This window comes from Cryptomeria japonica, chromosome 5 (genome assembly GCF_030272615.1).
Source record: "Cryptomeria japonica chromosome 5, Sugi_1.0, whole genome shotgun sequence".
In the NCBI taxonomy this organism is placed as follows: domain Eukaryota; kingdom Viridiplantae; phylum Streptophyta; class Pinopsida; order Cupressales; family Cupressaceae; genus Cryptomeria; species Cryptomeria japonica.
In genome coordinates, this window is record NC_081409.1 from 7,721,419 (window position 1) to 8,298,134 (window position 576,716).

At 38.4% G+C, this 576,716-nt stretch overlaps 1 protein-coding gene across 2 annotated transcripts; it reads right to left on the reverse strand.

Annotated features, from left to right (window-relative positions):
* Positions 1-71,625: 71,625 nt before the first annotated feature.
* On the reverse strand, positions 71,626-358,407 carry LOC131077968 (uncharacterized). 2 transcript variants are annotated; one of them, XM_058015576.2, is made up of 15 exons: positions 358,098-358,407; positions 345,912-346,066; positions 298,641-298,825; positions 298,355-298,501; positions 298,110-298,161; positions 214,774-214,948; positions 214,074-214,156; positions 182,554-182,766; positions 107,740-107,817; positions 90,811-90,967; positions 74,494-74,601; positions 73,478-73,543; positions 73,156-73,254; positions 72,946-73,061; positions 71,626-72,556 (listed from the first exon to the last, which is right to left on the reverse strand). In XM_058015576.2, the coding sequence occupies exons 1-15, from the start codon at positions 358,249-358,251 to the stop codon at positions 72,470-72,472; spliced, it is 1,875 nt and encodes a 624-aa protein (XP_057871559.2). In that variant the 5' UTR covers positions 358,252-358,407; the 3' UTR covers positions 71,626-72,469. The 2 variants fall into 2 exon arrangements, with proteins under 2 accessions (XP_057871559.2, XP_057871558.2); XM_058015575.2 differs by having other exon boundaries at positions 72,946-73,037; positions 73,123-73,254.
* Between the last annotated feature and the right edge of the window lie 218,309 nt (positions 358,408-576,716).

Sequence of the window (576,716 nt, forward strand, 5' to 3'; positions counted from 1 at the left end):
GCACTTTGGGGTTAGGGATTGAACTTGCATTATTTTATCTTTCAATTACAACAAAGGAATAGAAATCCTAATAGGTAGCCCGTGGCTCTCTCTTCCACAAAAAGAAGTAGCCAATTGTGTGATACCTCTAGGCTCTTTCGTATTCCACAAGTGTGTGGTTGAAAGTGAGATTAGGGCATATTTGCTTAGTGTCACTTTTTCTCCCACACAGCATCAACTCTAGATTTCCATATAAGAGCTCTTAACTTGTTCCGTTTAGCGCAATTGAATTTGCATTGCCATATATTTTTATAAATAACATATAATAATAAATATAAATTTAAAAAATAATATTTAATATTATAACACTTTTTAAAGTAAAAATAAAACAAAAGAATTACCAAATAATGTATTTTTTAAAATAAAATTATGATACTATAGTTTGATACTTTTTCTCTTTCTAGAGTTGAATTTGTTGTACAGGATGAATAGACATTGTGATAAGCTTCTCTTCTGATAAGCTTCTCTTCTGATATGACTAAAATACTTGAGTGTTTTAAAAAAAAAAGTGTCAAATCAAGTACTTTAAAGTTAAAATGATTTTAAATGTTATATGAGGTCAAAGAGAGGATAAGCTTCTATGGAAAAACAAATTCCTTCTCTATACGTCTCATGCAAAATGTTTAAAAGCTTATTCCATCACAAAATTTCATAATGTGCAAATATAATGCTAAGGCATGTCTATTTGAAACAAATAAAGGGAAAAATGAAGTATAATGGGATAAGGGAGTATATGAAGTTTTTTTTGTCATTTTGATAATAAAATTAATATGTTGTGTCTACTTTTTTCTCTTTTTTGTTTGAAATAATTTTTTATTTTAAAAAAATTGATTACTACAATTTCATGTGTTAGTGTTAGTTTAGTTTTGAATTGAAGACATCTATCTAAACCTTGATTTTATTATTTTTATTTTATAAATTCGTTGAGAAAGTGAAAAAACAAGATTTATTGTGTAGGGACTTATAATACCTTTGGTTAGTCCATAAAAAAATCATTTGAAGCCATCAAAATGTAAGCTCTCACTTACTCTTCTTGGACTTTGTTTCTTCTATTTCCTAAAGCTAATATCATTGTTGGGAATAAAAGAACATATTATTTATAATCTTTTAATTTATAATAATATTGATGCAATCTTGCCTGTGTATAAAAGAGTGAACACCTACTCTAGTATTCTTGTGCATCTTATACTTGAAACGAAGATGTTGAATTCCTTTTATTAAATTACTTATGTTTTGTAAGGTCTTTATTTTTTTTAACCCTTGTCTCTAGCTCTTACCTTAGTTTGTTTTCTTTTCTATTGTAGATATCTAAATGTAATTGAAACAAGACAATTTTCCAAGAAAAATATTTTACAATTATAAGGAATTCAAGAAAATTCTAATTCAAAATAAGAGAATTTAGGAAGACTTAACCTCTCAAAGGTTGTGAGAATATGTTAAAAGATTATCAAATTTATGTGATTTTAAAAGGGGTACTAAAACCACGTTTGATAAAGAATTCATCGAAACTATCTTTGATAAAGATTTCAAAACTAGATGAAACCTAATTAAAAATCTCTTTAGAGACCACTTAATGTTAACTAATTGAAACTTAATTTCTAAAAGAACACTTAATGATAACCCAAGCTTCACAACACCTCAAAATAATAGATATGAATAACTTGATTAATAATTTGAAAAAAAAACTTTATCATATACTAATTTTAAAAGAAAAAAAATAAACATATCTCAAAAATGAAAGACTGTCATCATTATCCAATTAATTAAAAAAAATAAAGCCTCAAGAAATATATAAGATTTTATAATGCTTGTAAAATCAAGAAACATTCAACACTTAAATGATACTCCCACTAAATATATGTGAATAGAGAGATTGAAATTCAAATTTTTACACGTGACTATAATGGCAACTTAGGCAGATTTATCATCATCGTTGAAACCATCAATTATCATCATTGCCCTTATTCTCATGCGAGGAAATAATTAGCATATAAAGTGTAAAATCCTTTTCTAAATCCAAGCTAGTTTTTCCTTTAATAAAATCCAAGCTAGTTTTTCCTTTAATAAAATCCAAGCTAGTTTTGTGTATGAAGTGGATGCCACGTATCATGGAGTAGTATAAACGACAACCTTTAACAGTTTCCACTGAGAGTAAAGCAAATGCGATGATTATCAATGCAATAGAGGGAAGAAATTTTAATCTCCTCTAAGAAATTTCTCATTCAAGGAATGTCCCTCCCCAATCATGCTAAGCTACTCAACTCACACTTTGTGGATACCAATATTTCTTCATCCAAAATTCTAGCAAAGAAGTGAATAATACTTTGGATATCTTGTATTTTGTATAAGGCCAGGCTCCCAATAATGAGTAACCTATAAAATAGGTTATTTTGATTCATCTATCACGAATTCTTAAGAATTAAAGTACAATATTATTATAAGATTGCATTTCATTTGATATTGGTGTCTCTTTTAAGGATGTGTAGAAATAATATTCACAAAAAAATATTATATTGAATTAATGAATTTTTATCTATCGGTGGATACATCTAGGTGAGAAACAAAATACTCTTGGCAAGTCATATCTTCACCTCCTCTTACTAGTTACCTTCTAAAACATGTTATAATCAACTAAAACAACTTATCCAAAATATACCAAATAGGGTAACCAAAAGGGCATGCCCATCACCTCTTGACTACATTTCATTCTCCCAAAAGACAAAGGGGGCTTAGATACCATTGATCCATTTACTAAAGGGATCTATTTAGCACCAAAATTGACTGTGACAACTCTTGAGGGAATGCTTCTTGGAAAAATGATTCACTTCCATATATTCAATCTGCTAATGCAAGTAACTAATGAGACACAATACACTAGAATGGTAAGATTCTTCAAGCTCTATTTTTAAAACCAAAGATTATCTCTCTTTAATATTATTTGGAAAGCTTGGTAGTTAGTTTCGCACAAATCATCCCAACTCAATCTATTGGGATCTGATTTGAGAACTTGTAAATATATCTAGGTCTTTTCTTAATTTTTTTTAATTGTGATATGATTTCTCTTTTGCCCCTCTCACATGTTGGAAGTTGCACGTGTCTCAAAAATTCTAGAGGTGGAGATTTTGTAGTTTAATTTTCTAACCAGTTTCTTGGATGTCAAAGTTTTGGGGTTCCCATTCTTGGCATGTCTTTTTTCTAGCCACATAGTTGCCTTTGTTCATACCATGATGTCATACTTTCCCATCCAACATTCCTTTCATCTATTTCCCACCTTCATCCCCTTTCCCTATCAAAATTTTGGAGTTTTCCTTCCAACATTCATTTCATCCAACCCCTACTCCTTTCTCCTGCATTTATCAAAGTATAATATTTTTATTTCTAGCATGATTTTCATCAAAACCTTGACTCCCCAATCTCTTATACTAAGTTAACTTTTAAAGTTGGAGTTCAACCACCCCTGTACCCAAGTACCTTTTCCTTGGTTTCCCCAATCCCTAGCTTTTGACATTTTCTTCTATACAATTTAGAGTTGGTGATGTTAGAATTGAAGGAACACAAATGGACCACTGAGAGGGGGGCAATGGTAACTCAAAACTTGCACTTTCTAAAGATTAAAGCTCTCATGACAATGATCAAGAAGTGATGAGAAAAGACACTAAACAAAGCTACACACACATAAAAGACAAGCCCAGAACACAAGATATACAAGGAAAACTCAAGATGGGAAAAACCTTGGTGAGAAATGCTGCTAGAGTCTATTGCTCTAACCCTGCCTCATAGTGGAAATAGTCTGATTACAAAGTTTATGGGCACCAACCCTTGATCTAAGCACCCACTCAGATGATTACAAAAGATTTATAACAACTACGTATTGAGTACCTTGTTACAAATGATGTTTTGTAATGCGTCATGTTTTCCACACCTGAAACTGAAACTAGTCTTTTCATCTTACATGATTCATCTTCTTCTTTCTGATATCTGCAATAGCTCTCTGCACTCTATTTGTCTTTTCACCAACTCTTTTGATCTCTGCAATAGCACTTTGCACTCTATCTTGTCTTTTCACCAACTCTTCTTATCTATGTTCTGATCAAATCTTTGCTCTTTGCTTATTTCTTACTCTACTCTGCACAGTGTGAAATACACGTTGTATTTCTCACACTATGTTTTCTTACTTCTTTTTCGTCTACAACAACACACTTCAATTCACCTTCAACAACACACTCACAACACTTAGCAATTTCTTCGTCTAAAATTCATTTGATCACAATCCTTTTTACTCAGAATTTTCCTCCAAAGAAGAATTCAAAAATTCTTATCGAGATCTAGAGATTAATCTACCTTAATTGGTGCTTTTTGATTTTTTACCTTTCGTATCACATTCTTTATAAATTCATTCAGTTAAATCAACATTCTGGAGAGATCTTTGCATGCAATAGTTATTCTTGTAAATGAAAAATCTAGTTGTCATTTGCTCAACACCCATATCTTAACGATAATCTCTGATTTGTACCATACATGCCATGCCTTCACATCTCCTTTTATGTCATCGGGTCAACCTTGGTCAAACATCCACGTGGATCGCTTCTGTGTTGGCATCAAGTGAAATACTTGTCGTGTATTTTACCATCGCAAAAAACCTACCTGTGGGATGGCGGGAGTGGGCACCATCTTCCATCTAATTCGCCCCGCGAGATCATTTTCATTCATCTTCCTACGTGTGGGATAGTGGGGAAATTCATTTGCTTCACTTTTTGTTATCCCCCAGGGTTATTTTTCCATGTCCATCTTATCGCGGGATAGCGGGAAAGCCTATGGTGATAAACATAGCGTGATATCTACACATCTTTTAGCCAACCACCTATGGTCAACACAAACATGTTGACCTACGAAACAGTGACCACACTCTATTCTCTATCTGCACTTGTAGTCATAAAAACATTGGGTTTGCCACAACTTATTTATAGAAACTTTATCGACAAGACTCAATTGATCTCCAAGGAAACCAAGACATCTTGTTGAAATGGAATCTCTCATCAATAAATTTAGGCGCCCTGTTGCATGTAGATAACACGGTGGGATTTGTACACTGCAACAATACATTTACTGAGCCAATCTAGTTTGCCCAGTGCTTTCACAGTTCTATTGCCTTTGTCCTTTTATCCAATTGCAGTTCCAAATAGCAGACACCATTGTCTTCTTTATCTTTTTAGTGGATTTTGACTACATGCACATTTCATACTTATTCAGCTTGCTTGTATACAATAAGATCTACTCAACTCTGACAACATGAATTACTCTTCTCTTCATCAACACCACAACAACACACCTTCAGCCAATCTGATCTTCCTTTGGGATGTGCATCATCCAACTTATATGTCCAATCTTATCTCCACTCATGAGCACTCACAGTTGCTCAGCTTTGTCAATCTGAGACCACACCATCTCAACCAAACCTAATCTTCATCTAGGGCATTCATCATGTTGCATCTCTGTCTAATGGATGTCTTTGCATTTTCTCAACTGTTGACATCAATGACAATCTAATGCCAACAAGAATACTTATAGCATGGTGCAAGGTATGAATTATCCTTGAACCCCAACCCTTGACACTTTTCACTACAATATATCATTGGGCAAACATGTCCTTATTTGGATATTTCGTTAAAGGTAATACCAATTGTTGGTGTAGGTTTATTTTTATTTTTCTTATGTTAGGGGATATTATTTTTTTCTATACATATTATTTGAGCTTGCTTAGGTTTATTAGGAGTGGTTAATATGAGGACACATATGAAATGCATTAGCTAAATGCGTCACTTTCTCCCACACATGGGTGATTGAGCTACACACTCTCTTTTGGCTTGTTGCGCCACCTCTCCTAACCACTCTTTTGTCCTTACCTAAGTAGGTTATGGGGTAGTTGGATTTGTCGCCCTCTTTTGTCCCATCATTTGTTTTTTGTCTTCACCCAAGGAGGTTATGTCACATATTTTGGCATTTAACAAGTAGGTAAAGTATGAATCCCCCAGGGTTATTTTTCCATGTCCATCTTATCGCGGGATAGCGGGAAAGCCTATGGTGATAAACATAGCGTGATATCTACACATCTTTTAGCCAACCACCTATGGTCAACACAAACATGTTGACCTACGAAACAGTGACCACACTCTATTCTCTATCTGCACTTGTAGTCATAAACACATTGGGTTTGCCACAACTTATTTATAGAAACTTTATCGACAAGACTCAATTGATCTCCAAGGAAACCAAGACATCTTGTTGAAATGGAATCTCTCATCAATAAATTTAGGCGCCCTGTTGCATGTAGATAACACGGTGGGATTTGTACACTGCAACAATACATTTACTGAGCCAATCTAGTTTGCCCAGTGCTTTCACAGTTCTATTGCCTTTGTCCTTTTATCCAATTGCAGTTCCAAATAGCAAACACCATTGTCTTCTTTATCTTTTTAGTGGATTTTGACTACATGCACATTTCATACTTATTCAGCTTGCTTGTATACAATAAGATCTACTCAACTCTGGCAACATGAATTACTCTGCTCTTCATCAACACCACAACAACACACCTTCAGCCAATCTGATCTTCCTTTGGGATGTGCATCATCCAACTTATATGTCCAATCTTATCTCCACTCATGAGCACTCACAGTTGCTCAGCTTTGTCAATCTGAGACCACACCATCTCAACCAAACTTAATCTTCATCTAGGGCATTCATCATGTTGCATCTCTGTCTAATGGATGTCTTTGCATTTTCTCAACTGTTGACATCAATGACAATCTAATGCCAACAAGAATACTTATAGCATGGTGCAAGGTATGAATTATCCTTGAACCCCAACCCTTGACACTTTTCACTACAATATATCATTGGGCAAACATGTCCTTATTTGGATATTTCGTTAAAGGTAATACCAATTGTTGGTGTAGGTTTATTTTTATTTTTCTTATGTTAGGGGATATTATTTTTTTCTATACATATTATTTGAGCTTGCTTAGGTTTATTAGGAGTGGTTAATATGAGGACACATATGAAATGCATTAGCTAAATGCGTCACTTTCTCCCACACATGGGCGATTGAACTACACACTCTCTTTTGGCTTTTTGCGCCACCTCTCCTAACCACTCTTTTGTCCTTACCTAAGTAGGTTATGGGGTAGTTGGATTTGTCGCCCTCTTTTGTCCCATCATTTGTTTTTTGTCTTCACCCAAGGAGGTTATGTCACATATTTTGGCATTTAACAAGTAGGTAAAGTATGAATCCCAAGTAGTTATGTTTGGAAGATGAATTAATTGCTACACTAAATCATTGGGGGCCATAGATGTGGTGATGCTAAGCTAGTCATGCACAATAAAAGATGGAGATTGGGTCTCAATGTGAGGAATAGGAACAAGAAGACAAGCCTTTGATCCATTAAAACATGCAAGACCTATGATACTCAAAATCCGCTAGAATATCATAATCAAAGGGTATATATTATGAATCTCAAGGGGAATGAGTCAATCTACAACAAGATCCTCTAGGAATGGAGAGATATGAGAGTCTCCATGGATCTCCCAAAATTTATCCAAAGTGTGTGGGATCAATCAATGTCCAATACTAGACACATAGCATCAAGATCAACACTATAATAAATCAAACCTAGAACATATTCAATGTTGTTACCCCAAGGTCATCTAACCCTTGGTGTGGCTGGTTAAGGTATGAGTCCATACAATAAGGAAAAACATATAGCCAACTAAGATGTGTTAGGATGTTATTTCACTGAGACTCATAATTATCCTCTTCCAGGGTGACAAAAAAAGGATGAACAAAAAAACTCGTAATAGCTCTTCAAGTGAAAATATTTGAGACCAATAACCTCATTGCATGTAAAGAAGATCAAATGAAGTAATCTCATTGAAACAAATCCTTTCCAAGTGCTAAAGTGTTCAAGTAATTGACCAAAATGTGGAACCAAGTTGAATAAAATGTACATGGGGAAGATTCTAGGAAAAATGCATGAATAGATCTAGAGAGATATGAATCACCTTTCCAACGTTGCAATAATCATGAAAAATGAAGATATTGGTAAAAAATTTGGGAGCTCAAAAGAAAAAAATGATGATATGAAATTGATTGAGAATAAAGTGAACTAGCAAATACATCTAAGAATGAGACCTCAAACATTGGAAAGTGCTTGGAACTATCTTCCTATCTTTGTACACCCAAGTTACGCCAAAAAGAGAAAAATAACTTCTTTAAGGGAAATGAGATCTAGGAGGGAGTTGCTTGGGAGTATGTACATGTTGACACCATGCTAACACCAATGAACACTAGATAATATTATTCTAGTTGGAAAAGAAGGCAACCATCAACAAAATTCATTGTTGATGGAATATGCTCTTTGGTGTGCTGAAATATTTTTTGGGATTGGACAAAATATTTTATTGTTAGAATCTATGATGGCTAAAGGAATATTTTGGTGCATATTTTTTTGGCCAAAATATATCGACAAAATATTCAATGGTCTACTACTACCGCCACCTTCCCGCACATGTCAATAGATTTTACTTTGATTTTATTTCTTTTATGAGAAATAATTTTCTCCAAAAATAAAATAAAATAAAAGACATAGATTTTTTAAAATTTTATGGATAAAATAGAAAAGAAAAGAAAAAGGATTGCACCTACACATAGATCAAGAAGAAATGATGGCAACAAGATGATACACGTTCTTTTGCAAGGTTATTGTATATATATATATATAAATTGTCATATTTGAGTATCTAGACAACCAATACCTATTTTTTTGGTTGTTTTAGATCCAATGGTCTTGCCTGTATTGCTGCAAGATGAGCCAATTTTTCTCTCAAGGCTAGGATTCTCAAAAAATGAACATAGATTTGGTAATCTGATACCATGTTCGAGTTGATAGGGAATCCCTTAGCTCCCAAAAATTACCTACAACTAAAACACCTATCACATTTAAAGATAAAAGCCATGATTGTGGTATGCAATCTTGAGAGAGATTGATCCAAGAAAGCATGATTGATATGCATGCATTGATTGATTGAATAATTCTAGATTACCTAGATAGATTACAATTATTACAACAAACGTTTATAATAATATAAAGATAAAACCCTAGCTAAAACCTAGGTGTGGATTCAGTTAGAGCATGATCAATACTCTCATTTTATGCTTTGAGATAACATGACCTATAAATAACTCAAATTAAATACAAAGGAACACTCCTAAGTTTATTTCAAATGATTGTAATAAAGTAATAAGGGACCTAAGTATTTATTGATTGATTGATTAATTATTAAGTCGATTACCTAATTACTCTAATAGTGAGTGACTATCACTAGATATACTAGAAGGAATTTGTGACCATGTCCATCTTTGGTTGAATTATTGACTTAACTTATTAAAGAAGAGATCTAAAAATTAAATTTAGTAATCTATAAAAAAGAACAATAATTATAACTAAACTATTTAGTCATACTTTGTGATGATTCATTTCAAGGCTTGTTTATTTTAAACTTTAAACAATATTTGAGAACGACCTCTTGAGATTGGTAGGGCTCAAAGCACAAAAGAGTTTAAAATCATCTTGTTTGTTTACCTTTTCCACCAATCCCCAATTTGATGATAGGTGTCTTCAATGTGCACATTTTTGCCAACTTGGTAAGAGCCTTAAAATTAGGTAATAATACTAAAAAAATCACCAACAATCTCCAAACATCAATCTTGAAGAACTTGTAATCTTGATGTTTTTTATTAAAATAAGCACCAAAACAAGGGTATTATCCCTATATACAAATAGCCCATGGACGGTATAAAAGGAAGGAAAAAAACAAGGGGGTTAACCCTATACAGTAGCGAGTCTAATAGACCATTAACAACGAGACAAAAGACCACTGTTAGAGGCTTGCCAAATCAACAATACAATAGCAGAGAGCTAGGAACCCACCTCAAGAGTGGGGAGAATCACCCATAAATCGACTTGGATGAGTTTGGGGTGGGGAAGACTTACCTTTACGTGTATGACAAACAACAATCCAAGCAACACTATTATTAGGACCATCATTGCAAGAGGGATAAAGCGGGGAAATCCCCTCAGAGTGTCTGCCAACACTAGGAGCAGACTGTTGCTATAGAACAACACCTAGACCAGACTTAGTAGGAGCAATCTATTGCAGCAAAACATGAGCAATAGGATTAGAAACATCAAGGATTGAGGAGGCCACACTAGTGGTATCTAGGGAGCAGTGAAAGTCACAACAATAGTAAGAGGTACAACCTCATCTCAAAAGGAGTCATCATCATCATATGAGGAATCCTTAGAATTAGGAGCCTTGATAGTTAAATTATTAGCACTAGCATCTGTCCACCAAGTAATAACACCTTTATGACGAGAGAGAGAACAATATGAAGCTAAATGGCCAATTGAGAATCATCTACAAGAATGAAAGGGGCCCTCATAATCCAATGATTGAGTCCATGGCCTATCCCAAACCATAAGAACAACATCCCCATGGAGAGGCATAGAGATGTTAATGTCAATTAAAATGTGAGAAAAAGTAGAATGAACCATAAAGGACACATAATCATCTACCTTCAAGAATCAACCGATAGAGTTGCTAATGGCCTTGCAATAAGAATGCTCCCAAAAATGAAGAGGAAGATTGGGAAGGTGAACTCACACCAAACACACATTGAGTTAAATAAGAGGTTAAAAGAAGTTGTCTAGGGTTTGATTGAGAAAGAGTTTGTTGAATATCCAGGCAACTAAGAGGGGGGGTGAATCAGTTGACAATAAAATATCTTTTTAACTTTAATCCATAGATCTAGAATAATTAACAGAATTAACAAAACGTGAAAGCACATGCACAAAACATATCAGACACAAGAAATACCATAATTTACGTGGAAAACCTAAGAAGGGAAAAACCACAGAGAATGCTAATTCTTAATATATAAACACTGGTTAAGGTGATTTTTACAAAGGATGGCTCACTACCAGGATGCTCACTACAGATGGGCTCACTTCCTTGAGAGGCTCATTGCCGATGTGCTCACTACCAGTGGGTTCATTAGCGAAGAAGAAAGAAAGATAAAGGGAATCCACAATAAAAACACAGTCTGCACTACCGAAACTGCTTCCAGTAACAATCCACAACACTATACTCACACAAATATTGGATTCTTTTAATCTCGCATGTCTTCAACACAAAAAGCCGTATCTGATCTCACCAAACTAGACTCCTACATATCCTATCTCTAGAAATCATAATTCTCAATGTTGGCTAAGACAGAGATCTAAAATATGTCTCCACTAAATATTCTAGTGGTGGGATGGAATGATAAGTAGACCATATTACACCGTTCCTCATCGAACATATCAACACGCTACATACATCACCAAAGATGGACCCAAAACACATCCGCACACTATATTACACAACTTCAAGTTCCGATCCTGGAGCTCTAGACCAGTCCAGACCCAAAGATAATACTGAGTAACATCTTCGGACCTACCAAACTCATCTGGTAACACCGGGAAACCTCCAATATGCACAAAATACCTTAAACAAACATTTATGCTCACTATACCCCATCTAGACCTAATTTGGACCAAAGGATTTGGCATCAATGACAACACATAATGTAATGCTAACAAATTCAACTCCCCAGGCCCACAAGTTACCCAAAACCAAGTCATGATCATTAGAAGAAGCAAAGGAAGCAATTGAAAAATCCCTAACACAAGGGAAAATCTCAATGTTACTAGCAACCAAAGTCTTTCAACAATCACTCACCCAATGATGAAGATCAAGGAGAGAAGGCAAGAACCCATGAAATATATATACCAACCCAAAAATTTGGTAGAAATCAATATTTTTAACCACATCCTGGACACAAACCGCAATAGGGGAACTTTAGCATAAGGGGGCAAGATCTCCCCATGGGAGGATGCACAACTGCAAATTTGGCAACACGAGTAAATCTTTGACTACTATTAATAGAAAACAGTCCAAGAGGGACCTCGACACCCACGGTAGCCTTGGCAAGACCCCCATGATCAAAAACCTTGGCATGACCACCAATTGAAGTAGCAAGAGTAGCAACAATGCCCACCAAAAATGAAGAGGACTTATGCTTAGATCAAGCCCCACTCGAAAGGAGCACCCCAAGAAAAGTAGGCCGAACCACTGTAAGAGTAGATGCCACAAGCGTAGAGGGAGAAATATTCATTGCAAGAGTATCAGTTTAAATAGTGGATGTAGGAGTGATCATTGTGGGAGGAACATGCATTGCAGGAGGAGCGAGAGCCATAACAATACGATAAATGAGTATAATAAAAATAATTATAACCTTGATGTTTCACTAGGTACTGTTGATGTGATTTTATGCACCTCATATATAGAATAGAATACTAAGTATCCTACCCTCTCTTGAACAAGAAAATATTGAATGTTAAGGGTTAAGATCAATCAAGAAGAACCCAAGGCTTACGATGTGAACTAAGCAAATTAAAATGCTTGCATTGACTTAGTGAAATTGATATGATATTGTTAAAATCACAAGGGGACTTATGTTTTGCTTGAACTCAGTTGGACTATAGACTCTAACAAAACTTGGAAAATAAAAGGCAAAAGGAGATAAGGGTTTAGAAAGACTACACTACTCCTAAGATCAATGATGACTATTAAAGTTACTTAGATATAGAAGTTCCCTCGAATTAAGGTTTGCTTCACCATGATGACAACAACCACACAAACTTGATGCAATATTTTAAGGAAATGGGTGATTTTCAAACTGCACAAATACATCACCCAAATACCCAATGCTGACACAACTTGAATAAGCATCCACAATCAAACATAGGCCAATGATTAGGCTCGGGTTAACTTTGTATTGTAGCTTACATTCAACAAACTACAAAAAGTATGAACCAAAGAATTGATCACAATATCTTTAAAAGCATCCGCCATAATCATTGAACTCTAATAAATCTTGAGAATTAGTTCAAGGAACCATGCAAAATGTAGAAACAACACAAATATCACCATAATTTCAATGAAATCTTGAGTATTTATTTTCAAAAGTATTGGCAAAAATTTCAAGCTTCCTCCTGCTCTACTCTAACTATTAGTTTCTTTTGCTACTAATTATTTTCTATTGACTACCAGCTATTAACCCTTACAAATGATATATTTGAGCCTTATATAGAGAACTCTTTACATTTGAGATCAATGGTTGAGATTCAACAATAAAACCCTAATTAGGGTTTCTTACAATAAACTCCTTGGCCAATGAAATAATTAAAAGATTATGGACACATGTCCTTTTCTAATTATGAACCAATCAGAAATGAGGCTAGGTATGTGAAACAATATTTGATGAAGCACCATGTGTCACATTCTGCATCCATTGAATGAGTCAGGTTCAATGCATCTGGACATGTGACTTGGAAAAACTTGATTGGCCTGATGATGAGTAGAATGTCACCTCAATGTGCACATGTACATCATAACAAATTATTTGTGATTGAGCCATATCTCTTGATACTCAACATTATCCAAGCCTGGCATGATGAAGATGGAGGCAATGGGACATATCCGCAAATTGTATCAGCTAAGTGATCGATTCCTTAGCTTTGATTAACTCTTCTGAAATTATCTCTCCTTATTGATCATGTTCATTGTTCCATCTTCTAACTTTTGATTATTGACCTTGTGTTGCATTTCATCTTCACGATGTTTGATGTAGACCCTTTTTTCATGATGTACTTGACCTTGATCCTCCTTGTAATACTAGCATTCACTTGCACTATCTTCCTTCGTCATCACCTTAAGTATGTTGATCATTGCACATGCATTGCTTGATGTCATGATGTATCTCTCTTGCAAGGTTATAATATATTTCATGCCCATAATTATTCTTAATGTTGGAGTATCCTTGAATTTGATTGCTTTATCCTCGTTGTGGTATTTATGAATCCTTCATGTTGTTGGATTGTTTCATCTTTCTTCTAGCCTTGAATATGTTGATCTTTCATTTCATCCTTGAAATTAGACTCCAATTATTTTGATAAGTCTTCTTGATGTTGTCTCACATTGATAAATACTACATGTTGTGATTTTTTCTTCCTTTGTTGTACAAGATAATCCTTAACAAGCTCTCCTATTAAAGTTGCATCGTTGAAGTTGTGATGTCCCTCTTCATGCTTGAGAAATTCACTTCCTTTTATGACTCAAACCTCAGAAATATTGAAAACCTTGATAATCTCCTCCTTGTGGTGAAGTTCTTCATTCCTTGAGCTTTGTCTTTAGTTGAAATGTTGATCATAGCGCTATCTTGGAATGTGGGTCTTTATGGTACCCCTCTTGCATCAAACCTAGAAGATGAAAAAATATTACATTAGAATACTTATGAAATAAATGAAACAACATTATCCCCTCACAAATTATGCTTCCCGAAATCCATTTCAAGTCAGGAAATGAACTTCAAGTGTTGCAAAAGTCGATATTTCAGATCTAGAAATTGATCAAAATCAGGATATACTTTCCCTTCCTCACAACATCGTTGTTCTTCAAGTTTGATTCATCTATTCTGATGTATTGTGATGAAAATCATTTCAATTTGATGTGAATTCTAGCTCCTAAACTCGCATTTAGGTCTACTTATTCAATTCAAACTTGAAAGTTTAATGATGAAAAGAATGATCTAGATTTGACTTCATTTATATATGAACATTGATTTTCCAATCAGGCCGACCTTCATCCTTTATATTTTAGAGGAATTTTTATTGTATCCTGATCAGGTCGACCAGCTCTTGAACATGATATTATTTGCCTTCCCAAATCAGATCAGTCGAGTTGATTATAAATTTTTCCTTGTTTGAAGGTATTTATGTAAGGTCAAGCGTTGATCCTCAACACATAACTCACTTGAAAATCGTTTAAAATTGCTCTACCTTCATGACTGATTTGCATTTTTGTTATGATTTTGATCTAATGTGCTCCTAAAATGAGGTTTTTGGTCTTGCATTTAACATATTTGAAATGAGCTCTCCTCCAATTAGCTCAACTTGTTCCTAGATTGATTCTACAATTTCATGGATTTCTTTGGTGCATGGCAAAAATTTGCCAAGATGCCATTTTGTGGATTTCACAACTTCGTGGATTTTAGCAATCCATGGAAAAATTGCAAGGGTCATCAAAATTTTGTGGATTTTACAAACCCATGGATAAAACTTGCATTTCACTACATTTTCGTGGATTTTTTCAACTCAAGGAAAATATTTTCTTCCTATGGAAAAGTCATGGATTTTGGTGAGTGAAAGACAAAACTTGTTGATCATAGAAAAATTGTGGATTTTTGCCATGGATAAACTTTCACTCCTCTCCCCAAGTCATTGATTTAACCAAGTGAAGGATAAAGTTGTTGTAAGGTTGAATTGAGGTGGAATCTCCTTGTCAAAGCCACTCTAAGCATTAAGTTGTCAACATCATGGATTTTAGGCACTCATGGACAAATTCAATCGCATCTCCTCAAGAAAGTCTTGGATTTCAAGAGGGCGTTGATTTAAGGAGGTCATGGATTCTAGGAGGTTGCAGATTTAGCTTGGTCTTGGATTTTGTCAATGTATTGAGAAATAATCATTCATCCACAAAGGTCATGGATTTTCAGAGCTTGAGGAAAAATTCTCCTTTCGTCTACTTTTGTATGGAGAAATTAGCACTCTTCTTCCCATCTTCACTTTTCCTCCATTTTCATGTCTCTCACTCTTAGAATTTTCCTTGAAATTCCTAACTTCAAATTTAGAATTTTTATCCCTTCAACTTCATTTCTTGATTTCCTCAAGGAAAAATATGCTTAATATCTCTCTTCACTCTTGCAAATGACCTCACCTAAGCTTCGACATGTATCCTTTAAATTTTCTCTCAAGATCATCCAACATCAACTCAATTAATTCTTCTTGAAATGGACAACTCTTCCTCAACAACATCAAAGATTAATCAAAGCTTTCTTCTGGATTAACAAGACACTACAACTTGATAAACAAGACATCACCCTTCCTTAAGAGCTAGTAGACAAAATCATTGCCAAGCTAGCCAAACACCACAAAACACCTAATATAGCTAGTGAATAGTTGGGGTCCCTTTTTCAAAGGGGCAATGTGTGAAAATGCCACAATGAGTACCATGCTTGGAGAACTCAAAATCTGAATTTAGATGCTTCCCCTATAACATGAGAATGGAGAGCTACTATAAAAACCCATTGGAAAGAGAAGATGAATGTGCATAGATATTCTCACCTCAATAATATTATCACAATATTTCATCACGAGCCTCTATGAAGCTACCATTTTGGGTATTCAACTTGATCAAAGAGTTTGTAAGTCATCCATTTGGGTTTTTGACTTACAAATTGTGCAAAAGTATGATATAAAAATAGACAATATCCATGACCTCAAGTCATTTTTATTTATTTTCATATCTTGTAGTCTTATTGTGTTCATTAGCAAGATTTTAATGGGGAATCATATGTAAAACATCACTAGTTTGATGGGGGTTCATCCTACAGTGTATTGGTTAAAGTGTGGTATTGTTAATGGTGCCACCAAGGTTCAAATCTTGTCAGGATACTCTAAGTGCATGATTGAGAACCATTGTAGTGTTAATGTTGTTGTTGGGGTGGTTCCCATTTCACCAATCAAAAAAAGAAATCAGTAGTGTGATCAACACCAAAGTTATTGAGAGAATAATTATCCTGAGTATGAATTGTGTGCAACTCTATATTTTCTTAGTAAGGTGTCACTTAATAGTACAAGTATCTATATTTAGAAGGCCTAGCTCATTATCAACTAGATTGATAGTATGATCAACATGAGGAGTAGATTAGCTCAACATGATTTCATACCAATTCTCCACAATAAATGTAACGCTAAGATCAATATCAATTGGATTGACAACCTCTACATTAAGAGTAGATGAGCTAGGATTTGAAATAGTCAATTAAACTCTTATAGGATTTTGAAAAAAAGTGAGTCACTATATAATCTAGAATCATCTATCCATCCAAAATGCATATGCCTCATTTATTTGAAGTCAAATCCTCGATATAGCATTGCGTTTCTTAATGTGTGTGTTGACCACATGATAGATAAAAGTGTAGATCAAAACAAACAAATTTTTTGATAGGTTTGGGATATTCAGGCACATGAAAATTCATTACACTTTTATTATAGAGGAAAAAATGTCAACCACTCTAATAGGCAGGTAAACACCAATTAGGTACTCATTATTCAACCTCTTCACTCGGGAGGTGACAAGAAGTATATGACTACATGTGGTACCCCTTAGATGACACTAAACATGTCACAAAGGACTTTCGATGTAATTCTATGACATTCAATCTAAGAACGCACGTGTGGATCTTAGAAGCCTCACAATTGGTCCACACTTGTAGCCTCCAACTATCTCCTTAATCAACTTTGAAACTTGCACACAACGTGAACAAAGATGAAAGGTTATGGCTATGTTTTAGAGGCTTGCCACAATCAGACCCTCATTTTGGTGTTTCCATCTTCACAGATTGCCAAGATAGATAGAAAGATAATGTAAAATGATAAATAATGATGTAATAAAGATAATCGATAATATGCTATGGAGATACTAAGAGAAAGAGGAAGAAGAAAACTCCCCTTCTACACCCAAAATGAGAAGCTTGTCGGAAGAAGGAGAAGAAACCAATCTTCCTCAGAGCACAATAATGATGGTAATATAAAAGAGTTGAGCATGCAACGAAAGAGAGCTTCTAGACAAGCATAGGTGCAAGAAACCAATAGAGTGATTGAATTCATAGCCAAAGAAATTGAATAAGTGACTAGAGAGCTAAATATGAGCTTCAAAGGGGAAGATATGCATGCTAGACAAAGGCGAATGTTGGTGGACTCACATAGAGGCGTTACTAATATCTTCCATGTGCAGGCGTAACACTCAACAAACACCTTCAGATTGTCAGATTTGCAGGATGAGAGTACACCCCACAAACATCTCTGTGGCATACTAGTGTCTATGAGTCAAATGGTCAATATGGTTGGTTAAAGGACAAGGTGAAGGTTGATGAGGCTAGTGAGATGGATAGAAAGACAAGGAAGTCAAGTAATTCTCCAATTAGTGTAAAGCAAAGGTGCTTATGTGGCATAAAATTACATGGGGTAATTTATGACACTATATTTTTCCCCCACTTGAGCAGGCATATTATTCTTATCGAAATGCAAGCTAAAGTAGATATTACTGAAATTCACATAAGAAGCAGAATCCTCTACCTATGTACAGATGCCCCCAGGGAAGAGTTTTGAATCTTCAAAGAGATGTTGTTGGGTTTGTTCCATCAGAAACATGTTAGTTGCCAACAAACACGCTATATGAAAAAGTGAATAACATGATACAATAGGCACTAAGATAATAGATAACAATACAAGAAATAGATTTCGTTGATACGGGTAACACGTTCTAGACAACCATACGATAGGGCAATTTTAGATAGAGTAGATTGGCCCCCACAAAAGGTGATAAGATCCAGTGGTTTGGCCCCCACCAAGGCAAACAAAAAAATGTTTTATAAATTTTTCCGGTATGAGTAGCAAGCTATGCTAGATAGCCATACGATAGGGAAACCTTAGATCAAGTGGTTTGACCCACACTGATAGGCAAACATGATAAATATGAAAGAATGGGAGGCCCTCCCTTATAATGGTATGTGTGAAACACATGTCATTCTAAGGAGAAGATATGTTGTGTCACGTCAACATAACAAGATGTTTCTATGGAATGCCACCTTGCAAAAGATGATGTAGCACCCACAACATCAACAAAAACACAAGAGCACAAGGGGATCCACTAATTTGGCATCATAACCCATAGAAGTGGAGAAAGACCCATAGAAGTGGAGAAAGATGACATACATATATATATATATATGGGTATTTCATCATGGTACCAAACTTTACAGATCATATGAAGAAGGCACATGAAGACAATGAGAAAATAAAAATTGAGTCAACATGGAAGAGATCCTAAATGCCCCCAATGCTTTGCATTGTCCTTGATATCAAAAAATAAGATACGAAAAATAGAAGAATATTAAGATAGAAAATCCCCTATTTTCAAGCACCTATGAAGTGACTTGGGTCCTTCAGGAGAGTACGTAACATATAAAGACATATAACCTCTCATTTCCAAGTACCAATGGGGTAACTAGGGTCCTTCAAGAGAGAACACACATACAAAGCACGTGCCCGGGGACATACGTACACACACTCTAATGTACAAGATAAAGAAAGAGAGGTGTCAACCTATTGATCATCCACCAACAACTCATTGTCCTCCCAATCTTGATCATATGGGGAGGGAGGTCAAGACCAAAGGGGGATAACTGCAAGGGGAGTGCTTGGCATGGAACTGGTAGCAAGGGCTAGGGATAAAGACTTCCACATTTTCATCCAAAAGCCCTTGGGAGGAGAGGCTCAACGATCGCGTAAAGATTGTCAATAGTGTCAAAATATCCTCTATGTCGTATGCAAATAGAATCGGGTAGAATTAGGACCTAAAACCACTTTCACACAACCATTAGAATACAAAAGCACCTATAGGAGTGACCCTCTTTGAATAAATCTTGTGAAAGAGAGTCAAGGGATAATTTTAGGGTTTTTATTCTTTGGCTGCTATGAAAAGGAATATGTAAAATGTAGAGACAACGTCAAGCTACAGTGAGGATGTAAACAATAGTGACTAGACAATAATAACAATCAACTGAGTGATAACAAAATTGAGGCGACATGTACAAATCTGAGAATGGAATTCTGGTGTGTACCTATGAACAAAAACTGAGCTTGAATTCACATGACTAGGGCATTGTATGCCCTAGTCTGAGAGCTTGCGATGAGCTGCAAACTAGAAATCTAAACTCTGAGGCTGTATGAGTTGTGCCTATGAAATTTGAAGCAAAACCAAGAGGGAACACCCCAGTCCTGGAGGACTAGGGCATGGGGCACCCTGGTCCCTGAAATCTAAGACCAATTTTTGATAGAGAACCTATTCTTGTTTATTGAGACTTCCCAGAAATTGCTTGCTTCGACGGAAACCAGTAATTGTACCTCCAATCTAAAAAATGGTGTTTTGTGGCTATATAGGGTTTTTCCTTAGTCTCACCCCTTGTTTTGGTGACTTTCACCTCCATGAGTAGTGTGTGGTGGAAAAAGCGAGACTAGGCTAACATGCCCTAATCCTACCTTTTGACACACATTGCGGAATACGAAAGAGCCTAGAGGTATCACACAATTGGCTACTTCTTTTTGTGGAAGAGAGAGCCACGGGCTACCTATTAGGATTTCTATTCCTTTGTTGTAATTGAAAGACAAAATGATGCAAGTTCAACTCCTAACCCCAAAGTGCAAGTATGAACTACTAACAAGATTGTAGAATTGAAACTAAACAATGGAAAGTTGTAAACACAAGGACAAGATAAGAATGTAGATGTGTACCCGGAGTTAAAATCTAAGTGAAAATGTTCGAGACGGGGGTGCATGTGCCACTGACCTGATTTTGCACCTGAAACTGCTCTTGAAACTGTTGTTTTACAACCTGGAAAACTGTCAGAAAGTGTTGTCTGACAGAAGGACCAGGGCGCCCAGCGCCCCTGTCCCAGGGACTAGGGCACCCAATGCCCCTGTCCTGGCAGGACCAGGGCACCCCACGCCCCTGTCCTGGTCTTTTGCTCTGAAATTTGGTGTGTTGTTCTATCTCGGTCCGCTTCCGTCAGATCTACAACTTGCAGCGTCGTCCGAATCCCGAAACTTGCACTTATATCTGAAAAGGTATGGTGGGCGGCTATATAGGGTTTTGCCTTAGTCAAACCCCCGCTTTGGTGGTTTCCACCTCCACGAATAGCCAAGTTGTATTGTAAAAGTAGTGTGTGCAGACCTTGTGTGTGTGCAAGATCCTAAAATGCAAGTAAGCAAACTAGAGCAACCTAGAAAGTAAACCCTAATTGCTTGTACATGATAATGTAAGTGCTCTAAATCAAGATGCAAAGTGATCTAAAGCATGAATACAAATGATATGATGAAGCTTATGCAAAGACATGAAAACAACATGAAATCATACCCAACCCCAAGGGAGGGGTACAAGCCAATCTTCAGTCGGTGATCCCTTATTGTTCTTCAATGCCTTCAAAGCCCTAAATGGATGAATGAAATTGATAGATGCTTGATGGATGGATGTTGAATGTTGTTGAAGTCTTCCAAGATCTGCTCTTTCGCTGCATAGAAGGTCCTTGAAACCAAAATTCTGATCCTTTCAAATGAAGAAAGAGAGCTCTTATATATGAAAGTCTTAATTTCAACTTTTGGCCGACCTAAAGATTGAATCTCCCGCCAATTTCTTGGGGTTAAGCTTTATTTTATGATTGGAACGCGCTCCTAAAAGTTCGGGAAAAATGTCCGAGACCGTGTGCACTCCGGGTGCCATGGTCCCGACAACTTTTCACCAAATTTTCAGGGCCGTCGGATATGATGATTTTAGAGAGAATCCCAAAGTTACAGGTGATTTCGAGATGTTTTGACCCCCGAAATCAAGCCCCCAAGTTCAAAATAGGACCTAATTAGGGTTTTTGATTAAATGATGTATTGGAAGAATAAAATGAAAGGGGCACACTTTAATGAAAAGGGCCCAACTTTATGATATGGGAGATGATAAAACAGAACCTTAGACCTAATTAATCTAATTAATTAAGTGCTAAAGGGGAAATGCAATGCAAAATGCAAAATGCGCCAAGGCGGGTGCTAAACTAGGTGTGAAATTGTACCACCCTAGCAAGTGCGTACAATTTACGACGCTACAAGTAGCTAACAATTTGATTGAAAATGTGTGTGTTCTCTTGAATCTTATGTGTTTGTAAGACGCCAACTAAAAGTAAACTAGAGTTCTAACTTGTGTTTTTGAGAAAACCCTTAATGTTTATAATGAGAATGCTTTAAATCACAATTGTAATGAAAATCTAAAGAAATAATGAAAATATGAAAACTAATGTGATATGGATCTGAAGCTCGATGTAGAGACATGAAAACAACGTGAAAATCATACCAAATCCTAAGGAAGAGGTACAAGCCAATTAACAGTTGGTGATTCCCTTATTATTCTTCAATATCTCCTTAACCTTCCATAACTCATGAAGATGTTGATGAAGAATTGATTAATGGTGAATTTGCAGATCTAAGACTTCAAACAAAGAATCATTTCACTTCATAAGAATCTCCTTCCAAAATGCTAGATTAGGGGATCCTCAAATGAGGGGAAGAATCAACATATATATGAAACCCCTAATTTAAATTTGATCAAAGACTGACTTAGAATTGATGAATTTTGACACCAAGAAGGATTTGAATGAGATAAACCATCAAATTAAGCTCCCAAAATTTGGGAAAATAATGTTTGGGACCAGGTAGCCGACCAACTTTTTCTCATTTTCTAGGGATACGAGCTAGCATAATTCTAATGCTAAATCCAGCTCGATGGCTCAAACCAAGATGTGTAGATGTGCGAGAGGACTTAGGCTTAATATAAATTAATAATTAAATGCCCAAAGAAGTTCTATAATGAAAAATGCAATGGAAGACACTACGATAGGTGCTAACCTAAGAATGAATTTGGAAAACCTAATTAAGGGTGTACAATTTACAATACTACATTTAGCCCCTACTTTAGCGGTCATATGGCACTATGTGCATATGCAAGCTAAAGTACATAAAAGTAAACGTTAATGCGAAAAATGATATATCCATAATACGTCGAATGAAGCCCCTAGTAGTATCTGCAGTACAATGTTAGGAACCACATTTTACAAAACCACATTGTTAGTTGAAATCACAAAATCTCTAAAAATTATTACAAGAGTGATGAAACTCAAGGGTAGCTATATACCCCCTATTTCAGTTTCCTAATTAGGAAGTTGAAATAGGGCATAATGTTTACCACTTTGAATTGTGAAAGAAAATTGATGAAACATTCTTGCAATGAGGTCTGACGCAAGACCAAGACTAATCGAGGATCATTTGGTAAGATCAAAATATAAATCATGATTCCAACACAATTGACAGTGCGAGAATTAGAGCTCTGTAACTCAAGATGTGAAAGATTAAGTGCAAAATGCAGAATTAGGGTTTAGAAAAAGAATTAGCTTTGAAATAGTGACAAGTGTAAAGGGATTCTTTTGACAGATAAAAGGAGGAAGAGATCATTATCCAAAGACATCCACCTTTGAGAATAGAGGGGATCTTTGATAAAGATAACATATTTAAAAAGGAGAAGGAAAATAAGAATATACATCTTCTCCAATATTTAAGAAAAAGTAGATTCTTAGTGAAGGATTGCACACTTTCACTAATGAGAGATTGTTCATGAAAGATGTATCATTCCAAACAAATAATTGGTCCTAAACAAGGAACACACATATTCTATGTGAGAAATGAATTCAAATGAAAGATGCAACTCAACAAAGGAAAGGTGAATCTTTGGAAAAAGATAGAGGATTTGAATATTATTCTTGCCCCCCAAGCATGGAGACAAGGACACCAAAGAGAGATCATTTATAAAAGAAACACTCTTCTAAAATAAGGAAAAGATCCTCATCAGAGATTCATTTTCTTGCAAGAGGGATGAGATCCTCGATAGGGATACACACATCCACAATATAGAAGGGTTCATTATAAAAGATAACACTCAATAAAGAAAAGGATTTAATGAATGATTATAGATTTCCAACACTAAGGAAGAGGTCCTGATTAAGGATATGTACTTATAAGGATAAGATCCTCATCAGGGATACTTGTTCAAATAAGAGAGAGAGGATTATCAATAGGAATATACAACTCCAATCAATAAGAGATCCTATAGAAGACACAACTTCACAAAGGGAAATTTTTAATCTTAAGGAGAGATGTTTGAAATAATTCTTGCCCCATAACATGGAGACAAGAGAAGGTAAAATATAGGCTATTGTGGTGCTACCAAAGTATGATTTATCATGTCCCCACTTTAGCTCTGTCTAGCAGAGTCATGTGAGTCAGCATAATATGGGGTCTTGTAGGCTGATAGTGATGGATAGAGACTCAGTGTGGTTATACAGTGTTTGGGACTTGGTGTTCTGGTAGTAGTTGATCAGTTCAGAGCAGTTCCTTATTTTTAGGAGGCAATTCCTATGTTTATGGAGGATATCCCTACTATTTAGGAGGTTATGACCATACCCAGGGTTGGGTCTCCTTGAGATTATTCCTTGGGTTCAGTTTTAGAGGATTTGGGTTTGTTTCCTAGTTTCTAGGAGCATCCCTAGATTTTAGGGATGAGATTGCCAGTAGATCCTTGATTTCCGATTTCAGTCACAGACAGGTGGCAGGTTGAATTTCTGGTTTGTGGTGTCATTTGAGCATTTTGCAGCTATTTGGGTTATATTTTTAAAATTTCCTAAGTTAGCGTTTATTATTTAAATAAGGCTATGTTTATAGCCATTTTGGAGTAATAAGGGGTTTTTGGCCTCATCTGGATGTGTATCCCTTGGTGTAATAGCTCGTTGGAAAGGTCTTGGACTTTTCTAAATATTTCTCTCTTGACTCAGATCCTTTCAGTGAACGGATTTCTTTATATTTGAAAAAGGGTCATTTTCTATGCACTTGGCAACTTAAAATGAGAAATATAACATTTTAACCCTAAACGCCACATTGAGTCACTTTTAGGGTTTGCGCTAAGTGGGAAGGTGTTATAAGGAAGTTGAGACCTAATTCTTGGGTATTTCTACACATTTTACATCTTGGATTTGAGATTTTGGCTCTGGAAGAGCCTTTCAGCATCTGGGACACCAACCCCAATGCCTTGCCTATTTGGGATGTAGCCTCCAATATAGTGGTTTGGATTTACTTGCAGTTATTAGCATCTTAGAGATTGGATGACACACTTTGTAGAGGTTTCAGTGATTTTACAAAGTTCAGCGTGGGGTTTGGGGGTTTCTATCTAGTTGGGTCTACTTGGCAGTCGTACGGCTGTACCTGGCAGCCACTTTCCTTCCCACGTGCAGCACTTGGAGGGTTGGAATCTTGCCGCAACTTCATTCCTGGTTATATTACTCTTTCAGCATCCAGGATGGGTTCATTCCTGATTGTAATCTTCCTAAAATTATTGGAAATCTTCATCTGGTCAAATATTTGATTTTATATTCAGAAATCTGCCTTGAATCGAATTTGTTTTGGTTGTATATGAACTTCATTTTCAGTACTTTGTTCATGTACTTGTACTTCATTTATTACTTATTGAAAAATCATCAAAACACAAAAAGAATCCAACCCTTCTGCAACTTCTGTCTATTTCTGAAAGAAAATATTAATAAACAGGAAAAATCAATTTAAAATAATAAAATTATAGTAGATTAGCAAAAGAGATCCATCAGGGATCTTTCAGTGGTATCAGAGCTATCATCCTGCCAGCCTGTAGGGTTTGTGTGGAATTTTCACACTAGGGTTACATTTTATTCTATGCATCCGAGTAGAGAGGAGATACATAGGTATTATACATGTAGGGTAGCTCAACATGAGCGTGAGAGTGGAATTGAACAGGTACCCAGTATGGCGGATGAACAAGGGGGTGCTAGACAGAACCAGATTGAGGATGAAGAACGGGAGATGATGAGAACTCTCATCACTACACAGCCCAGGATAGTCCAGACACTTGACATATTACAGGAAACCTTGGCACGAATGGAGTTGGATAGACGTAGGGGCAGACATGGGCAGAGCAGATCAGTTTCAGTGGCAGGCAGTCAACATAGCCACCAGTCCCATTCATCAGTTGGGAGCTCCCTTCATTCCTCTAGACGGGAACGCCATCGTACACCTGCTATGGATAGACCTTTGCTTCCTCAGTTTGTACCAGGTGAACAGCCAGCACAGTTAGATCCACTAGAGGTTGGGTTCCAGGAGTCAGTTTTGGCAGCCATAGATGAGTGGAGAGCCCTACCCCCAGAGGTTAGGGATGTTTTCCCTCTTCCCCAGTATTGTGCACAATGTAGAGATACAACTAGGTTCAAAGGAGATCATGGTTATAGGCTACCACAATAGCAGAACTATGACCTCAATAGAGCTACTGGGAAGATCACATTGGCTACATATGATGGCTCTGGTGATATGAGTGCACGAGCTTGGGTGTATAAGCTGGACATATATCTATCCTTGAGGCCCATGCCTGAGCGTGAGGCTATTCAATTTGTTGTGTTGCATTTAGACGGGATTGCATATGATTGGTGGCACCATGGATTCGTCACCCAGGGTCACGCCTTGGTACATTCCTATGCCGAGTTCACTGAACGACTCATTACACGGTTTGATCGTAAGGATACAGAGCTCTACCATAGAGAATTGGCACATCTTAGACAAACTGAGCATGCAGAAGCTTATATTAATGAGTTCCAGCGTATTGCGGTTATGGTACCTGATATGCCCCAGAGGCGAAGTGTGATGTTATTTATTGAGGGATTGTAGGATAGACTTAATGGATTGGTACATGCTTTCCAACCAACCACTCTTAAGGAGGCCATTGATGTGACATTGAGACTGGATACCATTCCCACTTCTTATCAGGTAGATAAGAAGCCATTCAGGGACTCTCAACCTGCACAAAAGGACAATACTTCACAGAATAAAGGAGGGTCATCATCTAGACCTCCTTGGATGAATCAAGAGATGAGGAACGAATTGAGAAGGAAAAAGTTATGCTTTTCTTGCAAGGAACCTTGGGAACCAGGATACTATTGTATGGGTAAAGGAAAGGTTCATTTGATTGAGGTGACATCTGAGTTAGGGGATGAGGAGGTACTCGACACTGACACTGGGGATAACATGGAGGATGTTGAGCAGGTGCAGACACAGTTGGAGTTAGATACCCTTGAGCCTTTGGGGATAACCAAAGTAACTATGGCTACCCTCTCCAATTATCCTAAATTTCATGCCTTTTAGTTGAAAAGTACACTGAAGGGCAAGCGGGTCATAAGCTTGGTAGACATAGGTGCCACGCATAACTTTATTGATCAGAAGTTATTGGGCATGCAGTGGTTACAGGGTATTGGGAGTTACATTTTTTCCCCACCATATGTAGTTAGAGTTCCTTTCTGGGGGGAAGAAGACTATCTTGAGGGCAGCTTCAGATGGTGGACCTAAGGAGGTGTCTTCTCGCAGGATGGAGACTATTATTAGACGTAATGATGTGATTTGGGCTACACATTGTTTGGTGAAGTCCAAAACACCTACACCTCAGGATGGCAGGGTATTTCATGTTGATATTCAGTCAATGATGGACCGTCATGGGAGAGTATTTGGTGACATACCTTCTGGAGTGCCTCCAGATAGAGGTTTTGAGCATGGTATAGAGATGGAGGATGGAGAAAAGCCAGTGATTACTACCCCATATCGTCATCCTAGAGCCTATAAGGATGAAATTGAGAAGACTATTCATGAGTTGTTGGATATGGGTTTCATTCGGCCTAGTTCTAGCCCCTTTGCTTCTTCTGTAGTGCTTGTTAAGAAGAAGGATGGGACTCTATGGATGTGTATAGATTACAGAGCCTTGAACAAGAAGACAATCAAGAATAGATACCCTATTCCACGTATTGATGAGTTGTTGGATGAGCTTCATGGAGCTATCTACTTCTCTAAGATTGATCTTCGTTTAGGTTACCATCAGATACATGTACGAGCAGAGGATGTACACAAGACTACCTTCCGTTGTCACTATGGGCACTATGAGTTTCTAGTAATGCCTTTTGGCCTTACCAATGCACCAGCCACTTTCCAGTCCTGTATGAACCATATCTTCAACAAGCAATTGAGGAAGTCGATTCTAGTGTTCTTTGACGACATATTGATTTATAGTCGTACTTGGGAGGACCATCTCAGACATGTTGAGGAGGTACTTAGCATTATGGAGAGCCAGTCTCTATTTGCTAAGTTATGCAAATGTGAGGTTGGACTTAGGGAGGTTTTATATTTGGGCCATGTGATCAGTGCTGATGGGGTGGAGGTGCATGAGGAGAAGATTCAGGTGATTCGGGATTGGCCATGCCCTCAGAACTTTACTGAATTACATGGGTTCCTTGGTTTATATGCTTATTATAGAAGACTTGTGAGAGGTTTCTCTCAGTTGGCAGCACCTTTGATAGACCTCACAAAGAAAGGGGCATTCAGATGGACCGAACAGGCACGAGGAGTCTTTGATAGACTCAAGGAGGTTATGAGCACTTGTCCAGTTTTGGCATTACCTGATTTCTTGCAGCCATTTGTCCTAGAGTGTGATGCTTCAGGTCTGGGCATAGGAGCTGTGTTGATGTAGAATAGACATCCCATTGCCTAAGAGAGCCGGAAGCTGCGAGATAATGAGAGGTTGTACTCTACCTATGACAAGGAAATGTTGGTTATTATGCATGCTTTAGCCAAATTCAGACAGTATCTTGTTGGCAGCAAATTTGTGGTAAGAACTGACCACAATAGTTTGAAATATTTCCTAGATCAGAGAGAGCTCAATGTTTGACAATAAAAATGGGTGAGCAAGATTCAGGCTTATGATTTCGATATTGAATTCATAAAGGGGAAGAATAACACTGTGGCTGATGCACTCTCTAGGAAACCCTCACTTGCTGCCCTATGTTCATTGAGCGAGATTTCAGCAGATTGGAAGGCTCAACTTTTGGTTGAGTATTCCAAAAATCAGCATGCTTGTGAGGTCATGGATGGTTTGATAGTGGATGATAGATACAGTGTGGTAGATGGTATTATCTATTACAAGGGTAGGGTTTATCTTGTTCCGGGTTCACAGTTGAAGGAACAGATTTTGCATGCTTTCCATGATACTCCTATGGTAGGACATCCAGGGTATGTTAAGACTTACAGAGCAGTTTGAAAGAGATTCTCTTGGAAGGGTTTCAAAGATGATGTTTTGTGGTATGTCCGTGAGTGTATGACTTGTCAGCAGAACAAGTCAGAGCATACTTATCCTGCTGGGTTGTTATAGCCCTTGCCTATACCAGAACATAAGTGGACTGGGATTTCTATGGACTTCATTACAGGTCTTCCTCGGGTGCAAGGGAAGGATTGTACCTATGTGGTCGTGGATAGGCTATGATGCCCTCCTTAATGGCACAAGGTTAGCAAATGATAAGTAACACAAAAGACACGAAACCATCAGTGTTAGTCAATCAAAAACTAATCTAAAAAGGCATACCAAGAGAGACACTAAAAACATGCAAGCATATTTAACTATCAAAGCAAACATGATGAGGCATCTCCAAATACCTCCTAACATGCTCTTAGTTCCTTTCTCCCTTGTTCCTCTCCTCTCCAAGTTCTAAAATAGTGTAGCTCTCAGCAGCTTTTTGCACTATGGATGCTTATGGAGGATTGAAATTGTAGTACAGCTCTAAATGTGAAATGAAAAGCTAATGTTATGCTATTGATACTAAAATGATATACTTTAACCAAAATAACAAGATATTAGATTGCCTATGCTAAAATGCTCTCTAAAAATGCCTATAGCTTAAATGCATACAAGTTTTCAAGATCTGGATTATGAAGAAATGGGCTCTATTTATAGGGAAAATGGAGCAATGGATGGTTGAGATTGAGTAATCTCAACAAGGGTCAGGATTGAATGATTTCAAATCCATGTGAGAGCTTTCAACCCAATCCCAGGATGACAAGTGTCAATGTAAGATAGGTTGAGAGGGGAGGGAATAAGTATTAAATGCCTGATATGACTTTGGGATTTAGAGTCAAGGTTGGTTGAATGAATAAAATCTTTATTCAAAGAATAAAGCTTTTATCCAATGGATAAACTTTTGTGCAAATGGGAAATGGATGAATATGGTCAAAACAATAAATGTTTGGGGGGACAAGTTTGAAATAACCATAAATGGTTATGTAAGAGCCATTAGTGGTCTTGGAAGACTTTGGGGGTTAATTTGTTGAACACACAAAGCATTAAATGCTTTTCAAAGACTTTGGAGTCTTTGAGAAGTGACTCCATTTTGCTTAGGAATGTGACAATAATTAGGAGATGGATTTAGGCTAATTAGGAAGGGGTTAGAAGAATCTAGAAGGGGATTAGATTTTGCAAGTGGATTTGGTGGGTGAGGGAAAATAGGATTTTATTAAAATAAAAATTCATTTATTTCAATAAATGTGTGCAAGTTGCATTTGTAGGAAAATGCAAGTGGGGTGGGGATAATGATTTAAATAAATATTTTTATTTAATTTATTTAAAAGAGGAATAGGGGGATTTTGGGGGACTTAAATAAATATTAATTTATTTAAATGTGAGAGAATATTTAATTAAATAAATATGATTTATTTATTTAATTAATGGTCTGAATTTGGTTAAGTGAATTAAATCAAATAAATTGAATAATTTATTTAATTAATAGGAGAAGAGGGTTAAGATGAATTAATTAAATATTAATTTAATTAATTATTTAATTGATTGTTAAATAATCAAATAAATACTAAGTATTCATTTAATTAAGTGGACAGATTTATGTGACTACATTTGCCCCTCTTTAAGACGGTGCGGTTTATCGCATCGTTTCAAAGAAAGAAAAATTGGTGTGAAGAAATGCCCCATAAAATGTAAATTTAATGGGTGGTATGCCCCCTCGAGAGATGGGCTGAAAATTTTTGAAAAACCGAGCGATCTCTCGAAAAAGAATGAAAATTGGCGAGGTGGTAGAAGAGAAGAAGTTAGGCATACAGGTGAAAAATAGAAGAAATTGGAGGCAAAATGGAGAAATGGGGGGCTCGGGAAGTTCACGGGGACCACGGCGGTGAGCGGGGTGAAGTTACGGTGACAATGAAGGGTATAAATGGGGTGAAAGGGGTGAAAACAGGATCATTTGTGACCGCGACCAGTTGAAAACGAGAGCTTTGATAGTGACATTTGGAGGAGCGAGTAGTAGCGACGATGCCGATTCCGATCACCGAACATAGATTCAAGCGAGTCCGACGGTTCCAGCGCCCAGATGACTACGGACCAGCGGTACGCAAATTCGAAAACTTAATTTTTATGCATTTTGGATAGGTTTTTAGCTGAGTCCAAGTCAAGTCGGAGCAAGAGTGCTAGAACTGTTGTTTTGGCACTTTTGCTCCATGAATGAGCGCTATTGTGCCACAATGGCGCTATTGTCCCCTTGTTTGAGCGCTTTTGCTTTTCATTAGCGCTATTGTATGCAAGTTTTAGCGCTTGTGCACTTCTAGCGCTATTGAGGGCTTAATTGAGCGCTATTGTTTTTGAAGTAGCGCTACTAGGTGGTTGTTTTAGCGCGTTTGTAGTTGTAACGCTTTTGTATAGCGGATTGAGCGCTGTTGTTAGGGTTGTAGCGTTATTGTTGAAAAACTAGCGCTTTTGTCGGTAAAATAGCGCTTCTGCCTTAGGATAAAGAGATGCCCCAGTGTGGATGAAGAAAATCTCCCCATGCCAATGATTGATGGATGGCGAGGTGAAGTGGGAGTTGTTTTGAACCATAGCAGCCTGATGAGACTTAGGTCATTTGTTAGGATAAATGCCTGTTGAAGTTTAGGTGGCCATGATTGCTTACCTGTTGAGACCCGAAGATACTTGATCAAAGTATCTAATGATAGTCTAGGTTTAAACTTAAGAAAGTTTGAAAATAAAACAACTGATAGTGATTGATGAATGTCCATGTGCAGGAGGATCTGCGCGTGTTGCAGTTACGCGAGCGCCATCCTGCGACACAGGGGTTACGGGACCGATTGACTCAGGCGGAGATAGACTGCATTGCCGCGACTGGGTTATACGAGGTGATGCACATGCCCGTGATTCGTATGAATCACGGATTGATCACAGCATTAGCAGAGCGGTGGCACAGTGAGACGTGCACCTTCCATTTGGCACAGGGGGAGATGACCATGACCTTGGAGGATGTGTGGCGCATCCTACGGATTCCGATTCGATGAGAGCTGGTTACATACGATAGATCCTGAGGGACTGTGGCAGTGCAGAGGATTTTTGATGAGGATGTATATATTGATGATGGCTCGATCACGTGGGAGGATATAGCGGCACTATATGAGCCTCTTCCAGCAGTTTTGTCAAGGATTGTGGGAGGACTGCTGTGTCTAGAAAGGCGGTCACATGGGTTGGCGGTGGGATGGGGACAGGTTATCGAGATGATGATGACCGAGGGGACCTGATTTACATGGGGGTCGTGCGTGCTGGCGCACATGTATCAGGAGCTTCATGAGGTAGTGTACCGGGGGAGGGGTTCCTTGGCAGTGGGCATGACGCTGCTACATATTTGGGCGTGGGAGCACCTACCAGTGACTCGACCGGTGAGTCTTAGATTCCGTGCGGTGGATCAGCTGTACATGTTTATGTACAGTGGCATGATGAGTCAGCCCCACTTGGGGAAGTTAGAGTGGTGGCGGCGGGCATTGGATGACCTGGATGCAGTGATATGGCGGCCATACTTGGAGTGTGAGCCATGGGATGATGACGCAGAGGCACTACCTTATGTCTTCATGACCCAATTCCTCATTTAGAGGACCTCATACCATGTAGAGAGATAGGTGCCTAGGAGAGTGATGAGGCAGTTCGGACGGCAGCATGGACTGCCTAACGGATCTGGAGAGTATGTGCGGGTGATTTGAGAGAGGTATGCATGGGGTCCAATGCTACCTTATGATCAGGCACTGGCAGAGTTTCGGACACTGCAGGCGAGGCCATGGGACCTACGACCGAGGGTCGTTGATGTAGGGGTGACAAATGAGTACACGCAGTACCGGGCGGCACACCCGATCCTACGGATATCGGATCCAGCAGAGCCGATCCCAGCTTTTGAGGATGAGAGGGGACGGAGACGGAGGAGGGCAGGAGGTCGAGGAGATGGAGGAGGAGGAGGAGGATTGGGTGGTGGAGGAGATGGAGGAGGTGTAGGAGGTGGTGGAGGAGGAGGTGGAGGAGGATTGGGGATGCGGAGTCAGCAAAGAGGGAGGTGGACTTCCTCTACAGATCTCAAAGGGACCATTGATACCAGGAGGAGTTCAGCTGAGTGGGAGGGGGATGGAGAGGGAGATCCCGATGGACAGAGGAGAGGGGACTACTGGAGAGGGTGGTGCATGGGAGGCAGCTATGGACACCAAGGAGGGAGCTATGGACACTGGGGAGGGAGCCATTGGAGATCTGTGGGATCACATTATAGTACGCTTGCAGACGCGGATAGAGGATTTGGAGGCGGAGGTGGCAGCTAGGGATGTGCAGTTATTTGCACAAGAGTCAGAGCTGACAATGGTGCTGCGGGAGAGAGATAGTGTCGTGGAGAGATTGGCGGAGCTGCAGGAGAGAGTGCAGGTTGGAGTAGGAGCACAGGGGCCTACGGGGGAGGTGATGAGGGAGATGCGACGAGCATAGGCGGAGATAGACTACTGGCGGGGGTTATATGAGCAGGTGGTGTCAGTGAGTCAGCGAGCTCTCAGCTATTCGCAGATGCGGCAGGTGAGATCAGAGCGATCGCAGAGGATGCAGAGCAGTGGGGGTGTGATGGGTCCTTTGAGGAGGGAGAGATCAGGGGATGCAGGAGGGAGTGGTGGTTCGATGAGGCCTCCACGGAGAGATGGATCAGGTGGTGCAGGCACCAGTGGTGGAGCAGGGGGAGGTGTTGGGACAGCATCTGGCCAGAGTGGCATTTGAGAGGGCATTTTTGCATGCATATATGTATTGTATCATTGTCTATTTTTTGGACTGTATCTTGGATGGCTCTTGGTAGCTGATTTTGTAGACTTCATTTTACTCTGATATATGAGATGAGATATATGAGGAGATCCCATATTTTGATGATATGCATTTGATTAGGTATGGATGTTTATGCAGGATGATGAGTTTATTGCTTTAGATGGATATGTGTATATGTATGCATTGATGAGATGTTCCTTATATGCATGTTTTGATGATGATACTGACATATGAATGCAGGTTTATATATGTATGATTTGTTTGATTTTGGATGCAATGCTTTTATGTATGTAATGTCATGATGATGATGTATGCTTATGATGATTTATGAACAGGATTTTGGTGTTTCCTATTTTGATATAATGATGAGCTGATTTATGTGATGATGTTAATGCGATGGTCGTATGAATGATGTTTATGTATGAATATGCCTCTAGATGTTTGTCAAATGAATGCAATATGGATAAACAAAATGTAAAGTACAAATGTTTATATGATAATGCCTAAATGAATGCACATGTAAAATGCATACATATAAAATGGTATGAACCAATGTGTTTGGGAAACAAATGGATTTATGATTCTAAATGCTTTAATATGTTTTAAGTACAAATGATAATGTGATGATACTATAACTAATGTTTTAATAACTGCACCTTAATGCAATTAAAAAGAGGATAAATGAATGCAAATGTGAATGAATCCTAAAATGAGCATAATAGGATACTTAGTTAATGGATGAATGAATGCATTTTTTCACTAAATGGATAAATGAATGTATGCAATAATAAATGAGAAAAGATGATAAGATGATAATGGATAATTGACACTAAATGAATGTCTAATAAATGATTTAAAACAATCAAAGACAATTTGATCCCATGAATGAATCTAATTATTGATGATTGATGCAATGATGCAAATGATTTAATGAAAACTAATGTCAGAAATGAACTATATGCAATGTTTAAAAAATGACATGAATGTTCTTAATGCGAGATGCAACTAAATGCGATGATGATATGACCATGAGGAATGCAAGATTTTTTAAGACTTTGCATGATGCATTGATGATGTATCAGAGTACTCAGTCGTGATTGTATCCAAGACCAGCTTTAATGGTCATTTTTGCATAAAAAGCCTACATATGAATGAATGGATGGATGGGTGATATGCAACGGAATGTAATATGTAAATAGATGAGATGAAATGACGATCCATAGTGCTCTATTTTCATCATTGAGCTTTAAAATGTTGGAAGAGAATACAAGCATCTTGACATAATGATTCAAGATGACCTGAGTATTCCTTTCATGGATTTTATATAGCAAGTTAATACAAACGACTTGATATAAGGGTCAAGCCGACCAGAGTATTGCTTGCGGAACAGACAAGGATTATCTCCGTTCATGCATAACTTGGATCGTCCTCCTTGATCTTAGACTGATCATATCCTGTGATAAGTGCATACTGTACTAAGAGATAAAAACCTTTATCCAGTTTGGATGATGTAGGAGGAACCAAAGGAAGAGCATTGTACCTGCAAACAAACAGTATATACATAAAGAATAAAGAATAAGGATCCTTGGTAATGGTTCATGCCCATATGGTCGAGGTATACGCAGTAGTCAGCAAGCCGTAGTGATCTATGACTGCATTTGGCATAAGATCACGTAGCTTGGTGAACTTCCCATGTAGACACCATTAGTACATGCCCCAGAACTTCATCGAAAATAATGCACAAAATGATACAAAACAATGTTGAAAGATCCCGATACAGATAAACGAATGATTGTACTCACAAATCAACCAAGTATTTGATAGCTTAACATAATTTTCTTGTCAAAGAAAACATCACTTTTGTCTTTGTTTTGGTAAGGAAGGATGCATCCTTGTTGAAGACAGTTTTGAGTGTTGATGTTGATTGTGTGGTTTGATCGGTAAATGGTCATTGTGTGAGTATTTTGTCAATGTTTGTCTTGGTATCTGCATGGATGAGTATGTACAAGGTGTTGCCATGTTTTTGTCTGATTTTCGATGTTTTTTCGATGTTTTTGGATTTTGAATTGTTTTTGAATGTTTTTGGATTTTTGCGAGATATTTTCCAATGTTTTTGGTATTTTGATGATTGCTTGAATGAAGAACTTAATGAATCATAAGACAATGTAGAATCCACTTCCATCAATAGGTTAAGGGCATTGCCCCCAGTTTTAGACATGACTATGAAAAAGCGGGATGCAAGACGCATGGAATACGTTCTTAAATGCAGACAAATAACAAGCCATGGTTTTGGATGGATGGATGTATGTATGAAGTAGATGTGATCGTAACAAGTCTGAAAGACAATGGAGCCATAACCTTTATGAGTGGCGCCTGTTTGCCAGGTTTTCACCATCATACTTACCCAAGGTGCCACCGAAGTGGTTGTTCACCGTTTGGATACATGATTTTTCTTTACTTTTTTTTTTTTTGAATGTTTTTGTATTTTCTTCAGGACATTTTTCTGAATGTTTTTGGTATTTTCTGGTATGTAGGGGAGCCTGATGCTCTGTACAACTTAGGTATAAAACCGTTTGAGGTACATGCTGTTGATTGGATCTGCAAGCGGTTCTCCTTCTGATGTAGCCAACTGATATGCCCCAGACCCGAACACAGCAGTGACAACATATGGGCCCAGCCAGTTTGATTCAAACTTGCCCTGATGTTCTCTGTTTGGTTGGTTGCGAGGATTCTCTCGTAGAACAAGATCACCTACCTCAAATGTACGAGGTCTAACTCGGTGATTGTAGCTTCTTCTCATGCGTTGCTGATAAGCTCTGAGATGGTTGTATGCAGCTTGTCGCTTCTCATCTAGTAACTCTAAGTCCTGAAGACGGGACACTCTGTATGCTTCATCATCTATCAGATTATGCAAGATAGCTTCTGCACCATAGACCAAAGAATAAGGAGTTGCACCTGTAGGGGTTCGAATGCTAGTTCGATATGCCCATAGTGTCGGATTTAGTTGAACATGCCAGTCACGGCCGGCATCACTGACTGTCTTCTTTAGGATCCTCAATATGTTTTTATTGGATGCTTCGGCCTGACCATTGCCTTGTGGGTAATAGGGAGTGGAAAAGCGGTGTTGGATATGAAATTTCTCACAAAGTTCGCGGATATCCTGATTTTTGAAAGGAAGACCGTTATCTGTGATGATGGACATGGGTACACCATACCGGCAGATGATGTAGTTGAGGATGAATGAGGCGATCTGCTTGCTGGTGACTTGGGTAAGTGGAACAGCTTCGATCCACTTTGTGAAATATTTGGTGGCGGTAATAATGAATTTATGGCCATTGGATGAAGATGGATGAATCTTACCCACAAGGTCAAGGCCCCATTGACAGAAAGGCCATGGTGTCATGATTGGTTGCAGTTCCTGAGCCGGTGCATGTATTGGGTCGCCATGAACTTGACATTTCTTGCATTTTTTGACAAAGTAGTAGGAATCTTTTTCCATAGATGGCCAATAGTATCCATTGCGCAGGAGTTTCTTGGCGAGTGACGGACCACTTGAATGAGTCCTGCAAATGCCTTCATGGACTTCTTCCAAAGCCTTTGTTATCTCATCTTGTTCCAAACATCGAAGGAGAGTACCATCAAGACTGCGTTGGTATAGGGTTTCGGCAATAATGGTATATCGAGCAGTTTGGCGAATGAAGGTTTTTCGTTGGTTATTCGATTGGTTGGGAGGAAGGGTATGATTGCGAAGATAGGTGTAAAATTCACCATACCATGGGGATTCAGGACCGACAAGGCGACATATCATTTCAGATTCAGGAATATCATAAGCGGGGATCCAAATCTGTTCTACCAAGAACTCGTAGCGTGTTGAATTCTGTGGAAGATCTAGTAGAGATGCGATGGTAGCCATAGCGTCAGCAGCTCGATTCTGATCTCTTGGTATCTGCTCAAAAGTGATAGTAGTAAATGATGTCTTTAGAGTGTCCACCATTTGTTTATATGGCATGAGTTTATCATCCTTGGTCTGATATTCATCAGTTGCTTGTCGAATGACCAGTTGTGAGTCGCCATATACTTGTAGTTCTTGTAATTTCTATTGTACTGCTAGCCTGAGTCCTGTGATCAAGGCCTCATATTCTGCTATGTTGTTTGTGCATGGGAATGTGAGCCTATAAGACTTCGGGATGCTATCACCTTGAGGTGTGATAAACAGAATGCCTGCCCCCGAGCCATGCCTAGTGTATGAACCATCAAAGTATAGTTTCCATGGTTGTGCTGTTGTGATCATGAATATCTCTTCATCTGGAAAATTGGAAATGAGAGGATGATCACCTATGAGAGGTGCATCGGCCAACTGATCCGCAATGACTTGACCTTTGATAGCTTTACGGTCCACATACTCGATGTCAAATTCACTTAGAATCATGACCCATTTGGCCAGGCGACCTGTCAATGCTGCTTTGCTGAGTAAATACTTGAGTGGATCAATCTTTGCAATGAGTTGTACCTTGTGTGTCAACAGATAGTGCCTCAATTTTGTGGCTGCTAAGATTACTACTAAGCAAGCTTGCTCAATAGGTGTGTAATTGAGTTCATAGCCAACCAGCGTGCGAGAGATGTAGTATACAACACACTCTTTGCCTTCTGCATTATGTTGCACCAGTAAGACACCCAATGCTGTACTTATTGCTGAGATATAGAGTAACAACAGTCTACTTGGAGCTGGTGGCATCAACAATGGTGGATTCATGAGATAGTCTTTAAGCGTCTGAAATGCTTGCTGGCATCGGGCATCCCACTGAAAGCGGATGTTTTTGTGTAGCAGGTGTGTGAATGGATGACACTTATCAGCTAGTTGTGTGATGAATCTGTGGATAGATTGGAGTTGTCCTTGTAGTGTCCTTAGCTGACTGATAGTCTTTGGAGGTGGCATGTCCATGATTGCCTTAACCTTTGCTGGATCGACCTCAATGCCTTTGCTTGAGACAATGTATCCTAGAAGTTTCCCGGAGGTTACTCCAAAGACACATTTCTTTGGGTTGAGTCGAACATGGTATTGTTCCAGTCTATCAAAGATTTTATCTAAGATGTGGAGATGCCCTTCTCTGGTGAGTGATTTTGCTAGTAAGTCATCCACATAATCTTCCATCATAGTATGCATCATGTCATGGAAGATGGTGGTCATTGCTCTTTGATAGGTTGCTCTTGCATTCTTGAGACCGAAAGGCATTACATTCCAGCAATATGTGCCCCATGGACATGTGAAGGTTGTCTTATGTTGATCTTCTAGTGCGATCTTTATCTGATTGTATCTGGAAAAGCCATCCATGAGTGAAAGCATGGCATGTCCTGCTGTCAGATCCACTATGATGTTGATATTTGGTAGGGGGAAGTCATCCTTAGGACATGCCTTATTCAGATCTCTGAAGTCAGTACAAATGTGGATGCCCCCTTTTGGCTTGCCGACAGGCACAATATTGGAGATCCATTCAGCATAATCAATTGGTCTAATGCAACCAACGTCTAGGAGTTTCTTGAGTTCTGTTTTGACTAGTACTGCAATTTGGGGATGCATCTTACGAAGCTTCTGCTTGATAGGTATGGCTCCTTCTACTACGGTGAGGTGATGCATGACTAAATCAGGATCAAGCCCAGGCATATCTGCATATGACCATGCAAAGTTGATCTGACGCTTCTGGAAGAACTCTATAAACTTAGGCTATTCCTTTGGAGTGAGAAGAGATGCCAGATGTATGATATGAGGATTTTTAGGAGTTCCCACATTGTACTCTTTGGTTTCCTCGATGAGAACCGTTGATCATTCCTGTTGTGTACTATCAGGGAGAATGTCAAACCCTTCATCCTCGGGCGCCTCAGAGAGGTTTTCACCATTGGATACGCTCTTTCTTTTTACTTTTGTTGGATCAAACAGTGCCACAGTGTGGTTTTCACTGAAAGATCCATGTTTTATTGTTATATTTTTGTAGCTGAAAGGTTTGGCATCTGCCTCGAAGTATGCTGCGCTATTAAGTTCAATGGCGAATCCAACTTTGTGATCCCCGCTTGGTAGGTTATCCCTTAAGTCCAAAAAGTCAATGATGGCCTCATCGTTTTGGAAGAAGTCAAGACATGGAGGATTTGGTTGGTTCCATTCGATGAGTTCAAGGTGGATAATGGGCATTACTTCATCGATTAGGTTAAGTGCGGTGGACGTATCAGTGAGGGTTAAGACGTTATGGTGAAGGTCATTGATGGTACTTTCCCTGTCAGAATCAGGCGTAGGATGAGACGTAGGGTCTGTGGAAGATGTTTCCAGTTCAGAAACCCAAGTGGTCTTTATCTGTGCTTCTCCGTAAACAGGGATATCTTTGTGTGGTGGATGTGGTGATGTGTCTTCCTCATCTGAAGTGTTAAGCTATACAGAATCAAATTCCCACTCATGTGAGTCGGTCTCTGAGTCACTTTCCAGCATCCGATTACTATACCATACTAGGATGTCTTTTGAGTTAAATACTATAGGTGTGATTGGTTGATGTACCTTTGTAATGATCAGTGCTGCAGGAAGGTTGATGGGGATTAAAGGATCTGGTACGGGGAGTATTGGTAATGTTGACTCAGTGGCTTCTGCTAGAACTACTGGTGTCATAGATGCTGCTGTGGGTTCTAATACAGTTGCTGCTGCTGATGGGATTACGAGTTCTCTTGGTGGGATGAGTGGCATTGGTGATGGTTGTGTTGGGGTTTTGAACCTCATTGGGGCAGTCGGGATGGTGCTTGATGCTGCTTTGATAATGAAAGGTGTCCTTTTGGCCATAGGCGGACAAAATGGTTTGCTGGGTTTTCCTTTGAATCTGAGCTTAGGAAAGATCTCTTTTTCAAAGCCTAGGCCTGCGTTACCTTTGGGCTTGAATTCTGGTAGCAGAGGTTCATGTCGTCCTTGTTTGCAATATCCCAAAGCACTCTAACCATCATACCCCATTCTTTGCATAATGAGGAGGCCTTTGCCATACTGATCTGTAGGAAGTATAACTCGCGGTATGTCAGTGGTGATGGGATCCTTATAGATCCATTCCGCTAGGTCCTCATCTTGTGTTTCTTCCTCTTGACTCTTTCCAAGAACGAAAGGTGTCAAAGCACATGCTGGTATGTTTAGTGATTGCTGGAGTACCTACTGTGGTTTACCATGTGTTCTAGGAGAAGTGGGCATTTGTCCCACACAAAAGAGTTGACTCAAGTTGTATTCCCCAGGACCTTCCTCTGCTATCTTCATCTTAAGCTTTTCTTGCTTGGGTACAGTGGTGTTTGAACGGGTAAGAGAGGCGAGACTGATATATGATGTGGAAGAAATGGCTTCTCTATTATTAGGAACGGTAATCTCTGGTTGATGGCTGATATTATGGCAATATGCAAAGGGATTTGCATCGCCCAGGATTGTGATCTCTACACCGTTATGTGGGAACTTGATACATTGATGGTAGGTAGATGGAACGGCTTGCATGGCATGTATCCAAGGTCTCCCTAATAATAGATTGTATGGCAGAGGAAGGTCCAGAACCTGACAAATGATGTGCTTTACTACGGGGCCCACTTGGATCGGTAGTACCATAGCTCCTTTGGATGAACGCTCCGCATCATCATAGGCTTTGATTGTGATCTTCTGACGAGGATCCACTGATTCTACTGCATATCCCAATGCTATGACCAACTGCAGTGTACAAATATTTAGGCTTGCTCCATTATCGATCAAGACTCGCTTGATCCTATGCTGGTTGATAAAGCCTTCAATGTGGAGTGAAGCGTTATGCGGTTGCTGGAAGGAAGAGTTGTCACTTTCAGAAAAAGTGAGACAAGGTGATGACTTTAGACTTCCAACCATGGCTTGAAATTGGTCGATATTCAAATTTGCAGGGACCGATGCTTCTTGGAGTGCTTGATCCAAGATAGTTTTATGAGAGGGCGATAGGCGCAAAAGATCTAAAATGGATATAAGCGTAGGGGTTTTGTCTAATTATTCCACAAGATTGTACTGCTTTGGGATGGAGGTGGTGCCTTGTGGAGCTGCCTTGATGGTAACTTTGTCGCGACGCGTAACAACATTGCAATTTGAGTTGGGATTTTTGAAGGTTATTGTTGCAACTTGTTCATTGGCATCATACAGATGATTTACAGTGTAATTATACGCAGCCTGTGTATAATCAGTGGTATCAGTGCCTCGCCTGGAAGTGGAAGGACCCCTTTGATCTTGTGATGGAAGTGGATTTTTGAACATCAGATGATCATTATTTGTTGTTTTTGGGTCATGTCCTTCGATTTCAATTTCTCCTCGGTCAATAAGATCCTGAATGAGATCTTTCAATCGGTGACAATTACTTGTCTTGTGCCCTCTTCCTTGATGGAATTCACAGTGTTCAGTATCTCTCCACCATGCCGGTTTGACCTGAGGTTCATAGTTTGATAGTTTAGGTAGAGTGACCAAATTTTGAGAAATGAGTTGTCGCAATATTGTTTCAATGGGTTCCCCTAAGGGAGTGTATGTGCATTTCTATTTTTGCTGACGAGGTCTAGGTTCATCGTGAGATGTGATGCGACCTTGATTAGAAGGAACATTTGTGTTGTTTTGAGGTGGAGGATTTTGTCCGGCAAATCGAACCACAAGTTGTGCATTTTGGATAGTCTGGGCATCGACAACCCCATCATTGACGATATTCTTGTTTTTATTCCAGAAGTTTGGTTTATCGTTGTTGAAGCGTGGGCGAGGACCATCTTTTGGTTCATTAAAGATTTTGATGAGTCCTTTCTTGATGAGTAACCGTTCACATTTTAAACCCTTGGTGATCATATCATTAAAAGAGTCTATGTCTTTGACATCCAGGTGAAATTCTATTTCTTCGTTTAAGTTGGAAATGAATATTTCCACTAGTTCTCGTTCAAGTAACTGAAGAGAACGTCTGCTAGACATTTGACACCATCGTTGCAGGAATACTGAGAATTGTTCACCTGGTTTTTGTTTGGTGTTGCACAGATCAGCCATGGTGATGTCACATTCAATGTTATGAGAGTAATGTGCTAGGAACTTCTGGAACGGCAGGCTATAGGCTAAATATGCCCACTTCTTTCCCATTGCAGTTGATTTTACAGCATCTCAGGTGGCTAAGCTATTTTTCAGAGAGGTGTTTAGACTCCATGGTCTTCCCAAGACCATAGTGAGTGACAGGGATAGCAAATTTATGAGTTCCTTTTGCCAGGAACTTTTCAGGCTAGCAGGCACTGAGTTAACACCTAGTACTAGTTACCACCCTCAAACAGATGGACAGACCAAAATAGTCAATAAGTGGGTTGAGGGATATTTGTGTAACCATGTGTCAAGGCAATAGAAGGCATGGGTACGTTGGTTGTATTTGGGTGAGTATTGTTATAATACTACGCACCATATGTCCATTGGTATGATGCCTTTCAGAGCACTCTACGACTATGAAGCATTATCCTTCATTGATTTAGCTCTGAGTGATAGTAGAGTTCCTTTGGCTCAAGATTGGTTACATGAGAACCAGGATATCATGAGATCTCTCAGGGAGAATTTATAGCATGCACAGAATTAGAAAAAGATATACGTTGATCGACATATGATTGAGAGAGCATTTGAGGTGGATGGCATATTTTTCTTGCGCTTACAGCCATACCGACAAAGCACCCTTAAAGGGGGGGGAGTTGAGAAGCTCAAACCACATTTTTATGGACCATACAAGGTACTCGAGCGAGTTGGAGAGGTTGCTTATGAGGTTGAGTTACCACCAGGCAGTAAAATTCATAATGTTTTTCATGTATCTTGCCTGAAAATGGCCCTTGGACAACATATTACAGTTTCACCCGATTTGCCTCCCATGGATGAGGAAGGTAAATTGACTTTGGTTCCTAAGGAGATTCTTGAGGTGAGGGAACAACGGTTGAGAAGCAGGGTGATTCATGTGTATTTGGTATGTTGGAGAGATCTTCCCATAGAGTATGCCACTTGGGAGGGTGAGGCCATTTTACAACATCCAACATTACAGTTGCTTGTGGCAAGCATCTCCGAGAGGGGAGGACTGTCATGTCCCCTCTTTAGCTCTGTCTAACAGAGACATGTGAGTCAGCTTATTATGGGGTCTTGTAGGCTGACATTGATGGATAGAGACTCAGTGTGGTTATACAATGTTTGGGACTTGGTGTTTTGGCAGTAGTTGATCAGTTTGGAACAGTTCCTTATTTTTAGGAGGTAGTTCCTACGTTTATGGAGGATATCCCTACTATTTAGGAGGTTATGACCATACCCAGGGTTGGGTCTCCTTGAGATTATTCCTTGGGTTCAGTTTCAGAGGATTTGGGTTTGTTTCCTAGTTTCTAGGAGCATCCCTAGATTTTAGGGATGAGATTGCCAGTGGATCCTTGATTTCCGACTTCAGTCACAGACAGGTGGCGGGTTGACTTTCTGGTTTGTGGTGTCATTTGAGCATTTTTCAGCTATTTGGGTTATATTTTTAATATTTCCTAAGTCAGCGTTTATTATTTAAATAAGGCTATGCTTATAGCCATTTTGGAGTAATAAGGGGTTTTTGGCCTCATCTGGATGCATATCTCTTGGTGTAATAGCTCGTTGGAAAGGTCTTGGACTTTTCTAAATATTTCTCTCTTGACTCAGATCCTTTCGGTGAATGAATTTCTTTATATTTGAAAAAGGGTCGTTTTCTATGCACTTGGCAACTTAAAATGAGAAATATAACATTTTAACCCTAAATGCCACATTGAGTCACTTTTAGGGTTCGAGCTAAGTGGGAAGGTGTTATAAGGAAGTTGAGACCTAATTCTTGGGTATCTTCTACACATTTTACATCTTGGATTTGAGATTTTTGCTCTGGAAGAGCTTTTCAGCATTTGGGATGCCAACCCCAATGCCTTGCCTGTTTGGGATGTAGCCCCCAATATAGTGGTTTGGATTTGCTTGCAGTTATTAGCATCTTGGAGATTGTACAACACACTTTTTGGAAGTTTCAGTGATTCTGACAGAGTTCAACATGGGGTTTGGGGGTTTCTATCCAGTTGGGTGTACTTGGTAGCCGTACGACTGTACCTGGCAGCCACTTTCCTTCCCACGTGCAGCACTTGGAGGGCTGGAATCTTGCCGTAGCTTCATTCCTGGTTATATTACTCTTTAGCATCCAAGTTGGGTTCATTCTTGACTGTAATCTTCCTAAAATTATTGGAAATCTTCATCTGGTCAAATATTTGATTTTATATTCAAAGATTTGCCTTGAATCGAATTTGTTTTGGCTGTATATGAACTTCATTTTCAGTACTTTGTTCATGTACTTGTACTTCATTTGTTACTTGTTAAAAAATCATCAAAACACAAAAAGAATCCAACCCTTCTGCAACTTCTGTCTATTTCTGAAAGAAAATATTAATAAACGGGAAAAATCAATTTAAAATAATAAAAATTACAACAGATCAGCAAAAGAGATCAATCAGGGATCTTTCATGATTGCACATAAAATTTTACCACCATGAATGACAATGAGCTCCCAATAGGTAAGCTACTAATGTCACATAATGAAGAGCAACATAATAGCCACTAATATTCCTTAAATATATGTAAGATTGGATGAAGAATTTGAATATTACATGTTAAATTTTCTATAACCAATGAAAGTAAAACCATGTATATGATTATAAGTATTGAAATGTCTTGATCAACAAAGTAGTCTCTAGGAGTAGAATAGGCCACTAAGTCATTTTACTCTTGCACACAAACTTCCTCATGCATAAAAGAAACCTTAGGAGAGGGACACGCATAATTCATTGGGGCCTCATTTCTATAAGAGAGGGAATTCTAATGAATAGAAGGTAAAGCCTTATAAAGGAGATTTTAAATCCTATTAACTTCTTGGGAAGCTTCATAAAGGGACTTATTAATCATCATAATTTCCTTATTCAGTGGGAGGAGTGTTGAGAGATGTAGAGGATGATCTAATTGAGATGAAGTAATCATCACTACTAAATGTGGCATTCACATTGAGAGATGGTTTCTTAGAGGATTTGGTGGGCTTTGAAGGATTATATCCAAGTCCATATGAGGCTTTGCATATGTTAATTGTAAAGGAACTCTAATCCCTTGTTCATGTGTGCCACAACCATTGCCATTATATCCACTTTTATCTAAAATGTGAAAATTTGGACCGTAAAAGGATGCTATGTCGTAAAGAGATGGTGGGGCCTCATAGGTCCCAATGTCATATTTAAACAAACTAGAAGAAGGTTTTGAAGAATTGTTAGAAGCAACCACAAAACTGTTACTAAGTTGCCTAGACAAAGTAGGTTGTTTCTTAGGTTCCAATATATCATCATCCTTTTTAGTATTAGGCTCTATTGGGGGGACTTTATATTCTCATATAAAAGAAGGTGTAAAATCTAAAGACCCCCAATTGTCTTCTAAGAGTACCATTTTAGATGACGGAGTATCTTTAGGATGAGATGGTGTTTCATCTTGAGTAGTAGAAAACTTAGAATAAATTGAAAGAGATTTAGAATCGGATGAAGTTTGCAAACAAGTTTGTAAATTAGTATCAGCGTGCAAAGTATACATCTTGTTGTTATAAATGAATTTGACTTGAGGATGAAGAATAGAAGGGACAACTTGCATACTATGAAGCCAAGGTTGTCCTAATAGAAGATTATAAGTAAGACTATTGGGCATGACTTGGATAGGTGTAAGTAAAATAACAAGTCCTATCTTAATTGGCAAGGTTGTAGTATTGCAGTGTCCTAAATTGTACTCCCTTATAATTTTGATCACATTCGGGTCCTTGCCTTAGCATTTGTGCCCCTAGACCTGGTGAGGACTTGATTCTACTCATATCATACAAATTTGACTTAATTTTGACATTATGCACGAACTTGACCCTTTGTCCAAGCCCCTAAATTAGGTAGGACCAGGGCGTGGTGCCTTGGTCCTCCCATTTAGGGCCTAGCTTTTGAACCCTTGGCCTTTTCAAAATTTGACCAGGAAACCTAATTTCGTGTCAGCCCATGTCAGAAAATTAATACGTTTTTCAACTAGTTAGTATAAAAGGAGACTTTCCCCTCTCATTTGGACAATCTAGGCATAACATCCACACACATGAGATTAAATTTGGCATCAAGAAAATCAAGCATCCAAATCAAGTGAGCAAGCAATTAGTCTTCCAAACATAGGAGTAGAAATAAGGTCAAGATTCAAGTATTGGAGTTGACATTCATGTTCCATGTTGTTGAAGACTTCATGAAACCCTAATTACATGTGAAGACAAACAAAACTTCACAAGGAGGTGTACCATTCATGTTTCAGTCATTATTCAACATCTCCCTCAAAAGGAGAACATTTCCATTACCGCAATTCAATTATCTTTCATTTCTATTTCAAGGTTAATTCCTAAACTGAGGTTTGTCTTAGGAAAACCCCTATTCCCAACCTATTTCCCCTTCTTTCTGTATGCTAGAAACGGGTACACAGATACGATCTTCAGAATAAGCATTATCTACAGTGATGAATCAATCCCACATTGGAGTGTGAAAAGTTCAGAGGACCAGGGCATGGGCGAAATGGTCCTGGATTTTTAGGATCGTTTTCTACGAATAGGTCCAACTCGACTTACATTGCTCAAATCCAGGTTTGTGGCTCAATTATGTGACTGTAGCTCACAATTTCTACATTTTTACCTTCATTTTCAACACTTCTACCCTAATTTTATCAATTCAACTTACAAAAGAGGATTATCTGTAAAGCCCCCCAATCCAATCAAAATTCTCAATCCTAATCCTAATCCTTGTTGGTTTGTGACTAGATCTATTGGATTGGAACCCTCTTTTGAATGTAATGGTTCTAAGTCATAAAATTAGTGATTTTCACTTCTAATGGTGGAAACCCTAATTTTTCACCTTTACAAGTACCTAAAGATGCTCTAGCAACATTGTCAAAACCATGAATAGAAAGAGATTCAGGTTGAATAAGAGAAGGGTCTACATTAATCTTATGCAACAAATCAATGCTACAAACATTAAGGCCAAATCCATTATCCACTAAGCTTCGTATTATAGCATTACCATTAATAAAAACAACAATTGTAAGTATCATATTGATTTTGAGTCTTCCTAGAAGATAACTCATCTAGGGAAAATACAATTTGAGCTTTAGGTGCTTTCACAAGATCAATCAAAGAAGTCATTTTATTAGGTGTCACTACAGGTGGATGAAGTTTGGATCAAATCCCAAAGGGATATCTTGGCAGGTGTAGCTTTAAGTTGTTCATTAAGATCATACTCTTTAACAAGATGTTGTGATAAATGAGGTGTTGGTGGAAGTATTGGTTGACAAGGAGGAAGAGAAGAACAGATAATTGGAGGAGGATTAAATTCCTTATTATTCTTCATATTATATATGTGGTCAATCGAATTGTAACTCTCTCAGGTGATTTGTTTATCATACTTATAAGGACTCTTGGTGGGATAACTTCCTTGCACAATAATAGCTGGTTTGTTAGGAGTGCAAAAGGTATCATTGCTATAACCACCTTGAACCACAAAGAGAGGCTTGTTGAGAGGTTGGGAAGTTTGAGGAGAACAAGCTCCTTGAACCACAAAAAGAGGCTTATTAGGAGTTTCACAACCATTCACATGTATCATATGGATCAAAGATGGTTTGGGAATATGCAAGGAAGAGCTAGTAGAGACATAATCATCAAGTTGTTCATAAGGAGGATTATCAACCTTAAACACTTCTTCATGAATGTTATTTTCTTCAAATTGAATGAAAGGGAAATCCTAGTAGAGAAGATTGTTAGTGATAGTAAACCCTTGTAGCCTAAGATCATTCTCTTATTCCAAGGGAGGTACATTTTAGGAGAAAGATCAACATCATTCATATGAGGGATATTTTTGAAAGAAGTGTTGATAGCCATTTCTTCCACCAAATTATCATCATGGATATGATTTTTTTGGAAGAGGGATTAGAACTAATCATTAATCCTTCATCCCTAGAGGGAAGGTTATTGAAATCTAAAGAAGTTATAGTATCACTAAGAAAGATAGGCACCCTATCATCCTCTAGCACCAAATGATCCTCATGGAGGAGGTACACTCTAGGAGAATGATCGACATCTCTCTTCAAAGATTCATCCTTGAGAGGGAGGTCTTTGCAAGAAATGTGAATAGTCTCTTCTTGAAATAAATTATCCTCATGTGTAAAGGCCTCCATATTATTAAAATATTAAATTACATTAAATGTTCACAAATTTACACATAATTACGAAGAACAAATCAAAATCATAAATGAGTGTAGTAACTTATATACACGTGTTAGAAATAATTATTGTCTTTAAATTGTGTTTATTGGAACTCTAATCGATCACTTATTCTAATCGATAAAGTGTAGTTGGGGCTTGAATTTAGGGGACAATCTTGTTACTCAATGAAAGCATGCAGTGGAATTTAATAAGAAAACAAAATTAGAAGTGCCACTTAGTAGATCTGAGCACACATTAAGGTATAAGAGTGCCACATATGCAGGGGAGATTGACATGCATCGAGGGGGGTAACAACACTTGGCACTCGAGAAAGACTTCACTTTCAAATGAGGGGGGATGAGACTGCAAAAAAAAAAATTACAACTCAAAACTTTTCATGTCGAATTGGGGAGTAGTCGTGAGGGGAATTTAAGCTTGGTCTTTCTCCTGTGAGTGTCCCGATTTTTCTACTAATCACAGTAGATTTGGCAAGTGATGATGGTGTTGGTGGTTGCTTGCCAACTGGTGGCAAATTGTACCATCAGGTGGTTCAGATTAATAGATTTGTGCATAAACAAAATGTTTCTACCTGCGGATGAACGAAATGCTTCTATCTTCTCGAGCCAAAGTGTAGGCAAATATTGTGTGGAGAATAGTGAAAAGAAAGGTCTCAACTCCAAGGAAAGAATTGATTTCTCAGGTAAGCCAAATTCATGATATGGAGTCTACTTATCTTATCGATCCTTTAGCTCTTTTAAATGAGAACTCAATTAAGATTTAGAGTGGCATTCCATTGTATAGAGCCATGTTTAGAATTTGTCAATATTTTTCTTTATGTTCCATTATAACTGTAATTATAGTAGGCAAAGCTGTTCAAAAACTTTGCTAAGGCAACCTTTGAAATAAGCTACAAAATTTAGACTCCAACACTTCAACATGGAAGAGTGTACAAGCTCAAATAATCTTTTAGTACATTTGGAAACCTACACATGTGCAACACTTGAATATGAGTGTTGAAAATCTAATATCACCCCTCTAATATGATTGACCTATATTTAAGCCATATTGGGTTATATTTTAATATGCCATATCATGAAAATAGTGTTGGAATCAATGAACACTAAGAGGGGGAGGGGGGGGGTGAATCAGTGTTCATTGATTGCAACAATTGGTATCAGAGCCTAGTTCTTTAGAATGATCCTAACAGCTTGAGGAAGATCCAGAAGATTGAATCAATGTACTCCAATTTGCAGAGATAGATTAGTGTGACACTTGAAGACCTTGATGCAACAAGAAATGAAGTAAGTTCTCTGAAAAGAAATTTGAATGCAGCTGAAGACTTCATTCAAACCCTGAAAGATCAAGTGAGCACTTAAAGAGAAAAGAGAAATGAGCTGATGAATAAGTTGAAGGAGAAAGAAGAACAAAGCGTGGATAATCAAGCTCTTTAAGATAAGACAGATGAATGTGAGAAGCTTGCTAGAGAGAATGCAGTCTTGAAGAATGAGATGCAATCTATTGTGATGAAGATGACAAAGGAGATTGAAGACCGGAAGAAGAATGAAGAAACCTTGACTTAGTCATTGAAGGATAGGTCTGATGAATGTTGCAGATTGACATATGAGATTGATTAGTTGAAGCTTGAATTAGTGCAGTGCAAGAATGAAGGACAAGAATTTGAAAGGCAGATCATAATTATGAGAGATGAGCTTTCTACTGCTAATGAGTACAAAAAAAATTTAAAGATAGCTCTACCTGGTTAGATGAGATGCTGGAAAGTCAGAGACATGGGAAAGAATGCGAGGAATTGGATTTGAAAAAGGAGAATCCTCCAGTTCTGGACAAAGTAATCAACAACATAAGAACAAGAAACCTCTGGTAAGACAACCTAATTCCTACAAATTCAATGGTAAATGTTTTGTTTGTGGTAAATTTGGTCATATGGAAAGTCAATGCAAAAGTAAGATGAATAATGAGATAATGAATAATGGTCCCACCTTTATCAGTCAATGTTTCATATGCAACAATTTTGGTCATAAATCAAACATGTGCAGAACAATGATGAACAATTTTCAGAATAAGAGATGTTGTGCTTGTGGAATGTTTGGGCACATTGCTAACCAATGCATGATGAGACAAAATTAGATGAACTTTAGGCCTATGCAAAGGAATGTTGTTTTCTATGCATGCAACAAACTCGGTCATATTGCAAAATACTATAGAAGTAAGAACATGAGTAACAATGGTCCGATGAACAAGAAGAAATTAGATGAAAAGGGAAAATCACAAGTGGAAGAGACCAAGGATCAACATAAGAAGATGTGGGTGAAGAAGGAAGATTCAAATGTGCAAAACAACTCCACACTTGAATCTGGTGTTGGAACCTCATCGAGTAACTAGGGCATGTTTGCCTTAGGGGGAAGATTTTTATGCAGATCTTTAAAACCCCCTTTTCAGAGATCTGTAACCAGTCAAGAATGGTTGCGTATGATGGAGATCAGTTATGCAGTTGATATCAGGAAGAATTCATGGCGATTTGAGATTTTAGTGAGTGAATTCATGAAGAATAAGGTATCTGAAAGTCTTTAGGGTTATGCATTAATTGCTACTAAAAGTAAGATTTTAGAGGCCTTATCACTCCACGGTTAGACACTTTGCTTGGCAGTCAATAGGATGCAGTGAGTGTTTTGGGTAAGGTTGTCCCCTCAGACCTTAAGGGCGTAAAAATATATGCCTACATGTTCAGCGCCTTGATAAATGTTTTGGATTGTTTTTTGAGAGGATGGAATGAGTATTTAAAGTCCTTAAAGATAACCTATGCCGACATTTTCAAATTCATGTAAACCATTGTATATATTCTTTTGTACATAAGTTTTGGGCGATTCCTACCTTTTCCATTGATGTCAAAAGGGGGAGTGAGTGTGGTGAAAAATGATGCATGTTCTTAGGGGGAGCTTGCAAATTTTTGGAGAGTCAGAAATTTAAGTGTTTTGTAGTCCTAAGTGTACAATTCATTTTTCATAGTGTTCCCACCAATGCCAAGGGGGAGATTGTTGGCAAGAGACACTATACTAGTGAGCATTCATGTATGGAGATTTCTTAGGGGTTGTCATTGATGGCAACTCAATCAATAAACTCTATCCCGTATATGTAGATTAGATCTACAGGAAGTCATATTGTTTATCAGGCATAAGTCTGGAAGGTGGAACACAATGACCGGTAGAGCATGAGATCATGGTGCATATCTTGACATTGGTGTTGCAATTTTGGTTATGGTGATTAATATAGTTGATTCATGATTTAAGGTATCTTACTTTATAATTCAAGCCTCTGATGTCAATTCTAGTGCAAGATTCAAGGTCCGATATCTGGTGATTCCAAAAGAACAGAGCTAATGTTTTGATCAGTTGGGTATTGTGTGATCTAGAATTCTTGAGTTGTTTTCAATGATTGGTGTTGTGTTTGAGGTAATTGTGTTGTTGTGTGTGAATCTTGTCATCATCTATTTTGGGTTCGCATATGTATTTGTGGATGGATTGAGCCGACATGCTACTACACGTTTCATATTGTGTAGTTTTGTGAAGTTGACTTGGTTAATGATTCTTTTTTGTTGGTGCAGATATATAAAATCGATTTGATTGATCATTTTGGAGTATGTTATGAGCAAATAAAGTCTATATGAGCGAATTTATGAGTTTGGTGAATGCGATTGAAGGTTTTAGTGGTCCAGTGAGTGACAGAGCAGGAAAAAAGTAGAGTGACAGATTAGGTGCAAGAGAGAATCTGAGCCTAACCGGAACTACATTTTGGCATAGTTAGATGCTATACTTAAGTTCATTCATCATTGTAATCATTTGTATTATCCTGTAAGGCAGTGAGCCTTCCTCCAGGTTGTAGCCCTCTTCGTAATTAAGCAGTGAGCTCTGGGCAGTGTGCCTGAATGCAAGTGCATTCCCCTCATGTAATATTATCATACTTTTGGCCTTAGTATAATAATATTGTGGGTTCAAATCCCACCGTAGTTTTCCCTTTCTGGGTTTCCACATAAAAATTCAGGTGTTATGGTTGTTTGGTTGTTTGCTTTGAGTTTCAGCATATTACTTTCTTTCTTACGCATCCAGTGGATTAAGAATCAGCTTAATAAGTTTGCAAGTTATTAAACATTGATTCACCCCCCCTCTCAGTGTTCATTGATTCCAACAAATAGGACTTGATTGCTCATAGGTGATGTGCTTGTCCAATGTTTTTGTGTTGCACTAGATTCCATCCCATGCCAGTTTCTAGTTGCTAGACTTCTTTATGTAGTATTGGCGGTTCTACATGTTAGGAATAAATTTGGGGAGGCGTAAAAGCTTTGTGATTGGACGGTAAAGCGCTTTGGCAGTGTTCTCCGTCGTGGGTTAAGGAGATAGATGTTGGGAGTCCCTATGAGGATGATATTCAACTTTGTATTATTTTTTCATTGTAAATCGACCTCATGATCTCTTGTAACTAAAGTAATTTTCATATGTTTTGTAAATATATTGGCTCATGTAAATCATATATTGTGTCAAGTCATATTAAACAATGCATCAAGTTATAACATTGTGTAACTACTTTTGTATATTGAGATTATTGAATTTATTGATAAAGTGTTCTTCTTAATTATGTATAAATTTGTGAAGATTTATTGTAATTATGTAATTTAATATTTTAATAATATGGATGCCTTTACATCATGGGTAGGGCCAATTTGGGGAGAGGAACAAGCATTATTTATTAACACTTCATCCTTAGAAGGGAGAGCATTAATAAAGGTGTTATTGAAATCATCCTCTTGCCTGAAAATGTCCTTGGTAGGATCTTTAGCAGAGGGGTGAAGGGTCATAAGAAGGTCTAAGAAACTATCATGATGCAAAGACAAGTCAACCAAAGGCTGATGTTTGATCCTAGTATTGATGACATGGAATGGGGTTCAAGGCAACATCCCGTAAATTTTTTTTGGCATAAAAAGATTTGCAAATGTCCCTTTTTTTGTGCAATGAAATGAAAGAAACAATGCAAGTAAAGAAAGAAAACTAAATGTCCAAGCAATGAAGAAAGTATGTGATTAACTAGGTGCAATAATATGAAATAACTAATGAATTAACTAAAGTGCATAAGCTATATATTTAAGAAATGATTGCAAATATGAAAGTATTATTTCATACAAATCAAAAATAGTGCAAATGTAAGAATGACTACTTCACCAAAAATGTGTCATATGAAAATGGAATCGGTTAGAATTAGGACCTAAAACCACTTTTATATAAACATTGGAATACGAAAGCACCTAGAGGATTGATACTTTTTGAATTGATTTTGTGAAAGAGAGTCAAGGGATACTTCTATGGTTTCTATTCCTTCACTGCTATGAAAGGGAATATGTAAAATGTAGGGACAATATATAGCTACAAAGAGAATGTAAACAATAGTGACTAAACACCAATAACAATCAACTGAGCGATAACAGAATTGAGGCAACATATATAGATTTGAGAATGGAATTTTGGTGTGCACCTATGAACAAAAACTAAGCTTGAACTGACAAGACCATGGCATTGTATGCTCTGGTCTGAGAACCTATGATGAGCTGCAAATTGGAAATCTAAACTCTAAGATTGTCTAAGCTATGCATATAAAATTTGAAGAAAAACCAGGAGGAACATGGCATGGAGCATCTGGTCCTGGAGGATTAGGGCGTGCAACACCTTGGTCCCTGAAACTAGGACCAATTTAAGACATAAAACCTGTGCTTGCCTACTGAGACTTCCTAGAAATTTCCTGCTTTGACGGAAACCTGTAACTATACCTACAATTTGAAAAATAGTGTGTTCACAGCTATATAGGATTTTGCCTTACTAAAACCCCTTGTTTTGGTGATTTTTAGCTCCACAAATAGCCGATAATGTAACAAAAAATGTGTGTGCTCTTGAATCTTACATATTTGTAAGATTGATGTGAGCTAAATGTAAACTAGAGTTCTACTCTATGTTTTTGAACAAACCCAAAATATTTGTAATAAGAATGCTTTAAATCACAATTGCAATGCAAATCTAAAGCAATAATTTAAATCTGAAAACCAATGTGATGTAGATTTGAATCTTGATGTAGAGACATGAAAACAACATGAAATTATAACAAATCCTAAGGATGAGGTACAAGCCAATCAATAGTCGGTGATTCCCTTATTATTCTTCAATATATCCTAAAGCTTCCATAATTGATGAAGATGTTAATGAAGAATTGATTAATGGATGAATTTCATTGCCAGTGGAGTTCTTCCTGGATTAGACTATTTGAGTTTATTTGTATCAAATAAAGTCACAATCTAATCCACAAAGAACTCCATTGGTAAGAAAATTATGGATTTTGGAAATCTAATATCATTAATGGATGAATTTGTAGATCCAAGACTTTACACAAAGCTATCCTTTCACTTCACAAGAATCTCCTTCCAAAATGCTAGATTAAAGGATCCTCAAATGAGCGAAAGAACCTCCATATATTAGATATCCTAAATTTGAATTTGATAAAAGATGAACTTAGAATTGATGAATTTTGACACCAAAAAAGATTTGAATAAGATAAGACCACCAAATTAAGCTCCCGTAATTTGGGGAAAATAGTAAGGGACCAAGCAGTATACTACCTAGTTCGACCAGTTTTTTTCCAATTTTCTAGGGATGCAAGCTAGCATGATTCTAATGCTAAATCCATCTCTGTGGCTCAAACCAAGATGTGTAGATGTGTCCAATAAATCTTGAAGATTGAAATTAGGGTAAGATTAAGATTAAATAAAAAGGAGCACACCTAGGATCAAAGGGCACAATTTTGTGATATGTAAATTGATGAGAGAGGACTTAGGTTTAAGTTAAATTAATAAATTAAATGCTTAAAAAGTCTTATAATGCAAAATACAATGGGACACACTAAGGCAAGTGCTAACCTAAGCGTGAAATTGGACAACCTAAATAAGGGTGTATAGTTTACGATGCTACATACTCTAAAGACTCGAATAGACACCTCTCATCGGAAGAGGCAGGTGGCTCGACCCAAGGTGGCTAAACAAGAGCTGCACTGCCAACCTCTGAAAGAGTGGCAAAAATTTTTTTGGAGAAGGTGGAACCTCCTCAACAAAGCATATAGAAGTAGACAGAGAAACAAAAACCAAAACAGACAAAGACATAGAAACTGAAGGAGCTGTTGATTTCTAATGGCGAAACTTAGGCATGAGACCCTGCTCAAACTCATGCTTCAATTTATATGGAGGTGGAAAACTCTAATCCATCGTAGCATGTTTAAGTACCCCAGGAAAAATAGAATGCAGAGACAGTTGCGAAGCAGGTGAGGCAGATAGGGCTATATTGGGCACCACTTGAGTGTGAAGCATGTTCACAGGCTGGGAGAAAGGAGGAACATCTAGCAAGGAAGTGATCAAAGGAGGCTCAAAGAAAGGATTGAAGAAAAATTGCACATGTTTAGGGTGAGGTTCGTCAATAGTCCCTAGAGTAGATGACAACAAGATATAAGACAATACGGGATCAAGATCAACAAGCTCAGAAGAAGGCACAAAAATGGTAAGGACAAACACCATTGGTTCACTTGTGACACTCGTAGTGGCTTCACACTCACAATGTAGATGGAGTCTAGGCATGAAAGTTTGAGGAGGCTAAGCAACATCGTTCTCCATGGGAGAGACCTCTAAAGCTGAAACCGATGAAGGATAAGGCCCAACTGATGAAGAAGGAGGTGTAACAGACAAAGGACTCACATTCACAACCACAGGTGCCCTTCCTCATTTTTCTAGAGGAAGAATTGGAGTAATAGGGGACACCTTCGAAGGCTGTGATGTGGGAGCTAGTAGAGATGAGTGAGCACGAGGTGAACATCTACTCTTATCATACCGAGTAGGATGAGGGATATCAGCAAGGATGGGAAGCTCAAAGGGAAGGCGGTATGTAGAGCGGGGAAACATGTGTGCCTTTCCTTTGTCTGTACTCGTTACAAATGCAAGAACAAGAGGCACCACTGGAGGCAACATGGTCCTAGGTGGACAAGGAGGTTGACCCTAAGGAATAGGATTAACCTCAGCCCCCGATGGACAAGGGGCATAAGGTACTACCTGCTTGAGCAAAAGAATATATGGAGAGTCATGGGCATAAGGTACTACTATTGTGCTCAAGGGGCATAAGGTACTAATATTGTATTTATAGTATGCTTTATATAACAAATTGCCATGGGGAGTCATGGGCCCAACCGAATCAGGCCAAAAATGGTCTAAAGTAAAGCCTCAATGGGCAATTAGTGGTTGAAATCCAATCACTGAGACTGTGTGCATTGTGCCTTCATGAGGAAACTTCAAACATTTGTGAGACACTGAAGGGATTTCTTCTACAATGATTAGTCATGAGATACCTAGCTTAATCCAGAATAGCTCAGATTCATGATGACAACAAAAGTGGTGGAAATCGCTTTGGGTCCCACAAGGATCATCAATGTGGTATCCCCGAGAGGCAGAATGAAAATCCCATCATGTGTTGAGAAAAAGGCACGACACTCATCATACCTCATCATATACATGCCATTAATGAACAAGGCTTCCTCTATGATGACATCAACTCAACATGTGGGATCTATCATCACATTTGTAATAGCAAAATTGTTGATCTTGGTCGAGATGTATAGCAGAGTAGGTTCCCTGTTATAGGAAGCTTCCAAAGGTGTGAATGTTATTTCCTTGTTTTATGTTTTCTGTCTAGGGGGCAAGATAGGAGTGATAGTGACCATGTGTTGACTAAGGGGCCACCACTTAACTCAGGGTTTGATGATGTCGAAATAAAATTGGATGAAGACAAATGAAAGGACTAGGAGATAAATATAATCTAAAGATATGCAAGGTGGGTTCACTTTAGGTTCACCAAAATGTAGAGGGGAAAAAGTGAACCACTGTAATAGGCGGGTGAACACCAACCGGGGACTCACTATTCAGCCTCTCCACTCAGGATGCAGTACAAAGTATATGACTATTTGGTACCCCTTAGATGACACTAAATGTGGCATAGAGGTCTTCTGGCATAACTATATGATACTCTATCTAAGGATGCACATGCAAATCTTATACAATAGCGCGATGCACTGACATCCCATATGGACAGTCATAGAGTCCGTACAGAAAATATACTATGATTGAAACGTGTCTAAATGATAGAAACAAAGTAAATAACACTGTGTAAAGGAAAGTATGACTAATTATGAGATGAGAAGAGAGAAAAGAAAAGAAGCCTCACAACTAGTCCATGCTTGAATCCTCCAGCTAGCTCCTCCAATCAATTCGACAACTTACACGTACACAAGTGAACAAATACTAAAGGTTGTGTCTATGTTTTAGAGGCTTGCCACAATCAAACCCCCTTTTTGGTGTTTCTACCTCCACATACAACCAACATAGATAGATAGAAAGATAATGGTAAATGATAAATATCAAAACAACAAAGATAATCGATAATATTGCTACAGAGATAGTAAGATAAAGAGGAAGAAGAAAAACCCCCTTCCACACCCAAAATGATAAGCTTGCTAGATGAAGGAGAAGAAACTAGTCTTCCTTGGAGTAGGATAATGATGGTAATATGAGAGAGTTGAATATGAAATGAAAGAGAACTTCTAGATAAGTATAGGTGCTGGAAACCAGTAGAGTAAACGAATTCACAATCAGAGAGATTGAATAAGTGACAAGAGAGTAAAAAATGGGCTTCAAAGGAGAAGATATGCATACTAGATGAAGGCAAATTTTGGTGGATGTGCACAAAGGCATTACGGGCATCTTCTAGGCATAGGCGTAATGCTCAAACGACCACCTTTAGACTATCACATTTGCGAGAAATGAGCATGGCGCATGAATGGCTCCGTGGTGCGCTAGTCTCTACGAGTCGAATAGTCAATATGGTTGTGAAAAGGACAAGGCAGAGGCTGATGAGGCTAGTGAGATGGACAAAAAGACAAGGCGGTCAAGGAATTCTCCAATCAGCGTAAAGTGAAGGCTCTTATATAGCGTAGAATTACATTGGGTGTAATTCACGACACTACAACTCTAGACCAATTTAATGGCTTTTTGGTTTTATGGTCTCCTAGATCCACATAGCAATTGAATATTCAACAATATGAGGACTAAGAACTATTCTATTCATGATTTATTATAACACACTTTTTGATTTAGACATGGCATTGTTCTATGGCACATGAGGGGGCTCAATTCTTCAAACTTTAAGTAGCCTTTTGAGTTAAACAACTTGAAGAAAGAACGTCAGCTTTATTCTCTACCAAGATATTGGACACATGTTCTTGTAGTTGATCTTGTAGCCTATTGATTTCTTATTGCAAAACTTGTACTAATGCTAACATTCTAATATTATTTTTTTTTTATTGTTTGTTGTTAAAAGTAATTTGCAAATAAAGCATGCTATTGGTGTATGATATGGACATGATTACAAACATTACACAATTCTAAGTTAGGTTTCATTGATAATTCTTGGAGATAATAGAATTCACAAAAGCTCATGGCTTTTGTTGTCAATTTGAAATGGATTGATTCTTTATCACTCAAAGAATTTATTTTCTATACACTACCAAATCGATAAATCATATTTCTTGACTTGATCACCATTTATCTAGTAGTCAATACATAGAAGGAGCTTATCCTCTAATAAATGAAATTGATGTTAAAGTATCTGAGAGTAGAGGTGCATGGTAGTGCTCCCAATAAGTACAACAAGGTGGTCCCATTAATCTAGAAACGAACACAATAGATTCATGCACCAATCCTTCTACTCCATCTTCACTTCAACAAAGTTCAATAGGGTGACTATTATATTCAAGGCATTCCATGATCCACTACAAATCCACCATCCTTCATCCTAAGGGTATACAACTTTTTAAGAAAGAGTTTTTTAACCAAAGATTTTATCTTAACAAAAGTCTCCCAATTTCTTTCAAAGGTTTGTTGTGGTCCCTTCATGAACATTCAACAATATTGAATATTCCAAGTAGAGTCTAACAAGAATTTTTTCCTTTTTATCCATAAAGTTTCAATCATCTTGGAACATTACAATAGGATTTGGACTAGTTGTTACAACCCATAAATCTCTATCTATTAGCATATCTTCTATTTTGAGCTTCCATAAGTCGACATTTATACCAAAAAGTTTCATTTCCATTTTAGACATGCTTTTCATTTCTTCTTGCAAAAAGATCACCCTTTTGTACAACTTAATCAAACAAATATTAAAACAATAAACCCTCTAGACAACATCAATAATCTAAGGTAGTCAAGCTTCAAAAATAAATGAAAAGAAGCAAGGTACATGGACACACTTCCTAAACTATAAAATTATGAGAAAGAGAAACAATATAAACAAAAACTAAATTATACCACAACACAAGTCTACGTGGACAAAACACTTAAAAAAAAACCCTCATTCCAAAGCAATCCAATTTATTACTCAATAATCATAACATAATTATGATACACTTATAAAGCATGTCTTTACAAGAGTATCACTAACATACAAATCTAGAGTGATTTTGACATCATAATATTATCTACAAATTAACTATACAAAACTCTACTCTAAGCACTAATAAATAGATGAAACACAAACTAGAAAACATGAATGCCTTGGAAAACCTTGAGCAAGGCCAAGGGATGTATGACACCCAAATTGTCAAGGTACAAATTCCAACACCCCCCTTTCTCTTGGTCCTCCATGCTATTTTTAACTTAATTCTAACATGTCATATGTTATAAACCATCATATTTGACCATTCAAACATGGTCACCCCAAATTTTCATTCCCAATGCATAAAGATGCTCATAACAAGTGTTGAAGCCTAACACAATGTTGGTCAAAATTTCAATCTAACCTCTCTTACATGCTCTTACACATCATAAGAATCTTTCATAGGAACTCTCATCATAATGATCTTATAACTTGACAAGATTTTGACATGTGGTTAAGGAATGTCACCTCAAATAGGATTACTACTTACCACACGAGGATAATCGACAGTAAAGACAAAATAGTAAACACATAAAAAGTATTAAATAAATGAGCATTAAGAATGCAAGGTTGAAAAACCTTTCCTAACACAATGCTTCATTATTGCTAATATAAAATAAAAAGAAAGAAATTGTTCTAAATGCAATCTAGGATTTCCTTAATTTCACATGTGCATTTTTTACAATAAAACGTCAAATCAATGAGAAACTCTAGAACTTGGAATTCTAAATAAATAATTGTGAAGAAGTTAATGGTAAGGGAAGAAAGGAAATAGAAATTAGATGTAGGAGAAAGAGGAGAGATGAGAAGAATTATAGGTATGAATGGGAGAAGGGGGAGAAAGGAATAAAGAGAAGAGACATGAGAGATGTAGAGGGAGAAGGGAAAGGATTTAGAGGAATAAAAGAAGAGTGAGAGGAGGGTGAGAGGTAATGACATGGAGAAAAAAGAGATTAAGAAGATAGGGAGAGAAGAAAGGAGCTAAATGTGCTATTGACAAGTGAAATGAGATAAAAGCCTTAAGGTCATAAGATTGTTAGTTAAAGAATGTATGGAATTCTAAAAGAATCAAGATGGGAGAGAGGGTGGCAGAGCAGGTAAAGAAAGACATCATATGGCCTAATATGTGAATATGTGAAGCAAAATAAAAAAGAGAAGTGTGTTTCAAGAAACCAAAGATGAAGATAGGAAAGAGAAATAAGAGGAGCCATGAGCGAGATATAGTAGAAATGTAGGAGGATAATGAGATAAAAGAACAAATATGAAAGAAAGTAAGGAGTAAGATGGTAGGAATATGTTGAAACAAAAGATGCTAAGAAATAGAAGGTAAGTGTTAATAAAAGGGAAGAGGGAAGTGTGAGAATCTATCAAGGTAGTGTGAAAATAGAGAGTAGAGAGAAAGAAAAAAGGAGTAATCTATGTTTTGAGATGGACAAATGAGGCATTCAAAAAGAATGAAAAGGTCTTATTAGGAAGGCTAAGAGGGGTTAAGAGGAAATAATGATGAGTGGAAAAGATTGAAGGGATAGGTGGGTGATCCAACAATACTAGGTTACACTTTTTGGTAGATCTTATTTTTAAATTGAAATGACATAAATATAATGATTTAAGCCTTCAGAGGTCTCATTTGAAGGAATTTATTGAAGAGGGTTAGATCAAAGCCTCTTATATCAAACTCCCTTTGATAAAACCTCTCTACTCTTAAATCATACCCGCAGTGGAGTCTCTTTCGCACCTATCAAAATGGTAATGAAAAACCACTTTTACATTAGTTTTTAAGGTGTCAATAAATTCATTTAGAAGTTTTGTTTTCCAAGTATTATAAGCTTTGCAAAAAGTATAATTTCAAATATATTTAATTTCATTAATATATTTATTTTTTATTTCTTATGAAAGTAAGTTTTTCATCAAACATTAAGGTCTTTGTTTATTGCTATATTCGATAAATTAAGTACAAGAAATACTAATAAAAATGATAATGCATACTAGACACATCAATAAAATATATCTTTATTTGCAAATAAAATTATTTCAAAGGAGAAGACCAGAGATGGTCGGCCAAGGATTACAATAGATCTGGCTATACTATATTACTTTCTTTGGTAGTACACAACATATTTAAAGAACCTAGAGGTTGTAGAGAGGAACACAATCATCAACAAACCAACACATTAACTACCAAAGAGTGAGAACCCACTTAATAAAAATAATAAATACATTGGCAAATAACAAATATTATCAAACATAACACTAGGCATTGTATGTCGACTACATCATCCCCCCAAAAGAAAAAGTCCTCATCCAAACAAGTAAACATCAAGTAATATTCGAAAAGATAAATGACAAACAATGACTTGGACTAGATGACCCCAACTTGTAGTGTACCTACCAAATCAAATGGGGATTTGGGGGTAACGCCCCTAGCGGGGTCAAGGGGTAGCACCCCTCGCAGGGCTAAGGGGTAATGCCCAAATTAAGACCTTCAAAACCACACGAAACTCCATGACGCACATGATTTTCGTGATTTTTTAAGACACCAAAAACAATGTTGATGATGCCAAAAAATGGAGATTTCATAGTGTTTAACCAGTTGTACGACTCTCTCTACCTTCTTTGCCTATACGACTTGCTAGTTGTCTCCTATATCGAGCTCGTACGGCCTGATGCAAACTACCTTCGTGTATGGCTTTTGCTTGCCCATACAACCTTCTTAGTCCCTTTCATATGGTTCCACTCAATCCTTCGTACATCTTAGTGTCTTTGACTTCTACACCCACATACGACTGTAATATCCCTTGTCCAGTTTGATGTAATTTTTGTTGTTTATAACACAAGGAATATTTTTCAAACAATTTACGTACAGTCTTCTAGCTTGCTGGTATGAGTTATCAATCTGATATAACCGTGTGTTATTGACACCAAGGCACTAGAAATTCTGCAAATGATTTCTATAATATCTAAACTATAGATTCAATGCATTAATGACTTCTTTTGTTCTTTCCAATACATAAATATGAATTTCAAATGCAAAATGTGCACCTACAACCAAGAGACATTTTCACAAACACTTGGCATGCAAACTACTATCATTATGAATATGGACATATCATCAAGTGATGGTCTGCAACTTATTCCTCCTTTATTATATGCAATCACCAAATAAAATAAACATATAGATGCCTTGACTCTTGACTTACATGCATTAAACAACTTCAATGATATGTATGATTAAAGACATCTACAACAACAAGTTCCCTATATGATCAATGCACTACTAAATACATGAAAACTTGGTAGGAGAAGTCGCCTTAGAGAGAGGATAAATCTGCAATGCAGCTCCACTGAAAATGACCTCCTCAAGTGCCCACATCGTGGCCTTTTTGTTGTCGCCCTTGTTTTGATTGCTTCAGACAATAAATAAATAAATACCAGCTTCTACGCCACCTTTCAAGCATAAAAAAGCATCGTTGGCTTCTCCCAAAGTGAGTGCTCCAGCTAAGGGTGAAATCGATACCCAATGCTGATGCAATGTACAAAATCGTGACTCTTATAAACTGATTTGAATAACTAGAAATGTTTGATAAATAAATCAGATTGCTCAAGATGGATATCCAACTCTCTAGCACAAATCGATTGGAGCATAAATCCCCCCAATTATTATCTCAATTCGAATCACCAAGTCTGCAAGTAAATTTGGCCCTTGGCCACAAATTTAGCCCTAGTTCAACTCTTGAGGTAGAGCCCACAACCAGCGATAATTCAGAAGATATTTCACAACCTCAAAATCACATTACCAATTGAGAGTTTTTCGTTTCCAATGGATGAAGATAAATTGCAGAAACCCTTGGCTCCACAAGCTATCAAACAAAGAAGCTGTCAAAACATTCATCCCAAAACAATGAGCCTCCTCCCCTAATTATTCTTTTTCCTCCTCTTAAGTTGGCCATCTAGAATCTTCTAACAAATCATTAATAATTTTTTTTTATATTGGCACTTTATGTCATTTAATTTTGTCCTTGGCTAGGCACTCAAAAATTAATTAAAACATGGCCCCATTTTAATGATGAATATGACCCTTTCTTTTAATAACTTATAATATAACATTAAATGGCCTCATAATAAAATTTATTAATAAAGATCACTTTATTAATAATCAAATAAGCATAACTCCATGATTAAACAATATTTCTTCATTTTGTCTGCATCGGGGAGTTGACCATTTTGTCCTTTGTCCAACCCACTAACTTACTAAAAATAGACAGGGTCCCTCTTGATTGACTCCTGACTTACTATAAATAGTAAGTATATGAAATTGAGCCAAAACGAAGTCCAATCTAAGTCAAACAAAGACCAAACTGGAACATATTGAATTCCGGAGAAAAAAAGAACCTCCATTAACCAAGCGTCTACCTCAGAAGACCCTCAATCCACAATTATTAGCCTACAAAGGTCAGAAAGATAGGCTAATCACTCAAGATTAGGAACAAACTAAAATAGGGACATTACAATAACTTTGGCAAGTACAATTTGATTTTCATGTATGGAACTATTCATACAGGGTTCTTGATGCCCACGTATGGCCTCTGGCTTTCACGCGTACAAGGTTCTTTGTTGCATACAGTCCGTTCTCCATTGTACAAATTTATGTGTACGATCCCTTCCTCTCCATCATATGTTTAACATTTTCCTTCTCGTGTGGTCTTTTGTTCAGTTTGTACGAACTCCTCCCCTACTTGCTTGTACGATGTACTCCTCACGTATGTTGTCCTTCTCTTTCTTCCATACGGCTTCGTCATGTATGGCTCACCTAGCACCTCGTCTTCTCCCATGTATGGCATGTTCTTTCCACCTTTTTCACCTCTATACAGACCGCTCACAAATGCAATTTTTGTTTGACGTACGAATTACTCATTTCGAAACTTGGCTGGTTGCTTCTCCATACATATAGTCTCTACCCATATGGTATACTCCTTACGTACATTGTTCTTCCCTCATACAACTCCCTTGCATATGATTTTTCAAGCTTGGACGATACTTCATCTCCTCCATATGACTTATTTCCTTCCACTCCCTCATACGACATGCGATCCTCCTTTCCATATGACTCTATTGCTTTGCTCATGTACGACCTACCAATCTTTTCCTCATATAGTTCAATGCTATTATACGACCACGTATCCCTTTCTCCTCACACATTAGGAAGATTGTTGTGGCATAAGGTCCTACATCTAAATTCTTGTTGTACGACATGAGGGTCAAGGAATGCCATGGTCAAATTCTTATAGCATCATCCTCCAAATGTTGTCGTGCCCTCCATTTAACTTTTTAAATTTTTACTCCATTTTTTTCTTTTCATTTTCCATCTTCATACTATCAGCTGTATTGTCCTTAGCTTTACATGCTTTCATTGGTTTCTCTTCACCAAGGGTTGTAGCTTCAACGAAATTCCATGTTGTCGAAAATATCTCATAGGCTTCCATTTGCCAGTGGAATAGTCCATTCAAGGAACTCATCTCATCTTTAGAGCAATCTTCCAGTTCGAGCACCCCTTCATCGTTAGGTTCCATGCCTTTCCTCCCTTCATTAAGATCTAACTCTCCACCCTTAGACTTTGAGTTGGAGGATGCCAATTCTTTACTCTTTGCTTAATTCCTCGAGTCGATGATGTACTTCCACTTGTCACTCTCAATCGAGAGTGTGTTCTGCTTCCAATTATGATTTGCCTTGGTCGTAATCAACCATCCCCTCCCGAGGAGTGCGTTGCACGCCTTCTTCTGCAATGGGATCACTACGAAGTCCAAGTAAAATTGTTGTGTCTCAATCATTACTTTTTGTGCCCATCAATGTTCCCAACGGCTTGATGTCGTTCTTGTTAGCACCTACCAAGTGGAAGGTCAGTGACCAAAGTGTTGGTCTTCCAAGGCATTTCCAAGTATCTTCTCGATGGTGTTGGTCAACTTCTTTCGCATTATTTCCATCTTGATGATTGTCGGCTTCCTCTCAATGCTCACCATCAACAATATTGAATCACTGGCCTCATTCCCTTCATGTGATGGTTTCCCTGTCGGTTCCTCTTGTGGTTTACATTGTTTTTGGCTAATTGTGTCGTTATTGATCGTGTTGGTAATTGCCACTCTCAGTTGTGGCATGGTTTGAAGAAGGTTTGTCACCTTCATGGGTATGGTTGTCTATAGCACCTGTCGAACCATTTTTTTTAATACTCTCGCAATGACATACTTGCAATTCCATTGGAGGTTACTTGTTCCTTCGCCAACACTTGCTCTACTTCTGCTCTAGCTTCTCAGAGTCGTTCCTTCTCTGTACAAGGGTTTGAGTACGTCACCTTCTTTGCCTATGCTTTCATGATTGTCAAAATTGTGTCATCATGTTCCTCCACGTCCAACATATTAATACCCTTCTACTTCAAGCAGTTGGTGTCTTCATGGTCACCTAGTCCACACCATTTGCACAATAATTGTACGTTGTCTTTGTTGTTTTGGCAGTTTCTCGCAAAGTGTCCCCGTTCACTACATTGTCGACACTATATGATAGGGTGTCCTCTAGAGTCATATCGGTAGTTAGTTTCATCCTCGTCGATTTCCATAACCACTCGACAATACATTTTGTGGTTTTGATGGGCTAGACTTTCCCCGTGTGAAGAGTACTTATGTACTTCTAGTCTTCAAATTATATGGACATTCCTTTATTGAATGACCTATCACCTGACAAATCTCACAAAACATCTTTTTAGGACTACCTTTCGTGTGCCCCTCAATTTTGCACTCAATACATCATAGCTCATTACATTCTTTATTGGTTCCTTTGTCAACCTTCAATTCTTTCATCATTCTGAACATAAGGGCCTATATGGTTTTGGATTCTTCATCACTGCTACCTTCAACACTCTTATCATCGTTGATCTTCCTCTTCCCTCAAGAGGATTTTTTTTTTTCACTCTTGATGTTCATCGCCCAATTGTAAGCATCAACGTACGAGGATGAAGGCGCTACTTTCATCTTCTTGCCCAGCGAGGGGATCAACCCTTAGTGAACCACCTTTTCTTCAACCTGTTGACTAGCTAGTTCTCCATCTTGTTCAACAATTCTTTGAGCCTATGATTGTATGCTCGCACATTCTCATTCTTCCCTTGCTTAGTGTTGCAAATTTTTGCAACAATTTCATTGTCATCTCTCAATAGTTTAAACTCTTCTTGAAATGCCTCCTTCAATTCGTTCCATGATGTTTTGTATTGAGCCACTAGGTCTGTATACTAGTCGATGGCAATTCCTCGTAGGGTGGTCGAGAATGCCTTAAGCTAGTTTTCCTGGTCGTCTTAACCATTTGCCTCCCATATTGTTATGTAGGTCTTGCAACGACATATAGGATCCTCTGATCTATCCCCTATAAATTTAGGGAGTTTTTGCTTCTCTTGGGTGTTCATCATTGTTTTCACTTTAAAGTTATTGTGTATTCCGCTAGATTGAACCACCTCATTCTCATGCGCGTTCTAGTGCCTCTCTTGCACTCTCGGCCACGTGTGAGATCTCTACGCACCCACCTTTTGCGTCTTCTACACCTTGGTCACCTTCTTTGCTTTTTTACTCTCTCCTCTCTAGAGTCTTCAACTCAGGTCCCAATATTCTCAATTCCTCGATGAGGGGCAAGTTCCCAATACTGTGCAAATTGATTTCTTGCTTGCTTACTTCCTTGTGTGTCGGACCCATGTGGACTATTCGGATCGCTACGATCCAATGCTTTCCCTACAATCTCAACCACACATCATCTACAGGTCCACCTCTAGCATCCCCAACACTCCAGGTACTTCTAGGTGTGTCGAACTTGGGTGGACTATTCCAACCGCTATGTTCTAGTGCTTTTCTTGCACTCTCAACCACGTGTGCATCCTCTACATGTCCACTTCCAATGTCCCAACACTTTGGGTACTTCCAGGTTGTGACTCATCCCTATGCTCCCTTTGGTCGAGGGTCGGTGAATCACCTAATTGCTTGATCTTGACCACTAGGCGACCTCATCTCACCTTTATTGGGGTCTACGAGCATGAATAACTCAAGGTTGACTCAATTTATTTTAAGACAATGACACCAAATGTTTACTACTATATATGATAAATTAAATACAAAAAATATTAATACAAATGATAATGCAGACCAAACACAACTATAAAATATATCTTTATTCACACATGAAATTATTACAAAGGAGAAGACCAGAGATGGTCAGCCAAGGATTACAATAGATTTGACTATACCATACTACTTTCCTTGGCGATACACAACATATTTAAAAAACTTGACGATTGTCGACAAAAACACAACTGTCAACCAATCGAGACATTAACTATCTGAGTGACAACCTACTTAATACAAATAATTAATAGATTGGCAAATAACAATATTACCAAACATAACAATAGGCATTTTATGTCGACTATAGTCTTTGTTTCACGTGTGAAAAAATATGAAAATAAAGAAAAAAATTGTTAAAAATATATTTTTTCTAAGATATGCTCATTTTAGCTAAAAAATAAGTTAATTCATATGCATACAAAAAAAAGTTATGCATGACGTTATACACCTTTGTCAAAATTACAATTACTCTGATTTCTAAAATTAACTCAAATATATATATGCAACAAAAAGTAACGAAAAAATATCCATTCACTAGATATTGGTGTGAAATATATATTTTAAAAATTTAAATTTTATTTTTTCTATATAAAATGTTATGCATGACATCAACATCAATTTTGAAAAATGTTGATTACTGTAAAAATTAAGTTATTAAAAGTCATGTTAAATTATCCACAATTTATTTCTAATTTTTTTAAAAAAATATATTTAAAATCTACACAAAAAATGTCACAAATTAATAGTTTATTTCATCTTCAAATTATTAATGGTTCAATTGCTATAAGTGTTAGAAAGTGAAGATATGGCGCAAAATGTTGATTTCAATTTCAATTTCAAGTTTGGCCAAAATGTGTAACTCAATATTGTGGGATCACCCAGGGCATAAAAAGATGTATTAGCATTCGATAAAGCAAATAAAAAAAATGTGAGGGATTATTGGTCTCTTAAAAAATAAAAAAAGAGCATACAAAAAGGTTAGGTTTGTCAACACTATATATATATATATATATATATATATATATATATATATATATATATATATATATATATATATATAATAAATTTTAGATTTACAAATTAATCTAGCCTAGTGTAAAGAGTTAGTAAATGTAGAGTGTATGCTAGTAAAGCATATGAAGAGAACTATGCACTTTGGATGTACTATAAGTTGCAATAGATTAAAGAAATTGATAGAAGCCTATCAAATAAGAAACATTGAAATTTTGGGACTCTAGAAGATCTTCTAGGCACCAATGTTAGACAAAGATAATGAGCACTTTTGCAACCCAAGGATTAACTATAATGACAACACCATTGAGATGAGGTGTCCTACAAGTTTGGGGCATAACCAAATTTGTGAAAGCATTGTTACATGTTAATTTTGTGCATCAAACATTTGGATCTAGATAAGTGGGAGATCTAGATCTAGAAAAATAATTGTTGGATCATTTATCTATCTCTATGACAAATCCACTAAAATCTCCTACAAGTGATCACAAACTTTTATTATCTAAACCTAAAGGTGAAAAGAGAAAATGGTGTGGCTATTTGGGAGATTGCCTCAATTGTTGTCGTGTGTAGTATTTCCAACCTCAACTTAACCTTTTGAAAATTGGGCATGCATGATGCACTAGAGAGTTGTGATGTGTTCTATGGGAAAAAAATAAAATCCCGAAGCATACAAATTCTAGTGCCCCTAATACAAAACCCCACCTCAACTTTGCCAAATAATAATATCTCAACTCACTTTGTGTAAACAACCATTAACAATTTAGAAAAACTTATCCTAATTAAGTTGCTCTTCTTCTTCTTCCTCTAAGGACTACACTAGTACCAAAGATATTATGCAATCTTGCCATTCCAAAATTATCATGTATCCTCACACTTCTAGATGAATAAAGTGTTGTTCAAAATATACTATCAAGTAAAGAAATCAAACATCAACCTAATATATTGTGAGAAAAAGCTTATCGTCAATCTCCTTGTTAGTAGCCCAATACTTGTAATATGCTCAACGAAATAAATTTGGTTGTCTTCCAAACATAATTTGTTTCTCAATGTATCAACCAAGGGCACATCTTTACACATTAATCACATGTTTGGGACTTAAAAATATGGCGCTTACCATTTGATTTGCATGTGTTAAGCATGTGGTCAACATTCATCTCCTAATGAAATTCAATGTTGCATTACTAATTACTTATAGCTCCCTATTCATGTATAAAGCCAATCTCCACGCTTAACAATCTTAGGACACATCATAATATGAATATCAATGCATCCATACATTTTACATATATGGCCACACTTGAGCAACAAAATAATACATTATTGTGTTTTTCACTCTACTAGTATTCTTAGGCAAGGGTTATAGCACATGCAAGTGTAGTGTAGTGGCAAGTTGTAATTTGTACAGCTAAAGCCTGGTGCTCAAATTCCTTTGGGGAGAAGGATATGACCCTTGTAATTAAAGCCCCTGGTCATAAACTCTTAAGTACATTGATGGGGTAACCACACATATTGTACAAACTCTTCTCATGTTGTATGTCTAGCATGACAGTAATGAATAGCTCAAATTTCTTCACTTTTTGTTGGCAGATAGGTTGATTATATGTTTCCGTGTCATCATTAAAACAGCAAAAAATACCATTATAAATATTTGTGTACATGTGCAATGCCGATTGCATCAGAATTTCCCCCAAAAACAATTCACAATTTTAACTTACCTATTAAGTATAAACTAAAAAGGCGTACAAGTTTTAGTTTCTAGACATAGATTGGAAAGATTATATCCTCTCCTTTCTATATCTAGACTAAGTTACAATCCTTGGATTTATGCACTTTTATTGTTTCTACCCCTTGGATATTAGAATCTTAGATATTCTACTGCATATTTTGGATATTAGAATCTTAGATATTCTACTGCATATTTTATCTTCTTGCCTCACTACTCACTAGGTCGAAGTGATAACCTCGTTAACATTAATTTCTCTCAATTCCCCGTTTTTGTCTTTCACTTCATTTTTCGTCAGGTCCAGCATCCATTGAAAGCCTGCGCTGATCATTATTAGTTTCCCAGTTTCCTTGCCTTGGTCAGCAGTAAACTGGTTTACTCAATGCCAATGTCCCTACCTCGCAAATTAGTTTGGACTCTATTTCCTTCATTAACTTATTAATATGGGAGATAACTCACATTTCACACATCATATTAACTGGACCGATTAGCACCACGTAGCATATGCAACCCTCCTAAGATGTATTCAATTTTTGAAGCATACAAATAAAATCTGCTCCTACCTGTTTTTCAAGCCTCCCGTACACGGGAAGAAAAATAACAGCAATGGTCATGCCATCTAAATCAGGAATGCGGAAATTATAGCTATTCACTAAAACTTGAAGCCCCATCAATTTTTCTGTTCAATATTTCAATTTTCTCATAGAAGAAACAAGATCATAGATGGATCTCCCTTCACATGGTTGATGGATGAAACCACTCAGATAAGTGCACTTTCTGCACCACGTGCATGTTGAGAAAGAGTTCATCCAAACTTCATGCTATCCTCTTCTCAAGTTGAGAAGCTTCTTCCTCAACAGCTATCCACCAGTCGTCATCATCATTACAATTGCTTGTGCATTCCTGCTCAACACAGTAGCTTAACAGATAAGCGAAACTTAAAACAGGCTTGTAAATTAATTTCATGCAAACTCAATGGCTTAACTTAAAACAAAAACCTTGTAGATGCCATAGAGAAACCTTCATTTAGGAGCAGTTTGAGTCAAAAATTATTACAAACAAAAATAGCTGAACCATATAGGACCTTGGTTTAAACTTTAGGAGCAATGCTATTGAGTTAATTACTAAAAATAAAGATGACAGGACCATATAACTATTCATTAAATATAAATTTTAACCTTGACCTAATATTTCTAATTCTCAGTCAGGAAATGGAGCTTTATCCTATAGATGCTCGAAAGACATTGCCATATGATGAGAAAATAAAAAAATCCTCAGTTAAAGCGTTTCACCTGTTGACTTGATTCCAAATGTCTTCTTTTATTTTCCACGTCCTCAACAGTGCTTACAACCTCTTGCCACCATGTTTCATCCTCCAAGACATCTTTTGTCAAACACATTTTTAGCCCTGTTATAAATGAATGGCATGGAAGGTACATCAATGACATAACTTAAAAAATAATCATTACCAGAAAGTGATGATTCAAGATTGTTGTGCATACTGTTTTCCTCTCCATTATTCTTTATTTGTAGAACTTCTGGGACTGGGAAGGTCCAGCAAATAGTTTCCTCTGGAATTGGACGTAATGGGGACCGGAAACCTAGAGCCAATCAAGTGGAGAAAAACCAAGTAATAAGAGTTCACATTAACTTCTCTTGTCCATTTAATTGCATTTAATTCCATTAATCCTGGCACATACTGCTACCATTTTGTCAGTGTGAAACTATGGTTGATAAACGAAATGCAAAACCAACAAACACAGCTAAGCCAAGAAGTGTAATTTGAGAAACAAGATTGTATCTTCTTGTCTTTGTGATGTTCACCTCTGCAGTCAGGATCATGACATTTTTGATAGTAACTAGCTGATCGGAAGTCCACAATATACATCACTGTAAAATACAAAGCCAGAAGATAAATTTTAGATCTCAAGCAAACAGGTTGCAAAGCAAAATCCTTACCCCACTTGTCTTCAGTACTCTAGAAAATAACATAACAAAAATTACAATTTGTAACATATGTTCCCAAGTGCTTTGTCATTCATGATTGTCGAATGCTGAATTAGGTCTAGCTTTCAGGTCCTACGCTTCATTTTACCCTAATACTTTTCAAGTATCGCTAAATGTACCCTCCAGTCCCACCAATCTACTTTGGTCATTTGAGGAGATTAATAAAAATTGACTCTCTTTTAAATTGTTCTATGGTTTTCTGAGAATATTGTCAAGAGACCCTACTATGAACATGTTCTGATAAATCCCCCATTATAACATGTTCCTCATGTTTAGTATTCTAGTCGGTTCTAGATCAAACATGAAATACTCAAGGCAGCCTGCAGTTTTCTGGTACAGTCTGCATTATGTATCTACTAGTTAATAAGAGATTTAAAGTTGTATAAAATATAATGATTAATTTTATACCACTAATCTGTTCAGTAGAACAAACTGGACCAGCCTCTTGGGCAACTAAATTTTTTGCTTCTTGAGAACTGATTTGTATATCATACACAGTACATCTTTTCAAAAACAATGAATTTGTTACTACCGACTGTTACCAATTACAGACAGTTAAAAGATCACAAGCATCTTTAAGGACAGCATTGTATGAAAAGCTCAAATCTAGACTTCTTTAGCATAACATAACCATCTCTTAAATCATCTCATACAAATGTGATCGATATATGCATTTGGAAACAAGAAATTGTTGAAAGGGACAACTAACTTTCATTTGTAATCTGTTTCCACCACCCTGAGATAGAAATACATGGCATATAATTTGTGAAGTTGCTACTACATGGCCTCTTTTTGTGCTAAGAAACTTTTGAATTCTGTGAATCAAAACTAACCATGATTGCTCTTGTGCTGCCTGCCGATGTTTTCACAAAATCGATTACCATTTATATTGTAAACAATCACACCATGCTCTGAGAACCAATACCAGCTTCGGATACTCCCTGTTAATAAAAAACACCCCTTTGTAAGTCAGCCTTCAGCTAAAATAGTTAAGTCCTGCAATGATTTTTTTGTGAAAAGGAAGATAATATGCATTGGTAATGGGAACCATATCAGCCTGCTAATAGTTAAGTGCTTACAAAATGATGTAAAATGAAACTACATTATAATTGGGATATAGCAACGCTAAAACATAACAAACAAAAGTCCAAAGCCATGAAGGTATTACCTATAGGATGAAAGTCGCTCTTGGAGGACTTTTAGTGGACAAAAATATTTTGCTACTAGAAGCTACAAGTTTTGACTTTTTTTGCCTCTTAGTTTCATGAAAGGGATTCTTCATATTTGTCACTATTTTAGCCTTTCTAGCTTTGATGGTTTTACTGATTGTTTTCTGCAGAAGGCTTAGTCGAATTGCAACAAGTGCCTCTGTTTTGTACCAACTATTAATATTTTTCAGTGTTCCACAGAGTTTTCTGACCAAGGGCTTAAGTTTGGGGATGGCAGGAGGGCAACGGTGGGGGGGTGCAAATACATATAATACTTGAAAAAAAAGTTATAAATGTGTAAGGAATAAGTATAATAAGAACTATAAATGAAACTTTTCCACACTATGCAAAGTTTACACTAATAAACATCAAACACATGAAAATGATTGCATTGAAAATTTGAAATTTGATCAATAACTATGGTGGGCAAAGTTTTGGAACTTCGGGAGCAAAGTACAAAAGTATTAAGAATTGCAAATGAAACTTTGGCATACTAAGCGAAGTTTAAACTCTTAAACTAACAATTAAAAAAGTAAAAAACATAAAAAACGTGGAAATGATTGCATAAACAACAAGAATGGTGGGTGGAGATTTGGGGTCAAGGGGTAGTGCCCCTTGCGGGGGTCTTGGTTATGGCTTTGACTATGAACATGTAGAGATTTGCAACCAAGGGATATGTATTATGTAGATTTTTATGATCATGATTCATCATTGGCCTATTACTTGCTTAGATTTATAGTTTCAAGGGGGTTTGGGGACAACACCTAAACAAGGTTGAGAGTAGCACCCCTTGCGGGGGTCAGGGGCTGAGAGAGAGAGATGTAGAGAGATAGGTCTAGATCTAGGGGGAGAGAGAAGAGAGTGAGATAGAGAGATGTAGAGAGAAGGGATAGAGGAAGAGTGATAGGGAGATAGGTCTAGAGTATATGGGAGATAAAGAAAGTGAGATAGAGAGAGTGAGAGAATGCTCATAGGAGCTTGCTGATTACTGAAATTTGACTAAGTCTGAAAATTTATGAATCTTCTAAAACCTAAAATCTGGATTAAAACTCCTAAAGATCTGAAACCACTCTCAAACATCCTACCAATATATACATGAAATATAACTTAAAGTATGTCTTTTTCCTTTCTTACACTCAAATGTTCTATTTCATGTATATATTTTGATGAAGAGAATGAGAAAGGATTCCATTTTCACAAAAAATTCACTATTTTTTTCTTAGGGACCAAGTTTGAGTGGGGACTATGGGAGACTCCTAGGCATCCCCAGGACAGCTAGGAGACTCTTGGGACGTCCCTAACATCCCCAAAAAGTCTCTAGCGTCTCGATGGTGGTGGACGGACGATAAGGGGACGTCTTGTCCCCATCCCCGTCCCGAAGACATCCCCATCCTGGAAATGCGAGGTTTCAGGGGGGGAAGAGGATGCGTCCCAGTGATTTACTGCCATTTTTATCTATGGTCTATGGTGTTTTGAGGACAAGGATGGCAGGTAAGTAGGGGACACGTTTTAGGGATGGCAGTCTGAAAGCCATTTTTTGTGGATGGCAGATGGCAGGATAGTAGGGGACACGTTTTAGGGATGGCAGTCTGAAAGCCATTTTTTGTAGATGGCAGGGACACAGTAGTGTATTAGAGAGAGAGAGAGAGAGAGAGAGAGAGAGAGAGAGAGAGATTTCTAAAAGTTCAGCTAATATTAGTAACATGACATCAAAATTAATCATGACAACAGCAACAATAGTATAACAGCAATAAACGTATCATGATTGAGATTCATAGTTAATGATATAAGATACATAACAATTAACACTATTTTTTCAGATTCATGAAGGAATTTTAAAACAACATTTTAATTTCTTTCAATATCATTAAGGAATTATTTTTTTAAAAGATTATAAAAATTTGCCTTGCCATAGAGGGCATCTGGTTGTCCCTAAGATGGTCAAGGATGTCTCAAATGTTCACAGCCAGTATAATAGTGCACAACGACTATTATTATGTTTTTACAATATGGGTTGTTTGACTACATATTAATTGTTTGTCAGCTTCAGGTAGTTATAAGCATCAATTGGTTGACAATTTTGTTCCTCTTGCCAACCGTCGGATCTTTTGAATAGATTGTGTATCATCAAGGGAAGTAGTATGATCTAGTTGAATCGACTTTGAGCTTTGGCTTACCATCTTTGGTCCTCTTCTGTAGTATTTCATGTGCAAGTAAAATATATTTTACTCCTGTATCTGGTATGCTTTGTCATCTCTATTATTAATTCATGTATTCATTTTATCAGACAAACAAGTAAACAGCCACCACAGGACAGCTAAATTTACCTATGGTATTCCCTGTTCTTGCAATGCATTTATGAAATTTCTTATAAAAACACTTTTGTTTTTGCAAAATTTAATTACAAAATGTATCAAATAAGTCTAAAAACCATGAGGAAGAATTTTCTATAAAATTTGATTGTTCAATACATATGCATAAAATATAATTTCAGACATTTATATATTTTTAACTTATTTTTAGCTTTAAAAGTTTACATATATGCAAAAATGTTTTTAAAAAATGTCTTATTTATATAAACAATATGAATATGGAGATAAGTTTATATATATAAAATTAAGTTAAAGTTTATATAAAATTTTTAAAACGTCTGAAATTTTATATTGTGCTTAAAAAACTTATATAAAACAATATAACTTATATAAAGAATATAAAACTACATAACTTATTTTTTTGAGTTTATATAGTTTTTAACCCTATTTTGCATACGGGTGATGAAAAAAAGGTTTGAAATTTCAACTTTACAAAATAATATGCAAATCAAAAAATAAATTTCAGACATTTGTATTGGTATCTACGAAAAAAACACAGTAGAGGAAAAATGTGAAAAAAAATAGACCGATTTTCGAAAAATTCCTAATGCTGGTAGCCTGCTCAGATGCCTTCAAATGCCTTCGAACAATTCATTGTGACATTGTCTGGATTGTGTAGGTTTTGAAAGGGAAAAAACGCTTCGAAAACATGCATTTACCACATCAAAATCGTGTGTAAAATCTCATCCAACCTACCTTTGACCACATCCACGAGTTTTCTAAGAGTTTTTGTGAATTTAATGGTGAGTTTTCATGGTTTTTTTGCAAGTTTTCGTCAAAGCAATGAGTTGTGAGTAAACTTGTGAGCTGCTCATGGCAGCCAAAGGCGGGCGAGTTCTCACCAACTCGGCAAGTACTTGCCAAGTACTCCACCTATGGTTATCTCTACCTGCTCTCTACTTGCCTTTATAAGCAAGGCATATTTACATATTTTATCGTCTCAAATCAATTCATCTATCGAGTGAGATAGCTTGTGCTTCTGTCACTTGTGAGGGTTATATTGCAGGTTGTGCTCTTGGGTTTTGGTGGCCATCACCAACACTATCAATGCCATTAGATATAGCAAAGGTCCAAATTGGAAATTAAACAATATACTACACTGTTGTTGGGAATTCATGAATAATTTCATAGCTTTTTAAGTTAAGCATGTATATGATGAACTTGATGCAAACAAAGAAGCAAATAAACTCACTAGCATGGCGATTGACAAGGACAGAGAATTTCTAGATACAGGAGAGGCAAATGTGTGGAGAAATATTGTTGGAGATTCATCTTCCCTATACATTATGCATCAATAAATTGCAATGTTAAGTAGATGAGATGCCCAATCCTTTCGCCCATGGGAATTTCCAGAGGAGGTACTGTTATTTTGCAAACATACACACCCCATTGCAAATTTATCCCCACTTTTTGCTTCGATTAGGTGTTTTAGTTTGGTCATCTTTGGCTTGGTAGTAGTTTCTTAGTTGTAGTTTTAGCCTTTGTGAGAGGAGGTATGATTTGTCAATTCAAGATTGAGGGATGTTGTCAATGTTGCTAAGGTTGCTAGGTCATCAATGTTGAAAGTTGTTGAGGTGCAAGATGTGTTTGGGGGTCGATATATGTGTAAGGAGTGGAAAGTATGCTTGTTGTTTTGTCAAGAACTACAAGCATAGTCCCTTAAGATCATGAATTTCAAAATTTGTATTGTGAGACCTAGGTGTGGGAAAAATCATCAAAATTTGTCTAGGGGATCAATCCCCTTCTAGTGTGTATAAAATTGTGCAAGGTTTATGGGGGTAAAATGCGCACTAGTATCAAGCTCACCCCCATGCATTCTTGTGCAAAGGCATCCTTAAAATGCGCTCCAGGGGGGGCTTTGTGTATGTGAATCCTTAAAATGTGCTCACAAGGTTAGATGTTGTATGATGGACCCCCCTTTAAGGCCACCCTCATTATGCTTAAAGTCATGTGAAAATTCTTTAAGTGTTGGTTCAAGTGGGCTTCAGTATGTTTGTTTTGTGCATCCACCTATGTCATATGCACCTATCTTTTCTTGTGAAAACACCCCACCTAGATGCACTCAAGCATCATCATTGTGCAGCTCAACCCTTGTATGCGCTCAAGCTAGGGGGGAGAATTTTGTGCAGAACTACATCTCATATACATTCTAAATCAATTGTGTGCAAGTCTACCTTGCACATGCGCTCCACCATTTAGTGCAAGGTACCCCTTATAATGCGCTCACATTATGCTTGTGCATACATGTATCTTAAGCCCACTCCTCTGTCTTGTGCACTTTACCCTCTCTAAGACACTTGAAGCCTAGCATTTTGTGAAGGACCCCACTCTAAATGCACTTGCCTCTTGTATAGATTCATGTCTTAAACCAGCTAAGCAAGGGTATACTTCAAAAGTGCCCTTGCACCCAAGTTTGTGTAAGGTGACCCTCCATTTACGCCCTCTTCTATGTGCAAGGATCCCTTTCAAATGCGCTCATGAGTGTGTTGTGTGGATTAACTCATGAAATGTGCTCTGAATTGTGCAAGACAAGCCTTAAAACCTGCCCCTCTTTGTAGTAGAAGGTCTCAAAACCGCTTAGGGTGATGTGTTGTGCAAGTCAACAAGTGTCCTGCCTCAAACTTGTACACCTAGGCCCATGAAACCCGCTCTGATTTTGTGCAAACATACATCTGAAACCAGTTGTGCAGAGACTGTAATAGGCTGTCCCTATTTTCCACAAATCCCTTACTAACTGACTGGAAGAATTTTGTCAAACAGTTACAGTGCAGTATCCCTTGTTCTGATTTTTTCTTAATGAAATGATCTGATGTTATGTTGGTACCTGGTGCATTTTAGTTTTGGTTTTTTGCAATTAATCATTCATTCAGCACACACTTGGACACCATTCTTCATTTCAATATTCGTGCATTAATGAAACAACAGTTTCTAACAATTAAGTTCATAAACAATGATTACCCAGCTATCAAGGAACTTTGAGTTAAGTTCAAACTCCAAGTATTTTGTCCTAATATATGATATTATTACAGGTTATAAACATTCAGCTCCAACAGAAAAAATACACAATATCCCATTCACAAAGTTCATACAAAGAACCTGTTAACCAAACTGCTGAAGATTATTACTGAGTCACTGCTTAACACCAGAAATTTGCCAGTGCAGATCACAGCTATACACCATCCCACGACCCAGCCAAAAGCAAGTCACCTCACTGGAACTAGACAACAACCTGTACGGCACCCTTGATTACTGTATTTCCCTCATAATCATGGCCCAAGGTACCACGCAGTCAAGGCAGATAGTTGCGGCCTGAGTGCTGTTAACCGGCAGTTATGAAGGCTGACTGGGAGCTCACCTAACGGTATCGTGTTGCTGCTAAACAGATATGAATCGACCCCCTTTTTAGACACTTTAATCTACAAATACAGTCCTTCAATACTCGTGCCATCTGAGTTAGCAAACTCCAATGATAGATAAGTGGGAATTTCCAGTCATTAAACACCCTGCATCCTTTCCTAACTGGACATTTACTTGCGACTGTAATTACTTTGCCTTTCCAGTCAACACAAATCCTTCCCTAAGACAAAGTTGTTCTGCAACATCAATCCTCAATGGCTGTAACTTAAATGAATACCTGTTAAGCGCAGCAATTACATCCCAGCTGAAATATCTATGCCAGACAAGCCATCCAATGCCTATTAGTTTTTTGATTCCCTAGACCTTGTCTTTCACAGGTGTAGGAAATGTTGCAAGAGAGGTTGTTCGTCCTCCAATGCCTCAGAAAATTTCCAGAATTTCTCCAGAAATCACCAATACCAAGATACACACTATCCAAGATGTCCCCATCTGCATTTAATGCTTTTATTTATAACTCTCATTGGGCTCATTTCCAAAGACACCACAAATGTGGGATAAATAACTTCTTTTGTAAAAAATATCACTTCCCTCTTAAGTGAATAAAATGTACCTTTTAAAATAAAGTGACTTTATAAATAAATGTACTTTAATTTAATAGTCACTTTATTAATTTAAACTCCCATTTTCCTCTAAAAATGACCTTTTCAATAATATAATAATATTTTGACATTCAAGGTCACTGTTTTATGCGCCCAAGATTTAAAACTTTTTGCCCCGGTTCCAACGAGCTATAACACTAAGGTTGGAATTAAATATTTTAATTAAATTTAAGCAACCTTAGTAAAATAATTAAAATAATTCATTAATGCACCAAATTTGTGAAACCTTGTCAGAACACATCGGAATTGAATTCCGATCGCACTGGAGTGATCCTGATGATAAATAATAGAAAACAAGGCCGCTTGGTTGACTTACTAAAAATAGATGGCTTCTCCAAGATTCTTGGAGACCAATCCAGAGGCCAGAAATCGCTTCGGAAAGTGGCGTATAACTCCAATAAACCAACCAAGCTCATCGAAAACATCAGATTACTCATCTGAACACGCTGATGTGAACCCAGAGAGTCAGCTACTTAAGCTTGCTAGAGAACCTGAAAATTGGGGACATTACAGTCCGCCTTGCCCAAAGATTGCTTGTCCTCAAGCAATGCCAATACAACCCCACAATCTTTTGACTGATCCAACTGAAACTAAGAATAATTCTGGGGTCCCAAATCAGTCTAAGAAATCTGCAGCACCATCTACTGGAAGCATTGTCTTGCAAGGTGCCCCAATCAGAGACCTCTTGAAAACCTCCAACAAGAAGAGCAAAAATATACTGTGTAAACTCATTCATCTCCTCAAAAAACTGCTCTCCCAAAGAATCAAACTGCAAAACTATAGGAATAGACTCTAGAACTGACAAAACTCCATCCTCAAACTGCACTGTCATCTCCTGGTTTTCTATCAACAAATTATCATCAAAACCAATATTGAAAATCCTGAGCAAACTGAGATCTATCCCATGCAATATATCCTACCAAGGTGCCTCAAGGAGATCCATATCTAAAACCCCATTGCCTAACTCAACCTTGGGCAATAGGAAATGAAATCTACTCCCCCTCAAAGGACGACCCTCAGCATCTCTCAAAAAAATGACCCCAAAGTGATGCCAATTAGTATTTGACCGACAACTGGTAATCATAGAGTCAACCTCGCAATCATACATCATGACAATGACATTCCGATCATAGACCGTGATTCCCTCACCGTCACCTAATCTCCAAGTGTCTCAGAAAGAAACTTGAGAGCTCCAACCAACCCAACTCACTACAATCAGCCAATCACCATCTAGCGACATGTATACTGATATCATGTGACGATTGTAGTGTCTAATGCTCCCACAAGTAGAGATGGAAGGTAACTAAGCTATACCCAAGAAATCCTCCACAACTATTTGCACAGATGACTGGAAGTGCTCAAAAAAGTAAGATCGAAACTACAAACTGCAACATCAAATCGACCAAAAGCCAAGTCCTAGCCAAAATTTCCCTCCAATCCACCTACAACAACTGTAATGTTCTCCTGTATATACTGAAATAAGGGGTAACAACAACAATACTACCACACTCTAAGACCCCGTCACCAAGAATAAATCCACCATGCTGACGTTGCACTACTCTGTCACCCTCTACAGTCCAATCAAACCAAGTATCAAACACTTGTTTCTGTAAGCAACTAACTGGAGTGAACAAGGTGAGAGACTTGCCAAACTCGGACTCATCGCCTGTTATGAGAAATATGTCATACCAGTGCAGACCCATATGCTCCATACTCAATTTACCTTTCCCTGCCATCAGTAATATAGTCAGAACCTGAGTATGTGGGCTAAAGGTAAACTGATAAGCACACCTCAATACACAATCAAGGTGAAACACTCCTACTTGTACCAATGGACTATTCGAGTGGTCATGTGAATTTCACTTCATGCTGGCAACAACAGAAGATGACTCACACATCAACAAAAGAAGTACAACTGCATCAACATTACCAACATGAGTACCATCCATCACCTGAACAGTGGCTGGATCAATGATAAGGTCCAGCGTGCAAAAATCAGAGGGCATCATGTCCTCCTGATCAGATTGCCCAATGATAATCTCAACAATACCCATGTGAGATCCGGTACCCAATTCTACGCTGATGCCTAAACTTGTAACCAAGTCCGATGCGTCTAAATCATCAATAATCCAGTCTACCCAAAGTGGACTTTTGTAGATATGAATGATGCCCATCATAGGTACATAAAAACAAATACCAACTTTTGTCAAGCTGCTGGTATAGATCAGAACAGCGCCATATAACCTGTGAACCAAATCCAAAATGGTATTGAAGGTATCTCTATAGCCCAAAGAGGTTAATAACTCATCATACTCCCTCTAACTCCCAAAAGGCAGTTCCAATCTCTCCTATCCATGTCCATAGCCGCTGCCCCCAAACTGCAACCTGATAAAATTCTGATCAGCATCATAGGACAGCCATCAAACAATGAAATAGGAGGTAAAATCCATGAAGGCGGTGTTGGATTACTGTAGCCAACATGCTCCTCTCCAAAATGTAAACTGAAATCATTCGGGAAAGTGCTGAAGTCATGTTGTGCCATCTCATACTTATGGATTTCATCAATTCCCTCAATGATCTGTTTGATCTCCAATGTTCTTGAATCATACTCTTGTATCATTGATGGACCAATAATGGTTTTCTCCGCTTTGTGTAAGGAAGAGTGGGCCATGCTCAACTGTAAGCAAAGATCATCAATTTCTTCCTCTTTCCTTCTTAAGGCATCTGAATAGATCTCAACCAGTTTGTGAAGGTGATCACGATCTGAAAGGAGATGCAAATAGTTTCCTTTCATTGCTCCCAAACCTTCTTTGATCATCTGCAAACTATCAAGAGAAGACTCCACTTCCATTCCCTTTTGTCTCCTCTCTAACTGAATCATCCAAAGGTAATTCTCAACCAGCTTATGCATCTCATCATGATGGGATAAGGCTGCCACAATCCCATCCTCATTTGCCTTCAGCTGATTCCACAAACTGTGCAGACTGTGTGAAACATTTGACTTTGACTGAATTTCTTTTTCTGCAATATCCTGTATGCACACATTATGCTATGGAATCAAATCAGCACTATTTCCATCTGAAGAAATTTTTCTAATGCCCAAATTAAGAGTCTCAATACAAGGAAGGCTTGTTCGCTCCATACACTCAACTTCCAACTTAGCTAATTCACTAGAAGCTGGTATGTTCTCATCATGTAGTTCTACTAGAGCAGTAATGTGATCAAAAGTAGACTCCTCAAGGAAGTCTTTCCCTTCCATTGTTTTATCAATGAAAATCTGCACATCACCAGTGAAGAGTCTTGTGAACCCCTCATCTGCAGTGAATGACTCTAACTTCATAAACTCCTCATTAACTGTATGGCAGTCATTATCCTTATTGTTTTCCTCGGGCAAGGTAATAGGTGTAATCATAGCTGAAACATTCCCATCAACATCTGGATTGTCTCTCACTTGAAGAGGTGATAATTGTAAACCTCACATGACCAATTCTTCTGAAGTTAGCTGTTCCCTAAACTTCTCAATCTTCAACTCAATCAAACTTCTTGCAAAGTCATAGGCTGTAGCTGAGACATGCAACTCTATTCTCCAAATGTCTAGCAAATCAGACTGCAACTGCTCACAAACAATATCATTCTCATCCAGGATCATGGACAAGATGTTGAACATATCTGTCTTCACCTTGTTAGGGTGACGTTTCCTAATTTCAGCAATGAAACATTGAAACATTTGTAGAATCAACTCATCAAAGTGAAGGTCCCACATAAGGACAAATGATCTAGTCCTTGCCATAATGTCTAAAATTTTTGACCTTCTATTAAAAGTGGGGGCTTTGTCATCATGCAACCCATGAAGACTCTCCACAATCAGCTGTAAGACTTCTTTCATTATATCATCTTTGTAAGGAATTTTTAGGAGTTGTAATTCTTATGATTTCATTTAGGCAATTAGAAACAACTAGTCTTACCTCCTTCTTTGGGTGTCTTAGCAATCTATGTTCTCCCAAAAAGTTCGCTATCGGAGCTATTGCATTTTGAATCAGCTGAGAGGGTGTCTGTTTCACCTCTTGCAAGCACTTTGCCATTTCCTCCAATGAGCTAAGAAGATCATCTTTTGATGGAGATAAGTGTCCCAACTTTTCTCCTGCAATAGACACCCTCTTGCCTAACTCATTATCACCTTCTGAAGTAATTAGAACATCCTTCATCGTGACCCTTTTAATTTCTTCACTTTCGCTAGCTTTCTGGATTTGGACACTGAAGAAATCATTTTCATTAGTTTCTGGTTTCTTTTTAAAGATGGTTCTAAACCAACCTCGATACTCATGCAAATACTAAAGATCTTCTAGTAACTCTTCGTAAGACTTCGTCTTTTGATTAACCCTTTAGGATGGCAGGATACACCTGCTCTGATACGACTGTAATAGGCTGCCCCTATTTTCCACAAATCCCTTATTAATTGACTGGAAGAATTTTGTCAAGCAGTAACAGTTGAGTCTCCCTTGTTCTGATATTTTCTTAATGAAATGATCTGATGTTAAGTCGATACTTGGTGCATTTTAGTTTTGTTTTCTTGCAATTAATCATTCATTCAGCACACACTTGGACATCATTCTTCATTTCAATATTCGTGCATTAATGAAACAACAGTTTCTACAATTAAGTTCATAAACAATGATTACCCAGCTATCAAGGAACTTTGAGTTAAGTTCAAACTCCAAGTATTTTGTCCTTAACATATAATATTATTAAAGGTTACAAACATTTAGCTCCAACAGAAAAAATACACAATATCTGATGCAGGAGCATCCCCGGTTCATGGCTATCTTGCATCAACCAAACATATTTCCTTTCTGTTTTGCAGTTTCAGCATTTCAATCTATATTTCCAGGATTTGGCTCACCGGATCGTGCGGAGTTGGATTTTGCATGAGGACTTGATCATCTACCTTATCCCCAAACCGTGGAGCATTTGGATTATTTTCTGACAAGTTATCGCTACCGGTTTCCGAGACAGTTTTCTGGTACCGGTTGCCTGGTTGTAATCTATTGGGATCTACTGGATCCCTTTCGTAGCTTGTGAACCCCTGAGTATTGATTTCGATGTTCCTTGGCGTGTGGCCGACCTTTCCCTTTGATCTACACTTCACCTTTTTTATTTTCCGGAGGAATTTCTTTGGCGGAGGCCGACCTTGTTTTTACATGTTAGGTCTTGTTCTTCAGCATTTGATCCTTTTTTTGGGCCGACCGGATCCCTTTGGATCGTATAAATCATTGTAATTGAGCTTTAGAATGTAGTTCAAGAAAGAGATAGAACATAGAAGATAGATCCTAAGATTTGAGGTCCCAGTTGTGACATGTTCTGTAATCAAGCATGTTTTAGAAGGCCAGTGAACTGGTTACTGTAACCCGGTTGCTAACGGTTGATTATAAACAGTTTTCACGATATAATTCATTCAATTCTGCATTGCCTCCATCATATCCTTGTGTTTCCGTTGTGTTTACTTTTGCTGACTGGCCCAGATTGATCTATTCGAGGTCCCTCCTAACCGGTGACTGCACCAAGTGGTATCAGAGTGAGCTTTCGTTCCGGAGATTGCGTTGTCTTGAGAAATTTTCGTTGTAGGGTGGCGGACTGTGGATCCGACCTGTAGCAGCAGAGGACTGGCGTGAAGATGGCGCGAAGAGGAAATAGGAATGGTGGAGCGGTGGGAATGCAGACCCTGTTGTGATGGAAATGTTGAGAGGAATTGCAACCCGGTTGGAAGCCGTTGAGACAGCCCAGAGAAGAGGCCAATATATTGAAGATGTAAGTGAAGATGAAAGAGAAGAATCCCCGGCAGAACAAGTAAAGCCACCGGCGATTGATCGAGATGAAGAGAGGTTTTCGAGGGTTTTGAGTAGGGCGAATACCAAACCTCATTTTACCCCACCGGAATATGATGGAAAGTTGGATTCGGATGAATTGATGGATAGGATTTCGGAGATGGGGAAACACTTTGATTTTGAAAACACCGCAGAAGAAAGGAAGGTGAAATATGCTTGTACCCGGTTGAAAGGTCATGCATCTCTTTGGTGGAAGCATTTGCAAGTTGATAGACAGAGAAGAGGTAAAGAGAAGATCAAGACATGGGATCGGATGGTTGCTAAGTTGAAATCAAAATTTATGCCAACTAATTATCAAGTGAATCTGTTCCGGAAGTTGCAGAATTTGAGACAGAAGGAATTGAGTGTGAAGGAGTACACCGAGGCATTTTACAAGTTGAATATCAGATCCAGACATGTTGATGATGAAGTTGAACATGTTGCATGATATTTGAATGGATTACGGATGTCTATACAAGATGAACTCAGTTTAATCAAATTGCAGAGTGTCGATGAAGCTTACCAGTATGCCTTGAAAGCAGAAGATAAGCTAAACAAAAGACATGAGTAGAGGCAGAGAGGCCGAGGTGGAAGGTTTTCCGGAGGAAAATTTCAAGGAGGAGGAGGATATATCGGAGGTAGAGGAACCTGTACGGATCAGAACAAGGACAAGGAAGTGAGCAAAGAAGGTAATTCATACCGGAAAGATGATAGAAATTTCTACCGGAGGAGAGAACCGAAAGGCTACCGGAATGAGAATTTTGGAAAAGATGACTGAAGACAAGACAAGAGAGTGTTTAGAGGAACTTTCTATAAGTGTGGAGGAGAAGGACATCGTGCTTTTGATTGTAAGGAGCATCGGAGTCTACAATTGCTTGAGGGCAAGCAATTTTTGGGCCAGGAGGACTGCAATGTCCCCGATATAATTAAATAGTCAATTTAAATAATTTATTGTATGGCCCCGTACTTCATAATATATTTCGGGCCCCTTTTATGAATTAGTTAGTTATAAATTTTTTGGGGTCGGCTCGTTTGTAACCCTTCAGGAAACTTCCTGGAGCCCATATATATGGCCGAGTTAGTCATTGTTATAGGTATGCAAATTTTGGTATTTACTCTTGTTTGTGCGAATTCTAGTTGGAGTTCAGCTTGTCTGTCATTTCGGAGGTGAGAGATCCTCCTTACTTGGCATCCGCAGTTTCAGTGGGAGCCCTCCTCACCCTAGTCTGCTTTTGTTCCGAGTCTGTGTAATCTACTGTGCGATCATTATCAATATAATTTCTTGTGCATATGCGAATATTCATTATCTACACCTAAGTCTCTTGTGCCTGTGATAATAATAACTCATTCCACTACGCTATACAAACTGACTAAGTATCTAAAGGGCTCGAGGGCGGAACTTGGTGAGCATACACCCACCGTACGGACCACTACCGTACACATCCATCCAACACCCACCGTACGGCCCACTACCGTACCCCCATCCAACTCCAACCACACCTTCACCGTACGGTCACACCATACTACCATCCCTCCTCTCACCACCGTGCATCCTCTGCACCGTACGGTCTCCCTCACTCCATCGTACGACATTCACACCGTATTGCCACCCCTCACACCACCGTACTGTCTTCACTCCACCGTACGGGCATTTTGCACCGTACAACCCTCTTCTCATCCCACCGTACGACCACCCCTCTCACCACCATACAGCTATTTACCATATGACCTTTTTCCCTTGCCTCACCAGCCACACCGTACAATTAGGAAACATTACACTTTCACGATTCATGCAAGAACCAAGGACATGTCATTGGCTAGCAAAAAAAAGGGTCTTAAGGTATATACATGGTACAATGGATCATGGTTTGGAATTTATAAAGAGTGATGAATTCTTCTTGACTAGATACATAGATGTAGACTATGCAGGTTCAATTAATGATAAAAAATCCACATCTTGATTTGTTTTTTTCCTAGCTTCAAGACCTATTTCATGGGGAAGTAAGAAGCAACCCACAGTTGCTCGTTCTTCAACAGAAGCAAAATATCGTGCAGCAAGTGCAACAGTTTGTGAAGCAGTTTGGTTGCGTCGCATATTAGAAGGATTGGGGGTACCACAAACCCAACCTACAGTCCTCTATTGTGACAATCAGAGTGTTCTCAAGCTTGTTCGTAATCCAATGTTTCATGAACAAACCAAGCATATTGAAGTTGACTGTCACTTCATAAGAGAAAACGTTCAACAAGACAACATTCTGCTCCAGTTCTGTTATACATAGGAACAACATGCTGGTATCTTCATCAAGCCTCTTGCACGCGTGAAGTTTGAGAGTTTTCAGGGTTCTCTTATTAGCACTTTCAAAAAATGATGTAATAAGGGGTAATGTTGGGTATTACATCATTCTTGTATGGTTTGTTAGGTTTGTTTATTTGTTTGTAATTTGTTATGGGTTGTTGGTCTATTTAGGCACTTGTATTCATTATTTTGTTAATCCCGTTAGTGCTAGATTAAGCACATTGTTGGAATCATAGTTCTGTATAAATATGTTTCATAATGCAAGATGATCGCATTTGATTGCTCTGCAAATGATAATAAAATTGGCAAAAAAATCATCATCCTAGAAATGTGTCCCCTTGTCCTAGAAACTTGGGGTAACATAGATTGTTTTTTCTTATTTTTAAATTTTTAAGCATTTTTCCCTAAATCTTGCATATTCATTGTATGATTATATAATAATTTTTGGTATCTCCAAGTTCCTGTCTCCAACTTCTTTTGAAAATGGCATACCAGTACCACTCCCAGTCTCCTAATACAATGTTGTTAACATTTAAACCCAACAATTGAGACTTAACCAACAACTTCCACAGTCAGGGAAAGGACATTTACTATATTTTATACAATATCCACCTTGTACTGCTTATAAGTAACTGGATACTGCCTCTTGAATAAAGAGTCAAATTCCATATTCTTATGCAATCATTATATGTATTGATTGCGATATTTATCATTTAATTGTACAGTATCAGACAAGTTGTATTACAAGTAAATGATAGGTATTCACAATTAATACACAGAATGATTGCATGAGAATGTAGAGATTGATGCTTTATTCAAGAGATACTGTCCAATTATTAAACAAGCAGTAGAGGAGGAACTTCTATGAATCAGCACCCTTTCCCTGATTGTGATAGTACTATAGAAACGAATAAAGGTTGCAAGTTAGGCCTCAACTATTGGATTTAACCGTGTAACTGTTCATGACCATTTGATAACTTACACCACCTTAGCCAGCAACTAAAAATAGCAAACCAAGTTGGCATCACATGTATCAAATAACATGGTACTATAAATCAGGCTTCTCCACTCAATCATCCAAAAATCAGACAACTTTACAACATTACAGGAGACACTTAAATCAAATTCGTTTTCCAAAAATTAAATAGACATTGATTTCTCTTATCCTGTATATAAATGACATAACAAACATTATCTTTGGGAAAGATACGGATGATTTGACATCTAGATCTAGCAATAGGTTAGAAGTCTCAATATAATACAGTTAAAGCACATCACTCTTCCCCCACCAACTAAAACCAAGCTAGAGGAACTTCTATTTTGTCTGGGAGAGGTGACAGATAGCTGTGCATGGCATAAACGTAATTTAAAAAATACAATATAGAAAAGATCTCTACCTGGAATATTTCCCACAGAAGAAACAGATTCCACAAAAGCATCAACAGCTGGAAATGGAGATCGTCCTGATGTGCATGAATGAGTAATAGTTTTTGGATGCCTGACAGGATACGCTGCAAGTATAATGTCTGTAACACCTCCTCCATTACCAACAGCCTAAATTACAAGGAAGGGAACATTATCCCTTGATCCACAAGAGCACTACAAACAGGGCAGCAAGCCACAATTTCACTGCCATTTTGATTTCAAAAGAGAAACGATTTGAAGGAAAACAGTTTGAACTAAAACATCTGTCAATATTAAAAAACAAATAGAAAGAACTTAATTGAGTGAAAGTGCTCTTCCATACATTAAAGTTCACTAATCGCTTAAAATCTTCAGTCCTATAAAAGCTTTTATTTGTAAAAACTAATTTAACCCAATGGGATTATATTGACTTGAAATAGTCTCATCTTCAAACAGACAATAACTACATCATTTGTAATTCTTCAGTGTAAAACTTTAATTAGATCTTACAGGACGTTGCATGAAACTTCCAATTATATCATAGAAAATAAAAATGATATACACGCTGCAAATGCCACAGCATTTGTACTGTAGTAGCTGTATTCAGATATTTATTTCTCATCTAAAGCATAAAGAAGATCTCATCCAAAATTAAGACAAAATAATATAAAATAGGAATGCATAATTGTTTTGCCCAATCCAAAACTCAATCGCATTGCATGAAACTTCGTCATCATCGAAATTCAATCATTTGATTTGTCAATTTGTCATTAGAACCAATTGTGTGTCAAGAGTTGTTGTAATCGCTTCCATTCGTGCAGCAAATTTGCATTGTTAAAGTTGAAGTCGGGTATAGTCATTTCCAGTCGAGTCGTGCGTTGTCAGGAAATTGATTTATCAAAAACTAAAATTTTGAACACTAATTCTTTTTTTTAAAGGAGAAAACAAAGCATAAGGCACAATTCTACAATCTAGAGTACACTTAAAAAAAGTGCGCCTAAATCAAAGCTTACGACAGGTGCACTGTTGACATGAGTTTGTATATTTAACAAGAAGATGCCATGTTAAGAAAATCATGCCTGGTCAAGGGAAAGGAGAGCACACATTTACAAAGATTTTATCATTTTCTAAAACTGTAGCTGAAGGAAGGAATTCACGCATAGGTAGAAGATGCACTTTCCCCTTTCACTTGTTTGTTCTGCAAGTCACAGTCAGAATAAATAAAAAATGCCTATGAGAAGTTTTTATAGACCAGCTTTTAATTGGTTTATCTTTTTTGAAAGTGTTGACCCAAAAACAAAAACAAAACAAAAACTCTTCAAACCAGCACCAAAGGATGTCAATGAAGCAATGAGTGTAGATTATTGAGAAAAATAAAACAAAATTGCTCCTTAAAACTCTTCGATCAAAATAGTTAAAACGGAGCTAAGAAGATTAACAAAACGTTTGAAAGAAGATAGATTATCAAAATAAGATCTTCAAAGTTGTAATTTCCAGTCAAGGTTCAATGCAAATCCTTACAAGAAGATTTTTGGATTCAAAGTGTCAATTATCAGGATCTCAAAAAGGTTCACTGTGATCAAATTCATTAGCTTCATCATCTAGAGCCACACTTCAACAAAAGCCTATTTTTAGCCTCTGCCAAAAAAAGCTGGTCATTGTTGTGATGTTTTCACACATCACCCCATTGCAAATGGAAACCCCACACTTTTTCAACTTTTAGCTTAGTGCTTTAGGTCTAGTCGTTTTTTAGCTTTGTCCTAGTTATGATATTGCTATCAGGGTTCAACTGTGTAGTTTTTGAGTCAAACTTATTGACCCATGTTTCATGAGTAGTGGTTCACAAGAACCCATCTCTCCTGAGAATGAAGGGTCCACTTAGCACTCATTGCATCTAGGTGATCCTCACAAGGGTGAAGAATTAGGACTTCCTGGGAGGTCACCCATCCCAATACTACTCCAACTCAAGCACGCTTAATCATGGAGTTCTCTCCAAGGTTAAACCCACTTAGCTTGCAACCCCATTTGCAAAACCTTCAGAAAGTGTTGTGCCTTATGAACCATTCATTATAGAGCCCCTTTAGTTCATCAATTGATAAGTAGGAGGTGTTTTCCATAGGAAATCAAACTATGATATTGCTATCAAGGTTCAACTGTGTAGTTTTTGAGTCAAACTCATTGACCCATTTTTCATGAGTAGTGGTTCACAAGAACCCATCTCTCATGAGAATGAATGGTCCACTTAGCACTCATTGCATCTAGGTGATTTTCACAGGGGTGAAGCGTTGGGACTTCCTAAAAGGTCCTAGTTGTTAACCTTTGCTTATGGGAGGAGTTTGGTTTTGTTGGTCCAAGATTGAGGAGAGATGAAAAATGTTGTCATAGAGCACGAAATGTTGTCAAGGTCGCAATATTGCAAAAGTTGTCAAGTTGCTAATACTGTCACAGGATGTCAAAGTTGTCAATCTTGTTAGGGTTGCTAAAGTTATCGGGTGAGTTGAGTTCGTATGCAACGTCAAGTTGCTTGTAGTTCTGTTAGGAATTGCAAGCATACCACTTTAAGGTCATGAATGTCAAAATCTATGTTGTGAGCTCAAGCCTAGAGGAGCGAAATTGACTAAGTATGGGGAGATAACTACCTTAACACCTTGTGCATGTACACATTATCATAGTGCGCCCAAACTTCTTTGCTTCCAAGAATACTTAGATGATCCTAAACATACCTTGGACGAGCTTAAGACAACACATTTGATCAAGATGCCATCAAGTTTGAGAACAAAAGTGTAAAAAATTATCTAAGTATGGGCAAGAGCGCATAGTGCCAATGCACTTGCACTATGCGTCCATGTCGTGCATCACTAGGTGCGAAGTGGGCTCAGGACTATGAACTCCAAACTCACAACAGCTGATTCAGCAATCATCCCAAATCCAATCCAAAGACAAAATTGATCCAAAATTATGATGTTGAAGGCGGCTAGCTCAATCTAGAAACCATGGAATTCGATGACATGTTTTGAAATTTTGGCTTAAGTATATGTATGAGCCCATAGTGCATGTACACATGCACTGTGTGCCCATGTAGTGCACATCCATGTGTATTTTGCATCCAAGGTAGAATATGAGTGTTTGGATGACCAAAACTCCAATCAGTTGTGTAAAGAACCTTGTATTAGGTGCCCCATACATAAAGAGGCTTCATTGTATTAAGAAGACATAAAAATTCAGCTAAGTGTAAGCCCTAGGCGCATATTACAAGCACAACTGCATTTTGCAACCATAACTGTGCATAACCATAGGTAAAATGTGCCCAATAAGACAAACAGACTTGAACAACTCAATCAAGTTGTGCAAACGACTATGTATTATGTACCACTTGTGCATACTCGTGCATTTTGTGACCAAATGACAAGCATGCTTGAACGATTCCACAAAACAATTGAAAAATATAACACCATGCACATAGGCAAAAGAAAGCTATCCCATCTCCTAGCACAACCCAATGCATCAAGTTGATCAACAGCTGTGAAGTTTGCAAACCAGGTTCTGAAATTTGTCCAAGTGTAGAACCTGGCACATAGTGCATATATACACGCACTATGTGCCCCGATGGAAATATTGTCACTGATGTCATTAAAGACTAAAGACTCAGCACATATATACACATCTACACCTACAGCCTACAAGTCGAACCTACAGTATACGCTATGCAGAGGAATAGATGCTATGCAGAAAGCCACCGTCTTCATGATTGAGAAAGCACAAAGACATCACTATACCAATCCTATTCTAAAATATATCTTTCGGAGAATATACAGATACAGTATGGCGGAAGTAATATTGAAAATATATGTAGCGGCTCAGATTTATAGAGATATATGATCGGCGGAATTATTAAAAACTTACATAGTTTTATCATCGCACTTTGATATAACTATTGAAAGTATTAAAAATAATATCGGCAAAAACAATATAGTTTGCAATAAAACTTTAGTGCGTTATCACTATCGCAAGTATAAAGATGCTCCGGTGGCCCACCATATAGCGGAAAGGAAATCAAACCAAATCGTATATTCATGAAGCGGAACCATAGCATTGAGCGGAGGTTTTTTTTTTAAATATATTTCAAACCGGAGAAATACATATCAAAGACTATTAAAACAAAAATTTTAATCGCATTGGACTTGGGCGACATTTATATTTAAATTATATTGTGCGGCAAATATATTGAAGCAGCCTTTTATTAAAGATATCGTGAAAGCTGTGCGGGATTAAAGTTAAAATGATAGATAATAATGATCACGATGAAGCAATTTTTAATTCAAGTTCTAAACATTATATTATCATAAGGAGCAACAAAATGTTTATTAGCGGCATGCTATTCGATGAAGTTCTTTACTATCGCAATTTTATTGGGCGAAGTTTTCTTTTATCGATATATTAAGATGAAGCAGTGATTGGCGGCAATCAAGTTCATTTAAAAACTATATATTATACAAAGCCTTATATTCAAACATATAGTTTGGCAAAAAGCGTGAATATATTTAACTCTTATTTGTTCACGATATGTTATCGAGCCTAACTAATTATCAATGGCATTAGATTATCCGTAAAAACATTACAATAAGTCACCGGCTAATTAAATTGATTAAGCTATCACAATACTTCAAAAAGAAAAGTTACGAATGCTTGAAAGGTTGTGACATTTCAAAATATGAAGTATAAAATACATACAGAGATATTAAAAAAAAAAGGTGAGTTGATTGAAGTTATTCAGGTTCAGTGTGTGAGAAGTGTAGTCTGCAAAACTATTTAGGTTATAAGTCAGTGGAAGACAATACGTATGTAGAGGAATTGCTGTATACAAGTGCTGTGCATAAGAATATCACTTTTCTATTGAATGTAAGGAGTGTTAAAATAAAAATTCCAGATTGTGTTGTGATAGCCATGCTGAAAATACAAAGAGTGCATATGCAGATATAGAAGACAATTTATCCAGATTTGTAGAGGCTTCTTAATACAAACTATGAAGTATGTTTTGTAAACATTCTTACAGTAGATAGGAACACATTAAGGAGAGAAATAAAATCAGATTTGAGGAAAGAAATAATGTCCATCATCCGTTGAAGAAGCAACATTGTCAAGGTGGAACTTAATATTTAAGTGCAGTGGGTTGGTGCTCACAGAATCAGATTGGGGAGTTGGTGCTTCCGGTGGGTTGGTGCTCACAAAATCAGATTGGGGAGTTGGTGCTTCCAGTGGGTTGGTGCTCACAAAATCAGATTGGGGAGTTGGTGCTTCCAGTGGGTTGGTGCTCACAAACATTGTAAAAGAAATATATATATAGCAAACATTTTCAGTGGTTTTCTCCTGCATGGGGTTTCCACTTAAATCTTGTGTTATTGTGTTCATATGCATGCTTATTTTAATTGATTACAAAGTATTAAATTGAAAAACATTATTATACTGATTCACCCCCCCCCTCTCAGTATAATCGTGTGCTCTTCAATTGGTATCAGAGCCGGTTCCTCCAGAGATAGCCTTACAGCTTGAGGGTAGATCCTCAAAAAGAGCACAATGGTGGATAACTATGCAGTTAGAAATCCAATCTTCGATGGGACAAATTATGCATTTTGGAGTATCAAAATAAAAGCCTATCTGAACGCACTTGGTTATGATGTTTGGCAATCCGTGGTAGATGGGTACACTCCTCCATCAACTCCTCCAACCGATATGGCAGGAAAGAGGAAAAGTGAGAACAATGCCAAAGCAGAGCATGCTCTACTATGCAATTTGGCAGATTCCGAATTTACGAAGGTTATGCATTGCAAATCAGCCAAAGAGATATGGAACAAATTAAAAGGTATCTATGAAGGGGATGAAAAAGTAAGAGAGGCCAAGCTTCAATCACTTAGAATGAAATATGAAAGCCTTAAAATGAAGGAAGATGAAGACATTGCTGCCTACTTCTTGCGTGTGGATGAAACTGTGAACGCAATCACAGCAGTGGGAGAAGTAGTTGAAGACACGCCCCTTGTTCGGAAATTGTTGAAAACTTTGACAATGAAATTTGATCCTAAGGTATCAGCCATAGAAGAAATGAAGGATTTGAAAACCTTGACAAAAGATGAATTATTTGGAATCCTCACAGCCTATGAAATGAGAAGAGAAGACAAACCCTCTCAAAATGAAGCAGCTTTTAAAACATCAAAGAAAGGCAAAAACAAAAAACATGCACCAAAGGAGAGCTCAAGCAGTGAATCAGATGAGGCTGAAGCTTACTTCATGACGAAATTCAGAAAGGGCAAAGGATAATACAAAGGAAAATTTCCATTCAAATGTTTCAATTGTGGTAAGGTAGGGCACTATGCTTCAAAGTGTCCCCAAAATGAAAGCGATAGTAGTGAAGAAGAAAAGAAGAACTATCCAAAGAAAAAAGGAAAGAAATACTTCAAGAAAAACTACTCAAAGCATAAGAAAAGCTTCTATTCTAAACAAAGCTCTAGTTCATCAGAAGAAAGCTCTGAAGATATTTCTAGTAGTGATGTAGAAGAGATTCTTTTCATGGCTATGAAAGTTGAGGATGATGAAAATGAGAAAGAAGAAGAACAAGAGGCTATGTGTGATGAAGAAGATGTAGATCTTGAAGAAGAGTTATATTATGCCTATGAACAAAATAAAAAATTAAAAGGAAGGGTTACAAAATATAAGACAAAATTACAAAATATAAGTCAAGCAAGCTCATTGAAAACTTAAAAATGCAATTGGAGGAAGCAAAGAAGAATGAGAAAGAGATAAAAGATCAGCTTGAAAGTAAAGAGGAAGGATGCAGCAAATTAGAATCAGAAATCATCTTCTTAAATCAAGACTTGGAGAATCTTCAGAAATTTGAAGACAACACCAAGAAAATGGATAAACTTCTCAAAGCGCAAAGACCTACTTTCATTAAATCAGGTCTAGGACATAAAGAGGATCAAACAGTCAAGGCTACTAGTTCAAAAACCTTGGATGAGTCTTGGAAGATAGTAGAAAATAAAAGAAGGAAAAATGATGTTCATAAATCCGGTTCTCCCATTAATGTGTTGAAAACATCCCACCTGAAGAAACCACATGTAACTAATAATTATTATCCATTCAAAGGACATTGTTTTTCATGTTATAAGTTTGGTCACAAAGCAATCAATTGTAGGAGTCATACTAGAAATATTTCTAATTTTACTCCTAAGAACCACAATTCATTTTCTCCTCTAATGAATTATGATGTAATATGCTATAAGTGTCACAACTTTGGACACACAACCAGATTTTGTAGAACTATCTTTCCTAGTTTACCAAGAAAGGAAGATGCACCTATCAAAAAGGAGGAAACATCTAAAATGACTTGAAAGAAAAAGAAGCAAGATGAGAAAGAATCCTTATTTGTTCAAATAGCTCTTCATGCAAAGAACAAAAAGGATAGATGGTATGTAGATAGCGAATGCTCAAGACACATGACAGGGGACAAAAACAAATTTATTTCATTTGAACCAGCAGATGAAGGAACAATGAGATTTGGTGATAACACAAAAAGAGAAATAAAAGGTAAAGGAACTCTTAGCTTAGATTATGGAAAGACTAAAACTGAAAATGTGCTATATGTTAAAGGCTTAAAAGAAAATTTGTTAAGTGTTAGCCAGCTTTGTGATCAAGGACATAGTGTAACATTTTTATCTAAGGGATGCGAGATTAAAAAGGATGGAAAAATTATTGCAAATGCTCATAGAACCGCAAATAACTTGTATATTCTAAATGAAATAAATGAAGAAACATGTAATTTTGTTCAAGAGGATGAAAATTGGCTGTGGCACAAGAGGCTAGGTCACCTTAATTTTGACAATCTTGTCAAAATTAGCAAAAAGGAAGCAGTGAGGAATATGCCTAGAATTACAAAACCTTCTAATGTCATTTGCAAACAATGTCAACTTGGCAAACAAACTCGAGTAAGTTTTAAGTCCAAAGAATACTATTCTTCAAAACCTCTAGAACTTATACATACAGACTTATGTGGACCAACTAGAACAAAAAGTTTGCAAGGGGAAAGATATTTTATGCTACTTATAGATGATTACTCCAAGATGACTTGGGTTGCTTGCAAAGTTTAAAGCTTTCAAAGAGCTAGTTGAGAATGAGATGGATGCCAAAATAAAATGTCTTAGATAAGACCAAGGAGGAGAATTCACTTCAAATGAGTTTGAAGATTTTTGCACAAAACATGGAATACAAAGACAACTTTCAGCAGCAAGAATTCCACAACAAAATGGAGTAGTTGAAAGAAAAAATAGGACAGTTCAGGAAATAGCAAGGGCTATGTTGAATGAATCAAAGATTGCTGACACTTTTTGGAAAGAAGCTATTCACACAGCCGTGTACATATTGAACATGGCACAAATAAGGGTAAATAATGACAAGACACCATATGAACTTTGGAAAGGAAGGGTTGCAACTGTTGATTATTTCAGGATCTTTGGCAGTACTTGCTACATTAGAAGAGATGAAGAGGACTTGGGAAAGTTTGATGCCCGATCAGATGAGGGAATCTTTCTTGGATATTCCACTAGAAGCAAGGCTTATAAATGCTACAATAAAAAACTTCACAAGATAGTTGAAAGTGCTAATGTGAAGATAGATGAAGGAAGACAATTTGAGAAAGCTATAGAAGATCATTCTAAGGAACAATGTGAGGAAGAAGAATTAAAAGAAGAAAGTGAAAATGAGGAACTAAAAAGTTTTGAAACACCATCAAAGACACCTTTAAAAACACCATCAAAAACTCCATCAAAGTTTAATAAGAAAAATCATCCAGAAGGTTTGGTTATTGGAGACTTGGATACAAACATTCAGACAAGGAGGAGACTGGCTTCCACCACAGAACATGCTCATTTCTGTCTACTTTCTAAGATAGAACCAAAGAATTTTGATGAAGCTAGTGAAGACAAGTATTGGGTAAATGCTATGAATGAGGAGTTGGACCAAATTGAAAGAAATCACACATGGGAGCTTGTTCCAAGACCCCCAAACAAAAATATCATTGGGACCAAGTGGGTCTTTCGCAACAAAATGAATGAAGATGGAGAAATTACAAGAAATAAGGCAAGACTTGTGTGTAAGGGTTATGCACAAGTGGAAGGAGTCGATTTTGAAGAAACATATGCCCCAGTTGCCAGATTGGAAGCTATCAAAATGTTTCTAGCTCTTGCAAGTCATAAGGGGTTCAAAGTCTATCAAATGGATGTGAAATCAGCCTTTCTAAATGGTGATTTAGAAGAGGAAGTATATATTGAGCAGCCTAAAGGATTTCTTTTGTCAGAAAAGGAAGATTATGTATGCAGATTAAAAAAGGCACTTTATAGCCTCAAACAAGCCCCCAGAGCATGGTACTCCAAATTACAAACACAAGGGTTTAAAAGAGGAGCAGCAGACAGTAATTTGTACTTCAAGTGTGAAGGTAATCATTTGCTAATTGTAGTTGTTTACGTAGATGATATCATTTTTGGTGGTAGTAAGAATCAAATGTGTGAAGAATTTGCTTCTAACATGCAAAAAGAATTCGAGATGTCTATGCTTGGAGAACTTTCTTTCTTCTTGGGATTGCAGATTTCACAATCAGATGAAGGGATATTTCTCTCACAAACTAAGCATGTTAGGGAGATGTTAAAGAAATTCAGAATGGAAGATTGCCACCCTATCAGTACTCCTATGGTCACTGGTTGCAAACTTAGTAAAAATGATGAATCCCCCGATGCGAATCAGACTCAATTTAGATCCATGATTGGAAGTCTCTTGTATGTAACAGCTACCAGGCCAAATATAATGCAAGTTGTTGGTGTAGCAGCACAGTATCTAGCAGCACCAAAGGAAACACATGTACAGGTAGTTAAAAGAATCTTCAAGTATTTGAAGGGTACAATGAATTTTGGATTGTGGTATCCAAAATGTGATGATTTCACTCTCAAAGCATACACAGATGATGATTGGGCAGGTGACAAGGATGATAGCAAAAGCACTAGCGGAGGAGCCTTTTTCCTTGGCAACAACCTTGTCTCTTGGTTAACCAAAAAACAGGCTTCAATATCTCTATCTACTGCAGAGGTAGAGTACATTGCAGCAGCAGCATGTTGTACGCAAGTTTTGTGGATGAAACAAACCTTGCAAGATGTTAAGATTGAGTATGATCATCCTATATCTATCTATCGTGATAATAAAAGTGCAATCAGTATGTCAAAAAATCTAGTGATGCACTCCAGAACAAAACACATTCTTATCAAAATTCATTTCTTAAGAGATCAAGTGCTTGAGCAGCCAGTAAAGTTGGAATATGTTCCAACAAAGGAGCAGCTAGCAAGTATCTTCACAAAACCTCTTCCAAAAGAGACCTTTGAGTACCTCAAAGAGAAATTGGGAGTAATATCACTCTCATCCTCTCAATAAGCGCTTCGTATGAAGCATACATTAAAGAAAGGCAGGTTACAAACAGCAGAAAAAGCTCTTGCCATTAATGTCAAAGGGGGAGAAATTGGAGACAGGGGGAGCAGCCAGTGGTTTGAGGGGGAGCAATCTGAATTAAAAGGTTGCCATCAATGACAAAGGGGGAGATTGATGGAAATATTGTCATTGATGTCATTAAAGACTAAAGACTCAACACATATATACACATCTACACCTATAGCCTACAAGTCGAACCTACAGTATATGCTATGCAGAGGAATAGATGCTATGCAGAAAGCCACCGTCTTCATGATTGAGAAAGCACAAAGACATCACTATACCAATCCTATTCTAAAATATATCTTTCGGAGAATATACAGATACAGCATAGCGGAAGAAATATTGAAAATATATGTAGCGGCTCAGATTTATAGAGATATATGATCGGCGGAATTATTAAAAACTTACATAGTTTTATCATTGCACTTTGATATAGCTATTGAAAGTATTAAAAATAATATCGGCACAAACAATATAGTTTGCAATAAAACTTTAGTGCGTTATCACTATCGCAAGTATAAAGATGTTTCGGTGGCCCACCATATAGCGGAAAGGAAATCAAACCAAATCGTATATTCATGAAGAGGAACCATAGCATTGAGCGGAGTTTTTTTTTAATAAATATATTTCAAACCAGAGAAATACATATCAAAGACTATTAAAACAAAAATTTTAATCGCATTGGACTTGGGCGACATTTATATTTAAATTATATTGTGCGGCAAATATATTGAAGTGGCCTTTTATTAAAGATATCGTGAAAGCTCTGCAGGATTAAAGTTAAAATGATAGATAATAATGATCACGATGAAGCGATTTTTAATTCAAGTTCTAAACATTATATTATCATAAGGAGCGGCAAAATGTTTATTAGCGGCATGCTATTCGATGAAGTTCTTTACTATCGCAATTTTGTTGGGCGAAGTTTTCTTTTATCGATATATTAAGATGAAGCGGTGATTGGCGGCAATCAAGTTCGTTTAAAAACTATATATTATACAAAGCCTTATATTCAAACATATAGTTCGGCAAAAAGCGTGAATATATTTAACTCTTATTTGTTCACGATATGTTATTGAGCCTAACTAATTATCAATGGCATTAGATTATCCGTAAAAACATTACAATAAGTCATCGACTAATTAAATTGATTAAGCTATCACAATACTTCAAAAAGAAAAGTTACGAATGCTTGAAAGGTTGTGACATTTCAAAATATGAAGTATAAAATACATACAGAGATATAAAAAAAAAAGGTGAGTTGATTGAAGTTATTCAGGTTCAGTGTGTGAGAAGTGTAGTCTACAAAACTATTTAGGTTATAAGTCAGTGGAAGACAATACGTATGTAGAGGAATTGCTGTATACAAGTGCTGTGCATAAGAATATCACTTTTCTATTGAATGTAAGGAGTGTTAAAATAAAAATTCCAGATTGTGTTGTGATAGCCATGCTGAAAATACAAAGAGTGCATATGCAGATATAGAAGACAATTTATCCAGATTTGTAGAGGCTTCTTAATACAAACTATGAAGTATGTTTTGTAAACATTCTTACAACAGATAGGAACACATTAAGGAGAGAAATAAAATCAGATTTGAGGAAAGAAATAATGTCCATCATCCGTTGAAGAAGCAACATTGTCAAGGTGGAATTTAATATTTAAGTGCAGTGGGTTGGTGCTCATAGAATCAGATTGGGGAGTTGGTGCTTCCGGTGGGTTGGTGCTCACAGAATCAGATTGGGGAGTTGGTGCTTCCGGTGGGTTGGTGCTCACAGAATCAGATTGGGGAATTGGTGCTTCCAATGGGTTGGTGCTCACAAACATTGTAAAAGAAATATATATATAGCAAACATTTTCAGTGGTTTTCTCCTGCATTGGGTTTCCACTTAAATCTTGTGTTATGGTGTTCATATGCATGCTTATTTTAATTGATTACAAAGTATTAAATTGAAAAACATTATTATACTGATTCACCCCCCCCTCTCAGTATAATCGTGTGCTCTTCATGCCCATCCTTGTGCACATATGCATGTACAATGCGCCCTCTTGCCTCTTGTGCAGATGGCCTTGTAGGGTGCGCTTAGCCTTGGAAAACATCAAAACTCAGACTTTGAGGAGGCTAAAAGTATCAACAGTAGATCAAAGGAGCCACAGATCATTCTTTCAGAAAATATCTACATTAACTTTTGTAGTTGGTATAACAATATGCGCTCAATAAAACATGAAAATCTAGTTAAGTATGCTCCAGAGCACACTATGCAGTACCCCTTGCACTATGCACTCAAGGCTGTGCACCTAGACAAGCACGGTGCGCCCCTCCTCATATTCTTGTGCAAAGGCAAGTGCATTATAAGCTCAGCTTGTAATATCCCTTGGCTAATCTGACCCTGTTTCGCTTATTTGAACCCCAAGGAATATTGTCAAACACTTGGCATACAATGTTTGAAGCCGCTGTAGTGAATTCTTTATTTGTCTTCTTTGGGTTTGTAGGCTGCAAATGAAGTTATGGAAAGCTTCTAACAATGCAAAGTTGTTATAGAAATGATATACTAGCTGTTTTAGACCTTTCCACACATATGTAATGACTGAAATTAACTAGTACAGCTAGTTGACATTAAGACAAACACTTGTCATGCATCCCAATGTATACCTACAGCCATTAGGCATTTAAGAAAACAATTGACATGAAAGCTAAGTGGCTGATCAATGTTGAATGTTACCATGAATGTGGAATATGCAAATTATATCTCCATTAAACATATGCAACCTCCACGTATTTCATGATATAATCTTAATAGAAAATGATGCAATGAAGTAATGATTTTCTAATACAATGACCATAGATAGAAAACCTGGAATTTCAATGGCTGCCTTGATATATTGGTTTGATTCTCCTCATATGCAAATCCCTTGTCAAATATATATAGCTGTTCAACCTTTCTAAATCCCCTTCTATAGAACTCAAACTACTATAGCGCACTGTTCACGGCACTGTTCATGCGCACTGTTCACGGCACTGTTCCGCACTGTTCATACGCACTGTTCATGCGCACTGTTCACTGCACTGTAGCGCACTGTTCACGGCACTGTTCATGCGCACTATTCACAGCACTGTAGCGCACTGTAGTCTCTTTCAATCTGCAAACAAACTCTGAAATAAACCCTCCAATCAGCTCAATATTGACTTCTGAATGAAGCCAATTCTCACAAGCATAATCAGATGCTATTGCACACCCTCTATATGCTGTTACAATGAAGAAGCCACGCTCTCCAATGCCGACAAGCCTTGAATCCTGCAGAAACCCTTGGTATTCTACACTTCAATGCTCCAGAGAAACTTCAATCAAAAACTCCAATCACATAATCAATCCCCCCTTCTCTTCTTTTCAAAAGCTTTATATATATTTCCCATGAAGGTTTGATTTTCTCCAATAAGGCATTAAATCAATTAATGATATTAAATGACATTTAATGATATAATATTTTCACTTTGTCATTTAATATTTCACCTTGGTAAAAGAGCCACAATTAATTAATTAAATGGCCCCCTTTAATGATACTTGGACCCTTACTTAAGTTATAATATAAAATTATATTATAACTTAATAATATAAGCTCAAAACATTAATGTTTATTTAAACTAAATAAACATTAATATCTCCATTAATATTCAACATTTTTGAACGCCGTCTGAACTGGGAGCTGACATGATGAAGCTGCATATGACCATACCCCCTTTACTAAAAATAGCAGGGGTCCATCTCTAACATCCCAAGACTTACTAAAAATAGGAAGTAGAGCAAATGATGTCCGAATGATGCCAAACGAAGACCAAACTGAAGCACTCTGAACACTAGAGATGATAACAATCCTCAAAAGACTCTCTATCCAACACATTAGCCTACGAGGGTCAGGATAATAGGCTAATCTCACAAAATCCAAGTCTGCTAAAATGGGGACATTACACAGCTTGAGGTAAAGACAAGTGTAGCGTGCGCTTATCATGATGAAGGTAAAAGATCAGTTTAGTGTGAAGTCATAACACTTGAAAGGCCAAAGGATGTGTGATCAGACCCTGCAAGAAATGAAATTCAGAAATGGACCTTAATCAAACCTAAAACATCACACAATCTAACCTGAAAATCAGGGATCATATCAGATTAGGAAGATGTGGAATTTTCCTTTATCATCTGTATTTAATACCATCTTGTTTGTTTTGGAGGTGAGTAAGGAAAAGCGTGAACGAGCAGGCTGCAAGCATTTCAAGGAAACATTGCAATGAAGAGGGAAGTGAAGAGCACAAGAATATACTGAGGGGGGGGTGAACCAGTATATTAACAAACTTTTACTTCTTGAACTTTAATCACAAGCATATAACTTATCTCATAAACATATTCATTGTGTATTATTATTAACATGAGATCTAACTATTATTAATCACAAATAGAACACGATATATACGTGGAAACCCTTACGGAAGAAAACCACGGCAATAAATGCTTTTATAAATATCTCCTTTTACAATGTTCGTAGGCACCAACCCCTACATTTGTGAGCACAAACTCCCAGATCTGATTTTGTGAGCACCAACCCACTTCACATAAATCTGATTTTCCACCTTGACAATGTTGCTATAACAATGGACGATGGATGATTTTTCTTCCACAAAATCTCTTCCTCCAACTGCTACTATGATGACAATAACTTTGCCACAGAACTGATTACAAATCTACTTACAAAACTGTCCTCCAACCTTCACAATACTTTCTCCAATATGCTTGATAAATCTGCAAAATTCTTCTATAGAGTCCTTATAAATCTGTCCATTCTACTCTTCATAAGTCTGCGCTTTATCTTCATTTGATGGCTCTTCATCAACTCTGTGTATTCCTTGTTCACACACTACTCACTGTTAAGGATATTCTTTTTATTTCATACTCTCACATCTCTCAATTGTAAATATATAATATCTTCAAGAGAGATATTCAAAACAACACATCCTTTCAAATATGCACTCTTTTGACTTTAACAAAGATTAATTTCCTAATCTTCTCTTCTTAATCCTCTTTTGGAATCTGCATGCTTTCCTTATTTATAACTTCTCAGATATCTAGCATTTATTTTTTTCTTTTACAAATCTGCATGTAGATATATCTTAGTATTTTACATACACCTTTTACTTGTACACACATCCACTTATACATGCACCCAACTTCCTCTTCTTCTCCTTATTATTCACATACCACATACTTGTACTTAGATATATTCTTTTATTTTGATACTCCACACATATTCCACATTCGATCTGATCCTGAAATCCCTCTTTTATTTTAATAAAATTTTAATACACGCATCACTCCACAAGGATTTTTCTTTTATTTCTTATCTTCACAATTCTCGCTTGACACTTCACACCACACAAAATATATCTAAAAACTCTCCTTCTATCTGAAGTATAATTGCAAAATTATACACCACTCATATTTCTCACATCCGACCAATCGTCCTCTTATATCTTCTTATCTTCAAGAGACATTTTCCTATACCAAGCAGTCACAACTTTTCGACCAAAACACAACACTTTACTTTTTATCTTAACAGATCGCACCCCTTGGATGACGACATTAATTATTATTTCAAACTTCTATTAGTAATTAACTCGCAACTCTCTAATAGTCACGTCTTCCTTTAATACTTACTCTTTTTAAACAAACACGATATACTTCAATTGCACCCTTTTGTTATTCTTTTTACTTATTAAATTCCTTAAACTGTAATCACACCCTTTGGATAACCGCTGCCTTGTATTTATTTTCTCATGAGTTGTTAGGATATACTTTGTCAACCACTCGCATTAAACCTTTGTTGTATTCACGTCCCATAATGGAGTCCTATGCTATTAACATTGTCTTATTTTAATTACTTATTGGATCGCTGAATGTTGCAACTTAATGACTCAACCACCATCTCATGCTGAGTCAACTATAATGTGTGGAATCGGTCTTTGTTTTGGTTGATTGATATAATCACCGTCTTCATTTATATTGCTGTCTTTAAGTCACTTCCTTATTATCCTTTTACGTAGGATTATTTTGTCTTTAGTGGGGGCTCTAACATTAAGAGGTGGGCCCCATAAATATTGTCTTTTAGTGGGGGCTCTAGCATGAGGAGGTGGGCCCCATAAATAATGTCTTCAATACTTTGTTTATCTCGATTGCCACCAAAGCATTGAACTTCAAGAAAACAAAGACATAGACTATGGTATTGGATCACAAATATTAAACAAACAGAAACACAGAGAGTACAGCGCATACCTAAAAGGGAAAATAAGATGTAATCGGAAGCTGAGAGGCAAAGAAGTATTCAAAAGAGAAAAGTAACCCAAATACCCAACTTACTTTTGCATCAAAAGTCAGCAATTTCTCACACTTGTCCATTTTGCATATAAGTGATTCCATGAACATTTGACACTCACTCTGCAAACGTATTAGACCACAACCGAAATAAGCATCAATAACAACAAAATTAATACTTTGTTGAGTTTAATTTATTGTAACTATGCAAAGAAACATCATAACACTAATCAGATCTGCAAAACAACACAAGATTTTTCTCCACCGTAAACACGTATAACATAATGTCATAAACTATAACAGGAATACATGGCAATGCAGTAAATGGAGATAACAGAGAACTTTCCTAATATTCAACACAAGTGCAGATAGACTTGGCCACTATGTTACCCAACCACCAACATAAACAAAAAATTAAATCAATCATGTGTCCATTAAATAGCCATTAATTGTTGCCATATTACATGTCTTATTAAATTTAAGTCATCCTAACAAATGCCAAATCTCTAATCTCCTGCCTACATAGCTCTTAGTTAGTCATAAACACGTTCAGAAATTATTAATCTTATTTGTTAAAAATGGGGAGAGTGTTTTGATGCACAGTGCACTGCTAACAACTAGAATGTAAAACATCAGAAAATTTGCGACAACAGAAATCATAAGATCCACCATATGAAGGAAGTGGACAGAAGTAACTTAAGTTAAATTTAATGCTAGCAAGCATAAGACAAAATATATTAAAACAAAAAAAAAGGGCTATGCCTTCCAGAATTTCAAGATTATGTTGGCCTAGTTCTTTTCTTGCAAAATTGTGAAGTTTCTTCATTTGAGTCCTTTGTTATCATCCAAGGTCACATGCAAAATCTTGTTATCATTTTATGTATTTTACATGATCTAGTCCTAAATCTGTTTTATCAGTTTGAGCCTTAATCGCTGCTGGAATCAAATATGCCCAATTGTGTTCAGTCGCCTTTGTGCCAACAATTCATATTTTGAAAGGTAGTCATGTTTGTTAAGTGGCTATTTGGGCCACATGGAAAGGTGTTTTGTTAGAATTCACTTTACTTAAAAAAGCATTTTAGTCTTGAATGCTTTTTGGAAAATCTGAACAGTTGCTTGACTGGTTCTTTTCTATCCCAAGATATTCAGATATAATTGAACTTGAGCAGATGACTGGCATTTAAATTTATCTGGAAACTGGATCGGCCAGTCAACTTTAAACCACAGCTGTTCCATAGTAACTGACATGGCCTGAATTCTTTATAGTCAGAGGCAGTTGGTGCTTATGTGGATGCTCCTCATTGGTCCATGGTTCAAAGGGGGTACTTCGTAGTCAAGTTATATGGTGGCAGTACATACACTTTTGCAAATCTGCAGAATAGCAGAGTGCACCCATTCAAATGGTTAGACAAGCAGATGGCCATCAATGCACTTTGTATACTTGCTAGGATCATGCCAAATGTCCTCTGGAATGATGTGGCAATAAACAGGAATTTGGAGCCATTCATCATCTTTGTATGTACTTCCCATCGTTGATCTGTCCCATATCTTGAAGTTGGCATGCCTTTATTTTGTCTGAAAAAGAGGTCTTTGGTTGTTCCTTCTCTATTTGGATGCCATGTTAGCAGGAATGTTTTATGTATTAAAGGTGTTTGTGCTCATATGGATTTAGTAGAGGACAACTGTCATTTATCAACTAATTCATATTTATCCTCAATGCTATAAGAGGAAGATCGTTTTCTTCATTTTCATCTTCAGCAAAATTAATGTTTCCTTGTGTCCTTTGCATATTCTCAAGTATCAATCACTATACATCTAGGTTAAGAAATGGTGTAAAATTCTTCATAAAATCTTTGTGAAGGGTATTTTATTGGAGAATCATTCTATGGGAAAAAAAATTCAATGTATAGCATCATATTTCTAGATGTATTTGTTGACGTGGCTTAAGTCAGATTTCAACTCCTTCCAATCAACACAAAATAGAATCTATTAGCAATCCCGTTCTCTCTTGCATAAGGCAGTTCCAATGCTACTGAAACGATCAGTGTAGAACAACCTCAAGGTTCATTTCGCCAGGTCTTGACTGTGGGATGACTCAGAGGTTCATGTGTCTTGCTGGTAGACACAAGGGGGACTTACGTTAGTGGACAGACTTGGCTCAAAAGGTTTGGTAAAGATATCCCCTAGACTTCTACAAGTCAGTTTTCATCTGATTTTGCATTAAACTTGATACTACCATGATGGTTTTACTTTCAAATTATAAAAAAGGTAAAAAAAAAGTGGAAAGGGGGAAGAGAGATACCAACTACTCCTATCTAAATAATACATTCAGGCAAATAGACTGAGATCTTATAATAACCATGTTTTACTTCGCCAGTAATTTACACAACTAAGTAAAACCTGATCCAATCTTCAAAGGAAACTAGATTTTCAAATTATTAAACACAAATGCTGAATTTACACATTCACCCATCTAGCATTTAACAACCGAACTAAGTTTGTAAATAAGTTCGAACTAACCATCTAGAGGGATTGACAATCAGCCAATCCTTAATGGTATGAACTAAAGACCTCTATCAAATATAAACCTGAATATATTACTTGAAAGCAAAATACATAAAAGAAATTAAAGGGTAAAGAAGTGAACCATGCACTCACAAGAAATAACAACAGCTTTTAACTCCATTAAATCTGTGTATATTCCGACAAAGCTTCTGCAACAATCCAAGAACTTCTTACAAAAATAAAGGAAAACTCAATCCCTTTAAATAGATTTTCAAAACTGGATGAATGGCCCAGATTTAAGCAATACAAGTGGCCCAGATTCATCCTGAAAAGCATAACTGCCCATACCTAGTTAATAAGGGACATACCTCCCAACTAACCAACCAACTACCAACCATAAAGCTGTCCCACAAAAAGCGCTTTGCACAGAGCTCAAAACTTGAGAAGAGTACCCTAGTAGTTGGGGAGAAATAACTAACCTTGGGAATGCACTTTTCACCATCCCAAGCTAGATAAATTTTCCCTTTTACAATAAAAAGTTATTTTCTCCAGCTAAGTACTTCTTCCAACTATCCCGACCTGCAAAACGCTCTGCCCGAACATGATCTTGGAATTTTACGCAGATGGCCCTTATTTCGTGAAGAGGAGGCATAGGTGGGCTAAGTCAAGATTTTGCTCAAGCCAAGGACATTGCCCTAAGCAACGAATTTGTGCGAATGAAGCAAGAAATGCACCCAAGCAAGAGAGATTTTGGGCAAAGGCAACATCAATATGGACGTTTAAATGAATGATTTATGCAAGTGAAGGAAGAAAAAGTGATCATTTTGTGCAAACAAACCCCTATTTTGCGCCAAAGTTGTGCGAATGCATGGTCAAAATGTGTGCTCATTTTGTGCAATCGACCCTCCAAAGTGTTGATGCATAATAGCTTCGGCAAGATAAGACATCTCTAACTATTCCTTTATCTGATATTTATAAATTCTCTCCTTAATTCTGTCATAACTTCCTTCATTTATGAAACTAATTTATGTACTTACTATCATCTGATAGTACCGATAATGAATCGGGCTTTTTTTTGTTCTAACCCCAATCCATTATCGGGCTATCATTTGATAGTCCAGATTTGCATATGATTATCGAGCTTCATAAAGAAATGATTATCGGGCTATAACATATTTTGATTGCCACCGATTATAGTCGGATTAACAACATTTAGTTATCGGACTTAGCACAATTGTTTATCATCGATTATAATCGGGTTAATGCATTTGTTTATATGTCATAACAAACTTGTTTATTACCAATTACAATCAGTTGCATCATGCATTGCCACCGATTCATTATCGGTTATTAACCATCGGTGATTGTACATTGTTTATATTACCAACCGAATGATATCTTGCAAATGAAACCGATTAGGATCGGTTAAGAAGAGGCACCGACCAGGGGATATCTTGGTCGATCATGTCCAAAGGATATGACCGATCAAGGTATCTCTTGATCAGTCCCCCTTCATTGGTATATATACACCGATGGAACATTGTGGGACATGCATAGAAATTCATTAATGTTCTCTCTCCGTCTGCAGCAAAGCAAAATCAGAAATATTATATTGTGAATCAACAAAGAAATAATAATACATTACATTGCATATATATATAACATGTTCTTCAAATTGAAAATTGAATATACATTTACATGGTATTAGAGCTATAGTTAATCGAACCTGAGGCTATTCAATTTTGTGCAAAATTTAAGAACTAGCTTATACCCATCACATTTCTCTAATGGCAAGCGCTATCAGATTTGAGGATAGACTTGAAGGAGGAGATAACTTCTCAACATGGAAATTCATAATCAAAATGATCCTAAGAGAAAATAAAGTGGATTCATTTGTTCAAACTGAAAATGCACAACCTCAGAATGAACTTGACAAAGCAGCATGGATAGAGGGAAATGAAAAGGCTATTAAGATAATAGTTGATGGGGTGAGAAATAACATAATGCCCATCATAAAGAAACATGAGACGACCTATAAAATGTTCAAAGCACTTGAAAACACATTTGAGATATCAAATGCAAGTCAAACTCTGGCCTTAAAACGAGAGATTAATCATATAGCCATGAACAAAGGGGAGTCAGTCAATGCTTACTTCATGCGGATATCAACCCTAAGAGATGAACTAGCAACCCTTGGATAGGAGATCCAAAGCAAAGAGTTAACACTCATTGCTCTAGATGGGTTACCTAATGTGTGGGACACATTCGTCCAAGGCATCGGTGCAAGGTCCAAATATCCAAAGTTTGAAAGATTAAGAGATGACTGTCTTTAAGAGGAATCAAAGTTGAATAAGAAAGGAATAAAACAAAAGAATATAGATGAAGACCTGTAAGTCCTAAACACAAACTCTAACAAGAAAAACAAGAGGAAGCAGTTTAGGAAGAGGAAAGGTCGTCAAGGCAAGAACACTCCAAAGAAGGATCTGTCACATATTCAATGTTACAGGTGTGACAAGTTCGGACACTACGTTGCTAAGTGTCCGGAAAGAGCCAAACAACAAGCTACATTTGCCAAGGCAGGAAAAACTAAAGGAGAAGATGATTCTGAGAATTATGTACTCTACTCAGCACTGACAAACCAAGCTTCAAACAAGGTTAACTCATGGGTGATCGAAAGTGGCTCATCCAGACACATTACAGGGTTTAGAGAAGTGCTAGACTCCATGATAGAGGAGAATGATGAGGAAGTGACCATCGGAGATGACTCCACACATCCAATCAGAGTAATTGGAACCTGCACCATCAAACTGAAGACAGGCATATCATTGCAACTCAAAGGAGTACTAAATGTCCCTGACATCAAGAGAAATCTAGTCTCTATATCAGCACTAGAGGATAATGGATACAGAGTGACATTCATGGACAACAGAGTGTTGGCTTGGCCAAGGAATTCTTCTATCAAGAAAGCTAAAACCATTGGTCAAAGACAAGGCTATTTGTATGAGCTGTGCACAGAGCCCAACCTAGCCCTAATCCATCAAGCCACAAATGCTAATGAAGTTTGGCATAGAAGACTAGGCCACCTGAATTTTAGAGCTTTATCATCAATGGGAAACCTTGTCACAGGTCTACCCAAGTTAAAGCAATATCATTCAGGGGCATGCAAGGGATGTGCCCTAGGTAAAAATACTGAGGGTGCCTTCGAAAATAGTACTAGGAAAACAAGCAAACTTTTAGAGTTAGTTCATTCTGATGCATGTGGACCTATGTCTGCACCCTCTCTAGGGGGATTTTTGTATTATGTAATATTTGTTGATGACTACTCTAGGAAAACTTGGATCTACTTTTTGAAGTGTAAAGAATTAAAAGAGATCCTCAATAGGTTTAAAGAATTTAAATCACTAACAGAAAACTACTCAAGAAACAAAATTAAAACTTTAAGAACTGACAATGGGGAAGAATACACCTCAGATTTGTTTAAAGATTTTTGTAAAAACACTGGGATTAAGAGGGAGCTTACAATACCTTATAACCCTCAACAAAATTGGGTAGCTGAAAGGAAAAATAGGACAATTGTAGAAGCTGCCAAAGCCATGATTCTTGATCAGAATCTAAATACCAATCTTTGGGCAGAAGCAACAAGCACTGTTGTATATATACAAAATAGATGTCCTCACTCCCACCTTGAAGACAAAACTCCTGAGGAAGTCTTTACTAAAATAAAGCCAGATATCAGCCACCTTAGGATATTTGGGTATCCTATCTATATTCATATACCTAAAGAGAAAAGACTAAAACTAGAGCCTTCTTGAAAAAGGGGAATACTTGTAGGATATAGTGAAACCTCCAAGGCCTACAGAATCTATATATTTGGTCAAAGGAATATTGACCTGAGTAGGGATGTAATCTTTGAAGAAGACTTAGCCTTCAAAAGAGTCCAAAGCTCAATAGAACCTGAAGCCTATATCTCTACCCCTAACATAGATGAAGATCCTACTCCTGAGCTTTAGAGGGAGAATCTTGAGGAACTGAAGGTGAAACTCAAAACCCACCTAGAGAAAATCTCAAGAAAAGACCACTATGGGCCACCAAAACTGTAGAAGAAGCTTAGAGGTTTGCTGCTCCTTCAGGAACCTTCAGAGAAAGCAAAAGGCCTAACAAATTCACTAGCTATGTTGCACTTATGAATGATCTTTCTAAAACTGAACCCAACAATGTATCAGATGCACTTAAACATCAAGTATGGAAGGATGCTATGTCTGAGGAGTATCAATCCATAATGAAGAATGATGTTTGGGAGATTGTTCCTAGGCCAACTAGAAAATCTGTTGTTTCTTCTAAATGGTTTTTTAAGATCAAACGTGTTGTAGATGGTAGTATTGAAAAACATAAGGCCAGATTTGTAGCTAGAGAGTTCTCTCAAAAGGAAGGAATAGATTATGAAGAGACATTTGCACCTGTAACCAGATATACCTCAATAAGAGTTGTACTAGCCATTGCAGCAGCAAAGGGATGGAAAACACATCAAATGGATGTTAAGACAACATTCCTTAATGGTGAGATCTCAAAAAAAGTATACCTAGAGCAACCTAAAGGGTTTGAAATTCATGATGCAGAGTCTCATGTGTGTAGACTCAAGAAAGCTCTCTATGGGCTTAAACAAGCTCCCAGGGCTTGGTATGAAAGAATTGACACTTATCTCTCAAAACTAGGCTTCTCTAAGAATGATGTAAATCCTAATCTCTACAACAAGCAAAACAAAGGTGATATGCTAATATTGATTTTTTATATTGATGATCTATTAATCACAGGAGAAGTTCACCTTATAGATCAATGCAAGAAAGATCTATCTAAAGAATTTGATATGAAGGACTTGGGACTCCTTCATTACTTCCTAGGCTTGGAAGTATGGCAGAATTATGATAACATTATACTAAACCAAGGCAAGTATACCTTGGACATTTTGAAGAGATTTGGAATGCTAAACTGCAGACCCATGACCTCTCCAATGGAAACCAATCTTCATAAACTTAAGGAAGCAACAACAGAGTCACAACCCACTGATCCTACTCAATACATGCAAATGATTGGGTCCCTGATGTATTTGGTAAACACAAGACCCAATATTTGTTATGCAGTTAATGCTTTGAGTCAATTTATGTGTGAGCCAAAGGAGATACACCTGGTTGCAGTAAAACACATTATGAGATATTTACAAGGCACCTTAAACCTTGGCCTCAAATATGAGAAAGTTGATCTAAATCTACATGGATTCACAGATTCAGATTGGGTTGGAAGTGTGACTAGCAAGAAAAGCACCTCAGGATGCTGCTTCAGTTTAGGTTCAGCCATGATATCTTGGATCAGCAAAAAGCAGTCTTCTGTAGCTCAGAGTTCCACCGAGGCCGAATACATTGCAGCTTCCATGGCTGCCCGAGAGGCAGTGTGGCTTAGGAAGATGCTTGTGGGATTGTTTGGTGAACCTATGAAACCTATTGTTATCCATTGTGACAACCAGAGCTGCATAAAACTTTCAGTAAATCCAGTGTTCCATGAAAGATCCAAACATATTGAGATTCCATACCATTATGTGCAAGATATGGTAGACAAAAATGTGATCCAATTGGAATATGTTTGTACAGGAGATCAGACTATAGATATTCTAACCAAACCACTTTCCAGAGTGAAGGTTGATCACTTCAGAAAAGGTTTAGGTATGATAGAAAGGTATTTTGCTTTGTAATCTGTACTTGCATATCAATAAGATGTTTAATGTGTAAACTTCTTTGTCATGTTAGGACTTTTATGGGTTTAACCCCCTGTGTTCATGTCTAAGAGGTGACGATCTCTCAGATAATGAACACTTGTATGTAGACATTATAAGGTGACGATCTTATGATGTTCAAACCAGTTATCATGTTGGATCTCTGGTATGCCATGGATGTGCCATGATTGTGTTGTGGTAAAACATTTGGATAAAATGTTAGTGCACATACCACAACTTGGATAAGTTGAGAATTTAACTATTATCATGTGTTATCCTTAAGTATTGCGTGTTTAGGCAATACTGGTATCACGTGTTTAGGTGATATCTTGTCATCACAAGGTGATGAATCTCTTGTATCACATGTTTAGGTGATACTCCATGTCACGTGCTTAGGTGATATGGTTTCTTGTATCATATGCTTTGATGATACTTCATGTCATATGTTTAGGTGACATGAACCCTTGGAGATTGAGATTATACACTATTTAAGGAATTCTGGTTATCAAGAGAAATGTAATGTTGGATGCTTTATCTGATATTTATCTTCCCAAGCTAAGAGGGAGTGTTGATACATAATAACTTCGGCAAGATAAGACATCTCTAACTATTCCTTTATCTGATATTTATAAATTCTCTCCTTAATTCGGTTATAACTTCCTTCATTTATGAAACTAATTATGTACTTACTATCATCTGATAGTACCGATAATGAATTGGGCCTTTTTTTGTTCTAACCCCAATCCATATCGGGCTATCATTTGATAGTCCAGATTTGCATATGATTATCGAGCTTCATAAAGAAATGATTATCGGGCTATAACATATTTTGATTGCCACCGATTATAATCGGATTAACAACATTTAGCTATCGAACTTAACACAATTGTTTATCATCGATTATAATAGGGTTAATGCATTTGTTTATATGTCATAACAAACTTGTTTATTAACGATTACAATCGGTTGCATCATGCATTGCCACCAATTCATTATTGGTTATTAACCATCGGTGATTGCACATTGTTTATATTACCAACTGAATGATATCTTACAAATGAAACCGATTAGGATCGGTTAAGAAGAGGCATCAACCAAGGGATATCTTGGTCGATCATGTCCAAAGGACATGACCGATCAAGGTATCTCTTGATCGGTCCCCCTTCATTGGTATATATACACCGATGGAACATTGTGGGAGATGCATAGAAATTCATTAATGTTCTCTCTCCGTCTGTAGCAAAGCAAAATCAAAAATATTATATTGTGAATCAACAAAGAAATAATAATACATTAAATTGCATATATATATAACATGTTCTTCAAATTGAAAATTGAATATACATTTACACAAAGTGTGCCTTCTTGTTTGTGCAATTGAAGATCAAAAAGATACCAAACATACACCTACCATGAAGCAAGTGGGATAAACACTTTAACATTTTGTGTAAATGAAAGACTTGGAAATCACGGCAATGTGTGCAAACCAGAATGAGAAGTGCACTATACATTCAAGCTTGCTTACCAAGATAGAATTGTGCAAATGCGCCCAGGCGAGGAGGTCAACTCAAGCATAATGTAATGTGTTGGAGAGCATGAGATGAAGTGTGTGAAGTTGAATTTGAACCTAGACCTAAATGCAACATACATGTCACACTTCAATTTATGATCAGTTTTAAATTTGCTTCTTTGATTCGTATTGTTTTGATTCAAGTTCATTATAGAACACAATATGTCACTGAGAGGGGGGGTTGAATCAGTGATTTCAAACAAACTTAAGTAGTGTGTTTGTGTGACCGGTAACAATGAGAACACTAACAATCAATCATACACAAAAGACACACCACATTACACCGGTTATACAAGGAAAACCCAATGTGGGAAAAACCTCGGTGAGAAAAGTTGTTGGAGTCTACTGCTCCAATCCAGCCTCACAATATTATACTGATTTAGGGCACCAACCCCTACTGATTTAGGGCACCAACCCAAGGAGCACCAACCCCTAACTGTTTATGGGCACCAACCCCTGCACGGAGCACCAACTCAGTGATATACAATGAAATAACAACTTATTACAATGAAAGTACCTTGTTACAAATGAGTTTTGTAACACCTATTGAACTTCTTTCTGTCGGTTACAACTCTTATCTGTTTCACCGGTTCTTTCACTACCGGTTATCAATTCACTCTCTCCGATCCCTTACCGGTCAACCTCTGCCTTTCTTAACTTCCCCTGATCCTCAATCTGCACTCTTTCACTCTGTGATGCCTTCCTACCGATTCAATCATTACCGGTACCCTTGACTGTTAACTCTATAATAGTTCACCGGTTTCCCTGTCTCTACCTGTTAAAGCCTCTTACCGGTTCTACTTTCAAATACTCAATCAATTCAATCTTCTGTGATGAACTCTCAAACTGATTATCTCTCTGCTTGCTCAAGCACACTCTCTTCTCGCAACTGGCATCACATATCATCTCTTCAATCTGCATATTTATACATAAGCTTTCCCGCCAGAATGAGGCTCAAACTATTTGTGGTTAGGATTTCTTCTACCTACCACAAACCGTATCAGATCACATCAGATCTCCTTTACATAATTGACAACCTGCAACAAATCAAGCTTCACCGCCATTTCCATTCCTTCCAGAACACGCTTACTATATTTGGCAAACACGGCTCTACTTTTTGTCAATCACCATAAATGCTCTAGATGTTTTTCTTCAACAATCTGATCTGCTACTTGACGTCTTGCATCGATCCTTACATCACCAATCTCAATCTTATTTTGTCGTTCTGCTTCGAGCCACAAACCTCTGTCATCATCCCATGATTTATGCAGACTGCATTAAATGTCTTACCAATCATCGACTACTTCGATGATGCACTATTCACTTGCCACTTGGAGACTATGTGGCATCTCAGTCGGCATCCAACTCAGCGCAATCCATTGTGTCGTTTTAGACTCAATCACCGACTAAACACACAAGCGGTACTTCTCCTTATACTACCGGTCTTCTTACCCTACCGGTCTTTTGAGCCAGACTCTCCTCTATTCTGCCTGTTGGATCATATTAGCCCGGTCATCAAACCTGCCTACCCATAGCAAGTATCCAAGGTGAGTCACTGTGTCCATCTCTTTTGTACTTTGATGCATACCGGTAGCCCTGTTTACCAGTTGACACTGCTCTTGCCTACATACCGATAGTTTGTAGTCTTCAACTGTCTCCAACTGTTATGCATCAATCTCCTCACGCATCCTGGTTGACTACACATCTCCTTGCATACTGGTGATCATGTTCCTTTCTATTGTCCCTTGCTTGCTTACCGGTAGATAATACTTTTGTCTGCATACCGGTAACATACCTTACTTACATGCCTGCATACCGGTTGACCATACCAGTTGACATCAATGACAATACAATGCCAACATTTATATCTTTTGCAGGTCTGATTGCAAGTCGATATGAAGGGATGCAAAACAAGTGTAAAAGAACTTCATCAAAGGCTATCAATGCAGTTAGCACCAAGCAGTCAAACCGAAGCTAGCATCAATTGAACAACATTGAAAAGTCATACAAACAAGATGATAGACTTCACAACTTCAACTAAACAATTGCAACGGGATGAGGCTCTCAACATCTCAGAAGATTAAAGGATTTACTTAAGCAAGGCAAGTTAAATAATCAAAGCTAGAGGGTCGACTTGATCATGATGATGCCATCATCATCACACCAAGCTTAGAGATGTTGAGTATCAAGAGATATAGCTCAACTATATACGCATGTGATGACGTATCAAGTCTGCAGTGCAAACCAAGGTGCCATCCTTATCATCACTGACCAATCAAAGGATTCCACATCAATATGTCCAAATGCAATGTACCTGACTCTACCTGACTCATTCAATGGAGGCACAAAAGTCAAGATACCTAACCTCATTTTCTATTGGTTCACATTCAATGTGGAACATACGTCAAATCAAATGTAATTTTCTCATCAGCCCAAAAGGAGTTTGTTGTAACAAACCCTAATTAGGGTTTTCATCTTGTAATCTCGGCCATTGATTGTTAATCTGAGCCGCTCGTTGTACAAAGCTATCTATATAAGGCTCAATTTTCTCATTTGTAAAGGTTAATAGAGAATAGTTAGTAGTCATAGAATAGAACTAGAGTAGGAGGAAGAAAACTTGAAGTTGTTGCAGACTTGTTGGAATAAATACTTGATTTCATTGAAGTTATGATGGATCATGGTGTTATTTCTACTTGTTGCATGGTTTCTAGCTTACTTCTCATGGTTTAGATAAAGTTCATTGATTGCAAAAGAGAAATGTATGGATGTTGCTAATTCCTTGGTTCATACTTTTTGTAGTTTGTTGATTGTATGCTATAGTGCAAAGTTAGCGTAAATCTCACACTTGTGCTTAGTTCAATTATGGATGCTTATTCAAGTTGTCTCAAGTATGGGTATTTGCATGAGTATTCATCATGTGAAAACCTTTCTCATCCTTAGAAGATTGCACTAGTACTGCAGAGTTGTTCCTAGCATGGCGAAGAAAAGCCCAATTCAAGGAATATGCCGGTCCAAATATCATCCCTTGCTATCATTGATCTTAGGAATAGATTAGATTTCTCTAAACCCTCATCCTTTTTATCTTTTTTTCAAGTCAATTAGATCTCAAGTTCCAATTGCATTCAAGCAAGAGTTCAAGTATCAACTTGAGTTACCCTTGTGATTCCAGCAATATCACATCAAACCATTGAGCTTATCCACACATCAAGACTTGACATCTAGAACCTTGGAGTTGCCTCAAGTGATCACTTAGTTCAGCATTCAAGAAGATTTTGTTCAAGAGAGGATAAGATACCTTGGTATTTTATTCTATGTATGAAGTGCATAAAAAACACATCAACGGGACTCATTTGCAAAAGAAGCAATTGTGATTATTCGTGGAGCAAGCAAATGGGAAAACCAAATCGTTTGAATCTTCATTAAATCTATGATAGCCGATTCAAGATCTACTAAATTGCTTCATAGTTGAAAGCCAAAGTTAGCAAAATTCTATGTAGAACCGAGATACGGCTATGTTCCAATGACTATGTTCTAAGGCAGCGAACTTCTAACAATCATGTTTCTTTGAGCAGCAATTAATTCATACAAGACAGCAACAGATTAGAGAATATGATAGCCAACTCACTAAGTCTATGCAATGGTTTAAATAAAAACAGACAAATGATAGTATGCAGCAGTTACACTTAAATAAGAACAAATGTTAATATACAACCGGTGTTAACTAAATGGAAGAAACTATACAAAGATTAAACAATGGTGAATGCAGCACAACTGATGAAAAATGGCAACTTTATGATAGCGATATTTTTATTGAAGACAGTAAGAGATCATAAGGAAAATTGATTCATTCAAGAAGAAATTAATAGAAACACGACATTAAGCAATCTCCTTGTCCAATATCAGCAATTACATTGACAGGTCAGCAAATTGTCTACTTCAAGAATAGCGAGTTTCATAGAAGAATTAGTAATAGCAAAGGGTGTGATCGTGTTAAAGTCATAAAATAAATAAAGATGAACTATATTATGGGCAGCGATTCAACAGCAATCATTGTATTATATTACTTGAAATAAACTGATTATGTTTTAAGAATTACTAATTAAGATTAAAGTATACGAAGAATGGTCTCTCTAATAATCGCTTATGTTGGAAGAGGCATGTCTTTTAAGGTAATGTGTATCTTGGAGGATATAAGTAGAGATGAAGAATGGTGAAAAATAGAGGGAGTGTAAGAAATATATAAATCAGATATACACCAAGGCACTATATAAGAAGATCATCTCAGATTCGGTAAGAGGAATACGTGAAGAATAAACTTAAGGAGAAGGAAGCAAATGTGCAGAAGAGGAAAAATATCATACAAACACATGCAGATCTGAAGAAGAAAATAATAGAAGATCATTTGTGTGAAGAAAACTATAACAGCATATTTATGGATATATAAAAAGAAGATTTTGTAGAGAAAGTATGAGAACATGCATGTAGTGTGATGTGTGTTGTGTGAGCATTAAACATTACAATCATATGCACAAGAGACATTAATGAGAATGAACATTGCAGATTTATGAAGACTTGCATGAACAAACTTATGAGGAAGTTATAGAAGACTATTGCAGATGTATGAAGGCTTGTTTTGCGCAGATATAAGAGCAACTTCATAGCAGATTGCGGAATGAGTTGTGGGGCAGAATCAAAGGTAATATAAGAGAAAATTTATAGCATAATTTGTGAAAATCAATCCATCATCCATTGTAGAAGCAACATTAACAAGGTGGAAATTTGAACTAGTAAAGTTGGTGCTTCATAATTGGAGAGGGATTGGTGCCTCTAGTCAGTTGGTGCTCAAGAAGTTAGGGGTTGGTGCCTCTAGTAGGTTGGTGCTTACAAATTCAGAAGTGGGAGTTGGTGCTTCCAGTGGATTAGTGCTCACAAACTAAGTTAGGGGTTGGTTGTTTACCACTACAACTGATAAATATAATACAGGAAATAATAATGTACATGACAATGTTGGAATCATCGCTGTCGTTATGCCAAAAGCTTGAGCAGTTGTCAACGAACGCCACAACGGCCAGAGACAAGGATCCACGGGAGGTGGTTGAGCACATGTCACGAGTTCCAAAGGAGGTGCTGACCACCAAATCAAAAATATCCCCCTCAGCACCGACTGAGGGTTCCGCACCGACAGAATGAAGGAGACCTCTCGAGATTCGAACCCGTAACCCAACGCTCTGATACCAATTGTTGGAATCACCACTGTCGTTACGCCAAAAGCTCGAGCTGTCAATGAACGCCACAGTGGCCAAAGACAAGGATCCACGGGAGGCCGTTAAGCACATGTCACAAGTCCCGAAGGAGGTGCTGACCACCAAATCAACAGACAATGCATACCAAATAGGGTAGCAAAATATATCTTTATTCGCACATGCAATTATTATAGAGAAGAAGACCAAAGATGGTTGGCCAAGGATTACAATAGATCCGACTATACCATAATACCTTCCTTGGTGGTAAACAACATATTTAAAGGACCCAACAGTTGCCGAGAGGTACACAACCATCAACCAACCGACACATAACTACCTGAGAGTAACAACGCACTTCATACAATTAATTAATACACTATTAGGTAACCAAAATTATCAAACATAGCAATACGCATTTTATGCCAACTATATTATCCCCCCAAAAGAAAAAAACGTCTTCCAGACGACAAGCAAACATCAAGTAATATTCGGGAAGACTAATGACAGACAATAACTTGGACTAGACAACCCCAACTTGCAGTGTGCCTGCCAAATCAAAAGGGGGTTTGGGGGCAACACCCCCAACAAGGGTCTAGGGCAGCACCCCTTGCAGGGTCAAGGGGCAATGCAAATTAAGACCTTTAAAACCACACGAAACTCCATGGCACGCACGATTTTCGAGACTTTTTAAGATGCCAAAACAAGGCCAATGAAGTCAAAATTCTCATCACGTCATATTCTCCCGTATGGCTATTGTGTTATCTGACTTGTTCTCCTTCCATGTGGGCATATCCTCCTTATGTACAAGCTTGTGCTTCTCTTGGTTGTATAGTGCATAGGTGTGTGGCTTGAGATTCCCTTCATCCAACTCAACACTTTCACCATACGGTACAATACTTATGTCGTACAACGCAAGAACTCTCTCGCACGGTGCAACACTTCCTCCGTATGGTGCATCTCTTCCTCCGTACGGCCTAGCAACCTGTTGTGCCTTGCATTGTAAAGACCCGTGTCCTTCTGCACTAAATAACTCAGTTTCCTTGGTTAAGTATTTCGTCAATTAGCTGGCAGCCTGTCAATGAAAGTCCGATTTTTTGATATCACTGTTGTTTAGTTGAACCTAGTGCATTTTACTTGTTTTTGTGCATTCATTCTTTCATAAGCTCAATGGCAACAAATCTTACAATTATCAAGTAAACTACTAAACATTTATTGCATACCATTCACTTGACAAAATTCATTTCAGAAACAACCAAGAGTAAGCATTAGGTAATGTTTCAATTTTTTTCAGCATTCACCATAACATTATTACTGTTCTTTCTCCTTAGAGCACAATATTGTTTAAAAGATTCAATATACAAAATAGTTACAGCTGCAAATGAATTTAGCTGGGAACTTGGAATAAATTAGTTTGCTGTGTATCTCTCTGAGTCCTCACGACCCAGCAGCAATCTCCATTCACACCATAACAGCTGCAGCCACATGTATTCCACGTCACAAATTCAAGAGGCTCAAAACCACGGTTTCTGGCTGTCCTTCACATGCCCAGCACAATGCACACAGCGAATTTCATTAACCACGCACAGTGTTTTTTTGTTTATGTCCAGCAGGAAGAGGAGCTATGATATGCCCAGCCAATAAAATGTCTTATGCCCAGCAATAGAGTATATGCGTCCAGCCAAGGGTATTTGCAATGCCCCGCAGGGATAACTGTTCATATACAGCAAAAAGGAAACCAAACTGCTCAACGTAGGGCATCAAAAGAGTATTTCTCTTATCGCTGAAGTTAAGGTTCACACCCAGCAATAATAAAGAAGTCGTTACAAGTCAATGTGCATCCAACACTAGTTGACTAGTCTGTAAATTACATTCTTCAAAATCTCCACTGTGTATTCTACAAGAGGGGCCGATTCGTTTGCGACAAGAAAATGATACTTCAAGTACACCCAGCTGCAACCTCAAGGCTGCGATTAATTGCCTTAAAGTCTCTAAACCCTGCGACTATTCCTTTCTGACCAATATCGGCTTCTACCTGAAGATATAATGTTCTATGGCAAGTTAGAAGATATCCTTACCGATCAGCATGTAATGTCCCCAATATAATTAAATAGTCAATTTAAATAATTTACTGTACGGCTCCGTATTTAATAATATATTTCGGGCCCTTTTTATTAATTACTTAGTTATAAACTTTTTGGTGTCGGCCCGTTTGTAACCCTTCGGGAAACTTCCTGGAGCCCATATATATGGCCCAATTAGTCATTGTTGTAGGGATGCGAATTTGGTATTTTTCCTTTGTTTGTGCGAATTCCAATTGGAGTTTGGTTGTCTGCCATTTCGAAGGTGGAAGATCCTCCCTACCTAGTATCCGCAGTTTCGGTGGGATTCACCCCTCCCCCTATTCTGCTTTGTGTACTTGTTTCGGATCTGGCAAATCTGGAACCTCATCATTGTTGAATCAAATTTTACTTCGAGTATCAAATCTAGTAATCTGGTATACATGCATGTTAATTAAGTCAAAGGATTCCTATCATACAAAGTTCAACACTTCAGATGCTTGTGGAAGATCAACCCTTAAACCAAAGGTAGCCCACTGAACCACCGTACGGCTACAATCTCCTTCACCGCACGGTGCCCCCCCCTCCTACCACACATTGAAGTCCACAATACGGTCTCCCTCACCACTTCTTCACACCACCATACAACTCCTTCACCCTACGACCACTCCCTCTTCACACCACCGTACGAACTCTTCACCATATGGCCACTCCATCTTACGATTGTCTTCACACCGTACACCCTTCACATCACCATACTGCCCTTCCATCTTTCCATACGGACCCGCTTCCCTCGCCAATTACACTGTCGTACGATCAAGGAACATTACAGTGGTATTAGAGCTGGTGATCTTGCCAACCTATCGGGTAGTGGATGCAGGTGTACACTAGAAGGAGGTACGTTTTGCCGATAGAATGGGGGAACCACAGGATCCTGCCAATGAAGTTATGGCACTATTAAGGGAGCTAACCAGAAGCTAAGCTCAGCTCAACGAAACAATGATCAAAAGGGAACAACGACATAAACTCATGGAAGATACATTGCATCAATTGGCATCGATAAAAACAAATGGAGAGAGTGATAATTCAATCACTGGAAGGTCAAACCCACAACGTTCAAATTCCCGACCGTTGATGCCAACTTTTCCCCAGAGAAATGAAGCATCGCGTAGGGAGCAAGAGCCCACTTTCCAGGAGTTGCAAGCACAGTTGAATCAAGATTGGAGGGATGCAAACCTCGAGGGAGACATATCCTTCAAGGATTATGTCGAGCTCCGGACGAAATACTTAGGCGGCAGAAGTCGTGGCTACTATGGCTACTATAACAATGATATCAAATGGAGGTTGGAAAGATTAATTTGTCACCTTTTGATTGGACCAGAGCAACCTCGGCACAAACTTGGGTACAAAAAGCAGATACGTATTTCCAACTTAACCTAATGCCTGAAGATGAGACTATCAGATTTGTTGCACTTCACCTGGAAGGAGTCGCTCACAAATGGTGGCATCATGGAATGGTCACCCTCGGCCACGATCAGATAACTTCATATGCCGAATTCACGGAGAGGCTTATAGACCGTTTTGATGGAAGAGATCCTAAACTCAAATTCAAAGAGTTTGCTCAACTAAAGCAATCTGGACCGGTGGACAGTAACATTATAGAATTCCAAAGACTGTTTGTGTTGGCAACGGATATCTCAGACAGGAGATTGGTGGTCTTATTCATGGGCGGGTTGATGGAACCACTGAAGGGTTGGGTGAAAGGGCTCAACCGCAACACACTCTCTGAAGCGATTAAGAAGGTGCGTGACATGGCAACCTCATCTTCTTCCTCCGAGAGTTACTCGCATGACAAACCACCCCTAGACCCGAAGAAGCCATCATTAGATGAAGCCACAAGGCAGGAACTCAGGAGAAGGAAACTCTGCTTTACCTACAAGGAGCCATGGGAACCAAGGCATCGATGCTTAAGCATTGAAGTGGTGTCCAACAGCGAAGAAGAGAATGAGGAAGATGGTCAACAAAGCACGGGAAGGCTAAGGAAAACATAGATCATGTAGAAAGAATTTTCACACTGGTCCGTAGGGGAGGTGCCATTGCCGCTCTAACCAACACTCCAGAATGCAATGTGTTTCAGGTCCGCGGTACACTCCAAGGGCAACAGGTCATAGTCATGTTGGACAGTGGGGCCACTCTCAACTCTATCAACCCATCACTCGTCACCAAGAGGGGTTTGCATATAGAGGAGAATGAAGGGTTTGAAGTCAAGATGGCGGGAGGAAATCTATTGTCATGTACTCATCTGGTTCCACAACTCAACATCGCCATGGGGAACTACACACTGACAGATGATTTCTTCTTGATTGATTTGGATGATACAGATGTCATCTTAGGCATTCAATGGATGGAGACCCTTGACCAGTACACACAAATCTTCAAGAAGATGGAATTCTCATTCAAAGTGGATGGCAAGAAGGTTGTACCAAGGGGAATGTCCAGTGACAGCATGAGGGAAATTTCGGCCAGACGGATGGAGGCAATCTTCAGACATGATGACATCGTCTGGGAGAGCGAACAGATCGAGAAGCATCAGAGTCTGCAATTGCTTAAGGGCAAGCAATTTTTTGGTGTATAGCCCCGTATTTAATAATATATTTCGGACCCTTTTTATTAATTAGTTAGTTATAAACTTTTTGGTGTTGCCTGTTTGTAACCCTTTGGGAAACTTCCTGGAGCCCATATATATGGCCGAGTTAGTCATTGTTGTAGGGATGCGAATTTGGTATTTTTTCTTTGTTTGTGCGAATTCCAATTGGAGTTCGGTAGTCTGCCATTTCGGAGGTGGAAGATCCTCCCTACTTGGTATCCGCAGTTTCGGTGGGATTCACCCCTTACCCTATTCTACTCTGTGTACTTGTTCCGGATCTAGCAAATCTGGAACCTCATCATTGTTGAATCAAATTTTACTTCTAGTATCAAATCTAGTAATCTGGTAATCTGGTATACATGAATGTTAATTAAGTCAAAGGATTCCTATCATACATAGTTCAACACTTGATATGCTTGCAGAAGATCAACCCTTAAACCAAAGGTAGCCCACTGAACCATTGTACAGCTACAATCTCCTTCACCGCACCGCGCGCCCCCCTCCTACCACACGTTGAAGTCTACAGTACGGTCTTCCACACCACAACTTCACACCACCGTACATATCCTTCACCGTACGACCACTCCCTCTTCACACCACCGTACAGACTCTTTACCGCATGGCCACTCCATCTTACGGTTGTCTTCACACTGTACGCCCTTCACATCACCGTACTGCCCTTCCATCTTGCCATATGGACCCGCTTCCCTCGCCAATTACACCGTGGTACAGTTAGGGAACATTACAAAGTACTGCGACTTCCTCCATGAATGAACTTGGTCTTGCGCATTCCCAACTCCATGATTCCAGTCACTACAATTTTTTATTAAAGATTTCCCAGATTTGATCTTTCATAAACGTGGGAAACATTGCCAATGAGGGTGTACGTCCGCAAAATCCAATAAGTTTTCCAGATTTTCTCCAGAAACACAATACCCAATAAACACCATTTCCAAGATGTCTCAATCTGCATTAAATGCTTTCATTTATAATTCTCATTGGACTCATTTCCCAAGTGTTGGTTGAAAATTTTGTACACTTGGAGAAATATACAAAATTGTGGTTTCAACCACAGCGTGTGAGTAAAACTCTCCTAACTAAGGGAACGCTCCCCCTATCTAACTACAACTTTGAAAATAAAATAGGATGGGACAGCAATCTTTCTTCTTCTTTCAAGAAAGACAATATCCTTTTCTCTAGCGATTTGATATAAAACAGCACTAACAACTTTCGAAATGAAATGAGAGAAAGGAAATGAAGTTTCCTGAAAGCTCAAAGACTTGATTATGTGAAGTCCTATCTACCCTTTTCTATACTAACGCTATCAAGAACAAATTATAACAACTCAAAGCCTAGAATATCTTATTCTTCTCTACTTAAAACAATGCGAACTAGTATAAGCTCAAAGACTCACAGCTATTTCTCACAAAATCTGCTTCTAAACTCTCTTAAGAATAAGTGCAAGCACAAAGACTTACCGCTTTTCTCAACAAAATACTTATTTTAATCTATATTAACCTCAAATACTTAAGCACAAAACTGCAAACCAAATTCAATTAAGCTCTTTAAGAAACACTTGCAAGAAAGATAATATAGAACACTAACTCAAGAATGTAGCACAAAGACCCAAAGCTTGAGCAATTTCCTTCTATTCCTTTCAATTCTTGAATTTACACATGAAAGCTCAAAGACTTCTTTGCTGTAAATTTGGCAGAGTTTTTTGCTTGCTTTCGAAAAAGATCCTGAATTACAATAGACCCCTCAAGTATTTATAGAAGAGGAGCCTTGAGAAAAAGGTGGGAGGATCCCAACTAACTTGAGAAATTCTCTCAACCGTCAAGACTTATCCAATAACTAACTATGACTTATTCCAACTCCAGTCCTAACTGAACACAACTTGTAGTTGCCTTACATGTAATTACACAAGAGCAAGTAAAGACTTAACTTGCAATATATAAAAGGATTTTACATGTAACTTGTCAAAAGAAAAACAACAACTAAAAGATTACAAATCTGGAAAAATACAACTAAGTGTTGAAAAACACTTAAGCTGCAGCACGTGAAGACATGAATCCTTCAAACTTTTGGATGATCATTCGTAGTTCATCAAGATCCCGTTCATGGGTGTTCTTGGCAACAACCATGGTCTTCACAATGGTATCATGGCATCGGAGGAGTGTAGAGTTGTTCTTCTCCAAGATGGACTGAATTTCATGCAAAAATATTTGGTGTTTCATCAAAATTTGAATTGAAGCAGCTAAGAATTGTTCGCCCCTCCATTCATTATGAACCCTCATCTGTAAATATGCAAGAACTTCTTCTTCTGGTATCAGCTCTCCATCCTGACCTATTATGTTGCAAGAGGCCTTTTCACAATGAGAAACAATATCTTGGAAAACTTCACCCCGTAATCTCATTGCATCACCAATCTCCTCAATGAGGGATTTAAGAACAAAGGCCTTATTTTCCAGAAGCTCTTCAAATTCCAAATACATGACCCTGGAAGGGATAATTGCATGCTCCTGTAGAACACTCAACTGTTGTTGGGTCATAGTGTGCCAGATTGTCAAACTACCTTCAGCACTTTCCAGATTCTTCTTAAAAGCGTTGGAGGTATGACTTAATTTATCTTCAAGAGTCTCCAACTTAGACATCATCTGAAAAATGTCTTTCAACACTTGTGCAGATAGCTCATGAAGCTGATCAACCCAAGAATCTGTTGACGTGTATTTTGTACACTATCAAACACAGAATAAAATACCCAAGGGTACCTTATCCTCTCTTGAATAAAGTCTCTGAATGCTGAAGATATCGCGAAAAGGATCAATCAGGATGACTTCAAGGTTCTTGTATGTAGGATCTCTACGTGTGGATAAGCTCTCTGTGGTATGATGTGATTTGCTGGAATCACAAGGGGACTTACACTTGATGACTGAACTTCTGATTTGCTTTCAATATTGCTAGAACACAAGATTTTACTGGCTTAGATTTGAAAAAAAGGAAAAAGGACGAGGGCGAAGAGAGGATCTAATCCTAATACTAAGAATGTAGGAGCAATGAATGATCTTTGATGAAATTCTAACTAAGTCTTGTTTTGACATCACAGGACCATCTCCACAAGGTTACTGTGATCTTCGAAGGAAAGCTTTATGATGTTCAAATCATCACTGCAGGCATAGACACCATCAAGCTGATGCATATCAATGAAGAAGCGACAATTGAAGTTAAGCTTAAGCTGAATGATTCCAGTTGACTACACAAGGCAAGTCTGCAATCAACAAACTGCTAGTAGTATGGATATACGAATTTCACCATCAATCAAGCACATTTCTTCCACTCATCTAATAACATGAAATCAAATATGAGAAATATAGAGACCATGCAAATTGTCGAATCGACCTATAAATTTCATCATTTCTTCAATGAAGTTTTACAAGTCTTTTACAACAACATCTTGGCAACAATTTTTGCCTTCTCTCTCTACCCTACTCTAATTGCTATTCTATTAACTGGCTAATCACCTTCTAACTACTCTCTATTTACTAACTCCTTTCTAACTCTATTTCTCTTAGCCTTTACAAATGAAATGCCAAGGCTTATATAGTGCCCTCAATACAATTCGATGGCTTAGATCAATTCGAGATCAATGGCCAAGATTTTACAATGAAAACCCTAATTAGGGTTTATTACAAAAAATTTAATGTTGACCAATGAAATAATTGTATTGCTTGGACACATGTCCTCTTTGGAAAATTCCACCAATGAATAGCCGGGGTAGGTACATCGAAGTTTGTGCCATCACCCATGAGTTAGGTACATTGAATCTAGACATGCTGAGGTGGATCAATCCGACTGGAGGAGTGATGACTGGGATGCCACCTCATTTGACACTTGGTTGATACTCAATCTGGTAATGTTGAGAAGTTAGCTTTAATTAACTCTTCTGGAATTATTTGCTTCTTCAACGAACCCTTTGCTCTGATTTCTTGTGTCCTTGATTTGCAGGATGACGATGTACCTCGCCTTGGAATACCGGACTGGAAGAGGTCGCCCTTATCCTGATGATGCTGGATCGAACGTCGTCCTTGTCGATGCTAGACTGGAGGAAGTCGCCCTTATCCTTGCTTGATTTTCCAGCTCCAGGATCTCTATTTGATGCCTACACAAAATATTAAAGTTAGTCTTTTGAGCATCAAACCTCAAAGCATGAAATTTAAGACCTTTCAAAGGTAAAACTTAAGATATTAATTTGAAAAAAGACATGATAAATCAAGAATTATACATTTTCAAATTAATCATGAATGGAAATTGGATTTTCAAGTCTTGAATGAGATCTTCAAAAAAGTAATTCTTCATACCTTCCTTTGAGTACTTAACTACAAAACCTTGAAAAATGAAGGAAGAAAACCGGATTTTGTTGAGCAAGATTTATAGTCCTCCCTTGGATGAAGTACGCCTCCTTTAGCCTTCAAAAGAGCTTTAGCTTCTCCAAAATCTGGAAATTCACCTTCAAACTTGCTTAATTTCACCTTCAATCCTTTGGATTTCGCTCCTCAAAATATGCTCTTCAAGTTCGCATGAGACATAATGCAAGAATGATTTGAATTTGCTAAAGAACCTATCCCCATTATATAGAGCGCTTACCTTGATTCTTGTTGAGGCCGACCTAGCAATTAAGCCTTAAAATAAAATAAAAAACCACCAAGAAGAAGGCCGACTTGATAAATAAAGACAAAATAATGCCTTATGCACTCAACCTTTAATTTTTTAATTATTTAAATTAATTTTAATACCTCTGAGATGTTTATTTTGATTATTTCAAGGTACAAAATTAATTTATTAAATTGAAATGCCTTTAATTTAATGTGAATTTGACTTAATCTTCCAAAGGCTTCGAAGTGAGTAAATTTGGAGAATTTTTAAGAATATCATGCTCAAATAATGTAAAAATGAAGGATATCACCAATTTCGCCCTAGACCCTTGGTGAAGGTCAGGAGCGACTTTTCAATCTAGACCTTGCATACCTCCTTTTTTTCGCCCAAAACTTCATCTAGACATTTAAATGGCATTTTTAACTAAAGTCTTGAATTTGATTTCATTTGATCACTAGGAGGAAAGTGGTATTAGGACTTTTTCAGCCTGGATCCTCAGAGAGGGTCAGGAGCGATTTTTCAATTTTGCTCTTAATCCTTCATCTTTTAATTGTCAATTCTCCTTGTGGGGTAAGCAATGATCTCCTTTACTCGTTCCATGCATGCTTGATTTGCTTTTGCAATGCAAAATAGGGGCTTCAAAGATTTTCGCTCTAGGCCTCCAGTGAGGGTCAGGAGCGACTTTTGCAATTTAGGCTAGGACATCAAGTTTTGGAGGTAAATCTTTGTTCATCACGTTTTGGAGGACCTCTCCACCTTAGCACAACCTTGTCTTAGCGCAATCTTGAAGGGAAGTTGTTGGTTTTGCAAATTTCGCCCTGGGCCTTCAGTGAGGGTCAGGAGCGATTTTGAGTCTTTTGCACAAATTCTTGATCACTTCAACTTCAAATTACCCTCAAGGCGTAGAATATCATTCTTCACTCCCTTTTGAGTCTTGGAAACAAAATACCATCTCGAAATACAAGGGAAGTGAGAACTCTTGGAAATTTCGCCCTGGACCCTCAGCAAGGATCAGGAACGATTTTTCAATTTTAGGCAAAATCCTTCACTTTTCAAAGTTAAAACTTCTTCAGGAGGCAAAAGGAAGTTGTTTTTGTTTCACCCATGCCTAAAACTTGACCTTTTTCATTGCAAGATGAGAGCTATTCAAAATTTCGCCCTGGGCCCTCAGAGAGGGTCAGGAGCGAATTTGCTTTTGTTGCCCAAAATTCATCAATTTTCAAGCGTCCAAACCTTTGAATGATGTTCAACCTTCCTTCCAGGAGACCCTGCACATAAAAATTTAGCCAAAATTAGTGACAAATAGGCTCAAATAAAATTTTCGCTCTAGACCCTCAGCAAGGGTTAGGAGCGAAATTTACAATCTAGGCTAAACTACTCAATCTTCAAGTTTCAAATCACTTCGTAGGGCAAGGTAAGATCGTTTTCAAGGCCAGGAACAAGGTTTCAAGCTCAAACAAGGTGGCAAATGAAGTTTAAGATGAATTTCGCTCTGGAACCTCAACAAGGGTCAAGAACGAAATTCCTAATCTTGGCCAAAATTCATCATTTTCTTCAAGGTTTTCAAACATTTCCAACTTTCCCTTCAAAATGCCTTGCAAGTCAAAATTTGGTCGAATAAGGCAAGAAATGAGTCCTAGGTTGATTTTCGCCTTGGACCCTCTGGAAGGGTCAGGGGCGGGATTCGCTTTGGACCTCCTGAGAGGGTCAGGAGCAAAATTTGACTTTTTGAACTCTCTGTCAGGATAATTTTATGGAATATAACATTTAAGTATAAGAAAGAAGAAATACTTTAAGTTATATTCCATATATACTTTCAGGATGTTTGAGAGTGGTTTCAAACCTCCAGGAGTTATATTGCAAAATCTAGTTTTTGGAACTTTTTCAGTTTCTAGACTTAGCCAAATTTCAGGATCAGGACTTTCAGACTTAGCCAAATTTCAGGATCAGGACTTTCAGACTTAGCCAAATTTCAGGATCAGGACTTTCAGACTTAGCCAAATTTCAGGATCAGGACTTTCAGACTTAGCCAAATTTCAGGATCAGGACTTTCAGACTTAGCCAAATTTCAGGATCAGGACATCACTCCAGCAGGACCTGCTATTCAAGTGATCCCCTTGGCGACACTCAAAACACAAAGGCTAACAGACAAAACCCTAAAAGACCTAAAAAGACAAACCCTAAAAAGCAAAAAATAGGGGTCCCCATTTGCAATGGGGCGATGTGTGAAAACGTCACAACAGAATCTAATGCTTGTATTTTCTGAGAAGCCCTTTCAACTCTACGAATTGACTCTTGGGAACCGGAAGAACTTGTGGGATTACTCCCTTCAGCAGCAAGTTTTGTAATTTTATGAACAGCTGCCACAAGTTGTCAATTTTCCTCTTCTAGTTTGTCTTTCTTTGCTAGAAGTTCATCACACCGTTGTACTAGTGAAGCTACAGAAAATTGGGCATCATGTTTAATCACCTCATGCGTTTGCTTACCCAATTCTATCCTTGTAACTTTGTAATCAGCAGCTGACATTTCTTCAAGTGGCTTATCTGCAATGCGTTCAACAATTTAAGCTACCTTCATCTCGCTGCTGTCAACAGTTACTCTAGAGATAGTCTTGGCCTTTTTAGCAACCTTGGGTCTAGATTGTTTAAGTTGCTGATAATCAAAGGCATCAAGTGAGATTTCTTGCTTAATCCTTTATGGGGTAAAAGAACTAAGCCACGGAAGTGAAGTCATCAACTCTCCTTCAGTAACAGCTGCAAGCAAAGGAGAAGCAATTTCTATTTGAACAACTATGGTCATCCTAGGAGGATTATCTGTTTGGATGGCGACCACGGTTTGCTTAGTAACCAATGGGCATGAAGATTGCCTCATAAATTCTTCAAAGCCAGAAGTGGAGGTATCAATCTCTGACAGTTGGATACAAAAAGGAGTATCTTTAGGAACTTCCAGCACACTCTCTTGTTGATGATCAGGAGGCGGCTCATATGCTGAAATAGGAACGACATTCTGAGGAGACTCCTCCACCATGAAGTCAGGAGGAGAAAGGGGCATCTCAATGGAAACTAAGGAAGGGATCTCATGAGGCGAGTCCGAAGTTGGGGACTTAGGAGCATCATCAGATTGCTACCCTTCTTCTGGATTATCAAGATCAATCACCTAAACATGGAACCGTGACTTTTCCTTCCCACGAACTGTCGCCTCCTCAGGAGGAAGCACTACTGCCCGACTAACTCGCAATTTGATCATGGTGCCAGAAGATGATGCGAATTCCTTGTTGTCAACCTGAATCTCAGACTTACGTCCAAGAGGCCCCGTAGAATCATCTTCTTTTCCAATCTTGATTTTAATGAGTCTGAGAGCATTACTTTTCAGCCAAGCATTGGTGTTATAGCCAAGATAGGTTGAAATCTCTCAAGAATGGATATGCACTCCTTGTGTGACCATTGGATTAAAGGAAGTGGAGCTTCCTCAACCCTTCGTGAAATATATTCAGGATCAAGTACATGCCCATCGTCAATCATCCCTTGTGGAATATCAACCAAGTTCAAATCAAAATCTTGCTCAACAGTGAGCCTGCGGTAATCCATCTTCAAAATCTCCACCTCTGTATGGAGATCTACCCTAATATCCTCAATACGATGCACGAGCACGAAGGATTTTTTGATCTTTTCCTTCATACCACGGTAATCAAAATTAGCTCTGGACTTAAACCTTTTGAGCTTAATTTCCTACATCTCAGTCTCCATAGCCTTGGCTTTGACGGATGTGACAAGTGAATATCGGCCAACTTTTAATGGGTTTGTTGTAAAGATCCCCATTCCAACCTTATGTCTGACGGACTGATGAGCGTGGACAGCCATGATCTGTCTTCCCAACTCCATAAGAATGATCTTATCAGTTGGGTATCTAGGGAGCATGTATGGCTGCCCACTATAGCATCCGATTCTCATATAGGTAAAGGTCGGGAATTGAAGAAACAAGCATCCATACTCATTCACCATTTCCCATGCCTCATCTAATACCCTTTTGTTCTTCAGAGTTCTATCAAACTGGCACATGAAGTAACCGAAGAATGCATCTTGAACTCTTCTGAAATGCAATCTGGTGGGTCTCAAAGGCAACTGATCATAGTATTCCCATACCGATATAAGCAAGCGGTCACCCTTGGTAGAAAGACCAGGGAAATGTCTAAGTGACGCTGCCAAATATACTAAGTATGAATTCATATAGAAAGTCATGGTGGAAGGGACCGCTGCAAGTTGTTCACACAAGGCATCGCTGATGACTTCTCCCCATGACATATGATGGGACTGCCTTATGAACATGACGAACTGGTACATCCAGGGTTCAAAAACATTAGAATGTTCAAGACCCATTATCCTGCTGAGGAGAGTTATGATGTCTCCAATCTCCCATTTGAAGTCACAGTGGTACAACTTAGCCCACCTTGAGAAGGCGGCTCGCGGTTCATGAATCCACCTATTAATATGACATCTGCAATCCTTCTCCGTTTTCACATAGTACTCAGCTGCACTATCTTTGGAGATTTGCATGTAAACATGTGCAAGAGGTATTCTGAAGACTTTCTCAATTGTGTCTACATCAAGGCGGATTATTGCTTCACCATCATCATTTTTAATGGTTCTTGTCTCCTTGTCACAGTGACGGGCGCAAGCGAGAACAAATTTAGGTTCTAGGGCAGCCACTGGAAAAGAAGATGAGTGATGGATATGGCTGTCCAACAGCCGTTGCATATTGCTATCTTCCGGATCCTCAACCCTCTTGACAAATTCCGACATGTCCACATGCCCTATCTCTGTATCTCTTATGCGATCCAAAGAAGAGGAAACTTGGGAAGGTGCAACTTCGTTTTGGTACTTCTCATATTTATACTTCATCTTTTTTGGAATTGGAGATGACGGCAAATCTAACATTGAAGGACAACCTGGAATATTGTGATGAAGACTTAAAAGTTCTAAGGCAACATCATAATCAGCTGCAATTAACATTTTTCCTTCTTCAAATGGGAAGAACTTCAACTCTTGCACTTCACGATTTTTGTGAGAGAAAAATGGGAAATAAATGGGAATGGGGGAATCTTGACTTTGACTAATTTCGGATCTTGGGGAAATTTTTGCAAGTATACAAGTTGGAAAGAGCATACATGCAATCGGATTTTTAAAACCCGAATGCAAGAACACTTGTAAATTTGCAAATGGAGAAATGGGTGAAAAATGAGAATTAGACTTGCGGAAAATGACGAAAATGGAAAGTACGAATATGGGTGACATGAATGGATAAAAATGGGAAGATCCGAGAATGTCATTTTCATGACAATGGGAAGAACTTTCAACATGTAATCCGGTTCTAAAAACCCGATTTTAAAAGGATGGGTATTTCTCATCTTTGCAACTTGGAATTTTAACCAAAAATGGTTAAATTCTTTTAACCGTAAGGGAAAAAAAAAGATTTTCATCCAACTTGTCATCGGGATTTAAAATCCCGAATACAAGTAAAGAGAGAAAATGGGGAAGGTCAATGCAATTCAAAAATTGCTTATCAAGGGGGAAAATCTCTCTCACAAAATCGATTTTTGGGGCAAGAACAACATATTTACAAATTTACAACTAGAAAGGAAAAAAAAGAAAACAAGAAAATAAGAAAAAGAAACAAGAAAAGAAAAGAAATCATACCTTGTTTCAATCTGAAAATGCCCCTCCAAAATATGATCAATCTTTGGAAGGTAGAAGAATAGCTCTTAAATAGAGACAAAACACAATCCCAAACCCTAGCCACGTTTTTACAAAAACGTCATAAACTGAAAACCGTGGCAGCAAATGCAAATAAAATGGCCCAAGGAATGACTGAAACTTCTCCCAACTTCAACGCCTAGGCAACAGAGGCAAAAATGATTTAGAAGATTCCTGCTTTGTGGAGTAAAAATCCCCCAAAATGTGGATTCAAGAGGCCACGTGGTAAACCGTTTCTTGCCAAAAATGAGGGTCATCACCAAACAGCAGCAACGTGTTCTTCAACCCACATAAATCACCTTGCTACAAAATCGCCTCCTTACTCCTTGAACTTCTCCACAAAAAATTGGGAACAATTTGTGGAAAAATTGGCTTAGGAGAAGAAAATCTGGTTTTTGGGAAGAAAATACAAGTTTTAATTCATGTATTCACATGCAATAGAGGAAATCGGGTTTTATTTCCCATATAACAAGTTTTAATTGTCACTTTTCCCTCAACAAGGCAAAATCGGATTTTAAAAATGCAATTACAAGTTTAAAATCCTCCAAAATGCACTTTATAGAGAAAATCAGGTTTTTAAGGCAAAATAGCAAGTTTTAAATATCACTTTATTTCATTTCTAGGAAAAATCGAATTTTGGAGAGAGATGTCCAAGTTTAAAATTACTTGTAAAGGGAAAATAAAATCCCTACAACAAGTTTAAAAAACTTGCACATATGCAATAGGGGTTTAAAATCCCTATTACAAGCAAAAGACATTAAAGTAGGGGTTTTTCAAAAGAAATACAAGTAAACCTGTAACTTATCCAAAAAAATCCCTATTTTAACTTAAAAAGCCAAAAACCATCAAGGGGGAAATAAAAAGCAAATTACAAGTTCTTATTTTCAATAAAGTGCACTTGTAATTAGTCAAAAATTTCCCTACAAAGACCAAAACAATGAAAATTATTAAAACTTGCAATTCAAGAGAAATTTCCCACCTACAATCAAGGAGAAAAAACCCAAAATTGAAGGAAAGACATAGCAAACGAATCCAGAATGCAACGAAATTCGAAACGTGGTTCGAAGATGGACTGAAGATTAAGCCAGTCTAAGGATTAGTCGAAATTATGCCTCGGGAAGCGTGCCATAGAGTAAAATTTTCATTTTTTCACAAAAAGTTTATGTAATGGTCCTTCATTTTTTAAAACAAAAATGAGGACAACACCAAGACACCGCCAATGTGGGATAAACAACTTCTTTTTAAAATATCACTTTCTCTCTTAAGTGAATAAAGTGTACCTTTTAAAATAAAGTGACTTTAGAAATAAATGTACTTTAATTTAATAGTCACATTATTAATTTAAACTCCTTTTTTCCTCTGAAAATGACCCTTTCAATAATATAATAATATTTTGACACTTAAGGTCACTGTTTTATATGCCCAAGATTTAAAAAATTTCGCCCCGGTTCCAACAAGCTATAACACTAAGGTTGGAATTAAATATTTTAATTAAATTTAAGCAACCTTAGTAAAATAATTAAAATAACTCATTAATGCACCAAATTTGCGAAAACTAGTATGAACACATCGGAATCAAGCTTCGATCGCAACGGAGTGATCTTGATGACGAATAATAGCAAATGAGGCAGATTGGGCGACTTACTAAAAATAGGCACTTTCTCCAAGATTCTTGGAGACCAATCCAGAGGCCAAAAATCACTTCGGAAAGTGGCATATAACTCCACTAAACCATCTGAGCTCATCGGAAGCATCAAATTACTCATCTGAACAAGCTGACGTGAACCCAGAGTGTCAGCTACTAAAACTTGCTAGAGAACTTGAAAAATTGGGGCATTACATGCACACACTCCCCGTCATCGAAAGGGTCCCCCCTTTTTCATTGTTTGCCTCGTTGAGGTCCTGACTAGGAGTTTTTGTAAGTAGGCAAAGTAAGCAGCAGCAGTGAGAAATTTGAGCTTGGAAAAGATGATTCAACTTTAAATGACAACAGTCCAAAGCCCTAAGTCCTAGAGAATTCGTACCTTGGAAGTAAGAATTTGGCAAGCAACCTGGATGCATTGAAATGTTGAGTGTGATGCCTTTCGCAAGTGGAAATTGAAAGAGGACGAGACCGCCAGCTTTGAAGCCTTCATAATAATCGAGGAACTGTACAAGTCAAGCAAAATCCCTAAGGCAAAGCGAAAATTGCAAACATTGATACAATTACCAAGTCAAAATCGCTCAAACATAAGGATTTGCAAGTTTCAAAGCTTAAAGCAAAAATGCCTAAGCCAATCAAAATCGCACTTTTTGACTCAATTGGCCGAATTTTGCAATTTGCAAAGTGGGAGTTATAGCTTGAAACAAAATTCACATTTTTTTTGTCAAAAAACCCGAAATTTTGTTTCAACGACCAAATAGCTCGAATTAGCAATGAAGGCGTTTGAAACAAAAAAGAGAAAGAGAAGAAAGGGTCAAAAATGTGCAACCTTAGAGAAGTGTGCGAAGTTTTAAAAAGAAAGTCATTTAAAACTCCTAAGGAAAAAAATTCGCACCTTTTGGCCAAATCAACCGAAACCCATGTTTTGCAAGGTGGGTACTTTAACTTAAAGCTAAAAAAAACCCCGCATTTTTGCTGATTTGGCCGAATTTGACTAAAGTGAAATGGAGAATGTCAAAAACTCCAAGTGAAAAATCGCACAAATAGGGTAAAATGCACGAAAGTCATAAACAAGGAACAGTGTTACAACTTAAAAATAAATCTTGCAAAACATAGAAAACGCACAAACTTCTTAGCAAGATGTTATAACCCAACAAAAAATTTGCACAAAAGAAGTAAACTGTCTGAGTTTGGTTTGCAAAATAAGAGGGGCGTTTAATTGAAGAGTAAACCGCTCATATCAACTGAACAGCCCGAAGTTTTTAAAGTCTCAAACTCTAAAAAAATACTAGCATTTAGGCCGAAATGGCCGATTTTGGAGAAGGGGACATTTTGAAATAAGCAAAGTAGAATCGCCATTTTAGATCGGATTGGTCAGAGTTAAGGAGCATGATGAAATCGTTCAAAAGGGCTAAGTAATCCGAAGTTCGTAGGCAAAGGCGTTCTAGCCTAGAGAAGCAAAATCGCTTAGGGCATGCAGAATAACGAAATTCATTTTGAGTTAAGCACCAACGCCCACAAACAAATTGCATAGAACAATCAAACCTCCCGAGATTTCAAAGACAGGTTAGGCGTTTTGCAACAGCAAACAGAAAAGAAAATTCGCACAAAATAGTCAATTCGCATGAAATTAAAAGGGTGAAAAAGGGCGTTATAACTCAGAACTCAAAATCGCACGTTTAAATAATCAGGGGTCGAATTTGCATTCTATATAGAAATCGTGCAGAAAGGAGCAAAGGCCCGAGTTTCATTATTTAACCAAAGAAGAGGGCGTTTGAAACCCCAAAATCACCCAAAGCAAAATGCTAGAGAGGGGCGTGTTAAGTCAAAAATCAAAATCGCACGTTTGGTCAAGAGGTTCGAATTTTATGTTGAAGAAAGAGGGCATTGTTTCAGTCTGGCACATTGGCTAAAATTGCAAATCAAGGTAAACCAAAATCGCACAGTTTACAAAAGAGGGTGATTTTCATTGCTGAAAACATAAAACGTTTAGGGTTTAAACACAAAAGTCGCATCGCTCGAAGGAAAGGAGCGATTTTTACTTTGCAAAGAGGATTTTTGTAAGAGGAGCTTTTGCTGCATCAAGCCAAGTTTTCGTTCCATCTCAAACGGCTAGGTGCTCTGAAAGGGAAGTCATAGTCTTCAAACACTAGGTTTAATCGACAGTTGCAGTCAATAAACCCTCTTCAGTTCACCACCAGGTAAGTTCAAAATTTGCCCTTCAATGGTTAAAATTTTACATTTGGTAAATATGAATGTTGAGAACCTGGTTAATATAGAAAACAAATTGTGTAAAATCTTAAGTTTAAACCCACACAAACAATCATCTGCCAAACTCTCCCCCCCCAGCCAAGATTTTAAAATTAGGCAAATTTGGGGATTTTGGTCTAAACTGCAAACACAAAACCGTCTTTTCCAAATGCTCATCCTCATCGAAACACTCATCATCATCAAAACCAACAAAGCAAACAAGTCTGAAAACAAAACGCACTTAAAAGAGAAAACGTTTGCAATTCTCACATCGGCAACATAGGGAGCAATAAAAAATTTAACTCGCTCAAACCAACAACCAACTAAAACTTCTCAAATACAAAATGCATTTGATCTCCATCCACAGAGTCCAAATTAATCAAATAGCGCATTTTAGCATATTATCTCTTGGAGTTATCTTTTATTGGCTAATAATTATTTATTTAATTATTAGTCTATTATACTCCAAGTTAAACTTAGGAATCTTATAATTCTTTAGGGTTTTCTCCTTTAGGGTTTCGAATATCCTCTTATAAGGATTCCCTCTTTGTATTTTCATTAACAACTATAATTATTGAATTGCATTCTTGTTGCACAATCAATATGACTCCTCTTTTCTGGATCTCTGAATTCTAGCCTCCATAGCTTTATTGCTTCTCTCTTTCTGTGCAGTTGATCTTTGAGTGCTGTAGAGTTGATTTTTCCTCCACTCCAATATGGTATCAGAGCTGCAGATCTGCATGCCCCTAATCTCTTCATGAGAGTTTTTGGGCCTTCTTCTTCAAATCTGAGTATTCGGGGGTTTGTGCAGTTGCTTTTTTCCATTTCTAAGGGTAGCTGATTTTTTGGTACATTTTGGTGCCAAAAGGACCTAACGATTAGATTCAGGAGGTCGATTCCACGAATTTTGATATATAATTCGGCCTATTTCGGTAACAAGGGCATCTGGGCCATAATTTTTTCACTAGCATGTTTTACGAGGCACAAAAATCCGTATGGCTGTACCTGAAAATGCGTCAGAAAACTTTCGTCAAAAAAGTTTTTTTACCCTCTTTATGCTCTAAAAGAGGGGTTTTTTTCTTTTGGCCGTAACTTGGTCATACGGAAGCGCTTTTTCGAAAACTTTATATCATCAGAAAGCTCTTTTCAAGCTTTGTTCAAATCTGGAGGTTTGAATTTTTTATTTTGCTTTTTTGATGGCATTTTTTGCTGTCAAAGCCAGAGGTTCCTTTTTGTACTCCGAGAGACATAACTTGAGCATCCGAACTCCATTTTTCGAAAACTTTATATCGTTGGAAAGCTTGTTCTGTGACCTTTCCATTCATATGAGTTTTCTTTCCATAATTTGCTCCAGGTATATTTTATTCAGTTTTTTGCTTTTCAGCACTTTGGTGAATATCTTGGATGTTTCAGGTCTTGGGATCTCTTTCTTTTGAGTAGGATGTGTCGTCTTTGGCTGTTCTTTCTGTTTCCAATCTTCTGTCTCTTCTGATCATTGTCACATTTTATTTATGCAAACGCACTGAGATAAAGTGCCATCATACATTGTATACTTGGGATCTTGCACATCTTGTGATTGTACATGCACTACTTATAAAGTGCCATGGAGGGGTTGATGTTTGCCTTTTGTTTGCCAAATACCTTTGTCAAGTGAGTGTTCCTTCCATGACATTAGCCTCATGATGTGTGTCAACTGAGTGTTCCTTCCACGACACTATGTCCTTTCTTTGCACCTTCGATGTTCTTGGTTCTTCGTCCTGCAGTTCTTGTTGGCCGTCATTTTCAGTGTACCTGTCCTTCTCCCTTTTCCGCATTATGGGGAGGTTTGTCTTGTTGTTCTAATGCTTCCTTGGTTCGATTGATCAGCTCTTCAGGCTTTGGTGTTTCATGTCATCTGTATCTTCGAGTTCAGTTGTTTGCCTTTGTTTGCCATTTGATTCGAGTAGTGTCATTTGAGGGCACTCATGCAGATTACAGTCTTCTCTACCTAGTCATGTTCTATTTCAGTGGAGGTTCTTCAGATCAGCAGTTACTCTTCGACAATGTTTGCAGTTATTTCATGCTTCAATGGTGTTCTTCATGCTCTTTTTTTTGTAACTATCTTCTGGAACACTCTTGTTTGGAGGCTTCTTGGTCCTTCACTTGAGCTTTCATCTCTTATTGGAGAGGAGTTTTGTCCCCACAGGGTTTTCTCTTTTTTCTCCACTTCACAGAGATTTTATTATACTTGGATATCTCATCAGGCTTAGTTGTCAAGACCCATTGTTGCTTTCCTGCATTTTTTACATGCTTTTTAGTTCTTAGTTGTTTTTAAGCTACTCCCTAAGTTCATCTTAAGGGGGGGTGTTGGAGTTATCTTTTATTAGCTAATAATTATTTATTTAAATATTAGTCTATTATACTCCATGCTTAAGCTAAACTTAGGAATCTTATAATTCTTTAGGGTTTTCTCCTTTAGGGTTTCAAGTATCCTCTTATAAGGATTCTCTCTTTGTATTTTCATTAACAATTGTAATTATTGAATTGCATTCTTGTTGCACAATCAATATGACTCCTCTTTTCTAGATCTCTGAATTCTGGCCTCCATAGCTTTTTTGCTTCTCTCTTTCTGTGGCAGGTTTGCATGCAGGTGATCTTTGAGAGTTGTAGAGTTGATTTTTCCTCAACTCCAATATTATCAAATTTTGATTATCTCGCCATTTAACAATTTTTGGTGTTAACGTCGTCTTCTGGCACTGCTAACCCACGTTTTTCACATTAAAATTGTCTCACAATTTGTGTCCGAGTGTGTAGGGTAGATGCCTAATCAAGGGGCAGAATCTTCCAAGGCACCGAACACACCAAGAACCTTCCCAGCATCCAAAACAGATATTCCCCGCAAGCTAGATAAAATGAAGTATCAATATCAAGGGGTGATAAATGAGTCTAAAGTCTTGAGCAATTGGGAAAATGTCGACGATACAGATGTTGGGCATGTAGACATCCAGAACTTCAGGGATTGGGTTTTTGCTCCTAATGCACATGGGCGACCGAAACTGATGGTAGAGAGCGAAATTGCACAAGCTGCAAGTTTCCCACTGGCAATTCAGAACTACGAGCTTGTGGTCGAGGCCGCAAAGCATTATCAATCGGAGAGCAGGGTAGTGGTTGCCAACAAAATGGTGATGGCTGATCTCACGTCGGAAGCTATTGGTGAAGCATTTGATATCCCACTTCCTAAGGAGGCCGTTGCGGTGAATATGGATGAAGCCCAGCTATGTTTTGACATGAATCCCAATAAGTGCAAGGGCATAATAAATGGGTTATGGTTTAAGGTGAGAGGACCCCCGAGCACCATGTTCACAAAGAAGACATATAGGAGTGATTTTGTCGAAGAGTACAGAGATATGATCACATTTCTTAGCAGAGTCGTGGGACTACCCCACTCCAACTTGTTTGAGGAGTGGATGTTTTACTACATAGAGCAAGTCTTCAATTGGGATATCAAGTTTGTTTGGGCTCAACTTATCAGTGACAACATCCACATGCAGCTACTGCAGCTTGAGGAGAAGAAATTCTTCACCATGTCCTCCTACCTTGTTTACATGATTGCCAGACATCAAAGGCTGCCAGGATTGATCCACGCGGGTGAGATTGGCAATGGGCCGAATCAGCTGAAGGTGTATGATTATTACCCTCAATTACATTATTACAAAATAGCTCAGAGGGAAAGAAACAACGTCACATATGCAGTAGGCCAATATGAGTGCGTGAATGATGCATTCACAATGCGCATGTTCCGAATGATGCAAGGAGGGTTGCATATACGATTATCAGAGCAAGCAATGCATTGATATATAAGTACGGGGCATGGTTTATTCAATTCCCTCATTTCTCCTATATCAGAATTTCAAGCTTCAAGGGAGCTCCATTCAGACTGCCACACTATCCGTCGGATAGAATTATCCTCTTAGAAGTTGCTAGACAAGCTCACCCAGCTGGACAAATACTCACAGAGAAGAGGCAATCAGGATTCGCATTCCCAATGGCCATAGGGAACAATGATGTGTATTTCAAGCAGGCCGAGGAATCCTTTGATGAGCTAGCATCATATGGCCTACAACAACACCTCCCCAGGAAGTACTTTGACCCCACTGGATTAGGGAAGAAGGCTTATGGCAGACACTACAGAAGCAAAGTTGCCATAGAAGACTATTAGACTGTAATGTCCCCTTCGCCGAAGTGATTAGTTCAATGGTCCATTGGCCTATTCCGAAGACCCATAGGCTATTTGGAAAGGAGAATTAGGGTTTCCAACTTTTGTGGAGTTTTGCTCGAGCTTTTTAGGGTTTACCAGGAGGGAATTCTTCGGTTTTGTCTATGGTTTCCTTTTGGGTTTTTCATGAGCTCCAGGGTGGCATAACATGCATTTGATTCTTTGGTGAAGTGAGAACTTATTATTTTTAGTAAATTAGGGTTTGGTTGTGTTGGTCTCTGTTTTATCATCTACCAAACATTAGGATAGGATACCCGAAGGTTATCTATCCTCTCCTGAAAATCACTACTGATTCCAAGGTCTATATGTGCGAACAAGCGACTTTAGTGGAATAGTTTCTTGGGTAGTGTATGCTAAAAATCTCAAGGGGGACTTACGTTTAACAACTGTCTTGAACTGTTGGACTTAGATGGATTTAGCAATTTTAGGCTCTTCTTTTTGGGGAGGCTTTTCTGGGATTTAGACTTTCAAAAGAAAGGGAAAAAGGGATAGGGTTTGAGAAGGCTAATCTAATCCTACAAATACTGGAGACGGTATCAACTGGGTGCTCTTGAGAAACCAAACCTTGCTTCGCCACACTAGGGACAACTACACAAGGCTGGTGCAATCTTCAATGGGTTGTGCTTATGATCGAGATGTTGGGATGCACAGGGGATGGGCTCAGACTAACTTTGCACAGTAAAAAGGAAATCATCCATTTAACAAAAGTATGAGCGAAGATACACCATCAATTGACACTTATCAAATCCTTCATTCAAATTAAAAACAAGGAAAGCAAATCTAAATTAATTCTAACTAAGTGTTGAGGAAATTGAAACCATGCAAATCATTCAAACAATAGGGATTACAAAGCAGCCCACATGCAATATATTATCTGGAGATGACCTTGAGCAACAATACATCAAAAACCTCACACTCTCCAAATGAGAGGAGGCAACCTTATATAGTGTTAGAATATTTAATCTTTACTTAGCTTAGGTTTATTTTTATTTAATTTAGGATATTCCTTTGGAATTCCTACATGTAATTTGTCCTCTAGTACATGTGTGAGGACAAGTCATTTCTTTTATTTTCCTTTATTAAGGAATATTAGATTTCCTCCATAAGAGGATGTGGACACATGGCACACACATTTTATGAATGGTGGCATTCATAGATTTGGAGTTACTTTGTAACTCCTCTCCTCATCTCTATTTAAGAGATGCCTCCTCTCTCATTTCTTCTTAATGACAATATTGTAAAGAGCTTCTTGCTCTCTCTCTCTCTCTCATTTTTAGGCATTGCCTCATTCATAATATCACAAGGGGTTTTTCTTTGCTTTTCCCCTTTCAAAAGTTCTTGTGCCTCCTTCTTCACATTTGGGTGATGCTCCAAGGTCTTTGCTTTTCTCATGGTAACAATTACTTCATCATAAACTTTCTTGGATTAATTTTCCTTTCCTTGCTCTTTTATTTCCTTTCATGGTATCAGAGCAGGTTTCTAATCCTTGTTTTAAGTTAACATTGATGAAGGTTACCATTCTGTGGAGTTCACCTTGTTGGAGGCATTCTTGAGAGGAGAAGAAGTTCTTTTACTAATATTTTCTATTGTGCAGGTTTTTTAGTTTCAGATTTTAATTTTTTTTTCAAACTTGTTAACAAGTTTGCCTGCAGGTTTAATCTCCTATTCTAGTTAGTTTTTTATTAAAAAAAAAGGGCTTTGGAAGGCTTGCCGCCAAAGTTCCTTCTTTCTAGTTTACATTTAATTATTTTTTAAAGTTTTGGAAGGCTTGCCGCCAAAACTCCGGTGCTAACTTCTTTTCCTGCATACTTTAGATTTCATATTCATTTGTTTTGGAAGGCTTGCCGCCAAAACAGTTTCATCATAAAGTTGTTTTTCTGATTCATATTGCAGGTTCTCACATTTTGTTTACTTGCAAGCTTATTTGATTAAAAAAAAAAAAAGGAAATTTAAGCTTCCTTGCAGGATTTTATTATCAAATTTTCTCATTTTCTAACCTCATTCACAGAATACTAATTTTTTTAATATCTATTGCTCTATTTCAATCTTTGTTTGTGCTTATTTCAGCCTGGTTTACTTTACATAATAAATCTTACATTTTATTGAGAAAATGCGTTGTTATGCATTAGATTATCAGCTACAATCCTAGCTTATTCATTTCAAGATAAGTTTGATAATCTAAAACTGTAGTTCATTCCTAAGATTCGGAAAAGATTGATTAGCTTTCCATTAGTTTTTTTCAAATACGTTAAAAGAAGAGAGTGATTTTGCAGTCTAATTCAGAGTGACTTTACCTTGTAACTTGGGGTTTATACAAAGCTGTCATGTAAATAAAAGACAACTATAAAAATCCACATCATTAAATAGTTAACTAGCAGATGAATGCCAAAAGAAAATTAATAGATTATCAATTCATTGCCATAATGTTCTCTTAGAACTAAAATTCACTCTGCTGTTTTGCTGCATTGGTAGAACCATCTGAAATAGCTGAATGTTGGCTGTGTGTAAGCAAAAATATGATTCAGAATTATATTAAACTGCACAAAAGAAGAAACTAAAGGCTGATAAAGAAACACTGTCTGCGTATGCTTCCTACGTTTATTCAATTCATTTCGAACTTTGTAGCTCGTAAGTTGCATGTTGATAAGAAAATTACTGTAAGTTGCATGTTTGATAATTACTGTAAGTTGCATGTTTGATAAGAAAATCTGATTATTGCATAATCATTCTGAACAAAATTATTCATATCTTTACTTAGCTAAAATAGAAACTCTGCGCAGCTACCATAGGGCTCTCTGCGCAGCTACCTTATTCATAGTCTCAGCCCGCACACATTGATTTTCGCTTCCTTATTAAACGTCTCAGCGGATAAATTGTTTTAGAACTACGTATTTTATGAAAGATAATGTTTTTAAAATCCATTAGAGTATTAAGTATAATTTATTTTGATAGAAACTGTATAAATTTTCGGGTACTTGCTCAATTAGTAATCTTTACAATCGAACTCACCCTAATCAATATCGCTCCATTTTAATCAATCTAGCAATATCTCTGGTCTTAGCCGTCTGTTCTCTGCGCTTCCTGAAAGTTACAAACTTTAACCTAATATTCTATCCTTGCTGGTTTTCGAGCATTTCCTTCCAACCTGCGTTAAGGTGCAAGCAGGTTACCAATCTCCTTCAGGTAAAAGCCGAGCATTTCCTTGTCTGCACTTTTGAAAACTTTTCCATCTGCAAGTTATCAATCACATCCTGCACTTCGCCCTTCACCTGCAAAATATCTTCTGCTTTCTAGACGGCACCTGTCATACCGAGACGTTACACAACAGTTGTTCAATCCCTGTAACAACTGCAGAAACGTTACACAAAACTGCAGACATTACCGAGACAGAGGTCATTTATAGCAAAGAAATGAGTTAGAGAAACGGACTAAGTTTATAACGTTTCTGCAGATTTAGTTATCTTATTTGCAGTCTAGTTTTTTTTAACGTTTTTTTAATACTCTTATCCTTTATCGTTTTCTGCTCTATATAAGGTTATATTTGTTTTAAGTATTAATATATATATTTTTTTTATATATATAAAAAGTTTTTTATAAAATTGTTTTATTACTAATATTTAAAGTTTTTTTTATAAAGTTTGTTTAAATAAAATTAAAGTTTTTAAAATAGTTAAAATTTATTATTAATGATTTAAAACAATCATCCTTTTCGATCTATAATATTTTTAAATCAAAATTGGTTATTTTAAATTAAGGAGGTTAATTTTTTATTTTTTTTAAATCAAAGGGGTAATTTTTTTTTTTTCAAACTATTATTTTGCTATCATGTCTACATTAATTCCAGAAATTAAATTAAATAGTTCCAATTATCATTCTTGGAAAACACATATCTCGTTTATTTTTCATTTCAAACACCTTTTGGATGTTGCAACTGATAAAACATTTGAACCCGCTACATCTGCTCCTCAAGCCGACCTAGATAGATGGAAGGCTCAAAATGAGGAAGCACTTGGTTTAATTGGTATTTCAATGGTTCCTGATTTGTATGTTTTAATTGAAAATTGTACAAAAGCGCATGAAGCTTGGGAAATTTTAAAAACTACTTATGATAGCTCAAATGAATCCCGAAAAATTCAACTTCAAGATCAACTTGAAGATCTAAGGTATACGGATTTTAAAACTATGGATGAATTCTTATTAAAGTTTGATTCTGTTAATAGTCAATTAACTGGTTTAGGAGTTACTCTTGCTGATTTACGTTTAATTCATCTTATTCTTAAAAAATGTCTTCCTCGTCAATTTCAACAATTTATTACGAATATTCATGCTCAACTTGCTATTCCTAGCTTAGCTACTCAATTAACATATGATATTTTTCGTAATTTATTGCGTCAAGAGGAAGCTAAATTAATTCAATTTGGTACTCTTAAAAGTAGTGAACATGCTTTTATGTCTAAAAATCAAAATCATAATAATAACTTTAGATCCAATAATAATAAACATAATAATAATCATAATAATAATCACAAATCCTCTAATTATCAATCTCATTCTAAATCCTATCATAATAATTCTCATCATAATAATCATAATAATAATCACAATAATCAAAGGAATAATTCTCAAACAAGACCCCATTGCACATATTGTGGGAAAGATGGACATATTACTAATAATTGTTTTAAGAAACAAAATGGTAAAAAGCCCATGAATCAAAATAATCAAAATAATCAACATAAACCTCATTATAAGAAGGGTAATAATAATAATGGTAATTCATCTCGTCATGCATTTACATGTACTTATAATGTTTCTCAACCACTTGAGTGGATTATTGATTCTGGTGCATCTCAACATGTTACTTCTCATAAAGAATGTTTTGAATCTTTGCATCCCGATACTTCTAATATTCCTGTTCAATTAGCTAATAATCATAGTTGTAAAGTTGAAGCTATTGGTGATGTGAATGTTCCTAATGGGAAATTACATGATGTTCTTTATGTTCCTGAATTAAAATCAAATTTGATTTCAGTTCCTAAACTTTGTCAAGATTATAAGATTAACTTTTATAGGGGCATATGTTATATCATTGATCCAAACACTAATCATGTTATTGCTACTGCTAAAATGGATAGTGATAACTTATTCAAGTTCTATGAATTTGCTCCTCCAAAGTATTCTTTGCTTACTACTGTTGATTTTACTATATGGCATGAAAGACTTGGCCATCTCAATTCTGATTATATTTCATTGATGCAAAAAGCAAATATGGTTGATGGATTGCCTAGTATTGTTCCTTCTCAAATTGTTTGCAATGGTTGCATGAGTGGTAAGATGCATAGGGAACCCTTTCCTCATGGTCAATCTTGGAGGGCATACACTAAATTGCACCTCATTCATAGTGATCTCTTGGGTCCCATGGAGAATCCCTCCATCCAAGGTTCAAGGTATGCACTTACCTTTGTTGATGATTTTTCCAGAAGAACATGGATATATTTCCTTCATAGTAAGGATCAAGTGCTTGATATTTTTACTGAATTTCATATGTTTGTAGAAAGGCAATCTGGTTCTAAAATTAAGATTCTTCGTACTGACAATGGAAGAGAATATGTCAATAATGCATTTAATGCTTATTTAAAATCTTTTGGAATTAAACATGAGCTTACCGTTCCTTATACACCACAACAAAATGGTGTGGCAGAACGGAAGCATAGGACAATTGTTGAAATGGCTAGATGTTTATTGCATGCTAAAAATATGGATTACAAGTTTTGGGCTGAAGCTATGGCTTGTGCAACATATTTAATTAATAGAACACCTACCAAAGCCTTAAAGGATAAAACTCCTGAAGAAGCTTGGTCTAGTAGAAAGCCTAATTTGCAGAATTTAAGAATTTTTGGTTCCATAGCTTATGTTCACAAACCTAAGGAAAAAAGGAAACAATTAGATGCTAAATCTTCTCCTTTTATTTTTGTTGGTTATGATGAAAATACTAAAGGTTATAGAGTTTACAATCCTATTACTAACAAGGTAAAAGTTGCAAGAGATGTTTGTATTGCAGAAAAGGGCATTCATGATTGTTCTAAAGTGAAGGATGATGAACTTGGTCAAACCAAAGTTGTGCTTGTGGAGGACCAACCTCCTTCTCTTAACCCTACTCCTCATGCATCTCCTTCTAATCCTTCTAGTGATAGTGATGATGATAATAATAACTCTACTCCTCATGACTCCTCTTCTAGTGATGAATCCATTACTTCTAAAAGAATACCTAAATGGTTTAAATCTTTAATTCAAGATAGTGATGAATACTTAACTAGAATGGATAAACTTCAAGCTAGGAGAGTTAATTATTGTAATTATGCTTTAATGACTACTATTATGAATTCTAATGATCCTAAAACATTTGATCAAGCTAAAAATCAACCACATTGGCAAAAAGCAATGAAGGAAGAATATGATACTCTAATTTCTAACAAAACTTGGGATTTAGTTCCCTTGCCTCATGGTAAAAATCTTGTTTCTTGCAAGTGGCTTTATAAAACTAAATTGAATGCTAATAATCAAGTTAGTAAATTTAAAGCTAGATTAGTTGCTAGAGGTTTTTCTCAAATTGAAGGCTTAGATTATAATGAAACTTTTGCTCATGTTGCTAAAATGCCTACAATTAAACTTGTGCTTGCATTAGCTTCTAGAATGAATTGGCCTATTCACCAAATGGATGTTAAAAGTGCTTTTCTTAATGGTGATTTACATGAGGAAATTTATATGTCTCAACCTCCTGGTTTTATTAAAGAAGGTAATGCACACTTAGTTTGTAAATTAAAGAAATCAATTTATGGATTAAAGCAATCTCCTAGGGAGTGGTATTCAAAGATTAATGAATTCTTTCTTTCTCAAGGCTTTATTAGAAGTAAAAATGATCCTAACTTGTATATTAAACATAGTCAAGATGATATTATAATTATTATCTTATATGTAGATGATTTGATTCTTACTTCAAGTTCCAATACTTTGATTTCTGATATTAAGTTTCAACTTAATCAAAAATTTCAAATGACTGATTTAGGTCTTTTACATTATTTCTTAGGAATGCAAATTTGGCAAACCTCTAAAGGAATTTTCTTATCTCAAAGTAAATATGCTCAAGATCTCATAGATAAGTTTAAAATGAATGATGCTCATCATGTTTCAATTCCTATTGAATTAGGCACTAAGTTAATGCTTGATATGCAAACTCCTCTTGTTGATCCTACTTTGTATAGACAATTAGTTGGAAGTTTAAATTATTTAACTCTTACTAGACCAGATATTGCTTATAGTGTTGGTTTGGTTTCAAGATTCATGTCTAAACCTCAACAAACACACTTTAAAGTTGCTAAAAGAATTTTAAGATATATTAAAGGAACAATTAATGTAGGTTTGTTTTATGATGCAAATTCTGATTTTATTTTAAAAGGTTTTACTGATTCCGATCTAGGTGGAGATCCCAATGATGGGAAATCTACTTGTGGTTATTGTTTCTTTGTTGGTTCAGGAGCAATTTCTTGGAATAGTAAAAAGCAACAATCTACCTCTCTTGGATCCACTGAAGCTGAGTACAAAGGATGCACTAATGCTTCCAAAGAAGTCTTGTGGCTTAGACGATTACTTGAAGATTTGGGTCTACCTCAACACGAACCAACTCCATTGTATTGTGACAACCAAAGTGCCATTGCCTTGGCTAAAAATCCAGTTTTCCATGCAAGGACAAAACACATTGCTCTCCAACACCACTTTATTAGAGAACAAATTGAAGACAAGCAAGTTTCACTCCTCTATTGCAAGGGGGAAGACCAAGTTGCAGATATTTTGACCAAGCCACTTTGTAAAGAAAAATTCCAATTTCATTGTAAAAATCTTGGATTACAACCCATTGAAGGGTTTGATGTAAGCTCCCCAAGTAAAGCTTAAGGGGGGGTGTTAGAATATTTAATCTTTACTTAGCTTAGGTTTATTTTTATTTAATTTAGGATATTCCTTTGGAATTCCTACATGTAATTTGTCCTCTAGTACATGTGTGAGGACAAGTCATTTCTTTTATTTTCCTTTATTAAGGAATATTAGATTTCCTCCATAAGAGGATGTGGACACATGGCACACACATTTTATGAATGGTGGCATTCATAGATTTGGAGTTACTTTGTAACTCCTCTCCTCATCTCTATTTAAGAGATGCCTCCTCTCTCATTTCTTCTTAATGACAATATTGTAAAGAGCTTCTTGCTCTCTCTCTCTCTCTCATTTTTAGGCATTGCCTCATTCATAATATCACAAGGGGTTTTTCTTTGCTTTTCCCCTTTCAAAAGTTCTTGTGCCTCCTTCTTCACATTTGGGTGATGCTCCAAGGTCTTTGCTTTTCTCATGGTAACAATTACTTCATCATAAACTTTCTTGGATTAATTTTCCTTTCCTTGCTCTTTTATTTCCTGTCATATAGTTTTTCAAAATAAATGAATGGCCGAGGTAAAACAGCGATCAAGGGCCAAGATTGAAAGTCCTAAACCCTAATTAGGGTTTCCCAAAATACTATCAGTTCAAATGAATAGGAGAGTGACCCGTGGCGCAGCTACTAATTTCACTGAGGCAATGTCCACTTTCTTCTTTCAGAGATTCAACGTATCTGGACACAATGAGCTTGACCTCCTCCATGGTGACACTTGGCAAACTGCCAATCTGGAAGTCGATGATGTCCACATCATCGGTACAAGTGGCGAGGATGCCTTCCCACTCAACTGCTTGGGTAAGAAAGTTCTCATCGATGAAGAGGAAGTTTGCAATCTTTGAAAGATCGCCTTTGTCAATCATCCCTGAATCCTTGAAGAAGCTTGCCTGAATCCTGGCTCTCAGGTTCTCCGCTTGTAAATCTTTCTCCCTTATGCTTTGCTTCTTCCAGATCTTTGACGCCACACGGAATACCTTGCCCAGGATCTCTCTAACACTTTCCTCTGTCTCAAAGCACTTGGTCTCGGATTTCTTCAGAGCTTCAATCCGAGTGACCAAGGCATAATACCATGTGCTGAAGTCATACCTGTCTCCTGTCTGTATGATACCTGCATCCACTAAGCTTCTCTTCGACATGCCTCAGATAACCTTCAGATGTGGGAGTATTTCATTCTGAATTTCATCCACCTCTTCCCAATTGGTGGCTAGATCCTGGATACGATTGATCAATAAAGAAGCTGACTCATGTGCCGATACTAAATTCTCTACGAATGTGTAAGCACGCATCGAAACATCTGAAATTCACTCCTTTGCTTGAGTGTACGAGCCCTTCATATCATCATAGTTCTTCATTGATCCCTGCTGAAGAGGCTATGGCAGAGTAACTGGGACCTCACGGTTGAGTGGGCTAGTAAGATGGAGAACGTACTTTCTCCACTGCTGGTTCTCTTCTTCAACCTTCTTCCTCTTTTCTTTTTCATAAGCTAGACTCGTCTTTAGAACATTGCAAGAGTCGTTAAAATATTGGACCTCTTGGTCCTGGGTGGGCTTACCCAGCTCTATGGTGGTAATCTTGTAATCATCCGCGGTGACATTGTCTCTAGTCTTCCCTTCTTTGGGTACCGCTATCTGGACTGTCCTGAATCCTGCACTATCTCTCTAAATTGGGGAAAACTTCCTGGCGGGCTCGGGTGGTTTAGTTATACTGGGCTCATTCACCTTCTCCAAAAATGCTGTAGTGACCTCTTTGGAGCGGGCCTCCTTGGGAACCTTGGCCTTTACTCTTTCTCTCAGCCAATTCGGAATGGTTGATTGCTCTACAGTATTCCAATCAAACTCATCATCTGCCTCTCCTGGGTTTGCTGGTATGCTATCCAAGAAGACTGAAGGTGCTTCAGCTTGCTCTCTGTTTGGACATTGGACGACCGCTTCCACTACTTCCCTAACTGGTCGAGAAGGCACTCTTACTTCCTCATCAATCAGGCAGATGTTCATCTCTTGCTCCCCAATCACATTCTGATTGGGCACAATGGAAGCAGCACTTAGGATGGAGTGGCCTTCGCTGGACTCTCTTTCACCAACAACACTTTTCCCTGTGACCTTCGTGGAGCTTCAAGCCAACTCCTTCCTCTTTCGAGACCCAACACTTTCTGGATTTTGAACATCACCGGCGGAGGTACAAGGATTGATGGACAGAGTATCATCTACTCCCATCAATGCGTAGGTCAAGGTCACACCTTTGGCCTTCAACTGCCTTGTCTTTTCAGACGTCCACCACCTCGAATACTCAACCACCGACCTCATGAGGTCTGCTAGATCTGATTTTTCTCCCTCTGTCCAATCTATTAAAACTAGGGGTTCATTTTTCATCTTTTCAAAGCCCGGCTGCTGAAGTTCCAGGCTTTCTTCTACCTGATCGGCAACTCTAAATACTTTTGTTGCTCTCACCATGCTCAAAGGGATTCTTGACCAGAATCTCTTCCTGATCTCGAAGCTATCGGCTGCATTAGCCCAATAGCCTTCTAGATCCAGTCTGAGCTCAAACGTTGTTCCTTCGACCTTCTTTATCCTATGGAATGGATCGAAATTCCTCCTTGCCTTGTATTGATAGAAGGGATACCAGGCTAGCTCTTTGTCAGCGGTCGCAGCAGCTTGTGATGATGGACATGTTTCCAGCCCATTGCCAATTGTAAGTGAGGACGTTTCTGCCTTCTTTTGCTTATCCCTTTGAATCACTATATACTCCTCCAATTGTCTCACAACCTCGAGCAACACCACTCAATTGGTAGGGTAAGCTGGAAGCTTGTATGGAGGCTTGGAGAATCCCTGAATTCGGAGGTAAGTGAACTTTGGATATTGGATGTACCAATACCCGAACCGACCGATGAAGTCCATAGACTCTTGAGAGAGTCTTTGGTGCAGCCCGCCTTGAAGTGTCTTAGTAATGTGCATAAGGAAAGTATCATTCACCCTTTTGAAATGGAATTTCTCTTCCATGTGGAGCTGGGGATAGCAATCATACACTAGAAACTAGTTCTCCTTGTTCCCAACTTCTCCTCTACAAGTGAGACCTTTGTACCTGTAGGTCCTAGCCAAGGAATAAAACAGGTAAGAACTCATGAAGAAAGTCCTATTCATCTCCAGGTTCCTCAGTTGGTTGTCTAGGTTGTCGTTGATCATCTTGGCCCAGTCTATCATTTTTACTCCATTGATTATTTCATTAATGAAATAATACATCCAAGGTTCAAATGGAGCTCCTTGAGGATTTCCCATTATTCTATTGAGCAAGACAATCTTGTCTCCGATGTCTTCCTTGAAGTATGCTCGCACTAGGCTCTTCCTCTGTAGTTTGGACGCGCCCTTCCTCGGCTTGTCTAGCCAGGAATCGTTGACTATGGCATCATATTCCTCCAGGTGGTCCTGATACAGACTGTCAGCTTCATCCTTTGTCATATACACTGTGTTGTGATGCTCTAGGATCCTGAAGGCCTCTCTGATGGCCTCATCACTGATGTTCGCCAGCACTCTTCCATCAAGTGCAACAATGTCTTTTTTGATGGGGTTGTAGTGTTTGGCACATTTGACTACTAGTTTATTGCACTGCATGGTGGGGAGGAAGCCAACAGCATGCACGATGCAACTCTTCATCATCTTTCGCGCAATGGTGGTAGGCACAAGGTTGTCCAGACCAAACATTCGCTTCTTAAATTCCCCCAAATTGATCTGTCCGAGGTTGGTGTCGCTGACTTTCTTCCATTTTGAAGTCATCCTCGACTCCGAGGGGGCATCTTTATCCACTTGAAATTTCATAATGTCCAGGACTTGCAGATAAACAATGGAATTTTAAGTTCAACAGATAAATTACAAAATTTCGAAAATAATGGGGCTGCGAAATGGCTAAGTGTTGGAAACTTTTCATTTTTATTCTCATACTTAGCCAAAAAAATTGAATTTTCACCTCAAAACCCTCAATCTTGAGGCTGGTTGCAGTTACCACCAAGTGTCAAAACATTAAAAAATTTCATACTTAGCTAGAAAAAATGATTTTCTCTCTCCAAAATTTTCGAAAAACAATCATTTATTAAATTCTAGAAAATATTCAGAAAATTCATACTTTTAATTTCACCTTCGAATTGGATAGAGGTAAGGCTAGAATTTCTCCAGAACACTCAAAAAATTCAGAAAAGTTTAGATAATTCTTCCTCGTACTAGTTGCCTTTCTCCAAAAATCCGTGAAACTTTTGTCAAAAAGGTTATCCAACTTCTAGCGATATCAAAAATTTTCTCCAAATGATCTTCAAACTGAAATACTTTACTAAGCTTTCCTTAGTAACTTCGAACTTCTTGGTGGAATAATGAAGTTGATAATGAAGTATTTGTAGACAAGGTTAAATCCTCAAGTAGAAACCCTTAAAATCTTCCAACTCATACTTCCTAATTTTAACTTCATGTTTCCAAGTTTTTTCTCTTTCAAAAAAAACTTTCTATTTTGGATTTAAGTTTGAAAATATTCAATAATCCTTAAATATTTTCTTCCAAAGAAAAAAAAAAAAAACTTTCTATTTTGGTTTCCAAGTTCAAAATCCAGGATTTTGATGACATCATTGGCATCTTGTTGATTTTGTTTGACTTTCATGTGTAGGCGGACTTTTGGAGGCTTACCTTCTTCATCTTCAAATTTTGGCGAACTTTCCTTACCTCTCCAAGGCATGGCAGAGTTTAGAGGGTCTTCAACATTAACTTTGCACCTTGGGCGGACTTTGATGACTTCACATGGCCTAGGGCGGAGTTTGGTGGCACCTCCACCATTTGAAGATCTTGGGCGGACTTTGAACATATCCCCTAGGCGGACTTCTAAGACATCTCCAACATGGGCGGACTTTGATGAGATCACCCTCATCTTGCTAGGGTAGGGCGGAGTTTTGAGAAGGCCTCTACATGGCCTAGGCGGACTTTGGAGTTACCTTTTCCTAGAGCAGACCTTGGTGAACCCTCTATCCTGGGCGGACTTCTAAGGACTCTCCTCATGGGAGGACTTCTAGACCTCTCCATCATTTTGCTAGGGTAGGCCGGACTTTAGAGGTGGCACCAAGGATATGGCGGAGTTTAAACTTCCCTCCCCTTAGTCTTCCTAACCTATGGCGGACTTTGGAGTGTTGGCCACCAAGGTGCTAGGGTAGGGCAGAGTTTTCACTAGGTTCCCACCTGGCGGACTTTGGAAGGTGCTCCCACATGGTCGTCCTTTGACACTTCCTCAACACATGGCGGAGTGTGATGTATGTCTAGGATGGCGGACTTTTGATTGCACCCCTTGGGCGGACTTTTTAGGGTTCTCCTTCATGGCATCTCGCATCATGGCATCATTTGAACCTGCAACTATACTTTAAAACCTTCGTTAGCCAGACTTAGAAGAATTCTTAGAAAAATTTCAAAATTTCACAGCTTAATCAAATTTAACCGGATAAACTTGAAATTTGAAATCCATGCCTAGGTGGATCATCTGAGGCATCACACCTCCTAAAATGTAGGGATTTGGCTTTTTAGGTCAAAACTTGGGATTTTTGGATTCCGGTCGAAGCTGGTCAGTGGTGCAAGTGTAAACCCTAGGTTCGCATCCCGAAAAAGCAAAAAGCCTAAAATCTAGGGATTTAGCATTTTTAGGTCAAAACTTGGAATTTTCGAGTTCCGGTCGAAGCTGGTCTGTGGTGCAAGTGTAAACCCTAGGTTCGCATCCCGAAAAAACAAAAAGCAGGCATCCCTAAAAAATAAGAAAAACTTTCTAAAAATAGCCACTCCGGGGATCGGGCTGAAAATGCCAAAAACCAAACTTCCTAAAAAATAGGAAAAAGCAAAAAAGCAAACTTTAAAAATAGAAAGTTGTCCAAATTCGTCCAAATCAATTGTGATCTTCGTCCTTTGGCCTTTCTAAGCACTCTGGTGGTGTTCGTATTTCGAAATCACATGATTTGCAAAAAAACTAACTTTCAATCGTCAAAGCCTGAAATGCTCAAAACTGGACAAGGCTTGGTGAAACTGTAGCGGAAGGTCATAGCACACTAACAAAACCCTAGAAAGCAGGAAAAGAGAGGGTCCCCATTTGCAATGGGGCGATGTGTGAAAAAGGTCACAACAGGCTGTTTGGATGATGTTGTCTTACAGAGCTTTCCAAGCTCTTTCTCCGAGTGCGAAGATCATGTTTTTTGGAGGAGTATTCCATGACACTATTTTTAGTAAGTGGCAGTATTGAGAAATTCTATTTTTAGCAGTTTGGACAGGGTCCTGTTCTTGTAGCATGTGATGTCCCTGATGTAATTAAATAATAAATTTAATTACTTTATTGTAAGGCCCCAAATTTAATAACAATCTTCTGGGCCCTTTTATTTAATTAGATTAGACAAGTCTTGGTTGGTCGTGTCGGCCCGTTTGTAACCCTTCGGGAAGTTTTATGGAGCCCATATATATGGCCGAGTTAGTCTTTGTCATAGGTATGCGAATTTTGGTATTTTTCTCTATTGTGCGAATTCATGTTGGAGTTCTGTTATCCGCCATTTCGGAGGTGAAAGACCCTCCCTATTTGGTATTTGCAGTTTTGGTGAGATTCACCCCTCACCCTATTCTGTTTATTTGTACTCATTCCGGATCTGGCAAATCTTGAATCTCATCATTGTTTACTTCTCCAGTTGCATATCTGTTAATCTGATACATGCACAAGCGATTCCTAATATTCAGAATTTATTGCTTACGGACGATCAACCCCTTCACCGCACATCTACTGAAGCCCACTGTACGGTTATACCACCGTACACCTCTCGCCTCACCGTACATCTCACCCCACCGTACATCATCTCCCTACATTCCCACCGTACACTCTCATTTGCATCGTACGGTTCCACACCCTCACCATACGTAGCACCCTCACCAATCACCTCCACCGTACGCCTTCACCCTCACCGTACAGTCACACCCGCACACTCTCAATCTTGTCATACAGTGGCAACCGTACGGTCACACCCGCACACTCTCAATCTTGTCGTACAATGGCAAGGGACCATTACATACCAATTCAGTGGTCTTCATTGCTCAGCTTCATCCTGGATTTTGTTGATAATCAGTATTGGAGTCATAAGTGATTTAATTAAATATTATTTCCTTATCCTAAGGTTTAATATTTAATTATTTTATTACAGATTAATGATATATTGGGCAACTTAGGAAAAGACATATTTATATCTAATATCAATGTTATATTTTCCTAAGTTAGGCGTTGAAATTTGAAGAATGCATTAAGTTAACGTTGAAGACTTACGCAAGTTCAAACTTGCTTAATTATTGGTTAAAATGCAACTTGGGCGCCCACCTTGGGAAATGAAATGAATTATCATTTGGACGCCATGTGATAGTGAAATGAAATGCAAATTGGAGACGTGAATTTGGGAGCATTTACATTTGAATTTCAGAGGGAAAAAACTATAAATACAGGTGTTTGGCCTTCCATTTGGTGATCTTATGAAATTGCATTGTTATGCTGGTGGTTTGGCGATTGAAATCTGAGCTTTGAAGTGTGGCTTCCTAGCTAAGTCTCAGTTTCGTACTTGGGGTGTTTCTTGTATTTCCAGTGCTGTTAGAGAGTATTTTGTTGAGTGTGGAGTGTTTTGTGTGGATTTTCGAGTGTTTTCTTGCTACTGGTTGCGGAGTTGCTGAAACTTTATTTTGCTCATACCTCTTGACCAAGTGATTCCTTCATTCTGGGTATTGGCTCTATCAAAACGTGGCATGGAGGCAATATAGTCTGCAATTTTATAGCCACTGATTTGGAGAATTGGATTTCTAGTTGAAAATCGTACCTTTCAGCTGGGTTGTACCATTCCAAAGGTGCATTGGGATGCGTGCTGATGTTTTGAGGCGACTGGATTGCAGGTTTTGTGTTCATGTTTCATCGTCCAGGTTATATCTTTCATTCGCATTTGATTTGGTGTGTTTCTGGCTTCATTTGAGTGAGTTATGATCATTTTGGTGTTGCCGGTTGAGACTAGTCATGCTTGTTTGACTTCAGATATTTGGTAGAGTAGTAGTAGCATGATTTGAGTTAATTTGTTAGTTGTTTCTTGCTGTAATCTGCATTGGATATTATCTCTAATCTTCTCTTTCTGAATTGTAAGGTTAAGTAGTAGTACTACTAACCATTTCTGGTGTTGCTTGCCCACTGCATAAGTGGATGAGGCTGGCTTAGCCGCTTATTTGCTCTGTAATTCAGTTATGAAGTTTTGTCCTCCCACTGAGTAAGTGGTTGAGTGATTTTATGTTTGTAATGGTCCTCCCAGTGAATAAGCGGTCGAGTTGAGTTTTTGATGTGATTCAGTCCTCCCGTTGAAACATTGCGGTTGAGTGATTTGTGTCTTGGTGAGTTGTTCACTTCGCTAGTTTACCGCCAAGTTTCTTGGTTACCTGCTGGATAAGCAGAAGGGGCTGGCTTGCCGCCCATTATTGTATTCATCTTTCAGTTGGTTTATGGTGCTAACAATCCTTGGAACACCGTATGCTCTCACCCTCTCAGATTGGGCTCTCGGTAAACAAAAGGTGGAAGGGTTCCTTTCAGTTATTGAGGATTATTTCTCTAACCTTAACGGGTTACTGTGTTTGCTTTGTAAATCTTATTGCAAAAATAAAATAAAAAATTATTGGGGATATTACATAGACTAACTGCCTCGATAGCTTTGAAGTCCGTCGGCGAGAGTACTCGAGAAAAAGTGTTCAACAAGTGAGAATTTTCAAGTACCGCCAGCTCCCAGATCAAATAAATGATTATGGGGATTGCTTGCAAACCCAAGAATATAAGGCAATCAAGGACCTCCCACCGTCTATCAACTGGAACCAGGACCCAATCACGGATCCAGAAGCTATAATGGAATGTCCCAAAGGGTACACGGATGCCTAGTTATTCAAACAGCTTGAGAGACTAACTCATGAGGGCATCCAATTTACATATATTTGTTAGAACCGGAAGGACAACTGAGAGGGGGGCGATGAATCAGTTGTCAATGAATTTCAACTCAATTATAACTTAATCCCAACTTAATACTTAATACCAGTAAACCAAACTTAATGCCGGTTAACTAATTAGAAGTTAATATCAAAAACGGTGAAACTTAATGCATAAAACAGAAAGAGAAACAACATCCACAACACATAACACAGATATTTTTGACGTGGAAACCCTGTGAGGGGAGAAACCACGATGGGAAACCTTACCCACAATCAGATGATGCTACTACAGATAGTATGTGTATACAAATGGGGTCTGCACATGCAGAAAGGCCAACCGCCTAGAGCTCACTGCTCAATAATGGGAGTCGCACTGACTACAGTAGGATGGTTAAATCCTAAAATAATGTACTGCTTCAAAGTGCATATGCAATGCTAGATTCAGTACCGATTTAAGTTCTGATAAACACCTTTAAACCCTCCTTTATCCTTCAAATGATGTCTGCTTGACTCGCTCTATGATTTGCTCATATGATCTTCAATATTCGCACATACCAAGTTACAATACCATACCACAATTCCACATTTCATCTCACAAATGAGATCTTACATTTAAACAAAACCTAAGACCAAATGTGTAGGTCGGTTCACTAGGAATATTACAATTAAATCAATTACAAATAAGTTTTGATGCGATACAACATGTTGGCTCAATATATTTACAACAATATCCAATCAATAAATCATCTCCATAACGTGTCGTGCTGATCTGGAATAGATAAAGTATACCAATCCATAACCTAGACCTATCTGCCGGTAACAGCAAATATGTCAACCCAATTAGACCAATAACCAAAACACCAAAACCAAGTACCTGAACCATGTCTTCAACATAATCAAGCATCTCCAGATGATAACAAGTCATCATCAATACCGGTGAACCATATAACCTGTCGGTGAGCATATATCGGTGACTATGCATAAGTCACTGACCTTGCTGGTGAACACAATGTGCTCGTTCAACAATAAACCAATATAACCATAGTGCCAAATCAACAATGTAGATCTCTAGAAGGATAAGTGTTGACATCAATGACAAAACCAATGCAACACATCCATAATACCAACAATAATATGATGGCAAGCCTCGAGTCCCAATCTTCAGAAGAAGAGGAAGCATCTAGTGCAACTAGGGAGGAAGAGGTTGAAAAACCTAAAAAGAAAAGAAAGAAGGCAAAGGCCAGCAAGGGAACCCGAGCATCAAAGAGGATAAAGAGGAACCCCAGTCAATCCCCAAAGGCCCACGTGTAGGAAAGATCCCAATAAGAAGACCAAAGTTTGCCACTTCATCTAAGGACCCTAGGCTATTTACCATGAGTTAAGAGGTTCGTGCCATTTGGGCGAAATGCAAGATTTGAGAGATTTTATTTCAAAGTCATCACATCCTTTTTAAATTTCGGGTGATTTAGGTGTTATGAGAGATTTCCTTTGTTTCTCCTCTCAAATTCGTGCACTTTAGTCACTTGGTGCCATTTTGTTTGGGGTCGGAATGTTTTGATTTTAAAATTCGCTCATTTCGGCCATTTTGCGAGATTTTGACAACACTTAAAGCACCCTTTCTTGCAAACTTCACGAATTTTATCCCATTTGTGCGAATTTGTATTTAATCTCTTGGGTTTTGGAATTTCGGGCTTTTTGGTGAAAAAGTGTGAATTTGGCATGGTCTCCTCATACCTTTTCACTTAGGTGAAAATTCACCCGTTTTACTTAAAATTTGTGATTTTATGTTGTCCCTCTTATTTCGGGTCTCTTGATCATTTGGTGCGATTTTGTTTTTTTAACTAAGTTTAGAACACCTTGTTTTAACTTCGGACGTTTAGCACAAAATGTGTGATTTTGTATCTCCACCTAGCAAACTTTAAACTTCAGCCAATTCACCCAAAAAGAGCAAGTTTTGGTTTACCTTAGGCATTTTGGCTTCAAGTTTTCCCTTGCAAAAGGAATTGCAATCATTCAAGGTGTGAATTCTCTAGGACTTGGGACTCAGGCTAGCTCAATTTTTAGGTCCAATCATCTTCCATAGCTCAACTTCCTCACTGCAGCAACTCTTCTGCAGGACTCAAGACCTTCGATCAGGTTGCAAATCTAGTTTAAATCATCTCTCCAATGTCTACTCTCCCATTGTCGCAATCTACTCTACCTACCTATGAAAAACTCCTACGCAGGACCTCAACGAGGTAACAGACGAAAAGGGGGGACCCTGTCAATGACGGGGAGCGTGTGAAGGCACAACACCACGTAAGTCCCCTTGTGTTTCCAGCAAAACATATCAAATCGTTGAGCTATCTGTTGACGTGTCTAAAATCGCATTGCTGCAAACTCCATACGGCCAACGCAGAATAGAATAACCAGCTGAGTATCCTATCCTCTCTTGAGATAAGGAAGTCCCTAATGTTGTTTTTTATATTTGATCAAAGGGGACGACCTCAAGGTTTTGATTGTCAAGTCTTGACTGCGGGATCTCTCAGTGGTCTGATAAGTTTATGCTGGAAACACAAGGGGGACTTACGTTGAATGGGTAATTTATAGATAAGTTCCCTTGAACTTTTATAATCTTTCTATCAAATGATTTCGGTTAAGTTGATACTGTTTTGATGGGACTGCAGATTTTCTGGATAAAAAAGGACAGAAGGATAGGGAGAGAGAGAGAGAGACATGAAATGTAAATTCTAACTAAGATAGCAAATTCAGTCAAGCAGACAGACACCTCCAAGAAACTAGATTAAACATCACCAGCTACTTAAGCACAATGTTTGCATGAATCCAGTGCAATCTTCAAAGGAAAAACAAGATTTTCATGTTATCGAGTACAACATTAGAACTTTTACATTCATAATATGTGTTTGATAACCGAACTAAGCATGAAAGGTCCAGATTAACCATGCAGAAAGAAAGGCAATCAGTCGTTCCCTAATGGTGTGGACTGCAAGGATTCTATCAGATGCTTGCTTGAAAATGCTATGTAAAAGAAATAAACATAACTGAAAGATTTCTAAATTAAGTGAAGAAGGAGACCATGCACTCACAAGGAAACTTGAAAACAGTCTTAATCTTTGCATTAATTTCTGTAAAATTTCGCCAGAGCTTTTGCAACAATCCAAGAACTTCTTACAAAATGAGGGAAAACCAATCCCTTAAATAGACTTCAAAAAAGGATGAATGGCCTAGATTTAATCTAAACAAGTGGCCCAGATTCATCCATAAGGCATGGCTGCCCATACCCATAAATGGGATGCAAATATCAACAACCACCCCAAAATGGACAATAACTACCCAAAAAGGGATAATTAAATCAATTTGAAATAATCCAAAAAGGTGTATCAATAAAGTTTTACATTTTGTTGACTAGAAGTCAAATGTCACATTTTGGTGCAAAAGTGCACTTTTAAGATTTAGAGAGAAAAAGGCACTTTTGAGAAATCACTTTCTCTATTTCAATCTCACACTCCTTTTCTAGAAATTGATCTTCGCCATGCAAATATTCCCGCCATAGATCACGACCTGCTACCCGTTCCTCACGAACGTATTCCTGGAACCTGATGCATAACTGGAAAAGCGGACTGAATGGAGGCATGGGAGGATGGCGAATTTTGTATTGCATGCCTTCGAGATACTAGTCCACGTGCTTTAAACCGTCCTTCCAGCTGGAGCGATTACGCTCAAAGCATAATATATCTGAATGGAACTGACCAACAAAACTCAAGTCCTTAGCGGAATAGGTAATCCTATCCGTTCCCAATCTTTCTTCCCAGTCCGGCTGGATTGCAACATCTGACAAGTTATTTATCCATCCCGAAACCATTGATCGGAGGATGGTCTTACCCAGTTCTTGCATGTTTCCCAGAATCACGTCACATGCGTCACTCTCTTTGTCAATAATTTCTTTGGTGTCGTTCTTCATGGTGATAGTCCAGTACCATTCCTTAAGAGTATTGATGCTATGAGGATCTAGGATGGCGGACAATGTAGGTATATGCGGGTGTGTCCAGAAAAGAGCTCTCATGAGGGGAAGGGCAGTGGCAGCCACTTCGTGCATCTGGAGCGATTCCCTCTTTACCTCTAATAACTTGATTACAGTGAGCTCTCGATGGCGGGCCATCTCTTTTACTTCCTTAAGGATTCACTCTCCCCTTTTCTTGATGTCTTGTATCCATTCCCTGATGGCCCTTGCGGTGTCCCGTACTCCTTCAAATTCTGTTGTGGTCCTTTGCGCCAATGTCGTCGAGGGAATATGGGATTCGAAGGCATTGTGTAGTGGCCTTAGGAGCTGATCGATGTATCCCTCGGCTTGCTCGGCACGAGCCCGATACATGTCCTTTTCAGCCATTATCTCTTCGAGCTGCCTGAGTATATTCTGCATTGAATCCTTAAATTCTTCTTTTTCTTGCTCTTTAGTGGCTTGTCCGATGGCGACAGTTGTGATGCTATAATCTGCCAGTGTAATCTAATCTATTGGCTTGTCTACGGGCGGGGTGGCAATGTGGAGAGTGCGGTTTCTTTGCTCGTCTTTGGTCACTCTAGAATATGTCTTGGGCTTTTTCTTCCCCTTAGCTTTTGCTTGGTCTATGCGCGAGAAGATATCCTCTAGATCAATAGGTGGTTTGGTGGCAGCCTTGCGCTAGGCTCTAGCAATCAACCATTCTTGAGGCACTATCTAGGCTGATAATAAGGTTAAGTCTGCATTCTATTCTTTGACATTCTCAGCCGACTCACCACAGATTCGCAGCTGCTCTGCTACCGGAGGAGTGAAAGAGGTGCGAAGTTCTTTGCTTGCAGCTGAATTTTCTCCTATTTCACTGAACAACTATCTGACATCTTCATGTGATGGTTGTTCTTCAGTTCTTTCGAGCTCATGAGTCTCATCTATCCTTTGCTCTCCTTCGACGATGGAGTCATCTTTGGCTGTATTGTGGAGCAGCAACTCGTGGCGGCTCTGTTGAGTGGGTTCATGCACTTTGATCCCCTGGGTGGATGGAATCTCTCCTTCCTCTATTTGGTTGCCCAGTTCGGTCGATTCGAGGGCTCTTAGCTCAGCTTCCAGCATGTCAGGCGCAGGAGGATCATCAGTTCCAAACGCATCAATGTCACTTTGAGAAGGCGCAACAAGTATATGATCTAATTCCACTACATCGTCAAACGAACTGGGGTCCTTTGACGATGACGTGACCTCTGGTCTCCTTATAGGAATCTTCTCCCTTCTTCTTCTTTTGGACGTCCGAGTCCCTCTGCAAGCCTTAGCCTTCTTTCTTTTCTCTGGTTTCTCAATTTCTTCCCGGGGTGTACTAGACATTCCCCCATCTTCGGAGGACTGAGAATCAAGGCTACCCATTAGGTGGTAGGTGAATTGGACTCCTTCGTGAATTAGCCTCTCAATCTGTTGATGTAACCATTGATCTGTGTACCTTTCTAGGGCTGCCATGACTACCTCGAAATCAGTGATTGGGTCCTGGGACCAATCAACGCCTGGCAAGAGATGCCTTATTGCTTCAAATTCTCAGACTTGGAGGCAATTCCCTGAATCTGTGAGCTGATCTGGGACTCGATGGTATTCAAAGAGTCACATTTGCTGCACACTCAGTCTAGAATATTCCCGCCTCCTGACCTCATAGTCATCAAAGAAATTCTTCCAATAGTCTTCAACTGATTCCTTTGCTCTGTACTGCCTGCCATGGACTCTTTTTGCCAGATTATCATGATCGAAGTATTTTCTCGGAAAATGGTCCTGTATGCCATAAGAGGCCAACTCTGCAAGGGATTCCTCTGCTAGGGTAGGGGTCTTCAGGTGGACATCATGGTTGCCTATGATCATGGGGAATGTGAATCCAGCCTGCTTACTTTCTCTGAGTAAGATGCTGGCCGGACGTGACTGCCTTGCAACCTCCATAAGAATTACTTTGTCGCTTCGGTACCGTGGAAGTCGGAGAGGGGCACCATCAAAGCCTGCTGTTCGGATGTAGGAGAACCTTGGGAACTGAATGAACCAGGCTCCATACCTCTGTACTAGAATAGTAGCTTGCTCTAAGAGCCTTATATGTAATCCTCCCTGCATTAGCCTGACCAGGCGCATTGTGAAGGCGTCATTGACGCGCTCATATTGGCCAACTGCATAAGCTGGGTTGTTCTTTTCCCTCTGAGCTATATCTTGGTAATGCAACTGCGGGTAACAATCATAGACCTTTACCTGATCAGGCCCATTCCCGATTTCACCTTTCATTATCAAACCTGGCAGCGGCTAGTTCGTGGCGAACATATAGACCAAATAAGAGGTCATGGTGAAGTATTTCTTCGTTTCAAGCTCTATCAGTTGGGTGTGAATGTTGTCGCTTATGATTTGGGCCTAGTCGAATTTAGACTTCCCAGTGAAGACTTGCTTTGTGAAATAGAACATCCACTCTTCAAAGTAGTTGGATTTAGGGAGTCCCATAACTCGGCTGAGTAGTGTGACCATATCCCCATGTTCATTATGAAAATCACTTTTGGGGGTCTTTTTCACAATTCTGGCGCTTGGAGGCCTTTTCTCTTTGTACCACTCTTCATTGATCAGTACTTTGCATCGGGCTGGATTCATATCAGATGCCCCTTGTGCTTCATCTATAGTTGTGGTTGTGGGATTGTTTGGAAAGCGAATGTCAAATGCATCGCCAATGGCCTCAGGAGTGAAGTTGGCGATGGTCATGTTCTCAAGGAGCACCAGTCTGAAATTTGGCTGATAATGTCGGGCAGACTCTACCACTAGCTCATAGTTCTGTACTGCTGGAGGAAATCCTACCGCTTGGGTGATCCCACTTTCCACCATCTGTCTAGGCTTGCCATATGCATTAGGTGAGAAGACCCGATTCCTAAAGTCTTGAATGTCAATATGGCCAAGGTCGGTATCACCGAGATTGTCCCAGACGCTCTGCACTTTTGACTCCCTCAATCCTCCTCTCTGATATTGATACTTCATCCTTTCAACCTTGCCCGGGATATCTGATTTGGATGCTCGCGATGTTTTGGCTACAGCAGGCGTTTTTGATGACTCTACCGAAGATTTAGGCATTTATCCTGCATAGCCGGACACGGATTACAAGGCGATACAAAAGAAGTAAGGCGGGTTAGATAGAAAATATTCCAGCATGCCAGGATTAATTCAAAATTTAGATTGGACATGGAGTGACATTTCTCGCTAAAAGGGCTTGATCAATTTTAACCACAGCATTCGTGAAGATTTTTTATTACGAATTTATACTTAACGCTTTCTGGATTTTGGATTAATTTTCAACAGACACCAAGCATGAAAAATTCTCCTAAGCTTGAAAATGCAAGTTCTGGCTAAATCTTAGGAGTGAATTCTAAATTTTGACTGCTTTGAACAACGTTTTACAAGCGAAAGAGATGCAGATTTCGAAAATTTAGGCATTTTAATCAGATTTCGCACATACGTCTATTTGATTTATAAGCATTTCCGATGATCAAGGAAGACAGAGCGTACTTACCTGACGAAAATGGATGGCGAAGAATTGCACATACGTCTGTTTGATTTAAATTTCTCGCGGTTGTTGGATGAAAGAGAATTTATCATTTTAAATGGTTTTTTACCCTGGGTAATTGGCAATCTGAATTTGAATGATTTGGGAGAGTTTATGCAGCATTTTACCTTGAATTACCTTGGATCGCGCAAAATTAGCTTTCTTTCCCTTTCAAAATCGAACGTGATCTCTTTTACATGAAACGCAGCAGCATGGAGGGGGTTTTTCAAATGTGAATGGCGTTTATCTTCTCATTTTCGGACCTTCTGGAGAGTTTTGCAAATTCTGCGTCTATCTCCCAACTCGCAGCCTTGGGGAGATGGAGGCCCTTCGAAATTTAAACACTGCTTTTATTTTAACCTTAAGGGCGAACTTCGGACCCTATGACACCTGTTGCAAATCATACAAACCTCGGAGCTATGCTGTTCTTCGCGATCTTCGCACCTTTGGAGAATTTCGGAGCATCCACTAACCTTACGCCTATGGGATTTTGGAGATTTTAACAGAACTTCGGAGTTTTGGACCTAGACTCCTCTATGCAAACTTCGGAGCATTCATCGCGTTTGGGATTTTGGTGATTCAGGCTTTGGCGAGTTTGAAAGACTTTCGAACTTTTAAACATGTTTCGCAATAAACTTCGGACCCTAGGCCCATGTTCGCAAACTTTCGCCTTCTTGAATTTCGGACCTTCAGCGCCTTCTGTGATTTTAGAGTTTTTGTGATTTTTGCAATACATTCAAAAACTTCGGACCTAAAGTATGATTTTGCAAATTTCGGAGTTCGTGAACCCTTTTGCGATTTTGCCAAAATTTCAAATTTCGGAGCTAGCGTCCGAAATTGAAGTTTTAAGGTGATTTTCGGACCATATAACAAATTGTGCGAACTTTTTTTTTTTTTTCTAAATTTCGGACCTAAAGCCACTTTTGCAACTTCGATATAACCTCCAATTTACCCCCCAGGGTCCGAAATTGAGAGACTCAAGTGATTTTCGAACCTCTGGGGTCTTTTTGCAACACTTCGCATTTTTCGGTTTTTTTGCCCCAAGGTCCAAAAATGAGCATTTTAAGTGATTTTTGAACCAAATAACATATTTTGCAAGCTAAAAAAAAAACTTCGGACCTAAAGACACATTATGCAAATTTGATATATTTTGAAATTTCGGAGCTAGGGTCCGAAATTGAAGGTCAAAAACAAATTTCGGATTGAAAGGCTCTCTTTGCAACTTTTAACATTTTTCACATTTCGCCCCAGGGTCTTGTTGACGTGTATTTTGTACACTATCAAACACAGAATAAAATACCTAAAGGTACCTTATCCTCTCTTGAATAAAGTCTCCGAATGCTGAAGATGTCACGAAAAGGTTCAATCGGGATGACTTCAAGGTTCTTGTATGTAGGGTCTCTACGTGTGGATAAGCTCTCTGTGGTATGATGTGATTTGCTGGAATCACAAGGGGACTTACACTTGATGAATGAACTTCTGATTTGCTTTGAATATTTGCTGGAACACAGGATTTTACTAGCCTTGACTTTGCAAGAAATTTACACTTTATTGGAAAATCGCTCTGGACCCTTGGAGAGGACGGGAGCACTTTTTGGAAAATCGCTCTGGTCCCTTGGAGAGGGAGGGGAGCACTTTTGCATCTTGGTGTATTTCTTTGTTCTTTTAAACCTTCAATCGCGTCCAATGCATAAAACATCCTTCATCCTTCCCATCCAAGTCAAGTTTTGCCATAAAATATCAAACAAAGAGGAGAAATTTGAAAAAGTGCCATGGTCCTTCAGTGAGGGACAGGAGCACTTTTTCTCATTTGGGTTGATTTACTCTTTTGTAGACCACTTAAATTATATTCAATGGACAAAACATGCTTCCCTTGACCTCTTCAAATCGTAAAATCACTTTGACCTTGCAAAGATAGTGCAAATTGGAAATTCAAGCTCTGGTCCTTCAGTGAGGGACGGGAGCACTTTTTGCCTTCTAAGCCAAAATGTCTCACTTTTCACCTCGAAATTCCTTTGCTAGGGAGGATTTCATCTTACTTCACGCTATGAATAAAAGTTAATGTCCAATAAAGGTCTAAAATTGTGCATATAAAGAAAAGCGCTCTGGTCCTTCAGTGAGGGACAGGAGCACTTTTTACCTTCTAGGCAAAAACTTCATCATTTCATTGTTTTCAATCAAGTCTAGATGCTTTATCATGTTCATTTAGTCCTCCACTATGCCTTTGATGTTTCGATTTGACCAAACAAGGCCAGGAATGACTCAAATAAGTCATTTCGCCTTGATCCTTCAGTGAGGGACGGGAGCACTTTGCCTTGGTCCCTTGGTGAGGGACAGGAGCACTTTTTCCTTTAACCTTCAGAATTCACCATTCTTGTGCCTTCAAAATCTTCAAAAGTATCAAGTCATGTCCAATTATCATTCCAGAAGACCCTGCACAAAACAAAATAGAAAAGTCAGTGACAAATATGCATAAAATAACATTTGTGCTCTGGTCCCTTGGAGAGGGATGGGAGCACTTTTGTCCTTTCTGGCTAAAATATTCAAAATTTAGGTCTCCAATCATTTCACAAGGCAGAGTTAGGTCATCTTCAAGGCCCGGAATCAGTTAGCAAGCTCTCGCAAAACAAGAAATTGCACTTAGAATGAAATTCGCCCTGGGCCTCTAGTGAAGGACAGGAGCACTTTCTCAGTTTCAAGCATCATCTTGCCTCCAAAATTTGATCAAAATTTACCTAGGCAAGAATATACAATTTCATCTTCAAAATACTAACACTTAGACAAAATTTGAATTTTACCCCAAAAAACCCTAACTAGACCTAACCTGGGACCTATTTGACTTTCCTGCCAAACTCACCTTATTTCAAAAATCTCAATCTTCGGGAGGACGCTTAATAACTTTCAAAATTTGACTGGACTCAGCTTGAAAAATATCCAAAAGAAACCCCTAAGGCTTAGCCCTAGCCCAGACAGACCACTTACTCACTCAAAACCCTAAAAGCAGAGAGAAGAACAGGCAAAACAAAAGCGAAAAGAGGGGGTCCCCATTTAAATGGGGCGATGTGTGAAGACGTCAGAACAAGTCCGAAAATGGGGACTTTAGGTGATTTCGGAGTTTTCAAGTGTTTTTGGCAAACTGGGACTATTTTCGGACCTAAACCCATCTTTTGCAATATTTAAAAAGCATTTTCAGACCAAGTAGGAAACTTTGAATTTCGAAATTTTCACCCCAGGGTCCGAAATTCGGCCCCTTGGGCAATTTTAGCAACTTTTTAACCTTGTGAAATTTTAACCTTTTGGCCTCTGGGTCCGAAATTCGGCCCATAAGGCAATTTTCGGAACTTAAGTAAAATTTCGAACTCCAGACCAGTTTTCGCCGAACTCTATAAATTTGGATTTTAGAGGTTACGGAACTCTAAGGCATTTGGGTAAGTTTCGTAACTTCGGCATTTTGGCCAGGAAATTCGCTCCTTCACCAGCAGGCGAAAATCATCCTTCACTCCAATCCCACAAACATCGCGGAGACAAACCTTATGCAATCTACTTCGTAGCTGTTGTGTGAAAAGCGGCGACTTTGGTCCTCGTGAGACCTTTAGATGCATTGCTCTTGCTTGGCGGGCTTCGCCAATTTCTATCACCTTACGCCTATCCAAGGCGATTTTCAAAATTCCGAACAAACTCTGGGCATCGTGCCCGAGGGCTAGACTAGCCGAATGGATTCATCGGCTCATTTCTTTGACATCATTACTTCACGGACCAATCGCGGACTCGCTCGAAAGGATGCAAGACACTCTACACGAAACTCAATAGGGCGAGGACGAAATGCTCAAAAATAACAGGAAGGGGGACCCTGTCGGCGACAGGGAGCCTGTGCAACACACAACACTATCCCGCAGTCATGAACTGACACTTGGAACCTTGAGGTTGTCCCCTTTGATCAACTAAAACAGCAGTAGGGATTCCTTACGCAAGAGAGGATAGGATACTTAGCAACATTCTATTCTACGTTGACCGGAAGGAGTTGGTCAACCGACTTTAGCGACGTCAACACAACCCTTACATACGGTGCAACTCATCCTTCGTACGACCCAACTACTCCTTTGTATGGTGCAACTTTTCCTCCGTACGGCCCAACAACCCCTTCATACGATGCAACTCTTCCGCATGGTTCACCACTTCATATTGTTTGTACAGATTCCTCTTTCGTACGGTCCTCTCTACCTTGTACGCCCTTTTTATTTCTTTGTACAGCTCCCATTCCGATACAACTTCCTTTCTCTCGTATGGATTTGTTGATTTGATTTTCTCGTACAGTGTCCCTGTTTGCAGTACCGTACGGCTCAGTTATCGGTTCTTGCCAGAAATGGCCGGGTTCTGATCCTGGTTCATGCCCGGTCCTAGTCCGAGCCTGGTTCGACCTGGGTCCCACCCGGGTCCTGCCCAGGCGGCTGGGTTCCCTGTGGGTCCTGCACACAGGACCCACAGGGAACCCAGCCGCCTGGGCAGGACCCGGGTGGGACCCAGGTCGAACCAGGAGGACCCGGGTGAACCCAAGCCCATGGGTTCCCAAAAATGGGGCCCACGGGTTAGAAAACAAAGAAAAACAATTAAAAAACAATTTTTTTAATCTTATTTTAACATTTTGAAACTTGAAACTTGAATATTATCATTTTTGCAAATTATGAATATGATATTACATTTATGATTTACGATATATCAATAACAGAATATTTATTGGCATTGGCAATTATGGATTTATGATTTATGATTTATCTGTTATCATTTATGTATCATTGTATGGGAAAGTTACATTGTATGTTTCATATTTGTATGTTTGAACTATGAACATATATATTTTTGATGTTTGAAGTTTGAACATATATATATATATATAAAAAAAAATTAAAATATATATATGTGTGTGTGTACGAACGAACCCGTACCCGTACCCAAAAAAAAAAAAAATATTTTTACCAAATCCACAAATCCGTACCCGAATCCGAACCGGAACCAGTAACATAGCCATACGGTATGACCTAGACCGTACGGATCATCATTGGACACTTTTTCTTGTACAACGTACGGTAGTGCTGTGGATATGGATGTCATTGTGTCTCGTATGGCATGAATTGTGCAGAACTTCGTAAGGATCAGTCCTAGTTGTCGTTCGGTTCCAACTTTGTCTGTATGGTCGGTATGGTGATCCCACACACATACGGCTTCGGATTTCCCATACGGTAACTCTTCTGAACTTGTCGTACGACTACTACCTGTATATCTCTTCTTGTCCTTACGGTTGAACTCTCCACCCTCTATGAATATGCTTCTTCTTCGCACTTGTGCTTCCAATAGAGAAAAATGACTTTGGATCAAATTATGAGGGCCTCCCTCCTTGAGCGTCTTTTTCCTTTTATTTTCCATTCCCATACTATCAGATGTATCATCCATAATGTTACATGCTTTGATCAGCCGCCCTTCACCGAGAGTTGTAGCTTCAAGGAAATTACATGTTGATAGAAATTCCTCATAGTCCTCCATTTGCCAATGAAATAATCCATTCAAGGAACTCGTCCCATCTTTAGAATAATCTTCCAATTCTAATACCCGTTCATCATTTGGTTTCACGCCTTTCCTTCCTTCATCAATACCAGACTCTCTATCTTCAAACTCTAATTAAGAGCATGCCAACTCCTTGCTCACCACCAGGTTTGTCAAGTCGATGACGTACTTCTTTTACTCTCAATCGATAATGTGTTCCGCTTCCAATTGTGATTTGCCCTAGCAGCAATCAACCATCCCCTCCCGAGGAATGCATCATACCCCTTCTTCTGCAACTGAATGAAGACAAAGTCCAACAGAAATTGGTGTGTCCCAATCATTACTTTTTGTGCCATCAACATCCCCAATGGCTTGATTCCATGCTGGTTGGCACCTACCAAATCAAAGGTCGGCGGGCACAGTGTTGATCTTCTGAGGTATTTCCAAGTTTCCTCCGACAGCACATTGACTCTCGAGCCACCGTCAACGATGGTGTTTGTCAACTTCTTTCCCATTATTTCCATCTTGACGACTCTCAGCTTCCTTCCGATACTCACTATTAACAACATTGGATCACTAGACTCGGTCCCTTCGAGTGGTGCTTTTCCCGTCAATTCGTCCTCATGTGGCCTACATTGTTTATGGATGACTGTGTCATCACTAACTGTGTTGGCAATCGCCATTCTCATTTGCGGCATAGTTTGAAGAAGGCCTGCCACCTTGATGAGTACGGTTGTCTATAGCACTTGTCAGACTACGTTCTTCTCTGACTCCCGCAATGACATACCTCCAATTCCATTGGAGGTTATGTTGTACATTTTGCATCACATCCCCCTCCTTTTTGACAGGGACCCCCCATTTTGCTTGCCCTTGGTAGAAGGAGAGGAAACTATCGAAATAGTTCAATCAAGTCAAAGCCCTCCATGACCAATAATGCGTTGAATATGGGTCATTTGTGCTTCAAGATTCAAGTGTCTTCCTTCAGACCGCTTGCAATCACCAAAATCCCCATGTAGGAGGGGATAATCCCTAAAGTGGAGAAACTCGGCATTTTTGTAAGTTTTGTAAAGTACGAAGGGAGAGACATTTCGTCTCAGAATGCCGAGGTAACAGAGGGAGGCGTTCATAACCAAATCGCGCCATTCACTCACTTAGGCCGAAAATCAAAACAGGTTCCCAAAACCTCTTTTAGGCCGACAACGTAAAGCACAAATCAGCCTCTAAGGCAGATTTTCAAGTTCGAGAAGGCACAAATCAGCCTCCTAGGCCGAAATGTGACAAAGTTCGTGCAAAAGGGCCTCAGAGACCGAAAATCAACAAATTCGCGCAAAATGACTTAGGAGCCCGAAGTCCAGTAAAGGCGATAGGGTTTGCAAAATCGGCTTTCAGGTCGTAAATAATAAAAAGCGTAAAACTTGCGAAGTAAGCTCATAGGCCGAAATTGGCTAATAGAACAAAATCCCGTAAGGTCTCTTGTTAGGCCGAAACTAAACTTCAAAGGGTAAAATTGCATAATCCTCTCATCTGCCCCAAATTCGTAAAAACTCGCAGAATCCCCTTGTAAGCCGAAATTGAAGGAGGGCTAAGTCGTGCATTTTGGCCATTTAGGCCGAAAAACTCACAAAATCGGCTAGTAGGCCAAAAAAGAGGGAAATAAATTAAAAACTCGCGAACTCTTCTACTAAGCCGAAAAGGTGAAGAAAGTCCAAGTTCGCCAGTCTTCTCAAATGCCAAAAAAGCTTCAACAAAGGCATTCACACAAAGAGACCCATTTAGCCGAAGTTTGTAATCACACCAAAACAGTCAAATATCTCTCATTTTGAGTGAATACCCGAAATCCAAACAAGGCATGCTAAAGCCTTTTATAAAGAAAGTCGCATAATGAGCTAAAATGTGCAAAATCACCAAACAAATGTGCATAGTAACTAAAAGAAAGAGAATTAAAATCTCGCAAAAAGCCTAAAGTGCCCAAATTTGAAGAGGGAAACAAAAGAAAATCTTGCATTTCACCAATAAGGCTCGAAAATCTCAGTAAGGAGCATTTTAACTTAAAGTAAATCTCTCAAAAGAGTAGTTTTGACAGAAGTTTGTTGACAAGGGGTGTTTAAAGGGTGTTTGAACAAAGTCGCCCAAAGGGGGTAAAATTCACGAGTTATAGGTTTATGAAAGGGATCGTTTAAAATAAAGTTCACCATTTGAATAAAAGCCAAACTTCGCCCATTACAAGCTAAATGGCCAAATTTCATTATCAAAGAGAAGGCGTTTAAACTACAGAGCCCGACGTTACCTAAATAGATTTATTTTTTGTTAAATTTTTTCAAACTAATTACTCCAAGTCGAAATTGATTATTCGCAGATCAACGACATCAAGAAGAGCTATAGCGTCAACTTGAAGCGCAAATTGGAGACGTGATCGTGATCAAAGCCGGGAAGTGAAGATGCAGTGCGCAGGACCAAAATGACGAAGTGTGTGGAAACTTGCCACCACCACTGAATCAAAGTTGAAGTCCACCAACAGGATTGAAGACAAAAAGGCAAAAGAACACTCAAAATGTGAAAAGTCAGAAATGCAAGGTTGGAAGTAATTCCAGAAAATCAGTTAAAAAACTGAAATACTTTATTGTACATGACTGCCTGTGTGCCCCACCTAATGAATTTAAAGTAAAGGGAGACAGGTTAGTTATGTCCAACTACTTGATTGACCAGGTTAAAGCCAAACAGTTGTAGGTAGTTGGAAATGTGGTTGCAAGGATAACTGAGGATTAAAAGGGCATGGGTTAAAGCTGCCAAGTTTCTAGAAGGCAGATTAGGACTGTTGGATGCAGTCAATCCTGGCCTCTGATTCAATTTGTAAAATCTATAAAAGGCAAGATGCCTCTCATTGTAAAGGGTTAGATTCCAGTTAGATGGTGAGTTTTTGTAGAAGGTTAGAATTTAGTTATTAGGAATAGAATAGAAATGTTGTAGAAATTGTTGTAATAGCAGCTATTAGGAACAGAATAGAAATGTTGCAAAAATTGTTGTAATAGCAGCTAAAATCAATATAATGGACATTGATTTGATGTTTATCATCTTGGTTTTGTTCTGTTTGCATGGTTTCCTCCAGCAAGTTTAGATAGATCCTTCTGGTGTGCAGGTATATGATGGATTCGGGTTCATACCATTGGGGATATACCAATTGTGTATCCATGTGTATGGTTAGCCTGAGCCTTTAAAATTGTGTTTAGTTCAATTGCAGATGTCCGTTTGAGCTGCGCCAGAATTGGGTGCTTAGGCATGCACCTGCAAACTGAAAATCTTCTAAGTCCCCTTGAAGATTGCACCGTTCTTGTGAGGTTGAGTCAGTATGGCCAAGCAAGGATTGGTTATGTCGAATTTGTCTACCCACATACCAGTCTTGTTAATTTTTAGGTCTCTTAACCCTATCCTTTTGCATTTATTTTTCCCGCAGCATCTTCAAATACAAACCAACTTGTTGTGAACGTAAGGCTCCTTGTGCTCCCAACAAAAAACATCAACCGTTCAGCTATCTCGCAGTCATGAACTGACATTTGGAACCTTGAGGTTGTCCCCTTTGATCAACTAAAACAGCATTAGGGATTCCTTATACAAGAGAGGATAGGATACTCAGCGAGAACATTCTATTTTGCGTTGGCCAGAGAAAGTTGTAGCAATATGATTTTAGCCACGTCAACAAGTTACTCGTTCCTTCGCCAGCTTTTATTCTACTTCGGCTTTGGCTTCTCAAAGTACTTCCTTCCCCATACAAGCGTATGGGTACATCGCCTTCTTCCTTTGTACTCTCGTGATTGCCAAAATCACCTTGTCTTGTTCCTCTACATCTAGCATATTAATACCCTTCTACTTCAAGCAATTCGTGTCTTCATGGTCACTTGGTCCACACCATTAGCACAATAATTGTGTGTTGTCTTTCTTATTCTGGCAAATTGTCCCCATTCGCTACATTGTCGACACTGTATGATAGGACGTCCTCTAGAGTCGTACTGTATTTGGTTTCGCCCTCGTTGATTTCCATAACCGCCTGGCGATACATTCTGTGATATCGATGGGCTAGACTCTCCTTGTGTGAAGAGTACTTGTGTACTTCTTGTCTTCAAATTGTATGGGCACTCCTTGATTGAATGCCCTAGCACTTGGCAAATCTCACAAAAAAAAAAATTCTAGGACAATTGCCTTTCATGTGCCCCGCAATTTTGTACTCAGTACACCATAGTTCATTACATTCTTTATTGGTTCCTTTCTCAGCCTTCAATTCTTTGATCATTCTCAACATATCCCGTTGAAGGGCCTATATGGTTTTGGATTCTTCATCACTGCTACCTTTTGTGCTCTCGCATCATTAGTCTTCCTCTTCCCTTGAGAGGATGTTTTGTTTTCACTCTCAAAATCCATCGCCAGATTGTAAGCATCGGCCTACGAGGAGGGAGGCACTACTTTCATCTTCTTGCACAGTGAAGGGATCAATCCCTCAGTGAACCACCTCTTCTTCAACCCCATCGGTTAGCTGATTCTCCATCTTGTTCAGCAACTCCTTTAGTCTACAATAGTAAGCTTATACACTCTCATTTTTACCCTGCTTGGTATTATAGATTTCTGTTGTAATCTCGTTGTCATCCCTTAAGAGTTTGAACTCCTCCTCGAATGCCTTCCTTCGATTAATCCATCCTACCTTGTGCTTAGCATCGAGGTCTGTGTACCAATCAATGGCAATCCCTCGAAGGGTGGCAGGAAATGCCTTCAGCTAGTAGTCCATTTCATCTTGGCCATTCGCCTCCCATATCATTATACATGTCTTGCAATGGCGTATGGGGTCTTCTAATCCATCCCCCATGAACTTTCAGAGTTTCTACTTCTCTTGGGTGCTCATCATTGTTTTCTTGCAAATTCCCACAAATTGGTTTCTCGAGTACTTACTCCCTTGTGTGTTGGACCTGGGGGACTGTTCTGACCGCTACGTTTCGGTGCTTTCCCTGCACTCTCGGCCACATGCGCATCCTCTACATGTCCACCTCCAGTGTCCCCAACACTTGAGGTACTTCCAAGTGTGCCAGACCTAGGTGGACTGTTCCAAGCACTACGTTCTGATGCTTTCCTTGCACTCTTGGCCACGCGCGTGGTCTACAAATCCACCTGTAGCGTCCCAATGCTTCAGGTACTTCTAGGCTCTGACTCGTGCCTGTGCTCCCTCCAATTGAGGGTCGGCAGATCACCTAATCGCTTTGTCTTGACCACCCTGTGGCCTCTGCTCACCTTAATTGGGGTCTACGGGCATGAATCATTCAAGGCTGACCTGACTTCTTTTAAGGCAACGGCACCAAAATGTTTACCGCTACAACTAATAAATTAAATACAGGAAATAATAATGTACATGACAATGGATAGCAGACACGACAGTGAAATATATCTTTATTCACACATGCAATTATACTGATCCCCCCCCCCTCCTCTTAGTACAACAAGTGTGCTCTTCAATTAGAATAATATTAAATAATTATTAGAAGATAATGTAATAGGTTGGGCTAAATTATTAACCAATTTTAATGCTCGGGCATTTCATCAAACAGTTTGCATCTCTATTGTTCTAGTTATTTTGTTTCACTTGTATTGAGGAAATGTTTTTAGAGATTCATTGTAACATCACTTCCCAATTTCCATAATAATGATAAGATCATTCTCCTCTACTCCATTTAATGCAAACCCAACATAAATTATGAACTCAACCAAGATTTTCAAATCTTAATGTGCTAAACCAAGCCAGAAAGATGAACTAAAATATACATACTTGGTCAAAAAAAAAAAATACACATACTTCAACGGTAAAATAATAGAAAATCTTAAATGTCAAAGAATGTTCAAAAACAATATTTGGTCCTTTCAACAAAGAAAGTGTTTTTTTTTGTTGTTCAATATGCCTCTTGAAATAATTCTTATTACTGGCCCCTCTTGAACCAGTCCATCGTCAGTCCGGGTGTGGCTTATTTCCAACACCAACACATTCTTCTCTACTCCATTTAATGCAAACCCAACATAAATTATGAACTCAACCAAGATTTTCAAATCTTAATGTGCTAAACCAAGCCAGAAAGATGAACTAAAATATACATACTTGGTCAAAAAAAACAAATACACATACTTGAACGGTAAAATAATAGAAAATCTTAAATGTCAAAGAATGTTCAAAAACAATATTTGGTCCTAAGAAAGTGTTTGTTTTTTTGGTTCAATATGCCTCTTGAAATAATTCTTATTACATGGAAAGCAAAATGACTATATTTGAATAGTTCATTTAAATTTGATATGGAAGGCAAAGGCAATATTTTGTAATCACAAATATATCAATATTTAATATTTAATTCTGTAATCTGCATATGCAATGTTCTCTACCATTTTTCAACAGATAGAAGTTTCCAGAAGAAGAGATAAAAGTAACATACCATATTCTTGCATCTGAAACGACCTGTTGGCAAGAGAAAAGAATTTTTTCCTGCTTTTGAAGATAGTGGCAATCGAAAGCATCGATTTCTAGAATAGACAGCAGAATCAACGAAAAGTTCGCTACAGATTTGTGAAAGGCTATTGTTCTTCAAGACATATAATTGATTGAACTTCGCATCAACTTCTCGCAAATTGGCTATGCGTGCACATATCTGTTCAAAGAAGCATAAACCTGGGTGAGATAGATTTTAACAAAAACAAACCAAAAAGCAACCATACCTAGCTCAAAAGTACGAAATTCTTTTTTCCCTAGAATATTACTAAGGCAAATGTATGCTGGATTATGTTTAGTACTCTTCACTATTATCAATGGTTACACAATCATAATGAACTGGAGAAATGGAAGTATTTGTCAAGACTTGCAAAATCTGGTATAGATCGTGGAATTGGTTAGAAGAGTCATACCTGCATATTTAACAAAAAGGATATTTTAAAGATAGCATGTTAAAAGGATATTTTAAGATACACCAAAAATGTAAAAAAGAGATTATTAAGTATAAAAATTAATTCAATTTACTAGATCAAACGAGCCCCCAACACATGCACCTGAAGTTAATCAAATGCTAATAGAACAATAGAATTAAAAGAGGTTACCTCCCACCTTTGGAATACAAAAAGGTCTCATTCACAAAAATTAAACTACTATGTGCAATTACCATGTGCCAAAGAATAAAGGTGGTCAACCCCTCCAAAAAAAAATGTACAAACGTGAAAATTATTCAACCATACTTTTCTCTTAGAACTTAAACATCAATTTTCAACTAGAACCATTGTACGCTAATTACCCTCAAAGCAAAGAAAATACTAACATTCAATAACAATAGTGAGTACAATTGTAATGTCCCCTTTTATGTGACCTAGTAATATAATCAAATGATTAGAATTAAGTTTTCAAAAACAAGCAAAATTACATGACAACGAAGACTTGGTTATTGATACAAATACATATTTTTCTTTGAGATTTTATTAAAGAGATTGGAAGGCTACATTTCTGAAAATAATATTGATGTTGATATATTTATCTTGCCCACATCTTTGCTCCTTTCCAAGCGTAGGATATTGGCATTGTGTGCATTTTATAAAGAGACCACTTTAGAGTTTATGCGTTATAATTTTGGCATGGAAGTTTTTTAGTATTGACTGCTGTTCTATTAATCGATGTCGGAAAGAAAATAAAGATTGTTCTTGCATTGGTCAATAAAGGGAGTAAATATTATCAGATAAGAAATAGGATGGAGTTTTAAGTTATTAGCATGAATATTTCTATGGTATGGTCGACTCAGAATTTCCTTGGCATGCAATGGGTATTTCTGGAGATTGTTTGAGAAGCGCAGTTTCATTGTGAGTACTGAGTTCTTTGGCATGGTTATTGGTTGAAAATGCAGCAGTGGCTCCTTATATTCTCACGGCTGATTGTGAGATTTCAGCCATAGTCTTGGTGTACATGAAGGTTTGCCAGTTCAGATTCGTGGCATATTGTGGAGTTTCTTTTGAGATTGATTCATCATTGATGTAAGAGTGTGGCTCATTATGCAGTGGTGAATGATTCTCTCTTCTTGCATAGCATCCAAGGTTCAGATAGGCTCGGTGAAACTTTATATCGCGACCTATCCTTTGGTGAAGATATTTCTAGCGACAGGTTTCTATACTAATCGGATCCTATTCCAAGTGCTAGTCTCTTGGGGCGTTTTCATCTAGTCTTGATGTGAACTTCATATTGATGGAAATGTGAAAATGCTGAGTTGTATGAATCATTCAATGGGAAAAAAATTTGGCATGCTGCGTGACTTTCCTACTAGTCATGGTACCTCCTGTCATGTCCCCTCTTTAGCTCTGTCTAGCAGAGACATGTGAGTCAGCTTATTATGGGGTCTTGTAGGCTGACAGTGATGGATAGAGACTCAGTGTGGTTATACAGTGTTTGGGACTTGGTATTCTGGCAATAGTGAACCAGTTTGGAGCAGTTCCTTAATTTTAGGAGGCATTTCCTTCTTTTGTGGAGGCTATTCCTACTATTTAGGAGGATTTGACAGTACCCAGGGTTGGGTTACCATGAGAATATTCCTTAGGTTCAGTTGCAGGAGATTTGGGTATGTTTCCTAGCTTCTAGGAGCATCCCTAGATTTTAGGGACAAGATTGCTCGAGGATCCATGATTTCCGACAACAATCACACACAGATGGCAGGCTCCGTTTCAGACTTGTGGAGTCAGATGAGCATTATACGGCTATTTGGGATATATTTTTAATATTTCCTAAGTTAGCGTCTTATTAATTAAATAAAGCTATTTATATAGCTAATTGGAGTAATAAGGGGATTTTGACTTCTTCTGGTCAGGCAGGCGTATGTGTTATAGCTCGTTGGAAAGGTCTTGAATTATTATAACTTATTTTCATCATCCGGAGACCTTCTCTGGCACCTTGAGTTTTGTTATTTGACGAAAGGGGTATTTTCCTATACATAAAGGCCTTTTTAATTAAGAATATGCCATTATTTAATAAAGGTAAAAGCATATTCTCCCTTTAGGGTTCGAGTAGCTTTGAGAGGGAGATAAAAGGAGATGTTGGCTCATTATTCTATTATCCTTTTACATCTTCAAACTTGGCATTTGTGAATTTGCTTTGAGGAGCAATTTCTGGAGAACTGGGACGCAAACCCCAGGGCTTGGATATTGGGACGCAAACCCCAATAGAAGGTTTCAGCAGCTTCATTTGGTTTCAGACTTTGATTGGAGTGCGAGTTCAGCATTGGAAGAGCTTTGGCTTTGGACGTTGGGTATATTGCTTGGCACATGGGAGTTCCTTGGCTGACTGGACGTGACTGCAGCGGCCGTATGACCTCCTTCCAGTTGGCATGTGGGTTGCTGATTGGTATTCATCAGCCATCTCTTTTCATTGTGCGTGGATGGTCTTTCTTGCAGCCGGCAACATTATTTTGGTTGGTAGATACTTTGTTGGCATATCATTTATGTATTTTGCCTGGTACAATTTGTAGCTATTCTGGATTGGCTGAATATTGTATTATTGCACATTATTTTCCAGCCTATTTCATATTTGCTGCTGTTGTTATTCATTGTTTACCTATATCTGGAAAAAATACAAGCAAAAACAAAAGACACAACCTTTCTGCAACTTCCGTCTCTATCTGAAAGATCATTTAATAAACATGAAGAAACTATTTTAAAACAAATAATTAAAAATAACAGCCTGTCAGCTTAAAAGATCCATCAAGGATCTTTCAGTGGTATCAGAGCTATCATCCTGCCAGCCTGTAGGGTTTGTGTGGAATTTTCACACTAGGGTTACATTTTATTCTATGCATCCGGGTAGAGAGGAGATACACAGGTATTATACACGTAGGGTAGCTCAACAAGAGTGTGACAATGGAATTGAACAGGTACCCAGTATGGCGGATGAACAAGGGGGTGCTAGACAGAACCAGATTGAGGATGAAAAACGGGAGATGATGAGAACTCTCATCACTACACAGCCCAGGATAGTCCAGACACTTGACAGATTACAGGAAACCTTGGCACGAATGGAGTTGGATAGACATAGGGGTAGACATGGGCGGAGCAAATCAGTTTCAGTGGCAAGTAGTCAGCATAGCCATCAGCCCCATTCATCAATTGGGAGCTCCCTTCATTCCTCTAGATGGGAACGCCATCGTACACCTGCTACGGATAGACCTTTCCTTCCTTAGTTTGTACCAGGTGAACAACCAGCACAGGTAGATCCACCAGAGGTTGGGTTCCAAAAGTCAGTTTTGGCAGCCACAGCTGAGTGGAGAGCCCTACCCCCAGAGGTTAGGGATGTTTTCCCTCTTCCCCAATATTGTGCACAGCGTAGAGATACAGCTAGGTTCAGAGGAGATCGTGGTTATAGACCACCACAGTAGCAGAATTTTGACCTCAATAGACCTACTGGGAAGATCACATTGGCTACATATGATGGCTCTGGTGATACGAGTGCACGAGCTTGGGTGCACAAGCTGGACATATATCTATCCTTGAGGCCCATCCCTGAGCGTGAGGCTATTCAGTTTGCTGTGTTGCATTTAGACAGGATTGCCTATGATTGGTGGCACCATGGATTGGTCACCCACGATCACGCCTTGGTACGTTCCTATGCCGAGTTCACTGAATGACTCATTACACGGTTTGACCGTAAGGATACAGAGCTCTACTATAGAGAGTTGGCACATCTTAGACAGACTGGGCATGCAAAAGCTTTTATTAATGAGTTCCAGCGTATTGCGATTATGGTACCTGATATGCCCCAGAGACGGAGTGTGATGTTATTTATTGAGGGATTGCAAGATAGACTTAAGGGATTGGTACGTGCTTTACAGTCGGCCACTCTTAAGGAGGCCATTGATGTGACATTGAGACTGGATACCGTTACCACTTTTTATCAGGCAGATAAGAAGCCATTCAAGGACTCTCGGCCTGCACAGAAGGCCAATACTTCACACAATAAAGGAGGGTCATCATCTAGACCCCCTTATAGATGAATCAGGAGACGAGGAGCGAATTGAGAAGGAACAAGTTATGCTTTTCTTGCAAGGAACCTTGGGAACCAGGACACCATTGTATGGGTAAAGGAAAGGTTCATTTGATTGAGGTGACATCTGAGTTAGTGGATGAGGAGGTACCCGACACTGACACTGAGGATAGCATGGAGGATGTTGAGCAAGTGCAGACACAATTGGAGTTAGATACCCCTGAGCCTTTGGCAACAACCAAAGTAACTATGGCTACCCTCTCCAGTTATCCTAAATTTCATGCCTTTCGGTTGAAAGGTACACTGAAGGGCAAGCGGGTCATGAGCTTGGTAGACATAGGTGCCACGCATAACTTTATTGATTAGAAGTTAGTGGAGAGGCGTGGATTATAGTATGAGGAGTTTGGTGGTTTTGGAGTGAAGGTGGCATATGGTGCAGTTTGGGCTGTACTAAACGGATTCCACAGCTTAGTATTCAGATGGGGGATTATACTCTAACCAATGATTTTTTTGTGCTTCCATTAGAGGATTATGATGTGGTCTTGGGCATGCAGTGGTTACAAGGTATTGGGCGTTACATTATTGATCACCACCGTATGCAGTTAGAGTTCCTTTCTGGGGGGAAGAAGACTATCTTGAGGACAGCTTCAGATGGTGGACCTAAGGAGGTGTCTTCTCGCAGGATGGAGACTATTATTAGACATAATGATGTGATTTGGGCTACACATTGTTTGGTGAAGTCCAAAACACCTACACCTCAAGATGGCAGGGTATTTCATGTTGATATTCAATCAGTGATGGACCGTCATGGGAGAGTATTTGGTGACATACCTTTTGGAGTGCCTCCAGATAGAGGTTTTGAGCATGGTATAGAGATGGAGGATGGAGGGAAGCCAGTGATTACTACCTGTTGTGACCATTTCACACATCGCCCCATTAGAATGGGGACCCCCTCTTTTTCGCTTTTGTTTTGCTTGTTCTTCTCTCTGCTTTTAGGGTTTTGAGTGAGTGAGTTGTCTGTCTGGGCTAAGGGCTAAACCTTAGGTGTTTCTTCTGGGTGTTATTCAAGCTGAGTCCAGTCAAATTTTGAAAATTATTAAGCATCCTCCCGAGGATTGAGATTGTTGAAATAAGGTAAGCCTATCAGGAGACTCAGATAGGTCTCAGGTTAAGTCTAGATTCAGGGTTTTTGGGGTAAAATCCAAATTTTGTCTAAGTGTTAGCATTTTGAGGGTGAAATTGTGTGTTCTTGCCTAGGTAAATTTTGATCAAATTTTGGAGGTAAGATGATGCCTAAAGCACAAAATTCGCTCCTGACCCTCTCTGAAGGTCCAGGGCGAAATTTATTCTAAGTGCAATTTCTTGTTTTGATAGGCTTGCTAACTGGTTCCTGGCCTTGAAAATGACCTAACTCTGCCTTGTGAAGTGATTGGAGATTTAAATTTTGGATGGATTAGCCAGAAAGGATAAAATCGCTCCTATCCCTTACTGAGGGTCCAGGGCGAAAATGTTATTTAAGGCATATTTGTCACTGACTTTTATAATTTGTTTTGTGCAGGGTCTCCAGGAGAGATGATTGGACGTGTTTTGATGCTTTTGAAGACTTGAGGGCATGAAGAATGATCAATTTTGAAGGAGAAGGGAAAAATCGCTCCTGTCCCTTGCTAAAGGCCGAGGGGGAAATCTTGATTTCCCTCATCTTGCAGTGAAAAAGGACCAAGTTTTGAACATGAATGGAAAACAAGTGATTTTCTCCACCCGCCTGAAGGAGTTTTAGCTTAAAGTGATGAAGGATCTTGTTGGGATCATCAAAATCGCTCCTGTCCCTCTCTAAAGGTCCAGAGCGATTTTTTTGAAAAACACATTATTTTATCACTTGTTGGGCTTAAAGAATTTATTCATGGCATGAAACAAGATAATATCCTCCTTAGCCAAGAAATTTCGAGATGAAAAGTTGAACGATTTGATCATGATGGCAAAAGGCGCTCTTGTCCCTCACTGAAGGTCCGGAGCTTGATTTTCAAATTTGCGCTATTCTTGCAGGATCAAAGTGATTTTATGATTGGGAGAGATCAAGGAAAGCATGTTCTATCCGTTGAATATAATTTGAGTGATCAACAAGGAGGAAATCAACCCAAATGACAAAGGGCGCTCTTGTCCCTCACTGAAGGTCCGAAGCTAGATTCTAAAAATGCAATTTTCTTGCAAGGACAAAACAAGTTTTGTGGTTGAAATGAATGGAAGAAGGTGTGTTTTGCCCGTTGAAGATAATTTGGAGGGCTAACGAAAGATGGATAAGCTTGAATTTGCAAAATCGCTCCTGACCCTCTCTGAGGGACCAGGGGGAAAAACCTAATATCCAACCCTTCTCTCCAAGTTTGGACAAATCTAAGCCAAGGCGCAAGTTTGAAATGATGTTTAAAATGCCAATTTGCAAATTCGCTCCTGTCCCTCACCAAGGGCCCAGGGCGAAATTTCTAAGTGTGCCCACTTTCCTTGCATTTCGAGATAACTTTTTGTTTCCAACACTCAAAAGGGAGTATAGAGTGATGTTCTACGCCTTGAGGGTAATTTGAAGTTGAGGTAATTAAGAATTTGTACAAAAGACTCAAGGGCGCTCCTGTCCCTCACTGAAGGTCCAAGGCGATTTTTGCAAAATCAACAATTTCCCCCCAAGATTTCGCTAAGGCAAGGTTGTGCAAGGATTGAAAAGGTCTTCTAAAGCATGGTGAACAAAGATTTGACTTCAAAACTTGATAATCCTAGGCTAAAATACAAAAGTCACTCCTGTCCCTCACTGGAGGCCCAAAGCGAAAATCTTTAGAACACCTATTTTGCCTTGCGGAAGCAAGTTGAGCATGCATGGAACAAGTGAAAGAGATCATTACTTACCCCACAACGAGAATTGACAAGTAAAAGGTGAAGGATTAAGAGCAAAAGTGAAAGGGCGCTCCTGTCCCTCTTCGAAGGTCCAAGGCGAAAAGGGTCCTAATGCACTTCCCTCCTAGACATCAAGTGAAATTAAACTCAAGACTCCAATTGAAAATGCCATTTTAACGCCTAGATGAAGTTTTGGACAAGAAAAATGAGGAATGCAAGGCCTAAATTGAAAGATCGCTCCTGACCCTTGCCAAGGGTCCAGGGCGAAGTTGGTAGCATTTTTTATTTTCACCATATTTGAGCGTTGATATCCTCCAAATTGCATTAGATGCCAAATTGCTAAATTCGAAATATTTGGAAAAATTAAATTAAATTGGCATTTAATAAAAGACACATTGGCATTTAATAAATTAATTTTGAGCCTCAAAAAAATCAAATTTTTATTATAAAGGCATTTAAAATTAATTTTTATGAAATCAAAATTAAAAATGGAGCGCTTGAGGGCTTATTTTTATTTATTTTATCAAGTCGGTCTCTCCTTTTTGCAATTTTATTTGTTTTTTAGGCCTATTTTGCCAAGTCGGCCTATGGGGAAGCAAAGTGGTGAGCGCCCTATATAATAGGGGTGTTTTGATCAAGTTTAATCAATCATTCACTCATTACTTCAAGTACGAATTTGGAGAGCAAGAAGAAGGTGCGAAATCTGGCCTATTTGGAGCGAATTTATCTCAACTGTTGGAGGCTAGCAGGAGGTGGAGTTGATTCTTGTGAAGGCTAAAGGAGGCGCATTTTGCTCAAGGGAGAACTTTGATCTACATTTTGCCTAGCGAATTCACCTATTTTTGCATAATTTCTTAGAATTAGTACTCAAGTGGAGGTATGGCGTAATCACCTTAACACCATTGTTGAAGATTTGAATTTTGCACTTTGTTTTGAAAATTCTAAGTTTGATGTAGTTAATTAGGAAATGATAACTCAAGATTTATCATGAAGTTTCCTAATCAATATCTTTTATCTTCCTTGCTACTCTTCAAGATATTTTACTAATTATGAAATGTTGTGTAGGTGTCAAGATGGCGACTCCAAAGGCAGGAGCATCTACAAGTCGTCCAGCTCTCATGAAGGAAGATCAGAGGAATGAAGAATTGGAGACCACGATCGTGTCCAAGTGGAGCAATATTGGAGATACCAGCTTGGGAAACTTCAGTGTGAAGAAGTTTCGAGAGGTCCCTTACATTGGCAAGCCATCACCTGTCGGAAAGAGAATAATTGAAAGTGGCATCATCAAGGCGGCCGGTTTCCCTCCAGCAGTCCAATGTCATGAGCTGATGATTGAGTGTGCCCGCCATTATGACTCACAATCAAGATCAATCATATCCAAGGAAGGGAACACTTTGGCTTACCTTTCAGAGGAGGCTATAAGTGAGGCTCTCCATCTTCCAGAGCATAAAGATATGATTTACAAAAGCCTAGAAGGAGCCAGGTCAATGTATGAAGATGATCCTGACACTTGCTTGAATATCATCAATAAGAATTGGTTACTCAAAAGTCGTCCTCGCCTGAGCAAGATTCCCAACACACCACATAGGATCGACTTCCAGGAGGAGTACAGAGATTTGATAACTTTGCTCAATCAAGTTACAGGGGCTCCTCAAGCCTTCTACTTTGAGAAGTGGATGTTCTACTTCATCCAAGTGATAGTTCAAGGGAAAGGAACGATTCATTGGCCTAGAATTATTAGCCATTGCCTGGATGTGCAGTTAAGAAGACTAAAGCCTACCAAGTCGTTCCACATGAGCTCATATGTCATATATGCCTTGATCAGGAGTTTCGAATATGCAGGGCTACCTCATAGAGGAGTGATCGGAAGAGGACCCGGAGAAGTGAGAGTTTGTGATTCCTATGTTCATTTGCATCATCCTCCTAGAGGCGACTACAAGTTAGTCAATGACACCTTCACGACGAACATCACTAGGATATTGCAAGGTGGGATTCACAATCGACTATCTCTGGATGCACAGGAGCTTGTGAAGAGGTATGGTGCTTGGTTCATCCAGTTTCCAAAGTTTACATATATCAAAGTTCATGGGTGTCCTTCACCTCCCTACATGTTGCCGAGGTATCCGACAGACAGGATAGTGCTACTTGAGGTGACCAGACAGTTCGCAGCTTATGCGAAGGCATTCAGACACAGGCATGGAAATGGAATTCCCGTGCCCATCATATTGGGGAATTCAGTTGAGGTATATCCTAATACTCAAGCCTTGGATGATGCAGAGAAGGAATTGGCTTTATATTCATTTACATTCTTTGCCTCGAGGGAGAATTTCGATCCTTATGGTTATATGGAAGAGACAGCTGGTAGGAAGTACAAGCACAAATTTCAGGCAGAGGACTTTTGGATGAATCTCTCAAGTGATTTAGAAGTGAAAAGAAAGATGCATTCCAGATTACCTTTAGATTTCATCAGGAAGAGCAAAGTTTATAGAGTGGCCGATCAAGCTCAGGACAGTGGCAGACATCTCCAGTCATCCTCTGACAGAGAAGACAAAGCAATGAAGATAGATTGGAACGAGCCTGAGATTTTGGACTTGAGAGCTTTGATGGCTCCCGTTTTGTCATGTACTCGCAGATGGGTGGATGTACAACATCAAAAGTTAAGAGAACAAAACATACCAGTGACTTTTACTTTGGAGGAAAGACCAGAAGAAGGAGGAGCAAGCGCAAGTGAAGGCAATTCTCATCCTAGAGGCGCAAAGAGGAAAGAAAGACCTGAGAAAAGAGAGCCCTCCAAGAAGAAGCAAGAGGCCAATCGAGATCGCTCATCAGGCACATCTTCTCGACATGAAAAAAGGACAAGTCAAGTTGAAGGACAAGAGAAGACGGTGCCTGAGGTTGATGAATCTATGGAGTCGATGGTACAGAATGATAAACCTGAAAAGGGGCAGGCACCTCAGCATTCATCAAGTCAATCTCCCCAAATCGATGAGCTACATGAAGAGAAGAATGATGATGAAGTGACATCCCCTCTCCGAGAGGATGAACCATTGCTTAAGGAAATACAAGTTAGAGAGACAAGATCTGCCATTCCGGATTGGTTAAGGGAGAGATTGACAAGGGTGATTGTGATTGAAGATGAAGATGATGTAATTGACTTAGAGAGCCTTATAGGAAATTCTCAAGAGGTAACGGAGAAGAGGAAGGCCACCAAGATGTCCAAGGTGATCAAAGAACTCGAACCAGGATGGGAAGCTACTCTTCTCAAGGCTTTTGATCAGGTTATCCATTTGGAGGAGCAAATGAGGAATCTTCTCGAGATTCCTATTGCTGAGATTGAAGGAATTGTGTCCAGATTCGTTGCATATGCTAAGAAAGAACATTGGAAGGGGAATAAGGTTCTAGAAGAGAGGTTGTTATAAAATGATGTGGCATCTTAATTATCATTGGTCTATGTTCCCTCAATTTTTGTGCCAATTAAGTATTTGGCTATGCATTTAATAATGTTCAACTAAAAAGGGAACTTTTTGTAACAAACCCTAATTAGGGTTTAGGTGTCAGAATCTCAGCCATTGATCTTCTTTTGATCTGGGCCGTTCATTGTAATTGAGGATGCTATATATACCTGTTGACGTGTATTTTGTACACAATGAAACAAAGAAAAAAATACCCAAGGGTACCTTATCCTCTCTTGAATAAAGCCTCTGATTTCTGAAGATATCGCGGAAAAGGATCAATCAGGATGACTCCAAGGTTCTTGTATGTAGGGTCTCTACGTGTGGATAAGCTCTCTGTGGTATGATGTGATTTGCTGGAATCACAAGGGGACTTACACTTGATGCCTGAACTTCTGATCTGCTTTGAATATTGCTAGAACACAGGCTCTTACTAGCTTTGATTTGAAAAAAGGAAAAAGATGAGGGCGAGGAAAGGATCTAATCCTAACACTAAGAATGTAAGAGCAATGAATGATCTTTGATGAAATTCTAACTAAGTCTTGTTTTGACATCACAGGAACATCTCCACAAGGTTAGTGCGATCTTCGAAGGAAAGCTTTATGATGTTCAAATCATCCCTGTAGGCATAGACACCATCAGGTTGATGCATATCAATGAAGAAGCGACAATTGAAGTTAAGCTTAAGCTGAATGATTCCAGTTGACTACACAAGGCAAGTCTGCAATCAACAAACTACTAGTAGTATGGATATACGAATTCCACCATCAATCAAGCACATTTCTTCCACTCATCTAATCATAAAATCAAACATGAGAAGTATAAAGACCATGCAAATTGTCGAATCAACCCATAAATTTCACCATTTCTTCAATGAAGTTACAAGTCTTTTACAACAACATCTTGGCAACAATCTTTGCCTTCTCTCTCTACTCTACTCTAATTGCTATTCTATCAACTAGCTAATCACCTTCTAACTACTCTCTATCTGTCTTCTAACTACTTCCAACTATATTCTAACTATCTATCTATTTTCTAACTCCCTTTACAAAATGAAATGCCAGGGCTTATATAGAGCCCTCAATACAATTCGATGGCTTAGATCAATTCGAGATCAATGGCCAAGATTCAACAATGAAAACCCTAATTAGGGTTTGTTACAACCATTACATAACATTTAATACTTGACCAATGATAAAATTGTATTGCTTGGACACATGTCCTCTCTGGAAAATTCCACCAATGAATAGCCGGGGTAGGTACATCGAAGTATGTGTCACCTTCCATGAGTTAGGTACATTGAATCTGGAAATGTTGAGGTGGACCACACTGACTGGATAAGTGATGACTAGGATGCCACCTCGTCTGACACTTGTAACTTGGTAAATATTCAACTTGATGTTGTTGAGAAGCTAGCTTTAATTAATTCATCTGGAACTATCTGCTTCTTCAACGAACCCTTGTTCTAACTTCTTGTGTCCTTGATGTGCAAGATGATTGATATACCTCGCCTTGGAATACTGGATTGAAGAAGTCGCCCTTGATGACGTTAGTCGAAAGAAGGCCGTCCTTGTCGATGCTAGGCTGGATCGAAGAAGGTCGTCCTTGTCCTTGCTTGATCGTCCTTGATCTGGCTTGATTTTCCTTGAGGAGAGTCTTCCGACTTGTAGATCTTTCGAGCTTGGGAGTCGCCATCTTGATACCTACACAACATTTCACAATTAATAATATATCTTGAAGTGTAGAAAGGAAGATTCAAGATTCTAATTTAGGAAACTTCATGATAAATCTTGAGTTATCATTTCCTAATTTAGGATTTTCAAAGCAAAATTTAAATCTTCAAAAATGGCGCCAAGGTGATTACGCCATACCTTCATTTGGGAATTAATTCTAAAAAATGATGCAAAAATAGGAGAATTCGCTAGGCAAAATGTAGATCAAAACACATCCCAAATATATAGAGCGCTCACCATCTACATCTCTCCATAGGCCGACTTGACAAAATAAGCCAAAAAATAAAATATAAAAAAACACTAAGAAGAAGGCCGACTTTGATAAATAAAGACAAAATAATGCCTTGTGCGCTCAACTTTTAATTTTTTATTTCACAAAAATTAATTTTAAATGCCTTTATAATAGAAATTCAATTTTTTTTGAGGCCTAAAATTAATTTATTAAATGCCAATTTAATTAATTTTTTCAAATATTTCGAAGTTGATGATTTTGGCATTTCATGCGATTTGAAGGATATTAACGCCCAAGTAGAAAATAGTGAATGCCAATAACTTCGCTCTGGTCCCTTGGAGAGGGACAGGAGCACCTTTTCACTTTTGTTCTCAATCCTTCATTTTTTTAATTGCCAATTCACGTTGTGGGGCTAGCAATGATCCCTTTCGTCCCTTCAGTGCATGTTCAACTCGTTTTTTCCAAGGGAAAATTGATGTTCTAGAGATTTACGCCCTGGTCCTTCGGTGAGGGACAGGAGCGCCTTTTGCATCCATTGCGCAAATTCTTGATCATATCAACCTCAAGGCATTTTAAACATCATTTCAAATTCGCGCCTTGGCTTAGGTTCGTCCAAACTTGGCAAGAAGGACTGGATATTAGGTTTTTCGCCCTGGTCCCTTGGAGAGGGACAGGAGCGATTTTGCAAATCCAAGCTTATCCATCCTTTGTTAGCCTTCCAAATTATATTCAATGGATAAATCATGTTTTCCTTGGTCTCTTCAAATCATAAAATTGTCTTGATCCTGCAAGAACAGTGCAAATTTGAAATTCAAGCTCCGGTCCTTCAGTGAGGGACAGGAGCGAATTTTGTCTTCTAGGCCAAAATGCTTCACTTTTCACCATGAAATGTCTTGGCTAAGGAAGATATCATCTTGTTACACACCATGAATAAGAGTTCAAGTCTAAGAAAGGTCTAAAAATGTGTATATAAAGAAAATCGCTCTGGTCCCTTGGTGAGGGACAGGAGCGCTTTTACCTCTCTAGGCAAAAACTCCATCATTTCATTGCCTTTGATCAAGTCTGGATGCTCTATCATGCTCATTTCATCCTTCACCATGCCTTTGATGTTCCAATTTGACCAAACAAGGCCAGGAATGACTCAAATAAGCCCCTTTCGCCCTGGACCCTTGGTGAGGGACAGGAGCGCTTTGCCTTGGTCCCTTGGAGAGGGACAGGAGCGAAATTCGCTCTGGATCCTCAGTGAAGGACAGGAGCGAAATTTGACTTTTTGAACTCTCTATCAGGATAATTTTTATGGAATATAACATTTAAGTATAAGTGTGTCACTTATACTTTAAGTTATATTCCATATATACTTTTAGGATGTTTGAGAGTGGTTTCGGACCTCCAGGTGTTATATTGCAGAATCTAGTTTTTTTGAGGTTTTTTCAGTTTCCAGACTTAGTCAAATTTCAGGATCAGGACATTCCAAACTTAGCCAAATTTCAGGATCAGGACTTCACTCCAGCAGGACCTGCTATCCTATTGTTCTCCCCGACAACACTCAAAAATGCAAAGGCCAACTGACAAAACCCTAAAAGACCTAGAAAACAAACCCTAAAAAGCAAAAAAAAACATGGGTCCCCATTTGCAATGGGCCGATGTGTGAAATGGTCACAACAATACCCTCACTCATTTTCATTTTGTCAATAGAATTAGAAGATTAGAGATTAGATATTAAGGGGATAGTTAGAGCTTTTGGAGAGAAGAAAGTTATTTTCTAGCAAGATTGAGTATTGAAGAAAGAATTTCAAACAATTGTTGTCTATTTTGGCTTTGAGATCAATAAAATATTCAAGTTATGGTGTTTTATTGCAATTCTTGTGGCTATCTTCATGGTTGTTTACTTTCTTGAATCATTCTCAGTCGAAGTAGTATTTAAGTTCGAAGGACTAAGTGTTGGGCTTGATCTTTGGTGAGATTCACGTTCCAAACCACTAGCTTCTTACTGATTGTAAGGACACCTTGTGTGGTCGACTAGAGATATTTAGATTGCTTGAACCTTCAATCATTATTGAGCTATTCATATGTATCTTTACGGTAGTATCTATAATTCTTGAGGATTTGAAAAATCACTAATCACCTTAGAAGATCGCATCAATTTCAGTAGAGTTGTAACTCCTTGGCAATACTGAAATTGGTAGAATCTTGCCAAGTCTAGCCTACATTGAGTCATTCTTAGGATTAGATTAGAATTCATCTCTTGCAAACCCTATCTTTTGATCTTTTTTGAGAACCTGTTAGCTTTAGGAAAATCCTGTTCCTGCAAATCGAAAACGTAAGGCCCCTTGAAGAAACAGCATTCACAACGACCACTGGTGCTTATCCACACGTAGAAATCCTACATTGAAGAATCTTGAAGTCACCCTGATTGATCCTTTTTTGCGATATCTTCAGCATTCAGAGGCTTTACTCAAGAGAGGATAAGGTACCCTTGGGTATTTTATTTTGTGTTTGATAGTGTATAAAATACACGTCAACACTACCCCATATCGTCATCCTAGAGCCTATAAGGATGAAATTGAGAAGACTATTCATGAGTTGTTGGATATGGGTTTCATTCGGCCTAGTTCTAGTCCCTTTGCTTCTTCTGAAGTGCTTCTTAAGAAGAAGGATGGGACTCTACGGATGTGTATAGATTACAGAGCCTTGAACAAGAAGACAATCAAGAACAGATACCCTATTCCACGCATTGATGAGTTGTTGGATGAGCTTCATGGAGCTATCTACTTCTCTACGATTGATCTTCGTTCAGGTTACCATCAGATACGTGTACGAGCAGAGGATGTACACAAGATTGCCTTCCGTTGTCACTATGGGCACTATGAGTTTCCGGTAATGCCTTTTGGCCTTACCAATGCACCGGCCACTTTCTAGTCTTGTATGAACCATATCTTCAACAAGCAGTTGAGGAAGTCGGTTCTACTATTCTTTGACGACATATTGATGTATAGTCGTACTTTGGAGGACCATCTCAAACATGTTGAGGAGGTACTTAGCATTATGGAGAGCCAGTCTCTATTTGCTAAGTTATCCAAATGTGAGTTTGGACTTAGGGAGGTTTTATATTTTGGCCATGTGATCAATGCTGATGGGGTGAAGGTGCATGAGGAGTAGATTCAGGCGATTCGGATTGGCCCCGCCCTCAGAACATTACTGAGTTACGTGCATTCCTTGGTTTATATGCTTCTTACAAAAGATTTGTGAGAGGTTTCTCTCAGTTGGCAGCACCTTCGACAGACCTCACAAAGAAAGGGGCGTTCAGATGGACAGAACAGGCACAGGGAGTCTTTGATAGACTCAAGGAGGTTATGAGCACTTGTCCAGTTTTGCCATTACCTGATTTCTTGCAGCCATTTCTCCTAGAGTGTGATGCTTCAGGTCTAGGCATAGGAGCTGTGTTGATGCAGAACAGACATCCCATTGACTATGAGAGCCAGAAGCTACAAGATAATGAGAGATTGTACTCTACCTATGATAAGGAAATGTTGGCTATTATGCATGCTTTAGCCAAATTCAAACAGTATCTTGTTGGCAATAAATTTGTGGTAAGAACCGACCACAACAGTTTGAAATATTTCCTACATCGGACAAAGCTCAATGATCGACAGCAAAAATGGGTGAGCAAGATTCAGGCTTATGATTTCGATATCGAACTCATAAAGGGGAAGAATAATACTGTGGCTGATGCACTCTGTAGGAAACCCTCACTTGCTGCCCTATGTTCATTGAGCGAGATTTCGGCAGATTGGAAGGCTCAACTTTTGGTTGAGTATTCCAAAAATCAGCATGCTCGTGATGTCATGGATGGTTTGATAGTGGATGACAAATACAGTGTGGTAGATGATATTATCTATTACAAGGGCAAGGTTTATCTTGTTCCGAGTTCACAGTTGAAGGAACAAATTTTGCATGCTTTCCATGATACTCCTACGGCAGGACATCCAGGGTATGTTAAGACTTACAGAGCGGTTCGAGAGAGATTCTCTTGGAAGAGTCTCAAAGATGATGTTTTGTGGCATGTCCGTGAGTGTATGACTTGTAGGCTGACAGTGATGGATAGAGACTCAGTGTGGTTATATAGTGTTTGGGACTTGGTATTCTGGCAGTAGTGGACCAGTTTGGAGCAATTCCTTAATTTTAGGAGGCATTTCCTTCTTTTGTGGAGGCTATTCCTAATATTTAGGAGGATTTGACAGTACCCAGGGTTGGCTTACCATGAGACTATTCCTTGGGTTCACTTGCAGGAGATTTGGGTAAGTTTCCTAGCTTCTAGGAGCATCCCTAGATTTTAGGGACAAGATTGCTTGAAGATCCATGATTTCCGACAACAGTCACACACAGATGGCAGGCTCCGTTTCAGACTTGTGGAGTCAGATGAGCATTATACGGCTATTTGGGATATATTTTTAATATTTCCTAAGTTAGAGTCTTATTAATTAAATAAAGCTATTTATATAGCTAATTGGAGTAATAAGGGGATTTTGGCTTCTCCTGGTCAGGCAGGCATATGTGTTATAGCTCGTTGGAAAGGTCTTGAATTATTATAACTTATTTTCATCATCCGGAGACCTTCTGGCACCTTGAGTTTTGTTATTTGATGAAAGGGGTGTTTTCCTATACATAAAGGCCTTTTTAATTAAGAATATGCCATTATTTAATAAAGGTAAAAGCATATTCTCCCTTTAGGGTTCGAGTAGCTTTGAGAGGGAGATAAAAGGAGATGTTGGCTCATTATTCTATTATCTTTTTACATCTTCAAACTTGGCATTTGTGAATTTGCTCTGAGGAGCGATTTCTAGAGAACTAGGATGCAAACCCCAAGGCTTGGATATTGGGACGCAAACCCTAATGGAAGGTTTCAGCAGCTTCATTTGGTTTCAAACTTTGATTGGAGTGCAAGTTCAGCATTGGAAGAGCTTTGGCTTTGGACGTTGGGTATATTGCTTGGCACGTGGGAGTTCCTTGGCTCCCTAGACGTGACTGTAGCAGTCGTACGGCCTCCTTCCAGCTAGCACATGGGTTGTTGATTGGTATTCATCAGCCATCTCTTTTCATTGTGCGTGGATGGTCTTTCTTGCAGCCGGCAACATTATTTTGGTTGGTAGATACTTTGCTGGCATATCATTTATGTATTTTGACTGGTACGATTTGTAGCTATTCTGGATTGGCTGAATATTATATTATTGCACATTATTTTCCAGCCTATTTCATATTTGCTGCTGTTGTTATTCATTGTTTACCTATATCTGGAAAAAATACAAGCAAAAACAAAAGACACAACCTTTCTGCAACTTTTGTCTCTCTCTAAAAGATAATTTAATAAACAGGAAGAAACTATTTTAAAACAAATAATTAAAAATTACAGCCTATCAGCTTAAAAGATCCATGAAGGATCTTTCACCTCCATTGCTTGAGATTTGAACCTCTTGGAGTCTAATTCACTATATATCCAAGGGCCTGAGTTTTGCCTGTACATGGTTAATCAGTATTTACATTAATGGTTCAGTTATCTCTGGATGCGTTAAGGTTTCCTTGTAAATATATTTGCTCAGAAATACACATTTGCATTCCGATATTTCTGAAGTATATTCATAGTTGTGTATCATTCATGATACTTGTCAAATAAAGGCTAAGTTGTCGGGTTCCTTACCTGGACCCCCCAGGTCCCAGGCCGGTTCACCCCAAGTCCAGGTCCTTAGCCAATTCTTCCTAGGTCCGGCTAGGGGTCCTACATATACCTTGTGGGTTCTTCCCTACTGAACCCAAAAGAACCTAGGCAAAATTTTCCCCACTTTCATAGAACCTAGGAAGAATTGACGCAAAAGTATTTATTTTTTACTTTTTTAAATCGTTTTTTAATGCCAAAAAGGTATATTCGACCCCTGAAGCCTAATTTGATGACTTAAAAGACTAGAAAGGTAAAAGAAATTTCATTTTTGCACAATAGAATGAAAAACTTAACTTCTTGCTCCATTAATAAACATCATTTTTTACTTGCCATTTCTCAAGGAGAGTTGATGATTGATTGTTGCTTGTTCCTAGTTGTTTCTTCTGCTACTCAGAAACCGATAAGCACAAGAACGGTCCCGGGAACCCAGAAATAGCCAACCGGAAGCGAAAACATACCGGAGAAGAACCCAAATGAACTAGAAATTTGCAATCAACCACATGAAACCGCCAAGAATTTGCCAACAAGATCTGCCACGAAGAACAAGCAACTACTGGTACATACCAGTAAGAACACAGAAAACTGCAGAAGGAACTAAGCAAACACAAAACTTAAAGGAAATATTTTTGGTTGATGGAAGATTGCTCATCGACCGGGGATGCTCCTACATCAGACAACCCAAGTAGAAAAAGATGTTCCATGAGAGGCAACTCATGAACATCTAAAAGGATTCGGGATGAGGATCCCATGCTCATTTCTGATCCAAACATCTTTATCTGCCAATCTCTGCTCTATCTCTTCCGGTGCTTCAACCGACTTCTCTAACCTCTGACCCTCTTTGTTTCTCTTTCTTTGCTTCTGATCAGCACATTGTCTCTGTTTCTACAACTCTGATTTGGTTCTGCCACAAGACCTCATCCGGTTTGTCACCATCAGCTCTCTGTTGACCGGTTCCATCTGTCCATCCAACTCATCTGTCAAATCCTTCTGCAAACTCATGTCACCCTCTAGTATAATCTATGCAACCGGTTCTATAATATCTTTCTTCAAAACCTCCGGTATATCCTCTGCAACCGGTTTTGTCACCCCTTTCGGTATAACCTCTACTACCGGTTTCCTGCAACTGTTCTCAGGACTCAAATTCTTCACCTCCTTCTCTTTCTCCTTCAAAGAAATCAATGTGAACTTCTACCCATCCTTTTCAATGGTAACTAGGTTTCTTTTGCAGACATAAATAGCTCCTCTATCGTACTGCCAAGGTTTTCCCAGCAAGACATGACAAGCATTCATTGACACAATATCACATAAAACTTCATCTCTGAAAGGCCCAATATTGAAACTCACCCAACACTGCTCCTTTATCTCTACCTTCTGATCATCTTGTAACCAACTTACCTCATAAGGACAAGGATGCTCAAGCCTCTTCAACCCAAGCTTCTCAACCATCTCCTCGGATACTAAATTATCAGTACTTCCACCATCTACAATGACCTTGCAACACTTACCACCTGATTTGCATACAGTCCGGAAAAGACTCCTCTGAGTAAATCCGGTATCCTTTCTTCTGAACATAAGGGATTCTCCTTGCTCCGGTGCACAGTCAGATCCAGTACCATCCGGTTCTTCACTTGCCACACAACTTCTTGCCATTCCTTGGTTGCATTCATACGATCTATGTCCGATTTCTCCACACTTGAAACATTTGCCAAGAAATTCTCTACCGGTACTGTTGCTACCCTTCCTTGGTGTCTTCTGTTCCTGTTCTTTATTCCACTTAGGTTTTGACTCCTCTTCTTCAACCGGTTTCTTCATAATATCATTCATCTTGTATTTCTCCTTTCCCTTATTCGGTTGTCTTCTTCTCAATTTCTCCTTAGCCTTCAAAGCATACTGGCAAGCTTCTTCAACTGTTGAAACCTTCAACATACTCATCTCATCTTGAATGTTAAAAGCAAGCCTACTGGTGTACCTCGCCACCTTTTCTCTGTCCATCTCTCTATGTCCAGATCTGATTACCACCTTGTAGAATTCCTCAGTGTATTCCTTCACATTCATGTTTCTCTGTTTCAAGTTCTGCAACTTCTTGAATAACTTCAGTTCATAGTCTCCCGGTATGAACTTGGCCTTCAACCTTGCAACCATCTGTCTCCACCAGGTGATCTTCAATTCACCATTCTCCACTCTGTCTTTTTGCAACTCTTTCCACCATAAGGCAGCATGCCCTTTCAAATTCGTTTGTGCCAACTAGACTCTCTGCGGTTCCTTGACATCCTCAAACTCAAAGTCGTCTTCCAACTCTCCGATCCAATCGATCAGATCCTTCAGGTTCAACGTTCCGGAAAAGTTAGAGACCTCAACTTTATGCACTTTACTTGCTTACGCCACTACTCTTAGGAATCTTTCGTCTCTCTCATCTTCCGGTCCTTCAGCTTCCTCAAGCTCTTCACCGGCTTCCTCATACTCATCCTCAGAGTCCGGGTTTCTTCGCAAACCAACCAAAGCATTCTAGATTTCATTCCTCACTTTATTCTTGAAGTCTTCCATCATCTGTTCCACCCTTCGAGGGTTTGTTCTCCTCGGAGGCATCTCTCCTTCCACTCCAGTGAACTGCCTCAACTCAACGATCTGACTACCGGTTTCAATTGCCTCCCCTCGGCGATCTATTGAACACCCACACAACCTGCCTCCAATCGGCGATCTGTCCACCTCAAGGAATGCTTCAGACGATTCTTCCACCAGCCGGTCCATAACTAGCTTTGATACCAATTGATGCAGCCATAACCGATAAGAACCCTGAAAAGAGTCAACCAGCTTATGCAGCAAGAGTAACACAATGAAAGCAATAAGAAAACATAACAAATTCATCTAAACGGATCATATCCAAGCCATAGAACTTCTGGCAATCATCCGGGAATCATCAGATTATCATCAAAGAACATCTAGTAGTTAACCGGTTACATGCAGGCTTCAAGCAAGAAACATCCCAACCAAGACTCTAAAGATCAACCAGATCACAACATGTGAATCTCAATCCTTACTCTCAGTTCTACTTCCTCTGCCCTTACAAATGATTACATAACATCATATTTATACCCGTCGGAACATATCTGGGTCGGCCTCAAAAGATTACATTCACCAATGCAGGAAAATGAAATGTGTAATTAGGACGGCCCTAAGATTTAAGAAATCTTTCGAGAAAATAACAACCAAGTGATGCGGATTAGCAGGAAGGTAGGCCGCACGCCAAGGAAAATCGGACAAGGCCCAAGATGGACCCACACGCCAAGAATCGCGTCGGTAATAAAGGGAAACCAACCGGTAAGCACAAGAATGGTCCCGAGAACCCAGAAACAGCCAACCGGAAGCGAAAACATACTGGAGAAGAACCCAAATGAACTAGAAATCTAGAATCAACCACATGGAACAGTCAGGAAATTGCCAACAAGATCTGCCACGAAGAACAAGCAACTACCGGTACATACCGGTAAGAACACGGAAAACTGCACAAAGAACTAAGCGAAAACAAAACTAAAAGGAAATATTTTTGGTTGATGCAAGATTGCTCATCGACCGAGGATGCTCTTGCATCACCTGTCTACTTTCAAACAGAACATATTGTGATTAAATGAAATATTGGGCAACATTGAGAAAAGGGATATTAGGTAAGTATTAAAGGTCAGGTTTAATATTTGTATGCAAACTTGTATCAGATTTTGGTAAATGAAAGAAATACTCTTATTTTCAGTATATTTGTCTTCTGGAAGGACATGAACTGCAATTGTTGAAGCATCTGTATATTCAACAAATTCAGAGGAAATAAGTCTTCCTAAACACATATCAAACCTCACCAATAACCTTATAAACTGGAAAAACACATCTGCACCTACAAGCACGCTGTTTGACAAATTAACTCCGAGTAAAAAGGTGAAAATTTGGGCAAGAATTCATTGGGGGATCTTACAACAACTGACCTAATAATATTCACTATTCTTATTAAGTGCTTATCATATGTGGTTGATGCAAATTGATCAAATCATATAAAGAGAGCTTCATAAGTCAAATGCATATTGTAGATACTGTAGATGAAATCAGCTTTAAATGGTAGTATAACTGATGCAGGAGCATCCCTGATTCTTGGCAATCTTGCATCAACCAAAAACATTTCTTTTCAGTATATTTCATGTTTTGCAGTTTTAGCATTTCTTTTTGCATTTTTCATGCATTTGCTCACCGGATCTTGCGGAGCTGGATTTTGCTTGTGAACATGATTATCTTCCTAATTCCTGAACCGTGGAACGTTTGAATCTTTTTCAAGCAAGTTATTGATTCCGGATTCCGAGACAATTTTCTGGCTTAGAACTTTGGAACAGCCTAGACCTATCCTACTATTGGCGAACCTTGTGGATCCTTTCCGTAGCTTGTGGAACTTCAATTTGTTGTTTCCAACATTCCTTGGCGTGTGGCCGACCTTCCCTTTGGTCCGTGTTGACGTGGATGAAATCGCATCGCTGCAAACTCCATACGGCCAACGCAGAATAGAATAAACTCACTGAGTATCCTACCCTCTCTTGAAATAAGGGAATCCCTAATGCTATTTTCTACGTTTTGATCAATGGGGATAACCCCAAGGTTTCTTTTGTCAGGTCTTGACTGTGGGATCTCTCAGTGGCTTTATGTGTTTATGCTGGAAACACAAGGGGACTTACGTTTGATTGACAATTCCATGTACGAATTCCCAGGGACCTTTTACGGTTTTCTTTCAGGTGACGTTGGTTAATTTGAAGCTGATTTAGCAAGACTGCAGATTTCTAAAAAAAAAAAAGGGGGTAAAATTGGGAGGAAAGAAAGGAAGGGTAGGGAAAAAGAGAACTGTAAATGTTAACTAGGACAGCAGGTTCACTCAAGCAGACAGACACCTCCAGGAAACCAAATTAAGCATCATCAGTCATTCAGACACAATGTTTGCATAAACTTAGTGCAATCTTCAAAGGAGAAACCAGATTTTCATATTACCAAATACAATATTAGAACTTCTACATTCATGATATGTATATATTTGATAATCGAACTGAATCATAAAATAGCCCAGATTAACCATGCAGAAAGGAAAAAAAAGCAATCAGCTATCCTCTAATGGTATGGACTGTGGGGGTTCTATCAGATGCTTGGTAAAAGCTGCTGTGCAAAATGAGTAGACATAATTAAAAGCTTTCTAAATTAGATGAAGAAGGAGACCATGCACTCACAAGGAAATTTGAAAGTAATTGTAATCCATAGTATTAATTCCTGCAAAATTCCTTCAGAGCTTTCGCAACAATCCAAGAACTTCCTCCCAAATGAGGGAAAACCAATCCCCTTAAATAGGTTTCCAAAAATGGATGAATGGCCAAGATCTAATCTAGACAAGTGGCCCAGATTCATCCTTACAAAAAGAGGGACCCACTCCCATAAATGGGGGGGTAAATATCTACAACTACCCCAAAAGGGAGCAATAACTACCAAAGGATAATTACAACTATTGAAATAATCCAAAAAAGGAGGTGTACAAAAACTTTTACAATATGTTGACCAGAAGTCAACTGTCACCTTTTTGGGACAAAAGTGCAACTTTTAAGACTTGGAGGGAAAAAGGCATTTTTGAGAAACTACTTTCTCTATTCTGGTTTCACATTCTTTCTGTAGAAACTGGTCTTCGCCATGCAGGTATTCTCGCCATAAATCACGACCTGCTGCTCGTTCCTTGCGGACATATTCCTGAAACTTGATACATAATTGAAAGAGGGGACTAAAAGGTGGCATGGGAGGATGGCGAATTTTGTACTGCATGCCTTCGAGATACTGGTCCACGTGCCTTAAACCGTCCTTCCAGCTGGAGCGATTACGCTCGAAGCACAATATGTCTGAATGGAACTGACCAGCAAAACTCAAGTCTTCAATGGAATAAGAAACCTTATCTGCTCCCAACCTTTCCTCCCAATCCGGCCGGATTACACTGTCGGATAGGTCATTTATCCACCCCGAAACCATTGATCGGAGGATGGTCTTGCCTAGTTCTTGCATGTTCCCCAGAATTGCCTCACATGCGTCATTTTCTTTGTCAATAATTTCCTGGGCGTCGTTCTTCATGGTGACGGTCCAGTACCATTCCTTGAGAACACTGATGCCATGGGGATCTAGGATGTCAGGCAGTGTGGGAATCTGTGTATGTGTCCAAAAAAGAGCTCTTAGGAGGGGAAGGGTAGAGGCCGCTACTTCATGCATGTGAAGGGATTCCCTCTTTACTTCCAACAGCCTGACCAGAGTGAGCTCTCGATGGAGAGCCATTTCCTTTACTTCTTTGAGGATCTGTTCTCCCTTTTTCTTGATGTCCTGCACCCATTCCTTGACGGCCTTTGCGGTATCCCGAATTCCTTCAAATTCAGTTGTGGTCCTTTGCGCCAATGCCATTGGGGGAATATGGGATTCAGAGGGGTTGTGTAATGGCCGCAGGAGCTTATCGATATATCCCTCGGCCTGTTCAGCACGGGCCCGATACATATCCTTTTCGGCAGTGATTTCCTCGAGCTGTCTAAGTATGTTCTGCACTGAGTCCTTAAATTCCTCCTTTTCTTGCTCTTTTGTAGCTTGTCCGATGGGGACAGTCGTAATGCTATAATCTGCCAGTGTTATTTGAACTGCTGGCTTGTTCACGGGCGGGGTGGCAATATGAAGAGTGCGGTTCCTTTGCTCATCCCTGGTTATCTTAGAGTATGTTCTTGGTTTCTTCTTCCCTTTCGCTTTTGCTTGATCCATTCGTGAGAAGATGTCCTCTAGATCGATGGGTGCCTTGGTGGCGGCCCTGCGCTGAGCTCTGGCGATCAGCCACTCTTGAGGCACCGTCTGGGTTGAGGATAGGGTTAAGTTAGCACCTTGTTCTCCCATGCTTTCAACCGGCTGATCACAAATTAGCAGCTGTCTCGCCATCGGAGGGGTGAAAGAAGGAGGAAGCTCCTTGTTTGCATCTGAGTTCTCCCCTATCTCACTGAACAATTGTCTGACATCTTCCTGTGACGGTGGCTCCTTGGTTCCCTCGAGCTCATGGATCTCGTCTGTTCTTTGTTCCCCTTCGACAGTCGAGTCGTCCTTGGCTGCATGGAGGAGTAGCAATTCGTGGCAGCTCTGCTGGGTAGGTTCATGCACTTCGATCCCCTGGGTGGATGGGATTTCTCCTTCCTCTATTTGGTCACCCGGCTTGGTCGAATTAGGGCCCTTTTGCTCGGTGTCCGGCATATCTGGAGCAGGAGGATCATTGGCTTGGAATGCCTCTATGTCACTCTGGGAAGGCGGAGCAGGAATGCAATCCAAATCTATGGCATCGTCGGACGAACTGGGGTCCTTTGAAGATGAAGTGGTCTCTGGCCTCCTTATGGGAATCTTCTCCCTTCTTGTTCTTTTGGACGTCCGAGTTCCTCTGCAAGCCTTAGCTTTCTTTCTTTTCTCTGGTTTCTCAGCTGATGTCCTTTCGTCTTCGGAAGACTGAGAGTCGAAACTGCCCATCAGATGGTAAGTAAACTGGACCCCCTCATGGACTAGCCTCTCGATCTGGTGATGTAACCATTGATCTGTGTATCTTGTCGGGGCTGCCATGACTGCTTCGAAATCCGTGATTGGGTCTTGAGACCAATCAACGCCTGGCAAGAGATGCCTTACTGTTTTGAATTCTCGGACTTGGAGGCAGTTCCCCGAGTCTGTGAGCTGATCCGGGACCTGACGGTACTCAAAGAGTCGCATTTGTTGCACACTCAATCTAGAATATTCCCGTCGCCTGACTTCGTAGTCATCGGAGCAATTTTTCCAATAATCTTCAATTGACTCCTTTGCTCTGTAGCGCCTACCATAAGCTCTCTTTGCCAAATTGTCGTGATCAAAACATTTCCTTGGGAAATGTTCCTGTAGGCCATAAGAGGCTAGCTCTGCAAGGGACTCCTCTGCTAGGGTGGGGGTTCTCAATTGGACATCATGGTTGCCTATGATCATTGGAAATGCGAATCCAGCCTGCTTGCTCTCTCGTAGTAATATGCCGGCAGGGCGTGATTGTCTTGCCACCTCCATGAGGACTACTTTATCGGTTGGGTACCGCGGAAGTCGAAGGGGGGCACCTTCGAAGCCATCTATTCGGATGTAGGAGAACCTTGGGAACTGAATGAACCAGGCCCCATACCTCTGCACTAAAATGGTAGCTTGCTCCGAGAGCCTTATGTGTAACCCTCCCTGCATTAGCCTGACTAGGCGCATTGTGAAGGCGTCGTTGACGCGTTCGTACTGACCAACCGCGTAAGCCGGGCTGCTCTTTTCCCTTTGAGCTATATCCTGGTAATGCAGCTGCGGGTAGCAATCATAAACCTTTACCTGACCAGGCCCATTCCCGATCTCACCTTTCATTATTAACCCTGGCAGTGGCTGGTTCTTTGCGAACATATAGATCAAATAGGAGGTCATGGTGAAATACTTCTTTGTCTCGAGCTCAATCAGCTGAGCGTGGATGTTATCACTTATGATCTGGGCCCAGTCAAACTTAGACTTTCCGGCAAAGACCTGTTCTGTAAAATAGAACATCCATTCTTCAAAGTAGTTGGACTTAGGAAGTCCCATCACTCGGCTAAGTAAGGTGACCATGTCCCCATTTTCATTATGAAAGTCACTCCTGGGGGTCTTTTTCACAATCCTGGTGCTTGAAGGCCTTTTCTCCTTGAACCATTCTTCGTTAATCAATGCCCTGCATCGGGCCGGGTTCATATCATATGCCCCTTGTGCCTCGTCCATTGTTGTAGCTATGGGATTATTTGGAAAGGGGATATCAAATGCATCACCGATAGCCTCAGGGGAGAAGTCGGCAATAGTCATATCTTCCAGAAGCACTAATCTGGACTTTGGTTCGTAATGCCGAGCAGCCTCCACCACTAATTCATAGTTCTGGATTGCTGGAGGAAAACCTGCTGCTTGGGCGATGCCACTTTCCACCATTTGCCTAGGCCTGCCATATGCGTTGGGCGAGAAGACCCGATCCCTGAAGTCCTGTGTTATCGGGAAAAAGTGTATAGTTAGTAATGTTAATTATCAATAGTTAGTTAGCCGACGGGTAGGTAGTTGGAGTCGCGACGGTTGGGTCGCACCCCTTCGGCAATCATATATTGTATCACCTCCGGGTGTTGTGGTATGTAATGTTAGTCGTGTGACATGTAATATGTACGACAGATATAATATGAACATCCTTTGACATTAATGGAAAGATTATTCTGGTACTTCTTTTGTATTTGCATTGTGCATTACTGTTCGATTTTTGTATTCTTCCTGTTTACCCAGTGAGGTAAACATCCTGAATATCAATGTGGCCAAGGTCGGTGTCACCAATGTTGTCCCAGACGCTCTGGACCTTTGACTCTCTTAATCCTCCCCTCTGATACCGATACTTCATTCTTTCAACTTTCTGCGGGATGTCTGATTTGGATGCTCGTGAGGTTTCGGCTGCAGCGGGCGTTTTTGATGATTCTGCCGCCGATTTCGGCATTTATCCTGCACAGCCAGACACGGATTACAAGGTGATACAAGAACGATAATGCGAGTTAGATAATAGCAGAAGTGTTTCAACGGACCGAGATTAGTTTAAATATCATTTTGGCTAACAATTTGATTAACCTTAACAGCATCATATTCCTGAAGATTTATGACTAAGCATTCTCACTTTCGAATTTTTTGGATTAATTTTCAACAAAGGCAAAATATGAGAAGTTTGAATTTGAAAAGAGATGCAGTTTCTGGCCAAATCTCGGGAATGAATCCTAAATTTCGGATGTTCGAATAACGGAGATGCAGACTTCAAGCATTTTTAAATTTTGCGTATTTGCCTATTTGATTCACATATTTTAAATGACCATACGCGATAAAGCGTACTTACCTGATTGGAGCGAATGATGAGTGATTGCCCGACCTTGTTGCGCGAGGCGAGCGGATGATCCTGCAAAATTTGAATCCCAACGGTTATCCTTCCTATTTAAATTTTCGCGGTTTGGAGGATGAAAGAGGATTTATCAATTTCACATGGTTCTGTGCCTAGCAATCTGAATTTTAAATGGTTGATGGGGGGATAATGCGGCGTCTTACCTCCTTGTTTTTCAGATTTGAGAGCTCTTTCAAACTTTGAATTGCATTATTTCTAACTTTGAATTTTGACAAAATTGGAGGCTTCGGATTTAACCTTCGCGGACTTCGGACCTGGGGTAAAGGGTGTGGTTTGCGCTGAATAGTAGATTTTGCGTTAAAAATGTGCCTTCGCGTTTTTGCTTTGGCTCTTGCGTTACAAACTGTGCCTTCGCGTTTTTGCTTTGGCTCTTGCGTTACAAACTGTGCCTTCGAGTTTTTGCTTTGGCTCTTGCGTTACAAATTGGGCCTTCGAGTTTTTGCTTTGGCTCTTGCGTTACAAACTGTGCCTTCGCGTTTTTGCTGGCCCTTGTCAAAGTCTGTGTTTTAACTTGCCAAAGTTCGGATCTTTAGCCCGAAAAGGAGATGCGTTAGGTTTTAAACTCGACTTTGCCCTCGTTTTGGTTCGGACCTAAAGTCCGAAAATGATCGCGTTATACAATGTTTCACCTTCGCGTTGGTTCGGACTTGGGGTCCGAAAATGATATGCATAATGTTTTTGTTACTCGACTTTCGCCGAAGTTCGGGGCTTAGGGCCGAAAATGATCGCGTTGTATTTTTAAAACTTTGCCTTTGTTGAAGTTCGGGGCTTAGGGCCGAAAATGATCGCGTTGTATTTTTAAAACTTTGCCTTTGTTGAAGTTCGGGGCTTAGGGCCGAAAATGATCGCGTTGTATTTTTAAAACTTTGCCTTTGTTGGAGTTCGAGGCTTAGGGCCGAAAATGCCTCGCGCAATGCTATGTTTTAACTTGACTTCATGTTTTAAACTTTTACTTTCGCAAAAGTTCGGACCTGGGGTGCAAAAAGGAGCGCAGTGTTGTGTTTTAACTTTCACTTCATGAAAGTTCGGACCTAGAGTCCGAAATGGAGCGCGATGTTTTTGTTTTAACTTTCACTTCATGAAAGTTCGGACCTAGGGTCCGAAATGGAGCGCGATGTTTTTGTTTTAACTTTCACTTCATGAAAGTTCGGACCTAGAGTCCGAAATGGAGATGCATTACGTTAAAAATTCGTTTTTTTTTGTTTTTTTTTTTAAAACTTCGCTCTGGGGTCCGAAAGATGCCTCGCGATATATCCTTTATCTTTGTTTTTGTTTTTTTTGTTTTAAAAGTTCAAAGCTTAACGCGTTAACAAGACACCGCAGCCTCGGACCTAAGCATCTTTTCGAGCTTTCGGACCCTATGCATCCTTTTCAAAACATTCCGCCTTCATCAAAAATTTCGGACCTGGGGTCCGAAAATCGTTCTCCTATATTGGTGATCTCGGGGAGGGGGAATCTGTTCCTTAGAGAAAATTTGGAAACTTACACAGAATGTCGGACCTCCCAGCCACTTCACCCGACTCCACAAATTTGGACTTGGGAGGCATCAAAATACCAAGGCACTTGGCCAAGCAATTTGATCCCTTTAGGAGGCGAAAATCACCTTTTGCCCGTTCTTCGCAAGGGTCGGGTAGCAAACTTTACGCAATTGGCCTTATAGCTCTGGGTTGGCGGGGTCTGTTGGTTCTTACCATCTTACACCTATCCAAGGCAATCTTTCAAAATTTTGGAACAAAACTTTCGGCATTCACACTTGAAAGCCGGATCAGCTAGGGGGACTCACTGGTTCATTACTCCAACGTCAATCAGCTTGTGGACTGATCACGAACTCGCTCGAAGAGACACGAGAAACTCTGCTTGGATCCTCGGGATAACGATCAAAAACTCAAAACAGGAAAGGGGGACCCTGTCAGCGACAGGGAGAGTGTGCAACGCACAACAGTCCGCACTTCATCCTTTGGATTTTCCGGAGGATTCTCTTGGCGGAGGCTGACCTAGTGATTTTACACATTTCATCTTGTTCATCAGTATTTGATTCCTCTTGGGCCGACACGGATCCCTCTAGACTGTATAAATGAATGTAATTTAGCTTGTAGTAACCAGTTTTTATAATCAGGAAGATCTAACTTGAAGTTAAGTGGTTCGGCACTGACCGAAACCGTAATTGAGCATGTTTGTATTAGGCCAGTGAGCGGAATCTTGTAGCCCGCATGTTGTCGACAGATTGTAATCAGTTTTCATGAAATAATTCATTCAATTTTGCATTACCGCCACCATCTTGCCTTGTTTCCGTTGTGTTTACTCCCGCTGCACAGTCCGGATAGATCTCATTGAGGTCCCTCCTAACCGTGACTGCGCCAATAACTATAACCCTATCTTACATTTTAGACCACTAATAGTGCAAGTGTCTTATTCAAAGGACAAGGATATATACACCCATAAAAAAGATGTCATTGTAATGTCCCCAAATTTGGAGATAAGAATGTTGGGCCAATTGGAGCCAATCGTACAATTCATTTGGAAAGCCCAATTTTCTTCTTGCAAGGGACGAAAATATTAGCTAAACTGAAAATCGTGTATTTTCACTTAAAATGTCGACCTTGCAAATCAAAAAAGAAGCTAAAGTGAAAATCGCATTTTTCTTCTTCAGAGGCCGAATTCTTCCTCAAAGGTCGAGTCACTTAAACCAAAATCATACATTTCAATCAAAGGCCGAGTCACAAACAACCAACCTAATAAAACACATGATTAGAAATGTTTTTTATTCTAATATTTTAGTTTTCAGATTCCACGAATGCAGCATTTTCATTTGCAGTCTAAAACAAAGTTAATAATACATGAAATACATTTTAGAAGATAAGAATTAGCTAGAATCAATTTGATACGAAACACAACATGCTTACTGTGTTTCATTATTTATTTAATTATGATAAGTCATACATATCACTTACCTCCCCAACAAAGGCACCAACATGTGAATTATCCTTGAAGGCAGCATTTGGCATATGAACTACCAAGTGACGAGAAAATTTTTCTGCACAATAAAACCAGGTTAGATACATAACCATGTTTTTAATTAAAATAATAACATAGCTGTAAAGTAGATTTCTTTTCTTTATTTATGAGTTTTGTTTGGGTAAAAGTAGAACTTTATTTTTTAATGGGTTTAATGTTTGTACCAAATCCAACAGACAAATAACCAAGACTTGATGATATGCATGTGTTATAAACTAAGTTCATGTCAATGATATTAATAGAACCCATATAATACCAATTTTCTTTCTTATTCATCGAGTCATTTGGTAACAAATTGCACTTTCACAAAGTTATTCTTCAGCAACTGATGTTTCCCAATAAACATATCTCAAGGCAAGAATTGATGCAAAAATAAGTGTGTCTAGGAGATTTAAAGCATTCAAGGACTTTTTTTCTAATTAAATAAATCTCAAAAATCCATATTTTCAATAAGTAATATACCATACTCTTCATCCCTCCAGATTACAAGGCCAAGGAGAAAGTGACAAAGTTAGAAAAGCAGTCAAACATTTGGCAAATGTGCATACAGTATTGGCAGAGTAATAAAAAATACAGTATCTTATTATAAAGGGTTTCATATTCTAATTCTTAGATATTGTGACTCTACAAACAAACCTGTTGTTGATGAATCAAGCTCTACTGTCCAATCAGTTTCAAAATTGAAACTGTATATGTCAAGCATGGCATCAGAAATAACAGACAACAATAAATCCACCATTGCCACTCCATCTGCATTTAGGTTTGCAGTACAATTATACTCCAGATCAAAATATAGATGGCAAGGAGAACCCTGCACAATCAATCTAACAAAAATTGTCAAAATGCATGATTTAAAAGAAAAACTTAATGCAACCAATTGCGTACAAGATCCTTGCGCAACAGAGATGATTCCTTAACTAATGCTTGTGTAAACTAAGAAAAATGTAGAAGAAACAAAAGATGTCATCATCATTAATTAGCTGTTGGAAGAGATGGCTCATAGAAATAAATAAATAAATAAAGGAAAAATATAGAAGTTACAAGAAATGTTTTGTATAGAAACTGACCCAAGATCAAACATCTACTAACAATGGAAACAAGAAGGTTGAGCTCTGATGTAAGATATCAAATACAAGGAGAAGGATGATAACAATTTTTCTCTAAATAGAGCTTTGGACAAGACATGCCTACCTGCCCAAATGCTTGCTGCTTACGGTATGTTGATGCAGAACTGAGTTAAGAGGTTCAGATTGGGTTGGTTCTTAAGTTGTGCACATGCTTTGAGCATTTTTAAGGTTCAGTTGGAGATTGCTTCCAACAATGTAATAGTTGCTACAGTGAATATATAGTAAGTTCATGACTGGAAATAACTTATAGGAATTCTTTGTGATGGTCTGAAATGCTACCACAGTGGTTATGGAGGTATTAACCTATCATTACTTCTTGTACAAAAGTTCAAGTTTTAATAAATTGTTGTGTTCTAGCAACTGACTCTGAAATGTTCTGGGCAAGACCATTAGCTGGAAAATCACAAAATTTAAAAATTGACACAATCCCACATTCTTTTTTATTACCTTGATCCCAACATGAGCAATGTGAGAGATCACATAAGATGTGGATGACTAATAATAATCACTTTCAAGTACTGGCAGCAAGCCATCCTGTTTACAATGATAAACAACCGGTTCAATCAATACCAAATCGGTAGATTATAGAAATTAACTCTTGGCGGCAATGCTAGCCAATTGTTGTTAAAAACCAAAATGAAAAGTGTTGGCAGCGAGCCTTTCAAACCCTTCACAAATTTAATCAAAATATTTCAGAATGATCATGCAGTTAAACCATCTAGATTTACAATCAGATGAATACAATAAACTAGAATAATCGAGCGAGATTCTTTTACTTTCTAGCTTAATTACCTACTCACACTCTAATAAGAAAAGCCCAAACTAGAATATGCTGTATAATTCTGATATAGTTAGAAATCAGAAATTATTATGAAAATAATGACTGAATCATACCATAATAACAACTTGAAATCTGTCTACTGATATGTTGATTTGGAACGTGAAATACCCTTTCAAAACTATCAATGAACTTGACCAACTATAACGTCCCCATTTTTTTAAGGCAGAATAATTAATTAATTTAATTAACTAAGTTGTCCCAATTAATGATATTTCTTAAGGATAGCTTAATTGATTATTTTAATTAAAAGTATTAAGTTAATTATTTATAAAGTTATCAAATAAATAAAAATTAAAAGGTAACTTTATATTTAATTAATTTAATGAAGTGACTTAAATGAATAAATATCATAAAAGTCACTTAAGTGAAATAATATTATTCCTAGAAGCTTCTTGAAAGGTTGGAGAAAAAGTATTAAAGAAGGTCCAGTTAAGCTTCTAATCATTTGAGGATTTGATATTTGATTTGAAGTTCTGCGTGGTGAAGGAACCAGCTTGGGTTTCTACAATTATTGGTTATTGGGAGCGATACCTCCCAATGATTGGAATAACTGAGGTGGTGAAAGATCCTCCGAAGGGTTGCATTTGTGAGTGAGGGATACTTCAGTCCTTCATATCTGAGCTTATTGTATTTGGCGTCAGCGTTCATGGAAGTCAGTTTGGGAGAATACTTCAACTATATGGTCAATTGACATTCATGCTTCAATCTGCATTTTTAAGGAAGAGATCGGCAATTTCTTAAGAAGCTATTGGAGGTGATTTTTGAGGAGATTTCAGTCACATGTCAGATCTGTCATGAGGGCCGACCAAACTAATCAAACCTCACATTTTTGCTCATATCTTGTGATTGAAGACTCAAAAATTTGTGGGTATCGGTGTATTGGATTTGAATTTACAAGACAATTATTTTCATCGCATATTTGGTGCTGAAGACTGCTGGAATTATTTTATTTTACATCTGCAACTACAAGGGCAGGGCGTCAAACTTCAAGGAGGGCGATTTTCATCTTAGAGTCCTCCAAAAATCCTATATAAATTCTGTCATCATCGATGGAGGTGTCTCTTCAATTCGCCATCAGCAAATCAGGTTCTCGAACATTGTTTGCCTATGAAATGTCATATTTTCTAAGTACCTAGTATTCATAAAAGTAGGGCAACCATTAGAGTATCTAATGTGTCATTCATGTCTGAGAAATAAATATTTGTAAGTCTGAAATTTGTAATCAGAACTTTATGACAGCACCATTGAACATACAAATTACTTATTCTGAAGCATGTATGGCAAGTGTTTGTAAAAATGTCTCATGGTTGTAGGTGCACATTTGTCATTGAAATTCATCTATATGCATTTGAAAAGAGCAAAGTGTCATTAATACTTTGAGTTTATAATTTAGATATCATAGAAATCATTTGCAAATACATTCCATGTGTATCAGTGTCAATAAAACGAAAAGTTATGCAAAGCCTTTTCTGTGTCAATAACACGCAAGGTTATCAGTCTGAAACTCAGAATAGCAAGCCTAATGTTTGTATGTGAATTGTTTGATATAATACCTTAAGCCATTAAAAGCAATCAGATTTCAGTAACAGCTGGTTTAAGAGTTGAAGGACAACTGTTTGACAATATTCCTTGAGCCTATCTTCAACATTTCAAGGCCGTAATCAGCAAGGGATATTACACCAACTGTATGGAAGCTCTTTACTAGTTACAACAGCAGCTTAAAAAAATAATTCTAAGGCTACAGTGGACTGCTCAAACCCATCCACTGTCGTCCTAAACCTTCAAAGGCTGCAATCTTCTTTAAATGAAAAATCATTGATCTTGGCTGCAATGTGAAATGGTATGGAGCTATGAGAAAGCTATGAATCCACCTGAGGTAAAATGTAATAACCCCGTAATTAGCAAAATTATTCTATTAGTTTTTTGTTAGTCAGCATAATTAGTTTATCGGGTGTAAGTGGTTGGTAGTTGCTGATGGTTGGTAGTTCTCAGCAACCGTCGCCACTTTATATACTTCTATAATAAACAAGAAAAGCAACTGCATGTATGGGCATTCCATGAATGAAACTTATGTAAGGCTCTTCATGTGAATTGCTGGTGTGAATCTTTCATAGTTTTATCTGTTCTGTTTACTCAGTTAAAAAAGGCTCGTTAAAAAAGGTAGTAAACATTTGGTGCAGTTGCCTGCAAGAATCCTCGTTGTAAAATCACTTTATAAATTTTTTCCTCAGATTCCTTGTAATTCAATTATTACTGTTGGCATTGAGTTGTCATTGATGTCAACCTGTATTGCAGATTACCGGTAGAGTGTGTCAACCGGTATGAAGAAGACTGAACCGGCATAAAGAAGAGAAGTATGTTATGCGTTGACAGATGATACCACCGGTATGAGGTGAGATGCAGGAGTGAGTTGGCATGCTTGAGTTATAACCGGTAAGGCATAAACTAGTATGAAGGCTGGCTATTTGTTTGTGATGAAGAGGCGGAATGTTGATAAATCACAACAACACCCGATGAGCTAAATAGGAAGAACGACATGAAGTCATACCGGAAGGCAAGATGAATTGTCAGGATGATGCGCTCCCGATAAGAGTGATTGATCGGTGTGTTGGTCATACTGGTAAGGTTCTACTGGTTGAAGGGTTTCCCGGTTGTTCAAGTTTGAACCGACCCTATGTCGATGAAGTTGAATATATGCTAATGTGTCCTCCGTGGAGCTGAGGTGGAAAACATGCAAAGGTCGATGAAATGTTCATCGACATGGTTATCTGTGTAGCAGGTGGTCATTAAATGATAAAACCACAAATCACGGGTTGATGACAGATTGATGCGGCTCGAGGAAGAATGGACGACAGCGAATGATCAGGTAGTTGTTGGCATTGTGATCAAGGCACGAAATTCGATTGCAGATTGACCTTCAGTTAGAAACAGCTGAGTGAAATGAGGTCGACAAAGATCAAGGTTGTAAAGCAGGGTGAAGTTTGCTATTTTTAGCAAACATGCATTGGATGAATAAAAACGTGTACAGATGCATCTCCCCAAAGCAGGTGAGCAATCCAAGGAAGATCGAATCGGATTGGATACGGATTTAATTGAAAGAAAGAAACCCTAATTGCCTAAAGTTTGAATTGGTTTTTGGCGGGAAGACTTGCTTACAAATATACAAGTCTAAATCGATGAGGTTGCTGCTGCTGAATGATATATTATGATGGTGGCGAATGAAAGTAAGGCAGAAAAGATTGTTTGAGTGAAAAAACAAGAAAAAACTTAAGTGACTGTGTGTTGAAGGAGAAATCGGTAAGGTGTGTGTAAACCAGCAGAGACAGAACCTAGCAAAGTGTGGGCAAGTGTGAAGTGAATCCAGCAGTCAGAGGGAGAGAAGTTTCAACAGAGTAAGGACCAACATAAAGACAGTGTTGCAGTGTGTGTGGAGGTTTCACAGACCGGTAAGATTGAAACCGATAGAGCAAAATATTGGAGGGTTGCAAAACTTCATTTACAACAGGGAATTTACTTATGTATTTGAATTTTCATATTGTCTTCACTAAGTAAGTGCTTAGTGCAGGGGTTGTAGCTCCTTTAGGTTGTAGTCTATAAATTGTTCAAGGGTTGGTGCTCCTTTGAGTCGATGCTCATAAATCAGGGGTTGGTGCTCCTTGGGTTGGTGCCCTAAAATTGTAATCAGATCATTTTCATTGTGAGGCTGGATTAGAGCAGAATATCTCCAATAGCTATTCTCACCGAGGTTTTTCCCACATTGGGTTTTCCTCGTATATCTGGTGTTATGCGATGCATTCTTGTGTATGTGTTATTTTGATGTTATAGAAAATCCTTTCACACACTTAGTTTGCATTGTTTGGCTTACCGCTCATCACTTTGTCTATTTTATATAGTACCGATATATCCCTGATTAGAGAAGAAAGTGTTTAAATCACTAATTCACCCCCCTCTCAGTGATCCATTGTGTCCAACAATTACTGTTGTGTAAATATAGGCTTTTGCTTGCATGTAGGATATATTAGGTTTGAAGGGTTTAATGCAATTGTAATACATACCATATATGAAGCAAATCACAAGAAACTCATAACTAAACCTTAAAAAGAAAAAATCAATAGAAATCTGCAATATTATTCGGCTTACACATTAATAGTCGGAAATTACAGAGCCACATGGAAATATCTCTGACCTTCAGTTCATGGCAATAGCCCTCTACAGACCGCTAACCATTCAAACACTAAACATGCTTCAAAATATTTGAATTTCTGATATAGATTTCTACAGGACAATTATACCGAACAGAGACTTCTAAATGATCATGTATTCCACTACTTGTTGCTTCACAGTGCCCATGAACTGAGCAGATACAACCTTCCAATCTGCCTTAACTGCTGCATTCCCAGATTAAGTGTAGTCAATGATGGAGATGTCCCTTTTTAGGGCTTGAACTGGCACTCAGGAGACTCACAACTGAGTAGATAATGCGAACGATGAAAGTAAAACCTTCCAGTATCCCCCAACAATCATAACAGGCCCCGTCCAACAATATATCTCATAAATACAAACTGTGTTATGAAGAAATAGCGTCCAGCTGGTTATTCCATCATCTCTTTATCAACAACAAATAGAATGACGAGATTGGAAGACAAGAAGTCCACCCATGATCTTCCTTTCCACGTTGAGGTTTTTCACAAACGAAGTTGACTTAAGAACTCAAAAAATACTTTGCCACTATCAGCTCTTCAATCACCCATCATAAGGATATCACCTAACTTACTGAGGGAATCGCACATTTAATTTATCTCATATTTCTTGGCATCCAAGTTTCCTACCAGGCTAAAGTCCTCTTAAATCACTGAAATTTGTCTTTGCAAAAGACTTCACAAATTTCAAACTTGTTTACTCCCTACAGAAGTATTCTTTAACTATACTAAGTAAATAGGAATGTAACAATACACGTAATCAACATAGTAATTCGGAAGTAACATCAACATATGGCAAGAATAATATAGCTTTATTTCAAATATGTAATGTGTGTACAGCATATATCACCGAATCCCAAAACAATTTAGAAATATATACTGCTCAGCAATTGGTTAAGAGTGCAAACAGTCGACAACTACCAACTACTCGGGGACAATTATTCATTACATTGCCAATTATTCTTCATCAAAACATTATTTATCTACTTGACAAAATTGTCGCCAACATCAGCCCCCCCAAAAAAGAAGTCGTCTTCTAGACAACGGAAGCAAAATGGGGCTGATCAAATATAAAATCTACTGAAAAGTAGAGGGATTAGAGGACATCCTTGGAGTGGCTAAGCACATTGGCCTGGGTGCACTATGGGATGTGGAGAGTTGCTAACGAAGGTGTTGCAACTCCTCAGCCCGAAGTTGTAGGTCTCGCTTAGCTACCCTTTCGCGCTCACGTGCTATCTTCAATAGGTGCGCCGCCTCCACAAGGTGCTTCATGCTCTCCAACTACCCTATCACCACTACTAAGCATGCCTCTGTCTCTCCCAACTGCACAACTCTTTTTGTCATGGCCATCCTCTAATGTTCCAGCTGTTCCTCCAGGGCCACTCTCCGCTCACTCTTAGCAGTGGTAAATCTTTGCTACTGCCTGCTCCAATGCAATCATTCTCCCTACCTCGACCTCACCCGCCAAGTGGGTTGCCTTCTACAACTAATAAAATATATCTCTAAACACACTCTCCATCATGTGTAGGGTATCTAACATACCACCATGTCCCTCATCTAGATGTGCCTATTGTCATACCTCCACCATCTTCGGTGTCCTAGTAGCAAGCCACCCTTGGGCTATGAAATGCCTCAAAAACTCTTGCTCACAGCTGCTCCTCATGAAGGTGAGGAGTCTCTCGACCTCCTTGGTGAGCTCTACCACTACTTGGGTGATCGCAGTGATGTCCTCAAACTCTACTAGATACCTTTCTATGGTCTTGAGAGCATCCTGAGGGTCAAGTTTTGAAACCCTAATATGATTGTCATGCATCTCCCTTTGATTGGACTCATCAGCCACCAACTCCAACTACGAGACGGCATCATCATCACCATGATGTGCACTCACCTCTTCAATCTTAATAACCTCCTTGGTTGGTAGTCTCTCCTCCCACGAGGTGAGCTCTCTTTGCAGCACCCCTAGAGTGAACTCGTGTTGCACATCCCTTTCCTCTTGCTGGAACTAAGTGCCCACCATGAGACTAAGTGATGGCAGTAGAATCTCGGCAATGCTCACCTCAAATTTATCCAAGAAGCTAATGAGTCTACCGTCTACCTCTGATACCACCATCCTCTCCACGACTGTTGTGGTACTCTTGAGCCATAGAGTGGCATTCTCAAGTACTTGCAAGAGTTTTTGCTTCCACTGTGCCAAAATAGCAACAGAGGTAGCCTCCTACACTCTGTTTGGTGTAGAGATGCGAACTGTGTTGGGCGCCACCAGGTGTGCCATTGAAGACAGCAATGTTGATGCAAACTTGACCTCATGTATCAACCTCTTTATTGTAGCTCTCTTCGTAACCCCTTTGACAGTTGTCACCTTTGATGAAGGTACGATTCTCTTGGCCACTATCACCTCCATGGTCGATGGTTTCTCTGGAAGGGCCTCGAACTGAGCCTCCTCATCCTCCTCTGTGTTTACCTGGTTACTGTCATGGGCTAGCATCGTAAACATGTTGTCTTGACTTCCACTCCCGGAGGATAATCCATCCACTGTGTCCCCCTCGTTCTGGTTGTCCTCATCGTCTGCACTTGGCTCCAAGCTACCTTGCAACCCGTGTCTTCTTTCCTTCCTCACCGGCGCTTGCTCACCTACACTCGTGAACGTATCCAATTGTGTCCAATAAAACATGGCAAGCTTTGTTGGGTCTACTCGAGGGAGCGGTTGGAAGTGTCCCCACTTGTCTATCAATACCTACATTCTGAGTGCCTCTAGAAAGAGGCCAAGGGCATGACGGCACATATAGAAATTTTTGTGCTGAAGAGAGAGAGACTCCTGGAATCATTCAAAAAGTGCCTTCGCCCAGTTATACGCCTTGTCATTCATAATTCCATTCATGAGGTATATCATCGAAACAGTTATGTTTGAAGCTCTACTGGCCCCCATAAGGCGAGTTTTTACCAAGTCCATGATACATTGCCACTTTGTTGTGGCTATAAAGGTCTTCTTGACCCCTCGGCTGCTACTACTACTCCACATGCTCTCCCACTACTTCTGCAATAGGTCACTACAGCACACCAGCTTCAATAACTAGTTTTTGTCTTTTGTCATCATCTTTGTCGAGGGTTTGGCTACCTTGAGCCCGTCAGAGGGAATGTTGAAAACCCTCATGAACTCCCCCAGCTAGTATGAAATTATAATCGTGCTCCCTTGAATTTGCACAATGGACCTTTGGGAATGGCGATCATACCGTGCTACCATGGTTCATAGAATTGGCTCAAAAAATCTGACATTGAAAACAAGCATCGGGATTGCTTTGTCCACATTCACCTTTCTTAGGGAAGCCTTCACCAAATGATCATCTGGAGTTTCCTCCCACCATGTGCAGCACTCAATGCCACTCACACTTTTGAATGTGAGAGTTTGTACTGTCACTCTCTCCTCCTTCTGGACCCTTGACCAAACCTTCTTTTTTCCGCTGCAATTTGCTACTACTGCCATTGTTGAGTGATGTGATATCTAGCCTTTGTCTTTTTCGTTTTTATTGCCTGGAAGGTTGTTATGATAACTATCACTTCTAGCTACCCGACTAGGGTTGCCTAAACTTGTCCTCACCATTGCTTTGTTTCGTCCAATTTCCGCTTCCCCGTACAACTTCAATTCAACAAATTCTTTTTCGTACAATCTTGTCTCTATGTACGACATTCTTCCTTGTGCGTACAATGACTCCAAGTCTTCTCACCAATGCCTTGCATATAGATTATTCTTCACTCAACCACGCGCTTATCCGTACATTTTGTTTACATGTCCTACTACATACGGTTTTCTTCCCTCTACATACGTCTCTACCTTGTACAGCACCTTGTTTGCTATGCTTCCCAACGCATATGGTCTAATGTTCACCCAAAACCCATACAACTCCCTTGCATACAACCCTACATCTCCTACGTACGGCCCGCTTACCACTTTTTCTCCTGAGTATGGCTTTGTACAGTATTGTGCAGTTTCCTTTGTATGCTATGAGTTTGTATGGTCTACGACAATCTCCTCTACCAGCATCTCCCCATTCAAAACCTTCTAAACAACAAGATCCTATCCATATGGTATTCACCTTAATGCAATCCTAACCATATGATATTCTCCTACCTAGTCAAGCGTACAAGTTTAGCACACTGCGACCCCTTTGTCCATACAATCCTCTTGAAATTTCGCAACCTCTAGTTTGTATGACGTACAGTCCTCTTAAAAAATTTGCCACCTCTAGTTCGTACAACGCACAGATTTTGTTCAATTGTTTTTTGTACAGCGTACGGACTTCATCCCTTATGGCCTACTCCTTTTCTTGACCAAATCTTTATTGCTCTTCTAGAAATTTTTCCTCCTCACTTCGTTGGAATGACTAAGTGACTTGTCTGGACTGATTTATAGTGGCCTTTGAGCTCGAAGGTTAAGGTTAACTTTATAATCAAGTACTTTATTAAATTTATAAAAAATAATTTTCTCTTTTTACTCTCCTTTGTGTTTCTTATTTTTTCAATTGACCTTTTATTTTCTCCCTTTGTTTAATAATTTTTGTCCACTTTATAATTTTTTTCTTTCTCCATCACCTTTTTAATTTTTTCCATAAAAGCCATGCTTCTTGCTTTTATTATCAATTTTTGCACTTTTAATTTCTTATAGAAAAATTTCGTACTTATTTTTAATGTGTGTACCTCCTTACTTTCTTCACCTTTTTGTTTTATCCTTGGTACATCCTCTTCCTCTCCAATTTTCCGCTTTGTTCCCTTGGGTTCATCTCGAGATTGGACCTTAACCTCTGATGCGTATTGCCATCAACAAGTTCCTGGGGGCATTCTGTAACACACATTCTCACAACACGCTCCAATATATTCAAGGTCAAATATTTTGTCCACGAGTGGCGTTGGTCCAATACCCTATAACTCATGTCTACATACCAACCTCCACATTGGTGGTACCATCTTTGCTTCCTCACCATCGATCTTCAAGGGCCCGACTGAATTAGGGATAACTTTCCACAATGAGTTTGAAGTAGGGAGGGGTGGCAGCACCTTTCCGTCTTCAACACATCACCTAATAATATGTTCATTATACCCATCTCTCTCCGCAACGAACAAATCATCTACCTTCACTACCATCCTTAGCCACGCCCCAAGGGTGGCATCATACTCCAATTCAATTTCTTCCTTTAAGTCTTCTTCTCAGGTCTCTCCCTTGCCATCTTGTTCTTCCTTCTGCATCCTCTTTGCTTCCTCATCTATGTCATATGCTACATAGCCTCCACGTTGCCCTTCGTATGGTGCCTTCCACTTCCAATAACCATTCATCCACACCCACAGTGCAGGTGTGCCAAATAAGGCATTGGTGAAGTGTTTGTGAATTAGTGGGACAGCAATGCCATCCACCTATTTCATTGCCAACCTCTCTTTTGGTGCCATCATTGGTTTAGTTCAATAAAGATCTACCCTATATTGTTCTTCAATTATCACAAGGTCTTCTTCAAGCTCTTTATTCCTTCCAATTGTCTAGTGGCCACGACTAGCATAACCTAGCATGTTTATCGCCACAATAGGTCTCTCCCTTTCTCTATAAATTTTAAGCTTTGAGCCATTTACTGGATCTCGAATGGGGTTGTCATCAAAAATTATAATATGATTGCATCATCCTGGCCAACTTCTCTAACTTTATACGGCCCTAACCAACAAACTCAGAACTTCCCAAGTCGAGGTTCATTACGACCGTTGTACTTCAACACCAACTATTCGGGTAGGAAGTCCAAACGTCAGAGGTATTTGTTGTGACAAAACTTCCACCAGCATTGAGCTACCTCCATCACCCATTATATCTAATACCAATCAGAAGATATGGCTGTGAACTTCCCCTGAGCCATAGATCTCAAATCAGCTTTGCCTGTCAGGTTCTAAACCGGAGCTCCAATCTGCACTCTATACCAGTCGAGTTGAGTATACATGATCTACAGATGATTTTTCAGCTCCATGATATCCATCAAAACTCATGACATGATCTTATGTGACCACAATGCCAAACCACACCACCATCATGTCAACTAACCAACCGGTTGGCCCATAATGATGCGAGCACCTAAGATCAACTATCGGACCAACACAATGTCATTCAGCTCTTCTCCAATATCACCTAAGACATGACTTCCTCAATCCATGCCACAAGAGACACGGCAATGATATAATCTGCAATACCAGTTAGTATCCATACTGGTAGCACACTGTACATACCAGTTTACTATACCGGATCAACATCTCCACCGGAGCATCTTCTTCCTCTGTCTTCTTGTGTCAAGTGCCTTTGATCCCAATGGCAATTTGAATCATTCAATGACACATGTAGCAGTAATCCATCTCTCATAGGTAGGTGTGTAGCCAAGGAACTAACTACACATACTGCCATCTCATCTTTTCCCTTATACCGGCAGCAGCCTGTCCTTCCATTCGTCCATTTCAATTATAGGGGTGAATGATATGATCAATAGGTAACTCCCCTTGAGCCATGCATCTCCTTTAAACCTTAGGAGATATCACCTGTGCATTGAATGCACAGTGCCGGTCCATGGTTCTACTCTCTTCCTTCTTCCTCCATACCTGCTTGGTCTCACTCGTCTTCCCATTTGTAGTGTTTGGAGCAGGTCTTACCTTCTTCTGCTAATTGGTCCTTGCTCTACCAGATTTCGTAGCATGACCGGAAGCATTGTTGTAGAAGCAAACTTTGTTCATACCAAACAAATGATTGGAGAGCCCTCTATCAAACCAGTATGATTTTCTTCCTCTGATCATGTTGTTGTAGCCAGCAACCGGAACCAGTGGATCTCTTGATCTTGCAGGAACATTTCTCCTTTGGTTCCATGCAGTTCTTTGACTCCCATATGCTCTATACCCACTTCCATATTGAGCATAGTTGTTATACTGGCTGCTATATGACTGCAAGCCCTTCTTTCTACAGTCATGACTTCTATGGCCAAGTCCATTACATCTTTCACAAACAACATTGTTATTCGTAGGAAAAAAATTGTCTATTCCTAGACCCCCGACGGGTAGGTAGTTGGAGTCGCGACGGTTGTGTCGCACCCCTTCGGCTGTCATATATTGTACCACCTCCGGGTGTTGGAGGACATGTAATGTTGACGACAGATTATAATATTAACATCTTTTGACATTAATGGCAAGCTTATTCTGATACTTCCTTTGTATTTGCATTGTGCATTGCTGTGCGATTTCTGTATTCTTCCTGTTTACCCAGTGAGGTAAACATTTGGTGCCGTTGCCGGGGATGGGGGTATCGGGCTTCCTTTGCCTGCCCTCGGGTAAGAGCAAGGATGGCTTCTTTACCCCGTGTGTTGCCTTTGATATCAATCAGATTGGCCCCTACGCCAGACTTCGGACAATCGACATATTCATGGTCACCGGGGCCACACCACCGACATAGCTTTTGAGCGGTGTCATTGTTATTACACTCTCGTGCGTAATGACCCCATTGATTGCAAGCCCTACATTGAATCATCGGGCGTCCCTTCGCATCGTATTGGACCCTGTTTCTGGTGGAATTATTATTATTCCCCCGTCCGCCTCGTCGGTTTCCTCGGTAGCCTCCGGAAGATGCATTATTGTTTGAATCCGATGTGGAGGGCTGCTCATGTGCAAAGAGCACTTGCTGGTTACGTGCCTTCAGATTGTATGGGCATTCCTTCGTAGAATGTCCCATGATCTGGCAGATGTCACAGAATGCCTTCTTGGGACAGGCACCCTTTGTGTGGCACCTCTCCTTACAATCCCTGCACCACAGTTCATCATCCTTGCTTGTGGCCCCCTTCATTGTCTTAAACTCTTTTAACATCCGTTCCATATCCTTCTGAAGGGCTGTGACTTTCTTCTTCGGCTTCTCATCACTGCTACTCTCTTCTTCCGACGTATCATCTTCAGAGGATGACGAAGATCTATTCTTCTTCTTTTTGGCCGTCTTATTTTCACTTTCCAAGTCCATGGCCCGGTTGTATGCATCATCGTAGGATGTCGGAGGCACAATTTTCATCTTTCGTCGTAGCTTAGGGTTAAAACCCTCGACAAACCACCGCTTCTTTAAGCCATCAGCCGGTTGGCTTTCCATCTTTCCGACTAATTCCTTCAGCCGACGGCCATATGCCCGTACGGTCTCCTTCTTTCCTTGCTTTGTTCCATAGATTTCCGAGACTATCTCATTATCATCTCGGAGAAGCCGAAATTCCTTCTCGAATGCTTTCTTTAATTCATCCCACGTAGTTACCCCGGTTTTATCCAAGTCTGAATACCAGTCAATAGCCACTCCTCTCAGTGTGGCGGGAAACTGCTTCATCCATTCATCCTGGTCAGTCACCCCGTTGGCTGTCCAGATGGTTTAGCATGTACGGCAATGCCGTGCGGGATCATCTTTGCTATCCCCGTTGAATTTGGGCAACTTCTGTTTGGTCGCCATTGATGGAAATCGTCCACTTGGAGGTGGTTGTGGCTGTGTCTGCCCTACGGCGCTGCTCCCTCCGATGCCGCTGATGTCTCTTGTGGTGGTGACCGAAGGTACGGTGTTCTGCTTTGTACCTACCGTGCGGTTAGCTTCCCCTTCGTCATTACCCCTGCCCGGCTCCCTTCGGTGATCCTCCCTTTGTGGCGTGAGAGATAAGTTTTTGAACCGATCTCGAGTCTCTTCAACTAGTTCTCTCCGTAACCTAGTTTCCTCTAGAAACTCTTTGAGGCTTCTCGCTCTACCGTAGTCTGGTGACGCGTAAAAATTCCCCTCGGCTTCTGCACCTTCCGTGACACCTCCTTGGTTCCCTTCTGGCAACCCTTCGGCAGGTCGTCCTTCGGCAAGTTGCCTCAGCCTCCGTCTACGTTCTACACGTTGTTCCAGAATCAAAGACTTCTGCGCAGCCTCCCACTCGTCAGTTTCTAATTTCTTATTTCTGTCTTTACTCAATAAATTGGGCATTAATTGTGGTACAATTTCATGTTTCACAACACATAAACCAAAACACAACATGTCTTTATTAATTCATTCTTTTGTATACAATCAACATAATTCTTCTGCTTCTAACAGTGTTCTTTATTTCTCTCCCTTCACAATTTAAGGATTATTTGTCCTTCGTCGGTCTTCCCTACGTCTGTCATCCTTGCGCTCATGAAATTCTCGTAAGATTTGTTGTCGTCGGTTCTCACGGTAGGTGTCTTCTCTACGGTTTTGAAGAGCCAAAAATGCTTGAGCCAGAAGGTTAGGCAAATTGCTCATTAACCGATTCACCGTCGGGCTTACACCAAGCGCGCTCCACACAGCATCCTCTGGAACAGCCTCAATGGTGGCTTCCCTCCATACGTGTGTTTCGATGGCCGCTTGAAGGATGCAAGAGAAATCTTTTGTGAGTGCTCGTTCTCCTTCGAACAGTTCTTGGTGATCCTCGTAAGGGTTACTGCTCGTCCCCTCGGGCAATGGTTGTCCCATTATCCCTGTGCCATGTAGTATATTCCCGTCCCTCCCGAAATTATCCAATGTAGGGCCTGTAATCAGTGGGGGCACTTCGCCCGTGATTGCACGAAGGAAGCCACCCCTCAGCACCTCTGCCGTTGGTGTGGGCCAGGCGACCATGAGGACGCAAATTGCCCACAGGCAGGGGTTAATCTCCTCAACATTGAGAAGGCTGAGAAGACTGGTGAGAAAGAAGTACTGGCTATCACCCGCGCCCAGACGAAAAAAGCCACTTATCTCGACCCCCGCACGGAGAAGCAGAGAATGACGGAGGCAAGGGAGGAAATAGAAAGGGCCATGAAAGCCCAACGGGGAGAGACACATGACCCATCTGGACCCTACTGCACAGACGCGGAGAGGAACATTGTACGGCAGATGCTCCAAATGGAGGTACCTGTGAAACTGGAAGACCTCCTACACACCATACCGCAATTGGGGACAGTGCTGTTGGGCACAAAGGTTGATAAACCCAAACCGAGAGACATGGACGCTCCCATACTAGGAAGCTCGGCAACAAATCCAGTTGTACTTACCGTCAACAATGGCCAACACCCAGCCATGGTGGAGATGGGCATCCTGGGCACCATCCTGACGGATACTATAGTAGACGGCGGTTCCGGAGTAAATGTCCTTACGGAGGACACATGGAAAAAGCTAGGAAAGCCCACTCTGTGGCCACCTAAGTTTAATCTGCTAGGTGCAGACCAGCACGGGATTAAACCCCTCGGCATGTTGATGGCACAGCAAGTCACCGTGGGTGCACAACCTTTTGTACTCGACTTCATGGTCATTCCATTGAAACAGAAAGGGTACGACGCCATACCTGGAAGAGGATGGTTGATGGCAGCGAAAGCAAACCACAACTGGAAACGAAATACACTCTCGATGGTCAAGCGGAGGTGACCAACAAGATTCTGGTTTTGGTCATCTATAAGTCGTGCGGGGTAGAAAAGGAAGATTGGGAGGAGCGACTACCGTCGGTGTTATGGGCATACTGCACCACCTACAAAGTAACGACGGGCCAGACACCATTCCAATTAATGTACGGACAGGAAGCGGTAGTACCGATGGAGTTCATGGTGCCAAGTCTTCGAATTGCTATTGAGAATAAACTTGGCGATATGGAGAGCCTGAGGGAGCGCCTGTATGCCCTAAACAAACTCGATGAATGAAGGCTGATGGCACAATGGGTGACAGACGTGGCCCAGCAACGAAGGAAACATTGGCACGACCAACACGTTCGGCGGGCGAGGTTCACCCCGGGGCAGTTAGTCTTGAAATATAATGGACGAAACGGGATTAAGCCTGGCAAGTTCAAGGTCAAGTGGTTAGGCCCGTACAGGGTCCGAGAGGTCGTAGCAAACGGGTCCGTCAAACTCTGAACCCTCAACGGACAAGAAATTCCGGAGGTTGTCAATGGCTCAAAACTTAAAGTATATCATCAGAGGCTGGAGGCGAGCAGGCATCTCGACAATAAAATAAAAAAATAAAAAAATAAAATAAAAAAAATAAAAAAATAAAAAAAATAAAAAATAAAAAATAAAATAACTTTGGGTCCACCGTGCGGGGACCACCATGCGGTGGAAACAACCGTGCGGTGACCACCACGCGGTGGAACCACCGTGCGGTGACCACCACGCGGTGGAACCACCGTGCCGTGTCCACCGCACCACCTACAACCCTCACCGAATAGTGCGAAAGAATGCAAAACAATAAAAAAAATAAAAAATAAAAAAATAAAAAAAAGAGAAAAAAAAAATCGCACGGTCGTAAGACAGCGACCGTACGGTCAAAAAAAGAAAAAGAAAAAGAAAAAAAAAGGAGAAAAAAACAGGCCACCGCACGGTGGGGAAGAGAAAGTGGCCACCGTACGGTGGGCCCACCGAAGGTGGCATCACCGTACAATGGAACCAACGTGCGGTGAAACCACCGACGATGGAACCATCGTGCGGTGGGACCACCGACGGTGGAGCCACCGTGCGGTGGAGCCATCGTGCGGTGGAACCACCGACGGTGGCCCCACCGTGCGGTGGTCACACCGTGCGGTGGAACCATCGTGCGGTGGAACCACCGATGGTGGCCCCACCGTGCGGTGGGAGCCACCGAAGGCCGCGCAAGGATAAAACGCCGCACGAAGACACCGCCGCGCAAAGAAGCCACCACGCCGCACACCGCACAGCACCGGACACCGCGAGGCGCGCAGGGTAAAGGAAAAGACCCCGCACACCGTCGAAGGCACATCACCAGCCAGGGAAAGGGACGCACCGCACAATCAACACGCACAGCAAGGGTTACGCACACCAACGCGCAGCAGCCGCAAAAGGAAAAAGAAAAAAAGAGACCAAGCCCGCACAATCCACACAGCCACGTAAGGGCAAAATGACCGCCACAGGTAGACCAAGCAGCTGCACGATTGGAGGTGTCAGTGCTGTTGTTGACCGGAGGTGTGTCCGTACGATAAGAAGGGTGTCGACCGCACGATTGGAGGTGCTAGTGCTGTTGTTGACCGTACAGGGAGGTTGTATGGCTGGGATGCCATCGGGGAAATTACAGTGCTAAAAAAAAAAAAAACGAAGACGGAGGATTGAAAAATCATTTGCTGGAGTTTGAAGCCAGGACACTGAAAATATTGGAGTGTAGAAGAAGGGTTTTGACATCATAAAATATCACAGAAATGATGCGCGCCATGGACTTTTGTGGGGTTCTTAAGGTTGTAAATTGGTGTTGGCGGCGGGGGCCCAGGACCCCGCGAGGGGCGCTGCCCCCAGACCCCCAATTTATTTTTGAGCTACAGAATACCATGGGAAGTGTTGTGGTTGTCCGTATTGTGAGAAAGAAGCCTGCAGCTAATCATTGGCGGGGAAGCCATAAGCCGTAGAGGGAGACGGATTTGGAGGTTGGGAACAAACAGAGTTTGAGGGAAGGCATTGCAAGTCCGCGCAGTTGTATGACACCAGGGAGTTATTCAGTTCAGTTTTTAGCCTTTGGGAAGTGTGATGGAGGATTTGAGGTGTCTCCTAGCATTTGTGCCAGCGGATTGTGGCCACCTCCAGGCATGACTGGCACGCTTTGAGGAACTCGGAGTATGTCTCGGCTGGACGTGAGGTTGCCTTGGTGGATGCACAAAGGGCTCAGGAGGAGCTGACCACCAGGTTGGAAGCAATAGTCGCGTGAGACTTAGTTCAGCGTACCCAGGAGTTGGATGCCGGGAGAGCAGCACGGGTGGCTATCGAGAACAAATTGACTAGGGAGATAGTATCATTTGAGTAGCAGTTGGTGGAAGCTGAGACTGGAAAACGTGTTTTGCAGACAAGTTTGGGTTAGGCACAGGAGCACTGTGATGGCAAAGGAAGCAATATTGGTGAAATCCGCACTTGAGCATCGGATGGTAGCAGAAAAGGGTTTTCAAGCGAGGACGCAGCAAGTGTATAAGATCCGGGCCCGACTGGCGTCAATAGTTTCTAGGGACAGATTGAGCAGGTTTACAGGGATGCCTACTATGCACTGCGGCAGACGCAGCATGAGTCCGCGGTCCGCGAGGCTGCTCGTGTAGAGATAGAGAGAGATCTCGCCAGACAGCAGGCTTCGTGGGCAGCCGAGAGGACGCAGTTGTTAGCACAGCTTGAGACAGCCCGTGCAGAGAAGGTTGCGGTTGACATCCGCCTGTCGGAGGAGCAGAGTGCGCAGAGCCTTGTGCAGCAGGAGTTGGATGCTGTTACTGCAGAGCGGGGTTTGTTGCAGACTCAGTTGGTCGGTATGACAGAGTCCGCGGATACCAAGGAGGAGGAGTTGCTGGAAGCTGCGCATATGGTGAAGACGGCTTTAGAGAAGGTGTTGGTGGCGGAGCGGGATGTGGCAGCACGCACTCAGCAGGTTTATGACCTCCGCGCCCGCCTAGCGGCCCAGACACCAGCATCCCAGCCTTCGACTTCAGGGACGCTTCCTCAACCCCCTCCTTGACTTTGTTTTGGGTGTATATATGCATTGTCTCCATTTTGTTGTTAGTCGTCGGAGACGACTTCTTTTTTGGGGGGGATGATGTTATCGGAAAAAATGTATAGTTTAGTAATGTTAATTATTGATAGTCAATTAGTCGACGGGTAGGTAGTTGGAGTCGCGACGGTTGTGTCGCACCCCTTCGGCTGTCATATATTGTACCACCTCCGGGTGTTGGAGGACATGTAATGTTGACGACAGATTATAATATGAACATCTTTTGACATTAATGGCAAGCTTATTCTAGTACTTCCTTAGTATTTGCATTGTGCATTGCTGTGCGATTTCTGTATTCTTCCTGTTTACCCAGTGAGGTAAACAGCAGTAACCGGAGAAAGGGGGCTTATAACTTACAAATTTGTTCTACCATGCATGAGGAGATCTTACCGGATTGGCTTCTCCATTTCTGCTTCTCCGGGGGTGGATCTTCGATTGTCTACTCTCTGCAGTTCTTCCACCTGATCCCTTCTTCTTCCACACTTGTCTTGACTTGTGGACGGCAGCATCTCTTTGTCTTCTACCGGTTCGAGGCCTTCTAGGTTGTCCTCTCAAGTTCTTACTTCCGGTGAAGCTATCTTCTCTCAACTTTCCTTTATCTTTTGGATCAGCATTGTTCATCCTTGCAGCAGCAGTCTTCATCCTCATTTATTCACCAAATGTAGTTAGGTCTATCTTCCTTCTTGGAGCATTTCTGACAGTGAAGGTCTATCCTTTGCTGTTTCCATTTGTGGAGACAAATTGAATGTCTTTGTGGGAGACATTCTTGTTGGTGCAACATTCACCGGCACCACATCCTAATCCTCCAGTATCATTTAAGTGTTTTTGTTTCTTCAACATTTTATCCAAGGCATCACTACTGCCACCGAATCGGATCCTCACCTTGAGTTCATCTTGACACTTCTCAAGGTCTTTGCTGAGTTTCTCCACTTCACCTTTTTGCTTCTAACATTCCTTGGCTTTGGCCTCTAGCTCTAATAGCAAATCTTTGCACCTGCACTCCTTGTTATGCAAATCTGATTTGGGTTCTTCACTCACCCTTTTTGCATCATCCACTTGTGCTTTCAAATTTGCAATGGATGATTCTGACTCTTGAAGGCATTTGATCAACCGGTCTTGTTCCACAATAGCAGCATTCTTGAACATCATATATTCTTTTCTTACTCTACTAAGTTTATCAAGTGCACTTACTAGTTCTCCTTCAAGATCTACTTCAGCTTCAACTTCTTCTTTATCTTCTTCATCGCTGCCAAACACATCTCGCCGGTAGGCTTGATCTTCATTATCACTTTCAGATGTGTGCCTCTCACCTTCTGTCTCTTGAGCCATGAAGAAGTGGGTTCCTTCTTCATCATTGTTGTTGTTGCTAATTGATCTATCTTCATCTGCAGACTCATGTGCTCCATTTCTTTTCTTGCTCTCACAAACCAGTTCTGCAGTGCTAGTTTCATTTCCATAAAGCTTCTTCAACCTATCCCACAAACTCTTTGCAGACTTGCATCTATCAACCTGTGAAGATACATCTCCGGAAAGCCCACTGAGTATAGCATTCATTGCTTCGGCATTGCACTGGAATCTTCTTTTTGCATCAGGACCGTGTTGGTGTACGTTTTATCATCTACCAAACATTAGAATAAAATACCCAAAGGTATTCTATCCTCTCCTGAAAAATCACTGCCGATTCCAGGGTCTATATGTGCGAACAAGCGACTTTAGTGGGATAGCTACTTGGGTAGTGTATGCTGAAAATCTCAAGGGAGACTTACGTTTACGAATGTCTTTCAAGCTTCTGGAATTAGATAGATTTATCAATTTCAGGCTCTCTCTTTTTTTTTTGGATTTTCTGAGATTTAGACTTTCAAAAAGGGAAAAAGGGATAGGGTTTAAGAAAGCTGATCTAAACCTACGAATTCTGGAGACGGTATTAACTAGGTGTTTTCAGGAAACCACACTTTGCTTTGCCACACTAAGGACAACTACACAAAGCGGGTGCAATCTTCAATGGGCTGTGCTTATGATCGAAGTTTTGGCATACAAAGGGGATAGGCTCAGACTAACTTTGCACAATGAAATGGAAATCATCCATTCACCAAAAGTATGAGCGGAGATACACCGTTAATTAATACTTATCAAATCCTTCATTCAACTCTAACAACTTTGAAAGCAAATCTAAATTAACTTCTAATTAATGTGTTGAGGAAATTGAAACCATGCTAATCACTCAAATAACAGAGATTACAAAGCCTTAAGAGAAAGCGCACATGCAATGTATTATTTGAAAAAATGACCTTCATGCAACAATATATCAAAAACCTCACTCTCCAAATGAGAGGAGGTAGCCTTATATAGTTTTTCATAAAATAATGAATGGTCGAGATCAAACAGTGATCAAGGGCCCAAATTGAAAGCTAAAAACCCTAATTAGAGTTTCTCAAAACTCTATCAGTTCAGACAAACAGAAGAGTGACATGTGGCACAGCTGCTATTATCACTAAGGTGAGTGTCTAGTTTCCTTTTCAGCAGATTCAATGTATCTGGACACAATGAGTCGAACCTCTTCCATAGTGACACTTGGCAAGTTACTAATCTGGAAGTCGACGACGTCCACATCATCAGTACACGTGGCAAGGATGCACTCCCACTCAACTGCCTGGGCAAGAAAGTTTTCGTCAATGAGGAGAAATCTCACAATTCTTGAGAGATCCCCTTTATCAATCATCCCCGAGACTTTGAAAAAGCTCAACTGAATTTTGGCTCTTAGGTTCTTTGCCTCCATGTGTTTTTCTCGCATGCCCTCCCTTTGCCAAATTTCTGATGCCACATGAAACAATTTACTTAATTTTTCTCTAACATTCTTCTCAATCTCAAAACACTTGGTCTCAAATTCTTCAAGACCTCAATCCTGGTGACCAAAGCACAATACCAAGTGTTAAAATCATACTTATTCCCAGCCTGGATGACACCTGTATCTATCAAGTCTTTCTTTGACAGACCTCGGATAATCCTCAATTGTGGAAGTATTTCATCTTGCATTTCTTCAATATCCTCCCAATTTCCAGCCAAGTCCTGAATTCTGCTGACTAATGAAGAAGCCGACTTATGTGCTGATACCAAATTTTCCACAAGTATGTCAGCCCATGCCGAAGCATCTGAGGTCCATTCCTTAACTTGCCCGAATGTTCCCTTCATGTCCTCATAATCTTTCATCGACTCTTGCGGAAGAGGCTGCGGAGGGGTAACTGATATCTCATGATTGAGTGGCTTAGTTAGATGGAGAACATATTTTCTCCATTGTTGATTCTCTTCCTCAACCCTAATTCTTTTCTCCTTTTCCTTGGCTAGTCTTGCCTTGATGAAGTTGCAAGAATCATCGAAATATTGGATCTCTTGAGCCTAAGTAGGCTTACCCAACTCTACCGTAGTGATCTTATAATCTTCTGGAGCAACATCACTCTGAGTCTTTCCTTCCTTCGGTACAGCTATCTAAACCGTTCTGAACCCTGCACTATCCCTCTGAATCAAAGAGAATTTTCTAGCTGGCTTACGTGGTTTGTTGTCGAGAATAATCATTATGTTATGTTTTCATATTATGTTTATGTTGTCATCGGTAATAATGAGTTACGGCAGTCAATTAGTTAGTCGTCCCGAAAGGCAGTTGGACGCGACGGTTGGTCGCACCCCTTCGGGTATTATATATTGCATACAATTCCTTCTTATTATCATCATGATAGTGGTATTTGGGTGTAATGTTATAAGCACTTGATGTACATGGACTGTTGAATTAATACAGAGACTGGTTATTTAATATATTTCCATTATGTTCTATGCATTTACTTTTTGCATTTAATCGTTTACTGTATGTGGCAAACATGGTTTAATCACAGCTGGTTCTTTCACCTTCGCCAAAAATGTTGCAGTATTCTCTTCTGAGTGGGTCTCATTAAGAACCTTAGCCCTTATCCTTTCTCTCAACCAATCAGGAATGGTTGATTGCTCGTCAATATTTTTATCAAATACACCATCTATTTCTCCAGGGCCAGTAACTATACCATCAAGAAAAACCGTTGGAGGCTCAACTTGTTCCTTGGCTGGATTTTGGAAAGCCTCTCTCATTATCTCTTCAACCGAAGGAGAGGGCACTCTTACTTCATTATCCTCCATATCTGTGTCCATCTCATGTTCTTCAATTGTATTCTGGTCAGGCACAGCAAATGCGGCACTCAAGGTCGAATGACCTTCATTTGATTCGTGTCTTTCTCCAATAATTTTCTTTCCCTTGGCCTTTCCAAAATTTCCAGCAGGTTCTTTTCTCTTCCGCGACCCAACACTTTCTAGATTCCGAGCATTGCTTGAAGAGATACCATGGTTGGAAGATAAACAGTCATCCATTCCCATTAAATCATAAGTCAAGGCAACACCTTTGGACTTTAGCTGCTTTGTCTTCTCAGATGTCCACCACTTGAAGTATTCGACCACTCTCTTCATAAAGTCTGCTAAATCCGATCTTTCCCCATTTGCCCAATCAATCAAGGCAAGTGGCTCATTTCTTATTTTCTCGAAACCCGGCTGTTCAAGTTCAGGACTGTCTTCCACTTGATCGATGACCCTGAATACTTATGTTGCTCTTACCATGCCTAGGGGAATTCTTGACCAAAATCTTCTTCTGATTTCGAAACTATGGGCTGCATTATCCCAATAATCCTCTAAATCAATTCCGTGTTCAAATACAATTCCTTCTACCCTTTTCATCTTACGGAACGAATCAAATTTCCTTCTTGCCTTGTACTAGTAGAAGGGGTACCATGCTAGCTCCTTTTCAGCAGTGGCAGCAGCTTGTGCTGATGGACACGTCTCCAATCCATTTCCAATAGTGAGAGAAGATGTTCCTGCCTTCTTTTGCTTCTATCTCTGAACTGTCATGAAGCTCTCCAGTTGCCTCATAACTTCTAGCAGCACAACTCGATTGGTGGGATAAATTGGGAGCTTGTAGGGAGATCCAGAAAATCCCTGAATTCTGATATAGGTGAATTTTGGGTATTGGATATACCAATACCCGAATCTGCTTATGAGGTCTTTTGACTCTTTTGAGAGTCTCTGATGTAATCCACTTTGCAGTGTTCGCGTGATATGCATCAAAAATGCATCATTCACCTTCTTGAAATGTAATTTTCTTCCATATGTAGCTAGGGGTAACAATCGTAAACAGGAAACTGATTCTCCTTGTTTACCACCTCTCCTCTGCAGGTGAGGCCTCTGTATCTATAAGTTCTAGCAAGGGAATAGAACAAATATGAACTCATGTAGAAGATTTTCTCTCCCTCCAAATTTTTTAGCTGGCTGTCCAAGTTGGTGCTTATTATCTGAGCCCAGTCAATCATCTTGACTCCATTCATTATCTCATTAATGAAGTAATACATCAAAGGCTAAAATAGAGCGCCTTGCGGATTACCCATTATTCGGTTCAAAAGGACAATCATGTCTCCAATATCTTCTTTAAAATATGCCCTCACCAAGTTCTTCTTTGATAGCTTAGAGGCTCCCTTTCTTGGTTTATCCAGCCATGGAAGATTGATGGTGGCCTAGTACTCCTCCATGTGGTCTTGATACATTTGATTGGCCTCATTCTTGGTCACATATACAACATTATGATATTCTAGGATTCTAAATGTCTCCCTTATGGCTACATCACTAATATTAGCCAACACTCTTCCATCTGGTGCTATAACATCTTTATTGTCAAGGTTATAGTGCCTAGCACACTCAACTACCAACTTCGTGCACTGCATAGTAGGGAGAAAGCCAGCAGCATGTACAATGCTACTCTTCATCATCTTACGCGCGGTCACAGTAAGCACAAGGTTGTCCAAGCCGAACATCCTTTTCTTAAACTCCCTCACATTCATATGTCCGAGGTTGGTATCACTGACATTCTTCCATTTCGAGTTCATCCATGATTCAAGAGGAGCATCCTTGTCTACTTGAAACTTCATTGCGACTGAAATCTACGAAAACACATGAAGCCTAAGCTAGAAATCAGAATTTCAATTTAAAAATTGAGGTTTTCAATGACTAAGTGGTTGAAGTTGTTAACTTTATTTTTTAAACTTACTCATTAAAATGGAGTTTTCACATGTAGGAATTTCGAATGATAATAAAACTCCATACTCTAAATTCTGATTTTAATCCAAAAACCAGGTCTGCAATAACATCAATCTCATCCAAACTTGCTTTGAAACGCAGGAAATAAGAAAGAAGGTATGAATATTCAGTCCAACTTGATCTTTCTTATTGAAATTTTGGACAGATCTGTTAAAATCACCTCCAACGAAATTAGAAACTCAGAAAATCTAATAAATCTGTGTTCAAAACCAACTTCACCTTCGATATAATGAGAAGAAAAAGACAAGAAGATAGAAGGGATTCGATGAAAACTCAGAAAAAGTGATGAATCTGCCTCCTATCAGCTGGTTTATCTCCCAAAACCTAAGAATGCTATGGTTTGAAATGATAGTAAAACTCCGAACCTGCAAAAACTTCTTTGAATCTCCCTCAACCGGTAAGAATACTTCTTAAAAATGCTCTCAACACTTAGAAATTCAAACTCTCATGTGTAAAAATGAAGGGAAGAATGTCTTAATTGTATTGAGGTTGGGTTTCATAATTAGAAACATGCAAATCCTCTTCCAATTCATGTTTCTAATTCGATTTCAGTCTTAGATACTCGTGGAGAAAGTTTCTAATTTAATTCTGAGTTGCAATGTCATCCTCATCTAGTTCGAATCTCTCACAATGTAAGTTTCTAATTTGATTTTCTAGCTCATATTCGAACTTGATCTCCAAGATTCATCCCACAAGAAACTTTCTATTTTCAATTCTAAGTTCGAACTCTCCAAGATCTTGCTGACATCACTCAAAATATTATTTTTTTTAACTTAGTCAGCAATCTTTGACTTATTTTGACCTCCATTATGAGCAGGGCGGACTTTGTTTGCCTTGTACACTTTGCAACCATTCCCTAGGGCGGAGTTTGCTCACTCTATGCACAATAGGGAAGACTTTATCATCTTCATAATCTTTCTATCTAAGGCGGACTTTGTTGATGCATGATCTTAGGAGGGCAGACTATTTGCTCCCTCCAAACACTTAGAAACTTCCTTCAATTTTGTCAAGGCGGACTTTTTCATACTTAGGCATCCTTTCTCATCACCTTGGGCGGACTTTCTTGCCTCCTTGGACCTCCTTCATGGACGGAGTTGCTTGGACGGACTCTGAGAAGGTCTTGCAAACCTTGGAGGGTGGACCTTTTTGATGTTCACACACCACTTTGCATCTCCTTAGGCGGACTTTGTTGAGTTATCAAAGATAGGTGAACTTTTGAGTTTCCTTCAATGCAAGGTAAGGGCGGACTTTAAGACTTGTGCACTTTCTACTTCACCTTGGGCAGACTTTAAGACTTATGCACTTTCTACTTCACCTTGGGCAGACTTTGGAGGGCAGACTTTTTGGCTCATGCTCCAAGGCTATCAAGAGTAGGGTGGACTTTTTGTGAGTCTCCATCATGGGCGGAGCTTTGGAAGATTTGAGAACCATGGAGGGCGGACTTTCAAACATGTTCCAATGCTTGGGCGGACTTTTTGACTCATGCCACTTTGCTATCAAGAGTAGGGCGGACTTCTTGAAGAACAAGACCATTGCATTTGAACCTTGGGCAGACTTTTGGAATTGCACCTTGGGCGGACTTTTGGAGTTTCACCTTGGACGGACTTTGCTATAATTATGGCACCAAAGGGGGCGGACTTCATGAAGATCATGGCCATGCTTCCCTTCCATGAGGGCGGACTTTGAGAAGCTCCTGTCACAACATTAAACACCATTAGCTAGACTTAGAAATATTTGGAAAACTTTAAAATTTAATAACTTTTTCAATTTCAGCTAGATTAACATGATATTTGAAATGCATACTCAGGTAACCCATCCGAAGTGCCATGACCCCTAACAAGTAGGAACTTAGCTTTTTGGGTCAAAACTTGAAAGTTTTCGATCGCGATCAATGCAGGTCAGTGGTGCTGGTGCAAACACTAGGTCCCCACTCCGAAAAAGCAAAAAGAAGGCATCCCTAAAATATAGGGAAAACTTTCTAAAAATAGCCATCCCGGGGATCGAGCTAACAATGCCAAAAACGAAACTTCCTAAAAAATAGGAAAAAGCAAAAAAGAAAGCTTTCCGAGAATAGAAAGTTGTCTGAATTCGCTCAAATCAATTGTGTTCTTCGTCCTTGGGCGTTTCTAGGCACTTTGACGATGTCCAAACTCTTTTATCACTTGGTTTGCAAAAACTGACTTTCAATCCTTAAGACTCAAACTGTTCAAAACTTGACAGAACTGAGCAAAACTAAAGCAGAAGGCCACGAGACACTAACAAAAACCATACAAAGCAAGAAAGGAGAGGGTCCCCATTCTCAATGGGGTGATGTGTGAAAAAGGTCACAACAGACCGATGGGAGGATTGACCAATCTAGAGAGACCATTTACAACCGACATCCATACATCATACCCTAAAGAGGACAGGTAGACTTCCATCCTACAACTCCAAATAGAAAAGTTTGATCCATCAAACACCGTAGTAGGGGTTGACAAAAAATAGACCATTATGTTCACAAACCAAAATCTACCCAATCTGGAGAAAGCTTATTTAACCTGGAACCTAGACTCTGATACCAATTGTAGAACACAAGATGCCACTGAGAGGGGGGGTGGATCGGTGGTTTCCAAACTTTAACCTTTTAATCCTAAGTGTGTACCGATTAGCAGATCTAACACAAAGTAAACATATCGGTGAGATAGGGGAGGACATCAAGATGCAAGCACACACAAATACTCATCACATAACACCGGATATACGAGGAAAACCCAACATGGGAAAAACCTCGGTGAGAAATGCTGCTAGAGTCTACTGCTCCAATCCAGCCTCACAATAAACATTGTTACAAATTTTAGGGCACCAACCCAAGGAGCACCAACCCCTGCACCGAGCTCCAACTCAATGATCACAATGACATATATCAATACAAAGTAATAACTCGGTTACAAATGAGTTTTGTAACCTCTGCAATCTTTCTTTCGGTTCTACTCTTCTCAACCGGTCTTCCGCTGCTCTGCTCTCTATCGGTTCTCTGCTCACTCGAATACGCTGCTGCTTGCCACCACCGATACTCTTCACTCTATCGGTTTTGTTCATACAGATCACTGTCGGTTCTTAGCTTACTGGTCAAGCCCTTCTCTGATCTTGCCTTGTCGGATCTTCACTGACACTCCCACTGCACTGCAACACCTTCTACTGCCTTCCTATAGGTTCTAGCAACACCGGTTCACTTGACTGCAACAGACTTTGTAGCGTATCAGTCACTCTGACCTTACTGGTTAAACCTTTGCTAAACCCTCTCGCCGGTTGCACCTCCAACACTCAGTCACTATGATCTTCGATGAACTCTTTGACTGCTTGGCTCTCAGCTGCACTTTCACTCTCTACTCTTCAATATCCGGCACTTAATCATCTGGCAGCATCAATCAACTTTGGTCTTTAGTCGGCATATTTATATGTGAGTTTTCATGCCATGACCGACATTCAAACTTCACATGTCTAGGGTTTCTTCATCGACCACGAGGCATACCAGATCCAATCAGATCTTGTCCTAGAGATTAACCACCTGCAACAGATCACTCAACTCCGCCAACCCCGTTGCGTCCAAAACATGTTTGCTATCTTTAGCAAACATGGCCTCTATGTCGGCCTGCGTGTGTCAATCAGGATGAATGAGTTCATGGTCCCCTTCACCAATTTCGATCAGCACTTGCACAACCTGCATCGATCAGTGCATCACTCAGATCTTCAGTCTGCATCGAGCCGCAAACCTCTGCAACTCACCCTTGATTTTCGGGGTCTTCATTTAATGTCGACCGACTCATCACCAACCTCACTGAAGCACACTTCACCGACCACAGCATGCATGACACTTGTATCCTACGTGTCATCATCGTTGGCATCCACCTTTGCTCAGGCCACTGTGTCGGTTCAGGCTTAGCCACGGACCAACATACTACCAGTATTCATCTATTGGTTCAATCTTCCCTGCCGGTTATACATCAACCAGTCAACCTTCAAGCCTGGACTTTGTTGTTCTGTCGGTGGAACACATTAACCCGGTTACCAACCTTGTCAATCCACAGCATGCTCATCTTCTTCAGATAGGAGCCTTTCACTTCTGCACTTTGCTCACTTACCGGTTGACATACTTACCGGTAACCACCTTGATGACAACATGCCATCAAACTTTAACTGTCTCCATCTACATTCCGGTTGCACTCTCTGTTTGCAATGCTTAACCTTTCCTTCTTCATTAGACCGGTTCACCTCTTAACTGGTTTGTCAAAGTGACGAACTTATCCTTCCTTTTCTGTACCGGTAACTCATCATGCCTTCAACTTCTCTGACAGTCATATCTCAGAGGGTTATGATGCATTCCATGCATGTTGAGAGATAAGCTCAGTATGACCGCTTACCGGCGAGAGTAGATCCTTGTCACTCATTCTGCTTCCGACATTGCATAGATATGGCCTTCTTGATTGAGCAAATACATCTTCTACACATAACCCAGTAGACTTCCATATGTCTTCCTTGCTATCTGAGGCAGGACACTTTCTGTCATTCTTCTCTTCATCCTGTGATAGCATCTCTATCCAGTGGGAGTCCTGCAGTAAGACATCCAACTGCATACCGGTTGCCTGTCCTTCTTCATTAGCTCACCTTGCTTTCTTACTGGTCACATGCATACCGATTGGCAACCATATATTGCCAACTCATTACTCACCAGTTGGCATTACCATAATACCAAGTGTCTCCAAAACCTATTCACTGGTCAACATCCCATACCGGTTGTCATCAATGACCACACAATCCGGTTGACATCAATGACAGCTATACCAACAATCTCTCATACCGGTTGACATCAATGCCAACAATCCCTCGACGAAACACCGCTTCTTTAGCCCATCGGTCAATTCATTCTCCAACTTATTTAGTAGTTCTCCAAGCCTATGATTGTATGCTTGTACGTTCTCGTTCTTCCCTTTCCTAGTGTTTTAGATTTCTGCAACAATTTCATTATTGTCTCTCAACAATTTAAACTCATCCTGAAATGCCTTCTTCGGTTTGTTCCATGACACCATGTATTGATTCACCAGGCCTATATACCAATTGATGGCAACTCTCCGTAGCATGGTAGGAAATGCCTTCAACCAATAATCATGGTCGTCTTGAACATTCAACTCCCATATTGGTATGCAAGTCTTGCAATGGCATAAGGAATCCTCTAATCCATCCCCTATGAATTTAGGGAGTTTCTACTTCTTTGAGGTGTTCACCATTGTTTTCACTAAGTAGGTAACATGTGTATCTGACCAGATTGGACTGTCTCACTCTCATCCGCATTCATGTGCCTCTCTTGCACCCCAGGCCACACATGAGCTCTCTACACGTCCACCTTCTATGTCTTCTACACCCTAGTTGCCTTCTTCATTTCTGTACTCTCTCCTCCCTGGAGTCTTTGGCTCAAGCCCCCCTATTCTTGGTTCCTCTGCGAGGGACAAATTCCCAATATGGTGCAAATTGGTTTCAAAAATTTTGGCAACTTCGGTCTAGAGGTTCCTTTCTTTCTCTTCATCACGTATCGCTTGGACAAACAGACTGTTGGCACTATCTATAGATTTGGGGTCTTCACTTGAAGCAGAGTATACGGTCTGGTTACTTGCCTGGTCGGAAAGACCTTTACTTACTTTGTTGTCTGGGAGTGGCAGGTTCCTAGCAACCTCTTCCAACTCACTCCACGTACACAGTTTTTCCCTCTCTCGACTAGGGCTAAGACTGACACTCGGACTCCTCCTCGTTGCACTCTATGAACCTTCAACAATTTCCCGTAATCGTTGTCTCCTCTCACTTTGCTCTCTCAAACAGAGAGATCTCCTTACTATTCTCTCCCCCTCCTCTCAAGTGTCTCTAGTACACCGGTCCTTATTTGGTCATAGGGGCATTAATTTTCGAGAGTACGATGTCTCCCAGTATCCTGTTCTTCTTCCTCCCTACAGGTCATTTCTTTGTATCGTTATAATATTTGTTGTTGATGCTGCTCTCGATTCCTTTCCTCCCACTGGTCTTGCAATTCAATCAAATTTCATGCCAACACTCTTGGAATTCTTCCGAGAATATCAAAGACCGTGTGGTTTACTTTGAGTTCGTCACATATTGTGCTCTCAAGGACCACTCTCTCGTAAGCTTCCCTCTGCATGTACTAATCGACAATAACTTCCCACAGTTCTACCAAGTCTTGCGTCAATTGATCTTTTAATGTTGTTCCTCGTTGTCACTTTCTATTACTAGTACTTGTTCAAAGGATCAGCCCATTACTCCACCATCCTGTTTGTCGCCATTCTCAAGCACTCTCACATCTCCAAGTTGGAACTAGCAACGGCACCAAAATGTATACTCCCTAAGGAAGTATTCTTTAACTATACAAAGTAAACATGAATGTAATAGTAAATGTAATCAACACAGTAATTCAAAAGTAACATCAACAAATGGTAGAATAAAATAGCTTTATTTCCAATATGTAATGTGTGTACAGTGTATATCACTCGGTTCCCGATACAATCCAAACATTTATACTGCTTGGTTGTTGGTTAAGAGTGCCAATCGTCAGCAAGGACAATTATTCATTACATTGCCACTTATTCTTAATCATTATTTATCTACTTAGCAAAATTGCCGCCAACAAAGCTCAATTGTTGAAGCTCCAAAGAGAAATTTGTGTGATCTATCCAACAGCTAGCTAGGGTAGAATCTTTCACTACCAAAAGAAGCACCCTTAGGGTTTCCCCCCTAGGATTTCCAAATAGTCAAGAGGCTCTCCGGAATACAAGTTAGAAAATATTCCAAGCGTACCAAATGAGCTTCAAAAACGTCCTTTTATAATAACCCAAGGAAGTCTACAAAGACTTTTCAAATTCCTGCACATTATAATATTTCATTGAAGTCCCGAAAATAAAGTGACTTCATTAATCCCCTTTAAAATTTCATTTAAGTCACTTTATAATACTTTATTAAATTAGTTAAATAACATTACCCATAAAATGTACTTTGTTAGATACTATTAAATAGTTAAATTAAGTTATTCCAAAACTGTCGACTTTAGCCTAAATGAATAAGATAGGCTAAATGGTCTCCGAGGCTACTCCTCGAAAGGGAACATTACACTAGTATAGTACAAAGAGAGCTAGTGAAAATGGCAATATAAATGCCACAGCTAGTGGAAGAACTAGTACAATCAAACAAAGAAAGAGAAGATGACCTCAAGCAAGATCTTGTAAACCTATGGGACATATCTGTCAAAGAGCACATTTGAAGGGAAGCCATTAGGAGACAAATTCCACAGGACGTAATTTGGAACAACTTGCAACAAAATGGTAGACAAGCTCTTGAACCGGCTGCCAAGACTCCTTGCATGACATTTTATCATTTTACAATATCTCCGCATAGAGGAAAAAACCAGAACAGCATCATCATCATATACAACAATGATACAAGGAAAGAAACCATAGGAAGAAGAAGAATGTGACACCAACCAACAATGTACTTTCAAAAAATTAATACCCTTATATCCGAATAAAGATGGGAAAACATCACAAAGCAGTCACAAACCATTAGATAAAAAAGTTGGGTCCTTGAGAGTAAGAGAACAAAGGGAAAGAAGAGGAAAACTGTAATGTCCCACCCCACGTGGAACACTAGAAAACTGCACTGTAGCAACCTGCTTGTTAATTTTTTATCAAACATACTATACTTACTCTTTCTTTTTGTGTTCTTTCAAAGCTAGACAAACGTTGCGGAAGAGTTGTTCTGTTTACAAAATCCATGAACTACTCTTGAAACCCTTGAAGGAAAAAGGATTAGAAAGGTTGTTTGCAAGTCTGATATGGGGGAAGGCAGCCACATAAGTTACTCAGCAGGCTTTTTTGCAGCAGCAAATAATCATCTTCTTCCACTCCAAGGTGATTTCCACAGCTAGGTAATGTTTAGCCCTTGATTTTGATGATGAAGGTTACAACAGCTTCCAAACACCCAAGACTGGTGCGGCCTAACCAGCAAACACCACAAACAGAAAATCATTTTCAAAATACTATAGAATCACTCCAAAACTGATATGAAACTATCCCAATCTGATGGTATTGATAGATGCTTGTAAAACCAACTCTTATTTAATGGAAAATGATGCCTTTCTTCACCCCACACAAGCCAAAAGGGAGATCGGCCTAGCACACAAGCTGCTCACTAAGAAAATAATTCATAGATTGCTCCAACTTCCAAAACTGATATAAATCTTGAACCAATATGCTGAAAATGAAGAAACTTGATGACCCAAATACTGAAATGCAAGAATATGTCTCTTCTTCACTTTAAACAAGCCAAGAAAGACGATGACCTCTAAAGCAGGCACCTCTATCAGATTTCAACCAGCAAATTAACCTCTAAACTGATTTCTTTGAAGCCCAAATGAAATCTCTAAAAGTAGGATCTCCTTGCACACTCTGGGTTGATTTCTCACTACTACAAGTGTGTTTACTTATGGAGCTTTTCGTCTCCACGAGCAGCTTAAACCCTAGACCAGCAAGATCCTCAAGGAAGCAAGTGAAATAATCAGCAACAATAATATGCCCTTCTCACAAGATGCCTTTTTATTCTTCCTTCAAGTTGTGCGCCCTAATTACGGTTCCTTACCTAGGTACCCACTTAAACTAAAATTGAATTTTACTCTTTCTCTAATATCTCATTAATACCACTTTAATCCTGAGATTATTTAAACTTTTAATACCTTAACTTAATTCTTTCAATGAACTCTTTTCTCTCTCCTCAAGGGCGTTAGGTAAGGAGGTACCTCAATCTCTCTTTAGACTTAAGTGCCTTTGAAGGAGTATTTCTTAGGCTTTCATATAGTTTTAATCTAGCAACTTTGAGACAATGTGTATGCTAACCGATTCCAACCAGAACCAAGCTAGACCACTATTTGAATGCAGAGGAAATTGCCTGATCAAGTGTCATCTATCCAACCCATTAGTCTGCAAGGACTCATTAATAGACTAACCCTGAATACTGATACTGGCTAAGTGGAAGGGGGCATTGCAAAAATTGAAGGGAATACTTGAAAAAACATAAGGGTTTTTGACCATAAGCCCAACCTGTAATGTCCCTGCTAGGTAGGGATCACTGTCCTGCAAAACAGATTGTTAGAAATACAACAAATATACATATATAACTACTTTAACTTGCAATTTAACCTTAAAATACTTAATTAACACTAATCACAATTCTTATCTAATAAAAAGGATACGAATGCCATATGGAGATATGTCCTTAGGCAGCTGTGAAGCTCGCCTTCTTGGAACCCATCTTGGTTCCAAGCCATCCAGGAAATCGAAGGTGAATTCGATTCCTGTCTTGGATGTAACCTCTTACACCCAAGCCATCCAGGAAATCAAAGGTTAATTCGATTCCTGTCTTGGATGTAACCTCTTACACCCAAGCCATCCAAGGAAGACCATATGTCAATTCCTTGCCTTGGATGATGCATCCCATCATCCAAGTCCTCAGAGGGGACCGGCCAGATCTGTCTCTTCTTGGATGAACTTAGTTAGCCAAGCCATATATATGCATATAGATATTCAGTATATATACTGCCTACCAGGGATTATCATAATCCCTCCATTAGACTAAGGGAGTTTCCTCCCTATAGCCTCCATCATGTAATCACATTTATATTACATTTTACAATTTATTACTATTTTCCATTCCATAATCCACATTTACATATTCCTAAACATGTATTCCCTAACATATATTCAGTAAAATATCCATTATCCAAAATTCATATTTATTTATTAACATATATTCCTAACTATTCATTGAGATGCATTTATTAACATCTAAGAATCATTCATTAACATATGTAATAAAATGTTCATTACTTATATTCATCAACATATATTAAAATATTCATTAATATACATATTAAATATTCATTGTTAATATTCATTAATATTCATTATTAACATTAATATACGTATTAAAATATTCATTATTAATATTCATTAATATATATATTAAATTATTCATTCATTAATATATATATTAAAATATTACTTACTTATATTTATTAATATATACATTAAATAAGCGTTAATTATATTCATTAACGTATATAATAAAATGTTCATTATTTATATTTATTAACATATATAATGAAGTATTCATTCATTACTTACCTATCGTAACCTGTAGCTGTAGCTTCCAGACCTCATCCTCTATCCACGCAGCAGACCTCCTTCCCTTTCCCCCTCCTTTTTACTAAATGAGTTTCTTCCTTGTATAGTCTTCAATTTGTAGTGGAGGGCTATGTCCCTTCTTAAACTGAATTACTTTTACATTAAATTGACTATGCGCAGATTCAGATCGGGTTGTCTTTATACTCCTCCTTTTTGTATATGCTTCTTGCTTGCTATAATGGTTGCTGGATCTGAAATCTTCAAAATTGTGCTCATGCGATTATTACCTTGTAATTGGGAGGATTGATACCCCCGTATTACTTGGTTATGAAAGGATCTACTACTGCCGTCGGAATACATAAATAATACTTTTCCCCCCTCCAACTACATTTCTTACTCTTCTTTTATATCTTTATGCCACTCAAGAAAGGCTTGCGATTCAATGGAAGGAGGCATTCCTTCCCAATAGACATGTCTTTTGTTAATATCACACTCTATGCTTTATTGTCGTCTCTTCATAATGAAGCGTTGTTTTATTGTATATTTAATTGTTGCTCCTTCCTTACTTTAATTGCTTCCTTCTAACATATATACATGTCTCTTGGCAAGTCTGGTCAGCCAACACATAATTTTCAACATAGTAATTAATACCTTAGCCTTTTTAATGAGGGCTGGCATGCTAATCTTTTTGCCATATGGTAATTACGTCTTGTTAGGTAAATCGCCACCTTTGCCATTATATCCATAATTGCTTGCCTTTTATCTTTCATAGAGAGTCGACCTTATCGTTGCCTTAATGCAAGGTCAGTCACCTTACTGATCACCACTTCTTTAATATTTTGCATGATGTATGATTCGAATGTTGCTAATATATCCCTGACTCCTACGCACATCTTCTCAATATGTATTCCTTCGTGTATTCTTTTGGATAAGCCAAACAGAGTGAGTACAGAATTGATTGTCAATTTACACATGTCCGTTGTCCAAGATAAGTGAGAACATTACTAAAGATTATATTATCTCTAGGACATAATTAAGTGTGTGAGTAACCTAAATAGGTCGCACATATTTTATGTAATTGTTGTTCGTATTATATCCATTATTAACGTAGTTCCCACTTCTGATTGAACGATGCTCTTAAATGATCATCCTTGTCTTTGTGCTTCAATAAAAATGTAATCAGCCAAGCCCATAATACTTCAATACTTTGTCATGTTAGAAGTGCTAAGTTGTTGTATTCCAGGAGGGGACATGCAAGCCGAAGTTGTAACCCAAATGAGAAAAAGACTCCCTCGTCAAGAGAATACACAAAGGTACGATTGGAAGAAATAGTGAGACACTTACCACTGCCTGATGAAGCATATGTGGACCTTGTCGATCAAGTTGACAGATCATACATACAATTACCACCAAAGGAGCATGGGTGGGAAGAAGAATCCACAAACTCACTCTCAAAAATATACGAAAACAATATCCAACGCATTGAGGAACCTTTACTTACAAAAGAGCTGATAGCCAAAAAATCTGAGCCTCAAACTTGAGGACAATAGGGACACAAGAAGGATTCTGAGGGCAACCCGAATGTGTAGAATACTGAAGAAGGACAAGCAGAGGATTCTCACATGGTCGACAATACAAGAGAAGCACCAAAATGTACAAATGAAAACTGCATATTAGAAAACTATTAGATAATTATTAGAAGATAAGGATTACTGTTGTAATAAAGTCACTATAGTGACAAGTGTTTTTTCCTATTTTTTAGTTTGCTATTTTTAGCATTGGGTGAAGCATGTCATGTTTATCCTTTTGCATGGTTTCATCCTTCTATCTCTATATAAGGAGATGAACTTCTTTGTAATTGATATTCTAATAATTTGTAATATTCCCACAAATTTATTTGATTTTTTAAGCAAGATCACAGTCACACCAATCACTCGTTAGGGTTAGAACAATGTAATCCAAACAACTGAAAGGAACCCTACACCTTTTGATCACCGAGAGCCCAAACTGGGAAGGTGAGAGCATACGGTAGCAGGGGATCATTCGCCACAAACTGCTGAAAGTAATGATTACAATAATGGGCGGCAAGCCAGCCCCTTCCGCTTATCCAACGGATAAACAAGATACTTGGCGGTAAACCAGTCAAGGCAACAAGAGCACAATCAACACGAATCACTCTACCGCAATGTTTAAGCAGGAGGACTGAACACATCAATAAAGCTCAACTCGACTGCTTATGCAGCGGGAGGATCATTACAAACATAATATCACTCAACCACTTACTCAGTGGGAGGACAAAGCAACAAAACTAAATTACATAACAAGTAGGCGGCTAGGCCAGCCTCTTCCACTTATCCAGTGGGCAAGCAACACTCTAGAATTGGTTAGTAGTACTACTACTTAACCTTACAATATAGAGATAGAGAGATAGAATAGAGAAGTAATGTTGTCCAATGTTGATAAATATCTCCGAACAATTACTAACTTCCAAAAGATCCTTCAACATGTAATTATGAAATTCTAGGATCAATAACACGTACACCAGCAGCTTCAAGAAACTATGAAATGCTCATATCTCTCTCCCAACTCACCCAAATAACCCCAAATCACACCCAAATCAACTAATCTGCTCACACTTCGAAATACACAGCCAAAAGCCAACTTCTAGAAATCTGTAATTTATGACAGCAAGCTGGAAATGCACAACCAGCAACACCAAGACACTCTAAATGCATAAAACTCACTCACAACTCACGCAAAACATCCCCAGAAACTCCCAAACTGCTAATATATCATAAGTGACCGAGTACAAACAGAAAAATGACCTCTATATATCCCAACCACCACAACTTGCTTCCAAATGCCCACACAAAGAATGACGCCTAGGCTGGGAAGTTCAATTTGCATAATAAAATTGAAAACTCAGTTTAGAGCTGAAAACTTACAAATGTCATCACCTAGGACATAGAAAACCAAAGAGCCCATGCCCAGAAGCAACGGGAGATCACCCGAAGACTTATGAACGAAAGTATGCTTCAGCCATGTCGTCCCCAGCAGCCTGGAAACACACCAAAACTCAAACTACAGCAAAACCAACAATCCCACACCTTCAACAAACTCACTAATATCACTAAACGATCATGGAAAACACCTAGGTATTGTCTTGCAAGTGCGAAACTGCACTTAGCTAGGAAGGCTCACTACAAAGCTCAGATTTCAATTGCCAAACCGGTAGCATAACGATGTAATTTCTTCAAGATGTCCAAATGAGAGACCAAGCACCTATATTTAAAGATTTTTCCTCTAAAATTCAAATGTAATTGCTCCCAAATTCGCCCACATCTCATTGCATTTCATTTTCCAAACTGGAGCCAAGAATGGCATCCCCCTTCAAGTCAAAACCACACCTAGCCAAAGGGGACCACGATTTTTGACATAACATATACTTTGTTAAATAACATAAAATCTCCTTATTCAATTTGGCGTCCCCCACAAGACACAAATAATTCGCCTAGCAGACTTAGGAGAAATCATATTATGTACATTTCCCAATGTCGTTAATTAGTAATAAAAAATAATTAAATAATTAAATATTAAACCTTAGGATAAGCAAATAATATTTAATTAAATCACTTATGACTCCAATATTGATTATCAACAAAATCCTGGATGAAGCTGAGCAAACAAGACCACTGAACTGCTGCAGGATCAAGACCCTGTCCAAGACTGCTAAAAATAGAAATGCTCAATACTGCCACTTACTAAAAATAGTAAGTCATGAAATACTCCTGTGAAAAGCATGATCTTCGCACCCAGAGAAAGAGCTTGGAAAGTTCAGTAAGATAGCATCATCCAAACAGCCAAACCCTAACTTACTAAAAATAGTAAGTTCACACTTCACCATAGAGTCAATTGCATGTTTTGCCACCCTGAAGTTCATGAAAAACCCAAAAGGAAACCATAAACAGAACTGAAGAATTCCCTCCTGATAAACCATAAAAAGAACGTGCAGAACTCCACCAAAGTTGGAAACCCTAATTCTCCTTTCCCAATAGCCTACGGGTCTCCGGAATAGGCCAATGGACCACTGAATGCACATCACTGAGAAGGGGACATTACATAATTAATAGAATAATAAAATTGTGCCTTCAATTGATTTTTAAAACATGTTATCTGAGCAAGAGGTCATGTGAATTTACCAGTTGTGGCAAAGGCCGAAAATCACAAGTTGTTCCTGGCATAATTCACAACCTGCTTCTTTTAGAAAATTGCAAGGGGGTTTTAGTGTCACAATTTTCTTTCTGTCGAAATCGTGCACTTTTTTTTAAAGGCACGCCTCAATTTTTCTAAAACCATGACTATTTTATATAAAATTGTGAGGGTTTTTGTTTGAAAATTGTGCAATTTTTTATTTCGAAAATCACATCTTTTTTGATTGAATATTGTGTCTATCTTCTATTGAAAATCATGTCTTTTTTCTCCATGCCCAACACAAGTTGACGGCTAAGGTTTGGGTCAGCTTTGGTTGATTTTCTACAAGTACCGCAGGCAGCTAGGGTTTTGGCCGGCCTTATTTGATTTTTTACAAGTAACGCAAGCAGCTAGGGTTTTGGTCAGCTTTGTTTGATTTTCTACAAGTAGCGCAAGCAAATAGGGTTTTTTCATGCACATCGGAAAAAGTAATTCCACAACTGGCAAAAAAAATGCAACTAGGGTTTGCACATGACAACAGATGGCTATCATAATTTTTTTTGTAGATGGCAAAACACAACAGTCAAAGAATGATTTTTTGTTACCTTAAGTGAGGGCTTATGCCAAGGCGGTACTTCAATTCATCGCAAGGAGGGAGGTTTGAACATATTCAGTTTTATTATATTTTTTAGAAATGGAAATTTTGTTGGATAAGTATTATGGTTTCAACTTCCACACCTAGAAAGTAAAAAATCCAAATGCAATTGATGCACAAAAACTTATGGGGAATAATAAATGGAAACGGGAAACTTCCTACAAATGCTAGTAAAGTATTGGAATAGCGAAGTAGAGATGATAAAGCCAAAGCTATTATTAGTTTTGCCCTCTCCAATTCTAAGTTACAACATAGAGATTTGGCAAAACCATCTAAGAAAATTTGGGAGAATTTGAATACACTATTTGGAGCAGCAGCAACTAATGCAAAATTTTCTTTAAAGCTTCAATTTTTCAAGTTCTAGATGACTGACAAAGTTGCTATGTCAAGCCATATCAACAAACTGACATCTCTTCTTCAACAACTAGCAAAGGTCGATGTTGTAGTGGATGATGAGAATGTGTTGACATGTCTAAAGTCGCATCGCTGCAAACTCCATCCGGCCAACACAGAATAGAATGATCTCAGTGAGTATCCTATCCTCTCTTGAGATAAGGAAATCCCTAATGCTGTTTCTTGTTTGATCAAAGGGGATGACCTCACAGTTTTGATTGTTAGGTCTTGATTGCGGGATTACTCAGTGGTTTGATGTGTTTTGCTGGAAACATAAAAGGGACTTACGATGAGATGAATAACTTTCGGGTGAGTTCCCTAAAATTCTAACAGTCTCGTTATTGGTTGATTTCAGTTGGATTGATACTAATTCCGCTGGATTGTGGGGTTTCTTGGTAAAAAAAGGAAAAAAGAGGGATAGGGAAAAGAGATACAGAAAATCTAATTACTTAACTAAGATAGCATGCTCAAGAAAAACAGACAGACACCTCCAACTAACCAGATTTAACACTATCAGCTATTTAAGCACAATCTTTGTAAGATCCTAGTGCGATCTTCAAGGAAAAATAAGTTTTCATGCTATTAAACATAGATTCAGAATTTTAATATTCATTCACTAACTGTTTAATAACGGAACTGAGTATATAGATTGGTCCAGATTAACCATGCAAAGGGAATGACAGTCAGTCAATCCTTAATGGTATGAACAACGAGGATTCTATCAGATGTTTATCCTAAAAATGCTATTGAAAAATGAAAGACATAACAGAATAATTTAAATGGTAAAGAAGGAGACCATGCACTCACAATGAAATGAAAACAGCCTTAATTTTCCATTAATCCTGTGAAAATTTCACTAGAGCTTTAGCAACAATCCTTGAACTTCTTACAAAAAATGAGGGAAAACCAGTCCCTTTAAATAGATTTCCAAAAATAGATGAATGGCCAAGATCTAAACTAAACAAGTGGCCCACATTCATCTGTACAAAAAGGTACTCATACCCATAAATGGAAGGTAAATATCAACAACCACCCAAAGGGAAGCAATAACTACCTAAAAAAGGTAATTAAAAACCTATCCATAACAATTCAAAAAGTGCACATGCACAGAGTTTAAAGTTTACAGTTGAATTGGCAGTCAATTACGAACTTTTGGCCAAAAAGTGCTTTTTCAAATTTAAAAGAAAAAAGGATTTTAAGAAAGCATTTTTTCCTTTACTGAAAATTCATCTTCGCCATGCAAATATCTTTCCAAAGGTCTCAACCTCCTGCCAGTTCTTCACGGACATACTCTTGGAACCTGATGCACAACTGGAACAGCACCATGAACTGAGGCATAGAGGGATGACGTATTTTATACTGCATGCCCTCCAGATGACAATCTACATGTTTTAAACCACCCTGCCAACTGGACCGATTAACCTCAAAGCACAAAATGTCTGAATGCAATTTACCGGCAAAATTCAAGTCCTCAGTGGAGTAAGCGATCTTATATGTTCTCAATCTTTCCTCCCAATCCGGTTGCACTACGTCATCGAACAGATCATTCTTCCAACCGAAAACCATTAATCGGAGGATTATCTTGCCGAGTTCCTCCATGTTCTTCAAAATTTGGTCGCATTTCGCCTGTTCTTTGTCAATGGTTTCTCTTGTCTCCCTCTTCATAGTGATGGTCCAGTACCATTCTTTAAAGATGTTGATGTCGTGGGGGTCCAAGATGGCGGGCAATGTAGGAATCTGTGCTTGGGTCCAGAAAAGAGCCCTTACGAGAGGAAGAGTTGTAGCGACTACCTCACGAACTTTGAGGCACTCTCGCTTTACCTTGAGCAGCTTGACCAAAATGGTCTCTCGGTAGTGGGCCATTTCCTTTACCTCTCCAATGATTTGTTCTCCCTTCTCTTTAATGCTTCGCATCCATTCCTTGACGGCCTTGGCAGTATCTCATACTCCTTCAAATTTTGTGGTGGTCCTTTGCGCCAATGCTGTCGGGGGAATATGGGACTCGGGGGCATTATGCAATGGTCTCAGTAGTTGATCAATGTAGGCCTCGGCCTGCTCAGCACGAACTCGATAAATGTCCTTCTCAACAGTTATCTCTTCGAGTTACCTGAGCGTGTTTTGCACGGAGTCCTTGAACTCCGCCCTTTCCTGTTCCTTGGTGGCTCGTCTGATCGGGACGGTTGTGATGCTATAATCTGCCAGTGTAACTCGATCTGTTGGCTTATCGGCAGGCGGGGTGGCGATATGGAGGGTACGGTTCCTTTGTTCATCTTTGCTTATCCGGGAATATGCTTTAGGCTTTTTCTTCCCCTTGGACTTGGCTTCGTCTATGCGCGAGAAAATGTCCTCCAAGTCTATGGGTTGCTTGGTGGCTGCCTTTCGCTGAGCTCAAGCAACTAACCAATCTTGAGGTATGGTCTGGGCTGATGCTATGGTTAAATTCCCACTCTACTCTTTAATGTTTTCAGCTGGCTCATTGCATATTTGTAGCTGCTCTGTTACAGGAGGAGTGGAGGAAGTGTCAAGTCCTTTGCTTGCAGGTGAATTCTCTCCTACTTCATTGAACAACTGTCTGCTATCTTCATGTGATGGTTGTTCTTCAATCCTTTCAGGCTCGCGGGTCTCATTTGTCCTTTACTCTCCCTCAACAGTGGAGTCATCATTGGCAGTACAACGCAGTTGTAATTCGTGGTGACTCCCCTGGGTGAGTTCATGCAATTCAACCCCTTGAGTAGACGGAATTTCTCCTTCCTCAACTTGATTCTCAAGTTCGACAGCCTCAATGACCCTCACCTCTGTATTTAGCATGTCTTGTGCAGGAGGATCATCAGCTCTGAATGCGTCAAAATCGCTCTGGGAAGGCGGAGCAGGTATATAATCTAGTTCTATAACATCATCAGATGAACTGGAGTCCTTTGATGATGAAGTGACCTTCGGTCTCCTAATAGGGATCTTCTCCCTTCTTGTTCTTTTAGATGTCCGAGTCCCTCTGCTGGCTTTATCTTTCTTCCTTTTTCGAGCTTTTCAACCTCTTCCTTAGGTGCACTCGAGGTTCCCTCATCTTTGGAGGACTGAGAATCAAGGCTACCCATCATGTGGTAGGTGAATTGGACTCCCTCATGAATAAGTTGTTCAATCTGTTGGTGCAACCACTGGTCAGTGTACCTCCTTGGGGCTGCCATGACTGCCTCAAAATCAGTGATTGGATCCTGTGACCAATCGATGCCTGGCAAGAGATGTCTTACTTCCTCAAATTCCCGGACTTGTAGGCGATTTCCAGAATCCGTTAGTTGATCCAGGACCCGACGATATTTATATAGTCGCATTTGCTGCACACTTAGCCTTGAATATTCGCGTTGTCGGACTTCATAGTCATCAGAGCAGTTCTTCCAATAATCTTCTACTGACTCCTTTGCTCCCTGTCGCCTGCCATAGGCTCTCTTTGCCAGATTGTCGTGATCAAAACATTTCCTTGGGAAATGTTCTTGTAGGCCGTAGGAGGCTAGTTCTGCAAGGGATTCTTCTGCATGAGCTGGATTCTTCTGATGGACATCAAGGTTACCTATAATCATAGGGAAGGCGAATCCGGATTGCTTCTTGTCTTTGAGTAAACTTGTTGTGACGTATTCACACATCGCCCCATTACAAATGGGGACCCCTACCTTTTTTTGCTTTCTGGGGTTTGCTTTCTAGGTGTTTAGGGTTTGTCTGTTAGCCTTTGCATTTTGAGTGTCGCCAGGGGATCAATAGGATGGTAGGCTTTGCTTGAGCCAAGGGAGTCAGCCGGTGCCCCAGAATTAGGGTTTCTTTGAGAGTCTTCCTTAGGGCCTGGTTTTGCTCTCGTTGCTAATTGTGTCTTGCTTTGTGAGTGGGTATCATTCTTGAAGGTCCGAACTAGGTCAAGTTGGTGAGTGATGAAGTCTGGAATATCATCCTGATCTTCAAATGCCCTGAAATTTGGCTAAGTCTGGAATGTCCTGATCCTGAAATTTGACCCCCTGTTTTTTGCTTTCTAGGGTTTGTTTTCTAGCTCTTTTAGGGTTTTGTCTATTAGCCTTTGCAGGATGAGTGTTGTCGAGGGGATCGTTGGATTGCAGGCTTTGCTTGAGCCAGGGTGAGTCCACAGGGCCCCAGAATTAGGGTTTCTTTGAGAGTCTTCCTTAGGGCCTGGTTTTGCTCTTGTTACTAATTGTGTCTTGCTTGGTGAGTGAGTATCATTCTTGAAGGTCCGAGCTAGGTCAAGTTGGTGAGTGATAAAGTCTAGAATGTCATCCTGATCTTTAAATGTCCTGAAATTTGGCTAAGTCTGGAATGTCCTGATCCTGAAATTTGACTAAGTCTGAAAAACTGAAGAATCCTCCAAAAACTAGATTTTTCAATATAACTCCTGGAGGTCCGAAACCACTCTCAAACATCCTGAAAGTATATATGGAATATAACTTAAAGTATAAGTGAGATTTCCTTCTCACTTATACTTAAATGTTATATTCCATAAAATGATCTTGACGGAGAGTCCAAAATGTCAAATTTCGCTCCTGACCCTTCCAAAGGGTCCAAAGCGAATTTCGCTCCTGACCCTTCCAAAGGTTCCAGAGCGAAATTCTTCATAAGACATTCTACTTTGACCAAAACCTAGAACTAATGCATTCCTAGGCTTGAATGAAGGCAAAAACGCTTGTTTGAATGAAGAAATGTGAAAATGAAGTCAGGATCTTGGCCAAGACTAGGAATTTCACTCCTGACCCTTCCAAAGGGTCCAGAGCGAAAATCTTTATAACTCTTGTTTTCCTCCTTATTTTGGCTAGGCATTGGCTTGATGGGAGATGAATGGGTATGGATTTGCCTTGAGAGGGAGTTTGGTTGATTTTGAAGGACAAGATTTTGACCTAAAGGGGATTTTCGCTTCTGACCCTTCCAAAGGGTCCAGAGCGAAATTCATCATAAACCTTGCCTCTTGACTTGAATGGATTAAGGACCTTGCTCCTAATGTGGATGATGATCTAATTTTGCCCTGTGAAGTGGTTTGAAGCTTGAAAAATGAGTAATTTAGCCAGGAATGAGATTTTCGCTCTTGACCCTTCCAAAGGGCCCAGAGCGAAAATCTTCCCAAAGCACATTTCATCTTAAGTTTGGCTAATCTTTGACTTCCAGGGTACCTTGGAAGGAAGCTTGGACATTCTTATTGCCTTTGAAAGGCTTAAAAGCATTGAAAATGAAGGATTTTGGACAAAAATGAAAATTTCACTCCTGACCCTTCCAAAGGGTCCAAAGCGAAATTTCTAAAAGCTCTTAATTTTGCAGTAAAGGAAATCAAGTTTTGATTTGTTATGGCATCGATGGAAGGAAAATGACTTGCTTTTGCCTCTTGGGGTCGTTTTGGAAAGTAGAAATGAAGGATTTAGCCCAAGAAGGGATTTTCGCTCCTAGCCCTTCCGAAGGGTCCAGAGCGAAAATCTCTCTGAGACACATTTCTTGCCTTATTTGGCCAAAATTTGATGTCCAAGGCATGATGAGATGAAGTATGAACATGGTCTACCCTTTGGGGATGTTTAGAAGTTGTGAAAATGAAGGATTCTAGCCAGGAAAGGAAATTTCGCTCCTAACCCTTCCAAAGGGTCCAGGGCAAAATTCCTTATAAGTATACCTTTTGACCTTTCTCAGGCTTAAAACCTTGTTCCTAGGGCAAAGGGAGATGAGATTTTACCTTGCAATGAAGTTTCAAGTTGAAAAAATGATGATTTTAGCTCAAAACCATATTTTCGCTCCTGACCCTTCCAAAGGGTCCATAGCAAAATTCTTGGAAACTCATATTTTCTTCTTGGAGATGGTCAAATTCTTGAGTTTATGGCATGGTTAGGTGGACTTTGATGTGTTCTTGCCTTTGAATATTGGATTGAGGTAATGGAGTAGCCAAAACAAGCTCAAAATAGGAAATTCGCTCCTGACCCTTCCAAAGGGTCCAAAGCGAAATTTCCTAAAATAACCTTTTCTCCTTGCGAAATCAAGTCAAACTTGGGTTGGTTGAGAGAAGAGAGGAGTTTCTTTGCCTTGTGAGGTGAATTCAAGATGAAATGATGGGGGAACATGCTAGAAAAGATGAAAATCGCTCCTGACCCTTCCAAAGGGTCCAGGGCGAAAATTCTTCAAACACCTATTTTCCCTTGCAAAATTAAGTCAAACTTGGGTTGGACGTGAGAGGAGAAGTGTTTTCTAGCCTTTTGAGGTGAATACAACTTGAAATGATAGAGAAATAAGCCTAAAAAGTGATTTTCGCTCCTGACCCTTCCAAAGGGTCCAGAGCCAAATCCTTGAAAACATTGTTTTTTCAAACTTTTGGGCAAGACCAAGCTAGGACAAGGGTGTGAGAAGGCATTTGGATTGCCTTAGAATGAATTTTGGTGGCCAAGAACGCAAAATTGAAAGCCTAATGAAAATTTCGCTCCTGACCCTTCCAAAGGGTCCAGAGCGAAATTTCTAAAATTCCCCTTTTTCCTTGCAAATTCAAGACAATATTTTGGTTTTTATACCATGGGAAGGAGAAAGACAAGATGTTCTATGCCTTGGAAGTAATTTGATGTTGGAAGGATGGCAAGATAGCCCTAAAACAAGATTTTCGCTCCTAACCCTTCCAAAGGGTCCAGAGCGAAAATCCTAAAACCTACCCATTCCTTTCAAATTTATGCTAAGACAAGGCTTGATTAAGGTAAGAAATGCCCTTGAGACTACCTTTGACTTGATGTTGGTTTCCAAAAGTGATGATTTTAGGCCAAAGGAGGATTTTCTCTCCTGACTCTTCCAGAGGGTCCAGGGCGAAAATCCTAAAATCTCCTATTCTGCCCTGCAAAACAAAATCAAACTTGGATTGGGTGAAAGAAGAAAGATATTTCCTAGCTTTGTGAGGTGGATTGAAGTTGGAACAATCAAAAATGAGCTACAAGAGGAGAAAATCGCTCCTGACCCTTCCAAAGGGTCCAGAGCGAAATTCTTAAAACTTCCATTTTTGCCCCAAATTTACATCAAGCTTGGTGTTGGTTGAGAATGAGGACGTCCTTGGGCATGTATCTAAGCAAGTATGATCACAAGGTGAGAAGAATTTGAGCCAGGAATGCAAAATTCGCCCCTGACCCTTCCAATGGGTCTAGGGCGAAATTCTTATGGAGCCTGTCCTTGGAAAGGATTTTAAGCAAACTTCATTTTCATATCTTCTTGTTGATGATTTAAGGTAGGAAATGCTATATTGAAATGAATTTATCATGTGTCCTTAATCATCTTTTGTTGTGTTTTGGCAGATGAAAGAAGACCGCGACAAGGACGACTTTCTCTAGCCCAGCATCAACAAGGACGACCTTCTCCAGCCCAGCCTCATCAAGGACGACCTCTTCCAGTCCACCATTTGAAGGAAAGGCAAGGTGGCATCCCAGTCATCACTCCTCCAGTCGGGTTGGTCCACTTCAGCATGTCCAGATTCAATGTACCTGACTCGTGGGAGATGGCACAAACTTCGATGTACCTACCCCGATTCTCCATTGGTCGAATATTCCAGAGAAGACATGTGTCCAAATAATGCAATTATTTCTTTGGCCAAAATTGAGTTTGTTGTGACAAACCCTAATTAGGGTTTCATCGTAAAATCTTGGCCATTCATCTCAAATTGATCTAAGCAATTGAATTGTATTGTGGGCACTATATAAGCCCTGGCTCCTCATTTGTAAAGGCTAATAGTAAGTCAATAGTTGGTAGTAGGTGAATAGTTAGCTAATAGTGAATAGCCAGTTGATAGAATAGCAATTAGAGTAGAATAGTAAGATAAGGCAAAGATTGTTGCCAAGATGTTGTTGTAAAAGACTTGTAAAACTTCATTGAAGAAATGGTGAAATCTATGGGTCGATTCAACAATTTCCATGGTCTTTATACTTCTCAGTTTTGATTTCATGTTATTAGATGAGTGGAAGAAATGTGTTTGATTGATGGTGAAATTTGTATATCCATACTACTAGCAGTTTGTTGATTGTAGACTTGCCTTGTGTAGTCAACTGGAATCATTCAGCTTAAGCTTAACTTCAATTGTCGCTTCTTCATTGATATGCATCAGCCTGATGGTGTCTATGCCTATAGAGATGATCTGAACATCATAAAGCTTTCCTCCAAAGATCGCACTAACCTTGTGGAGATGGTCCTTGGATGTCAAGACAAGACTTAGTTAGAATTTCATCAAAGATCATTCATTGCTCCTACATTATTAGTGTCAGAATTAGATCCTTTCCTCGCCCTCATCCTTTTTCTTTTTTTTTTTTCAAAATCTAGACTAGTGAAATCCTGTGTTCTAGTAACATTCAAAGCAAACCAGACGTTCAGTCATCAAGTGTAAGTCCCCTTGTGATTCCAACAAAAATCTCATCATACCACAAAGAGCTTATCCACGAGTAGAGATCCTACATACAGAACCTTGGAGTTACTCCGACTGATCCTTCGGTGAGATATTCAGCAGTCGGAAGCTTTGTTCAAGAGAGGATAAGGTACCTTTAGGTATTTTATCCTGTGTTTGGTCGTGTACAAAAGACACATCAACAAAACTGTTCACTGGACGTGCCTGCCTCGCGACTTCCAGAATAACTATTTTGTCAGTTGGATATCGTGGAAGTCGGAAAGGAGCGCCTTCAAAGCCAGCAATTCGGATGTAGGAGAATCTTGGGAACTGGATGAACCAGGTGCCATACCTCTGTACCAGAATGGTAGCTTGCTCTGAAAGCCTTATGTGTAGTCCCCCTTGCATCAGCCTGACCAGACGCATTGTGAAGGCGTCATTGACATGCTCATATTGACGAACTACATAGGCAGGGTTGTTCTTTACCCTCTGAGCTATGTCCTAATAGTGTAATTGTGGATAGCAATCGTACACCTTCACCTGATTGGGCTCGTTCCCAATTTCACCCTTCATGATTAAACCTGGCAGTGGCTGGTTTCTGGCGAACATATAGACTAGATAGGATGTCATGGTAAAGTACTTTTTCTCCTCAAGTTCAACCAACTGGGTATGGATGTTGTCACTTATGATCTGGGCCCAGTCGAACTTGGATTTCCCAGCGAAGACCTGTTCTGTAAAGTAAAACATCCACTCTTCAAAGTAGTTAGATTGGGGGAGTCCCATAACCCTGCTGAGCAATGTGACCATATCTCCATGCTCATTGTGAAAGTTGCTTCTGGGGGTCTTTTTCCCAATTCTGATGCTTGGAGGTCTTCTCTCCTTGTACCACTCCTCATTTATCAGTGTTCTGCATTTAGCAGGGTTCATATCATATGCCACTTGCGCTTCATCTATAGTTGTTGCTATGGGGTTGTTCGGGAAGGGGATGTCAAATGCGTCGCCAATGGCTTCAGGAGTGAAGTCAGCGAGGACCATATTCTCAAGGAGCACCAATCTGGTATTTGGTTGGTAATGTCGGGCATCCTCTACTACCAGCTCATAATTTTGCACTGACGGGGGAAATCCTGCTGCCTGGGCAATACCACTTTCCATCATTCGCCTAGGCCTGCCATACGCATTAGGGGAGAATACTCTGTTTCTGAAATCTTGAATATCAATGTGGCCTAGGTCAGTATCACCTACATTTTCCCATACGGTTTGAACCTTTGATTCCCTCAGTCCTCCTCTCTGATACTGATATTTCATTTTTTCGACTCTACGAGGGATGTCTGACTTGGATGCTCGAGACGTTTCGGATGCACCAAGTGTCTTTGAGGACTCTACCGCAGATTTAGGCATCTATCCTACACAGTCGGATGCGGATTATGAGACGATAAGAAGGAAACAAAGCGGGTTAGATAAAAGAGATACGTTAGCACACAGTGATTAATTTGAAAACCGAATTTGAAGAAAGCAGGATACTTCAGCTAAAGAGCTTGATTGATTTAGACATGAACATTACTAAGCTCTTCGATTACAAATTTACTTATTCGGTTGCGGTTCAAGGACTTAAGCGATTTCAACTGGTAAATTTGCACCTAGACATTTTAAGATCGATTTTCAAAAATGGATGAGGTTTAAATATTCCCTAAGTCTGAAAATGCATTTCAGGTTAACTCCTAGGAACAGATTCTGATTTCAATTGTTTTGCCTGATGCCTTTCAAACGGGAAAAGATGCGGTTTAAGGATTTAATCATTTAATCAATTTTGTGCAAACACATCTATCCAATTTTGCATATATTTTAAATGATTTTAAGAGAGACAAAGCAAACTTACCTGGCGAAATAAATGGTGTCAATCCGCACAATCTAGCCTGCAGGAATGATTTACTTTGAAATTTGAAAAATGCCTCTCTTATGCATTATGCTTTGAAAAGACAAATGCACAACTTGCAAATTTGGAATGGGAGGGTTTCTGCAATTTCAAATTTTAACGGTTAACACCCTATTTCTCTGATTTTGCGCCTAGGTTTGGAGAAGAAATGCAGTTTTGAGGACTTAGGTTCAGCAACTTACCTTGGTTGGAATTCGGTGATTTACTTCTGCTGCAAGCTCTCACTTTCCAATTTTAGTGGTAAACTTTGGCGCTATTGCAATGTTCTCAAACTTTTACCTCGCGTTTTCTCTTCAAACAGCGTCAAAGCTGGGTTTAGCTCTCTCTTCCAACAAACAATTTAACTTCTACGCGATTACTATGGCGCTTTGAATGGGTTTATGGCGTTTTCATTAACAAACCATCAAACCTCCGCGCAATTACTATGGCGTCTTTTCAAATTCTAACTTCGCGGTTTTAACCCTACGCGAACTTCGACATATGCGGGGGGAATTTCAAACTTTGAACTCCAGCAACCTCGCCTTAGTGGCTGAATTTCAACAATTCTACACCTTCTGCAAACTATGAAAACCTCGCGTGATCTCTAGACGGTCTTTTAAGACTCTTGGAAAAGTTTTTTTTTTTTAAATCGCGATTTCCATATAGCACAACTTCGGCAATTTTAAGCTGTTTGCAAACTTATTCCGCGATTTTCCTCATGAAATGCGATTTTCGGCATTTGGAAGAGGTTTGCAAAGTTTTGACTTCTTAATACTTACCCAAAATCGCGGTTTGGGGAGTCTTTTCAAACTTCGGCGTTTGGAAGCTATTTGCAAACTTTGTTTAAAAATATCGCAATTTTTCCCTATAATGCGAACTTCGGCATTTTGGGTAGCTTTTCAAACTTTTCATTTCTTTCACTTAACCTTTAATATGCGATTTTGTCTTAGATGGCGAATTTCAGGAAAATAGGATATTCTACAAGTTTTAAACTTTCACAACTTACCCAAAAATCGCGATTTTGGGGGGTCTTTTCAAACTTCGGCGTTATTAAGCTTTTTGCAAACTTTATATCGCGATTTTACCTTATAATGCGAACTTGGGCATTTGGGGTCTCTTTTTAAACTTTGTGAAAATCGCGATTTCCGCCCTTTTAGATGAAACTCGGCGATTTGAGAGTGTTTGCAAAGTTTCTCAAACTTTAATAATTACCAAAAATCACGGTTTGGGGGGGGTCTTTTCAAACTTCGGCTAAATAGACGATGTTGAAAACTCTTTAAAACCTTTTTTGACATTTTAGCCTTACACAGCGAACTTCGGAGTTTTTGTGGTTTTCGCACACCTTCAATGTTTCGCACTTTAAGCCTTCCAATGCAAATTTCGGGATTTTGACATGGTTTGAAAACTTTAAAAAAAAAACTCTTGCGATTTTCCCTTGATTGGTGAAAATCGGGATTTTCACCCATTTTGCAAACTCTTTAGAAACTCTTGTAATTTTCCCCCTCAATGCTAATTTCGGGATTTTGGGGGTGTTTTGTCAACTTTTGACACTAACAATTTTTTTCTCTGTTCTATATCCCTTGGCGAAAACCGGCACTTTGGGTCCTTCTGCGACCTTTAGACGGTTCATTTTTTTAGGGATTTTGCAAGCTTCTGCCATTCCTTACCTAACTTAGGCGATTTTACAATTTTAAGCAATCTTCTTGGAATTTTAACGCCCGAACGTTAAACTCACCTTGCGGATTCCCAGGCTTCCGCTCATGACATCATCATCTCCTGGACTGACTACAGGCATGCTCAAAAAGGACGCGAGACACCCTGTGCAGAACTCAACAGGGCGAATGCGAAAAGACCAAAAAAGAAGAGGGGGACCCTGTCGGCGACAGGGAGCATGTGCAACACACAACAGGATGCTAAAGCCAATTTACTAAATAGTTTATCTTCAATATTCACCAATGTCATCTTTACTCTCAATCAACTTTCTTCTTAAACTTTGGAAGATATCATATCAGCTCTCCTAGTTGAAAAACAGAGAACGATTGCAAAATATGTATAGTTTAGTAATGTTAATTGTTGATAGTTAGTTAGCCGACGAGTAGGTAGTTGGAGTCGCGACGGTTGTGTCGCACCCCTTCGGCTGTTATATATTGTACCACCTCCGGGTGTTGGAAAACATGTAATGGGGACGACAGATTATACTATGAACATCTTTGGAGATTAATGGAAAGCTTATTCTGGTACATCTTTTGTAATTGCATTGTGCATTACTGTTCGGTTTTTGTATTCTTCCTGTTTACCCAGTGAGGTAAACATTTGGCGCCGCTGCCGAAATTATTCCAGGAGGGACGGGAATATACTACATGGCACAGGGATAATGGGACAACCATTGCCCGAAGGGACGAGCAGTAACCCTGACGAAGATCACCAAGAACTGTTCGAAGGAGAACGAGCACTCACAAAAGATTTCTCTTGCATCCTTCAGGCGGCCATCGAAACACACGTACGGAGGGAAGCCACCATTGAGGCTGTTCCAGAGGATGCTGTGTGGAGCGCGCTTGGTGTAAGCCCGGCGGTGAATCGGTTGATGAGCAATTTGCCTAACCTTCTGGCTCAAGCATTTTTGGCCCTTCAAAACCACAGAGAAGACACCTACCGTGAGAACCGACGACAACAAATCTTACGAGAATTTCATGAGCGCCAGGATGACGGACGTAGAGAAGACCGACGAAGGACAAATAATCCTTAAATTGTGAAGGGAGAGAAATAAAGAACACTGTTAGAAGCAGAAGAATTATGTTGATTGTATACAAAAGAATGAATTAATAAAGACGTGTTGTGTTTTGCTTTATGTGTTGTGAAACATGAAATTGTAGCACAATTAATGCCCAATTTATTGAATAAAGACAGAAATAAGAAATTAGAAACCGACGAGTGGGAGGCTGCGCAGAAGGCTTTGATTCTGGAACGACGTGTAGAACGTAGACGGAGGCTAAGGCAACTTGCCGAAGGACGACCTGCCGAAGGGTTGCCCGAAGGGAACCAAGGAGGTGTCACGGAAGGTGCAGAAGCCAAGGGGAATTTCTACGCGTCGCCAGACTACTGTAGAGTGAGAAGCCTCGAAGAGTTTCTGGAGGAAACTAGGTTACGGAGAGAACTAGTTGAAGAGACTCGAAATCGGTTCATAGACTTATCTCTCACGCCACAAAGGGAGGATCACCGAAGGGAGCGGGGCACGGGTAACGACGAAGGGGAAGCTAACCGCACGGTAGGTACAAGGCAGAACACCGTACCTTCGGTCACCACCACAGGAGACATCAGCGACATCGGAGGGAGCAGCGCCGGAGGGCAGACACAGCCACAACCACCTCCAAGTGGACGACTTCCATCAAGGGCGAGCAAACAGAAGTTGCCCAAATTCAACGGGGATAGCAAAGATGATCCTGCACGGCATTGCCGTACATGGGAAACCATCTGGACAGCCAACAGGGTGACTGACCAGGATGAATGGATGAAGCAGTTCCCCACCACACTAAGAGGAGTGGCTATTGACTGGTATTCAGACTTGGATAAAACCGGGGTAACTACGTGGGATGAACTGAAGAAAGCATTCGAGAAGGAATTTCGGCTTCTCCGAGATGATAATGAGATAGTCTCCGAAATCTATGGAACAAAGCAAGGAAAGAAGGAGACCGTACGGGCGTATGGCCGCCGGCTGAAGGAATTAGTCGGAAAGATGGAAAGCCAACCGGCTGATGGCTTAAAGAAGCGGTGGTTTGTCGAGGGTTTGAACCCTAAGCTACGACGAAAGATGAAAATCTTGCCTCCGACATCCTACGATAATGCATACAACCAGGCCATGGACTTGGAAAGTGAAAATAAGATGGCCAAAAAGAAGAAGAATAGATCTTCGTCATCCTCTGAAGATGATACGTCGGAAGAGGAGAGTAGCAGTGATGAGAAGCCGAAGAAGAAAGTCACGGCCCTTCAGAAGGATATGGAACGGATGTTAAAAGAGTTTAAGACAATGAAGGGGACCACAAGCAAGGATGACGAACTGTGGTGCACGGATTGTAAGGAGAGCGGCCACACAAAGGGTGCCTGTCCCAAGAAGGCATTCTGTGACATCTGCCAAATCATGGGACATTCTACGAAGGAATGCCCATACAATCTGAAGGCACGTAACCAGCAAGTGCTCTTTGCCCAGGAGCAGCCCTCCACATCGGATTCAAACAATAATGCATCTTCCGGAGGCTACCGAGGAAACCGACAAGGCGGACAGGGGAATAATAATAATTCCACCAGAAACAGGGTCCAATACAATGCGAAGGGACGCCCGATGATTCAATGTAGGGCTTGCAATCAATGGGGTCATTACACACGAGAGTGTAATAACAATGACACCCCTCAAAAGCTATGTCGGTGGTGCGGCCCCGGTGACCATGAAGATGCCGATTGTCCGAAGTCTGGCGTAGGGGCCAGTCTGATTGATATCGAAGGCAACACACGGGGTAAAGAAGCCATCCTTGCTCTTACCCGAGGGCAGGCAAAGGAAGCCCGATACCCCCATCCCTGCACGGAGAAGCAGAGAATGACGGAGGCAAGGGAGGAAATAGAAAGGGCCATGAAAGCCCAACGGGGAGAGACACACGAGTCATCTGGACCCTACTGCACAGACGTGGAGAGGAACATTGTACGGCAGATGCTCCAAATGGAGGTACCTGTGAAACTGGAAGACCTCCTACACACCATACCGCAATTGGGGACAGTGCTGTTGGGCACAAAGGTTGATAAACCCAAACCGAGAGACATGGACGCTCCCATACTAGGAAGCTCGGCAACAAATCCAGTTGTACTTACCGTCAACAATGGCCGACACCCAGGCGTGGTGGAGATGGGCATCCTGGGCACCATCCTGACGGATACTATAGTAGACGGCGGTTCCGGAGTAAATGTCCTTCCGGAGGACACATGGAAAAAGCTAGGAAAGCCCACTCTGTGGCCACCTAAGTTTAATCTGCTAGGTGCAGACCAGCACGGGATTAAACCCCTCGGCATGTTGATGGCACAGCAAGTCACCGTGGGTGCACAACCTTTTGTACTCGACTTCATGGTCATTCCATTGAAACTGAAAGGGTACGACGCCATACCTGGAAGAGGATGGTTGATGGCAGCGAAAGCAAACCACAACTGGAAACGAAATACACTCTCGATGGAGAGCGGAGGCAAGAAATTCACTATTGATCTCCAGACGCAGTTGGTGAGCGAGGAACTTGCCTCTTCCTCGGGATCTGAATCCGAGAGGGAAAATGACCCACGAGACGAAGGGAGAGAGGGGATGGACCCAGATGCCGAAGGCATATTAAAAATCGGAGGTTGCTGTTCAGAGGATGACACAGATTCACTAAATGGATTGTTCCATTGGCAGCAGGAGGACTATGAGATGTTCTCACCCTCCTGTAACGTATTAAGCGTCGAAGGAGAGGAGCCAGATCAATATCCCCCAGAATACGAGGAGTATAAGGAAGGAGAAGCTACAATGGACACCGTACCCGCACATCAATTTAAAAACAAGGAGGCCATGAAGTATGAAGAACCGACGGTGAAACCTTTGAATCTAGGTACGGAGGCGGATAAGAAAATCATTCTGGTAGGAGATGACTGGAACCCAGTGCTGAAAACGGCCGCATTCAAGATTTTCACCAAGTACAAAGATGTATTCGCATGGACTTATAAGGATTTGAAGGGAGTCCCACCGGAGTTATGTGTTCACCGTATTCTGTTGGTACCAGGCGCAGTGCCAGTACGGCAGCGACCGTACAGGATGAATAAAAACTATGCTGCAAAAGTACAAAAAGAGATTGAACAAATGCTGGAGGCCAAGATTATCTTTAGGGTGCAGAATAGCAAATGGGTATCCCCCATCGTAATATCTCTCAAAAAGGATGGTAACGAGATCCGGATTTGTGTCGACTTCCGGCGACTCACTGCAGTTACCATCAAAGATCCATTTCCCATACCGTTCACGAACTCTATTCTTGAAGAGGTGGCCGGCCATGAAATCTATTCATTTATGGATGGATTTTCCGGCTATAATCAGATATCAATAGCGGAGGAAGATACGCTGAAGACGACATTTGTGGTGGAGGACGGAGTATATGCTTACAACCGGATACCCTTCGGTCTCTGCAATGCTCCGGCAACGTTCCAACGAATAATTCTCCACATTTTTGATAAGATGTCCGTGGGTAACTTCAAGGCGTTCCTAGATGATTGGTCCATCTACAGCGGGGAGGAGACGCATCTGAAGGCACTCGGAGAATGTATGGACAGATGCTGGAGGGCACGACTCGCACTGAACCCTAAGAAATGCAGATTCATGGTACCTCAGGGTAGACTACTCGGACACATAGTGTGTAAAGCGGGACTTAAAACAGACCCGGATAAAGTTCGGGTGATTGTGGAGATGGAACCCCCACACGATGTCTCAGGGGTAAAATCTTTTTTGGGACACATCGGATATTACCGAAGGTTTATAAAAAATTTCTCCCAGATATCTTACCCCCTAGATAACCTCACAAGAAAAGGGGAACCATACATATGGGGAACAGCGCAGTCGGAATCCTTCGAGGAATTGAAATCACGACTGTTGGCGGCACCAATATTGGCCTACCCAAAGTGGGACAGAGAATTTCATGTGCACGTCGATGCCTCCAACTATGCAATAGGTGCAACATTAGCACAAGTTGGGGATCATGGGTTGGATCACCCCGTCTACTTCGCCAGTAGACTACTCTCGAAAGCTGAGAGGAATTATAGTACAACTGAACGGGAAGCACTCGGCATGGTTTACGCAGTACAGAAGTTCCGACATTATTTGTTGGCGACACCCTTCACCTTCTATGTAGACCACCAAGCTTTGATGTACTTGGTGAATAAACCTATTATTCAAGGACGGGTGAGTCGGTGGCTGTTATTACTGCAAGAATTCACATTCAACATTATAGTAAGGCCAGGGAAGAGCCATGTGATCGCTGACCAACTGTCACGAACCAAGTCGGGAGAACGAGCGGAGGGGGTGAATGATGATTTCCCGGATGCGCACTTATTCCGGATTGCGGTTTTACCATCCTGGTACACTCATATTGGCGAGTACCTATCGACGTCCCAGTTCCCTCGGGACATGCCACCAAGGGAACGACGCAAACTGGTCCTAAGGAGCCGAACGTTCCAACTGATCAATGGACTCCTTTACAAAATGGGGACAGATCAAGTACTCTGCCGATGCGTGATGGAGGAAGAGATACCAAGGATTTTGAAGGAAGCACACGAAGGACCCGCAGGAGGTCATACGGGGCCGGACACGACGGCCAGGAAAGTACTATTAGCCGGACTATGGTGGCCGACGCTACACAGCGACACCAGAGAATGGGTCGGAAGCTGTGATACATGCCAGAGGGCCGGAAAACCACTAAAACGAGACTTCATGCCATTAAACCCTTCAGCGGCACAAGAGTTATTCGAACGTTGGGGGCTTGATTTTGTGGGGCCTTTAAAAGTTAGCAGACCACGGCGATGTACATACATTGTGGTAGCTACGGAATACTTGACAAAATGGGTCGAAGCACGGGCCCTACCCGATAACACCGCTGTGAGTACAGCCAGATTTATTTATGAACAAATTATCACGAGATATGGAATTCCGCTTCAGATAACCAGTGACAGAGGAGGCCATTTTGTGAACCATGTGGTGAGACTCCTTACGACGGAGTTCAAAATTTTTCACTCCTTGTCCAGTCCGTATTACCCGAGGGCCAATGGTCAAGCGGAGGCGACCAACAAGATTCTGGTTTCGGTCATCTATAAGTCGTGCGGGGTAGAAAAGGAAGATTGGGAGGAGCGACTGCCGTCGGTGTTATGGGCATACCGCACCACCTACAAAGTAACGACGGGCCAGACACCATTCCAATTAATGTACGGACAGGAAGCGGTAGTACCGATGGAGTTCATGGTGCCAAGTCTCCGAATTGCTATTGAGAATAAACTTGGCGATATGGAGAGCCTGAGGGAGCGCCTCTATGCCCTAAACAAGCTCGATGAACGAAGGCTGATGGCACAATGGGTGACAGACGTGGCCCAGCAACGAAGGAAACATTGGCATGACCAACACATTTGGCGGGCGAGGTTCACCCCGGGGCAGTTAGTCTTGAAATATAATGGACGAAACGAGATTAAGCCTGGCAAGTTCAAGGTCAAGTGGTTAGGCCCCTACAGGGTCCGAGAGGTCGTAGCAAACGGGTCCGTCAAACTTTGGACCCTCGACGGACAGGAAATTCCAGAGGTTGTCAATGGCTCAAAACTTAAAGTATATCATCAGAGACTGGAGGCGCACAGGTAGCAGCCCGACAATTGGATAAAATAAAATAAAATAAAATAAAATAAAATAAAAATAAAAATAAAAATAAAAATTTAATTAAAAAAAAAAAAAAAGCCACCGTGCGGTGGAAGCACCACAGTGCGGTGGTAGCACCACCGTGCGGTGCCCACCGCATTGTGCGGATCCCAACCACTAGACAGCGCGAGGAGATATATTAAAAAAAAAAAAAAAAAAAAAACACCGTGCGGTCAATAAAACACAAAACACACCGCACATACCCCATGGACAGGCAGCGAGAAGCCACGACCAAAGTCTACCGTGCGGTGGGCACGTAGACATAAAACAAGTCCAAAGTGCGGTGGAAAACAGCGAATGCGAGAAGGGAACGCACGGGGACAACGGCGACAAGTTTGGGTTTGCTCCTCCCGGTGTCTACCGCACGCCCAACGCACAGACACATACAACAGTGGGATCACCTGAGGGGAATTACTTGGTAGGCATTTTCATTCATGGCCAACATTTTTTCAAAACGCGTATTTGCAATTTGTGCTCCAGATTGTTCAAAACACGTATTCGCAATTTGAGGGCATGCAAATTGGAGGTGGATTTTAACCATTCTGACCTACGCTTGTGTGTGGGAGTCATTGGCCGTGGTCATCGCACAGCTAGAAGCGTAGCAAGTCTGCTTGGAAGTGGCACAGTCATCTCGGTTAAGGGAAGTGTTTGATTGCTGGGCGTAATAGAACATTCCGCGCCGACTCGCATTGGCGATTTGGGGGCTCCAATTATATTGATCTTTCCACGCGCGTCCTGGTTGGTACTGGCGGCGCTGGGCCATATATGGCCGCGTTGACAGTAGTTGGTTGGCAAGCGGAGTTATGATCACCTCTGCACGGTCTTAGCTGCCCGGAGGTAGTTAGCGGCTTTTGCAACGACACGGCTAAACTCAAGAATCAGTTAGAGGAGGAAACTAATGGAGTCTGCAGGAAAAAGGAATTGGAAAAAAAGGTTGCAGGAGGGCAGCCACATGAATAAGGATAAGCGAGTTCTCCCTTCGGGTGTACGCATAGCAGGTAGCACAATGGACGCCACGCATAAGAGAAAGACACCACAGCAGCATGCCGCAAGAGGGAAGAACACATGGACTCCGCAGAATATCACCTTTGAGGGATTGAATGGGTCCGAATGCAAGAAGTGGTGGCAGGATACACCAGATGATGATTTGGTGAAGAAGAGCCTTCGGAAAGCAGGAGTGGAGTGGGCCATCCGAATGCCTGTGTTTGCTATCCGTGAGTACGAGGGAGCATTACGGTTCATGGTTGATACCTTTGATAGCCATTCACGGACGAGTACTTTTGAGTACCTTGGGAAGGATATCACAATATCCTTCAAACCTGCAGATTTCACTAGAGTGTTTGGCATCCCAAGCATACATGGCAAGAAAGTTGAATTGAAAGCTAAGAAGATGACGCGGGACAAAAAAGAATATTGGATTATACTAGTGTTCCGTGACTTGACCAAAGCAGAATTGGATAGCATTGTGGATGCCACGAAACGCCGTGGGATACGTAGGACCTTTGTTGCAGAGGGTCACTGGCGGTGTATAATGGATGTCATCAAGAGCAGGTTGACGGGGTCTGGTAGGGCATCCGACATCGCCCTCCCGCAGATCATATTGATGAATGGACTTCTGAATGGCGTTATGTATGATTGGGCTACACTGTTATCAGAACGGATGTGTGAGTTCTTGATGATGGAGCATCGCACGTTTTACATGCCCCACTATGCCATAGGATTGTTTCTGGAGGCCACGCGGGAAGTAGTACCGGAGGCAGAATTGGAGATCCGGCCGCAGGGACCATTGGCAGACGGTGAGCCTCCTATCATGCATTGGAGACACCTTGACATTGGCCATTCTTCCGCAAAGCGGAAAAGGACAGCAGAGACCCCCTCGACAGAACCGGATAGTGGGGGAGAGACTTCTAGCAGCGCAAAGGGTTCAGAGAATGAGGAGGATGACGCGGATGACAGTAGCAGTCGGGCCACGGAAGAGGGGAGGATGGAGCCCGCGGGGGAGCGAGTCTTGTTTGCGCCACCCTCGCTACCACTTGGCACACTTGTGAGGTCATTCGCGGGAGTGGGAGGCACTTCGATTCCAGCTTTTGGGGAGGGCCGCACGCCTGTTGTACTTGGCCCCATGGCATCACCTTCCACTGTGCCACCTCCACAGGCTCGTGCACCACCCACGGGACCGATTCCGGCCACGGAGGCACGTACAGAAGGCATGGCGGAGTCGTGTGGATCACCGTAGCGAGTAGTGGCAGAGGAGGAGCACAGGGAGGTGGTCGACGCAGAGCCTCAGGCACGGTTGGATGTTGTGGGATCCGAGGTAGTAGCGACCGTGTCTGCCTCCTTGTTGGAGGAGCCCATGGATAGACACACTTTAGAGGTGGAGAGAGGCCCGGAGGTGTTGAGTACGGATCCATCGGTGGTGGCTATGGGGAGTTGGCTGACCCGGCGATTTCAGATGACGGTGGTGCCACCAGTGGGAGCTGTTGTATTCTCACCTCGGCGAGAGCCTCTGACGGAGGTGGTAGACTTGGAGGATTCATCGGGTGAGACACCGGTACCAGCAGTAGGGCATGAGATAGGAGAAGTCGTCCCTGCTATCCAGGAGCAGGCGGGGGTAGAGGAGACACCTTTGTGCCAGCAGGATGCAGCAGTTTTGGTCCCACTCGAGCCCCCTGCACCTATATCGGGGTCCCAGCCTTCGGGGCAGGATGGGGAGGAGATTGAGGCTTACTTAGCAGATATGGTGACGAGGGGTCGGCGAGTGGCGGCCACGGCTCAGACGCGAGCTTTGCAGCAGGTTGTGGAGGAATTAGAGCAGGTCCTCCAGTTTATGCGGGTAGGCTGTCCGACAGCTTTTGCTACATGCTTTGAGTCACAGGGGTGGCCAGCTATCCAGACAGATGCGATGCTCGAGGCTTGGAGTGTGCCTCAGCCCGTCGTGGAGAGTAGGGTGACAACTCTCGTCTGACAGATTGCGCAGGTTTACAGGGATGCCTACTATGCATTGCGGCAGACGCAGCATGAGTCCGCAGTCCGCGAGGCTGCTCATGTAGAGATAGAGAGAGATCTCGCCAGACAGCAGGCTTCGTGGGCAGCCGAGAGGACGCAGTTGTTAGCACAGCTTGAGACAGCCCGTGCAGAGAAGGTTGCGGTTGACATCCGCCTGTCGGAGGAGCAGAGTGCGCGGAGCCTTGTGCAGCAGGAGTTGGATGTTGTTACTGCAGAGCGGGGTTTGTTGCAGACTCAATTGGTTGGTATGACAGAGTCCGCGGATACCAAGGAGAAGGAGTTGCTGGAGGCTGCGCATATGGTGAAGACGGCTTTAGAGAAGGTGTTGGTGGCGGAGCGGGATGTGGCAGCACGCACTCAACAGGTTTATGACCTCCGCGCCCGCCTAGCGGCCCAGACACCGACATCCCAGCCTTCGACTTCAGGGACGCTTCCTCAACCCCCTCCTTGACTTTGTTTTGGGTGTATATATGCATTGTCTCCATTTTGTTGTTAGTCATCGGAGACGACTTCTTTTTTGGGGGGGGATGATGTTATCGGAAAATATGTATAGTTTAGTAATGTTAATTGTTGATAGTTAGTTAGCCGACGGGTAGGTAGTTGGAGTCACGACGATTGTGTCGCACCCCTTCGGCTGTTATATATTGTACCACCTCCAGGTGTTGGAAAACATGTAATGGGGACGACAGATTATACTATGAACATCTTTGTAGATTAATGGAAAGCTTATTCTGGTACTTCTTTTGTAATTGCATTGTGCATTACTGTTCGGTTTTTGTATTCTTCCTGTTTACCCAGTGAGGTAAACAGCATTATACTCAAAGAGTGCAAGATCTGATAAGGATGAAAGAGGAACAGAATGCTACTATGGCAAGAAAATGGGCCACATAGCTTGGAATAGTAGACTTCAAGCAAATAATGTTCTCAAAGGAAATCTCAAAGGAGCTAATGTAGCCAATGTTGAAGATCCTCCAGATGTTGACAATGGTGAAAGATAAGTTGCTTTCTATCCATTTTAAAGAAGTCTAGCTATCATACCCGTTGTGACGTTTTCACACATCGCCCCATTGCAAATGGGAACCCCCTCTTTTTTAGGCCCTCTTGGTCTTTTGGCTTTTGTTCTTTGGGTCTTTTCGTGGCAGTCTCGTCAGTCTCCTCGATTTGCAAGTGTTTAGGGGTCAATTTGATCAAGTCTACAAGTCGTTTGGATAAATTTGGCTGTCTGGAACTTGTTTTGTCCATTTTGGGGTTTTGCCCTTCAGACTTGAATTTGAGGCCTTTCCTTTAGGGTTTTTGAAAAATTGAACATTGCATTGGAATCGGGACCCTTTAAGGAACCTACACATGAAATTTGAGAGAATTTTGAGCAGCTTTCTATTTTTAGAAAGTTTCTATTTTTTAGGGATTTCACTGCCTCGGGGTTGGTCTAATTTTGTCAAAAATCAAACTTACTATTTTTAGCAGATTCTATTTTTAGTGTATGTGCGTCATGTTTTACCCAAATCTTAACATTTTGGAACACTTACTATTTTGGGAAAGTCTATTTTGGGCAAGTTCTTCACGGGTAGACACTGAAGACTGAGCATTCCTAAACATTTCTAAATCCAGAAAATTTGAAAAAGCAACCTTTTGGTCAAAATTGGCTAAGTGTGGAACTCCTTCTAGAAGTGGAAAGCACTGAAAAATCTTCTAAGTCTGGCAGAGCGAAAAATCCACTTCAATTCCAAAGATGGCACCCCCGATCTAGAAAGAGTGCAAAAATGGCTAAGTTTGGATAAAAAACCAAGCAAGAATCCCTCATCAAAAAAATGCATCCAAATGCAAGCGTGTGCCAAAATGAGGCCATGGAGGAATTTTCCTCCATGGCGAATTTTCTAGCACAAGGTCAAATTGGCGCTTAAGAGGAATGATGGCCACTAGAATGGGGTGGTGGAAGAATTTTCCTCCACCCCCGAAATTCCTTGACCATGTTGATTCAGTGCCCAAGAGTCAAGTAGAGCACTCAAGCAAGGGTGTGGAGGAATTTTCCTCCACACAACTTTTTCCTTCATTATGCCAAAATTCAGCCCAAACAGGAAGTTGGGCACCAAAACAGGGGTGGGAAGGAAAAATCCACAAGTCAACATTCCTCCACTACAAGGAATTTGTGCCCAAGGATAAAGAGGAGTGCCAAACCAAGGAAGGGAAGGAATTTCCTTCCAAAAGAAAATTCCTCCACAAGGTCATTCCAAGGCCTAATATTGAAGGATGAATTCCAAGGCATGGAAATGTGAAGTCAAGGATGAAATTGAAAGAAAATTCCCCTCAAGAAAAAATTTGAAAAATCCTCTTTCAGGCATCACAATTTATCTGAATTTCAAGATGATGACAAATTTAGCTAAGTGAGAGAATTTTCTCTCTCCCGGACCCTGGAACTCAAATTAGAAAAATTTGTAAAAAATTGACCAAGTGTTGGAAATTCCTTCCTTCGGGACAGAATTCTTGGGAGAAGTGAAAATTTGGCTAAATGTTGGAAATTCCTTCCTTCAGGACAAAATTCTTGGAAGAAGTGAAAATTTGGCTAAGTGTTGGAAATTCCTTCCTTCAGGACAGAATTCCAAGAAAGTGGAAAAATTGACTAAGTGTTGGAAATTCCTTCCTTCATGATATAGAATTATTGGAAAAAGTGAAAAATCAATCAAGTGATGGAAATTCCTTCCTTCAGGACAGAATTGCAAGAGAGTGGAAAAATTGACTAAGTGTTGGAAATTCCTTCTTTCAAGACAGAATTCTTGGAAGAAGTGAAAATTTGGCTAAATGTTGGAAATTCCTTCCTTCAGGACAGAATTCTTGGAAGAAGTGAAAATTTGGCAAAGTGTTGGAAATTCCTTCCTCAAGGACAAAATTCCAAGAACGTGGAAAATTTGACTAAGTGTTGGAAATTCCTTCCTTCATGATATAGAATTATTGGAAAAAGTGAAAAATCGATCAAGTGATGGAAATTCCTTCCTTTAGGACAGCATTCCAGGAGAGTGGAAAAATTGACTAAGTGTTGGAAATTCCTTCTTTCAGGATAGAATTCTTGGGAAAAGTGAAAAATCGACTAAGTGTTGAAAATTCCTTCCTTCAAGACAAAATTCCAAGAGAGTGGAAAAATTGACTAAGTGTTGAAAATTCCTTCCTTCAAGACAAAATTCTTGGAAATCATGAAAAAATGGCTAAGGCATGAAGAATTTCCTTCCTCTTGGGTAAAGTAGAATCAAGGTCAAGAATGGGCACCAAATGAAAGGTATGGAGGATTTTTCCTCCTCAAACCAAATTCCTTCACCATGTGTTTTTAGCACCCAAGTTGGAGATGAAGTGTTGGACAGGGGTAAGGAAGAAATTTCTTTCCAAAGGAGAATTCCTTCACAACATGAATTCCACACCAAGATGAATTGAAAAAAAAAATCTATGGCAAAGAAGGAATCAAGGATGAACTGCACAAAAAAATTTCCCCCCGGAAAAATTTTGAAAAATCCATTTTCGGGCATAAAAAATCATTCAAATTTCAAAATGATGATCGATTTGGAATCGTGGGAGAATTTTCTTTCTCCTAGACCCCGGAACTCAAATTTGAAAAAAATCCTAAACAATAGGAAATGGAAAAATCTTATCCAAGGCAAGGAAAATTCAAAATCTTAGGAAAATTCTTCCCAGATAAAGTTCTCTCTCCAAGGGTTTCTCACCAAGTGGCAAACAGGTCAAAGCATGCTGAATTAATAGAACATCTTTTTTCATGCAACCGTCACATTAAGGCATTATGGCACATTCCTTTGCATGCAGACGTCCCATGTGGAGATGATGGTGCATTTATGGCATGATGGGGCGATTTTTGCATGGAGAAATATTCATTGCATGATGTGCAAATTTAGTGGGAAATGGTGCATTTATTGCATTCTGGTTACCAATTGTAATAGGCTCGAATTAATTGTATATGGGCATCATGGGTATTTATTGTTGATTCCCACCTTGTTCCATCATGTGTGGAGAATCGTTTAGGGCAAACGCTAATTAGGGATTTGCATGTGGTTGTGGCTTGAAGCCTATATAAAGGGGTGACCCCCTCATTTGTAAAGAGTGTTAAGGAATATAGATAAGTGATAGAGAAAAACATTAGTCTTTTAATCTCAATGCATATCTGATATTTACTTTCAGATTTTATCACAGTTTTCAGATATTCTTTCGTAAGGATAATCTCAAATTTGATCTGAGAATGCAATAAGAATAATGCTATATGGTAAGAACAGATTTTCAAAGTGATCGCTGATATGTATATATTGATCACTGATATATATATTCGATTATGTCAAATAATAACTAATGAATATATTAATTATCAACTGCTTACTGTGTAATGTAATTGCCACGGTTATTGATTATCATTATCAGCAAGCATCGATATCATTGGGCATATATATCGGTGAAGGGTTATGTCTACGTAGGGGCATGACCCCTACGTGGCTTTATGCCACGTAGGGTCATGACCCTACGTAACCATAACACTTCATCATATATTAGCCACCATCATTAGTTATGCACCGATTCATTTATCGTGCTCGATACTATCGTGCTTAACAATAACAATTCGGCGATAGTAATATGACTTGATAGTCATCGGATAATACAATGATAACAGTCATTGATCTGTCGTAAGGCAGGCAGCAATATGTTAATGTTACTTTCATTCAATATATATATGTATGAGATTTTAATTGAAATTCTAAATATATATATATGTATTTCCATTCGAACATATATATATGTATTAGTTTACTTGTAATATATTGCTTGCTTCAATCCGAATGAGGCTACATCCTTAACACTCCCTCTTATCAAAAGAGGATTGAATTTCATAATTATGTTAAAGGAATAACATTCTAGATATATATTCATTTGGCATGAGCATATACATTCACTCAATAATGCTTACCAGTGAAATAGTTCATATCTCAGGGGGATATGGATTATCTGACCTCCAGCACTCTGGGACAACACTACATGAAGTCTATCACATAACAACCTTGATCCTAGTAACAACTGTAAGATTGTCATTATCACATGTATTATGATTTTCAACATATTAATTGTTGTCATTATCACAGGAGCAATAATTTTAGTATCATGATATCCGGCACATTCCGGGACAGCAAATTAAAGTAGTCAATCATGATATGATTGTTATCATAATCTTCGACACATTTAGGGACACACTTAATGACAACAAATCAATAACTCAAACATAACAAATTCAGTATCAAGATTTCCGACACATTCCGGGACAGCAACTTAATGTAGTCAATCTTGATAACAGATCAAGCTATTGTTGAGGTCGTCACCTTACAATCGCAATCTTACACATACATCACATGAAAGATCATCACCTTTCATGACATAACACACAAATGCAATATTACATCCAAAATATTCATGAATATATCAAATTACATATGACTGAGATTCAATATCAGAAATTTCAATTATAATTTAGTCATACCAAGTTTACCTCTAAAGTACTCCTTTCAATTTTGCAAGAGGTTTGGTGAATATGTCGACACTTTGCTCTTCAATGCTGATGTAGGCCAATTTGATAACATCTCTATCTACCATATCTCTTATGTAATGGTAAGGGATTTCTATATGCTTGGATCGAATATGAAAAACTGGATTTACAGAAAGTTTGATGCAACTTTGATTATCACAGTGAATCATTGTGGGGTTCAAGGGCTTCCCAAATAGTCCAACTAGCAATTTCCTTAACCACACTGCTTCACGAGCTCCCATCGAGGCAGCCATATATTCGGCTTCAGTGGAACTCTAAGCAACTGCTGAGTGTTTCTTGCTAAACCAAGATATCATAGCCGATCCAAGATTGAAACAACACCCCGTTGTACTTTTATGATCAATGGAATTGCCTGCCCAATTGGAATCAGAATACCCTTGGAGTTGTATCTCAATATTTTCATACTTCAGGCGAAGTCCAATAGTACCATCTGGTGCATAATTGATTTTGAATAACCACTTCGAAGAGACAACTGATTTGTCTTTTGGTCTAGGTACAATGTCCCAGACATCATTTTTTTAGATAGATTGGTATTCCTCCATCATTGCATCTTTCCAAGCTTGACATGTTAAAGCCTCTTCAACATTTGATGGTTCAGATTTTGTAAGCTCAATCATGAGTGCAACACAGCATGATTGACTTCTTGTTTTCTTATTCTCTCTGAAGATTTCATCAGGTTCCACATTATTTTCTTCAATCATCTTTCTTGCCCATAGTGGTCTTTTCTTGCTGTTAGGATTTTCAGCATTCTCAAAATTAGATGATTGAGGTTCATGATCTTCTATGCTATTCTCCCTCTGATTCTCAATTGTAAGATTTTCATCTGATTCTGTGATTTGATCATCTTCTGCACTTAGAGAGAGTTTATAAGCAGCATCTACTTCAAATTTGACATCTCTACTGATTTCAATAGATCTTCGTCCTGGAATATGGACTCTGTATCCTTTAGTGGTTTCACTGTAGCCAACAAATATACCTTTCTTCCCGGAGGGTTCTAGTTTGGTCCTCTTTTCTTTAGGAACATGAATATACACGTGACAACCAAAGATTCTTAGATGGCTTAAATCTGGTTTATTCCCTCTAAAGGCTTCAGGTGTTATATTCTCTAAGATTGAATGAGGGCATTTGTTTTGAATGTACACAACTATATTTGAGGCTTCAGCCCAGAATGAGATATGTAGATTTTAATCATGCATCATGGCTTTAGCGGCTTCGATGATGGTTTTGTTTTTCCTTTCTGCGACTCCATTCTGTTGAGGATTATAAGGTACTGTACACTCCCTCTTAATCCCAACAAAAATGCAGAATTCTTTAAAATTTTCAGAGATATATTCACCCCCATAAAATGATCTTAGAGTCTTTATTTTCTTCCCAGTTTGATTTTCCACTAAGGCTTTAAATTCTTTGAATTTCAATTACACTTCATTTGATTCTTTAAGTTTTATGAAATAGATCCAATTTTTCTTAGAGTAGTCATCAACAAATATCACGTAATACAAAAATCCCCCTAGCGATGGGAATGACATTGGACCACACAAATCAGTGTGGACAAGTTCTAGTACAACTTTTGATTTGTGTTCACTTGAAGGAAAGGACCCTTTTCAGTTCTTCCCTAGGGCACATCCTTTACAAGTTCCAACATGAGCAGATTTTAGATTAGGTAATCCTGTGGTGATATTTCCTATAGAAGGTAGGGCACTAAACTGAAGATGTCCTAATCTTCTATGCCAAATTTCATTAGAATTTGATACTTCATGATTTAGTGCAATTTTTTTAGCATTACATAGTTTATATAAACTACCATCTCTAGATCCTATAGGAATAGCATTCTTTATGTTAGAATTTTTAGGCCAGAGTAGAACTTTATCTTCATGGAAGGTGACGCGATATCCTTGATCAGCTAGTCCTGAAATAGAGACCAAATTTCTTTTGATACCCGATACAAAAAGAACATCTTTCAATTGTAATGTAACTCCTGTTCTTGAGCAAGTCCCAATTCCTTTCACTAGATAGCTAGAATTGTCTCCAATAGTAACTTCTTCAGTGGAGTGCCCTTCAAAGGTTTTGAATTGATCTCTAAATCCGGTTATGTGTCGTGATGCTCCGCTATCGATTATCCACATATTTTTGTTTGAATTTAGCTCACTTGATAAGGCTAAGAAGAATACAGGATTCTCTACTTCCTTGACTTCAGCTATGGTTGCCTGAGCTTTCTTTCTTTCCGGGCAGAACCTGTGAGTGTGTCCAAATTTATCACACCTATAGCATTGAATCTTGGAGAAGTTTTTGTTTTTGTGATTTTGATTGTTATTTCCTCTCTTCCGTTTGAACTTCTTTTTCTTCCCTTTGTTGCTTGTGTTAGCATGTAGTGTTTGGATTTCTCCCTCCTTGTTTGGACCCATCCCTCTTGTAATTAGTCGAGATTCTTCTTGAGTGCAATCGTTCTTGAGTTGATTGAATTTCAGTAGTGTAGGTCAAGCACGAATGTCTTGAATCAAGGATGCCCAACTGGATGGTAATCCCTTAAGTGCTATTAGAGATAGCTCCATATCATCTACATTATTTCCAATAGTTGACAATTGGTCTTTCAACTCTGAAATCCTCATGAAATAGGATGTGATTGTTTCTCCTTTATTCATGTTGATATGCATTAATTGTTGTTTTTTAGTAAGCAATCTGCTTGCATTATTTATTTCATATGTATTTTGGATGGTCTTGAACATATCATAAGTTGTAGTTAGTTTTGATATGGTTGGGAGAATGTGATCTTTAACAGCATCAATTATTATTTTCTTAGCCTTGTTGTGTCTTTTCTAGGTTGTTTTCTTTGGTTCATCTTCGGGCATCTTTGTGTCTTCTTCTATATATGCATCCAATTCAAGTTCTTGAAGAATTGCTATTATTCGAATTTTCCATGAGACAAAGTTGGATGCGCCTTCGAGTCTATCCTCCACTCTAACACCGTTTACCATGATTGTTCTTCTTTTGATTCTGAATGCAAGTCTAAATTTTAATTAAAAAATGTCACTATCTTTTATTTATTTCTCTACCGGCCTGGCTCTGATACCATGTTAAGGAATATAGATCAGTGATAGAGAAAAACATTAGTCTTTTAATCTCAATGCATATCTGATATTTACTTTCAAATTTTATCACAGTTTTCACATATTCTTTCGTAAGGATAATCTCAGATTTGATCTGAGAAAGCAATAAGAATAATGCTATATGGTAAGAACAGATTTTCAAAGTGATCGCTGATATGTATATATTGATCACTGATATATATATTCGATTCTATCAAATAATAACTAATGAATATATTAATTATCGACTACTTGTTGTATAATGTAACTGCCACGATTATTGATTATCATTATCAGCAAGCATCGATATCATTGGGCATATATATCGGTGAAGGGTTATGTCTACGGAGGGGCGTGATGCCACATAGGGTCATGACCCTACATAACCATAACACTTCATCATATATTAGCCACCATGATTAGTTATGAACCGATTCATTTATCGTGCTCGATACTATCGTGCTTAACAATAACAATTCGGCGATAGTAATATGACTTGATAGTCATCGGATAATACAATGATAACAGTCATTGATCTGCTGTAAGGCGGTCAGCAATATGTTAATGTTACTGTTATCACTTGAACCTGCACCCCTGTTTGCTAAGCTATCAACTCAGCAGGCTTGTGACACATGGGAACCCTCCTAGGCCTGCAGGTTGCCTAAAAATTGGAGTGAACCTCCAGAGTAAGCTGGTTCTTTTCAAATTCTGCACCTAAACTAACAGTTTCTTCAGGGAAAAGAGTAAGGAGGAGAACATGTAAAACTGAAATCTAAATCTAAGGTGATTTGCACCAGATGATATGTTGAAATCCAACTAAGCAAAAGATACACAGTATAACAGTGATAATAAAGCTCTTTCACACTAACCAACAACCCATGATCTTTGCATCAATACTTCATAAGAAGGTTGGATAATCACAGTCCTAAGAGGAAAAACTCCTTTCACAACCTAAGACTGATAATTACTAAAAACATAGCTTATGACCTGCAAGAACATATGTATTTCGGTATAAGGCATCAACAGAAAGTGCAATTTTAAGGGGGGCAAAAAGCCAACCACAAAGAACTGACTAACACTAAAGACACAATAACAGAAAAGATAAGAAGTAGAGAGGTAAGCCAAGCTATTATCCCTGCCAAAAAGGTAAAGCCAAGCTTTATAATTCTTGAAAATGTGTTACAAAAACATTCCTCCTTGCAGAGAGAACTCAGAAATTACAGTTTGCTAAAAAGATGAATGAAGAAGAACCTCAACAAAAATGAAGTCTTCTAGTATATATGCTTTTGCCAAGGCAGTCAAAAAGACTCCACCTCCCCATCTTAGGTCGAGTAGACTCAAAAAACCCACTTTTAGGGCCCCAAACATGTCTGAAAGGGAATGTACTTGAGCCAAAAAATCAAGCCACCCATACTACAACCATAAAAGCCCTTAAATGCATCATAAATGACTCTGAAATATCCCTGACAGGCCTGCAAGCCTTCATAAATGCAAAAAATATCTCCCTTTCCCCCTTTGAAAATAAATGAAAATAAAAGAAAATATCTCATAAAGTGATTTATAACTTATCACTTTATTAAATATTTCCTATTATTTCATTTTTACACTTTAAGTCAAACTCTTGATAAGAAATATATTTGATAAAGTGATAAGCTATAAATCACTTTATTGGACATTCTTCCTATATTTCCTCAACATTTAAAAACAATTATAAAAATAAAATAAAATAAATAATTATTAAAATGCTTTAATAAAATGACATTTTAATAAATAATTTTTTTATTTAATTTATATATAAAAAAAAAAATTTACCATCTTTCTATATTTATTAAGTGATTATATAGTATCACTTAATAAATATTAACATTACTTATTAACTGATAAGATATAATCACTTAATAAATATAGCCTTGCATAATATTATCGAGGGATAAAAATCAACCTCTCTAGCAAATACTCACAGGGCTTTGAAGAAAATAAAATAAAAGAAACAAGGCCAAGGTATCGAATGGCAATATAGGGGAAAGAAAACCCTAAACGTCTCACTTCTTCATCATTCGATATATTTTTTTTTTTTTTTTATTACAGTGTCCTCCATCTCTCCTGCTGCCGCCATGCTAGGGTTTGAAGAGCATCGAAAATTTGGAAAAGATATCTTGCAGAGTTGAAGCACACTTTTTCGACATTTTGCTGTGTTGGGTGCCACCGCAGCCGACTTCCTGGAAAATTTCGAAAAAGCTTGTTGATGGCTCTAAGCACACTTGCCATGAAAGCCGCCTGGGAAATTTCTGCAAGGGTTTAGAGGAGCCCCCATGATACAGTTTGGAGCGCAAAATGGGCTTGAAACTGCCGCTTTTGGTTGCATCTCTTCGACGCCATGACTGATATGTTGCCTTTCGAGAAGTTGAGTATGATCCTTCTGATTTTTGGGCGATTTTTTCCTCTTATTTTTGAACTGGGCACTTTCTTCTTTGGCTGCCATACTGCTGTCTTCTTCTAAGAACGAAAAATCTGCAGATTTTTTCACCTTAATTGTGATCTCAGGTGCATATCATTTCTTAATTCTGAAAGTCGATTCTATTGAAAGAATTTCCTTTTTGAAAACTATTTCTGCCAATAGTTTAACTTTTATGACTGAAATGTGCTTTGATTTTCTGCGAAAATTTGCTCCTTTCTAATTTTCATTTGCATATTGTTGTGTATTTCCGCCATTAATGGCTGCTTCTGGAAACCCTCCTTTTCCATTTTTCCGTTCTGGTTCTGATTTTCTGAGCATAGCCTTCGAAAATAATGGTTTTATCAGATTTTTCTTAAAAATACTAAAAAAAAAGTGAAAACCATATTGTTGTGTGCATCTCTGAATGACTGTTTTGACTGAAAATGGTGGAAAAAGCATTATAAACCCTCCTTTTGTCATCTGCTATTATGCTGTGCGTTAAAATATGTATTTTCTGAAAACTGTAGCTGCATATTTCTACAAAATACTCTTGAATCTGAATATCATTTGCAAGGATGTAGTTGTCTTGGAATTGTTGAAATATCTGACCAATAATGCCTCTTCCAGTTTATCATAAAAATTTTCAGGCTCAGTGCATAAAATATCCTCTTAATGATCATTTGTAAATATTTGCACATTTTGTTCATGCTCCTCGCATGCATTTTCTCTTATACCCCTTGGAAAAAGCATATTAATGTTGTTTGAAGATCCGTGCACTTGCTGTCATGGAAGATATGTAGTTGCAAATAATCAGATAGAGATGCACCTTGAATAATTCATTCATTTCATGTGACATCTACTTAGCTGTTAGCAGATTATGTACTTCCTTTTGTGACATGAACAGCTCACTGTCATAACTGGAAGTGATGCACTTCATTTCTGCATTTTTACGCATAGATGCATAGGTGAAACAAAGCTTACTGCTTGATATTTTGATGGCTGCTGCTACCTTTGTTTTGAATATAACAGCAACCTGATCATTTACTGTTCTTCTGCATCCTAAAGTCTCTAACATAAGGTTATAAAAAAGCACACTTCCTTGTGATGCCTGTCATGCTTTCATGATAGCCATAATGTTATGTGATGGCTGAGATGTTCCTTTCTGTTACTTATATTGCAAATCATTCTTTTCACGATTATAAATTGACTGTGACTATGCACTTGTGGTTTATGAGAAAATTTGACCTTGCGCATTGTAGTATTTGCCAGACTTCTGACAGTATAATCTCCACTATGTTTTACTGAAATATTCATTCCTTTGAAGGCATGACAACACTCCTTATGCGTGAAATCATTATCATCATGTTGTGCTACACTACTCTGCTCTATTTGTTGTATAATGGAGATTACTCTGACATGAATACATCCTTGCATACATCTTCTAAGACATGTGAAATGTGGCGTGAATGATTGTTGTCCATACTGACTTTGATTCTGGTCTGTATCATTTTCTGAAATATGATTGCATGCCTTTGTGAATTGATCACTGTGATTGTATCTTTGATTATATGCATCCCTTCCATAATTGTGTTTAATGGTATCTTGCATTGTGTTAGAAAATGTCTTCGTTATGATTCTGAAAATGCATTGTATTCCTTACTATTCGCTGCCCACTGAGTCTGAAAAACTGAATGTTGCATTTTCTATACTTAGTGTACAGCTTTATGTATGCATTGCATATCTCATTAGCATGCATAAATGCCTTGTCCACGTCCTTTTAAAAAGGCCAGCCTTATCATGCTTATTGGCTGATCATGTGATCGCATACTTGCGTTTTGTTACTCTTTTTCTATCACCAGCTCTGATATAACCTAATTGTATGAGACCTTGCTATTGTTTCACATGAGCTGGGCTCAACCCTTGTGGGAGCCTCATTCATCCCCACTCATTTTTGTGAATTTTATGACCAGCAAGCTGTCCTTTTTCCTAATCCTGCACATGAAGCAAACATGTTAGCAAAAATATGCATATGTATGGTGATTTTCCTTTGATCTGATATTTGTCTTTCAAGATCCCTCTGTGATGCTAGTTATATGCATCTGATGCATGTAGGGATTAAATATATATATATATATATATATATATGCGTGCATTAGTACACATGTTAGGAATGTAGTCAACCATTGCTTAAAACAAAATGTTCTAACGCATTGCATATTTTAACTCTTTTGCAAATACCAGAAGGAAAGCAGATACAGACCAGGGTGAAGCAGCAAGACAAAGGCGACATCGAGTCTACACCAACCGTTCCAGTCATTCAGGCAATGACTGGTTCCATTCTCAACATGCCCTCTTCATTTTTTGTACTTGTGTATGCATATCTGTATATTTCTTTTCTGCAACTGATGCATGTAGCTAGTCTCACGGCTCTTTGTGTGGGACGCATGTTTGAATATTAATAAAAATACTTCTCCTTTTGATGAGATGTCTCTCTCTTTTGCTGTTACAGACTGGAAGTATTTAAAAATACCATCTTTAGCTCATTCCTTAGTGCAGTTGGAAACACCAAAATAGAGAAGTAGTACACACTTGTTTCAGCTAGAAGCGAAAAATAGGTAACAGTTACTTTTATTCAATATATATATATGTATGAGATTTTAATTGAAATGATATATATATATGTGTGTGTGTGTGTGTGTGTGTGTGTGTGTGTGTTTCCATTCAAACATATATATATGTATTAGTTTACTTGTAATTATTGCTTGCTTCAATCCGAATGAGGCTACATCCTTAACAAAGAGAAGAGATTTGTATGAAATTGTTGCGATAAATTTTGAAATAATAATAGTGAAACATTGTTCTTTGATGGTTTCCACTTAAGTTATTTTTCAAAACTTGCATGGTTTCACCTTGCTCACTTAGAGTAGTAGTAGTATAGTGCTTTGATTTCAATGGAGAATGTAATGGTGTTTGATGAATTTGCATGGTTCATACTTGGTGCATCTTGTTGATTAGAAATTGTAGTGTAAAGTTAGTCTGAGCCGCCAAATTTCTATTAAGTTCGATTGTGAATAGCCGTTTGGATTGCGTCGTGTTGGGTATTCAAATGCACTTTCTCAATGTGAAAATACTTCAACATCCTCAGAAGATTGCATCAGTTCTTGCGGAGTTGTAGTTAATCTTGGTGAGGCAGAGCTTGGTTTATTTGGGATTTGTCCACTAAAGCATTATCGATTGATATCACTGCCCTTAGGAGTAGATCTAGATCCTTCTAGCCCTTTACCCTTTAATTTCAGTACATTTGAAGCAGAAGCATCACCGAATTGCTATATCCAATGATGAAGTTCCAACCACAGCAAAGAAGAGAAAGAACGATCCAAATGTAAGTCCCCTTGGATTACCAGCATATCACATCAAGCCAACTGAGTCACGTCCATTGCGGATAGGAACCTTGGAGTCGATTGTTTGGACTTATTGCAATCTTAGCATAAAATCATACTTTGATCAAGAGAGAGTAAAGTGACCATTGCGCAACTTTATTCTGTGTTAGACATTGTCATAAAAAACACATCAACAATACTTATGAGACTTACTAGATAACTTGATAGAGATCTCTAAGTGTGGATCAACATGGATTGTTGTTCAATGATTCAGGAGATTTATAATTTTGGAGTTTAGAGAGGTGGTAATCCACAAGCTTGGGAATTCAACTCTAGAGCTACACCTTTATGAGGGATTGAGGCAACTTGGAGTTCTACCTGATGTATGGTTTGTTTTCAAAGTAAAGCTTTTGAAGAATGGAAAACTGATTGTTCAAGGTGTTTTCAATTTGATATGTTTTGTCTTTGAATGAAGTAATCCTTAAGGAGGACTATTAGAATAATATTGAATAATTATTAGAAGATAAGGCTTATTGTTGTAATAAAGTCACCTTAGTGACAAGTGTTTTATATATTTTTCAGTTTGTTATTTTTACCATTGGGTGAGTCATATCATGTTTATCCATTTGCAAGATTCATCCTCCAATCTCAATATAAGGAGATGAACCTCTTTGCAATTGGTATCCTAATGATTAATAGAATAATAATATTTTGTGTTTTATTGATTTTTACAACATTGTCCAACTAGGTTCCAATCACAAAGGTTGCATCAAGGAAGAAATCTGGTGACTCTCCCAAAAAAGTTAAATGTGGAAAGGTAGAAACTCCCAAAATTATCCAATATGACATTACAAAACATATGAAACAATATGGATAACTAACTGTGATGTCCCCACTTTGAAATATAATTTAATAATAAATAATTATAATAAAATTAAAATACAAATGAATAGACATAAAAATTAAATTAAATTAAATATCAATACACTTATTTAGTACTGATTAATCATCCATTTATTTCTATCAGCAATATATTATTAAATAACAAGTAACCATTTATCTCTAAAATTATAAATTATTAAATAAAATATTAATTTGTAATCATTATTAATTACTATTAAATAATTATTCAATAAACACATAGTGGCAGCATGTCAGATTTGTCTGCCTATGCATACATGTATAAAAGAGACAAGGAAGCTACGTAGCAAAGATGGAAGATGGTTTGTTTATAACTTTTATCCCTATTTGGTTCACAGAAAGGAGATTGTATTTATTATACATTAATTAATAACATTAGATCATAATGCATTAGTTACAGTGTGATTTAATACAATGAGGAGAAGCATCAGTTAACATAAGCAAAAGCAAGAAGTATGATCGACCAAGAGGTGTGATTCATTAAGAGTATAGCGATTTAAATTGTGAAGAGATATGGCCAAATAGAAAGACATGATTTTTCGGAAGAAGCCTCTTTGAAAAGAGATATATAGAATAGCAATTGGAATTAGAAAGGGGCACGGGGATATTTGGAATATACAAGGCATTCAGTTTGGGCCATAGATTTTATAGTTGTGGTTGCACGATCTTAGGAGATTGATTAAACAAAACAGCAATACCGCAGAAGTAATAAGGACGAATCTGAAACAACAATCCAACATCACATAAGCATTAAGCCAACTGTCTGAAACAACAGTAATTTGATGTCAGATCAGATCATTAAGCAGAAGACTAAATCAAGGTAAAACCCAAAAGGGGACATTACAAGTGGTATCAGAGCATGTTTCTGCCCTCCTGGGGAAAAGGCTGCCAGCTTGGATTAAAGAAGACGAGTCTATGTTTCAAATTTAAAGAACCATGGAGCTATAACCATCAATGCAAAAGAGGACAAATACATATGATAGAAGAAGGCTGTGATGGAGAAACATCCAGTAAGAAATCAAGGCATTCTTAGTGAATGTCAGGAGCATTCTTAGTGAGTGCTAGGAACATTCTCAGTGAATGTTTGGGGGCACTTTTAGCAAGTGCTAGCAGCATTCTTAGTGAATGTTTGGGGGCACTCTTAGCTTGTGCCAGGAGCATTCTTAGTGAATGTCAGGTGCATTCTTAGTGAATGTAGATGATACTCTTAGTGAGTGTCAAGGACCTAACAATATATGTTTCCACGTGTATGCTCCGTGTTTGCATATGTTTGCTCCATGTTTTATGTGTATTCTCTATGTCTATTTCATGTCTGATGTACTCTCAGCATGTTTATTCCATGTGTATTTCCAAAACCATTTTCATATTGAGAATCGTTTTGAGCACTCCATGATCAGTGCTTGAGGACAAGTGATCAGTGCTTGAGGACAAGTGATCAGTGCTTGAGGACAAGCACACTTGAGTGGGGGAGACTGTGATGTCCCCACTTTGAAATATAATTTAATAATAAATAATTATAATAAAATTAAAATAAAAATGAATAGACATAAAAATTAAATTAAATTAAATATCAATACACTTATTTAGTACTGATTACTCATCCATTTATTTCTATCAGCAATATATTATTAAATAACAAGTAACCATTTATCTCTAAAATTATAAATTATTAAATAAAATATTAATTTGTAATCATTATTAATTACTATTAAATAATCATTCAATAAACACATAGTGGCAGCATGTCAGATTTGTCTGCCTGTGCATACATGTATAAAAGAGACAAGGAAGCTACGTAGCAAAGATGGAAGATGGTTTGTTTATAACTTTTATCCCTATTTGGTTCACAGAAAGGAGATCGTATTTATTATAAATAAATTAATAACACTAGACCATAATGCATTAGTTACGGTGTGATTTAATACAGTGAGGAGAAGCATCGGTTAACATAAGCAAAAGCAAGAAGTGTGATTGACCAAGAGGTGTGATTCATTAAGAGTACAGCAATTTAAATTGTGAAGAGATATGGCCAAATACAAAGACATGACTTTTCGGAAGAAGCCTCTTTGAAAAGAGATACATAGAATAGCAATTGGAATTAGAAAGGAGCGCGGGGATATTTGGAATGTACAAGGCATTCAGTTTGGGCCATAGATTTAATAGTTGTGGTTGCACGATCTTAGGAGATTGATTAAACAAAACAGCAATACCGCAGAAGTAACAAGGACGAATCTGAAACAACAATCCAACATCGCATAAGCATTAAGCCAACTGTCTGAAACAACAGTAATTTGATGTCAGATCAGATCGTTAAGCAGAACACTAAATCAAGGTAAAACCCGAAAGGGGACATTACGCTAACGGCCAAGAAATTAGAACCTACTAGTTAAGAGCATTTCCAACAAACCTCAGGGGTATAGCAATAGACTGGTATACACAGCTTGATGTAACTTATAAAGCTACATAGAACTTGCTCAAAAAAGCATTTAAAGAAGAATTCAAACTCTTATGGGATGACAATAAGATTGTAGCTGAAATCTACAATATGAAGCAAGGCAAACATGAAAATGCAAGAGCTTATAATTGTAGGCTCAAGGAACTTCTAGTAAAGTCAGAAAATCAACTAACCAATGGTCTACTTCTCTTACAACTTGAAGGAAAGAATAAAAAGGATGCCCTTGATTTTACTAGAAGTTCCTTGAGCCCTTCAAGTTAATAGAGCATTCTCTTAGCTTCCATTTGACTTTGCACTGTTATGTAAAGGATGCAGCATGTAGAATGAGCATGTGACCAGATTGCAGGTTTGTGTAAAGGTTGTTACGTTGGTTTGCATTAAGTGGAAGTAAAAAATAACATCCATTTTACTAGAATTTGTGTTACATATTGGGCCATTGGGTTGGTGTAGCACTATGCTAGGATTATCCGTTACTAATGAGGAAGGGTGTGCAATACCCACCCTTGTTTATAAATCATACAGTCCATATTTGAAAATCAAGGTCTTTAAAACATTTGCTGTATCTTCCTGATTGCAAAAATGTGCACTAAGTAATAACGATATTTCATGTTAAGGAGAATTACTGTCAACTTTCACTCTAAAGGCCTCCTCTTCCCTGTTACCTGCATTGGAGGAAGAATATGCTACTACCTTTTCCCTCTTTTATTTTTCAAGCTCAAAGGTCTTAACCTTTGGGGCTAGTTGTATTGTTTCTTGTAGATTTTCTTTTTGAAAGGCCATGAAGGATAAATCAGAAAGGATAAAATTGTTTTGTTGAAAGGAAAGTAATTTGTTTAAAACCTTCTGCTTTCTTTTGCTGAATGATGAATCACAAAGGATAAAATTATTTTGTTTGAAAATTTTTGCTTGCTTCTGCTTACAGTGGCAGGTGATTGAACTGACAAATGAAAAACAGTGGTTCCTGCAAACCTTGATAAGAGTAACTAGTAAATGAACTTATTAAGCTATTATTGAATGATCTTAAGAATGAAAGATAAGGTGTGATATTGTGAGAGTACATATTGACCTCTTCTCCTAGCTTTGACAACCTCTTTGTAATTAGAGATGGGTGTGAGAACATGATTTTCGACAGATGGCTACCTTCAAAAATTTTGGTAGTGATCAAATCTATAGGACAGCCTTATGACAGTTTCAATTTTATGCCAGTTAATATCTTGGTTGGGAGTTAAGGGTTCTGCCCTTTCCAAATTTATTTTCATTCCTCTTCATTCGGTTTAGTGATGCAAATACCTCTAAATGTTGGCATCTTGCCAAATCTTACTTTTTTGCAGCTCAACAGGCCCATTAACCTAGGTATCTTGAGCAAAAAAAGAAGGAATGTTCAGGTTAATAAGATTCAATTTCAGTCTTTAGCAATGTTGATATAAGTACTTGTAACTAGGTCACCTTTAAATTAGGTAGTCAATATTTGAGTCAGCTTAATACTAATAGTTGGAAAAGTTGTGTTGTTTAACAACATCGTACAAAAGTAAATTGTAAAATCAATCAACTATGGTATATCATTTGATTCAATCTATACCATACGAGTTCAAACTTTCATTGTCTTTCTCTTATTCTTGTCTACCCTAAATATAAATGTGTCCTTTGGATTCCAACTAAAGCAAGATTCGAATATAACAAGCCTTTCACATGCAGCTAATCTTCTACTAGTGAAAGAACAATCTCTAATTGTTTTCAACTCACTGAATCCTTCAAAGTCAAACTCACTTAGTCTACTTGACTCACTGGACCTTACAAGACCCACAAGATAGACTTGGACAGCCAAGTGGAAATTAGGGGGAAAAAAAGATAATAAAATATTGAAAATGCTCAAACATAAAAAACATGAAAGCAAGTGTTTTTTGAAGGGTTTGGAGGACTCTTGAAGGTTGGTTAAAAGAGATAAAATTATCAAAAATGGCATGAACCATGAAGATTTGTGTTGTCTCAAAGGTTTTAATTTGGGCTTGGTGGCAAGGGCTTCACTCCTCGACCCCAACCTATATCACCGCAAGGAGCCAAGAGCACTTCCCCTAGACACTACAAGGGGTGTTGGCCCTCACCCCACTAAGGCACCAACCCACAACCCCACTAGGGATGCTGCCCCCAAACCTCTACTCTAGTTTTAGAAAGCAAAAAGTAAAAATCATTTTGGGCCATATTGGATGGAAAAGCAACATTATTTTACTCATTCAACTTTATCCCGATTAAATCCCAACTAACTGAACTACATTTATACTTGTAGTTTACTAAGCCAATCCCTATCCTAAGTAATGTTCATACGGTCGTAGCAATATTTGCAAACTTGTATGAGATACACTTTACATATTTAAATGTTAAAAAATATTTTTATTTTTCCTTCAACTAAAATCGATGTTTATACTCGTGATTGATGTGTACTTATGTATGCTATCAAGTAGCTTTCATTTGATTAGTTTATTGTATCTTTATAGTTTATTTATTCAGATGTAAACAATAAAAGTTTTAAATACTTAAAGCTTTCTATATTTTGAGGGTTTTTCAATTTGCTGAGTCTTGGTCAAGTCTGAGTGTTGAGTCTGAGTCTAAGTGAAAAATCAACTTGTCGAGTCTGAGCCAAGTCCAAATCTTGTAATACTGAATTTTATAACTATCATTCAATAGTCTGGAGTTTCTTCTGTCTTGCAACCAGGGATTACCTTAAGATCAGAAGATAATGCTCTGTATGCACATCTTGAAATTAAAGAGCAGGATTAAATTAATCTCTTAATAGTGATGATAAACTAACACACTGTCAAATCCTTTGTTATTTTTAAAAACAAATATGACATTTATCAACTGCCTTAATTGTTATATCAATATTTGCAGAGTTAAAGATTAAGCCTCAATCAATCTAAGCACCGCCCAATAGAACAAACAAGGACCTCAAAAAAAGTGATGACTTGCCAGCTTCAATGAAATGCATGAGTGATGTGGTCCACATTTTACGAACAAATCTTTAAAACAATTTAGTTAATTTTGTCTCATTGTTAATTAATGGCTGTCACCAGTTTCTGGAATGTGATGAAGGCTCATGTCTCACCTCTTGAATTACTTCGTAATGATGACGATACTTGGGGTCCATGGCTTCATACCTGGCATATAAAAGTGGTTATGTCAGCATACATAGGATTATGTACTTCTCAATTCTTATCTATCCAACTCAAAATTCAGAGCCTAACCTCAATTAATGCTATATAAAAATAAGCTTATAAATCTATTTTTAGTAGAATCATAATCTAGCAGTGATAACCCAGTAAACTAATTAAATTTTACATATGAATATACCTTCTCCAAAATTCTTCATATGTTGTAGCAAGGAACCTACGCTTCCCATTGAGATGGTCTTGATAGCTAAACACATGAACTTTTGAATGGCTTTCTGCGAATTGTAATGCTTGTTCTTGTCGTGGGAAAGTAGCCCATACAACAGTTCTATAAACATATAACAGAGGATAAAGAAACAAAGAGAGAAACACCGGGATAAAATTGATTATATATTACTTCCTTTCTTATTATCCAAAATAGTGTAAGAGGAAGTTTTGGAGAAATTTTCCATGGGATTGGCATGTACCTTAGACGCAGATCATTCTCTTCTGTTAGGTCTTTATGAATTTCATGTAACAATCGTAATAGTTGAGGAGGTTTCTTTGAGGGTTTACCAGCGGGGGATCCATAGAACACTCCAGGTGATATTTGTTTGCCATGATTTTGTTGTCTTCTATCTGTGGGGGTTTTTGAAGCCTTCAGAACTGAAAACTGAAAAGTGCAGCACAAAAAATATGGCTGAACAACTCTTGAAAGATATGCAAAAGAAATTCAAATGCACTCCAAAAAAATTATAAAACTAAAAGAGCTTCTAGAATTTGTCCTTATAGGTTGAACATTAATTTACATATTTGTGCCAACCATCTTAAACTGCATAGCATATTTTATTATACCTCGACTCATTTCAATACAGATTAGAAATATTAGACTAAAACCTAAGATAATTCAAACATGATAGCAATTTAAGTTTTAACTTATAGAAGCAAATGTAAGTACAAATATTGCCAAGGTATGTATCTCATGGCTGGTTCAGCCTTGAACATTAGTTCAGAATTCTTCTTGTGTAATTCAAGAAGCTGTTTTCGAAAATTACTAGATCCTTAAGATACTGTATTACAGAGAGAGAACGTAAAGAGGAGGAATGCACCCATTCAGACGAAAGACCTATCAAAACTATTATTTTTTTAGTTCTCATTCTTGATATTGGAGGTGTTCTATGCAAAACCTTGTTCTTCATGCACTTGTATAGTACTATGGCCATAATCCAAGCTTAGAGGGGCATACAAACATTTTTAATTTTCTTTCAATCTTTGAAGGTTTGTCAACCACAAACATTAGGAGAGGATTTAGATGAAGTACACTACTTCCTTCCAGGACTGTCCAACCAAGCCTTCACTTCCCAAGTCAGCCTCCTATCAACATCATCAAATTCTATATAGGTGCATTCCTCTTACACTATTGTTGTCGTTCATTCAGATCCCTCTGCTCCAAGAAGTATCGCAAGCTGTTGTGGTCTGTTCTCACAACAAACTTTGCTCCGACGAGGTATTGCCGGAACTTCGTCAGCGCGTGTATGATGGCTAGCATCTCCTTGTCGTAGATGGAATATAACCGCTCAACTCTCGAGAGCTTCCGACTCTCGAATGCAATGGGGTGACGGTCTTGCATCAACACTGCTCCAATTCCTTCCCCCGATGCATTGCACTCCAGGATGAAGGGGTGAGTGAAGTCTGGTAGTGGCAGAACGGGACACGTACTCATAAGTTCTTTTAATTTGTCGAAGGTCTGTTGCGCTTGTGCGTGCCAATGGAAGGACCCTTTCTTTGTCAGATCGGTCAGTGGTGCCCCAAGTTGTGAAAATCCTTTCACAAACCTTCTGTAATAACTGCACAAACCTAAAAATCCACGCAGCTCCGAGAGAGTCTTGGGTGGAGGCCAATCCAAAATGGCCTGAATCTTCTCCTGGTGAACTTGTACCCCCCGGGCGCTAATGACGTGACCCAAGTATAGGACCTCGGTCATTCCAAATTCACATTTGGACCTCTTGGCATACAATGATTGTGATTCCATAATCCCCAATACTTCATCCAAATGCCCCACATGTTCCTCCCAGGTCTTGCTGTAGATGAGTATGTCATCGAAAAATACCAATAGGTACTTATGCAGTTGCTTGTTGAAGATGTGGTTCATGCAGGACTGAAAAGTGGCTGAAGCTTTGGTTAATCCAAATGGCATGACCAAGAACTCATAGTGTCCATAATGGCAACGAAAGGCCGTCTTTTCCACATCTTGATCCCTCATACGGATCTGATGGTAGCTAGAGCGGAGGTCAATCTTGGAGAAATAGATTGCGCCATGTAGTTCGTCCAAAAGCTCATCGATCCTGGGAATGGGGTACCTATTCTTGATAGTCTTCTTGTTTAGAGCACGATAGTCGACACACATTTTGAGAGTTCCGTCCTTCTTCACTAGAACCATCGAGGACGCAAAGGGGCTAGAAGTGGGCCGGATCCATCCTTTATCTAGGAGCTCCTGGATCGTTTTCTCTATCTCATATTTGAACTTCTTTGGGTGGCGATAGGGTGTGGTGATAACAGGTTTTGCCCCTTCCTCCAATTCGATGGTGTGCTCGAACCCTCGGTGTGGGGGTATACCAGGTGGAATGCCAGAGAAGACCAAACTATGCCCATCCAGAACTGACTGAAGTTCCTCATCCTGGTAGTAAGTCGGTTGCCCTTTCACAGGTTTTGTTGAGATCAAGCAATGCATTGCCCAGACTACTTCATGATGTCTGAAGATGGCTTCCATTCTTTTGGCGGAAATCTCCCTCGAGCCGCCATTCGACATTCCCTTGAGAACCACCTTCCTATCGTCCACCTTGAATGAGAACTCCATCATTTTGAAGCTCTGTGTGTACTGCTCCAGGGTCTCCATCCATTGAATGCCCAATATGACTTCCGTGTCAACCAGATCCACAACAAAGAAATCATCGGTCACCGTGTAATTTCCCATGGTGATGCTCAACTGCGGAACTAGGTGGGTGCATGATACGAGATTGCCTCCTACCACCTTGACATCGAACCCTGCATGCTCCATTGTGCACAAACCCATCCGGCTGACGAATGACGAGTTTATGAAGTTGAGCGAGGCCCCACTGTCGAGCATAACCAAAACTCGTTGCCCTTGGAGGGTACCACGTACTCTAAATACACTGCACCTTGGGGTACCTGCCACTGTGGCAATGACGCCCCCCCTTCATACAAATGTGGAGATTCTCTCCACCAGGCCGGTTTCCTCGGCAGATTCTTCCCTTGAGGGTTCGCTTTCTTCATGCTCCTCTTCTCCATTGGACATCACTTCAATATAGTGAATCTTTCCTTTGCCCAAACATCGGTGTCCTAGTTCCTTGCAGGTGAAACAAAGCTTCTTCCTTCTGAGTTCTTGTCTTGTGGCTTCATCGAGTGATGACCCCTTCGGATAGTGATGAGCCCGAGGCAACCCCGTGATGAAATCCATGGAAATACTTTCCCATTTTTGACCGGGAATAAGCAAGGGTTGTAACAAACCAGCAGGTAGAGTGTGCTCATCCTTGTTCTTCTGACATGTATGACACTCTTTAATGTACTTCAAAACATCATTTTTAAGCCCCTTCCAAGAGAATCTCTCCCGGATCTGCCTGTATGTCTTGAAATAACCTTGGTGACCAGCAAGGGGAATGTCATGGAAAGTCTTCAAAATCTTCTCTTTTAACTTAGATTCAGGTACTATGAAGATTCTTCCCTTGTACAGTATCAATCCCTCAACCAATTTGTACCTTTAATCATGAAAAGTACCTTCTATAAGACTGATTGCAAACTGATTTTTGGCATAATCAGCAAGCAATAACTCTCTCCAACCAGTAGTAAGCTCGCAGAGTGAGCTCAAATGGGGCCTCTTGGATAAGGCATCTGCCACCACATTGTTTTTCCCTTTAACATACTCAATATCGAAGTAGTAAGGTTGTAGCTTACTCACCCATTTCTACTGTCTCTCATTCAGATCCTTCTGGTGCATGAAGTGCTTAAGACTGTTGTGGTCAATCTTAACAATGAACTTACTTCCCACCAAATATTGTCTGAATTTTGCAAGTGCATGCATTATGGCAAGCATTTCCTTGTCATAAATGGAATATAGTCTCTCAAGACCTCTCAACTTTCTGCTCTCAAAAACTATAGGGTGCTTATCCTGCATGAGGATCACACCAACACCTTCTCCAGATGCATCACATTGTAGCTCAAATGGCCTGGTAAAATCGGGCAATGCTAAAACTGGGCAGGAGCTCATGATCCTCTTAAACTGCTCAAATGTTGTCTATGCCTTTTCGGACCACTCAAAAGCCCCTTTCTTGGTAAGATCTGTAAGGGCGGCAGCCAACTGAGAGTATCCCTTTACAAACCTCCAATAGAATCCACACAATCCCAAAAATCCTCTCAGATGTGTTATGTTTTCGGGAGTAGGCCAATCAATGATAGACCTAATCTTTTCAGGGTCTACCTTCACACCACCTGCACTGATGATGTGACCAAGGTAGAGCAACTCTTCCATCCCAAATTCACATTTGGATTCCTTGGCAAATAGGGATTCAGATTCTAGTATGCCCAACACTTCATCCAACTGCTGAAGATGCTCTTTCCAAGATCTGCTGAAAATTAGCATGTCATCAAAAAATATCAAAACAAACTTCCTCAACTGTTCTTGGAAGATTCTGTTTATGCATGACTGGAATGTAGCAGGAGCATTAGTCAAACCAAAGGGCATGACTAAGAACTCAAAGTGCCCAAAGTGGCACCTGAAAGCAATCTTCTCCACATCTGAAGCTCTCATTCTAATCTGATGGTACCCCGATCTAAGGTCAATCTTGGAAAAGAACACTGCCCCATGTAGCTCGTCAATGAGCTCATCAATCCTCGGAATAGGATACCGATTCTTGATGGTTTTCTGATTCAGCACTCTGTAATCCACACACATGCGCATGGTCCCATCCTTCTTTCTCACCAAAACAACAGTCGAAGCAAGGGGCTTTTGCTAGGCCAGATGTAACCCATGTCAAGCAATTCCTGAATTGCTTTCTCGATCTCATCTTTCTGCTTTTTGGGGTATCGGTAAGGAGTAGTCATGACTGGCTTAGCTCCTTCCTCAAGCTCAATAATGTGTTCAGCACCTCTTTCAGGAGCTCTGCCAGGAGGTGGATTTTCGAACACCTTGCTTCTCTTAGTTATCAAGGCTTGAATGTCTTTAGAATACTTTATGTGCTCTTGTTGTGGTTCTGAAGGTATTACCATGATCTTGCTCTTATCCTTGACCATTGCTGAAATGTCTGAGGAATAGTTGCCCTTATCCACCAATGGATTGGAAGGCATAATCAAACACTCTGCTGCCCACTCCACCTGATTATGGCGGATCAGCCTTTCCATTCTTTTCAAGGATACAACCTTAAGTCCCCCATGCGACATTCCTCTCAAAACTACCTTCTTCCCTTCAGACATGAATTTCAGCTCCATAGTTTGTAGGTTTAGTGTGATCTCACCAAGAGATCTCAGCCATTGAATCCCGAGGACTACATCATCAGTCCCTCCAATGCTTACCACAAAGAAATCACCTCTGATTTCATGATTTCCCAACTTCAGAAACATGTTGGAAATCATTCTATTACAGGATATAGTGGAGCCATCTGCTCCCATGACTTTGAAGCCCTCAACTTCCTCTGCCACTAGTCCCTTTTTTGCAACAATCCTTTCATCAATGAAGTTGTGTGTTGCACCTGTGTCAATGAGAGCTCTGACAGGATGCTCTCCAATCATACCCCGAACTCTGAAAGACTCATTTTTGTGAATGCTCGAGAGTTGAGCAACCACTCCTCTATCTTCTGACCCAAATTCAAGCCATCCAGGAGCCTCTTCATACTCGCCGTCCTCAACTTCAGTCTACTGTTCTGAAATTTTAGAATCTGATCCATCTTCTGAATAGCATTCCATTTGATGCAAATTCCCCTTTCCATGGCACCTATGCCCGGGAACCCAAGGTTCTCTACAAGAATAACATAGATTCTTTCTCCGGAGCTCTTGACGGAGCCCATCATCCATTCGCGGAGGGAACCTCTTGGTCTGATTAGTGAATTTTTTCTTATCCTTTCTGAAAGGGAAAGGCTTGGACTAAATTTTACTCTTAGGGGCAGCCAACTCCATACTTCTAGATTTTTTAATAGCTTCTGCCAGTGTGGGCGGATCAAAAGCTTTGACCCATCCTCTCAATGGTTCTTCAAGTCCTTCAGTGAAAAGGACAACCAGTCGCTTCTCTGAGATGCTACTCACCATGACTGACAAGTTTTGGAATTCAGTCACGTAAGTGTCCAAGGAACCTTGCTGCCTCAATTGAGCAAGTTCTCTAAACTTCACCTCTGGATCCCTGGTGTCAAATCTCTCAATTAGCTTGTTGGTGAAATCAGCGTAGGTGGTGACTAAGTTGTGACCAAGGGTGACCAACCCATGGTACCACCATTCGTGGGCCACTCCATCCAAGTGCAAGGTAGCAAACTTGATGGCATCCTCCTCCGGCATCGGTCTCAAGGACAAGTAATTGTCCAACTTCTGTACCCATGCTCTGGCAATACTCTAAGCGCTCCCATCAAAGTGTGTTAAGGTCACTCTTCCAAGAGCTTGCTGGAAATCTCTTGGGGCAGCAGACTTGTAGTCATTCCTCCTTCCTCTTTTCATTTTCTAATTCATGAATTGATCCAGAGTTAGGATATCTCGGATCTCACCAGGAAGGGAAGCATACTCCATGTAGCTATTTCTTATCTCGTCAGCTGTGGGTATCTCTATTTCAGCTTGTTGTACTTCTTTGGGCAAAAAGACAGGTTGTAAAGGCCTTGGGGCTGAACCTCCATTGTTACTCCCATTTCTATTGCCTACAGGAGTGTTAGAAGTGCTGGCTTCGGGTCCATTGTTGGGCTGATTAGGGACCCCAACAACGTTCTGGTTGAGCTTTGCCAACAGTAAAGACATCATGTCCATCATGGCATTGAATTGCCTCTCTGCCTTCTTGTCGGGTGCCTCATTTGTTTCTGTAGTCTTATCTGCCATTGAATCCACTGAATCTGAGGTATCTAGATCCTTCCCTCTGTTTCTCAGTTTTTCTCAAATGTGTCCTCTTCGGGCACTATAGGAATCTGAAACTGCTGTCTCTTCTGCTCTCTGTTGTAGTGTCTGATGTCTCTGTCACTCATGGAGACTTCTGAACCCACTAACTCTCACAGGCTGGCAGGAAAACCAGCTCTGATACCACTGTAATATCCCACTAATTTTTTTTTTGATTTTTCAGGCCAATAACAATTCATCCACAACAAATAACCCGTTAAGGTTAGAGGAATAATCAAAACAACTGAAAGGGAACCCTTCCACCTTTTGTTCACCGAGAGCCCAGACTGGGAGGGTGAGAGCTTATGGTGTTCCGGGGATCATCAGCATCAATAATCAAACTGAAAAATACAATGCATAGGCGGCAAGCCAGCCCCTTCTGCTTATCCAACAGGATAGAAACTAAACTCTTGGCGGTGAACCGACCAAGGAAAATTACAAGAAAGTAAAGTTCAATCACTCTACCGCGTATTTCAACGGGAGGACATTACATTAAACAATCACTCTACCACATATTTCAGCGGGAGGACCATAGTATTGAACTTATCACTCGACCACTTATTCAGCGGGAGGACTGATTACAAAAACTAAATTACAAAACTTAGAAAGCGGCAAGCCAACCTCTTCCACTTATGCAGTGGGGATTACAAATGAAAGCAAATAGAATGGGATGATCAGTACTACTGAAACAACCTTACAATATAGAGATGTGATGAGAAGATTAAATGTAGATTTCAACAACAATACTGTAATTTTCTGTTACACTGATCTGCAGGCTGAAAGTACAGTTTCAGCAGCCCATGGAAATATCAAAACACTCATAACTCACTCAATTTTTACCCGAATTGATTCAAACCAATCCCAATCCCACCGTACATCCAATGCAATGACAACTAATCAAAGCCACAACCCAAACAAGCCCATTTTTATTTTGCACGCATCCCAATGCAACACAGAAAACCCACGCCTAGACTAGGAATTTCGATTTTGTCTAATAAAATCATTGCTTAAACAAAATAGCTAGAAATTCACGCAATGTATCGCCATGGCATAGAAGGAAGAATGAGCCGATACCCAAATGGATGGAGTCGCCTGGTTGAGTGGTATGAGCAAATTTCACTTTCAGCAGTCCCGCGACCAGCAACCAAGAACAGTCAAATCCATCATCAATCACTCCATAATTCTGCAACTCATTAACCAATCTGCAATGGGAACACAAGGGCACAGCTAGGTACTATATTGCAAGTACGAAACTGAGACTCAGCTAGGAAGCCAACTTCGAAGCTCAGATTTTCAGTAGCCAAACCGGCAGCATAACGATGCAATTTTCAAAGATATTGCAAATGGGAGCCCAAGCCTCTTATTTATAACTTCACTCATCAAATTCAAATGCCATTCCTCCAAATTCCACGCCTTGCATTTGAATTTCATTTCACCCAAGTGTAGCGCCACTTTTCCCAAGTCAAACCCCACGCCAAAAAGGGAAGGGACCCACGTTAATTACTTGGCGAATAATGGAGATGCACTAAAACATAATATTCTTCTAAAATATTTCGCCATTCCATATTACACATGAGTTTCACCAAACAATTAGGATAAAATACGCATTAATCCCAATTTTAATAAATCAGTCGTCAATAATCAGATTAATTAAATATTAAACCTTAGGATAAGGAATTAATATTCAATTATTTCGCATATGACTCCCGTACTGATTATCAACACTGCTAGGATGAAATTGAGTCAGGACGACCTCAAAACTGTTGTAGAATAAGAACCCTGTCCACTGCCAAAAATAGAATTGTGCCACACAGCCACTTACTAAAAATAGTAAGTCAAGAATTAATGCTCAGAAAAGTATGATCATCGTGTCCAAAGGCAAAGTAAGGAGGGTTCAGTAGGACAGTGGCACCAAAATGGTCATTCCCTAACTTACTAAAAATAGTAAGTCCTCGTTTCATCAATGCTAGACCCTGATTCCTCATTCCACCTAGCCTACGGGTCTCAGGAATAGGCTAATGGACCACTGAAAGAGCATCAATGAGAAGGGGACATTACAGTCGGATTCACAATGTTTTCCACCTGTCATGTCTGAAGAAGGCCGTCGGCCAACGCGTCACACTGTCCAAGGATCTGCCACCCATCAACGAAGAAGGGAAACTAATTCTAGAGCCGACGGAGATCATCGATGTCAGAGAAAAGAGATTGAGAACACGCACAGTCAAGGTGTTCCTTGTATGCTGGAAGAATCTACCCATCGACGATGCCACCTGGGAAGGCGAGCAAATTACGGGGCATCCAAGTTTGCAATTGCTTGAGGGCAAGCAATTTTTGGCCCCGGAGGACTGTGATGTCCCCGATATAATTAAATAATAAATCTAATTACTTTATTGTAAGGCCCCAAATTTAATAACAAATATTTCGGGCCCTTTTATTTAATTAGATTAGGCAAGTTTTGGTTGGTCGTGTCGGCCCGTTTGTAACCCTTCGGGGAGTTTCTCGAAGCCCATATATATGGCCGAGTTAGCCATTATTGTAGGTATGCGAATTGGGTATTTTCCTTTTGTTTGTGCGAATTCTAATTGGAGTTCAGCTTGTCTGTCATTTCGGAGGTGAGAGATCCTCCCTACTTGGCATCCACAGTTTCAGTGGGAGTTCTCCTCACCCTAGTCTGCTTCTGTTCCAAGTCTGTGTAATCTGTTGTGTGGAACTTGCCGAATATTCACTCACCGTATGGCCACTACCGTACACCCAGCCTGCACGACCACATTCACTCACCGTACGACCGAACATCAACCGTACGGTCAAAGCAAACATACCACCGTACACACCAAACACTCACCGTACGGTCAAGGCAACATACCACCGTACATCCCCTTCACCGCACGACCTGCCTTCTTCCCACTGTACGGCCTGCTTGGCACCACCGTACAACCTGTTTCGCCCACTATACGGCTTGTCACTCCACCGTACGGTCTTCACACTATACGGCCCCCCTCTTCTTACCATAGTACCGTCTATCCACCGTACGACCTTCCTCTGCCAGTTCAACAGTCTTTGCTAGTTCACCGTACGGTCAGGGAACATTACATAGAGCCAAATAAAAGAGCTGAAAAATTAAACATAAGATGAACACAAATTTTATCTCGTGGAAAACCCAACTAGGTAAAAAACCACGGTATTGAACAATATTATCATTACTGAACTTGGGCACCAACCCTTTTACAAAAGTGAGCTCCAACTCACATTAAGAGCACCGATTCAATACAAAGACATCAACCTTAGCTAAGCACCAACTCAAAAACCATTGAGACCAAAAACAAAAATTTGAAAGGAATTGTAGGCTCTATGTTTTACTCAGACTTCAGTAAAGCTCTTAAAGCTCATTACCAAGTCACGACATTTGACATTAAGTTCAACACATCTTTTAACAGAGATTACAATCCTTTGTATATTCAAAATAAAACCAACATATCAAAGAAAATTTGCAGCATCACTCAATATATTAGAACTCCATCTCTGTCTTCAGACTTTTGCTTCAATCACTCATTTTAGAATATGCTATCCATCTCGATATGCATTCAACAAACACTATCTAGTTAAACGTTCATCCAACATAAAACGCCTTACACAGCAAATACAGTTTCTACTTTAAAATCACACTCATTACAAGAATTGAAAGCCTTCTTACAAATTATAACATAAAAACCTAAAACTAAAAAAGGCATTATAACATTCACAATCCAAAAAAGAGCTCATTTGGGTCATTTTGCAAATTGTGAAGCGAAGAAAAAATAAGAGCACATCTATGAGAAACCAAGTGAAAGAAGGGAATAGAAGTGAGAAAGGGGCAAAAGAAGACGAAGTCTCCATCATTTGAGGTAAGTGTTGTGTTGTAAACACACATGTCCAATTGCAAATGAGGACCCCCACTTTCTCGCTTCTTAAGTTAGGTGTTTTGGCTTAGTTTTGTTTTAGCTTGGCAATAATTTTGATCTTTTAGCTTTTGGGGAAGGTAGTGATGTCTTGTTAGTCCGGGAGAGAATAGTTGATCAATCCTTCAAATCAATTAGGGTGCAACGTCTTGTCCTTAGGGTGTGATCAAGTCATCAATTCATCAAGTTCAAAATCCATGAGTGAACTTCCAACTTGAGAATGTAGAGCAAAATCATGAGGAAATTCACAAAATTCACTTGATAAAGCATGGAGTGCAAAATGTTGTCAAAATGTTGTTAATATTGTCAAAAATGCAAAAAATGTTGCAAGATGTTGTCAAGGAAAGTTGTCAGGAAAGTTAGATTTTGGAAATGCTAAATGTGAAAAATGAGAGAATTTCAAGGGAAGTGATACCAAGACAAGGAAAATTCCTTGTCAAGGTCAGATTTTCCAACCTTGACAAGATAGGAATATGGAGGAGAATTTTGTGAAAATCCTTGGACAAGGTTGCAATTTTTTATGGAAAATCCTTGTTTAAAATAAGGAATTCTAAATCCTCGAAAATCATAATGTGAGGTATGGAATTCAAAGTTCAAATTGTTAGTTGAAAATTTTGTACACTTGGGGAGATATACAAAATTGTGGTTTCAACCACAGTGTGTGAGTAAAACTCTCCTAATTAAGGGAAGGCTTCCCCTATCTATCTACAACTAAAATTAAAATAGGATGGGACAGCAGTCTTTCTTCTTCTTTCAAGAAAGCCAATATCATTTTCTCTTCACAGAAAAGTGATAGCAATTTAACATAAAACAGCAGTAACAACTTGTGAAATGAAATGAGAGAAAGGAAATGAAGTTTCCTGAATGCTCAAAGACTTTCGTCACTTCCTTCAGGACGAGACAGCAATATCAAGCTCAAAGTCTTGATTCTGTGAAGTCCTATCTACCATTTTTCTATATTAATGATATTCAGAACAAATTAGATCAGCACAAAGACAAAAATACCTTATTCTCTTCTACGTAAAACAATAAGAAGTAGTACAAGCTCAAAGACTCACAGCTATTTCTTACAAAATCTGCTTCTAAACACTCTTAAGAACAAGTGCAAGCACAAAGTCTTACAGCTCCTCTCAAAAGAATATATTCTCTAATTTATATTAACCTCCAATACTTGCAACACAAAGACTGCAAATCAAATTCGATTAAGCTCTTAAAGAAACACTTGCAAGAAAGATAATATGGAACACAAACTCAAGAATGTAGCACAAAGACTCAAAGCTTGAGCAATTTTCTTCTATTTCTTTCAATTCTTGAATTCACACATGAAAGCTCAAAGACTTATTTGCTGTAAATTTGGCAAAGTTTTTGCTTGCTTTTCTAAAAGATAAAGATTACTACAGACCCCTCAAGTATTTATAGAAGAAGAGTCTTGAGAAAAAGGTGCGAGGATCCTAACTAACTTGAGAGATTCTCTCAACCACCAAGACTTATTCAATAACTAACTATGACTTATTCCAACTACAATCCTAGCTAAACACAACTTGTAGTTGCTTTACATGTAATTACAAAAGTGCAAGTAAAGACTTGACTTGCAATTTACAAAAAGTTTTTTACATATAACTTGTCAAAAGAAAAACTAGAACTAAGAGATTACAATTCCGGACAAAAAAAACGCAACTAAGTGTTGAAAAACACTTAAGCTGCAACATGTGAAGACATGAATCCTTCAAACTTTTGGATGATCATTCGTAGCTCAGCAGGATTCGGTTCGTGGGTGTTCTTGGCAACAACCATGGTCTTTACGATGGTGTCATGGCATCGAAGAAGCATAGAGTCGTTCTTCTCCAAAGTGGACTAGAATTCGTGCAAAAAGATTTGATGTTTCATCAAAACCTGAATTGAGGCAGCTGAAAATTGTTTGCTCCACTCATTATGAATCCTCATCTGTAGATCCGCGAGCACTTCTTCTTCTGGTATCAACTCTCCATTCTGACTCATTATATTGCAAAAGGCCTTCTCACAATGAGAAACAACACCTTGGAATACTTCAACTCGCAATCTCCTTGCATCATCAATCTCCTCAATGAAGGATTTGAGAACAAGGGCTTTATTTCTCCAAAAGTTCTTCAAATTCCAAGTACATGACCCTGGAAAGAATAATGGCATGCTCCTGAAGAACACTCAACTGTTGTCAAGGCATTGTGCGCCAAATTGTCAAGCTACCTTCAACCCTTTCCAAATTCTGTTTGAAAGTCTCGGAGGTATGATTCAATTTTTCTTCAATGGTCTCCAACTTAGACATCATTTGGAAAATGTCTTTCAACACTTGTGCACACAGATCATGAAGTTGATCCACCCAAGAATCCAATGCTTGTACTTTCTGAGCAGCTCTTTCAACTCCCCGAATTGATTCTTGTGAACCGGAAGAACATGTAGGATTACTCCCTTCACCAGTAAGGTTTTATAATTTTATGAACAATTGCAACAAGTTGCCTATTCTCCTCTTCTAGTTTGTCTTTCTTTGCTATAAGTTCATCATAACGTCGTACTAGTGAAGCTATGGATTGTTGGGCATCTGTTGTGCGTTGCACACACTCCCTGTCGCCGACAGGGTCCCCTTTCCTTTTTTGGGCCTTTTCGCCTTCGTCCTGTTGAGTTCCACACAGAGTGTCTCGCGTCCTTTTGAGCGAGCCCATGAGACGATGATGTTATGATCAGAGGAGCTTGTGAATCCGTGAGATCAGTTGAGCCTTCAGGCATGAATTCCAAGAGATCGTTTAAACTCATAAAATCACCTGAGATAGGCTTGGAGATAGAAACTGGCGAAGTCCGCCAAGTAAAAGGATAGAGCGTTTGAAGGTCGCATGAAGACCCAAAACGCCGATTTTCGTAAGAGGATATAGGAGAGATAAGAGGATGCAAAAGTATAAATTTTCAAAAAAACTCCTCTGAATCCTGAAATTCGCACTAAGGAGGAAATTACATGATGTTTTGAAAGTTTGCAAGATGGATGAAAATGGTGATTTTCGCCAGCTAGAGGCGTAAAAGGGGCGAAAACCTTGCAAGTGCCTCCAAAGTGCCGAAATTGGCAAAACCACTCAAAAGGCCGAAATTCAAATTTTGAAGGGCGAACATAAAAGGTAAAAGGAGTTCGCAAAAACCTCATAAACGCCGAAAATCGCACTTTAAGGTGAAAATGCGAAAAAGTTAGAAAGTTGGCAAAATGGCCCAAATCGCCGAAGTTTGGCAAAACGCTAAAAGTGTCGAACTTTGCACAAGCTTTCAAAACGCCAAAAAGCGCTATTTGGAGGAGAAATGATAGAAAGGTATTAAGGTTCAAACTTGCAAACCCCCTTCAGAAGTCTGAAATTCGCCATACAAAGAAAAGTGCGTGAAAGTGGAAGCTTGCAAAACTTTCCAGTTCACCGAAAATTGCAATTTGGCGGGCAACGGTGAAATTGCCAAGTCTGAAAAGTGCGCACTAAAAGTGCCAAAGTTTTCAAAATGGATCAAACCCCCGAAAATGGCATTATAAGTTAAAAGTGCATCCTCAATAGCCGAAGTTGGCAAAACATCCTAAAGTGCCTAAGTTGGCAAAGTGCGTGGAAACGCCGAAGTTTTCAAAGCACTTAGAAGTGCCAAACTTTTCAAACCCCTTGAAATGCCGAAATTGGCAAAGGCCCACCAAATTCCGAAATTCGCATTCTAAAGGGATAGTGCGAAAAGTTAAAAGTTTTAAAACACCCTCAAACCTCCGAAAATGCCGAAATTCGCATAGCAAGGGGTAAATGCAAAAGTTAAAAGAAGTTTTCAAACCCTCTCCATTTGCCGAAGTTCGCATTAAGTGCGCGAAGTTTTCAAAGTTTGCAATTCACGTTATAATCCCGAAATCGCGCCATGCCAAAATCGCGAAGTTCATGCGGTCTGCAAAGGGCATAGAATCGTCAAAGTTTCACGCCATAGGGCGAAATCGCAAGAGCTCTAAGCTTTTGAAAATGCCATAAAACCCAAACCCGAAAATCGTTGTTTGTGGCATGAATGTTAAAGTTAAAAGTCAGCGAAAACCCTTCAAACCTCCAAAAATTGCGATACAAAAGCTTGCAAAACCCATGAAAACTCTCAAAGCTTGGCAATATCACGAGGTTAAGAGGATTTTCGAAGCGCCGTTAGGAGAGAAAATCGCCATAGAGGAAAATGCAGAAGATTAAAAGTTTAAAGGGAGAGCTACAAGGCGACCATCTTTGACCCTCAACGTAAAATCAAACAGGAGATAAAATCACCAAGGTAGTAAAATTGCTAAGTCTGAGTGTTAAAACAGCATTTTCTCTCTCCAAATCTTAGGCGCGAAAATCTAGAATAGGGAGTTAACCTTTAAAATTCAAATTGCAGACTCTCCCATTCAAAATTTGGAATTCATTCTTGCAAGGCAAGTTGTGCGAATTCACGCCATTCATTTTCGCCAAGTAAGTGTGCTTCACCTCTCTCAAAATCATTCGAAATATATGCAAAATCGGATAGATGTATGTGCAAAATGAATTAAATTGATTAAATCAAAAACCGCATCTTTTTTCGTTTATGAGACGTCAACGCGATTGAAATCGAAATTTGTTCCTAAGAATCAGCTAGAAAACGCATTTTCAGACTTAGGAAAATTTCTCAAGCTTCGTCCATTTTGAAAATTGATCCTATAAATGCCTAAGTATAAATTCGCAATCAAAAGCTTCATATCTATTCATGTTTAAATCAATTAAGCTTTTTAGCTAAGGTGTCATGCTGTCCTTTGTATTCAGTTTTCAAATTGATCCTTGTATGCTGGCATATCCTTTATCTAACCCGCTTCGTTTTCTTTATATTGCCTCGTAATCCGTGTCCGTTTGTGCAGGATAAATGCCTAAATCGACGATAGAATCATCAAACACACCTGCTGCAGCCGAGACATCACGAGCGTCCAAATCAGATATCCCTCGCAAAGTCAAAAAGATGAAGTATCAATATCAAAGAGGGGGACTGAGGGAATCATAAGTTCAGAGCGTCTGGTAGAATGTCGATGATACTGACTTGGGCCATATTGATATTCAAGATTTCAGAACCCGAGTTTTTTCGCCTAATGCATATGGCAAGCCTAGGCGGATGATGGAAAGCGGCATTGCCCAGGCAGCAGGATTTCCCCAGGCAGTGCAAAACTATGAGCTAGTAGTAGAGGCTGCCCAGCACTACCAACCAAACTCCAAATTGGTGCTCCTCGAGAACATGGTCCTCGCTAACTTCACTCCTGAAACCATTGGAGACGCATTTGACATTCCCTTCCCAAACAACCCCATAGCAACAACTATAGATGAAGCCCAAGGGGCGTATGATATGAACCCCGCCAGATGGCAGAACACTGATAAATGAAGAGTGGTACAAGGAGAGAAGACCTCCAAGCGTCAGGATTGGGAAAAAGACCCCTAGAAGCGACTTTCACAACGAGCATGGGGACATGGTCACATTGCTCAGCAGGATTATGGGACTTCCCCAATCCAATTACTTTGAGGAATGGATGTTCTACTTCACAGAGCAGGTCTTCGCTGGGAAATCCAAGTTTGACTAGGCCCAGATCATAAGAGACAACATTCATACCCAATTGATCGAACTTGAGACGAAGAAGTACTTCACTATGACATCCTATTTAGTCTACATGTTCGCCAGAAACCAGCCACTGTCGGGTCTGATCATGAAAGGTGAAATTGGCAATGGGCCTGATTAGGTGAATGTATACGATTGTTATCCACAACTACACTATCAGGACATAGCTCAAAGAGAAAAGAACAGCCCTGCCTATGCAATTGATCAATATGAGCGCGTCAATGACGCCTTCACAATGCGCCTAGTCAGGCTGATGCAGGGAGGACTACACATAAGGCTCTCAGAGCAAGCTACTATTCTAGTACAGAGGTATGGTGCCTGGTTCATCCAGTTCCCAAGGTTCTCCTACATCCGGATAGCTGGCTTTGAGGGTGCCCCTTTCCGACTTCTGCGGTACCCAACCGACAAGATAGTTCTCTTGGAAGTCGCAAGGCGGTCACATCCGGCGAGCAGCCTACTCATGGACAGGAAGCAGTCTGGATTCGCATTCCCTATGACTATAGGTAACCAGGATGTCCATCTAAAGAACCCATCCCAGGCAGAGGAATCCTTTGCAGAACTAGCCTCCTACGGCCTACAAGAGCATTTTCCAAGGAGATGCTTTGATCACGACAACCTAGCAAAGAAAGCCTATGGTAGGCGATACGGAGCAAAAGTATCAGTTGAAGATTATTGGAAGAACTGCTCTGATGACTATGAGGTCCGAAGGCGCGAATATTTGAGGCTGAGTGTGCAGCAAATGCGACTCTATGAATACCGTCGGGTCCCAGATCAACTGACAGATTCAAGAAATTGCTTGCAAGTCCGGGAATTTGAGGCAGTAAGACATCTTTTATCAGGCATTGATTGGTCGCAGGATCCAATCATTGATTTTGAGATGGTTATGGCAGCCCCAGGAAGATATACTGACCAGTGGTTGCACCAGCAAATTGAGCGACTAATACATGAGGGAGTCCAGTTCACCTACCACTTGATGGGTAACCTTGATTCTCAGTCCTCCGAAGATGAGGGAACTTTCAGTGCACCTAAGGAAGAGATCGAAAAGCCTAAGAAAAGGAAGAAGGCTAAGGCCAGCAAAGGAACTCGGACTTCCGAAAGAACAAGAAGGGAAAAGATCCCTATTAGGAGACCAGAGGTCACTTCATCATCAAAAGACCCTAGTTCGTCTGATGATGTAGTTGAACTGGATTATATACCTGCTCCGCCTTCCCAGAGTGATATTGACGCATTTGGAGCTAATGATCCTCCTGCACCCGACGTGTTGGATGCCGAGCTAAGAGCCATTGAATCAGCCAAACCAGATAACCAAGTTGAGGAAGGAGAGATTCCATCCACTCAGGGGATTGAATTGCATGAACCCACCCAGCAAAGCCACCATGAATTGTTGCTCCATAACACTACCAAGGATGACTCCACTGTTGAAGGAGAGCAAAGGACAGATGATACCCGCGAGCCTGAAAAGACTAAAGAACAACCATCACACGAAAATACTAGGCAGTTGTTCAGTGAAGTAGGAGAGAATTCGACTGCGAACAAGGAACTTGACACTTCCTCTATTCCTGTAACGGAACAGCTGCAAATATGTGATGAGCCGGCTGAAAACATTAAAGAACAGAGTGCCAATTTAACCATAGCATCAACCCAGACTGTACCTCAAGAATGGTTAATTGCTCGAGCTCAGCGCAAGGCTGCCACCAAGTCGCCCATTGATTTAGAGGACATCTTCTCACGCATAGACCAAGCTAAGGCCAAGGGGAAGAAAAAGCCCAAGGCATATTCCAGAATAACCAAAGATGAGCAAAGGAATCGTACCCTTCATATCGCCACCCCGTCAGTAGACAAGCCAACAGATCATATTACACTGGCTAATTATAGTATCACGACTGTCCCCATCAGACGAGCCACTAAGGAACAGGAAAGGGAGGAATTCAAGGATTCCGTACAAAACATGCTCAGACAACTCGAAGAAATAACCGCTGAAAAGAACATGTATCGAGCTCGTGTTGAACGGGCCGATGGGTACATTGATCAACTCTTGAGACCATTGCATAATGCTTCCGAATCCTACATTCCCCCGACAGCATTGGCACAGAGGACCACGACAGAATTTGAAGGAAAATAGGATACTGCAAAGGCAGTCAGGGAGTGGATGCGAGGCATTAAAGAAAGAGAAGAGCAAATCTTCAAGGATCTGCGCGAAATGGCCCTCCATAGGGAAGCCATTATTATCAAAATGTGCAAATTGAAGAAAGAATGCTACAACACTCATGAGGCGATTGCCAAGGCATTGCCCCTCATTAGGGCTCTATTTTCCTTGAAGATCGCACTAGATTCATACAAATATTGTGCTTAAATGGCTGATAGTGTTTAATCTAGTTATTTGGAGGTGTCTGTCTGTTTTTTTAATATGTTATCTTAGTAAAATAATTTAGACTTGTTGTACCTCTCTTTCCCTATCCCTCTTTTTCCCCCTTTTTTACCGAGAAGAATCCACAGTCCTGCTGAAATAGTATCATGCAGCTGAAACCAATCGATAACGAGACTGTCAAAGTTTTAGGGAACTCATCCAGCAATTATCCATATCACCGTAAGTCCCCTTTGTATTTCCAACAAAACACATCAAACCACTAAGCAATCCTGTCATCAAGACCTAACAATCGAAACCTTGAGGTCGTCCCCTTTGATCAAACGAAAAACAACATTAGGGATTTCCTTATCCCAAGAGAGGATAGGATGCTCAACGAGTACATTCTATTCTGCGTTGGCCGGATGAAGTCGCAAGTTCAGCGATTTTAGACACGTCAACAGCATCATGCTTGACCACTTCATGCGTTTGTTTACCCAATTCTATCCTTGTAACCGTGTAATCAGCAGCTTGCATTTTCTCACGTGGCTTATCCGCAAGGGGCTCAACAATTTCTGCCACTTTCATCTTGTTGCTATCAACAGTTACTCTTGAGATTGTCTTGGCCTTTTTAGCAACCTTGGGCCTAGACTGCTTGAGTTGCTAATAATCAAAGACATCAGGAGAGATTTCCTTCTTCCTCTTTGGGGTAAAAGAACTAAGCCATGGAGGTAAAACGACTAGTTCTCCTCTGGTAGCTATAGAAGACAAAGGAGAAGCAGTTTCTGTTTGAACAGTCGTGGTCACCCTGGGAGGAGTATCCCTTTGGATGGCAACCATGGTTTGCTCGGTAACCAAAGGGCATGAAGATTACCTCTTAATTCTTCAAAGCCAGAAGTAGAGGTATCGATCTCTAACAAATGGATACATGTAGGAGTATCCTCGGGGATTTCTAGCAAACTCTCTTGTTGATGATCAAGAGGTGGCTCAACTGCTGAAATAGGAACGACATTCTGAGGAGACTCCTCCACTATTATGTCAAGAGGAGATAGAGGCAACTCCATGGAAACTGAGGAGGGAATCTCATGAGGTGACTCCGAAGCCAATGACTTAGGAGCATCATCGAATTGTTGTCCTTCCTCCGGATTATCAGGATCAATCACATAAATGTGAATCTGGGATTTTTCTTTTCCACGAACTGTTGCCTCCTTAGGAGGAAGCACTATTGCCCGACTAACCCGCAATTTGATCCTACTGCCTGAAGATGATGCACCTTCCTTGTTGTCAACCTGAATCTCAGGCTTACATCCAAAAGGCCCTGTAGAGTCATCTTTTCCAACCTTGATCTTGATAAGTCTAACACCATTACCTTTGAGCCAAGTGTTGGTGTTAGCTACGATAGGCTGAAATCTTTCAAGAATAGAAGTGCAATCTTTATGTGACCATTGGATTAAAGGAAGTGGGGCTTCCTCAACCCTGCATGAGACAAACTCTGGATCGAGTACATTCCCATCATCAATCATTCCTTGCGGAATGTCCACCAGGTTCAAATCAATAATTTGCTCAATAGTAAGCCTACAGTAGTCCATCTTGAGAACCTTCATTTCTATACGGAGATCTGCTCAGATATCCTCAATACGATGCACATGTACGAAGGACTTTTTGATCTTTTCCTTCATACCCCAGTAGTCAAAATCTGCCCTTGATTTAAACCTTTTGAGTTTAATCTCCTACATCTCAGTCTCCATAACTTTGGCTTTGATAGATGTGACAAGAGAATACCGGCCAATCTTCAATGGGTTTGTTGTAGAAATCCCCATTCCAACCTTATGTTTGACAGATTGATGAGCATGCATAGCCATGATCTGTCTTCCCAACTCCATAAGACTGATTTTATCAGGCAGGTATCTAGGAAGCATGTATGGCTACCCACTGTAGCGTCTGACTCTTACATAAGCGAAAGTCGAGAATTGAAGAAACAAGCACCCATACGCATTCACTCTTTCCCATGCTTCATCTGACAGCCTTCTGTTCTTTAGAGTCTTGTCAAACAGGCATATGAAGTAACCAAAGAATGCATCTTGAAACCTTCTGAAATGTAATATGTTGGGTCTCAAAGGCAGCTGATCATAATATTCCCACAAAGGTATAAGCGAGCGATCACCCTTGGTAGAAAGACCAAGGAAATGTCTGAGTGATGCTGCCAAATACACTAAGTATGAATTCATGTAGAAAGTCATGGTAGTAGGGACTACTGCAAGTTGTTCGCACAAAGCATCACTGATAATCTCTCCCCATGATATATGATGGGACTGCCTTATGAACATGGTAAACTGACACATCCAGGGCACAAAAACATTAGTGTTCAAGACCCATCATCCTGCTGAAGAGAGTAATGATGTCTCCAATTTCCCACTTAAAGTCACAACGGTACAACTTAGCCCACCTTGTGAAGGCGGCTCGTGGATCATGAATCCACCTCTTAATGTGGCGTTTGCAGTCCTTTTCCCTCTTGACATAGTACTCAGCTGCACTAACCTTTGAAATTTCCATATAAATAGGTGCAGGTGGTATTCTGAAGACTTTCTCAATAGCATCCGCATCAAGGCGGATTATTGCCTCGCCGTCATCATTTCTAATGGTTCTCATCTCCTTGTCAAAGTGATGGACGCAAGCAAGAACAAATTTAGGTTCTAGGGCAGCCACTGGAAAAGAAGATACATGATGAATGTGGCTGTCCAACAACCGTTGCATATTACTATCATGCGGATCCTCCACCCTCTTAATGAATTCTGACATGTCCACATGCCCTATCTCCATATCCTTGATGTGATCCAAAGGAGAGAAAACTTGTGAAGGTGAAACTTCATTCTGGTACTTGTCATATTTATACTTCATCTTCTTCGGAATGGGAGACAATGGTAAATCTAACATACAATCTGGTATACTACAATGAAGACTTAAAAGTGTTAAGGCAACATCATAATCAACTGCAGCTAACATTTTTCCTTCTTCAAATGGGAAGAACTCCAGCCCTTGCACTTCATAACTTTGTGAGAGAAAGATGGGAAATAAATGGGAATGCTGGAAATTTGACTTTGACCAATTTCGGATCTTGGAGAAAATTTTACAAGTATACAAGTGGGGAAGAATGAACATGCAATCGGATTTTTAAAACCCGAATGCAAGTATACTTGTAAAACGAAAAATGGAGAAATGAGTGAAAAATGAGATTTAGACTTGTGGGAAATGACGTGAACGGAAAGTACAGATATAGGCAATATGGATGGACAAAAATGGGAAGATTTTGGGAATGTCATTTTCAAGAAAATGGGAAGAATTTTCAACATGCAATCCGGTTCTAAAAACCCGATTTTGGAAGAATGGGTGTTTTTCATCTTTGCAAATTGGAATTTTACCAAAAGATGGTTAAAGTCTTATAACCATAAGGGAAGATCAATTATTTTCATCCAACTTGTAATCGGGATTTAAAATCCCGAATACAAGTAAAGAGGGAAAATGGGGAAGAACAATGCAATTCACAAATCACTTTACAAAAGGAAAAATCTCTCTCACAAAACCGATTTTGGGGCAAAACCAAGATATATACAAATTTACAATTAGAATAGAAAAACAAGAAAACAAGAAAAATGAAACAAGAAGAAAAGAAAACATACCTTGCTTCAATCCAAAATCCCTCTTCAAAAGATGAAACAATTTTTGAATGAAGAAGACAATCCCTTAAATAAGCAACAAATCGAACTTGAAAACCCTAGCCACGTTTTTAAAAAACGTCTTTAGTAGCAAAAACGCCTTGCAAAGTGGCAAAAGAATTGGTCAAATCTCCCTTAAATCTCAACGCTTAGGGTTGAGGAAGCAAAACGATATGGGAGAGAAGAGATTCATGGCATCTTGGAAGACAAAAACTTGGTGTTTTGGCAAACACGTGTTGCTGTTATAACACCTTCAAACCAGCAAATAAATCCACCAAATGGCATGGAAAGAGTTTCAAGATGCATGAAAATAGCTAAGAATTCAAAACGCCTTCTTCCTCCCAGAAAATCTCCACAAAAATTGTTGGAAACTTTCAACAAATTCGCCTAAGAAGTTGGTCGGGTTCTTGGAAGAATGCAACAAGTTTTATTTTGCATGTAAGAATGAAAATCGGGTTTCCTTTTTCATTTTACAAATTTAAAAATGACACTTTTCTTTCTACAAGGCAAAATCAGGTTTTAAAAACCCTTTAGCAAGTTTAAAATGCCTTTATTTTCACTTATGGAGCAAATCGGGTTTTTGAGAGAGAAATACAAGTTATAATAACTTGTAAGGGGAAAATAAAATCCCCTCAACAAGTTTTAATAGCTGTAATATCCCTTGGCTAATCTGACCCTGTTTTGCTTATATGAACACCAAGGAATATTGTCAAACATTTGGCATACAATGTTTGAAGACGCTGTAGTGAATTCTTTCTTTGTCTTCTTTTGGTTTGTAGGCTGCAAATGAAGTTATGGAAAGCTTCTAACAATGCAAAGTTGTTATAGAAATGATATACTAGCTGTTTTAGACCTTTCCACACATATGTAATGACTGAAATTAACTAGTACAGCTAGTTGACATTAAGACAAACACTTGTCATGCATCCCAAAGTACACCTACAGCCATTAGGCATTTAAGCAAACAATTGGCATGAAAGCTAAATGGCTGATCAATGTTGAATGTTACCATGAATGTGGAATATGCAAATTATATCTCCATTAAACATATGCAACCTCCAAATATTTCATGATATAATCATAATAGAAAATGATGCAATGAAGTAATGATTTTCTAATACAATGACCATAGATAGAAAACCTGGTATTTCAATGGCTGCCTTGATATATTGGTTTGATTCTCCTCATATGCAAATCCCTTGTCACATATATATAGCTGTTCAACCTCTCTAAATCCCCTTCTATAGAACTCCAACTACTGTAGCGCACTGTTCATGGCACTGTTCATGCGCACTGTTCACGGCACTGTAGCGCACTATTCACGGCAATGTTCACGCGCACTGTAGCAGCAAGAACAAACTTGCAATCTGCTCTTAAAACCTTGAATAATTTGTTGATAATCTCTCCCAACAATAATGATATAACTCCATGTGCCAAAGAAGGATGATTCACAACCAATTATAAATGTTCCCCAACAATAAACTTCAAACCCTTGTAGAAAACTTCACCAATTTGCACAAATGAAAGAACTGAAGTATTCTTTCCCACAACTGCAATAATTCAGGTGTTATTTCACACCTTCAAAATTGCTATCAATAGGAAGTTTTCGTTTCCTATGATCAAAGAAGAAAATTGCAAAAGCCCTAGGCTCCACAATAAAAATCAATCAAAATACTATTCATCAACTGGATGCCGAGAATGAACTCTTGCCTTTCCTTTTATTCTTTCCTTAAGAGAGCTCAAACACCTTCCTGGCCAATGTGGGATAAAAGATTTATTCCCACATTAAATTATTCACTTAACGCACTTTATTATATTAAAGTGACTTTATTATTATAAAGTTACTTTAGAACTTTATAATAATATTAAAATATTAAATAAATCACTTAAGTCACTTAAACTTTAATATCTCTTGATGTACTTGTCTGATTGCTAAACCGTCTGAGCCAGGAGTCGACTCTCCCTGTTCTCCATGTGATTGGATGCCTGTCTAAAAATAGAAACCCTGAATAGTGACTTACTATAAATAGTAAGTATGTGGAACTGAGTCTAGAAATAGCTGCAAAGGCCCAATCAAGGTCGACACTGCCAATAAGCTCTGCTCAGGTGTCTTTCTATTAATAGGAACCCTGACTATCCCAAAATAGTAACTTACTATAAATAGTAAGTGTGCCAATCTGAGTCAAAAAACCTGTGCAAAGGCCAAAACCTGAATCCAGCTGAAGAGTAATGTCTCTAATCACCAAGTAACTGCCACACGAGGCCCTCTATCAATAATTATTAGCCTACGAGGGTCAAATGATAGGCTAATTCTTACAAACTCCGATGCTCGCAAAATGGGGACATTACAATAGCTTAAAACATGTAATTAAGGGAATGAAATCCCCATTACAAGTAAAAAGACTAAAAAAGGAACTTTATAAAAGAATTACAAGTGACTTTTTTAATTTGCAATTTAAAATTAACTTGTAACTTATCCAAAAAATCCCTATTATGACTTAAAAAGCCAAAAAGCATCGAGGGGGAAATAAAAAGTAAGTTACAAGTTCTTTTTCAATAAAGTGCACTTGTAATTAGCTAAAAATTTCCCTAGAAAGACTAAAACAAAGGAAAACATTAAAACTTGCAACTTAAGGAAAATTTCCCACCTACAGTCAGGGAGTGTTGTGACCATTTCACACATCGCCCCATTAAAATGGGGACCCCCTCTTTTTTGCTCGGTTTTGCCTGTTTCTCTCTCTGCTTTTAGGGTTTTTCAGTCGTCTGGATTAGGGTTAAGCTTTAGGGTTTCCGTTTTGGTGTTTTTAAGCCAGAATCCAGTCCAATTTTGAAGATTGTTGAGCTTCCTCTCGTAGGATGCAATTTTGAAGTAAGGTGAATTGTCAAGAGGTCAAGTAAGTCTGTCTAGGTTCAGTCGGAATTTTGAATGCAAATCCAAATTTTGCCTAAAAGTGTTAGTGATGGAATTTTGAGATTTTGTTTGAGTGATTTTGAAAATTTTGAAAATTTTGATAATTGATTCCGGACATTGGAAAAATCTTATTGTTGCCTTGTCAAGTGTTTAAAACTCTAAAATCATGATATTTTGGCCTGTGGAAGCAAAATCGCTCCTGTCCCTCAGCCAGGGACCAGGGCGAAAATGATATTTTAGGCATCCTGGTTATTAATTTGTTTCATTTGTCTTGTGCAGGGTCGCCAGGAGATGCGTTTGAACGCGAATTGAAACCTTTGAAGATTTTGAGATTTGAAAATGGCGAATTTTTTGGAGTTTTAGGACAAATCGCTCTTGTCCCTCAGTCAGGGACCAAGGCGAAATGTCTTGTCTGGACCATTCTGACTTCATTTTGATCAAGCTAAAATGTCAAGGACGTGATGAAAGATGGAATAAACGTGATGGAATGCCAAGACTTAGTCATTTGCGAAGAAAAGTTGAATGTTTGCCCTCAAGGACAAAATTCGCTCCTGTCCCTCACTGAAGGACCGGAGCTTGTTTCTCAAAATTTTACTGTCCTTGCAGGATCAAGATGAATTTTGGATTGGAAGAGATAAGGGGAGGCATGTTCTTTCCAGTGAATATAATTTGAGGAAATTTGCAAACATGGAAATGTGCTAGGAGCAAAAATCGCTCCTGTCCCTCACTGAAGGACCGAAGCTTAAAATCCAAAATTGCCTTGCCCTTGCAACATTTGAACGATTTCGCGATTTGGGGAGGACAGAAGAGATACATCTTATCAGTTGAATATAACTTGAAAATGTCATCATGAGGAAAATAGACCATAGAAGCAAAATCGCTCCTGTCCCTCTCCCAGGGACCAGGGCGAATTTTAGTGGTAGCTCCCGTCCCTCTCTCAGGGACCAGAGCGAATTTCCTTATAAGGCAAGATTTAGGCGAAGATCAAGTAAGTTTTAACTTTGAGGCAAGCAAAGGAGGCGTAACGAACCCGTTGAAGATAATTTGAAGATTGTAAAACGCCAAGTGAGGCCTATGTTGTCCTAGGCGCTCCTGTCCCCCAGCCAGGGACCAGAGCGATTTCTTCCCTAGACAAATTTCTCGCCAAGATGAAACGAATTCCATGTCAAAGGTGAATGAAAGGAAGCATGACAAGTCCGTTGAAGATAGTTTTAAGCATTGGCAAAAAGTGATTGAGCCTATAAGTACAAGTTCGCCCCTGTCCCTCAGCCAGGGACCAGGGCGAAATCAAGGTTATCTAACATTTCCCTCCAAGTTTAAGTCACTCCAAGTCAAGGTACAAGGAGGCAATGATGTTTGGAACGCCTCGACGAAGAATGAAGTTGCAAAGACCGCCTAATATGATGAAATCACCTAAGTTCGCTCCTGTCCCTCTCCTAGGGACCAGAGCGAAATCTCTAAGTATGCTTAAATTTTGAAGGCCACGTTCGTTTCAAACGTTCAAAAGGGAGTAAGGAACACCATTTTATACTTCGAAGGCAATTGCAAGTCGATATGATGGAGGATTTGCACTATAGACCAAAGTTCGCTCCTGTCCTTCAGTCAAGGACCAGGGCGATATTCATGAAATCAATCTTTTTCTTCCTAGACCACGCCAAGGCAAAGTTTCACAAGATCGAATATGTCTTTGGAAGGATGATGGACAAGGAACCAAACGTCAAAAGGTGATCAATTTGAGCAAAGATGCAAAATCGCTCCTGTCCTTCAGTCAAGGACCAGGGCGATATTCATTAAACTAGTCATTTCCTTCAAAAGACGATAGCAACGCGTAGTCATGCAAGGTCCGAAATGTCATTAGAAAGGTGATGAACAAGGAGTTAATGTTAAAAGTTGACAATTTGGAGCTAAAATACAAAGTTCGCTCCTGTCCCTCACCAAGGGACCAGGGCGATATTCACTTAAATATCAAATTGGCCTTGCAAAGGACAAGTTAAGTATGCGTAGAATGAATAGATAAAGTTATTTCTTGCCTTGTGACGTAAGTTGGCAATTAAAATGATTAAGGATCAAGGAGAAATATAAAAGTTCGCTCCTGTCCCTCACCAAGGGACCAAGGCGAAAATGGTCTAGGGGACATTCATTCAAAAGATTGAATCGATCAAGCTCAAGGTTCCCCAATTAAAATGCCAATTTTGACGTAGAGGAAGTGACTTTGAACGTAAAAGGGCGTGAAAATCAAGAGCAAAATGCTAGATCGCTCCTGTCCCTCTCCCAGGGACCAGAGCGATGTGGTTTGTACCCTTTCACCTCTCATGTTTTGGCGCTAACACCATTTTCAAATTATATTAAATGCTAAAAATCGATGAAATTTGAAATATCCAATTAAAATTAGCATTTAAAAATTGCGCAAAACATTTAATTAATTATTTTTGCCTTTAAAAGATCGAATTAATTAATTACGAAGGCATTTTTAATTAATTATTAATTTTGAATAAAAAATAAATTGGAGCGCTTGGGTTTTGTTTTCTATATTTTGTAAAAGTCGGCCTCCTCTTTTTATTTAAAATTTATTTAGTTGCAAAAGTCGGCCTATGGGGATTGAGGAGGTGAGTGCCTATAAAAGGGGGTGTGATATCTCATTTTAAATCATCATTTTATCATCCTTTCATATGCGATTTGGAAGACAAGGAGAAGTGCGAAATTCCATCCAAGGAGAGTGCGCATTTGGTTTGAAGTGAAGCGAATTTGCCATCAAGACGTTGAAGATCCCTAAGGTTGGCGAAGTTACTAAGGAAGGTGTTCGCTTGAGGAAGATCACGTTGAAATCTTCAAAACTCCAAATTTTGTCTAGACAATCGCCTTATTTTGCATTTTTAGAGTTAGCTCGCAAAAGAGGTGTTACGATGGCGACCCCGAAGGTGGGAGCATCCACCAGTCGTCCAGCTCTTATGAAAGAAGATCAAAAGAACGAAGAACTGGAGACCAAGATCGTGTCTAAGTGGAGCAACATTGGAGATACCAACTTGGGCAACTTCAGTACGAAGAAGTTTCAAGAGGCCCCTTATATTGGCAAGCCATCACCTGTCGCCAGGAGGATAATTGAAAGTGGCATTATCAAGGCGGCCGGCTTCCCTCCAGCAGTCCAGTGCCATGAGTTGATGATCGAGTGTGCTCGCCATTATGATCCTCAGTCCAGAACGATCGTGTCCAAGGAGGGAGACACTTTTGCTTATCTTTCAGAGGAGGCTATAAGTGAAGCTCTTAACTTACCAGAACATAAAGATATGATTTATAAAAGCTTAGAAGGAGCCAAGTCCATGTACGAAGATGATCCAGATGCTTGCCTAAGCATCATCAACAAGAATTGGTTAAGAGTCGTCCTCGCCTGAGCAAGATCCCGAACACACCACATAGGATCGATTTCCAGGAGGAATACAGAGATTTGATAACAATGCTCAACCGAGTCACAGGAGCCCCTCAAGCCTTCTATTTCGAGAAGTGGATGTTCTACTTCATCCAAGTGATAGTTCAAGGAAAAGGAACAATTCATTGGGCTAGAATGATTAGCCATTGCTTGGACGTACAGTTAAGGAGACTGAAGGCTACCAAGTCATTCCACATGAGTTCATACGTCATATATGCCTGATCAGGAGCTTTGAATATGCAGGACTACCTCACAGAGGAGTGATTGGAAGAGGACCCGGTGAGGTCAGAGTTTGTGATTCCTATGTCCACTTGCATCATCCACCAGGAAGTAACTACAAGTTAGTTAATGATACCTTCACGATGAACATCACCAGGACGTTGCAAGGCAGGATTCACAATAGGCTATCACAGGATGCACAAGAGCTAGTAAAGAGGTACGGTGCTTGGTTCATCCAATTTCCGAAATTTACTTATATTAGAGTTCATGGATGTCCTTCACCTCCATACATGTTGCCGAAATATCCGACAGACAGAATAGTGTTACTTGAAGTAACTAGACAGTTGGCAGCTTATGCGAAGGCATTCAGACACAGACATGGAAATGGAATTCCTGTACCTATCATATTAGGAAATTCAGTATGTCCTAATGCTATAGCCATGGATGACGCAGAGAAGGAGTTAGCTTTGTATTCATTTTCATTCTTTGCCTTGAGAGAGAGCTTTGATCCACATGGATATATAGAAGAGACAGTCGGTAGGAAATATAAGCATGAGTTTCAAATAGAAGATTTTATGATGAATCTCTTAGATGATCTTGAAGTGAAAAGAAAGATGCATTCTAGATTGCCTTTGGATTTCATCAGGAAATGCAAGATTTACAGAGTGGCCGACCAAGCTCAGGATAGTGGCAGACATCTCCAATCATCCTATGATGGAGAAAGTAAAACGGTGAGGTTAGATTGGAATGAACCCGAGGTAGTGGATCTAGATGCTTTGATGGCTCCAGTCTTGTCTTGTACTCGCAGATGGGTTGATGTGCAGCATCAAAAGTTGAGAGAACAGGGCATAGCTATGACTTTCACTTTGGAAGAGAGACCAGTTGAAGGTGGGGCAAGTGTAAGCGAAGGTAATCCTAATCCCATAAATACAAGTGAAGGCAACCTTCGGAGCGCAAGTGAAGGCAATCTCCATCCTAGAGGCTCGAAGAGGAAAGAAAGACCTGAGAAAAGGGAATCCTCCAAGAAGAAGCAAGAGGCCAACCGAGATCGTTCATCCGGCACATCTTCTCGACAGGAGAAGAGGACATTTGAGATAGAGGAATCCATAGAATCAATGGTGCAGAATGATAAAGAAGGACAGGCACCTCGAAGGTCACCAGGTGGATCTCTCCAAGATAATGAGTTGCATGAAGATAGGGAAGATAACGAAGTGACATCTCCTCCCAGAAAAGAAGAATTGCCTAAGGAGATTCAGGTTAAAGAAACAAGATCTGCCATCCCAGATTGGTTAAAGGAAAGATTAACGAAGGTAATTGTGGTCGAGGATGAGGACAATGTGATTGATTTGGAGAGTCTCGTTGGACATTCCCAGGAAGTGACAGAGAGGAGGAAGGCTACTAAGATGTCCAAGATGATTAGAGATGAGACTGGATCCAAAATATTGCAGATAGCTACACCGGCCGTGGACAAGTATGAAGGTGAGATCCTTGCAGAAGAATATGATGTAGAGACATTTGAGCTTGGTCCACTCACAGCCGAGCAGACACTAGATGATGCCACCGATTCATTTGAGGCATTGAAAGATAAGCTTAGGGAAGAAATGGAGAAAAATAGAAAGCTTGAGAGAGAGGTCGGTGCATGGAGAACATACTTCAGCCATCTCAATCAACCTTTGGGACGTCAGGATCCAGCAGTATCTCCTACACAGGCACTTCCCCTTCAATCAATTGGTGAGGCAGAGAGAGTCAAGAGTTTAGTCCAGCTTATGAGCTCATGGATTGACAAATCCCATACAGTTGCTATTGAATTTGCAACAAGGATGATGCAGACCATTCACCGAGCTATCCAGGTTCTTGAGGTCATCCACAACTTGATGATAACTGTAGCTGCTTTTGCTCATACTAAAGATGTTATCATTCCTGTCTTGCAAGTAATCAGACAAACATCAAGGAAGGTCCTGGCACAGGAAAAGATAATGGATGGAGGACCTCATAGTTTGCTTCAGTGGTCGACTTTACTCCAGATGAAGGAAGTTCTCTTCGAGGACATCAGTACTAGGTGCAATCATGTTGAGGAAGTTATCCACCCGATCCAGGACAGAGTATTTGAGGTACTACGTACCATTCTTGGCAGGAGGATCGAAGTTGAAACAGATGTGGATTTGCAGGAATTGGAGGATAAAGTCAAAGTCATCTTTTGCAAGGATGCTAATGTTATCACAGATGAGCAACGGGACCGGATGTTTGCTACCATGCTTCTGATTGAGAAGACTAAGGAACTTGAACCTGGTTGGGACGCTGCTCTTCTCCAAGCATTTGATCAGGTCATCCACTTGGAAGAAAAAATGAAGAATCTTCCCGAGATTCCAATTGCTGAGATCGAAGGAATCGTGTCTAGATTCATTGCATATGCTAAAAAGGAACATTGGAAAGGGAATAAGATTCTAGATGAGAGGTTGTTATAGATGACATGGCACCTTAATTGTCATTGGTCTATGTCTCCTAGATTTTTGTGCCAAATTTAATATTTGGCTATGCATTTAATGTTGTGCAATAAAAGGGGAACTTTTGTAATAAAACCCTAATTAGGGTTTAGGTGTCATAATCTTGGCCTTTGATCTTCTTTCGATCTGGACCGTTCATTGTAATTGAGGATGCTATATATACCCTCATTTCTTTTCATTTTGTAACTAGAACTAGAAAAATTAGAGATTAAGGAGAAATTAGAGAGATTAGAAGCAAGTTGTTTTTTTGTAGCAAGATTGAGCTTTGAGGGAGGAATTTCAAACAATTGTTGTACATGATGGCTTTGAGATCAATAAAATATTGAAGTTATGGTGTTTTATTGCAATTCTCGTGGTTATCTTCATGGTTGTTCATTTTCTTGAATCATTCTCAATCAAAGTAGTGTGTTAATTCGAAGGACAAAGTGTTGGACTTGATCTTTGGTAGGATTACCACTAGCTTCTTGCTGATTGTAGGAATGCCTTACGTGGTCGACTGGAGATATTTGAATCGCTTAAACCTTCAATCATTGTTGTATCTTGGATATGTACCTTCGTGATAGTGTCCTTGATACTTGATGTATTGAAAATCATTTGTTACCTTAGAAGATCGCATCAATTTCAATTGAGTTGTTAATTCATGGCAATATTGAAGTTGGTAGAATCTCGCCAAGTCTCGTCTACATGGAGTCATTCTTAGGGTTAGACTAGATTAGATCTCTTGCAAACCCTGCCCTTTGATATTTTTGAGAGCTTGTTTAGTTTAGAAAATTCTTCGGAAACGTAAGGCCCCTTGATGACACAGCAATCACGACGACCACTGGTGCTTATCCACACGTAGAGACCCTACTTACAAGAACATTGGAGTCACCCTAACTGATCCTTCTAGTGATATCTTCAGCAGTTAGAGACTTTATTCAAGAGAGGATAAGATGCCTTTGGGTATTTTATTCTGTGTATGATTGTGTACAAAATACACGTCAACAGGGAGAAAAAACCCGAAATTGAAGGAAAGACATAGCAAACAAACCCAGAATGCGATGAAATTTGAAACGTAGTTCGAGGATGGACTAAGGATTAAGCCAATCCAAGGGCGAAACAAAATTCTACCTCGGGAAGCATGCCATAGAGTAAAATTCTTGTTTGAGACAAGGAATTCCTAAATTAAGATTTAAGATCCTTGTTTGAGACAAGGAATTCCTAGGTTCAAGTGATAGTTTCCTTGTTGAAGTGTCGAAATTCAAAGTTTAAATGCTTCATCCTAAGGTGAAGTCTAGAATTCCAAAATAAATAAATAAATCCAAGGTTCAAACATGGATTCACACTCAAGTCCTAATTTTTCCTTATCAATTTGTGGAAGTCCTTGACAATTTCATCATAACATTCACTAGCCCTTGCACAACTAGAAAATGCACTCACTAATCCCACTCACACCCTCATTAGCTCTTGGAAATTCCCTGACATTTCATGTTTTGAGCTCAAAATTCTGGAACAACACCTCTAGCACTTGATAGTCCAAAACTACCCCTAAATCCCGCCCTAGTTGTCCATGCAGTCCTATATTTGTGCTCAACTTGTCCATGGACACATCCTAATCCCGCCAAAGAAGAGTTAAGGCGAGGGTTAGGGTCGACTTGGATGTTTAAGCCCTCATGAAACACATGAGATGAAATTAAGGTCAATCTAGAATATTAAAACCCTCACAAGTGTGTGAGCAAAGCAAAACGTGTGGAATAAACAAGAATTCCTTGCTTAGGTCAACCTCATTAGCATATTTTACAATTCCAACTAAGAGGTGCGTATATACATGGAAATCAAAATATCATTTCAAAAGCAATTCAAGATGGATTGAGAGAGATTTTAAGGTGAATTCCACCAGATTTGGAGCAACTTCTCCTAAGGGAGTGCGAATTTACATTACGCAAAGCAAAAATAATGCATGGGCAATGTGGATTTTGCTTGGGGAAATGAAAATCACCTGATACTTATAGGTATTCAAGGCAAGGTTAATGCATTATCAAACTTGGCCAATTTAAAAAAATGCAATTTCAAAATGCAAACATGGAAATAAGATGGCCGACTTGAATAAGAACGAAAGTAATTTGAAATTGCAAATTGAAAACAAGATGCTAAGGACGTCGGCCTTTATCAAGGTTGAGGGAATTATGATATGAGAAACATATATATGAGCAATCATTTTCAACAATTCAAATCAATTAAAGGCAAATTCCAAGCGAATAAGGACAGATCAGATGCAAATTACAGCAGGGAGAAGCAAATTCAATGTAACGAAATCAGATTCATACAAAGAGTTGAAGGAGGAATTAAGAAGGTCAAAGGAACCACACTTCCACTCAATTCAAATCGAATCAGAAGCAGACCTAAGGAGCAAACATGGACCTTTTATAAGATGTATTCAAAGGAGGAGTCCTCAATACATCATACACAATTCCTTGACTTTGCAAATCTTCATGGTCCAACATTCAGTAGACCACAAGCAAGGTTGCATAGAGCTACGTTAGCTCAGACTGACCCAATTGAATGGTGGACATGGCATGGGAAGGATACAGCACAAGTGAAGATTATTGCCACTCGCCTCCTTGCACTGGTTGCTAGTTCCTCTGCAGCAAAGAGTAATTGGTCCACATGTCTTCATCCACTTCATCAAGAGGAATAGACTCATATCTATATGAGCGAAGAAACTAGTGGTCATGCATATTGCTCGTCGACTTTAGGATTGTCAGACTCGAGAGTATTGGCAAACTCCAACTTTACAGTGGGATATTGATCCCGAAGATCTGGCCTAGGTTGATGAGGAGGAGACACCAAAGGGATTGGTTGGGATTCCATTGGATGAGGTGGACCATCACAGTGGCCATGACTCAAAGGACACTGATTTTGATGCAATGCTGGGAGATGCAGATTAGGGGCAGCCTTGTACTTTTTTTTTTTTTTGTATTTTTAAATCGTAATTGAAAGTGAAACTACATGGCAGAAATGTAGCCTTTGGGCATTTTGTTATAAGTTTATAACTTGTATGTTGTTTTTTAATATCACATGCATATTGACAGTGAATGAATTCTGAAAGCACTCCGAATTAAGTATTAATGTTTGAAATTTTGAATTAATGTCTCAATTGAGCACAAATGTTATATGTTAAAGTTCTAAAATGTATATATGCATGTTTTATCCATATTTCATACAAATACAATGTATACATGCATGCTTTATTTATGTTTTCATATGAATATTTAAATTTCCCTGTATTTTATATAGTCGTCCCCTAGCCATCCCCAAAAATGGTCTGAAAAAATGAGGAAACAGAAACGCATCCTCCCTTCCACCCGTCCCCCTATCCTAGAAGCTTTGCTAGACATTCAAATCACTTGCTAGAGCTCTCCATCAGACACCATGTCCCCTAAACAAATCCACTTAGCCTATGAGAACTCGAGAATAGGCTAATGGAAACCCAGAGCTGACTTTTGGCAGATCCAAACCTTATGATTAGTAACCACATCAATCGCCTTCAAATTTTACCAACCCATCAGCTGTACAATGACACTGGGAGTACAATGATGGCATAGAAACATCAAAAACAGCAGATCCAATAGGGGCACGGCCCTCGAATGATGAACAACAGCAATAAATGGTGCAAAATCAGCGATCCACTATGAAAATCAATGGATTTGCTTGTAAATGTGCTGCTGATCCAATCTTCAACAGTTCAGCACACTCGTGATTACTAGATGGGGTCACCTATAATGGATAAGACGGCTTTCGTCCTCGAATCCAAATATGAAAACCAAGAAGGTTTTAATTATCCAAATCTCCCACACCAAGGGTTTTTGTCCTTAAATGCTTCAGATTCCAATTTGGAAGGAATAGAAAAATCACAAATTCAGATAACTTGTCCTAAGCAATGCCTTTCTTTTAGAGATGCCTTTTCACTATTCTATTTGAATTTGAAATCACATTTCCCTCCAAGTATTCTTTTTTAATTATGTTTAAATTACATCAAGTGTTCAAAAGCATTTTTTCAAGTACATATTGAATCAAGTGTTAAAAACACATTTTAAATACATAGGCCCTATCATAATATTGAGGTTAACCTTTTGAAATAAAGTGATTGGGCCCATTTAAAATATTATTTCACTTATTTCATTTGTTGAGCTATAAGAAATAAAATAGACTACATGAATTCTATTAATTCGTTCAGTTCTGGAAAGAGGACGTCACATGATGCTATATTACTCTAGAATATGATTTTTGGCATCTTCAAGATCATTTTCCATCACCATTGACTTAAGTCCATATGCAACAATAATGCCTTGGGCTGAGATATTCCCATATTTAGCTCTTTGGTTTCAAATATAGTTACTCCATCGATTCCCTTCAAGTGACAGCAATGTTTGTATTCAGAGAATAATCTAATTCTCTACTCTCTTGGCATTTTCATGAATACAATCCTGTAATGTCCCCATCCTAGTCAGGGACATTGGTTTGACGAGTTAGCCTATTTTTGGACCCTTGTAGGCTAACAGGGTATGGATAAGGGGGTCAGTAATGCAGTATCTTGAGGAGTGGTCTGTATTTTTGTTCTAGTTCAGTGTTGAGTTCAATTCTGGTCTTCGTTTCATCAGTTTCCGACATTATTTGAGGATTTCCTAATTTTTAGGGAAAAACTGCTAAAAATAGACATGGTCCTATTTTCATTGGCGTGGCGAACTGTGGCCCCATCTTTTGACAGATTCAGTTTCCAAGCAATAATGTGAGAGATGAATTTTTAAGTGGTTCCGCAGCGAATTTATATTTTAATGAAATATTTATATAAAATCACAAAGTGTATCACTTAAATTTATTTAAGTGAAAAATTAATATCTCCTAAGCTAGTCATTGCTTTTATGGTTAAGTTGGGAACCCTAAAAGCGAGTTATGATTTTTAAATCCCTAATTGCCAAAAATCATACTTTTTGGGTATTTAGGTAGCCAAGATGGAAATTAAACCTCATTCATTGATATTGAGCATTTGACATATTCCTTCTAAGCACTTGGCTATGGCGGCTAGGGTTTGGACCTGTTTTGGAGAGCATGCATTCTTCAGAATTCAGTAGCTTTGAGATTGTGAAAGATCAATCGAATTGTTGTAGCTTGGTTGATTTCATTCAGAAGTCGAATTCAATTAAATTGGGGCAGATTTGGCTTCTTACAAGGCCGATTTGTTGTAGGTTTCCTATTTAATGCTTGTTGTTAATTCTTTTGTGGTTTGGAGGCTTCTTTTTCCCAAACACACAACTTGCTCATTTATTGGCGCCATCTTCCACTGTTTGGGTGTCTTAGTATTAAATAAGAGCAGATCTGAATTGTTTCAAAATAAAAATCAGAACTTTGTAAGTTGCTGATTGAATTCTTTAAATTCAATAAATTGGCTAAGGACCTACGGGTATGCTTCTAAATTCTCCAGTTTATTGTTTCAGTTGATTAATTTCATGTATTATTACAACATGTGTTGTAAATTAAAGAAACTCCCTTCTGCAACTTCTGTCTATTTCTAAAAGACCATCTTAATAATCAAAATTACAAAGAAGATCTACAAATTACAGCAGGTTGAAGAGTTGAACCAACAAGGGTTCATCACAGTGGTATCAAAGCTTTGATCCTGCCTTCCTGGAGGGTTAGAATTTTTTATGCATCAACAACAGACTGGGCCTCACAGGTATTACACACGCAGGAGACTTGATTTATAGGGTGATCCTGATCAAACTGAAGAAATACCCTTGGAAATTAGGGGGACAGGAATGATGGTGAGCCATGCAGAGAGGCTGTGAACAATGAGGACCAAGATGTCGGAGTTATTATGAGGGGTTTAGTAACAGGGTAGCGACAAGTGGCAAATGTATTGCAGCAGTTGACTACAGCCATACAACAGATCACTGTGCCAAGGGGGCATAATCAAAACCAGGAGGAAAATGGTAGTGTTGTTGGCCACCCAAGGGCAAGAGTAACTCCCACACACACCTATGATAGGCCTACACGCCCAGCCTTTGTTAGAAATGAACCTGAAGAAGAGGACGTGGCTAAGGAGGCTGATGAGGTGGCCGATGAGGTGGCCTTTACGGTTAACGTGACCAAACTTCATGATGAATGGGATGCATTACCACCAAGAGTTAAGGAACATCTTAACTTTGACAAGTTTATGAGTCAAAAGAGGGAACACGGCAAGAAGTGGAATTGGAATGACAGGAAACCTTGGAACAAAACTAATGATCTCAAATATGCAATCAACAAGCTCATACTTTCTAGTTTTGATGGCAGCGGTAGAGTTACAGCTAGAGCTTGGATTAGCAAGTTGGATACCTTCTTGAACTTACGTCCTATGTCTAAAGAAGATGCTATTAAGTTTGCAGCTTTGCATTTGGATGGGGTAGCCCATGATTGGTGGCACCATGGGATGGTGACTTTGCATCATGACCTTATTACTACATACCAAGAATTCACTGACAGATTGGTTGAGCGTTTTGATAAAAGAGATCCAGAGGTATTTCAGGGATTTAGCTCAGTTGAAACAAATGGGCAGCTTGAAATCTTATATTAGTGAATTTCAAAAGCTTTCAGTTATGGTAACTAACATCTCAGAGAGAAAGTTGGTCATTTTTTTGTTGAAGATCTTTATGAGCCTATGAAAGGTTGGATTAAGGCTTTTGATCCCCCTACCTTGCAAGAAGCCATGAGGAAGGCATGTAGCATGGAGCTTACAGCTCCTTGTAGTAAGTTCACTCCAAACAACTCAAAACCATTCTCATCATTTATTGACAGCAAGTCTAATCAAAAAAAATCAGAAAATGTGGACCAAGGGAAGAAGTTTACAGCGCCTTTGGATAGGGAAACACTTAATGATTTGCATAGAAGGAAGCTGTGTTTTCATTGTAAGGGCCCTTATGATCAAAACCATGATTGTCCCCTCAAGCCTAAGGGTCAAAATAGAAATATGGAGTGGTTTTATGAGGGAGAAAACATAACTGATAACACAGACAAGCAAGCTGATCAAAATGATTCCAAGACTAAAAATTCAGAAAAAGAAGTTGAAAATGAAGGAGAATTCGATCTATAGGAAGCTCATATGTCTAGCATGCAAGGAGAAGGTTCTTTTAGGTTGCGTGGACTCTTGGCTGGTCAAAGAGTCATTTCTCTACTTGATACAAGTGCAGCTCATAATTTCATAGATGCACAGTTGGTGGAGAAGCATGGGATTCAAACTCAAGAGTTTGAAGGCATAAGGGTGAAAGTTGCTGAAGGTAATGTGCTGACTTGTGATAGAATGATTTCAGACTTACCCATGAAACTCAATAATTATGAATTCAAAGCTGACTTTTATGTGGTTAACATGGGAAACATGGACGTGGTCCTTGGCATAACGTGGCTTCATGCCATAGGTGAATTTACACTCAACCTCGGAGATATGGAGATGAAATTCAGGGTTGATGGGACTAATCATGTTCTTAAAGCTATCAAGGCCAGCAACTTGAAATTAATCACTCTTAAAAGAATGGAGAGACTTATCAAGCATGACATGGTGGATTGGGCAGCACAGTGTAAACTAATGCCTACTTATGAGGAGCAGCATAAAACACCTTACCATTTAGATATTCAGGAGCTTAGAGTTAAGCATACAAAGGTGTTTAGTGACATACCTCCTGGTAGGCCTCCTGATAGAGGCATAGAACACATTATTGAGCTTGAAGAGGGCACCAAACCCATTATGATTACACCTTACCGGCACCCCAAGCGGTTGAAAGATGAAATTGAGAAAACCATCAAAGAACTTCTAGCAACGGGACACATAAGGCCAAGTAAATCTCCTTTCGCTTCATTAGTTGTTTTGGTGAAGAAGAAAGATGCTACACTCAGAATGTGCATTGATTACCGTATGCTGAATAGAAGGACTATAAAGAACAGGTATCCCATTCCTCGCATCAATCAGTTGTTAGATGAGCTTCACGGAGCTTGTTACTTCTCCAAGATTGACTTGAGAACAAGTTATCATTGGATCAATGTCAGGGAGCAAGATATTGAGAAGACTGCATTTAGATGTCATTGTAAACACTATGAGTTTTTGGTTATGCCTTTTGGGTTGACCAACGCACCAGCTACCTTTCAGTCCACTATGAACAGAGTCTTCCAGTCTCAGTTGAGGAGATTTGTTCTGGTTTTCTTTGATGACATTTTGGTTTTCGGTAGAACTTGGGAGGAGCACTTGGTTCACTTCGATACTATTTTAGGCATACTTGACAGGGAGTCCTTTTACGCCAAAGAGTCCAAGTGTGCATTGGGAATGGAAGAACTTTTGTATTTGGGTCACATAATCAGCAAAGAGGGAGTTCACATGGATCCTGATAAGGTTCGTGCCATTGTTGATTGGCCTACACCTGAGACCCTGACTCAACTCAAGGGATTCGTTGGTTTATGTGGCTTCTACCGTCGGTTTGTTAGTGGTTTTTCACGGCATGCCGCACCACTCACTGATTTGACCAAGAAGGGTGCATTTGTTTGGACACCTCTCGCACAGGAGTGTTTTGAGAAGTTCAAGCAATTGATGACTACATGTCCAGTTCTTGCTTTACCCGATTTCACCAAACCTTTTGAGCTTCATTGTGACGCATGTGGAGAGGGTATTGCTGCAGTAACTATGCAGGATCGTCATCCTATAGCTTATGAGAGTTGGAAGCTTCGGGGTCTGGAGAGGAGTATAGTATTTACGATAAGGAAATGTTGGCCATCATGCATGCAATGGCCAAGTTCAGGCAATATTTAGTTGGCAGCAAGTTTTGTGTCAAAACTGATCATAATAGTTTGAAGCATTTTCTTGGACAGCAGGATCTAAATGAGCGTCAACAGAAGTGGATCAGCAAGTTATAGTCTTATGATTTTGACATCTCCTATGTCAAAGGGACTCAGAACATTGTTGCTGATGCTTTATCTCGCCACCCCCAATTGAGCTCCATGGCAGCTGTGTCCGAAGATTGGAAACACTTGATTATAGCAGAGTATGCCAAGAATCTATGGGCCTCTAGTATTATTGATGGAACTGTACAAGACAGCAGGTACTCTCTTGTGAATGACCTCATCATTTACAAAGAGAGGATATTTTTAGTCCCAGGTTCTGAGGTGAAGTGCATAGTATTAATGACTTTCCATGATTCACCTATGGCTGGACATCACGAGTACTTTAAGACCTATAGGCAGGTACGGGACAGATTTTCTTGGAAGGGTCTCAAGTCTGATATTCTTCAATACGTCAGAGAGTGTTATGTTTGCCAGCAAAACAAGTAGGAGCACATCTTTCCTGCAAGATTACTTCAGCCACTTCCTATTCCTGACAGGAAGTGGGAATGCATGCCTATGGACTTTATTACGGGCTTGCCAAAAGCCCGAGGGAGAGACAGCATTTATGTGGTGGTTGATCGGTTGACTAAGTATGCACATTTTTTTCCAATCACGACAACTTATTACACTGGTCAGGTGGCTGATCTTTTCTTTCGTGAGGTATTTAGATTGCACGGTTTACCTCGGAGTATTGTCAGTGATAGGGACAGCAAGTTCATAGGTCACTTCTGGTAGGAGTTATTCAGACTTTGCAGGACAGAGCTCACTCCGAGTACCAGTTACCACCCCCAAACTGATGGACAAACAGAGATTGTCAACAAATGGGTCGAAGGATACCTGCGGAACTACATCTCAGGGCAGCAGAAGGCTTGGGTGAAGTGGTTACATTTGTGCGAGTATTGTTATAATTCCACTCACCACATAACTATTCAGATGACACCTTTCAGAGCTTTGTATGGATATGATGCTCCTAGTTTTCTGGATTTATTGATGAGCAATTGTAGAGTACCAAGTGCTAGGAATCTGCTATAGGATAACTAGGATATTATGAGAGCATGAAAGATCCCTAAATAGGTCTTTTGCTACCTTGTTTAAATTTTAATTTAATAAGATATATTTTGGAGCCTTTTTGGTGTTCTTAGAGATTAGACAGAAGATGCAGAAGAGTTTGTTTCTTTTGTGTTGTTTTTTGGTGATGGGGTTTGCAACATATGACAAGAAACGACATAAAAATGAACTGTAATCAAGAGATCAGCTTCTGATTTTTTATATGACAGCAGATTACAATCATCTAGAAGTGAAATAACATTCACATGTACAAGCAGAAAACATACCAAGGATCCAATGCTAGGGTTTGAGGCCGGTTTGCCATCCAGAAAATGGATACAAGCTGAGAAGGATGATGTAGGAGCAGATCAGTGGATCCAATCTGCTTATTCTGCCATAAGATGAATTACCAATAACAAATTGGGCAAGAACCCAATTACCAGCTAGAAATCCAACCTTTGCCAGGCAAAATTATACAATTTTGACCTTCTTTTCCCGCTGTTTTGCTCACCCTGATCACAAATCTAGTCAGTGGACTGTGATTTCTTCCACACTACCCTTTCTAATCCCAACAATGAGATCAAGCACAAGAAATGGAGTTAGAACCCTCCATTTAATTTAAAATTGATGCACAGCCTTCTAGAATGGTACAGCACTGCCTGGAATGGTACGGTTGCAATTATGGAACCCACACTTGCTGCAATTTCAAGATAAACTGCTCAGAACTGATGTATCATACCTAATGGTGATTTTTGGGCTGGTTTTGTTGCTAAATTGACCCCCATTGGGTCTAGACAAGGCACATCCTTGTCCCACGTGGGCAAATTAGTGGGTACACCTCCACTACCAATGCAGATCTGAGGGTTTACGTCCTCCAAACACCTGCAATTTCTGCTGCTAATGCAGAGTAGAGAAAATCAGAAATAAAATAATAACATAATGCCAATTCCCTCAGCCAAAATGTCTAATAACCTTTTCCAAAGAGTGGTGTAACCCTAAATGGAATATCCAACGAAAAAAGCATCTTCCTTGGCATCTTTTAGGTCCACGTAGCTTAAAGGCTTAAAGGCTTTTAAAGAATGACAAGGGTCCCACCATGCCATGTCATTTAAGTGATTTGAGCCACTTTATTAAAAGGTACGCATGGCACTTTATTCAAACATAAGGCTTTATTACAAAAAGAAACTTACTTTTTCCTTATTAACTTTTGACACAGAAATTTTTAAGTGTCTTTATTCATCAAATGCAATGTGGGAATTGCATCAAAAAGATGGGGACATGACAGTCTCCCCTTCCCGGATTTGCTTGCCCACAAGCAAAGACAGGGCTGGATGCTTAAGAATCTCTTCTCCTTCCCACGTAGCATCCTCAATGGGTAAATCTTTCCAACTAACCAAATATTCCTTGATCACCCTGTTCCTCAAATGCCTCTCTCGTTGTTCCAGAATCTCAACAGGAATCATAACCAGTTTGCCTTCATCATCCAACGGTGGCAGTACTGGAGATGCTACAATACCCTGACCAATTGCCTTTTTGAGGCATGATACATGAAAGACATTGTGAATCTTACTCTTAGGAGGAAGCTCTATCTCATATGCTACCTCACCCATTCTCCTCAGCAATCTATAAGGCCCATAAAACTTGGGCTTCAGCTTCTCAGCTCCCTTAACCTTAACTGAGCTTTGCCTATAAGGTTGAAGACGTAAAAAGACCATATCCCCAATCTCAAAAGATCTTTCAACCTGATGCCTATCAACATACATCTTCTGCTAATTCTGAGCTTGCTGAATATTGTTCTTGAGAGGTTTTAATATATCCTGATTCTCCTGTAACCAATCTCGAGCCAAAGGCACTCTATTATCAGCCAAGGCTAAGTCAATGAACGTCATGGCATCATAACCATACAGTGCATGAAATGGAGTCATCTCAATGGACATGTGGTATGTAGTATTATAACAGAACTCCCCCAAATACAAACAACGAACCCATGCACGCTGTTGTCCGGAAACATAGTCACATAGATACCCCTCTATCCATTTGTTGACAATCTCTGTCTGGCCATCTGTCTGAGGGTGATAACTAGTACTGGGAGTCAATTCCGTACCAACGAGTTTGAACAACTCTTGCCAAAAGGCACTCATGAACCTACTGTCACGGTCACTCACAGTGGTTTTTGGAAGACCATGTAATCGGAAGATCTCTCTGAAAAACAAATCAGCAACCTATGATGTTGTGTAATCTGATGCCATGGGAAAGAAATGGGCATATTTAGTCAATCTGTCCACCACAACATAAATGCAATCTTTCCCTTGGACCTTGGGAAGTGCAGTAATGAAATCCATAGATATTCCAGTCCACTTTTGATCCGGGATGGGAAGTGGTTGCAGCAGACCAGCAGGGTATGTGTTTTCAATTTTATTTTGTTGGCAAGTAAGACACTCACGCACATGCTGTAGAATATCACTCTTAAGACCCTTCCATGAGAATCTCTCCCTGATTTGTCTGTAAGTTTTTCCATATCTCTGATGTCCTGCTGTTGGAGAATCATGAAATGCATGCATAATCTGATTTTTAAGTGTGGATTCAGGTACTAAATAAATCCTTCCTTTATAGTAAATGATATCATCAACAACCGAATATCTCTCATCCTGAATAATCCCATCCATGACCTCACATGCAAACTGATTCTTTGAATACTCTACCAACAGCTGAGATTTCCAATCAGCTGAAACTTCACATAAGGAACATAGGACAGCAGATGAAGGTCTCCTAGATAATGCATCAGCAGCAGCATTATTCTTCCCTTTGACATATTCTATGTCAAAATCATACGCTTGGATCTTAGAAACCCATTTTTGCTGCCTTTCACTGAGATCCTTTTCCTCCAAGAAATATTTCAGACTATTGTGATCAGTTCTCACCACAAATTTGCAGCCAACTAGATATTGTCTGAATTTAGTCAATGCAAGCATTTCCTTGTCATAAGTAGAATAAAGTTTCTCATTGAGTTTCAATTTCCTACTCTCATAAACAATGGGGTGATGATTCTGCATCAATATAGCTCACACACCTTCACCCGAACCATCACATTCCACTACAAAGGGCTGAGTGAAATCAGGTAATGCTAAAAGGGGACAAGAGCTCATCACCTGCTTAAGCCTGTCAGATACCACTTGTGCTTCCAGAGACCAACCAAAAGCCCCTTTCCTTGTAAGATCTGTCAATGGTGCTGCAAGCTGTGAAAAACCTTTAACAAATCTCCTGTAGTATGCACATAGACCAAGGAAACCACGTAACTCAGATATGTTCTTGGGTGGTGGCCAATCAACAATGGCCTGTATCTTCTCTTGATGCACCTTAACCCCATCTACACCAATCACATGACCCAGATATAAGATTTCAGATAACCCAAAATCACACTTTGACAATTTGGCATACAGTGACTGTGATTCCATGATACTCAAGACCTCAGGTCAAGATGTAACAAGTGTTCTTCCCAAGATCTTCTGTAAATCAAGATGTCATCAAAGAACACCAAAACAAACTTACGTAGCTGCCTGTTGAACAGATGGTTCATACAAGACTAAAAAGTGGCAGGAGCATTAGTGAGGCCGAATGGCATCACCAAGAACTTGTAATGACCATAGTGGCATCTAAAAGCAGTCTTCTGAATGTCTGACTCTCTCACCTTAATCTGATGGTACCTGAACGAAGATCTATCTTCGAGAAGTACACTGCCCCATGTAACTCATCTAACAACTCTGTAATACGGGGAATGGGGTATCTATTTTTAATGGTCTTCTTGTTCAATGCACGGTAGTCAATGCACATTCTCAGAGTGCCATCTTTCTTCTTCACAAGAACGACTGAAGAAGCAAATGGACTAGAACTGGGTCTAATAAACCCCATATCCAAAAGTTCCCTGATGGTCTTCTCAATCTCATCCTTATAAGCCTTGGGATGCCTATAAGGTGTGGTCATAACTGGTTTAGCATCCTCAAGCTCGATGACATGCTCAAAACCTCTATCAGGGGGTACACCAGATGGAATGTCTCCAAACACCACTCCATGCTCGTCTAAGATAGTCTGAATATCAATGTGAAAAGTCCACTCATCCTTCACTGGTGACTTCCTAGATGATACAAAGCATTGAGTAGCCCAGATGGGCATTGAGTAGCCCAAAGATTTTGGGCGAATTTTCCCTTTCAGGCATTCTGGGGATCAAGCAAATGTGGTCAAAATTGAGAGATGGATTCAAATGAGAGAATCAAGGAGAATCAAATAAGGTTAGTGCAAGGATTCGTTGAAGAAGCAGATAGTTTCAGAAGAGTTAATTAAAGTTAGCTTCTCAGCTTCATCAAATTGAACATCAACCAAGTTACAAGTGTCAGACAAGACGGCAGCCCAGTCATCATTCCTCCAGTTGGATCGGTCCACCTCAGCGTGTCCAGATTCAATGTACCTAACTTATCGAGAACGGCACAAACTTCGACGCACCTACCCCTGCTTCCTATTGGTCCTCACCCTTGGAATGTAATTTTCTAATTGGCTAAAGAAGTTTGTTGTAACAAACCCTAATTAGGGTTTCTATCTTGTAATCCTAGCCATTGATTCTAAATCAATCAAAGCTGTCTATTTGTAAAGGGTTTCTCTATATAAGCCCTGGCTCCTCATTTGTAAAAGGTTAATAGGGGGTTGATAGAGAGTAGCTAGTTAATAGTTAATAGTTGGTTGATAGAGAATAGATAATAGTGAATAGTCAGAGAATAGGATATAGTTAGAGTAGAGTAGAAAGAGAAGGCAAAGATTGTTGCCAAGATGTTGTTGTAAAGGACTTGTAAACTTCATTGAAGAAATGGTGAATTCTATGGGTCGATTCAACAATTTGCATGGTCTCTATACTTCTCAAATTTGATTTCATGTTATTAGATGAGTGGAAGAAATGTGTATGATCGATGGTGAAATATGTATATCCATACTACTAGCAGTTTGTTGATTGCAGACTTGCCTTGTGTAGTCAATTGGAATCATTCAGCTTAAGCTTAACTTCAATTGTTGCTTCTTCATTGATATGCATCAGCCTGATGGTGTCCTGATGGTGTCCATGCTTGTAGCAGTGATCTGAACATCATAAAGCTTTCCTCAGAAGATCACACTAACCTTGTGGAGATGGTCCTGGGATGTCAAAGCAAGACTTAGTTAGAATTTCATCAAAGGTCATCCATTGCTCTTACATTCTTAGTATTAGAAATAAATCTCGTTTCAACCTTTCTCCTTTTTCCTTTTTTTTCAAAATCAACAACCAGTGAAATCTCACGTTCCAGCAATATTCAAAGCAAATCGGACGCTCAGGCAATCGAATGTAAGTCCCCTTGTGATTCCAACAAAATCACATTGTACCGCAAAGAGCTTATCCACACGTAGAGAACCTACATACAAGAACCTTGGAGTTGCCTCGATTGATCCTTCGGCGAGATCTTCAGCAGTCGGGAACTTTGTTCAAGAGAGGATAAGGTACCTTTAGGTATTTTATTCTATGTTCGCATGTGTACAAAAAACACATCAACAATACCCAATTCAAAAAATAAAATAAGAAGAAAACAACAAACATGTTAAATCAATCCATAAGAAAGGAAGCACAAGCAAGTTGAAGAATTAAAAAAAACGACAAACTGAACTTCAGAAGTCAATGTAGAATTCTAGTCACAAAAATGGTTATTTATTTACATCAGTTCTCAGCAAACTAAGCACATGCGCCAAGGGATATAGTTGTTATTAAGAAATGGTATCTACATATTTTTATTTTAAAAAAACAAGGTTTTGTACTCAGATCACATGAGATTCTCATTCATACAGAAATTATTTGTCTTTGTGCCTTAATTGTTACTTTACTTTGTACATTTACATGTAGAGATCAAAATTAATTTTCAAATCCAGGATATATGCATCATCAATACTCCAAAAGGCAAAAAGGAATTTAAAATAAACATTAACATATGTAAATTTTGTATCATACGAACATTCGCAGCTTGCTGTTGCAATTTGGACGTTTCATCATCAGATTTGTTCAAGGAAATGGATAAGGAAGACTGCACAATCTCTGAAGACCTCCCATAGCTGGTAGTCGCTATACTGAAAGAATCTTTGTTCTGTATCTTCTCTTTTTGAGCAGATCCTGCAGTTAAATTTCAGATAAGAACAAGTCTAGAATATACAAAAAGATTTATAATAAATTTTCAAATATAATATTGAATACACACGGTGGAACAATAGAAATGACAGAACTGAAATTTATTGATTCTTTACAAAATAGCTCCATGAGCTTGATACATTATAGGAATTACTGTTTGATTACAAAATAGCTATGAAGGATCTCTCTATCCTAATCTGACTTCCATTCTCCAATCTCTAATAGATGACTTCCTCCTCTATTGCCCATTGTCCTCAAATGATATCAAACTTCTCTTTATATAGATGATGTAAAAATGATGTGCATTAAATGAAACCATGATACACTATCAGAGGTGAATATGAGAAGGAACAACAGCCCTCAAATAAAAAGAATTGAACATTGGTCAGCCTTAGAACCGGGTGCACTTCCCTATATAGCATGTAGGTTTGTTGGTAACATATGTTGAATGTGATTCTGTACACAACCCCTCTTACAACCCATAATGAAGTAGGTAACATTAGGAATTGGCCCAAGTTTCAAATAGCTGTAGCAATCTCAAAACAACGTAGTATAAGGCCATGATCAGCCTAATATTGGTCTAGCTAAGCTCCTTGAGATAGAAAAAAAAATGTGGTGCTGTAATGTCCCTCGTGTGGAGGTTGTCTATTCGAAGTTTAAGACCTGCAAACAGACGTTAGTATACAAACATATATATTTATTTGTGCAATTATACAAGAAAGAATGCTATACGTTCTCCTACATATTTAACAAATAATGTTAACTAATTTATTGTTATCTATAAAAAGGATACAACACTTAGTTGGACCTTACCTGGATTGACCCAACCCTCTATTGAGAAATATTTCTCAGTTAGGAGCAACCCAGGATGTCGTCCTCCTAAGGTCTCTATTTGGGATCTCTATTAATGAGTGAAGTCATTAATGTTCTCAAGCTTGGCAGAGATCCCACCCCTGCTCAGGCTTCTCTATCTCTACATATGCATATGGTTAGCCTCTACAATATATATAATGTCTCTAAGAGATTCCCCATGAATCTCTCTCTGGATTCCCCTTGGAATCTTGGCATTCACTTATGCCCTCTGGTCTCTATGGCTCCATTAAAAGGAACAATTATCTTAGATATTATCAAGGACTTAAATGTGCTTCTGTCCTGGAAAATCTCAATGGTCCCTAAATTGCTTCTGAAGTAATCTTTATTTCCTTGGTTTTAATTCTGAGTATATCTTTACAACCTTATTGGTAATTGTTCTTTAACCTCTCTAATATATCACTATAATGTTATGATTCTAAGTGTGTCACTGTCATTACAATTCTAAATTCTGAAGGTATCTCTACAATATTGATTCCAAATGCACCTCTGACATATATATTAATTTAAGGGTATCTCTGTTATTTATCGGCTATGTAGTTTCAATTCACAGCATTAACTATAGTTTAGGGCAACCTACTTACCGATGACTTGCTGGTGGTGAATCCTGGAGGTGCTGGGTGCGTTCCTCTCCCTCTGCGATTCTGTTTCCCACGCGGCTTCGTTCCTTCTATGTGTTTGCCTGTACGCGGGAGCTACAGGTTATATGCGTTCGAACGTATATGGGCGTGGTCTCCGTATTCGCAGGTGTTTGACTCCCTCTGGTATTTTCGCCTTCACACCGTCTGCTTCCTTTCTCCCTTTCCTCTTGTGTTTGCCAAGCGATAAATATTACCTCTGCGGCCATGTTCCTTGGACGTGACTTTGGGAATGTCACGATTTGGGTGTTATTTGCCATGTTTGTTATGTTCGTTTAATCTAACTTTATTCATGTTAATAATTCGATGTATTTTATTTGTTAATGTTTTTTTTTATTATTATACGCTACCTTTCTTATTTATTCATTTAACTTAATTTTATATTTTAATGATTTTTTTCTATTTATTATTTATTACTAGTTACTCTTTATTAAGATAAGCATGATTTATTATCTATTATTGATTTGATTTATAATAATCATTATTATTTATCATTTAGTTTACTTACAAATATTTTATGATTAATGATTTAGTATTTATTATTTACATGATTTGTAATAATAATTATTCTTTATTACTTATTATTACCTAATAATCTATGATTAACGATTTATCATTTATTATTTATTTGATTTATAATAATACTTATTATTTATCATTTATTAATATAACAATTCATATTTAATGATTTATTATTTTTAATTGATAATGATCAATGTGTCCTTGGTATATTTATTAATCGGGGGTCATTGCAGGTGCTCAAAAATATATGAAAGATGGATGAAAAGTTTTGGCTTAATTTGTGGAGCTTATATTTCAAAACTGCAGTCAAAGATTTTCAAAATTAGCTGCCACACAACTTATTGAAGGTTGATTGTGCCTACTGGTACAGACATAAAGCTTTGTACCAACATAAGTGTGGTGCGATGCGATGCCACAAACTTGACACATATGACTACAAAACATCTAGGAATAGTGGCAAATACATATAAAATGGCCAAATATTAAAAGAAACTATTTTTGGTTCATGCAAAGATTGCTCTTGCATCAAAAACCTCGTTTAAATGAAAAATGAACCTCTCACTTTCATTCAAGGCTTTGAGCTAAAGGATAATCAAGTTGGTCAACCCTAGCTATCAACATCTATACAGAATCTTTGACTACCTCATCCTTACAACTACACCAATGACTTCAAATTTCAAAAATGATTATGGGCAAGAAAGATTACATTTTGAAAGTGATAGCACCAAAAACAAACTATTGGAAACAATACGACACATGCTGGGAAGTTAGGAGGGGAACAGAAACACAGAAGGAATTATCAAGGATTGAGGATCGACCATAATACAAGAATCAATTGTAGGATGAGGTATCGGGGGTCGAGCAATGAGCATGACAGGATGGAGGAGTCTGAAACTGCAACGAGTAGAAGGGAAGAGTGAAGTTAGAAGAAAAAACATGCTGAAGAAGAGAAAACACACAACAAACGAAAAAAGGGAATAGTAAGACACAAGTACAAACCTAATATGTACATACTTAGACTAACTAGAAATAAGACATGACATTATTCCTGAGAGGAATGTGAGGAAAAAAAACATAAGATGTCGGTCTCTAGAAGTTGCTTATATGTTCCATGCAAATGTTGAAAGATGTCACAATTGAATCGAGAGTCTCAAGCCTAACTAAATAAGGTGACAACACAAAGCAATATAGAAACTACTTTAATCATGTGCATGTCCACAAGCAATCTTGCATCAACGAAAACATTTGCATGTTTTTGTTTTCAGTTTCTTCAATTTTGGTGTGTTTGTTGCTTTGTAGTTTCAAATAAATTTCCTTTCTTGGGAGTGTTACAGGAAGAATGTAGATTTGATATTAAATATATCTTTCAATCCACTTAAACTTAAAGTTGTGCTACATGATACCTATAACTTGCCATGCACTTCCTCCAACTGGTATAGTTTAGTTTCACCTGTTAATGGATTGCTCCAAAAAAGGTGACAAAGACTGTATTTTCTACTACTAAATGTGTATTTCTGCCATAAAGACTATAGAGTTTTTGCTACAAGACTTGTGCATTTTTGCCACATGGACTTTATATTTCTTGCTATAAGACCTATGTATTAAGATGTTGCTATAGAAGGAATGTATGTGTAATATCATCAAGCTGCAACAAGAAATATATAGCTGCTACAAATATTAATGTTGAATAATATATGGTGCCGATAAATTGGTTATTATTGCTTTATGCAATATAATTGATATAAGGATATATGTTAGAAACTACCAGCTGATGTCTTTCTTAAGGGGATCTTTTGCATTTCTTGGCAGCATTTAGATGATTTGTTTCATATGATTATCATTGCTTCAGCAAACTCATTGTTACATAGTGATTTGCAAAGACTAACTAATTGTTTGCAAGGAAAGTTTCCCTAAACACATGGGCATCTTGCTGCTTTGGCATCTATTCTCAATGATATCCTTCTATATGCTAGCCATTTAGCTGGCAGATAATCTCTCTTTGTTGCATCAAGGTTCTAGTTTGTTCTTTTGGACAATGTCCCTATATTCTATGTTTCCTTGGCTGTTTATTCAACCTTGAAGGGCAATTACATCTCTAAAGCTGCACGCTATTCTGCTTTCAGCTTGCTCTTTGACTATGGCACATATTGTCATGTCCCCTTTTCAAAACTAAAGAATTAATAATACTTTTTTGATACGTAAGATTGATTTTTATATTGATTCCAAAATATCAAGATTACAGTGCCATAGCCAATTATGGCATTGCCCTCAAATTTACCCCAAGGCTCCCCAATTGCTATGCTCTTCTATCTGAGGGCCACGCATAGTTGAGAGCTCTTACTATAACCCTATCCCCCCCCCTTACACATAAAGCCCATGCCACGCATGGCCAATGGCGGGCTTTCACTTCCAAACCCCCAATAAACTAGTATCTAAACCTCACAGAGCTCCCACATTACAGTTACCCAAGAGAGTTCTTGATTACCATTACCAAAATGGCTTCTTGATGCGTCAAAAAAGCACTTACCCAAGCCATACGTTGAAGGGCAAAAACCACAACCTCACTTTTTCAGTGTCGCCAAAAAATGTGGACGGCCATCTCTGTAAACTACACCTAATAGGCTCACAAAGGTGATAAAAATATCTATCCACCCCCAATTTCAATACAGCTCTAACCAATGCAGATTTTTAAGAAAGCCACTCCCCATTCCAACCCGATACCTATACCAAGCAAGCTCCACTTTTTCGAGATCGAGCAAAAAAAGGAATCTTGCCACCACCACGCCAAGCATGATAAGTTTGGGCAAATCCCTTGGCTAAGGAATGTCGACTTCAGGTAATGCAAAAACTATGACGTCTTCCAGCCCCCCTAGGTATTCTTCATTGATCATCATTCTAGCTAAGGCAAACACCATGGCCTTGGCCTCATTAAGATCTAGAAGGGCCACGACAAACCAAGAGGCTATATTGTATTTACCCCGTAGTAATCATCGGCATGAAGAAACTCTTGGCCTAGTATCAACTTAACTACCAACAACTCCATCTGCCTCTACACAATTACCAATCTGATAGTTGTATCCATTTCTGCTTAAACTATGCAAGGCTATCTACCACACAAAGCCAAAATTTATAAATTCCCACATAACAAGAGCTTCCCCACACTTCTTGCAATTACACCGCAATAGTACAATTTGAGAAAACACACGATAGACACTGAAAGGGGAGGTGAATCAGTGTTAAAACCTTTTATGATTTCAGCAAAACCAAAAGCCAATCAACAAATAGATGTGAAAAATGTAAACCTAACATAAGATAAAGACAGATATTTTTCTCGTGGAAAACCCTTTCGAGTAAAAAACCATGGCATAAAATTTCTTTCATTAAGAGAACCAAATCTGAAACACAAAAAGTGTGCTCCAACACACAATGGGCACCAACCCAGCTCAAAACGGTGAGAACCAACTCACAGACACTCAACAAAAGGAGGCTCCAACCTCTATGAAATGGAAAGCACCAACTCCCCAAAATGAACTCAGTTTAGAAAGGAAAAATATACCCCACAGCAACTACACTCTGTCCACTCCGATTATTTGAATCACTTTTCTTCGACACTTCAACTTCAGTTCCCTTTTATATAAGCTCCTTGACACTGTATATACTCAGCGAACAACACAACTCCAAAAGAACAACCTCGACTCTTCAGTTTTTCAAAACATCATGGCTAAACCATCAATATGTTGTGCTACCCAAACATTCGACATTAACAATACTTCATAATCCCCTTCGAAAATTAAAAGAACTCTCCAGAAAGCAGAGACATAGGCAAAGATGAAGGCAGATCAGAGACCCCCAAATTTCCTGGTAGATACGAATCGTAGTCTCCAGAAAAATCGATGAATGCCAAAATCAATGAAAGTTGTCGCTGAATGAGAGAGTGTTGTTGCATGTGAGAGGAGAAATCAGTCAAGTGCGAAAAAGACAATCTGAGAAGAGACTGAGAGTGAGAAAGAGAGAATCGGGTTGAAGGGTTCAACCGGCATCAGTGATGTTACCGGTAGTCAATCTTTGAGTCTAACAGAGAAGTAAACCGGTGGTGACCATACCGGCAAAGAAGAGTTGCAGAAGACTGCAGAGAAGGCAAGCATAGAACCGGCAAAGTGTAGTACCGGTGGAGAGCAGCAATGTAGCAAAGAGAAGAGAGAACCGGCAGAGAGCAGAACCAGCAAAGTAGAAGAAGATACTGAACCGATGAAGGTGCAACAGAGAGCAAGTTGCATCAGGAGATTGTGTTGCAGCTGAGAGGTGAGTAGAGAACCGGCAGAGAATCTGAGAGAGGAGAACCGATAGAGAGATTTGCAGAAGAGTTACAAAATTCATTTGTAACAAGGTTATTAATTTTGTAATTGATTATGTTCATTGAAGACCACTAAGTTGGAGCTTGGTGCAGGGGTTGTAGCTCCTTGGGTTGGTGCCCTAAATCAAGGGTTGGTGTCCTAAATTAGGGGTTTTCTATTACAATGTTTAGGGCAACATTTCTCACCGAGGTTTTTCCCATCTTGGGTTTTCCTCGTATATGTTGGTGTCATGTGATGTGCCCTTGTGTATGCTTGCATTGTATTGTCTTGGTTTATCTTATTAGCATGCCTACTAAGTATTTGGATGTTAACCGATACACATACTTAGGAGTTAAAAGGGAAAAAAAATTGAGAAACCACTGATTCACCCCCCTCTCAGTGGTACATTGCGTCTAACATTAATTGTTCAAATTACCTATCACAAGCTGGGACAAAAATTAGGAGCAAAGTCCCTACGAGATTCGATTTTCCACTCAGGAATAACAATCAACTTACCCATCGAGAATGAGGACAAAAGTGAAGAACAAGGGAGAGTCCTGATGAAGTTCAATTTTCCACTCAAAGGAGAAAGTTTGCAAGTCAAAAACATAAGAGCCCCGATGACCATGGAATTTCCACAAGATGCAAGTGTCCTGATGAGGTTCGAATCTCCACTCCATCAAAAGGTAATCAAATCAACACAAAATTTCAAGGACTGAATTAGTCCCTACAAGGATCTATTTCCCACCAAGGTTGAAACAAAGTTTATCCCATAGCTGTTTGATTCAATATTTGTTTGTTTTACAGGTCTGCTAGAAGGAAGGGAAGCACAATGATCAAGGCTTGAGGTGAAAGAGGATGCATCTTGCAAGGATACCAAGGGCTCAACACTTCGAAGCAACAAATGATGAAGGATCAGCTCCAAGATGACTCTACAAGCATATTGCAAGGACAACATCACAAATGCAAGTGAGAAAGATCAACATTTTAAGGATGGGAAGTGGATTTCAAGACAAGGATTTCAAAAAAAGCAAAGATGGGGACTAGCTCAAACATGAAGAAAACGTCACTATGATGGTGAACAAATGAGGGAAAGACAAATCCAAGACATGATCACAAGGAATTCCAATCACCATGAAGAATGTTCAACACAAATTGATTAAGTCTAAAGGCATGCTGAGGTGGTCGTTTAGTCAGCATTCTTTCAATCAAAGGGTACCAAGTCAACATTCATTCAAGGATGGAACAAGTGACACGTGGCTCTAAATCAAATATTATTTATCTTACCTATCCTCATCTCTCATTGGCCAATCTAATGGTGGTTGTAACAAACCCTAATTAGGGTTTCTATCTTTCGATCTTGGCCATTGATTGTTAATCAATCCGAGCCGTTCATTGTAATCAGACCTCTATATAAGGCTCAGTGCTCTCATTTGTAAGGATTGATCGAGGCTAATATTAGAAGAGTAGAAGAATAGTTGTTAAGCCAATTAGGAACTAGAAATTAGAGTAGAGTAGAGTAGAGTAGAAGAAGAAATTGTTGCTAAGACTTGTAAATGAATATACCCTTTTCATTGAAGATATGGTGAAATGTGTTGTTTCAACAAGTTGCATGGTTTCTACTTCTCATTTGCTTTAATGTTGATTAGATGAATGAAAGATTTTGTAAAAGATTAATGGTGAAATTCACATATCCATACTACTACCAATTTGCTGATTGTAAACTTGCCTTACGTGGTCAACTGGAATCCTCATTCAAGCTTAACTTCAATTGCTATACACACATTGATATACATTGCCTTGATGGTGTCTATGTTGCTGATGATAATTTGAACATCATATATTTACCTTAGAAGATTGCACTAACTTTGTGGAGTTGTTCACTGATGTCAAAGCAAAGTCTAGAAGAGTCTCACCTAGTCATTCACTACATCCTACATTCCTAGGAGTAGATTAGTGTACCTAAACCCTTCCTCCCTTTGTCCTTTTTTTCAATTCAAGTTAGTTTAGGAGAGAAAACATCACAAGATTGCGATATCAGATGATCAAGTTCAAGCAGCATTCTGTAATGTCCCCTCTTAGCTCATCCCTGTTTATGATGGTTTAGCCTATTATTTTGGACCTCGTAGGCTAAAGCAAATGATTAGAGGGTCCTAGTGAGCAGTTGGCAAAGCGTTCTCTTCTTTGGAACTCAGTTTGGTTCAGAATTGGCCTGCGTTTGATTCGGTTTCCCACACTTGCTATTTATAGTAAGTTAGTACTTGATCAAGAGGGACCCTTACTATTTTTAGTAAGGCAGATGGATGCGCGATGCGCAGTGGATGCAGTGGTCGACTCCCCAATTTAGACGGAATTGAGAAATGAGTATTTTTGGAGTTATGTTATTCTAATCATTAATAAAGTAATACTTTATTAATAATTAATCATTAAAAGCATATTATAAAATAGTGTTATATTTGCACTTTAAGTTGAGAGGTCAATTTATCATTAAAAGGGGGCCAATTTATAATTAATGTCTTGGGCGCCAACTCCTAGGCATTATTTTTAATGATTATAAAGTGCAATTAATATGAATTCAAGGAGCTTGATTTAAAATGGCTTTTTGGGAGAGGGTCGACTTCATGAAGAAACATATAGGCTGCCAAGAGGAAATCAATGAGGATTATTGAGCGTTTTACACTTTGTCTTTTCACGGGAGCATTGGGATTTGTGAGAGACCAAGGGTTTCTGCAGAATTTCAATCTTTTCCAAACTTTGGAGAATATTCACTCTTCATTGTCAACATACTGAGGTTGTGAAATATCAGCTAAAGGTTGCTTTAAGGGTTGGTTACATACAGTGGTCATATTTGAGCATATTGGTGAAGAAATACAAAGATTATTCAAGGGTTTCAAGATTATATGTTTGCAGATCTGAAGATTGTGGAAGATTAAGAGTTTATCATTTGCAAATCAAAATTTATGTTGGCTGCTACAGTAGCATGAACAGTAAACACTACAGTACTTTGGTAATTTGGTGAAATTTACAAAAGGGTTTCACACTTGATTGAAGAGATATTCAAAGAACGATGTGTGGCTACAATTAGCATTGTTCTTAGCAACAATATACAGACTGTGCAAGCATCTACAAGGCCACGAGTTGTCTATACAGCCAAGACATGTTTCATAGAGGCTGAAACGCCTTCGTTCATTGGCTGCTATTTCATCCATTGTGAGTGCTCAGCAAAGTCAAGGCATTTTGCATACATTTTTGAGTCGACAAATCATTTATAGCTGCAGATCGATTACATTTCCAGATTTATATGTTGCTGGTAATTTCCAGAATTTAATGTTTACAACCAGCTGGCTATCTCAAGTATGGCTTGTGAATGTTTGAGCATTGTATATATTTTTTTAAGCGAATAAGAATCATTAGCAGCTCTCTTGCATTTCCAATCTATTTCAGTTTATTATATTACTTGTATTATCTTTCTTGCCTGGCATCATATGGTGAAAACTCAAAGAAATTCATATATTATCAAAACTTCAAACAAGTATATCCTTTGTATAGAAAATTAGTGGTTTGGCAGAGTTAGAACTCGCAGGGGTTCTTTACACATTCCAACCAAGTTCAAGCATCAACGCAAGTCCACCTTGTGATTCCAGCAATATCACATCACACCATTGAGCTTATCTAATGACAAACCTCCCACACACACATATGTTATGATTTCAGACAAAACGAGTGTCTACAAGCTTCCTATCACGAAGGTGACAAGAACCAAAACTGTAAGTAACTGAATTCTACAACATACCATATTATCAACGGGAACTATGAATAGATTAGTCTTCTTAATTAAACCTCTTGCCAGAAGGTGATGGAACTTCAAGAAACACAATAAATTAACATAGCCTCATAATGAACAACAAAACATTTATTTATTCAATCTTTCACAAAGATGGTACAAAATTACTTCATTCAACAATCCAAGCCCGATTCTGGTCATCCAAACTACTGTTGTCATGCCTTCTTCGGTATTCAACAAACTTCCACATTATATCTATTCCACATCTTAAGCTTCGAACCCATTCCAACTCTCAATCTTCCTAGTCATCGTTCCTCTATCGTTCATTTTGTGTCCATGCCTTATGCTCAGCCATCTCCTCTGTATTTTCTGACCAGCCTTCAATTGTTCAACCTTCCTTCCATTTGTTCTTTTGCATGGCTTCTTTAATCTTTGTCACTGACTCTCCTAGAAAGTGCACGACCTTCTATTATTTGGTCTTTCTTGCTCTTCCCATCGTCAGCCTCCTTCATTTGGCCTTCCTCCACCCAATCTGGCCTATCTCCCATCCGCATTTCTTCAACCCTGTCAACAGTCTTCCATTCATAACCCTCCCAAACTGGCACAAACTAATTTCAAACTGAATTTTAACAAATCAAAATAAATAACTAAGACAAATATGTTTACGTAACGATGCTCCTGCATCAAACTCCCCAGGTGCTCCTGGGACCTGCACATGGGAGTAACAATCAACTCCTACTTCTCTTCGTTCTTTCGTCCTCTTCTTCCAACATCGCTCTAACTCATCTTCCACATTCATCCAACATTGTTATCCACTTCACTCTTATGAAGTTATCTCTAGTGTCTAACAGCCTTCTCCAATCTCTTCGCATCTTTTCATCCACACACAAAACATCGGAAATGAATAGATGGAAACTAAAGATTTCCATGTCGTCAAGGTCACTCCCCACATACATTTGCATTACAATTTCAGCAATATTTTCTACCACTACACTTACCATTTCATTTTCATAGTCAACCTCCTCATCCAATATCTTTTCCAGCCACCATGGCCAACTGCTGCGACAACAAATTATTTCCAGCTTCACGTTCCTTCTCATGAATCACAACATCCATATGAAAATCTTCAGATACTATTCCACATCCTGCCTCTATTGCTTCTAAAACTTCTTTATTTTCTATTGCAACCTTCTTTTCCGCATCCTTCTTTGTCTTCATGGACTGCATACCTTCCAGTTTGCCTATCCACTCTTTCTCTATAGCTGCAAGTTGTTCCCACAAATCATCCGCATTGCTATGGGTTACTGGTCCTGTTATTAATAAAGCTTGCACCCTAACCAAAGCTATGAACTTCAGCAGCCTATTGAAACATGGGAAAACTTACAAAAGATCTATGAACTTCAGTTGCAACTAAGTTGAGGTTACCCCGCAGAATGACAAAAGGTCTGCTCCTCTATGCTGTCAACTAAACAAACATTACTACCAAAGAGAATTTGTCAAACTAAATTAAAAAACTGACAAGAGAAGCATTATAAAATTATAAAAGAGATACCCTATGTAGTGGCAATTAGACTTATGACTGCAAAAGAATTTATCAACTATAATAAAAACAGAGTGCACAGAAAATAGAAGCTCGGAAATTTTATCAAAAGAGATAACATAAGCCAATTGTTACAAGAAAAAATTGTTAAATGAATTATTAAAAAAATAACCAGAGAAGAGCCTATTAATAGCAAAATAGAGAGCTCTCTGTTAGTAGCAACTGACAACTAGCCACTAGATTACCACGAATGGATACATTAGGACTCAACTATATATGCTAGCAGGTGGGAAAAGGAATTAAGAGAAATTTAGTGGGAAAAACTTACTTGGAGGAGTTTTATGGTATATCATTCCGCGCTTGAAGCAATCGAGTAACATGCTGACATTTTCATCATCGCCCTTTTCGTCTACTGATTTTGCTTCTCTAGGCCTTCGCCCGCCCATGCTTCTTTGCTGGCATTCTACTCTCGGAGCAGACATTGAAAATGGCGCTAAAAAATGGATTCAAAGCGTACCATCCGTCTTAAACCGAGATATTCCTTAAAGGTCTCCATAATGTTTTTTTAAAGCGGAAGGATACGGTTTTTTTCCCGATGAATGTCTACGGGGGAGGGACTGATGACGGTGCGGATTTCTATGGTGGAAATAGGAGTTGATGTCTCAAGTCCTTTTTTTTTAACAAAATAAGATTTAATGTTTATATTTATTTTTTTAATTTCCTTTATGATAGAAGAAGAAAAAATTATAATGTTAATGAGTTTAAATATTAAATAATCTATGGGACAGTCAGTCTTATTATCTTTGACTTTTGCAATTCTGTTTTTTTCCTATTCAAGATGATGATGAGCTCTCCCAATTATAGGTTGTGTCTATTATGGCTCCAAAATGGACCTTTCGTACAGCATGTTAGCGACAGATTAATCAATCGCAGCCGTTAATTGCAAAGTCGACAATGTAAAATGCACGACTAACACGCGTGTTAGTCAATCCGTACTGTCGTTTTGGAGCCAAAATAGACGTGTCCATTTCTCAACAACCTCCTCACTAAAAAGGCTATACCAAGAATCAATTGTCAAGTCATAAACATAATTGCTCTTCATATCTTTGGAAGCATCACACTACAAAATGAAGTGGCTTTCAGATTTGACTACTCCGAAAGTGCACAAAGTACACACCCTTTCTTTCCAAGTTTCTTTCGGCCTTTTCCACCACCTTGTTTTACATCGAAGTTAAGGAGGGTTAATTGTTTGATGTTATACAAACAAAAGTATCTACTAGCACTTGCACCCCAATAAGGTGCAATGGTTACGCCGATAATCAAATATAGTTTGGATAATTTATTTAAAAGGTCGAGAGGCCATAGGAAATGAAAATTACCTTTTGTTAGGACTAATTGTGTACAATATAAGTAAATTATATTTGAAATGTAAAGATAATTGAATATGAATGAATGGAACTTAGTTTGAACCAAAAAGTTGTACAAAATGTTTTAACAATACAAAGAAAATTTACAATGCATGGAAACAATTTACTTAAGAGATCGATTACGCGTAATACATTTATTGTTGATCATTGAGAACTCTTCTATATACCTTGCACAATTGAGAAAAACATACAAAATTTTGTATTATTAACTTCAAGGATATGTAGGCTTATTCACCCGTTGTCTTGTCCTCCAAAATCTTTTTGCTTTTTTTGTTCCAAGATGTCGAACAAATGCTTCACTAGAATCAAGAATAAGTTTGTTGGTGGGTAACCCTTTTGTGCCATATTCAAGCATATGATCGTCCACAATGATTTGACTCATTAGTGAGAGCCAAAATTATCACCTTCAGACATGATATATTAGAGTTTAAGAATGCTTGTACATCTTGAATTTGGGAACTTGTAATTGTTAGCATTTTGCACAGATCAATGATTGAGTTAGGGTATTATTAGTGTAAGTAACGAATTCAATTATTCTTTAAAAAGATAAGTAGATACCAAAAAAAAAGGTTACCTTCTATGCATTTGATGTCAATTGGTTGGATGTATTCTTTAAGCATACAATCTTGATATCGCTTCCTTGCAAATGAGTTTGGCATGTCTTGGAGTAGATTTTTGCAAAAGAGATTTTTTAAATTGAAATTGGTGCTTCATTTGGAAAATTATGAGGGAGATAGTGCTGAGAGTTGCATGCCTTTGATTGTTTTAGAGATATAGTTGATGTAATCAAGCTTCCTCTTTTTGTTGGCAATATGTGTTTTCATTGATGTCAACCTTATGTTTGACAATAGATGTTGTCCTATGTGTGGTCTTTGACTGGTGATAGATAACGAGATGTCATTGATGATATGGTGATTGGTTAGAGAGAGTAATTGTTATAGTAATGAATATGTATAGTGTCCTTGATCATATAGATTGTCAAAAATATGAGAGATCGTGTTTATTTACTTGTTGGTTGTTGTAATGGTGAAAAGGGGTGAATGATGGAGAGATCGAGAGGAAAGCTTTTCTTCCCTCCGAGGAGAGATCAAAGTTTCACTACAGATTTCCCTTCAAACACCTTATTCACATTACATTTAAAAGAGGGGGAATTCACTAGATCCAATCTCTTAGGGCAAAGATTGAATACTAAATGAATTGATAATGGGGTAGAAATGATAAGCTAACTCCTCTTTTAGAATGGAAAATGGTTGAATTATGTTAAGTGTAAAAGTAGCAAAGAACTGATTATAACTTGAGAGAGAAGTGTGAGATGAAGTTGTGCACCTGGATATGGCTATAATATGTCGAGATGAAGTTGCCCTACGAATTTGAGGAAAAGTTGTCAAGACCGTGCTGAAAGTGTCCACGGTCCTCCGAAAAATCCATGAAACGAAAAGGGTTTTTCCGCCTCTGCAAATGGAGTCCAAATCTACAAACACATCTATGCACCTGCAACCTACACACAAAAAAGAGAGGAAAAGGGGTTGGGATTGGGGGTTTGCCTTCAGGTCAAACCCCAGTTTTGGAATTAACCAAATGATGAAAGAAAGTACTTGCAAGTAAATGTAAATGAAAGACTGAAATGTAAGTCACCTCAAGAGAGGTTGTAGATAGAATGTAGGTAGATTTGCTTGTATTGAATTGAATGTTGAAAGGGATCTCCTCTTCAATGGTTGAATCATTGACTTGAATGCAACACCTAGCCTTGAAGGGAGACTTGAGAATGCTCGATGTGGGAAAGGAATGCTTGAATGCTTGAACTTATGTCCGCTTTATCGCTTATCCAACTTTTTTGCTTGTTGAACTTATGCAAATGAGAGGGCAAATGTGACTTATATAACTGTCAATTAGGGTTAATTGACTGATTTTTCGTCACAAGGAAGGTTTTTCCCGCTTTATGTGAATTCCAATATAGAGATAGGACAGAGGGGACCCCAAAATAGGGCAAGGATAAAGGTGCCACGCCCCTGTCCTGCCCTTGTCTCAGGACAGGAAGCAAGCTCAGGCAGTGCGGAGGGTAGAAAAGGCAGTTTCTGGGGGTTGAGCAAGTGTCGGTTCTCCGATCAGGCTTATGGATTTGAATCGCCAACGTGAAGACCCTAATGTGGTCACAAATTGCAAGGGTCGCAATTTCATGACACTACAGTTGCTAATTAGTATGTTATGTTGTTTGTGTTAGGTGTTGACATTCTCGTCATATGGTGTAATTAAATGGAGACTATTGGAATACTAATGGATGATTGTGGATAGTGCAAACTATTATCTCAAGTATTGATATGATGAGTTCAAGTAAATGATGGTCTTAGGGTTGTTGCAAATTGTGTTGATATTAAAAAAGGATCTTAGGAGTGGGTTGAGAAGATGTTTCACATCCATCCTTTAACATTCTATGGTGACACGTGTCTTTATCAATTGTGTACTATGGATACTTGTTCTTGTGTGATATTGATCCTAATAATTGTCTTGTCAAATATGCAGTAATATAGAGATTATGTTTTTGGTTGATGTCCACCATCAATTCGGTGTTTCGATAGTGATGTATTAGAGAGCAATGATTGTTGTAATTGTTGAGGAAGTGATGATGGAGTTGTTTGCTCACATGTTTATCAATATGTAAGGAGATTGTTGGTAATTGATTATCAACTATTCTCATCGTGTCTCGCATGACTAATATAAAGAGATTGATGTAAAAAATAGATGGTTATTGGTTGTACATGGTATGTGGATATCCACCTTCTTGGTGTCTAGTGTCTACAATATGTATGCCAATATAGTTGATGATGTTGACAATGTGATTGCTGGTAATGATGGCATGATGAGATGAGGATTAGATGCATGGAAAAAGAATGAAGATATTGTACTGAATGAAAAGGTAATATTTTTTAGACACTTTGGTCTGGGGAAGTTTAATAAAGCAAGTTGGTGTAGAAATATGTATTGATGAGTGTCTAGGAGAATGCTCTACATTTCTCCATATTTTATGATATGATCTTGTAAAGTTGTATACAATGTTCATGCTTTGTGTACATTACACTCCTATCTTTTTAGGTCCTTGGTATTGCAATTGTTAGGGTTGGTGATTGTAGTTGGTTGAAAATCTAGTTGTCTATCAAAATTGGTTTGAAAAATGCTCCATATTTCTCTACATTTATGTTTTAGGTGTTGCAACTTGGAGGATATAATTATGACATTTATGTTGTCTCATTCTATTTTGTAGGATATGTTGTTGCTTGTAAATAGTGACAATGGTGTTTTGTGTTTGACTCTCTAGAATGAACTGTTTAGTGTTAGTTGTGTTTGTGCCAATATGATCTTGACACATAAATATAAAGGTAGGATTTGAAAATGTTTTTGGATGTTCAAGGAATATCCTCGTATGCTCCACGTGATGATAGATGTTTCGTTTGTTGGTTCATTGTAACTAGAATGTCTATTTCAGGGTAATTACTCTAGTCCGGCTGACATGAGTTGCTCCTTAGCTTGCGGTGAATCCTTGGGTGTCTTCACCTACCTCGAGGAATGTATTGCATCATTTTTTAGTCCTACATTGGTTTGTGAAGTTCTGCATTCGAGTTGTTCATCTAGAATAAGTGTTTAGGGGCAACTAGTGATGTGCTACTTGGTGTATCTACATGTTACTTTGTTGCCAACCTTGGAGGATATGTGGTAGCATGTGTGATGCAGGAGCATCCCCAATCAATGAGAAATCTTGCATAAACCAAAAATATATTTGCTTTTTAGTTGTTCTTGTTCTATGTTGCAGTTTATGTCCTACTTCTAAATTCTCTGATAGTTGTTCCTTTTATGTTGCAAATCATATTCGTGGCTTTCAAATATGTTCTTATTTCTTATTTCATATTTTTAGTTCATTTGGATTCTTTTCCAGTAAGTTATCACTTTCGGATTGTCTGTTTCTTGGTTCTCGAAGCAGTTTTGAGCTTAAAGGCTAGTTGGAGGTTTCTTCTCGTGTGGATCAATTTATTGGCTTGTGGATCTATTTGGCACCACATTCGATGTTCCTAGGTCCTTGAACAACCTTCCCTGGTGGTCCGTGTTGGCAATTTGGAGGAATTGATTATGTGTCGCATTGATGTTTGTCATTGATGTCAACACTAGCTTGTTTGGTTGTCTATCGAGTTATGGTAGAGTAGTTGGACTTTGATGATGATCGAGAGATTTGTCTTCGGTATGTTCCGATTGGTGGAATTGGTTTGGTTTGGTCATTCATGTTATTCAAATGCGTGTCATATTTAGTTGGTTCAGTATTTGGTGATCCAGAAGCTATCATATATTCTAGTAAGCCTTTTGGTTACCAGTAAGGGTTGTACCGGTAGAGCTTCGTTGAAGATATTTTGATGGATTCAATAAGTGGTGTTGGTGCGGCTTCTATAAGGTTTTTGGATGTTGATGGTTATCATGTTCATGTTCTAGTTGATCGATGGTGTTGCATTTAGCACCAGACCTAATGCTATTCTGTTAGGTTATGGACCGGTTTATGTAACGTGTTGGTGGATGCTCCTGATGTGTTACCGATTGGATTTATTGTTTGGTTAATGTTGTTTCAGTCTTAGGCCGACTTGGATTATTATTGGTTTGCGGGTTTATGTAATGGATCTATAGTATTATCTTTTAGGTGGGCGACCTAATTGTTTAGGTCCCGGGTTGGTATAAATATGATGTAAGATCTCTTTGTAGATCATCGATCGTGGGTTATGGGTTATCTGTATGTGAATAAAGTTGTAATCATATGCAGAGGTTTTGGTTGATCACAGGTGATTGAATTGGTTGTTGGCATCGTGTTGTCATTGATGTCAACTGGTATAGAAGGACAACTGGTATGGGAATACAGTTGATATGCAATCATTGATGTCACCTAGTGTTGCAGGTCACTCGTAATGAATAGAATATCATTTAGAGGAACGGTCACTGGAGTCACCGGTACACAAGTGAATGTTTGACTTGTGTGGATGAAATAGACAGGTTACTGGTACATTTTATCACCGATAAGGAGAGGATGTTAGCTGGTAAGTGTTGTGTTGACAGTGAGTAATTACCAACTGGCAAGCTTACAACCAGTGTACAAGTAGGATGAGCAAGGTGCTTGAGTTGTTGTTTGTGATGAAGAGGCAGAATGTTACCTGAATCACATCAACACAGGAGGAGAAATATGTATAGGTCACCAGTATGTTGTGTGGATGCAGAACAAGAGGACTCCCATCGGATGAAGATGCAGTCACCATGTGAAGAGATGACTGACAGTGAATGTTCCCACACTGGATCACATGTGCTTGTTTGAAGATACGTTGCACAAATAGGGAAGTCACATGAGTGCATTGCAAGATGCATATGACAAGGATTCATTACCACCGGTAAGTGGAGCTTATCTCCTATTATGCATAAGTGTGCATCATAATTTTGTGAGATAAGTAAGAAGAGTTAAAGGCAGATGTTTGAAGGCTGACACTGTATCTACCGATGAATCAAAGGAATGCCTCAAGTGCATGAAATCAGGGATATGCACTGGACCGATAGAGAAGGCATGTTGAGTTGTCGGTATAGATGAATAGTGATGGGTTTGTCACTTTGACAAATCGGTTGAGATATGGTATGGGCTGATGAAGAAGAAGGCAAAGTGGAGCAACTGCAGAGAGAGTATGCAACCGGTATGCAGATGCCTTAGATGGAATTAGTTGAAGGTTGATGACATGATGTCATCAGGATGGCTACTGGTGAGTATGAGAATCGGCAAGGAAGAAAGGAGGCTAAGTGATGTGCTCCTACCTGATGAGAATGTGCATGCTATGGATAGACATGTTTGGCGATCGGCTAAGGCGTTCCATCGACAGATCAACAAGGTACAGGCATGAAGGGTAATCGGTAAAGTGTGAGATACCGACAGGGTTAGTGAACCGGTAGAAAAGAAGGACCGGTTGTGTGTTGATTGTTGGTGACCAAGTGTAGCCGACACAGAGATCTTTGTTGAAGTGGATATCGACATGGATGTCACGTGGAGTTGAAGTGGAAAGCTCACAGAGGTCGATGAAGTGTCGTGTAGGGATATGTGTTTCTACATGTGTGCATTTAATATGGAGCTCATGATTTGTGGATTGGATCAGAGGAGTGCGGATCAAGGAAGAGCGAACGACAGAGAAAGCTCAGGGAGTTGTTGGCACCCGAATCAAAGCAAGGAAATCAAATTACAGGAGGACCTTGAGAAGGAAACAACTGAGATATTTATGACATTTTGACAGATGCAGGTTGATATATAGGGTCGTGTTTTCTAAGTTTAGAAAATGTGTATTGGAAGGCACATTAATGGAGGTGATGTGCAAATGGTTGTCTTGGAGATCAGATGGAATGAAATCTAATTGGATTCGATGTGCCTCATGATCAGTGGGAGAAACCCTAAGGCACCAAGTTTGAATGTTTCTCTTGCCGGGAAAATCTAGATATATGTATGTGAGCCAAAGATATTGTTTGGGGTTGTTGAGGGAGAGAGTATTGTTGCTGCATGTAAGAGCAAATCAGTCAAGTCCTTAGCGAGTATCTGAAAAGAGACTAAGTGTGTGCGAGTGTGAATCAGGTTGAGAGGATCAATCGACAGTCTGCAAGTGAGTCTGTGAGAGAAGAATATCGGTGGTGAGCAAACCGACAGAGAAGAGTTACATAAGAGTGCAGTGTAGTCAAGAAGGAACCGACAGAAGATAGAACTGGTGGAGAGTAGCAGAGTAGTTGAGAGAAGAGGAAACCAGAAGAGAACCCACAGAGAGATAATCGGTAGTGAACTAGTCAGAAGATCCAGCAGAGAGATTTGAAGAAGAGTTACAAAATCCATTTGTAACAAGAAGATAACTTTGGTATCAAAATATGTTTTTGTGTTCACTGAGTTGTAGCTCATTGCAGGGGTTGTAGCTCCTTGGGTTGGTGCCCTAAAATCAGGGGTTGGTGCTCCTTGGATTGGTGCCCTAAATATTGTAATCAGAGATTCATTATGAGGTCGGATTGGAGCAGTAGTCTCCAACAACATTTCTCATCGAGGTTTTTCCCATCTTGGGTTTTCCTCATATATGCTGGTGTTATGTGATGTTCCTTTGTGTGTGATTGCATTTGTGTTGGTCTCCCCACTAATTGATGAGTATGCATTGAGTTAGATTTGATAACCTATATACACACATAGGAAAGTTAAAGGGAAAATATTGATAACCACTGATTCACCCCCTTCTCAGTGGTGCATTGTGTCTAACATTGGGTTTGTGTAAGAGGTTTAAGACCTCCGAAATTGAGCTTAACTGAAACTATACTTAGGCATAGGAGATTTTATTCTTGCAGTTCATTCTTCTTTCTGGATTGTAGTCTAAAGATCTTTTGTAGTCAGTGAGGCTCCTTTGTGATGAGCAGTGCGCTCTAGGTTGTTGGCCTTCCTGCATGTGGAGGCCCAATATTGTAATCACATACTTACTGCAAAAGTATTATCTGACTATGGGTAGGCTTCCCACCATGGTTTTTCCCTTTACCGGGTTTTCCACCTACAAATCTTGGTGTTATGTGTCGTGGATGCATGGTATTTGGTTTATGATTTATGTTTGTGCTTAATTGATATATCTATTATTCTGGTATTTGATTTATGCATTCCAGTAAAAGGTTTTGTGTCCTTAAAGTTTCATAAGCTATTAACAACTAATTTACCCCCCCCCCCTCTTAGTTGTTCACCAGTTATCCTAACAGTCTGCACTTCGTTATTGTCTTTGGCGGAGGAGATCTTCACATTTTGGGCCGACCTATTTTACACGTTTCATTTTTTCCTATCTTGGAGAATGTAATCTTTTGTGGCCAACCCAGATGTGTTTCAAATGCTATATATATTATTGTATTTGATATTTTGGTAGACAAGTAAAGATATATGAGGATTGAGATTTATGATTTGTTATTTGAACTTCTCAGGAGATCTGAATGGATCGTTTTCTAGAATGTAAGCTCCAATAAGGCCTGTAAGCCTGTATGTTGCCCGCATGTTTCCAACTTGATTTTAATAAATCCATGATATTGTGGATGTTGAATTGTACATTTTCTACCTTATGTTTTGTTGCTCTCATTGTGTTACTGTTGCTGCATGATTTGGATTGTTCTCTTTGAGGATCCTCTGGGTCATGGCTGCGTCAGATGGTATCAGAGCTAGTTGCGAACCTTGAGGCATTCCTTTGGGTGAACAGATCACCGATTTGAGGCAGGTTGCTTGTGTGTTCAATAGATCATCGATGTAGAGGCAATTGAAACCTTGTAGTTAGATCACCAAGTTGTGGCAATTGCATTGGATCAATGGAGGAGATGTCTCTAAGAAGGATGAACCCTAGAAGGGTAGAGAAGATGATTGAGGATTTCAAGAACAAGATGAGGAATGAGATCCAAAATGCGCTAGCTGGTTCGCAGAGGAATCCAAAATCAAAGGATGAGTATGAAGAGGCAGGAGAAGAGCTAGAGGCTGAACAAGTTGAAGGATCAGTAGATGAGGGAAAAGAAAGATTTCTCAGAGCGATTGCGCAAGTAAGAAAAATTCATAAAGTTGAGGTTTCTAAGTTTTCGGGTTCATTGAATCTAGAAGATTTAATAAATTGGATCAGAGAGTTGGAGGACTACTTCAAGTTTGAAGATGTTAAGGACCCACAGAGAGTCTAGTTAGCACAAACTAAGTTGAAAGGGCATGTTGTTTTATGGTGGAAAGAGTTGCAGAGAGATAGAGTGGAGAATGGTGAGATGAAAATCACACGATGAAGGCAGATGGTTGCAAGATTGAAGGCTAAATTCATTCTGAGAGACTATGAGTTGGAGTTATTCAAAAAGTTGTAGAACCTGAAGCAGAAGGACATGAGTGTGAAGGAGTATATTGAGGAATTTTACAAAGTGATGATCATATTCGATCATCGATAGATGTATAGGGAGAAGGTGGCTAGATATATAAATGGACTCCAATTTAACATTCAGGATTAGATGAGTATGCTGAAGATTTCTATAGTCGTGGAGGCTTATCAATATGCACTGAAGGCAAAAGATAAATTGAGGAGAAGACATCTATATAACCCTAAGGGAAGAGAGAGACATGTAGTGGATAGAGAGCAGATGAGTGGCAATATGGAGAAGCAGACTTATGAGGGACCAAAATCTAAATGGAGTAAAGAATTAGAGCAGAAGATACAAAGAAAAGGAAATGGCAATAGCAACAGAGACTTCTTAGGTACATGCTTCAAGTGTGGGGTAACCAGACATAGAGCTTATGAGTGTCCTCAGGGTAACACAGGAATGGCAAGGAATTTTGTGGCACTTGAGGAATCAGATGTTGGAGTTGCAGGTGAGAGCATGATAGCACTGCAGCAGGGAGAATCCCTTATGTTTAGAAGAGTCTCGATGAAGTAGAGCAAAGAAGAAATTGAACCTACTCAGAGAAAGAATCTATTTCAGACTGTTTACAAATCAGGTGTTAACTGTTGTAAGGTTATTGTAGATAGTGATAGTACTAAAAATTTGGTATCAGAGGAGATGGTAGAGAAGCTTGGTTTGGAGAGGCTCGAGAATCCTTGTCCTTACAAGGTGAGTTGGTTACAATACGATCATGTGGTAGAGGTGAGAGAGAAGTGCTTGGTGAATTTTAATATTGGGCATTACAAAGATGAAGTCTTGTGTGATGTTATGCCTATGAGTGCTTGTCATGTTTTGCTAGGTAGACCTTGGCAGTATGATAGAGGAGATATCTATGATTGTAGAAGATGCCTGGTCACTATTGAGAAGGATGGGCAGAAGTACCCTTTTGGATTCGAGGGAGAAAGAGAAGGAAGTGAAGAATTTGAGAGAGTTGCAGTGTTGAGAAGCAGGTTGCAGAGGTTATACCGAATGATGGTACAAATCTGAAGAAGGATCTTATGGATGGATTTGTTAGCAAGGTGGTAAGGGATGGAAGTAAAGTTAGAGTTATGGTAGCAGACAAGATGAGTTCCTGTGGAAGAACTAGATAAGATTTGTGGAAGAAAGGGAGTGTTGGTAATAAGAGACAGAGTACTAGTGTGAAGCATGGGGAAAGAGGAGAAGTGGAAAAGAAGTTAGAGAATTTAGTTGAGTTACCGGAAGGGGTAAGGAGGAAGGCCTTTGCAGACAAAGAGGACATTTGGATCATAAATGAGCATGGGATCTATATCCCGAATCCTTTTTGATGTTCATGAGTTGCCTCTCATGGAACATATTTTTCTACCTGGGGATTCTGATGCAGGAGCATCCCCGGTCGCTGAGAAATCTTGCATCAACCAAAAATATATTTGTTTTTCAGTTGTTCTTGTTTTAGGTTGCAATTTTTGTGCTACTTCCGAAATTCTCCGATAGTTGTTCCTTTTCTGTTGTCGATCAGATTCTTAGCTTTCAAACGTGTTCTTATTTATTATTCTAGATTTTTTAGTTCATTTGTATTGTTTTTCGGCAAGTTATCACTTATGGATTATCTGTTTCTTGGTTCCTACAGCAGTTTTGAGCTTAACAACTAGTTGGAGGTTTCTTCTCGTGCAAAGCAATTTCCTGGCTTGCGAATTTGTTTGGCACCACATTCGATGTTCCTAGGTCCTTAGCCAACCATCCTTGGTAGTCTGCACTTTGTTATTGTCTTTGGTGGAGGAGATATTTACGTTTTGGGCCGACCTATTTTACATGCTTCATTTTTTCCTATCTTGGAGAATGTAATCTTTTGTGGTCGACCTAGATGTGTCCTGAATGCTATATATGTTGTTGTATTTGATCCTTTGGTAGACAAGTAAAGATAGATGAGGATCAAGATTGATGATTTATAATTTGAACTTCTCAGTAGATCTGGATGGATCATTTTTTGGAATGTAAGTTGTAATAAGGCCTATAAGCTTGTATGTTGCCTGCATGTTGTCGGCTTGATTTTAATGAATCTATACTGGAGATGTCGAATTGTTCATTTCCTACCTTATGTTTTGTTTCTTCCATTGTATTACTCTTGCTGCATGATCTGAATTGTTCTCTTTGAGGATCCTCCAGGTCATGGTTGCGTTAATGTGAATTGTTCTAAACTACTTAAAAATAAGTGATATGATGTTTTTGGTCCTCTCGATCTCTTGGATTAGACTACTTTCACCATAGTTATGTTTTGGTGGCTATTTTGATAGGAACCATGCTTGTCCTTTATTCTAGTTGATCTAATCATTGCTTGCAATGAAGAAGATGGTATATATATAATATCAAATTAATGTATACGGTGTGGATGAGTGTGTGAATCAATATGTGTTTTGCGCTTACATGATTATATCATTTGTAGAAGATAATGATGCAAAGTTGTAATATAGAAAGTGTGTAGTGATTGTTGTCAAGTTGGTTCCTTAAGACAGAGATTCAAGGAAAACTTCATACATGGAGATTGTGAAGGAGGTTTTGTTGAAGGCATGTTCATTCCTGATTCATATATTCATGTACATTGCTCGAGGATGGTGAGTCTTCTTTCCAAGTTTTGTATCTTGCCTTTAGGCAATGCATCTTAGGCTGCAAGTCCTTTTTATCTTGCCCTAGGATAGTGCATCCCAGCCTGTAAGTCTTTCAGGGAGAAATGCACTTCATTAGAAATGAGCCTAAAACAATATTGTAATTGCTTCCACTTAAGTTTCACCTCAGAGATTAAACCTGTAAACTCATTAGTTTATCATGCACATATAACTCAAGTTTCAACCAATGAAACAACATGAAATAGAAAAAAAAATGAAATTGTTATACCTTCATGAATTATGTCTCATTATGTCCTAACCCCATTGTTCTTGGTTGCAGATGATTTTGCTCTTAGACAAGCACTGGTAGCTTCCAAGATGGCATATGAAGAATGGATAGATAACTGGTTGCTGATTGATATGCAAAGCTAAACTATGATAATGATTTATGCTAAATTGCTCAAAAACAACTCTAAAAATGTAAAGAAAATGAACTCACGGATGCAAATATAAAGACTCTTGATTGTCTGTAAGATTAGCTATTAGTTTGAATAATGGCTTAAGAGACCCCTATTTATAGATTTTTGAGTACATAAGCTTAGGTGGAAGAGATCAATGGTCATGATTAAATCTTGCAATTTGGATGGCTATGAGTAAGAGGTTGAGATGTGAGAGAGAAAGGTGGAAGATGTTCCTCCTACACCTATATGATGGAGGAAAAGATGGAAGGAGAAGCCGAGTGTCATTCATCTCACCTTGACTAAGAATGAAGACTAAGAGAATATAGGATAGTTGGAGAAGATTTAGGGATAAGAGGACAAGTGGACTCAACTTCCTCCAAAGATGTAGGAAGGTTGGAGAGAATGTAGGAAAGTTCAAGAATGTGTGTACATACACATTATTTGAAGAATAGAATGAATGTTGAAGATAATGATGAATATTAATATTAATTAAATATTAATATCTTTAGCCACGTGATGGATGAGTTGGCAAAGAAGAAGTGATGTGGAAATGAGGGGAGTTGGAAAAGGAAAATTAAATAATCAAGAAATTATTTAATTGATGAGACCATGGGATAGTGGATAGAAGTTAATTAAATATATTTAATTAACTGAGTTAGAAGAAAAGCCAAATGAATTAATTAATAAAATGTTTCAATTAAATTAATTAGTAGAAGAATATGAAATAAATTAAATAAATTAATCTTTTCAAATTAACTATTTAGTAGAAGAATAATTATTAAATAAATATAAAATATTTATTTAATTGCCCATAGCCAATTTTATGTGGTATACATTTTGCCCCTCTCTGAAATGATGTCGAGACAACATTGTTTCAAAGATTAAATCAAGTCTCGATAAAGTGCCTAACAAAGATAAAAATCCCAATTTGATTGAGCGATCGATCTCAAGATAATTGATTGAAAAGATTTGATTAAACATAGGCCTTTCAATTAAATTCATTTTTGAAAAACAAATGAAATTGCCCCACTTTTGAAAAATAATTACCCTTTCAAAAATAAAAAAAGGTAATAATAAAATTAACCTAGGTCAATTTTATCCTCATTTGCAAAATTGTCAGCTTTTGGAGAGAAAAGAAATTTGAGTGTTGAGCTAGCAAAATGGTGATCCCGTTCGAGAGCCATCGATTGGAGCACGTTCATCGATACCAGAGACTTGTTGAGTACGACCTACCGATGAGTGAACTATCTTGATCTTTGTTTTTTATTTTCCGTACAAGTTTTCAAATTTTCTGCACGTTTTAGGGTTATTTTATTTTTTATTTTTTGGCACTTTGTTTTCATGCTTTTGTACTTTAGATTAGTGCATATGTTAATTAGGTTAGTGCATCTATTAGTTTAGCTCTTTGACCATGTATGTTCTCGCCTTTGCTAGGAATGTTAGCGCATTTGCTTGATTCTCGCATGTGCTCATTAAATTCCCGTATTTAACTAATATGGAAGCACATTTTATAGAATTCACGCTTTTGTGCAATGTGTTGCGCAAATGATAAATTGGTTAGCGCTTTTGATAGATTTAGCGCTTGTGCCTATTAAGTTAGCACTTTTGTTTAGGCAGACAACACAATTGGTTAAAATTGAATTTTTTTAATTTTTTTTTGGTTTTTGATATTGTTAAAATTCAATTTGATGAAATTTGATGTGTAATTGGATAGATTGATAGAAGATTGATGTCTAATTGATATAGGATTTCATGAATTTGATCAATAAGATAGATGATTGATTGATTGATAAAATAGTTGATTGATTGATAGGATTTATGTTTGTTTGGCTGATTGATGATTGATTAGAAGCTTAAAGAGATCGATTTAGTCTTTGATTAAAAGCTTGATTTGATTATTGTTTGATTGATAGCCTGATTTGCTTGATAGAAAATATTTGATTGATTGTTGATGTCATTGATAGAATAGATGATTGATAGACAAACTTGTCTGATTAAACATGAGAAACTAGATGTTCTCCAGTGTCGGGAAAAATTTCCAGCTATGTGCCATTTAGTCCCAAAGTTGACTCAGGACGAGATTAAACATATTGATGCATGTGGATTATGTCACCTCTTATACATGCCAGATATTACACATAATAGGGGTTTATTGATTGCCTTAGCTGAGAGATGGCATAGTGAGCATAACACATTTCACCTACCCACTGGTGAGATTAGTGTGACACTCGAGGATGTCTATAGGATCCTCCACATCCCTATGACTGACGAGCTCGTACAATACGACTATCAGGATCTTAGTGGGACCGAGGCATGCAGGACAATGTTTGATGATTAGAGCATTGATGGAGGAGAGATTCGTTGGGAGGACATGATCATGCATTATGAGACTCTCCCAATGGTTCTTGCAGGCTTGATTTGCAAGTTTATTTGTTCTGATAGGAGATATCAAGGTTTTGTTGTTGGTCGAGGAGGGATCTTGCAGAGCATGATGCAACATCATACTCGGTATGCATGGGGTGTGTGTATGCTTGCACATTTATATCATGATCTACATCAGGTTGTTTATGATGGCGGAGCTAGTCTCTCATCTAGATGCACACTGCTTCAGGTCTGGTGCGGGGAGCACATTGTTGTTACTCGACCCATTCATGATAGAGTTCACGGTGATGGCCAGCCATTTGTATATTTGTATAGAGGTATCATTATTCAACCTAAGTTGGGTAAGCTTGAGTATTGGCGATGGGTTTTATATTCTTTGGACACCGTGATGTGGAGGCCATATATTGATTGTGAGGCTTGGTTGGAGGACACTCGAATGTTGCCATTGATTTTGTAGAGTAGGTATTTGATCGATCGTACTCCTTATATCATTGAGAGATAGTTATTTGGTCACATTTTGAGACAATTTGGTGTTATTCAGCACATGCCTTCTAGTGTCGCCATGTATGCACAACGATACAAGGATATGCGAGATTGGGGGCTTCATTATCTTTTGAGATAGCATATGCAGAGTTTTTGGTCATTCTGATTGTAGAATATGATTTGAGATCACACATTTTGGATGTGGGGATTACAACAGATTACGCTCAGTATCTTCTTGCACATCCCTTTCCACGCATTATTGATCCCGCAGACCCTCCTCCTAGCTCAGGAGATGAGGAGGATGATTCAGATGATCTTGTTGTTTGATGATGGAGACAGAGACGAGAGCTTAGAGTTGCACGAGAGGACGGGGGAGATGGGGGAGATGAGGGTGGATATGGGAGAGGAGGAAGATGAGGACAGAGGGGAGGTCGAGTGAGAGTTCGAGGACCTTTTGGATAGGTTGGGAGGCCACTTCCTATGGTAGGGAGAGACGCAGGCAGAGGAGGGTTTGGAGAAGCAAGAAGACTACCCTCTCCAGGAATAGGCAGAGGTGGAGGATTGGATAGAGGTCGAGGGAGGGATTGATTTTGGTCAGATTTGTCTAGATCCAGGGGTGATTGCGGCTCAAGGTGGCTGGGATGAGGGGGAGAAGGATTCGGAGGATCATGTGCCCGTAATTCGGTGGCGGATTATGAGAGCTACTCAGGTGGAAACTCCAACAGGGGGAGAGGGAGGTGGTGATGATTCTATGCAGGATATACATCAGCAGGATGTGGTACAGTAGGGAGCATAGATGATTTTAGAGCACAAATAGATCAGCTCAGGGCACAGGTTCAGACGCTTACCATTGAGAGAGATAGAGCTGTTAGGAGATACCGAGATACACAAGCTACTCTCGATCATATTCAACAGGTTGGTTCTAGCACTCTCTTAGCTGATATTGTTAGAGAATTATATCGAGCTGGGAAGGAGACAGCGTATTGGTGGTGACGATATGAGGATATGGTCTCTCAGAGCCAGAGAGTAGGGAGTTATGTGACTACTCCTGTATCTGGCAGGATGGATATCGACAGTGGTGGGGTTATGGGGCCTCCTCAGAGGAGCAGGGTGATTTGGAGGATCATCTCAGCCATAGCCACAGAGATGGACAAAGTCAGGCGGGAGTGGTACAGGGCAGCCATGAGACTTGATTTGATATTATGAGACATTTATATGTTATTGATTATTTCTTTGATATCTTAGTATACTTGGACTTTTTATTGTTTTTATGATGATATGCAGACATGGACTCTATATGATGGTTATGATTCATGATTTATTATGCATGCTACTATGATGGTGATGACCTAAATGCATTGATTACATGGATGATGCTTTACTGATCTATATATGTAGTGATTACATGGATGATGCAATGATGATCTTTCCCTTCCTTTATATTCCATGATGTTATCTTGATGATATGACAATGATCTATATGATGTGATGATGTTATTTATATATGCTTGACATGATCTATATGAAAAATGATAAAAATATGAAATGGATGTTTATTTCTATTCCTTGATGTATATGCATGTGATGATGAAATTATTTTTATTTGAAATGCATTTGATTTTTATTTTGATGATTATGGATGTAAATGTAAATGCTTATAATGATTAAATGATGAGATATATAAATAACGATGGAATAATAATATGGTTAATGATTCTAAATGCACAAATACAATTAAATGAACCTAACGTGTGAATGATTCTAAATAAATCTAAATATAACTATATGCAAAAAAATGATAATGAGAAATGAATCTAACTAATAATGATATGATGAATGCAAATGATTATGAATGCAAACGTAATGATTTAAAAGATGAAATGAACCCAGTTAACTAAATGCAATCTAATGCAATTTATCATGATCAATGAAATTATTATATATTTTTTTGTTTGTCCAAATATACTCAATCTTTATTTTTTACCGTTGATCTCAAATGAAATGCTTATAATGCAACTGACAATGAATGCTTATAATGTAGATGATAATGAACTAATTTAAAATGATCTAACTTAAATGATACTGCCATTCCTCACATGCTTTCTTGTAACAGTGCTTGATTTCATCATTGAGCTTTTAAATGTTGTAAGAAAATACAAACAACATGACATAATGATTCAAGCTGACCTGAGTGTTTCTTACATGGATTTTGATATAGCAAGTTTATACAAGCAACTTGACATAATGATTCAAGTTGACCTGAGTATTTCTTGCAAAACAGACAAGGATTGTCCCTTTTCAAGCATGACTCGGAACGTCCTCCATGATCTTTTGCCAATCATATCCTTAGACAAGTACATACCTTACTAAGAGATAAACCACAAACAACAAACAAAGAAAATAATCATGCCCCATTATAGCTCCTGTAGTCGTGGACATCATTGAGTTGTGTAGGACACAAAATTAGCAAAAATCAAGATATAAACACGGACTTGTGAGTCATACATATGTTCTCATGGTCATTAACTAATATAATCATCTTGATGAATGATCCTTGATAATCATTCGTTACTTGTTGGTTGAATCTTTGTATTATGAGTTCCATGATCCAGTTGTTATAAATGTCTTGATCTTCATTGCCTTGTTGTTTGTCATTTGCTTCAAAACCCTAGATGTTTTTGGTTTTTCTAAGTTTTCTGAATGTTTTTGGATTTTCAAAGATTTAAAGATTCCCCTAGAATAAGTAGTTTAGGATTTTGCCCCCAACGGAAATAAACTTTATTATGGATTTACCAAACCATGGTGGGATACAACTGTTGGCGAATTGGAGGAATTGATTATGTGTTACATTGATGGCAACACCTGTTGTTTTGGTTGTTTACCGGTTTCTAGTACAGCGGTTGGATTATGATATTGATCCGGTATGCTCTGATATTCTTTGGTTTATGGAATTGGTTTGGATATGTCATTCATACTATTTAGATATGTATCATGATCAGTTGGTTCGGTATTTGATGACTCAGGAGCTATCATTTGTTCTAGTAAGCCTTTTGGTCACCGATAAGGGTTTTGATGCACTTGATAAGTGGTGTTGGTGTAGCTTCTAGATGGATTCTGGGATGTTGTTGGTTATCTTGTTTATGTTCTCGTTGATTGGTGGTGGTAGATTTGGGGCTGGACCTAATGCTATCTTATTTGGCCAGGTTATGGACCGGTTTATGTAATGTGTTGGTGGATGATCCTGATGCATTTCTAGTTGGATCTGTTGATTGGATTATGTTGTTTCGATCTTAGGCCGACTTGGTTGATCATTGGATTGTGGTTTTATGTTATGAATTTATTGTATTATCTTTTAGGTGGCCAACCTAATTGTTTAGGTCCCAGGTTGGTATAAATATGATGTAAGATCTCTTTGTAGATCATGGGTATATTCATGGGGTTTTTGGGATATAGGATTGTCTGTGTGCGAATAAGGTTGTAATCACATGCAGAGGTTTTGGTTGATCATAGGTGATCAAATTGGGTTGTTGAAAGAGGTTTAAGACCTCCAGTATTGAGCTTAAACAAAAAATATATTCAGGCATAGGAGATGTTATTCTTGCAGTTCACTCTTCTTTCCGAATTGTAGTCTAGATTTATTTTGTAGTCAGCGAGGCTCCTTTTGTGATGAGTAGTGCACTCTAGGTTGTTGGCCTTCCTGCATGTACATGCCCCTCTTTTTGTAATCACATACTTACTGCAGAAGTATTATTTGACTATGGGTAGGCTTCCCACCGTGGTTTTTCCCTTTACTGGGTTTTCCACGTACAAATCTTGTTGTTATATTTTGTGGATGGTTGGTAAATGTTTTATGGTTAATATTTGTGCTTAATTGTTATATCTGCTATTCTGGTAATAAGGTTTTAATGCTTAAAGTTCTATAATATGTTAACAACTGATTCACCCCCCCCTTCTCAGTTGTTCACAGGTTATCTGAGCTATCTAACAATTGGTATCAAAGCTTGGTCCTCTCTGCAGAAGCTTAACCGCTTGAGGAAGATCCTATGGCATCTAATAGTTCAAGTTCATCAAGTTCATCTATAGTTGTTTTTCAGAGAGAAAATCCTAGGCTTGATGGAACAAATTACAGAGTATGGAAGATTCAGATGGAGACTCATCTGAGATTTCTTGGTAAGGAGATTTGGGAGATCGCTGAGAAAGGATATATACCTCATAATGCGACATCTGGAAATCCTCCTTCGGTAGGCTTGGATAAGGATATTGAAAATGATTGTAGAGCTAGAGAATCCCTTTTGTGTCCACTTTTTGATCAACAAGTTATGGGACTAACTGACAAATCAACCGCAAAGGCTATATGGGATAAATTGGAGACTTTGAATGAAGGTGACCCTATTGTTAAAATTGCTAAACTTGATGGTTACCGAGTGAGATATGAAAACCTGAAGATGGAAGAAGATGAAAGGATTACTATTTTTATGGAGAGAGTTAATGAAATTGTTCTAGGAATTCAGTGTTGTGGTGGATCTCTAAGCAAAGATGAAATAGTTTCTAAAGTATTGAGAGATTTGCCATTGACTTATATGATGAAGGCTACTGCAATTAATGAGTTGAGAACAATGGAAAACACCTTTGTTAATAGGGATACCTTGGTTGGGAAGTTATTTGCTTTTGAGCTTGAGGAATTTGGTCATTCTGGAGTTGCAAAATTTGAACCTGCTTTTCAAGCATCAACATCATCTATCGACAAGAGTGATTGGAAAGCCTTGTATGCTAAGGAAATGGATGAAATGAAGAAAGAATATGAAGAGTTTGACCAACTTGAATCCCTATTTGCTAGAAGAGCACCTAAAGGTTCAATAGGAAGTAAGTATGAAGGAAAATCACCTTTTAAATGTTTCGCATGTAATAAGATAGGTCATTTTGCATCTAGATGTCCTAAAAGGAATTCAATATTTGAGGAAAGATAGAAGATATTTTAGGCCTAACCATGATTGTCATAACAAGCATAAGTACAAGAGGAACAAAGACAAGTCATGCTACTATGTGGATGAGGAAGTGTGACTTATTCTGATGATGAATTGACACAAGATTCAGCTAGTGGATCCGACAATGGAAAGGAATGGGTATTCTTGGCTATCAAGGAAGATGATCCGGTACCTGAAGAAAAGGCCTTTGCTACTAAAGTTGAAGACAAGGATGAATGGGTGATCGACAGTGGATGTTCACATCATATGACAGGAGATAAAAGGAAGTTTCTATCTTTGCAAGAATTTGATGGTGGTCTGGTTAGATTTGGAGATGACAAAGCATGCATGATAAAGGGAAGATGAAATATATCATTGGATGGTAAGCATGATATTGATAATGTTTATTATGTTGAAGGTTTAAGGCATAATATTTTGAGTGTAGGAAAATTGGTGGATAAGGGATTTCAGTTACAGTTCAAGGATGGAAAATGCAAGATTATCAACAGATTTGGATTGGAGGTTGCAACCGGTACTCAGACTAATGGTAACATTTTTCATTTGAACTCCGATGAGAAGACATGTTTGATTGCACAAATTGATGAGAGTTGGCTATGGCATAAGAGGTTGTGTCATGTGAATTTTGATTGCATTGTAAAGATCAGTTCTACTAAGGCAGATAGAGATATACCTAAGATTGTGAAGCCCTATAATCCGATATGTAAGGAATGTCAAATGGGAAAGCATGTCATAACTTATTTTAAGAGTATACAAGACAAATCTAATGATGTTCTTGATCTTATTCATACCAATTTTTATGGTCTTGCTAGAATCAAAAGTTTTCAGGGTAATAGATATTTTATGCTAATCATTGATGACTATTCTAGGATGATGTGGGTTACTTTTCTAAGGGAGAAATCTAAAGCATTCAAAAAGTTTAAAATCTTTAAAGATAAAGTTGAGACAAAGATAGGATTGAATATTAAATGCTTAAGGTCTGATCAGGGTGGAGAATTCACATCTGGTGAATTTAACAGTTATTGTGAAAAGAATGGGATAAGGAGACAGTTATCTACACCCTGGACACTTCAACAGAATGGAGTTGTGGAAAGGAAGAACATTACTATCTTGGATGTGGCTATAACTATGATGATGCAAGCTAATATGCCTCATATCTACTGGATAGAAGTTGTGAGCATGGTAGTATACACATTCAACAGAGTTCATATCAAAGGAGACATCGGTAAGACACCTTCTGAGTTATGGTTTGGTCATACACCTACAGTTAAGTATTTTGGAATCTTTGGTAGTAAATGCTATATCAAAAGAGATGATTCCATTGGAAAGTTTGATCCTAGATGTGATGAAGGGATATTTCTTTGTTATTCTAATGAAAGTAAAGCATAAAGATGTTATAACAAAAGATTGCAGAGAATTGTGGAGAGCACTAATGTCAAGGTGGATAAGTTGAACATAAATTAAATCATAACTTATGAGAGAGAACCAACAGTGGAAATGATCATAACTAAACCAGTAGCACCTACACCAGAACAAAATGTTGAACTAGTTACTTTGGCAGTATCAAAAAATTCAATAGTAACTGAAGATCAGAGCAGAGGAACAAAAAATAAGAAGACTCCTAAGTATGTTAGGTTAAATCATTCAGAAGATCACATCATTGGAGACAATAATAAAGGAGTGATGGCGAGAAGAAGGTTGGTAGCTAACGAGGTATGTTTAATTTCTCTAATTGAACCGACATCAGTAATTGAAGCATGTAAAGATGAATATTGGATAAAAGCTATGGAAGAGGAATTAGATCAGATAGAAAAGAATAATACATGGACTTTAGTTCTCCGACCTAAAAATAATAATGTTATTGGGACTAAATGGGTTTCTAGGAACAAATTGAATGAAGATGGGCAAGTTGTGAGGAATAAAGCTAGATTTGTTTGTAAAGGATATTCTCAGAAGGAGGGAATTGATTATGATGAGACTTTTGCTCCAGTAGCTAGGATTGAAGCTGTGAGATTATTTCTTGCTTATGTTGCCCATAAGAACTACAAAGTTTATCAGATGGATGTTAACTTTGCATTTCTGAATGGAGATCTTCAAGAGGAAGTTTACATTGAGCAACCTGAAGGATTTTCACCTTTAGATGACAAAACATGGTTTGCGGGTTAAGGAAATCTTTATATGGATTGAAACAAGCCCCTAGAGCTTGGTATGCAAGATTGGACAAATATCTTTTGAAGCTTGGTTTCAATAAAGGTAATGTTGACAATAATTTATATTATAAGATCACTGATGATGACATATTGATTGTTGAAGTCTTTGTTGATGATATCATTTTTGGAGGTAAGGATAAGTTATGTATGGAACTCTCTAATAATATGAAGAATGAATTTGAGATGTCTATGATTGGGGAGATGAAATTTTTCTTAGGTTTGCAAATTAATCAGACTGATAAAGGTATTTTCATCTATCAAACTAAGTATGCTAGGGAGTTGTTGAAGAAATTTGGTATGGAAAATTCTAAACCAGTTGGTACTTCTATGGTTACAAGTGACAAATATACTAAGATAGATGCATCAGCACCGGTAAATCCTACAAGGTACAAGTCTATGATTGGAGGTTTTTTATATCTGACTCAGACTAGACTGGATATAATGCATGTAGTTAGTATTGTATCAAGATATCAAAGTGATCTTGGAGAGAATCATGAGAGTGCAGTGAAAAGGATTTTCAAGTATTTGCAAGGAACAACTGAATATGGTTTGTGGTATCCTAAAAATGATGATTTACACTATGTGCATATATAGATGCAGATTGGGCTAGAGATGTTGATGACCGGAAGAGCACATCCAGTGGAGCTTTCTTTCTTGGAAAGAAACTTGTTTCATGGATCCACAAGAAGCAGTCATGTACCTCTTTATCTACTATTGAAGCTGAGTATGTTGTTGTTGCTACTAACTGTACACAAGTTCTATGGATGAAGTAAATGTCGAAGGATATAAGGGTGGATTGTAATGAACCGGTAGTTATTCACTGTGATAACTCTGTTGCTATTGACATATCAAAGAATCCGGTATTTCATTCTAAGACAAAGCACATATCTATCAAGTAGAAATTTTTGAAGGAGAGGGTGGAAGCAAATGAAGTCAGATTGGTTTATGTGAACACTGAAGAGCAAATTGCAGATATCTTCACTAAACCTATGCCTAAAAAATCATTTGAGTACTTCAGAGACAGATTGGGGGTTTCTGCCCCTCCGTTAGAGACCTGAGTGATGCTAATTGGCATCAGTCCGATATACATTACAGAGCTACTATTCATTTCGGATTGATGTGTTGGAGCTACTACTCAGGGGGAGTAGTCAGTTGTGTGGTTCAATGGATTTATGATTTTTCTTTGATGTTTATGTCATATTTTTGGCATTGATGTCAAAGGGGGAGAGATATATGTGAAAAAAAGAGCTTAACAGAATATCAGTCAAAGTGAGATCAGAGCTTAACAAGGATATCATTCACAGGGGGGGTTTGTTAACTACATTGTAATATCATCTTATGGGAGATTGTTGGTTGTCTTCCTTTGGGGGAGACTTGTTTGACATTTCTTGGCACTTGGATGTTTTTCACGTCTAGTGTTGCCATTAATGCCAAAGGGGGAGATTGTTGGCAAATTGGAGGAATTGATCATGTGTTGCATTGATGTTTTTTCATTGATGGCAACACTAGCTGCATGCGGGAAAAGTGGGCGAATAAAACTTAATATGTGAAAATTTGTTAAAATACTAGTCCACACACACACAGAGGACTTCTTGATGCAAGCTATGGAGTAACGTAGTGTTACTCAGCTTCCCAAGGAGGGTCCCATGGTTCTCTATCTCACAATGTCCCTCAAACCAATGTTTTTGCTCTCAGATCATTGAGCAAAATGGTTTAGGTATGGCAAATATGAGAACGAGAGATGCTTTTGATTGATTTTAGTATGAGATGTATTGTAAGCTATGTATGGTGCTAAAATGCAATAAACTAAATGATAAGATGACAAGATTAATATGAATACTATCCTAGCATACTATATTTAGTCTATAATTGAACTAAAATGATAAAGAAAGTAATCTAAGCATGCATATTAGTCTAATTTATGATCTAAAAGAGGCTAAATGATGAGCATAAAGATGATATGAAAAAGCTTGAAAGAATTTGAGCATAAGTGTGATGCTTCAAATTTGAAAGATGATTGTTAAGAATGGAGAAATGGGAGCTCTATTTATAGCACAAACAGGGCAATGGATGGTCAGGATTGAAAGGTTTAATCAAGGGCCAGGTTTGAAAGTTGGGGATCCATGTGCACAATTTGTACCAATGAAATGGTGACAAGTGTCAACATAGGATTGGGTTGAGAGAAGAGGTTGGAGGCATTAAAGGCCTGACAAGACCTCATGGTTATCTAAAGGCTAAGGGTCAAGTCTAAGTTAGGCTTACCCACTGGATTAAGAGTTAATCCAAGGATAAACCTTTGTGCAAATGATTAAGAGATAATCATGGTCAAAGCATTAATGGCCTGATGAGACCCTTGGGTTGGATAGAGGTTGAGTCAAAACAAATGTTTTAACCATGTAGGAGGGTTTGAGTTAACCATTAATGGTTATAGGAGACTTTGTGGATTAAGTGGTTGAAGGTTGGAAGCTTTCAAAGGTTATCAAAGACTTTGAGACATTTAGTGGTTGAAGGTTGAAAGCCTTTAATGGTTATCAAAGACTTTGAGGCTTTGAGAAGTGACTTCCCTTTGCTTAGGGATGTGACAAAGTTTAGAGGAGGGGTTAGGTTAATTAGAAGCGATTAGAAAATTCTAGAAGGGATTAGAAATGGGTTTGGGATTTTGCAAGTGGATGGGGGGATAATAGGATTTAAATTGAATTAAATGATTTTATTCAATTTGATTGCAATTTGGAGAAATTAAATAAATTAGATTTATTCAATTTAGGATAACTATTTAATTAAATTTGAATTTAATTAAAAGTGGATAGGAGGATTTATTTGAATAAAATGATTTATTCATTAAATGGATATAGTGAATTTTATTTAAATAAATCGAGTAATTTACTTAATAAAATAGAAGAATGTGGATAATTTAATTAAATTGGATTTAATTAAATAGAGAAATGAACATAAAATATTCATTTAGGAATATGGTCATTTTTATACGTCTACACTAGCTATTTTGGTTGTTTACTAATTTCCAGTAGGTTCAGGTAGAGCGGTTGGATTATGATATTAATCTAGTATTCTTCGATATGCTTCAGTTTGTGGAATTGGTTTGGATCTATCATTCATGCTATTTAGAATCACGGTCAGTTGGTTCGGGATTTGATGACTTGGGGGCTATCATTTGTTCTAGTAAGCCTTTTGGTCACCGGTAAGGGTTTTACCGGTAGAGCTTTGTTGAAGATCTTTTGATGCACTTGATGAGTGGTGTTGGGGCGACTTCTAAATGGATTTCGGGATGCTGATAGTTATCTTGTTTGTGTTCCTGTTGATCAATGGTGTTGGATTTGGGTGCAGACCTAATGTTGTCTTATTCTGCTAGGTTATGGACCAATTTATGTAACATGTTGGTGGATGATCCCGATGCATTTATGGTTGGATCTATTGATTGGATTATGTTGTTTTAGTCTTAGGCCGACTTGGTTGATCATTGGATTGAAGGTTTATGTTATGAATTTATTGTATTATCTTTTAGGTGGCCGACCTAATTGTTTAGGTCTCGGGTTGGTATAAATATGATGTAAGATCTCTTTGTAGATCATGGGCATATTCGTTGGGTTTTTGGGATATAGGATTATTTGTGTGTGAATAAGGTTGTAATCATATGCAGATGTGTAGCGTCCTAAAATTGCGACACTTGCAATTTCGACTGCATTTCGGTCTTCACGATGGCGACGCAACACACAACCTGAATGGAGACCCCGAAACTTGCTCACGACACTGAAAACTACATTTTTCAAGCACCTTGGCCTGAACCTCCTTGCACCCTATTGTCCCGGGAGGTGGGACCAGAGCGCCCAGCGCCCTGGTCCCTGGGTCCTATTTTGGGCCCGGTCTCCTAAGGGGTCTCGGGTCTTTTTGTTTGCAAATTGGAAATTAAACTTTCTTGGTCGGCCTAAGGTCAGGAAAATCAGTCTATCAGCCCTAATTGACAAGTACATAAACTACATTTTCCTCTTTCATTGGACAGGATGGAAAAAAGCGTGGAAATTATACTCAAGCATTCAAGCATTCAAGCATTCAAGCATTCCTTCAAGCAATTGATCATTTCAAGTCTCCATTCAAGGCCAAGTGTTGCATTCAAGTCAAGGATTCAACCATTGAAGAGGAGATCACTTACTACATGCTACATACAACATACTACTACAACAAACAACAACATCTAAACCTTCGCACATAAGGATACCAACATCCTTAGAACAAGGTATTAGTACTTGTTTTACAGTCATTTACATTTACAGCTCTTGCTCATTTCTTGGTTAATTCCAAAACCGGGGTTTGACCTAAAGGCAAACCCCTAATCCCTAACCCCCCAATCGTCTTCGCTTTTATGTGTGTAGGTTGCAGGTACGCGACTGAAATTGAAGATCTGGAATCCTTGTGCAGAGACGAACAGATCCCCCTTCGTTTCGCGGATTTTTCGGAGGACCGTGGCGCCGGGCGCCATCGTCCCGACAACTTTTGCTCAAATTTGCAGGACAGCGCCGTATCGACATTTTACTGCTAATTCCAGGTCCGCAGCTTCATCCTATATCCCTATCTTAGTTTATAAGCGAATCTTTGTCATTTTCTATGCATTCCTAGCTTAATTCTTCTATCAACATTCTTTACAAAAGAGGGTAGCCTTGCTGTCATAACCCTTGAAACACATTTAGCATCCAATCTTGCATTGCGTGGGATTGGATCTTGTGGGTTTCAACCCCTCTTTTGAATGTAAAGTCTCTCCCCTAAGTGAAAACCATCAACCCTAGTGAATCTCCCTTCTCTCTCCTCGGAGTTGGAAGAGGGGAGAGCAACTAGGGTTCGATCGCGATTTTCCGCTTTACATTTTGGTGAACCCGACGTGAACATCCTTTCTGATTATTCATGCTTAGATCTGAAAATTGGATTCCTTGATTACATTTCCATGTTTGATCTTTTGCAAAATTTTAGAGGTGATTGCATAAAAACCCTAAATTTTCTTTTTAGTAATTAAACTTGTGAAATATTTAATTGTAGTCACATAAATCCCTTCATCGCTTCCCATCCTCACTCATCCACAAAATTAAGCCAGTTACTCTGTCTACACAGATACATCGACTCCCACACACAGACTATCAACAGATACTCTGATCACGTATCTTCGGGTCTCAACAGGTAATCGATCATGGTAATCCTAGACTACATCAGGCATTTATCATAATGACCTTGTCTCAACAGGGCTGCCATGATTCCCCACAACCATCCATCACACGCACATACTATCAATTGATCAACCAATCAAACACAATCCACCGGACAATTACATCAATTGTCTACGTCTCAACGAGTATTTTGCTTCATATACCTTGACTTCATCGGGCAATTACATCAATTGTCTAAGTCACCATCAGGTCACTTTGATTCACTTACTCAGACTTTATCTTGTCCAAGCGATCAACTGACATCAACTGTCACGCTTTGATTTGACCGGGGCAATTAAACCGATTGCACCAGATTGTCCAAACAATTTTGATCAATTGTATAGCATCAATCCAAACCCCACACTACATCTGCTATGTATCTCTTGCATGACCTCAGGGTACTCGTCGGCTTGTTGTTTCTTCATATTCACTCCATTTTCTCCCATTCTTTCATCATTAGTTCTAATTTCTTCTATTCTACCTCCCCTCCGCTTTTCATTCTTTTTCGAGAGATCGCCCGATTTTTCAAAAAAATTCGGCCCATCCCTCGAGGGGGCATACCACCCATTAAATTTACATTTCATGGGGCATTTCTTCACACCTATTTTTCTTTCTTTGAAACGACGCGATAAACTGCACCGTCTCAAAGAGGGGCAAATGTAGTCACATAAATCTGTCCACTTAATTAAATGAATACTTAGTATTTATTTGATTATTTAACCATCAATTAATAATTAATTAAATTAATATTTAATTAATTCATCTTAACCCTCTTCTCCTATTAATTAAATAAATTATTCAATTTATTTGATTTAATTCACTTAACCAAATTCATACCATTAATTAAATAAATAAATCATATTTGTTTAATTAAATCTTCTCTCACATTTAAATAAATTAATATTTATTTAAATCCCCCAAAATCCCACCTCTCACATTTAAATAAATTAATATTTATTTAAATCCCCCAAAATCCCACCTCTCACATTTAAATAAATAAATCATTTATTTAAATCACCTTTATCCTCCACCCACTTGTATTTTCCTACAAAAGCAAGTTGCACAATTATTTTAAATAAATAATTTATTTAAAATCACCTTTATCCTCCACCCACTTGTATTTTCCTACAAAAGCAAGTTGCACAACTATTTTAAATAAATCATTTATTTAAAATCCTATTTATCCTCACCCACTTGAAACCTTTAATGGTTTCCCTTAAAGTATTCAAACTTGATGGCTTTAAAGTCTTCAAACTTGATGGCTTCCTTCTATAGTCTTCTTAAGACTTTAATGGCTTTCCTTAAAGTCTTCAAGCCTTTAATGGTTCCCCTCAAAGTCTTCAAGCATTTTAATGCTTTATCTTCCTTTTTCTCATTTAAATAAATTAATATTTATTTGAATATTTATCCAAATACAACTTGCACACATTTATTGAAATAAATGAATTTTTATTTTAATAAAATCCTATTTTCCCTCACCCACCAAATCCACTTGCAAAATCTAATCCCCTTCTAGATTCTTCTAACCCCTTCCTAATTAACTTAATCCATCCCCTAATTATTGTCACATTCCTAAGCAAAATGGAGTCACTTCTCAAAGCCTAAAAGTCTTTGATAACCATTAAAGGCTTTCAACCTTCAACCACTAAATGTCTCAAAGTCTTGGATAACCTTTGAAAGCTTCCAACCTTCAACCACTAAATGGCTCAAAGTCTTTGATAACCATTGAAGGCTTTCAACCTTCAACCACTTAATCCCCAAAGTCTCCAATAACCATTAATGGTTACCTCAAACCCTCCCACATGGTTAAAACATTTGTTTTGACTCAACCTCTACCCAACCCAAAGGTCTCATCAAGCCTTTAATGCTTTGACCATGATTATCTCTTAATCATTTGCACAAAGGTTTATCCTTGCATTAACTCCTAATCCAGTGGGTAATCCTAATTTAGGCTTGACCCTTACCTTCTAGATAACCATGAGGTCTCCTCAGGCATTTAATGCCTCCAACCTCTTCTCTCAACCCAATCTTATGTTGACACTCGTCACCATTTCATTGGTGCAAATTGTGCACATGGATCCCCAACTTTCAAGCTTGACCCTTGATTAAACCTTTCAATCCTGGCCATCCATTGCTCCATTTTTCCTATAAATAGAGCCCATTCCTTCATAATCCAGATCCTGAAAACTTGTAAGCATTTAAAATATAGACATTTTAGAGAGCATTTAGCATAGCATAGCTAAATCTTGTCTTTTTGGTTAAAATACATCATTTTAGCATTAGTATTAGCTTTTTATTTCACATTTGGAGCTATACTACAATCTCAATCCTCCATAAGCATCCATAGTGCAAAAAGCTGCTGAGAGCTACACTATTTTGGAACTTGGAGAGGAGAGGAACAAGGGAGAAGAAGCTAAGGCCATGCTAAGAGGCAGTTGGAGATGTCTCATGATCTTTGTTTTACTTATTTGATATATTAGCATGTCTCTTTGTGTCTCTTTTGGAATGCCTTCATATGTTTAGTTTTAGATTGACTAACACTAATGTTTTGTATGTTTTTGTGTTATTTGATCTTAGACTAACCTTGTGCCATTTAGGAGGGCATCATTAATCATTAATGCTTGTTTCAGATCTGCCCTTTTATTACAAATTATCAATTCATATTTGTGCTTTAATTTTGAAAATTAAGTGGTTAAGTGTCAAAACCCTAATTTTTGAAACCCTCTTGATTCAACCTTTGTCCGACAATTTCACTGATCAAAACATCTCCAAATCAGCTGTAACTTTGGATTCCGCAATAAAATCACAATATCTTTCATCCCTGAAAATTTGGAAAAAAGTTGCGAGGACCGTGGCGCCGAGCGCCATCGTCCCCGACATTTTTTCTGAAATTTCAGGAGCGAGATCTTACTGTGTTTTTCTGCTAAAATTCAGAATTTTGGCTGATTTTATCAAATCTAACACTTTCAAAATTACAGTCAAAGTTGGTCTTGTGATTGCTTGGATTAAGGCTTCTAAACATTCAAAAATCATCGAAATTGAAATTTTGTGTCAAAATTGTGTTCTTACTGTCCTAAATCTGAAAAGTGTGTTTGCATTCATTCGAAATTTCAATGCTTCATTCAAATTCTTACAATTTGTGACTTTTGAAATTAAGTGCTTAATTACAACAACTTTAATTTCCGCTTTCAAAATTGAATTTTGCGTGAAATTGAGTCAATTTTCAAATTTTAAAATTTGCATTGCTCTTGACATTCCCTCTAAAATCATAAAATTCAAAATTTCAGTTTCCCTCTCTTTTTCAAAATTCAAATTTTGCATTTTTTCGACAATCTGGGTAGGGTTCAATTTCGAGATTGCAACTTTAATTTGGCCTATCTACAGATCGTAAAATCACTCAATTTTTTCAGATTAGCTCTAAAATCATCATACCTTTCATCCCTGCAAATTTCGAAAAAAGTTGCAAGGACCGTGTTGCACTCCGGGCGCCACGGTCCCGGACATTTTTTTCGAAATTTCGGGAGACTGTTGTGATTGCATTTAACAGCTTAAATCCAGAAGATTGGCTGATTTTACTGAAAATTGCTACCTCTAAATTCAAAACTTTCTCTCCTTCTCTAGTGCATGAGTTTTACAACAATAAGCCCTACTTACACTATTCCCGTTAGACGAAGCCGTAGAATTAAGTCTTTCCGAGGTTTAATTACTGAGGAAATGGAACCTAATTTGAATAGCCTTTTTAACGAGGACATGGGTAATTCCTCTAATCCTCTTAATGATGAAGAAGCTCTCCATGAGGTTTCTGAAGAACAACTTTCGAAATTGGATAACCAATTTGACGATTTTCGACAATGGATGTCTCAAGAATACCCTGATAGTCAAGCTCTTCCTTTAATTGAGGGTCTAAAACATATGCTTCAAAGCGATAAGAATGGAATTGATATTTTGCGTGGTATTGCACACATTGTGGATTCAAATGTGATGCCTATGAAGAGTTGTGCCGAATCTTTAGGTTATACACAACCTCCTACACAAGTCAATCATTCTATTCCTTTGACAACTCCTATTGCTAGCATACCTACCTTTACATCAAACATAATGGCTACTTCTACACAAGACATTCCTCCCGTGATTACTAGTCATGGGGGCAACCCTTCTTCTTCAATTAACCCTCTTCCTTCATTTAATCCGAATTCTTCATTCATTCCTTCAATGAATGTCCCTATTATATCTCCACAAATGAACATGACGCAAGGGGGCAATTTGTTTAACCATTCCATTCCTCCTTGTAGTGTTCCTCCTATCCAATCATCTCCTATGACTAATTATCATAGAGTCCCACCACCTTACTCTTTACCTTCTTTCAATAACATAACACCTCCATCTCAATCTAACACATCCAATATGAACTCTTCGACCGAAGCGACCATTAACAATCTTGCACAAACTGTCTCTTCTTTACAGCAACAAATTGCCTCTATGAATCAATCTAAGTTTAGTGTGCCCACATTTGATGTTGCGAGCCCACTTTCTCTTGATATTGTTCGAGCTATTCCCCCTAAACATGTTGAAATCCCGCATTTGGAGCTGTATAATGGTAAAGGTGATCCTCTAACACATGTTAAGACTTTTCAAACAATTTGTACTGATTTTGCTTATGACCAAAGGTTGCTTGCAAAATTGTTTACTAGAACATTAAGAGACAAAGCCCTACAATGGTATTGCTCGTTGCTTTCTTATTCTATTACTTCTTTCGAACAACTTGCAAATGCTTTCATTCAACAATTTCAAAACAATATAAGTTCTAAAGTTACTTTGATTGATTTAATGCATTGTAAACAAGGTGTTAAAGAAAAAGTGACTGATTTCATTGGTAGATATAAGCATTTGTATGCTCAAATTTCTTTTCCAGTGCCTGACAATGATATTCAAAGAATCTTTATTTCTAATTTACAAAAAGATATTCGAGACAAACTTCTATTTTCTGAGTTTACTTCTTTCCAACAGTTGTGTGCAACTCTTCACAATTATCAACTGACTGTGAGTCAAATGGAACAATCACATCCTATGGCTCCGAGTGATAAGGGTGATAGCAGTCAACAACCATTTGGGAAGTTTAAACCGAACAGAGATTCCATCAAATTCAATGAAAACATCATCAACAACAATGTGAATGCAGCATCAGGTGTGCCTCCTATTTCTAAATTTTTCAAGAAAGAAAGAAAGTATACTCCTTTGAATGAATCATTGCATAGTATTATGAATAAGTTATTGGAACAAAATGTGCTTACTCTTCCTCCTATAAGACAAATTGATCCTGCAAAGATTACTTCACCTTATTTTGATAACAAAGCTTTTTGTCAATTTCATCGTCAGCCTGGGCATGATACTGAAAAATGTTTTTCTTTAAAGGGTAAAATTCAAGATTTGATTGATATCTCTGTTTCTGGAGTGAATGATAAAGGCAACACATCTGTAGCTCCTCCTAATCAAAATCTTCAGATTTTTACTTATCCATTACCTTCTCATACCTCTAATGCAATTGAGACTAATGATTCCTCTCTTTCATCTGATGGTCTTGTGTCTATGACTCCGAATGTGATTAACTTTGTAGAGCAGCAAGAAAACCCTAAAGAACCTTCCATCACATTTGATTCTAGTGAAACCATTAGGGCACCTAATGGTCCTTTATACATAGTTGCAAAAGTCAAGAATACACCTTGCCGTGGAGTGCTTATTGATCCTTCGTGCATGGTTAATGTTATTACTGAAGAATTTATTTTTACTTTGCAATTGAATCAAGTGATATATGACAAAACAGATGTGATTGTGAAATTATTTGATGCATTTTCTTCTCCTGCAATTGGTTCTATTACATTGCCTATTGAGGTCCATAACAAATCTCTTGATGTGAACTTTGCTATTATTCCATCTTCTGAACAATTTCGTGTGAAGCTTGGCTATCCTTGGCTGTCTTCCATGAAAGCTATTGCTTCTCCTATTCATAAGTGTTTGAAATTTCCCCATAATGGTGAAGTTGTTACTGTCAATCATAGTCTCTTTAAACCAGCTGAAAGAACTTCTAGCATTCCTATTGATTACTTTTGGCCTAAACAATTCCAATCTCTTCCTCTGCGAAGTGATCATCTTTTCAAATCTTATCAAAAGTGGAAAACAGATATGATCCTATCTCTAAGTGAACCTAGAACACCTAAACTTGATATTCCTATCATTCTTGAGAAGGAAGTTCTTCCTTTGAAAGATAAAACTAATGTCTTTCCTCAAGAAGATTCCCAACCCATCCTTATGGATGTGACTATGTCTATGCCTAATAAACTTCCTAAGAGTGGACCTATACCTCCTCGTCATGATGGACTTGGTCTTCTCCCTAAACCAAAAATTCCTCCTTTATATGGAGCAGTTCCTCCTCATTCTTTTTATAGAGAGAAGAGACCTTCTTCTTCTCCTATTATCCAGCCTAAGAGACCACAACCTAAACACCCAAGTGCTAAGGACGAGAACATTCCTCCTCCTCAATCTTCTCCACTTCCTACTAAGACTAGACGAAATCGTTCTGCACGTGAACGCCGACGAAAGCGTCGTCTTAGAGCTCAGGCAGCTGCTTCTCGAACTTTGCAATCTCCAAAAACACCTTCAACAAGCATTATTCCATTTTCTCCTCGGCCAGACATTGAGCCTAAATCTCCTAAACATAAGATGCATGATGGTCTTGATCCTGTGCGAGTTAAAGATCCTATTTTTATAAATCTTGATGATGATATGGATGAAAATGTTATTCATGATGAAAATGTTACTTCTCTTGCTTCTGATAGTGAATATGAACTTGTTGATATTGATAACCATTTATCTAATGAATTTTCTAAAGCACTTATCCTAGCTCCTAGACAAGAACAACGTGGCTCGGAACATGAACATAGCCCTTGTTTGGATCTTGTGATAGCTCCATCTACTGTGTTGGATGTTCCTCCTCTAGCGTGTTCCCTGCCTTCCCGAAACATTGATCAGCAAGATCGGGGGGTAGATGACGTGCTAGACTAGTTACATTAGCATAGCAGATTCTCCCCCCCTCTCTTTTTTTGTTACTTCTTCTATATGTTATTTTCATTCTTCTGTTTGTCGTCCTTGGTGTTGTCTACTTGAGGACGATGCAAAGTATTGAGATCTCTCGATCTCTCTCATGTTGACTCAAAAGACACATGTGTTCCCTTCTTCTAGGTGACCTTCCTTGATTGGGGAATGAAGAACAATTATGCATACATACATATGATACATATACATGAATTATCATACAGCATACTGACCCCGAGGAAAGCGAAGTCACCTTGTGCTTTGTGTTTTGTGTCTATTATCCTTGGGCTTATCTCACACTTGGGGGCTAAATCCTTGCGATAACGTGCTCCTTTCCTTTCTCATTTCTTATGTGTATCACTACGTTAAAACAATCACCCCCGGTGAGGCGTGTGCGATCGCTTTAACGTAGGGGGGCATACATCCCGTTCATATCTTTTCAAGATACTTGAAAATTTCTTGGCAAATTTAACCTTGCCTTGAAAATTTTTGATATCTTTCTTGCATGACTCATAGTGAGGGAACCTTACTACTGACAGTCATGGTTCTCCCTCGTGATCTTCCCTTTTACTTTGTCAATCGAAGTCGTAAGATCCTTAGTCCACTGGGGGCTTGGTGTGTCTTGCCTCCTTGACGTGGTGAAAGTCTTTCAATATTGTTTCCTTGTACTTTACCAGAAGTATGAGCGTACGCTTATACTCCCGCTAAAGTGGGGGCTAAATGTAGCATCCTAAAATTGTGACACTTGCAATTTCGACTGCATTTCGATCTTCACGATGGCGACGTAACACGCAACCTGAATGGAGACCCCGAAACTTGCTCACGACACTGAAAACTGCATTTTTCAAGCACCTTGGCCTGAACCTCCTTGCACCCTGCTGTCCCGGGAGGTGGGACCAGAGCGCCCAGCGCCCTGGTCCTTCGGGACCAGGGCGCCCAGCGCCCTGGTCCCTGGGTCCTATTTTGGGCCCGGTCTCCTAAGGGGTCTCGGGTCTTTTTGTTTGCAAATTGGAAATTAAACTTTCCTGGTCGGCCTAAGGTCGGGAAAATCAGTCTATCAGCCCTAATTGACAAGTATATAAACTACATTTTCCTCTTTCATTGGACAGGATGGAAAAAAGCGTGGAAATTATACTCAAGCATTCAAGCATTCAAGCATTCAAGCATTCAAGCATTCCTTCAAGCAATTGATCATTTCAAGTCTCCATTCAAGGCCAAGTGTTGCATTCAAGTCAAGGATTCAACCATTGAAGAGGAGATCACTTACTACATGCTACATACAACATACTACTACAACAAACAACAACATCTAAACCTTCGCACATAAGGATACCAACATCCTTAGAACAAGGTATTAGTACTTGTTTTACAGTCATTTACATTTACAGCTCTTGCTCATTTCTTGGTTAATTCCAAAACCGGGGTTTGACCTAAAGGCAAACCCCTAATCCCTAACCCCCCAATCGTCTTCGCTTTTCTGTGTGTAGGTTGCAGGTACGCGGCTGAAATTGAAGATCTGGAATCCTTGTGCAGAGACGAACAGATCCCCCTTCGTTTCGCAGATTTTTCGGAGGACCGTGGCGCCGGGCGCCATCGTCCTGACAACTTTTGCTCAAATTTGCAGGACAGCGCCGTATCGACATTTTACTGCTAATTCCAGGTCCGCAGCTTCATCCTATATCCCCATCTCAGTTTATAAGCGAATCTTTGTCATTTTCTATGCATTCCTAGCTTAATTCTTCTATCAACATTCTTTACAAAAGAGGGTAGCCTTGCTGTCATAACCCTTGAAACACATTTAGCATCCAATCTTGCATTGCGTGGGATTGGATCTTGTGGGTTTCAACCCCTCTTTTGAATGTAAAGTCTCTCCCCTAAGCGAAAACCATCAACCCTAGTGAATCTCCCTTCTCTCTCCTCGGAGTTGGAAGAGGGGAGAGCAACTAGGGTTCGATCGCGATTTTTCGCTTTACAAGATGTTTTGTTCGATCATAGGTGATCTAATTGGGTTGGTGAAAGAGGTTTAAGACCTCCGGTACTAAACTTAACCAGAACTGTATTCAGGCATAGGAGATGTTATTCTTGCAGTTCACTCTTCTTTCCGGATTGTAGTCTAGATTTATTTTGTAGTCAATGAGGCTCCTTTTGTGATGAGCAGTGCGCTCTAGGCTGTTGGCCTTCCTACATGTGCATACCCCTCTATTTTTTAATCACATACTTACTACAGAAGTATTATCTAACTGTGGGTAGGCTTCCCATCGTGGTTTTTCCCTTTACCGAGTTTTCCACGTACAAATCTTGGTGTTATCTTTTGTGGATGGTTGGTAAATTTTATGTGGTTTATATTCGTGCTTAACTATTATATCTGTTATTCCGGTAATAAGGTTTTAATGCTTAAAGTTCTATGATTTGTTAAAAATGTATTCATCCCCCCTCTCAGTTGTTCACTGGTTATCTGATTTGTCTAACAACAATTGCAGATTGATTGATTATGATAAAATCCAAGATAGTGACTATGATAAGTATATCAAATATTGATAACTGTTTGATAAGCTACATATTTCTCGTTAATGGTTCAAAGCAATGGTTGCGGAAGCGAAGATAGATGGATACGACAGTTTGGATAGATGTGCAAAGCAATCTCATAGATGGAAGATGCCACTTTTAGATAGTGTCTGTTTACCGGGTTTTCACCATCTAAATTTATTGCAATTTTTCCATATTTGATTGTTTTTTTAACTGTTTTCACTGTTTTTATATTTTTCTCCTTTTATACTTTTTAGGGATTTTTGTTGTTTTTTTTATTTTTAGTTGTTTTCTGCTTTTTAACTTTTGCTGTGGTATTTTATGCTGGTACTTTTAAGCATAGAATTTCTTCAGATGCATAGTATTGATAGGCTCATCAAACCAATCCCCTTCTGGTGTAGATAGTTTGTATGCTCCTGAACCATATGTTGCTACCACGACAAAGGGACCTAACCAGTTTGACTCAAATTTACCTTTCTTTTCTCGATCTTGTTGATTTCGTGGATTTTCTCTTAGAACTAGATCCCCAATCTGAAAAAGTGTGGCTTAACTCTATGGTTGTAACTTCTCGCCATTCTCTGTCAGTATGCTTTCAAATAATTTGAAGCATTTTGGTGACACTCCTGAATCAGCTCAGGTTCTTGAAGTCTAGAGACTCGTTCTTCTTCTTCTGGAATAAGACCTTTCAAGAATACTCGTAGAGAAGGTATCTCTACTTCTATTGGTAATATGGCTTCTAATCCATATACTAAGCAATATGGAGTTGCTCATGTTGGTGTGCGAATGTTGGTTCAGTATGCCCATAGAGCAGGATTTAGCTAAATATGCCATTCTTTACCAACTTCATTGACTGTCTTCTTCAGGATCTTTAGAACTGTCTTATTTGATGCCTCATCTTGACCATTTCCCTGTGGATAATATGGTGTAGAAAACCTATGTTGGATATGAAATCGCTCACATAGTTTCTTCACGTCTTAATTTTTAAATGGACTCCCATTATCAGTAGACTCCCATTATCAGTAATGATGGTCATAGGGACTCCATAGCGACAGATTATGTAATTTAGGATGAATGATGTTATTTGCTTTCCTGTCATCTTTGTCAAAGGCACTACTTCAATCCATTTAGTAAAATACTCAGTAGCAGTCAAAATGAACTTATGTCCATTAGAAGATGAAGGATTTATCTTACCCACTGGGTCAAGACCCCATTGGGAAAATTGCCACAATCCTCCCATAGGATGCAGTTCTTATGCTGGTGCGTGAATGAGATTTCCATGAATTTGACATTGCTTGCATTTCTTGGCATATGTAAATGAATCTCTCTCCATAGTAGGCCAATAGTAGCCTAATCGAATAAGTTTCTTAGTCAGTGTTAACCCACTTGAGTGCGTGCCACAAATACCTCTGTGGATTTCGTTAAGAACTTTCTCAGATTCCTCTTGTTCGAAACATCTCAGTAGAGTGGTATCTAGACCTCGTCTATATAATTCATCAACAATGATAGTATATCGGGATCACTGACAGATAAAATTTCTCTTTTGATTGCGGGATAGGTTAGGAGGAAGGATATTCTCTTTTAAGTATCGATAAGTTTGGCTATATAAAGATTGATTGGTTCCAGATATATGACAAATCATGTGGGTATTTTGGGATTCAATAGTAGGATTCAAGATATCTTCAACCAGGAATTCATAACGTTATTGATTTTCTTGATTCTGTGAAAGAGATGCTATTGTAGCCATTGCATTTGTTGCTTTGTTCTCATTCTGTGGGATATGAGTGAATGATACTTCTTCAAAGTTCTCTTTGAATTCTTCAACTAGCTGGTTATAGGGCATCAACTTGTCATATTTTGTTTAATAATCATCATTTATTTGGTTGATTATGAGTTATGAATCACCATAAACATGCAATTCCTTGATGTTCCATTCAATGGCCATTTTGATCCCAATGACCAATGCCTCATATTCAACAGTGTTGTTTGTGAATGGGAATCACAATCTATATGATTTTGGAATTGTGTCCTTGAGGTGTGATGAACAAGATTCCAACACCCGATCCATGTTGTGTATAGGAGCCATCAAAGTAGAACTCCCAAAAATTTGTGCTAACTATTAGAATGTCTGCATTAGGAAATTCAATATGCAATGGTGTGTCATCATGTAGGGGTACTTCAGCCAATTGATCAACAATGACTTGTCCTTTGATAGCTTTCTGATCAATATATTCTATATCAAACTCACTTAATATCATATCCCGTTTATCTAATCTACCTGTCAAAGTTGACTTGCTTAGCAAATATTTCAGTTGATCTTGTGAGATTTTGCCAAGATCAAGAGCTCGATGAAAAGTACAAAATAGAGAGACAAAATATAGGACAAGAATAAACTGTATTCTCATCAATAGATAGATGATCAAAAGATCAATAGTTCTTCAATAGTTACATACAATGAATATGAGCCTGCTTATATAGGCAAGGCTACATGGATATGTGAGCACACAAATGTGACACGTGGCTCAATAAGAAACAAGGGTAGGTAGGAAATAGGTGTGGTAGGTAGGAGAAACAATAAAATATTCCACATGAGGTGGATCACCCACCGAAGGTGGAATTATCAGTCCACAATAAGTGGATAAGATAGAGTAGTAACTAGATCACACCATAAAAGGTGGAAATTCTCCTACACACACTATCCCAATGTGGCACAAACACCCAAGTGTCTCATACCCAAACTACTATGAAATACATTATCCTAAGTAAACTTAAGTGAGGTGTAATAATATCCATTATGAATAATTATTTACACCAACACCCCCCCTTAAATGCAACTTAAGGGAATGCACTTAAGTCTACAATGCAACTAAAAAATGCAAGATGGGTCCCCGCTACGAGGCCATGTTAGGTACCCATGTACAAATGCAAATGCATGCAAACCAATGCAAGGAAATCTCTCACAAAGCGGGGAAAGAGAGAAAAACCCAATGGGAAAAAACCCTCCCCCAAAAGAGAGATGAAAACTATACAAGAGAACTCTCATAGAAGCATGTGAGGAACAAAACCTCGTCTGAGGAAAAAGTCCCCCCCCCCCCCGCCATATGAGAGAAGAAGAGAAGCTAGGAAGACCCCCCTCAATGTATAATCAACACCAATGATAGAAGATTGATGATGTATGAAGAAACTACTCCAGGAACATCGAACAACATTCCTCCCCTTAGGAAGAAACAAAACCAAAGGTGTATCCATGAAGTCTCCCCATTCATAAAGGGAAGATGTATGAAAAAACTCATGATGAATGGAATCTGTGAAAACTGCTCAAGTGTCCCCATGTTGATGTTGAAAGATACCCCCTCCAAAGGTGGTGAACTGCTCCACACTGTTGAAAAAGGCACTCCAATATTTAGTGGAGTTGAATGCAGAACATGTCCCAAAGACTCACATGTCTCCTCAAAGGATAAAGAGATCTCCTCCAACTGTTGTACATAAGTATCCACAATCATGTCAACCTCGAAAGAATGATCATGTAGAGAATGAACGAGAGGGTCAGAGTGTTCCCTTGCAACAATCAAAGAAGGATCATCTTCATCAAAGAGAAGATGAATATCATCAATGATGTCTCCCAAATCTGCAATGTAGGATTCCACAAACAAACCTGCAATGTCTGTCAAGTAGTCATCCCATGAAAATGAAGTTGGAAGACAATGAATATCCTGCTACATTAAAACACATGAAGGCAAAACTGTCGCACTATCTGCATCATCATGTGCAATAGGTGATGTGATATCAATAGGAGGAGATGAAACACAACGCTCAAGAATGGGGTCACATGTGAGAATCCCCAAGTTCAAGTACCCAAAGTTCTTGTCAAAATATGAATCATCACAAGAAGTGTGATCATCATGTGTAGAATCATCATCATCAACAAAATCTAAAAAGGAGTATAACCGAGATGCATGATCAACCACCCCAGTCACAATGATAGCTCTAGTCTCCAAGTCTCTAATGAAAACTAACTTAGGTGTGAACTCCACAATTCTCTTAGTTGCGCCATGTGTGATTTGATAGATGGAAAGGAGATTGTTTGTCAAGTGGGGTACACACAACACACCATTGAAGGAGTTATCCCCAATGGCAATAGATCCTTTCCCAATCACATCCATGTATGTATGATTGCCCATCAAAATTTGCGGCATGGTGCAAGGCTCAAATGTAGAGAACATAGATTGCGAAGATGCCATATGATGAGAAGCCCCTGAATTTAGAAGCCATCTCCCTGAATCATGACTTGTAGTAGCACAAACATCTTTTCCTTTTCTTGTCCCAAAAGAGTGAGTCTTCCCACTTGTAGAAGCCATGAATGCTTGCCCTTTCCCTTTTGAATGTGTGGAAGTGGAAGTTTATGAATCATCCTTGTTGTAGGCACTAGGCAAATCAATGTTATGATTTTTGAGGATATGTGAGAGCTCATCAATCTTCTTAGAATGGCAACGACACTCCTAATGACTAAACTTTTTACAATAGGCACAAGTAGGTCTCTCCTTCTTTGGTGAATTGTCCCTCTTGGAAGAGGATGAATCTCCCTGTTATGGAGAAGGTGGTGCTTCGTCCTTAGGCTTTGATTGCCATTTCTTCTTGTCTGAGTTGTCCTTTCCTTGATTTCCTTTGTTCCCTTGATTTGCCACTAATGCTTGAGACTTAGAAGCCTTAAGAATGCCCATGCTTATCAACTTAATTTGTTCCATCATCAACATTTCAGCGAAAGAATCAAATGTAGGCATTGTGTCGCTTGAACCCATTGTCATCCTATGGGTTTAGAAACTAGAAACAAATGTTGCATATTCTTGTGGAAGCTTGCTGATAGGGAGAAGCCCACAAGAGGACCAATTAAAGCTAAGTGGAATCTTCTCGTTAAGAGACTCCTTCAAATGAGAGTGGAAAGGTTTTGGGTTTCTTGATAAGGCCCACTTTCAATGTTCACAAGCTTCACTCAACCCACAACTTCCTCCTTGAGTTCTTCCCATCGTTTGTTTGTACACTTACTCAACTCAAACTATCATGCTCACTTACTCAACACTTACTCAAACCCTTACTATAGGTCTAAACCCCAAATATAGAAACTTTGAACATACTAAGGTGTTGGGAGGTTTCCTTGAGTGTTTTCAAATGGATTCCAATGGTTCTTCAAGACCATTCAACCTTACACAAATCGGGTTCACACTTTTTGCAAAACTGGGCTAAAAAGGGCTACTAGTCGTGGAGGGCTAATTGTCACTTTTTTGCTTACCTATCCTAATGATGGGCATTGCACCAAAAAAATTGTTTTGGATGATGTGTTAGAGGTCTAAGCTCAAATATTTTTCAGGTCGTAGGCTCCATGAATCAGGTTTAGTGACTGTCCTCCATTTTAGGCTTAAATGTAGGGTTTAGTGAGGGTTTTGATGCTTGCAATGTTTGATTTCACAACTCCTTCTCAAACCAAGGCCTAAAACTAACCATTGGGCTCTGCCACACCTTGGAGATCATTGTCCAAACAATTTCCAATTGTCATTTTGCCAAACACTTGGCACACTAGCTGTAGAAGATGACAAAAACAGTCATTTTCATTGTTTTTCTGACTTTTCAATGTTATTTCTGCACAATAGAGGGTTAGAACTTCTAAAATGTTTGCACCAAAACATATATAAACCTTTTATCAACAATTTAACTCTACCTTGAACAAGTATGGTGAAGACTTCATGCATAGAAGGTTTCAAAGACAAACTTGATACCAAAAACCAATATATTTCTCAAAACAATGAGTTCGCTGCCCTTTACAAATAGCGATACTTTATAATGCACAAATGGATAAACCAAGGTGATACAATCCCTTCAAAAGGCTTATAGGATAGGTGCAGACCTCTGGTCATGTTTGTTTCAATACTTGATTCTTAGAATCCAAATTTTGAGCATAAAGGAAGGTTACTAGCCAAGTTAGACAACTTGCCTAATAAGTGCTCAAACTCATCTTTTCCATCATGACTGACAACAAAAACTTAAAATATAATATGTACAAAGGTCCAAATTTGTCTCCAAGGTTCATTTTTGCTTGGTTACCCATGGAGACCAAGTGTTTCAATCCATTTTCTTCAAAACCCCTGTTTAGGGCAGCGAACTGGCAAAAACTAAAAGATTTTTTTTGATAAACTAAAACACAGTAAAAACCCTAACACAAAGAATGAAAAACCTTCATAAAACCATGACACAAACTCCCATGAAAGAACAGTACGGAAATAGTGCTCTGTGCGGACTGTTACAACAGATTAGCTTAAAAAGCATGAAAAACAGTCATATTTAATAACTTCCTCTTGCCAATACAAAGCCCAACCTCTTTAAAATGTTTGAAGTGTCCTTATATAGGCACACTCAAACCATTTCAACCATTATGGCATTCATAACTACTTTGTAGAGTTATTTTACAACTTTTCTCACTTTTTGTCAAAATGTTGCTTGACAACATTGACAATTTTTGACTCTTAGTGCATTTTTTGACATACAAGACAAATATCTTCCACCTAACCATTTGAGATGGTGTAAAATAAATAAATACACCTACTCCAATTCCTTTCTAGGCTTGTTACAAGGTTTTTAACATATTTTCAGCTGACGTGGTAGTATGGAATGATGATGTGGCTGTACGACATGTGATGTGGTTGTGATGATGTGTCAGCTGAGGTGGCGTGTATGGTCGTATGGTATTGCTGATGTGGCGGTGTCCTCGTGGCAGGGGTTGTTGATGACATGGTGGTGCCCACGTAGTGACCAAGGTGGTGAAGGGCCTCGATAGGCATGAACCAGACGAAAAGGAGGCTGTGGGGTCCGCCTGAAAGCTGACATTGCCAGTGAGGAAGCGGGCTAACGGAGGACCAGGTGCCAAAGACTACCATGGGAGATGAAGATCAGCAGGTAAGGAAAGGCAGGAATGACGGGAAAAGAAGACCGCCAGGTGAGGAAAGTCCGAAATGGATCTGCACGGTCGTCGGTGATGTCTGTAGTGACGGGATGGCGATGGTACAGAGGGTTCAACCGACCCTACAAAAAATTAAATTCGCAGTACAATGTTGGGGGTGGGGTAAGTACCCCCCTAAAAAAAAAAAATTTAATTTTTTTTTATCAAAACTTTTATAAAAAAAAATTCCATGCGAATAGAATATATTTTTTTGTAGATTTAAAAAATAATAAAAAAAAATTTCGAAATCCGTACCGTTCCGCCCAAATTGGGCAAAATTTTTCCTCTAAGCCCGAAATTTGACTTTCACCAAAATAGGCCGAATTTATACTCAAAATTCATGGAAATGGCCACCCGGACGCAATGGCGAGGTCAGATCTGGTCTAGGACGCCTCCAAAAGATGTTGCTCCTCAGATCTGCCTCTTGACGCCATAATAATCCCTCTCAAAGATGAATTAATGATGCTCTAATGGCTCTGATACCTTGTGAGATTTTGCCAAGATCAAGAGATCAATGAAAAGTACAAAATAGAGAGACAAAATATAGGACAAGAATAAACTGTATTCTCATCAATAGATAGATGATCAAAAGATCAATAGTTTTTCAATAGTTACATACAATGAATATGAGCCTGGATATATAGGCAAGGCTATATGGATATGTGAGCACACAAACATGACATGTGGCTCAATAAGAAACAAGGGTAGGTAGGAAATAGGTGTGGTAGGTAGGAGAAACAATAAAATATTCCACATGAGGTGGATCACCCACCGAAGTTGGAATTATCACTCCATAATAAGTGGATATGATAGAGTAGTAACAAGATCACACCATAAAAGGTGGAAATTCTCCTACACACACTATCCCAATGTGGCACAAACACCCAAGTGTTTCATACCCAAACTACTATGAAATGCATTATCCTAAGTAAACTTAAGTAAGGTGTAATAATATCCACGATGAATAATTATTTATCCTAACAGATCTATTTTTGCTATCAATTTTATAGAATGAGTCAGCATATAGTGTCGCAATTTATGAGCTACAAATACAACTGTTAGACATGTCTTCTCAACTGATGTATAATTCAATTCATAGCCTACAAGTGTTTTGTTGATGTAATACACTGCTCTTTCTTTCCCTTCTTCATCATGTTGTGCTAAGAGAGCTCCTAGTGATACATTTGTTGCAAAAATCTAAAGCAACAAGGGTTTCCCTTTGATCGATGATACCAGTATTGGGGGACTTGCCAGATATTCCTTGATTTGCATAAAGGATTCCTCACACTTATGATCCCATTTGAATGGAACATTCTTGTGTAATAGGTGAGTAAAGGGATGACATCTATCTGCTAGCTGGGCAACAAATCTTTTGATCAATTGTAATCTCCCTTGTAGAGAACACAGTTGACTTATGTTCTTAGGTGACTCCATATCCATGATAGCTTTAACTTTTCCAGGATCTACTTCAATTCCATGAGCTGATATAATGTACCCAAGAAGTTTTCCAGAGGTAACTCCAAATGCACATTTCTTTGGATTTAATCTTAACCGATATTGTTCAAGCTTGTCAAAAATATTGTCCAAGATGTTCAAATGTTCTTTCATTGTATGAGATTTTTCAAGTATGTCATCTGCATAATCTTCCACAAATGTATGCATTGTGTCATGGAAAATTGTTGTCATGGCCCTCTAATAAGTTGCTCCTGCATTTTTAAGCCGAAATGGCATGCCATTCCAGCAGTAGTTACCCCATGCACAAGTGAATGTTGTCTTTCTTGATCTTCAGGGGCAATTCTTATTTGATTGTACCCCAATAATCCATCCATTAGGGAAAACATCTCATGTCCTGCTGATAAGTCTACAATTATACCAATGTTGGGTAGTGGGAAATCATCTTTGGGACATGCTTTATTCAAATCTCTGAAGTCGGTGCAGATTCTTATGCTTTTATTCGGTTTGGATACTAGTACAATGCTTGAGACCCACCCTAGATAAGTGACAGGTCTTATGAAACCCACATCTCATAGTTTATTTAGCTCTGTTTTGACTAGAAGAATGATATGTGGATGCATCTTCCTTAGTTTTTGTTTAACTGGTTTTTCTTTTGGATCCATATTGAGATGGTGCATGATAAGATCTAGATCAAGTCCTGGCATGTCTGCATAGGACCAAGCAAAATTGATCTGCCTTTATTTGAAGAATTGTATGTAGTCTTTCTTTTCTTCATCTGATAATGATGCAACAGGATGAAGAATCTCAGGATCCTTTGTTGTGCCAATGTTTATTGCTTATGTTGGTTCTATCAATATAGCAGATCTCTCTTAAAAATATGTAGGGAGGATGTCAAACTTTCCATCTTTTGGCACCTTGAGGAGGTTTTCACCATCAGATGTGTCCTTTATTTTTCCTCTTGATTGATCTAGTGTTGCCATGAAATGGTTTTCAACACTAGGTCTTTTTCCTTGTTTTATTTCATTTTTGCGACTGGAAAGTTTGGCACTCTCTTGACTGCAAGAAGCGTTACTGGATTCACCGATGGAAGATATCTTAGGTGTGATTGGTTCAACGACATTAAGATATAGGGCTAAGTAATGATCATTGGAAAAGACATCCAATTCAGGGTTTTCTAGGTTATCCCAATCCATCAATTTTGGATGAAGCAAGGGTAGGTCATAGTCATTGTCATCGTTGGGTATTTCAAGGTTCATGACATAATAATCATAGTTTGGTGTAGAATAGGTTATCTCATAGATAGAACTCTCTTGAGGATAATCTCTCCCAAGTTCTCTCCAATTAGCTCTAACGAAATCAGGATTGGTATTTTGCGATTCGCTCTCAAGTGACTCATCATTTGACGTTTGTCCCTCAAATGAATGAATTATATCAACACATACATCTTTGATACTACAGGTTCCTTCTTGGTCAATTTCATTAGTGTAGCGTCCTAAAATTGCGACACTTGCAATTTTGACTGCATTTGGGTCTTCACAATGGCGATGCAACACGGAACCTGAATGGAGACCCCGAAACTTGTTCATGACATCCAAAACTGCATTTTTCAGCACCCTGGCCTGATCCTCCTTGCACCCTGCTGTCCCTGGAGGTGGGACCATGGCGCCCAGCGCCCTGGTCCCCCAGGACCATGGCGCCTAGTGCCCTGGTCCCTGGCCCTATTTTGGGCCCGGTCTCCTATGGGGCTTTGGGTCTTTAAGTTTGCAAATTGGAAAATAACACTTCCTGGTCGGCCCAAGGTCGGAAAAATCAGTCTATCAGCCCTAATTGACAAGTATATAAACTACATTTTCCTCTCCCATTTGGGGTAGATGAAAAGGAGGAAGGACATATGTGTACAAGACGTGGAAACGATATTCAAGCATTCAAGCGTTCAAGCATTCCTTCAAGCAATTGATCATTCTAAGTCTCCATTCAAGGCTAAGTGTTGCATTCAAGACAAGGATTCAACCATTGAAGAGGAGATCACATATCACATACCACATACAACATACAACATACAACATACAACATACAACATACAACATACAACAACATCTACACCTTCACATGTAAGAATACAAACATTCTTACAACAAGGTACTAGTACTTGTTTTACATTACAATCATTTACATTTACAGCATTTCTCATTTCTTGGTTAATTCCAAAACCGGGGTTTGAACTAAAGGCAAACCCCTCATCCCTAACCCCCCAATCGTCTTCACTTTTCTGTGTGTAGGTTGCAGGTACGCGGCTGAAATTGAAGATCTGGAATCCTTGTGCAGAGACGAACAGATCCCCCTTCGTTTCGTGGATTTTTCGGAGGACCGTGTGCACGCCGGGCGCCATCGTCCCGTCAACTTTTGCTCAAATTTGCAAAACAGCACCGTCCCCATATTTTACTGCTAATTCCAGGTCCGCAGCTTCATATCATATTCCTATCTCTGTTTATAAGTGAATCTTTCCTACTTTCTATGCATTCCTAGCTTAATCATTCTATCCACATTCTTTACAAAAGAGGGTATCCTTGCTATCTTACCCCTTGAAACTCATATAGAATCCAATCTTGCATTGCGTGGGATTGGATCTTGTGGGTTTCAACCCCTCTTTTGAATGTAAAGTCCCTCCTAAGTGAAAACCATCAACCCGAGTGACTCTCCCTTCTCTCTCCTTGGAGTTGGGGAGGGGAGAACAACTAGGGTTCGATTTTTCCGCTTTACATTTTGGTGAACCTGACGTGAACATCCTCATTCTGATTATTCATGGTTAGATCTGAAAATTTTGCTTTCCTAATTATATTTCCATGTTTGATCTTTTGCAAATTTTAGAGGTTGATTGCATAAAAACCCTAAAATTTTCTTTTAAGTAATTAAGCTTGTGAAATGTTTAATTGTTAATGTTTGTTTCAGATCTACCCTTCTATTGCAAATTGTCAATTCATATTTGTGCTTTAATTCTGAAAATTAAGTGGTTAAATGTCAAAACCCTAATTTTTAAGACCTTCTTGATTCAACCTTTGACTGATAATTTCACTAACCAAAACACCTCCAAATCGGCTGTAACTTTGGATTCCGCAATAAAATCACAATATCTTTCATCCCTGAAAATTTGGAAAAAAGTTGCGAGGACCGTGTGCACCCCGAGCGCCATCGTCCCCGACATTTTTTCTGAAATTTCGGGAGCTAGATCTTACTGTATTTTTCTGCTAAAATCCAGAATTTTGGCTGATTTTATCAATTTTAACACCTTCAAAATTACAGTCAAAGTTGGTCTAGCGATTGCTTGGATTGAGGCTTCTAATCATTCAAAAATTGTTGAAATTGAAATTTGTGTCAAAATTGTGTTTCTTACAGTCCTAAATCTGAAAAGTGTGTTATCATTCATTCGAAATTTCAGTGATTTATTCAAATTTTTGCAATTTGTGACTTTTGAAATTAAGTGCTTAATTACAACAACTTTGATTTCCGCTTTCAAAATTGAATTTTGCGTGAAATTGAGTCAATTGTTAATTTTCAAAACTTGCATTGCTTTCAGCATTCCCTCTAAAATCATAAAATTCAAAGTTTCAGTTTCCCTCTCTTTTTCAAAATTCAAATTTTGCATTTTTCGACAATCTGGGTAGGGTTCAATTTTGAGATTGCAACTTTAATTTGGCCTATCTACAGATCGTAAAATCACTCGATTTTTTCAGGTTAGCTGTAAAATCATCATAATTTTCATCCCTGCAAATTTCGAAAAAAGTTGCGAGGACCGTGTGCACCCCGAGTGCCACGGTCCCGGACATTTTTTCCGAAATTTCGGGAAATTGTCCTGATTGTATTTAACAGCTTAAATCTAGAAGATTGGCTGATTTTACTGAAATTTGTTACCTCTAAAATTCAAAATCTTCTCTCTTTCTTTAGTGCATGAGTTTTACAACAATAAGCCCTACTTACACTATTCCCGTTAGACGAAGCCTTAGAATTAAGTCCTTCCAAGGTGTAATTACCGAGGAGATGGAACCTAATTTGAATGGCCTTTTTAATGAGGACATGGGTAATTCCTCTAATCCTCTTAATGATGAAGAAGCTCTCCATGAGGTTTCTGTAGAACAACTTTCAAAATTGGATAACCAATTTGATGATTTTCGACAATGGATGTCTCAAGAATACCCTGATAGTCAAGCTCTTCCTTTAATTGAGGGTCTAAAACGTATGCTTCAAAGTGATAAGAATGGAATTGATATTTTGTGTGGTATTGCACACATTGTGGATTCAAATGTGATGCCTATGAAGAGTTGTGCTGAAACTTTGGGTTATACACAACCTCCTACTCAAGTTAATCATTCTATTCCTTTGACGACTTCTATTGCTAGTATACCTACTTTTACATCAAACATAATGACTACTTCAATACAAGACATTCCTCCTATGATCACTAGTCATGGGGGCAATCCCTCTTCTTCAATCAACCCTCTTCCTTCATTCAATCCGACTTCTTCATTCATTCCTTCAATAAGTGTTCCTATTATATCACCACAAATGAACATGACACAAGGGGGCAATTCGTTTTCCATTCCTCCTTGTAGTGTTCCTCCTGTCCAATCATTTCCTATGACTAACTATCATAGTGTCCCACCACCTTACTCTCTACCTTCTTTCAATAACATAACACCTCCATCACAATCTAACACATCTAATATGAACTCTTCGACTGAAGCGACCATTAACAATCTTGCACAAACTGTCTCTTCTTTACAGCAACAAATTGCCTCTATGAATCAATCTAAATTTAGTGTGCCCACATTTGATGTTGCGAGCCCACTTTCTCTTGATATTGTTCGAGCTATTCCCCCTAAACATGTAGAAATTCCGCATTTGGAGCTTTATAATGGTAAGGGTGATCCTCTAACACATGTTAAGACCTTTCAAACAATATGTACTGATTTTGCTTATGACCAAAGGTTGCTTGCAAAACTATTTACTAGAACATTAAGAGACAAAGCCCTACAATGGTATTGCTCGTTGCCTTCCTATTCTATTACTTCTTTCAAACAACTTGCAAATGCTTTTATTCAACAATTTCAAAACAATATAAGTCCTAAAGTTACTTTGATTGATTTAATGCATTGTAAACAAGGTTTTAAAGAAAAAGTGACTGATTTCATTGGTAGATATAAGCATTTGTATGCTCAAATTTCTTTTCCAGTGCCTGACAATGATATTCAAAGAATCTTTATTTCTAATTTACAAAAAGATATTCGAGATAAACTTCTATTTTCTGAGTTTACTTCTTTCCAACAGTTGTGCGCAACTCTTCACCATTATCAACTGATTGTGAGTCAAATGGAACAATCACATCCTATGGCTCCGAGTGATAAGGGTGATAGTAGTCAACAACCATTTGGGAAGTTTAAACCGAACAGAGAGTCCATTAAATTCAATGAAAACATCATCAACAACAATGTGAATGCAGCATCAGGTGTGACTCCTATTTCTAAGTTTTTCAAGAAAGAAAGAAAGTTTACTCCTTTGAATGAATCATTGCATAGTATTATGAATAAATTATTGGAACAAAATGTGCTTACTCTTCCTCTTATAAGGCAAATAGATCCTGCAAAGATTAATTCACCCTATTTTGATAACAAATCTTTTTGTCAATTTCATCGTCAACTTGGGCATGATACTGAAAAATGTTTTGCTTTAAAGGGTAAAATTCAAGATTTGATTGATAATAATACTATCTCTGTTTCTGGAGTGAATGATAGAGGCAACACATATGTAGCTCCTCCTAACCAAAATCTTCAGATTTTTACTGATCCATTACCTTCTCATACCTCTAATGCGATTGATACTAATGATTCCTCTGTCTCACCTGATGATCTTGTGTCCATGACTCCGAATGTGATTAACTTTGTGGAGCAGCAGAAAATCCCTAAAGAACTTTCCATCACCTTTGATTCTAGCGAAACTATCAGGGCACCTGATGGTCCTTTATATATAGTTGCAAAAGTAAAAAATACACCTTGCCGTGGAGTGCTTATTGATCCTTCTTGCATGGTTAATGTCATTACTGAAGAATTTCTTTTTACTTTGCAATTGAATCAAGTGATCTATGACGAAACAGATGTGGTTGTGAAATTATTTGATGCATTTTCTTCTCCTGCAATTGGTTCTATTACATTACCTATTGAGGTCCATAACAAATCCCTTGATGTGGACTTTGCTATTATTCCATCATCCGAACAATTTCGTGTGAAGCTAGGCTATCCTTGGCTATCTTCCATGAAAGCTATTGCTTCTCCTATTCACAAGTGTTTGAAATTTCCCCATAATGGTGAAGTTGTTACTGTCAATCATAGTCTCTTTAAACCAGCTGAAAGAACTTCTAGCGTTCCTCTTGATTACTTTTGGCCTAAACAATTCCAACCCCTTCCTCCGCGAAGTGATCATCTTTTCAAATCTTATCAAAAGTGGAAAAAAGATATGATCCTATCTCTAAGTGAACCTAGAACACCCAAACTTGATATTCCTATCGTTCTTGAGAAGGAAGTTCTTTCTTTGAAAGATAAAACTAATGTCTTTCCTCAAGAAGATTCCCAACCCATCCCTATGGATGTGACTATGCCTATATCTACTAAACTTACTAAAAGTATACCTATCCCTCCTCGTCATGATGGACTTGGTCTCCTTCCTAAACCAAATATTCCTCCCTTATATGGAGCAGTTCCTCCTCCTTCCTCTTATGGAGAGAAGAGACCTTCCTCTTCTCCTATTGTTCAGCCTAAGAGACCACAACCTAAACACCCAAGTGATAAGGATGAGAACATTCCTCCTCCTCAATCTTCTCAACTTCCTACTAAGACTAGACGAAATCGTTCTGCACGTGAACGCCGACGAAAGCGTCGTCTTAGAGCTCAGGAAGCTGCTTCTCAAACTTTGCAATCCCCAAAAACACCTTCAACTAGTATTATTCCATTTTCTCCTCAGCCGGAAATTGAGCCAAAATCTCCTAAACATAAGATGCATGATGGTCTTGATCCTGTGCGAGTTAAAGATCCTATTTTTATAAATCTTGATGATGATATAGATGAAAATGTTACTTCTCTTGCTTCTGATAGTGAATATGAACTTGTTGATGTTGATAACCATTTATCTAATGAATTTTCTAAAGCACTTATCCTAGCTCCTAGACAAGAACACCGTGGCTTGGAACATGAACATAGCCCTTGTTTGGATCTTGTGATAGCTCCATCTGCTGTGTTGAATGTTCCTCCTCTAGCGTGTTCCCTGCCTTCCCGAAACATTGATCAACAAGATCGGGGGGTAGATGACGTGCTAGACTAGTTCATTAGCATAGCAGATTCTCTCCTCCTCTCTTTTGTTACTTCTTCTATGTGTTATTCTCGTTCTTCTATTTGTTGTCCTTAGTGTTGTCTACTTGAGGACGATGCAAAACATTGAGATCTCTTTTGGTCTCTCTCATGTTGACTCAAAAGACACATGTGTTCCCTTCTTCTAGGTGACCTTCCTTGATTGGGGAATGAAGAACAATTATGCATAGATACATATGATATGCATGAATTATTATACAGCATACTGACCCCGAGGAAAGCGAAGTCACCTTGTGCTTTGTGTTTTGTGTGTATTATCCTTGGGCTTATCTCACACTTGGGGGCTAAATCCTTGCGATAACGTGCTCCTTTCTCATCTCTTATATGTAAAACTACCTTAAAGCAATCACCCCCGGTGAGGTGTGTGCGATCGCTTTAATGTAGGGGGGCATACATCCCGTTCATATCTTTTCAAGATACTTGAAAATTTCTTGACAAATTTAGCTTTGTCTTGAAAAATTTTGACATCTTTCTTGCATGACTCATAGTGAGGGAACCTTACTACTGATAGTCATGGTTCTCCCTCGTGATCTTCCCTTTTACTTTGTTAATCGAAGTCGTAAGATCCTTAGTCCACTGGGGGCTTGGTGTATCTTGCCTCCTTGACGTGGTGAAAGTTTTTCAATGTTGTTTCCTTGTACTTTACCAGAAGTATGAGCGTACGCTTATACTCCCGCTAAAGTGGGGGCTAAATGTAGCGTCCTAAAATTGCGACACTTGCAATTTTGACTGGATTTGGGTCTTCACGATGGCGATGCGACACGGAACCTGAATGGAGACCCCGAAACTTGTTCATGACATCAAAAACTGCATTTTTCAGCACCCTGGCCTGATCCTCCTTCCACCCTGCTGTCCCTGGAGGTGGGACCATGGCGCCCAGCGCCCTGGTCCCCCAGGACCATGGCGCCCAGTGCCCTGGTCCCTGGCCCTATTTTGGGCCCGGTCTCCTATGGGGCTTTGGGTCTTTAAGTTTGCAAATTGGAAAATAACACTTCCTGGTCGGCCCAAGGTCGGAAAAATCAGTCTATCAGCCCTAATTGACAAGTATATAAACTACATTTTCCTCTCCCATTTGGGGTAGATGAAAAGGAGGAAGGACATATGTGTACAAGACGTGGAAACGATATTCAAGCATTCAAGCGTTCAAGCATTCCTTCAAGCAATTGATCATTCTAAGTCTCCATTCAAGGCTAAGTGTTGCATTCAAGACAAGGATTCAACCATTGAAGAGGAGATCACATATCACATACCACATACAACATACAACATACAACATACAACATACAACATACAACATACAACATACAACATACAACATACAACATACAACATACAACATACAACATACAACATACAACATACAACATACAACATACAACATACAACAACATCTACACCTTCGCATGTAAGAATACAAACATTCTTACAACAAGGTACTAGTACTTGTTTTACATTACAATCATTTACATTTACAGCATTTCTCATTTCTTGGTTAATTCCAAAACCGGGGTTTGACCTAAAGGCAAACCCCTCATCCCTAACCCCCCAATCGTCTTCGCTTTTCTGTGTGTAGGTTTCAGGTACGCGGCTGAAATTGAAGATCTGGAATCCTTGTGCAGAGATGAACAGATCCCCCTTCGTTTCGCGGATTTTTCGGAGGACCGTGTGCACGCCGGGCGCCATCGTCCCATCAACTTTTGCTCAAATTTGCAGAACAGCACCGTCCCCATATTTTACTGCTAATTCCAGGTCCGCGGCTTCATATCATATTCCTATCTCTGTTTATAAGTGAATCTTTCCTACTTTCTATGCATTCCTAGCTTAATCATTCTATCCACATTCTTTACAAAAGAGGGTATCCTTGCTATCTTACCCCTTGAAACTCATATAGAATCCAATCTTGCATTGCGTGGGATTGGATCTTGTGGGTTTCAACCCCTCTTTTGAATGTAAAGTCCCTCCTAAGTGAAAACCATCAACCCGAGTGACTCTCCCTTCTCTCTCCTTGGAGTTGGGGAGGGGAGAACAACTAGGGTTCGATTTTTCCGCTTTACAATTAGATTCATTTGTGGCTTAGAGTTGACATACTTGTGCACATGATATAGAGGATTCTTTTGTTATCTTCTGTCTTCTCTCGAACTCAACTTCGTTTGGACTAATAGTCATTCCTTCTTGACTTTCTATTAGTTCTTTTATAGTTCTTCCATACCTTGGTATCTCTTGCTCAATATTTGATATTATTTGATATTTCTATGTTTCTTGTGTTGTCATTTCTTAATCTTTCTCATTCTCTTTTCTTTGTTGTTATGCTTCTTTCCTCTAAATTCTAATTTCTTCTTGTCTTCTTTCCAGCTCTATTCTTTGTTTTGTGAAAAGTGTGTCCTCACCTATAACAACGACTTGTTCCTCATCATTTTTTTCACTTGATACATCAGATGATGGATATGGACCCCATTCATATTCGTTTGAATTTATTTATGAATCATTGTCTAGAATCACACCACTATACCTGACAGGAATGTTATATGGTGATAAGAGTTCTTTGATTTTTGCCATATGTTCTTTCACTGCTTCTGGAATATCTTGATCAGGTTCTGTGCTTGCTTGTATTCCTTGGATGTGTTTGCAAGATTCTTATTCTCTTTTGATAGAAAGTTCTTCCTATTGTTTCTCATATCCCATCTTTTGTATGATCTTGTAACCATTGCCATATTGTCCCGTGGGAATATTAACTTCTGCATCTATTGCTATGGTTTCATTTTCATCTCTATACAACCAACTAAGGATATCCTTGTCTTCAGTTTCCTCTGCAAGTATTCGAGCTCTAACAAATGCTCCATCAAACATTTCAACTAATTTCTGTGGGATTCGTGGTTGAGCATTTGCAGGTTTTCTATATGATTTAGGTGAAAGTGGTAAGTCATGCAAAGAATACTTTCCCATTCCTTCATCATTTAATTTGACCTTTTTCTCAAAGTTTTCCCATAATTTTTCTTGAGTTTCTTTAGCGAGATAGACTGCTTCTGTGTTATGTGGAACTCTTGCATCTTGTGCTGGTTTTAGATTATTGCAATATTGACTAGAGTTTGCTGCTATAGTGATTTATTGTCCATTATAAGGAAATTTTACACACTGATGATAGGTAGAAGGAACGACTTGCATGTCATGAATGCATGGTCTTCCCAAAAGAATGTTATAAAATAAATTCAAGTCTAAAACTTGGCACAATGTATCTTTTTCCATAGGTCCTATTTTGATTAGTAACTCTACAATCCCTTTAGAAGAACGTTCTTCCTCGTCATAAGCCTTGATAGTTATTTTCTTCTTTGGATCCACTACATTTTTTGAATATCCCAAATCTTTTATTAAACTTAATGCACAAGTGTTCAAGACATCTCTACCATCTATGAGTACACATTTGATATGGGTTTTATGAATGGTGACTTCAATATGTGGGGGATCATTATGAGGGTGTTGCAAGGATGCACCATAATTTTCAGAAAAGGATAAGCAATGTGAGTTTATGAGGTGTCCCACCATATTTTGGAATTGATCCACATCCAGGTCTTTTGAGACCATTGTTTCTGCTAGAGCTTTCTCCAATATTTCCTTATGCATAGGTGAAACTTTTAGGAGTTCAAAAATTGTAATTTGAGCGAGTATCTTTTGCAATTGTTCCACAAAGTTGTATTGTCTTGAAGTGGATGTTGATTCATTTGTTATACCTAGAAATGTAACCTTCACTTTGCTTCTTGTAATGATGTTGATTGGTTCTGAAGGTGTTTTGTCTTTGACAATGATGACATTTACCACATCATCATATGTTTAAGTATAATTTACCTTAGCTTTGCCCTTGTCATATTTTGGGTTGGATTGTTCACCTTTTTCATTATTTGGGAGTGGATTTTTGAATGCTAGATGCGATTCATTTATTTTATGACCATCCACTGTGATAGTTCCATTATCAATTAAATCTTGAATAAGGTGCTTCAATATTTGACAATCATTGGTTTGGTGTCCTTTGTTTCGATAATAGTTGTAAAAATGATTGTCATTCCACCAATTTGGTTTGACTTGAGGCTCATAATTTCTTACTTCTGGTAAGGTAATCAATTTATTCGTAAGAAGAGTCTTCAAAGATGATTCCAATGGTTCTCCAATGTTTGTGAATTTCCTGCGAGGATAGGAGAAGAAAGACTTGGATTTACCGTTTTCTTGATTGTTGTTATTTGGTACTTGACTTGATAAGTTGAAGATTTCTTGTTGTTTGGTAGCATTTTTATCGTCATTTCCTCCATTGGTAACATTCCTATTCTTTGACCAAAATTTGGGTTTGTCATTGTTATTATTACCATTGTTGTTGTTGTTGTAATTGTTGTTGTAGGAATTGTTGTAGAGTTTTAACTCTCCTTTTTTTACCATTGCATCCTCTATATTTAAACCATTTTTAATCATTTTAGCAAAAGAAGGAGGACATTGCATTTTAAGATGGTAACTCATTTCACTGGTAAGGTTGTCAATGAATATATCCACTTTCTCTTGTTCGGGTATATGTCTTGGATATCTATTGAACATTCATTTCCATTGCTGTAAAAAGACCATGAAAGGTTCACCATTCTTTTTCTTGATGTTGTATAGATCTAGCATTGTTATCTCTTGCCTTATGTTGTAGAAATATTGTGAGATAAATCTGTTCACAAGTTCTTCAAAAGATTTAATCCCAGATGGTAGTCTTGAGAACCATTCCATTGATTGTCTGCTTAAGCATATAGAAATAGACGCATTATGTAAGTTTCAATGTGTGCAAACTCCATACTCATAGTGAAAAATTCCCTAATGTGATCCTGAGGATCAGATTTCTCATCATATTTATTGTATTTAGGGATTTCACATTGTTGTGGGAATGGTATCATGTTTAAATTCTTGTCAAATGGATATGGACATATGTCCTCTAATGAATATTTCTTAGAACTTGTTCCATTTTGCATATCTTGTATTTGTTGTTGCAAGGTTTGCATTTGTGGAGCGAGAGTTAACAAAGGATTATCAATGCGGGTTCTTCTGTCACCATGCTCTCTTCTTGTTTCATCTTGGTTCCTTGCATCATCATGGTCTTTTCTTGTTCTATCCCACTCATATTTCCTCATGATTTACTCGATTTACATCTTCATTATTGAGTTCATCAGCGTTTTGATTATTACTTGTTTCTACATCTTGTTTCAAAACTTCTACATTAAAATCTTGTGACAATTTAGCTCCTGAATTTGCCAACATTAGGATGCACTTTTCCTTTTGTTTTTTCAATAGCTTTTCCATTAGTTTGTCAAATTTATAATCTTGTTCTAGATCTCTAATGGTGTTATTTACTACTTCTTCATCAACATCTATGTATCCAAATTGATGAAACATTGGATTTTCCTCTTCCTTTTGTTTTTGTTGTCTTCTGAATTGCTCGTATTGAGCTCTCGTCCAAACTGGCATGTGATTGATTTGAACTTCCCAAGTTTTTGATTTCCTAAATGCAACTCCAAAGGTAATTATTGGTTTAGGAAGACAAGCTTTGTTGATTTTACCACCGTTACTAGTGCATTGTGATAAGGCGTCTTTTTGTTGAAAGGCATGTGCTTGCAAAAGTTCTTCGTCAAACTCTATTCCAAAAACCACATAAATAGTGACGAAAATGGTGTAGGAATGTTCTATGTTTTAGTAAGATTTTGCGATTGATGTATAAGAATTTCCTCTTCTTCAAGATAGCCTTCCAACTTGGTTTTCTCTTTTTGAGGCGATATTTAAAATTCATGTAAGCATCTAATGATTTTCAAGTTGTTTGATTCCAATGTGAGTGCAATCTTGATTTTGATAAAACCTAGGTTCAACGAGGAACGATATATCCAAGATAATGAATAAAGATTGATATGATCAAGTTTTGTGATAAAGGATTTGATATATACTGATATGAAACTGATAATGATATTGATTTTCCCTTGAGATGGTTGAATCACTAATTTTTTGGATATGTTTATGCTTAAGAAAACTTTTGGAAAAAAAAAGCCTATCTAATTGATAAGTAAATCGTTTGACTAGCTTGAAGACCTGTGATAGTTGCAAACAAATCTACTCGAAAAAGGGTATTTGAAGATGATGTTGAAATTTTGGTCTGATATGTGGAAGTGCTCACTGTTTCAAATGTGGGAAAACAAATGCGCTAACCTTTTGCTCAAAAGCGCTAACCTGCACAACAAATGTGTTGCTCTGTTTAATGAAAACGTTGCTTTGCATCGTAAAAGCATTAAACTAAGGTGTAAAAGCATTGTTTTAGTTGTAAAAGCATTGTTTTAGTTGTAAAAGTGTTGTTTTAGTTATAAAAGTGTTGTTTTGTTGAGAAAATGTGTGATTTTAAAGATCAAAAGCGCTATACTTTTGATCAAAAGCGTTGTTCTGCGCAACAAATACATTCTTCTGTGCAACAAATGCGTGATTCTGACTATGTTTAAAGAATTTCTCATTTTTCCAGCAAGTTCTTGGAGTTTTGACTCATTTTAGGATGATGATTTTTTAAAAAGTTTTTGACCATTTTGAGAACATTTTGTAGACATAAAAGACACAATGTTTAGAAAGCAAAGTGCACAAGCAAGCACACGTCTTATGGTAGGTAGAGACAATAATGGTTGAATCTCACATAGGGTTTCCCCCGAGGCTATGTTATTCAAAGCGGATATTTAGGTGCTTGACCCCACTAGCTCTACCTTCGTCACTCACTTCTCCGGGGCAGCCAAGCACCAGTTTCCATGAAAACTCCCCATGGAAAACTTCATATCTCTATTAAGAACCGTATGTCTGCAAGCCGTTTAAGAGGTCCGACCTCTTGCGCCAATAATTAGAAGGATTTTGGCAGCTAATACAAATGGGTTTTAGTAAGGGCTTCTAGTCATGTGGCCATACATGTGGCACTCTACACTCTGTAGATATAGAAGGTTCCTAGTCTATAGAGGTTATGCTCCATAGGGTTTATGGGGAAACATAATATCGATATGAACTAATCAACACATGTTGTCCATGACTTTTTTCATAGACATGATTTATTTAGATTCGATCAAAAGGACTTGGTATTAGCCCGTTTCCACTTGGGTCACTCCCCTCTCACTGGCCCCCTCAAGGTAGCTCGGGAAGGCAGGCCCTCTAAAGGTAAAACATGAAAAATGAAAGCAGGTCTAGTTTTCTGATCACCGTATTAGGGTGAGAGCATACTCACCTACTACTTTCAAACTAGCACATTAGACAATGGTTCTTTTACCCTTTAGATTACCTATTTGAAACTAACTTACTGAAAACACACGATGCAAGTTGCATGCTATTCATTTACCTCTTAGTTAAGGTAGGTGAAACATGTATGATTTTTTTTTTACTTCCTAAAGTACTCCTAGTTAATCTAAGTGAGGAAATGCATGTAACATTGCTCAAAATAAACCCTACATTCACACAAGTCTATAGTTTTCCGAAATCTGGTCTTGGACAGTCGAACCTGCAAAAGTATGTTAGCTGAGAAATTAGAAAATTTCTATTTTTTTGTAGTTTGATAGAACAAAGTGCTAAAAATGTAAATGCGTGATTCTAAACTATAAAAGCACTATTCTACAAAATAAATGCGCTGCCTTGCATCACAAATGCGCTAACATACTGATTGAATCCGTTATTTCAACATAAAAAAAGCTAACCTATTTAACATATGCATTAACCAAAGCAGTAAAAGTGCCATCCTATTGTAATGGTGTGAAAAGTGAATGATGGAGAGATCTATAGGAAATATTTTCTTCCCTCCGAGGAGAGATGAAAGTTTCACTGTGGATTTCCCTTCAAACACTTTATCCACATTACATTTAAAAGAGGGGGGGAATTCACTAGATCCAACCTCTTAGGAAAGAGATTGAATACTAAATCAATTGATAATGGTGTGAAGATGAAAAGATAACCCCTCTTTTAGAATGAGTAATGGTTGAATTATGTGTTTTGAGACTAAGTGTAAAAGTAGTAAAGAACTGATTATAACTTGAAATAGAAGTGTGGGATGAAGTTGTGCACCTGGATCTGGCTATAATATGTCGAGACGAATCTGCCCTGCGAATTTGAGGAAAAGTTGTCGTGACTGTGTTGAAAGTGCACAAAGTCCTCCGAAAAATTTGCGAAATGAAAATGGTTTTTTTGCCTCTGTAAATGGAGTCCAAATCAGCAAATACAGTTGTGCACCTGCAACCTACACATAGAAAAGAGAGGAAAAGGGGTTGGGATTGGGCATTTGCCTTCAAGTCAAACCCCATTTTGGGAAATAACCAAATGATGAGAGAAAGTACTTGCAAGTAAATGTAAATGAAAGACTAAAATGTAAATCACCTGAAGGGAGGTTGTAGATAGAATCGCTTGTGTGAAATTGAATGTTGAAAGGGATCTCCTCTTCAATGGTTGAATCCTTGACTTAAATGCAACACCTATCCTTGAAGGGAGACTTGGGAATGCTCAATGCTTGAAAGGGATGTTTGAATGCTTGAATGCTTGAACTTATGCAAATGAGAGGACAAATGCAACTTATATATTCATCAATTAGGGTTATTGGATTGATTTTTTTGTCATAGGCCATTGGGAAGGTTTTCCTGCTTAAAATGCAAAGACCAATGCAAAGATGGGATAAAGGGTGCCCCAAAATAGGGCAGGAACAAGGGTGCCATGCCCCTATCCTAGGAGGATAGGGGTGCCCTGTCCTGCCCTTATCTCAGGACAAGAAGCAGGTTCAAGTAGTGCGAGGGGCAGAAAAAGTGCAGTTTCGGGGATTGAGAAAGTCTTGGGTCTCTGATCAGGCTTGGGGATTCAATTCACCAATGTGGTCGAAAATTGCAAGGCTCACAATTTTACAACACTACATTTATCCCCCACTTTAGCGGGAGTATAAGTGTACGCCAATACTGCTAGTAAAGTACAAGGAAACAAGTTTGAAAGATTTCTACCACATCAAGGAGGCAAGATGCACCAAGCCCCAAGTGGACTAAGGATATTACGACATCGATTGACAAAGTAAAAGGGAAGATCAAGAAGGGAAAACCATGACTGCAAGTAGCAAGGTTCCCCTCACCATGAGCCATGAAAAGCAAAGACACCAAAATTATAAAGCAAAGCCGAGTTCACTAAATAACTTTAAGTATCAAGAAGGAAAATATGAGAGGAGTGTATGACCCCACATTAAAGTGATCGCGCATGCCTTATCATAAGCAATTGCTTTAAGGTAGGATACACCAGAGAGAGAGAGAGAGAGAGAGAGAGAGAGAGAGAGAGAGAGAGAGAGAGAGAGAGAGAGAGAGAGAGAGAGAGAGAGAGAGAGAGAGAGAGAGAGAGAGAGAGAGAGAGAGAGAGAGAGAGAGAGAGAGAGAGAGAGAGAGAGAGAGAGAGAGAGAGAGAGAGAGAGAGAGAGAGAGAGAGCACGTTATCACAAGGATTTAGCCCCCAATCAAGAAATAAACCCAAGGATAATGAACACAAAAAAAGAGGTAGTTTCGCTTTCCTCGGGGTCAGTATTGTTGGCCATTTGGTGGAATTGATTAAGTGTTGCATTGATGTCAATACTAGCTATTTGGATGCTTTACCGACCTTTCTGGTCCTAGTAGGTTAAGTGGTTTCTAATTAACTTGGATCCGGTATGATCTGGCAGGCTCCAGTATAGTCTAGTGATGGAATTGGCTTGTTCATGATAGTTATACTCATATTTGGTCAGTTCGTATTGGTCTGGAGATTGGATGCTATCCTTCTTTCTTAGATAATTGGTTTTTGGTTCCGACAAGGGTTTCGCCGGTAGAGCTTCTAGTGGAGATCTTCATTGAATTGCATAAGTGGTGTTGGTGCAGCTTCTGATAGAGTTTTAGAATGTTGTTGGTGATCATGTTTGAGACTTGGCATTTATAGATCATTGCTGAAGCGTGTGGACCTATACTTGGTCTCGGTTGATCTAGGTTATGGACTGACTTTAATGTAATGTGTGGATAAGACCTATTGATGTATTTTTGGGATGTCTTATGTGTTGATATTAATTGTTTGGTCTAAGGCTGACATGCTTTGTAATTATGTAATTGGTTTATTGTCTAGTGGTTGACCTGATTGTTTATGGTCGAGGGTTTGTATAAATAAGATGTAAGATCTCATTGTAGATCATCATGGTTAATGAAAAAGGTCATGGTCAAAGAATGTAATGTGCAAATAATGTAATATCATTCAGGCAGAGGAGTTGGTCGATCATTAGAAATCGAATTGGGTTTATGTAAGAGGATTTAGTTCTCCGGTATTGAGCTTAACCGGAACTGTACTTAGGCATAGGAGATGCTATCTTTTGCAGTTCAACACTTTTCTGGATTGTTATCTGGGTTTATATGTAGTCAGCAAGACTCCTTTTATGATGAGAAGTGTGCTCTAGGCTATTGGCCTTCTTGCAAGTGCAGGCCCCTTCATTGTAATTCACATACTTACTGCAGAAGTATTATCTAACTGTGGGTAGGCTTCCCACCGTGGTTTTTCCCTTTACTGGGTTTTCCACATACAAATCTTGGTGTTGTGTGGATGGCTTTTATTCTGTGATTATTGTTTATACTTAATTGGATTAACTACTATTCCGGTATTAAAGTGTTAATTGTTGAATGTTCCCGTAATATGTGACAACTAATTCACCCCCCTCCTCTCAGTTGTCTTCTGGTTATCTAAAATGTCTAACAAATATGTTGTATGATAACTCATGTATATCATATATGTATGTGCATATAATAATTGTCAATCCCCAAAGAAAGGACACTACCATGGAAGAAAGGGAATAAAGGATGTCTTTTGAGTCAATATGAAAGAGACCAAAAGAGATCTCAATGCTTTGTATCATCCTCAATTAGACATTAAGGGAAAAATAGAAGAATAGGGATACACATAGAAGAATACTCACAAAGAGCAAGAGAAGAGAGAAGAAGAAGATCTGTAGTGCTAATGTTGCTAATCTAGCATGACATCCACCTCCCAATCTTGTTGATCACTATTTCGATTCTAGGAGCTAGGATTAGGGTTTTTGAAAATTTTATTGATAAATGCTTGTCCATATTAACATATTCATAGTCACTATCATAAGAATTAGGAGTTATATTGCCATCATGAATAATATTTTCACTCATTTATTCATCTATATTTATAGAGAGAGGAGTACAAACACGAATAGGAGTAAAACCATCACATGTTTTTTTTAATTTATGATGTGGAGATGTAGGTTCAACATCTTGCTTAGGAGAGAAGGGCATCATGCCAACTATTGGAGTCTTTAGAGATTGAATGTTTTGAGGAACAACTCCACAAGCTCAAGCACGACATCTTCGTCGGTGGTCTCTCACACAGTGATTTCGTTGAGTCTTAGCAGAAGGCTGGGAAGAAGGAGGAAAATTTGTTGAAGGAGGAATAGTCTCCTATTTGATAGTTGAAGGTTTAGGTTGAGGTCTTTTAGGTTGGACAATAGGAAAGGCATGCCTCTTCTCTCTATAAGAGGAAGGAGGTGGAACTGCACCATATAAAGGAGGAATATTAGGTGTAGGAAGGAGACCAGATCCATCATGGGGAGGTGGGACAGGTCTAACCTTATAAGAAACATTGTTGTTCTTTTGAGGAGAAGGCATAGTCACATCCATAGGAATAGGTTGAGAAAGATTAATCCTATCCGTTAGGGGAAGGATTTCATCTTCAAGAAGGATGGGAATGTCAATTATTAGGGATCTAGGTTGACTTAAGGATAAGATCATATCTTTCTTCCATTTTTGATAAGACTGGAAAAGAGCATCGCTCCTTTGTGGAAGAGATTTAAATTGCTTAGGCCAAAAGAAATCAATAGGAACACCTGGGCTTCTTTCGGATGGTCGAAATAAGATATGGTTAACAGTTATGATTTCTCCATTGTGAGGAAATTTCACACACTTATGAATAGGAGAAGCAATAGCCTTCATGGAAGATAGCCAAGGGTAGCCCAACTTCACACGGAATTGCTCGGAAGAGGGAATGATAACAAAGTAGATATCCATAGATTTAGTGTGAAATTCAATAAGAAGTGTGATAGAACCAATGGTAGGACAAGAGAATCCATCAAATAACTTCACAACCACATTAGAGTCATCATAAATTGGTTTATTTAATTGTAAAGTGAAAAGATACTCCTCAGTGATGACATTAACCATGTAAGAGGGATCAACAAGAGCACCATGGCAAGGTATGTCCTTAACCTTTGCAACTATGTATAAAAGGCCATCGGGTTCTTTAATTATCTCACTAGGATCAAATATAATACTAGGGTCCTTAGGTGTCTCTTATTTTTCTACCATATTCACTAAATTTAGAGTTGTGGTAGTAAGATCAGAAGGAGAGAAAGAGGTACATATTCAGTCTGAATCATGTTAGAGGTATGAGAAGGCAATGGATCAGTAAAAATATTAAGATTTTGATTAGGAGGAGCTACCGATTTGTTTCCCTTATTAGTTACACCTGCCACATATATAGTATTATTATCAATCAAATCTTGAATCTTACTTTTCAATGCAAAACATTTCTCAGTATCATGACCAGAATGACGATGAAATTGACAAAAGGAATTGTTATCAAAATAAGGGGATGCAAGCTTAGACGGATCAACTGGTTTTATAGGAGGAAGTTTGATAACATTTATTTGTAATAACTTGGACATAATACTATGTAAAGATTCATTCAAAGGAGTAAATTGTCTTTCTCTTTTGAAAAAATTAGAAATAGAAGGCACACCTGTTGTAGCATTCACATTGTTTTTATGGATTGTATCATTGAAATTGATAAAGACTTTTGTTGGTTTGAACTTCGCAAATGGTTGTTGAACACTTTCCCCCTTGTCACTTGGAGCCATAGGAGTAGATTGCTCCATTTGACTCATAGCCAGTTGAAAATTATGGAGTGTTGCGCACAACTGCGAAAAGGAAGTAAACTCAGACAAAAGAAGCTTTTTCCTTATATCTTTTTGCAAATTAGAAATGAATTTTTTTATAATATCATTATTAGGTACATGAAAAGAAATTTGAGCACACAAATGCTTATATCTACCAATGCAATCTGTCACTTTTTCTTTAACACCTTGCTTACAATGCATTAAATCAGTCAAAGTGATTTTAGGACCAATGTTGTTTTGAAATTGTTGAATGAAAGCATTTGCTAATTGTTGAAAAGAAGTGATAGAATAAGAAGGCAAAGAGCAATACCATTGTAAATCCTTATCTCTTAGTGTTCTTGTAAACAATTTTGGAAGCAATCTTTGATCATAAGCAAAATCAGTACACAAGGTTTGAAATGTTTTGACATGTGTTAGAGGATCACCTTTTCCATTATAGAGTTCCAATTGAGGGACCTCAACATGCTCAGGTGACACATCTTTAACAATATCAAGAGAAAGTGGGCTCGCAACATCAAATGTGGGCACACTAAACTTGGATTGACGCATGGAAGCAATTTGTTGTTGTAAGGAAGACACAGTTTGAGCAAGATAGTTAATGGTCACTTTGGCAAAAGAATTGATGTTAGACATGGTTGATTGGGAAGGTGGTGTGATGTTATTGAAGGAAGACATTGATTGAGAATAAGGTGGTGGGATATTATGATAAGTAGGAATAGGTGATGATTGAGTAGGAAATGGGACACTTAAAGGAGGAATAAAATTGTTGAATGAATTACCCCCTTGTGGCACATTGATTGGTTGAGGGATAATAGGAATTCTTATTGAAGACATAGGTAAAGATGGAGGATTAAATGAAGAAGAGGGATTGCCCCTATGACTAATTGTTGTAGGAATGACATTTTGAATTGAAGTAGCCATGATGTTTGAGGTAAAAGTAGGAACACTGGTCATAGGAGTAGTCAAAGGAATAGAAGAATTGATTTGTGTTGAAGGTTGTGAATAACCTAGGGTTTTGACACAACTCTTTATAGGCATGACATTGGAATCAACAATATGAGCAACGCCACATAATATATCAATTCCATTCTCATCACTTTGAATCATGCACTTAAGGCCTTCAATTAATGGAAAAGCTTCACTATTAGGGTACTCTTGGGACATCCATTGTTGAAAGTTATCAAATTGATTGTCCAATTTTGAAAGTTGATCTATGGAAACTCTAGTGAAATCTTCTTCTTGTTCATCATGGGATTCATCAATGGGATAGATAGGGATACGATTAGGATGGGAAGAATTAGCAACATCCTTATTAAAGAAGTCACCCAAATTATGCTCCATCTCCTCATTAATTAAACCTTGGGAAGCCTTAATTCTCATGCTTCGTCTAATGGAGATAGTATAGGTAGGACTAATAGCGATGAAACTCATGCACTAGAGGGAAATTTGAAATTTTGAATTATAGGAACAAAGTTTACAAAAATTGAATAATGAAAAATTTGAGAAAATAATGATTAAACAATTTGAAGTTTGTTGAAAGAAGAAAATGACACAATTTCCAACAAAAAAATTATGATAAATGAAAGGAAATTGGAATTTAAAATTAGGGACAATGGGATACCACTTAATTTTAAAATTGATAAAATCATAATTTTTTAAATTAGGGCAAATTATAATTAACCCCTTAATTTTAAAAAATTTCTTGAAATTTGAGATGTTAAATTTTGAAGGTATTTTTGTTTTTAGAGGAATAAAAAATCTACAAAATCAGCTAATCTTCTAGATTTTAGCTATTAAATATAGTCATAACAGTCTCTCGAAATTTTGGGAAAAAAGTCGGGGACCATGTTGAAAGTGCACACGGTCCGACCAACTTTTTTCTAAATTTTCAGGGATGAAAGTTACGATGACTTTAAAGCTAACCCCAAAAAATTGGTGGATTTTATGATCTCTATATAGGCGAAAATAAGGTTTGAATGTGAAAATAGGACCCTATTAGGGTTTTGAAAAAATGAGGAATTGAATTGCAAATTTGAAAAGGGTCAAACCTAATGGATAGGGATACCTTGAAAAATGTTTAGAAAACTGAAATTGACTGAAATTGATTGAAATGTGTACAAAATCCAATTAAATTTGAAAATTAGGGTTTTAGGACCTAACCACTTAATTTTTGAAATTTTGAATTTTGAAAAAGGAAGGAAATTGAAAATTTGAATTTTTGGAAAGAGGATAAGTTTGAAAACAGTCACAAATCTGAAAACTAAATGGAAATTCAATTTTTGCACAATTTCAAGATGTTTTTTGAAAATTAGGGTTTTGACAATTAACCTCTTAATTTTGTGAATTTGATTTGCAAATTGAACAAGACAATGAAGAAATTGAATTTGACAAACAAAGCAATTTTTAGATCTAAGAAAATAGCAAGCAATTTTTTACAAGACACAAGTTCAATTTCAATTTTAAAAACTAGGGTTTTGAATGAATTAACCACTTAATTTGCAAAAATATTAAACTTGTAAATGAAAAATATGCAATGATTTTCAGAATAAAACATGCAAGATGTCGAGTTCACCAAAATGTAATGGTGTGAAAAGTGAATGATGGAGAGATCAAGAGGAAATCTTTTCTTCCCTCCGAGGAGATATGAAAGTTTCACTGTGGATTTCCCTTCAAACACTTTATCCACATTACATTTAAAATAGGGGGGAATTCATTAGATCCAACCTCTTAGGAAAGAGATTAAATACAAAATGAATTGATAATGGTGTGAATATGACAAGCTAACCCCTCTTTTAGAATGAGTAATGGTTGAATTGTGTTTTGAGACTAAGTGTACAAGTAGTAAAAAACTGATTATAACTTGAAATGGAAGTGTGGGATGAAGCTGTGCACCTGGATTTGGCTATAATATGTCGAGACGAAGCTGCACTGCGAATTTGAGGAAAAGTTGCCAAGACCGTGTTGAAAGTGCACACGGTCCTCCAAAAAATCCGGGAAACGAAATGGTTTTTCCTCCTCTGTAAATGGAGTCCAAATCTACAAATACAGGTACACACTTGCAACCTACACATAAAAAAGAGAGGATAAGGGGTTGGGATTGGGGGTTTGCCTTCAGGTCAAACCCCAGTTTTGGAATTAACCAAATGATGAGAGAAATTACTTGCAAGTAAATGTAAATGAAAGACTGAAATGTAAATCACCTGAAGGGAGGTTGTAGGTAGAATCGCTTGTGTGAAATTGAATGTTGAAATGGATATCATCTTCAATGGTTGAATCCTTGACTTGAATGCAATACCTAGCCTTGAAGGGAGACTTGAGAATGCTCATTGCTTGAATGCTCTTGAATGCTTGAACTTATGCCCACTCTCCGCTTAGTGAACTTATGCAAATGAGATGACAAATGCGACTTATATATTCATCAATTAGGGTTATTGAACTGATTTTTTGTCATATGCCGATATAGGGAAGGTTTTCTTGCTTAAAATGCAAAGACCAATGCAAAGATAGGACAGAGGGGGCCCCAAAATAGGGCAGGGACAGGGGCGCCGTGCCCTTGTCCTACCCTTATCTCAGGACAGGAAGCAGGATCAACTAGTGTGGGGGGCAAAAAAAGTGCAGTTTTGGGGATTGAGCAAGTCTCGAGTCTCCGATTAGGCTTGGGGATTCAATTCGCCAACTTGAAGACCCTAATGTGGTAGAAAATTGCAAGGGTCGCAATTTTATGACACTACACCTATTAAGTAAATGCATTGTCAGATTGCTCATAGGCGTGAATCTGAGTTACAAATGCGTTGAATTGATTTCTATGAGAATAAGACATGATATTAGAAGGATAGGTGCGAGGCCTAAGCCCCACAGTGGGCGCCAAAAAATGTATCCACTTAAGTTTCACCTCAAAGATTAAACCTGCAAACTCATTAGTCTATCATGCAAATATAACTCAAGTTTCAACCAATGAAACAAGATAAAATAGAAAAGCAAATGAAATTGTTATACCTTCATGACTTATGTCTCATTGTGTCCTAACCCCATTTTTCTTGGTTGTAGATGATTTTTCTCTCAGACAAGCACTGGTAGCTTCCAAGATGGCATATGAAGAATGGATAGATAACTGGTTGTTGATTGATATGCAAAGCTAAACTATGATAATGATTTATGCTACATTGCTCAAAAACAACTCTAAAAATGCTAAGCAAATGAACTCACAGATGCAAAGATAAAGACTCTTGATTGACTGTAAGATTAGCTATTAGTTCTAAAAATGGCTTAGGTGACCTCTATTTATAGATTTTTGAGTGCATAAGCTTAGGTGGCAGAATCAACGGGCATGATTAAATCTTGCAATTTGGATGGATATGAGCAAGAGGTTGAGATGTGAGAGAGAAAGGTGGAAGATGTTCCTCCTACACCTACAAGATGGAGGAAAAGATGGAAGGAGAAGCCAAGTGTTATTCATCTCACCTTGACTAAGAATGAAGACTAAGAGAATATAGGATAGTTGGAGAAGATTTAGGGATAAGAGGACAAGTAGACTCAACTTCCTCCAAAGATGTAGGAAGGTTGGAGAGAATATATGAAGGTTGAGGAATGTGTGTACATACACATTATTTGAAGAATAGAATGAATGTTGAAGATAATGATGCATATTAATATTATTTAAATATTAATATCTTTAGCCACATGATGGATGAGTTGGCAAAGAAGTGATGTGGAAATGAGGGGAGTTGGAAAAAGAAGATTAAATAATCAAGAAATTATTTAATTGATGAGACCATAGGATAGTGGATAGAAGTTAATTAAATATAGGATATTTAATTAATTGAGTTAGAAGAAAAGCTAAATGAATTAATTAATAAAATGTTTCAATTAAATTAATTAGTAGAAGAATATGAAACAAATTAAATAAATTAATCTTTTCAAATTAAGAAGAATAATTATTAAATAAATATAAAATATTTATTTAATTGCTCATAGCCAATTTTATGTGGTATATAGTAATCATTTTATATATTATGAGTTCTCTCACCATAGTTTTTCTTGTTTGCGTTTTTTTGCGCAAAACTGGTGTTTTTTTATGCATGGTGATTCATTGTTTTATCTTCCATTGCTGTTGATAAAAATAAGGTTAAATCGACTATGAATTTCAAAATAAAGTTCATATATTTGGTTCGAATTGATTCACCCCCATGTTGCTCCCAGTCTTGAATTAAGCTCAACACTTTTTTTTCTTATAACTGTGTATGGATTGTTTCAAATTTTAGAGTGTCGCTTGAAGAAGAATGTTGGTTGAATTTTGGAGGTCCTTTAATGACTTTAATTTGGATGTAGCTATAAATTTTAGTCCATGTCTTTCTATTTTTCCAATATCGATAATTTCTCTTTATAGTGTGAGACCTTGGAATTTTTGTATTGTAATAGCCCATGCCATTGTGAATGGTACCTACCTTCAGCTACCTAGCGATACAATTATTATTGGTATAATTTTTGAGTCTTCTTGGTTCCATGGTATCCCACTGCAATTATCAATCCTTGCTATGACATACATTGGAACATTTGGTGCTTTACAACCTATGTTGTAAATGATGGCAATAACTTCACCAAGAGCTTCATTTACAAGTCCGTGTGTCCATATGTTGGTTGTGAGCATGATGTGTTGTCCTTTGCAAAGCAGTACTTGTTTTTCAAGTTTTTCATCATTAGTTGCATTAAATTTATTATGCTCCCGGTGGTTGTCATAGTACTTATTGTGATTAGATGGTTCAACAGTTTCAACATTCTTCTATTATGCAATCTAACTAAATCATTAATAGCAACAAGGTGCATAGAGTTGCCAAATTGTTCCTTCTCACTTGATGTAAGTTTTTTTTTTAATGCACGCCATCAAAAGTTGCTAGTATTCTTTTGTTGGTTATACATGTTATATGTTTTGCATGATTTGATAAAATTGTGCTTGTGTTGGAGTTTCAACTTGTTGTTGAAACATTGGAAGGTAAAAATTATCATAAATAGCCACAATGTTTTGGCATTTGGATGTGATGTGTAAATAGGTTTGTCCATCACAGGTGGTAGTTGTGCAAGGTCATCGATCAATATTATAGACATTCCACCAAAGTATATGTGTTGCAAGTGGGAAAAGGCCTCACATAGTCTACTATCTATTTTTAGTAGTAGTTTTGGCCCTATGAAGCTGATCACATCAATTACGATGTATCCTGTGTGCTTCAACTCTTCTTAGAATGTTGTTAAAGTTTTTCCCTTCAGAGACTACATTTATTTGATAGGAATCCTAAGTGTTGAATGTATAGTTGATCCATGTATGTTGAATGCGACAACTCCCGTAGGAGCTAGTGTGGGCAGTTGGCCTTCTATTGTGGTGTCTTACTTTCAAGTGCATTTCTTATGCAAGTGATTAAGTAGGATTTTCTTGTATCTATCATTCCTTGAATAATCATGTGCAATGGTTTAGCTGATGAACATTCACTATCATTCATAATTATTGTGAGTGCTATTTTTTGGTTTTGGTAACAATGTATAGCTTGGAATGTCAAAGTTAGATGGCATGTATTAATCTTGGTTACATTTTTTTTCATGCTTATGAACTGTGTGGCAATTTCATGTAACTCTTGGGGTAATGCTCTATAGGGAACAATACGAGAGCCTTCCCTATAGGCTATAAATTTACCCTAGTTTCTAGTAACATCATTGGAAAATTTTCTCCAACACTAACTGATGAATTGTCTAATGTCCTAGGTTTTAAAGTTTGATGTCTTTAGTTTATACCACTTTCAGACTACAATTAAAACTTCTTTATAATTCATGCATTTAAAAGTGTAATTATTGTTAATTATAATATATATACATGTGGCATAATGATATACATATATTATGTGTTTGACGAATGCTTGGTACTAGTTTTGCATGTGTTATTATTCTCTGGTACTGATGTGGCACAATAGCATGAACCCAAATGAAGTAAGTGAGAGTTATGTTGCGTCGGTCATCCTTAATCCAAGGAAAGAAATTGAATGCACATGCATGTGGAACAACCAGGAGAAAAAATGGTCAAAGTAGAAGAAGAAGAGTCTTTGGGGACTCTACCTCTATCTAAATGCATTTGTTGTTTGAATCAGTCTTCTATATCCATCATCACACCAAAGTGATGGAAAATATTTTATTAATGTTTTGTTTTTATTGTTTGATAAAGTAGTTTCCTTTGTAGTGAACTCCTATAGTTAGTTTTGTTCTATCTTTTGAATAAGTCGCTTGAGTCTTTAACATGAGCGATATGTAGTTAGAAGTTAATAAAGGATAGTTAATGTTTAACTTCCTCCTCAGTGTTTAAATAAATATTTGTTGTCCTATGTAAACTATTAGTTAATAATAAACAAAGAGGAGTTACTATGTTTGTCTTCAATTTATTTTGCACTTTATTACCAGATTTGTGAGAATGAATCAAATATCTTGATCTACATTCTCTACAACTACTTTGGTGTTACTTTGCATATGTGTGATGAAGGATTGATGAATATTTCATAAGTAGTACTATTATTTTGCAAGAGGACTACACTACTCAAGCAAGCCACTTGAGGTGATGTGGAAATCTCCTTTCTAATTTTAGATTGTTTTGTTCACATACATGAGAAGATTGATTCATGTTAATTTGTAGTTGTTATTACTTTAATCTTGTTGATATTGAAGCTAGTGCAATTAGTTGGTCTAGTCACAACTATCATTAGCTGCATAATTGTACAGTTGTTTAGTCTTAGGAAGATTTCCACACCTACAACCACTAATGTGCTTCTACAGAAGCCACATGTAGCCACTGTTGGTTAGTTAGTTTTGATTTCTTTAATCATGTTTTATAGGTGATGTACTTTCTTTATGTAACTATAGGAGCCAAAACCCTTTACTACACATACAGTGCCATATTTGAGATACATCACTAGTCGATAATTTAAATGAACCCACATTTAAGTCAGTTGGTTAACCCTTGAGCACTTCAACTAGGTTGAGTACATGGCAAATTGCTCCTAATAATTGAATGTAATGGAGACCGGTCACTAACAAAGACATTAGAAAACACAAATTATCAGTTTTCAATCATATTAATTACCAAAAGGACTTAACAAAACAGAGAAAAAATCTTCAAAATTCTAAATTAAAATGTTCAAAAGAGTTAATAAAAATCCTAGAAGCCATTTCAATTGTCGTAGAGAACTTGAAATTATAAATACAAAGGAATTCAAGCTAAGAAGAAAAACTGTTGGTGTAATTATTTATTCATGTTGGATATTATTACACCTTACTTAAGTTTACTTAGGATAATGTATTTCATAGTAGTTTGGGTATGAGACACTTGGGTGTTTATGCCACATTGGGATAGTGTGTGTAGGAGAATTTCCACCTTTTATGGTGTGATATTATTGTGGAGTGATAATTCCACCTTTGGTTGGTGATCCACCTCATGTAGAGTATTTTATTGTTTCTCCTACCTACCACACCTATTTCCTACCTACCCTTGTTTCTTATTGAGCCACATGTCATGTTTGTGTGCTCACATATCCATATAGCCTTGCCTATATAAGCATGCTCATATTCATTGTATGTAACAATCATTTGTTATCCATTGATGAGAATACAATTTATTCTTGTCCTAAATTTCGTCTCTCTAATTTATACTTTTCATTGAGCTCTTGATCTTGGCAAAATCTCACATGGTATCAGAGCCATTAGAGTGTCATTAATTCATCCTTCAGAGGTATTATTGCGACGTCAAGAGGCAGATATGAGAAGAAGAATCTTTTGGAGGCATCCTAAACCAGATTCGACCTCACCATTGCGTCCGGGTGGCCGTTTCCATGAATTTTGACTATAAATTTGCCTATATTGGGTGAAAGTCAAAATTGGGGCTTGGACAAAAATGTTGCCCAATTTGGGCGGTACTGTCCCTATCGCCGGCTATACTCGACATTGCCGCTCCATCTCCGGTCCGCTGTAGCACTTTCCGGTGCCCCTAACGACTACAACCCTGGCGTGTTTGTGCTCTGTCCATCGGAACCTCTGCCACCCGCATTTTGCTCCGGTCACCAACGTTGGTCTTCTCGCCGGTAGCCCCGCCGACATCAACCTGACCATCGCCCATTGGACGATCTTCCTCCTGTAGCCCTGCTGACGTCAGTTTATTCGCAACCCACCGGATGACCTTCTTCCCGCTGACACCGGCCCCGCTTGTCAACGGACCCTACCTGCCATGCGACCCACCACATGGATACCGTCACATAGTCTCCTCCCAGGTGCCACATCAACACACACCAGGCCACCACGTGGTAGCCCAATCACCAAGCCATACATGCCATGCCAATGCCACCTCATCAGTGATCGTATAGTCACGTAGACAGGCGTACACTGCCACACTAGCAAGACACGTAATCGTCTGTACGACTAGTCACTAGCCACATCAACAGTCTATACCATATGGACGCCCAGTCAGTAGAGAGGCAAAGTTTTGGCGATGATCATATGACCGTCAAATTTAACCTCATGTTTTTCTGACGTCATCATTGTTTTTAAAATTTGGCAGGCCCACTCTGTTGAGCTTTTTGATTTTGCAGTTCAACTTCAAATGGCCATATCTTGCTCATTTTTGCTACATTTTTTTTTTTAAATGGGCCAATTTTTTATGTACTTTCTTGTGGTGGAATTAGTTTATGATTTTGATGGACATATGTTTCAGAAATATCAGTTTTTGGTGACTGTAGCTGTCCAATCCCCGTTTCTGCAACTTTTGGGACTTTGTTTTGGCTCATATGAACTCCTTTTTAGGTGCCGTTTCTTTTAAAGTGCATAATTTTTTGTCTACTCTCATAATATGCTATTAGTTTGCAACAATTTTGGCTAGAGATTGTACTTTCAGCATATGGTCTTTTTTGGCCAATTTGGCACTTGTATTGCATAGATCTATCTTGTTGGTCTTTTGCATTGTAGTTCTCAACCTATTGGGGCAGTTGTAAAACAAAATCAAAAGTCCACCTTACCATTGTTTGCAAGTGGCCTATTGTACACGCACTACATAAAAGTGCCAAAATCATCATTTTTTTTTTTGGGGGGGGGGTACTTTGATTGATTGAATTCGGGGGGTGTCTCTTGTGATTTTGTGCTCTTGTGTTCTTTCCATTTTTCTACTATGGGTTCTCCTAAGTTTCCTCTCTTAACTGCTCATAATTATTCTACTTGGAAAATTGATGCATGGAGTAAACTTATGGAAAAAGGACTAACTCATTATATTGATGGAACTATTGTTGCTCCCGTTGATCCTAAGGTTGATCCCAATGGTCACTTGGACTGGCTCACTAAAAATATCATGGTAATTGGTACCTTAAGAAACCATGTATCAAAGGATCTCATTTTTCATATTGAGAAATGTACTCTAATCAAGGATGCTTGGAAATCAAGGAAAGGACAACTCAAACAAGAAGAAATGGAAATAAAAGCCTAAGAACAAAGCACCACCTTCTCCACAACAAGGAGATTCATCCTTTTCCAAGAGGGACAATTCACCAAAGAGGGAGAGACCTACTTGTGCCTATTGTAAGAAGTTTGGTCATGAGGTGCGTCGTTGCCATTCTAAGAAGATTGATGAGCTCTCACACATCCTCAAAAAGCACAACATTGATTTGCCTAATACCTACAAGAAGGATGATTCATCAACTTCCACTTCCACACAAGTCATGATTCAGGGAGATGGCTTCTAGATTCAAGGGCTTCTCATCATATGACATCTTTGCAGTCTATGTTCTCTACATTTGAGCCTTGCACCATGCCGCAGATTTTAATGGGCAATAATACATACATGGATGTGATTGGGAAAGGATCTATTGCCATTAGGGATAACTCCTTCAATGATGTGTTGTGTGTACCCCACTTGACAAACAATCTCCTTTCCATCTATCAAATCACACATGGCACAACTAAGAGAATTATGGAGTTCACACCTGAGTCAGTCTTCATTAGAGATTTGGAGACTAGAGCTATCATTGTGACTGGGGTGGTTGATCATGCATCTCGGTTATACTCCTTTTTAGATTTTGTTGATGAGGATGATTTCACATATGACTATTCTACACGTGATGATCACACTTCTTATGATGATTCAAATTTTGAGGAGAACTTTGGGTACTTGAACTTGGGGATTCTCACATGTGACCTTGTTCTTGAGCCTTGTATTTCTCTCTTCTTATTGATATTACATCACCTATTGCACTTGATGATGAGGATAGTGCAACGGTTTTGCCTTCTTGTGATTCAGTGCAACATGATATATCTTGTCTTCTAGCTTTAGTTTCATGGGATGACTACTTGACAAACATTGCAGGTTTGTTTGTGGAATCCTACATTGCAGATTTGGGAGACATCATTGATGATATTCATCTTCTCTTTGAAGATGATCCTTCTTCGATTGTTGTGAGGGAACACTATGACCCTCTTGTTCATTCTCTACATGATCATTCTTTCGAGGTTGACTTGATTGTGGATACTCATGTACAATAGTTGGAGGAGGTCTCTTTATGTTTTGAGTGGACATGTGAGTATTTGGAACTTGTTCTATATTCATGTCCACTAGATCTTGGAGTTCCTTTTTCAGTACTGTGGAGCAGTTCACCACCTTTGGAGGGGGTATCTTTCATCATCGACATAGGGACACTTAAGCAGTTTTCAGAAATTTCATTCATCATGACTTTTTTTCCCCCTTCATGATTGTAGAGACTTCATGGATACACCTTTGGTTTTGTTTCTTCCTAAGGGGAGGAATGTTGTTCAATCTTCGTGGAGCAGTTTCTTCATACATCATCGAACTTCTATCATTGGTGTAGATTCTACATTGAGGGGAGGCTTCCTAGCTTCTCTCCTTCTCTCATATGGGGGGGAATTTTTCCTCACATGGGGTTTTGTTCCTCACACACTTCTATGAGAGTTCTCTTTTATAGTTTTCATCTCTCTTTTGGGGGAGGATTTTTTCCCATTGGGTTTTTCTCTCTTTCCCCGCTTTGTGAGAGATTTCATTGCATTGGTTTGTATGCATTTGCATTTGTACATGGGTACCTAACATGGCCTTGTAGTCAAGACCCATCTTGCATTTCTTAGATGTATTATTGACTTAAGTGCATTCCCCTAAGTTGCACTTAAGGGGGGGTGTTGGTGTAATCATTTATTCATGTTGAATATTATTACAACTTACTTAAGTTTACTTAGGATAATGCATTTCATAGTAGTTTGGGTATGAGACACTTGGGTGTTTGTGTCACATTGGGATAGTGTGCATAGGAGAATTTCCCCCTTTTATGGTGTGATCTTATTGTGGACTAATAATTCCACCTTCGGTGGGTGATCCACCTCATGTGGAATATTTTATTGTTTCTCGTACCTACCACAACTATTTCCTACCTACCCTTGTTTCTTATTGATCCACATGTCATGTTTGTGTGCTTGCATATCCATATAGCCTTGCCTATATAAGCAGGCACATATTCATTGTATGTAACTATTGGACTATTGATCTTTTGATCATTTATCTATTGATGAGAATACAGTTTATTCTTATCCTATATTTTGTCTCTCTAATTTGTACTTTTCATTGAGCTCTTGATCTTGGCAAAATCTCTCAAAAAGAATGCCTTAACCACCACATGTAAGGGTTCAAAAATTAGTAAATTCATTAAAAATGAAAAGAGTGACATTGATACAATATTAAAAACTACTATTTTTCTTACCAATATTTTGATAAATAAAATGTAAGTGATCAATACTGAAATAAGTAAATTACAATAGATAAAAGCTATCAACACATTAGTAGAAGTTTTGTAGGTCTGTATTAAGCACTAGTTTGGTTTGATGTTCTACTCTTTTTTATTTTTTTATATTCAATCTCTACTCTATTTTGTTGTTTTTGTGCTCTTTATACAAGATTTTGGGTCCTTTTAGATTTCTTCTTATTTAATCAAAAGCATATTTAAATAATGCCTCCAAATTTTATTTCTAACATCATTTATATCTCATACTTATATACAAGCATGACCAATCATACTCTACAAGTCTTTAATGTGGAAAACAAAAGCGAAAAATTTTCAAGCATGAACTTGACTATTATTAGGGAATTCAATAGTCATTTCCCTATTTGTAAAAGGTCTCCATATCTACTTTGCAACAATACTTGTATCTAATATAGGTAAAAGCATGAAAAAATATTTTCTTCAAATCCTTAATGTAAAATTTTAAAAAACAAAAAAATTTCAACCCTTACAACTTTAAGCTATGTGTGTTGAATTTTAAGACATTGATCCAATTTAAATTTTCTTTCACATCTCTACTAATCAAATTAATCAAAATTGACTAAATGTCAATATTAAATAAAAGCTTTCATATTTATCAAAATAATAATTCCATGTCGTTATATGATATTATATATAATTATAATTATTAACACAATAATCAATGTTAATAAATTAAAACACTTATAAAGACATTTCTTATAAATGACACCTAAGAGTGTTATCAAACGATTAATACACAAAATTTCAAACCTTTTTCTAAAAATAAAATCATATAATGGATCTAAACCTTTAGCTACAAAGGAAAACATAAAATGGATCTAAAGATATAATTGTCCATTCTTAGTAAAAAGACTAAATATTTCATCTCTTCAATTTGTAGCACTTAGCAGGTCTTGTGAAAAGAAGACAACGTATTTATAGAGGACCATGTCACAAATTACTACCCAACTTGATGTAGTTTTTATAGTCATCTTTTGAATTTTTAGGTTAGGCTTCTCTCAAAGTCCTAAATAGATATTTATTCATATACATAATCTTATTTTAAATATAGATTAGATGTTATACATAAATATAATTTCACAAGACTTTTGTACTTAAGTGTTGAAGGATGAAGAGAAAAAATAAATCTTTCACTATTATGTAACATAATATGATAAATATCACAATATAACATAATTTTATTATGTAAAAATAAATTGTGATAATAAGCAAGTGTGGAAATTTTAAATAAATAAATCATGATACACATATCAACATGTATATCATAGAGAAAATACAATTTATATTTTATTAAAGAAAATTAAATACACCAAACTAAAATATTTTTATAATAATATTTCAATCTCTTACTGATACTTTCTTTTAAGATTGTTAAAATAAAATAAATTATATTTTATTTATAAGACTTTTAAGTATTTATTTATGCTTTCAAAATAGGACTTACAATGAACTCGATAAAAAGTCCCCAATAGGAGACGTTTGTCTATTACATACCTACACATGTACATATAAAAACCAAATCCATGAATGTAGTTTTTTAAAAATTTAATCCATTACAAGGAAAATAAAAACATACCACATTATACTACATTAGATAATCAATATTAATGTTATTTTTATAATAATATTTCAATCTCTTACTGATACTTTCTTTTAAGATTGTTAAAATAAAATAAATTATATTTTATTTATAAGACTTTTAAGTATTTATTTATGCTTTCAAAATAGGACTTACAATGAACTCGATAAAAAGTCCCCAATAGGAGACGTTTGTCTATTACATACCTACACATGTACATATAAAAACCAAATCCATGAATGTAGTTTTTTTAAAATTTAATCCATTACAAGGAAAATAAAAACATACCACATTATGCTACATTAGATAATCAATATTAATGTTATTTTTATAATAATATTTCAATCTCTTACTGATACTTTCTTTTAAGATTGTTAAAATAAAATAAATTATATTTTATTTATAAGACTTTTAAGTATTTATTTATGCTTTCAAAATAGGACTTACAATGAACTCGATAAAAAGTCCCCAATAGGAGATGTTTGTCTATTACATACCTACACATGTACATATAAAAACCAAATCCATGAATGTAGTTTTTTAAAAATTTAATCCATTACAAGGAAAATAAAAACATAACATTATACTACATTAGATAATCAATATTAATGTTGCTCATTATTTCATAAACAATCAAAAGACTAAACTCCTCTATAAATATTTTTCTTCCTATTAACGAAATTTATAACCTTTTTATGATGACAGTGTTAATTAAAAATGAATAAAGCTTTAAATAACATTCTATCATTATTTAAATATAAATTAAACATTACATAGAACAACAAAATTAACCATCTCAACCAATAATATGTCACCGAGAGACATGATCAGACGAAGTACATTGTCATTTTGTCATTCAAAATTACATTTAATTCTCAACATGGAAAAATCTTAGACGAGATTTTATAGACAGGTGAAATGAAATGTCACACGTATGAGCAATCAATGAAGACATGGAGCCATCACATAATGGCAAATCCATCGCCAACATGGAAAAAGCAACTAATAAAATCACATCCATGACTATATCTAATAGGACATGTATCATTGTCCTTTGTTCTCATCCTGTATTGAACAAAAGCGCAATCTTATATCTTTAGTACCGTATTTGTAAGTTGAGTGGTTGTAGTTTCGAAGTGTTGAGGTGAATTTTAGTGAACTTTGTCAACAGTGGAATCAAATTAGAGGCAGTGGGCAGCCAAAAAAAAATGATAATGAGGTGTGAGACTGGTTGGAAAACATATTTGATGTGAAACATCATGTGATTCTGGTGGGCATTTCAACAATATATAGTCTATCGATTAATTAGCATACATTTTTTTAGAGAAATATATGTAAAATATGTCAAGAGATATCTTTGATTGAAGCTTAACTTTAATTTAAATTTGATTGTAATTAAACACTCAATCTGAAAATCTTGATTGTGTGTATCCAAAATAAGTATAATGCAAATACTTTCAAAAGTGAAAGGATGAAAATTAGGTGTTGAAAGCAAGGCAAGCATCAAATTTAAGTTTAGAATGTTTTTCTTTAATGTAAAATAGATATCAAAGATAATGATAATAATACTTTATAAAATGAGAGAAAAAAATGTCGCATGTATAAATTCATCTAATGTAAAGTAAACTAGGAATGAAAGGGAAATCACGAATCCCTATCCTAATTAGAATTCAAATAAACAAATAATGAAATAATGCTAACCAAGAAACAAGAATATAAGATATATCAATCAATTCCCCCTATTCCAAGACTGCATATAGCTTCCATTGCTCTTCTCCTCTTTGTGGTATGGTGGCTCTCAGATATTGCGCTGGCAACCTGCAAATGACACAAATATTCAAAGTTCGTGATTGTTGAAAATGGAGATTGAATGCTCAATTTATATGTTATTGGAGAAGATTGATTGAGAGGTGGAACTTAGGTGAGCTCACATGCTGATTGATAGTTGAATTGCTGATTTGGAGGTGGAACTCAATTGATTGAATAGATAATTGAGTTAGCTGATTGAGAAAAAAGCTATCTGAAGGATGAAAAAGGGTGATTGGAAGAAATAAAGAGGAGGAGATAGTTAACTGATTGAGAGCTTTATTTAGAAAAAGACAACTAAAAGATAGAAATATAAATTGAAGAGATAATTGAATTAATTAATTAATTGATTGAATTAATTAATTTAGCATGTGCTTGCACTTTGATTTAGATTTTCTTTTTTTTGATCGGTAATAGTTTTTGTATTATATTAATGCAAAATTTTAAGCATACAGAAATGCAGTCTCCCATAGTCCATTTACATACTATAGGCAGCAAACCCCCATACTACCCACAACCATACAGTATGTTCTAAAAAATCATACAACCTATGCAAGTCCAAAAAAGACCAATTCAATGCTGCTCCCGCCAAACCCAAATATTACATAAATAGTTTAGTTTTAACAATTAACTATTATCAAAAAATTTGTAAAAGCATATAAAAACAATGGCCAAATGGCCACTCACTTGTTGTCGCCCTGGCTCTCCTTCTCCCCTCCCTCCTTGGTGGCTGAAGCTTTACCTCTTGCCGCTTCATATTTCATCTTTGGGATGCAATTCAAACATCCAAAATTGGGGTCACCTTCCAAGCTCTCTAGCAACTGAACAACCCGTCCTTCCTCAAACCTGTCTCTCAGGTCTCTACCGGCTTCCATCCGTGCTACCACCTGTAATGACTTCAAGAATTCATCCGCCCTAATTAGTTTCAGACATAGCTTCATAGCTTCCTATCCAATATGAGCATGTTCACGACATTGTTCTTTTATATCATCCTTTGGCCAATGGACAAAAGGCAGCAACTCCTCCTGGTCATCTCCCTCCTTGATACGAATGCCTACTCGAGGCACAACCCACTCCAGAAGTGAGTCGAGATTGAGCAAGTACTCCCCATCAATCAGTTTGGTCAATGTGAGTCTAGTCTTCTCCACCTCCGGCTCAAAATCGCATGCCCATGCCAGAATCAAGGAGTACACCTCCATATTCATCCGGTATCGATGATGGACATACACCACCTCTTCTGCAAGCATGAGTCTAGCCACCCTCCACAACTTCTCTGCCTTGTAATGGAAAAGTCCCTGCATCCTCTTCTCCGTCACCTTGCCCAGGAATGGCACCAACTTCTTATCTGTGCGCAGGGCGAAGTTTGCTTCCATAGTCACCTGCAAATTGAAACTACACCATCTTCTACAATGACAATGTCATAAAAGCCACAAAGTAATGCAATCAATTAAAAAACACACAAACACTAGCTCGCAAACCAAAGGGAAATAAATTCCTCCACCGTCATTTAGGATGAGTAATGAATACATAAGTGATGGCATAAATGCCATGAGATTGCACGAAAGATTTGCTGCCATCCTCCACCCGCACCAAAACGTGCGATCTGCCAAAGATAACTACCACATTCAAGGAGTAAGCTCCAACTTGCGTGGTGTACTTGCCAAAAAACTTCCCTCGCTTACGTATTGCAGGCTGCAAATTCCTAAAAGACTACATTTAAAACCACCTCCACAGTCTTCCATCTCCTTTCCACCACTTGGTCGTATAATTGTCCATATCACATCCAATATTAGATAGCATATCTGCCATTGCATTTGCTCCTCACCTGACATGGGAGACACAAAATTCCACAAATGATTTGAGCTTCTCTCGGATCGTAGACACCCAACGGTTTATTTTCCAGCATGGAGTGTTGCCTTTAGCAATTGCGTTAATAACTACCTGAGAATCTCCTTCCAAATATAGCCATTGGACTTTCATATTTAAAGCCAACTCAGTTGCCAAAAGTTTCGCCTGGACCTCTGCTTCATTATTTGTACCATCCTACAAACGTTGTGCTCCTTTGAAGAGGATAGACTCGTTATCATCCCTTGCCACCACCCCAACACCTGAGATTCCCGGATTTCCTCTTGAAGCACCGTCAAAATTGATCTTTATCCACTCTTTACTAGGTGGTTCTCATTTAACATCCTCTATATCAGAAAAAGGATCAATCCTCGAGGACCCATTATCGGGTTACTTTGACTTAGATTTTCAATTTAATCTTTGCATGAGATTTAATTCAAGTATTGAATTTGTTATTTGAATATATTTAGAACTTGACTTTGGAATTCAATTTGATTTTTGAAATCATGCACATGTATTTGAATTTGATGAAATTAGAAGAATTTGAATTAGTTAATTAAATAATTTAAAGAAATTACTTAATTATTTAGAAATGGACTTTAATTAAAGGAAATTAGAATTTGGGGATTTAGAAATGGAAGAATTAATTAGCTGATTAAATAATTTAAAGAAACTATTTAATTATTTAAAAATTGAATTTAATTAAATAATAAAGATTATTTAATTTAAAGGATTAAAATCATAATTAATTAAATAATAAATATTTAATTAATATTTAGAAAAGGGTTAATGATTAACTGAATAGAGATAGAAATTGAAAATGGAATTTATTTGAATAATAAAGATTTTTTAAATTGGAGAATTAATCAGAATTAATTAAATAATAATACTTAATTAACATTAAGAAAATGGTTTAAATGATTAAATGATGATAGAATTGAAATTAGAATAATTAGTAAGATGATGAGGAAATATGAAACTAAAAGAATAAGATTAATTAACTTAATTAAATAATTAAAGAATTATGTAACTAATTTAGACGAATAATTAGTACATGATCAATGAGACATTTTTAGGTGTCTACAAAAAATATGGGAAAAGCAGTGATACAACATAGGGAAAATATCAATGTAATGCAGGCTAGGGCCATGATACCCTAGTCGCCTATTCTTGGCATTTTTTGTAGTGGCAACATAAGGAGTTTGGGGAGGGGCGAGGGGGGTGTGGGTTCTGTTTGTGTATGGTATCGGGTGTAGAGAACAACCCATGAATAGGTTTTGGTTGATTTTTTTGCTTTGTGCGGTAGTTTGGTGGGTATGGGTATATTTTGAGTAGAGTTTCAGGGCTTTTCAAGTTGCGACAAAGTTTTTAGTAGGTGTTTTTGTTGTTTTGCGTGTGGGATGCTCATTATTAGTGGAGTCTTGTAATAGGGCTTTTTTGGAGTATTTTGTTGTGCATGTGGGGAGGCTTGGATATTATCTAAGCATACTAAGTGTTGACTGCACTTAGGTGGCTATTGTGGATCCATTCAGTTTGTTGCTTCTGTCAAATATTGTTTTCATTCACCAACCAATCCCATAAACCATAAGAGTTAGTAGTCAATCACTCAATTCTCACTAAATTCCTGCTCATAAGCCAAATCAAATTCAAATCAGGCTTGTCACGCTATAGAAGTTTGATTGGACTAAAATAAAGAGGTGGCATTGCATGAGATATGGTTAGGATATTGTTGTAAATAGAAGGGAAACACATACAATACACGTTAATTGTTAGACAAAATGCCTAAAATAAATATGGTCTTGGGGAATGCCATGATTGTAGGATGTACCCAAAATGGATTTATTGAAAAAGCTTCACAAACATTCAACCAAATGCAAAAGGCCCAAGTGTAAAATTAGAATTTGTAACCTTTGCATGTAGCCTTGTTGCCTACTTGTGCTGAAATACGAGCTTAAAATGAACATAATATAAGCATGATTCAAAGGGACAAGTTTGATTTTTCTTTAAGTTTGGCTCTTGGATTATCTATTACAAATGAAATTTATGGCGAGTGATAGCTCAGAAACACATGGTGGAAAATGAAAGTTTGTAACTTAAAAGGAAAAGTGGAGTTTTATTTGTTGTTAACCTAGTCTAATTAGGAAAATACCATCAATTAAACACAAATTAGTTTAGATTAATTACTAATAGCTGAAATTAAAATATATTTTAGGAGAGAAAATTTGATAGATAGGTAACTTTACTTTCAATTGAATAACATAAGTTTATAATGAGGAATAAGGAATAGGTTGCTATCTATTTGAGAAATGTTATTTCTTTGTTAAGGAACTATTTTAGGATTTGAATTTATAAACTTTGTTTGGGATCAAGTCCATGAATCTGGTCAAGTTTGCCACCACAAATTCATCATCTAAGTCTTGTCTTGTTTAATGGTTTTTCCCATGGATCTATGTCTCTACTTTTTTAATACCTAAGAGTTAGAATTATTTCAAAATATCTAGAAAGAGTTGTCATTGTGTTAGAAGGATATGTGTTCTTTGTTGAACATACCAAGTGATCAAGGCGGGGTTTGTGGGGGGAGGGGGGGTGAATCAATCATGACCTTAAAACTACTTATTTATAATTCCTTAAACTTTAAATAGTATTTATCTCATCTCTACAATTATGAAACTTGAAACCATAAAGCACAATACACAGGAGAACACCAGATTTACATGGAAAACCCAATAAGAGAAAAACCACACTGAGAATCACACTCACAATATGAATAATTGGTTACAATGCTTTAGGCTTAGGTCCAAGGAAGCTCACTCCACCAAATTGGACTTTTAGGACAAGATACAAGGGAATTGCATTCCTAAGATGCACAATCTTAAGACAAGATACAAATACTGCATGAGCTGCCAAAAAGGACTCACTATCTTTTGAAAGGTACAGGGAAATGATGAATTGAAATGACCAAGATCTCCTGATTATGTAACTGTCCTTGAACCACTATGTCAAGTAAACAATACTGTGACAAACATATCTCACTTCATTCACTGTCTCAAAATATTGTCACACTAAAGATATGAGCATTAAAGCTCATCACAAACTAAAATTCACACTTCTACTTCTTCACATATGCTTGCATATCATTCACATCCAATTCATATGAATCCTCACACACCAATTCGTACATCTGCACTTCTATTTATACAAGGTTATTCTTTGAAATCCTCAATTAGGTCGGCCACAGACAAAATATACATGAATTACATAAAGTCGACCACCACAAGTAGTTATATATAATGTAGTCCACTTCAAGAGATAAAGAGGACCTAAATACATCTTCCTAAGTTGATTCCAGTGATCTCCACACACTATCACATCCTCCAAAGTTGGCATCCAACGTAACGGGTAGAAAAACAATAAAACATGTTAACTAGTCGACCCAAAATCATCACCCAATGCAAATTACTTAATGTAAATCCACACATGCCATGATAAAACCCATATCAAACTTCTAACACAATCACCAAAGCATATCCAAAATAAAAGAGTATGATCCAAATAGGGTAAATCAACTAATTGGCCAAAGGCCAATACAATTGACAATGTTGAACACTAAACAGCATAACTTCACTTGTTGATCAAAATAACTCTAGAAAATTGAACTAGAACTCTACACAAACAATATGAACATGTCCTCCAAGCCACAACATTTGAACCAACATAGTGGAGCAATGCAAAGCATTCTTTGGATGAGTCTTGACAAATAGCCTCATCATCGACAAACTGCCACAACCAACTTCATTATCTAAGCAATCGAGGACCCAAAAACATGATAATGAAACATCCATAGGACATAGACATTATATCTAGAACCACACACCATCATCATCAAGAATCAGAGGAATGCAAAGTATTCTTCCATAAGGACATTAAATACTCTTTCTTGCATATTGTAACTTCCATTACTGTAGCCTTCCAGAAACACCTCATACTCACTTAATATCACCAATAGACAACATAACAACATTTGAATACTCATTTTTAGACCATATACTACATCCACACAACTAAATAACTCCAACTTCCTCTTCACTTGTGTTACCTCGACACACAATCATAAACAATGCAAACTATATCATAAAAAATAACACTAGGCAAGTTTAACATCAATGACAACACACCTCAAGTTTCCAACATTCTCTTAGGTCAACCCTAATAAATGTGTACACAAGTTTGAAGATGGTAGGAAAGGGCCCAAGGATAATGTAATCAAATTGGTTACTCTTTTTAATGCACTGAATCCAAAATGTTTTTCTATTAATTTTTCTCTTAATGCTTTCAATTGAGAGAGGACTTATGGATTATAGATGTCTAAAATGAATGCTAATGAATGTTTGTAAATTTACTAGTACATAACACAAATTTTTTTCAAGTGTACTTAGTTAACAAAAGATAAGAAAATAAAGCGGTCATTTGACCAAATTTAAAATCTTTAATTTATAAAAGGAAATGGTCAAGTTTGTTATTGCAAGGTAAACCTTATGATAAAAAATGAGAGCTTGGATGGGTAAACTATTGTATCTTGGTGCCTTATAACTATATGGAGATAGATGCATATAGAAATGCTTGTATAAGATAAATGGATAGGAGTATATGTGTAAGGATAGGGTGGTTGCTAAGTGTGTGAGAATGTGTGTATATGGTGGTAAATCAAGGTGATATACTACAAAATTAAAAAAACATGCAATTTTAATTTTTAATGACGCAACATTAGATTATCCATCGACAAACACTAATAAATCATCACATCAGACCAAATCTACACGGAAAAACCCTTGTGGAAAAAAAACTCCATCAAATAGATGAACTAGTATTTATTAATATAAAGTACACATGCAATAATATTTCCCTTCAATCTAGAACACTTTGGCAACACTTATGAACATACAAATAACCCATGCATACCTCTAGCCCAAGGCTCCAATATATATATATATATATATATATATATATATATATATATATAACATAAATGATTTATAAAATAAAGGGGTAAATATCATGGACCCTATTTCCTCCATGCAAAAATCTAAAACGCCACTCAATTTGGTCAACCCCTTTAAATAGAATGTAACTCCTACAATAATTATGCATCACAAATCTTGTCATAATGGTAAAATTCACACACTAAGATTAGTTTCAAAATTGCAGGTTCTCTACATGGGAAAATTGGTGCCTTGTCATTGCCTATTATGAGAAAGATGCTCTACTACTTTAGTGTTGTATTCACTAAGAGTAAAATATTAATAAGTAATTATTCTCACATACATACGGGTGATTATTTAACATTTACAATTATATGCTCAAGACTTTAAGATTGCAAGGTGAATGTAACATATATAATCCTAACATATGGATGGGTAAAAAGGATTGAGTAATTAGCCCCACTTGACACAAAAATATGTTATTTATCAACATGTACATGTATCAACACATTTACTCAAAATGGACACAGAAATAGATGGAAAATGGGAAGGGAACATGCAAACTTCTCCATTATATTTCCCCACTTCGAGTTGTATGGAAATCCTAAAATAATCATGCATTTTCAAGTATGTAATACTCACAAATATGCATATAAATTAATTACTCAAACATCAAAAGATATGCAAGGGTTTCAATGTAAAGTAATGCACCCTATAAGGTTCTATCATATAATTGTATTCTTTTAGTATGTTCTCTCCATGAGAACATACAAAATAAAGAAAAAGTGTACAATTTATTGTCTCACAAGTGAAAATCTAGTACAAAATAAGTTTTCCAATAGTCTTTAAAATAGAAACAATAAGAAAAATGAGAAATTAAGAAAGTTTGATTATTTAAAAGGTGATAATGGTGTGCTTCCCACTTGGTTCAATGCTAATAAGATGACAAGGCACATGGAGCACAAGGTATGTCATGTGGTGATAATCTATTTCACCATGTTCTGTTGAGTATTTTTAGCACCTACTACTACTTGAAAACTCAATAAGGAATTAGTGACAATATGCATCTCGTTCAATTGGTTGTGTATGTAGGACACAACGAATTGAAAGAGAGGAAAAATCACATATAAAAGTAAATGAAATCTATAAATAAGCATGCAATCATATGAGTCATGAAAAGGGATAATAATAATGAATACAACATGTCATAAGCATGTGTAACATCTAAACGATAAAGTATGACATGAGCATATATGAATTAGAGATAGGACATCAATGCATTATGTTATCCCCAACATGGGAAATGTGAAGTTTGATGCAACCATCAATGGCCAAACACAATTGCATAGATACAAAGGGCACTAGAGAAACATTTGACTCTAATGTGGTAACGAAGAGCATGATCACGTAATAGTCTATGTGAGAAATAAATACTATAGTGAATATAGGTATGATCAAGGTAATGTGCAAGTGACCAGATAATGCCCCAAATGTGTAAGGAACATATGGTAAAATATGTCATGTGAGAGGCATTTTGTCCTCAATGGGGAGAGCATAGTGCTACTAATTATAAGGATGTGACCATGGAGTTTAAATCTATATATGATGAAAGGAGTAATACCCTCTAATCTAAGGATAAATGCCATGTATACAACAAGAGGAGTGTACGTATAAATTATATACTCTAGAAGCATGGTATATTAAAGTAGTATCAATAAGTGACTCTTCAAGTTTATTGTATCAATTTAGGCTCAAAATATAAGCTATAAATAAGCATGGTATAATAATGTAAGACCAATGAGAGATTATAAAAGTCAGCCGTAATATTTAGGATCCAGAAAGTGTGATGTAGTAATGTAAGATCAAACAAGGTGCAAACCTCATAATAAAATGGGAAACACAAAAGGTATAGGGAAAGAAAGGTAAACATGAAGTGTAATAAGGCAACATAAGCAAAGAAAGTAGTATTTTTTTGATAGCATAAAACCAAGAGTGGATATAAAAGTCAAAAACTAAAAATATGTCAACCTACATGGTGAAATATAGGTGAAAAAAATAATTTAAATGAAGAAAATATATGAAAAATGATGCAATGAGAAATATCAAATATTAAAATGTAGGCCTAAAAGCATCCCCCTTACACACCTCAAGTGGGGAAGTTCAGAAGTGTAAAAAAGTATAGAAAGAGATATAAGCATAAAAGCACAAGAAACTAGGGGTGGGTAAAAATAAAAAAGATAAGGTGAAAGTGAAATATAAGTTCACACATGTGTGTGCGCACATACACACTAGTGATGCTCATAACTCATTAAACACTTTTTTGGTGCCCCATCCAACACACTGGGCATTTCTAATTGCAGAGACCATCTTCATCTTGTCAAAAAATAAACATCTATTTTATCAATTCATGTTATTGTTATCACATTTTTCTCTACTATTATTTTCAATTACATTTATTTCTTATTAATATTTTTGAAAACAAGGAAAAAGAAGGGATGAAACACAATAATTTAAGTGCAATAAACAAGACCTTATACCTTATTTTTCTTTGCTCCTCCAATTGAACTAAAGTAAAGTGCATCCAATGATCCACTTGATGTACTATTTTATGATGTACATGATGAACTATTAATGGAATTTGGTTGCTTAGTAAACTAACAACATGACTTTAGGACTAGGTTGATTAATTAAGAAGATGCCAGCATAAGGATATGATATGAGAAGATGTTCAAATTGAAGGAGAAAGTAGTGCATGCTCACACGTGTGAGAAAGGAGTGGTATAAGGTGACATAGTCACATAGCATGAGAGGAGAAGGGACACATGCTAGATGATCTAGAAAGTTTAGATTTTAATCTATATAGATATAGATTTAGTGACTAAGATTAAATAAAAAATAATCAATTATAATATGGATTTAAACATTATAGGAAATTATAGGAGAGATTAATTAGTTTTAATTAAATAATCATGAACTAACTGAATTAAATTAAAGGAGTTAGGAACTAAGACTAATTGATCATATTTAATTAATCAACCTTAGGGAAGAACTGACTCATGATGATGGTGAAGACAAATGATTTATTTATGGGAAAGTTAATATGAAAAATTCATGATAAATTTTGAATGTCTACAATTTTCATTCTAGTTGTAAATACATTATCAATAAGTATAATATTAGATACTTTCATTCTTAATTAGTCATGTTTCGTAGATTCTCTCTTTAATGATCATATATTATAAATGAAGTTTACTACTGAGTAGAAACTCATACATGTATTGTTAAAAAAAAATTCATTAAGTAAAAATAAAAATAAGGTTTCATTTGCAGTTAACGTAGGTTAATTAATAAAATATTGCTAATTCTGACTGCTACTTATATTACATTCATTTGAAGCTCCCATTTTGGCACAGGCAGGCAAGGAGGTTGCAAAGTCTGGTTTTACACCTGCCCGTTGCATTTAGTTGAATGTTTCTAAAGCCTTTTCAACAAATCCATTTTGCGTACATCTTGCAATCATGGCATTCCATGAGACCACACTTCTTTCAGGCATTTTGTCAAATAGTTAACATGCCAAGTCTACGTTTCCCTTCTATTTGCAGCAATATCCTAACCATATCTCATGTGAAGCTACCTCTTCCTTTTAGTCCAATCAAACTTCTGTAGTGTGGCAAGCCTAATTTGAATTTGATTTAGCTTATGAGCAGGAATTGAGCAACTGACTATTGGCTTTTACGGTTTATGGGACGTCTTGTTACAGTTTACGAGATTGCTTGGTGAACGAAAATAGCCGTTGTTACAGAAGGATTAAATGGGTTCCACACCGACCACCTAAATGGTCGGGGCTTAGTGTGTGCTGGTTAAGCCTAGCCCTGCGAAAGATAAAGAATGTCTTTTGTATAGCTTAAAAAGGGAAGTCTTATGTTCGAGCCAAATATTTTATTCGGAGCCAGCAGTATGGAGAAATAAGACGTTCGATGAAGCAACTATTTGTGGCATGATCAACTATTATCTTACTTGGAGTATGATTGGTTTTGTTGAAGATTATTGGATATGGCAACCTTCTATACATATCACCAGTGCTAATTTTGGCATGGCTTTGGGGTTAGAATGCGGCAGTAATTACTTACATCCTCACGACAAAGGCAAATCCTGATTCTTTGGTGGTTCTGTTTCTTTCTCACCATAGTGGTGAAAGTTTGCAGATTGGTTTCTTTATGAGTGCAAAGTTTAGAGACCATTGTGGCGCGGGATTTTGGACTTTGACTCGGTGTGGGAAATTGTTCAACGTAAATCTTCAAGTTGGGTAGCTTCTCCTTATAGCATCTCTTGGGCGCGGACCTTCCTCATTGGCATAAGGCTTCCATATTGGGTGTAGATTTATTCATCACTAGCACAAATATGCTGAATGGACCCAGTTTAGTGGCCACTATATTTTAGTTTGAACTGGTTGCTTACACTAGAAAGTGGATAGAATTGGGACAAGTATTTGGAGTTGTGGTTGTTGTTGTGAATTCCCATCCTTCTGTATATTGGTACTTGAGCATTGAGAAAACAACAGTTTATAGTCTAGAGTAGTTTGCTACAATTTTATGTAGGATTCCTACTCCAAAAAGTATTAGGGTCGATGAATATCTATAAAAGAGGTAAGCTACAATAGGCTCTTTAATTGTTGCAATTCCTATTTGGTTGACAGACCGGTGATTCAGGAGCTATCTATTAAATTCTGAGCATTCTTATGGTAATCTCATTCAACTGGAAAATTGAACTTTATGTTCTTCTATTGCCTTGGAAGCGAGCCTTTTAAGTTCTAGGGAATATTCTTACCGTTGTTCATATTCTATTCTTAAATGGAGGACATTTCAGATCTTAGAAAACTTCGAGTAGCTGTTCAAATGAGGTTCCCTTTGTGGTTTTTTTTGGTTTTTTTTAAATAAAAGTGGATTCCATTAAATTTTTTTATTTTTTACACAGGATTCAAAGAGCATACTGGAGGAAAGAATCCTGGGAAGAAAACCTTCGGTCACAGTTTATAAAATAAATCTATAGTATCTAACGGATCAGTTTATGCACCCCGCCCAAAACCACATACAAAATGCGGTCACAACACATATACTATCAGTTTTGCATAGAGCCCATATGACAATTTGCCAAAAAAACCCATCGGATAATTTTCAACTGTAGACTCCACAGCTGCTATCAATGGAAGAAGACAAAATTTTCCAAAGCCCTGTGCCAAATCCCATGAGCCAAAAACCTTCTTGCCAAAAAAGAAAGTATCAAAAAACTTTTGGAAAAACACTATTGTATCAAATACCATGAGCTCGAACTCTCCTCCAGACAACGAACATGAATACTTGAAATGAAAGGGGAAAGCGGGAATAATTATCATCATAAAATTTTACATCAACATTACTCAAGAAAATCATATAACTATTGCTGCAAACCTTCCCATACCCTAGAAGGAATTTCCTCAAAATCCACCTCTCGCTGATTAGCATTGCTATCAATGGCTAAATTTGCCAAATAATCCGCAATCTTATTAACTTCTCTGTAACAACGGGATACCAAGAAAGATTCAAACAATTCTAATTTTTGTAAAATGGGATCAAGTATATACTGCAAATTCCAACAATTCGATTTCTTTTTCATAACACATTGAATAATCACCATAGAATCACCTTCAATTATTAAGTCCTTGATTCCCAAAGAGATTGCCATATCCAATCCCAAAGACAAAGCATGAAATTCCGCATAATTGTTAGATTTAAAACCAATAGAATGACACTTCGCTTGAATAAAATTTGCATTGTGATCATAAATTACCATGCCTACCCCAGCCGGGCCAGGGTTACCACGAGAGGCCCCATCAAAATTCAGTTTAAAGTGCCCCTGCGAAGGAGGTTTCCATCTAGCAGAGCATCTCTTACCTATTGCATCATTCTTTTTGAAAATTGAACCATGAGAGGGTAAAACTGACAACATCTTCCAAACTCTAGTAACTCTACTATCCTAGTGAGAAAAAGAAGTAAGATTTTCCAAATTCCTATAAATAAATGACAAAGCAACCTCAGAGATTGAAGACTCAATTTTTAATAGAACCTCAGACATAGGAGACCTTGTTTTTTTAAATATCCCGTTGTTTCTCTCTAGCCAAACATTCCAAATCACAATAGATGGAGATATGATCCAAAGGCATGCATAAAAAGATGAGGCAAACATAAAGGGCCAAGATCTAAAATGGAAAATGAGATCCTTACCAATAACAAAGGATATATTTAACTTCTCAAACAACCACTGCCAACATTCATACTTGCATAATCACAATGTAGGAACAGGTGTGAAGAAGATTCCAAATTTTTGTTACAAAGGACACAAGGGAAAACAACAGTAATACCAAGCCTGTCTAGTCTCATACCTGTAAGGACTCTGTCCTGAACTGCCAACCAAGCAAAGGCTCCAGCTTTAGGAAGACAAGCTGAATGCCAAAACAATTTATAAGGCCAAGATGATAAATCTTTAGCAACCATAAGAGAGTTGTAACCATCTTTAACAGTGTACTTACCAGAAATATTCTTTGTCCAAATAAGTTCATCCTCAGAATCAGAAAGAAATATAATTCTATCCCCTAAAATCTTCTCAAAATCTAATTTCATGCTTTGATCAACATCTAAAAATCAACCGACTTCCATCTAGCTAGCTTAAGGGGTCCACTAGTCACAATTTCAAAATAATCTGCTACAAAAACACCCCAAAGGGAGGAAATAACAGTGATCAGAGGAGACCAATCCCTAATATTCACCAAAGGTGTGTGTCCATTCCATACTTCATCCCAGAATCCGACCTTTCTACCATTATAAACAATCCATGAGAGATGAGGCAAAATAACTGATCTACATTTACAAAGGAAATTCCAAATAGCAGAACCTGAAGGCAAATTTGAGACTTTAAAAATGTACTCCCTCGGTCCATTATTTAAATATTTGGCAAACATAATCTGTGCCCATAAGGAGCTAGGATTTTCATATAATTTCCAAACCAACTTAGCACCTAAGGCTAAATTCTGATTTTCCAGACTCCAAATTCCTGTTCCCCCAAGTTCCTTAGGCAAACATACTTTTCCCATGCAACTTAAGAGAGTTTCTTCTTGCCATCTTTATTACGAGTATCTTGTAAACTAACAATAGTTGCTTTTGGAGACTTGAAAACAGACATGAGATATATGGGAACAACGTTCAAAACAGATTTGATAAGAACAATTTTACCCGCCAAAGTTAACCATCTATGATTCCATGAGAGAATTCTTTTAGAAATGATCGAAATAATCTTATCCCAAAAACCAATCTTATCCTGTTTAACAAAGAAAGGAATCCCAAGGTAAGTACATGGAAGATTTCCAGTCTCAAATCCCCAAAAGGATTGCAACCTATTCTGAACCAGTTGTAATATATTAAGGAAAAAAATCTTTGATTTATCACCATTCACTTTCTGACCAGAAAACGATGCATAATTTTGTATTATTCATTTAATCACTTTTGCCTCTACTAACGAAGCATGTCCAAATAACATAGTATCATTTGCAAAGAGACAATGAGAAATACTTTGGGGAATATTCTGAATCCTTATACCTTTCCAAAGCCCGCTCACTTTAGTAGCCCTAATAGCCCAACTAAAGGTTTCAGCTAGGAGAATAAACAAAAAGGGAAAAAGGGGATCTCCCTGTCTCAAAGCCCTAGAGGAAGTGAAAAAACCACAAGGAGAACCATTAATTAAAACCAAGAATCTTGCAGAAGAAATACATGCACAAATCCATTTGACCTAGGCCTTGTAAAAACCTAACTTGTCAAGAACAACACATAAAACCCCCCACTCTACTCTATCATAAGCCTTCATCATGTCTAGTTTAAGTATCATGGTCGGGGTTCTTTGGGTGGAAATAGAATGCAACACCTCATGTGTTACAATTGCACCCTCTGTCGTCTCCCTTTCGGGAACAAAACCACCTCGCTCCAATGAAATGATCCTAGGTAGATTTTTTGCCAACCTAAGGGAAATTGCCTTTGTAAATATCTTATTCAAAGAGTTACATAAAGCAATGGGGCGAAAGTCAGCAATAGTCTTAGTATCCTCTTTTTTAGGAATAATTGCAATCATTGTAGTATTAAGTTCTTTTAAAATAGACCTATTTCTCCTAGCTTCCTCGAGAGCCAATAAAACATCATTTCCCACAAAATCCCAACATTTCTAAAAAAATAAAGGAGTAAAACCATCTGGTCCCGGAGCTTTATCCAGATTCATGGCAAAGACAACACTCTTAACTTCTTCTAAGGAAAAGGGAGACATCAACATCTTATTGTCTTCCAAAGATACTAAAGGAGGAATATTAAATATAATATCATTGCTGAGTTTTCCATTTTCCGAAGATAATAATGACTTAAAAAACCTAACTGCCTCTGAAGCAATGTCCTCTGGCTCTGTCAATAAATTTCCATTCTGACACTGAATACGAGATATTCTATTCTTACATCTTTTAATCTTAGTTGAATAATGAAATTTTTTTGTGTTCCTGTCACCATCTGAAAGCCATAACTCTCTAGATTTCTGTCTCCAATAGATTTCCTCTCTAGCTAACACCTCCTCAAGCTGTAATTTTAGTGACTTCAATTCATCAAAAACTTGTTGCACCATACCATGTTGAAGCACATGAGTATTAAGACACTCAATCATATCTTGAATCCTTTGTTTCTCCTGAAAAATGTTCTTAAAATGCGAGATATTCCATTCCCTAATATTCAATTTCAAATAACTTAACTTCTTAGCAATCTGAAACATACGGGACCCATAACAAAAAGGAGCAGAATTCCACCATTTCATAAGCAGAGGCAAAAAGGAAGAATCCCTAAACCACATGGGCTCAAATTTAAATGGAGACTTAAAAGAAGTCCTATCCTCAATAACTGAAAGGGAAATTGGAAAATGATCAGAACCCAAGACCAGTAGAATAGAGGAAAAGAATTCAAAATCTGAATCAATCCAATTCTCAGATAACAAAAATTGATCTAATCTCTCAGCAATCTGAGAAAAATCCCTTCTCATGTTTGTCCATGTGAAAACCCCATTCTGAGACTTACAATAAAAAAGGCTCTTATCAAAAATGAAATCCCCAAAGTCATCCATATTCCTTTTATTAGGGAAAACACCTCCTCTTTTCTCATCTAAATCAGTGATAGCATTAAAATCACCCCTGAAGATAATAAAGGAACCATGTTTTAAGGGAGAAGAAATCCTCTTTAATTCACCCCATAACTTACTCTTCCCTTGAATTCTTGACGGAGCATAAATGTTAAAAAGCCAGAATTTAACCTTTGAAATCTTGCTTATAACTAAAGCAAACATCCAATTTGTAGCAGATGCCACTAACTGTACCTCAATATTATAATTATTCCAAAGCAGTGCCAAACCTCCTGAAACACCACAAGTCGGAGAAGAAAGAAAATTCCACCTTCTCCAAGATGAAAAAACCAACTCAGCAAAGTCCTTTGACAACTTTGTTTCTTGCAACATAAAAATATTACACTTACTTAAGTCCATCTGGGACTTAATTAAGCGTCTCTTGTTAGGGGCATTTAAGCCCCTAACATTCTAAGAAATAATTCTCATTGTCCTCGAGGGGAGGCGGAAGCTCCCCTCTTCCCATTAATTGGAGATTTTTTGCTTTCCCCAAAGCAACCTTGCAAATTACGTTTCACAGCCCCTGATCCTGTCACAGGAGGACTAGTCACAAATCTTTTACTCCTCTTTCTTTTTACACTTACAAGAGTTAGGCATGTTTTCTTAGGCCTACCAAGAGAGACCGAATGCCTCCCTTGCCCACTAGCAGGAGAAAGGGACAAAGTCTTTTGAATTCCAGCATCAATTTCCATTTGAGTCTTAAGATTATTTGGAGGCCTACCTCTCCTAGGAGAAACCACCGATGGTGAAAAAACCGGAGTTGTTTGGAGAATTGGTAAACTCTTGCATGACTTTGGAGAAGCTAGGATAAATGGATTATCTTCAAAACCCAACTCTGTTGTAGCCAAAATCGCAAAAGGATTATCAGATGCAGAAATTGGAAGGGTCGAGTTTATACCTCCCAAATCATTCTCAATTGAACAAACAACTCTATCAGTAATACCCTCATCCATTTGATGTGCATGATTGTTAAAAATATCATTTACTTGTTGAACCAGATTCTCATCTGGCATAATAACAGGGACAACCTCTGACGGATTACTATTCCCTAAGGAAGATTCATTAGCCATATTAATTTCAAAATTCAGAGGGGAATTATTAGACACCAAATTCTTAATTTCCTGAACTAAAGAAGCATCATTAGGAAAACCTATGGCAGGTACCTGTTTAATAGTTTCCATATCAACCATTGCATTTTTATCTAAATTCACATTCTTTGAAGAATCCAAAACCTCCTTTTGAGTGCATGAAGACAAATTATCGTCCTTACCCTTTGTGTGATTATTTGGCATCTTAGGGCAATCTATCATCAATGGATGATCTACTCCATTCATCAGGGGATTACCATCCACTATACCCCCGTTATTAGAAAATGTCTTCAGTAAAGATGAAAGTGAGACTGAACCCGAAGTGTAATCATTTGGTTTCCCAAAACTATGACACAATGGATTATTTTCAAGATTAATGTGACTTGTTTCTACCAATTTATGCAAAGAGACATTTCCACATCCTTCAACCGAAGGTCCCGCTGACAAACTATCTTTATTAAGGGATTTAGGGACTGAGCCAGCAACCTGCTGGTTTTTCTTAAAATTGTATCTAATTTCTCAATTGACTGGTGCCAAATACCATCATGAGACTTGATATTACAAGTACGGGGGCAAACATTTTTAGGGTTAATAAGAACACAAATGTTTACCAGAACCTCCCCATCCACAAAGTCCATTTTAGATGTTAAAAAAGTTCCAATAGTATTTCCAATTTTCTCAAGAACATCTGGATCCATAAATTCAAAAGGAATTTTAGGTAAACCAAACCAGAAAGGAATAAGTTTCGAATTAGACCAAGAAGGAACAAAAAAAGGTTTCCAAGCCGTAATTGAAATTAAATGTTTTCCAAACCAATGATGTGAAGTTCTTAATACCTCATCTCTGAAAGAAGGAGAACTAAAGACAATAATAAAAGCATTCGCAGACAATAATTGAGAACAATGCATACCCCCCCATCTTTTCTGCAATTTATGATAAAGCTTTAACAAACTAATTTGATCACCCCAAATTTCCCCAGAAATAGCATTCGTATGCAAACAATTCACTTTCTTATCGACATAGGAACCAAAAAGATTAATACAAGGGATAGAAGCCCAAACCTGTGATGAAGATACCCCTGGCAGAATAGGATTAGAAGGTATCTTACTTACCTTTTCCGGACTAGCTTCCTTGAGGTTCACATTTACCTTATTTCCCACCTGTTGTGAAGAAACATAAACCTTAGCCGCAGTCTCCTTATTTGCCAAGCCAACAACCCTAGCAAACATTCGCTGATTGCCCAGATCTAAAGACCATTTCCTCGAAAAGCCCTTGAATTGCTTCTCATAATTCCCTTGATTCACACCATTATTAAAACGCCCTTGAGTGAATCTCCTTCCATTGTTATTTTGCCTCCATGCCACACTTCGTCTGTTCCCAAAGAAGCCTTGAAATTATTTTGAAGCTGGCCGAAAAACCTTGTTAGTTCCGCTTTGATTTACCTATATCGTCATGTCCTTCCATGTGTCATTCGTGTAGACCCACTCCCTTTGTGGTTGTAGTTCATTTAATTGATACGATTTTTTTTTGGTTGTAATGATCAAATCGAGAGTAAATATGTTTCATGTTTTTCAATGAATGTTAATCAAAATATCTCTGCTCAAAACTCAAGCAACAAAAAAATAGATTACATGTACACTATTCATTAGAATTTTTATTCATCATAATCGATTATAAATAACTTCTTGTATATATTGGAGTATGCCAACTGTTTGACACAATGTTTGAATGTTAAACATTGGGAAGTTTAAAAAGAAAGGTGCAAAAAATAATAGCAAATAGGGTTGTCCTCTACAATTTCATACTATTAGGCTTTGGGAAGAACATATTTGTCATCTTCCTTTCATATTAGGGGAATCTCATGAATTTTAGAGTTCAAAAACCAAGTAGAAGATGTGAAATATTTGAGCAATCATGCATTGCAATTTTATAGGGATCCAGGTTTCTCTTATGTTTCTGGATTTGTGAGCTCACCGGATGTGGAATCTCAAGGGCAATACGAAGGTTATGACATGGTGGCTAACAATTATTTCATGGTTGCCTTTTCTTGCCTAACAGATAGAAATAAGGCTTTTGAGGGAGGGCCCTACTTTTATAACTAGGTTTCCCTTTTCATCAAATCATGACATGTGAGATTTAACTTGCGAAGAAGCTTTCGTCTAAAGTACCTATCTAGGTGCAATTCTTGGAGAAATGACATTTTGCACATGATTTCTCTTTTACTTGGGAAGCCAGTAGGCACATCACAACAAACGTTGGACAAAAAGGTAATTTCTTATGCCTGAGTTTGCATTGAAATTGATTTAAATAATCCGTCATCAAATTTTATGGAAATTTGTCTCGGTTCCTCTTCTTGGGCTCAACAATTGGATATGAATCTCTCCATTTTTGTTGTCAGATATGCCATGGGTATGGTCACTTACAGATGAAGTGCCCTACGGTTAATTATAGAATTGTTTTGGGTAATGCCCTTTCTCATCCTGCACCTAAGGGTGATAAGTGGAAAGCCCCTTTGTTGAAGGGGGATGTAGATAAGGAGGGATTTGTTCCAATAAAGACTTGTAACAAGGGCATAGGACAAAAGAGAACCGCCAGGGATAGATAGGGTGATGAGATATTTAACTATTTTGATGCCTTAGATGATTTGGCCCAAGAGGAAAGGATTCCAATAGGAATGCAGTTGGTTACTAGATCCTTAGGGGATATTCTTATAGATATTCAAGAGACTCCATCTTATCTCAGGTTTGAGGTTAGAATGCTTAGATGGATACACATTTGCTTCACTTAGCTCATGGGGAGTTCATGGTCAATGAGAGTATAAAGGTGAAAGATGGCCCAATTTTGGTTTGTTCAAGTCGGTTCAAGGTCTATTGTAGAGAAGGATGTTGTAGACATTGGAAACGGTAAATTAACTCCACTAGTTTTGGTTTTGTAACAAAAGTCCCTAAAAAATGGTGCTCTAGAGAAGCCTCTCAATAGGATGCAAGAAAGATTAAGAAAAAGTGAAATTAATTGGCACGAGACATTAGTGGAGTTTGGTCAAGGAAGACCATTGACTCCCACTTCTCTCCTACTCAAAGATGATTGTTCTATCATGGAATGTAAGGGGTTGGAATAACATCCCTAGACGAAAGGATATTCGAGAGTTGATTTGTACTCATTCTCCTTATATTATTTTCATCAAGAGACTGAGTTGGTGTGGGGGGGATTAATGTAGTTCTGGTGGCGTTGCTTACTTTTGTGATCCATGCAAAGCGGCTCCTATTTAGCAGACCTCTAATAAATCTTCTATTTCCATGGCAACTTCAAGATTGGAATCAAGTGAAGTTATTCTTGTAAGAATTGGCTATAGGTACCCACCCAAGATATAGAGGCAATGGAAAGCACAAGAACAAGAGAGAAATAATATGTGATAAGAACAAACTGTATTCTCATCAAGATGCAAATAGTTGGATCAACATACAATGTACATAAGACTACTTATAAAGGCAAGGCAAAAGGGAGTGAGAGAACACAATCATGAAATGTGGCCCAATGAGATGAAAGGGTAGGTGGGAGTTAATTAGAACTCAACCAACCGAAACAAGTAATAATACATCCTAGGAAAAGACAATTCCACTTAAACTGGAAATTCTCCAACTAATCCCATGCAATTCCCTAAGTAAGCTTAAGTGTAATTATATCCTAGGAGATAAATAAAATCAATTAATTACACAAACACCCCCTATTAAGTGTAACTTAGGAGAATATAGACTCAAGCTAACAATGAAAAAAGGGTCCCAACAACTAGGCCATATTAGGTACCCATGTACAAATGCAATGCAATCTCTCACAAATGGAGAAAGAGAGGAAAAACCACTGGGAAAAAATTCTCCCCCAAAAGAGAGATGAACACACAAAATAATTCTCAAAGAGGAATAAGACGAACAAAACCTCATGCGAGAAAAAATTCCCCCCATAAGAGAGAAGAAAAGAGATCATGAAGCCCCCCCTCAATGTAGAATCTCTTGCAAAGACGGTCCAAGATGTCAACCAACATTCTTCTCTATTAGGAAGAAATAGAGCCAATGTTGCACCAAGAATGTTAAAGTATGACAAAATCAAGAACCAATATCGATGAAGAATGACTGATGAGTCACTCATCACAACACGATAAAGATCAGGCATGGAGACAACCTGTATGAGCATCGACTGGATACTCAAACTACATGCATTCTCAACTAGAGACATGTACCAAGTCTCACAAGATAGTTATTAATCTACCAAGTACAAGAGGATTACATCAAATATGTCATCAATGGTAAAGTACAAAGAGGTGTGACACTTTATTTTAGTGGGTTACAACATAGTTCATGCAAGAGAATAAAACACAACATAATGCAAATCTGGAAACATGAAGATGATGCCACCCAAAAGATGCCCTGTAGAATATTGCAGATGAAGATGCATCTAACCAAGAAAAATGTAGGAGATACTAGACCCCAAACTATCAGTTGGAGAACGTTGCAATACAGGTATGATAGGTGGACAAGAAAAAACTGTGTTTCCAATTTTTCTTATTTAATGAAAATTTTGTTTTAAAAAAAACTTATTAAAAAGCTTAATAAAAACATTTATTAAAACCCTGTGATAAAAAACTTTATTAAATATAATAAAGATTTTTTTTATTTTTAATTTTGTTGCGTCAGTGGTATCCTCGCGACCCAACCGAGCGCCCAATTTTTGAAAAAAACTTTACTAAAAAAACTATTATAATAAAATTTAATAAAACACAGTTTTTATTTAGAAACACTTAAAATAAAAAAACATATTAAAAAGCTTTATTTAAAAAACAATATTAAAAGTTTTTAATTAAAAAATAATAATTAAAAAAATAATAGTGGTAGGGGTCACCTGCAATACCCGCAGGTACACCTACGGACCAATAAAAGGTCGTCCCAAAAAAAAATTTAAAATTTTTAATTCCAAAAAAATGCCTCCTATTAAAAAGTGGTTAAAAAAATAAACTACGAAATGAATTAAACGTAGAAAATAAAAAAAATAAAAATTAATTTAAAAATAAATAAATCGTACCTGCATTAAATTGTGCATTTGCACTGTCAACCAGCAAGGGTGAGATGAAATTTTTCTTAGCTTTGGGCCGACTACCTATATTTCAATGAATGAACAGACAATCTTGGGGTTCTCAAGCTTTCTGAGCACGATGACGATGTTGGATTTGGCCCAAAGTACTCCAAAATTACAAATTGCTCCTAAGTCTGGCAACCACCCTCCACCTTCAAATGGCTTTAGATTTTGCTCTTGGTGTCAGATTTGGATGAAACAAAAGGCGATTCTTCCTTTCTCAAACCTCCTCAATCCAATGGTAACCTTAGATCTATTCAATTATGACCTGTAATAGAAAGCTCCAAAATACAAAACCCAAAATTGCACCAAAATTCTCTCAAATGGAAAACTAATGAGACTCTAATGGCTTTGATACCATACAAGAATTGGCTATGAAGGTAGCTATTGTGACCTATTTCACACATCGCCCCATCACAGATGGGAACCCCCAACTTTTGCTTTTTAGGGTTTTGTCCTAGCTCTACAGTTTCATAAATCTATTTTCCTTAAGAGTTTTGAGTCAGAGTTTTTGAAGTCCTCCTGAGCCAAGTAGTGAAATCTTGCTCAGAATCATGTTTGAATGTTGTCAAAGTTCTCAAAAGGTTTGAAGGACGAGGATCGCAATTGCTTTGGGTCATTTTTGACAGCTTTCTATTTTTAGGAATTTTTGCTTTTTTGCTTTTTACTAAATTTAGAAAGCTTGATTTTTGGCACTTTGGGCACATCAGGGGAAGCAACTCTTTTTGGCTTGCTTTTTTCTTTTTTATGCTTTTTTGAAAGTGGAACCTAGGTTCTGATCCTCAGGTCATTTGGTCAGCACCCTTGTCTTCAGATTCAAAATTTTTTGCCTCTAAGTACAAAAAGCAAGGTTATGTTTTTTCTGCTCTTTTGTGGAATTAGGGTTTTGATCCTCGGGCCATATCATTACTGACCATGTTGTTAGAATTGAGAAATTAGGTCTCCAAGTGTAATAAGCAGTTGAAACACTAATTAGGGTTTTATTCCAGAAGATCATTCGTCAAGCCATATGATCAGTACTCATGTCCTCAGAATTGAAAAATTATGTCGTTAAGTGCAAAAAGTAGGTGAAACCCTAATTAGGGTTTTTGTTCCAAATGATCTAGGTATGAACATGGCAAGTCAAAGATGGACATGGCAGTTTGAATGAAGATGTTTAGAAGAAAAAGTGGCATGCAGATGAAAATTTGTCCAAGGGAAGACCAAGTTTGACCAACCAAGCACATGAAAGAATGGTAGACAAAGAGTAAGAAGTTACCCAAGGCATGAGAAGACTTGTCTAGACATCTCCTAACTCCGCCCAAGCCAAGGATGGCTAATGGAGGACAAAGTTCGCCCACACCAAACAAAGTTGGCATAAAAGACTCCAAGTTCACCATGAAGACAAGGTTGAAAAGAAAAGAAAATTAAAGCAAATAAAGCACAAGGCAACATGTCCAAGCTTCTTCCAAGCCTGCCCAACCTAAGGAGATAAAGATAAAAGCTAAAGCAAAGTTGGAAAGATGTCTTCCAACTCCGCCTAGCCTTGAGAAAGGATGACAAAACACATTCCAAGTCCACCATGTGAAAAGCAAAACAAAGTTGGCAAAGCATACTTCAAGTCTGCCCATGATGGAATAAATCAACATGTCAAAAAGGTTTCAAAGTTTGCCTTGGCTAGTAGAGCATGAAGTCCGCCTTGGGAGAATTGTCCAAGCTAGTTTGAAGTCCGCCCATGATGGGAGAGGGTTGGCAAAGACAAGGAGGTAAAACATAAAACAATGACCAAGGGAAGATGAAAGTTAACTGTTATTATGAGGATCTGGCAACTACTGAGAGGGGGGAGGGGGTGAATCAGTAGTTAAACAAATAAAGTAATGATATCAAATGAAAATAAAGTAATGGTATCAAATCCACACATCAACAATGCATCACCGCATGAACACAAAGATTTTTCACGTGGAAACCCAAATGGGAAAAACCACAGTGGGAATTAGCACCCACAAAATATTTGTGCTCTTTCGGAATGCGCCCGGTTAAAGGCCTAGCCCGATTAAGAGAAGACACTGTTAGGAGTCACCCGGTGAAGGGATTTTACCTTATCCCTGTGAGGAGCTCTACCTTGTTAGGAGTAACCTTGCTAGAGGATTTTAAACTCAAGTTAATGAGCCACCCAGTGAAGGGATTTACAAATAAGACTTGTTAGGATCTACTTGGTTAAGGGATTTCAATACTATTGTAACCGTTACAGAACAACAGGGCAAATGATCTGATTATAACACTTCCTTGCTTGCTAGTACAGATCCTTTTCAACTCAATCTCTGCTAAACACATGCAAACACTTCAATCTGGTTCGACACACTCTTCTTCTCAAATCACCGACACAAAATCTCTTCTCCAACTCGACCTAAATACACTTTTCAACTAGGTCGGTTACATAACCCTAACTACATTTAAAATACATTTAATTTACATTTACAAATCATTACAAATCATTTACAGATCATTACAACAAATTTCAAGACAATTTTCCACTGTTGAATGATCACTGCTCATCACCACACATCAATTTGATAAGCAATCAAACCCTTGTCACATTCTACTAATCACTTTGTTGTTTCCCAGTAAATTCGATCCTTGTACACACTCAAACATCATCTTATCATTACACATGGTTTCTAACACGTCAACACTAAGTTATGAACATGATAAGATCCCCCGCCAAACCAAAAATCATTACCGGTCAAAAGATCTGTTACCATTCTTCTTCACAAATTTTATGACAGTAAATCATAACTCACTCAATATACTGAATTTGCTAATGCGGTGTGGAACATAGATGCATGTTCCTATCTTCAACACTCTTGTAAAACCGCAACATCTAACTCTTCACCAATCGTCTATACCAGTATCTTGATCATCGCACTGTTCCTGTTTACCGGTTTACAATAACTTAGCAGTTTTGTTGTCTAACACATTCCTCTACCGGTTAGGTTTTACTTGTAGGCCTAGATGACTCAAAAAACATGGTTGTCATCATTGACAACACAAATAAAGTCATTAAACAACTTACAACTATATCATCATCATCTAGCCAACAATCTCCATCAACTTTACCAACTTTACTAGTCATCTTCTCATCTCATCATCATCTCCATATACCAATAATCTCTCCATTATTGTCTTCATTAGTTATGCTAACAATATGCCAATATTAATATGGCTAAGGATAATTGAAGTCCGCCCAAGGGGTATGGAAATATGAACATGGTACGAACTTCATGAAATCCACCTAGGCTAAGGAGAAGATAAAAAAGGTTTGCTAAGACATGGAAAAGACCAAGGAAACATGTGAGGCATAAAAAGAGAATTTTCCAAACATCTTGGAAATTTGATCAAACACAAGAAGGATAAGGCATAGACCTTCAACATTCAACACAGGCATAAATGGAGTATGTGAAGATGTCTTATTCAGACATTAAAATTTACCCAAGATTTGAAGATCAACTTGCCATGGTGAAAGACAAAATTGGCTAGAGGAAAATAATTTTGTCAAAAATATTGCACAAGAAATTAAGGGCCGATCAATGAACGGGTTGGAAAATAGAACTTGAAACATGAACACTTTTAATTATTTTCCAATACTTAGAATTATTTAGGAGGGAAAATAATTTCAACACTTAGAAAGATTTTTTTAAATTCGAGAAAATTTTAGAAATTGAAAGAAAGATCTAGAAGATTCCTTGCTTTTTTGGATTTTTGAGAGAGAAATAAAACTTTCCATTTTGGAAAGATTTAAAACATAAAACACAAAAAAATAATAAATTAAAAAAATAAAAATAAAAACACAAAGATGAAGCTTTTAAGTTTAAAATCTTTAAACTCTATATATTTTCAACCAGTCACTTTCCAAATTCACTATTCAGGTTGGAAATTTGGAGAGCAATTGAGCATAAGTTTTCTCTCTCAAATTTTGGCGAAAATTGGTTTTTGAAGAGGAATTTTTAAGGGGTAAAATTTTCCTAAGTGTTGAAACACAAACAAAAAGTGTTTTTTTATGACTTTAAGACAAAATTTTCAGAATTGAAGATGAATTTCAGTCACAAGATCAATTTCAAATACCCAAAATCTGAGTTTGATTGAATTCTTCTATTATTTTGTCTTATTTTTCTCAAAATTCATCAATGTTTAGATCAAATTCTTCACTTTCACTCTACTTTTTTCGCAAAAATTTAGCTTTTTGACAAGCTGAAAGTGAAATTTTCAAGTTAAAGGGTCTGAAAATCAGAATTCAAATCAACAAGTTGCCTTCAAAATAATATTAAATTTTTGTGTGTTATGTAGGTTAATGACCACCAAAGGAGCACCTTCCAGAAAAGCGCCAATGAAGTTTGCCAGTAAAGGAGTACATCCAAAATCCAAGATCAAATCCAAATGGAAGAATGTCAAAGACACTGATCTTGGACATGTGGACTTAGAAGAATTCAAAAAGATAATGTACGGGCATGATGGACACTATTAGCAGCAATCAAGAAGGAAGATTGAGAGGGGGGGTGAATCAGTTTTCACCGGATACAAAAAATTAAACTTCAAAACATAAACTGTAGACTGCAACAATAAACAAATATAGGCAAATTAACAACACAACACACAACACCAATATTTTTGACGTGGAAAACATGATTAAGGGAAAAACCACAGTGGGAACCTACCCACAGTAAGATGATACTCTGCAGTAGTATATGAAAATTATTACAATGGGGAATGCACATTCATTCAGGCACACTGCCTAGAGCTCACTCCTCAAAAGATATATACCCAGAAGGCTACAAACCTCAGGGAAGTCTCACTGACTTACAATATGAATCAGACTACAATATGGAAGAAATGAACTGTAATGATAGCATCTACAAATGCCTGATGATAGTTCTGGTTAACCACAATTGTTTGCTTTGCAACACCAATCTTTCCTCAACACTTCACTAAATGATAAATCTCTTGTTCGCACATTCAACTCTCTTTGATAATACAGACACAATACCGACACATAAACTAAGTGAATAACACGCATATATATACAATTCATCAACCTTGATAACAAGGTCGGCTAAACCCTCAACCCTCAACTCATAATTACAAAAATTACATTACAGGATACAAAGATCAACCACTGGACCAATATAATGATTTACATGACATAGCATGGACCTAATTAAAATTTCCAAATGACCACATCCACCAGAAATCATGCCAACATTAACCACAACACGCTACACCACCAAAAATACCTTGTAACATGAAAATCAACATCAGTTGATAGAAACCACCAAAAAATCACACAATCGATCAATGCAGATCACCAAGACAAATAGGACATGATTGGGAAACATCAGCAAGCACGTTACAATCATCACCAACAACTATACCCTAGAGTACTGGCATCGGGTTATCGATGAGATAAACAGTGTGGTATGGAGGTCGTACTTAGACTGTGAGGAGTGGGAGGATGATGCAGTGGAGCTGCCATATATATTCAAGAGCAGGTATCTGATAGGGAGGACACCCTGTATTATTAAGAGGTAGTTGATAGACAGGGTATGCAGGCAGTTTGACAGGATACAATAGATGCCATGAGGTTCGGGGATGTATGCACAGATAGTGAGGGATCAGGTGCATTTACGACCATTATTATCATATGATCAGGCAGTGACACAACTTCTGGAGATGGTTCCCATACCTTGGGACATATGGGCAGATGTAGAGGATGCTAGGATGGATGCAAAGTAAACTGCATATTGGGGAGAGCATCCATTTCCACGACTGACGAATCCAGGGGAGCCGATAGAGGGAGATAGTGGAGGTGATGGAGATGATAGTGGGGATGGTGGAGGTAGAGGCCAACGACAGAGGCGGGGTGCGGCGGTAGAGAGGAGAGTGGCTCAGAGGAGAGAGGCAGAGAGAAGAGACAGACTTATCAGGCTCATGTAGTGAGGGGTAAAGGTGGATTGCCATTACAGGTGCCAGCAGCATAGGTTCCTAGGCAGGTATAGGTTCCCAGACAGGTATAGGGATGGGGATAGGGACATGAGCAGCCATACGGACAGGGTGAGGGGAGAGAGGAGGAGGATGAACTACTACCTTGAGGGAGATCTACCAAGGATAGGAAAATGAGATCCAAGATCTAGAGAGGGATACAACTAGACTCAAGAGATAGCTGAGGGACACTGAGCGGTAGAGGGATCAGGTTACTCGGCGCTATACAGAGGCTGAGACAACACTCAGGGTAGGGAGACAGGCAACAGAGGACACAGGGGCCAGATACGCCTATGTTCTGCGAGCAGGGGAGGAGATAGGCTACTGGAGAGACCTATACTATGGCCTATACTATGGAGTGGTGCCACCAGATCAGCGAGCTAGGAGCTTCCGGAGACCATCGCAGACGACGATGACCACTAGAGGGAGAGACAAGAGATAGGCGTCTAGTGGTGGGGTCATGGGTCCTCCACCACCACTAGATAGAGGGGGTAGGAGAGATGATCCTGGGGCGAGTCTTTCCAGGGCTCAGACTCCGTTGAGGCGAGTTGGCTCTGAGGGAGGGAGTTCATCATAGCCTTAGAGGGCCCCCTATGTATCAGTTTGTACCATTTTGTATTGTTGGTGTAAATAAATATTCATTATAGCTATTATTACACTTTACTTAAGTTAACTTTGGATAATGCATCTCTTCATAGTTTGGATTTGAGATACTTAGGGAAGTGTGCACATAGGGATAGAGCTTGTAGGAGAAATTCCACCTTTTGTGGTCTTGTTTTGTTGTTACACTCCACATTCGGTGGGTCATCCACCTCTTGTGGAATATTATATTATTTCTCCTACCTACCCCTAGTATTTCTTACCTACCCTTGTTTTTCATTGAGCCACATGTCATGATTGTGTGCTCGTACATCCATATGGCCTTGCCTATATAAGAAGGTCTATATTCATTGTATTGGTGAATCTAGTTGATCATTTTCATATTGATGAGAATACAGTTTGTTCTTGTCATTATTTTGTCTCTATTTTTATACTTTTCATTGTGCCCTTGATCTTGGCAAAATCTCACATGGTATCAGAGCCATTGGGGCTTCATTGATTGGTTTTTGAAGACATCGTGGAAGGCCGGATTTGAGCGATTGGATTTTTTGGAGGCATTTTAGAGCATTTTTGACCTCACCATTGCGTCCGGGAGGCCGTTTCCATAAAAATTGAGTATAAATTCGACCTATTTTGGCAAAAATCGATTTTTGGGTGTGGAGGAAATTTTCTGCCCAATTCGGGCGATACGGTACGGAATTTTCGGATATTTTTTAAAAAAAAAAAAATAAAAAAATTTTGAAAATTGTTTTCCAATTTGAAATTTTTTTTGAAATTTTTTTTTGGGATCCATACCTTCTGCCTAGTCAGCAGTGCACAGTCAACACCCAGTCAACATTTTCTTTGGAAATTTTTAGACCACTCTCCATTGAGCAGTTTGGATTTTTGGGTCAACTTTGGAGGCCCATAACTTGCTCAATTTTGCTCCTTTTTGGGTGCAATTTTTTTTTATTTGGGCTAATTTTTCATGCTTTTTGCAATGGTGTGGTTATTTTCTGGTTTTGGTGCACAATATTTTTGAAATTTTCAGATTCTCTCAGCTGTACCTGTCCAATCCTCAATTCTGCAACTTCAAAGGTCTCGTTTGAGCTCATACGACCTCCTTTTTAGGTGTTGTTTTTTTTTAAAGTGCATATTTTTTCATCTACTTTCATAATCTATTATCATATTTCAGAGATTTTAAGTAGAAATTGTACTTTCAGATATTGGTCTTATTTGGCCTATTTGGTACTTGTAAATTGCTTGGATCTTAGTTTAGATCTCTTGCATTATTAGTTTGAGTCTCTTTTTGCCTTATTGAGGCAGTTGTAAAATTGAAATCAAAAGTCCACTTTGTCATTTTTTGCAAGTGGCCCATTGTACATGCACTAAGTATAAAGTGTCAAATCATCACTTTTGGGGGGGTTCTTTGATTGAGTGAATTTGGGGGGGTGTCTTGTGTGATTGTGCCTCTCTTTCCTTGTTCTTTTTCATTTTTGTTGCAACGATTCCTCATAAATTTCCACCTTTAACTCCACATAATTATGCATCATGGAAAATTAAAATATGGAGCAAATTAATGGAAAAAGGTCTCACACATTACATAGATGGAACAATAGCAGCACCACTTGAACCTAAGGCTGATCCTAATGCTCAATTAGAATGGCTCACTAAGAATTGCATGGCTCTTGGAACTTTGCGCAAGTATGTATCAGATGACCTCATCTTTCATATTGAAAAGTGTACTACAATCAAAGATGCTTGGGATATGTTTTAGAAATTGTATGGTCAAGTTGATGAAATCAGAGGTTATAAGATTGACAATGAGCTCACCAACTTGGATCCCAAGAGTTTTGATACAATCCAAGATTATGTCACCAAAGAAAATGAGCTAAGAGCAAAGCTTAAGGATTGTGGAATTGACAAAAATGATGCTCAGTTGATATTCAACTTGTTGGACAAGCTTGCACCAGAATATGCAACATTTATGTCTAGCTTCCAAACTCATCATTTGACAGTGGGGAGTTCCTATGTTATGCCTTCATTTGATGTTTTCACAGAAATGTTGATATTGGAACAATCTAAGTTGTTGAACATGGGGTTTCTCAAGTCTTCAAAGTCCAAGGCTTTTGTGGCTAATCAAGGGAATCAAGGAAGTCAAGGCAAAGATTCCAACAAGAAGAAGAAGCAATCTAAGTCACAGCCACAACAGGAAAAAGGACAATCATCCTCTCCATCACAAGGCGATTTTTCATCCTCTTCCAAGAAGGGGACACCATCTAAGAAGGATAAGCCAACTTATGCATATTGCAAGAAGTATGGTCATGATGAGCATCGATGCCACACAAAGCAAGTTGATGAGTTAACTAATCTTCTTAAGAAAAACAACATCAACTTTCCATCCGCCTACACAAAGAAGGATTCATCTCCTTCCTCTTCCTCACAGTCTAAGGGAAAAGGGCAAGCATTTGTGGCTACAACAAGTTCTTCACAGCAGTGGATACTTGACTCGGGTGCTTCATATCACATGGGTTCTACAAAGGAGCAGTTTTCTTCATTGGAGCCATCTAAGGTACCTCACATTTACATAGGTGATGATACACAAGTAGAGGTTGAAGGGAAAGGTTCAGTTGACATGGATGATGGAACATTTGAGAATGTTTTCTATGTTCCTAACTTGTCTACCAACCTTCTCTCTATCTACCAAATCACTCACTATGGGAATGGGAAAAAGGTTGAGTTTACACCAGATTCAGTTGTGGTAACGAAACTTGATGATGATGCCTTGGTAGCAGTGGGACAAGTCAATGACAACTCAAGGCTTTATTCATTCTCCCACTTTGTTCCAAGTTCACCTTCTAGGGCCTTGCTTACTCATTCAAATTCAGAAAGTAAGCTATGGCATGAGCGGTTTGGTCACCTCAACTACCGCTATCTTCAACAGCGCAGCACTAAAGACATGGTCACAGGTCTACCTCGAATCAGTTTTTCAGAGGGTGTATGTTCATGTTGTTCCATGGGCAAGCATCCCAAGGAAAATTTTGATAAAGGGAAAGCTTGGAGAGCTTTGGAAGTTCTTCAACTTGTTCACAGTGATGTAGCAGGTCCATTTCCAACACCTTCATTTAGTAAGGCCCACTATGTCCTCACCTTCATTGATTACTACTCCCGCTTCACTTGGGTCTACTTTCTTATTCATAAGAGTGAAGTATTTGACAGATTTCAGGACTTCAAGACTCGTGTGGAGAAGCAATCCGGGAAAGTGGTGATGATTCTTCGCACAAATAATGGAAGGGAATATGTGAACAAAAGACTTGAGGATTTTTGTACATTTGAGGGGATTGATCTTCAACATTCTGTTGCATACACTCCACAACTGAACAGAGTTGCAGAGCGCAAGAATAGAACTCTCAAAGAAATGGCTAGCTGTATGATACATGCACATTCTCTTGATCCCGCCTTTTGGGCAGAGGCTATCAGTTGTGCCACACACATCCAGAATCGGGTTCCTCATAAAGCTTTGCAAGGTATTACTCCTTTTGAGGCTTGGGCTGGTAGGAAACCGATTGTGAGACATTTCAGAGTCTTTGGGTGTCCAGCATGAGCTAGCATACCTCCACAGAAATGCAAGGCATTGGAACCTCAGAGTCGGCCTTGCATATTTGTTGGATATCCTGAGGGTGTTAAGGCATATAGATTGATGGATCCTGAGACACATGAGGTGTTCATTAAGAGGAGTGTTCACTTTGAGGAAAGCTCTCCTAGCTTAGCCTCTCTACCTCCTCCACCTTCCTCCATTGTGGATAGTGATGCTAGTGATTCGGATGATGAGACTCCTTCAACTCCGACTCGTAGGGTTACACCTCTGTAGGGTCCACTTGTAGTTGAGGAGCCTTGTTCTCCACCTCCACCTAGACCTCGTTGGGCTCGACAGGCACTTGAGTCCGCAGGTTCTCTTGTTGGGGATCCTTCAGATACATGGAGAACTCGATCACAACATTAGGATCTTCCACATGCATTCATTGCTACTGCTTCCAATCCATAGACATTTCGGGAAGCATTAGGGGTTCCTGAGTGGGACCAAGCTATGGAGGAAGAGTATAGTTCCTTGATGAGGAACAATACATGGGATTTAGTCCATCTCCCTAAGGGGAGAAAGATGGTTCGATGTAAGTGGATCTATCGGACCAAGTATGTTGCAGATGGTAGTATGGATAAGTATAAGGCTCGGCTTGTTGTGAAAGGTTTCTCCCAGGTAGCAGGTGTTGACTATACTAAGACCTTTGCGCCCGTAGCCAAGATGAACTCCATTCGCTTGACCCTTGCTATTGCTGCAGCTCATGGTTGGGTTGTACATCAGATGCATGTGAAGAGTGCTTTTCTTCATGGTGATCTTGCTGAGGAGATTTATATGGAGCAACCACAGGGTTGCATCCAGGGTACTTCCTTGGTTTGCAGACTAAGGAAATCTCTCTATGGCCTTAAGCAGGCCCCCAGGGCTTGGTACGCCAAGATGGATTCCTTTCTTCTCTCCTCAGGGTTCACCAGGTGTCATTCTGATCCGAATGTCTACATTTTGCGACAGGATGACTCTCACTTGATACTTGTGCTCTATGTTGATGATTTGATCAATATAGGGAGTACCGCATCCATCATTAGTAGGGTCAAATCTGCTTTGCATGACAGATTTGTTATGACTGACTTGGGTCTTTTGCACTACTTTCTTGGGATAGAGATTTCGCAGTCACCTTCCGGGATTACACTATCGTAGCCTAAGTATGCTCTTGATCTACTTGCACGCATTCATATGGCTGATTGTAAGCCTGCACCGACTCCCTTTCTTTCTGGAGTCAAGCTTGAGGCTCAGTGTTCTTCTCCACCAGTTGATGCCACTTTGTATCATCATCTTGTGGGTAGTCTCATCTACTTGACCCATACATGCCCTGATATTTCATTTTCAGTTGGCATGGTTTCCCGCTTCATGCAGGAACCACATGAGCTTCATTGGAAAGCCACCAAACGCATCCTTCATTACATCCAAGGTACACATCACTATGGGATTCACTATGCAGCAGGCACAGGACTTCGCTTGGTTGGTTACACAGACTCTGATTGGGCTGGCGATCTTGATGATCGTAAGTCTACTTCCGGTTACAGCTTTCACCTTGGTTCAGGCCCCATTTGTTGGCAGAGCAAGAAGCAGCATGCTATTGCTCTTTCTTCGACTGAGGCTGAGTATCGAGGCGCTATTAATGCAGCGACTGAGACCATTTGGCTTCAGCAAATTCTCACAGAGTTTGGGTTCACCACTCCACGACCGACAGTTCTACATTGTGACAATCAGAGTGCTATTGCAATCTCGAAGAACCCGGTCCAGCACCAGCGGACCAAACACATCGAGATTCATATGCACTATATCCGAGAGCTCATTCAGGAGCATGTCATTGATTTGCAATATTATCCTACAACGGAGCAGGTTGCAGACATATTCACCAAACCTTTCACTGAGAGTAAGTTCTAGCAGTTGCGAGCTCTCTTGGGGGTGCGGGATGTGTCATTAGGGGGGGTCAGCTGACTTCTCCTTCCTCTCTTATGGGGGGGACTTTTTCCTCTTTGAGGTTTTTTCCTTCTTCTTTGAGAGTCTTTTGTACTTTCATCTCTCTTTTGGGGGGGAGTTTTTTTCCACTGGGTTTTCTCCTTTTCTCCGTTTGTGAGAGATTGCTTTGCATGGTTTTGCTTGTATTTGCATATTGTACATGGGTACCTATCATGGCCTAGTAGCCGGGACCCATCTTGCATTGTTGACTTGAGTCTTCATTCCCCTAAGTTGCACTTAAGGGGGGGTGTTGGTGTAAATAAATATTCATTATGGATATTATTACACTTTACTTAAGTTAACTTAGGATAATGCATCTCTTCGTAGTTTGGATTTGAGACACTTAGGGAAGTGTGCACATAGGGATAGAGCTTGTAGGAGAAATTCCACATTTTGTGGTCTTGTTTTGTTGTTACACTCCACATTCGATGGGTCATCCACCTCTTGTGGAATATTATATTATTTCTCCTACCTACCCCTAGTATTTCTTACCTACCCTTGTTTCTCATTGAGCCACATGTCATGATTGTGTGCTCGTACATCCATATGACCTTGCCTATATAAGAAGGCCTATATTCATTGTATTGGTGAATCCAGTTGATCATTTTCATATTGATGAGAATGCAGTTTGTTCTTGTCATTCTTTTGTCTCTATTTTTATACTTTTCATTGTGCCCTTGATCTTGGCAAAATCTCACATGTATGATGTAGACACCTTCGGGTGATTGTAGCCATATGTATTTTGACATCATTGTATCATGACACATGATTTTTTTGAGAGATATATATATGAGATGATTCATCCTTGCGACAGCTATATGCATGTGTACCTATGTGATGTATGTTTCTATGTGATGCTTATGATATGGATGTAAATATGTACATGAGAAAATGCAATATTTTTGTTTTTTTTATGTTATGCATATGTAAATGTATGAAATGCAGATGAATATGATAATGCAAATAACTATTTACATGATGAGAATGTAAAATATGGTAACATGTATTGTGTGCAGGATGTGGTGGAATTGTGATATCTATATGTATGTATGAAATGAAAACTACATGAAATGCAAATATTTTTGGCATGTCATTATACTCAGTCATGTGATATCAGGCTACACGGAGTCGGGAAGGACGATGGAGGTCAATCAAGAAAGAGGGATGGAAGATAGAAGATATGAAAGTGAAAGAACTTCTTGTGCGTTATCATCATTGAGCTTTATTATGGCAAGTAGGTTATGACAATCCAGATATATGTTCGACCCAAAAAGTCATTGTACTTGTTTGCATGGAGATCAGATAGTCACAAACAAGGAATGCCCCTGTTCATAGTAGAGTCACAATGTCCTCATATCCTTGGATAAGTCATAGCATTACTAAGAGACAATCCACAGACAACAAAGAAAAATAGGTGACGATACCCCATCCTCGCCTTTCTAGTCAAAGATATCCTAGAGATATAATCTCTAGTCAGAGACATCCCAGAAAAGCTAAAAGACATGTCACCAAAAGATAAAATCAAAAGAAAACCAAGACTCAACACCAACATCCAATGTAGTCCTCAAGTTTAGTGTCTCTTTTCACTTTTATAAGTCTATTTGATTGTGGTCATAATATTTTCCTTCACAAAAGGATAGATAGCACTAAACCATCATGTTGTCTGAGTCTGTTGAAAGATCTGATTTGTTGAAGCTCGTTGTTGATGCGTCTCATCTAAAACTGACTGAATCCATGAAACTGATACTTTATTGTAGAGAAGACATAACTTTTATTGCGGATCGGTGATGTAAATGTTGCTTTATTGTGGATTGTGCGTGGGTAGACTAAAGAAAAATGGAAGAAATTGTACTCCTCAGAACATGTGATGCTCTTAGTTCCACACCCATCACTAGACTTAGGATTTGTCTTAGCCATAGATAGGAGCTGATTTATTATGGATGGATAGGTTGTGAGTTTTTGCAAAGTGAAGGATGAGATTGAATTTTGAAGGAGGGAGGAGAAATGTCTCTACACATGGCTCCAGTGACCCAATTTTCACCATGGTACTTGTCCAGGGTGCCACTGAAGTGGTTTTCACCATTGGACAAAATGCTTTTTTCTTTACTTTTTTGGATTTTTTCCATTTTTTTTGTGTCACAAGGCGCCTATTTATCAATTTTTCACCAAGTAATGATTTTTTTATTTTATGATTTTTTTTGTATTTTTGAAATTTTTGATTTTTTTTTGTATTTTTGAATTAGGATACTCTGAAGAGCTATGTGTAAAACCTGTGAAGGTGCATGTTGTTGATAGGATCGTCCAAAGGTTCACCCTCTATGGTTGAGAGTTGATATGCACCGGATCCATATGTTATTGTAATGATGTAAGGACCATGCCAATTTGGTTCGAACTTGCCCTTCTTCTCTCTGTCTTGTTGATTCCTAGGATTTTCTTTTAGAACTAAGTCACCTACCTCAAATGTGCGAGGCTTCACCTTGTGATTGTAACTATGACTCATTTATTGTTGATAAGCCCTGAGATGATTAAAAACAATTTGTCTTCATTCATCCAATAGTTCTAGTTCTTGCAAGCGAGAGACTTTGTAGTCTTCATCACTGATAATGTTTTGCAAAGAGACTCTTAAAGATGGTAACTCGACCTCAATAGGCAAGATAGCTTCAACGCCATAGACAAGTGAATAAGGTGTGGCTCCTGTAGGTTTTCGAACACTTGTGCGATAAGCCCAAAGTGCGAGATTAAGTTGGATATGCCAATTGCGGCAAGTGTCATCGACTGTCTTTTTTAGGATTTTAAGAATGGTTTTATTAGACGCCTTAGCTTGACCATTACATTGGGGGTAATAGAGCATGGAGAAATGATGGGTAATATGGAAGCGATCACAAAGTTCACGAACATCTTGATTTTTGAAGGGATGTCCGTTATCGGTGATGATGGAAATAGGAATATTGTACCGACAAATGATGTAGTTGAGAATGAATGTAGCAATCTGTTTTCCAGTGACTTGTGTAAGAGGCACAAATTCAATCCATTTTGTGAAATACTCTGTGGCAGTCATGATGAATTTGTAGCCATTGGAAGAAGGAGGGTGAATCTTGCCTATGAGATCGAGCCCCCACTGACAAAAGGGCCAAGGAGTCACAATCGGTTGAAGTTCTTGTGTTGGTGCATGAATAAGGTCTCCATGAATTTGACATTGCTTACATTTCTTGACAAAATGATATGAGTCTTTTTCCATATTGGGCCAGTAGTATCCAGTCCTGATGAGTTTTTGGGCTAAGGTAGGACCACTAGAATGTGGACCACATATCCCTTCATGAACTTTGTGTAATGCAATATGAGCTTCGTCCCTTTCTAAACATCTAAGAAGAGTGGCATCTAGACCTCAACGATATAGGATATCGGCTAAAATGATGTATCAAGAAGATTGGCGAATGAAAGTGCGATGTTGGTTGTTGGATAAGTCAGGAGGAAGGATATTATTACGAAGGTATGTGAAAATGGAACTGTATAACTGGGAATCAGGACCAACGACACATATCATCTCAGTAGGAGTGATCTCATACGAGGGAACCAAAAGGTTATCCACCAAGAAATCATAGCGAGTTTCATTCTGTAGTAGATCGATCAGTGAGGCAATAGTAGCTATGGTATCTACGACTCGATTCTGCTCTCTTGGTATCTGCTCAAAGGTTAACTTCATGAAATTCTTCTTCAGGTCATCCACCATTCTTTTGTAAGGCATTAATTTTTCATCCTTTTTTTGGTAGTCATTCGTTGCTTGATGAATTACAAGTTGAGTGTCCCCAAAAACATGAAGTTCCTAAATCTTCCACTGAACTGCAATCTGTACTATAGTTGTCAATGCCTCCTATTCTTCTATGTTATTAGTGCAAGGAAATGATAATCAATATGATTTTGGAATGGAATCCCCTTGAGGCGTGATGAAGAGGATGCCAGCGCCTTCGCCATACTATGTGTATGAGCCGTCAAAGTATAGTTGCTAAGGCTTCATGTGTGATACCGTCAAGATGGATTCATCTAGAAATTCTGAAGTTAGAGGGGCATCATCTATCATGGGAGCATCTGCTAACTAATCTATGATAGCTTGCCCTTTTATTGCTTTTTTGTCTACATATTCAATGTCGAATTCACTCAAGAGCATCACCCATTTGACTAGTTGACCAGTAAGCGTCGCTTTATTGAGAAGGTACTTCAATGGATCGTTCCTTGCGACCAACTTAGTTTTGTGAGTTAGCATGTAGTGTCATAATTTTTGCGAAGCAAAGACCACAATGAGACATGCACGCTCAATTGGTATGTAGTTTATCTCATAGCCTACCAAAGTATGACTGATGTAGTAGACTACCTTTTCTTTGCCCTCAACATCTTGTTGCGCTTAGAGTGCCCCCAGTGCTGTTGATGTAGCTGATATGTAGACTAATAGGGGTTGTTCTGGAACTGGTGGCATCAAGACTGGTGGATTCAGAAGATAATCTTTGAGTATCTGAAAAGCCTGTTGACAATTATCATCCCATTTGAATTTGATGTTTTTGTGTAGCAAGTGCGGAAAAGGATGACATTTATCTGGAAGTTGTGCTATAAATATTCGTATGGACTGGAGTCTTCCTTGTAAAGATCAAAGTTGACTGATATTTCTTGGTGGTGGCATTTCCATGATAGCCTTGAATTTTGCGGGATCAGCTTCAATTCCTCTTTTTGAGATAATGAATCCCAGGAGCTTCCTAGAGGTTACTCCAAAGACACATTTCTTGGGGTTTAATCTTACTTTGTATTTTTCTAACCGATCAAAAAAGATTGAAAGTATGTCCAAATGTGTATCTCTGTTTATTGATTTTCCCATGAGGTCATCGACATAGTCTTCTATAGTTACATGCATGAGATCATGAAAGATAGTAGTCATGGCTCTTTGATATGCAGTGCCTGCATTCTTTAGCCCAAAGGGCATGACATTCCAATAGAAAGTTCCCCAGGGACAAGTAAATGTTGTTTTGTGTTGATCCTCAGATGCGATTTTTATTTGATTGTATCCAAAGAATCCATCCATCAAAGATAACATTGCATGAGCTGTTGTGAGATCTACGATCATGTCAATATTTGGCAATGGAAAATCATCCTTAGGACAAGCTTTGTTGATTTCTTTGAAATCTGTGCATATTTTGATGCTACGATCTGGCTTATTGACTGGTACTAAGTTGGAGATCCATTCAGGATAATCAATTGGGCGTATGAATCTGACATCCAATAATTTTTCAAGCTCTGCCTTGACTAATAATGCCACTTGTGGATGCATCTTTCTTAATATTTGTTTCATTGGTTTTTCCCCAGGTTTAACTGTCAAATGATGCATTACTAAATCCGGATCCAGTCCAGGCATATCAACATATGACCATGCAAAATTGATTTATTGCTCTGTGAAGAAACTTATGAACTTTGGTCTTTCTGTTTCTGTCAGAGATTGTGCCAGGAATATGTTATGTGGAATTTCTTCTATACCAATGTTTGTTTTGATGGTCTCCTCTACTGACATAGATGATTTTTCTTCATATGATGCTGAGAGAATGTCGATCCTTCCATCTTCACATACCTCAGAGAGGTTTTCACCCTTAGATACATCCTTTCTTTTTACTTTTTTGGGGTCAGACAGTGCCACAATGTGGTTTTCACCATAAGACCCATGATTTGTTTTTATTTTTACATTTTTGCGACTGGAAGGCCCAACACCCTCACCAAAATATGCCACGTTGTTGAGTTCTAGAGTGTAATCTACCTTATGGTCCCCAAGTGGAAGATCATCTCGTATGCCTAGATAGTCAATAAAGGCTTCATCATTTTGGAATGTGTCAAACTGTACAAGTCCTTCATGGTCCCAGTCAATAAGTTGGTGCTGAACAAGGGGAAGGCCTTCAATGTTTTCAAAGTCAACGAGACTAAGGGTGAAGATGCATTTATATTCAGGTATGTCGAGGTAGTTGTCGAGATCATCGTTGGCACTCTCCTCATCTGTCTCAATCATGAACGGGTCCAAATTGTCATCACTAAAAGCGCATTCGGGGATGGGTGTCCTCATCCTTCATGATTTCGACCTAGAACCTAGAGGCAAAGACTGTGTGGGATCCTTAGGGGTTGTTTCTTGACCAACATTCTATAAAATTCCTCTTCTTCTATGGGTTCACCTAGTTCTCTGAACGTCTCGGTGAGTTCATAGTCACTCGAGGATTTGTCTGAACCCAATTCCCATTCATTAGAGTCAGTGGAATAGCGGTTCTCTTGTTGATCATTGGACCTTATGATATGTAATGCTTCTTCTGATTTGTGAGTGTTTACCTTGGAAGACATGAAACCAAGCCCTTTCGTGCATTGATTTTTAAATGTTAATTCCGGTTGCAAAGGTTGAGTGATACCTTCTTTTCTTAAGCCGAGAGGACTTTTACCATCACATCCAAACTTTTGTAGGATCTTGAATCCTTTGCCACATTTTTCACATGGTAAGCTGATGTGATCTTGTGTACCATCTTCAGGGTCTTTGCAAAGCATTATGTGTAAGTCTTCTTCTTCCATCTCACCCCACTTTTGGAAGATAGTAGGATCCCATTTGAGTGTAATGATAGATACCCGTTTAGAAGGATGTGGTCGTCCATATTCTTTTGGTGAACTCATAACTTGTCGTAAGCACATGGGTTGATTCAAAGTGTATTCACCCATGCCTTTGTCCTGATATTTCCCTTTAATCTCACCTTGCTTTGATGTTGAAGGTTTTAATGATTCAAGGTCAATGTATGCAGAAGAAGGGATAGCTTCTCTATTAATTGGAATGATTGTATCAGCTTTTGGTTTCAAGTTATTGCAGTATATAAATGGATTAGGATCACCATTAACTGTTACTTCAACTCCATTGTGAGGAAACTTAATGCATTGGTGGTATGTAGATGGGACTGCCCTCATCTCATGAATCCATGGGTGTCCTAGCAATATATTGTATGTGAGATCCAGGTCTAGGACTTGACAAACCACGTCCTTCGTAATTGGCCGAAATCTGAGAGGCAAGGTGACTGTGCCTTTGGATGTACTCTCTTCATCATCATATGCCTTGATGGTAATTTTATTTGTAGCATTCACAACTTTGTCTGAATATCCCAATGTATTATTGTGTTCAAAGTACATATATTGAAACCAACTCCTCCATCTATCATGACTCGTTTTATTCGATGTTTGTGTAGGAAGGCTTCAATGTGTAAAGGTGCATTATGTGGTTGGCTCACGGAGGCATCGTCAACTTCTATGAATGTAAGGGAGTGTGGAATGGAAAGGTATCCCACCATGGCTTGAAACTGGTCCACGTTCAGATCAGTGGGGTTGAAATTGTCTCTCAAAGTTTTTTCAAGAATGGCTTTATGTGTAGGGGATATGTGTAAAAGGTCAAGGATGGAGATAAGCGCAAGTGTCTTTCCCTAATTGTTCTACAAGGTCATACTCAGGTTTGGTTGATGAGGAAGCAGTGTTTTTAGCTGGAGCACCTTGCAAAGTGAATTTACCTCGACAAGTTGTATCATTACATTCAGAGGTAGATTCAAAAGAAGATCCAATGCCTTTTAGGACAACCTTGGGTCTTTGGGTAGAATTTTTCAGCCGTTTCGTCCTTGATGATAATGGTAGAGACATAATTGTCCATCGAAATGTGATTGACAATTGAATCATAGATATAAGATACTCTAGTATAGTTGGTCTGCTCATCTGTGGATTTTGATTTTCCCTTGACATGTTTTGGGAATGGTTCCTTAAACATTTCAAGTTCTTGGTTAGATGACTGTCCTTCAATCTCAATGTCACCTCTATCAATAAGATCTTGTATGATGTTCTTCAGCCGATGACAATTTACTGTTTTATAGCCCTTGCTCTTGTGATATTCATAGTATTCATCATCATTCCACCAATTTGGTTTGACCTTTGGCTCATATGGAGGCATATTTGGAATTGTTATTATTTTGTTTGCCACTAGCTTCTTGAAAGCTGACTCAAGTGGTTCTCCCAATGGGGTGTATTTCCTTCATGGTTTTGAAGTTGTTTGAGTATTCACTTGATTGTTTGTAGAGCTTGATCTAGAAAAAATGATTTTGGGTCGTACTGTATTGGCATCAACAACACCATCATTGAGTGTGTTCTTGTTTTTATTCCAAAATCTTGGCTTGTCTTTTCCTTTAAAGTCCTCTTTGTTTTCTTTGAATATTTTGACAATGCCTTGCTCAATTAGGACCATTTCTGTTGCTAAGCCTTTTTCAATGACGCCCTTGAAGGTGGACAAACAAGCTTTCCTTAGATCATAACCAATGTCTTTGTTAACATTCTGGGTGAACATATCTACCATTTGTTTTTGTGGAATTTCACAAGAGCATCTGCTGGCTAGATTTCTCTATCTTTGTAAAAATGATGAAAAAGATTCTGCATCCTTTTGCTTGGTGTTGCACAAAGTAGTGACTGATATGTTTGTCTCTATGTTGTATGATAAATGTTGGATAAAAGCCTCTGCCAAGTCACCCCATGACTTAATTCCAGGTGGAAGTTGGGAGAACCATTCCATAGCTTGATCACCTAAGCTCTATGGGAATAATCTCATCAAATATGTCTCTTCTGCTGCCACCTTAAAGCAAGCTATGAAAAAATGTCTTATATGTGCCTTAGGGTCTCCTTCGCCTCTGTACTTATCGAACTTAGGTGTCACAAAATGTGTAGGAAAACAAGGCATTGGAATGCTTTTGTCAAATTGATAGAGACACATGTCTCTCATTGTGTAAGTTGGCTTTGGTGTATTTATGTCCTCCATTTTATTTTGTAAGTCCTTAATTTGCTGCTCCAAATTGTTCTTAGATGAAGATCGACTTCTTGGACCATACCCCATGCCTGAACCACCGGGTGGAGGAGGAGCATGTTGCATATATGGATGGTATTGATCATACACATGTTCATATGGAGGAGGTCTATAATGATGCTACATATATGTACCACTTGGAATAGAGTCATGATGAGGAATGGAATATTTGTTTTGTCCATGTATACCATATTCTACATGAATGTCATGAGTTTGTTCTAGTGTGTTGCCCCCAAATTTGACGCGGGGTTTCCTTGTGTCCAGATTTTGATCATGTCGTTGGATATCCAATTGCTTTAGAATTGGCATGTGATTGAGTATATTTTTCTGCATAAGACTTTCATAATGGTCTGCGAAGGTGAGTATCATATGCTTGACCATGTGTATGTGGGACCTCTAGTTTTTGAAACAAAGATGATGGTGATTCAGGCACCATATGTGGTCCTCTATTTCCTCCACTACTAGGCATCCTTTGATCCATGTTGAGGTGAGATTGTTACAAAGGTTGATTTTCCATTATTTGAGACGTGTCAAAATCATGAGGGATCTTGGCTCCACTTTGTGCCATCACTTGTAAGAAATATTGTCTATCTCTCCTCATTATTTCCTCAACCATTCGATTGAAACAGGGATCCATAATGGAGTCTTCCACTTCTATTGAATGTACAGAAAAGTTGTCCATATTGTCATTGCGTGTATCATTGTTGTTTGTAGTGTCCATGTTATCAACATTTGGAATGTTTCTATAGGCATCCATGTCAGGTAATGTAGTATGATCAGAATTGAAAAAGAGATCATTGTCATACTCATAGGCACTCATGTTTGTAGACTCTTGAGCCTCTTTAGTTTCTCTCCTATATTTTTGGGAACGGGTTTCAACCATGAACTAGGTATTGACCAAGATATGTGAGACTAGATGAAAATGGAAAGAGTATGGAAGACCAAGAGTTGGATGGAATGTAAATGAATCTGAAGTTTACTTGCAATGTCCTAAGTGTAAGACCAAGTATGTATGTAGTAGAGTAGGTGTGGCTTCCAAAGAGATGATAGTTTCTCTTGATGAGGTAAGTTTACCTTGACTCTAAGTAAGATCAAATGAGACCCAAAGGTGATAGACCTTGATGAGGGACCACTTAGCAAAATGTTGTTGTATGTAGTGTGTTGACAAAGCAAGATGAGGACAAGCAAGTGACCTTTTGACTCAATTTTAGACAAATGCGAGTGTAATGCAAGGTGTAAAGCAATGATGGACTTTGTGAGACCCAAAAATAGGCTGTATTCTAGATGAAAACCCAAAGAGATAACCTAGGAAGCTCAATAAGTTTGAAACTGACTGCTCTTGTTTGTTGGACTGTAAATTTTTCCAATTCTGAACACAGACATGTTTGTATACTTCACAGACACGGTTAAATGACACAGACGTGGTTGAACACTGCATAGACGTGTTTATGAGATTTTGTGAATGCAATTTTCTTTAGGATGACACATATGCGTTTCTGTACTTCACAGACGCGGTTAAATGACACAGACGCGTTTCTGGAAACTGAGTGCAATTTTTTCAATTTGTAAAGTTGTTTGTTGTGACCAAATCTAAATTTTTTACTCTTTTTCCATGACAAGAGGACACAATGTTGATGAAGACTCAATGTTCGCAAGTGTGTAGACTCAAAAAAAATGACTCAAAATAAAGTGTGTTGTTTGATGTAAAAATGTTTTGCATACACTTGAAGACACAAAAGACACAATGTTTTGATGTTTGATCTTGAATGTTTGAATGTTTAAAATAAGACCAACACAATTCTTATGGTTGGTCAGGACAATAGTTGTTGATCCCACATGGGGTTTCCCCCGAGGCTACACTATTCAAAGTGGATACTTAGATGCTTGACCCCACTGGCTCCACCCTCGACACTCACTTCTCTGGGGCATCCAAGCATCACTCCCCATGAAAACTCCCCGTGGTGAACTTTGTATCTCTACTAAGAACCGTATGTGTGTGGGTTGCTCTAGAGGTCCGACCTCCTGCCCCAACAACTAGAAGGATTTTGGCTTTCTAAAACAAAAAGGTGCTAGTAAGGGGCCATACATGCGACACTTTCAGCTCTGTAAATAGAAAAGGCTCCTAGTCGGTAGGGGTTACACCCTACAACTGATCAAATAAATTTGATCAAACGGGTTTATGGGGAGACATAGTGTTGGTATGAATTAACCAGCACATGTTACTCATGGTTTTCACCATGGATACAGTTATTTATAGTGGTTTGGAAGCGGTGGGTTTTCCTCGCTACCACTTGGGTCGTTCTCTCCTCACTAGTAGTCTTAATGACCACACGAGCAGACAGGCCCTCTAGAGATTAAACAAAAAGAGCCTATTTCTCAAGACACAAAAGACACTGGTTCAATTTTAGTGCACCAATTGAAGTGTTTGGTAATCTATGAAAACAAGGCACACAATAAAGATAAAAAAAAAACCCTTGTCAAGATCCTGCAACAAAGATTTGTTAGTAGTTTAGATTGTTTGAAATGATTACCTCTTCCTGTAAGAAAATGAGTTAGGTAAATTTTAGATCTAAAAGACTTTGTGAAATAGGGGCCTTTAACAAGATGATTCGCTTCCAAGACAAGCTGCACCAATTTTGTTAGCTAGATCACAAGGTGTTAGATCGAAATAAACCAGATCTGAAATCCAAATGACAAAATAAAGCCTCAAAACTGGATCAAAAACTGAAAAAATACAAGATCTGAAACATAGACGCGATTAAACCCAACGCAGAAGTGACAGAAAAGCAAAAATACGCCTAAATCCTTCGCAGATGCGCCTAGATAACACAGACGCGACTCCCGAACATAAGCACATCTGAAAGGTGCACATACGTGATTTGAAAACAAAGACGCAACCCTGCAATCTATAAAATAAGATAAAATAATAATGAACACACATGCGATTACGCAGGTCACAGATGTAGCAAAAAAGAAAAAACGCAGTTCCAGGATGTGGAGACGCGAAAATGCCGAAAGTTTGTCAAAAATGTCAGATCTGCAACTTCAAAAACACAAAATCTGCAACAAAAGATGTTAAATGCAAAAGGGACAAGAGTCCCACTAGGCGTGCCAAAATGTTTATGGTAAAAATGGAAACAACAATATTGAAAGACTAAATGAATTCAACCACAAAACCCTAGCCTAACAACAACAAAGATCCACCATAACATATGAAGATTACCTAAGACAATGCAAATCAAATAAAATCACAAAGATCACCAACCCAATCTGCATCAATGTAGGCACACAATGTGAAATCATCATTCTTCGGATACCATAGACCATAATCTACAGTTCCTTTTAGATATTTGAATATCCTCTTAACAATAGTGGCATGACTCTTGTTTGAATCAGCTTGATATATAGCAACCATACACACAACATGCATAATGTTAGGCCTAGTCTGAGTAAGATATAGCAGTCCACCAACCCTAGATTTGTACAAACTCTAATTAGCTTTCAGAGATTCATCATTTTTAGACAATTTACAACCAGTCACCATAGAAGTTCCAACCGGTTTGGAACCAACTAGTCCGAACTTCTTCAACAGTTCCTTCACATACTGAGTTTGAGATATAAAGATGCATTTTCCTGTCTGTGCAATATGCAAACCTAAGAAAAGCTTCATCTCACTAATCATAGACATCTCAAATTCTTTTTGCATATCACTAGAAAACTTCATACTCATATCATCATCACCACCAAAAATAATGTCATCAACAAAGACTTCAACAATTAGAATGTTATCATTTTCAATCTTAAAGTATAGGTTACTGTTAGCATCACCTTTAGTAAATCCTAATTTCAACAAGTATTTGTCTAATCTAACATACCAGGCTCTAGGAGCTTGTTTCAATCCATAAAGTGCTTTCTTCAACTTACATACCATGTCTCCATCATCCGATAGTGAAAATCCATCAGGTTCCTCAATGTAAACCTCTTCCTCTAGATCACCATTCAAAAATGCAGATTTGACATCCATCTGATATACCTTGAAATCTTTATAAGTAGCATAAGCAAGTAACGGTCTAATAGCTTCAATTCTAGCAACCGGAGCAAAAGTCTCTTCATAATCAATTCCTTCTTGTTGTGAGTACCCTTTGCACACCAGTCTTGCTTTATTTCCGACTACCTCACCGGCTTCATTCAGTTTGTTCTAAAAACTGATTTATAACAAATAACATTCTTATCCTTAGGTCTAGGCACAAGTTCCCAATTGTTATTCTTTTCAATCTGATCTAACTCTTCTTCCATGGCTCTTATCCAGTTTTCATCTTTACAGGCTTCAACAAACATACTTCTTCTGTAGCTAGCCTTCTTCTAGTCATCACACAGGTTTATTCTTATCACCAATAATATGATTCTTAGAATGATTTAATTTAACATACCTCAGAGTCTTCTATTTGTTCTGATCCTCAGGTTCCTGCATATCATCACCATGTTATCACGTCATTTTTCCTTCATAATGGGGACAAATTCCTTTTTAAAATTCCTTTCGGAGTCCTAGTCTTTCTTGTAATACCTTCGTTCAAGCCCTTAGTCCATTTGTAAATCATCTTTCAATATTTAAAAAAAAATGCCGAGTTGTAGTAATAGGTTGAACTCTATGAACACTTTGAACCATCCTGAACAGGGTTCAATATGTTCATTTAGGTTCCGCAGGTGCCTAGGTGTTCAGGGGATTTTTCATACTAACATTTTCTTAAGTGTGTTGCAGCGGCTCTTTAAGGGTTTTTGTTTGGTGACATTTTATGTCATCTCTCTAGGCGTTGAACTCATTGAACCAAGTTCAAAAGGTTCAAACGTGTTCAACATGTTCAACACAGCACAAATGGTCAGCAGCTTGGCATAATTAATATTCTCAGCAAAGATTTCCCTTGAGCGCGTCATACACCTTGAACTACTTGAACCCCAATGAAGTCTGTTCAGGATGTTCATATGTGTTTGAAGTTGGTGTGTCCCGCGGGTTAAATGGTTTGATGGTGCATTAATTGCCAAATATGAGGAAGGTGAACCATATCTTGAGTGACGTCAATCCTTGGCTTTTCGAAGTAAGTAATCATTTTGAGAACTGGTGGTTACTTAAAAAATGCTGCCATGCATTTAATGCATGCGTGTGATGTCCAATCCTCAAATTTAACACACTCAAACTGACAATTGGAATTATTTCACTTAATAGTTCTGTATCATTGCCCTCGCTATAAGGTATGAAGGATTAATTCTCTGAAAAATTTGTTCCTTGCTGTTGCGGTGTTATTTTTCCTGGATAGAAGTATTAATCGTCGGTAGTCATCTGGTTGCTCAACTGTGAAGGTGAGTCCCTTTCTCGTTCTCTCCAATAATTTTTGCCTATATTTCTTCTCTCGTAGTAGGGTTGTTGCAACAAAATAAGGCTTATCACTTTGCATTATGAAGTCCACACTGCACTTGTTCGGGAATGTTTTTAGCCTTGCATGTACAGAGCCCATAGTTAGCGATACCGACCTTAAAGGGGAAAATATTGAAGTTATAAAAGAAAGGGTATTCAAAGGGATTGATGGTTCTTTTGGTGTGGAGATTTTGAGTAGCGGTCTCATAGAGGCAACAACTTTTCCCCCAACTATCCTGTGCCCAAAATTGGTTAGGGAATGTATCGCTAGGTATGATCCAGTCTCTGAGACCATTAGAAAAGACGATGGTGAAACCCTTCTTTCTGTAAACCATGAAGTAATTTCCTCTGTCTTCAAGATACCTGATTACCAGTTCTCCAATTTTTCCCTTGCTCAGTCAATCACCGAGTTCAACGCGGACAGGACCGGACACCAAAATAATGTAGCAAAATACTGGCTGAAGGTTCCTCAAAGGGGTGGTTCCAGGTTGCCCAAGAATCCTAATAAGAATCACATGCTACCTCACATTCATGATGTCATGCTTTTGTTGCACCGAGTCAGAGGCTCTGCAGAAGCCTACAGTTTCGACGACTGGATTTATTGCTATGTGCAGCTAGTGCTAGAGGGGAAGCAATACCTTGATTGGGCGGAATTGATTGCTGATTCAATGAGGGAGCAACTGAGTATGGCTAAACAATTTAAGCAAAATTTCTTCATGTCTTCGTATCTTGTATACTGTTTGGCATGTGTTAAGGATTTAGTTGGAATGCCACGATAGCTAAATGAGGAGGATGTTCCCGTGTATGATTTCTACCCCATGCTGCAAGAGGATAATGCCTTGTAGGATTTCAGAAGGGTACACAATGCTTTTCTGGGTGATTTGTTCTATGAATTGAAATGTATTAAAACCAAAAGAATCTCCAAGGATGCACAGACATTGATAAGGAGGTTTGGCAGTTTCTTTATCCAGTTTCCCCATTTTTTCTATATAAGAATAGGCGGTTTTGAAGAGGAACCCTTCAAGCTCCCACATTTTTGTTTAGATTGCTTTGTTTTAGCGGAGATATGTAGGCAGCTGACCTCTGTGATTAAAAAGGTGCAACCCAAGGATAAATAGGAGGGTCATTTTCCCATCCAATTAGGTGTGTTGTCTTGCAGTTCAATGTCTAATGCCTTGAGTATTGGAGCAGATCTCAAGAACTTCAATTTTTCCCTGTATCCTGAAAGGAAAGGTTTTGATAATAAGGGTTTTTCCCGAAATCTTGGTCTAATGCCGTATCTCCCAATGACACAATTAGAGGACTTCTGGGAAGATTGTACAAATGAACTCAAGGTTTTCAAAAGGGGAAACATGAGGATGGTGTTAGAGCAGGTTATTTCACTGCAGGTAAAGCTGGACATTAAGGGGCTCGAAGAGGACTATCTAGAACTTTTTGAACCCGGATACTTAGCCTGAGCAGAAACTGAGGTGCCTTCAATTAACTAGGATGAGGAAGAAGAAGATAATATACAACTAAGAACTAAAGGAGTTCTGAAGAGAACCGTGGCGTGGGTTGCTAGGAAGAAAGCAGTGAAATTAGGCGTCAAGTCTAATTCTACAAGAAGTAGTGAGGTTCCTCTGCGTTCACCAAAGTGTTTTTACAATAATGCTTTTATGCCTGTTCATGCAGGTAAAGATAAAAAGATGCCTCAAGTTAGACACAAGTCTAACTCAGCTTTGGATTTCTGTACTCCTCGGCATACCCGGTCACAAAGTGTTGCTCAAAGAAGGATGGATCACGCTAAGGATGCAGAGGTGAAGGATGCGATTCTTGATACCCAAATATTTGAAGTTGAAGACCTAGATAGCGATGTTGCTTATGCCCTGGACTCCCATACGGTAACCGTAGCTATGACACCACCTTCCAAAGCCATCAAAGGAACAACCAGTTCCAGTGCAAATCCCAACTGGTTAACCACTTCGGTAAACAAAAAGTAGAATTTCCTTCCTGTGACTATTCCAATTCAGGAGATGGTCATGAAATATACTAAGAAGGGGCCCAAGCCGAAAAAGTTCAAATAACTGCTCGTCTGGATAATGATGAAAGAACCGGAAAATGGGTCGCTGAAATTGCCTCATACAAGCCCAAGGATGAAAACAAGGAGGCCAATGCAGATGATTTTGAGATCACTAAGGTGGAGCTGGGAAACATGAGTAGGGACTCAGACAATCATTTCTTCCAGGTATCGGCAAATAAAATGCTCACCAGATTGGAGAAAGATGATCGGGAAAAGAGAGAGCTAAAGCGACACATAAATATTCTTGCCCAGTTCATTAACAACATTGGTTGTTTTGGGGCACTCCCTATATGTCATGCTATGGAGAAATTTGACCCAAATTCACCGGAAAATAAAAAGTTAATGAGCCAAGTTCAACGGGCCAAAAGTATTGCAGAGGCTGTGGAGAAATGGGTTGAAGGAATAGACAATGATGGAGAGAAGTATATAACTAACTCCCAAAAGTTATTTGATGAAATAGAGAGCCTCATCATAGAAATTCAAAATCAGATTTCACCATGGGCAAAAGAGGAACACAAATGGGAGAGCATCTTGTCATTGTTCATGAAAATAGAAGAGTATGGAGTTACCCGATTCCTGGTAGAGCATTCAATCAAATTGGTGACAGATGAATGTTAGCTCTTCATGCTGAAGAAGACCATAATGTGGTGGGTGCTTACCTTCAAATCTGTGATCTCCGAGGCTAAGACTTCTGTGTATGAACTCCAAGATCTCCAATGCAGTATTGTTAATGACAACAAGGTGGTTAACCCTGACCACAATTGGCAGTTGGGAATTTGTGGGCTGAACACGCAGGATGCGATAAATTTTTTTTGAATATACATGGAGAAAATCAAAGCCAAGGGTAATTTCACTCCTGAGGATATAACACGGGTTGCTCGAATTGAGTCTATGACCTTTATTGGTAATGATCAGTTACCAAAACATGCCGAAAAGATGGTGAAACACCGGTGGAACAAGGAGGCAGTGAAGGCAAAGCTCAATGTGATTAAAGTTCCAAACCAATCTATAATCCAGGAACTCACGACCGCCCACAATGCCCAGGAAAGCGGAGAAGAGGATAATGATGGGAAAGTGGCATAATGTGTTGATCCAGGCTCCGTTTTTTGTTTATGTAATTTTCATGTTTATGCAAAGACTTCGGAGCATCTGTTCCAATTATATCTTGTTAGTTTCATAACTGTTTCGGGGGAGGTCAAGTTTTCAGGGAGACCTCCCCTGTTCTAAAAACTATAAATCAAAGGAGGATAGATAGAATAGGGGTTAGATTATGTAAAGAATTTTAGTTAAATTTTTGGTTTTATATTCCTTTGTTTTGTAAAAAAATCCGGTTGGAAGGAAGTATCAGATTTTCAATATATATATATATATATATATATAAAAGATCATATTGTTTTTGGGAGAAAGAAAATCTGTGGGTTTTGAATCTGTGTAGTCACATATCTTTGCATATGTTGATCTAATCAAACAACAATAATCTCCTTTCTACTGCAGAAAATTATTATTTTTCTGGGACTCCTTCCTATGAGTTTTGTTTTGTTTAAAAAAATTTATGCTTGAAGATATATTTGGTTTCTCTTATCTGTTCTTTCTGAATTGTTGGAATGGTTTTCTGAACTTTGTTTTAGTTACTTCCATCCCTTGTGTTGAATCAGTTGGAAAATTAATTCTTTTTCTCCAAAATATGTGTGAAATATTGGCCTCTCATCCAAGAATGAAGTAGGCAGCCTTACATGCTTTCAGGTTAAAAGCATACCAATAAAAAATTAATTAGATTATTCCTCAAATAACTAAGATAGGGAGCCGAACCTATGCAAAATTCAGAGGGAGGTGGTTTATATAACACTTACCCAACTGTTCAGTTGAACACTTGTCTTTAAAAGAAGGCGACAGAGTTTGAAATTGATCATTTTTAAGAAAGGCAAAATCCGTTCACTAACACACTAGCAACAACACCATATGGATTAACAGTCTCTACCAGATCATTTTGTTTAGGCTCTGTAGGCTGAATAGGAGCTAAAACAACATTTTGACCATCATCATAAGCTTTGATCTCCTTCCCAAGGTTATCATCCACCTTCACATTTGCACTCTCAACTATCTTTCTCAATCTCACATTATAGCACCGGTAGGATTTTCTTTTTGTAGAATATCCCAAAAAGATACCTTCATCACTTCTAGTATCAAACTTTCCAATATCCTCATCTCTCTTGATATAATATTTTCTACCAGAAACTTTGAAATATTTCACAGTAGGAACATGACCAAACCAAAGCTCATAAGGGGTCTTATCGGTATCACCTTTGATATGAACTTTGTTAAATGTATAGACTGTAGTGCTAATGGATTCTCTTCAGTAGACCTTTAGAACATTTCCTTCAATCAACATAGTTCTTGCAACATCCAAAACAGTATGGTTCTTTCTTTCAACAACTCCATTCTGTTGTGGGGTTCTAGGAGAAGATAGTTGTCTTCTGATTCCATGCATCTCACAAAATGAATTGAACTCACCGAAACATAATTCTCCACCTCTATCAAATCTTAGACACTTCAACTTCAATCCAGACTCTATTGCAACTTTAGCTTTGAATATCTTTAATTTCCCAAATGCTTCTGATTTTTCTTTCCAAAAGACAACCCACATCATCTTGGAATAATCACCAATAACAAGCATAAAGTATCTATCACCCTATACACTTCTAACATTTGTAGGTCCACACAAGTTAGTATGTACAAGATACAATAATCCATCAGATTTATACTGTTTACTCTTGAAAGAAATTCTTGTTTTCTTACCCAACTGACATTCCTTACATACCAGATTAACAATCTTAGGCAGATCTCTAACAACTTGTGTAGAACTGATCTTAATCAATGAATCAAAGTTTACACGACACATTCTCCTATGGCACAACCAACTCTCATCTATCTTAGCAATCAAACAACTTTCTCAGTAGCATTCAAATGAAAAATGTTACCTTCAGTCTTAGTCCCAGATGCAATCTCTATACCATAGGCATTTAAGATCTTGTATTTACCATCCTTGAATTGTAGATCACAACCCATTTCAACCATATGTCCAACACTCAAAAGATTATGTTTCAAACCTTCTACATACAAGACATCATCAGTGTTATGCTTACCATAAGAAAATAAAACCTCTCCCATGGATCACACATGCTTTGTCATCTCCAATTCTAACTGCTCCACCATCATACCTTTCCATGCTTACAAATTTGCTTTATCACCGGTCATATGATGTGAACAACCACTGTCAATCACCCATTCACCCTTTTCTTCTACCTTCATAATCAAATCTTTCTCCTCAACAGACCAACTAGCGGAATCAATAGGCACAGGTATATCTTCTTTAATGGCAATAAACACAACTTCATCTCCTTCTGACTCATCATCTATAACACTTTCATCTGCAACATAATAACAGTTCTTCTAGTTCCTAAACTTTTGATTAGACTTATAAGGCTTATCATACTTCTCATGCTTCTCATATCTATCATTCCTACAATGCTTATCAAACTTATCATGTCTGTCATATTTAGCCATTCTCTCCGGGCATCCAAAAGCAAAATGTCCTATCTTATTACAAGAAAAACATTTCAAGGGAAACTTTCCATCATACTTACCAGCAACTTTGGGCAATCTCTGGGTAATCGATGCTTCAAGCTCATCAAACTCTCTTTCTTGCTCTGCAATTTCTCTCCTTTCTATTTCATAGATGGATATCCCGCACTCATCAGGATCATATTTTTGCTTACCGAATATAGATTTTGATGCTCTAGATGAAGTCTCAGATTTTCCATAAGATTATCCAAATTCACTCAGCTCGAATGCAACAAGTTTTCCAACCAACATATCTCTTGTTACTATAGTCACACTCTGGATCTCATCAATAGCGGCAACCTTATGTTTATAAGAAGGAGGCAAAGATCTCAACACCTTAGCAACAATCTCATCTTCCTCAATCTTTCCACCGACACAACTGATACCAAGGACAATTTCATTCACCTTAGCCATGTATGAATGTATATTCTCATCACCTCCCATCTTAAGTGTCTCATACTTTCCCTTCAAGCTCTGCAACTTAACAACTTTCACTTGACTATCACCTTCATAGAGGATCTCAAGCTTTTCCCAGATCTCATGTGTGGTCTGAATTCCCATAATATTTGTCATTTCAGAATCAGTTAGGGCACTCAACAATGCTTCCTTCGCTCTGATGTTATATTCAACTTCCTTAGCCTCATCAAGAATAGATGGTCCATTCTAAGGAACAACATAGGTGGTCTTAGTAATCTTCCAGTAATCCTCTCTAAGTCATTTCAAGTGCACCTCCATCTGGCTCTTCCATACAGTATAGTTACTTCCATCAAACCTCAGACTGTCCTTCTTGAAAAGAATACCTTGAGCTTCCATCCCGGATCTCAAGCGATTAAGCTTCTACCAGAGGATCTAGCCCTGATACCAATTGTTAGCAGCAATCAAGAAGGAAGACTGAGAGGGGGGGGGGGTGAATCAATCTTCACTGGATACAAAAAATTAAACTTCAAAACATAAACTGATAGACTGTAGCAATAAACATATAAGAAAATTAACAACACAATACACAACACCAAGATTTTTGACATGGAAAACCTGGTTAATGGAAAAACCATGGTGGGAACCTACCCATAGTAAGATGATACTCTGCAGTAGTATGTGAAAATTATTATAATGGGGAATGCACATGCATTCAGACACACTGCCTAGAGATCACTGCTCAAAAGATATATGCTCGGAAGGCTACAACCCTCAGGGAAGTCTCACTGACTTACAATATGAATTGGACTACAATCCAAAAGAAATGAACTGCAATGATAGCATCTACAAATGCTTGATGACAGTTCTGGTTGAGCACAATTATCTTCTCTGCAACACCAATCTCTCCTCAACACTTTACCAAATGATAAATCTCTTGTTTGCACATTCAACTCTCTCTGATAATGTAGACACAATACTGACACCAAAACTAAGTGAATAACACACCTATATATACAATTCATCAACCTTGATAACAAGGGCAGCTAAACCCTCAACTCATAGTTACAAAAATTACATTACACGATTCAAAGATCAACCACCAGAACAATATAATGATTTACATTATATAGCATGGACATAATTAAAATTTCCAAATTATCACATCCACCGGAAATCACGCTAAGATCAATCGCAACACGCTACACCACCAGAAATACCACATAACATGAAAATCAACACCGATTGATAGAAACCACCAAAAAATCGCACAATCAATCAATACGGATTGCCAATTCAAATAGGACATGACTAGGAAACATCAGTAAGCACGTTAGAATCATCAACAACAGTTGCACCAACACCACTAATCAAACCTTCATCGATCAACATCAGAAAGATCAAGAACATGACTAATCAGGAACCATCACGAAGAAAGATAACTTGTGAAGCACCAAATCATGAAACATCTGAAATGAAGATACACAAGATCATCTTAAACAATATCCCAAAGCCTCAGTGCAAGATCTGATCACATTGGAATATACCGAAGGAAATACCGTATTCTGCAGAACAGTGATCAGTAAAACCAAACAACAAAACTAGATCAGAAGATCTTCCCAAACCCACCGGAATAAATCACAGGAATATGTTGACATCATTGAAAATAACATATCCTAGCAGCAACAATGAACAACCATATCCAACCACTCCAACAATCTCCCCCTTTGGGATTGATGGCAACATATGAATGTGAAAAACAGTTAATGCAAAGAAAGAAGATATCACCAACAAACTCCCCCTAAGATCAAGATAGATAATGCAGTTCTTCACATGATCTCTCTCCCCCTTTGACAACAATGCCAAAGATCTCTAAAACATAAAACTAAACTCTCCCTCAAAACAAAAACACGAATCTCTCTTCCCCTGGAACACACAACCAAAAATCAACAGACTACTCCAGTAGAGGAGCAATGGCAACTCATCAATCCAGATAAAAGAATAAGGCTCTAAAATCCACTGGATTGATGCAACTCAATGCATCTAGTTCTCATCAAGAGGGGTGGATACCCCTAACTTGTCTCTCAAATAAAAAAATGTATCTGCATGCAAAGGCTTAGTAAAAATGTCATCAATTTGTTCCTTTGTAGATACATAGATACATATTCCAACTTCACCTTCTCTTCACTGACTTTCTCTCTCAAGTAATTATATTTGATTGATATATGCTTAGTCTTTGAATGTTGCATCAGATTCTTTGACATGTTTATAGTAGTGGAATTATCAAACTATATAACAATAGGCTCATCATAAATAAATTTGATATCTTTCAACATTTTCTTCATCCAAACTATCTGAGTGCAATTACTAGCAACAACAATGTATTCAGCTTTAGCAGTAGATAAGGATACTGAATCTTATTTCTTTATAGCCCATGAAGCCAACTTCTTATCTAAAAAGAATGCTCCACCGGTAGTACTCTTTGGGTCATCAACATCACCAGCCCAATCTACATCAGTGTAGGCACACAACATGAAATCATCATTCTTTGGATACCACGGACCATAATCCACAGTTCCTTATAGATATCTAAATATCCTCTTAACAATGGTGACATGACTCTCGTTTGGATCAGATTGATATCTAGCAACCATACATACAACATGCATAATGTTAGGCCTAGTTTGAGTAAGATATAGCAGTCCACCAACCATAGATTTGTACAAACTCTGATTAGCTTTCATAGATTCATCATTTTTAGACAATTTACAACCAGTCACCATAGATGTTCCAATTGGTTTAGAATCATCTAGTCCAAACTTCTTCAACAGTTCCTTCACATACTTAGTTTGAGATATAAAGATGCCTTTTCCTTGTTTGTGCAATATGCAAACCTAAGAAAAACTTCATCTCACCAATCATAGACATCTCAAATTCTTTCTGCATATCACTGACAAACTTCATACTCATATCATCATCACCACCAAAAATAATGTCATCAACAAAGACTTCAACAATTAGAATGTTATCATTTTCAATCTTAAAGTATAGGTTACTTCCAACAACACCTTTAGTAAATCCCAATTTCAACAAGTATTTGTCTAATCTAGCATACCAGGCTCTAGGAGCTTGTTTAAATCTATAAAGTGCTTTCGTCAACTTACACACCATGTCTTCATCATCCGATAGTGAAAATCCATCAGGTTGCTCAATGTAAACCTCTTCTTCTTGATCACCATTCAAAAATGCAGATTTGAAATCCATCCGATATACCTTGAAATCTTTATAAGTAGCACAAGCAAGTAATAGTCTAACAACTTCAATTCTGGCAACAGGAGAAAAAGTCTCTTCATAATCAACTCCTTGTTGTGAATACCCTTTGCAGACCAGTCTAGCTTTATTTATGACTTCCTCACCGACTTCATTCAATTTATTTCTAAAAACCCATTTAGTATCAATAACATTATTATCCTTAGGTCTAGGCACAAGTTCCCAAGTTCCCAAGTGTTATTCTTTTCAATCTGATCCGACTCTTCTTGCAAGGCTCTTATCCAGTTTTCATCTTTACAGGCTTCAACAACATCTTTAGGTTCAACTTTAGAAATAAAACATACTTCTTATGTACCTAACCTTCTTCTAGTCATCACACCTTTATTCTTATCACCAATAATATGATTCTCAGAGTGATTTAATTTAACATACCTCAAAGTCTTCTATTTGTTCTGATCCTTGGATTCCTGCACATCATCACCAGTAGCAGCAACATCTGCATTAACAGTCTCTACTGGATCATTCCACTTAGGCTCTTCAAGATGAATAGGAGCTAAAACAACATGTTGACCATCGTCATAAGCTCTGATCTCCTTCCCAAGGTTCTCATCCACCTTCACATTTTCACTCTCAACTATCTTTCTTAGTCTCTTATTATAGCACCGATAGGCTTTTCTTTTTTGTAGAATATCCCAAAAAGATACCTTCATCACTTCTAGCATCAAACTTTCCAATATCCTCATCTCTCTTGATATAACATTTGCTACCAAAAACTTTGAAATATTTCATAGTAGGAACATGACCAAACCAAAGCTCATAAGGGGTCTTACCGGTATCACCTTTGATATGAACTCTGTTAAATATATAGATTGCAGTGCTAATGGCTTCTCTCCAGTAGACCTTCAGAAAATTTCCTTCAATCAACATAGTTCTTTCAGATAGAGTAAGACCTCAAAAGATAGAGTAAGGTGTCAAAAGATATATAAGAATTTTTGGATTCATCTTAGATCCAATCTTCCTCTCCTTCTTTATCTATTACAACATTTGGCAGGGAGGCAAGTGATTGATATGACAAAGAAAAGGGAATGATCGGAACAAATCACAAAAGATAGAGGCTTTTACTTGCAACAACTCTTAAGAGTCATCGAGTCTATAGATTACAGGATAGATGTCTTAATATTTAATCTTAGGCTCTAGTTTGCTCGAGGATAAGAAAAAGGAAAAGTTAGGGGTGTGATGAGTCCTAAGATTATCATGATTCTACCTATTTACTACTTGTTGATTAGACTTCTTATATGTTTTAATTTGCTCTGAATTATACTTTTATCTAGTTATGATATATATAACATGTTGATATATGAATAAATTCCATGTGAGATTTATATGATTGGTAGACTATCAATATGTTATAAATGATGATTTACATGGAATGAATTCTTGTTTTTAAGGACCAATAGGAAACCTAAAGGATCATGACTAGCTTGTAGCTAAAGGAAGTCTTGTATTGTTGATCACGTGGAAGTAATAAAAGGATTATTATTGGGAATAACCATACTAAAGCATTGTTAACTTTGTCTACCAAATCAATGCAAAGAAGAATGGTAGGAATCCAAAGGCCAGTGAAGTTATGATTCATAAATATACTTAATTGAATCTCCACACATCTTTGATTTGATGTTGGCATTGAATAAAGAGTCCACTTTAGATTGAGACTTTTGCTAGAATTGTTGTTGTAGTTTCATTTTGGAATAATTCATCCTCAACATTATGGAGGAACAACACATGTCTTAGGTTAGTTTTGAATAATTAAATGCTCCACTCTCTCAGATTATTTAAAAGAGAGTGTTGTTTGAGTTAATTATTCTTCTACTTCTTTAGTTTTTGGTTGATCTTATTAGTTACACATTCATGTATCATGCAAACTAGATTTATTTCTAGATTCTGTGTAGCTATGAATATTGTTGTTGCTAATATTATGAATTGGTGACATGAAAAATCATTTTTTTTACACCTTAAGTTAGTGTACTGTTATTTCTAGAGATCACATTTCCTCAAGCAAGGGTCACTTGAGGTAGTGTAACTCTCCCTTTCTTTCTTTCTTTCGATTAATTAGCATTGTTTATGCAAGACATTAATCATGTTATTGTTACTTAGAATTATTGTGGCTAGTTAAGGGGCTTTTTTGATATAGTTAATCGTTAGAATCCATGTTGCAACTAAGTTATCACATTGTTACCCGCTGCCACTACAGAGTCACTAATCAAGTTACCCATAACAACTATTGCAAAATTAGATTTTCCATTCCAACATTATTTTCCTCCTTTCCGCAACCAATAGAAGGCTTGAGAATCCTTTTCTGCACATACAATGCCAACATCATCAAAGAAGATACATCCCCGGTCAATAATTAAATAAGCCTCTGTTTAGGACACTTGGTTACTCCATTGGTATTCTAATTAGGCTGAGTGCATTGGTTTACTATGCCAACCTTATGTACATAGTGGTGACCAGTCAATTGCCACCTAGTGGGAGGAGGAATAATTCTTAGGTTCCAAATTGTTCTACTTCATGTCAAAACTTAAATTGTTAAAATATTAACTTTTACAGTGGAATAAGGAGCATTTGAAAATTATCTTTGAAACCAAGCGTGGTTTGGAGGAGGATGTTTTAGCTTTACATGAGGAGGTCTTGTTGGATGGAATGGAACAAGATAGGTTTGTTAGGGAAAAAGATCTGCTAAAAGAATATGTAGATATTCTTATGAAAGAAAATCAATTTTGGAGGCAGAATTCTAGACAAATGTGGTTGGTGGAATGGGATTAGAATTTCAAATGTTGCCATAATGTGACCAAACAAAGGAGAGATCTTAATAGAATTTCAAAACTCAATAAATATGATGACTCCTTTATTGAGGGTCCGAGGGAAATACTAAGAAGGCAGTATCCTTTTTCACAAGCTCGTTGAATGACTTTGAGGGTTCTGCCTTACAATTGCAACAAGACACGATCAAACATATCCCCAAAGTTGTTAATGAGGCCCAAAATTAATCTTTAAATGCTATGTTTTTGTATAGAAGAGATTGAAACAACTTTGAAATAGATACATCCCAATAAAGCTCCTGGTCCAGACGAATTTCCTATCGAGGTTTTTCAAATATGTTGGATAACAATGGGTAAGGATTTGGTGGAGGCCTTAGAAGCATCTAGGAGCTCATGAGGATTTTGAGAGAGGTAAACAACACATTCATATGCTTTATTACCAAGAAGGACAAGGTCTTACCTTTGGAAGACTTTTGTCCCATATCTCTTTGCAACACCATTTACAAGGCTTTGGCAAAAGTTATGGCCAACAAATTGAAAAGATTCTCCCTAGGATCGTTTCAATAGAGTAGAATGGTTTTATCATTGACAAATCTATTTTAGATAGGGTTATTATTACACAAGAGGCAATTAAATCTATCTAATAAAAATAAATGTCCAGGTATGCTCATCAAATTTGACATCAGGAAATCTTATGATAAAGTTCCCAGGAGGTTTCTTTGCAAAGTTTTGGAAGCATTTGGCTTCAACACATAATGGATAGACTAGACCTTTACTTGCATCTCTTCACCTCCATTCCCTGTGTCAGTTAATGGGAATTTGGAAGAACTATTTGAAGCCTCTAGGGGGCTAAGGCAAGGTGACCCTTTGTCACCCTTCCTCATCATTATTATGGTAGAGGATTTAGCAGGGGCCTTTAAGAGTGTTAAGGATGTTGGTTTGATCAAAGGAGTTATTGTGACTATTGTAATCTTAATGATTACTCATCAATTTGTTGACGAAATCATGTTATTTGGGGCCACCAAGATGAGAGAATCCATGCATCTATGAAAGGTATTGGAAGCTTACTTAAAGGCCTCAGGTCAATTGGTCAATCATAACAAATCAAAAGTATTATTCTTTTTCACTGTTTCTAGGCTTGAATTGGAAATCGTCCAAATTTTAGGGTGTAAGGTTGAGAAGCTATCTTGCACCTATTTAGGTCCACCTCTAGCTAAAGGTTCAAGGACATGCAAATTGGGGACTTGTATACACATAAAAATGGCTATGAGCAATTAAATAAATATTTTATATTTATTTAATAATTATTTTTCTATTAAATAGTTAATTTGAAAAGATTAATTTATTTAATTCATTTCATGTCTTTCTATTAATTAATTTAATTGAAATATTTTATTAATTAATTCGTTTATCCTTTTCTTCTAATCAATTAATTAAATATCTAGTGTTTAATTATTCATCTAATCAATCAATTAAATATCTAATATTTAATGGTTATTCTTTTATCGTATAGTCTCAAATATTAAATAATTTCTTAATTATTTAATCCCTTTTCCAACTCACCCTTCCATCTCCACTTCATCTTTCCTTTGCCAACTCATCCACCATGTGGCTAAATTAATTCAACAAAATTAAAATAAATAAATCATTTATTAGCCACTTATCTCCAACTTATAAAATAAATAAAATATTGTGTACATACACATATTTCCTAACCTTCTTCTATATTCTCTCCAACATCCCTATATCTTAGGAAGGACTTGAGTCCACTTGTCCTCTCATGCCTAAATATTCTCCAACCATCCCTAGATTCCCTCAGTCTATAACCCAGTCAAGGTGAGATGAGTGGCACTTGTCTTCTCCTTCCCCCTTTCTCTCAATCTTCACCTTTTCTCACATCCATCCAAATTTGCAGATCTAATCATGATCGTTGATCTCAGACACATCATCTTATCCTCTCGAAAGTCTATAAAAGTAGGAGTTTGAGTTGAGAAAGAGTTAGTCTTCAAGTTAACAATTTGAGTAAACTTATGCATCCATAAGTTTTTATCTTGAAGCAATTTAGAAATTTAGCATATTCAGTTAGCTTTAAAATCATTTGCATTGCATATCATAGTATCAGTTATCAGTCCATTCTTCATATGCCATCTTGGAAGCTACCAGTGCTTGTCCGAGAGCAAATCATCTGCAACTAGGAACAATGAAGTTAGGACACAATGAGACTTAAATCATGAAGGTAATAATGTTTTTATTTTATATTCATTTCATGCAATTTCATTGGTTGAGTTTGGATTTTCTGTAGTATTTCCTTTGTATTTTGTGAAACTAATATGATGCAGGTAGTATTCTGAAGATGAAATTCAAGTCGACACATTTTGGCATGGGGCCCGAGCCTCGCATATATCTTTCTAATATCCTGTCTAGTTCTTGTAAACATAATTTTAACACATTTCTAATCCAGATTCATGCCTATGTGAATTTTGACAGCGCATTCATTTAAAAGATTAGTTCTTTTGTCTCTCAGGTTAGCGCATTTGACATTTAGGTTAGCATTTTTTCTCTACAAATCAACGCATTTAATCCTCAGATTAGCACTTTTATCTCACAGGTTAATGCAAGTGTCATTTAGGTTAGCAATTTTGTTTGTGAATTCTCTTATTTAGTCCACAGAGCAGCACTTTCATATTGCAGGTTCTGTTAGGACCCGAAGGCAACTGAGAGGGGTGTGAATTAGTTGTCTATTAATTTCAACCCAAATATAACTTAATACAACTTGATGCATAATACCAGTAAACCAAAGATAATGTCGGTTAATAGATTAATAGTTAATATTAATACCAGTGAAACTTAATGCATGAAACAGAAAGAGAAACAACATCCACAACACATAACACAGAGATTTGTACGTGGAAACCCTGTAAGGGGAAAAACCACGGTGGGAAACCTTACCCACAATCAAATGATACTACTGTAGATAGTATGTGTGTACAAATGGGATCTGCACATGCAGAAAGGCCATCCGCCTAGAGCTCACTACTCAATCACAAAATAAGAGTCACACTGACTACAATTGGATGATTAAATCCAATGATAATGTACTACTCAAAGTAGCATCTCCTATGTTGGATTTAGTATTGGTTAAGCTCTAATAATCACCTTCTTTATGGTCTGCTCATATGATCTTCTATATTCGCACATACCATGTTACAATACCATAACCTTACGTACCACACCTTGCATCTCACAATTGAGATCTTACATATATACCAAAACCTAAGACCAAATGTGTAGGTCGGCTAATAAAGAATATTACAATAAAATAAATTACAAATAAGTCAAGATGTGATGCATCATGTCGGCTCAATACAATTACAATAATATCCAATTGATTAAATCATTTCCATAATGTGTCGTGTTGATCTGGAATAGATAATGCATGTCGGTCCATAACCTAGACCAATTTGCTAGTAACAACAAATATGTCAATCCCGATTAGACCAATAACCAAAATACCAAAACTAAGTGTCCAAACCATGTATTCAACATAACCAAGTGATCTCCAGATGATAACAAGTCATCCTCTGTGCTGATGAACAATATAACCTGTCGGTGAACCAAATACCGATGACTGTGCATAAGTTACTGAACTTGCTGGTGAACATAACCAGAGATCTCCAAAAGGATAAGTGTTGACATCAATGATAAAACCAATGCAACATATCCATAATACCAACAATCTCCCCCTTTGGCATTGATGGAAACACAAAGATGGAAAAACATCTAAGTGCCAAAACAAAATGCCAAAAACCAAAAACCAACAATCTCCAAATAGATCAATACCAGAAATCAAAATACTAATGTAGAGAGTATATATCTCTCCCCCAATGAATAATCTCTCCCCAAAGGATAATGTTGTTTTCCCATAAATATCTCGCCCCCTTTGACATCAAATTCCAAAACAATACAAATACTAGATACAACCAGTTCATAGAACCAATTACAAATACCAACTGTTATAACCAACTACTCCCCCTGAGAAGTAGCTCTCCTTCATCAAAGCTGGAAAAAGGTTTCTCTGTAAATTTTGTCGGTTTGATTCCAAGAATCAACTGTCTAAGTCTCTACTGGTGAGGGTATAACCCCAAGCTACTCTCTGAGATATTCAAAAGTTTCCTTATGCAAAGGCTTAGTAAAGATATTTGCAATCTGCTCTTTAGTATTCACATAAACCAATCTCACTTCTTTTGCTTCAACATTCTCTTTCAGAAAATTATATTTGATAGAAGCATGTTTAGTTTTAGAGTGAAATACCGGATTCTTAGATATATCAATTGCTGCTGAATTATCATAGTAAATGATTATAGGTTCTTTGTATTTTACCTTTATGTCCTTCAACATTTTCTTAATCCATAATACCTGAGTGCAATTAGTTGTTGTTGCAACATATTATAATTCTGCTGTTGATAATGATGTACAACTCTGTTTCTTGCTCAACCATGAAATCAATCTGCTATTAAGAAAGAATGCCCTATTGGTGGTTCTCTTTCTGTAATCTACATCTCCTGCCCAATTAGCATCGGTGTATGCACATAATTCAAAATTTTCATCTTTAGGATACCATAAATCAAGATTTGTTGTGCCTTGTAAATATCGGAAAATCCTTTTCACTGTTGATTCATGAATTTCTCTAGGATTACTCTGAAATCTTGAAACAATACACATTACATTCATTATATTAGGTCTTGTTTATGTCAAATACAGTAAACCTCCAATCATAGACTTGTATCTTGTCAGATTAAGAGGGGATGAATCATCCTTCAATGACAGTTTATCAGTTGTAGTCATAGGAGTACTTACCAGTTTAGAGTTTTCCATAACAAATTTCTTCATTAGTTCCTTCAGGTACTTTGTTTGACATATGGATATTCCTTTATTAGTCTGTGAAATCTGCAAACCTAAAAATAATTTTGTCTCCCCAATCATAGACATTTCAAATTCTTCCTGCATCTTATTAGAAAAGTCTTTACACAATCCATCTTCTCCTCCAAAAATGATGTCGTCAACAAAAACTTCAATAACCAAGATGTCTTCATTTTTCACTTTGAAATATAAGTTGTTGTTAGCATTACCTTTAGTGTAACCAAGCTTCAAAAGATATTTGTCCAATCTAGCATACCAAGCTCTAGGAGCTTGCTTCAATCCATATAAAGCTTTCCTTAATCTGCAAACCATATCATTATCATTTGTCAATAAAAATTCATCAGGTTGTTCAATGTAAACTTCCTCTTCAAGATCACCATTCAGAAATGCACATTTTACATCCATTTGATATACTTTATAGTTCTTGTGTGCTGCAAATGCAAGAAATAATCTGCCTCAATTCTAGCTACCGGTGCAAAGGTTTCATTGTAATCAATTCCCTCTTTCTGTGAATATCCTTTACACGCTAATCTTACTTTGTTTCTGATTACCTTACCATCTTCATTAAGTTTATTTCTGAATACCCATTTAGTTCCAATTATATTTTTATCTTTAGGCCGGGGAACCAATGTCCATGTATTGTTCTTTTCAATTTGTTCTAATTCATCTTCCATAGCTTTAATTCAATGTTTATCTTCACATGCCTCAATAACAGATGCTGGTTCAATTTGAGAAATTAAACATACCTCTTCATTTATCAATCTTCCTCTTGTCATAACTCCTTGATACTTATTCCCAATTATCTAACTTTCAGAGTGATTTAGTCTCACATACTTGGGTGTGCTCACTTGCTGTTGTTCTTCAGTAACTGTGGAATTCTTCGATGATGCCAGTGTGACCGGATCAACATTTTGTACTGGTGCACTTTATATAGGTTCATTTGTGATCATCTCAACTGCTAGTTCAGAATCCATAGACCTTGAATTTCCTCTAAAGTGTTCATTTATCTTCACATTTGCACTCTCAATGATTTTCTACAATCTTTTATTAAAACATCTATATGCTTTCCTCTTATATGAATAACCAAGAAATATACCTTCATCACTTCTAGGATCAAATTTACCAATATACTCATCTCTCCTCATGTAGTATTTGCTTCCAAATATTCTGGAATATTTAAGAGTAGGAATATTACCAAACCATAATTCATAAGGTTTCTTACCGGTTTCACCTTTTATGTGAACTCTGTTGAAAGTGTAAACCGCTGTATTCACTGTTTCTCTCCAATACACATGAGGTAGATTTGCTTATGATATCATGCTTCTAGCTGCATCCAGAATAGTTTTGTTCTTCCTTTCCACAACTCCATTTTGCCGAGGTGTCTGGGGTGCTGATAGTTGTCTTCTAATTCCATTCACTTCACAAAATATATTGAACTCCTTAGATGTAAATTCACCTCCTTGATCTGATCTTAAACATTTGATTTTCTTACCGGTTTCATTTTCTACCATTGCTTTGAATAATTTGAATTTTCCAAAAGCTTCTGATTTCTCCCTGAGAAAAGTAACCCAACACATTCTAGAATAATCATCAATGATTAGCATAAAGTATCTATCTCCCTGTAGACTTCTTGTTCTTTCCGAACCACACAAGTCAGTATGAATTAAATCAAGAACATCATTGGTTTTCTCAGAAATACTCTTAAAAGTTGTTCTAACTTGCTTTCCCATTTGACATTCCTTACATACCGGGATTAAGAGGTTTTACAATCTTAGGTAAATCCCTTACTTCCTTAGATGAACTAATCTTTATAATGCAATCAAAATTCACATGATAGAGTCTTTTATGCCATAACCAACTTTCATCAATATGTGCAATCAAGCATGTCTTTTCATTGTTATTCAAATGAAAGATATTACCTCTAGTATAATTACTGGTTGCAATCTCCAAACCAGTTCTATTCATGATTTTGCATTTACCATTCTTGAATTGTAACTGAAATACTTCTTCAACTAATTGACCAACACTCAAAAGATTATGCTTGAAACCTTCAACATAATAAACGTTGTTAGTATTGTGCTTACCATCAAAAGATATAGTGTCTTTTCCTCTGATCAAACAAGCTTTGTCATCCCCAAATCTTACTAGACCTCCATTGTATTCTTGAAAAGATAAGAATTTCCTTTTATCACCAGTCATATGATGTGAACATCCAGAATCTATAATCCATTTATCCTTTTCTTCAATTTTAGTTGCCATGGCCTGCTCTACTGGTGGAACAATAGGTGTCGGTTGATCTTCTATTATTGCAACAAAATCCCATCCATTGTCTTTTGCTTCTTCATCAGAATCATCAGTAACTCCTTCATTAGCATAGTAACATGATTTGTCTCTATTCTTCTTAAATTTGTATCTCTGATATTTAGGGTTAGGCTTGTATGTTATTTTAGCTTCTTCTCTGAATCTTGCATGTCTATGAGGACATTTAGATGCCATATGACCAACTTTATTGCAGTTAAAACATTTGAATGGGGATTTACCTTCATACTTACTTCCAATAGGACCTTTAGGCATTTTCCTTGCAAATATTGCTTCAAGTTCTTCCATTTCTTCATTTTCCCTCCTGATATCTTCAAGTTCTCTTGCATAAAGTGCTTTCCAATTAGATTTATCAGATGATGCAGATGATGATGCTTTGGAGGCTAAATCTATTTTAATTGTAGCAACAGGACCAAATTCCTCAAGCTCAAATGCTAAAAGTTTTCCAACCAAGGTATCTCTAGATACTGATGTATTAGGCATTGTTCTCAACTCATTAATATTAGTTACTTTCATTTTGTATGCCGGTGGAAATTCTCTCAAAACTTTAGAAACAATTTCATCTTCACTTAAGGAACCTCCACAACATTTTATTCCCAAAACAATTTCATTAACCCTTTCCATAAAAGCAAAAATTCATTCATCTTCTTCCATTTTCATATTTTCATACCTGACCCGGAAGCATTCCAATTTTGCAATTTTGACAATAGTATCTCCTTCATTCAATGTCTCCAATTTATCTCAAATATCTTTAGCAGTAGATTGGTCTGATAATCCCATGATTTGTTGATCTGACAAGGTGCTCAAGAGTGCTTCTCTTGCTTTGCAATCATTCTCTTGATCCTTACCCAATGTTGGTGGATTAGGTTGATTCGGTGTAGGACCAACATAGCCATTCTTTGTAACATCCCATATATCTTTTCCAATGCAATTCAGATGTGTCTCCATTTTGATCTTCCATATACCATAGTTACGTCCATCAAGTTTTGGACTATCCTTCCTGAAAAATTTAGTTGCCATAGAATCTCCTCAAGTTGTTAAACTTCTACAAAAAGAGGACTAAGCTCTGATACCAATTGTTAGGACCTAGAAACAACTGAGAGGGGGGGGGGGGGGGGGGGTGAATCAGTTTTCTATTAATTTCAACCCAAATATAACTTAATCCAACTTGATACATAATACGGGTAAACCAAAGATAATGTCGGTTAACAGATTAACAGTTAATATTAATACCGGTGACACTTAATGCGTGAAAAAGAAAGAGATCAACATCCACAACACATAACACATAGATTTGTACATGGAAACCTTGTAAGGGGAAAAACCATGGTGGCAAACCTTACCCACAATCAGATGATACTACTATAGATAGTATGTGTGTACAAATGGGGTCTGCACATGCAGAAAGGCCAACCTCTTAGAGCTCACTACTCAATCACAAAATAAGAGTCACATTAACTACAATTGGATGATTAAATCCAATGATAATGTACTGCTCAAAGTAGCATCTCCTATGTTGGATTTTGTACCGGTTAATCTCTGATAATCACCTTCTCTATGGTCTTCTCATATGATCTTCTATATTCACACATACCATGTTACAATACCATAACCTTACATACCACACCTTGCATCTCACAATTGAGATCTTAGATATATACCAAAACCTAAGACCAAATGTGTAGGTCAGCTAATAAAGAATATTACAATAAAATCAATTACAAATAAGTCAAGATGTGATGCATCATGTTGGCTCAATACAATTACAATAATATCCAATTGATTAAATCATCTTCATAACGTGTTGTGCTGATCTGGAATAGATAATGCATGTTGGTCCATAACCTAGACCAATTTGTCGATAACAACAGATATGTCAATCTCGATTAGACCAATAACCAAAATACCAAAACCATGTCTTCAACATAACCAAGTGATCTCCAGATGATAACAAGTCATCCTCAGTGCTGGTGAACAATATAACCTGTCGGTGAACCAAATGCTGGTGACTGTGCATAAGTCACTGAACTTGCCGGTGAACATAACCAAAGATCTCCAAAAGGATAAGTGTTGATAAGTGTTGACATCAATGACAAAACCAATGCAACACATCTATAATACCAACAGGTTCACTCTTTTGTCGCCTAGGTCAACGCTTTTGAAGTTAAAGACAACACATTTTCTAGGGTAGCGCTTTTTATTCTCAGCTAACAAACTTTTTCTGCATGTCCAAATGTCCAAGAACTGAAAATTTCAAACTACTAACATATCTGTGTGCATGATTGTTTTAAAGAAAATTTCATGCATTTCCTCACATAGTTAATTAGGAGTTTTATTTTGGAGAGTGAAACATCATATCTTTCTCATTTAACTTAACTAAGGGGACAAATTGACAACATGCAACTTGCATTTTGAGTGACTTCTTTAAAGTAGTTGCACATAGATTGTAGAAGGCTAAAATAAACTTGTGTTTTCCATGCTTGATGAAGTAGTAGGTAAGTATGCTCTCACCCTCATACGGTGATCAGAAAACCAAACCTACTCTTTTTTTATGTGTAACCTTTAGAAGGCCTGCCTTCCCAAGCTACCTTGAGGGGGCCAGTGAGAGGGGAATGACCCAAGTGGAAACGGGCTAATGCCAAGTCCTTCTGATCCACTCTAAATAAATCGTGTTTGTGACAAAAGTCATAAACAACATGTGTTGATAAGTTCACACTGACACTATGTTTCCCCATAAACCCTATGGAGCGTAACCTCTATAGGTTGGGAACCTTTTGTATTTACAGAGCTGAAAGTGTTGCATGTATGGCCACATGATCAGAAGCCTTTACTAAAAACCACTTGTAATAGTTGCCAAAATCCTTCTAATTATTGGCACAGGAGGTCGGACCTCTAAAGCGGCTCACACACATATGGTTCTTAGTAGAGATATAAAGTTTGCCATGGGGAGTTTTCATGGAAATTGGTGCTTGGATGGCCTGGAGAAGTGAGTGATGAGGGTGGAGCCAGTGGGGTCAAGCATCTAAATATCCGCTCTAAATAGCATAGCCTCGGGGGAAACCCCATGTCAGATTCAACAATTATTGTCTCAGCCTGCCATAGGGTTCGTGTTTTCTTGTACATTTTGTTTTTCAAACATTGTGTCTTCTATGTATATAACGTGCTCAAAATGGTCAAAAATTGAAGAAAATCATCATCTAAAAATAAGCAAAAATCTAACAACTTGCTAGAAAAATTGAAAAATTATTGTAACACAATCAAAACAACACTTTTAAGGCACAAAACCGTGCATTTATTATGCAAAACGGTGCATTTGAACAACAGTACAACGCTTTTGTGTCATATGTTCACACATTTGATTAGTGGATTAACACTTTTAAACATAAAACCACACTTTTATAACAAATTTTTTCGCTTTTAGTGCAACAGAGCAACGCTTTCAAGCAACAAAGTAGCGCATTTGTCCCATAAGTTAGCGCTTTTGACCAAAAAGTTAGTGCAAATGCTTTCTCACATATGAGACAGGGCATATCGGACCAAAATTTAAAAGTCAGTATCAAAAATACTTCTTGAGTAGAGTTGTCTTTAAAACTATCGCAAATCTTCAAACTAGTTCGATAATTGGGTTACTAATCCAACAGGCTATTTCTAAAAAGTTTCCATAAGCATTAAATATTCAACAAGCTAGTGATTCAACCATCTTAAGTGTAAAAATCAACATCATTATCAGTTTCTCGTCAGGATATATCAAATCCTCTATCATGAAACTTGATCAATCCACCTTTTGTTCATTATCTTGGATATATCGTTCCTATTTTGAACCTAGGTTATATCAAAAATCAGAATTGTACTCACATTGGAATCAAGCAAACTTGTAAACTATCATATGCCTATATGACTTTTAAATATAGCCTTAAGAAAAGAAAACCCAGTTATAAAGCTACTCAGAAGAGGATAAGATTCTTGTATATTAATTGCAAGATGTTGTTAAAATATAGGACATTCCTACACCGTTTTCATCACTATTTATGTGGCTGCGAGAGAATTTGACGGAGAATCTTTGCAAGGACGTGCTTTTCAACAAAGAGATGCTTTATCACAATGAACCAACAATAGTGGTAAAATCAACAAAGCCTACCTTCCTAAACCAATAATCACCTATTGAGATGTTTTTAGAAGGTCAAAACTTGAGAAATTATTCAAAGCAATCACATGTCAGTTTGGACTAGAGCTCAATACGATCAATTAAGAAAACATCAAAAACAAATGGAAGAAGATAATCAATGTTCCAAACTTTTGAGTATACGGTTGTTGATGAAGAAGCGGTAAATAACACCATTAGAGACCTTGAACAAGATTTCAAATTTGATAAACTAATGGAAAAGTTATTAGCGAAGCAAAAAGAAAAATATCTTTTAATGTTGGAAAAATCAGGAGCTAAAATGCCACAAGACTTTAACGTAGAAGGCTTGAAACAAGATGTAGAGATGGTTAATAATCAAAACACAAATGATCTAAAAAATGAGGATACAAATAAACAAATCCGTGAAGAAACAAGGGGAGATAAAACAAGAAAAGATCATGATGATACAAGCAGAGAACGTAGTGATAAAAGAACTTATGAAGATACAAGGAGAATCTGTGTGGATAATCCTTTGTTAACTCTCGCTCAACAAATACAAACCTTACAACAACAAATACAAGATATGCAGAATGGAACGAGTTCCAAGAAGTATTTGTTGGAAGATATTTGCCCATATCCTTTTGACAAAAGTTTAAATATGATACCATTTCCATAGCATTGTGAAATCCCTAAATACGACAAATATGATGGGAGATCTAATCCTCAAGATCACATTAGGGAATTTTGTACTGTGAGTATGGAATTTGCACACGATTAAACTTACCTGATGCATCTATTCCCTAGGAGTTTAAATGGACAATCGATGGAATGGTTCTCAAGACTACCATTTGGAATCAAATATTTTGAAGAACTTGTGAATAGATTTATTTTACAATACTCCTACAATGTAAGAAATGAGATAACAATGTTGTATTTATGCAATGTTAAGAAAAAGAATGGTGACTCTTTCATGATCTTCTTACAACGATGGAAATGAATGTTTAATAGGTATCCAAGAGATGTACCTGATCAAGAGAAAATGGACATATTCATTGACAACCTTATCAGTGAAATGAGTTACTGTCTAGAAATGCAATGTCCTTCTTCTTTTGCCAAGATGATTGAAAATGGTCTAAAAATAGAAGATGCAATGGTAAAGAAAGGAGAGCTAAAGCTTTACAATAATTCCTAGAATAACAATCACAACAACAACAACAACAATGCCAATGACAAACCTAAATTATGGTCAAAGAATAGGAATGTTATCAATGGAGGAATTTACAACAATAATGCTACAAAACAACAACCAATCTTTAATCTATCAAGTCAAATCCCAAACAATAACAATCAAGAGAACAGTAAATCCAAGTCTTTCTTCTCCAATCCTTGTAGGAAATTCACAAACATTGGAGAACCCTTGGAATCAACTTTCAAAACTCTTCTTGTGAATAAACTAATTACTTTACCAGAAGCAAGAAATTATGAACCACAAGTCAAACCTAATTGGTGGAACGACAATCATTTTTGCAATTACCATCGAAATAAAGGACACCAAACTAATGATTGTCAAATATTGAAGCACCTTATCCAAGATTTAATTGATAATGGAACTATCATAGTGGATAGTCATAAGACGAACGAATCACATCTAGCCTTCAAAACTCCGCTTCCAAATTATGAAAAATGTGAACAATCTAAATCAAAAGATGACAAAGGCAAAGCCAAAGTGAACTACACTTATACGTATGATGATGTGGTAAATGTCATCATCATTAAAGATAACACACCTTCAGAACAATCAACGTCATTACGAGAAGCAAAGCGAAAGTTATATTTTTGAGTATAACAAATGAATCAACATCCACTTCACAACAATATAACTTAGTGGAACAATTGCAAATAATACCCGCTCAAATATCAATTTTAGAGATCCTCAAAATTTCACCTATGCATAAGGAAATTTTGGAAAAAGATCTAATGGAAACAACAATTTCAAAAGACCTGAATGTAGATCAGTTCCAAAACATGGTGGGACACCTTATAGCCCCTCATTGCTTATCGTTTTCTAAAAATGATTACGTATCCTTACAACATCCTCACAATGCTCCCTTACATGTTGAAGTCACCATTCACAAAACTCGTGTCAAACGCGTACTCATAGATGGTGGAGTTGGATTAAACATTTGTGCATTAAGTTTAATAAAGGCTTTGGGATATTCAGAAATTGTAGTAGATCCAAAGAAAAAAATAACCATTAAGGCTTATGATGAAAAAGAACGTTCTTCTAAAGGAACTGTGGTGTTACCAATCAAAATAGGAACTATGGAAAGGAATACATTATGCCAAGTTTTAGAATTGAATCTATCTTATAACATTCTTATGGGAAGACCGTGGATTCACAACATGCAAGCAGATCCTTCTACATATCTCCAATGTGTAAAGTTTCCTCATGAGGGACAAGAAGTCACTATAATCACAAACTCCAACTAATATTGTAATAATCTAAAGCCAACACAAGATACAAGAGTTCCACATAACAGAGAATCAATCTATCCCACCAAATAAATTCAAGAAAAATTATGGGAAACCTTTGAGAAAAAGCTCAGATTAAATGATGAAGGAATGTGAAAATATTCTTTACATAGATTGCCACTTTCACCTAAATCATATGGAAAGCCTACAAATGTTCAACCATGGATCTCATAAAAATTAGTAGAAATGTTTGATGGAGCATTTGTTAGAGCTCGAACACTTGCAGAAGAAACTGAAGACAAGGAAATTCTTAGTTGGTTGTACAAAGATGAAAATGAAACTATAGCAACAACTGCAGAAGTCAATATTCTCATAGAGCAATATGGCAATGGTTATAAGATCATGCAAAAAATAGGATATGAAGGAAAAGGACCAATTGGTAAGCGACAAGAAGGTATTTCAAAACCTATTTGTCCTCACTCGCAATCTAAAGAAGATAAATTAGGACTTGGATATCCAAAATCAAATCAAAAGCAAAATAATTATCAACAGCCAAACTGGAGAAAGAAAGCAGCCCCTAATGAAGAACCATGGCAAGAAAAGCTACACCAAGCAACAAAAATAATAGCCAATAAACAAGAAGAATATGAGAAACAACAGGAAGAAATTTCAATCAAAAGAGAAGAAGAATCTTGAAAACAATTTCAAGGAATACAAACAAGTGTTGAATCTGAGCAAGATATTCCAGAAGCAGTGAAAGAAGAGATGGCCAAAATCAGAGAACTATTTGCACCATACAATATTTCTGTATGGTATAGTGGTATAATCCTAGACAATGGTTCAGAGAAAAATTCAAATGAATATGAATGGGGTTCAGATTTATAATCTAGTGTATCAAGTGAAGAAAAGGGTAAAGAACAAGCAACTATTACAAATGAAGACTCATCTTTCACAAAACAAAGGATAGAGTTAGAAAGAAGACAATAAGAACTTAGAATTAAGAGGAAAGAGGCATATACAAGACAACAAAAGAAAGAGGATGAAAAAGAACAAGAAGTAACACCACAAGAAACACAAATAGTTGTTGATCAAGTATCAGGAAATATCAGATTTCTATCAAATGATGAGCAAGACATACCAAGGTATGGAAGTACCATGGAAGAACTAATAGATAGTCAAGCAGGATTGACTATTAGTCCAGAAGAAGCTGAGTTCGAGAGAAGATAGAAGATATCAAAAGAATCCTCTATGTCATGTACACAAGTATGTCATGTTCAAAATACAAATGAATCTATTGAAATTAATCAAGAAGGAACTTGCAATATTAAAGATGTATATGTTGATATAATCCATTCGTTTGAGGGACAAATGTCAAATGAAGAGTCACTTGATTGTGAACCACAAAATACCAATACTGATTTTGTTATAACTAATTGGAGAACACTTGGGAGAGACTATCCTCAAGAGCATTCTATCTATGAAATTACCTACTCTACGCCAAATTAAGACTATTATGTCATGAACGTTGAGGCACCTAACAATGACGATGACCATGACTTACCCCTTCTTCATCTAGAACTAATTGATTGGGATAACCTAGAAAATACTGAATTGGATGTCTTTTCCAATGACCATGACTTAGTTGTGTATCTTAATGTTGTCGAACCCATAACACCTAAGATATATTCCATCACGGAATCAAGTAATGTTTCTTGTAGTCGGGAGAATGCCAAATTTTTTGGTCGCAAAATTGAAATAAAAGAAGGAAAAAGACCTAGTGTTGAAAACTATTTCATGGCAACACTAGATCTATCAAGAGGAAAAATAAAGGACGTATCTAATGATGAAAACCTTTTTGAGGTGCCAGAAGATAGAAAATTTGACATCCTCCCTGCATATTTTCAAGAGAGATCTACTATTCTAATAGAGCCAACAAAAGCAATAAACATTGGCACACCAAAGGATCTGGTGTAGGGAACCTAACACTACAAGTATGAGAGATTTGTTTTCTTTTAAGTTTGTGTGTTATATTTATGATGTAATAATGGAACAACCATTAAGGACTCAATAGAGCCATGGTTGTGTTATCCAAGTTTTGGTTTGAGTCAATTATGCTTAGGATGTTGACAGCATGAGAAGTGAGATGCTTAGGTAGTTCACAGGTAAAATACTCCAGATGAATGTATTCATGTATTAGGGGTCAATTGAGTTGTTTTTAGGTCTTCTATGGTGTTTGAGGACCTTTTAGGAGTCTTAAAATGAATTAGAATGCAAAATTGCATCCTGGAGCAAAAAGTTGTCAAAAGTTGCCGAGCAACATTTTGCAATTTCTTGCAAAAGTTGCATTTTTTGTTATAGGCATTAGGAAGTTGGTTGAACAAAATGAAAAAAAAGTGGATATAAGTCAAATTTCACTTCATTGTACGGGTTGGAGGATTGGAAATGCAAGAGAAAGTTCTTGGTTTGTGAAGCAAACATGTTTCCACCAATTGTTGACAGTTTTTGTCTTGTTTTCCTTGTTTGTACGGTCTAGTACGGACTAGATGGTGTAAACTCATTGCACCTTTGAGTGTTCATTGTATTTTGTTTCATTAAGGTTTATTTGCAGGTTTGATTGTTCCAGGTTGTACAGATTTCTTCCATTCTTTTCAACTAGGAGCAAAACCCTTGCAAGTAGGGTTTAAGAGAAAGAAATGGCTCTAACCTAGGCATTCTTTGATGGAACCTATTGAAATAACTAAGAATTATAGGTTATGGTATGTACATATCTTAGGAATAGGGTGTATGGTGTTTCAAGTTCAAGAGGAGGAGAAATAATGAAGCCCTAGGCTCACTGCTGGGAGTAGGTGAGTTAGGACAATAAGAAAAGTGTGATTTGTGAGCACATGGGGATTGGTGTAGGTCCAAGTGGCACATGAATGGAAATCCCTCTAAGTTCCATAGAAGGTTCCCAAATTTTTTGGATCAGGGAATTTGACTGGTGAATATTTTTAGACCCATCTTGTCAAGTCACCGGTTAGGCCTAAAACCCTTCAAAATAGTGTAGCATTGGAAACCCCACTTGTATGGAAAACCCGGATGCACTTTTCTAGTATTATTTGTAACTTCCAAAAGGGTACTCAAATCCATGATTTATTTCTAGGATTGTTTGGTACTTTTTCAAGTTAAGACCCTAAAACCGTCTAGGGAAGGCTAATGCAATTAGGCCTATTTAGGTTCTGGTAGAGACCTAGAAGGGTTAAGAAGCCAAGGCGATGCATTTGGTGAGTATTAAAACTCAAAAAACATTGAATATACCTTTTTTATGCCATGGGAAACCACAAGGGGTGGTTGTGTGTTAAGATCCTTGTAGGAGTGGTTGGAGCGCAAGAGAGGAGTGTGTGAGTAATTGAGGTAGAAACCTCAATTGGTGGAGTTCATTGTCCAAAAAACATTGGCTATACCTAAGAGGAAAGTCAAGAAGGTTCAAACCTTGGAGGTCTCATTATCATAACCCCTACCAAGTGCCATAGGAAGGACTTGAGTAGTTGAAGGGTTGAGTGGGACAAGTCACTCAAGAAGGTGTAACAGAAAAGGCTCCACGACTCTCTACATCATAGTGGTATCAGGACCATTCTTTGAAAGATTTGGTGTGTGTCAGATTGTGAAGAATCAGAAGCAAGTTCAATGCCTCCAAAGGTAATGACTCCAGAATCCATCCGACAGATGGTGGCAGAGATGATACAAGGATTGAAGGATGCAGAAGGAAGTAGAGGAACCAGAGAGGTTAAGAAGGAGAAGGAGAAGTGATGCAGGAGCACCTAAGGGTTGAAATTGCCTTAACCAATTTTGTCTTGTGAGACCTTCCAGTGGTCATGTAAATACATAAGGACTGGCTCTAGTCCATTTGTATGGTTGTTTAATTGAAGTTTTTAAAATTTACCTTATCGGCAAGACCTACCCTCGATCGACAAGTCTTACCACGATGAGTTCGCCAGAGTTTGGAGTGGTTGTATCGGGTATCAGAAGGAGCGGTTTCAAGTTACCTCAATGATTAAATTGACTTGTATTCGGACCAGAAAGAGATCAAGGAAGATTAGATGATCGGGATGTCATCCTTTATCGAAGGAGTTGTTTATTACTTCATCGAGAGATCAAAGCAACGCATTTGTGGTCTTACCAATGGCTGAAGGAGTAGAGATCGACTGCGGGTATGCTCTCGAACCAAAGTCCAAAAGATGATTAAATTTCAAACCGTTGGTGCAGTTGCAAATGGAAACGGTTGGTAACAAGATTTATCTCATCCAATAGGAGGAGTTCCAAATAGAGGATGTATGTATAAAAAGACCCAATGGGCATCTGTAAGGGGCTAATGGTTAATCGTGGATCTTTGATCGTGGATCATTGATCGTTGTTTGTTGATTGCCTCATAGAACACATTTTGTTTTTTTTCTGAGATGCAATAGAGAAGTCCATTTTCTGGTTTTCAATTAGAGTTTCATTATGTTCATTTCACATATGTTGTTAATGTAATTGTTTCATTTCTCTGTTTTGTGAGTTGTTGGTTTGAACTCGTGAATAAATTTGGGATCTATAAATAAAGCTTTCCTCTTCAGTTTTTGTTCCCTGTTTGCAATAATCAAATGGCTCTGACTTGAAACTCCACAAGATCTTTGGAGATTATCAAGAAGAGTCAGAAATGTACAACAGGTTTTCATTTGAGAGAGATCAGGAAATGGCAATCGCCATTTTTGCATACTGAGCCTAGGCGAGCTTGGTGATAGTCGGACTAGGTATCAGTAATTTGAAGGAGATAACTTGCAGGGGAAGGAAACTGCTAAAAACTAGGAAAAGATCCAGAAGGCTACAAGCCTAAAAATGAGATATTGTGTAACCATAGGGAAAAGTTTGCTAAACCAAACAAGATGGGTGGTTTTGCAAAAAGAGAGCGAATGTGTGTGTGTCCTAAACCCCTACAAGGATTTAGTGAACAAGGTTACCTTGTGAGCTTGAGGAAGATGAGATAAGCAAACAAATGGTAGGGAAGCCCTTAGAAGTCTAGAGGGGTAGACTTGGAACATGGAAAGGGATAGAAGTTGTATACACATAAAAATTGGCTATGAGCAATTAAATAAATATTTTATATTTATTTAATAATTATTCTTCTATTAAATAGTTAACTTAAAAAGATTAATTTATTTAATTCATTTTCATGTCTTTCTATTAATTAATATTTTATTAATTATTCATCTATCCTATTCTTCTAATTAATTAAATATCTAATATTTAATTATTCCTCTAACCAAGTTAATTAAATATCTAATATTTAATTATCTCCTCCAAACAATTAGATATCCAATATTTAATAGTTATTCTCCTATCCTATAGTCTCAAATATTAAATAATTCCTAAATTATTTAATCTTTCTTATCCAACTCACCCTCCATCTCCACCTCATCTTCCCTTTGCCAACTCATGAAACAAGTGGCTAAGGAAATTAATATTTCTTAATATTAATTCATCATTTATCTCCAACCTCCAAACTTAATGAAAATTGTGTACGTACACATATTTCATAACCATTTTCTATATTCTCTCCAACACCCCCTACATCTTAGGAAGGACTTGAGTCCACTTGTCCTATCATGCCTAAATCTTCTCCAACCATCCCTAGATTCTCTCAGTCAGCAACCCAGTCAAGGTGAGATGAGTGACACTTGTCTTCTTGTTCCTCCTTTCTCTCAACCTTCACCTTTGCTCACAGCCATCCAAATATGCAGATCTAATCATGACTGTTGATTTGAGCCACATCATCTAATCCTCTCAAGGTCTATAAAATCAAGAGATTTAGTTGAGAGAGAGTTAGTCTTCAAATTGATCATATGCATTTGTGAGTTTTTGAAGCAAATAGCAAATAGTAATAGCAAATATCATATAGCATTTTAGCATAACTGTGTAGTATTTGCATATCATAGCATCAGTTAGCTACAAGTTATTAGTCCATTCTTCATATGCCATCTTGGAAGCCATCAGTGCATTGTCTGAGAGCACACCATCTGTAACCAAGAACAGTGGAGTTAGGACACAATGAGACATAAGCCATGAAGGTAAAATAATGTTTTATTTTAGTATGTATTTCATGTAGTTTCATTGGTAGAATTTGGATTTCCTATATGCATTTCCATTTGTATTTTGTGAAACTAACTTATTATAGGTAGCATTCTGAGGATGAAATTCAAGCTCACACAGAAGCAAATCATCAAAGAAACAAAATTGATGGCAAACTATGTTGCCTCCCTATCATATTGGTATCAGAGCAAGGTTAGACTTGGGAAGAAAGTAGTTGATGTTAGGCACTAAATCAGTAGGAGAAAATAGTCTCAGAATGGTGACCAATACAGAGTTATCCAAGAAGGTAGAAGATCATGGGGAAGAGAATAGAATCCTGAAAAAAATATTTCTACAATTGGAGAGAAAACTAGACGTAGTTGAGGATAAAACTGAGAAAGTAACAATCTAGGTCAGTGAAGGGAAGGGTAAAGAATTAGTGGAAGAGGATTGGATACCTGCCCCAGACCCTATCCTACCCGAAGAACCTTTCCTTAAAGCAATTAAAGCCTTAGGAGGAAAATACCTAGAAGGAGTACCACTTTTTTATGGGAAAATGGAGCCTGAAGTAGTTATGGAATGGATTAAACAATTGGAGAATCACTTTGAGTGTGATGGAATTAGTGAAGCCCAAAAGGTGAAGGTAGCTAAATCTAGATTGAGAGGAGAAACCTTGACTTGGTGGAAATTTATCCAAGAAGAAAGGCAAAAAGAGGGTAAGAACCAAATAGCCAGTTGGAATGAAATGGTAGCCAAGGTGAGGGAAGCCTATGTCCCTGAAGATTATGAGATCCAACTGCACAAAAGGAGACAAAACTTGAGACAAAGAGACTTGGATGTGAGCAACTACACTGAGGAATTTCAGAAGTTATGTCTGAGATCCAAGGTGGTAGAGGATGAGAGCATCAAGGTAGCCAGATACTTGAATGGCTTGAGATGGAATATTCAAGAGGAGTTGAGTTTGTTATGTCCTAACACTGTGCATAAGTGCTATTAATTGGCACTAAAGGTGGAGGAAAAGAGTAAAAAGAAGCAAGAACAAAGCAACAGAGGAAGAGACAGAGGAAAAGATGGTAGAGGCCAAAGAGGCAGTTTTGGTGGAAGAGGAATAGATCAAAGGTCCCAAGGAGAGTCCAAACTTATAGAGAAAAGTGAAGGTTCACATAGCAAGAGCATCTATAGAGGAAGGGGATCATCTAGCAACCCAGGAAGAGGTAGATCTAGTGGACCAAGAAGAGGGTCCTACTTCTCCACTATGAAGTGTTACAATTGCCAAAAGTTGGGTCACCTTGCCTATAGATGTCCAAAGAAATCCTCTTCATCTCAAGGAAGTGAAAGAAGAGTGACATATGCACAAGAAGATGCAAAAATCAGCAAGACACAAGGTGTGAGATTAGCTCCTGAAGATGGAGAAAATTTAATGATGAGAAGAGCCTTGATTAAGGAACCAATCAAAGAAGAACCAACTCAAAGAAGAGCTTTGTTTAGAATCAAATCCAAGTTCTTTGGTAAGGTTTGTGGAGTGGTGATAGACTCAGGGTCTACTGACAACATTATGTCAGAAGAAGCTGTAAGTAAACTGAAGTTGAAAATAATTCCACATAGTAATCCATATAGGGTCACTTGGCTCAACAAGGAGCAGCATGTGGTAGTGAATGAACAAACATGAGTTGAGTTCAACATAGGTAGTTAAAAGGATAAAGTATTGTGTGACATCTTGTCTATGGATGCTTGCCATCTACTACTTGGTAGACCATGGCAATTTGACAAAAAGGCCATTCACAATGGAGAGAAGAACTCTTATTCTTTTCAAAAGGATGGAGTTACATACCATATTCAGTCTCTAAGTGATGAAAGAGAGAGCAACAAAACTAAAGGATCAAATGCGTTACTAGTAGGTGAAAAAGAGTTCATTAACACTCTCAAGGAAGGAGAAGGAGTGGGGTTTGCTCTTATTGTGAAACCAAGGGAAGAAAGGAAAGAAAAGAAGGTTCAAATACCTCATGAAGTGCAGTAGATACTAGACAACTTCAAAGCGATCATAAGTAATGGAGCACCAGCAACCCTACCTCCTATTAGAGCCATAAGCCATCGGATTGATTTCATTCCAGGAGCATCATTACCCAACAATGCAACCTATAAGATGACTCCCAAACAGAACAAGGAAGTGGCTAGACAAGTCCAAGAATTGTTGGACCAAGGGTTGAAAAAAAAAAGCATAAGTCCTTGTGTCGTACCTACAGTGTTAGCACCCAAGAAAGGAGGAACATGGAGGCTATGCATAGATTCAAGAGCCATAAATAGAATCACTATCAGGTACAAATTTCCTATCCCGAGAATTGAAGACTTGTTGGATTGCTTGGGAGGTTCAAAGTACTTTAAGATTGATCTCAAGAGTGGATACCACCAGATCAAGATAAAGGAAGGTGATGAATGGAAAACAACCTTCAAAACAAATGAAGGACTTTATGAGTGGCTTCTTATGCCATTCGGTCTTAGTAATACTCCCAGTACATTCATGAGACTCATGAATGAAGTGCTGAAAGATTTTATTGGTAAATTTGTTGTTGTATATCTAGACGATATCTTGATTTTCAGTAGAATTAAAGAGGAACAACTAGAGCATCTTGGTATTGTATTGCAAAAATTTTATGGTGAGCAACTAATAATAAACTTGAAGAAGTGTGAGTTTATGAAGCAGGAACTTGTCTATCTTGGATTTGTAGTTTTGGGAGGAGACTTGAAGATGGACACATCAAAGGTGGAAGCCATCACAAATTGTCCAACACCAAAGACAACAAGTGAAGTAAGAAGTTTTCATGGTTTGGCACAGTTCTACAGGAAGTTTATCAGAGGGTTCAGTGAGATTTGTGCACCGATGTTGGATACCATCATTGAAGGAGGAGTTAAGACTAAGTTTCAGTGGACCAATGCAGCTAACAAAGGGTTTGAACTTTTGAAACAAAAGGTAGCTACACAACCAGTACTTATTCTTCCTAGTTTTGATAGTTGCTCACAATTGAATGTGATGCAAGTAATATAGAAGTTGGTGTTGTTTTGAGTCAAGAGAATAGACCTGTAGCTTTCTTTAGTGAGAAGCTCAATGATGCCAAGAAGAAGTATTCATCCTATGATCTTGAGTTGTATGCTCATGTCCAAGCTCTTAGGAAGTGGAGGCACTACTTGTTACCTAAGGAGTTTTTTGTTTACACAGATAATCAAGCTTTAAGTTTTCTGAATTCACAAGATAAGTTGAGTCATAGGCACGTTAAATGGGTTGAGTATTTGCAGCCATATACTTTTTCTATTAAGCAAAAGAAAGGACAATGTAATAAAGTAGCAGATGCTTTGAGTAGAAGGCTACTAAAAGTGCAAGATGTGAAGATTCGGAGTATTGGAGTTGATTACTTCAAGGATTTGTACCCCAATGATGAAGATTTTGCAGCCATTTACAAGGTTTGTCAAGACTTTCAGAATCACTTTCATAGTGAATATGCTGACTTTACTTTGCAGAATGGTTTGTTGTTTAAAGGTGGACAACTGTGTATTCCCAAAGGATCGATGAGGGAAAATCTGATCCAAGAAAAGCACAATGGATGTTTGAGTGGTCATTTTGGCCTTAATAAGACATTGGAACTTGTGCAAAGGTTCTACTTTTGGCCCAGAATGCAGAGGGATATTCGAAGGTATGTTGAGCAGTGTATGGTTTGTCAAAAAGCTAAAGGTACATATACTAATGCTGGTCTTTATCAGCCATTACCTATTCCTACAAGGCGATGGGAATGTGTAAGTATGGATTTTGTGGTTGGATTACCCAAAACAAAGCTTGGTTGTGATAGCATTTTTGTTGTTGACAGATTCAGTAAGATGGCATATTTTGCTCTTTGTAAAACTACCCATGATGCTAGTCACATTGCACACTTGTTTTTCAAAGAGGTTATAAGAATCCATGGTTTCCCGGTTAGTATTGTTTCAGATAGAGATGTCAAATTCCTTGGACATTTTTGGAAAATTCTTTGGAAAAGACTGGGAACTAACTTGTCTTTTGGTTCAGCCTATCATCCCCAAATAGATGGTTAAATAGAGGTGGTCAATAGGACACTTGGAAACCTTTTAAGGTGTTTGACAAAATAATATGGATAGAGTTGGGATCAGGTTCTTCACCGGGCAGAGTTTTCCTATAATGACAGTGTCAACAGATCTACTGGGAAGAGTCCTTTTGAGATAGTGTATGGTATGCACCCACAAGGTGTTATGGAATTACGAGATCTTGGTAATATGTTGCACAGAAGTGGTCAAGCTGATGATTTTTCTCAATCTATGAAGGAGGTTCATGACCAAGTCAGGCGATCTCTCCAAGACTCTTCACAAAAAGTTAAAGCTTGAGTTGATACCACCCGGAGAGATGTGCAATTTTCAGTTGGAGATTTGGTGATGGTACATTTGAACAAGGCTCAACTTCAGAAAGGGGTTCCTAGCAAGCTACAAATGAGGAGAATAGGCCCTTGTAAAGTTTTAGCTAAGTATGGCTCTAATGCCTATAAGATTGATTTACCATCTGATATTGCTTTGTCTCCCATTTTCAATGTCACAGATTTGGTTGTCTACAAGGGACAACTTCCCAAGGAGGATGCGTGATTTTCAGATGTTCAATAGTCACTTGCCGACCTGCCATTACTTTCTCCTTCCATGCCTTAGGCTGAGAAAGTGTTGGATTTTCGCATTCTCAAGAAGACTAGACAATAGGTCTACATGGAAGATTTGGTCAAGTGGATGCATAAACCTGATTTTGAAGTGACCTGGGTCCATGAATCAGACTTTGTTAAGTCAAGAATTGATCTTTCCTTGCTACCAAGCGCAGTCACTTGACTTCTTTGTTTTGGGGGGAGTATGGTGCAAGAGCACATAAGGGTGGAAATGCCCTTAACCAATTTTGGCTTGTGAGACCTTCCAATGGTCATGTAAATACATAAGGACTGGATCTAGTTCATTTGTATGGTTGTTTAATTGAAGTTTTTAAAATTTCTCTTATCGGCAAGACCTACCCCCGATCGACAAGTCTTACCCCGATGAGTTCGCCAGAGTTTGGAGTGGTTGTATCGGGTATCAAAAGGAGCGGTTTCAAGTTACCCCGATGATTAACTTGACCTGCATTCGGACGATGATCATAGATGATCCTACGGTTGTCTCTATACCACGATGGGAAGATGATCGCAAGATAATCCCTACAACTTGGCAACCAAGTGGTGGGGCTCGACAAGAGAGCAACTCAAGGGAGATAAAAGTCGAGTAGATCAAGGTTGATCCAACGGTGGTCGCTAGGCCGCAATGGGAAACTACTCATTAGAATATCCATCCTGACCCAGCAATAAAGAAGAGCTTCATTTCGAGCAGTTAGTGAGGCCATGCTAAGGTGGTAGGGCAGGGACCTCAGAGCCAATTAGGGTGTGCCATGTGGCGGAGCACATAAAGAGATCAAGGAAGATCGGATGATCGGGATGTCATCGGCTATCAGAGGAGTCATCTACTGGTTCATCAGGAGATCAAAGCAATGCATTTGTGGTCTTACCAATGGCCGAAGGAGTAGAGACCGACTGCGGGTGTGCATTCGAACCAGAGTCCAAAAGACGGTTAAATTTCAAACCGTTGGTGCAGTTGCAAATGGAAATGGTTGGTAACAAGATTTATCTCGTCCAATAGGAGGAGTTACAAATAGAGGATGTATGTATAAAAAGACCCAACAGGCATCTGTAAGGGGCTAATGGTTAATTGTGGATCTTTGATCATGGATGATTGATCGTTGTTTGTCGATTGCCTCGAAGAACACTTTTTTTTCTTCTGAAATGCAATAGAGAAGTCCATTTTCTGGTTTTCAATTACAGTTTCATTTCTATTCATTTCACGTATGTTGTTAATGTAATTGTTTCATTTCTCTGTTTTGTGAGTTGTTGGTTTGAACCCATGAATAAATTCAGGATTTGTAAATAAAGCTTTCCTCTTCAGTTTTTGTTCCCTGTTTGCAATAATCAAATGGCTCTGACTTGAAACTCCACAAGATCTTTGGAGATTGTCAAGAAGAGCCAAAAATGTATAGTAGGTTTTCATTTGAGAGAGATCAGGAAATGGCAATCGCCATTTCTGCATATTGAGCCTAGGCGAGCTTGGTGATAGTCCGGATAGGTATCAGTAATTTGAAGGAGATAACTTGCAGGCTAAGGAAACTACTGAGAATTGGGAAAAGATCTAGAAGGCTACAAGCTTGAAAACGAGACATTGTGTAACCATAGGGAAAAGTATTCTAAACCAAACAAGATGGGTGGTTTTGCAAAAAGAGAGCGAATGTGTGTGTGTCCTAAACCCCTACAAGGATTTAGTGAACAAGCTTACCTTGTGAGCTTGAGGAAGATGAGATAAGCAAACAAATGGCAGGGAAGCCCTTAGAAGTCTAGAGGGGTAGACTTGGAACCCGAAAAGGGATAGAAGCAAGCCATCAAAGAAACCAAATTGATGGCAAAATAGGTTGCCTCCCTATTAGGAAGGTTAAGACAAAATGGGTTGATCAGACTGATGAAGAAGTGGAAGATGGTGAGGAACCAACAGTAGTAGCTATGCCTCAAGACCAAAAGTTATTCTTAGATGCAGTCAAATCCATTTCTAAAGACAACTTGGATGGATTACCCACATATGGAGGAGACCTCAATGGAGAAGAGCTTCTAGATTGGATAGAAGCTCTCAATAATCACTTTGATTACAAAGAGGTAGCAGAAGAGAAAAGAGTCAACGTGGCCAAATCAAGAATGAGAGGATCAACATTGGTTTGGTGGAAAATGATGCAAGAAGAAAGGATACAAGAAGAAAAAAAGAAAAAAACTTCATGGGAGCATATGAAGATCAGACTTAAGGCACAATTCCTTCTAGGAGATTATGAATTTTAAATCCATAAGAGACTGCAAAACCCGAAACAAAGGGAGTTAGATGTCAATGCATATACTGAGGAGTTCCACAAACTTAGTTTGAGAGTTAGGAAGCATGAGAATGAGGTGGAGATGTTGGACAAGTACATGAATGACCTTAGACATAATATACAAGATGAGATAAGTATCCTCAAACTAGACACTGTCCATAAGTGTTTTTAGTTGGCCCTAAGGGCAGAAGAGAAGATCAAAAGGAGGAGTGAACAAAATCATAAACATAGGGGAGGTAAGAATTTTAGAGGTAGAGAAAACTTTGGTAGAGGGCAGAAATCACCAAGAAGTGAAGAGCAGCAAGGCCAAGAAGATAGTGGAGACTCTCAAAGAGGAGCATTTAGTGGATCCTATAGAGGAAGGAGCAATTTTAGGGGCAAGTTTGGAAACTCAGGAAGAGGAAATACAGTCTTCACCGATAGGTGTTATAATTGCAATCAAGTTGGGCATACCATGAGTAAGTGCTTGGGGAAAGCCTCAAGCTCCACAAGTTTGTACATGGGGGAAAGAAGAACTCAATTGTTGCAAGAGGAGGACACTCAGAGTGTAACTTCTTCAATCAGCAAGGCAGGGCCAGTGATAGATGGAGAAAACTTGATGATGAGGAGAACAATGCTCAAGATACCCCAAGCTCAAGAGCCACCACAAAGGAAAAGCTTGTTTAGGACCACTTGTAGGTCACATGGGAAGATTTGTAAAGTGATTGTAGATTCAGATTCCACTGAGAATATTGTCTTAGTTGAAATGGCGAACAAACTCAAACTGAAAATATTTCCTCACCTCACTCCCTACAAGGTATCATGGCTCAACCGGGGTCAACATGTTTTGGTTGACGAACAAGCATGGGTGGATTTTGAAATTGGTGAGTACAAGGACAGATTATTATGTGACACATTGCCTATGGATTCTTGTCATTTGTTGTTGGGTCGTCCATGGCAATATGATGTGAGAGATACTCATGACGGGGAGAAGAACAACTATCTTATCACCAAGAAAGGGAATAAGTATCAAATGGATCCACTACCTGAACCAAAGGAAGAAAATAAAATAGGCTCAATTGTGATGTTGATGAGAGGAAAAGAGTTTCTCAAAGTGTCAAAACAAGAAGGACATCAAGGCCATGCTATAGTGTTGAAACCTAGAGAAGAAGCTAAGGCAGATCCAATGAGTGAAGTGCCTCAAGAGGTTCAAGGTCTACTCAAACAATATGAAGAACTGATAGGGGATGACATACCTTATTCTTTGCCTCCAATGAGATATGTAAATCATAAAATAGACTTAATACCAGGGGCCAATCTGCCAAACAAAGCTGCCTACAAAATGACACCTAGTCAAAATGAGGAGATCGCCAAACAAGTGCAAGAACTCTTAGACAAAGGGTTTATCAAGAAGAGTTTGAGTCCATGTTTTTTTCCTACTGTGTTAGTGCCTAAAAAGGGAGGCAAATGGAGAATGTGCATGAACTCCAAAGCAATCAACAAGATTACTATAAGGTACCAGTTTCCCATGCCAAGGATTGAGGACCTATTCTTCACAAAGGTGGACTTGAAGTCTGGTTACCATCTGATCAGAATAAGACCTGGAGATGAATGGAAGACAATCTTTAGAACCAATGTAGGCCTATATGAGTTGCGGGTGATGCCATTTGGCCTCACCAATGCACCTAGTACCTTCCAAAGGCTCATGAATGAAGTCTTAGTTGAGTTTATTGCTAGACTTTTAATTGTGTATCTTGATGAAATTTTGATCTACAGTAGGTTCAAGGAGGAACACCTCAAGAATTTGGAGATGGTTTTGAAGAATTTGAAGGAGTCTCAACTCAAGATTAACCTTGAAAAATGTGAGTTTTTGAAAACAGAGCTTGTATACCTTGGTTTTGTTATTTCTCATGGATGTTTAAAAATGGACCCAAGTAAGTTAGAAGCAATACTTAATTGGCCTATCCCTAGGGGCATAAGTGAAGTTATAAGCTTTCATGAAATGACATCTTTTTATAGGAAATTTGTGAGAAACTTTAGCCATGTTGTGCTCCTATTCTCAATACCATTAAAGGAGGAATTAAATGTCACTTTAAGTGGATAGAGGAAGCCAATAAGGGGTTTGAAATGTTGAAAACCAAGATAGCAAAGCTGCCAACCCTTAGATTGCTTGACTTCAATCAGTTGTTTACAGTAGAATGTGATGAAAGACAAAGGGAAATAGGGGCAATTTTAAGCCAAGAGGGACATCCTATAGCTTTCTTCTCAGAAAAGTTAAATGAAGCTAAGAAAAGGTACTCCACATATGACTTGGAGTTGTATGCAATGGTTCAAGCATTGAAAAATGGCGTCACTACCTACTTCCCAAAGAATTTGTAGTCTTCACTGACAACCATGCTCTTAGTTTCCTCAATGGGCAAGAGAAGTTGAACCAAATACACCTAAAGTGGGTTGAGTACCTACAATCTTATACATTCACTATCAAACACAAGAAAAGGACAACCAACAAAGTTGCTAATGCACTAAGTAAGAGAATCATGACCATACAGGAGTCCAATTGCAAAGTGTGGGTTTGAGTGAGTTAAAAGACCTCTACAAGGATGATAAGGATTTTGTAGAGATGTATAATGTTTGTACTAATTTTTCTAACACCTCACATGTATCTTATTCAAAATACATGATACAAGAGGGTTTTTTGTTCAAAGGTCATCTTCTTTGCATACCTCAATGTTCTTTGAGGCAAAATATTATTCAAGAGAAGCATTAAGGAGGTCTAGGAGGTCATTTTAGCATTGATAAGACTTTGGAGAAGGTTGGTAGGTTTTATTATTGGCCCAAGTTGAAATCAGAAGTGAGAAGGTTTGTAGAGCAATGTACCATTTGCCAAAGAGAAAAAGGAACCTCAAGTAATGCAGGTCTATATCAACCCTTGGCCATACCTCAGAGGCCTTGGGAATGTTTGAGCATGGATTTTGTGTTAGGCTTGCCTAGGACACCAAGAGGATTTGATAGTGTGTATGTGGTGGTAGATAGGTTCAACAAAATGGCACATTTCATACCTTGCAAGAGCACCAATGATGCCTCTTATATTGCAGGCCTCTTCTTCAAGGAGATAGTCAGAATTTATGGTCTTCCAATCAACATTGTTAGTGAAAGAGATGTGAAGTTTTTAAGCCACTTTTGGATGACACTTTGGAGGAAGTTGGGAACCAAGTTATCTTTCTCATCTGCCCATCATCCTCAATCAGATGGTCAGACAGAGGTAGTCAATCGATCATTGGGTAATTTGCTAAGATGTCTTACCAAACAACATGGGCAGACTTGGTATCTAGTACTTGGATAGGCAGAATATGCATATAATGACTCAGTGAACCATAGCATAGGTAAAATTCCTTTTGAGATAGAGTATGGATCCCATCCTAGGGGCATATTAGAGCTCAGAGATCTCAGTTCAATGGCACTTAAGAGTACACAAGGGGAGAACTTTGCAGAAGGTATTAAAGAGGTGCATGATAAGGTAAGGCAGTCCTTACAACAAAAATCCGAGAAGTATAAGGTTCAAGCTGATAAAACAAGGAGGAAGGTACAATTTAAAGTAGGAGACTTAGTGTTGGCATACCATAGGAAGGAGAGGCTTCCAAAAGGGCAGCCTATCAAGCTCATGATGAAGAAAATTGGACCTCTCAAGGTGGTGCACAGGTGTGGGCAGAATGCCTATGAGGTTGAACTTCCTCCTACCTTGGGGATATCTCCTATTTTTAATGTATGTGATCTCTATCTATACAAGGGAGAGTCACCTATAAATCAGATAGACATGCCACCATCGATTCATGAAGAATGGATAAAGGATTTGCCACCCAGTCAACCGGTTGAGTTAGAGAGTATCTTGGATACCAAGATAGTAAAAAAGACAAGGAAAGGAGTCTACAAGAACTATATTGTCAAGTGGAAATGGTTATCTAATTCACATGCCATGTGGATGTCAAAGGAAGATATACTTTATCATGGAGTGGAGATTTCAGACCTTATAACTCAAGGGACTTGAGTTCTTTGACCCAGGGGAGTATGGTGCAGGGCACTTAACACTCAAGTATGAGAGATTTGTTTTCTTTTACGTTTGTGTGTTATATTTGTGATGTAATAATGGACCAACTATTGAGGACTTAGTAGAGCCATGGTTGTGTTGTCCATGTTTTGGTTTGAGTCAATTATGCTCAGGATGCTGACAGCCTGAGAATTGAGATGCTTAGGTAGTTCACCGGTAAAATACTCCAGATGAATGTATTAATGTATTAGGTGTCAATTGAGATGTTTTTTAGGTCTTCTAGGGTGTTTGAGGACCTTCATAAGTCTTAAAATGAATTAGAATGCAAAATTGCATCCTGGAGCAAAAAGTTGTCAAAAGTTGTCGAGCAACATTTTGCAATTTCTTGCAAAAGTTGCATTTTTGGTTATAGGTGTTAGGAAGTTGGTTGAACCGACTGAAAAAAAAAGTGGATATAAGCCAAATTTCACTTCATTGTACGGGCTAGAGTATTGGAAATGCAAGAGCAAGTTTTTGGTTTGTGAAGCAACCTTGTTTCCACCAGTTGTTGATTGTTTTTGTCTTGTTTTCCTTGTTTGTACTGTCCAGTACAGACTAGATGGTGTAAAATCATTGCACCTTTGAGTGTTAATTGTATTTTATTTCATGAAGGTTGATTTGTAGGTTTGATTGTTCCACGTTGTAGAGATTTCTTCCATTCTTTGTAACTAGGAGCAAAACCCTTGCAAGTAGGGTTTAAGAGCAAGAAATGGCTCTCACCTAGGCATTCTTTGATGGCACCTATTGAAATCAATAAGAATGATAGGTTAGGGTTTTTAAATAGCTTAGGAATATGGTTTGTGGTGTTGCAGGTCCAGGAGGAGGAGAAACAATTGAAGCCCTAAGCTCACCGCTGGGAGTAGGTGAGTTAGGACAACAAGAAAAGTGTGATTTGTGAGCACATGGGGATTGGTGCAAGTCCAAGTGGTACATGAATGGAAATCTCTCTGAGTTCCCTAGAAGGTTTATAAATTTTTTGGATCAGGGAATTTGACTGGTGAAGAGTTTTAGACCCATCTTGCCAAGTCACCGGTTACGCCTAAAACCCTTCAAAATAGTGCAGCATTGGAAACCCCACTTGTACGAAAACCCTAGATGCACTTTTCTACTATTATTAGTAACTTCCAAAAGGGTTCTCAAATCCATGATTTATTTCTAGGCTTGTTTGGGACTTTTACTAGTTAAGACCCTAAAAACGCCTAGGGAGGGCTAAGGCAATTAGGCCTATTTAGGTGACGGTAGAGACCTAGAAGGGTTAAGAAGCCAAGGCTATGGATTTGGTGAGTCTTAAACCTCAAAAAACATTGAAGATTCCTTGTTGATGCATTGGGAAACCACATGAAGTGGTTGTGCGTTAAGATCCTTGCAGGAGTGGTTGGATCCCAAGAGAGGAGTGTGTGAGTAACTAAGGTGGAAACCTCAAGTGGTAGAGTTGATTATCCAGAAACCATTGGCTACACCTAGGAGCCAAGTCAAGAAGGTTCAGACCTTGGAGGTCTCATTATCATAACCCCTGCTAAGTGCCATAGGAAGGACTTGAGTAGTTGAAGGGTTGAGTAGGACAAATCACTCAAGAAGGTGTAACAAACAAGGCTCCAAGACTCTCTACATCAAGATCCCAAGATACTTCATCCTGTTGCATCATTATCAGATGAAGAGAGGAAAGAATACATAGAATTCTTCAAACAAAGATAGGTAAATTTTGCTCGGTCCTATGCAGACATGCCAGGACTTGATCCAGATCTTATCATGCATCATCTCAATGTGGATCTAAAAGAAAAACCAGTTAAACAAAAGCTAAGGAAGATGCATCCACGCATCACTCTCCTTGTAAAATCTGAGCTAAAGAAATTATTGGATGTGGGTTTCATAAGACCCGTTGCCTATCCAGAATGGGTTTCAAGCATTGTGCCAGTGTTAAAGCCAGATAAAAGCATAAGAGTATGCACCGATTTCAGAGATTTGAACAAGGCATGTCCCAAAGATGATTTTCCACTACCCAATATTGATATAATTGTGGACTTATCAGCTGGACATGAGATATTTTCATTAATGGATGGATTCTTGGGATACAATCAAATAAGAATTGCCCCTGAAGATCAAGAAAAGACAACATTCACCTATGCATGGGGTACTTACTGTTGGAATGTTATGCCATTTGGGCTTAAGAATGCAGGAGCAACTTATCAAAGAGCCATGACAACAATTTTCCATGATATGATGCATACATTTATGGAAGATTATGTAGATGATATAGTTGCAAAATCTCATACAAAGAAATAACATTTGAACATCTTGGGGAAGATCTTTGAAAGGCTCGAACAAAAGCAATTAAGATTGAATCCAAAGAAATGTGCATTTGGAGTAACTTCTGGAAAACTTATTGGGTACATTATATCAGCTCGTAGAATTGAAGGAAATCCAGAAAAGTTCAAAGCTATCATGGAAATGGAGTCACCTAGGAACATAAGTCAATTGTGTTCTTTATAAGGAAGATTGCAATCAATTAGAAGATTTGTCTCTCAATTAGTAGATAGATGTCATCCATTCACTCATCTTTTACATAAGAATGTTCCATTCAAATGGGATCATATGTTGGCATTATGTGAACCGGCATGAAGATATAATGATATTGTATGTTGTCATTGATGTCAATATGAGACATGGTGTGAACCGACACATGTGATAGGTGAAGAGAGAGAGGAACCGGCATATGTATGAACCGATTTATATGCCAAAGTGAAGCAGCATATTTGTTTAAGGTGAACCGGCATGTGGTTATGGGAACCGACACATGGAAGCATTGTATGGCTACCGGTTGGTAGGTAGCTTCCACTTCAGGATTTCCGGTTGGAGTACCTCAAGTTTGTGTGACTCAATCGGTGATCTTTGTGTGATGAGTTAGCAGTATGATGGAGGACACATCGTGTTGCCACATAAGCTTTGTGCACGTGAAGGATCTTGCATGAAGAAGACTATTCCTATCTACCTTGGGAATGTGCAAAGTCTGTCAAATGGTGATAACGCGTGATTGGTTATCAGTCGCCATGAAATCGGTGGATAATGGACGATGGAGGATGTCTTGAGATCGATTCAAGATTGTTGCATTTAATGCAGTATGATTCAACGATTAGGATCGAACCGTTTGAATTGCTTAACCTAATAGGTTTAGGGTTTAGGGTTTTTGCTACCGACCTGTATGTTTCCTATAAGGTCGATGTTGTGTTTCTTTCTAAGGTTGTTGGCAAAAGTTGTGAGTGTGTATCCAAGGGAAGTGATACGTAATTCTTGCCAGACCAAAGGAGAGAAGTGATACCTGCAAAGTGAATGTGCAGAAGGTAAAGAGGAGCCTAAACGGATCTGCATTAGCATTGAGTGTTGTTAACAGATCATTGTAATTCATGTTGATCTCTAACCACTTCAACAGTTGTAAAATCCCCTAACAGGGTAGCCTTAACTGGCTTGATTCAAAATCCCTTAAATCGGGTGGTCCTAACATGCTTGATTCAAATCCCTTAACCGGGTAACTCGAAGTTAATGAGTTCTGAGAAGCTATAGAGCTTAGGAGATCCTTTCAGCTATTGAGTTCTTGAAATCTTCTAACAAGGTGACCCTACCGGGTTTAACCCTTAACCGGGTGATCCCTAACAGGATCGGTTCCTAGCAGAACCTATTGTAATGTCTTTAACCGGACAAGGCTCCTAACAGAGTGGACTTCTAAAGAGTTCAAAAAGAAGCTTGTGGGTATTCATCCCCACCGTGGTTTTTCCCAGTTGGGTTTCCACGTGAAAAATATGTGTGTCATGTGAAATGCTTTTGTCTTGTGATGCTTTGTTTTGTCTGTTAAGCATATGAAGGTTCTATGTTTTATGTCTGTCTATAAAACATATTGAACTCACTGTTGTGAAGATCAGATGATTAAGTTTACCTGTTTATGCATGAGAATATAATGATATTGTAGTATTGAGCTAAGAGGGAAGCTTATTGAGTGACCAGTTCATGACTGATTGAGTTGTATTGGATGTTACCGGTTGCACTCTGTTTTACCAGTATCCCTGTTTATCAGTCATTTGGAGTATTTGTTGTCAAACCGGTTTGGACTGTATTTGTGTTTGTACTGATTCACCCCCCCCTCTCAATACCAGTTTGGTACTAGTGGTTTATCATTGAGTTATCAATTGGTATCAAATCACTCCAGGTCCTCTGTGTTGTAAGCTTAACCGCTTGAGGAAAAGATCCTAGTCAAATGATGAAAAGGGAAGGTCCAAAGTTTAATAGGGAAAATTTTGGTATATGGAAAGACAGGATGAAGATATTCATCAAAAGCATGGGAGTTCAACACTAGAGTTATGTTTAAAATGTATATGTTGTTCCTACTAGTACTCTCACCGATGACCAAAAGAGAGAGATACAAGAAAAAACGCAAGTCATGGAAGCCCTCATCAGTAGTCTATCTGACATTGAGTTTATTGATGTTTAGGACAAGGCAAATCCCAAAGAGGTATGGGATGCTCTTGAAAATATCTATGGTGGTGATGAGCATGTAAAACAGGCCAAGGAAGAAAGCCTGAGAGGGAAGTTTGAAGACATGCAGATGGTTGAAGGAGAGACCATTCAGCAGTATGGAATAAGAATCAAAATAGTTGTTGGAGAAATAAAGAATGCAGGTGGCAAAATAGAAGATTCCACTGTGGTAAGTAAAGTCCTGAGATCCCTGTTGCTGGTCTATGCAATAAGGGTCGCTTCTATTCAAGAGCTGAGATCAATAGACAAGTCTAAGGTGTCCTTGGATTCCATCATAGCCAAGTTGACAGCCTATGAGCTGAATAGTTTTGATGGCAGTGTTCAAAAGACAGAATCAGCTTTTAGAGCCTCTGTTATACCATCCAGAAAAGGAAAAGAGGCTAGCACTAGTGGGGAACCTAATCAAAACAGAGAAATGAATGATGAAGAGTTTCTGATGGAATTTTAAGCTCTTCTTGCCAGGAGATTTCCAAAAGGAATTGGTAAATACAAAGGTAAGCTCCCTTTGAAATGTTTCTCTTGTAACCGGATAGGACATATTTCTATGAACTATCCTAATAGTGACAACAAGGATAAACCGGAAAGGTTCAAGAAATTCAAAGGAGGAAACTGGAGAAACAGTTTTGTGGCAGTTGATGAAGGTGTCACAGATGAGGAATCAGAAGATGAAGAGAATGAAGACATTGTGTTTGTTGCTGTAAAGGAAGATGTGGCAGACAAGAAGGCTCTTGTCTCCTGGTTTGATGATTCCAATGAGTGGATCATTGACAGTGGCTGTTCTCACCATATGACTAGTGACCGGAGCAAGTTTCTATCCTTAGAGGAGTATGATGGTGGTGTGGTTCGCTTTGGCAATTATGCACCATGCATGGTCAAAGGCAGAGGGTCCATCTCTTTGAATGGAAAGAGTAGTGCTAACAATGTGTACTGGGTTGATGGTGTTAGGGTTCCCACAGATACTGAGAGGGGGGGGGTGAATCAGTATCTGACCGGTAATGAAATTTTCTTGAAACTGAATATGCAAAACATAAAGTAACAGTATACTGGTATGCAAGAATTAATGTAAATAACAGAATCAAAAACATCCACATGAAAAGAACACCATAACACAAGATGTTTAACGAGGAAACCCGGTGTGGGAAAAACCTCGGTGGGATTTGTGACCCACAATATTCACTTACTGGCCAATAAGAGAATATTACTTACAATAGGGGCCTGCACATGCAGGAAGGCCAACTGCCTAGAGCACATTGCTCAATAAGAAGTCACACTGACTTACAATGAGGATTTACACAAATCCAATATTCTATACTGCTTTACAATAGCATCTTCAATGCTAGATTCAGTACCGGTTCTTTCTCTATTCTTTACATATACCCTTGACCTACAATTCGCACATTAGGTCTGCCTTATAATTTTTTTCTGCTTCCTATCCATATCCTACAAATGTCTACAATGATCTCTTTTATATACAAGAGTCATTTTACAATTTTCCAAGTCGGCTTACAATAATAAACAAAATATTACATATCAAAAGTCATGTCGGCCTCTATGTCGGTATACATGTTTTCTTCTGTGCCGGTGTACATCTTCTGTGTCGGTGTCGGTGTAGAGTGATCTTGCTGATGTCGGTGCACTATCTTGTTTGAATAATGCTTTGCCGGTATAATGTCTTGCCGGTGCCATAGGATTTGCAAGGTTGCTTGTGTAATGCTTTGCCGGTATAATGTCTTGCCGGTGCCATAGGATTGCAAGGTTGCCTATGTGATGCTTTGTTGGTATAATGTCTTGTTGGTGCCATAGGATTGCAAGGTTTCCATCAATGACAAAACCTTCAATCACACACAATGTCTCATTGGAGTGTCCATATGCCAACAATCTCCCCCTTTGGCATTGATGGCAACACTCATGAGAAATTTCAAAAGATATCCAAAAAAGTGTAGACCAAAAAATGTTACCAAAAATGTGAGAGCTCCCCCTGAGCATGTGAACCCTGTGTTTTGAATTTTCTCATCCTACTACTCCCCCTTTGGCATCAATGACAAAGGTTAGTAGATTTTGTAGTTGTACCAATTCATAACCTCAACCTTGTAGTTGGGTGGTTATTATCTAGAGAATATCTCCCAAAATTAAGTTCATTCCATCCATAAACTTCTTGCTGTCTTTTATTGTTGTCTCAGTTCTGTATACTGTACCGGTGAGATGCTACAAGTGCTCTGCCGGTGTTTTGCTTCCCTGTGTTAGTGCCTCTGAGATTTCCTTCCGCAGAGATGCTAAATAGTCCAATCTTGGACTTAGTTTAGATCTCAAGAATTTTGCCTTGTTTATTATTTTCTCTTTCTCTCTTTCTAATTTGAGCAATTCTTCCTCAAAATTTGTTATCTTTTCCTCAAAAACTGATAATGTATCAAGTGAGTTAAAAAAATTATCTGCAAGTTTATTAATCTCTTCTTGTACCTTGCTCATCTTTTTGTCTACATCTATGGTCAAAAAGTTTATCTTACAGGTGTCTTTGTACAGAGTTTTGTACTCTTTCAATAAATTGCATAGTTCCGGTAGAAGTGTGTCAAATTCCCTGTTACACTTCTTTATTCCTTCCTCAAAGAATTTATGTTTCTCTTTTTCTACACTTTCCTTTATAGATTCTACCTTTGTTTGCTCAAAATTTCCAGAAATATATTTACAAAGTGTATCCAACTGGCCTAAAGAATCTTTGTTGTCTATATTACAATTGGGAGCTATTGATTTCAAAACTGGAATTGAATCGTCTATCGTTTTATAAGCTTGTGAGCTATAATCAGTTATTTTCTTGATAGATTCAAGCAATACCTCTGTTACATTTGATGGTGACCCAACAAACTGAGTGCCGGTGGAAGTGACCATGCTAGTATTGACCTCTGGTAGGTCTGTTTGTGTCTCCATCTCTTTAAGCACTAGTTTTTTTTGCATCATTTCTTACTGGTGGCATATGTTCTGGAGCCTTTAGCTCTATTGGTTTCTCTATTTGTGTTCCAGATTCCATCTTTTTCTCTGAATCTACTACCGGTTGCTCTTTGTTTCCTGTTGTCGGTTGGTCTTTGTTTCCTGATTTATCTGTTGTATCCTTATCTACCACTATGTTTATTTTCTGAGTATCAACATTCACAGTATATAGGACTTCAGGATTAGGATTATTATCCTCTGTGTCCATACTCTCAGCTGTCGGTTGATCTTCTGCAGTTGTTGTTTTTACCGGTGGAGTATTTAAAGGAGGTGGGGGTAAGTTGTCTCTAATCTCGATACTTGGTGGTCCACCAACTTTACCTTTCCCTTTATCCTTGTCCTTCTGATATACCAAAATGGGCTTGGGATTCCTATATTCTTCTTGTTTTTCTTTTTCAACCAAGAATGTATCCCAACCATTTTCTGTTTCCTTTGAAACTTTAGTAACTCTACCTGCCATTAGTGATATTTGCCTATGTACAGTGGAAAAAACTGTCCGGTTGGCTTGAGCTATCAGATCATCAATTTCCTTAGGTGAGTTGACCGGGTATACTGCAAGTAATTTTTCTATTTTAATTTTCTTATCCAACTCAATTATTCCTTGCCTTCTGGCCTCAAGTCTTTTATATAGTTCATCAGGAATTTCTTTTAAGACTTGCAACAAAAACTTTTTATACATGTCCATGTGTAATATGACACTCTCTTCAACTTGTCCTTTCTCATCATCTGATAGGGTGTCATAGATTTTCCCTATGTTTTTCAATTTTCCTTCCTCTATGATCTCATTCAGTAATATGTCAAGAGGGGCCAAGTCAGTGTTTGTCTTCTTCTTCTTTTTGGGGGTCAGCTTCTTCTTAGGTGTGACTTTCTTGACTGGAGATCTCATGGCTTGTTGCTTATGTCTTGTCCTTCTAGGTGAAGGAGTGGTTACCGGTGAGGGGTCTCTTTTCCTGACAACTCTTTTGAAATTTGCTGGCATATCTCCTTTTGAGGAAGTACATACCGGTGATAGATGAGTTTCAGGTTGTTGGGCTGCCAACTCATCTTCAGTTATGCCGTTTTTCTTTAATACATCTTCTTTTATGGCTTTTGCTTGTCTGGTTCCTTTTCTCACAAATGCCTCAACCTTTTTCAATCTCTTTTTAGATTGAATTTGACTTTCGATGGTCTCAGCACTACCAAATACTTCTTCCTTTGGTTCATTGGGGGCTTCCAGAAGTGCTTTGGCATAAGTTTCCACTATGTGGTCATCTGTTTCATATCCCATCTCTGTTACCCAGATTGTCCTTGGGATGACTGCTTCCATCCAAATCTCATCCTTTTTTATTACAAAACATATATCATCCTTGTATTTGTTGACAATTTCCTGTGATAGTCTGATTCTTTTATTCATTCTGACTTTTAGTGCTTGAAAATACTCATTGATATTCTTTTCTCTATTTTCACCCATGTTGTTAAATAAGTCAAATAATTGTTTTCCTATCAGTATGTCAAATCCAAAATCCTTGTTGCCTATACCGGGAGCCTGTTTGGTTATATGTAGCATTAAGCATACATGTAAATTTCCAAATCTAAAGGTTCCTTTCTTATCCTTCTTGTTTTTTGCTAAATTGTCAATTAACTCATCCTTGAACCATTCACAGATATCAATTTTTACATTGTCCTTAACCATGTCATAAGCACTCTTTATGCATAAACTAGAAACTGAGTTAAGCCTATTTGCATGAGTTGCTTTGTAACCTAGAATCATGCTAACAAATCTAACATTTGTATCGGTCACATCATTAACCCTCAATGATCTCTTGTCGGATGTTGCACCAGTTAAGTTTGTTACCAAGTCATTGGAGACCTTCTTGGTTTTGTCAGGTCTGTTACCGGTGGAAGGTAACCCTGTTACTGCTTTCACAACTTCCTTTATAATTTTATGCACTGATTCAAGCCAAAAGAATGAACCATGTACCCTACTTAAAACTATCCTAACCACTTCCTTGGGAAATTCAGGAATGCAGAGGATTTCAGTGAATCCTAGGGTTTCAACAATTTTATGTTCAGGTTTCACATTCCCGGAGTTGTCACATATAACAGACTTATACATGTTTTTGATTTCTTCATCACCTAATTCCTCTATGTTGCAATGAATATACATTCTAGGGTCTTCTGCATAAACAACACCTTTTGGAATTTTTGAAAAAGCACCTGTGTTGTCATCTTTCTTAGCTACCTTGGGAACTAGCTGAAACATGGGCCTAGGTTGTTTTATAACCTCGACTACTATAGGGTTTGCTATGAATTCAGGTGCAGAGGAGGATGCCATGATGATAAATACCTTTTTCTACCTTTGGATGGATTGATTGCTGAAGTGCTTTGCCTCTTTGCTCGGAATGCCTTAGCTCGGAAATCTTCGAGCTCTCTGAAAGTTTGAATTCACGGTGAAATGAAATGGAGCCAAAAACCTTATTTTATAAAGTCTTTTCTGCTACCTACCACATTAATTGCTTGCCGGTAATGTATTAGCTCAACTTTATTTGCCGGTAATGAATGATTTTCAACTTCTTTTCTCTAACCGAGGGAATAATAGTACATGTGTCATTAGATTGCCAAACCCTCAAGATAATTTTCTTCAATTTGATGAAGAACATCCTGTCGGTGGAGCATTGCTCTGTCCTGTTGGTGGAGCATCATATTGTCCTGCCATTGGAGCATTTGTTGGTTCTACCAATGGAGGAGTATCCCCAATATTTAGATCACCTTTTTTAATCCATTGCTTTGAGAATTCTTGCTTAACTTCTTCAACCTTTTCTTTACCTTTCAAACTAGTGCTTTTGTTATCTACCGGTGTACCTTTACTTCTACAAAACTTAGCAATATAAAAAATCTTGTTACATGCATAACAAGTTACATTATTTTTCTGAATAGCTTTCCCATAACCTATGCCGGTTTGTGTTCTACATTTATTTGATAAATGACCAAATCTTCCACAAACATAACATCTTACATTCATTCTGCAATTTTTAGAGTTATGACCAATTTTGTTGCATTTGGTGCATTGACCGGTGGGAGGATTGATGTTCTGATAATTCCTAGATCTACATTCATTTGCCCTATGACCATATTTATTACAGTTAAAACATTTTCCATTGAATTTGTAAGTATTAGAAGGTCTTACCGGTTTGCTGTGATCCTGAGTATTTGCAGTACTGGAGCTTTCTCCAATTTCAAATCCAATTCCAGAAGTGTCACCTTTGGGTTTTTGATTCTTCAATAAGGTACCAAGTTCTTCTGAGCTTTTCTTGAATTTTTCTTTGTGTTGATTTGCAATTTCCAATTCCCTTTCCAAGATTTCTTTTTGTCTCATTAGTTCATTTGAGTCATTCTGAGTATGCATCAGATCTGTTTTCAACATGTCATTTTCATAGCTAAGTCTTGTATTCTCATTTGCTGCATCACTTAGTCTTCTAGTCAATTCTTCTTCATTCTTCTTTCTGTCCTCAATCTCTTTGCAAAATCTCATAGTCATATCCCGCATTTCATTTTTTGTTGTCATGATCTCTTGTTTCAATTTGCTTATCATATCATTTAGTGATTCCTTTTCATCATTCTCATTTTGCAATTTTTCACAAAGTTCTCTTCTCTTATTTCTTGTAACAGTAAGATTTTCTTGAAGTGCCTGAATAATGTCCTGAGCTGCTTTTAAATCATCTTCTAATTTGATATTTTTCAACTTCTCTGCATCATAGTCAGTAAGAGCTCCTTCAAGTTGCTTCATTAGATTTTCCATCTTTACCGGTGTCAAGATCTTCCTCAAGCTGTTAGGCTTCTGAAAATAGAGGACCAGGCTCTGATACCAATTGCTAGGGTTCCCATAGATACTGAGAGGGGGGGGGGGGGGCGTGAATCAGTATCTGACCGGTAATGAAATTTTCTTGAAACTGAATATGCAAAACATAAAGTAACAGTATACTGGTATGCAAGAATTAATGTAAATAACAGAATCAAAAACGTCCACATGAAAAGAACACCATAACACAAGATGTTTAACGAGGAAACCCGGTGTGGGAAAAACCTCGGTGGGATTTGTGACCCACAATATTCACTTACTAGCCAATAAGAGAATATTACTTACAATAGGGGCCTGCACATGCAGGAAGGCCAACTGCCTAGAGCACACTGCTCAATAAGAAGTCACACTGACTTACAATGAGGATTTACACAAATCCAATATTCTGTACTACTTTGCAATAGCATCTTCAATGCTAGATTTAGTACCGGTTCTTGCTCTATTCTTTACATATACCCTTGACCTACAATTCGCACATTAGGTCTGCCTTATAATTTATTTATGCTTCCTATCCATATCCTACAAATGTCTACAATGATCTCTTTTATATACAAGAGTCATTTTACAATTTTCCAAGTCGGCTTACAATAATAAACAAAATATTACATATCAAAAGTCCTGTCGGCCTCTGTGCTGGTATACATGTTTTCTTCTGTGCCGGTGTACATCTTCTGTGCCGGTGCCGGTGTAGAGTGATCTTGCTGATGCCAGTGCACTGTCTTGTTTGAATAATGCTTTGCCGGTATAATGTCTTGCCAGTGCCATAGGATTTGCAAGGTTGCATGTGTAATGCTTTGCGGGTATAATGTCTTGCCGGTGCCATAGGATTGCAAGGTTGCCTGTGTGATGCTTTGCCGGTATAATGTCTTGCCGGTGCCATAGGATTGCAAGGTTGCCATCAATGACAAAACCTTCAATCACACACAATGTCTCATTGGAGTGTCCATATGCCAACAAATGGTCTCAGACACAACCTTCTAAGTGTTGCCCAGCTAAATGACAGTGGCCTCACTCTACAATTCAAGAATGGAGTTTGCAGAATCAAAGGAAAAGATGGTAAATTGGTGGCCACCGGCATGCAGACTAAAGGTAACCTATTTCATCTGAATGCAAATATAAGTACATGTCTTATGGCTAAGCTTGATGACAACTAGATATGTCATAGGAGACTCTTCCATGTGAACTTTGATACCATTGTGAAGGCTAGTAAGATCAAGGCAGTTAGAGGGTTGCCAGTGCTGAGTAAACTGGATAATACCTTGTGTAGAGAATGTCAATTGGGGAAAATGTCTTCCTCAACTTTTAAAGGTAAATCTTTCACTGCTGACAACTTGCTTGATCTTGTGCATACTGATTTATGTGGTCCTATGAAAACTAGAAGTGTGTAGGGTGATAGGTACTTCATGATTCTCACTAATGACTGCTCAAGAATGATGTGGGTCACATTCTTGAAAGACAAGTCTGAAGCTTTTGGGAAATTCAAAGATTTCATAGCATTAGTGGAGAAGGAAAGCGGTTAAAGGATCAAGTGTCTTAGAACTGATCAAGGATGGGAATTCACTTCCAGTGAATTCAACAAGTATTGTGAAGAATTTGGCATCAGAAGACAGTTGTCTGCCCCTCAGACTCCACAGCAGAATGGCCTAGCAGAGAGGAATAACCGGACTGTGGTTGAAGTAGCTAGAACCATGTTGATCCAAGGAAAGGTAGCTCACACCTTTTGGAGAGAAGCGGTGAGCACTGCAGTCTACACTATGAACCGGGTACTCATCAAAAAGGGTAAGGAAAAAACTCCTTATGAGTATTGGACCGGTAAGACACCTGTGGTTAACTACTTTAAGGTATTTGGTAGCAAATGTTACATCAAGAGGAGTGAACATCAGGGAAAATTTGAAGCTAAATATGATGAGGGAATATTTCTAGGATATTCCACCAAGAGTAAAGCTTTCAAGTGCTACAACAATAGGACTCAGAGAATTATGGAAAGCATCAATGTAAGAGTTGATGAATCCTCTGAGAAGACTGAGGAAACCGGCAATGAGCAAGCTATAAATGAACCGGTTGCAACCTTCTGGGAACCGGTTGTCAGTCAACTGAGTACCAGTAACAGTGTTCCTGAACCGGTGAATGCTGATACTGATAAAGATGAGGATGAAGAGGAAAAGCAAGAAGAACCAGTTAAGACCATTCCTCGGTATGTCAAGTTGAATCATGATCCTAAGCAGATCATAGGTGATAAGGATGTAGGAATCATTACAAGAAGAAAGATCAGAGAAAAATCATGTATGATCTCTGAATTTGAGCCTAAATCATTCAAAGAGGATCATAAAGATGAAGACTAGATCAAGGCAATGGAAGAGGAACTTGATCAGATAGAGAAAAATGGTACATGGTCCTTGGTACTTAGACCTGAGCATAAAAATGTCATTGGCACCAAATGGGTGTTCAAAAATAAGTTGAATGAGGATGGCATAGTGATTAGGAATAAAGCCAGATTGGTATGCAAAGGATATGCTCAAGAAGAAGGAGAAGACTATGGAGAAACCTTTTCTCCTATAGCCAGATTGGAAGGAGTTTGTATGCTTCTTGCATATGCAGCTTTTAAGAGGTTCAAGGTATATCAAATGGATGTAAAATCTGCATTCCTAAATGGTGTACTTGAAGAGGAGGTATATATTGAGCAACCAAATGGGTTTGCCCTATCTGAAGATGGTGACATGGTATGTAGGCTACATAAAGCATTATATGGTCTAAAGCAAGCATCTAGGGCATGGTATGAGTCCCTACATTCCCATCTTGTGAAGATTGGATTTGAGAGAACAAGTGAAGATAGCAATATCTACTTGAAGTCTAAAGGAGATCAGATCCTGATCTGTGACGTTTTTGTTGATGACATCATCTTTGGAGGAGATGACAAGATGAGTCATGAGTTTGCTGATGAGATGAAGAAAGAGTTTGAGATGTCACTCATAGGGGAGATTAAGTTCTTCATTGGACTACAGATCTAGCAGATGGAAGATGGAATCTTTATCACTCAGTCCAAATATGTCAAAGAGGTACTAAAGACTTTTGGCATGGAAGATAGCAAACCGGTTGGTACACCGATGGTGACCGGTTGCAAATTGACAAAAGAGAATGATTCCACACTAGTTGATGAGAAGGAATACTGATCAATGATTGGTAAGTTGCATTATGTAGTGCATAGCAGACCGGATATTGCACATGCAGTTGGCATTACTGCAAGGTTCCAGAAGAGTCCAAGAGAATCTCACTTGATTGCAGTCAAGCAGATTCTTAGGTATCTGAAGGGAACAGCTGACTATGGATTGTGGTACCCATACAACAATACTTTCAATCTAAAAGTGTTCACAGATGCTGATTGGGTAGGTAATGTGGATGACCGGAAGAGCACAACTGGTGGTGCATTCTTTCTTGGTGGTAGACTGGTCTCATGGATAAGTAAAAAGCAAAGTTGTATCTCTTAGTCTACAGCAGAAGCGGAGTATGTTGCAACTTTCATGAACTGCACTCAGACAATCTGGATGAAGCATGTACTGGAAGGCTTCAAGATCCCTGTATCTAAATCGGTAAGTATATTCTATGATAACACAAGTGCTATCAATATATCAAAGAATCCAGTTTTACATTCTATAACCAAGCATTTTGAGCTTAAGTATCATTTCTTGAGGGAAAAGGTTCAGAATAAAGAGATTGCACTGGAGCATGTGTCTAGTAAGGAGCAGTTAGCAGACATATTCACCAAGCCTCTCTCAAAGATAACATTTGTGCATTTGAGAGGTGAATTAGGGGTATTGCCCCTTCATGAGGTGAACTAAAAGTAATTGTTCCACATCAGTCAGGTACTGGAAAGACAAATTTTTGGTTGATTGGTGTGTTGAAGGATGCTACTCCTCAGGGGGAGCAGCATGATGAAATAGAGATGAGTGTACCTCCACTTTGACATTGTTGTCAAAGAGGGAGAAGGAGTGAAGCGAAAAAATATCTATAGCAAATGGGAGAAGATGTGAAGCGGAGAAGATATCTTTGTATATTGCCATCAATGCCAAAGGGGGAGATTGTTGGCATTATGTGAACCGGCATGAAGACATAATGATATTGTATGTTGTCATTGATGTCAATATGAGACATGGTGTGAACCGACACATGTGATAGGTGAAGAGAGAGAGGAACCGGCATATGTATGAACCGGTTTATATGCCAAAGTGAAGCGGCATATTTGTTCAAGGTGAACCGGCATGTGGTTATGGGAGCCGACACATGGAAGCATTGTATGGCTACCAGTTGGTAGGTAGCTTCCACTTTAGGATTTCTGGTTGGAGTACCTCAAGTCTGTGTGACTCAATCGGTGATCTTTGTGTGATGAGTTAGCAGTATGATGGAGGACAGATCGTGTTGCCACGTAAGCTCTGTGCGCGTGAAGGATCTTGCATGAAGAAGACTATTCCTATCTACCTCGGGAATGTGCGAAGTCTGTCAAACGGTGATAACACGTGATGGGTTATCAACCGCCATGAAATTGGTGGATAATGGACGATGGAGAATGTCTTGAGATCGATTCAAGATTGTTGCATTTAATGTAGTATGATTCAACGGTCAGGATCGAACTGTTTCAATTGCTTAACCTAACAGGTTTAGGGTTTAGGGTTTTTGCTACCGACCTGTATGTTTCCTATAAGGTCGATGTTGTGTTTCTTTCTAAGGTTGTTGGAAAAAGTTGTGAGTGTGTATCCAAGAGAAGTGATACGTAATTCTTGCCAGACCAAAGGAGAGAAGTGATACCTGCAAAGTGAATGTGCAGAAGGTAAAGAGGAGCCTAAACGGATCTACATTAGCATTGAGTGTTGTTAACATATCATTGTAATTCCTATTGATCTCTAACCACTTCAATAGTTGTAAAATCCCCTAACAGGGTAGCCTTAACTGGCTTGATTCAAAATCCCTTAAATCGGGTGGTCCTAACAGGCTTGATTCAAATCCCTTAACCAGGTAACTCAAGGTTAATGAGTTCTGAGAAGCTATAGAGCTTAGGAGATCCTTTTAGCTATTGAGTTCTTGAAATCCTCTAACAAGGTGACCCTACCAGGTTTAACCCTTAACCGGGTGATCCCTAACAGGATCGGTTCCTAGCAGAACCTATTGTAATGTCTTTAACCAGACAAGGCTCCTAACAGAGCGGACTTCTAAAGAGTTCAAAAAGAAGCTTGTGGGTATTCATCCCCACCGTGGTTTTTCCCAATTGGGTTTCCACGTGAAAAATATGTGTGTCATGTGAAATGCTTTTGTCTTGTGATGCTTTGTTTTGTCTGTTAAGCATATGAAGGTTCTATGTTTTATGCTTGTCTATAAAACATATTGAAATCACTGTTGTGAAGATCGGATGATTAAGTTTACCTATTTATGCATGAGAATATAATGATACTGTAGTATTGAGCTAAGAGGGAAGCTTATTGAGTGACCGGTTCATGACTGATTGAGTTGTACTGGATGTTACCGGTTGCACTCTGTTTTACTAGTATCCCTGTTTGTCAGTCATTTGGAGTATTTGCTGTCAAACCGGTTTTGGACTGTATTTGTGTTTGTACTGATTCACCCCCCCCTCTCAGTACCGGTTTGGTACTAGTGGTTCATCATTGAGTTATCATCATAAGTGTCAAGAATCTTTTATGCAAATCAAAGAATATTTGATGAATTATCCAGTACTTGTATCACCAATCAAAGGGAAACCATTGTTGCTTTATATCTCGGTGACAAATGTATCATTAGGAGCTCTTTTAGCACAACATGATGAAGAAGGTAAATAAAGAGCATTCTATTACATCAATAGAACACTTGTAGGTTGTGAATTAAACTATACATCAGTAGAGAAGACATGCCTCGCAGTTATATTTGTAACTCAGAAACTACGACATTATATGCTGACTCATTTTGTAAAACTGATAGCAAAAATAGATCCACTAGAGTATTTGCTGAACAAGTCAACTTTGACAGGCAGACTGACAAAATGGGTTATGGTACTAAGTGAGTTTGATATAGAATATGTTGATAAAAAATATATCAAAGGATAGGTCATTGCTGATCAATTAGCTGAAGCACCCTTACAAGATGACATACCATTACACATTGAATTTCCTGATGCAGACATTCTGACAATAAGTACAAAATTTTGGGAATTGTACTTTGATGGTTCCTATACACAATATGGATCAGGCATGAGAATTTTGTTCATCACACCTCAGGGACACACAATTCCAAAATCATATAGACTATGGTTTCCATGCACAAACAATACTGTAGAATATGAAGCATTGACTATTGGGCTCAAAATGGCTATTGAATGGAACATTAAGGAATTATATGTTTATGGTGATTCACAACTTATAATCAACCAAATAAATGATGATTATCAAACTAAGGATGACAATCTCATGCCCTACAAATAGTTGATAGAATATTTTAAAGAACACTTTGAAGAAGTATCATTCACTCAGATCCCAAGAAATGAGAATAAAGCAGCAGATGCAATGGCTACAATAGCATCTCTCTTGCAGAATCAGGAGAATCAACAACGTTACGAATTCCTAGTGGAAGATATCTTGAAACCTACCATTGAATCCCAACATACCCACATGATTTGCCATATATCTGGAACCGATCAATCCTTATACGTCCAAACTTATCAATACTTACAAGATAATATCCTTTGTCCTGACCTATCCCACAATCAAAGAAGAAATTTTATCCATCAGTCATCCCACTATACTATTATTGTTGATACCTTATATAGGCGAGGTCTAGATAGAACTTTATTAAGATGTCTCGAACAAGAAGAATCTGAGAAAGTTATTAACAAAGTTCACGCAGGTATTTGTAGCACACACTCAAGTGGATTAACACTGGCTAAGAAACTTCTTTGTATGGGTTACTATTAGCCTACTATGGAGAGAGATTCATTCACATATGCCAAGAAATGAAAACAATTCCAGATCCATGGGAATCTCATCCATGCACCAGCACAAGAATTGCATCATGTGGCAGGATCGTGGCCATTTTCCCAATGGGGCCTTGATTTGGTAGGTAAGATAAATCCTTCATCCTCTAATAGACATAAGTTCATTTTGATTGCTACCGAGTATTTCACTAAATGGATTGAAGCAATACCTTTGACGAAAGTGACAGGAAAACAAATATCATCATTCATCTTGAATTATATAATATGTCGCTATGGAGTCCCTATGACCATTATCACTGATAATGGACGACCATTTAAGAATCAAGATGTGAAGGAACTATGTGAGCGATTCTATATCCAACAGAGGTTTTCTACACTATATTATCCACAAGGAAATGGTCAAGTTGAGGCATCAAACAAGACTATCTTGAAAATTCCTGAAGAAAAAAGTTAATAAAGCTGGTAAAGACTAGCACATTCAGTTAAATCTTGCTCTTTGGGCATACCGAACCAGCATCCGCACACCAATGGGGGCAACTCCATATTGCTTAGTCTATGGATTAGAAGCCATATTACCAATAGAAGTAGAGATACCTTCTCTACGAGTTTCCTTAAAAGGTCTTATACCAGAAGAAGAAGAAGAACGAGTCTCTAGACTTCAAGAACTTGAGTTGATTTAGGAACGTCGCCAAAATGCAATAAATCATTTGAAGGCATATCAATAGAGAATGGCAAGACGTTATAATCACAGAGTCAAGCCACACATTTTTTTAGATTAGAGATATAGTTCTAAGGGAGAATCTAAGAAATCAACAAGACCGAGAAAAGAAGGGTAAATTTGAACCAAATTGGTTAGGTCCTTTTGTCATAGTAGCAACATATGGCTTAGGAGCATACAAGTTATCTACCCCTAAAAGTGATTGGTTTGATGAACCAATAAATTCCATCCATCTCAAGAAATTCTATGCTTGAGATATAAAGTCCTAAAAAATTAGTAAAAAGCATATAAAGTCTTGAAGAAATCAGTAAAAATTAAAAAAGCAGAAAATCCCTAGAAAGCATAAAATAGTGAAAACAAAAGAAGGAAAAAATCAAAATATAGAAAAAATGCAATAAATTTAGATAGTGAAAACCTGGTAAATAGATGCTATATAAAAAAGTGAGTTATTCCATCTATGGGGTTGCTCTGCGCCCCTATCCACTCCATCCTATCGCATCTATTGCTTCTATCTGTCCTAGCTCATCCATTGCATCTTTCACATCCATTGCTCTGAACTACTAGCAGGAAATATGCATCTTACCAATAGTTATCAATCTTTGACATACTTGTCGTAGTCATTGTCTTAGATTTTATCAAAATCAATCATATCTACATTATATCCCGCCATGGTTTGGATTTTGATCAATTCATACATCCAAAATAAATTTTTGTTTCTGCTGGGGGAAAATTCCTAATTCCTTTTGCTAAGGTGATATTTTGAATCTTTGAAAATCCAAAACATTCAAAAAAATTAGAAAAACCAAAACACTTAGGGTTTTGAAACAGATAACGAGCAACAAAGCAACGAAGATCAAGGCCTTTTGTAACAACTGAATCGTGAAACTCAGAAAACAAAGAATAAACTAGCAAGTAATAAAAGATTATCAATGATCATTCATCAAGATGATTGTATCAGTTAATGACCATGAAAACATGTGAATGACATACAAGATTCAGTGTTTATATCTTGATTTTATTGCTAATCATGTACTCTATGCGATTCAAGGATGTCCATGACTAGAGAAGCTATGATGAGGCATGATTATTTTCTTTATTTATTGTATGTGGTTTATCTCTTATTAAGTGTAAAGCGGAAAATCGCGGTCGAACCCTAGTTGTTCTCCCCTCTTCCGACTCCGAGGAGAGAGAAGGGAGGTTCGCTAGGATTCGATGGGTTTTCACTTAGGGGGAAGACTTTACATTCAAAAGAGGGGTTGAAACTCATAAGATCCAATCCCACACAATGTAAGATTGGATGCTAAATGAATTTCAAGGGTTAGGAAAGCAAGACTACCCTCTTTTGTAAAGAATGTGCATAGAAGAATTAAGCTAGGAATACATAGAAAGTGATAAAGATTCGCTTATAAACTGAGTTTAGGTTATAGGATGAAGCTGCGGACCTGGAATTAGCAGTAAAATGTCGATACGGCGCTGTCCTGCAAATTTGAGCAAAAGTTGTCGGGACGATGGCGCCCGGCGCCACGGTCCTCCGAAAAATCCGTCAAACGAAGGGGGATCGGTTCATCTCTGCACAAGGATTCCAGATCTTCAATTTCAGCCGCGTACCTGCAACCTACACACAGAAAAGCGAAGACGATTGGGGGGTTAGGGATTAGGGGTTTGCCTTTAGGTCAAACCCCGGTTTTGGAATTAACCAAGAAATGAGCAAGAGCTGTAAATGTAAATGACTGTAATGTAAACAAGTACTAATACCTTGTTCTAAGGATGTTGGTATCCTTATGTGCGAAGGTTTAGATGTTGTATGTTGTAGTATGTAGTATGTTGTATGTAGCATGTAATAAGTGATCTCCTCTTCAATGGTTGAATCCTTGACTTGAATGCAACACTTAGCCTTGAATGGAGACTTGAAATGATCAATTGCTTGAATGCTTGAGTATAGTTTCCACGCCTTTTCCATCACATCGAATGAAAGAGGAAAATGTAGTTTATATACTTGTCAATTAGGGCTGATAGACTGATTTTACCGACCTTAGGCCGACCAGGGAAGTATATTTCCAAATTGCAATCAAAAAGACCCGATATCACTTAGGAGACCGGGCCCAAAATAGGACCCAGGGACCAGGGCGCTGGGCGCCCTGGTCCTGAGGGACAAGGGCGCTGGGCGCCCTGGTCCTGAGGGACAAGGGCGCTGGGCGCTCTGGTCCCACCTCCGGGACAACAGGGTGCAAGGAGGTTCAGGCCAAGGTGCTTGAAAAATGCAGTTTTTGGTGTCGTGAGCAAGTTTTGGGGTCTCCATTCAGGTTGCGTGTTGCGTCGCCATCGTGAAGACCGAAATGCAGTCGAAATTGCAAGTGTCGCAATTTTAGGACGCTACATTTAGCCCCCACTTTAGCGGGAGTATGTATGCTCATACTTCCGGTAAAGTACAAGGAAACAACATTAAAAGACTTTCACCACGTCAAGGAGGCAAGACACACCAAGCCCCCAGTGGACTAAGGATCTTACGACTTCGATTGACAAAGTAAAAGGGAAGATCACGAGGGAGAACCATGACTGTCAGTAGTAAGGTTCCCTCACTATGAGTCATGTAAGAGAAATACTGAAAATTTTCAAGGCAAAGCTAAGTTCTCCAAGAAATTTTCAAGTATCGTGAAGGGATAGTCAGGGTGTATGCCCCCCTACGTTAAAGCGATCGCACGCGCCTCAACGGGGGTGATTGTTTTAACGTAGTGATACACATAAGAAATGAGAAAGGAAAGGAGCACGTTATCGCAAGGATTTAGCCCCCAAGTGTGAGATAAACCCAAGGATAATAGACACAAAACACAAAGCATGAGGTGACTTCGCTTTCCTCGGGGTCAGTATGCTGTATGATAATTCATGTATATATCATATGTATGTATGCATAATTGTTCTTCATTCCCCAATCAAGGAAGGTCACCTAGAAGAAGGGAACACATGTGTCTTTTGAGTCAACATGAGAGAGATCGAGAGATCTCAATGCTTTGCATCGTCCTCAAGTAGACAACACTAAGGACGACAAATAGAAGAATGAGAATAACATATAGAAGAAGTAACAAAAGGGAGGGGGAGAGAATCTGCCATGCTAATGTAACTAGTCTAGCACGTCATCTACCCCCCGATCTTGCTGATCAATGTTTCGGGAAGGCAGGGAACACGCCAGAGGAGGAACATCCAACACAGCAGATGGAGCTATCACAAGATCCAAACAAGGGCTATGTTCATGTTCCGAGCCACATTGTTCTTGTCTAGGAGCTAGGATAAGTGCTTTAGAAAATTCATTAGATAAATGGTTATCAACATCAACAAGTTCATATTCACTATCAGAAGCAAGAGGAGTAACATTTTCATCATGAATAACATTTTCATCTATATCATCATCAAGATTTATAAAAATAGGATCTTTAACTCGCACAGGATCAAGACCATCATGCATCTTATGTTTAGGAGATTTAGGCTCAATATCCGGCTGAGGCGAAAATGGAATAATGCTTGTTGAAGGTGTTTTTGGAGATTGTAAATTTTGAGAAGCGGCTGCTTGAGCCCTAAGACGACGTTTTCGTCGGCGTTCGCGTGCAGAACGATTACGTCTAGTCTTAGTAGGAAGTGGAGAAGGTTGAGGAGGAGGAATGTTCTCATCCTTAGCACTTGGGTGTTTAGGTTGTGGTCTCTTAGGCTGGATAATAGGAGAAGAAGAAGGTCTCTTTTCTCTATAAAAGGCAGGAGGAGGAACTGCTCCATATAAAGGAGGAATTTTTGGTTTAGGGAGAAGACCAAGTCCATCATGACGAGGAGGTATAGGTCTACTCTTAGAAGATTTATCAGGCATAGACATAGTCACATCCATGGGGACGGGTTGGGAATCTTCTTGAGGAAAGACATTAGTTTTATCTTTCAAAGGAAGAATTTCCTTCTCAAGAATGATAGGAATGTCAAGTTTAGGTGTTCTAGGTTCACTTAAAGATAGGATCATATCTGTTTTCCACTTTTGATAAGATTTAAAAAGATGATCACTTCGCGGGGGAAGAGATTGGAATTGTTTAGGCCAAAAGTAATCAATAGGAACACTAGAGGTTCTTTCAGCTGGTTTAAAGAGACTATGATTGACAGTAACAACTTCACCATTATGGGGAAATTTCAAACACTTATGTATAGGAGAAGCAATAGCCTTCATGGAAGATAGCCAAGGATAGCCAAGCTTCACACGAAATTGTTCGGAAGAAGGAATAATAGCAAAGTTCACATCAAGAGATTTATTATGGACCTCAATAGGCAATGTAATAGAACCAATTGCAGGAGAAGAAAATGCATCAAATAGTTTCACAATCACATCTGTTTTGTCATAGATCACTTGATTCAATTGCAAAGTAAAAAGAAATTCTTCAGTAATAACATTAACCATGCACGAAGGATCAATAAGCACTCCACGGCAAGGTGTATTTTTGACTTTTGCAACTATGTATAAAGGACCATCAGGTGCTCTAATGGTTTCACTAGAATCAAATGTGATGGAAGGTTCTTTAGGGATTTCTTGCTGCTCTACAAAGTTAATCACATTCGGAGTCATAGACACAAGATCATCAGATGAGAAAGAGGAATCATTAGCCTCAATTGCATTAGAGGTATGAGAGGTATGAGAAGGCAATGGATCAATGAAAATCTGAAGATTTTGGTTAGGAGGAGCTACAGATGTGTTGCCTTTATCATTCACTCCAGAAACAGAAATAGTATTATTATCAATCAAATCCTGAATTTTACCCTTTAAAGAAAAACATTTTTCAGTATCATGACCAGGCTGACGATGAAAATGACAAAAAGCTTTGTGATCAAAATAAGGTGAAGTAATCTTTGCAGGATCAATTTGTCGTACAGGAGGAAGAGTAAGCACATTTTGTCCCAATAACTTATTCATAATATCATGCAATGATTCATTCAAAGGAGTATACTTTCTTTCTTTCCTGAAAAATTTAGAAATAGGAGGCACACCTGATGCTGCATTCACATTGTTGTTGATGATGTTTTCATTGAATTTGATGGAATCTCTGTTCAGTTTAATCTTCCCAAATGGTTGTTGACTGCTATCACCCTTATCACTCGGAGCCATAGGATGTGATTGTTCCATTTGACTCACAGTCAGTTGATAATTGTGAAGAGTGGCACACAACTGTTGGAAAGAAGTAAACTCAGAAAACAGAAGTTTGTCTCGAATATCTTTTTGCAAATTAGAAATAAAGATTCTTTGAATATCATTATCAGGCACTGGAAAAGAAATTTGAGCATACAAATGCTTATATCTACCAATAAAATCAGTCACTTTTTCTTTAACACCTTGTTTACAATGCATTAAATCAATCAAAGTAACTTTAGGACTTATATTGTTTTGAAATTGTTGAATGAAAGCATTTGCAAGTTGTTCGAAAGAATTAATAGAATAAGAAGGCAACGAGCAATACCACTGTAGGGCTTTGTCTCTTAATGTTCTAGTGAATAGTTTTGCAAGCAACCTTGAGTCATAAGCAAAATCGGTACATATTGTTTGAAAAGTCTTGACATGTGTTAGAGGATCTCCTTTACCATTATAAAGCTCCAAATGCGGAATTTCAACATGTTTAGGAGGGATAGCTCGAACAATATCAAGAGAAAGTGGGCTCGCAACATCAAATGTGGGCACACTAAACTTGGATTGATTCATCGAGGCAATTTGTTGCTGTAAAGAAGAGACAGTTTGTGCAAGATTGTTAATGGTCGCTTCAGTCGAAGAGTTCATATTAGGTGTGTTAGATTGAGATGGAAGTGTGATGTTATTGAAAGAAGGTAAAGAGTAAGGTGGTGGGACCCTATGATAGTCAACCATAGGGGATGATTGGATAGGAGGAACACTACAAGGAGGAATGGAATGGTTAAATGAATTGCCCCCTTGCGTCATGTTCATTTGTGAAGATGTAATAGGAACATTCATTGAAGGAATGTACGAAGAAGTTGGATTGAATGAAGGAAGAGGATTAATTGAAGAAGAGGGAGGATTGCCCCGATGACTAGTGATCACAGGAGGAATGTCTTGTATAGAGGTAGCCATGATGTTTGATGTAAAGGTAGGTATACTAGCAATAGGAGTAGTCAAAGGAATAGAATGATTGACTTGTGTAGGAGGTTGTGTATAACCTAAAGATTCAGCACAACTCTTCATAGGCATTATATTCGAATCCACAATATGTGCGATACCACGTAAAACATCAATTCCATTCTTATCACTTTGAAGCATGCGTTTTAGACCCTCAATTAAAGGAAGAGCTTGACTATCGGGATACTCATGAGACATCCATTGGTGAAAATCGTCAAATTGGTTATCCAATTTCGAAAGTTGTTCAACGGAAACTTCATGGGGAGCTTCTTCATCATTAGGAGGATTAGAGGAATTACCCATATCCTCGTTAAAAAGGCTACTCAAATTAGGTTCCATCTCCTCGGTAGTTAAACCTTGGAAAGACTTAATTCTACGGCTTCGTCTAATGGGAATAGTGTAAGTAGGACTTGTTGTTGTAAAACTCATGCACTAGAGAGAGAAAAGATTTTGATCTTAGAGGTAGCAATTTTCAGTAAAACCAGCCAATCTTCCAGATTTAAGCTGTTAAATACAATCACAACAGTCTCCCGAAATTTCGGAAAAAATGTCTGGGACCGTGGCGCTCGGAGTGCAACACGGTCCTTGCAACTTTTTTCGAAATTTGCAGGGATGAAAGGTATGATGATTTTAGAGCTGATCTGAAAAAATTGAGGGATTTTACGATCTGTAGATAGGCCAAATTAAAGTTGCAATCTCAAAATTGAACCCTACCCAGATTGTCGAAAAATGCAAACTTTGAATTTTTGAAAAAGAGAGGGAAACTGAAATTTTGAATTTTATGATTTTAGAGGGAATGTCAAAAGCAATGCAAATTTTGAAAATTAAAAATTGACTCAATTTCACGCAAAATTCAATTTTGAAAGCGGAAATCAAAGTTGTTGTAATTAAGCACTTAATTTCAAAAGTCATAAATTGCAAGAATTTGAATAAAGCACTGAAATTTCGAATGAATGTAGACACACTTTTCAGATTTATGATAATAAAAACGCAATTTTGACACAAAATTTTAATTTCGACAATTTTTGAATGATTAGGAGCCTTAGACCAAGCAATCGCAAGACCAATTTTGACTGTAATTTTGAAGGTGTTATAATTGATAAAATCAACCAAAATTCTGGATTTTAGCAGAAAGACACAGTAAGATGTCGCTCCCGAAATTTCGGAAAAAATGTCGGGGACGATGGCGCTCGGAGTGCAACACGGTCCTCGCAACTTTTTTCCAAATTTTCAGGGATGAAGGATAATGTGATTTTATTGCAGAATCCAAAGTTACAGCTGATTTGGAGATGTTTTGATCAGTGAAATTGTCGGACAAAGGTTGAATCAAGAGGGTTTCAAAAATTAGGGTTTTGACTTTTAACCACTTAATTTTCAAAATTAAAGTACAGACATGAATTGATAATTTGTAATAGAAAAGCAGATCTGAAGCAAGCATTAACAATTAAACATTTCGCAAGTTCAATGTTCAAAAAGAAAATTTAGGGTTTTTATGCAATCACCTCTAAAATTTTGCAAAAGATCAAACATGGAAATGTAATCAACTTTTCAGATCTAAGCATGAAAAATCAGAAAGGATGTTCACGTCGGGTTCACCAAAATGTAAAGCGGAAAATCGCGGTCGAACCCTAGTTGTTCTCCCCTCTTCCGACTCCGAGGAGAGAGAAGGGAGGTTCGCTAGGATTCGATGGGTTTTCACTTAGGGGGAAGACTTTACATTCAAAAGAGGGGTTGAAACTCATAAGATCCAATCCCACACAATGTAAGATTGGATGCTAAATGAATTTCAAGGGTTAGGAAAGCAAGACTACCCTCTTTTGTAAAGAATGTGCATAGAAGAATTAAGCTAGGAATACATAGAAAGTGATAAAGATTCGCTTATAAACTGAGTTTAGGTTATAGGATGAAGCTGCGGACCTGGAATTAGCAGTAAAATGTCGATACGGCACTGTCCTGCAAATTTGAGCAAAAGTTGTCGGGACGATGGCGCCCGGCGCCACGGTCCTCCAAAAAATCCGTCAAACGAAGGGGGATCGGTTCGTCTCTGCACAAGGATTCCAGATCTTCAATTTCAGCCGCGTACCTGCAACCTACACACAGAAAAGCGAAGACGATTGGGGGGTTAGGGATTAGGGGTTTGCCTTTAGGTCAAACCCCGGTTTTGGAATTAACCAAGAAATGAGCAAGAGTTGTAAATGTAAATGACTGTAATGTAAACAAGTACTAATACCTTGTTCTAAGGATGTTGGTATCCTTATTTGCAAAGGTTTAGATGTTGTATGTTGTAGTATGTAGTACGTTGTATGTAGCATGTAATAAGTGATCTCCTCTTCAATGGTTGAATCCTTGACTTGAATGCAACACTTAGCCTTGAATGGAGACTTGAAATGATCAATTGCTTGAATGCTTGAGTATAGTTTCCACGCCTTTTCCATCATATCGAATGAAAGAGGAAAATGTAGTTTATATACTTGTCAATTAGGGCTGATAGACTGATTTTCCCGACCTTAGGCCGACCAGGGAAGTATATTTCCAAATTGCAATCAAAAAGACCCGATATCACTTAGGAGACCGGGCCCAAAATAGGACCCAGGGACCAGGGCGCTGGGCGCTCTGGTCCCACCTCCGGGACAGCGGGGTGCAAGGAGGTTCAGGCCAAGGTGCTTGAAAAATGCAGTTTTTGGTGTCGTGAGCAAGTTTTGGGGTCTCCATTCAGGTTGCGTGTTGCGTCGCCATCGTGAAGACCGAAATGCAGTCGAAATTGCAAGTGTCGCAATTTTAGGACGCTACATTAAGGTATGTACTTGTCTAAGGATATGATCAACAAAAGATCAAGGAGGGCATTTCGAGTCATGCATGAAAGGGGATAATCCTTGTCCGTTCTACAAGAAATACTAAGGTCAGCTTGATTCATTATATCAAGTTTCTTTTATAAACTTTCTATATCAAAATCCATGTAAGAAATACTCAAGTCAGCTTGAATCATTATGTCAAGTTGCTTGTATTTTCTTACAACATTTTAAAGCTCAATGATGAAATCAAGCACTATTATAAGACAACATATGAAGAATAGAAATATCATTTTAGTTAGATCATTTTAGATTAGCTCATTAATTCATCTGCATTATAAGCATTCATTGTCAGTTGCATTATAAGCATTTCATTCCATTCAAAGATCAACGGTTATAAATAAAGATTGAGTATACTTGGACAAACAAAAAATTTGCATTTGATCATTGTAGGTTCATTCATCTTTGGAATAATTTAAATTATTATCATTCATTTCAATCATTGCATTAGTTTGCATTCCATTAAGTGCATTTCATAATCATGTAGTATATCATCATTACTATTTGCATTAGGATCATTATCATTGTAGTTCTTAAGGTCATTTAGTTGCATCTTTGCACTTAGATTCATTAATCATTATAAGCATTGCATATAAGAATATAAAACATTCCATGTAAATAATTTGCATTTCAAAATCATTATATGCATACACATTAAAATCATACAAAAATAAAATAAAATCAATTTGCATTCCCATATAGATTATTGCATTTTCATCATTTAAGTTAAGCATATAATTTAAGTTAGTAATCATTTTCATTTGCACCCATGATCATTAAAATAAAAAATCAAATGCATTTTCATTTCATAATCATCGCATCATATAGATCAATATCATCATTGCATCATCATATAGAACATCATCATCATGAACATAAAGGAAAGAAAAGATCATCATAGCATCATCCATGTAATCAATGCATATAGATCATCATCATATAGAGTAACATGCATAAACCAAATATCATCATATAGAGTCCATTTCTGCATGTAGATCATCATAAAACAATAAAAAGTCCTAGTATACAATGATATCAGATCAATAATACAAGTGACTCATCAATATAAATCAAGTCAATGTTGTCCTATGCCACTACCACCCGACTCTGTCTGTCTTTGTGGTTGTGGGTGAGAAGATCCTCTAGATGGCCATCCCCCACGATCACCACTCCTCTGAGGAGGTCTCATGACTCCACTGCTGCTAGTATCCATCCTCACAGTAGTATGATAGCTACCTGCCCTCTGGCTCTCTGCGACTAAATCCTCATATAATCGTTGCCAATGTGTTGTGTCCTTCTTGACCCGAAATAGTGCTCTGATGGTATCCACTGAGAGTGCAAGATCTAACCTGTCGAATATGATCAAGAAGACCCTGAGTATCTTGTTGTCTCCTAGCAACCCTATCTTTCTCTATCATGAGTGTCTGCACCTGTGCCCTAAGCTGATCTATCTATTCTTTGAGACTATCCAAGGTCTCTAGCTCTGACACATCCTACTGAGGAACATGATCCTGAATCCCCTCATCTCCACCTCCCTCTCCACCTGTTGGAATCTCAACCTCTAAATCTGACCATCATGAGTTGCAATAACCCTAGGGTCTGGCTGGATCTGACCAAAATCAATGCCTCTCTCGCAACCCTCATCCAATCCAATGCTCCTGCCTCTTCCTGTAGAGGGTAATCCTCTCACTGATCTCACACCTTGCCTTCCAGTATCCCTCCCAATCCATCCTGCATCTCTCCCTCCCGTGAGAAGTGGTCTTCCAACCCTTCCAACTGGTCCAAAAGGTCCTCCACAGACTCTCAATCGTCCTCCTCTCCGTCTGGGTCTCCTATCGCCTCCACCTTCGTCTCCATCTCCTCCCTCATCTCCCTCACCTCCAGCCTCTCAAGTAGCTCTAAAATCTCATTTCCGTCTTTTTCTCCTAATGATGGGATCATCTAAATCAGCCTCCTCATATCTTGAGTTGGGAGGAGGGTTTGTTGGATCAGTAATTCAAGGAAAAGGGTGTGCAAGCATGTATTGAGCATAATCCGTAGTCACCCTAGGATCTAGAATGTGTAATCTCAAATCATAAGCCACCCTAGGAGTAGCCAAAAAATATGTGTGTGCTATCTCAAAAGACAAAGAAGGTCCCCAATATCACCTATCCTTGTACCGTCGTGCATATATAGTGACACCATTAGACATGTGTTGAATGATACCAAACTGTCTGAAAATATGACTCATCAACTGTCGCTCAATAATGTATGAAGTGTGACCAATCAGATATCTACTCTGCAAAATATATGGTAATGTTCATGCATCATCCATATATGGCTCACAATCGATATAAGGTCTCCAAATGATTCTATCCAATGAATCCAGAACCTAACGCCAATACTCCATCTTACCCGACTTTTGCTAAGTAAGGATACCTACATATAAATAGACATATGGTTGTCTCTCACCACAAACTCTATGATGGATAGGCCGAGTAATAACAATGTGCTCCTGACACCAGATCTATAAAAGCGTGCATCCTGTAGACAAACTAGCACTGTCATAAAAAACAACCTGATGAAGATCATGATACAAATGAGCAAGCATGCAAATACCCCATGCATATCGAGTCTGATGATGCATCATGCTCTGTATAATCTCACCCCAAACCAACAATGAAACCTTGAGATCTCCTGTCTGGACAGATGAATCCGCCAATCAATCCTACAAGAATAACTGGGAGAATCTCATAGTACATGATCATATCCTCCCATCAGATCTCTCCTTTGGAAATGCTCTCATCACCAAATATGGCTCTACAAGCCTCTGTCCCTCCAAGATCTTGAAAATCATATTGGACTAACTCACCAATCATGGGGATGTGAAGAATCCTGTAGACATCCTCGAGTGTCACACTAATCTCACCAGTGGGCAGGTGGAAAATGTTATGCTCGCCATGCCATCTCTCTGCTAAGGCAGTCAACAATCCCTTATTATGGGTAATATCAGACATGTATAACAAATGGGGTAATCCGCAAGCATATATGTCTAAACTCAGCCTATATAAGCTCTGGCACTAAATGGCGCATGACCAGGAATTTCTCCCGATACTAGAGAACATCGAGTTTCTCCTATTTAACAAGAGAATTTGATCTCTATCAATCATCTAGCTATCAAATCAAAGAAATAACTAATCTATCATATCAATAATTGATAAATCTTTTCAACCAAGCAAATCGAGCTATCAAATCAACCTAAAACTATCAATCATGGTTTTCTATCAATCAATGAGTTCAATCAAACTCTGCTATGCTTTTCATCAAAAACTGAATCGGTCTTGTAGAGCTAATCTATCAATCAAATCAATCAATCATTTATCCTATCAATCAACATTATCAAAATTTCTATCAATCAAGACATCAATTGAATACCTATCACTCACATTTGCGCATCAAAATGCCTAAATCAAATCATCTCAATGAATTAACATGGACAAAATCAAATCATCTCAATGAATTAACATGGACAAAATCAAACAAATTCATCTAAAGTAAATGCCTTATTCTTCAAGACAAAAGCGCTATTCTATTAACCATAGGTGCTAAATCATTCAAAAGTGCTAACCTTTTCAACATATGCACTAACCGACAAGTCAAAAGTGTTAAATCATTCAAAAGCGCTGCCCTTTTTAACATATGCGCGAACACATGAGTCAACAACGAGAAATCCATAAAAGCGCTAACATTCAAAACAAAAGCGGTAACCAAATATTCATATGCGCTAAATTAACAAAAGTGATAACCTAAAAATCAAATGCGTAAACCAACGGAGCAAAAGCGCTAACACGTAAAATAAAAAATTGAAAAATTAAAACAAACCATAAAACGTGTCGAAAAGCAAGGAAATTGGTACAGAATGTTGTAAACAAGCTTGGGATAAGCTACATACCGGATAACCATACTCAGGAGGTCGCTGATACCGTTGTACATGCTTAAATTGACGGTTCTCGAACAAAAACACCATTTTGCCAGCTTAGCAAGACAATTCTTTTCACTCCACAAGCTGACAAGGATGCAAATGAGGATAAAATTAACCTAGGTTAATTTTATAATTATCATTTGGAAGGGTAATTAATGCTTTTAAGTGGGGAAATTTTATTTATTCTTCACAAATAAATTTAATTGAAGGACCTTTTCAATTATCGTGAGATCAATTGCTTATCCAAAATTTTCAATAATTTCACGATCAATCTCCCAAGGGGGCACACAATTAGGATTTTTATCTCCAACAGGTGCATTATCAAGACTTGATTTAATCTTTGAAACAAAGTTGTCTCAACATCATTTCAATGAGGGGCAAAATGTATACACATAAAAATGGCTATGAGCAATTAAATTAATATTTTATATTTATTTAATAATTATTCTTCTATTAAATAGTTAATTTAAAAAATATTAATTTATTTAATTCATTTCATGTCTTTCTATTAATTATTTTAATTGAAATATTTAATTAATTAATTAATTAATTTATTCTTTTCTTTTAATCAATTAATTAAATATCTAATATTGAATTATTCTTCTAATCAATCAATTAAATATCTAATATTTAATGGTTATTCTTTTATCCTATAGTCTCAAATATTAAATAATTTCTTAATTATTTAATCCCTTTTCCAACTCACCCTTCCATCTCCACTTCATCTTTCCTTTGCCAACTCAATCATCGTGTGGCTAAATTAATTTAACAAAATTAAAATATATAAATCATTTATTAGCCACTTATCTCCAACTTCCAAAATAAATGAAATATTGTGTACGTACACATATTTCCTAACCTTCTTCTATATTCTCTCCAACATCCCTATATCTTAGAAAGTACTTGAGTCCACTTGTCCTCTCATGCCTAAATCTTATCCAACCATCCCTAGATTACCTCAGTCTGCAACCCAATCAAGGTGAGATGAGTGACATTTGTCTTCTCCTTCCCCTTTCTCTCAACCTTCACATGCCATATTATCAGTTAACTATCAATTATCAGATCATTCTTCATATGCCATCTTGGAAGCTATCAGCTTGTCTGAGAGCTAATCATTTGCAAGCAGGAACAATGGAGTTAGGACACAATGAGAATTAAATCATGAAGGTAATAATATTTTCATTTTATATTCATTGGTTGAGTTTGGATTTCCTGTAGTATTTCCTTTGTATTTTGTGAAACTAATATGTTGCAGGTAGTATTCTGAAGATGAAATTCAAGTCGACATAGGACTCATTGAAGGATAAAATGGACATATTCTCTTCTTGGAAGGGCAGATGGTTGTCCTCGGCTAGAAGAATTGTTATGCTTAAAGTAGTTATCTTTGTGCTTCCCATTTACTTATTTTCTCACCCTTCCCTTTTTTTAGGGATCAATCAATAGATAGTTTATAAAATGAGAAGATTCTTCTGGAAAGGACTTGCAAAAAAGGACAAAGTGGCACTAATTTATTAGGACAAAGTGTGCAGATCTAAGGAGAATTGTGTTGTTGCCTTATACAATCAACTTTGGCTAAACAAATCCTTAGGACCCAAATTGGTATAGAAAATGTATAAGGAACCCCACCTTAAATGGGTAAGTATCTTACCATTATCACTAAGGTCTGCACCCTAGCTAAGCCTAGACTTCGCTAACCTATGACACATGGGACTACCTCCAAGTTCTGGGTACCCTATAATGGAAGTAGACCTCCAAAGAGGGTTGGTTCCCTTTGAAAGCTCCTAAATCTACAAATTCTTGATAAAGAAAAGGGTAGAAGAAATGCTTTGGAAATGAAAACCTACTGCTACTTGAGGTGATGCACCAAGTTTTTTGACTGCTAGTGTAGAAACCTAAAATTGTCCAGTCTAATTAAATAAATATCTTTATTTATTTAATTATTTTAGCCTAATTCTTCTATTAATTAAATAAATCTTTATTTATTTAATTAATTCATTTATCCTCTTCTAGCCTTATTTCTCATTTAAATAAATTCATTTATTTATTTAAATTATCCTTTTCCTAAATTAAATAAATATCTTATTTATTTAATTGATTCCACTTCTTCTATTAATTAAATGAATCTTTATTTATTTAATTAATTCATTAGCCTTTTCTACCCATGACACATGTCATTCATCTCTTAATTCCTACACTACCTAGCCTCTCATTATTTTATTATTTTCTTTACCTACCCTCTAATCATAGCCGACCTCTTTTACACCTCTCAATCTTATCCCTCCATTTCTTATGGTGTCTTCTATATAAGGAGATGCTTCCTTCATTATCAAACCCTGGCTAACTCAATTATGCACTTGACTACACTACGCTTTTCATATGCGATCCTACTTGCAACCACATTTCCGTTCTTTGTTGAGCTCTTGTGCTCATAAAATCTGAGAGCAAATATATCAAGCAAGATTAATGGAGATAGGAAGAATGGAGATCCAAACCCTATTGGACATGTGATGGTATAATCCTTGTGATTTCATTTGATTTGCATTGTCTTAGGTAATCTTCATATGTTATGGTGGATCTTTGTTGTTGTTAGGTTAGGGTTTTGTGGTTGAATTCATTATAGTCTTTCAATATTGTTGTTATCCATTTTCACCGTATACATTTTGGCACGCCCGATGGGACTCTTGTCCCTTTTGCATTTAACATCCTTGTTGCAGATTTTGTGTTTTGAAGTTGCAGATCTGACATTTTCGACAGTATTTTGGTATTTTCGTGTCTGCAAACTTTCGGATGGCGTTTTTGGTTTTCTGCCGCATCTGCGACATCTAGGATCGCGTCCACACCCTCGATAGTATTTTGTTTTTTTTGCAGATTCCAAAAATCGCATCTGTGTTCCCTAATTCGGTCTGTGGGGTTTTTAGGCGCGTCTACGTCCAGAAGCTACGTCTGTGTTCTGGAGCCGCGTCTGTGTCTCATAGAAGTGCGTCTGCATCCAGAAGCCGCGTTTGTGTTTATGGTAACCGCGTCTGTGTGCACTGATTTCATTTTGGGGTTTTCATTGATTCAGTTTTTAGTCATTTGGTTTTTCAGATCTGGTTTATTTTGAGCTAACATTTTCAGATCTAGCTAACGAAATTGGTGCAGCTTGTCTTGAAAGCAAAATCATTTTGTCGAAGGCTCCTATTTCACAAAGTTTTTTGGATCTAAAATTTACCTAACTTGTGTGCTTGCAGGAAGGGGTGATCATTTGAAACAATCCAAACTACTAACAAATCTTTGTTGCAGGACCTTGGCAAAGGTTTTTGATCTTTATTGTGTGCCTTGTTTTCATAGACTAGCAAACACTTCAATTGGTGCATTAAAATTGAATCATTGTCTTTTGTGTCTTGAGCAATAGGCTCTTTTTTGTTTAATCTTTAGAGGGCCTGTCTCCCCGTATGGTCATTAGGACTACTAGTGAGGAGAGAACAACCCAAGTGGTAGCAAAAGAAAAGCCATCTTCTTCCAAACCACTATAAATAACTATATTCATGGTGAAAACTATGAATAACATGTGTTGATTAGTTCATACCGACACTATGTCTCCCCATAAACCCGTTTGATCAAATTTATTTGATCATTTGTAGGGCATAACCCCTACCGGCTGGGAGCCTTCTGTATTTACAGAGCTGAAAGCGCTGCATGTATGGCCACATGAGCGGATGCCCTTACTAGCACCTTTTTGTTTTAGAAGCCAAAATTCTTCTAGTTGTTGGGGCAAGAGGTCAGACCTCTGGTAGCGGCCCACACACATACAGTTCTTAGTAGAGATAAAAAGTTTGCCACGAGGAGTTTTCATGGGGACTGATGCTTGGCTACCCCGAGAAGTGAGTGCCGAGGGTGGAGCCAGTGGGGTCAAGCATCTAAGTATCCGCTCTGAATAGCGTAGCCTTGAGGGAAACTCCATGTGGGATCAACAACTATTGTCTTGGCCAGCCATAAGAATTGTGCTTGACTTATTTTAAACATTCAAAACATTCAAGACCAAACATCAAAACATTGTGTCTTTTGTGTCTTCAAGTGTATGCAAAAAAAATTTTACATCAGACAACACACTTTTCTTTGAGTCATTTTGAGTCTAAACACTTGCAAACATTGAGTCCTCATCAACACTGTGTCCTCTTGTCACGAAAAAAATAGTCAAACATCCAGATTTGGTCACAACAAAGCAACTTCACAGATTGGAAAGAAAATTGCACAAATTTTGCAGAAACGTGTCTGTGTCTGACAGAATAGCGTCTGTGTCATATAACCATGTCTGTGAAGGGTAGAAATGTGTCTGTGTTTTTGAGCAACTTTGCATTTACAACATCTCATAAACGCGTCTGTGTCTGTCAGAATAGCGTTTGTGTCATTTAAGCGCGTCTGTGAAGTATACAGACATGTCTGTGTTCAGGATTGAGAACTTTCATAATTCAACAAACAAGAACAGTTAGTTTCGGACTTATTGAGCTTCCTAGGTTATCTCTTTAGGTTTTCATCAAGCATTCAACCTGTCTTTGGGTCTCACAAAGTCCATCATTGCTTTACACCTTACGTTACATTCACATTTGTCTAAACTTGAGTCAAAAGGTCACTTGTTTGTCCTCATCTTACTTTGTCAACACACTACATACAACAACATTTTGCTAAGTGGCCCCTCATCAAGGTCTATCACCTTTGGGTCTCATTTGGTCTTACCTAGAGTCAAGGTCAACTTACCTCATCAAGAGAAACTATCCTCTCTTTGGAAGTCACACCTACTCTACTACATACATACTTGGTCTTACATTTTGGACATTGCAAGTAAACCTCAAATTCATTTACATTTCATCCAACTCTTGGTCTTCCATACTCTTTCCATCTAGTCTCACACCTCTTGGTCAATACCTAGTTCATAGTTGAAACCCGTTCCCAAAAATCTAGGAGAGAAACTAAAGAGGCTCAAAAGTCCGCAAACATAAGTGTCTATGAGTATGACAATGATATCTTTTTCAATTTTGATCACAACACATTACCTGAAATGGATGCTTATAGAAACATTCCAAATGTTGAGAACATGGACACTACAAACAACAATGATACACACAATGACAATATGGACAACTTTTCAGTACCTTCAGCAGATGTGGAAGAATCCATTATGGATCCTCGTTTCAATAAATTGGTTGAGGAAATAATGAGGAGGGATAGACAATATTTTTTACAAATGATGGCACAAAGTGGATCCAAGATACCTCATGATTTTGACATGTCTCAAATAATGGAAAATTGACCTTTGCAACAACCTCACCTCAACATGGATCAAAGGAGGCCTAATAGTGGAGGCAATAGAGGACCACATCTTGTGCCTGAATCACCATCATCTTTGTTTCAAAAACCAGAGGTCTCATACACACATGGTCAAGCATATGATACTCATCTCTATAGACCATTATGGAAGTCTTATGCAGAAAAATATGCTCAATCACATACCAATGCTAAGGAACCACCAAAGCAATTGGATATTCAAAGGCATGCTCAAAATTTGGACACAAGGAAACCCCGCGTCAAATTTGGGGGCAACACACTAGAACAAACTCATGACATTCCTATAGAGTATGGTATACATGGACAAAGCAGATATTCTGCTCCTCATCATGACTCTATACCAAGTGGTCCATATACGCAGCATCATTATAGACCTCCTCCATATGAACATGTGTATGATCAATATCATCCATATATGCAACATGCTCCTCCTCCAATTGGTGCCTCGAGCATGGGGTATGGTCCAAGAAGTCGATCTCCACCTAAGAACAATTTGGAGCAACAAATCAGGGACTTACAAAAGAAAATGGAGGACATAAATACACTGAAGCCAACATACACAATGAGAGACATATGTCCTTATCCATTTGAAAAGAGCATTACAATGCCTCCTTTTCCTACACACTTTGTGACACCTAAGTTTGATAGGTATAGAGGAAAAGGGGATCCTAAGGCACACATAAGACAGTTTTTCACAACTTGCATTGAGGTAGCTTCAGAAGAGACATATTTGATGAGATTATTCCCACAAAGCCTAGGTGATCAAGCTATGGAATGGTTCTCCCAACTTCCACCTGGTATTAAGTCATGGGGTGACTTAGCAGAGGCATTTATCCAACATTTCTCCTACAACATAGAGACAAACATATCAGTCACTACTTTGTGCAACACCAAGCAAAAGGATGGAGAGTCTTTTTCATCATTTTTACAAAGATGGAGGAATCTAGCCAGTAGATGCTCTTGTGAAATTCCACAAAAACAAATGGTAGAGATGTTCACCCAAAATGTTTACAAGGACATTGGCTATGATCTAAGGAAAGCTTGTTTGTCCACTTTTAAGGACATCATTGAAAAAGGCTTAGCAACAGAGAAGGTCCTAATTGAACAAGGAGTCATTAAGATATTCAAGGAAAATGAAGATGACTTTAAAGGAAAAGATAAGCCAAGATTTTGGAATAAAAACAAGAACACAGTCAATGATCGTGTTGTTGATTCCAATACGGTACATCCCAAAATCATTTTTTCTGGATCAAGTTCTACAAACAATCAAATGAATACTCAAACAACTTCAAAATCATGAAGGAAGTACACCCCATTGGGAGAACCACTTGAGTCAGTTTTCAAAAAGCTAGTGGCAAACAAAGTAATCACCATTCCAGATTTTCCTCCATATGAACCAAAGGTCAAACCAAATTGGTGGAATGATGATGAATATTGTGAATTTCATAAGAGCAAAGGTCATAAAATAGGAAATTGTCATCAACTGAAAAATATCATACAAGATCTCATTGATAGAGGTGACATTGAGATTGAAGGACACTCATCCAATCAAGAACATGAAATGTTTAAAGAACCATTCCCAAAACATGACAAGGGAAAAGCTAAAGCCACAGATGACCAAACCAACTATACCAGAGCATCTTATAACTATGATTCAACTATCAATCACATTTCAACGGACAATTATGTCTCTACCATTATCATCAAGGACAAAACGCCTGAGAATTCTACCCAAAGACCCAAGATTGTCCTAAAAGGTGTTGGATCTTCTTCCGAACCTACCTCTGAATGTAATGTCACAACTTGTCAAGGTAAATTTACTTTGCAAGGTGCTCCAGCTAAAAACATCACTTCTTCATCAACCAAGCCTGAATACAACCTTGTAGAACAGTTGGGGAAGACACCTGCGCTCATCTCCATCCTTGAGCTCTTACGCATATCCCCTAAACATAAAGTTATTTTTGACAAAATATTGAGAGACACTTCTGTCCCTACTGATCTGAACGTGGACCAGTTTCAAGCCATGGTGGGATACCTTTCCATTCCACACTCCCTTACATTCACAGAAGCCGATGACGTCTCCGTAAGTCAGCCACATAATGCACCGTTACACATTGAAGCCTTCATACACAAACATTGAATAAAATGAGTCCTGATAGATGGAGGAGTGGGTCTAAACATTTGTACATTGAGTACTATTAAACAATTGGGATATTCTGACAAAGCTATGAATGTTGCAAACAAAATTACCATCAAGGCATATGATGATGAAGAGCGTTCATCCAAAGGCACAGTCACCTTGCCTCTCAGAGTTGGGCCAGTTACAAAGGATGTGGTTTGTCAAGTCCTAAACCTAGATCTCACATGCAACATATTGCTAGGACGTCCATGGATTCATGAGATGAGCGCAATACCATCTACATATCATCGATGTATCAAGTTTCCACACGATGGAGTTGAAGTGACCGTCAAAGCTGATCCAAATCCATTCATATATTGCAACAATATGCGACCTAGATCAGAAATAACAATCCTAGTCAATCGACAAGCTATTCCTTCATCAACCTATTTGGATCTAGAATCATTGAAAGCTTCTACATCCAAACAAGCAGAGCTAAAAGAAAAGTTCAAGATTAAAGACCTAGGATGTGGTGAGTATATATTTCATGTTGACCAACTCCCATTATCTCCTAAGGTATTCAGTCAATAGGAACAACCTACAAACAATTTCCAATGCCAAGGAATTGGGTGTGAACCACCTAGTGTTGTGGCTACTAAGTCTGAATGCAAATCTCCTCTAGTGGTGCAAGCATCTCTTGATATCAATAGTCCTAAGAATGGTTCCAACGAAGAATCTATTGAGCGTATCGCCATCTCTCTTGATAAATCACATAGCTTTACCATATCATCCACTCATTCCATTTCCACTCCACTCCTAGACTTGGATCAACAAGAATTACAAAAGCCCTTACTCATTGGGGATGAAAAATCAAGCTTTGAAAAGAAAAATCTAAAAATCAAAACTAAAGAAAAGTCCTTTAGTCCAAATCAAAATCAAAAGCTATTGGACTCTACAAAAATCAAAGTCAAGGATAAAAATCCTATGAAAGAAAAGGAACAAGAGTTGATCTCCCCTAATATCAAAATAACTGGGGGCAAAAGTTCTAAAATTTCAAGTCAAAAAGCATACTTGTTGATCCTAAGTCTCCATCATACTATCCTACTCTCACTTCTTTTCACAATCATAAGCCTTCATCACTCATCCACTTGTTCCATACATCCATTCCCTTCTGGTGATACATCATGGACCTTTAATGGAGCTTCCTCGAAGGACTTTGTTATCAGGGGTGCCCAAACTGCTTCAGGTGACACACATATAGGACTGTGTAGTCCATGCACTAGTAATTCTATCTCAGTTCCTTTATCAAGGAAGACAGTCACTCAGGCTACACATCATTCAGTCAAGGAACAATGCAACTACAATCATAAGATAAAGCCTCAGACACTTGAGGTGGGTGACTTAGTTCTCAAAGAAAATCCTAAAAATCAGCAAGACAGAGAGAAGAAGGGCAAGTTCAAACCAAACTAGCTTGGTCCCTACATCATCACAGCAGCATATGGATCTAGCGCATATCAGCTCTCAACCACAGAGGGTGAACCTGGGAGGATCCTATCAACAACATGTACCTTCGCAGGTTTTACACATAGCTCTTCAGAGTATCCTAATTCAAAAATACAAAAAAAATCATAAAACAAACAAAAAAAAATCGTTACTTGGTGAAAACCTCGCAAACAGGCGCCTCGTGACACAAAAAAAATTGAAAAATAAAAAATAAAAATAAAAATTGAAAAACAGAAAAATATTTTCGTCCAACGGTGAAAACTGGGTCACCAATGCCATGTGTAGAGACATTGCTCCTCCCTCCTCCAGGATTTCATTTCATCCTTTCACTTTGCGCACACTCATGACCTATTCATTCATAATAAACTTTACACATTCCCATCATGGCTTGTCATTGATCTACCCAAGATTGGTTAGCCATTCATAATAAACCTCCCTTTTCACCTTTCTCCATCCATAATAAATCAGCTCCTATCTGTGGCTAAGGCTAATCCTACGTCCAGTGATGGGTGTGGAACTGAGAGCATCACATGTTTCGAGGAGTACAATTTCTTCCACTTTTTCTTCAGTCTATCCACGCACAATCCGCAATAAAGAAACACTTGCATCGCCAATCCGCAATAAAGTTCCATCTTCTCTGCAATAAAGTATCAGTTTCATGGATTCAATCAGTTTCAGATGAGATACAACAGCAACAAGGGGCTTCAACAAATCAAATATTTGAATAGATTCAGACAACATTATGGTTCAGTGTTGTCTATCCTTTTGTGAAAGTAAATATTGTGACCACAATCAAATAAGACTTATACAAGTGACAAGAGACACTAAACTTGAGGACTATAGTGAATGTTGGTGTCGAGTCTTGGTTTTCTTTTGATTTTTATCTTTTGGTGACATGTCTTTTAGCTTTTTCAGGATGTCTTTGACTAGAAAGGCGAGGATGGGGTATCGTCACCTATTTTTCTTTTGTTGTCTGTGGATTGTCTCTTAGTAATGCTATGACTTGTCCAAGGATATGAGGACACTGAGAGTCTAGTATGAACTGGGGCATTCCTTGTTTGTGACTGTCTTATCTCCATGCAAACAGGTACAATGACTTTCTGGGTCGAACATATGCCTTGATTGTCATAACCTACTTGCCATAATAAAGCTCAATGATGATAATGCACAAGAAGCTCTTTCACTTCCATATCTTCTATCTTCCATCCCCATTTCTTGATTGACTTCCATCGTCCTTCTTGAGTCCACGTAACCTGCTATCACATGACTGAGTATAATGACACACCAAAAATATTTGCATTTCATGCAGTTGCACCTGCATTACCACATATTAAGCATTTCATACATAAATATAGGTATCACAATTGCATCACATCCTGCACACAACACATATTAGCACATTCTATACTCTCATCGTATTTATCTGCATTTCATACATTCACATTTGCATTGGCATAACATATTTAAAAAACATAAAAGAACAAAAATATATTGCATTCCATCATGTACATATTTGCATCCATATCATAAGCATCACATAGAAACATACATCATGAAACATCTCATCACATAGGTACACATGCATATAGCTACCACAAGGATGAATCTCATATATATATAATCATAAGTGTCATGATACAATGATGTCAAAATACATATGGCTACACAGCCAACCCTCATGTCGCCCTGTCTAGACACAGGAACCCACTGATCACTCCTCCTAGCACTACTGGTAGTGCCAGTCCTATCACTGTCATCATGTCCCATGCCACATGTCCAACTCTCATCTCTAGGCCTGGATCCTGAAACACTCATCTCAGGGCCTCCCTATCTCCCTCTCAATCATAAGGAATCAGCTCCCCATCGATCGGTATCCGCAGAATCCTGTAAACATCCTCTAAGGTGACTATCATCTCACCCATTGGTAAATGAAACGTACAAGTCTCTGAGTGCCATCTCTTAGCCAGCGCAGTCAGCAACCCCATGTTCGCCCAAAACTCAAGCACATACATAATATGTCACAAACCCATACCCTCAATGGCAGCTATGTCCTCGAATGTCAACTCTGGTCGCAACCTCTGAGTCGACGGGAATCTCTCTCGCGACTCCAGCATAGGCAAATACTCCTACAGACAAGCAAATCAATCATGTCAGTCATAGTGGCATTCATTGTTCATCACAAAATGCTACTTTTTATCTAAGTGCATATGGTACTCTATCCTAGTAACACTCACTGTTCATCACAAAATGTTGCTTCTATTCTAGTGAGACTCACTGTTCATCACAAAGTGTTGCTGATTATCCTAGTGGTACTCCCTATTCTCACAAAGTAATATGTTTTTGCACTCCCTGTTCATCACAAAGTGCTGCTCACATTTGCACTCCCTGTTCATCACAAAGTGTTGCTCATATTTTAGTACTCCCTGTTCATCACAAAGTACTATGTCTTGGTACTCACTGTTCATCACAAAGTGCCTCGATCTATCCTATCCTAGGGCTATACTTGAGTGTATCCTTTTGAGTAGTTTCCTAATTGGCAACGTATGTTCTATCACATAATTGTCAATCCTAGCCCTATATGCTATTCCTAGTCTTCTCTAGAGGACCTACTTGAGTGTATCCTCTCAGCATCTTATCCAATCGACAGCGTATGTTCATCACAGAACTGCCGATTTGACCTTGACGACATAAACATGCTTATAGACTGCATAAACATGCCTGCTCTGCACAAACGCGCCTGTCCTGCACAAACGTGCCCACATTTCACAAACGCGCCTGAACAATGCAGACGCACTCGCATTTGGCACAAACGCTTTTCCC

Excerpts from the sequence above, each read along its gene's own strand:
- LOC131077968 (XM_058015575.2), bottom strand. The coding sequence starts at position 358,251 with ATGTCTGCTCCGAGAGTAGAATGCCAGCAAAGAAGCATGGGCGGGCGA. Across the intron at positions 298,502-298,640 it reads GAGAATGATCTGCGTCTAAG|AACTGTTGTATGGGCTACTT; the intron begins GTACATGCCAAT and ends ATATGTTTATAG. Across the intron at positions 214,949-298,109 it reads ATTACGAAGTAATTCAAGAG|GGTTCTCCTTGCCATCTATA; the intron begins GTGAGACATGAG and ends TTGATTGTGCAG.